The sequence below is a fragment of the Calonectris borealis genome, chromosome 11 (genome assembly GCF_964195595.1).
Source record: "Calonectris borealis chromosome 11, bCalBor7.hap1.2, whole genome shotgun sequence".
NCBI lineage: Eukaryota > Metazoa > Chordata > Aves > Procellariiformes > Procellariidae > Calonectris > Calonectris borealis.
The window spans coordinates 4,578,496-5,155,211 of NC_134322.1; the positions used below are offsets into that span (position 1 = coordinate 4,578,496).

A 576,716-nucleotide genomic window follows, 5' to 3' on the forward strand; every position below is an offset into this window, starting at 1 on the left:
TATGGAAAATATAATTTATGTACTGTCCCAAAGATTTGCTTGTATTTGAGCTTTTCTCGACCGATCTGACTTTATAGCCTATAGCTTTAGGTGCATCTGATGATTCCCTTTTTTCCCCTCATTGTTTTGGTTCGTTAGTTTTAGCACTGCTGACACAAACAGTGCATTTCAAAAGGCATCTTTCCTGTGGGCTGTTTACTCGTTAATGTGGCTAAGTGTCATCTGAAGTCCTGGGTGACAGCTCGCTTTGCTTTAGATTGTGGCATTCCCATGTATGATTTATTGTATCTGAAGGAAAGCACAGTTACATCTGTAGGAAAGTGAAGAAGAGTCATGGGAAAAGGGGAGTTATTGGGAGTTCTGGCTGTGAGGGGGACTGGGGAACTTGACATTTAGGTTCCTGCACAAGATGTAATTTCCAGCTGAATAGCTCAGGCACTTACACAGCTTCACTTTGGCCCCAGCTGTGCACTAAGTGCAACCGACATCTCTCTTAAAAGCCGCTCACAACAACCTGACTTGATGTGACTGTTTTGTTTTCAGTAAAAGGCAGAGGAAAAAGTTGCTTTAGTAAAGTAGCTGATAGCCCACATGAACTGGATTGGAATATTTCAACCAGGCCACTCAGAAGTGAACCCAAGTAGCTGGGAAAATGGCAGATGAATCTGACAGCTTGCAAATAAAGTTTTACTGGAAACATTGCACACTGAGTCGATGTCTGTGTAGCTTCTGGTACTGAATTATTGGTACAATCCCAATGAATCACATTTTCCTCAGTTCAGGATTAATGAACATGTCATTTAGATGTATTCTCAGACAATAAGCGCTATGATATGGATGTCAAACTATTTTAGGTCAGACTGTTTTCTATTTTTAGCTTATCTATTCCATTATAGGACTAATGCCTCAAATTCAGAAAAGGCAAGTGTTACAAGATACGAGCAAAATCCTGACTCCATGGAGGGCCAGTGAGAGTCGTGCCATTGACCCTAATGGGGCCAGGATTTTACCTGATGGGTCTGTTTTAATTAAAGCTTCTTCCTGCTCAAATGGTAGTTCTATCCTCAGTAACTGAGACAGTTAAAATTCCTGCTTTTAAAATGCTTTAATGTTCCAGAAATGTTGCAGATGGGGGAACATAAGAGCAGGAGAGGGGGCTACATGTTTTGAGTGAAAAAAAGGTCCCTGATTCACTGCACCATGATATACACAGTATACTGCATTCTTAGTTTTTGCTGTGGATCCTTAATATCTTTATGTATCATTCTAAGATAAGCAAGACTGAATTTTGTGTATGTACTTACACAAAAACATACCTGCTTTCTTTTATTTACACATAGCATGCGTACATATGCACATATATGTACACACACACACAGTGCTTCCTTCATTAACATTAAATAATAATACATGGTGAAATTTCTTAAGGAAAGCAGTCTTCAAAATTAAGACAATAAAAAATTTTAGGAAGAAAAAAACAGCAAAGATATCCATCCAAAATGGAGACAGCCTTTCTTCTTAGTTAAGAGTTGAACTGCACAAACACATTATATGTCCACATTGTCCATGTTCATGGCTCAGAATTCAATGTGGACAATCAGGTGTCACATGATACAGCTCCTGCAGAAACACACAGAGCCAGCAAAGACTGAATTCAAACCCTCCCTGACCATAACGAGTCACTGCCATCCAAAACAGAAGAGAAACACTGGGTATGCCTACAACAGGGATAGCCAACTGAAGGCCCTCAGAATTTGGATCAAGCCCACAAAGCAGTTGTCTTTGGCCACGGAGAAGCTGGCTGGCTCTGAGGCCAACCGCGTGGTGTTGCTCTTTGTGCTTGGGGCAGCATGCACCGTAAGATGCGTCTGCCTGATCTTCATGGGGTCAGCTAACCTGCCCTAAGTGATAATAAAAATGGCTTTCCAAATCCTATGCAAGTTGGCTATCGTTGTCTACATGCTTTTCTGCATGCAGACGAAAACTTGCTTTACTCATGGTCTGAGCTGGCCAGAGCCCTAAGACCAAGCTAATATCCTGCCTCTCAGCAGGCCACAGTAATTTGGGCATGTAGCACATTAGCTGCAGCTACATGGCTTCTGGTTCTCTTGGACAGCAGCCAGAGTAAGCTCCTATCTGCCTTCAAAAGAACATGTAGACATCGCTTATGTAGCTGGTAGTCAGAAGACCTGTGACAGGAATGGAAAAATACTGCTCCTGCACAGTGGAAAGCAGGAGCGCAGCTTGTGCTTTACAATCTCTCAGTGCCGTTTCCAAGTCCTGGGGATCTTTAGTTCTGACCAAGATTGCAGAGTCTGACTAGTTAGGCCTAAAAGTCAGCAAGTTCTGCCTTTGCCAGTGTATGCCAAACATACAAATGCCCACACAACAGATCACGAAGTACCTATCTACTTGAGATTCAATCACTCTCAAAACCCTGCCTGATTTCTCGTATTAAGTTCCCTAATCTCCAGGCTATCATTCCTTTCTAAACTGCCCCATTGATTTAGTAGCGTCTTTAAAAAGAGCATTAAAATTATTCCCCCTCTGCAGCACTGCTCTGGTTCATTAATTACTTCACATTACCAACATAAAACTTGTAAAGCAAAAGAAAATTGCAGCACTGACTTGCAATTGCTATTACATTTTCTGATCCCAGAGTCGGGGACTGGCTGTACGCTGGAGTTACAGCCCCTGCCCTCAACGCTCGCTGCACAAACACACTCAGAGTCATTTGCTGCTTTGAAAATAATTACAACACCACATTGTGTATTAGGGCTTTTTACACTTTACTCATAAGAAATCTCTTTCCAGCTGTAACAATCTGAGTGCAATCTGGATTCTTTTTAGACATTTTCTTTCCTCCTTTCTCGGAGGAAGAAACCACATGGCCCTCTGGTCCCTTTCCTCAGCCATGCAGAATTACTCTCATGTGTACACAAGTAATAAAAAGATGTGTTTTCTTTTAGAAATCTGCAGGTACTGCAGATTAAGTGATGGCTCTCCTCATCTGTTAGGATGTCCAGAGCTGGACAGGAGATAACCAGCATCAGAACCACACCCCCATTGATTGTACTTAACTTTAATCCACAGTGGAGGTGGATGGCACCTCTCCCAGGTGGCATGCTACGCAGTCTGGCTCCAAGGAGTTTCTGTGCCTCGTTGGGAGCAGCAGTGCTGAGAGCACCAGAGCCTCAACCCTGCAGCAGAGGGAACACCAACAGGTATTGAAGACTCTGGTGCATAGCCTGGCTGTGGGAGCTGAACCGCTGCTCCACATCCAGCCCACGCACCAGGGGATTCTCCCCTCCAGCTGCTGCAGGGATCCTCTGCAGAAACGCCAGACACTCAGGTTGCGATTGCCAGAGTTCACCTTTGCCTCTCACTCAGTTTTCCATGGTCTCCAGCTTCTTCCCTTTTACATCTCACTCTCTAACTGTGGAGCTTGCAGAGTGAAGGTGAGTCTCAATTGACTATTCCTCAGTCTTAGCAGAAAGGGAGCAGCAGTGATCATCTTCCCAATGAGTCAGTGCTTCTTGCCGGAGGATGCATGACTCACCAGTCCCACATGGGCTGCCTGCCTCCCCCATCGCTCTGCCTCACCTCCAGCCCCTCCTATTCCAATCCCACCTTTACAAAGATCATCCTTATTCATTAGTCCTTCCTGCCATTACCTTCTTCGCTATAATAAGCTTGAGTATAGGGAAAACTCAACAATACTCCTGTTTTCATATTAGAAAAAAGTGCTGTTCATTTTCACCGCTCAGGTGTATGTCTCCTGGCCCCTCTGGAGATGCACGCAAGCTGTGCAGCCACAAACCTGTCTGCAAAGTGACTGTCAAGTGAGGCCTATTAGAAACAGCAATTCCCTGCTCTAACACATTTGTTCTGGGCCACAGGTAGGATCCCAGTGTTCTTCAGCTCTCCCCCAGCCTGTTTTTATGATTTCTCAGGGGTATTTCTGTTACAAACCCACTCCACTAAGTAGTTATGAACCTGGATTAAGGAGAAGCTGTAACTGCTGATTGAACCAAGAGAAGAATCAATGAGCCAGTGTTAGAAATCAAGGAACAGAGTACTTTTTCCCCCCCATCAGTTCTAGTGCAATTGCTTCCTGACTTTTACAGAGGCCTAGTTATTCTCATCTTACCCCACTGGGCTAGTTTTCTTCCCGGAAACAAAGTACTGGCTGCTCGGGATCACACCAGGAAGCAGCCAGGAAGCAAAAAAGCGCCTGGATTTTATGCCATAGGAGAGACAACCGGCTGTAATGCAAAAACAGTGACGGGAGAAGCTAGTGGCCTTTACAAAGGGAAGAAAATGCCTTTTACTTTTGGGACCTCCAGAAAATAACAGGAAACAACTTTTGGAAATACAAACTCATGGATTAGTGCTGGGTGCCAGATTTGCAACACAAACATGCCGACCACAGGCTCCAACCCAAGCAGGGCTACAGTTAGCAGCCACCAGCCACAAGTGTCATTTACATCTGCTGGGCCAAGTGGGAGGAAGAGCCCTTACCCCTTTGTGGTGGGGTCTTTAATGGATGTGTTTATCTGGAAAGAGGTCCAGCGAGAGTTCAAGCTCTGCTTGGGACCTCCAGGTGTGACTGCCATGCAGACAGCAACTGCAACATTTGCTCAGTAATGACTTTTGCTGGCAATAATCACACGTTGCCATCATTAAGAGCAAAACTTGACATTAGCCAGCAAGGCCTGGTTTCTCTAGAAAATCATCAGAAAACAGCTATAAAGCAAAACCCCAGCACATTCGTGTGACTTTGCAGTGAGACTTTGCGACAGCCTGAGCTGGACTGCTCGTGCCAGTTGCAGCGCGTACCCCAACACCAGACAGGACAGACCCTGCTGGTGGGGGATCCATAAGAGGACAAAAGCCACAAGATCAGCTCATCCAACCCCAAAAAACCTGGACAGTGGTTGCAAGGAGAGGGCATCTGGTGGATAGAGTGATTCAGAGAAAATTCCTTAGCTTTTTAAAACTGTCCCTACCCAGTGGAAATGCCAAACGGGTAGCAATTCTGCTTGCTTCTCTCTTGCAGCGAAATCTTTTGCCTGGAGCTGATGGGGATTAGCTAGTTACAGGGCAGCGTGCATGACACATCGTCGCCACAGATTGAGTGAACAGAGAGTGCACTCCTTGGGGCAATCCCTGCCTCTCCCTCAATCTTGTACAACACCACGCACACGAAATAAGGCACAGTGTAAGTAACAGCTCTGTCTCCCTCCTGCTCTAAAATGCAAGCAATTTAAAACAGAAGCCTTTCTTACAGGGAAGAGCAGAAAGCCAGTGTTTTGAAGCCACTTTCTTCTTGTTAACATTAACCCCAGCCTTCTGCTCATAAATAATGCATATGGCCTCTTTTTCCTCAATTACACAGTAGTGTCAGATTCCACACTCTGCCTTACCAGAGTCACTTTCTGTCTCTTCTGGAGACAGCAAGGCCCACTTGGATGTCTGCAACAGCCACAGACTCATTAGACTTGAAGAGGATCCTTTCCATACACCAGTTAAAAGATACACACCACCTTTGTCTTGGAGTTTTGGTAATTATGCCTTGCTGGATGGCAATGTGTTTACAGTAAATAGGTTTTGTCTTATCCCAGCATTCGTGGCGCAGATTCTAAATACACACCAGGATGCAAAGACGAGCTGGGCAAGAGGGTCGCTGCATAGCTCATGAGCTGGCGTGCCCACAGCTGAGAAGAGAGGGGTTAAGATAATGCTCCTGTGGGCCTAGCAGGGAGACAGAAAAATCAGGGGAATTCAGTTTGTCAGGTGAGTCAAAGATGTGAAAACAAAAGAAAACAACCCCTCTTCCTCTCCTGCTCACCATCTTTTTTGATTAATTTAAACTTAACTTGTTGAGATGAGAAGCCAAGATTTCTGCTTTGCTATCAACAGCTCGCTGTCTATAGATACTCATTACAGAGAGGCTGCCTGCTTTTATGCCTTAAACTAGGCAGCCAGAAAATGTTAGACTGAAGTATTGCATGTTATAGATTGACAACATTTAAAACCTAGATGGCCAAGCTACTGATATAATTTCCATACTCGTTAACCATGACATCTCCAGTTCTCCCCCACAGCATTCTGTCAGATTCAGCCGGACCAAGAACCTGTCTTAGCTGCCAGAAATCATTTCTTTACTCCTCCATGGATTGGCATTGCCTGAATGTACTCTTACTCCTCAGAGCAGAAGTTTATAGAAATCTCTTTCCCATTTCCCAGCTGTGCATCTTGCCTTCCCTGCACACACACACGGTCTATTAGCTGTCCACAGCTATGCCCGTCTAGCTGGCAAGCTGCCTGTTCACAAGCGGCTCCAACAATTGCCCTGGAGAATAAGCCAGTGCCAAGTCCCCTCCCAGGAGTTCATGCTCCGTGCTAGCACTAACACGATCGTACTGGATGGCTTCGCCCCGCACACTGCTGACAACGACCTTTCACGGACCCCAGGTTTGCTGATGGCAACAAGCTCCTGAGTATTTTCCAGGCTAATATTTGCCAGGTTGTATTGTCACAGCCGTCTCACAGACCAGCAATCTGTCAATAGCAGAGTTAAGTTACAAATGCAGTGTGACACAGGAATCCAGGACTCTTGTAGTTCTTGGTATGAAAGACTGTTTCACACGTGATGTGACACTGGAGAACAAGCACAGCCACAGAGGCGAGAGCTGGGTGCTGGGCTGGGCCAGGAAACCTTATGTGGGCATTTTGAAAGGGAAGAAGTTCAACTGGTGGGCGTTAAAAGGGTGAGCAACAGCATTTCCAAATAACTTTTCTTACAAGGAGATTAACTTTACCCACTAACAAATCCTGTCTGTGAACGGCAAACAGCTTCCCAGGCTCCTGCACGCGGCCAGGGTGAATGCCAAAGCGTCAGAGGGTAGGTCACCCACAGTGCTTCACGGCTGAAGTACCATTTGCTTTGTAAAAAAAAAAACCCATATTGACTGAGAAAGAAAAGAAAGGAAGAAAAAGAACTCTGTACCGCCAGCCTAGGGTATTCACCTGTAAAAGGGCACAACTAAATTCTGGTCCTGACACTGCAAGTCTATGATTATTGCTACCAAGTGCAACAGCGTCAACAGGAAAAAAACGTTCTCACCCACCTTGTATCTCTTGGGAGAACAAATCATGGCAGCCTGTACAGTCAGCATCGCCACAACACATACGCCAGGCTATCAGGATGCCTGAGGTGAAGCTCTCGCCAGGGCTGTGCTGCCTCACAAGGCATGTTCCCTGGCATAAGAGGAGCAATATATTAATGGCACGTATCACGTACCATTGATAACTGCTGGCCATCCCACACACAGGCTCATCGTAGGTCAAATTACTTTTGCCGGTGTCAACGTACTCTGCTCATGTTCAACAGGAAATAGTAAAAAGATGCTTTGCTTTACATTGTAAAGCTGGAAGAATGAAAATACATGTACATCCTAAAAATTTTGCTTAAAATATGAAATCGGTCCAAATGCTTCAGATTGAAGCAGTTCAAAGGAACAAAGAAGAAGTCTTTCTGACAGACTCAGAACCCAGTCAGGAACAATGGGGCTTAGATTTAAAACACAACCCAGAACTGAGTTCTTGCAGTTCCTGGAAAATATGAGTACTGGACTGGTGCATTTTTTTATTCACTATTATTATCTCCCATAGACATTCATCCTGATCTTAACATCTTTATTGTCCACATAGAGCAAGTTTCCTCTCAAACAGAAATGAATGTTCCAGTAAATTTCCTTAGACAAAAACATAAAAATCAAACAAAAAAGACCCCTTTATAACTTTTTAAAAAACATACACTTCATGTTGTGATTCAAAGTGCTCTTTGTTTCAGTAAGTATAAATTCTGAATTTTACAAAGAAAAAAAAGCAAAAGTGGGAGAAAGAAAACCTCTATCATACATGGGTTAAATAACAACTGCAGTCTTAGTTCCTGACTGATTACACTGAGAGGCAAATACTAGGTAAAGTCAGGGTTGTTATTTTGCCTCAAGGACAACAGATCTTTGTCCTGAACCCTGCAGTCAATACCTATAAATATTCTGAAAGTTGTCATAAAATTTTGAAAAACCTCTCTATCTGGGACACAAATTTAAAACTATAGCAGAGTTAAGTTAGAAGCTACAATTCACTTCTTAGAAATGTAAGACAATCGTTTTGCATGTTATTCATCTGAGGTAAAAGATGTCTGCATTAGTCTTAAATCCTTTTAGCTGACCTCGTTAGCAGTGGGGACAGGGAGACCAGTATTATCTTAAAGCCCTCTGCATGCCACCTCTACGAGGAAAGTCAGACCCTCTCCCAGAAAGAGAGCAATGGCCAGAGCATGCATCAGGGTAAGGGCTACTGCCCCTGGCTGAGCAGGGAGCTCAGGCACCTCCGAGCCCTCCATGCCTCATCTTTAATGAAGCTCAATAAATCAGCCCTCCTGCAAAAATGTTGTGTGACCTCTGCTGAGAGAAGCAGTATAAATCCACATGAACATTTCCTTTTATTATCAGTAAATACTCTTGGATTGGTTGAAATTGTTCCTGTCATTGATATCACTGATCTCTGAAGAGATAAACACGAGCTGATTGATGACTTGTCTGCAGGATCTATTTCAACCACCCCCAGGCAGGATATTTTCCATGTGGGTAATAATAAATCTTACTATTGAATATCATCAAATGAAAGCAAATGATGGTAAAAATAGGCACAGTTATGTATTTCTTATTATATAATATTAAGGAAGATTCTTCAAGGATTGGAGGAGCTTTCATTTGCATGCATGACTTTTGCTAATGTAATCTTTTTGCCAACTTCTAATATATATTTTTTAAAAGCCCTGTACAGTCAAGCAATGTAAGGAGACTATCTCCCCAAAATAGCCTGTCGTGCAGTCAGGCCTGGAAGGTAAGTTTCTCATCATGACTGAGACTGAATAAGAACAACGTCCATTCTCAACAGATACCAGGACTGCCTTTTAGTACCACTTTTTACGTGATGTTTTCATGTATCACTAGTACTATTTTATACATTTTATTTGCAAAGGAAGCAAATGGCATCCTTTCTTGTCAGTTAATAGAAAAGGTTTGAGGGGAGAGCTGTCACTCACGCTTATTGCTCCCAATTCTTTTCTAAAAAAGATTGTAGAGTTCCAGAGAAAAGTTCTACCTTCATAATGAGAACGGCATTGAAAATGCTCATGCCATATTATTTGTGCCAAGCTCAGAAATAAAGATCTAAGCAACTTTCTAGGACCTGTTACATACAATAAAGCCAACGCTTTGTACCAGGGTGGCTGTGCTGCAGAGGAAGGAAAATGTGCAAATCCAAATCTCACATTAAAGATGTAAGCGTAAGAAAGAGCTGTGAAGACAAGATTACAGGTGGTCCACTTACCAAATGTTGTATTTCACCATCGTATTATCTGCGCAGTATCAAAAAATCTTTGTCCCTAAATGCAATAAACCAGACAGCGAAAATGTGGAGATACAGGAAAAAGACTGGAGAGAAAAACTAATCTGAGGCAGCATTTTCCTGCTATCTCTGTCCTCAATCTATGGAGGCCAGGGAGAGTTTGGGCTACAGAGTTTGGGGAGGAGAGTGACAGTGAAAGAAGCAACTTGAGGGAGAAGCAACAACTTGGTAGGTATGCCCTGTGTGATCTCTCCTCTATGCAAAACCTATTGCTCAATTCTGGATATAATTTGTGCAGAGCAAAGGTGGTGAGGAGGAAAAGAGGAGGAGAATAGAACAGAGATGGGAGAGCTGTGTAACTTAAAGGGAACATATCAGCTCCTTAGGGATCGAACAAGTTGTTGGATATGGCCAGCAGGACAAATGGGTGATTTTACAAAGACTGGGGAAGGCCAGGCAGGAGTTCAGAGGCCATAGAAGAAGAGACTGGTACTGCCAGAATGCGACACAATCATGGATCTCATAAATGGAACAGCAATTCATTGCATAGTCAATTTGGCATTAATTTGGGGGTGTAGAGCACATGCAAACAACAAAACCATATCAGCCTGGAGAAAAGGATAGCTATTCTTGTGATTTCATTGCCCTTCAGGCTGCCATGGAAAGTCTTCTTTTCCATAGTTGAAATGGGGCCTGTTTGATTTTGATATGAACCTCAATACCCAGATCAAAATTTCTAGTCTTGTTATAATTCAAGCACTGCTTTAGCACCCAGGTGATTTCTAGCACCATGAATATATGTTGAGCTCCCTTGGAAGGGGACATTGGAAGGCCCTTGGTTTGAGCCTACAGACTGTCATCAGAAGGAGCACAGACTATACTAGGTGAGCTTAGAATCCTGTTACTAAAGAAGAGCATCATGTGCTGTATCTCAAAAGAAGGCACTAAATTAACCCCCTAAGGCCGATTCTCCTCTGCCATTTAGTCATTAGCTTCGTGCACCTGTATCGTAAGAGAGAACCTTCGCGTTTGTAATAGAGCTGAGAGAAGCTTCGCAAAACTCTCCATGGACAACAAAAAACCTCTTGGATGTAAAACTGCCAACTCAAAACTGCCTGCAGGAAAGATAAAAAGACACCATCTGAAGGGGCAGAGAACAGAGGTGCTAAGTTCTCTTAGATAGCAAGACCACCTTCTATTTTTATATAGAATCAACAATATATACATGTAGAATCAACAAGCATTGGTGTTTTCCAGGACTGGGCTCATCGTACACAATCCTTGTGGGACAGGGTTGAGGAAAGCTATCTTTCACCTGGAGCCCGCTGGGAAACTTGCAGTGTGAACAAGATCTGGCCACGCTCAGTTCTTTCTGGGCAGCACAGCCAGAGATGAAAGCAGCTTTCAGATCTCGCAGATTTTGCTTGGACTTCCGCATCTTGGAAAGCAAACCCAGGTCCTCCAGACAAGCCCGCTCCCTCTCTGTCTGTCACCATTCAGTCACCTCATACAAGTCCAGACAAAACCATGCAAGTGCAGCACCCATAGCCCAGTCACAGCAGCTCTCTGTGGCCACGTGGGCATGGCAGTAGCTCTGTAATGTTACCTGGTGCTAAATATCCAGGCATAACTACAGACCAGAAAGCTTTCATGAGACTAGAGAGCCTCAGTGGGGTGGTCAGAGGCATCCTGATCTAGACAGCCCTATTCTAGACCAGACAAAGCTACTGAAAAACTTTGGCCCTACCCAATTAGATTTAAAACCTACCTCAGCTGTGAGCTTCCAGACAAACCCAGCAAATATTTGTCAGCACATCTGACTAATGCAAGCTGCAAGATCATCTCTGCTACTAGCTTGTGGCTGAGAGACAGAGGCACTTTTCAGAAGCCTTCAGCGTGCAATCTACAAGAAGGGAAGAAATAGAAGACTTTGGTTTATTAGTTTGTTATTCTCCAATCCCAGCTATTACAGGACAGGCGCTATGTTCATGATGGATTCATTCAGAGAACATTTTCTCCCTGCCCACATAACTGTGCTTCAGACTGAAGCCAAAGCTGTATGGGGGGTTATAAAAGCTGCAGACATATTTCAGTACCATGTACAACTCAGTGCTTCAAAAGTGTATGCAAGGAGATGAGCCAGCGATGAGGAGCTGGCTTGGCCTGTAGGAAACTACATCCAATTCCTCATTGTACCACAATGTTCTCCTCTAGCGTCGGCAAGCCCCACATTGCAAGGTACAGCTGTGAGAAGGGGCAGAAAATTCAGAAGCATTCACACAATCTGCCATTTACTCTTCCAACAAGCAATTCCTGTGTTCTTGGAAGGGTTTATTTTAGCCTCAGCCTGAACAAAATGTGGCATTACTCCCTGGCCATTTCTGAGCAGCTTTCCAGCATCACTGACACATACCAGGTTTCCACGTACCACTGTTACCATTTCACCTGCAGTTCACAGCACATCGACATCGTCTCTAATACACATGTATAGTCAAAATCACTGTGCCCACAGGGACCAATTTATTTTTCCATCACCTGTAGCTTCCTTCATTTTATGCAGGAAGAAGCTGGCAGCTTCTAACAAGGAGTGTTATGAATAGCGTGGTAACGCCTTTCTCCATCCCTGTTAAATTTCTCATTTCATCTTGTGAAGTCAAATCCTGGTTTCTGCTAAGTCCCTAAAACAACCTACATTGATTATAATGGGATTTGCAGTTGGACTGCATGTATTTTATCTCTAGTTTTGCACATTCATTGCCTACCACTGCTGTCTTCCTATATTTAGATATTTATCCCACTGCCCTAGAGGTTGTTCTGGCAGCTGGCGGTTGTAACAGTCCTGACAATACACAGGAGAGGTCCCTTCAGTACAAAAGTTTCCTTTCATTCCTGTTCATACATGACTTATGGCTTTTGCCTTGTCCCTATACGTATTATCATCCCCCCTCCCCCATTAAGAGCTGAGCATTCAGACAACTGCACAGAATAGGATCCAGTATCTTTGGGTGGCTTGTGATTTGTATTCTATGTTATAGGAGCCAGTTAAAACAAGCCAAAATACCAATTTATGACTTCGGTCAGACCATTTGCATATAATTTGAAAGCACAGTAATTCTGAAATCATGTCTGATTCCTTACGCTGTTGGTGTGTAAGGAATAATACAACAGAATAAAACTGAATGAAAAACGGTGAGGCTTCACCTCAATAGGCAAAGCTGCAAATTCTAGTAAGATGGATCAAGTCATGGCTGTTGAGGATCTCTGAAGTATTCAGACACCTTTGTGAACTCTATGACAAATTCAGCCTGTTTTCTTCAACTGAAAACAAGAGCCAAGCGAGTTTCATTGGTATGAATACTTCTCACGTTTCTGTTACTTACATTTATAATGACCAATGTGCATTTCACACTGGGCTTCAGAAGGACAGATGCCGCTGCCCAGCTTTGCACCCTTGGCACTATACTGTGCATAAGTAACTGAGGTCACTTTACAGCTTAAACAATGCCATGATGGACCAGCACACTCTATACATGTTGCTTCACCACGCTGTATTGAAATCACAACTTTCTAGAGGAACACAGATTCATTCCCATGTATTTTATACTGTTTTGTCACAAATGTATCACAACAGTGCTTCATACAGGTTTCTTATTGCTAATGCATCCCCTCATGGGATTATCTAAGTGCTCTTGGTACAAACCCTCTGATAAGCCTTGGAAGCAGCCAGCAGCACATCTAGTGCTATCAGCAACGCGTTATGAAAGGAATGTCATGGCAAAGCACTGCCGAGTCACAAGACAAAAACCACCCTGGTGTTTACAGCAGGGTAGGAAATACCACATTAAAATAAGCATGACAAGGAAAGAGTGCACACTTTGGGGCGGAAAAAAATCCAAACCACCTCTAAGCTCTTGGTTCCTTTGTCATTGAGTCAGTACATTACAGAGAAGATTTGTTTGGAGTGAAAGGCTTTTTGTGAAGCTTTATCTTGGCCTTTAGCAGACAGAACTGACAACCCTGAAGTGGCAAAAACCACTTGCCAAGTGCTACGTTCAGCGAACAAAGGAACCCAACACCATGCACCGAACAGCAAACTATCAGCTCCCAGGGGGAAGTGTCATTTTCACATCGAGTTTGCTACACCAGAGTGGGAGAGAAGCTCCAACTGTTTTGAATTCATGTGTCAAGTCAATCACAGGAACAGATAATATTGGAGTTATATAAAAATTTCGGAAGGAACCCCCACCCACCACCTGTAACACTCACTCGCCACTGTCAGAATAGCTCTGTAACTGAAGACAGCACTAAAGAGAAGTCATCCTCACAGCCTTCTGCAAAGCAGATGATGGGATCATCACAATTTATTCTACATATGAACTGAGGCAGAGAGTAAGTGCTTATTTTTGTTCCTATCAGAACAGTATCTAAAAGTCTCCACTGGACTCTGTAAGTGCTAGTTGCTTGGTTTAAGTTTAAAAAAATTTGCATCCGAACCTATGAACTTGAATTTTCAACAGACTCGGCAGGATCTGCATGGAAGGAAGGAAGGAAATACTAGCAGTCTGCCCTACAGATTGCTTCAGCCTTTTTTGCTGCAAGGCCTTGCTGTCCCCCCTAGGGAAATCAAACCAGATCTGCCTCGTTTCCTCCAAGTACCTTAACCAAGACCCTCAAATGGAGTGATTTTTGTTCATGTACACAGATAGTATTGGTGTCAGAGCTGGGAAGTGAGAAGTCAAAAGCTACGTTCAGGAGGAGAGCGGGTCAGAGGACCGGCAGCCTCCATACCGGCAGCCAGGGATGGTCTCGGACTTTCTGCTGGGTGCTGTCATGTAACCAGCTTACTCCTGCCCACACCTAATCCAGCCAAACAGCATTAACAAGAGCTTGGGCACGCACTCAGGAGCTGAGTCTCTCCAGCTCTTCTCCCACAGAGAATTAGGAGCTTGCACTAGGGTAATTTCTGAGCCCAGGCAGGAGAGCTTAATATGAATGGTACCTAACAGCGTTGATACCAGGCACAGACCCATGGTCAGGGCAGAAACTCAGGGCTTCCTGATGCTGTAAGTCTCACCCCTCGATCTTCCCAACAGCCCTCCTATCCTCCTTTGTACGCATTCAGTGCTAAAATCCACGGACTGGAGTTTTACACTCCGCTGTGTCGCAGTACACCGAGGAGGAATCGCACCTGCCCCGATTTCCCCATCCACCATTACCCAAATGAAAGCTACGCCAGCCCCGTCCTCTTTCACAACCACTGCGTGAGAGCAAAGGGAGAAAACCACAAGGGGAACAGATGCTGTGGTTTGAAGAAAAAGAGAGAGGAAAAGAAAAGGATATCACTGCTCTCTGAAAGCATCCAGAAATGTTTCTATTCAATTCATTCAGGCCTACACAAGATCAGGGAGAGCACAGGACTACTGTGAGGAAAATCTAGGTCACATATGATCACAGCAGCACAGCTGCCATCATCTCAATGGCCATGTGAAGCGAGGACTGCAGCAAGGACCTCTCTTTGCTGAAGAAGGCTTTTTTTCCCAGTCCAGTTTTACAATTTCCCCTCATTAAGGTGTATTTTCGGGCAGGGTGGTGAGTACATTGGGTCTTCAATTGGGGTGAAGGATTTAGCTATAAATCCCAAAGATGATTCAGTAAGTGGAATTTCTGTAGGATCGTTTAAATAGTTTATAGGCTGCCAGGCAGGATTTTAACCTTCTAACAGCGACAGGAACAGTGTTACTTTCCTGCTCTTTTGAATGCCAACACATTTCTTAGTTCTCTTTGTTTCATATCTGTTGTGGAAAGATACACATTGCTCCCGTTTTCATTAAGGAAACAGGAATCCTGTGCTATTTTAATACACCTGTGAAAACTTCTTGAAATTCTCTCATTCAGTGCTCTCTTTTCGTTAAATACACAGGTCAGACCCTGTGGTCCCTTCCCACCCTTCAAACAGAAAAGTTAAAATAAACGCATGCACAAAAAAAAAAAAGAACGAATGAACTAGGACAACGTAGCCCCAAACCATTAACTTTTTTCTTTATATTTAAACAGACTCTCTGACACCCTCCCTTCTCCCCTTTTCTACACCTGAATAAGACCAGGAAGGATCTAAAGCCCAAATACTGAACACTTCGGCAATTCAGAAGATGAGAGGGAAAGGACAAATGTTCATGGGTGCCATGAAGTTAAGCCAAGCATCTTGGAGCTGCATTCATTAAGGAGCTCTGCCAAAACTCCTCGCGCAGGCAGCTGGAGCCGGAGCAGCTGCGCGGCTGGGGAGCAGGAGGAAGTGATACACAGCACAAGTCAGGAAAATAATGCACAGAGGGATCCTTTCGGTGGAAGCGAGGATGTTATAGATAAAGCATTAATAAGGATTTGTTCCCCAAAACAAGCAGCCCAGACAGCAGAGCAACAGGAAATCAAATCACCTAACTGCAAAGCGACTGACTCACACCTATTGTTAGACCTGGCCAGTTGTCTCCCAAGGTTTTCTAAGCCTGACGATGCTGCAGCCCTTTCAAAGCCCTGGGACCAGTACAACTGCTTCCAAGCTTAGGGGAAGAGCGGTGACACTTGGGTCTTAGGGCAAGGACTGCTTTGAGTCATGGCTGCTAATTATATACCTTAGTATGTGTTGAAAAGACAGACATTTTAATGCATGGCAGTTGCAAGAGCAAGGACTTATCTCAGTACCTTAGGTAATGTGCCTATTACCAGGGACTAGAAGTAATGTCCCTGCTAGAATATTAAAAAAATCTGACATGAAATTGATCCTGGCTGGAGATCTTGTGTGCTAGCTAACCCTGGCAGCACGGCCCCTCTGCCCTGGGTCAATCTCCCCCAGTGGAGATTTGGGGGGGGAATCCAGGCATCCTTCGGAGGCGGCATTGGCCTCTCTGAGATTTGGGGGGACTGGATGAAACGGACTGTTAATCTGTTCCAGTGACTCTTATGCTCAGATTTTGCAATAAGCTAAGGAGAGCTGTGCCAGTGCATTAGCTGGTTTGAATTCAGAATTCTAATCAGATGAACTAAGTAACTTTCAATCTAATTAGGAGAACAGTAGGGTTTGTTCTTAATCCACAACCATTTAATCTTCCGACTCATTAGTGGTGCACAGGCTCTATGAATATGTATATCTGGAAGGAAAAAAAATGCTTTGACCTTGATGAGAATGATAACACACATATAAAGTAGGTGTGCGCTCACCTTTCATCACACTCGCTTTATTATGTAGATTCGACAATTCCTATTGCTCTGAATCAGGCTATCGAGAGTTACAGGCAATCCCGCAGCCAATTAGGCATCAGAGTCCTGATGAACCATGGAACTTGTAATGATTAGCACAGTATTTACAGGCAAGCTGCCTCCTACCAATTTGCATGCAAATAAAAATATATCTGTTTTAGAAGGCCGTACTAGGCAATATAACTAGCGCACCAACAACTGGGTTGAGGAAGAGGGGAAATACATTCAAAGACAAAATATTCAGAGCACTAAATAGGATTTTGTTTAGGATCTTGAATATACTTTTTTCAATACAATAGTGTCATTCCTGCTGTCACTTATGAAAAACTATTCGTACAATTTTTTGAAGAATTTAATTTTACATACAAAAATATTCAGCCACACTATTTCTAGTGTAGAATGAAGATCTCTACTATCAGGAATATTTCCTCAGTTTATGAAACTATTCCATACCCCTCAGAAAAATAAACGCATGGGCAAGTTCTCTCACTTTCCTCTGATTTCCTGATTTATACTTTATTTCTTCTTTTATTGAAATTAATCTGGGACTTTCCTATGACTGCAATAGAAGTAGGATTGCAGAAGCCATGTCTTCCTTAGGTCTGTTTTGCTCCTCTTGCATTCAATTACAAAATCTCCCAAAATTGACCTTAACACCTGTCCACACTTTCTGCAATGATAGTTGCGTAATTCTTACTGAAGTCAATGGGAATTAGGCCCAAGTACCTGATCACTTTGGGCAATGCACCTGGAAAATATTTCAATACAAAACATTTGTGAAGCGCGGACACTGGTTTAGGCTAGAGACAACCCTAAAGATCAGGGGCTAGAAAAAAAATCTGACTCGGGTATCTAAGTAGGACTGTTGTGTAGCTGTTGCTGAAAATCTCCCTCTGGGAGCCTTAACAAAGCTGGGGAGGGATCAGAGAAAGGCCAGCTTCTGTTCCCTTGCTCACTTGGGTTTTCGTCCTAGAGGAGACCAAGCTGTCCCATCAGAGTGATCCAGAGGCAGGAAATGGGGAAAACTAAAGAACACAGCAAGGGAAGGGGCCCTAAACCCCAGTCAGACAAGAAAGATCCCAAGAAGGACCCCAAATCCCAAGAAGGATCACATCAGGGGACTGCAATCTCCTGTTGCTTGCAACAGCTGTGAGGATGAGAAGAAAAATGTGGATCTCTGGTATGTGAATAACCAGGCGAAATCCAGCTAAAATGGGGGGTGCAAGGCAAAGAACTCAGATGACGCTGTAGACTGACTGGCAGAAGAAAAACAAGGGCTATATTTACTTTAGTTTTCTTCTTCTGTTCAGCCATTCTGTTTCTAGCCATTTGCTGGCTCCATTGTTATTTTAAAAGCCTCCACGGACCAAAAATTCAACACACACCCCCAGCCTGTGACATGAGACACTGCAGAAGTGACTTCTCCCCTCAGCAATAAAGCAAATGCCAGCAGAGAAGAGGGCTCTCTCACTGCAGAGACAGTGTTGCCCTTAAGTGAACCAGCATCTACACGTGCAAAGCCTTCACCCCAAGCGGGGAAGACCTTTTAACTTGACTCTGCCAGTATCAAGGGGATTAAGGGTACCATTTAATTCAGTCCAACTTCTCAGCTAACCGTATCCTTGCACGCACCTCCACTGCTCTTTTGCAGCACTGGGCAAGTTCACTTGAGCCAGCTCTTAAGGCTTTTATCTTTAAAGCCAATGTAGATAAAAAGTTTAACAGGGCATAGAGATGCAACCTAAAGCTGCCCCTCTAAAGGAACAGGCTGCAGCTGCACAAGGGAACAGTAATAGCCAGTGCCTGCAAGGTCCACTGAGGGATCATAGCCAGTGCTGGCCCTGTTGAGCTCGACCTGCCATGTCTACAGCAGAGCAGGATTTGTCCACCTAGCAGCATCCCAAAACCCCAGCTTCTGCTCACAAACATCATCTGTTTCCAAAGGATGGTTTGTGCTGGGGTGAAACGAAACAAGTCCAGTTGTTGCATTTCTTTTTCCCTGTGGAGCAGGTTCAGGCCAAAGAAATTTAACCGCTACTCAGCTGTTTTCTGCTGACATTGCTTGCATTCCTCTCTCATCTCAAGTAACATTTGGAACTCCCTGCCAGATAGTGCAATTTGATATATGCCCTGATGATAGAGGGTGGAGGGGAAGAAAGTACGTTGGCTAATATTTTTCCATTACAAATCTAAACGGCCCAATCTACAGTTTAATCTGCAATAAAAACAGCAATTTCTGAAGGCTGGGTTACTGACTCGGGGCCAACACTTGTACCTGAAACCTTTATAAGCAGATTACTTTTAAGAGGTTGTGATAAAATTACTATCAATAGTATTTCCAAGCTACAGCTTCTGAAACCACCCAATGAATTTTAAACCCCCGACTCTTGGATCTCAAGACCAGATTTATTCTGCTCAGAGCCATTCAGCTGGCACTCAATCACAGTACCAAAATCCTTATTCAACCCCGATGAGATTTTCCTTCCCAGGTACCTCTGAGATCCTTCAGTATTGAAATGGATGGTTTGCCTTTCATGAACCCAAGTCTCAGTGGCTGCCACCAACGGAGGAAAAAGCCGGCATTTACCACACAAGGGTTTTCCTATACTAATGGCAGGAAATACCACAAATACCAGGATGAAATAAAAGTCCACAGCCCCTCCAAATGCCACATGAATTAGCAAGGTAAGGGCTTAGAATTTCTGGTATTTAGAAGTCAATGCTCCTCTATGTGTTTGGAAATTCAGGGGTTTATTACTGTCTCTTATCCGCAAATATAAATTTCCTTATTTTTGCCTCCTGATCACGACAGCAGTGCTCTCAGAATTATTATATTTCAAACGTACGCAACAGGGATGATCATGTCAGGAAAAGAAGAAAACACTGTTTTGGCTGTGCCCCTGCTCTGCAAAAGAGGTAAAAAAAGTCCTTTCCTTTCTGCTAAGACTGAACCACGCTGGGATACTTGGCTCCATTTGCTTTACCATCTCCCTGCGCTTCTCTCCCAGGGCTGGGAGAACTGAAACACGATGAGAAATTTTCCTGCGCTGTCAGCTGGCCCGAGGACAAGGAGGACAGATCTCTCTGAGGAAAGACAGTTCCCAAGGGACTCACAACTAAGAAGTATTTCAGCTGCCCTGCTGTAAAAACTTCGCTCTCCCCATAAGCACGGCTGCGGCTACTGGACGTGCAGCTGGAGCACAGCCCCTGCGAGCTGCACCGACAAGGGAGGGACAGAGCGAGGACGGGCTCCTAGATGGACAGACAGCCCCTTTCATTCCTCATGCCCATGCATTAGTGACTATTTGTCTAGCTGTTTGTCCTAGGAGATGAAGTCTGAACCCTGGTGCAGGCACTGAAAGCATAAATGTCCTCAGGCTAAGCAAAACCAAGTAAATCTTAGGCCAGAGCAAGTTTCCACTTTTTGTATTACTCCAAGATTTATCACCTAATCTAAATTATACTATCACCAATCTAATTTATTCTGCGATCACCTCTCACTCAGGGTGTCCAGGGGCCAAATATTACTGGAGCGTGACAGAATGTGCCAGCAATGAGTGCTGGGTCCATCCTGTCCCTTTACAGGTCCCTCAGGGCTCCTACTTACACTGCCAGAGACTGCTGGGCTAACCTGATACAGACATTGCTTCATTCCAAGCAGTCACTAAAACATCTCTTTGTAAGGGATTTCCAAAGTATGTTTATCCTGAGGTGTTCTCCAGTCCTTCACCCCTACAGGGACATTTTCTTCAGGACAGCCAATATTCAGTTCTCTCTATGCCTTACAGACAGGAGGCAAGTTAGTTGGCTTGGGGCTTCTATGAATAAATCAGCTTTTAGAGGGGATGAAAGAAAAACATGACAGAACTTGGTCCTCTTCATTCAAAAGACCTTATCTAGCAGCAGAGGGAGTGAGTAGGGCAGATTCACCTTCAACATGATAATCTCTTGCTAGCTCTCCTTACAGCATTCCCAGCTTCTGCCCTTCACTGGATGCTAAGCATGAATGCGGGAATGAATCACTGCTGATCTTGGCAAAATACCAGTCTCCCTCCCTTTGCTCCAGCTTGGAATAATCCCAATTTTCCAAATGGCTCCAGTGAATCCAGGATTTAAATTCAGCTATTAAAAAGTAGCGGGAACCCATAAATCACAGGCTTTATATCAGTGAGCTCTTGGATGCATTCAAAACAATTACTGGGAAATATATGATCTTCCTAAAAATAACTATTTACGTGAACACCAGGAGAGAAGCTACTGTCAGAACATAATACATGGACAATCTAATCTCCAACCCTCAACCCCAAAGGCAGGCACGAGGACTGTCTTTACTCTTTTCTTCTGCTCACAACTGTATTAGAATTGATAACATGCTGAAATAACACATGCTTATGATGATGTTAGAGCAGTATAAAAATTATGCAGTAAGTTTATGTATGCTTGCTTTCAAGTCCAAGAGGGTGGAGATCACCAGCCCATAGGAGATAATTTTTTCACCCATCATATTGCTCGCAAAATCGCTTGTGATTACAAACTTTTACACTAGGCTTGTATCAATGGTAACATTCCATTCCTGCCACTGATACGGACATAGGAGCGCTAGGAACAGAGAGAAAGAGCTAATCTAGAAACACATCAAAGAAGTAAGCAGATTAATTCACTTTGCAGTCCGCAGCTTGCTAGAAATTTTCGTCACCAGCAAAACTTTTCCAGCCTGCAACTGACAACGTTGCTCTGTCATGGGAATATACAGTTTTCAGCTTTTGCTGATGATGTTTTCAGGTTTCCACTATTGGTAGGTCATTAGAGCATGACAGAGTTTGTGTAGGATACGGATGTGGTTCCCTTAACAGCATAAATGGGAGTTGCCATCTCTGCTGCACATGTGGTGACAAAATATGACTTGTACTTCAATTTTAGAGGAGAGAACAGGCTTTAAACCAGTATATCACAAATGCCCTACTGAATAGGTTCAAGTACACCTACCATCTGACCTGAGTTAGGACAGATCGGGAAACCGCACACCCGAAGAACATTAGCTCCAGGCCACAGGAAGCACCTGTGCTGCTGTGGCACCAGATGCCTACTAATAAAGTATCTGCAATGGCAACAGCAACACATAACCTCTCTCCTGTCACCAATTCTTTTGCAACGAGACAGGATCAACACACAACTTCCACCATCGAGGCGATTTCTGGCATTAAACCCAACAAACCTGCAACTCAGCCATGAATGCTCTGAAAACTAACCGTTTAGTGGCGGTGTATGAAGCAGCAGAGCTGGTCTGGCGAACCTATAGAGCAAATCCATGCTGTCCTGTGGATCCTCCAGTATGCAGATCCCTGCTGAAAGAAATATACTGCCTTGTGGATGCTGGGACCACTGAAACACTCCAGCCTGCAAGGAAAGCTCTTTTTCTGCAATGGTTAGAGCAGGCTGAAACAGGAAGAGGGAGCTCTTCCACTGTGCCCTGCAGAAACCCAAAGACAAGGACATTCCTGAGTTTTGTCCTCTCCTTCCCAATCTCTTGTCTTTGCTCTCGCAGGTGCTCTCTCACCTTCTTCTGTTGCTACTTCCATCACCCACTCCCCAAGAAAAGGCACATGGCTCATGAGCTCGCAGTACTGGAATCCAGCAGTTTGCACTGCGGAGCCTCCCTTACCGAACCTTCCCAAGGCTACACTTGCTCTATGGTCCCTGCTGGCAAGAAGCTACCAGGGAAAACAAACACAGATTTACCCTGGTGGGGGGCATCCAGCTCCAAATAAACACAAAGCTGGGAAGTAGGATTTACTTTCAATGGAGCATTGAAAACCTTTGGATTTGGCTTCCTTATGCATCTAACTTTGACTGTACGTTCTGTCTGGACAAGATTAAGGTTATTGGTACAACCCACTTAGGAAATCTCTGAAAAAGATTCAGCCACTGCAGCATGATGAGGATTTAAGAACACAGACATTACTAGAAAGGGGAAAAAAAATAAAAGGGTCCCTTACTGTTCTGACATATCAAAAGGAGACTAACGAACCACCAGTTCATAGAACGACCCTGCTCTTCATTTCAGAGCCAGGCTGGCGTTTTCTGTTAAGGACACTGAATAACAAGAGCAAGAACAAACAGAAAGAACCCTTTCCCCCTGCCCAAAGTAAATTTTGAAATGAAATAATTTTAAAACTACACCCTTCTGCCCTACTTTAAGGTCCACATAAGAAAGATGAAAAGTTTTGTTCCATTGGCAAAACTGAATCAAGGCTTTTGATCCTCAAAGATCTCTTCATCACTTTGCACATCAGTTCTTTTCTTTATTTCAAACATACTTGAAGACAGCTTTTTTCTCCTTTTTTTTTTTTTTTTTAAAAAAAAAAAACCTTTTCTGTGTTTGGGCCATTTCCCAGCTAACTGTGGCAGTATGGCAGACAGCTGTTGGTTCTTTACTCACTGTACGTTTCAACATATATACATGTTGATCTGCATTAGTAAAGCCTAAAAAACCACGATCCTTGCCACCAATTGTGCTAGCTCACAATATCCACCTCTTTGCCCTTCTGGTGCTTAAGAAGAGTTCCAAGGAAGATTATATGCTCCAGGTTAAAAAAAGAAAGTAGTTGTTGTTGGGATGATTGTTGGGTGGTGTGGGTTTTTTTGGTGTTTTTTTTGTTTTTTTTTTTTAAAGCTTGACTCAGAATTGGAATCTCTGTCGCATCAAACTGGACTTAAATCAAGGTTTCTCCAAAATTTCATGTCTCTGCAATTCCAGTGAGTCAAATCCAGCACCAAATCACCAATTCTTAAACAAAACAGGGATAGAATTTGCAATAACCCTGGCCATCTTAGCATCCCTGTGAGATGAGTGCTTAACTGGACTCAAAGTTTTCCAACAAATATGTACAGTATCCTTTGGTTTTTTATTGAAGTCTTGCTCCTGGTTTTTGGCTCACTGACCAATTGAAAGGGCAGAGACACTTTCTGAAACAAAGACCGTTCTTTGTCTGTGCAAGACTTTGCAACAAGCAGGCTCCCAAAAAATTATAATACAAATTATAGACAGGAGAGATGGGAGGTGGAGTCAGAGTTAGCCTGCTCCCAAGCCATCAAGGGGGATGAATAACATTAAAAACAAACTCCACCTGGAAAGCTGCATGTAGGCAGCAGAGCAGAGCAACAGTTTAACGCGTTCAGAGCCTGAGGCATTGTTTAGCAAGTGGGTGGATGCTTTTTGAGCCAGCTTCGTCTACCCAAATGGTGTCAAAGCCATTGTAAACTCCCTTGTTAAATTCTGGTCACAAAGCAATCCAGAGCTGAGGAGGGCCAGCAACAGAACGCTTCTGGCTGCACCAACACAGAGCAGGCGTATGCCTTGTCATGCTACAAGATGCAGGTAATAACTGCAAGCTGCTCTGCAGACAACCTCTCCCATTCAGTCCAGTCAATACAACCAGCCTGAGACCCTCCGGCAGCTTGAGAAGACACTGTCTCCATGTGGTCTGGGCTATCAGACTCCTCCATGTTTCCTTGCCATTAACAAGAGGAAAGACAGTAAGCGTCAAAAGATCTGACTTGAATTTCTACCCTCTGCATGTAGCTGTCAAGCAGTCCAGCCTCTCTGAGCCTCCGCTGCGTTGCCTGCTCTCTTTTTCCTGCATTTATCCCCTAAAGGCAGGGGAAGTCTCTGTCTGTAAATAAATACGGTACCTAGCACCACACTGTTTGTACTGATATTTGGGCTTTCAGATTCAGCCACAGTAAAACAACATTTAGATCCTGGTCATTTATTCCACTGTACCAGATGAGTCAGATGAAACACAGCTGAGACCACACCAGCCATCACTGCCCTGCAAACCGCTTCATCAGCATTGAAGAGAGATGAAAAAAACCAGATCCCCATCTGACAACTGTCCTCCCTGTGGGCTTGTGGGTATCTCGCAGGCAAAGAGCGGTCCCCAACACCAAGCCCACGCAGACCTCACAGAGACTGTACACGTCCACACAGCAAAAGGAGAAAGCAGACCTGGGAAGAGGAGTTTTCTCCTCATCAATTTTTAGGAGCAAACCACTGCCCTACATAACAAGCATGTTTTCCAGTGTTCGCCAGAGCACAAAGCTTGACAAGAGAGAACTATAAGGAAATCAGGGATCCTAGCTGCCTCCCGACTAGCTTTCCATCACAGGAATGCCAGACATGGGTTGGCAGCTGGTGCGTGGCAAGAAAGAACTGCTCCTAAGAGCCTCCCTGAGGACACAGCTTCCTCACCTACACAGGCACGGGGGTTACTCGCTGTAGGTGGCTGCCACTTTGCAACACCTTCCTGCAGCTCAGTGCCGTACCTGCCACAAGCCACAGCCGAGTTCTGCGCCTCACATGGATTTCTATACGTTGTACCTACTAGTGTCCTGCTGCCTGCAGAGTAATCACCAGCTCTGCCCTTCCCAGAGCACGTTGGAACATTAAACCTTATTTTACTTGGCAGCTAGAGCTCACTTTTCAAGCAGCTGTGAGAAAAAGACCCCTCAACTGATGCAAATAAACATGGTTTTATTTTTAATTTGTAAATTAAAACAATCAATTTGTGTTCCAGGCTGTGCAGTCCACATCCATCTCAATAAAACCCCACACAGAGCAACAGAGACCTTCTGGCCTCTCCGATGCTCCATGAGAAGCCTGGTTTTACCCTTAGTATTGCACGTTGATAAGGATAGAAAACTTCAGAAGCGTCTCTGACTCCTTTTTGCTTACCCCCCCAGGAAATCTGAGGCTAGCTGTGCAAACTACAGCTTCCACTGAAATAAAAGTCTAGCTGGAGGTGGGAACTAAACCTAGAGTGTAGGTTTAGCCTACAGAGAACTGAAACTATGGAATAGATCTGACTAGTCTTTGTCCATGGTCTCATCCCCCATGGTGAGGGCAGGCTTGTAAAGACCACATTTGGGAGCTAACTCACAGCAACAGCAGTTTGCTGTTTCCCCAAGAATAGTGGGTCTGAATGCCCAGTGAATTTTTATCCTAGCTAGCCTAATTGCCGATGGCAGTGGTCTTATTCCTAACAAACTTAAACCATTGAAGCCCAGCACTAAAATGCAAGTTTGTGATGACCTCACCTAGCACGGGTTATTGGAAACACACAAGCAATGACAGATAGACTGATGAAGTGTCTGCAAGCCTGGCGTCACTGCGTTGCCACTTCACACACAGCTACAGTAATCGGAGCAGTAGCAGCAGATGGAGGATTGTTCAAATGGCAGAGCTGGTCCTTCCTTCAGAGACATACGGCTCTAGCAACAGATGAAAACAACCAGTGAGGAGGTTTGAGGAGAACAGTCCTGGAACACACGTGAGCAACAAATGCAAGGCTGAGCAGTGGCTCTGTCTCTTTTGTTGTTCCTGGCATGGCAGTATGTTGGATATACAGGTTCTTTTTCAAGTAGAACGAAGTTTAAATGAAACACCTGATGAGCGAATATTTCAAACTACATCCTCAAGATAGAGGAGATAGACAGCCAAAAGCCTGGGTCCTACAGTCGCTGGTATGTTACAGGTCTCTGCCACAAAGTAAACCCCAAAAGGTGAAGATGCACCAAGTATGCACAAAGCTGCCAATCTAGATGTGCCCACACATGCTGCTGTACTACAAAAAGATGCCAAGAGCAGAGCTTTTTGAGTTAGAAAGACATGCAGGCAGGCAATGAAAGAACTTTAAATTTGTGCTAGGTTCCCTTAGCATATAAACGGTATATGTTGTACATATATATATACACACACACACTATATTAAAAATATTATATAAATATAAATATAATATAAATATAATAAAATATAAAATTATATTATTATATTATATTATTATATATTTTAAATATATATAAATACATATATATATAAAAAATATAGAATAGTAAAGGCACAAGGACTGGGACTCAGAAGCACTTGGCTCACTTTACATCCCTCCCATAGGCTCTCTGTAAAGGTTTAGGAAACCTAGTGCCCATCTCTTCCTTTGGGTTGAGTTGTTACATTTATAAAACAAAAATGGTAATTCTTCACCTGTTTCTGGTTAGAATCCACTTGCATCAGCATCTATATCAATGGAGCAGTTCAGACCACTAATTTCTCTGTAAGCTAAATATTGCTACTAGTGCCGCTGGAGAATGGGGGAGGGGTTGCCATTCTACAATTGCTCTTTGATATCGTATTGGATTACTGTGACCGGGGAAAGAAGAGAAAATCATGTTGCAAATTCACAAGCTTAGGATATCATATTCTGAAGCTGATCTGTGCAACTAGATGGATTGGAAAGCTTTGCTGTGGAGTTTGGAGATATGAGGCCAGAGTTTTCATTAGTCCCTCCTGCGGATGCTTTAACACAGCAGAAGATTGTTTCCAGTACCTCTGCCCACCAGCTTTTCCCAATTCAGCCCATTGTGGGAGATTTGTGCAAGAAGCCAATCTGCTATTCTAATGCAACACAAAGCCAACTCCTTCAGCGGACAAAATACAGTCAGAGCAAATTTCGTATCTGCTTTCCCAAGGTCCCTTCTCTCAAACAAATAAACAAAAAAAAAAGTTTGTTTTTATAGAGCTTGGGTTAAAAAGCCAGTCTTGGAAATATACTGAGTGGAGCAATCCTCCAGCACCACCCAAAACTAGCCAGCAAATGAAAGCTCGCCAAGGCTGTTAATTTGACGGCTGGGGGGGAAACGAAACCTATTGCTACCATCTGCACAAAGGAAACAGAGGCAAAGAAAAACCCTGCTGTGTGAGCAGAAAGAAAGGTTCAGCATAGCAGAGACAACACAAACCATATGAGACACTTGTTAAACCCCCTTCCTGCTTTTTTCTCCATCACTAAATGCTGCAGGACAATAATAAATCTATTCAATAGAAGCTTAAAACAAGACCCTCAGGACTGTCAGTGGTGCAGGTCTCTGCTTTCTTACAGATTCTGGCACATTAAGGCCCTGCTCCCTGGTAAATCTTTAAGACAACATGAATAGTTTGCATACTCTGAGCCCCACAGATGGTTTGGATCTAAAAGACCTTGTGCAGACTGCAGTGGTCATGAAACCCATCCTCACAGCTAGAATTTGGGATGCATCACATTTTTACTGCTGTTTGTACTGCTCAGTTTGTGACCCAGAATAAACAAATGAGCTTTCAAAAAAGAAAGGCAGTTTGAAAAGAGCTTGATCTACTGTGAGCCCTTTATTCAGCTCATTTTACCCCAAAGGCAACCGTGGCTATAGTGTGTGCTATTTCACAGGTGAAGAAAACACCTCTCTCAGTAATCCTCCTGCCACGGTGGGGGTTAATCTGCAATCAGCTCTATCTTCGGAGCTGGCCCCTACAGCTGCACCAACATCTCGGGCTGGAAAGCTGGCAAGAATACCTTGGTAGTGCACCAGGAGGCTCTGGGAATTTCATTACATTTTCCACTCACCCAGCGTGTCTCCGGAAGGCCATCTACGGAAGAGAACAGAACTAGCATGTTGCCGCCCAACCCTCTGGAGTTTCTCCTTTCACACCCACTGCCAAAGCACAAACACCCTCACCCTAGGCCAGATTCTGATCTTCTTTATACCAGCAAAAACCAAAATCCAGTAATATCAGCTACAGACTTTTGCTGCAACATCTACTGACCAGCAATTCAGAGGGGGCAAGCCCTTCCTCCCACCTCCAGCAGTGCTGAGCACTGTTTCTCCCTTGCCTCAAATGGAAGTTACAAGAAAAAAACATCCCAGTGCTGTCCATGGAGCAGCGTGGTTGGCATCCCCCCTCCCAGACTGGGCAGCGACTGCGGTACATGTCTAGGCTTGTTGCAGCCTGTCTCTCAGCTGACACTTGCAACGGTGCTGTGGCAGTCCGGCGTCTGCACTTTTCACTTGAGCTTTGAAAGAAGCTGCAATTCGCAGAGCTGGCAGGGCCGAGGGGTAAAGAATTTATCAGCTCTGCAGTTCATTTTAGAGAGGGCACACACAAAGTGCGGCTCAGCTGGATTCACTCATCTTCCTCATCTGAGCAGATGTGAGGATATCCGGTGACCTTGTTGAAAACAGACTCACCTGGAGAGATTCCGAGGTTTGTACCAAAACCAGAGTTCTTCCAAAGAGCAGTTTTCACTTGGCGATTGCAAAATTCTCCTTACAAGCAAAAAATCCTTCTGCAACTAAGAGACCACCAGCAGGGTATCATCCACAGAGAAGCTGTGCTGAAAGGATACATAGGATTTCTGTAGGTGCCTGAAACAGGAAGAAAAGGTGTAAGACCCAGGAGTCCTGACTCCAATGCCTGATAAAGACCATTCCCTCATTACAGGAGGATATATGTCACCTTTTCAGTACATTCACAAGACCTGTGCGAGACAGACATTCTGTCCCAGGCATCAAAACGCCACTTCGCACACTAAAGAGGGGATCAGGGTTTGGTGTAATACTGTACCCTACTTTAGACCTATTGTCCAGGAGAGAAGTGGCACCGAACCCCAGGGGTTGCCATTGCGTGAGTAGTCACAGCAGTGTGCCCTGAGATGACGGACAGCTGTGGTGTAAGCAAACCTCTCTCGGCAGGACTGTCTAACTCCAACTTAAAATTGAGCTTCTGTTTCAAGTCAGATTTTCCCCTGATGTGCCTCATCCTGCCCAGAGACAAAAATAGAGAAAGTGAGAAAACAGACCTTTATTACCAACTGCAATCCCCACTGCCCAGCAACCAGCGCTACGCTCCATGTTAGCCTTGCATAAAGAGAAAATAATAAAACCCAACAACCCGCACTACCCACAAAATAAAATATAGAGAGCATAAGCCTTTATGCAGCTCAGGCAGCAATCACCACGTGTCTACAAGCTGAGCAGAGCTGCAGTCCTTGTCCTAGACACTGTCTAACCTCTGCTCCTGCTCCGAACGTGCTTCAGCGGTGCTGATGCAGGAGGTGAGCACGCTGCAGCCTGAACTGTGTCATTAGGTAAGCCGGGGCTGCAGGGTCAGGTCTCCTGCCTGTCCTGCTGAATAGGATGATCCCTTTCCAGGATTCCTCATTTCTTACCTATACATAGTGGACCATTTGTAATTTTTTTTTTTCCCCCTGCTGGAACAGAAAACAAAAGGTAGTGGATACAGTGATGACTATAATGAAATAGCTACATCAGGGTTAAATTGCCAGCCTGTGTGCAGTTGTGGTGGGGAACATGAGAAGGACTGCAGCCTGCTGTTGGCATTGCCTACCATAATTACCCCTAACCAAATCGTGGTTACACCCTGTTCTGTACAACACTCTGGATTTCCAGATTCAAACACATCTCAGACAGATATGGGGCCTGTTTCTACCCCTCCTGATGTCTATAGCGAGACTTCAAGGGTCCAAAGTCCACACAGGATTGCTTATACAAACTTGGTATTTAACAAATGATTTGGATGAGCCAAGGTAAATAGGCAATGCAGACACCATGGAAAGCAACGGAGCAGTTTTAACTGAAGGAGCACATTATGCCTTCACATTATTTTATGAGGAACACATTAGCCCTGAGGGAAAAGTGTGAGGAAAGAAATCTCGAGTCATTATAAAAAGGCCTGGTCTCTATTAGGAGGCAGACGAATACCTCCCCAGTCCACCAGAAATATCCACCTTCTCCCCCCATCCATGGACTTCAACAAGGGCGGGCAAAAACGTCTTTAACTGTCTCCCATCCCTACTCATCTCCCATTTCTCTCTACCCTGCAACAGCCCAGAGAGACCGTTCCTGCTCCCAGGGCAGCACTGCAGGCTCCAACCCTGCAGTTCCCTGGATGCAGCAGGGAAGCAAGTGAATAAACTTGAGAACAGCACTGGCCCCCTCTCAGCAAGTCCCTCGGGACAGACCAGCACCCCACTGCTGGGCAGTGATGCTGGAGCCCAAGAGTCTGGGCTCCGAAGAGCACGTTCAACCTCTGGCATATAACCCTGCAACACAATCTCCATCATTTCCACGTGGGGCATCCCTTTCCGCCTCCTACGCTGCCTAGCATGGGCAGCAGCTTAATGCACCTGCTGTGAGCTGTTAGTTGGTCAAGTGTACTCCGCTAACATGAAATTTATATGCAGTTTCTGGGATGCTAAGAGGCTGTCACAGCCCTGCCTGCCTAGGGTAGGCAGGATTCGTGGGAAGAAAGCCTTCTGAAGCTGCTGCAATGACAGGCTACAGTCTAGTCAAGCATTAACCCCACTCCCAAAGACAGCAGTAACAATCCAGTTAGGAATTTGAAAGCCAGTGAGGATCTCCCCACAAACAGGCCAGCCCTTTGGCAGATGGGGGCAGGAGGGCCAGGGCAGCACACAAACACAAGCTCTCATAACACCATAAAGAGCTTCTGTTTCCCGACACGCTGCAATAGAGGGAAGGCGGAGGCACAGAGAAAAGCAGCAGTCTCGGGCCACGTGGCAGGTCAAACCACCGCCCAGTTTGTTGGCATCCTCTAAAGTTTAAATATTCTTTGAGCCAGCAGTGAATCATCCCTGGCAGGTAAGAATGATGTTAATTTATGACATGCCAAGTGCAAGCAGATCTTTTGGTGTCAGTCCAACAGTTTTAGTCTTATTAACACACGGCGACGGCTCAGGTTGCAGCTGTGCACATTAAACTCTGGCAAGTGGCATTTTAAACAATGACAAACTTCAGAACAATCACTCCACACATGGAGCCAGGCCAGGCAAAACTGAAGGGTGGCAGAATAAAGGTCAGGAGGGTAACCTGTTTGTCTGGGAGAGGAACAGGTGGCCCGCTTGGGTTGCTGCAGGGTCTTTAAACTGTCTGAAGGACACAGTCATGGATCATTTTAACCCATTAAGCTGCTTAAGCCTTCCCTTACACTGGTTTGAACTTCAAGAGAGTATTAAATCTTAAAGAGCTTAGTAATACATCTTCAGGAAAGCTCTCCCCTGTGCTTATGCATTCACGGTGCACATGCTGCACTATGGAAGTGCGCATCCTTCCTTTGACAGCAAGACCCCTCTGGCAGCTGAACCAGATCCGTGCAGCTAAAAGGCAGTAAGCTTTAAACTAAAGCATTGCTCCAGAGCAGCAAGTCACAGTGGGAAACGGACAACAAGGGGGAACACGTTACCGTCACCACCATGCTACTCCACAGGCCCGAGGACACTGTGCTTTTCAGAGCCAGAGGAGGAAGACAGGTCAGAGAGGAAAACGTCTGATCAGTTCCTCCCTTACCAACCTCCCAAGGGACACAGAGCTAACAGCAGTTACTGAGACCCACGGCAGCCTTGGGTTGTCTCTAGGGAACTCAGACCACATCCAGGAAGGAGGGCTGCCTAAGAGAGCGAGTGCATCTTCTTACGTTGACACCTGGGCAGAGCAAAGTCAGTCCAAACCATTCCTGCCAGTTGTGTTTTCATTAGAAAATGTGATGGTGGAGACATAAAAGACATTTTCATGGCAGAAAACGTAAATATTCCAAGCCGTGTTTCAAAGCTGTATTTCTCAATTTGAAATATTATATTAAAATAATTTTTTTTGAAGTGTCAAAAGACAGATGTTTCAGAATAAAACAGTAGAATAAGATCTGACATGTAACAATGTTTTCCAATGCAATGCTTCCAAACCAATTATTTTCAGAATTTTTATATTCCCCCTCCATCTTATCCTTGCAAGCTGAATTTTTATTTTCCAACCAGGTACTTCCCAAAAGAAAGAATTTTAAATAATAAATCAGTTCTTGTTAAATGAATACAAAGATTTAGCTACACATGAGATCTGATCCAGAACAGAGCAGGGTGTAAATTCATAAAGAAATAGTTATCTCAGATGTAAATACCAGGTGTGTGGATGTACTTAATCCCAAACAAAATTAAAGGAATTAAATTCTTTAATACCAAGGCACTTTCATTCTGGAATAGGAGCATCCACATATGAAATTAATCAAGAATAGCTAAAGCCACAGTAAGCTCTCAGGCTACTGACTGTAAATGAAAACAGTAAATTCATTCTCCCCCTTGCAGCTTCTTACTACATAACACACTAGATCCCCCTGGATAAATGTTCCTGTAAGTAAAAAACTAGTCCCAGCATGTCTGTGAACACCTCATGATAATACTTCAATGAGATGGACTGGAATCAATATTTTTCATCTTTGCGGCTTGGGGCCAGAGAGCAGCGAGCTGGGCAGGGATGTCGGACAGCGTGCCACCCGACACGGCAGGGAGGGGAACTGGCTCAGCACTGACCTGGAAAGAAATTTCTAGCTAGTAGGTATCAGTTCCTGCACCATTTGAGCTTCCTTGAGGGAGGAGGGAAAAAGGAGATAATTAAATAAAGGTTTACAATTCAAACCTTCTCCCAAGTATCCTTACAGGAATCAGACATAAGTTTGGCTACAGTTTAGATAGAGCTACTGGAGAAATTTGAGCCCCCATGTTTCATAAAGGAGGCTTTAGAGCCAGGATTAGATACTGCTAGATCTAAAAATCTGATATGAAGTACTGATTTAATATAAATGAATCCATTAATTTAAGTTAGATATCCTCTATTCATCTGCAGCCAGAACAGAATGCATATTTGTGATCTAGATAATTTTACAGAAATGTGATTAGGTGCTTTTGCCTGACGAAGAACAAACCTGTGTCACTGTGCAGGTAACACACTGCTTTAATATTAGTGAAAATGGGACTACAGCAAGAGTTTGTGTACTGACTAGAGAATGGAGCGTCATTTTCTGGTCAGAAGTGAGGACTGAGAGAGGAAAGAAGGGCTGTTATTTGCAACTACACAGGAAGAGAAACAAAAGAGCGATTACACTGTGACAGTAATGAATGTATCAATAGAAATATAAAATCAATCTTAATTCTACAAAGATGGAAGATACAAACTAACTCCCTGTCGTGGCAGTTACTCCGTTTTTATAGAAACAAAGATATGGAACAGTAAGGTGTGAATATACAGAATAATTAATCCTGGTATTTTAGATACGGGGTGCTCTACTGCCTGAACAACTCACTGGTTTTCATTCTACTTTAAAAGGAGCACTTACCTAGAATTTATATAGGAGACCTTGCCAGCCCTATTCCAAACTAGGCTTTCTAACAAAAGTTAAAGCTGTTTTTCTTGGTAATTCTTCTCTTCATGTATCATCTACATTGATTTGGCTTTTTGCAAAATGAAATTAGAGAGCCAACAGAGACAAGGCAAAAGTAAAGGCAGCCAAATTCAAGTCCATGCTCAGACTGTTTTGAAACTTCAGTGCCAGCGAAGCAATCACAGTTATCACAAACTGACCCAAGAATATTCAGCTTGATTCTTCTAATTGCTTTAACAATAAAAATCGATGGTTAGAACTCTGAAGTATAAAGGAAACCTAATAAGATTGATGTAATAGCTACAACTACAGAATTATAGGAGCCAGAAGGTGGATCAACAAAAGCAGAATGAGGCATGTTTAATACCACCATTAGTTAATACTTGCCCCTAGAAGGAACATTGCCTAGGTCTTATGAAAAAATACGTTTAAAAAGATAACCAATGTTGTCAGCATCTTCAGACATCTTCATTTTATCATGAATTATATGCCCTAACTGTTTCTCATTCTTAAACAAAACGTTAGCTTTCCAGTGGACCTTACCTGCACCAAAATGGAATTTTACAATGCGTTTTTTGCTTTCTTACTAGAATAGCTTGATTTGCTGTTATAATAGTGCACTTAGACAACACTCATAGTACCAATCAATAAACAAACTCAGTATTGCATTTTTCATTACAAGAAAGGTTTCTCAATTGATCTGAAGAAAAAAATTTAAACCTCGTAACTTCATGAGGTTCACAGAAAATGACAGCAGGACGCCTTCAAGGCACTGGTCCTCGTACCGCCGTTGTAGTCACATTTAGCAACAGAACAGGCATCCATGACTGACAAATTTCTTTGACACAAAGAGCCAGTCAATATTTGCATTCCTCATGAACATACAAAAGAGCATCAGGGTACTTGGGAAATCAGCCCTTGATTGCCACTTCGAAGGCATCATCAGAAAGTCAAATCACTTCAGCGCCTCCAACAGCAGAACTGCTTTCATTCTAGAGACTCAAGATCTCTCACAGATGTGTCAAGGTCTTTTGCCTGGGAGCAGGAGATGTCTGAAGGGCATACTGGGTGCTGAAAAAGCCTGCTATGAGGGTTTTATTATTTAAAATGTCAAAAGATAAAGAAAGCATTCGGTCAACTCTTGCTCTCTTTCTTGCTGAAGTAGCAGACAGAAATCTGATAGTTATAAATGGCCACTCCCCAGGCTCCTGAGCCAGCTACAGGGAATACCAGTAGGATTCTTCAGAGCAGAATAGAGAGGGCTCTACTGTAATATTAAGTGATCACTGAAGTTGGGGGATGCAGATGCAGTGGTTCAATTCGGCTCTCAAGTTCTCAAAATGTCACCACACAGAACAGCCCTAAATCTTGGCTTAGAAGTCACAAAACATCGAGTGCCTTTCCAAGTGAGATCTCAGCTCCTCTCATTTCCTGCATACAATAGCATTATTCAGCCACTGAAGTTTCCACTTAGCTTGCATTTATGCCAAGTACTTTTAATTGCAAAGGAAAAGGATGTTAAGCTCTCCCAGTTGTTTTTTTCTAATTCATAAGGGACACAGCAGTGGTTGGTAAAAGTTATAGGTTAAGGGTTGTTCTCCCCCTCCATCTCACTTATTAAGGGACTTGCATCCTCCTCCTGCTGCCTCGCAAACAGAGGTTACCTACATCGCAAGGGTAAGAAAATTTATGTTGTCATTTATAAAATACTAAAAAGGCAAGTCATTGTAAACTTAATAGCAAACAAGCATCAGGGAAGTCTGAATGGTATCTAAACCCTTCAAGGCATGCATTATAACTGATGTTCAGAGTCACCTTGACCAACGTAAGTCTCATTTAAGAATGGATATACTAGTGTTCACCCAATACATGTACAGTAATTCAGACAGCATCCAACTCGAACTCATCAGAAGAGATACAGTGTAGCAGCTCTGACTGAAGCAAAATGCTGCACAGCAAGGAGTGAAATAACTGGACAAACAGATGCTTAATTTCTACTTATTTTTGGCAACCTTGTTCCTATGATACCTGTTAGATGAGGGGGAAAAAGCTGCTGAATGCTGCTTAGCAAATAATACATGAACCACAGCCACATCTATGGACTGTCAGGGTGGCACTTAATCCAGCCCTATTGAAAGTTATTTTCCTTTTGATCAATCCATAGAAGGGTCTAAAGTAATGTTTCCATATGGGTTTTGTTCCTATTATGCAAGATCTAGTGAACTACATTGTCTGAGACAAAGGGATTAAGTGAATTGAAGTGGTGTTTTGGGCTTGGTAGTGTTTTAAGAAGTGTCTTCACCCCATCTCTTCAGCCTTGGGACAAGAGACTTATTAGCTAATTACTATGCAAATTAACCAAAATGTAAATTAAATGCTACATTCTAACATAGCTTAATAGCTCCGGGAGCAAGAATTTAGTTAACTTTAATGGACTGTAATTCTATCCAAAAATATAGTTTATTAACACGCACATACAATAAATTGCACCACTAGCTTTAAATAAAACATCTAGCAAGCTCACCTTCACACTAAGTGACATTTGGTTTTACAGAGCAAAAAAAGCAATACACATATGCTTTCAGCAGACATAGAATGAACTCAGTTGCAATCCAAGTTCAAGTTGTAATCCAAAGAAGGGCACATAAAAGCAAAAGCAATGAAGACTTCACATGAACCTTGCCATTTCTTTCCACCAGACCTTTGGTCTCTTACAAAATAGGTCTGTAATACAAAAAGTAATAAAAACTCTGGATTCAATTTACTCAGCCTCTTCCATCGCAAGTTAACTATAACATTTTGCAACAACATGAGTAGTATTAAGAGGGAGGTAAGAGGCAAAGATAGTTAATATCTTGGAATTACGTAAGTTCAGCTGCAGATAGAGAGGCTGCCTAGCAGCAGGCATGGACTTCAGTGTCATTGTCCCAGTTTTTGCAAGAAATACAAAGATGGTAAAACACATTCTTCTCTCTCACCAATTAAAACTTGATCCATCCTCCACTGACATCAAGGCAAAAGTTCTTCTGTTATCAGTGGCACTCTGATGGGGCCGCAGTGGCCTTCAAAAAGAGTCATCCTCTCTAGCGAAAGATTTGTCACTCTCCAGTCTTCAACTTGGCTGTGATGTCAGTAAAACCTGACACGCTGTTACCACACGGGTGTCCTCCCTTCATTCCAGAAAAAGGGATTCAGCAGAATTCGATATGTAAGAATTGAAGCCAACTTGGCAATAAACAGCTCCGCTCTGCTCAGTGTAAGATCTTAACCTCACCGCAACGAAGTAAATAGAAGGTTTGTAATGAACTTCAATAAGAGCCCAAGAGAAGCATCAAGCCAAAACAGAAAAATACGCACTTCTTGATATTAGACCTTGTTCTTCGCACAGGAAAGGACATTTGTATTTCTGATCCTCCAGGGGAGTAACAGGAAGGTTCCCAAGAACAGTGCTCCAAATGTAACAGTGTCCACGGTAAAACGGCTCAAGTAGTATTTCTAAACAGAGATTACTCTGTTTCCTTTGTGGCAGAACAAAAAGTTATCTCTATAAGTAGTAGGGTCCCAATTTTATTAACACAGTGCCTGTTACCACAACATAAACAAAAATTGTGCCTGTGCTCCCTAATCACATTAGGTGTTAACCTTTACTCAGAAAACATTTATAACAATATCAATGGGTTAAAGACTTATCTTCTGTCATTTCTGTCCTGCACCTTTCTCTTCATAATGTCTAGAAAAAAAACCCAGAAACTTCTGCTCCCACCCTAAGCGAAGAATTAAGATCTACTTTAAAAATGGTCATTTCTTTCAACTGCTGGAACCAGCTTTTTTGCAGTACAAAGAAAAATTGATCTCAGTGTGAAATAACCTGATGAACAAGAGCAAGCAATCAAAAATTACCTAGGAATAAATGCATTAAAGAGAAGTCCAAGTACTGTGACACCTCCTATTGAAAAACAAGCGATGCACAGTTCAATCAGCAACAAGCTCCCTCTCCCCTCTGCAACTTGCATAGCTGGCTCTTATGTTAGCTGGTTATGAAATACTCTTACAGTAGAACAACTTTCGAAAAATTTGGACAAGTGAGAATGGAGTTATTTTAATCTAGAACAATATCACCCAAAGATACAGATGAATACAAACACTGTTCATATAAAAAAAAAGAAAAAAATCAGAGAAACATGAATTTAAGCTGCATTTTCAGTCTATATATTGGCTTTCCTCTTCCTTGTTTTATAAAAATAGGATATGACATTTCAGCTTCAATTGCGTGTTTAAGTCATTTATTCATTGAACATTCCATTCTTGAAATATCATCTATTAAAATCTTAGTTAAGATTCATCCTGCTTATAGAACAGACTAGAATTTCTCCTGAAATGCACTTGTAGACAATAATAAAAAGACTGATATGAACTCAATAAAAAATAATTAGATTATGGAAAGAAGAAAGAAAAAAAATTATTTAAAAAAAAAAAATCAAGCTCCACTCTTACTATCTGACTGCTAATAAAACAAACGCCAATTCCTTTTAGCTGATCAAAAGACTTAACTCCAAAATAACATTTACAGACTGAATTCAGAAACAAACTGTGTTTTAAAGTCTATAAGTTGCTATAAAAAAAAGGACAAATAAACTTCCAACAAAACATCTCCTTCAAAGACAGAGGAAGCCACAGTAAAAATAATACTGAAAATTCCTGATCAAAGTATTGTATTAAAAAAAAAAAAATCAATATTTATAACACTACCACAGTTCTCTTATCATCCATTTAAAAAAATGGATTCTGTACTACACTTGCACATTTCTGATATAGGTATAATTGTACATGGGCAATTTACATCTCAATTGTGTAGTACTGAAGGAAAAGAAAAAAGCTGAAGATTCATTTTGCTGCTTCGGCGGTAAACCCCGCCGGGTGGGAAGGCCTGTTGGGGATACCAACATTGAAACAAATTAGTGAAATGACAGCGTCAGAAATCCAATAGTACAAAGTCTGCTTGGACATGGCTCTTTCCCCTACTGCAAAGCAGATTTAATAAATGGGATTTATTTTAGAAAGTTTCACAATTCTTAAACAGTAGATGATACTTGCATTCCTGAAGGATTAAGTTCTACATTTCTTAATGCTAATTCAACTCTCTAAAACCAACCCAATAAAACCAGCAAAGCTTTTACAAGTAACATGCACAACCTAAAAATTCTACCCTCAAAAACTGCCTTTATGGTACTCTTTTAAGCTCTTAAGATACTCTATTTATTGAAGAGATGCCAGGAATCCTGCAGCGGGAACAAATGCTTCTTTGGCAAAAGGAAAACATTTTAATGCCTCCTCCCTTCAAAGTATGCACACCTCACCACAACATATGCTAATATACTACCAAATAAGTCTCTTTATCTTGCCATTTTTATAACAAACTGTTTCATTCATATCTATTTCAGCTTGGAACTACCTACTGCACAGAGTGGCACACTGTGCTAAATCAACAAGTAGTTTATAACTAAGAAATAGAAAGTAAAAAAAAAAGAACACATTGTATTAACAAAAATTATATATTCCAAAACAAGTCAAGAGGGGCCAATTCTGTATAAACTGTTGCAGTGTAAAATTAAAATTTTAATTCATGCAGACATTTTGGGCCTTTTTTCCATCCTTTGTCCTTTATTCAAGATCTGACAAAAAAAGGATTCCCACAAATATGATAGTGAGTGGAAATTTGCATCAAATCTGCTGTTAATATACAAAAACAAATGTTACAGCCCTTCTGTGAAGATATCTATGTATGCACATATATCTATGCATGGAGATACACATACCTCCCCCTCCCAGATTTCCAGCCTTCTCCGAGGTTAACACACTCCACTGAAACTTTCACAAATCAGCCAAATGCTGAATCTAGAAAAAGATGAAGACCAACTCTTCGCACATCTATAGTCTGCAACTGTAAAAATATAATAAATATAGATAAATATTTACTACCATATTACTATTTTTTTCAAGCGAACTTTGTACTTAAAGTCATCTTCTTCCTGAAGAACTCAAAGAAGCAAAAGGGGAAGTGTTTTTAACAATAAAAACTTGAGCGACGAAAATAAAGAAAACACACCCTCAAACATGCTGGAGCAAGACCACTTAGTGTAGACATTAGTACCGGCCTTCCTTACTGAAACAGGATCTTTAGTCTCCAGACATATCCTAGTTACTCCACTTAAATCACTGTGGCTTCTAATGATACCAGAAAGAAAAATCTGCTTTTAATGTGTGGTTTTAAATAGACTGTTGACCGTGAAAGACTTGGTATACAACTGGGATAACTCTGCTGGGGAAAGTACTATGAGAGGGAGAAATTAAAACTAAATTCTATGGGAAAGTCACTGGGATCCTTCAAAGGTTTCTGTAGGCTTAGATCTATACAACCTGAATGAGGGGGCAAATAGAGAAAACTGGCTTGTCGTAACGGGACATTTTTTTTCCTGTTAGAGGAATGAAAACTGTCTCAAATGATGCAATGGGTCAACCTGACGACAGCCACATTTGAAAAATACTGGAAATCCTGAAGTCAGAGCTTGTGAATTTGTTTGGTTTGTATCCTGTCCTGGAGGAAAGAGAAGTTAATACTTTTAAAAGCTTGGTATTTACACTTCCGAAAAGTTTCTGCAGTTCATCCAAATTTGATAGGGCAGGATTTAAGTGCCTCTTAGTGTTCCCAACTGGGCACTTCTGCTGCTTTGGCACACGCACACACACACCGTATTCCAGTACCAATGGGATGCGACGTCTAATGCAGCTTTAAACTGGCAGCACTCCTGAGTAGTTTTAAATGTTTATCAACTCAGTAGGTCAAAAGTCTGCAGACACTGGGTGGAGCAGCAGTATGCCACAAAACTAACAGCTGTCCTCCTAGAAAAAAAAAAGAGGGGGGAACAGTTGTCAGTAAAGATTAAAGCTCCTGGCCCCATTCCACAGCAGACAATATGCTGGTTTGTAAAATACAGGATTAGCTGATCCCAACACTTCAGAAAAAGAAGGTTCATTTGCTCTATATGAGTGCCTGATACAAAGGCAGGGAAACACTGCAGGGGTTCTTAAAAACCTTCCTGGTTTCTTGTGTTTTCAGTTTAATGCAGCAGCAGCATGTGGTTTTTCTTTCTGTGGAGGGTGTGGCTGGGTGTTATAGCCAGTAGGTTTAACAGCTAAAAAAGAAAATAGCTGGGTAATTCTTTGCTTCAGCTTTGCTCATGTGTTTCTTAAATTACTGCTTGTAGGCATGAAGTAACTGAAGCCCAGTATCCTCCTTTGGTTGATCCGAGTGAACAAACTGGGCCCAGATCTTCAGAAAGGATGATCGACAGGCAGTGCTGTCGCGTTGTGCCAGGTACTACAGCAGGGGTGGCAACGTGAAAGCGTGATGGTAGCCTCACTGTGACCCTCCTCCTGCCCCCATACTGGCAGGGACCTAGATACCTGTTTTAAAAATGTTAAGATCTGTTTTTTACTAACCTAGAAATCACACTTTACCCAGTGCTTATCTGTGCTTTTTCAGATACAGAAATCCAGTTCAACACCTAACTATCCTTTCCTATAAGGAGATACAGAATGTGATACAGAAATTGAGACAGAAGTTACTGACGTGGATGTGGCATGTGCTAATCAGTGCTGTTCAAATGTTCAGGATCCCTACCCTGTGTGTTTTCATGGCCACTGTAAGCTCTTTAGAACAGAAACCTTGTCCTTCACGTCTTTCTAAACCAGGTATCACACCTCTACAATTCCACATAATCTTATCATGTCAAGTACTCGAGCTAGAGAGGTCAGGATGACAGGCTACCCTGTTTAGATCTCATTTTCTGTGGATTTGTATCAAATATCAGCTACTTAAGACTGTATTCATTAAGGCATTTTGCACAACACAGTACATTCTTCTCTAAGGGAAGGAATGATAACCATTTTTTAAACAGGTGAAAACCATGCAGAAGTATGTGTTTTCAATTAATATATTTTAGAATGTTAATACAGTGTTCTTCCAAAATCGCCCTGAAGTATGTTTTTGTTGAATCATAACTTTAATAATTCCTAAAGGTGTCTACTGATATGTCTATCATCTCATAACTTTAAGTTCTACAATGAACAATGCTTAGTAATTAATTAGAAAGTAGAGCTCTCTAGTCCAAGCTCTCCCATTGTTGAATTATTTCAGATTATATAAGGATTTAGTGACCAGCAGTTAGTTTTCCATCACTTTCTTAGAAAATTATACTGTTCAATGCTTGAAAGACATTCTTTATAGCATGATAATAACATCTTATGCCACTCTGAATATTAAGACTGTAACGTGGAAGGAATTTATTTTACTCGACATGAAATCCATTGAATTTCAACATACAACTGAAGTGTAACAGAATGGTAAGTTGAAGTATGCAATCTCTACAATCAGATCTTTCTTAGAAAGATGACTTTTCCAAAATAGCATTTATTCAGCCTTCTGGCCGCTGTCCAGATTTGGCATACCTAAGTTGTTTTCATTTCATAAAGCTGAATTGCTTACAAATCAGATACTTCTTATGCCACAAACTCACAGCAAAATAAGCTGTGATACAGCTGTGGAAAATAGATACCATCAACCTGAATCACCATTAGTCTCTTCTTTTTTCTTAAAGATCTTCCTATTGAAAAGCAGTTTCTTATTTTTATGGAAGATAACTATCAAATCAATGGATATCAGCAGGACAAGAACTAAGTGGCATTCTTGTGCATTATATATACCAACAAGTAATTTCAGAAACATTCCTTTTCAAAGCACCTTTCTTTTCTGCTCCCCCCTTTAAGCACATGCTTTGTAACTAATGGCTTGACTCGAATTCTCTAAAAAGGACCTGAACATCACATTTTCTCATTTAATGCCAAGTGACTTTTCTTTAAACCTTCTTTATTATTTAAACCTTCAAACAGTACTGTACTTTTGTCCAAGTAGAACCAGTTGAAATTTCTCTGATTATGCTTTGCCATTGCAGAAAGTGGATTTGTTGATATTATGCTTCATAGTAGGCTACAGTATCAACTCATACTAATAGGGGTTAGGGAAAGAATCACTGCAAAGCAATCAGTGCTCATCCTTAAGATATTTTAAATCTTTATTTACATGAGGGCAATATTCCCTGAACCATATCCCAGTTTTGAGTGCCTTCTACAACTGTACTGTCCAGCCGGTCAGGAAGTCTGTGTAGGCTTGTCTGCTTGACTTGTGAATCCTGCAGACACATTCTGCTACAACCATAAAAACTGAAATAATTTTAAAAAGGTGTATTGCTACGAAATGTATGTTACAATGCAGAATGCTTCCACAGCATATCTCAAGTTAATTAGCGTGGAAAGGAAAACAAGAGTATTTTACCACAGAACATTTTAATTGAGCTTTGGCTTTAGAGCTTTTTTCCATCTTTAATCCTACAGCACTTTTATATGGTGGTGGCATTCTCCTGAAGTCACGGTTGCAACCATCAGGGGAAATATTTGCGTTAGGTAGCATTTCCTTCCCAAGGCACAGAAGTGCCATGCATGTGCTGCACTACCACAAAGAAGTCAATCCCATCATATCAAAACCCTTAACTATCTTACAGCAGTCCGAAACAGGCAATTGTGGTAGCCCTTGTTAAACAGTCTAACAGCAGTATTCTGGTTGTCTTGTAAATAAAAGATTTGTCAACTTTTACATGCAATCGTAGGACAGGGGCTTTAGATCTGAAAGGTTGCTAAGTTTAAAAAAAAAAAAAATTCCTTAAGAATATGCTTTGTTCCATAAGGTGTTTTTCTTCCTAAATGAAACCCCAGTGTAATTTCCTGTATAATTACCCTTGATGCAATCCTGCCATTGGAGTTTCCCTCAAGGGGAAGAGCTTTGGGTAGACAATGGTAAACATAGGCTGGCTGCAGCGGTGGCAGTGTCCCAAGGGACAGTGCAGCAATTCCAAGAGGCTTTTGGGTAGTGAGATTGGAGTCAGAAAGTTCAAATCTAGAGAAGAAAAGAAACAAAAAAGGCTTGTAACAAAACAATTGCATAATAAAATCAAACACAACAAGCATGACCCCTGAACAATTCAGAAAATCAGCTGTCTCACATTCTGAAGACTTTGTCAAAAGAAAAGCAAGGTAACGCAAATTACCACAATTAGGATGAAGGGCATGGTGCTTTCCATGTATAAGTTCAAAAACAAAGTTAAATGTGTAAGTTTAGCATCTGTGAGCATAAGATTAACTGGGCCCAAATACCCAGGTGAAAATATTATAGCTCAAGCAAATAATAAATACCAGTTATGTATCATAAAGCATTTTTAGACACAAAGATGATCTAGACAGGTGTTTAGTAATTAATAACAATACAAAATTCTGAAAAGCACATCAGCAGTATTTTACTAAAATATTTCAGCAACCAATCCAGCAGAATAGCTAAGCTTACTAAAAAGCCCAGACTCCATCATCAGCAAAAAGGGATCTGAAATATTTAGAATTACTTGAAATACAATCCAGTCCAGCATAATTCTCACAGGTCCAACCAAAAAGACCACTCTAAAAAGATCAATACGTTCATAATCTCTTAAGTGTGCCCCCCACAGTTTACAAGATGCCATCATTTTCACCAGAAGGGACTCCAGGGTCATTTCATGGGAAAGAGCAATCATTTTCTCAGGCTTGGCCCAAGTCACATAGCGTTTTATAAATTAAAACCAACATGCTAATCTCCATTTAGAAACTGAGAGACAGCCAAGACAGGTGAATGAGTTTAGGTGCTGAGTAATCAAGACAAGATGCAGTACCTGACAAGTCAGTTTTGCGATATCACGCTAGTTTCAGCTTTCAAACACTGTAGGGTTTAACCCCATAGACAATGTACCACAACAGCCTCAATTGAGACGACAGGCACGACGAATAGAATGTTTGCGTCAGAAAGAAAAGGTCACATTCTGTAGCCAAGCAAAGACTGAGGAAAAGTAGTCCAATCGCCTGTGTCATACTTACCTAGCAGCCGCCAAGTATTTAACAGCACCCTTGAAACTGCAAATTTAGGCAGTGATAGATCAAATCTGCTACTTTAATCATACGTGCCACCTGCTTCCCCAGCACACCATTATCTTACACCTGTCTGAATTATGCGTTACTCCTGCCTCACTGAAATGTGGGTGTTGCCAGTGGTAGTGCACATAGTCTTTAATAATGTCACTCAGAATAAGATGGGGGGTGTGTGTGTATGTATACATAAATATATTAAAAGACTACATAGTACAGGGTATCAAACTAGAAGTAGGGAAGATAGTTAAAAAAATGTTTCACCATCTTTTTCAGGTTCCGCACCTTGGATGCAACTAGATATAATCCTCACAGCCTTGTATAAACCATCTACAAACCATTTCTTGTGCTGATTTTGCAATGCTATTTTGCTATTCCCGAACCAAACGTCACCAGCATCTTCAGGAACCACATTCAGAGTCATATTCCAGAAATTACTGTGCAAGTCACAACTGGGTGAGAAAAGTAGTTACTCATGATTTAAAAGATCTTGCACCTGATGTTCTCAAACTCCTTTTCAAAGACTAGAATTGTGCAAATCAAAATGAAACAGCATTCCTATTGTGTAATTTTGGTGCAGCTGATATCCTGATACTAAACAATTAAAAATCTGCCCTCTCCCCTCCATATGCAGAAATATAAAAAATACACAACTGCAAACTGGTCAATTAATATGTTCTCTATGTCAGTAAATACATTCTCCACAAAGCAGTGCCATTTCCTATGAACACAGGCTTGTGTGGTTATCCCACCACTCAACATGAAGTTTCTTCCCTGCAGCTTATTTGTTGCAGACCTCCTCGTACGCTTTTCCTGGCAAAGCAACAGTTCAACAGTTATGATTTACTCCAGTGGCCACGGTACAAGTGACCCCTTATCACAAACCCTCTAATCTTTCCATTGTAACTCTCTACCCTTCTGCTTTCTACTTTCACCTTTAAAGCTGACAAATTCCCAAGATGCTGTGAATAGGGCGAAGTCACAATACATCTAAATCTGACAAAATCTGAATCTGCAGGTTATCATCAGATCTTGCTATCTCATGTGATTGCATGATGCATAACCAGATGAGCCAAGGGCCACTTTAACAGCAAAGAGTCTGAACTGGGGCAGAACTAAAACAGCTCAGCTGTCACACTGTACAGAAATGGCCAAGGGCTGCTAGCATTTCCGTTGCCTTATGTATAACAAGTCTGCCAGTTTAGGAGTGTGCTGCCTGGCAAGAAGTTGCATTGTTGGCTGATGCATCTAATCTTGCCTCAGGAACTGTATTTCTCATCTCCTATTTCCATTAAACAGTTTCGCCTGCAAAAAGCGTCCTGCTTCATGCAAGTCCTCAAGAAAGAAGCCATTTGTAGGCACCACTCCATCCTAGAAATAGTCTTTGGATCTCTGTTTTTTGATATTGGACATTTTTGTTCTAATACAGCATTTCAAACATAATTTGATTAAATAAATCTTTTAAAATATTAATCCTTGCACAGCTCTTTGAAGAGCTATTTGAAATGTTCCTATCACTGCCAGAAAAGCATTTCCACTCTTTTTGTAATCTGAAGAATGCAGAAATTTCATACCTTTTAAAAACCTGTAGTAGGTGTTATAGAGGGTCCTCATAGCCAGTTCTTGCAAAGGCAGCACATGATCTGTTTCCGTCCCTATAGATTTCACCTCTGCTGGCAGGAACACAGTTAACTGGCCCGATGAAAAAGAGAGCAGTTTCACCTCTGAAACTTGAATTGGAGAACCACAACTAGAAGGACAGAAGACATTTAGAAAGTGGTTAGAAAAAAAATAATAAAAGTAACTTTATGGGGAGACCCAGATAATCAACCCAAAGTATGCCTGATACTGTCTTCAGTGCAGCACCCTTCAAGGATTCCTTGCTGAGTGCAATACACGTTGACACACGTTTTCTATATATCCCCACCTTCTGTGACGTGCCAGTCACGGAACGTCTGGAGGTCTTTACTTATCAAATAACATGCAAAAGATGGAGAAATGAGAACACAATCCCAAGGAGGTGAACCAAGTGCACTAATGTGTCCCTTACTTTGCCAACGCGCTAATCTGTTTTAGCCTCTGAATGCCATTGTTACTAAATATTTTACGCAGGGGAGCAGTTTCATACCTAACAGTTGGCTTCCTGTGTCTTCGATCCACCAGCTGAGAATTGTAATGGGTTTCTCGACTATAATATGTGAGGCAAACTACAACCACCTAAAAATACCATTTAAGTGCCACTGGGTGATTCTGTACTATACCTTTGCCCATCCACAGAGCTCCCTTGGAGGGTGCAGGGGGGTGAGTGAAGGAAAAATAAAAAGAACAGCCTAAACTGCAGTGGGAGGATCCCCTAGTAAGTCTACTAGCCTTGTTCTTCCCAAATCGTATCAGGAAAAGGAAAGTTATTTGGGGCCAAGGAGAGAAACTTAGCTTGTAGTAAAAATAATAACTCTTTACATGATCCCTGTTGCAAGCTATCATACCAAAGAGACACGCATAGGAAAATTCTACTAAGAGGTTGGGGAAGTCAAGAGGGGAATCGGAATTGTTTGTGACAACTTAACTTTGAAGCCAAAAGCAACTTGTTAGGGCCAGTCCTGACAAATGGAACAGAAACACAAATTTGTCAGCCTTCCCAGATATTGGACCTAAAACTGAGGTAACTACACTCGACCTTATCAGATGTGAAAGAAATCTCACAGTACTTCTATGATAACAAAGAATCTCATCTCCTCTGACTAAAGGAAAAACAGCCCAGAGAAACAAGCAAAAAAGAGCAGCATCAAACAGCAAATCAATAAGCCTCTTGTTAAATATTTAATACTTTCCCACAAACCATTAATGGAGTTAAAATATAATTGGGAATTCAGAGATCCAGTATTCCAACAATCCATTCCTCATCAATCCATACCCAATGAGTTAGCTATCACAACAAATAGATCTATAATGTTGTCTTTTCAAGCTGATTAACCCCTTACCAACCTAGCTAGAAGACACACCCATAAACTCACTACAGTTTCTGCAGTTCAGAGGTGGGCCGTTTGCTCCGCTTCACATAAAGGGTGAGGCTATTAATGCCTGACCACAACACTGAAAAACAAAGTAAACAAGAAAATAGACCATCAAGAGGAATAATCTAACAGATATACACCCTTAAATCAGGATGGATTGGAGAATGAATCTCAACCTATGAGTAATACTGGGTGCAACAACAAAGAATTAAAAAAAAACCCCCACACAAAATCCATGGAGGTTAAAAAGTGGAATAGAGAATGGTCTAACTAGCTGGAAAAAATGGAGCTGCAGAAGAACCCTGGTGAATAAATAACTGGGGAAAAAAAGCTGTGACCACTTATCAGCTGCCTTCAACAATACTGACAGATACCTAGCTGGAGACTATGAAATCCAATCTGCAAAAAATAAGATCAAAATTTATTTTGAGTGCTGAGATCATCACCTCTTACATAAAAGACTTTTTCAGTCAGTCTGACTGCAGGATTCCCAGACAGAGATTCATTACTTACACAATGCAATTTATATTCTATTTTCAGAAATCGAGCTTTATGTTAGTAACAGCAGCATGTCAGATTTTATTGTCTAGTGGATGACCAGACAGAGCACTAAAGCCTGGATCTTCAACTCTCGCCTGACCCATGAAAACTTTGCATTGGTTACTGATGCTTTCTTGGAAAGAACACAGAAATTCTTCACGTGACCATTATTACACGATTTTAACGTCACTCAGCACATTATCAAATAAAATGTTCGGTTTCTTAATAATATATATAAGTGCTCTTCCTATGTTGAAAATTTCCCTTAAAAATAATCTATGATGTTTCAAGATGGTTTCACAACATAAAGACAAATATCTGTTTGGTACACAAATATTATTTTGCTTACTAAAAATATTTTTTTTATTCTTTATTATTAAGGAAAAAAATTATTGTAATTTTTTTATTCCACAGAAGCATTACATGAATTAATTTCATCGCAATACTTGCGGCTTTTTTGGTTTCTTCTGTACTAGATTTATAATACTCTCCATCAGAGATACTAGCAGCTAGCCTCACGAGCCGCGTACATGTAATGACAGCAAAAAGAACCGGTAATATCTTCACAAAAGGCCAGTGCAAAGATAAAATTATTTTGACTGAGTATAAAATAAAGGACTTAAAACGTTAAAAAAAAATAAAGATATGGTTGTTTAAAATCACCTGAAATAGGCAGGACAGTTGGACCAAACTTGTTGGAACATTTCCTGCATTGCCACTAGTGTTTTTGGTCACGATCAATACAGTTCTATTATCTTTAGGGTCAATTTAATGTCTGTCTTACAATTTACAATCACTTCTGAAAGAACAAAGGCTAGAAATTATTTTTCCTGAAAAACAAATTAGTAGAAACTTGAGACTGCACACAGTTCAGCAAATTATAATCCAACTGCAAGTATTTAAATATCATATAACCAGCTGACATGGGAATATTAGAAAAACCTTAAAATGCCAAGACTCAGCATATTGCAGTAGAGTGCAGGCTGTAGAGAAAAAATTTATATTTAATGCAAGATTTGCTGAGAGCGAGCATACCAGAAATTTATAATTAGATGGTAATGGGGCAATCCTCTTCTGCTCAGTTTTACACCAGTAAGGCTCCATTCATCAGTGGTGCTGATGCTAATTTATGCTAGTGTCATTGCAGAAAGAATTAACCTAGTGTCCTAGACAGACCACTTTTTTCTCACATCCTAACCACAAACATGAGACAGCCTAGAATATTTTTAAAATGCACATTTAAAAATATACCTGTCAATCCATAATTCCTAAAAAAAGTTACTTATTTTAGTTAGTAGTACCAAGACCTACAAAAAGCTGATTCTGGGGTGTAAAATGAGTGAAGGAGCTGCACGTGACATTCCAAGATATGGCCCATAACTTACAGAAATGTGAGAACTTAAGAACAAGATAGATGCTATAACACATTAAAAGACATTTTGTTTGTTCTTTAGTTCCGGAAATTCTGTGAAGCCTACATTTTTGGCCAACCTTTAAATGCCACTAGGATTCAGCTTTAGGCCTTACATTATCCTTAAAAATTCGTTCAGAATAACTGCACTGTCTGTTACGGCTTAATACTAAAATATCAAAAGTCCGCAATTAACACAGAAGATTTATTACAAAAATAAAACAGAACTGGGAACTGCCATAATCCCCTCACAAAGTAACATCAGTTCTGAATCAATCACACACACACACAAAAAGAAAAAAATCAGTTGTATCATACAGGCAGATATTTGTGAGAAATTTTACAAGGAACAGGTATGCAAGACATCTGAATTAATTCATACCTACCCACTGCAACCAATCACTTTATTATACAAATAAGATGGGAGGCCTTTCAGATGAATATTGTTATCCACATAAACATATTGTAGCTCCCGGGAACGACCTAAATCTGGGTTTAGAAAACACGAAAAAAGTCAGAGGAAGAAGCGATGACATAGCAACAATTATAAGCAAAGCAATTCTCTTTAATTATAAATAAGCTAATCGGACTCAATGTAAGCAAACATAAATTAGTACTTCTCAGTTGTAAAATTTCAGCCAATCATTTTATTATGGATGAGCTGAAAAGCTGTTTAGCACTTAAAATCACTAAAACAAAACCAAACCTCTTTTCAGTGGCCCTGAAAATCCCATTATAAATAATTAAATTTTAACATTGACAAACTCTGAAGTCAGTTTGAAGAAGCAAAGGGACAACTGATTTCAAATCTACAGTGCATACTTCAAGTTCATCACATCAAACCTGCTTTCGTTAACTGGCCTCATGTCACTGAAATCACAGCTTTACTACCTTTGGTTAAGTGGTAAAGACAAACAAGAACATGGTCTGTCCCACTCCTTCTTTTCTCCAAGAAGAGATACTTGTTTGATTACATTAGCCATAACCAAATACAATCAGTAATCATTCAGAAACAAGTCTGTGTGATGCGGTAAATTACAGAACACAAGAAAATACACAAGCATTAAACTGCAGAATATTATACAAGAAAAGTTGTGGCTACAAGTAAATGATCAATAGATCTGAAGGTGTGCTTCTTACATTATTTCTGTTAAAATATTCATGGCTGGCAGTCAAAAGAAGCAAGAACAGCATGTTTAAGCAATACCTTCACGGACTAGAAATATATTAACGTAGTTCCAGATAGGAGCATATAGGTATGGAATAATTTTATTTTGTTTAGAAAATTAAAGTGAGAAAACAGAGCAAAATTAAAAGGGAAAATTTAGACTCCTAGGAAGAATTCTCAGAAACAAGAATTTTGCTTATCAACAAGATCTAGTCAGTGGTAAAACTGTCTGCTATCAGAGGAAGTGAAAAACATGCTCATGTGAGACATCTAAAAAGACAAACCAAACAGTGAACTAAAAAGAACAGTCTAAAAGAGTTTTGAACTGGCAAGAAAGCTGACATGTAGGATCATCTGGGCAGCCCATTTCATCTGTAGCTTCTATGCTGTTTGAGATACTGGGTTAGGAAGAGACATATGCGTTTAATACAAAGCACAAACCAAGCGAACAATGTTTGAAAGCCTCTGCCTGGGAGGGGATAGCTGCAACCCAGACAAACTGCATTATGAAAAAATAATAAAAAATCTGTATGCCTCAACTTCTTAAACTTTTATGAGTATGTTATAGAAACTAAGCAAGATAAACAAGCATTTGGCTGAATCAGCCACATTGCAAGACAATACTAATATCAACTAATTCTGACTTCCCATCTTTATCAACTGTCAATTACCTTGGTTGGCATAGAAATTAGCATAGCTTCTGTCCCTTTTGTAATTGTGGCCAAGAACAGAATAAAAATTAAAACAATTTCCATGATATTTCTATTTGGAATAATGATCTCTTATCATTCCCTACTATGACAATAGGTAATACAATCCCTTCTTTATTATTGAATAGTTTTATTGTATACAAGAGCTCCGGACACCGCTTAGTGCAGATAAAGCAAACTATATTTTGAGTGTTCCCCCCCAAAGGTTTGGCCATCTTAAGATATACTGAATGTCTTCAGCTGTCACCCACTTGAATGGCGGCTGTAAGCACCAGAAACCTTAAAAGCTGACGCTGAGGAGGAGCTTCAGAAGGTGTCACATTATCAAATCTTTGATATAAAGAACAAGTGATGATTCCAACAAAAAATGAATAGATTCCTTTTCTGAAATCAAAATGTTAACATAGAAAAACTGAGGTTTGTTTTTTTTTCTTTTAATACAGGCCCTTGCCCTGCAACAGTCTATGGAGGCTTCAGGGTCCATAATCTGGGTTTTGTTCAAACCGGAGTCACTGGACATCAGGGGACACGTTCAATCATCACACACTTCTTTGACCCTGTCCCAAAGACATTCTAGTTCGCAGAGCTATCTGCTGCATCCATTGACTGCCCTGCCCCAAGAAGCAAGTACAAATATCTCTGCTGACTGATGGGCACTGCTGTGAGATGCTGCTGTGCCTCGTTATGAGCTAACACCTCAAAAAGATTATTTATTTTGGCTCAGCATTGCAGGGCTGAAAATAGTTTAGTAAAGTTCTGGGATATTTTTAGGTGAAACAAAAACATTGTTATCCTACAATGAATAAAAATACTGCAATACTAAGGCACTGTAACACCATAAAATATTGTAAGGCTGGAAAAGAATCAGCCAATAAAATTTAAAGCAGATAGCACGTGCATGGCACACCTAACGCTGAGAGAATCTTGCCTCATGTTGCAGAAGGGAATTATACCAAGGAGAGTAGAAAACTATGGGTTGCTGGGGTAGCTTGAATGTGCTACTGTTTAACTTATTAATTTAGAGAATGGAAGAAAATTTTTAAGAGGCTCATCTTGCTCGTTTCTACACAGATGTATGCAAATGGGCTGAAAATCAGGCAAGTCAAAAAAAGCCCTAAAGCTGTTCTTTTCATATGCATTGAGGGGGGAGTTAGGCTGCATCTCATCTCTTCCCTCTGTCTTTATCTTATGCTATGTTTAGATACTAAGTTCTGAGTTCACTGCATTTCCTAGGTAATTAAAGCAAATTTTTGGATGTTAGACAAAATATCTCAGTAGGAAAAATTCAATACCCAAAGCCAAATAGCCTGTAACTATAAATGTTCCTTTGATATAGTTTCTTTGCATTAAATAACCAAGCATCTTCTATTCCCCAAAGATTTTTTCCAGTTTTAAACACTATCCATAAAGTTTAAATTTAAATAAATCATCACTTTAAAAAGCTCTTTGTATCCCATCCACATTAATTTTTATGTCTTATATCAGTCAACAAATATTGTTAAAAGTTCTCTAAAAAACACGCTTCTGAAGAACTTTGTAAAATAAGGAAACTGTCCATCTATGAAAAGGCTAAAGCTACAAAGAAGGTTTTCATGTGGCTTTTGCAAGCCCTGTACTGTGTCTAAAACATTTCCACTTTCCTCCTTCCAGGCTCCCAGATCAAAGACCTTTCTCCCAGAAATGACCAAATGCCATGAGTCCTGAACAAACCCCAATTCTAATTTTTTTTTTCCCTCCCCCTCCCCCCCTTTTTTTTTTTTAACCTCAGGGCCCTGGCATATGCATTCCACATGGCTGAAGATGGAACAAAAGCTCTTGTGTGTCTGCACTGATGCTCTTTTAACCATACTGTGAGGGCAAGGACACAAAAGCAGCATATACTGAGGTAGAATAAGACCTTTGTTTACTGTGTACTGATAATTACTAGACCCATTTTCTAAACAAAAAGTGCACATAAACCCTCATTAAAGTGATATAATACTGAATATTTGCTGTCATAACTTCCCTTGTACTGCCAGTACACTTGAGAATTTATGGCCTATTTTAATTATATTTGTACTTTACTACATAAATAATTTTTTTTTTTTTGCAATGTCATCAGATTCAAATTTCTGCATGCAACGGAATTTGTTTTCAGGCATTGGAACATTTGCTAACGGTAAAATTTTAAAGTTAAATTTCTATCAAAGGATAATTTATATTGTAATAGATTGATATAAAATGATCAGTAGTTCCATATGCCATTCAAGAACAGAATTCCTAAGACCATTTATTAGGGCAGCATGAAAGCTACCCTGACAATTACAGGGCTATCCAGGATGCAGTTTCCAATTCAACTTACACACACAATTTGTTTGTTTGTTTTTTTGTTTTAAGTAAATTTATTAGGAAGGCCCAAAGGCTCAGATCCTTGCAGTCTTGTTTCTTTGAATATAAACTGGAATAGTCAACAGCTGAAAAATAATATTTTTTTAAAAATACTAGCATATCCAAGAATTAAGTGTATTCTGCAGAACAAATGACTAATTCATTGTTTACCCATCTGCTCGTTTATGTACTAGTTCTGAAAGTCAGAGAGTGGCATCAGGTATTTTTATTGTATTTTGTAAAATTGATTAAGAGTGTTATACTTTTTTTTTTTCTTAAGACACATGTGCTTGCGAACTTAAAAGAATGTACAGGACAAAAAACTACATAGTACCTATCCAGGAGTGCTGTGTAAGTACTGTGCTACTTACTGCTGGAATAAATCTTACACCTATCAATCTAGGAACAGGAAAATGCAGATTTCCATTACACTTAACAAGAGGCTCTACTGGCAGCTGCAAGGGATGTACTTAGATGAGGAAGAATGGATTCTTTGGCATAGTAGCCCACCATAGTCAACCACCATATGAAATAAATAAAGTAAATCACACTTTAAAAAGCATTAAGCAATATGTTCCAAACATATTTCTTCTAACATGGACACGTCTAATAAAAAAAGAGAAAAAAAACCATTCTGTCAGGAGATGAATAAAATGTCTGCTTTTCAACTCAACTCCCCAGTTGAAAAAGATCGTTTGACAATTCTTGCTTGAATATCACTTGTAGATATTTCTACAGTATCTTTCACTGTTATTTAACATCCTTCTTCAGTCATTAACTAGTAAAGTGAAGTTGGATGTAAGAATACACACACAAAAAATTAGCCAACTTGTGCAGCTAGCAGAAATAATGCTACAAGTATGCCTTAACTTCAGTAATACTCCAAGAAAAGTATTTTCCCATACAACAAAAGATAGATTTAACCTTTTTGCTTTTCAATGCACTAAGTCTCTCTTCTACTTTATTTCATCACATCCTGACCACTCTGAAGCCTTCTGATTCTTCAGAGGAAGGATTAAACATTTACATTTATACTGTGGTGCTTTTCCTCTGAACTCTAGAATTTATGATTCAGTTTCATATCCACAGATAGCAAATTATCTCCAAATGTTCACTAGTGAGTCACTATTAAGAACTACTGAACAAGGTCAATAGACAGTCTTTGATGTTTCCCGTTATTTTAAAAGTTCCTTTTGAATGTTTTGAATTTGAGTCTAAAAATAAAGAAAAAAGAAGGTGTGTCATTATATTAGAGATTTATTTCCTCCTTTTGAACTTAAAACACTTCAGCAGATCTATGGCTCATCCAGGTCATAGCTCACTCACAGATAAGCTACTAGCGCAAAAACTTTTACCCTTTAATATTTCACATCCCATGTTACTGAACAGCATCTTATTTTTGCAAAATTAAAAAGATTCAACTTCCTGTCTCATGAAATGGAGTTAGAAATATTTGCTAAAATAGGGGAAGTTACTTTGCTTGTTTTAGTACTGTGGAATCTGAATGATGCATCCTGGAACTCGTTTTCTCATTTACATAATGACATATGTTGGGAGATAACTAAAACACTATGTCTGGAGACATTATTTGCACTTACTTTCCAGTAATATAAACTAAGGTGCTAAGAAAATCAGAAAGATCATAAACTTCTTTAAAGACTAAATTGCTAGTACTGAAAAAGTTAAGTTAAACCTATACAATGTAATTAATTTAGAAATTATCTTATTTTTAGCCACCTCAATTTTCAGCTTCTTTTCAATGTGATTATCATAACTTCATCTGCACCTAATTAACACCAAACTCTGTATTCTAGAAAAACTATTAATGGCTATTCAAATGACGTGACAGATCTGAGTGTGTGTCTGTATTTCAGCAGAGATTAGCCCGTGGCAGGGCTAAAAAGTAACAAATATGGGGAAGAGGACTAGCTTTTCACAAATAGAATATACAGTCTGCACTTACTGACCACACAACTACTTCCCACAACAAACCACCACACACTGGCTGCACCTCCTACTCTTGAAGACCTGCTTCGACACTTCCAAACTTCGAAAGGTTGAGAGAAAGGCAGATAAATTCTTTCCTGTGCTACTACTGTGGAATTTTTGATGGATGCCTACACACAGCACAAACTAAACCTTCATTAGATTATGCAATACTGACATTCCTAATGATGCAGAATAATTTCTGTGGAGTTACTGGGATTCCACAGCAAGTTTTAAACCCTAGCTGAAGAATCTTAGTTAAATCATCAGATCCAGCAACAGATCATTACCCAAAGTGGTGGAACTCAGATTACATAGTACTATATTTAAACACAACATCATTTAAACTTTTTCCCCCCTCAGTTAGCTAAAAATAAAGCAAATTCGATAGCTGACCTATTGCTTTAAAACAGCATGAAACCTTAACCTGCATTTTTTTTTGCTTATTAACCTATTTTCCAACAATAGGATCACTGTAACAACTCCATAAACAGAGTCTGTAGGGACCACCAAAGAAAATAACTTGTTGCGCCCTTTTTTTTTTTTTTCTTTTTGGGACCGAAAGTTTGTTTTCCTGTCTATTTTCTGACCCACCCCCCAGCCCAATGACAGTGGTGACTCACCAAGTGGCAAAAATGCAAGGCGGTTTCCAGCCATGGAGAGCTCATTGAGGCTTGGTAGTTGGCACAGGTGGCGGGGAACGTACCACAGGTGGTTTCGGTCTGCAGTCAAGTACTGCAGCGAAAGGCACATATGCAGCCTTTCAGGTAACGTTATCAAACGATTGGTTGAAATGTCCAGTGTTTGCAGCTCCCTCAGGTCTCCAACCTCTACAATCCAAACAGGCGGCATTGAGAATTATTAATAAAACTATTTTCAGAAACAAGACCACAAAAAAAACCTCACATAAATCGAAAACAAAGGTCATCAGTTAGCTGTTTTTCTCTTAAGATACTGTTCTATCAATCCGTGTTCAGAACTGATACTAATAATCTCCATCATCTTCATATTTCAAATCTTTTTGATGAGGAACAGTTATCAGTTAGGCAGCATGTTTAAATATGAGATCTCTCAAGATAGAGCATTTCTGAATTGTGACAATTACTACTGTCAAAAATATCAAGCAGTTATCTGGTCCTACATCAGAAGTAGGAAAAGAAAAAAAAAAACCACAAAACCAAAACACATAACATAGCTTGCTGTTATTGAGGGTGTTTTGCATGACCCCAAACTCATGCAAATTCAAATTAATTTTCTTTTAAAACATTTGAGGATGCAATGCTTATATCCACCTTACTTAAGATACTCTTGCAATGCGACTTACAAATACATGCATGCACTTCTTGCTTAGTGACAGTCTTTCACCAAGCATGCTTAGGAACAACAGCTCTGTCTTCATAATACCATTCAAAAGACCTAGTTTAAATTAGAAAAGAAATTTCTTAATAAGCTGTAAGTTACATTGTTATGTTGTATTGTAGGAAGATACTACAGTAAGTTCTAACCTATAGTTGCAATACTTACAGCTTCTAGGGATTTTCTTTTTTAACATTTTAAGAATTTTAAAAGTACATTTTGTGTTTTAAAAGTATTGTATAATTTTTTAATGTAGGTAACAAATAAAGTTCTTAAAAGTTTGCAAGACGCGATCACACAAGTAGCCTCACTTGTGCAACAAAGTGATTTTCCTTGCGTCTGGCCTGTGGGACCAGGATGCACTTCTCTTAAGGACTGACTGACAAATGTATTAAGCAGCTCCACAGGTTACCTCATGTTTATTTAGTTATTCTTTTACAGTTACTTTAAAAATTGGATAATTCTATAAATTACTTTTCCCAAACATGGGGAAACTGTAAACAGTTTTGCTTTGTTTTTAAATACTTTACAGCAATGGAACCAGCTCATGAAGTACTTGGTGCCCCCAATTCTTACTGCAGTTCTCAGCATCTTGCAGAACCAAATGTACTTTGCTCTCGGCTGAATGAAACCAGCTCTTGCATCTGATAGCTGCTAAAACAAGATTCACTAGAATTTTCTACACTGAAAACACCAGACGATCTACACAATCCACAATCTGCACAATTTACAGCTCTATCACCCAGATTTTTTTAAAAAGATATAAATAGGGTAACACTGTTTAAGTTAAAGCTAAACAGAACCTGTTGTGCCCTTAAGCTCTCTCTGTAGCAGGAGCTAGAAAATTCGCTATTCCCTGAGCTCTGAGGTGGCACCTTGCATACTATACCCAAAGAAAACAACACACTAGGTTAATTTCAAGCTGTCTTTTACACAATGGGAAAAAGAAATGGCAAATCTGAAGTTGACCTTGCTATAAATGTTACTTTCAAGACTGAAAACATGAAAAGGAAAAAAGGGAAGTAATAATTCAGTATTAGAGATTTTCACAAAAGTACTAATTAATCAAAATGTGTGTGCATTTAAAAGGAGTTTCTGCCCACTGCAAACAATCCCAGCATTAACTATAATAAAGAATCAACAATATAGTATATGCATCCTTTTAGACAGAAGCAACTGCTATACACAGATGACCACATTCTTCAAACCTCCTAGTTTTGATGTCAACAGGAATCATAAGTTTTATTTTAAAAGTTGGGGGTTTTTTACTACAAGATTGAAAATGAATGGCAAAAGCAAAATAATCACTACTAAATAGCAAAAGACTACTGTGCAAAAGAACTGCAGTAGAACTCACTTTTAAGCAGTTTTATATTCATCACAAACAAAGCCATACGCATGAAAACAGTGACAGGAAAAGAGCCACCTACATTCAGCCAAACCACTGACCACATGCAGTCAATAATAGGCCTAGCTATTTTCATGCACTAACCTTTTTCTCTGCCACTAAAAACAGTTTTCTAATTCAGTTTAGGTCCAAAATCCCATAAGTGTTATGGTTGGCAAAGCTGGCAGAGTTTCAAAGGCATTGCTAGAATGATATGTTTCAAATCTAAGAGGAAATAAAAGTATTCTCACTTTATCCTTCATCCAAAAAACACATACTTGCCCAAAACTTCATCCTTTCTACCTTAATCTTCCAATGCATACCAGATGTAAACATCCACTTTCAACATACAGTGCCATATGTTAAAGAAACACCCACCAACCCATGATGAAGTTAAAAAGTAAACCAAACAACTTAAAGTGCCATCAGATTAAAGATACAACCCCCAAACTCCCCACCATAGTGTTGAAAGCTCATTTTGAAGAACATGCTCAGGCATTTACTAATGACACTAAATTAGTTTCAATCTCATTAAAGCAAAGGAAAACAATAAAGAGGAATAACACAAAATATAAACAGTGCATTAATAAGTTTTTCAAGCTTTTAGTTACTAAATACTATTATCCATCCTTTAAAAATCTTGCAACATAAATACTGAAGGATTCCTTGGCTAACAAACATAGTGAAAGACTGACTTACAAATCCCTCTCTTGCTATCACCTCATCAAGCACTAAGACACATATGTGAGGTGGACTTCGGAAATTTCAGGCAGACCCAGAAAAGAAAATAGCTATTTGCAAATAAAAAGAACTGACAAAGAAGGGACTTTTATTCAGAGATCCTGCCCCACCCCTAAGGATAAGATAGAGAAAAGCATCACCATTAAACCACATTGAGGAGTTCCAATTACATTTAAATGAAATTCATAAATGTGTAATTTAAAATCTGTATTAGCTCTAGGATTAACACTATCAAAATCAACATAGCAGAGCACTGAGCCCCATTTTGATATCAGAAGCCAGGAAAAAAAAAAATCCTCAGTAGCTTTGCTAAACCTCTAACTCAGAAAGACCCGAGTCCAAACGTGAAGTTCCTGTGCTGGTTCTTGGACCCAAGTGTTTCAGCCATATCCATCTGCACGCATTACTGCCTTCACATATAGCTGGGCAATTCTGTGGCTTGGCCATATGGTACAAATGTGTTCATGGTGTAGTACACACAAAGTGGCTGACAGACTGTAAATCCACACAATACCTTACTTCACAGAAACTTAAACGCAGGCTTATACCCAGAGTCCTGCCTACAGCCTTCTGAACGTAGTCTCAGTGACACAGATGTACACATAAATACTTCAGACTGTATTCTAAAACTGCCAGCGACTGAGTAATTAATTAATTTTTTTCATCCTTGATTCAGGAAGATTCAGAAGTGATTACTGTGGCTCCAAAAAGCAGCCTTTGCATTCACGGTAATAGCGTTCCCAGCCACTTGGAGAAAGGGACAAGTGAGCTGATGATGACACTGTCATCATACGCGTTTGGGTTTTCAAAAGAAAAACTGCCAAACAGGTTTGTCTCTCAACACAAAGAGAAAAGAAACATCAGCATACCTTTTTTTTTTCTTGAAAAAAGAAAGTGAAACCGTGAAAGGATTTCAGGAAATTTCCAAAATTATTGACCTTCTAACAAAACATTGTATAAACATACCTAGCATCAGGAAAAAAGACAAAAATCTATTTCTCATTCAGGTGGTTTAAATGCCAGTTTTTAAAATTAATTCCCATGGTTTTACATGAAGGAAAAAAAAACATCTGGAAGAAAGCGGCCTATACAACATATAATAATTGCCAAAGGCAATTCAAACTTCCTTGGCCTTCTTGGGGTACAGGCCTCACCAGCTGCATAACTCAAAAATAACTTAACAGTTTTCTTTACATTTCAAGAGCAATCTCACCTTTCCCTGTTGGGCCATAACCCAAAATTTCATCCAAAGATATATGAAACACATACACAATTGGATTTGAGTGTATGGAAGGCATGGATTTACTTTAAATCAAACGCTATCTGAGTCTTTCCACCCAAGTAAAGGAAAAAAGGGGACAGGAAAGGGCTACAGACCTACCTGCATGAGAATGCACCTCAAAGCAGGATATTAAGAGAAAGCAGAGAACCTACAAGGAATGGAAAAAGGGACTGATCAGAAAAGAGAGCTGGCACTTAGAGGTCAAGCTGCAGAAGTTAAATGAAAACTGCCAGGAGGCCAGGAAAATGGGAACTCACAGACAAACAAAAGGTTTCTCAACAAGAAATAAAGAGCAAGAAATGAAGAACGGGTGTCAACAAGGAGTAGAAATTAGCAGGACAGACCAAATATTAAATTAGCTTTTTGCATCATTTTTTCCTGTAAGAATAATCCTGTGTATGAGGACAGAGACAGAATACCTCATGGGAACAAGGACAAAGCACTGAAAATTACCACATCCATTACTAAAATGAAATGAGGCTGCTTAAAAAATTTCCATCCCAGAACACTGAAAAAATGGGTTATATATCAAAATTGCAAGTTCAGGCACGAGGATTCTCAATGAATAAGATATTTTCTGGGATAGTAGCCTAGGGTTGGAGAAGAAATGCAGAACCTGTGTTCAGAAAAGCCCTGTTAACGTGAACTCAGCGCTCTTCATTATCTTATAACAGCTGTTCTAAGGGGAAAGAGCAACCAAGAGTAACCAATGACTGGAACATAAATAGAAGACAGAATGAAAATGCAACCCAGATCTTTCCAAATGTAAATCATGTTATACTGACTTATCTTCCTTTGATGAAACTTCTTGGTTAATGGTAACACATGAGTATTACATCTCATGGCAAATTATTGGGATGGAGAAAACATTACTAGTGGAGGTGTTCCTCCAGGGTCTACTTTGTTTAGAATTTCCATTTTCTACCTTGATAAAAAAAATATACTAGGTTTTGGTATGCTGCTGACACACGCATTTAAAGTACTGCTAATATGATAGAGAACCAAATTATCATACAGGAAGAAAAGCAAGAACTTTTAGGCTTAAATGATTGAAAAGGAATGAAAAATAACAGAAAATAAGCATGATAAGAAGGTGCTGCAAGTCAGGCCTCTGCTCGAAACAATGAAGGAAGAGAAGGACTGGCTACTGGTTCACCACCTAGGGATAACGAGCCATCAGTGGAAGTAACTAATGCAACTTCTATATATAGCCAGCAGTGTATTAGGAGCAAGAAAGTATGTTAATATACCTTTGTATTGTAGGCAATAATGATGATCTTGCTATTACCATACAAATATTTACATCTACCACACTGCTACCAAAGGGTTCTAACACAGAGGCAATCCTCTCTCTTGCCTGCCATCCACTCTGCAACGCCAGCAGCAGCATAACCAAGACTGCAGCATTCTGTACTAAAAATCTTTGCTATATACCATGGAGTAATGTTTGCCAGCTTGTGGTACCCAGAGGGACATAATCTTACGAATCCTTACAGAATCAAGCGCTGTGATGACTGGCTGCAATTGTGAAGCACTGGACTTCATACTCAGTGATCCCTCTCTATCCTAGGGTCTAAAAAGAAAGTTGGTTGCTTCAGTAAAGGAATAGAAGGTGGTAAAAGTGGCTACCATACTTCACCCTTGAAATGATGTTTTAATCCACTTCCATGAACCTGAGTACAAGATGTATTTTCCTACTAGACCTGTAAAACCATGCAACAGTAAGTAAAAGGTGTTTGAAGTCTTTCGTACTTACAAAGCTTATTACCTGTCCCATTAGAAAAAAATGCAAGTCTCTATACATGCCTGTGAATTTGAATTATGGTACCATTATCTGTTTAAAACTGTAATGGACAGGAAATATAAGTTTAAAACACTAAGAGCTTGATGGAAAAGATATCCTTCAGATCTGCTCTGGGATGTCTCAGGAGGACTTAAATAGATTTTAAGATGGTTAAAACAAATTAAATCGTCTATTATATATTACATTACATTTACTGTCCTACCATGCAGCTCACATTTCATAGCCTATAAAAATTAAATTTTCTAGCACAAATTGGCACTTATGATAGACCTGTGCCATCTTCAAACAAGGAAGTTCTACCATAATCGAAAATTGGCATCATTAGGTTTAAGGACAAAGAAAGGAGGAGGCAAATTGAATCACATTTACATTTTGACACTGCTGTATGCAGATCTATTACTGTATTGTTAGTGAGAGAGCTTGAAAAACGTTCTGTTTCTCAAGCCTGACCGTCCTGAAGATGTTTTTTTCCTTGTATTTTTCCCATATAGGCTAATGTTTAATCAATATTTTAAGGGGGGGAAAAAAAAAGAGGGACTGGAAGAGACATTGTGATACTGCAGCAACTATTTTATGAATAACCTGTTTTTAAATAAGGTGCTGAATGGGAGCTCAAACCCATAAAAATTCTATGAAAAAGAGCCTCTATCTATTACTTTTAAAGCAATACTTATGGGTGCATTTCCCTGCAAACAGGGTTTTCTGGGACAGGATTGTCTTTGTGAATGAACAAAGTCTTGTAAATAACACCTCAAAGATGTTCCCAATTCTCAGTTTCACCTACTTCAGCCATAAACTATATTGACTCTTCTCCAAAACATTTAAGCAGCAGACAAAATCCAAAACCAAGTGAAAAATACATACTTCTACTGAACATACCCAAATAAAATCTTTTTTTCTCTACCTTGCTAAATGTCACACACAAATTTAGTACCAAACCTTATTTATTTTGTACCATCATTCACAAGCAAAGGTGAGAAAAGTGGCTTTCTAAAGTCCAATCTTGCTAAGCAGTAATTTTAGTTCAGCTAAAAGTGGCTGAAAACAGACATCAGGCATGAGGTCTCATTAAGTCAAACTCTTCTAAAGGTCAGTGGTTCCCCATCTTTTACCATAATTAAGCTTCAATTAACAAAATTGGCAGCCTTCTGTATTTCATGGGTCCAGCACTCTCTGCTTTCCTCAGCATCAGCACTGAAGCACCAGATAGAGAGTACAGATCCAGAGTGATTAGGTTGTGCTCCATATTTCTCGTCAATGCAGGTTTGGAATTCCATTTTCTTCCATAATTTGATGGTCTCAATGAGAACAGTTAGAAAAAAACATGATAAAAACACCAGAAATTAACATACATGAGAAAAGTGCAAAAGGTGGGTAAAAGGGCAAAAGGGATAGGGAGGGAAAAAATTGTTTATGCACAAAGGTAACTCAAGGCCATGAAATGATCAGGTTTGCTGTTTGTTTGGTTTGGTTCTGTTTTTTTTTGTTTGTTTGGTCTGTCTTTTGGGGTTTGTTTTTTTAGAAGACAACCTATCCTTTAATTTTGTTCTATGGTACTCTAACTAGTACTTCACTGCCCCACAGCAAGGGACTATTGCTACACAAATAAGTAATAGATGTGAAATTAATATATTAATATTATTCTACCGTTTTATTAAATGATATCCCAAATTTTGGCTAGAGGAGCCAAAATGAAGTGTGAAGAGACAGAATGGTACTTTGTCAATTGTATTGCATGAAAAATTATTCTAGCACCTTACAGAAAAGTATCTTATTTAGGAAGCGATGTATTTTTGCTGTTGTCTTTCCTTTGAGGAGCAGCTGTTTTCCTTTTTCTGGGTGTTCCTGGGTGGTATGAACATAAACAATTGTGACATGAATAAACCATGAGACCTGTTATGTTTCTATTGTTTTGTTTATGTCTTACCATCTTTACTCCTGCACATCATCTACAATTCACTGTGCACTAGTATCACTACATGGAAGGGGGGGGGAAGCCTTCCAGAAAAGCTTTGTGCATAAAATAAAGAGTTAATAATTTGAACTCAAGGTGCCAGCCAGCTAGAGATGGCTACTTAAGTACCTTGCTTTGATTAAGTACAACAAACCAGTAATTGCCTAAAATTAAGGCAAACAAAATGAGCATCCTAAGGAGAGATTAAGGATAGCTTGGGAAGCCACAGACACGGGGCCAGTCCTGGCTATAAATTCTAGGACAGCTTTTTCCTTTCTTCTTCTTCAAAGGAAAAACTTCAGATCAACACAACGGACTGGTCTCTCTGACAGATTAGTAGCTCCTAACCCGTTCCCACACTAGTGTCTAAATAATCCAAGCAAAGACCTATCTGTTGTGACTGTTGCTATCAACTGTTTCCAACCAACTGGAAACAGACATCTTTCTTGCTTTTCTTGAGGTTAGTGGGGTTCTTTTTTTCCTTCCTCTCCAAGAAGTAACTAAATGCATAACAAAGGCAATAGGTGCAGGTTAGATTTTCATTTTTCAGTGGAAAAGTATTACGCTATATCAAGCAAAGTTATGCTCACTTATCTTACTATTGGGAGATACCAAAGAACCTCCCTTCCTAGAAGGTAAACTCTGTCTCCGTTACAAAAAAATGCAACTATAAATTTGAGTGGGATGAGGGAAAGGAAAAGAATCAAAGGAAGATCTTTAGTTTGGCACCATGCTTACAGCAGTGGAGTCACCATATTTGTTTTTCAAGGAATGTTAATGGATGGGATTGTATTCACTGAAGTCCTGTGAAAATAAGAGTTCTTCCAGGCCACTGGAAGTTACTACAAATTGCAACAGCAATTACAGGGGAGGTACTGGCTAACCATTCACAGTAAATATTCCCACTATAATAGAGGTGCATCTTTCTCAAATGAAAACTATGGACCAGATGTCCTTTTCTAGCAGCAGTAACGGGAGCTTCTCTGGCTCCTCCTCGCTTGCCCAGCTCATCTGTGCTGAGCAGTGCCTATGCGGCCACCCACCAGGTTGGCTAATTGTCCAGTTGAGAAGGGTAGGCAGGAGCTACTATAATGATGTGGTTACTACTGAGAAAATGGTATGAACCAACTACTAACAGTTCCTAACTAAGATTACCACCAAAAAAGATGACATCTGACTTCAAACAACACTAGCAATGTCCTGATTTTCAAAATGCTGAGAGCAACTGCAAGCCTTATCTTAATCAGTGGAAGATACTGCTGTTTAGTGGTTCAAATCAGCACAAAGTAGACAAGTAAGGCTTGCAGTTATACTCCAAACCCCCCACTCAGTCATTCCGAATTGCATTCCTTTAGCAACACAAATAAGTAGTTTTAGTCCATAAAGCTCTCAAACATTAATTACCAACTGGAGTATACTTGCAGTTACTCGGTATCAAAACCTTCCATAAAGAATGACAATTCAATGCAGATTAGGACAATCCCAAATTAAACAGGGGTCTTTATTTTAAATACCATTGCAATAAAATTAAGGTAACTGAAATACAGGTATCAAACTCTGTGTCTGTGACATGAACCACAGGAAAGTTAATCGCACATAATACCTCCAGTTCTACACATTCTCTTTAAAGGCTTTTTCCATTTAGATTTAGTGTCAGCAAATGATGCATTTTATTTTGCCTCAATTTATTTAATAGACTAGTTGAGTAAAAACAAGGATGTCAATAACAAGTAGTATTTTAACTCTGTCACAATGGTATGTATAAAAGAAAATTATATTTGGCCAGCAAGGTCAAAATGGAAATCGATACATTATAAAATCCTTCTATTGAACAGTACTAACAATTTGTGTTTGTTCACTTTCAAAGACTGAATGACTTTGTTCTCCAAGCTTCCCTGAGCACTCAAGTTCTACTAGTAAATTGCATTTGCTTAATGCACAAGTAAAATCAACTACCCGTTAATACAGCTAATCACTGTACGTAAGTTACAGAGAGCTTCGGGAAAGAAAAAAAAACCAAGGGAACCAAAAAGACAAAAGTATATTCATAGATAACTTTATAAATAAAGGCTTAAGAGTTTAAGGGGAAAACAAGTTAACTTTTAACACCCAACCCTAAAAATTACAAAAACTAAGCTTCAAGAGCTAATTTTTTCCTGTCACAAATGTTAATTTGGTGCAGCAAGAAAGAATCTCAAAAATTTCAAATTAGTAAGAGGTTTTACGTGAAAAATTAGTAGCAAATTATTCCAGTTTAGTTAACAGGTAACTTTCTTCTGAAAACTAGATAGCTGAATAGGCTCTATGAACTAACAACAACCGAATTTCATGAACAAGTTTGCAGCCATGTGCTGTCGTAGCAGATACACACTGTTTAACTTTTACCAACCTTGTTATAGTGGTGAAGGGTACAAGGAACTGCAGTTTTCACCATTTATTTATTTATTTAAAAACGATGTCAGTAAAGGCAGTAAGCATGGACATAATCCTCCTGAAAAGCTGATTTTGCTTGTATGGCTTACTTCATCTTTGCTTAGGACCCTCCTGAAATAAGTCAGTGCAGCAAAGCAAAGTTAGAGCCCTTTGGCAGTACAGCATACTGAAACCAGTAAGGCATTTCTAATGTAAACCTGGAATTTGCAAAGCAGTTACTGCTACCATTTCCTTTTTCACACATTTACAAACCGATGAAAAATTTCAGAGAAAAAAGACCCGCAGTTTAATATCTGTTCAAAGCTGAGGTTCTTTGAAAGCCTGACTAAACACTATTGAACAGATTGTATGTATTAAAGAAGTTTTCATACTACAGAAACACAAACACCATTTCTATATGAAACACATCTTTCTCAACACACATCCAACTCTCCACCTTGGAGGTTGAGTCTCAGCCTTCTCAGTACACATCTGTCTTCACCCATGTGAACAGCTATTGGCAAATGTTTATGAGAGAGGTCCTGAGCATCTTAAAACTCCCTTTAAGTTCAGTTTTAGTTTTGGGTAACAGTTCTAAAAGAAAGACTTTTACAAGTATTTTAAAGAGCATCTGTTCTGAGGTTTCAGAAGTGAACTTCATATCTATCACATGTGTCTTGAACTAGGCAATCAGCAAAGTCATATCTTTACTATTGGAATCATCAGCAGAAGAATTCAGTGCTGACAGATGAGTTACAAACCAACTTTTTCTGAAATTCCTTTACTTAGGAAGCTAGTCTGGTATTACGCACTGTATGATCACTCAAGTTCAGGTTAACTTCTCAGAATATGTTAACTTTCAATAAGTGATGATTTTTGTAAGAACAGTCAAAGGGAAGAGACTTACTACAAGTCCCATATTCTTCCTCTCATAAAGTAAAGACAGGCTAATACACGCATTGCGCAAGAAGGAGAATCCGCCTCATGACAGCCCCAAGGTATGTTGCTCAGAACGTGACTGTTGCCAGCCATAACATGGAAAAACCCTTGTATCAAATTCCAAAGAAGAGGCTTTGCTGTGCTCTCAGTAGAGAATTCAACACGTTGAGGGAAGAAGTTCCAAAAAGAGGGGAATGACACCTTAAAAAAAAAGTTACAGTAACTTACGTGAATTTTATTTTAATGTAGCTTTTTTCCTATGTAAGAATAAAGTTTCCTTTCTGGGTTAATTTTTTTTTTTTAAAAAGCACAAAAGCAAACAAAAAACCCTTATACAATATCTTAACATAGATCCAAGCATTCTATTGTAATAAACACATTCATTTTCAACAGTACTGAAGACAGTTGTAGAGCAAATCAGCCAGACAAGCAATGAAGCATCATACCTTCTCAGTTACGAAGATTATCAGAGATGCCACCAAGAATTTGGGGGCGGGAGGGGATTTGCCAGAGCTATAAATGAAGTAATGATCTGTAGAGCTTTAGAGCCCATGCAGATAATACATAAAATTAAAGCAACTATGAATGTTAGTTTTTATAGTCTTTATGGATTTTCAGATACATTTATATAACTAACACCTTCAAACACTCAGAGCAAGGCTACAACACAGAATTACATACCTACAAAATTAAATTCCTGGTAGTCTGCTTTTCTACATCTTAGATTCAACTCCACACAAAAAGCAACCAAAGACCCTCTACTTCTTCCTCTCCTCTGCTGTGCAATCAATAAACTCACATAAAACAAACACCACAAATGGAATAATTACTGAATTCAAACACGACTGTGGCCACTTCCAGAGTTATTTTTTTCTGTGGTATATAACTGTGTCACAATGAGTCCTCTCCATAAATCTCAAACCCAAGTTTTCAAACAATCAAAACATAAAAACCAAATAATTCTATTTGACCTTCATTATTTAGGTCTGTGTGCCAGGTCTAATCAGTTCTCACAAGCACATTTCACTTTTTAAAAACAGACTGTAGACATACATTTTTCAAACTAAAAGGAACAGAATACATTGTTTTGATGCTACAGCCTGAAGCCCTTTATCTGAGTTTTATCAAAGTATACTCTATCACTGATCAAAGCAGCAATGACAACTTAATGTTCTTTAAAGTTATATATTGCTGCATAAACTTCCCACTTCTGTCTTGTGGCCTCCAGCTCAGCATGTCATTGGGAGTATATTCAAAGGTCAAGAGACTTTCTTTCAGAAGCCCTCTGTTCCCAAGTGGCAGCTCTAATGATTGCAGGAGTGGATAGTAGAGTGGGGTAGATTAATTCCATCAGGGCTCTGTTCTCATATACCCTAGAAAATTCAGGTTGTCATTTCTTCTGTCAGATGTTTGAAAGACTACTTTGTACATTACTGCATGAACTATTTGTATGTGGTAGTAGCATTTCCATGCTGCCCTATTACTGATTTCATTATCATCTAAAGACCTCTTCTCATTCTAGTATTAAAATCAGTATTTCATTTTAAATTTCCTTCCATTTAATATTTTGCATATGCCATGTGACTGACTGACTTTAAGCAAAGTTTGGAAGTTGCTTGGACATACGAGACAAAAAAAAATTTTTTTTAATCTGTATTTTAACAATTTACTGAGAAATGTCAAATTGAGTTTACCAGAAAAATATTACGCAATTTTACGTTTAATGAAAAGTGTTGAAATGATTTATACTTAAGACTTCTTATTTAATAAAAAGGCATAAGAACATGCAACATAACTACCATGCTTCTACAGTTACATTTAAGATCTCAGACATCTCCATAAAGTTTTAAGCTTCAGATGAATGCTTGTCACGATTACTTAAAGCACTCTCAACATCTTCAGAATTCCTGTCCACCCCCCACAGACAAGATGAAAACCCCTGGAGAAACAAGGCTTACACTGACTTGAGAAATCAAGGGCTGCCGAACAGAAGCATGAGCCAGGATTCAAGAGGCAGTACCAATTCCCTTAACAATAGAGAATCCAGTTAAATCTGCTCCCATACTCCCAGGAATGCGCGAATCGTCCAAGTGCCTCAACATTAGAAGCAGCACTCGAACTCCTTTATCTTGGCACAACTCCTTTACTTCCTACCTAAAAGCCCTTGAGGGGGACGGCTACCAGGGGGAAAGCCCATGGCCCAGAGCTTAGAAAACATACGTGTTCCTGCAAAGATTTTGCTTTTCACAAGTGCAAAGCCAGAAGCACAACAGGCTTGAGAGCACCACTGGTAATAATTAGGTTGGCTCTTCTCTCCTCCGTCCTGATTTCACCTACACCTCACCAGGTTTCTTACTAACTCCTTTTCAGAGAAGGAAAGAAAGAGTAGGGGGAGAAAAAAGAAGTATGGGGCTGGTGAGGCCAGATTCTGCAAGTTTGATGCATGATGACTTTCACAAGGATCTCACATGGAAGGGTAGGGAAGAAATGGCAACATTGGCCCATTCTCAGAAACTAGTTTCAAAGCACTAAAAACATAGATATCTGGGGTTTTGACGCTTCAGAGGAAATAAAAAATGAAAATAAAAAATTGGGCAACAGCAGGTCACAGCAGCCTTACACTGACATATTCTTACCCTCTAAAATCATGTTCATTCTACCAGGAATGCAATATAATAAAAAAGTGTTTTAGTGATTAGAACTCACGTGGTGTCATTCTGACAGACGTCTCCTTCCAGACTTGTGGTGCCACCTTAACTTTCACTAAGATGCTGTGGCCAGTAAGAATTATCACATAAAAAGGGAACCTTTACAAATCAATCTCTGCCCAGATCATATGAAGAATTCAAGTGAAATTAACATGGTCTGAAACACTGATGTACAGCACCCTACTCTCAGACACTCTTGGATCTATTAACGAACTTGGTAATTACATGAGCACACTGTTCATGTTTCAAATACAGTCAATCCTCAACCAGGCAGAGATTTTTCAAATTAAAGCATCGCCAAAACCAAAGTAAGGACCTAAGAAAAAGTGTGATTGATCTAAAATCATTATCGTCTTGCTAAATACATAAGAAAGAAGAAAAAAATTGAAAGCAGTAAAGTTAAGTTACAATTTTGAGCGACTTTTAAATATCGTAAAACTAGTATTAGAAAACTCAAACACTTGGTCATTAGGCTTTTGCTTCAATAGGATTTTAGCCTTCAATTTATTGACATGAAACTTCAATGCCAGTTTCACTTGGTATCACTTTTCCAGATACGTAATCACCACAGAAGTTGTTTTAAGTTTTATGTTTTATAAAATTCCAGCTACTTGGAAATATGATGCACTGAGCCATATCACATTCTTTTTTTAACTAAAAACATGCTCATTAAAATAGATTAATTTCCAAATACTTTTTCCAGTGATTGCGCTAAATTACAATAGCGATTTTTAAGATGGAATTTTCTAGTCCAAAAAGCCTAGTATACAAAGCAATATTTTAATACGTAATTTAAATGTTACAATGAAAAACATTGATGGCTTCTTCCAACTGTTTCCTATTAGTTTTCAGATTAATGAATTACAACACATACATACTTAGCACATGCATTTTTGAGAACCTGCTGTGCAACACCATGAGGAATACCACAGGCCATTGTTGAAAGAGATAGTTTTGTCGGTTTTTTTGTTTCTTAACGTCATTTCTGCTACAGTTACGGGAAATATTTCAGTTCCAGCACGCCCAGTAGAAGCCTATGTGGAAGAAATGCTGGAACAAAGGCATACATTAGAACAACATTTTAAGCTTAAAATACAGCTCTAGAATTTTTCTGACTATACGTTTATACTACTATTTTTGCTACCAGCATCCAGTAACATTATGAACCTTCCGTGGTATACGAAAAGATGTTGTATGATACTAATAAAGAGGCTTTTAAAAGCCCCTCAACAGGGGGGAAAGTGGAGAAAAATAACCATAAGAAGAGGCAAGCAGACAAATACAGAATAGTGAGCAGCTTTGTATACACAGATGACTCATTCTGACACAGTATACAGGTGAGGGTATACAGGAAAAACTTCCGTTAATGAAAATTTCCAGGAATTTAACGGAATTTTTTTATTCTCCATCTTCATTTCCTTCCCCATAAATTTAAAGCACTCAGAAGTACTAGTAGTCCTCCTGAGAATTTAACCCAAACCAAATGTTTGAGCAAGGTAGACTCTGTTATAAAATCTCACGCAACCAACAACCTTTAATTAAATTGGTACCACTGTGTTTGGACATGCAGGAAAGCTAACCTGTATGGAACACCACTTGTACAATACACTACCCAGTGTTCTGGTCACCTCTATTTAGGTCACAAGTCCAATGACAGTCAGTAACCTACCACATTGCCATTTTGTTCCTAACTCTTCAGAGATGACTCCCTGCTATAATTTCCTAGGGGAAATTTTTCTTATAAAACATTTTAGTCCTTACAGGCTGTCAGGACAGGGCTGTATTGGAGTTTATACAAGATCAAAACATGTAAAAATCTTTTCCTCCTAGAAATCCAAAGAATGTCTTAAAGATACTGTCAGGTATTTTTATTGTGCTTCTACGTTAATACAGCATAATTACTGAAGCCTTACTGATGCTGATGTGCAAAAACAACACAGTAACAGGCAAGTGTGGATAACTTCTGCATCGATTTAGGTAAAAAGAAAAAATTGTTGTTGTTGAACATAGGAGCGAATATAAACCTTAGTATGCTGACTCTTGGTTTTATACAGTAAATTGAATCTAGAAATGAATTATTAAACAGCATGTATTTTAGAGATCTGTGCAAAGAAAAACTTATTTTTAATAATTAGGCATCAACCTACTTCAAGTAAAGCAACATATTATCATAATAATTAAAAGAGATTTTTATTTAGGAGTCCATGCTCCTTTAAATAGTCGCATACTTACAGAGTGCAAAGCTCATGTAACCTAATCCATGTTTTCCTCAAATCCCCACATGTCCATTTACTTAAAAACACCACACTCCTGGATGGGTGCCTGGCGTACCAAACCTGTCCCGTCGTGCATATTTTTATACATGTTACTAAATTAGGAAAGCAGAGTGGACTAACGTTATGCCAACTCTGAAAAAAGAACAGGGTCTGCATCAGTTTGTGCCTTTGCTTTTAAAGTCACAATCATTATAAAAAAATTTTGAAGTCTATTAAGTATCAATGCAATCTACCCTAATCAGAGACAGTAATAAAAGCAGAAGGGAAATATAGGAGCGGAAAAAAAACCAGCCACATTTATTCCCCCCCATTTTGAAGGCTCCAGATCAAAATACGGAAAACAAGTTTAAAAAATGAGTTAGGACTACATATTTTAATGCCAGGGTCTAGAATAAGAATAGAATTATGGGCATGCTGTACCCATGATCAGTGGAAATCTACTGTGAGAAGGAGGTAAGGAAGAAGTTGTTTTTATATGCCTTTAATTAAGATTTACTGAAATACCTTATATTGAGCTCTATTCAGAATTACTAAGGTGGTATTCAAGAAGTCTTTACCAGTGAAATACTGGTATGAATAGTAAATACAGATATTGTACTTTACAGCAACTTAAAAAAAGTGAGAGAAATGAATATGCAGTTTTCATGTCTCAAAGTTTCTCTTGCCCCCAATTAGCAAAGCAAATTCCTAAGCAAAGCAGACTTAGCAATAATCAATTATCATTCCAAGGGTTCTTTATAAATAGACAAAGCAGTAATCAACAATTATAATTTGATTTATAATTTTAATAACCACTGAAGTTACCTATGCAAGAGAAAATGATCTAGTACTTATCTATAAGTTACTTTTTTCAAAATTCATCTTCATGAACTCTTCCAGCCTTCTGGAAGCACAAGCTGTTTCAGTTACAAAAACTCACTGATCTTACCACTATTAATTTCCTATTAGCTTAGAGGATTATTAATTATGGAGAGATAATTATTAATTTCCTAGTAACATGTAGAAAGACTCAATCCTCCCCAATATTAAATATAATGAACCTCAAAAAGGTGTGGTCTTAACAAATGGAATGGGAACACCCAAGTTCTATTTCTGGCTAACACTGACTCCTGCTGTGGCCTGGAGCAAATCACTTCTGTTAAAAACACTTTTTTCCATTCTGTAAAATGAGGATAACACTCCCTTATCAGTTTCACAGGATCTTTCTCGAATGCTTTGAAGATGAAGTTTTATAAGCTTACAAATGTATTTTAATGAGGCTTAAACTGACTATATTTCTAAAACAATTTGCCTTAAAAAGGAAAAGGATTTGAACAGAAATGAAATGAAGAGTATATATGCTATTAACCTCCCCTAAATATTACTGCAGTTTGCACTTTAAAAATACCAAAGGCAGATGAATAAATTTTCCTTCGGATTCTATCTAGATGAAGCAAAATGGCAACAAGTGGATGCAATATGCAGAAGTCTCCAGAGACAACATGGAAATGTCAATTTGAAATGGAAGCCACATATTTCCTTATATGGGAAGAAAGGGCATTTGCTAACCCTCCCGTTGACTCTTACAGAGATCTGTACCCCCCTTCAGCAACAGCAACTGCTGGTGCTCCCCAGTCACCTGCACTTTCACTTTACAGATTAAAGAAACAATATCGTACAGTTTACATTGTTTGGTATTATTTGACCGCTTTTTTTTTTTTTTTTTTGCCTGATCAATGCGCTCAACTCTTCGTTTTTAAAGTTCCCTGACAACAAACACAAAGGGAAACTTGGTCTAGCCCATGTAAAGACAACTGCTGATACATATTTTTTTCCCTTCTTGAAGGGAACTTTGCCAAAAGATGGGCTGGGATCATAAACCATACCCTGTTCTTTAATTACTTAGCTTTTGCTCTTGACTTGGCAAAACATTAAGCTTTTCATTTTAGTAAATCTATAATTAACTCCAACATGTGCTGAGTAAACATAACCTCATTTTTAATTAAATCTTAGAACAAGATGCTACAACTTGCCATTTCTAAGGAGAAGTATTTCTCAAGTAATGTGCAATAAAAAAATCTAGTCCTTGTCAAATACGAAACTTAGGTGCAACTTCAAGTATAACCCCTCCTCTTTTAAGTCTGTTGTCCAAATGTGCATTCACTAACTAAAAAAACAAAATGTAAACCTGAAGAGCCATCACTTCACATCGAAAGTTTCCAAGGCTAAAGTCAAATCAAATCTAAATGGTAACAAGAAAAATTGAGAGATAACTTTAGCTTTGGGACTCCTGAAGAGTAATTTTTCCAGTACATGTCATTGGATTTTTTTTTTCCCAAATGATGCAATAATTCTTACACAAAGAGAAAATAAATACAATCTCTCAAGAATGAAAGGAGTTGAAATATCATATGCATTATAAACATCAGAAACAAACAGGAACTTTCTAATTAGTCATTCATAAGTGCGAAGATTCAGAAAATGTACTTCTGACAGCACATTCATATAGGACTAACTCTACAATTCTAAATTAAAATGAGACATCAATTCTGTGAATAAAGAGAAATGTCTAAAAAAAAAGTTAAGCTACTATGAAAACATAATGTCAACTCTGTAAGTCAAGCTTATACATGAACTAACGTAATAATATGAAATAACCATCATTTGTTTATGCTGCAACTCTTAAGATTTTTTCAAGTAAGATCTCTGGCGTTACATATTTCCAAATGGTCCTCAAGAATTTAGATTAAGTGCTACAGTTAAATAGTAGAAAACTTCACAAAACTTTTCTTCATGTTCAAGAATTACATGTAGCAGAGCCAAATAAAAGAACCAAGAAATTGTTAAAGACAGAAGCTACAAGATTTACAGTTTGCAGAACAAACAAAATGCTGTGCATTTCAATGAAAAAAGCGCTCAAGAGAACTTTATAATATTAAATCTCCTCTTACTTATCTGCAACTCTTTTAGTCAGCTCTCCTCTCAAAGACAGAGTCTCTCAGTGATTCTGATTACCACAGAATCTAGATACTGATGACTCTGCATTAAGCAGAAGCTGGTCCACTTATTAAACTTACCCAAAGTATATTCAAAACATGACTTCAAGAGACTTTCACAAAGCATTTTCTTCCAGCCATTTTATATAATATTTCAATTTCAACATGCTTATTCTGGACAAATTTTTTCCTTTGCTTCTCATCAAGTTTAGCTTAGTCATCTTTCAACAACTCTCACAACAACTTAATGATGCGTGATGGAAGTCCCATTGTTTCAGTGGTAGTGCACAATTAAATAAAGTGCCTTGAGGCCAAAGTACGTGATCTTACCCATGGGTGACACTGATTTGGTAGTGTTTGTAAGCACAAAGGTAGGATTATCATTTACACTACAAGAGTGCCACAGCATAGAAAGTGCTTTCTAATCTCCAAGGAACACAATTTCCATGCTTCACTTAATGCCCTTTTTCCTCTCATCAGTCCTGTATTGCCTCATCTTTTCAGGAAACTAAGGCTTATGTATTCATGCTGTCTGCCCCACCTCCTGCCTTAAAGTAACTTTTTAAAACTAGTTGGACAATCATGACCAAACCTGAGAAGAGAGATCTTCATTATTAAATTCTCACAAGCTTTATGAAAACAGCTACTTAGAAACTAAAATCTTGCCCATCACATTGAAGATAAGCCACAGCACAGGCTCAACCTTTATTCGAGTCTGAAGAATGTCTACAATCAGACTGAAGACATAAATCTTCATAGGGCTTCATTATGCATACTACTACAATTGTTTTAAAATTAGAGTTATGCTACATTTCTATAAGGCAAATATAAAATACTAAAAATGAACGTTAAGAGCACAATTGTGGAACAAAAACATTAAAAATGGATAATGGATCAACATACGCAATTAATTGCTTTGTTTCTTTCAGTTCTTAATCACAATTAAGGAAGACACAACAGAGAATCATTCTTAAAATATAAAATGCAATAGCAATAAAAAAGTGTGGGTGTTCAGACACTTAATGGCAAACATTTATCATCCAACTGTTCTGCAGCTGCAATGAAGAGATTTTTCAGCAATTCAGTAAGGATATTACTAAGAGTATCCTCTTAGGTATCCATGTAGTTTCAACAAAAACTGAGGGTACTTGTAACACCAGACACTGGGAAGGGAGAGACAAGAGGAGTGACAGGGCAACAACTCTAAAGTAAGCTTTTCATGTGATGACATCTTTATGCTGCAAGTTGGCCTATCTGGTTACACAAGGTGAATACTGATCAGCCTTTCTTAACTGTGTGATAAACAGTTCACTGCCATTTGTGTGGTATGTGCAGGACTAAGTCTGGAAGAAAATGATGGTAATACATTTTGAAAAGTCACTTCCATAAATGACCAACACCTATACCTGAAAGCTATTTTTTAATGCAGCTCTTTAAATTCTGCACAAGCTGCACTAGTAGAAGCTAAATTATATCTTAAATGGTTACTTATTATAAATTAAAAGCAATTAAGAGCTGTCTTTCCCTAACATGCATTGCAATGCAGTATCTGCTGTAAAGAAAGTAGTTAACACACAGTAGAATGATGTACTGCAGAGAAATCGCATCTCATCCTAGTTCATTTTATTAACTTTGCTAGCTTTCGTGACAGAACACTATTTAACACTATTATGAAGATTCATGCTACTAGTATAATTACAGATAAAACAATTCAAAAACTTACTATTTTGCTCTATTTTTTCAATTGTTGAACATAAATGTTATTGTCAAACTCAAAGATTTTGTTATAAAAAGTCATCTTCGAAATCTTCACAATTTTACAAAGAAAAACTATGAAAATATGCTTGGAAGCCCTCTTCAGGAAGTGTTATGTTTAGGAAACACTCAATGCAGTAGATTAACTCTCCAATGGGCAAACTCTCCAGTGTAAATGAAAGACTAATCTTGCTCGGACTGATAACACTCAAGCTGTATGACATCCAGTCATGTTGATAGTGACAGCATCTGAACAGACAGGATTAGTAATGATAGCAGTAATGGCACATGTATAAACTGATGGTACCCTACCAGCAAAACCAGAAAGACCAGACACGACTGGATTCTCTGATTCAAAAGTAGGCAACAGTAGTATTATTTCTAAGCATGCAAAATTTTCATGCACACAAAACTAAACACACTTAGGGACAATGCTCAGTACCAAATATTGTAAACTTCAGGAGAAATAAAATGCAGTGTGCCTATGCAGCTGATACCAGTTCCTAATCAAATGTGGTAGACTCGAAATCAACTCTTCAGTAATGTAAATCATCCTTTTGAAAGTCTTTTTTGGAACCTTTTTAAGTTAATGTGTGAAGTTTTGCAGAAAATGTGTCACTTTTTCTTTGAACAAGTCTTTCTTTCATGGTACAGCACCATAAGGTAAATTATCTTTGAGGAACATAAAGCACACTCAAGTCACTCCTTTCTTTTGAATGTAGGACATCTGAAAATTGATGGAAATTTTATTGGCCTTGGGTCATAATGTTTAACAGGTTTATCTAATTTCGTTCCAGAGCATTTACATAGTCATATAAATTTTTTTCTTCCTAAACATAACCATCCTTTGACTTGTTCTTATTAAGCTTATTATGCCTAGCAAAGTACAAGGAAAGGACAGCTAGATTTCTGCACCCAAAACTTCAAGGAGCAATTGCAATATATTTCTTGAGAATAAGCAACATGAACTTACAAACACATGAAGGTCACATTGAGAAGTTAGTTAAAATCAGAGCCAAAAGTTAATCCTGTTAGATTAAGTTAGACCAGTTTTTTGGAATGCTGGCCTTAGATTTTTATCACCTCTGCAGAAAATGCAAATACGCCAGAGAAAGATTAAAAAAATAAAATAAAAAAAAACTATTTAAAAATCACCATCATCTTATCTGGAAAGATAGAAGGCCGATGGAAGAAGAATAATCAGTTATGTCTGCTTATCAAAGTATTTAGAAGGCAAAAAAAAAGACATCATTCAAAATCTGCCTATGGCCAACTTTTTCTGACTTTGTGTCACATTTACTTTGAATAAATTTTGCTTTTTTATTATAAACTAGTAAGATAAACATTTATTATTTACTGTCATAGTGAGGTAGAACTGCCATAGGCAAACCTACTAGACATGTCTTTTTAGAAAATACAAGAATGGGGCTGTTGGGCGAAAAGAAAGAAAGGAAGGACTGGAATCCTTTATATTCTGGAAAATTGGAAGAAACATCATTTTATCATAATGACAGTTGTCATTGGCATTTTGTGTCTTCTCAAGGAAGTTCGATATTTTCTTGATACAATGGCAAAGACTTAAATAGATACATTTTTTCCCACTTCAGAAGCATTTTTCAGGACTTTTCTTTACCTCGAGTACATACTGCATGGCTTTTTTCTAACTACAGAGTATATTTAGTACAATACATACAATGGCAAGCCCTGCCTAGTCTTTAAATGCAAGTTGTACCATGCTTCAACTGTAAGATACGAATAAACCTAGAGCAGGTCACTATGCAAATTGAGTTCAAATGGAATTTGTCATTGCTGTAATCCCTCACGCATTTGTACTTACCTGCAGGTAAATATTTCAGCTGGTTGTTAGCCAAGCGAAGATGACGTAAAGATCTCAGGCGGCCAATCTCTGGACACACAATTTCGAGGGCATTATCACTTAGGTCCAGAAACTGCAGTTTAACGAGGGAGCCAATGGCTTGTGAGAGAACAGATTAAAATATGAATGTGACCCAACAGTAATGTTAAAATCTTAATAGGACTATGAGAGGATAAAAAACCACAGTACCTAACACCTATGTCTGAGCAGATTTTGACGTATTAAAGCCAGTCTCACAACTGAATGACATAGTTTGTGGAAATGCTTATCTATCTAACAAACAGTACTGCTGGCAGCGAGACAGGGAGGAAAAAAAGTGTTATGTACAGAATACTCCCATTTCTAGATTCTCCTCACATGATTCTGCTCCAAAATCACTTTTTCCATGCCTTTGCTTTGAGTCTATCCAATTTATATATTCAGAAAGAGTTTAAAGTACTTTCCTGAAGTTGGGCGCATAACTGTACAATTAAGGCAAGGAAGAGAAACTAGTAGAAGTTCTTGATACTTTAGGTTTCAAATCTGTCATGATCTAAACCAGCAGAGTATTCTATGTGGTAACTGGTTGAAAGCAGAAGACACTCTGGATTTTTGTTTCTGTAGATGACTGCCACTTAGCCTTTTCACTTTCTGCAATTAGAACTGAAGCAAACAGCATTTAGGTGCATTTGAGAATTCATTACAAGAATTTAACATAGCATAAACAAGGATATTATTGACTAAGAGCTACACTGGTATATTTTGTATGAAAATCTTTAATGTTTTATGCGAAAATAAAGGAAAAATAGGCCTCTTCAAAGAAGAAAAATGAATATTTCATGATTCCTGCCACTTATTGTGAGCTAGTAGATTACTTACCTTCAGGTACAACAACTATGTTATTTGAATGAAGGTACCTGGGGGGAGGAGAAAAAAAAGCAGAGGACACCACCTGTTACCCTCAAGGACTTCTGCTACATAATCAGTTTGCAAAATATCCAATTTCAGACTGAAAGAGCACCCTCAAAGCCATTCCTCTCTATGACCACAAAAGCTGTGGAAACTGTATAAACTGGCAATGGATAGGTACTTAAGTTTCACTTAGACTATTAAATGATTAACATACAAATAAGAGAATGACATACAATTATTTAAAACAAAACATTTACAATTATAATAATAATGGACTTTAGTTTTGAGAGTCATAAGAGGAAAACAAAAAGGAAAAAGAATAAAGCAGATAGAATAACCAAAATGAACCATATTTGATCACCAGGTTATTCCACTAAATGCTGGGTAAGAAAAGAAAAAAGCCCAAACCCACACAAGTTATACAATTACAAACATTTTCCCTTGCACATAAACTCTTACACCTTTACTGACTGAAGAAACAAGCACATGATCTACTTGCTGCAAGCGGGTTTTTCAAACCTAGAGTACATTTTTCAAAAGAAAAACCCATGGTCATTTAGGTAGTTAGTGGGGGTGGCCAGATCTCTCACTAAGAATATTCAGCACCCTCTGCAGGAGCACATCCAGTACTACTAGTAACATAAAAACTATTCTTAGATTAACAAAATTTTCAAATACTGATATCTAATTGTAAAGGTATACTGAGTACTCAGTGTCCAGTCGCTTAGACACACATGGAAATTATTTGCACAGCATATTTTTTTCCATTCTACTCAAACAGCATTTCCAAAAGTAGGAGCCTGTCTTTTTGGGGAGATAAGAGCCAGAACAAGGAAAAAAGACATATGAACATTTCAACTGCATGGAGCATCTGAGCCTTCTCTTTTTCTTTAAAAATTGCAGACATTTAAAGTTTATTAAAAATGTAACAAACATAAGGCTAGCAGATACGTTTGTAGAAATCCTTATATATACCTCAGGATGAGAATTCTCCTACTCATTTCAGCTGCAGCTCCTGAAAATACTTGTGAACTATTTCACTCCAGCTAAAAAAATGTACATTATGAGAATCTACAACTAGTATCCCAGCATGAGGGACACGATATGCAAAGAAACACAGACAACAGTGAAGTTTTTAAAAATACATAGTGAAATTGCTAAGGATGTAACTTTCTGGAAAATGAAAATCAGTTAAGTTTGTCTTTCCAAATTTAAAGCTGCTGTAACAAATTATTCCTTAAATAAATCTTTATTTTGTGGTCTCTTCTCTGTCAACAAAGTATCTCTTACTGTCTGATCAAAAATTGACTTGTACCATTAGAGCTACACAAACCACAGGCCCACTGTGTTTCTTTCTAGACCACCAGAATGTGTGGGATAATGATGGTACAACTAAGCTTGCTGAACCCCAAATAATTAGGTTTGACTCCTACAATTCAATGTTTGTAAGAGGTTATTTTAAGCTGTAATTTATACAGGTTTTCCTAAAGGCACCATCAGATAACACAGAGATTTACTGATGCCCCATGGCAAATCATTAAATACCTAGTATATCAAATACAAAAATATTTATTTTACTGCTTCAGAGCATAAACATACTCTCAAAACTCAGGCATGATGAGACAAGACTGTCTCCTAAGTAAGTCAAAGACTGCAGTGACCTACAAAACATTTCAATTATACTGTGGTCGCGTGTACCAGAAAGGTGTGGTTTCAAGGGCCAAATTAAGATGACAAGATCAGACAGCTGAGTGCATTAGACTACTCAGATACACACCTCCTCCTGTTTGGAGCTTTCTATTAAATAAACAGAATCAATGGTCCATCAGTTACGCAACTGAATGTGAGCCAAATGAGTTATAAGGGGAACAGAGGACGTCCCTTTTACCCCCCCCGCCTCTGCTGCCAATCCTACCATACAAGGAACTCAGAACCTTACAAGAAGAAAAGGGGAGGGAAGAAAACATTGACTCAGGGGCTTACAGCTTAAAATTAATTGCCAAAATAATACAGTCCATGTCACATCCATTCTTTGGACAAGATTGGATAAACTACTCTGCCTACAGCAATCATCATTAAACAGTTACTACCCCTACTTGCTCATTTCTGCTCCTATTTGACAATCTGTGACTTGGTTCCAAAAAAAACTTAGTACTACAATCAGCAAGACTGAGATCAGAATATCCCTGGTAGCTGGGGTGGAAATGAGCAACTAGGGATGGGCTGGAGGCAGTAACCTGTTACCCTGGCTCTGTCATAACCATATGACCACTGCATTTGGAAGTTCCAGTGCTTTATCAGGGTGACAGTCTACAGAGGAGTTGAGGGGTAAGTATTCTTCCCTTAGCAGTGTAGACATTTGTTGTTATAAAATAAACAAGAAATGATAAAAAAAAATTAACATGGGACTAAATACATCTGGATATACCTCCTTTTAAAAAGAAAAAAGAAAAAGAAAAAGACAGCAAAAAATAACCCTTTCTTGCCCTCCAAGAAAACTCTGCACACTTACGAGGTAGGTTATGTGCAAGCAATACATTCTAGAATTATTTTAAGATAAAATGGATCAGCATAATAAAAATATATTAGAACTCCTACACAAACTCACAATTCCACGAGGTTTGGAAGCTTCTGTGCAAGGTTTTCTGGCTGAAAGAGAGTTAGAGACTTTTTAGGTTTCAAAACAAAAAACAGACACACACATATTGTGTACCCAACTCATTTTAATAACCATACTAAAACATGTCAGCAGCTAGTCACAGAAAAAATGGCAACAAGGAGCTTATATACAATACCCTATTTCCACATCCCCACACGTTTTCCATCAGTGCAATCTGGGATATATCAAGGGTGATCAATTCACTACTGAAACAGAACTACAGCCTAGAAGTGACATTAACATGTCCTCAACCAAATGGTAGTCAGACTTCTGAGGCTGAAAAGATGGATTACCAAAACCTTAGTTTTGAAAATATATTAAAATCATTGCGTTAGTTGAAACCAAGAGACTGCTAAGAAGCTGCAGCCTTTACAGACTTAAAGCAGAACAAGAACTATAAGATGTCTAACCATAATGTATTTTATTTTGTAATGCTGCTAAATTGGGAGATGACCTACAAACTTTGTGTAGCTTGATCAATTACCACTGAGCCAGAAGTGCTAAATCCATCAAACTAGATTCCCATATTTACATATTAACATGCATATAATTTTCTAACTGCTAACTGATCCCTAGCTGCAATTCTGTTTCTTGATTGTATTTATGACCATGAACATATACCACAAAATTGGCTTCAGAAGTTTCAGATGTCATGTTGGTAACCATACTCAAGTTATTCAAGGTTAAGACAGTTTTATTGCTTAAGAAATCTACTTTAAACATAGATATGTTTTATTGAAAGAAAGTTTTTACAATACACATATATGCAGAAACAAATAAATTTTAAAAGCAGCTCGATCACATGGTCAATTTCCTGTTAAAAAAACCTAGCAATTTTCACTGTCATGTCAATTTAAGGTATATTATTATCTAAAATACTTAACTTTGTGTTTATAAATTTATTATGAAGAAATATGCTAACCTGAAAAATATTCTTCAGTGGCAAACATGCCACATCCTAGATCTGAGTACAAAAAATAGTTTGTTTTTAACTATGGAGCAGCAAATGATGGCTTAATAAACGAATCCGTTGACGTCAAGACCCAAGAAACAGGCTATAACTAATCAGTTGTTGCCATCTACTGGAAGGTTTGCTACAGTACATTTATCTTCTCGGCACAGCATTTTATTTGGTGAAAGAGAAAAGCTTAAGCTGGGAAAATATGCAAAGGCTGCAACATGTTCAAGCACAAAAAATTCAAGCTTTAATTTAAAAAAATGAAGAGGGAATGTGAAAAAAAATTCACTGTCATCCTAAACCCTGTATTAGAACAAGGAAACTAACCTGAATCACAAATTATTTTCACATTATACATGAAGGTTATACTCTTATTCTCACTTTAACTGCTGCAGGTTTTAACAAACTCAGGAGAGAGACAATTTAACATTTAGCAAGTCTATAATAGAAATTCTGCTTATCTTCTTGAGTACCACAATAACAATGGGTCTGAGTCAAAGTTGCTCAATACAACATCCTACAATGAAATTAAGATTAAAAAGAACCTATTCATGATCCATGAATTGAGAGGTAAAACTAACTCTGGTCTCTATTGGTGACATGACAGCAAACGATGATAAATGAATCATCATTTCTGCCACCAGTTTAGTAAAGCTTGCCTCGCCCTCACACCCACTGGACATTTTTCAAAAAGTGAACCTGCTGATCTGTCTGAACAGGACAGCATTGCATATTCTGAGTTAGTAAATTAAGAACAATTGTTCTTTGATATGGCTAGATCATGCTTCTGACAGTGCCATCAAGGCAAACTCGTATTTCCTTTTAATAGATGGGGAAATAGGATTACTGGAAGGCTAATGTTACCAGTCAAACATTAACTGAGGAGAAGTTGGAAGACTTGATGCTGGGATACAGATATGCTATATAGCTTCTTGATCCATTCATTATGTCATAGACCTCTATCATTTCCATCTTGCCAACGAAGACAAAAAATGAAATTATTCTTAGGCAAGGTATATGTAAATTCTGTCAGCGTAACTATTCCAAACGTTTTCACAGAAGCCATCTGTCAAGGACTAGAGTCATTTTAGAAGAGCAAAGAAGAACAAAGACTGATTTAGTCAACGTTTTTCAGAACCCTGAAGGAATGAACTGGTGGGACAAAAGTACCACCTTACTTTAAAGAAATATGTGCAGATTTAGTTTTGATGATTGCTAATAATCCATATGCAATTTAAAGTATTTATTGATGAGCTAATGCTCATCATCCTGCATAAAATCGGAAGAGCACAAGACTGAAAGAGACGTTTTCCTTCAAAAACCTATTTGTTTTCAACTATTCTCAGATGAGATTTCCCTCCTGGCCCCGCCGCCCTGCAACGTAACTAACTTTGTACTTCTTTACTGAAATTTAGAGTATCATGTGTCCTACCAGCAGTGGACATAAAAAAAATTCATTATGAAAATACTGCTTTGTAAAAATACTGATGATTTCTGCTCTCCCCCATTCCTCCTCTTCTATTTTTTTCCTCTCTGCCTTCTCTTTTTGCCAGAAGAATTAACCTAAATCTCTCAACCTTCTCTCATAGGGCATGTTCTCTAAAAATCCGTTGTTGCTGCTTTCTAAGTTCTTTCGAATTTACCTAGGTTGTTAATAAGTATGAAACTCCAGACTCAATCTTTGCTCCAGCTTATGCTTTAACAGTATCCAACAATTATTTCCTTCTGCTTTTAATGGAGATTGTGAAACTTTCTATGTTCCATCTACCTTTTTTAAAACACGCTGCTGACTTGATCTATTTTGGTCCACTACAACTTCCAACATCTATTCTGCTGAACAGATGCTTTGTGAATGAGACCTAATTTTGTTTGCCTAGTTTCTAGCTATAGTGCTATGCACTTGAATGAGATTCCACCAAGTCATATTATAAGCAAGTTATCCTGACCATTTTGAATCTTAATGCTCTACTTCACGCTGTTTGCAAGTCATTTTGCCTAGGTATGATTTACATTTTAAGTATTGTTTCAGCTCCTTTATCCCAGGCCTCAATTACAATACCGAACAGCATTGGTCAAGAGCTGCCTCCCCAACTTGATACATCTTCTGTTGACAGTAACCATGGGTAATTACTCTTATGCCATCTTACACATCTATTGGCTGGTACTATTAACAGATACTGAGAGGAAAACAGAACTAAACTGTTACTTGCGAGACTTTGTTTTGGTTTCTATTTTACAATTGCTTTAAGAAAAACAAAACCAGGCTCCAACACATACACACAGAGAAGTGACATGCAAAACTCTCCTTACTATTATTTCATCTTTCGAGCAGTGCAAACTTCATGAACCTTACACCACTAAATAATCACTGAATTTCACAAAGTGTCAAAGCAGAACTGTTTACAGTCTTCGGTTAATTTTTAAAGCAGCTTTAATTTGTAACCATGAATGCTACCCTCCCGTTAAATTATTAAGCAAAGGACATGCCCAAAACCAAAAAGTGCCAAAATAGTACTTTACAGTACATGCAAACTTAAGTGACTCAATCAAGATGAAGAAAAGGGATAAAATCTTCAGAATCCTTTCAGCTTTTGGCCGATGAAGTGAAACCTTTACAGAGGATTTCTAATGTAGCATTGTCAAAGCTTTAAACACTATTACTTGAACTGGACTACTGGACTTTTTCTAGGAAGCACTGAAAAACATATACTTTTGGCGAATTTTAAGTAGTTTGGCCCTCCAGCTCCTCTGCCCTGGCTATTATTTTACCTATCACACCATGGAAGACCTCAAGAAAAAAAAAAGAAAACTGAATTACTTGGAGACTTGAGCCTATTGACAGTGGCAAGTTTTGACACTCTGTAGAGAGTCTTACCAGCTCAGAATATCTCACACAGTTATTTAACTACCCCACACTGAATTCTGAGGTCACAACATTCATTCATGGTGAGAATTTGTTGGGTTCAGGGAAAAACAACAAAACAAAAAACCCCACAACAGAAAATCCCACAACCCTGAAATTAACTATTTGTTATCCTATCAACAGCAGCCCATAGACACAAGTTTTCGTTGACACCTTAACAGCAAGCTTTGAATTAGACCCTGGGATTGACGATGCCTTTAAAATAAGGCACACACCAAGGTAAGAGTTGTTTAGTCTAATGAAGGAATGTAGACTAGACTTGCATAGTATCATCCAACAGTAGAAAGGCCTGACCACTGACGTGAGCAAAACTTATAGCAGTTAAATAAACCCCAAACAACAAACCTCACAAGAAAAGCCCCAGCAGATCTTCACAGAGCTTCAAAAGGGTAACCATAAAACATCATAAACTTCCATTTATTATACTCTACATTACCTATGCAAGTTCAAACATAATACAACCAAATACTCATATTTCACAATAGATGACATCATTCAGGATCAGATTTGCTATAAGATTATTATTTTTTTTAAATTATCTTGTTTTTTCTGTTCCAAAAATCAGAATTCCTACACATACAGACAGTAAACATTACAATAAAGAGGTTGTCGTACCAATGTGGTCAGGGAATTTCTTTTCATATAAAGTCTCTCCAAGTACTGCAGCCCCTCATCTTTCAGTAACTCCAAAGGAAAGTGATGGAGATTTCGATAATTTAAGAACAAGTTCTTGTGCCTTTCCAGCTTTGCCTCAGAGATTGTTTTACATAGTTCTGATGCCATGACTAATCCTGTTCCAAGCACCACATCTAGTGCATTGCATCTTCTGAAGGCAGACCCATTTCTAGGGGACAAAAAGAGCAAAAAAAATGGATTATCAAGGTGTATGCCATGCATTCTTTTGCGGAAAGAGTTAGTTATTACATATTATCTGATAATTTATCTAAACACACTTGTTCCAGTTAATACATAAATAAAATACCCAGAACATCCACACCATAAGATATGTTAGAAGCAAATCTTTGACTATTTTCTGGATGAAGTTTTAGCGTGTATTGAGACCAGCATTAACAAGATCTTAAGGTATACATAATGCTTTTTTTCATCCATTTCCCATGGACCTTTCAGATAATTTTGTCAAAGTTACCTCCACAAGAAAAAAAAAAAGAAACTTCTCTCTACTGACCATTATTAATGTCTATATCTATGCTGTGAAGGGTGCTAAAAGAAGAAACCACAGATCATAAGAAAAATGCACAATTTATTAGAGGACTTCTTATCTTCTGATGACTAAAATGTTTTCATGTAGCTTTTAATCCAGAATGGCAAAAGGCAATGAAAGTTTGTTAAGCTTTCCCATACAAAAATATTGGAAGAATTTATTTTATCAGTTGGAAGAGATATTGGTGACGGACAGCCAGTTAAGGCATTTCAAAATAATAAACCAATATATGAGAAATCAGAAACTTAAAACAAGAAAATTTATAAAAAGCTAAATGTGACAGCAGATTTTCAGCTCTGTTTCCTAAAAATAAAACCAGAAAGAACTAAATATCAAGCTTTAACTGACAATTTCAAATCCAGAAAACAAAAGCATGAATACAGATTAAAAATTAACTTGTATCTGGAACCAGACTTTATTTAGCTTGTTTTTCAGGTATAACCAAAATTGTAGTCATTATTATGTTGTCTAGATTTAGATAACAACAGCAATGCTACATCTTTTCAATTGTCTCCAAAGTCAGGAGAACGTAATAAATCCAGACTATTTAAAGTTACCAGTTTGCTACAGACTCGCATGTATAAATTAATTTCCATTAACGAAAGGCAAGGAATCCTAAGTGCTTTCCACCAGTAACATCTTCTATTTTAGTTCATTCCTTTACTGAAGGAGAGATTTCTAATCATAACAGATATTGGAAGTGAAGGTACTGGGTTACGATCAAGAATCCTGTCTGATTATACAGTAGTCGTTGTAAACAAAACTCCTGACCTGGCTGAAGACTGACAACTGGACCATACATGTAAATCAAACTACTTTATCAGTTTCAGTAATTTCCTTGATATGCAGATAAGCAGCTTTTACCAGCGACCTACGTCCTTCTGGAAGAATACAGCATTTATTTTCTTAGAGTCCTGTAAGCACTACTAATCACAACTCAGGTGTAATATCCTGCACACCATTTCTAGTGCTGAGTTATCCCCAATTCAAGCCACGCTAAGATCAGTTCTAAAGGCAAATGATCACCCTGTTGAGAATCCTATATAAGATTAGAAAGTATCAGTCCAACTTTGGTTAAACAGTATTTGTATGAGAAGAACCATCACTATAACAGTTGCCTTCATTAGCTATCTTCAGGAGACAGGGTACACACACTGCTGGCCCTTGGCACTAGCAGCTTTAAAGTTCCCTTAGTTCAACAGATAAAGAAAATTAAGCCACTACAATTCCAAACTCCACATCTGTGATCAGCATTAAAACAATTCAAGGAAAAGCATCAGAATTTTTAATGTGCATAGTCTGAAAGTATTTGAGCACTAACTGCTACAATACAAGAAATGGTAAAGGAAAGTTCATCTTTCCCTGAAATATTTTTTTTAACTGAAAAGCTGTAAAGTCACAAAACACATACATAAACATCCAATAACCTTCCAATTTTTCCAGAGACGCTTTTTAGGTGTTCTGCACTTGTGGACTTCTCTTCAGAGTTGTGACTCCATATACCAACTGGACCACATTGAATACACAGACATGCAAGCCCACAGATGCAAAGTCCAGTCATAACCTACTCTATTTTGGCTCTTACTTCAATGGAAAACCCTCCTATCCCTTCCACCACCAGCCAAACTTTTTCTCTCCAAATAATCTTTTTCCAGAGATGAGACACGGCACTACCAAAAAGGATCAGACACAATCACGGTCTTTAAGGAAGGCAAAAAGGTAGGATGAGGACAGATAATACCCAGTGATGATGGCCCTGTGAGGGGTCAGGTCATTCAGGGGAGAGAACCGCCGTTTCCCAGAGGATGGAGAAGACAGAAAGAGACCCGCACTGAGCACACGACAGGGAGAGAAGCCTAGGCGAAGGGGTGACACCGGGAGGCTCAGGAGACCCCCAGACCTGCGGGCCGCCTCCAGCCCAGTAAGATTGCCTGGGGGGAAAAGAGCGCACACGGGCGGATGAAAACTTGTAGGAGCCGCAGGGTACAAGAGAAGGAGGCTATGAGGTGGGGCTGCACGAAGCCGCCCTGCTCGCTGCTCCTTGTGCCCCGGGAACCGGGGGAGGCCGGTCTGTCACGGGTGGGTGCGAAGGAACCGGCCTGTCCCGGCTGCGCGTGTGGGGGCCGCCACAAGCGGAGGCCTGTGAGGGCTGAGGAGGCGGCGGGAGGCCGCCCCCGCGGCTGAAGGGGGGCCGGAGAGGAGCAAGGAGGAAAGGGCCTCGGCCCGGGGGGCCAGCGAAGGCTCACACCCCCTCATGGAGAAGGCGCCGTGCCCGCGCGGTCCAGTGGGCAGACAGCAGGGGGCAGAGCAGCGGAGGCACCCACCCACACACAACCAGAACCCGACGCGCCCTGCCCCGCTCCCCGCCCGCCCTCCCGCCGCGGGGAGAGTCACTCACCGGCACCGGTGTCGCCGGAGCGGGGATCGGCTCGGCTCGGCTCGGCTCCGGGGGCGAAGCGGGCCGCAGCCGCGCGAGACCGCTGCCGCCACACGACTCTCGCGAGACGCCGCCCGACCGCAGCACCGCCCTGCCTCGCCTCCCGCCACAACACCGCCCCCTCACCCCCACACCCACCTCTCACCCAATCACAAGGCATCCCACCGCCCACCATCCAATCACAAGTTCCCCTCTCTCCCAGCCTTATGTCCCCTCCCCTGTCAGCCAATGGGAGGGCGCCCCACCTCAGCGCCCGGTCTGCCTCCTTCTGTGGCCTGGGGATGGGTGTGAGGGCCTGGCTGGTGGTGGGGATGGGGCGCGTCCTTCCCTCCCAGTGGCTCTCCTTGGGGCAATATGTAGGCTCAGCTTACCTTCCCAGGTGTTTACACAGTTCCCGGTGTTAACAACACTTATCCCTGCTTAACAGCTTCTGAAGGAGAACCTTATTTGCAGGTAAAAGTTGTGGCGGCCGGAGACCATCTTCCCAGCCAAATTTTGGTGTAACTAACGCTATCTTTTATTTCTTTGTTAACAGCAGACTGGAAGCCCTTAGGCAATCCTGCCCACACCCCCAACCTGCCCATCGCGACCATTTTTACCCATGACAGCTGGCCTGTTGAAACAGGTAAGGGAATTATGGAAGCTCAATTTAGCCACATGCTGTTCACCTGATTTTGGTTTTACATGTATTCACACATACTGAAATGACCCAATACATAAATCCTATCCTAGGGAATGTCTTGTTTGTGTTATATCAGTAATCTAAAGACAGCAAATTTCCTCATACTCAGAATATTTAACATTACTGGGTACTAAAAGTTCTTCTTTGCTGAAGATTAGCCCTACCAGCTGCCTAAAAAAGGAATCCCAGCTGCAGAAATCCTCTTTCTAGTTCCCACAGACTAATTAACATAAACTTGTCTTAACAAGATTCACGTAGCAGGTCTGCAGGGGAACCAAGAAGCTGAATGTAGAGGATACCTTGCAGAAGGCATTTCTTCTCTTCTAGATATTCACAGAACTTTTGCTTGAAGCAAAGCAACATGCAGAAAAAGCTCAAGATTTTTTCTTGCAGACTCATTTCTCTCTTTTTCAGTTCTAAATAAAGAATAGCAGTCCTTAATTGCTCATTTGTCATTTTCCTGCACTCGAAAGGCAATAATTGATTTTGACAAGCATACTTGCTCAATCTTACTTGCCACTTGCAGTCTTTTCGGAGTTGTTTGTTCAAATAAATAGATTGGATTTTGTTGAAATAATTTGAGATTAAATAATTTACCCTTCAAAATTCAGCATCCTCCATATTTATCATATTATACTGCACATATGATTTCTTACTGTGGTTGATAGTACTTGTCTGTTTTTCTCAGCTGAATGTTAAATTCCAGGAAGTGGCCTGCTTGTGTACCACCACGGTTTTAAAAACATCACACTTCTTAATGTCGCTTCGGTCCACATTATAAATAGCTGAGAAATTAGAAGTTAAGCATACTTCAGACCAAAGTAAAAGCTGAATATGAGCACAGTTAGCAGCACGTTCCTCAGAGGGAATTCAGTGATGTGTCAAACCAAATGTTCTCCAGGATATTAAGTCATCAACCAGGATAGAAACTGTGTTCCTGCCTTCTTCCACTAAAGTACAGATGGGAAAGATGAAGCTTTTTTTCTTGGGAGACCTGCTCTTAACAGAGCCAGGATACTTAATCTGTTTCTTTACACATATGTCGTAATGTTTTTGGTTTCTTGGTTGGGGATTTTTTTGAGACAGTAACAGGGAGGAGGTAAGATTACCGCACTCTGATATTTTTGAGAGCAAACTTTTGTCTGTTGCTTCTTTTCTGTCCACAGCAACAAAAGGACTACAGAGATCAGAGCAATGCTAAGATGTCTTTGGTTCTGCTGTGTCACGGAAACAAAATGAGCTCTTGGGGTGTGCCTTCAGTGATTATAAAACATACTATACACATGGATTCAACGTAAACTGCAGGAGCAGTTTAGGATCACTGAACTTATTAAAGATGTTAACAATATATATAACGTACTGGGGCTGTCAATATTTCAGTGGGGAGTTTCAAAACTGAGGATTTGAAAGAGTATTTTTAAAATCTCTCTCTTGTTTTCTGAGTGAGAGGGTTCCTGCTAGCAATATTTAAAATGTCTTCTCCCTACTGATAATAGAGGAATATATATGATTCCCTCCAGACTGCTTTTCAATTGGCAGAAGAGTCTGTAGAATGAGGTGAGCTGTTCTTTGCCAAGACAAACAAACATCCTCAGTCACCTCAACGATATTACATTTTTCTTGCTTGTTCCAGGACCGTACAGGTTCGTACCAGCTATATAGATGTAAGTGCCAGTTACCTTATAGCTTTATGATATCCAGAAGAATTTCTAATGTGATTTGAGCGTTCACACATCACTTTATCTTGTGTCTTTCCTCCTAAAGCAGTCACTCAGGCTTCTCTCTTTACTGTCTTGCGTAGCCTGCAATCGTCACACTCATTCATTCTCAGTCTGATTTTTTTGTTCTTGACCGATGCCATCACGATCTCCCAGGCTTGTGTCATCAAATTCTGTGCAGTGCTTCTAAAATGTGCTGCTCTCTCAGATCTGAAAGCTGATCTCTGAAGCTGTGATCCTGCACTGCACAGGTGTACAGTCTTGCCTGTGTAGTCACAGGGCTAAAAATGATGAGCAGAGCAGAGGGCATTGGAACCTGATCTTCCATTAAGGAGAGTGCTTGCCTCATGGTTGCCAAGTCATTCCCATCTAACAAGTGAGACTAGTTAGTTTGCTAAGTAGATTTTTACTGTTTCTTTACCCCAATTTAATTCTTAATTTTATGCTTGTGAGAGCAAGGAACAGAGGGGCTTGAAATTTACATCTTGCTCAGAAGGATGACTGATCTTATCTGTTCCTACATAAAGAAACTAATAAAACTTGTTTTGAAGTGCAACTTTGAAGAAGTAGATCTATTTAAGTAGTTTGCAGTTGCCAGTGAAGACCCGCCTTCATCAGTTGGTTTACTGGAACAAATCCACTAACTGGCGCAAATGGGCACAACTCCACCAAACCTATACAAGCCAGATGAATGTAGTGTGAATAAAAAGAGATGATGATACATTACCAGATTTATTACACAAGGTAACTATTTGAGATAACAACTTTGGGAAGATGCAATTGGAAATATCTTTGTATAGTAAAGCTTCATGCAACCATTTTCTTTTGTTTTGTCAAATGAAACGTGAAAAAATTATTGAGATTTTTGTGGCAAGATTCCTAGCTCTCAATTTCACAGAACTAGGAGATCCAAAATGTCTTACTGAGCTTTTAAATTTGAGTTCTGAACACTCTGAGGTTCAGCCTCTCTTATAATCCTGTGTGAGTCTTTTCCACCCAGTACTGTGGATACCACTTATATTGAATCATGTGCATTAAATTAGACTTTGTAAGTTTGGATTATGATCAAAATACTCACTGAGCAATTAAAGGTCAGTTTTTAGCAGTAGGAAACTTTAGTGTGACTGATGCATGACAGGAAAAGAGTGTTTCTCTTTTAAGGTCGGATAATGAGCAAATATTTTTAACCTTCGCTCTTTAGTGTGTTAACTAGCAGTACAAGAAGGGCTTTCTTGGACATTACTGTATTCTGAGAATTACAGTGAAGCAAAAATCCACCACTAAACACAAAGCTCACTAAGCAGTACAGAGAGGTCCCGTGGGTTGGAGGAGTCTTCTAGGCACAAGGAATCAACGGCTCAATCCAGTGATCAACAGATGCAGTTTCAGCTTTCTTTAGGTTCTGCTTGCTGAAGGGTTGGAGTGTACTAGAGTGTTAGCGTATGACATGCACATACGTGGAAAGCAGTAGTATCCCAGTGGACTGTCTGGTATATCTGCCAGGTCTCACAGCCAGCGAACCTCTTTTGCATGGTCAGACAGGAGAAGAAGCTGCTTAACACATGCTTGGGATGTTTGAAATGGTCTAGGAAAATGGCAGAGCTCTCCCTTACATGGCAGGATTCCAGTACGGGGGCTCAATGGTTTTTGCTGTCCTTTTGTCTTCTGCTTATCCCTAGAAAATGTACATTGCCTAGAATTTTGAAAGTTCTCATGCAGTTGAGTACACAATTTCAGTTTTCTTCTCTTGCAGACACTGAAGGTGGCTTTTCCCCTCATCCATGAGGACTACTGTCTTAGATTTTTCTTCTAATAAGGGCTGAGGGGCTTGTGTCATCACCAGATTCTGCAAACTGAGACTTTAAGAAGCATACTTTACTGGAGAGACAATATATGCTATGGTGTGATTGTCACTACTAAGAATTTTTTCAGTTTGCATTCTTTCTTCTAGAATTTCAAATCTATTAATTCTACTTACCCTTGTTTTCACTTTACAATGTCTTACATAATGCTTTTTCAGTATATACAGCTTTCATATACACAATGATACAAGATCTCAATTGGTATAAATTTCAAGAATTTAGAATCTATTCTTTCCATAGGAGGGTTTTTTGCATTACACATATATTCGTTGATTTGTCTCTCATATCAGGAAGAAATAAACTCACTAAAATGTTCTGGTTTTACTGATGGAGAAAGAATCCATTCTCCGGAAAGTCCTGGCTCTTCTTAGGAGATCTTTCCTAACTTCCAGTTAGTAATTTTGGTGTAGTGACAAAGCTGTCTTATTTGAGTGAAATAAAGCTACAGTGACTCATCACAGTACTGCTAACTTTGATTCCATAAACCTTTTACTTAAAACTCTGGCTTCTGCAGCAGTACCAAAAACTGGAAGGCAGATGGAGCTCCTGCATGCCAAGTGCCAACATACCAGTATTTAATGTTTAGACATCATCCACTTTCGGCTTAAGTCTTTTTATTTTCAGTTTATTTGTTACTGTATTTATTAAACTTTAACTGACTCCTTTTTCAATGGCACAGTAATGCTAATGAAAAAGCTAATTTGAAAGAAAGTTACTTGGCCTGCCTCGTATGGTTCAAATCAGCATTGCTCAAAATAGTAGCTTTTAAAACAGTCTATCACTAATTTGGGCTGAACTCATTTTTTGAGGGAAATTTCCTGGTAACCACATTGATTATGTTGTGGAATAGATTTCCTAAGAAGTAATGGAAAGTACTAGTAATTTGGACAAACTGCAATTTGAATGGAACAAGCCTAACACAGAATAAGCGAGTAGTGGATTTTGGCGCTGATCACGCAGTCTCTGCTCATTCTAAATTCCCACTGATGTAATTAATCTCAACTGGAAAAAGAACAATGCTTCACTGACTGCCCCAGAAACCAAATTCCTCTGTTAATGCACTAAGCTAATATAACAATAGGCAGAATCAACATTTCTACCTCTGCTCCATCAGGAAATCTCAATATGGGATCACCACAAAGGTAACAAATCAGCCAGCTCTCCATGGCTTATTCAGTTGTTAGTCCTTCTTTAACGACTGCTAAAGGTGCATGTAGCTGATACGGAGATATTTTGTGTTACCTCTTGTTGACAAGATAATCTAGGCTTTCAAATTAATTTCAATTAACCAAGTATTATTTTTCAACTTATCAACATTGCTGTATGTCACAAATGCATTAATGAATAAAATTTTGGAATTCACTTTATGAAACTCCTTAAACTTGACTGATTTGGTTCAATTAAAGCCACTTAGAATATTATCTACAGTTTTGTTTCACTTTAAACCAGAAAAGTAGTAAAACTTAAATAGCAAATTTAGGCAGCACATGGATGTTTATTAGTTTCAGGCAGCAAATGGCATGAAATGTTCTTTGGTCTATTTTTATATGACCTCAATAATATTATTTTTTACTACCGCCCTCTGCTGTCATTGAGGCTGTATGGTGGTTATTTCTCCATCTTTCTGCCTGGCCCAAGATCTGCTTTTTTTTCATCTTCACTGCACTTCCCTTGAGTTCAACCCACAGATTTGCTGTGTTTGCAATAATTGTCAAAAGATTCCTGAGTATTTCTAATGATTCATTGGGTCTAATCAGAGCAAAAGTTGTTATTCATTCACCTGAAAACAGTGGGTTTAAGCTTATTCTGAAGCTGTTCTTACTTCCAGATACCAAGCTTACTCCAGTCCTTTAATCTGATATGACTATTGCTGCCTAATGTAATTTTCTTTCTCCTCTCATAGGAGAGAGTTTATTTTTCTGAGGGAGAAGTCCCATGCTCTTCTGTGTGTTGGAGCAAAGTCACATTTTGGAGAGCCTTCATATGGTCAGTAAAGCTCCAGTGTTCCTATAAATTTACTTAAAATTTTTGATAAAATATTAAATCCTTATACTCTTATCCACACAGTTCCCAATTTTAGTACATGTAAGCTTGAAATGGAAGTGTGCTGCATTTGTTTTTTAGTTACACATAATACACATACTTGAAATAACATATTTCCATATATTTATGAGATGTTTGTATTTCTTGAGGAAAAGTTCCAAGTGAGGTGCCAAATATCTTGGTTTTACAAGAGTGACCGTTTTTGTAATTTTATTCTGCCGTTCATATCAGAAGGGTGTTAACTCTGTGGCCTGTTACATTGTGATAGAAATGAGGCAGGTGGTGAGCTATTTTTCAGTCCAAGTGAATATAAATAGTGAAGGGGGGAAGCGTGGTGTATACACAGCTCTTTGATTTATGCAAGTATATTGTGGAACCTGTTATAGTGAAGTCAGATATAGAAGTCTTCTGTTCCTGAGACCAGTGGGAGATTTGGTTTTAGGGAGCTTGCAGGGTTTCTCCTTTTCACGTAAACCATTCCTTTGGTTACAGCTGTGGTCTGACCTTTCTTTTTATTGAACACACTGGGAAGAGCTTAAACGTATGCCTGGATGTTCCACGTGTTGAGGATACACTCAATAGACTGCTTCCTGTTAAATGCAGAATTTTTAGTTTTCGAGAGCAAACCAGAAGAGTCAAAGATACTTGTTTTCTTTTTATGCACTGTGTATCCTCTCAGAAATTTTTCATGTGAACTCCTGAGCACTTTGTTACTGAGAAGTCTAACAGTCAAAATTTGAGCTAAAATAGGTAACAAAAGTCAAGACATACTTGGGCTTGAGGAGGCTTTTAGGTAGTGGTGAATTAACAGTCTTGTAGTAGTGACTGCTTAGCATATGTACTTTTTTCGAGTCCTTACCTCATTCCTGGTTTTGACCCATTTGCAATACAACATTGATAAAGGCTTTTCGTGGCATAATACCAGCTACCAACTCCCATTTTCCTTGGTGTAAGGAATGTTTTGGACAATACAGCATTGTGTCTGGCACCAGCTCTGCTCCTAGGGAACTATTCCAGACCATATGTCTGTAACAGGTTAACATGTTCTGTCTGACGAAAGGAGCTAATTTAGCCTCCATTCAAATCAGAGTAACTTCAACTGACTATAACTAGACCCTCACACTGAAACTATTTTTCAGTTTTTACCAATGGCAGAGGAAAAAGAGTCATGTGCCTTTTACTCTCTTCCGGGGATTAATACCCCATAATTCTGGGACAGTGAAGTAATTATTAGGTCTATTAAAACCCTTTTAGTGACCTAGTGCTTTTAGCATTGAAGTCATGCTCAATGAGTTCAAGTTTCTTAAATACACATTGATATGCTTAGAACAGCTATCCTCTAGTGAGTGATTGCACCTTTATAACAGTAATCCATAGATATAGAGAGCTACAAATTAGAGATAGCCCTACCAATACAGATTACCAAAGAAGCACAGATGCAACTTTATTATAATCCTTACATTAATATTTGTTTCTTTCCTAAAATAGAAGCCAGCCAGACAACCACATACAAAACACTTAAAAAATTTGGCTGCTGGAGAATACATCCCTGTCAGTGTACCAATACTGCAGTCCTGTTGTGCAACTGAAAAGGAATTTTCATAGATGAACTTTTGTTTCTGTGGCATTTTACTCTGCCTTGAATTGCTGGATCAGTAAGCCACTGTCTCCTCAGTGAATTACTGAGGTTCTCTTAGAACAATAGGAAAGAAAAAAATTATTTATTAAAATATTTAAAAAATATTATTATTTTATTTAAAAAATGCTTTGACCCACCTATTTGTTATTTTGCTGCAAGAATATAATGTTTCAGGCTATTTAATCGGGGCTACAATCTGTACTTTAAAGTCAAAAGCAATTTTTCCTTTTATTTCATTGAAGAAAAAAAAAAAGAAACGAAAAAAGGATTTGAGTTTACTAATACATTTATGAATATAAATATTTTAGAGCATATACTGGTTCTGTGTATGTTTCTATTATCATTATCAAATGTATGGTAAAAATCTCTGAAATACTTTTAGTCCTTGCATTAATCAAATAATGTTGTTTGTACTCAGTACCTTAAACACACAAGTATTCAATAATCTTGTGGTACGTGAGCATGACTATGCTCTACATTAAAGACTAATTATAGTTGTAAATGTTTCAAAGAATCGAGTTGTAAATAGAGACATAATTCAGACTGAATTCTAACTTGAGGAATTTCGTATTGGTAGACAAAGGAAAGACAGCTTCAGGTGGCACATATGCACCACAGCAGGGACTATTTCCACCTAAAACTTGGCACAACACATAAAAATGCTTCTGTTAATCTCTCCATAGAAAGTGCAATAAAAGATGTGCATCTCAGAATCTATTTATGTATCAGTCACTTTCTTATAGTTCCTTAGACGGATCAGATAACCTTGAAACTGCTACAGCTTCATTCATTACTTCAGCACAGTTGAAGATCTGTTCATTTCATGTTTCCCCCTCTAGTGTTCTGGGATACAAAACTTCCAAGATGATGTCATTACTTTTTTTTTCTTTTTAACTTTTTAAGTACTGTTACTCCTATATGACTTTAACATTCTACCCAACAAACAAAGGGATTATTCATTTAATCATTTATTTTTTTGGCAGGTTCCACTTTATGGAAACAAGAATAGAAAATGACTGGGTTTTTTTCCCTTTGCCTATATAAAGAAGAGCTGACCAAGTTCTGCAGGCTAACATAATCTAGGAAAAGAAAGCAAAAATCTGGAAAAGCAGAAGCATGTAGTTAAAGAAACATGGGCTTGCTCTAGATTTATCAGTTCTCTTACTGTTCTCTTATAGTTCCTAAACACTTTGATCAGGCTGCTAAGTAGCCATCTGACAGGAATTCTATTTTTAAGCTATAGACACAGGACTTTGCAGAGTAGTTGTTCATTAAAATAGACAATCTCCACACCTCTGCTTATATTTTAGAGAGAATTTATAAATAAGGGGAATTAGAGAAACCTGATCTAACATTGAAGTTATTTCTGCTGTGAGCAGGGGCGGTGCGCCAGTTGGCCTCCTGAGTTCCCTTGTGGGGCTAGTGCTCTTGCTGCTATTATCACTAATGTGGTTATTGCTAGAGCCTTAATTAATCCTTGTTATAGACAGCATTTAAAAAAGCCTTTCCCTCTCTGGTGTTTCAGCCTGGGCGAGGTCCTTTCCTTGGTTGAAACATCAAATGGTACCCCTGGCAAGACATTTTATTCCAGTCCCATGATTGTGTGGGTCTATGGGTAGACATCCTTAGCACACTGCTATCAGAAAAAAAAAGAAAAAAAAAAAAAGAACTTATATTTTACATTTCATTTTATTTAGATTTTTAAACAACATTGTACATCTAAGACCAAAGGAAAAATTTATACCAGAACTGTTTTGCGTGTTTTATTTTTTTGAAAAATGGGCATTCTCTGTGTGTATCCTGTCCTTAGAGATGACTAATAAGTAATGTCACTCCTGACTTTCCCAGATTTCACTCTGGAATAAAACATGACAGATGTTTTAACATATACATCTTTAACAATGTACAGTAAAATACAGCAAGGATGGAAGGAAATGAAGAATAATAACATAGCCTCATACTGCATGTAGCCATAACTGAGACTGAAAATCAGATAGAGCGAAAGCAATGTTTTCCCCCATGTCATAATTTTGGCCTAACTACTAGTGCCATTGTTCTTGTGAAAAATCTGTCTGTTGGGGTGTTACAGTGACTAAGGTAGTAATTGTCGCTATTCTACATGCTAAAGATGGCAAGTCGGGTAGTATATTGGTGATACCTAGTTTAGTATCAGCTCGGAGGGACAGTGCTACCTGTTTCATGTAGACTACTTTTTTGCTTCATCTTTTCCTGGGTGGACAGTTTAGTTTGAGTGAAAGCAATTCTAGGTGATCTTCTGCCTCTCTCTCCAGAAGTGTGTTACCACGAGCAATTTAAAGTGACTGACTTTGGCTGGTGGAGACTTCTTTATAGATAAAGCTCAGTACCTTTTTAAAACCAGATTGCTAATGCATTGCTTGCGCTAACAGAAGTGCAAAGAATGCATATAGCTTAGATTAAACCTGTTTTGTTTTGGATTTTGTTGTTTTATCCTATATCCATTATATCCAAACAGCTATGATTTTTTTTTTTTTTAATTTGAAATAATTTCCTTATTTTAGCTTGAGATAGCCAGTGTGATGAGAAATAGATCAGTCTGGATTTGGAAAACAGGTGAATAAATGCACCACAGTTTGGCCTCTACTTTATGTTTTTAAAAGTCAGTCTAAATAGTTTTAATATACACTTCAGTAAGTGGAGAAAGAGAGGAGACTGATAACGTGTTGTGATTTTATGAAATGGAGAAGCACACTTCCATGGAAGATTTATGTGGTACAGTATGCCAGCATTTAACAGCATATGTCAAGTTTGTATGGGTTGATGACAGGGTAAGTTGTATTTTGCTGAAGAGGGGGCTCAGCTCTCAATGACTTGGCCATCCCTGACGCAGAGAAAACTCTGTTGGTGAAGCAAATAATTTTTTCCTACTGTCATTTGCAGGTGTTCCATCCCTGACTTCTTCACCATACATGATTTTCAAAGCAATACAGGGTGAATGGCAAATCCTTTGTGTTTGAAACATATCCAATCCTTTTCTTTCAGTTCCTTAGGGGAAGGACTGTACTGAAATAACATGAAACAATTACTAAAGGTATTTTTCCTTGCTGAAAGACAAAGTCAAGGATCAATGCACAACAGTAATATTGAAAGATAAGAGCAAAAAAGGAAAGGAGGAAAGTTAAGTACATAAAAGTACACACATAAGTGCTTAGATGAGTCTCAGTGTTCTGACCTCTGCTGCTGTCATAAAGTGTTCAAGTTTGTTCAATACCTGGTAAGAGTCCAAAAAACACAGAAGGTGTAGCATGTAAAGGGGAATTTCCTTGTTCGGTAAGGATGGAAGTTATGCCATGATAGGCAGTGCTATTCAGGCAGACGCACCATCTTCCAGAGAACTAGCAACGAGCATTTGTTGAAAGGCTCTCTTTTAAATTTAGTATTGTGGCTCCATGTTAAGATACATAGGTACATTCCTTCCCCTTCTGCAAGGAGATAGTTTTGTTTTTCAGTCTTTGTTGTAAATTCTTGAGCACTGTTGAACTGTTTAGTTTCAATATTGGAAGAAGAGTATTTTTGCACAGTTTGTATACTAGTTTAAAAGTACTTTTGAATCTGGCAGATCTAGAAGGTGTACTGGGTCTGGCTGAGATAGGGTTATTTTTCTTCATAGCAGCCCAAAATGTGCTGTGTTTTAGAATTGTGACCAAGACAATACTGGTAACACATTAATGTTTCAGCTATTGCTGAATAGTGTTTGCATAGCATCAAGGCCTTTCTTGTTTCTCACTCTGCCCCCCTAGTTGTTACTTCCACCAGGGTAAGCAAATGACACTTGTCTTGGCAGATTCAGGGCAGTGTGATATTGATATTGCAGTGTGATATTGATATTGCAGCCACTTGTCCTTTATACCAGCAAGGCTTTACTCACTTGGCTTGCTCGATTATGGTGTGTTTCACATTCATTAATAATCTGTGCAATGGCTTTCTCTCTTCTTTCACTTCTCCTTCATTTATTAAACAATTTTTATCTCAACCCCCAAGTTTTCTTGCTCTTACTTTTCCTTTCCTCTTCCCCCATCCCACTGGGAGTGAAGGCCATGTGGCTTAGCTGCCTGCTGGGGTTAAACCACAACAGAAGGTCTGTAATAAGTTAAAAATTATCACTGCCATTCATGTTGCTGATTTAAGTTTTCAAAATACTGCTGAGTTTGGGTTTTTTTGTTATTCTAATAGATACACTTTCCCATGAACAACTCAGGTATGTAAGTAAGAAAGAATTTGCTATTTTCCCCTCTGTCAAACATTTCAGTGACTGTTACAAAGGAGGTGAGCTCATTTTTGTCTCATAAATGACATGGCTATTTAGTTAATTCAGCAAGTTGATAAGAAGCTGCTCTGTAGACTAAGGCCCTTTACTTCAGAATGGAAGCTGATTCATATGACTAACGAATGCATTTAGTAGCTAAATGTCTGATACAAAGTCAGCTGAAGGCAATGAGATAAACGATATTAGTATGCACAGAGCATTGCATTTATAAAGTTTGATTCCCTCAGAAAAGATATTCTTACTACTGACTTATTTTTTTCTTATCCCACAGAAGGCAATCATATTTGTGTCACTAAATCAAATACTTGGACTTTTTGAATTTCTTATTTCATTTTGCATGGTATTTTTGATGGAATATTGTTTTTTCTCAGGGCTTCTTAGCAGTTTTCTATGCTATGTATTACTCTGTGCCCTCCCTCTATCTAATCCATGGCTTTTATGAGCAGTATCTAAGTTACCAGATGGAGCTATAGAGAGACTTGAAGTAACATGAACAGCTACTTTGTGACAGGTCATAAAATAATAAGGCTTTGCTTTGTGTTACATCAAACTAACCATGAGTTTGAGTAAATTGCTGGACAAGTTTGCTGCAACTGGAAAACATTGATCTCAGGGGCAGCACTATCAATTTTTTCCATCTTAACTAATGTCTGTGTAGGATTCTTGGACAACTAGCATGTTGTCCTATTTGATTTTTTTTATTTTCTTGGGATTTTTTAGTTTTATCTTTCCACCTTAAATTCTGTCTGTGGCACAGAACTCAACAATATGCAAATATTGCAAGAAAAATACTGCAACGCTACTCAAAAGCTAGTAGTATTTCCCTATGCTTTTATTTATACAAAGCTAGAATGGGGCATGATCTTTTTGCAAAAAAGACATTCCGCAGTAAACCTGAAATTCAGCTCAATGCAGAGAACTAGGCAATTTGCTTTATAATATTGCATCCCACATTATAGCTCTAAGTGCAATAATATGAAATGTCCAGGGGGTTGTACAGACTCTCATCTCTGGAAGTTCAATGAGAGCAAACTCCAGTGAATGTTAGTGCAAGGAAGAAACTATGCTTATTTACTAGGAATTGGTATCAAGGAGGAACCAAGGTAAAATTGGGATTTTGCAGAACTGAGTAAATTATTTTAAAATACTTCTAATACATTTGCTGCAGACAGGGTCACTCAAAGATAAAGATAGGCCCATATCCTTTAACCTTCCTACATGCACTAGCTATCCACTTCAAGCAGATCAGTTAAATGCAATGTGTGACGAGAAGATAATATTTCCACAGAATGATTTATGTTCAGTATTTCATTGGTTTATAAAAGTGCTGCTAGCAAAGTAGTTTCATGCATATTTTAAAAGATTATTTCAAGTGACCAGAGACAGGAAGGCCATGAAAGATTTGTGGATGGCAAGGTTATAAAAGGAAAATAAATGGAAAGGAAATAAAAACCCTTTCCAGCAGTATTTGACTTTCCCAACCCATGCAATGGACATAAGCAAACTTCTAGCATTTTGTTAATGACACTTACTTAGCCATGTTCCCCACTGTTTTCAGATCCCTTGAACTTTTCTTCTTTCCCATTCCTCAATGAAGAGGTAAGTTATCTTCAAAAGGCTTAGATATTAAGTCCAGTGAAATTACAGAAGTAGAAATATGCACTAATCAGAAAATCAAACTTACTATCCTATCTAAGTTTACTTTAATCCTACCAGTATTTTAGCCAACAAACTATTTTATTTCCCTTGTGCTTTTCTGTGTATTTGCCTTCTTATTTTCACTTAGCAGTTAGATTATTAGGAGTTTTGCTTTCTTGCTTCAAGAACTTAGAAAGAAACCATGGCAACATCTTCTAAGCAACAAATTCTCAATTTTTGCTGAGCATTGCAGCAGAGAAAAGAGCTTTGATTATGTCAGGATACTACAGGCTTGATTCAGCCCCAAGCTCATGGTGAATGGAACAGCAGTATCTTTGTCCTTATTTTTCGTGCCTAATCTTCTATTGCAGACTAGAATTTTCCTGTGGGGTTTTTTTTTAACTGAGGCTGTCCGTTCATCAGGCAGCACCATACCCCTTCAACTTCTGTTCTGTTCCAGCAAATTTACATCTCTGGGCAGATCTACCATTGGTTCTATCTGCATTATATTCAGAAGAGGGCTCTTGCTGGTGGCTCTGTATAGCTATAGCTATTGGCATCCACACAACCCTTAGGTATAGGGCTTGGGTACAAGTCCTCCTTCATGTCTAAACCTCCCTGGCGAGGCAGGAAGGAACCCCTATATAGCCAGTGTGGTGGTCAAAGTTGGGGCTCCACAGTAACGTATCAATATAGATAAACACTGGGTTAGAACTGTATCACTGCTAGGACTCTACAGCTGCACTAAATCTCCAGTGAGGGGATAGTGATAAACATTTTAAAATGGCATACAATCCAAAGTCAAATTCATGAGTGCAACTGATAAGGTTAGCAATATTTGATGACTGCAATACCATATGAATTCTAGCTACACATTACTAGTCAGCTCTTTTCCCAGCAAACTGCAACTGTACATTTAAATCGTCCACTTGAGATTTTTAAGTGCTTTAATTTCCTGGAGCTATTTACAAATCTTAGAGACCACAGAGAGAACTTCCTTAAAAGGGTAAAAAAGCCACTGCTCTTATTGCAGCCAGAAAAGTTTCTACAGTCAGATCGTCCTTCTATTGTTAGGTTGATTGAAGAAAGAGGGTGAAAAAATTAAAAACGTTTTGGACTACGTCCTGAAGCACAGAAGTCCTGTGAACAATCATTCCCAGAGGTGAGAACTTTCTGTAAAGACTTTTATTGTTAATTCCAAAAGACAGTCAGTTGTAGATGACATTAAAAGGAATGTCCTGACTTTCTTTATTAACATTGCTGATGAGAGGGGATCACACAGGTAAACCAGCTCTCAGAACATTCAGAGCTTATGAAATTGTAATTGAATTGCACCGAAAGCTAATTGATAGTGCACATTTAAGTAGAATATGTTGGCAACTTCACCCATTCTAAATTTCAGGTCATTTCAAAAGAAGTTTTAATGCTTATATAGGCTTGTAGTGGCTGTCTGGTCTGCACGCAAGAAGGGCATAGATGTCCATTCTGAGGTCACTTATCAAGGTCCTCATGTTATCACTATGACTATTTTTATTAGACTTCCTAATACTCCAAAAACATACAGACCACAAATAATCATCTTCCCTAAGCCTTTAGAATATAAGTACATTTTCTCACAGTTCCAAGTTTTACAGGCTATATTGGGTAACTACTCATAGTGGTTTAAGTGACTGCAGAAACAGTTACATTAGACAAATGTTGGTCTTTTTCTCATGACAACTCTTCTGGATGCACAATCAATTTGGAAAGAGGAGGTCAATGGATTACGATCTTGAAGTTATTTTTTACTATGCTGGCCTGCAAAATGATGATAAGCTGAGGTAGATTAGGCTTACCAGGGTGGCCAGTGTCAGCTGCTGTCAGACTTTTATAATACTACTTCTCCCAGCACTGAAAAACATTCAAGACATTTGCCTTTTGTTTATAGCTGTTTCCATAAATGATATTAATCTGAAGTAGCTTGTGAGGCAAAGAGTACTTCAGTGTAAACCTTCAAAGGGTGATACCAGAAGAAGAGCTGCACACAGGCAGCCTTGTTTGGAATTGTTTCCCTTTGCTTTTCAATGCTTGAGCCCCTTCCAGACTGTGTTTTTTAAAGAGCATTTGAATACAGTCTCTGCACAACACAGCAGGCACCAAGCAGAGAGACATTTCTTTAACTCTGCTGTTCTTCCCCAGGTTGCAGTTGTCATAGTTCAGTACAAGGCTAACTGTACTGAATTTCAGTAGCAGAGTTGGGCCATGTTCACAGTTATTTTGGAATCAGTTCTATTTGCTGTAAGCTTTCCCAATTTATATTTCATGCTTGTATATGTCATCCCTTATGCTATACAAAACACATACTTTCCTTACAATTTATTATATAAATTATGGTATTACAATTTTATGGCACCTTTGATGTGATGATTTAAAAACGTTTCATAAACACTACTAGGCCTCATTAAGCCTGTTGGTTTTTTTTAAACTCATTTGAGAGATGATTAAACTGGGATTCAAAATACTCATATCATTTTGCTAAAAATACTCATAATAAGTAAGTGAGGATTTGGGAATAGAACCCAAATTCTTGTTCACACTTCTGTCCAGAAATATCATTGTATAATACTAGTCTGAGGCAGTGATCACAGGTTTAACATGGATCATGTTCAATGCCATTAGTTTTCAACATTTAATCTCTACCATCAAAAGTCCAGCATGAAAAATATAAATTCTTTTTCATGAGAGAACGAGCTATAATGAATTACTTGCTTGTCACTCAAAAAAATACATATATATTTAAAGCTACGAGAGTATAATGTTTTCATAGGAAGTGCTTATATCATCTCCAAATCAAAACTGTTCAGTGGTTTTGACACTATGGCAGCTTCACTTCCAGTGTATATATCTTGCATGTTCACTTAATAAAATATTATCTCAGTCTTCAAGTCATATATTTGCATTCACAATTCAATTATATAGCCATTTTGTTGAAAAAAATTAAAGGTAGATGTACATTTTTTGCATTACTGAAGAGCTAATAATGTCATTTTAGCACAGACCCACCGTCTATCACTAGGGTTTTAGTTCAGAGATGTTCAATGTCCAAATCAGTCAAACTGAATTTAATTTAGACATCTAACTCCCTCAGGCCTGGTTGGAAAATGTCAGCCTAAAATAGCATGTGCTTGAGTACAACGAACTAGAAAGGCACTTCTGATGTATATATTTGTATGTACAAACAAATGTCACAGAGTATATTGGAATAGCAACTACTCCCTTCTTCATGGAGCTGAATTGCCATTCACAGAATTAAGATAATGATAAGGAGTTGCAGGAGTAATACTTCCTTCCACTTGCATAGCGCCTGAATAAAATGAGAGAAGGAGCTCCTTAACTTCACCAGGTAGTGACTAGTGATCATAGGAAAGATTAAAATAGCTACCACTGAGGTACCAGTTACAGACTGGCCCAAATGCCAAGGGTTTAGAAAGTGAGCTAATGCACTAAACAAGACTATATATATTGGGTAACTTAGGAGCCAAGAACGGAATTTAAAGCTACTCATCAACAGGAACGCAGAAAGCAGCAACAATTAAATTACTTGCTTTTGAACAGGACCAAGTTATATATTTCTTAGCTTCATTTTCAGTTAGAAAAAGATATCAGATGTACATGCACAAATAATTTAGTTTTGTTTGTAATTCAGCAAATGAAATGCAGAAGTTACACATACCTCTTTCAGAATGTACAAGATCAGTCATTGCCTATCTGCTGCCCTAAACCTTCCCTGGAAGCAAGTGAAAAGCTTGTCTAAAGTGTGCTGAAAGGAAATTAAAGCATTTAACATACCAAAGGAAACATTACATAGCCACAATTTTGAGGGCACAGGGATGGCACAGCAGAAAGGAAAAATCCCGAAGCATGTTCTTTAATGGGGCAATTGTTGAGTGAAAACCCAAAGAATTTATATGGGAAATTTCTCTGATTCTTTTACTTAACAGGAAGAAATCAATAACACTGTTTTTTCATTCTGAGCTCATTTTAAAGAGGCATGACAAAAACATTCTAGTAGAAACGAAGAATTCTGCATTATCACCTTGAACTAATGAAGTCATTCAATATTCAGAAATTCTTAAATAAATAATTCTTAACTTGTTCTTCTTACTGTTTATTTATAGCTTTATTATTAAAAGCTAACCTGTGGACTTTCTTTTGAAATAGGTAATTTATACCATTTATACTGAAGAACGGCAAATTGCTTTATTTTTTACTGTTACAAAGAGCTACAATATGTTTCAGTCAGATTCCTAGTAAAGCTGTTTGTAAACAACATGTGAATTAACATTTCAAATATAAATTTACAATTCAATTAAAATTCAAACAATTGAAAATAAAATTAGAAACTAGATTATTGGAATTGGATTTTTTTTTTTACTACAATTGTGTTGAAAAATGTATTTGGAAAAAACCTCTTAGCATTAAAGATGTATTCTGTGATATCTTAGATAATCACAAATGGATGCATTTTTATAGAATTCAAGAAACTGCATTTAGCTTTTGTTTAGGTGGCTAGAAAATACTTTCAGAATTCTTTCAAGGAAGCTGAAGGTAAAATAGAAAATAATGCTTTAAGACTGAGGATTGTTCCTATCTGTTTCTTACAGCCTCAAAACAAAAAACGCAAAGATAATTACAACAGCATGCCCGTCTTTGCTTATTAACGTAGTTCACCAGTAGCAGTGAGTATCCATATAATATTTTTTTTGTTACAGTCTTTTCATAGAATACGATAATTTTCTACACAGCTTACCATGAATAGCAATAAAGAAAGAAAAGACAAAGAAAAAGAGAAACGTAGCTAATAATTTGGTCGTCTTCCTCCCACCGAATTAATTAAATTGCATAGCTAGTACTGACATCAGGTTATTATTATTAAGAATTTTATTTGCAGTGCCTCAGTACTAGTTTGCTCATATATTGGTGCTGTTCGCAGTTTCATGTGCTGGTGAAAGTAGAAGGCACTGGGTTACTTGAGGCTTACTCTGCTATTGCCATGAACAAGAGGTTCTTGCATGTATCATGCAGATTTTCAATGCGCTAGGGGAGTGGAAAATTTTCACAACTATACATTTGCTTTGTTAGCCACAATTTGCTTCTTTTATTGTTACTAATAGAGACCTTAGTTGCATTTTTCCACATTCTGGATTTTGCAAATAGTAGCACAGTGAATTAACAGGCTTTACAGACAAAAACTCTGACAAATACATTTGGATTACATTTAAGGATTAATTACAGTAATTACAGTACCAACTAAAACTCATGGAAGACAACAGCAAGCTCTCCACTCTATTTAGAAGGCTTTGGATGAGGCAGTTTGCAAAAGCAAGTTGGCAGAAACACAGGAAACTATTACCTATCTTAGTTACATCCCAGAAAGTAAACTTCCGGTTGTTATTTTTTTTAGTGGCTCCCCTGTGTTAAAATAAATTCAGGTGACACCACCTTATCTTCCACATATGGTTTAGGTACTCATGTCCTGTCTTAACTAAGAGCGTTTTAAGATTAGGCCACATAAAGAGAAGATTTGGGGTTCGTAATAAGTAGGATTTATTTTCATCTTCTTTCATAACAAAAATTGTAGCTCATGTAAGAGTTGATATTTTTTCCTCTCTTCTCTGAGGAGAGAGTTCTTAAATGTTTTGGTCACTGCTTCTCTCACAAAAAGCAACTCTGCTGCTGAAATAAGAGCCAGGAATTAGAATGGCTACGTACAGGGATCTTAGCCCAGAAGTAACCAAGACAGAGGGGCGCCTAGAAGTGACAGAATGGGTAAAAGGGCATACAAATACAGCACACATGAAACCTAAGCAGGTACAACCATCAGCTTAAGAGTTGGCAGTGTTACAAAGATGCTTTTCAGATAGGCAATTTATACCCTGGCAGATCTCATTCTGGCTAACTCTTTGTAATGAACCAGCGTTCATTACAGGAACTTGGCTCATCCAAATCATCCACAGTACTAGGGAAGTGAGAAAGCAAGCAGTGAAGATAAATCCCATATTTGTAGTTGCTGCTGACTGATTCTGCTGGAGAATCCGATGCTGGCATCTGCACTCCATAACTCATGGAAAAAGTTATGCTTTTCAGCTCTGCCATCTAATATTAACCTGTATCTAACTTACTTCTTATTCTGTCAGCACTTCTGAAAACTTTGCTGTGGTAGGAGGTAGGTACTCTTCTCCATAAGGGACACTGGACTTCATCATGAACTCTGCTGACTTCCCTACTTTCCCCTGCTGCGAATCATGGCATCGTGGCAACAAGCAGGCATCAGTTAGAACATCAGTGTATAGGACTAAGAGACAGCAGGTTCCTGCCGGAGCCGCATAGAAGGCTGTTCATCTGCTTGGATCCGGAACTCATACCCAGCTATATGGTTTAAATAGAAATTTAACCATTACCTATTTCAGTCTAAGCTGACACTGACACTCATGTCTGTGAACTGTAGAAGCTGAAGAAGTTGCACATGTCCCCTTCTGTTGTCCTTGATACAGTGCTAGCTAATTGTTGGCAGATAACCAGGGGCAATAATCTCCTCAAGTGACAGAGCCCATCTGCCAGAGCCCTCCTACACTCTTGGGAATTTGGCTGGTGATTTACAGATACTGATAATGGGCGGTTCCTCCCCTCTGCTCTTGCCAGCAGGAAGTGTTTTATTTATGATATCACAAAATATTTGCTCTGCTTCAAGACAAAAGAAGAGGGGTTGTCACTGCTTGCTTTCCAAAAATAATCTTTTCAATCTTACTCCTCTGAAAACAAGTCCTAAAAGGGAGTCGCCAGGTTACATTGCTATGGGTTTGATCATCTCTTGCATGGTTAATGTCCCGCTTACTGTTTACTTTAATGATGTGGGATCAGGGCCCAACTATCAGCCATTCTTTGCAAATCATACCGCATTCAAATAATTGCTAAGAAACATGCTTTTTCTTCTCCCCCCAGCTCCCCCAAGCTGAAAGGTATTGTGCCAGGATAAGCGAGGGATCAGTAAGCCATTGATATATTGAATGGCCTGCCAGCAACTGGTTTACATGAAACAATTTTACTTTAATTTAGCAACTCAGTTGAGTGATTTTAATAATGAGCATGTCCTTTGTAAGTTTCCAGAAAAGGGAAAACTAATACATGTATTACAGAACACTATGTTTTTGTTCTGACAGGGAATTCTATCCACTTAGGAATGCTAGCACAAGTTTCACTTATCTTTTTGTTTTTCTCTAGTGTTAATGTACACTTAAAGTGAATTCCCATGCTTCAAATGAGGTTAATCTATTTTCAGCTACAAGTAAGCAAAACCATATTTGGTGTCACATAGAATAAACAGCAGATCTCAAATTTAGACTTTATAACACCAGTTTAACTTATTGCTATGTTATTTACTCTTAATTGAACCATGGTGGAAAATAAGATGTACAATTAGCTATTAAAGAAAAATTCCCTTTAAGGAATTAATGTAATGTTTTATATTTTGTTTATTTTCTTTCTTTAAAAGAAAGCAAGAAATTAGCCTGCTAGTCCTCCCCTCTGGTAAATTCAGTATTCAAAGTAACAATCACATGTTACAAACATTTCCTAGAAAAAATGAAAGTAGCTTGTTGGATTTTATGTGCAGTCTTTTACTTTATTTCAAAAGCATCTATAGCAGTCTGAGAGATATTGTGGCTCACTTCATTTTTTAAAAAGAATACAGAACGCTATAATAGTTTTTTTTTTTCCACATTACATTGCTCAGAAGCTGCAATGAAAAAGGAAAATTCTTCTGCAGGAAAATTCTACTATTCTACACAGCAATGTGCTGTTACTCATCTAATTGGAAGAAATTTATTAAACTTGACCAATTTTTAGAGAAAGATATTGAATGAGAATTGTGCAAACTGTTCCTTTGTAATAACTAAGCTGATGCTGAGTAGCAACATCTAACAAAAAGACAAAACTTGCAGAGCTGAATTCAAGCCACAATAGTTGCCTGATTCAGGATTCAAAAAGCGAGGCCAGTAGTCTCTTAGCATAGGCCGTTTTTGTGGACTATTTTAACTGTCTATTCTGCATTATAACAGCAGCTGCAGGGGTAGTTTCCAGCATAGCTGTTTGGAAACCATTTCAATAGAAGTTTTTCCAGATGTAGGTTCGAGTGTGCCAAATGGTCTGGCTCTTCAATATAAAAAGCAAATTGGAAGTTGAGACTATGGTGCTTTAGCAGTAAGCAGCTTTAATCAATGCTCTGCTCAAAGAACTTGCCTGCTCTGAAAAATTGTAATGGTTCCACAGGGCTTAATTTGGAGAGTGATGCAAAAATGTGTCAAAGCCTTCTTTCCCACCACCCCAAGTTTTTCTTTTTCCCTCCCAGTAATACAAGTTGTCTAATAATTTATATAACGTTAGAAGGATTTCTATTGAGGCTTCAAGAAAATGGATTTTATACGCATAATACATTAAAAATACTCATTAATGCTGTATGTTATATAAAATTACTCTCTCACACAAGGAAAGGATAGATTACCAGCTATCCAACCAATCAAATTATTTACCATGCAATGAGATGGGATCTTATGGAATAAATAAATTCTGCAAAGGTACAACTTAACTTATCTATCAGAAAAGCATCTTTATAATGTCACTAGTTCTTAGGTTACAGGAATTCTAAACTTGCATTCTTCTCCCCTTCAAAGAAACACTGATGTTTAGCAAAGACCAATGTCTAAGTGTTACCTTACAATTATCTGAAGTTTTGTGGAGTACAGTCTACCATTGTAGTTATTCTATTCTATTACTGTATATCAGTTGTGAAGTACTTGAGCTGTGTTTAGTCTACCACTTTCTGCTACTGAAGTAGCAGCTTAAAATACCGAATTGAAAAAGTTACAGCTTTTCAATTCGCTCACCTAACCTGGGATTCAGACTATTTTATTAGAGGAGGATTCACAGGGAGGGGGATACGTGTATTCTCTGGTGTTCTGTAGCATATTTTTACAGTATCAATTTCCAGACCCTCCTTTTCCTCTTCCTACTTTCTCTTTCTCTCCCTCTCCAAACCACTGCAGGATCCTTAGACGTACATTATATCATGAACAGTCAGATGATGAAAAACCAACGGATTTTTCAGATGTGCTAGTTATCGCATATTAATGTCCATCTCTCAGTTACTGCCACTCAAAGTTTGTGGACGTGCTTGCAAATAATTTATTTTAAATACACAGTGTTGAAATTAAATCGTGACATTTAGAGCTAGTGGGCTGAAAGCACTCAGATTTCCTCCCACTACAGGAACAAGATCTACCTTTGTATGAAGTATCACTGGCATTTGAGAGATGGATCTCTGAAAACTCGTAAGTTTGTATCTAACTGATAACAGCAAAATTAAAGGTTAATACTTTATAGTATTGCATTTAAAACCATAAAACTAGTTATTAAAAATCAATTTCTTGTACTATTCACTTAAAATTTGGATGAAGCAGGCTCTGCATAAATAGCACCACATTATCTTTGTCTATGGGTATCATACCCAGCACATGCTGCATTCAACAGGAAAGTATCACATTAGTGAGAATAAATAATCTTATCAGTCTCCCAAGAGCAGGAAAGAACCATGTACCTGAAAACACTTGTTTTCTTTTCTAACTGCATGAGTTGATCTGGAAAGGTATTTTTTCTTTTCTACAATCTTTACTTTCAGATTTAGTAAATATTAGTCTTAAAACATTGAGCCTCAAAACCCTTTCTCACCCCCCAACTCCCTAAGGACTAATATGACCACTCATTCCCTCTAAACATTCTTTGGCTTGCATAAAATTGCCATGATAAATGAGGGAAAAGAAAAACATCAGCTTATAGGTTCAAAGGAAAAAACAAAAACATGTTAGTAAGTAATATTGTAACTTATTCATGTTCAGCAACTTAGTCATTTCAGGATATTCTTTCCTGGCTTTGGTTGGTAATCTAAGGATTGTAGAGTATTTTTTTTAAAATATCCTAATGCAAATTCCTAGGGCTCTGCTGTAAAAGCAATTTCCTTTGCCTGAAACAAAATATGTAAGCCTTCGGCCAAGCTCTCACCAAAACCCCTTGCTGAACAGAACCTGGTCTGCACTATCAATGACAGCTAAGTAACAACCAGTATGTATATAAATGTTCACCACTATATAGTCAAAGCCATCTACAATAAATATACTTTACTTCCCAGTAATGTGAGATAGCAGATACAAAGTTATCTTAATCACACTCCCGCCTCAATGCACAGCTCCAGAGGCAATGGTTTGATGAAAGCTGAGAGGTTTAATGAAATTAACCGTATCCTTATTTAGTTTGAGTGTCACACAGCTAACTGTATTACTCAGAGTAACAGTATTTTTCAATACAGCTGTATATACTAGTGGAAAATAGATATCTTTGAGTTTTCTCTTTATCAGTTTACTCCAGTGAGAGTCTAAGAAATGTATATCGTTGAATAATATGTGTTACTACCTTCACTTACAAATCTCATTTGGCACCCATAATAAAAAAAGGATTGATAGCAATTCAAGAAACTGCTGACATATTCAGAGCGAGTTTTTAATTAGATGTCTTCTTGGCGGAGCATCTTTTTGCATCTTGTTAGAATCTATGTTCCTTTGCACTTCTCAGAGATATTTAGGCACAAGAGTCACACAAATGCCTGACGGAAAAGACAGATGAGTCAAACTGTTGGAAAGTTCCCAGGGCAGTGGTTCAGATCACTAACTCTTCAGACTTTTTCCTCCGCTAAATGTCAGCCGATGTGTCACCGATTTAACAGCCATTGCCTGAAGAGATTTGATTATGTGCCACCATCACCCCTCTTGATTAATCAAAGCAGCAAGTGAAAAATAAGAAGAGAATATGTTCACCTTCAATTTTATTCCTAACTCACAGGAAGAAAATCAGTAATTCTCTTGGTTAAGTCGTCTGCTTAAGCGATAATAGCAAATAGTGACAGAGGTGGTCATACAGCATCTCATTGTTTTCACAGGATGACACAATGACATTAAGTGAAAGTAAAGCCTAAAATAAAGTAAAACCAACTGAAAGCTGCAGTTTCCAATTACGATGAGAATTTGCCTTTTTATAGAGTTGTATGAAATAGCTAGGTATCTTGCAGGCATACACTCTCTGCCACACAAAATTAAAATGGCAAACGATGTTGACCTGATAACAAACTATAACATATATCTTCCCACCTGTTTTTCAGGGCTACAAAAAAGCTGACAAAATAAAGATCAAATAAGATAGACAAACACACTGAAACATCAACCCACTATGAGTCTCCTTCTGACTATTTTCCCACAAGACAACATTACTATCAGGAAACAAGGCCAGTATGACAGGTTCTCACTCTTAAAAAGGTGAATCAATTTGTTCCATTTCTCCTATCCATCATGAAGACCCAGTGTCCCTCTTTGCATGAAATACTGAAAAAAAAAACTTCCTCGAAGATAGATTGGTTACATAGATGAGTACAGGAATGAAATTAATACAGGTGAGCCTATTTCTTATACTCTGTCTTTTCAGAATATTAGTCACTGTCTTTTTATTTCCTTTAGTAAAAAAAGAAAACTCACTGAAACTCAGTACAAAAGAAGTAAAATAAAGATAAAATTCAGGCAGCCATATCTGCTTGTGGATTACAAATCAACTTATGAACTTCTTGTATACATCTAGACTTTAGTTTTCTAGTTTATTCAAGGTAATTTTTTTACTGTAGAATAAATCACTAAAGTAAAAGGAAAGTAGAAATTTTAGCCTGTCAGAGGCATTTTGGTTAACATATATTGCTTTTCATATCAGGTCTATAAAACCTGAAGCAAATTCTACCTAGTATTAGGGTTCAGCATCTCTTAACTTTCTCACCTGAAAAAAGAGTCTGTAGTTGAACAAAGTAGGCTTGATTCCAGCTGTAAATTCCTGCCACACCACCTTCACATCATGATTTGGAAATGAAAACCAAAACGAATACTAGTGGTTTGTGATAACCCAATAGCTGGAGATAACATCTTTCAAAAACCCGAGTTTTTCCTAGCTGAAGAAACACTTTTCCTTATTTGTTGGGCACGTTGCTTGTTATTTTGGTCACATTTGGTTGCAGGGATACATCAGGAAAAAACAGTTTTACCTTTGAAATGATTTAAATTTGGAGTATGAATAAACACCCTTTTTTTCCCCATTTAATTTTAAGCACTCCTTTCTAGAATTTAACATCGAGACACCCCCATATTTTCATTGCATCTTTAAAATGTTATCACAACTGACAAGTTTGTCAAAACCAGGAAACGGAGAAGAAATCTTAAACAGTGTATTAAACACCAACCCACTGTGAGTCCCATTCCTTACTATTCAGAGACACACTTCAAGTTTCAGAGAAATCAGATCTTCACCACTGACAGTTTAAACAGCAATACTACTTAACTTAGTAGATGAAGGCTGAAAACGTATTTTTCTGACAGAGACCAGTTTCAGTGGAAACTATTTTGCTGATCATTTAACCATCTTCAGAATATGCTGTGATTTAGTCAGTAGCTTCACATACTGTTTTTCCCTGTTCTGCAAGAAATTGAGAACTATGTGTTTTTTTCTCAGTGTATTAAAAAAGGATGGTCTCTTTAGAAAGTCTCACTCTTTCACACAAAAAACTCATTATGACCTATTTCTTTAATCAAGAGAAAATTGGATTAAAGGCATGCTATTTTCTTCCTTACGAGTAAAATACATGGTTAAAGACAAAAATAAACTTCACAGCATAGGAGAGGTACTGTTTAAAAAACACATATATATCCTTTTCCATTAAAGGTCTAAATGTGCATAAAAAGGTTTCCTTTGCTAGGAAAGGGTAAAAGTTAAGACTTACCTTGGTCAAATCCCAGGTTCCAAGGAAGACTATGATGCTGGCAACTCCAGGAGTTCCACCTTCTGTGTTGTTTTATACTCTGCTTCTCCCACAACCTGCTGTTGAACTCAAGAACCACTGCTTGTCCACTCATGTTGTGTGTGGTTGCAATAAAGAATATGCTATGTTTTGCCATCATTTCTATTATCAATGTGAAAGAGGTATGCCTGTGCTGGAATGAAAAATTATGTTCATTCTTTGAACTGAAATTAACTCATCAGTCTGAGAGGCCTTAGAGCAAGATATTTATAGACATGAAATCCTTTTTCTTTAACAATGTAGCCTTAAAAACATCAGACAGGAAGAAAGAGAAACATATGCATTGATTTTGATTGTTTAATACTCAAGAGTGAAAAAGTGTAAAATCACAAAGCTTGTACCACCACAAAAATGCAGTTTCATTGAAATGACCAAAACACAAGCTGCCTGCAAAGTTTCACACAGCTGACATCAACAAACCCAGTTTCAACATTCTTACCGTCTTTTTAAACACCTGCTATTCACAAACATCGGTCAATACAGAGTTCTAGGTCTCTCATATATCTTTCTTTATATTCTATGCTATATTTGCTTTCTAGACCAGTGGTTTACACATTTGGAAAACAGTGCCCCACTTCTGATCTATATCAGCATATAAATATACAGGTTTTACCCCCCAAAATACTAATTATATTTTAAAAGCATTTTGTTTAATCCAAACTCAGCAGGAAAGTTCTTATTTGTATTTAATGAAAAGCACAACTTCTATGAGTAAGCTTCAAAAGTGCATGCTGACTGAGATTGTATCGCCAATCCTTTCAGCCACAGGTTATAATTCTTATGCAGAAAGTGATCATATAGGATGAGTTAGTACATCAGACAGTAGGTTATATTTGCTCTTACTAGTAATGCATGTACCTATGGCCCTGATTCTGCAAATGCAACCATTAGGCCTGCAGGATGCGATTGTCCAGCTAACTACATTTTGTTGCCTGAAGGTAGTATTATCCAAAGGCTATCATTATGTCAAAATGTCTCAGGTTAATGAGAACTAAATGGAAAATGGGCTGCTTACACAAACATGTTTAAAACTTAAACCCTTTTCACATGAGATATCTTTGTTTTCACAGCCTGAAAGTATTCATGCAAAGGAAATGTGCGTATCTTTAAATGTTATGCTAATGCACATTTCCAGTTCTCTACAATAAACTAACTTTCCAACAGCTGATTAAAATCCTGATCTTAAATAGAGCTAAAGAAAGTACACAGAACAAATTTTTCCCTCCAGACAATCAAAATAGAAATATATCTTAGTATAACCTACGACATCTGACAGTGATGTGTAAAGGAATTTTTAAAGAGCTGTTGTTGCCTCAGTGGAAACAATACTGATTTTTATTTTTTTTTCTCCTTCAATGCTAAGGCCATCTACATTTTATGATTCACTTGCTCCTTACCAGTCTATTCCTCCATCTGACATTATAATCCTCTGAGCAGGTGAAGATAAACATAACAGAGTGTTGGTATAGTTGTTCCTAAGGAGCATTTCTGTCAAAGATTCCACAAGGTATCAATAAATGGGCTTGACCTTGTAAGTAGCTTTTTGTTGGTTACAAAATACATTTTCTGCAGATATTCTCGTATCTGTTTTACAGAGAATGTTTTAAGTTTCAGCTCAGAATAAAACTTTGAGAAAACTAACGCTGATTTTTTTTTTTTAACTCTGTTGCTTATTACAGACCTGACTTCTTCCTTTATGCAGTTATTTAATACTTGAAGTACAGAATCTGATTGCTTGCAGTTAGGCATCTAGCTGGAAAATTCTGGCTTATACATGATTATTAAAATAAACACAGAGATGTTACCATCTTTAAAATCATAAGGTCAGCTAAGGAAACAAAAGTATAGGATGATATTAGAAGTATTACAATTAATAACACCCTATTTATAAATGGAAGCCACATGATCTTTTTTGAGCACATATGAATAATTTTGAAAAAACATTATGCTTTACACAGTGAACAGTATAAATAAGCTTAGCATACATGCCTTTAGCGCTTCTACACAACTCAGTTTCCTATTCATTTTCCAGCTGTTGGTTACACTTCCAATTTCAACAAAGGATTTCATAGTACGTGATCGAAAAATATCCAATACCAGTACACTGGTACTCACATTTATACAAAATGAGGAAAATGTTCAGAAAATTTTGCAGTGCAGACAAACCTCATGAGTTAATCTTTGGAACATTAATAGCTTTGTACAGTTTCAAACTTAGTAACTAAGGCACACAACAATTAAACTGTCCCATATCTGAAACAGCATGATATGTCAGTCAGCATGGAGCTTCTCTTTAGGTTTGCATTTACATTCATATTATAAAGTAGCAGTCAATTTTGAAAAAATCTAGCTTTTGTTAATATTAAGGAATCTCAAAAGTGACTACCATGCCAGACTAAGATAGTTTAAATGGATTCTAATATGGATTAGCACACACAAAATTATGCTTACATAACTATAGGAAAAAAATTCTGAGTCAGCAGCCACCGGACTGGCACAACATAGCTGTCCGGATACAGGTGCGTTTCTACTCTGCAGAGAAGGTGTGAGAGTGAGTGAGTGAATGTGCATGTGTGTATGTGTGTGCATGTAAAAATAGCAGCTTCTCATTTGTGTATCTTATTTCTCCTATGTGTCCAGTATGGTATCTTCTTACCCCAGTGACAAAAGTATTTTGGCTGCTATTTTTGCTTCTGCTAGCACTGCACAGTTTAGTACAGTTAGTGGTGCTGGCTTCTGCTCTGGACTTTGAAATCACTGAATTATAATTGTAAAGTTAAATTAGTCTTTCATTTAACTAATGTGCAATCCAAGTGAAATTAGCTTATTTTCAAACGATTTAAGTAGAAACCCACTTTGGCCTGAGGCGAATGCTACAACCAGAAAAAAAGAAGGAAAAAAAGAGGAAAATTCAAATCTCAGGTTGGGTTTGCAGGGCTAGTAATTGGAAAGGGCATCTTCTCATTTGTAAACAAAGAAAGAATTATCTGGAAATAACTTGACACACAATGATCAGAAGTGTAATCCGTGCCATTTTTACAAGTTTTCTTTAGAACAGAACACATATTAGCTAATTTCACTGTGTTAAGAAATTAGGCATTATGTAATAGTGTTTGACACTTCACACTTACGTTTAGCAATACCTAGTATCAAGGCAACCCATATACTGCAAAATAAGTTGATGTTATTAACATACATAGCCACTTCAGTGGAAATACTATCCAGCCTATTTTTTAAATTTGTTTTCTTTTTAAAGGTATTGAATGTACGACTGTCTAACCATAAAAATCAGTATTTCTCATTAGGAATACTGTGAGAAATTCGTGCTTCAGTGTTACCTCTTTCTTTTTGCACTGCACTCTAGCTATACAAATAATACCACTTTTGTCAGTTCTTGCTATGCTTAGTTTGATCCTACAGAATTGTATTTATTTTTTATAGCTATAATAACTGTATCTTAAAATGTTTTCATTAGGTATTGCATATAAGACACAGAAATGGAACTGAAAATCAGCTACCTACCACTCTCACTAGTCTTATATTCTGTTATATTTGTGGTTAGTAGCTTGAGATTTAAATAGACATGCTGAATATTTTAGTAACCAAGTACAATACAGTATTTAAAAAAAAAAAAAAAAGAAAAAGGAAAAGTCCTATTCAAGCACATACTTTTTAATTGACCTGCTATAAACCAAACAAAAAATATAATCCTTTGAATTCCCCTGTAGGAAATTCCTTTCTCTATGGGTGGAAAAATCTGAAATTATTGGACACAGGTCTCTGAGGAAAAACATATTAATAGCATGATTTCTCTCAAAAATAAAATTTCCAATAAAGTAAAAAGTGTGCTGAACAGGTGCAGGCTTAGATTCAATACTTCTTAGTCCACTATTAATAACGTAAATAGTTTGAGTGTTTCCCCATCCCTTTTTTCCTCTTTTCTAAAAAAAAAAAAAAAAAAGGATAATCAAAAACATGTATAAACAAATGACTAAGTGGACTTTATTAAAGAGTCCCTTCAGAACCACTGTCCATCATTATCATCATCATCTTCCTCCTCATGGTCCAGATAGAGAAGAGCAACTTTCTTTTCATCAGAAATAACTGATCTTTGGTCTACCATTCTTTGCAACTGTACAGTTTTATCAAAAAATGACTTTTCCACTACCTTTTCACCATGATCTTGAGAAGAACTGGAGAGAACATAGCCTCTTCTTTTATTTTCATTTTCTACAATCTGGTCACTTTCAACTACAATCTGTGACTGACTAACAGAAGGGTCTTGCTTGTTGGATATGAGCATTGTTGCTTGCTGTTCTCCACTTTTTACTGTAGATATTCCACCCATATTGGAAACATCCATTTGAAAAGTAAAAGATGTTTCCTTGGATCCTACTTTAATATGCTTTACAGACCTACTGCTCTCAGGTGACTCTTCTGTTTGTGAAAGATCTTCAAGCGTTTCAGAAATAGGTCTTGTAAAGATTATTTGCTCAGCATGAGTTTCTACAGGACTTATTTTAATGTGCCTGAAAGATCTACTGATATCTGAGCTTCCTTCATTCTCTGAAAGATGTCCTTCTTTGTTAATGAGCTCTGGAGTTTCAGAAAGGGACCCCTGATATATGATTTGTTCACTGGTTTTAACTCCCACTTGACCTAGTCTAACACGCTTTACTGAGCCTTCTGAAAGAGTCTGGTCTTCCAGTTCACTGATTTCTGTGTGCTCAGAGACGGGCCCCTGGTAGATGATTTCTTCAGCTGTCGTAAACTCTTGGGGACCCAACTGAATGTGTCTGACTGAACTTTCTGTCTGTGAGAAGTCTCTAGTGTCACTGACCTCCACTTTACCAGAGATCGGTCCTTCAAAGATAACTTGCTCAGTATGAAACTCTTTCGGACCTAATCTGAAGTGCCTTATTGATCTGCTGACATCCACAGACCCTTCTGTCTGAGAAAGGTTACCCCAGCTATTGAGCTCCAGAGAGTCTGAAATAGGCCCTTCAAAAGAGGCTTCTTCAGTTACTTGCCTTGAACCTACTGTGACATGTCTTGTGGACCTGTTGAAGTCTGTTGAAAACTTCTGGGAAAGATTTCCAGAATCAATCTCTTCTATAGTTGTAGTAATAGGGCCTGTATAAATTACTTCTTCTGTGGTTTGGATTTCTTTAGGACCCAGTTTAAAATGCTTCACAGATCGGCTAAACTCTGATGATCCTTCTGTCTGAACAAGATCTTCTGTAGCACTGAGCTCCAGTGTTTCAGAACCAGGCCGTTCATATACGATCTGCTCAAATCTCTGAACTTCTGCTGGACCAACCTTAATATGCCTTATGGATTTGGTCTCATCAGTTGATTGTGGCGAGTGAGGGACTTCTCCAAAATCTGCGGTTTCCAAAACCGAACCGTCATAAATAACTTTTTCAGTGGTATGATACCCTGCGCCACCACTCCTCCTCACTGTTGATGAGTTATAGATTTCTTGATCAGCCAAACGAGTGTATTTATCATTGTGGGAAGAAACATCTACTTCTATATTGCTTCTACCATCAACAACTGTCTCCAAGCTCTCTTTTTTCAAGGAGTGCAATGTTGCCTTCTCCTTCTCGCTTGCAATTATTTCATCAAGCTGAGCTACATCGAATTCATCAGTATTAAGGGTCTGTGACAGATTGACTTCAGCAACAATTGTCACCAAGCCACCCTCCTCCGTTTGATCAACTTTTTTGATGTCAAATTCTAAGCTACTAGAGTCAGCTTGATTTTCTTTTGTTAATGCAGACAGCTCCTCTTTCACACTTTCTGGGAGACTGCCCTCTAATTGCTCCAACGCTTCCTTCAATTGATGTTTAGGGTCCTTTGTTTCCTTTGATAAAATCCCTTTTATTGAAGCCTGAAATTCATGGGGAATTTTAATTTCTTTTTCAATAACAATGGATTCAACATGGGATGTTTCAGCTTTGGGATGCTCTTTTAAAATATGGGCACTTGCTTCCTCCCCTACCACTTGGTATGTTTCTTCTGGAGAGCTTACACCTTCATCTCTCTTACTTTGTGTGCCTTGCAAAAATTCATCTTGCCAAGAATATTTAATAGTTGATTCTTCTTCTATATGAATTTGCCCATATACTGAGTCATCGTCTTTTTCATTAATAATAGGATGATCATCAGGAACAGATACAAAATATTTTTGTTCAATAGGTGAGTCATCTTCTTCAGTTACTTCTTCCACATGAGTGAAACTCTCATGGCGTTGTTTCTTCTTTTTAACATCTTCATACGTGAACGTTATGTTTTGTTCCTCCTCATCACCATAATGCCTCTCTCTCTCAGGGAATGTGTCTTCCACTTCCTCTACTTCAAAAGGTGTTGAAAAATCAGTCCTTTCATCAGTGACATAATCTAGTGGCTCCTCTACAATCTCAACATTAACAGACATGTTCTTCCTGCCCTCATTTCCTTTCAGGCCCTGATGTACTATATCTTCTATCTCCTCTTTGGAAGGAGTTCCCTCAACACCATCTCGAGCCACTCTTCTAACATCCTGGTTTGATAGACCTCCTATGCCAGCTTCATCAGAAATATCTATGTTTTCTTGAACTTGAGATTGCACTGTGATCTCAGTCTTCATCTTCCCATCATCTGGTTGTTCTTTCTTATTAAAATAGGTCACTTTCGTGTCTGTTGATATTTGTGAACTAGAAGACTGTGTAAAACTTTTAAGAATGTCCGCAACAATATTCTCTGCTATATTTTCAGTTGACAGAGTTCCCATTTTATGACTTCTGTCACTAATTCGCTCGTGATCTTTCAGACTGGATTCTGCTTCTGAAATACTCACTTTGTGAATTTCAGCAGGCTTAGTTACATGGTCGTCTCTTTCTCTTCCTATGGAAGTTTTAAAACCTTGTAACCTTATTTCTTTATTACTCTGAGATTCTTTGTCGGGAACAGGCATTTCAAGACTGATAGGTATCTCAATGACTTCTTTGCTTCTTGATTCCAAGCTCACATTTCTATCTTTTTTGGTTGATTCGTTTTTCAAAGTTCTTGCATTAGAAATATCACTCCCTGTTAACTTCTGGTTAATGAATTCCTCGTGGATATATTTTTTCTGCTCAGGCTTCCTTCCAAAATCAACACTTCTTTCTTCTATAAAAGGTTTCTCATCTGTTTTCTTTTTCTCCTCCTTTGTTTGTTTCTCTAGCTTATCTTTTTCTTTCAGCAGAGAATTTTTCTCTTCAGTTGGTTTGCTGCCTCCTCTTTTTTCTTTTAGTGTGGTCTGAGTTTCAGTTATGGTTTCTTCATATTTAGATGGTTTAAAATTGGTATTCAGCTCATAAGTCGGAAATCTAGTGAAGCTTGGTTTTGTTCTTATATTTTCAGAAATCCCTGGCTTTGTGTCAGGTTTATGGTCCTTTTCTGATCTTTCAGCATGTGCTGATTGTTTTGAAAAAGATACTGTGGATGAAGTTATAACTTCTGTTTTCTTTCTTTCTGGAATTGTCTTTTGCTGCATTTCAGTGTTTTTCCAGCTACTGTAAGCTGGAGTAAATGTTCTTAATTCTTTGTGGTCTGTTACAATCCTTTCATCCTTTGTAACAGTTGTTGAAGGGCGATATATTGAAGCAAATACATCTCTTCCAAAAGCTCTTCCACTAGCTGTTGTCTGTGATCCAGCCCGTGTTGATTGAGCTGAATAACGTGCAGAACTGCTAGTATTTGTCACTGGCATTCTGTGTCTTGTATCAGTGATCCTGATAGCTGGTGAAGCTTTATTTCTATTTCTTTCTTGGTAGTTAGGGTAAATATCAGTGTAGTTATATGAAGTGTTTATAATATCTGCAAAAAGAGCATAGTTAACCAAACATTAAAATCATGGCTTGTTTCTAAAATAATATAAAATAGGGGCATGAACTAAAAAATTTTATACTAAATTTTTGAAAGAAATAATGGCTGCATTTTCAATGGAGATTTGTAAAGGCATTCCTGTAGGTTTTGCATGATAATTAAGTCTATGCATAAATTATATTAAAACTGAAAGCAAAGCTTTTTACTAAGTTGCAAGTTCTTGCTAATTTTACCTGTTGTGAACTACTGGGTATTATAGCATTTACTTAAGAATTACACCTTTCGTATTTATATTAAAGTTCATTTACATTTATAACTTCTTAGTAAATAACGTATGCTAATATCCTAGGCTTGTTTTTTTGCTTCATTAGGCAAAGTGGCCTGAAGTTTCTCAGTTCCTATTGGGAATTAATGGCATACCTGCCACCACATACTGGAAATTTAAAACACAACTACAACCCTTCACAGCCACAAGATACAACACGGTAGAAAAATAAAGAACCTTTTAGGCTATATCTTTACAATTTAATAAAACATACCAGGAATCATTGCCTGGCTGTAAGACCAACCAGCACTGCACAACTCAAACCTCCTACTCCTAAAAAGCTAGCCACATCTCCTCTGACTTCTGGTAGTGTTCCCTGGTCTGTGGTAACCACTGAATATGCCTGAGCATTGTCTGCAAAAGTGCTGGCTAGTCCAGATCTAAACTGTACCAGGGACACGGCTAACAGTTTTGCAGCATAGGCAATTCCATGTAAGCGTTTCAGCCTAGGCCCTAGTCTGTTTAATTTACTACTACAGACACAGCCTTCAAATCTCTTCTGGGTCTACTGTCTATGATAGTCTGATGATTTTAAGACTACACATTGTTAAACTCAGGAGTATTATCGAGACTAATTCTGTTATTAATAACAATGGCCATAGCAGTCAGATAGAAGATCCATCTTATCTATTATCCTGTTTACAGTGACCAACAGTAGATACATAGGGAAGAGTATAAGAACAGGGCAAGTAAATAGTGATACTTCCCTGGTATACTCTCACAGCTTCCAGAGATTTACAGCTCCTACGATAGAAATGGTACCTTTATGTTTAGTTAGTCTTTGATTTCTCTTTCATTACTCTGCTAAAATTTCTTTTTGAGCCCACATAAACACTCACAATGCCTCATGATGATGAATTCCGTGGTTTTAACTACATGTTTTGTTAAATACCTCTTGCTTTATACTTCAAAACTCTCTTAAGACCTATGGGCATCCAAAAGTTATTGCACTATTAGAGGTACGAAACATCACTCCCTACTTACCTTCTCCACTTAAGTCATGATTTTATAAATTATCTCATATAGAATAGCGCTATGTTGATTTAAAATATTAACACTCAAAACCAATTCAATATTCACTTTGCAATACACTCATAAAAAGTATTCTTCAGGAATACTATAACACAATTGTTTCCAGTTATATTTAATTTCATTCAACATTCATGTTTTAATATTCATTTTTTACCTTGAGGCAATTTTCCTGTATGCTGATCTCTCCATGTAATAATCCACTGGTTGCTCTCCCCTTCTAACAAAGCTCTGCAAAACACATAAAAAGGTATTCCATTAAAATATTGGGAATAATAATCATAATATTTAACGTTTATAAGTCTTAGAAACTGAAACAATTACCCTGCAGTTGGGTCAGATCCCGAGTGTTTTTCACACCCCATATTTTTATTACTGGGAATGAGAAATACTTAGCATCTTCCAGACTCTCAGTTTGCAGAGTCCAGTTCGTGAGAACCATGCAATAATCTTACAGTAGGTGACAGGAGCAGACACAGTACAGTTTTAGATCAAATCTTCCACATTAGCCAATATACTGCTTCCTGACATGGACAAGATCCACTGATTTCCACTATGGAATCATACAAGCTAGCAAATTTTTCAGAATGATGATCTTATAACAGAATTAGGAGAAAACAAAGCCACACAAAACTTAACAGATACTCAGTAAAGCTTTCTCAGAGAAACACATGGAGATGTTTTATAAAGAAAAGGCAAAAATGAAAACAATATTTGCAAGCAAATAGTCAGCAGCTTTCCTGCTCGTAATATAGTACTAAAGGTGTTGTTGCAGTGTGATATATGAGGGAACTGTTACAGCCAGGATTTGTAAGTTCTATCCTTTTCAAATGAAAATTGAAGGAAAGTATTACTTCTACTGTCAAACACTGGCTAGTGCTGGAGGAAACAACTTACAATATTAAAGTAACTATTCTTAGTTCCTATTCAATCAGAAATCAACACAACATATTTTACAACAAAAGAGTAGGAAAATTCTTTGTGACAGAAACTGCTTGGTTTCTTTTAATGACATCTCTGTCCCCTCTGTTCCTCAGCCTTCCATTCATTCTTTTTTGCAGTGATTCTCTAATAGCTTCCATAGTTCCAGGAAGCCAGCACTTCCACAGGACTTGACCTTGTGGTTAAGGCTTCCTCTTGTTGACCAACCAAGACATCATGTAAGCTCAGCAGCTATTGATCAGAAATGGACAGGACACCAATTTGCTTACCTTTACATTAGGAAATTATATCACTACAAGCAAATAGCAGAAGCAGGCAACAAATGTTGATAATCTGCTTCATAATTTTGTCTACTACCTATTCCTGGTGTGCTGACGCACAGAATGGAGACTCTTCTATGCTGGTGACACACATTAGCTCTCTTCTTGGAGACATTATACCCAGCTGATTGCTTGAAAACAGTGGCTATCTTTCCTTTATGCCAAACTTTGTTCCCTATACAGCATGCATGTACAAGGACCACACTCCCTCAAGATCCATCTGACAACAGCCACAGGCTTGTTCTATTCCTGCATAAAGTTACTACCCTACATTTTCTCCTTTCTACAGTGGTGGAAAATATTCCAGAGGTACATTTCCCACAGAGATTAGCACAACTGAGGGGCAAAACATTGTCAGGAGTAATGGCGCTGCATTAAGAATATTCGAATAGGCACACAGCATACTTTTGTCCTCTCCGGAGGAGGAAAGACTAAGTGCATTCTCTAGAATTACTCAACTGCTCTAAAAAAATAAAACAAAATTGTTGGCTTCTTCCATGTACTAAATACAAAAAAGTAGATACTAGGGTGATCTTATTTAGTCCTAGAAATTTTAGAGATGGTTACCCAGTAAGACTGAGTCTCAAAACTCCTGATAAATTCTCTGGAAATCTTTGTGTGCTTTCCTTCCCTCCTGCTGTGTATATGCTTGTACTGTCTGACATAAAATATGTCTAGCCATTTTTCAAAAAAAAAGAAAAAAAAAAAAACAGTTTGTCCCTTTTTTACTTTTGCAGGGCCACAAGCTGTGTTATCCCCAAAAAAAAGTGCTCAACTGCAGCATTTTGCAACAGCCTAGAAATTCTATGGCAGGTTCTTTTAATATGTAGTGGAATGCTATAATCAGTACGGTAACTTTGGTGTTTTTATATTCACTTCTACTAGTGAGATACCCATTTCATCATTTCCAGTTTTGGAAATGCCAGATGTTTTGCACTGATAACATACAGCTGCAGCATGAAAGTTGTCAAGAGTAAGGCTGGAGGATTATGATAGCCAAGGCTTCTGACTCCCTAGGGGGCGGTTGAAAGCAATTTAGGATTGTGGTATAAACATATTTGCTGGGAATTTCTGTCAAAATTAACAAAGCAGACATTTTAAATGTCACCTATATATTTCACACTTCACATGACTGATCCCTTTAGACATTTTATGCTTCTTTTGGTTCTGACTGCCTCTAGATTCCGTAGGACAATGCTACATCAGCAAAATATCATTAGTAAGGTTTTCTTTGCAATCATGGATTTGCCTAGATTCAGAAGAAAAGCCAGGTTAGAATTACCTAACATATTTACAGGTCACTTTCCCCCTTAAAACAAGCTCAGATGGACATCTTTACTTCTATTTTGTTAGTCAAAAAAAATAAAGTAAAAGCCATTTATCTTCCTCCATGTTAAGAGAGGCTTTATAGGAATTAGATGGCTTCAACATATATAGAGAATGTTCCCAAGACCAAACATCTGATCTGATGAAGCTAATAAGTGCCAGACAAATTGCTGTGATAGACAGGCTCTAGAGAAGCTGGTGGTGACATTGCAGAAACATATCAAGGAGCTGGCAACGAAAGCGTTAACCATGACGAAGGAAACTAGGAATGTGGGTAGTTTGACTAAGGATTTCTGGCTGCTCTTAAAACAACAGTTGTTCAGTTGCTGCAGCAACGTATGAAGTCACTAAAAATAAGTTCCAAGAGGTAACTGTATATGGCAAAGGGCAACAGCACACGGAAAAGCTGGATCTGAAATACTACTACTGAAAATGCGTTGTATTTGAAAATGAAAGGCAAAGCTTCATGAAACCTCTATAAAACCGGACAGTGAATCAGTGTTTTACTGTACACAGTTCATAACCTGTCCTCAAGCTTATCAGATAAACAAGAAAATGTTAAACTGACTTTGGCTTAATAAACTAGCATGAGAAACTGTAGTGTAATGTACTGAGCACTGGCTTGGAAGCCAGCAAACCCAGGTTATGTTCCTTGGCTTGACCATAGCTTCAACTTATACAAGTAATTTTGCTTCTCTGTTCCTTTGCATCCTTTCCTAATACTAATCATTTAAACTATAACCTCTTCGTGGTGAGGACTGCTTTTAAACTTAAACTGCCTGAAGAATAGTGTTAATCTCAACTCTTAAGTACTCACAGTAATAATAAAAAATACTCCTCCAAGCAGCACTCTTCTAAAAAAAAAACCATGTTAGCTACTTCCTGGAAATCAGATCCCAAATGACATATACACACATTGTGTTAATCCTTAGTTTAAGTGTTGCCAGAAAATACTCCAACTGCACCTTTAACTCATATCATTATTAATGTCATTTATCTAAAGTTAGCAGCAACACGTTAGTCCGCCTGAAGCCCCACAGCGTGCTGGATGACAACAGAAATAACTAGCCCATGAAAGCAGGTAGATGAGATAAACTGGTTGGGGTGAGGACAGAGAAGATACTAAGAACAAAAGGATGCAGTGCAGATGTTATCATGGTCATTCACAACAGCAATGACTTTGTTTCAACTACAGAAACCCAAAATCTCAGAAAGGGGTAGTTAGCCAGCAGGCCATAAAAATTCATCCTCTCTATCGTGGCTATTTGGGAAGGAGTTATAAACAAAAAACCTCTCCAGGAAGCGGAATGGAGGAAGCCTTTTTAGGGGTAGAGGCCACTCCGCATCTTTTTTCCATCACGGAATGGGTGGACAAGGACTGTGTGAAGAACAGCAGGTAACTGACTGCATGTTAAATTCCCTGGGTGTAGAAAACTCAGAATGTTCTCAAAATAAAACAAATACAGGAACAGGACATACTGGATGCTACAAGTTGTAAACAGGAAATAATGAAACTGACTGAAAAAGCTGTGGTGAATGGCTGAGGAGGCCTTGACGCTGGTGATGATTTCTTGAGAGGAAGGCATGGAAAGGGTCAGAAGAAGTGTTGATGGAGGAAACCCACCAAAGGAAGATTGGAAAGTATGCCTGACAAGTGTATTAAGAGATCTTGACAATAACCATGACAAAAAAAAGAAGGGGGGGGGAGGGGAAAAAAGCTTTATAGCCTCTGGTGCTTCAAAATACAGGGTGGTAACCTAGAACAGAACATTTGTATGACACTAGGATTTCAAAGTAGAATCTTTTACCCTTCAACAACAACATATTTTAGAGAGGGCAGAAAAACTACTTAACCTATGGCACAGACTCTGGGCAACCTCTGCTATTTGAGGAGAAGCAGCTTCTGATATCTGAGGAGAAAGGCTTGATAGTAATTCTGATCCTAGGCAGATTTTCTGTCTCCTTTTAAAATTGTCTTATACAGTGAATAATTCACCACTTCTCTCTGGAAATAAAACTTAAGCATAGCCTAAGTAGTTGTGGTTTTGCAGGGTTCCAAGAACACAGAACAAAACTGCAAGACACTTGATCTTTACTTCAACGCTGGTGAAGAAGGATTGGGAATGAAGATTCCCATGAGGTATAACTTCATAAAGCCACATAAGACTATATTTCACTTCCTGAGTGAGCCTCAGCTCCCAGAGGAAGAAGGGTGAACAGAATCAAAGAGGAAGTACACTTGGTCCTTGGGGACGGGTGTTCCTTGCAACAGTGATCGTTCTTGCCAGTCCAGGAACAATGTTGACTAATGGAAAGAACTGGCTTTAAAACGGGATCTGTAGGCATTGTAAAACAAAGAGAAAATACAGGGTGGGAAGTACAAAGAAGCAGACCAGATACCACACCCTTAACCTATAATGCCAGGAGGGGAGGAGGTGGCAAGGCCCTCATGGAAACCTCTCAGTGGAAAGTTCAGGATGTTGAACTAAGTGTGAATAGGTGCCTTTCATTTGCAATATGCATAAGCAAGGATATATGCCAGCATCCTTAATGAAAACAAACTGAAGCTGGCTTCACATACCGTGGTTATCACAGATAAAAAGACCTGGGAGAGGAACAGGATTTGAAAAAGTACATAGATGAGCACTCCAGAATTCTCTTACTAAACAGCTTACTAACTGGATCCACACTGATTCCCTCCCACAGCAGTGTTGATAAAGGCAACTAGTAGGGAATGCATTATTTTCTTAAGGGAGAATAAAAGAAAAGAGGAATAGGTAAAACTGCATGTAAAACATGCAAAATGTAAAAACACATTATCAAAACATTCACTTTTCAGCAGCATTAGATAGTCTGTTTTCTGATCTATAGCAAAGCCCATTTCTCTGTTTTCATCTGTAGATCTTTTTCAGTAGGTAGATGTTCATTTGTCCACTGAAGTCTGCCTTGCCAAGGCAATCAGTGATACAAGTTGCATTCGCTACAATGAGATGAAGAAACCCTACAGGTTAAGGAAGCTTTTTAACTTGCTGCAGGTGATGCCGAATTGTTCTCCTTTCATTATCAAGGGCAGGGAATCCTTAGACAAACCAGTAATGCTCAGATAATCAGTGATATGACCTCTGGAGGAGTTCCAGAATTTAATGAGCTTACAAAGTTTTACAGAGCAGAAACACTGATTGTTCACTTATTAACTAAGAACGTGTCCAAACAACTAAATATCTGGGCATTATCATTCCTACTTCTGCATGAATACTAATCATCAAAGCAATTCTGAAGCTTCTGTTGCAAAAGTGCTAATCCCATTTTGCAGATGAATAAACTGAGGGAGAAAGTTTAAGTGACAACAGTAAAAGTCAACGTCAGAGCTAGGATTAAATTTAGAAGAATCATATGTTTTAGCAAAGTTAACGGAATTAACACACACAGATAAGGATCACAATTGGCTACCATTTCCACAGTTTCTCTTCTGCTAGTAATGCTCCTGGCTTTTCAAGGATCATAGGGATCCCACTCCACCAACAAAAATCCAGGTACTGTTGCTCACCAATTGACTGCAAATTACTTGTCCCACATACTGCTTGTGTTTTCATCTCGTCCAGAAGCCAGCCTTGGACTGGACCTCATAGCACACAATACTTGAGGCATCTTGAACAGACCGTTTTTGCTCTTTGATAGACTACAGGCATCCTTTGCTCACTAGCCTGTTATAAAGCTACTCAGAAGTTACTCTTTGAAGCTTCTCATATTTTCAGTTATGCAACTACAATTAAATTTCATATTTATCAGTGGATTGCTTTAGTCTACACATTTCACCCATAATTCAGCTATGCCATCTTTATCCAGATGCTTATTGGTTCATAGCAATGTTAAGCACTTAGAACCCAGTGTTAATGCTTTAGGACACAGAAGCATATATCATATATAACTGGTAATACCGCTGTCTACTTACGCAGGTTGAAAATGAATAATGCACACAGCATAGACAAGCTAATGACTGAGGCATACTCCTTAAAAAGAATATAAAATTAGGCTGACATTAAATTTTTGCAAATTATTACTTTGCTCAATAAGAATTGCACCTCTCTGTATTTGAAGGTCAATATCTCAATGAAATTTATTGAAAATATTGTGCTAGTTGTAGAAAAAAACATGATCCTTACAATAAGGTAGTACCTTCCTCCAGTTCACAGGTTTTGCATTGGTTTTAGTTTTTTTTTTTTCCTTCCAAATCGCTTTTATGCCATGTGCCAGCTGATACCTCATGATTCCTCAGACAGGAGAATTATGGTGGCTTTTCAACCCCACAGCTACTAAATGGCTAGAGAGATAGACAGTACTGAAGATTCATTAGCAGAGATGATGTTTGCTGATATCTCACACTTGATCCAAACATGTTTCCATAACAAACAAGGATGGAGAAAGCCAGGATTTAATCAGACTTTTCTGTTATCTTCCCACTATCCTACAACTGAAACAATGGGGAACTCACTACTTGTCAGTGCTGCAGGTGGACACTAATCAACATATTTAAACAATCAAATATGCCATATAAGTTGGCACTATGCTACCTCATGTTTTATTGATTGCAATTTAGGGGTACTGGCTCCTCAGCTAGTAATCAAATATTGCGCCAACAATTCACATCAATTTGATATTAACTTGACCATGACTAAGAAGGTTTCTTACATATCACTGTATTTGTACAAAGTTAATAGGATTCCTATGGCTTATATATGGCTTCTCTAATATGTTGTTCTGGGGACAGAGGAATAGAATTAATTACTACCAGACATAGTTTTGCTCGAGTGATCAAATTCTAGTCACCTCTGCCCACTGGTAATTCTTATCAGTGTTAGTAATGAATAACAGTATTTTACTATTCTTACAGTTTTCCCAGAGATCTCAGACAACTCCACATGTATTAGCAGCCTTCTGAAGGGGTGTTATCTTCCTTTCACAGACAGCACAGTCAAGCACAGAATGGCACAGTGACCCATCTCACAGAACAAGACAACAGTGAGCTAAAAACTGATATTAGGGGTCCATTCACTCTATTTAACAAACCGCAGTACATACAAGGAGTCTGGAGCTGAGACTCTAAAAGTAGCTGTCTGTGTTTTAAATGCTGGAAAGAGGATGAATGGGTTTCTCGTATCTATAGAAAGCGATTTAATTATCCTCCAATTAGACAATTGAGCATGACCGCAATTCTTACCTGTAGGTTTCAATTTCAAGGATGAGGCCTGCTTTCACCTGCAGTAGTTCTTGATAGTCCTTCAGGTAATCTGTGATTGACATGGTCAGGAACTGCTTTTCTTCTTCTAGCGCGTCGATTATCCTCTAAACAGAAATATTCATTTTTAGTTTTGAGCTAACATAAAAATCTGTACACTCGAATGCCTAATAAATTAAAACTTCTAATTAAAAAAAATAATCTGAGAGAACAATAAATCACTACGTTCCATCACTTCAAAAACCAGAACAAATTAGCTCTACGACCTCTCCATGTACGATCTGAAATACATTGTTACTGAAGCAGTTTTATGCTAAGATTTCATTTTATGCCTTACTAAGCTAGTTAAATATTTCAGTAAAACCCATTCAGATGCCCTGTACAAAAGTTATCAAGTATACATAGCAAAGAAAATACATTCCTTTATAAATGTGACTTAAATGTGACTCATTTTCTCATTTTAAGAGCATAGATGTACATGCTTAAATCACACTTCAAATCAGGAATTTCAGTGATTGCTTTGCCATGAGAACCTGGCCTATTTCTCTTTATCAGTATTTTCAGTTCAATAGACATGTAGGTCCAAATCAGTTTTTGGATTCTAGCATCTGGAGATATTCATAGTGCCTAGAATATGAAGGCTGAACCTCCAGCGGTTCCTTTGAGCCAAGTTTTCTACAGTATTGGGACACCTGCTTCGTAGTCTACCCAACTTTGTCCTAACTGCTTCTCAGAAGATATACAAGGGATTGCTCATTTGCATCTTGATAACTAAATATAACTTTGTACCTTCATAGGCGGGTGTGTGTATGGGAAGAGTGTAGTTTATACGACACCCACAAATAACTTGAGAGCAGCAGCACTGATGAGATAGTAGGTAAGGCCTGCCCACCTTTCTTTAACAAGTTTTAGAAATGGAGAAAGGGACTGATGAGCAGAAAAATACCGAAGTCCAAAATGATCTCAACTTGAACATACTCTGAAATACTAAATGGAAGATGTTGTAGTGAATAACCGTACACAACAGAAAAAGCAATGAAGACTTAGCAACAGAACATTAATATTTGATTTAGACGAAGACAACTGACTCTCATGCTCTTGAAAAGAGCATCGCAGAAAGCAAGTGCTTTAATCACTGGTGTTACCTCTCACATGAAGGGCAAATTGCCATCTTCCGGAAAATAGGCCCTCCCCTGATAATTGAGAGGAGCTTGTTCAGTACAGACTCAGAACTAAAAGTATCAGTATTGGCTGCTCAGTGCGGTTCTTAATGGTTTCTTCACTGGGAATAAAATCTACCAACCGAGATCAATCCTCCTCAGCCAGCGGATTGATGCTAACCAAAATGCTATGGATTACACTTTGTTCTGGGGGCTGGGAAGACAGAAATCAAATCTCAGCAAAGGCCTGATTCTATTTTGTTCACATCACTCTGCACTATGCAAGGACACTGAACTGTCATTTACAGAGCAAAATCTCATACACGTGTACAACACTGAACAGGAATTCGTGACAGCATATTTTAGATTGCATCCTAACAAATACTTTGCAATACAAACTGGAAAATCAAGACACTGATAGTCTAGTTTTAAAAAATTCAAAATACATCATTTATATGCAGCAAGCGTTCAAGTATCACAGTATGTGCAATAGTATAAAAATGAAGATACAGCAGGGGACTCCCCAGATTGGTTAATGCCAGTATGATATGCTAGGCGGAAGGTTTAAGAACTAAGAATATAAAGTGCTGGCATTTCAAACATTAATAGTTTGTTTGGGTTGTTTTTTTTTTTGTTAACTAAAAGTAAAAAGAAAGCTTTATGAAGGAAGCTGCCTGTATCTTCATATACATGTGGGTGTATCTTTCTATATAGCACATGTTAATCTATTTCTTCATTTGCACTTGCAGCTGTTGTTAAATGATTACACTGATGTTTTCTTTGAGATGACAAACCTTGCCTACAGTCTTCAGTGTACCTAAAACTCCCTTTTTATGGCAGAAGACAAATCATATCTGCATATCTGAAGAAGCACTATCAAGCATCCAACAGCCTCATCCAGACTGCGGTGGAGGTAACATCCTGTATGGTCACGCACAGCGGCAAGCAGAACTGCTGACCTTTAGCAGCTCTGAGGCAACAATCTTGTTCAAGACCTGACACAATGGAAAATCCCAAGATTAGAAGGGAAGAAAAGTGCCAGGCCTTGCTTTTAAAAGGAAAAGGCTATCAAGCAAGAACTGACAGGTTGTTGACAGAACCAGAGGAGTCAGTAAAAGGAGGAAAAGACAAGAAAGACTGGATCTCCGGGGGACCAACCCCTAAAGGTGGTAAGAGCTCTGATACAAAACATGAAGTGATTCAGGTGTTTGTTGCCTCCCCAATTAAACATAGAGCCTAACCTGTACATATGCATGCATATGTTAAAAAGAGCTTCATAATGCACAGGTCTTGCTCCAGCCCCAGAAGAATCTATACAGGGAATCTGTACACTGGACTACAGAGTGCGTGGAGCTCTGAAAGACTGGGGATGTTCATACTTATCTCAAAACACAGGAACTTAGTCCCTCACCCCCAAGTTCTGCAGTCTGGGTTTGAAGAGCCACCTAGATTCTAGCCACTGGATTTGGTGAGCACTCGGGATCCAAAAGTTTGAGTTAAATACAGTGTCCTAATGATTACCATAAGGGGCTACCTAACTCAGCCAGCTGTGTAATAGTTCCAATGGAATTCATTCCAACAGCAGCAGACATTGTATAGACTGGACGGCAGACAGCCACCCATCTAGCCCTCCAGTCACTGATGCTTAAACATAATGCAGAGGATAACTATCTTAAGTCCTGTTTCCAAGCATGCCAAAAAGTACATAAACCACTTTGGCAAAGTTCAGGAGATTGCAAGCCGACAAACTTCCATTTTGCAAAAGGTAACCTGTATTGTTGCAGCTGTATTTGCTTCACACAGGACTTTCTTGGAAAGATCTGTTTCTCAACCACATCAAACCCATGCCCCCCCAAATCCTGGTGACATCCTGCTAGAACTGAGTAACTGAACAGAAGTTATTTTCTCATCCTTCAGATGTTCCTTTCCAGGCAGCAGTGGGAAATTTTAGAAGGGCAGCAGGAGGAAAAGAATTTACTTGGGTTGTCCAGGCTGCACCTACTCAGGGAATAAAGAGAGGTTTCCAGGCTCCAGCCCTTTCCATCTGGTACTATTTACCGATCCTATAGCTCATTCAGTGGCTCAGCAGGGGAGGAACTGACACTCTGCACTTAGCTGGCTAGAAACCGGTACACAAAAAACCACACATGACATACTGATATTATATGTTCATTTGACAAGATGTTTTCTTCTTCTCTGGAGCTCACAACACTGACGCAGGAACCAATCCTAAACCCACAGTATTAGTGAAAAATATCTGCCTTGTTTCAAAGCAGCAGGATGAACCACTGCTGGCCATTTTTACATCCAAAAAATACAGGGCTTTCTCAAATCACTGAGAGTTTTTGCATAAGTAGTGTCACAGCACACAGCTAAAATTACAGAAGAGACCTACTGAGTTCATCCCTTCAGCACCCAGGATGAGTGAAAATTTTCCAAACAATGTATGATTTACAGCTTGCCTGGTTCAGCTAAATTGTAACTCCAAATACATATTTCTATTTAACATTGCTGAAAGCTTCAGTGAGGATGAGGACAGTGCAGGAGGCAAAGATGGACATATAAGGCGACTGGATGATATATGGAAAATATGAATAAATCTAATTGCTATTGCAGCTGCAATGAACAATAATCACTTGATTTAAATCTGTACATACATAGCATTTCTATGTGACACTTTACAATAAATAAGCATTTAAAGAGTAGTTTAAAATCCATGCTGAACATACTTTCACCAAGAAATAACGAGGGAGGAAAAAAAGCTTTGATCACAAGAACAAAACCTGAAACAGCTGCTTCTACACATCCTATAATTTTTCTTCCTGAATGTGAGCAAAAGATATTTTATTTCTCATGTACAGTAGACTGGCCCCTGGAAAAGGCCTTTCTAATTAGAAACCAAACATTTTAAATATGAAACCGTTCAGAAGTTATAAACCTTATGATATCATTTTCACCAGAATTTAAATATTATCTAGATACATATTCAAAGATAAGACAGCTCACATGTTTTCAGGTTGGCTATCAAAGCACTTTTTTTTTTTCTTCTTGTATTACTAAGATTTGAAGCTGTTGTTCCTGTAAAATCTAAAGGACACCAAATGCGTGTGAGAGTAAAACAGAAGTTTGTTATCTTGGTATTTTTGAGTACTGAATCAGGACAATTCAAGTGCATGCATTGATTTTGATTATCTGGCTTCTACAACAGGTTGCTGTCTCTATTTGTTCTTCTGAATAAAATTCTTTAAAACTACAACCACATACAGAGACAACACACTGGTATAAAATCATCTTGGTGAACTGAAAGAAACAGTTAGGTATCTGAACACACCCATTCTAACAGGCTTTAGAAGAAAAACTTGTAGCATGGATAGTGAGCTATACAAAGTGTTCTTACGAAAATAACACCATATTTAAAGGTTTTCAATTTGAGCAATGATGACTGAAGACCAATGAAATTTTCATTATAAATCCCTACTAATAAATACAGATAGCAAGGGGGATATATTTTGGAAATCAAAGTAACTTTAAATATTAGTAGGCTTATGTAATAAACTTACACACCTTAAAAAACAGGGAAAAAATGAATTTTTTTTTCTTTCTTTACATTTTCAACTGGCTTTGACTGATGGATAGATTTAATTAATGAGGGATTTACATATAACATCTTCTAAAGCTTTGCAAATGTTTACATCCACGATTGGAAGAATGAATTATCCTGTTGAAAATAAAATTGATTTAAAAGTTAAAAGCCTTTCCGATTACTTCTTACATACCTAATCTGCCTCAGTTCACAGCATCTGCAAACTATGCAACTTGCAAACAATCCAGCAACGTACAAAAACCAGACTCACAGCAACAGGTCCCAGCCCTTTCCCAATTGCCAGCATCTCCATAATCTACCGCGGCTGTTGGACACAATGTGATGATTAGCACACGGGTTCAGACAAACACCGAGCTCCAGCAGAGTGTTAATAAAAGGTCTAACAATGAACAAAAGAAATGTTGCCCTCAGGAAATCGATCGATGGCCTGGATGATCTAATACGTGCTCTCCACTCTAAATTTGATGAACTGGTATTTTGCTGTTCCGGCATTAGCTGATCTGTTCACACGCACAGGGTGATTATACCAGACGTTTTTCTGGCAGCAAGCAAATTCTCAGCTACAGATGCTATAACCAAACATCCACTCGAACAGACACCAGTCACCTACATCGTTCAAGTTTTATTTCAAAAAATTCCCGCTCTGGTCACTGCCGGTAGCACAGTAACAAGTCTTCCTGCCTTTAAACAACTAAAAGTTTCCTTAACCACGCTGGGGCCCACAAGCTTTTCTCCAGGCTCAGGGTGCACAGGAGCGTGTGTAAAGCAGGAATAAAATTCAGATCGTTTCTCTGATCACAACAGGTCAACCTCAAGTCTCAGGATAGAAAGGAAGCTTCGTGTCCCACCACACGGGGACTCCCTGCTCCGAGGGACTGCTCCATGTCCCATGTGCTCATGCCAACCCCCGCAGGAGCCCAGCGTGCCAGCTCCGTGCTCTTGGGTACTTGCCGAGGGCAGGTTGGGAAGGGAGCACCTGTCACCAGGAAGATGTCCTCAGGGTCACCGTCTCCCTTTTGACCCCCACCCTTCGCACCCAGCTCTCCCCAAACGGAGCAGTGGGTCTCAGAGGGACTCCCTGCTCCACTCAGAGAAGGGCTCAGCAGCAACAAGCTCTTGCTGGGCCACCTCCTCTTCCAGCCTGGGGAAATCCTACCGCAGGGAGCAGAGCGGGGCAAGGAAGCCCCGGCCCACGCAGAGTCAGAGGGAGCCTTCAGAGGGGCTTAGGCAGTTCCCGCAGCAGAGGGAACAGGAGGGATGGGAGTTATTCTACGGGAGCAGAGCGCCAGGGTCATGATAAACGGGGCTCACATCTCACCATGGGCCAAAACTGCAGGGAAAAAGCGAGTGGGAGTGTCGGAGGAGCACCAAAACAAGCACCGGAGGGCGGGAAGGAAGGGGCACGGCTAGAGAGTCCCGGCGGAGAGGGCTGGGACAGGCCCGGGACCGAGGGGGCACCGGCCAGGGGCCGACACGACGCGGCGGCGGGAAACGGCCACGCACCTGGTACTCCTCCACCTCGGCGCCGTGGCGGTCCTGCAAGGCGAGCAGCTCCTGCTCCAGCCGCTCCCGGAGCCCGCACAGCTCCTGGCCCTGGCGATGGAGGTCCTCCAGGTGCTGGCGGCACTGCCGGCTCTCCTCCCGCAGGAGCTCCAGGTTCTCCCGGCTCCGCTGCGCCTCCTGCTCCTGCAGCACCTGGATCTGCTCCTGGTAGCGCAGCAGGGTCTGCCGACAGCTCTGGCTCAGCAGCATCTCGTAGGTCTCCTCCAGCTCCTCCAGGCTCAGCCCGGCCAAGGGGGGCGGCAAGGCGGCCAAGTCCATCCGCAGCTCCCGCATCTCCACCGCCTCCCGCCGCTGCCGCTCCGCCAGGTGCCCGTGCTCGGCCTGCAGCTGCAGCAGCAGCTCCTCCAGGGCGACGCACTCGCCCCGCAGCCGCTCCAGCAGCTTCCGCTGCCCGGCGAGCTCGGGCTCCAGGCGGCGCCGCATCGCCAGCACTTCGGCGCCCAGCAGCTGCAGCTGCTCCAGCTCCCGCCGCAGCCCGTCCCGCTCCAGCTCCGCTTCCAGCTTCGCCTGACTCAGCTCCTCCAGCTGCATCCGCAGCCAGGCCAGCTCCTGCTCGGGCACCCGGAGCCCGATCAGCTCCTGCTCCCGCAGCTCCGCCAGCTCCCGCGCCAGAAAGCGGTTCTCCTCCTCCAGCTCCCGCACGCGGGACACGAAGACCCGCAGCCGCGAGTTGAGTTCCTGCAGCTCCCTCTTCTCGTCCCATCCCGCTTCCCAGCGCCGCCACATCTTGCCTGGGCTGCGGGCCGGGGCCGCGGTGGCCCTTGGGCTACCGGCGCTCCGCAGCTCCCGCCCGCCGCTGCCGCCTCGCCGCGGGGCTCTGCGCGCCGCGCCCGCCGCCACCCGCGGGGCGCTGCTGCCGCCGCCCGGCCCCGCCCCGCCAGGCCCCGCCCCGCCGGGCCCCGCCCCCGCGCCCGCGCCGCTGCCCTGCGGCGCCCCCTGCCGGGCTCTTGGCGTCTCCCGCCAAGTTGCTCCGGGGGGGAAGCCAAGGCGCCGCTTAGGGAGCAAAGCCCCGCTCAGGGAGCAAAGCCCCGCTCAGGGAGAACCCTCCCGCGGCATCCTCGTCCTCCCCTCCGCCGGTGCGGGGCCGTCCCGGCTAAGGCTCAGCCTGCTCTTCCATCACTGCGTTCCCCAGGAGGAATTTGTTCGGTTTGTGATCCATCGGCTGCTGTTACTGTTCCGTGGCTGGGCTTAAGTTAATATAAAGTGTCAAGTGCCACTGTAGGACGCCACTTTTAAGTGGAGGAAGCCACTGAAATGCCTCCAATTTTGAGCTTGTGACACAAGTCATAAAATCTTCGCCCTACAGAAAAGCATCCACCTCCCGGGCTTAGGAGGGCAGAAGGGCCTGCAGCCAGCGCGTCCCTGTGCCCGATTCTCCTCTGCCTTATTTTGCACCATATATGGGCTGGATCCAGAGAAGTCCTTTCCTTGACCGCTCTGGAACTGGCTCTGCACGAGCAGCTCAGCAAGGAGGCAGTGAAGCATCACACCCTGTATTATCTACCAAATTAGACAAAAAGACGAGGAGTGACTCATTTCAACCTTTTTCATCTCCCCAGGCATTCTTTCTCTCCCTCTCTCTCTCAGACACACACATTTAAATTTCACCCAGTGCTGCAGCATTGGGAGTTTTGCAGAGATTTGCTGCTTCGCGTCAGGCAGCCAGCTCTGCACAGATCCCACCTCTGCATTTATTCCTCAGGACCACTCCCAACCAAAGCTCACACAGGGAAAGGGCTGGAATTTGGCACAAGCCCTACAAAGCTAGGATCAGGGCACGGCTCTACCACACCAATCTGCTCTGGGCACTGCACCCCCTTCTCTGCTCTGTCCCACCCTTCCTGAAGCCTTCCACCTCAGCACTGCATCTCCCTGCTGTCAGAAAGGCCAAATTTTGGCTGCTGCTTTGCTCTCTGCTGAGCAAGTTTCCCGCTAATCTCAATAAAGCCTCCAGGATTTGAGCCCAACCAGCACAGATAAATCATTGGCTTTGGCCTAAAAGTCAGCCAATTCAGCCTTGGCACATTTGCTCCGTCAGAGGTCACTGAGAAGCTGAGATTTACTAAAGACACTTGCTTTTTCTTGGCTTTGTGGTCAAAATCAAGTCCCTCGGTGACACTCTAACACCTGCTGTTCTTTTATGAGGGAAACCACTATGCTTCTGGGAAGAGGTAAGTTCCTGTGGTTTACGAGGCTTTTTCTCTGATGTCACTGTTATCCTAAAAAACCCCAAGTAAAGAGCGCACTGACAACCAGCGCACTGCACAGAGCAACGCTGCCGCGTTGGCAGGAGCAGGGCGGCTGGTTTAAACGAGCTTTCTGGCAGTGAACATCCTGCCAAGTGTCAGGCTAGCAGTTGCTTTTCTTTTCTTACTGACAATTTGACTAATTTTTTGCTGCAACTGTATTCATAAATTTTTATGATTTCATTGTTGAAAACACAGTAGATACTGAACCTCTGCTTTTACCTCTCTTGAAAAAACACCATAAACCTCTCTCTTGATGTTGGGTAGCTTTCTAGGCTGAGGGATCTACTTCTCCATCGAAGTTGTACGTGCTGATGTCTGCCAAACAGCCTGTAGTTTATTCCTGGGCCTGGACTTGCAATTGGGCAAGGAATTTGTGGTCTAGGACAGGGAATGCCTGAAATGGGCCAAGTTTGGGCAAGCCATTTCTGAAACAGATCTTGAAGTTTTGTTAACTGGGTTCCAACACTCAGTAGCCTACTGAGAAACCCCTGACCAGTGCAGGTATAGAGAGACCTGAAATGGGAATGAGTCATTGGAGTCCTTCTCCCTGAAGACTTTAGTCTAGCAGAATTAATTTGCACCTGCAGAAAAAGGGAAAGAAACCTGATGTGCTCTACCAATGATGGGCAACTGAAAAACACCCAGAGGCTTCTGCTGCCACAGCTATTTCTCTTTCGTTGTGGGAAGAAGTGTGGTGGAGCCACAACTTTGTGCTGTCACTGACATTGAAGACGGCTGCAGGAGAGCCTGACAGAAGAGAAAGTGAAGCAGCAGCACAACAAAGACAAGCAATGGCGTGGAGCATCCCTCTTCCCAAGGTAAATCCCCGGTGCCAAGGGCCACATCCTGCCCCTAGAAGTCAGCTGTAATGCACAGGCAATAGTAGCAGAGATCCGGGGAGGGAGAGGGCAGGGGGAATTCACAATCTTCATTGCCACTTCAGTGACAGCAGAGGCTAATTGGGTCTCTGTGGTCTCTTCAGCTCCAGTGAAGGTCTTGTCCTTTTGAGAGGCTCATTGTCAGCATCCTACAAACTACAAAGTGTCACCCTGGTAACTCTTAATCCTGCTTCGGCACAGATTGTTCTGCATGCTCTCTCACCTGCAGAGTTTAAAAGATGAAGCTGTCACTGGGGAAATGTTCTGATTCCAACATTCTTGAGGTAGATTGACACAAAGAAAACATAGTTTATTAAAATGGTGCAAGATGTTGTGATTGCTATTTATATGGGAGTTTCAAAACACATCTTTGTTTACAGGCAGTTCCTGCAATTAGATCCATGTAGGAATATTCCCCCATAGTGGGTGGGGAAGGAGTGTGAAGTGCAGTATTTCCCATCTTCACCTTTTGGTTTTCATGGCTACCCTGCATTTATAATAGAGATAATAAAGCAAACACCAGCCATTTACTATTTTAATGAATATCAGATACTTCCCCAATACTGGGGAAAGCTGGACTTCAGCCTTCTGCATCGCTTTTGCTGGGTTCTACAAAGCTTGGAAACCCTCAAAAACTGGCTAAAATGTCACCAGGGGAGGGAACGTTTCTCCACGGGCTGGAACTGCAGATCCTCTCTCTGCTTCCAGACCAGGGGGGATGCTTTGCTGCTCCCACAGGTCCTGCAGTGTCTCCACTATCCTTGCTGACTTCAGCGGGAGTTTCACGGTTTATGGATTTCTTCTGCAAGAGGAAGATCAATTTCCTACACGCCATCCTGTCATCTTTGCACCCCTTTGGATAAATCTTTGCAGGTATAAAACCTAAAGCAAGAGTCTATCTGCAGATAGTGCTGTCCATACATGCCACAGCCCCCGAGAGTAAGCACCTTTCTTCTGTGACCTTCGGACGTTAGAAGCATGCGCAGTAACCTGATTTTCTTTCCAAAAGGCCTTTGCAAACAGGAGCCTTATTTGACTTGGTACAGAAGTGCTTTTTTTAGAAACTCCCTCAGAAATATTTATTTCAAAGAATGCAAAGGTTCTGATTAAGGTTTTTTTGTTGCCTCTGTCGAGGTGAGTTTTCTTCTTTTCTGCGAGCGGTTTAATCGCTTCCGTCTGCAGTTTTTTTGAAGAGGACTTGCAGAAGTGGTGTCCACCTCTAGATGGTGCGGTTTACTCAGAAGAACTTCATGGGCCTTTACATAACTTTTGCTCACTGGTCTGAGGTTGCAAACACCCTCCAAGCAAACCACACAGATTTTAGCACTTCCTTGTTTTCTTACCATGAGAATCTGGCTGCAGTGTATTGCTAAACTGATAAAATTATTTAGATGCTTCAAAAAGGTGTATTATGTGGCACATTTGGTTGAAAATGTGAGGTATCTACTATGTAACATATCTACTACGTAACTGATAGCATTGCATGTCTTCTGGGTTCATTCCTGTGCTAACTAAATTAAAACAGAATCTAATTTTTTCTGACACAACGCCTCTACTCTTGTACTTGAATGTAAAGAAAGAGGGAAGGAACAAAGATGGGTAATACCACGAGGCTAAAATGGTGGAGGTGTTGTAATAACTAACTTCGTCCACAGTATTTATGCTTCTTTTCTCTGGACAGCATAGGATGGAGCTATGAAGCTTTGGAGGAAAAAAAAAGTATTTTAGCAAGTGTGTAGCATTCCCACAAACTTTTGAAGCTCTTTGAGAGCTGTAGGCTGCTTGGGCAGGTGAATCCTGACTGTTGTAAGATGGTTTCTGTGGGGCATGCTGCCCAAAAGGCTAAACAACTCTGTCCAGATATTAATTAATTAAGATTTAAAACTTCCGTGAGGCAGATTAAGTGATCCTGACATGGTCTTCATGTCCCAAGCCCCTTTCAGGATATCACAGCTGCTCTCAACATGTAGCACAACAGTTCAGGGCAGTCAATAAAGAAGATGACCGTCAGATGTATGTCACGGAGGACGATCATAACTCCCTGCAGCCTGAATTTGGATCTTAGCAGGCACAACTCTTACAGTGATGGTGAGAGGACGGCGGGTGGAGATGTGCCTCCCGGTGGGATGCGCAATAACCAGGGATTTCACATTACACTTGCGTAGGGCTGTGCTGGGGTGTTCTGTACACCTTGTTGAATTGGTCTGTGGAAACGTCTTGGAAGATTCAAAATCTGGTCTATTATTGGACCTGTGATTCTATTTTGTATCTGGTTTTTGCTAGTCTAGATGAAAACGTGTACAGAAGTATGTCCAAGAACAAGCATCACAGCTTATGTTATTCTGTTTTAATTCTGTAATATTTAATTCCCTAATACCCTTCAATACCCAGGAGTGTAAACAAGTGATATACCCTGCTTAACCAAATATCCAAGATACAGTCTGTGACTTACTTGAAATAGAGAGTGGCTTCCTTCTGAATGTCAGTATTTCCCTGCTTGAAGGAACAACACGAGATAATTTAACACCCCCAGTTTTGCTTGCTTAGAAAAGAAACAAGGAAGACATAGTTAATATCACTGGTCTGGGGTTAGGGATAAGGGCCATTTGGTTTTGCTGCACTTTTGTTTTGTTTTGGGAGGTTTTTTGGCTGCTGTTTTAGAAATTGGAAGAACATGTAGCTGTCTTCCCTGTTCTTGGGTATAGGAATGGTATGGTTAGATTAACTCAGTGCAGAAGAGACACCAATCTGCTGGCACTGTCCAACTGAAATGTACAGCAAGTAATCATGTAGAATAAATGATGAAAAATAAATTAGATCAAAAAATCTGCTGGGCTTTCATAAGCTAAAATGTTCTTCATAACACAGGTAAGGAAATTGCTCGTGCTGACTTCAATGGGTCCAAGATTTTCTCCATGATTTCTAACCTGAAATTGCTGCTTTTAGAAGTTTAAAAAAACCCTTGTATGGAATCAACTTTTCTAGTGCATTATGAGTAATATCTACTGCTTTTTTTTTTACATCTCAGCTTAGCGATAGAACTTTCTTGTAAATAAGGGTTATTTCCACTAAGAGGCTATTATGAAGTTATCTTTGATGCTGAGGCTACAGGCTCAGTTCCCAAGCGTAAAAGAACACTTTAGGATATAAACAGCTTTGTTATGTCTGCTTAAATACCCTGTTTTCTCCAGGAGCAGCCTAGGGAGGAGCGAGGGCACAACCTGGGCTGCTTCTCTGCAGCATGCGACATTTCACGCTCCACTGATGGGTCCCCGACAAAAGGCCACCACACAGGAATTAGGCTTTTATGTGGTTATCGCAGGGTGTTGCTAGAGGGTTTCATTTAGCTTTTTACCAGGAGATTTTTCCTCCCGATTGCCGAGAGGCCCATAAATGCCATCAGAGGTACCTCTCCCGCCGAGCCCCTCTCTGTTTTTCCTTGCTGTGACCAGGGCTGAGCAGCCACGTGGTCATTGCTGGGTCCTGATTTAATGCAACGTTCTCCTTCATTGGTTTCAGATGCTGGAGGTGGGCGTTGAAATTAATTCTTCCATGATTTAGGTTTTTTCTTTTTTCCAATTTATATCCCCCAGTTTTAGCACAGATGACAGACATTCCTTGCTGCAACACAGGAGACATTGGGAAAAGACAGCACTGGGAGCCTTCTCGGAGGACACCTCTGCCCATTCCCATGCCTTCTTGGCCTCCCAGGCTCCCACTCTTTTTTGGTCTCCCACTCTTCTTCAACCTCCCACCCTCTCCTGGCCTCCCACTCATTTCAGCCTCCCACCCGCCCCCATCCTGTCCTGCTTTTTGGGCCTCCCGTTCACCCTCTTTGGGACCCCCAACCCCTCCCGGCCTCCAAATCTTTTGCAGCTCCCACTGCCTCCAGGTTTCCAACTTTTTTTTGCCCCCCCTTGCCCTTTTCAGCCTCCCAGCCTCCCACCCTCCTTTTCTGGCCTCCCACTCCACTATTCGGCCTCCCACCCACCACCACCTCCAACCCCTTTTTTGCCTCCCGACCCCTCCTAAACTCCCACCCCCTTTCTGGCCTCCCCACCCCCTTTTTGGCCTGCTACCTCCTTTTTTGTCTGGCCATCCCTCCTCCCAGCCTCCCATCCCTTTTCAGCCTCCCACCCCTTTTTGAACCTCCCATCCTTTTTGGCCTCCTTCCCCTTCTGGGCCTGCAATCCTGTTTTCAGTCTGCCGCCCTTTTTTTCTGCCTGCAACCCTGTTTTTGGCCTGGCACCCCTATTTCAGCTCTTTTTCATCCTCTCACCCCTTTTCAGCCTCTCATCCTTTTTTAGCCTTCTACACTTTCTTGGCCTCTAACCTCCTCCTGTCCTCCCACCCGTGTTTTGGCTGCCCCTGTCTGGGGTTTCGTGAAGGGCAGCACCGCAGCTGCACTATTTTAGGTTCTGGAAAACACACCTGAGAGGCTGTTGATCACATTTTTTAACAGCAGGTTGTTTGCAAGGAAACTGCTGAGAGCATTTGCACTCGGAATTTAATCAGGCCCAAAATATTCAGAGAAGCCTCAGTAACAGCGGTCGTCTTCTCCTCGTCTGTCAGCCGGGAGTCTGTGCAGGCGAACGTGGGGAGAAGTGATAGATCTGCTCACACAGATACATCACCTCTGATATTAGTCTTATCGTCTTGCTTTCCTGTGTCCCCACAATCCTTTGGCCATGGCTTAGCATCAGCTGTAATCGTTATTTAAGATTAAAAGTCCTCGTGCTCTTGGGAGAGGGTGGTACCTCCCACAATGGTGGTCCTACCTCACCTGGAGCGGTGGCACAGGGCAAGGAGAGCCCGGTGAGGGCAGCTTGCAGGGGCCAGGCTGGTCTCTCGTCTCTTCTTAGCCTTGGTAGCTCGAGTTAAATCTTCAAAATGGATGTTTTCAGCCCACGTGTTGATGCAACATCTCCCCCAAATTCTCCGCACCCCATTCAGCCCTTTGTATCGTTCTGGCTGGGAACACATTGGCTGTTTGTGGTTTCTTCATGCACAAAGAAAAGCATTTTCCAAGCCATGCAATTATTGTCAGCTTTCTAAAAAGCGGTGGTGGGACAGACCAACTCAGATCTACGCCAGTCTATCTCGGACTTGTATGAAGTTCAAGCAATTAGATTTGCAGGACAAATCTTCATGTTCCTCCTCCCATGCCCTTACCTTATGTTGCCAGTCAGCTAAGGGAGGCGAGTTTAATTTGTTATTCCAGCAATACTGACCGTTAACCTTGGATCCTCATTTAGGACAATATTTAATCACAAGCTTACAAAGCCTTGAAAGGAGTCATTTTTATAAATGATAATCCGAGCCATTTGTCCCGCTCAAGGCCTTGAGAGTTAACAACAGGAACATCTGCAAGACAGTTATTGTGGCAATCAATTCCAAAATACAGATAACTCAATAATTTATAATAGACCCCCACCATTAAAATGTACTGTGCTATTTTTATTGATCTCAGTGCTTATTATGTGTGTTACGCTCATTTCGAATAATCTATCTGGCCTTTTCATTTACTTACTGGTGCTCATCAGGTTTAGCTCTGGTTTGGTACTGGAAAGCCTATGAAGCAGGCTGGATCTACCATTTTAATTATTATTCCAATTCGCTGGATGAAACAAATGTGAATTAGGAACTAACATTTAGCCACATCAGAGTGATGAATTCTTGTCGTTCAGAGGAATTAATACATGCAATTATTTTGTCTTTTCAGGTTTCAGAGTTCCAGTCCAAATTTTAGTTTTTTCCCTGGAACCATTTTCTCCCATATTAAGTCCGTCACAGAGAGAAAAGTCACCTGGCCCTTACCTCACCTTTGTCAGCGCCTCTGAAGCAACACTGGAGCACAGTTACATAAAGAACCAAAATTATGACCACCCGGGTTCTGCTCTGGGATCTCTTATAACACCAGAACTCCCAACATACCTCTCCCCCGGAGACCAGCCTCAGCTTCGCAGGTGACGGCTGCGGCGTTGCGGTTGAAGGGTGCAGAACTCAGCCCTGCTCGCAGCGGACGTGGGGGCAAGCAGAGCAGTTGGCTCTGAACAGACGGGTGGAAAGGGAAGAGGCACGAAGATATTGTGATTTTTGGGTGTAGATGCAGTTGCTCCTACAGCCTGAGGGCACCTACATCCTTAGTCATGCAGCAAAGGTGGCTTGTGCAGGGAATTTGGTTCCTGCATTTCCCTGTGTTAGGGTTCCCGTCAGGTTTTCCTCGCTAGACAATGTCAAAACGAGACAGGCGTGGGGTGAAAGTCCTCGAAGAAGCGTGTGAGGTGGTGCCAGAGGTTTCACAGGTGACAGTGTTCTTATTTCTGAGCGAGAGCGGAGGTGGTGTGAGGAAGGGTGTTGTGTTGTGCTGTCTCGGATGAGTTGAGAAAACAAGGTCATTAGGGATGCCGGGTGGTTTGGTTGCTGGAGCAGAGCTGTGTGTTGTGCAGCACAAGGAAGGTTTTAAAGCTAAGCTGCACGCACAGCTCTTCAGCCTCGCCTGGACTTTCTTGTTCTTACAAATTAAGAAGCTTTATGCAAACCGTCATTTCTCAGAGGAGTCGGATCAGGTGCTTGCTCGGGAGGATTCAGTGGTTTGGTTGTTAGACATCTTTGACCAGAAAGAGTTATACAAATACGTTCCTCAGCAGAAAGGTCTTTTCCAAGCCAGACTTCCCTGCGCCCTCCCCGATTTCCATCTCCCACCAGGCAAGTGCTGTGCTCCCGCTCCCTTGGCATTTCGGAGGGGTGGGCTGATCCCCGCTGCTGTTAGCAGAGAGGGCTGCGCTTCAGTCCCCATGGAAACAATTTGGAGAGTTTTTGAGCTTGTGTAGCATTGCTGTGCTGTGTTTTGCCTTCCTTTTCACTTCCATCAGGAGGGCTGCAAAGCTTTAATTCATTAATGTTTGAAAAGCAGTTTGAAGTCCTTGAAGAAGGTGCTATAGAGGAGCAAAACGTTATTACCTGAGATTAACTGTTTCTGTTTTGCCCTGGAGTCACAGCTGTGAGTGCTTGGTGGAAGCCAGAATAAAGGGAGTGAGGTCTTCTTGTAACGATGACCTCCTGGAGAGCTCTTCTGCCAGCACATCCATGCAGCAGAAAGTCACCTCAACGCCGATGGGAAGTCTGAGCGAAACTTCTGTGACTGCAGTCAGACAGGGAATACATTCTGGAAAGCTCAACAGCCTGATTTACACGGGCAAAATGGAGGAAATTCGTAAGAAGAAACAGCACCGCATGGTTCATGTGCTCTGGTGCATACCTAGACAGCAGCCGGCAGGGCAGCCCGGGTGAGAGCTCACAGCACTGCGCAGCAGGGGGAACTGGGGATCCGCTGCGGCCCCGGATGTGAGGGTCACCCCTCAAAAGCTGTCAGAAGACACTATTTACTGCTATTAAAATATCCAGCCACTTCAGGGGGGTGTATCCACTTAATCGAGTTGCAATTAGGAGGCCAGTTTCTGCTCCTGACTTCAGCGGTGTGAATGCAGAGGTCTCTGGTACAGCTTGGAGCAGACTGCGCCCTGATGCTGTGGCAGAGTAATACCGCAGACCTGTCGGTAATTCAGGAATGTAACATGCTACGGCCTAAGGGATTTTACATTTCTATTCCCTACCAAGTGTCTCAGCACCTTTCAGATACCTGCTGCTCTCCAGCCCCACCTAAACTCCTGCTAAACCCATTTGCACTTGGGAATCACTGCACAGCTCTGGGTACTTCTGCATCTATGGATTGGGCCCCAGTTTCCCCATCCCTCACTCCTCTGTCTGCTCCCCTGTGTGGGAGACCCCATAGGGTGGGTCCCCTGCAAAATCCTCTCCGGCTTCCAGATGCATCGGCCTCCCCAACGCTGGAAGAGGAGTCTGCAGCTGCTGACTGGCTTTCCTGAGGAGCCTGCCAATGGGTATTTTGCCTGGGCTGGCTTTTTCCTTCCCTCCTTCAATTCTGGGGGTTTTTTTGGAGGGTGGTGTTGTTGGGTTTTTTAAATTATGTTTTTCTTTTCTTTTTAATTAATTGTGTTTTTTCAGGAAGTTACAAATAATAAACACAAGCTAAATCTGCACTGCCTGCCTTGTTATGGGTACAGTGAGCTGGGACCACATTGCCCCATCTCTGCTCTTAGTTCCAGCAACAACTACAAAAGCCAGTTTTAAACTGTTTTAATATTTAAAACAAATCTTTTTCCATACACGCTTTCTCCAGTTCGGCTGAAAACTAACCATACCAAAAAATGAAGGGATCGATTTCCATCTCGGTCAGGTCCTCACCTGCAAGGCTGCCCAAACCCCGGGCAAGGGAGAGGCAATGGGACACAAGCAGGGCAAGTGCAGCCAGGAGGGGCCCTTTCTGTCACAGCAGTCTTAGGTCAGCTTGAGCCACCCACAAGTACACCCTGACTTCATCCTCCTCTTCCCTGGAGATGTCCCGTCCCCTTCCAGCCTCTCCCCATGCTGCTCTTGGCCCTCTCCTCTGCCGCGCACACCGGGCTGCACCCTCTGCCCATCCTGCTCCAGGTTCCCCTTCCCCCTCCTGTACATCCTCTCGCTGCTGTTGCTGTGATTCATTAATGCTTCAGAGATACCAGTGAATGGAAAAAACCTCACCAAACATCAGGTTGTGCTGCTCTCCACATTTTCTATAGTGACTCACAAGTCTGACCAGATACCTCCCCTTCCCTCTCACTTAGTCACCCTCTCCCTCCCAGATAGGCTTGTCTGACTCCTCACTTCGTTCCTGGCTTATTATTATCTGTTTTCTCTGCCGTTCCCTTTCCAGCCCGCGCTCTACGGCGGAGCTTGGGGATGCAAAGTTCTCCCTCGCTGACCCGTCGCACACAATGAAGAGCAAAGGAAAACACTGACTGCAGCAACTTTGCCTATGGAGAAACCATAAAGCAGAACTGCGCTCTGTCCCCCCCCCCTTTCTCCGCTTGGCCTACACACAAATTACTTTGTCATTGTGGCGAAACAAATAAGGCTTCATTATCATTACCATCCTGATGGGAGTAAACAAGTTTATTTACACTTGAGCACTGCTGAAGAATAAAGTCATAGAGAAAAGTTCAGGGTAGGTGGCCTGTCTTTGTCATTAGGGACAGCTTTTACAAAATCACTGCCCGCTCGCCCAGACAGGCTGCTATTCAGGCAGGCCCGGGTTAATGAAAGTACGGTGTGTGCTTGTTAAAAGGAGGACTACAACACTTGTAATCATGGGTGGTCACATTTTTATTTAATGATACGTATCTTTCCTTTCTCCAGCGTTTGCTCTTAACCCTTTGCCTCCCACTCGCCAGTCCTTATGCAATGACTAATTACGACTCGCCAAGTAAAATCTGATACCAGGTCCACAACGAGCTAAACCCACTGAACAAGTGTTTTTTTTTCCTAAATAACCTTTTCATTAACAGTCCTGAGATTCCAACAAAGCAAAAAGACCTCAAAGCACAAAGGGCCCCACATGTGTAATCACTGGAGCTAAAATAATAATAAAAGGACAACTGCAAACAAACTTGTGGGAAGAAAGGGCTGCAAAACAGAACTGCTTCCTTTCTTTCAAGGCCGTCGTGCGGCCCCAGTGATAAATCTGTTGGGACAAGGATACTTCAAAGCCAGAGGTCGAACTCTGCTCTCACTCGTGTGAGTCTCACAACTCGTGTCAATGGAGTTACACCCGGGCAGGAGGCTCAGACTCGCCGTTCTGCTCTCACAAATGCAACGAAAGCCAAAACCAGCCATGACGGGGAAAAATATCCATTTATCTATGACACGACCGTGCTGAAGTCCTGGGTACAATCATGCTATGCTAAAAACCTCCCAACATCTCCCAAATTTCCTGCTATTTCTTACGACGAACCAGTCTGAAGTGCTCATGCCTGGATTGTGGGGAAGTTCAAGCTCAGATTTTTTTTTTTTTTTTTTTTGCATCTATTTGGTATATTAAAGAGCCGCATGGAAGGATGTGCACACACAAAGGCAGAATTCATCATCTCTCACCCAATATTTTTCCCTGCTTGTTGCAGGTTGTTACTTCTTTCTGTGGCCGTGCACAGAACGTTTGTCTGTCTGTCTGTCTACCCGCGCCCCTCTCTCCCCACACTAATTTTTGAACTTCGCAATCAGAACAGCAGAGACGTGAAGACACCAAATTTCTCCAAGTTTTAGAAAACCCACAGCTGTGTGAAAAGCTGATGCTCCAGTACTTCATGTGAATTATCACCTGTCACTTCGGTATCTTATTCACAAACATTTTCCAATTGTACTTAGGAATGTAAAAACCCAAATTACAAGCAGCTTTGGGAATGGGGAAGATTCCTTTCTCAGCTAGACTTTGCATCTGCTGGTCACCCCTATCCATTCAGGTCGGGGAGATCAAAATACTTAAGGCAAAACTTCGTACGATGACATTACTTAGCTGCAACCCATCTCTTTGGTTTCCTTACCAGGTCAGGGAAGACCTTCTCGCCATGGCTCCTGCTGTCACCTCGTGCTCCCCTCACGCAGGGGGGGGCCAAAAACGTCTGTCCCCACATCCCCACCCGAGGCCTGGGGCAGCACTGGAGCAGGAAGAGCTGCCGCTGATACAGAGAGGAGAAGGAGCAACACGAACATGCCACTGCCTGCCCCGGTGCTCCCAGCGCTCTCTGGCCCTATTTTAACCTCCATTTCAAGGTATATTTATTATTCCGGAGGAAACAGCCCGTTGGCTCCCTGAGTTATGATAAGAGGGTGAATGATGGACTTTCAAACTCGGGGCAACCTGAGCCTCCGCATATTTCAGGTTCAGCAAGGAAAACTCAGGTAGCTAAAGGTATAATTCAGTACTGTTGTCACAAGTCTGTGGGAATTAACTTCAGCAAAGCTCTCATAGCTCCTGGGGGAAGGCTGCGCAGGAGCCAAGCCGAGAGACCGCCGGAGACTGGCGGGGAGCTTGGCAATAGCCGCAGGGCGAGCCGCCCTCCTGGGGAAGTGACCAACAACCTCCTTCCCTTATGCTGCACAAAGCAACAGATGGAAATGGCTTTTATATTTTTCCTCAAAGCTAAATACAGTCTAAAAAGCACGGGAACATCGGCAACGATTAGCATCGCCGAGGGGTTTGGTGGGGCGGCAAGATCGTGCCTTTGGCCCCAAAGCTTCTGGCTGAGCACGGGGTGCCAAGGGGGTGCGGGAAACCTGCCCAGGGTGCCTGCACTGCGCGCAGCTGCTCTCCACACACCTCACCCCCAGTCTGCATGTCCAAACCTGGGGCGCGAAGGCATGCATGTTAGTCAGGGGGAAAGTCTGCATAAATAAGGAGAGCAGGTGAAGCACCGCGGGAGGGCGAACGAAAGCATTGCTGAGGCTGCAGGTGACAAACAGGGCAGAGCGTTGCCTCTGAAGTGGAGGATGCAGATATATTTATTAAATAGATATGCTAAGATAATAGGCAATGCTGAAACAATGTGCATATCTAATACTCGTTGCTTGAAAATCATTAACCTCTCTAAGCGCCTTACACATATTAGCAAGCAACCCGTGGAGCCCTGCTGCTCTCCCCTGCGGGAGGCAAACCGAGATGCAGAGGGTGAAGGATCCCATTTCCAGATGATGTCCCTGAATTTGGGAGCCCGATACAAGCCCCTCTAAACTAAAGGGAATGCTTTGAGGAAGGAGATGAGAAGGGGGGGGCGGTTTAATGCAGAGTGATAGGAACTGTGTCTCTGTATACACAGCAGGGATTAATTCAGATGAAGAAAATTCGAAGTGAATATATGAACTTCTCACCTTATTTACTGCTCTCTGCTCAGAGGCAGAAACAAACCCAAGCAGACAACGAGGAACAGCCAAGGCCTCCCCTGAGCACTGCAGTTACTAAAGGCATCTCTTGATGCTTTCCTTCACCTTTTCCTCTTTCTTTTCTGTCCTTTTTCCCATCATTTACAGAAGGTGAAGAGAAGTCACTGGTCGTGCAAGGGTTAATGAGTGAAAGCTCGCACCTTGCTACAGCGAGGCAAAAACTTATGAGTCTTCATGTTGTCACGAAGGTGTTGCTGAGCTTACGCTGCATGAAATATCCCAGAACTCCTGCAAACTGTGGGATTTAAATTCGCAGGCTATAATTACAGAGTCTCCGGCACCCTCCCACACTTTGCAATGCCTCCACAAGCGAGAGCAGCAAAAACACCTGTCCCGGGCTCCTGTGGGCTTGTAGGCCCTTGCCCGCAGCCAGGCAGGGCTCGTTCCCTGGCAGGCGGCCGGGGCCCGTGCGGGCTGACCGCTCCCAGCAAAGCCTCCTGCCTGACAAGGGTTAGGGGTGGGAGTCTGGATTCTCCTGGGTGCCTTTTGGAAACAACCCCAAAGCAGAGTCAGGGCGGTCACGTTTACAGACAGGTGCTCGCAGCCAGGTGATGCCATTTTAGAGTCAGCTCGCTGCCCGGTTTAAACGCGAGGCCGGGAGGACTTGGAGAAGCCAGAGCACGCAAACAGCTTTCCTGGGATTGCTCCCGCCTGAGCGAGCCCAGGGAACCCCACAGCTGCCAACCCCGCAGCGCTGCTGCGGCTCTTTGGGGCTCCCCAGGCAGACATCAGCACAGCAGACTCCGTACTCTCCTGCTTGCCAGGCGGGGCTGGGCCCGGCCTTGGTTGCTGCTGTGTAAATCGGGTGCGAGAAAAGGGGCGGTTTCACTGCGGGGGGGGGGGTTGAGGGAGTGGTTGAACCGATATAAAACGCCCAATTATCAAAAGTGTAGTCCTAGGATGCTCTGAGCCTACGTTAGGCCAGTACTGCTTAAGATGAAGGCTACCGCTATGCACCCAGCAGCATCCCCTGTGCCCCTGGCAGGGATTTGGGTGGCAGGCGAAGTCCCGGCGGCTCTGGGGACAGAGCGGAGGGTCCCTCCGAGCTTCACAGGGGGGGCCCGGCTGTCTCTGGTTTGCAGCCTGCCTCCTCCGCAGCCGGGAGCGGGTTCCCTCCGCGGCAGGGTCTCCTCCGGCGTGTTGTTGTGAAGCCGGTTGCGAGCTGATGTCATGGGAGGCTCTGCCCGGACTGGCACAGGCAGGTTTCTGCACAGAGGTGGTTCTCTCTGCCTCCGAGGCACTTTTTGGAGAGCCCTTCCACAGCATCCTCCCCTCCCTGCCCCCACAGCCGAGCAGCAAGGCGAGGAGAGCTTCCTTCCTCCTCCTGCTCTTCAAGTTACGGCAGTGCTAATGCCAGAGCCAGCAGAGCCGGCTGGCGGGAGAGAAACTCCCCAGGACCTCGCTGGGCAGCGTCGGGACCGCCTGGGGGAAGGGAGAGCCCATGGCCCACACCCAGGGCCACCTTGGGAACGCAGCTACGGCGCTTACCCAACGAGTCCCGCGTGCCAAATGGGGTAAGTGTAGAGGCGGGAGCTGTCAAGGATATCCGCAGCCACCAGCCAAAATGCGGCAGCACCGGGAGGTGGTGGTGGCGGCGTGGGGACAGTAATGCCTACGTCACGTGGGGTAAGCGCATTCGTGCTGAGAAAGCCCCTCGGTTCCTTCTCTATCCTTATGCGCTTAATCTTTTTTTTTTTAGCCTGTGCTGATGTTTATCTCACCCCATGTGATACAGGAGGGTATTTCTCATCATAATGAGTTTGAGAGTTAATATTGGGTCCTCTGGTTTGTGGCAGAAGGTGCAGCCTCGCAGCTATGCCTGTCCCTGCGTTTGCCTTCCCCCATGCCCCTGCTCCCCTGCTGCAGCCCAATCCCACCAGGCCCCCCACACCTGGGTCGAGCCTGTTTGCTCTTCAACCTTCATCCCGTCTCCCTCCTCCTGCCTGCAGCCATCTGCTCTCCTCCCTGTTGGCTGCTTTAGCAACGAGTCCTGGAGCTGCAGGAAGGACCCCGCACAACCCCTCCAGCATCGGTCTGCACAAACATCCTCTGCATCCCGGAGGAAAAGAGCCTCCTCAGGGGGAACAGGGGCTCTCTGTGGCCTCTGCTCCAGGCTCTCCCACTGGGACACGTGCTGGTTCATCAGTGTGGCCAACTGCAAGCCCCGAGCAGCTCCTGCTCGGTCTGTGCTGGCGTGACCCTGCCTGAGCTTTCCACAGCTTGTTTGTCTGACTCGGCGTTGCCCGCATTTGGGCTGACATCGAACACCCCAAACACGACTCTCACTTACTGCTGCCCGTTATCATTGTAGCTGTTACTTTACTAGCCCTTAACAGTTGGACCTTTGCTGTTTCATTCCGAGGTGACTAACGCTGAATCTGATAAAATGCACCTGATATTACTGTGAACAGCTGATGTAAACTTAGCAGACAGTCGTATGACACACCATGTGGGCAAATTAATAGACACCCCCCCCCAATAAATTCAGCATATGTCCTATAATCCCACTTCAAGGGCGTCTGTTATGTCAACATCACTAAGTTAGCTACTGTGCTCCCCTGGGAACACAGCACCAGAACTTTTCGGGTCAGAGGGATTCCCCTCTCGCCACTGCGACCACGGGGCAGCAGCTCCGACCACTGCGAAACGCTCGTGCTGAGCTGGAGATAAGATGTGCGCTTAGTTCTTAGTGGAACTTTCCACTCACCAACTACTAGAATAACACAAATTGTTCCTTAGCCATTTCTCATGCTTTAACTCACTCATTTCTTTCTTTGTGCTATCCAAATTGAAACTGAGTTTTGGGACTTAGAGCAAAGTGCGTTCCCTGTGGGGAGTGCAGAAAACAGACTCCCCTGAGAGGAGGCAGCTCGTGCCTTGTAACTGCTGTTGGACTGTCCATAGCACTCCAGGAGTCACTGGTTCCCAGCCCGGGGGTCTGGTTCTTGCAGGGTAAGTGTGCTGCATTGCTGGGCTGGGACCCCAGCAGCATGTGGGACACCTGCGGTCCCCGCCTGCCAACGGGGTGCTCAGGGGGAATGGCACCATCAGGACCAGCATTTCCCACCACTTGCTGGTCCCCACTGCTGAGAGGCTTCAGTCTGCAGAGCTCCTGTGCTGCCACCGCGGCGGCGTGAGCCCCCCAGTGACTACAAGTGCTCTGGGAGGGTTTCCCAGCAGGAGCCCTGCGTGGCCTGTGCTCTGCACTGGGGGGCTGTGGGGCTGCTGCGAGAGGGTGGCCCCGAGCCCCGCTTGTCTTGCCTGAGCACCCTATTTCTCAGCTGTGCTTTTCTGTGGAAATAACATCCAACCCAGTGTGTGCTGGAGCGAGGGGCAGCATCCCCCCCGTGCCAGAGGTGGGACACGCTCCCCCTTCAAAAAGGGCTCATTCTGCTCCCGGATTCCCATTGGGATCAACATATTGTGGTTCCTCAAATAAACTATATTTCAGTGATTATTTTGACTTTGCCCAAACAAAAAAGGAAACGGGGATACGAAAAAGGCAGAAACAGAGCACGTTTCAGTTTTCAGAATCCTCAAATCATCTGACTGAGGAACCAAAGCATTTAAAGCAAGATTCAAACCCGTTTGTTTTGCTCTGCATTTTTCATGGGGCCGAGACAGCGTTTCTCAAACTGCTCCAAACTGCCGTCACGTCAACCAACGGCTTTCCCGGAGAGCCGCACAATGCAGCATCGGGGCAGCCGGAGCCCCTTGCGAGCCGAGGGCCACCCACAGAGCCTCCGCCTGCGTCACGCTCGCTCCGGAGGGCTGAGTCCAGCCGTGGGTGTCCCAGCTGAGGTCTGTCAGGAGCAGCACTGAGGTCCAAGGCTCTCTGCAAAGCACCGCCGGGGTCCCCCGCTCAGCCCTTGCATCCTCTCCTGCGCTCTGCAAGATCACCCCTCGTTTCTCTGTTTGCTCTCTGGGACCTTCTTCTGTAATCACACAAAACCCTTGTAATCCTTCAGTGCACGCTCCGTTTGCTCCTCTGCATTGTTCCCCCAGCGGATATTTATTTGATGGGTTTCGTTAAATTATCTCACCAACATCAGTCGGTACACAACTACAAATTAATTTAGTCAGTTTGCATTTTGGCTGACCTAATATTCATTATATTCCAGTGAAGTGGATGTGTTTTCTATTTGACAGTTTGTTTCGTGATAAGATACATGGTCCAAAGTACTATACTTAGAAATAGGGGTAATATTTACAGACACTCCATGCAAATACTGCAATTATCTGATTAATTATAGCCCTTACATTTGGTTCTGCAGACTACACTCTTATCCCTCCTTTCTCCCCCCCTTTCCCCATTGCCATATTTGTATATAGTAGATGGGAATAGTCTTTAGATCTATATAAATAAAGCAAACCTGGCTGGTTTTAAAGCCTAAACACTACACGGTCACTCGGAGCCCTCCCCGTCCCCAGTGCTGTGCTCGCCTGCAGTGGTTTGTTATGGCTGGGATGCATGGAGCATTACCAGTGCTGCATTTTAATAACAATCTCAGTCCAGGAGATTGGAAATTGGAGTCTAAACATAGCCCCAAAGAAGGATGAAAAGGGAAGTCAAGAGGGACTTTGAAATAGTGTTAAACATGCAGGAGTGCTGTAGCTGCGGTTCCCCTTAACCGCAGAAAATAAGCAAGCTGCAGACCGTGCTCTGGGGATTGACAGACAGACAGCTGTACGAGGGAATGTTACATTTATACAGCACTTTTCATCCTGGGATCAAAAAGCACTTTAAAAACTCCGTGCAACTGAGCAAAATGCGGCCACTGAAGTCAACCGCCCCTGAGGCGCGATGCAGCCGCTGGTTGCCCCAGCCCAGCACGTGTTATCAGCCGGTTCCTCTGCCCATTTTTAATTTAAGTTTAATTATAGGGAAGGATTCAGGCATGAACATTTGGCTTCACTCTTGTCTGACACTGTATTTGGCCCTTCTGACGTCAGTGAAGTCGCTCCTGATTTACACCGGTTTAGGAGGACCTGTAGGTGGCTTTCGTTGCAACCCAAGAAATGGCTGAGATGTGCCCTCTGGCTCAGGGCGGACGATGGCGTTACCCCAACGTTGTTCTTCAGGGGGCAGCCTGGGGCAGAGGTGACCCTCGTGGCAGCGTGAGTTTGACCCCAGTGGAGGAAACCAAAGCAGAGCGCTAGGATGGAGGTCTGCTCTGAGCAGATGACCATTGGTGCGGCATTTGTCACATTTGGCACATCACCGCTCCAGCAAAACCACATGTAGCTCAAGAGCCGTAACTGCTCCGATGCGGCAGCGTTCCCCACCCACTTCTCCCCGGTGCAAAGTACGACACGGGGGCAGGGCGGAGGAGAACCATGCCCCCAGTTTGGCTGCGTTTAAAAAACTGCACATAGTAGAGCCATGGCTCTTCTGCCTGCTTAATGAAAAGGATGGGTGTGATGGGAAGCGGAGCTGGAGGACTGGAAACTGCTCCCAGCTTGATGGCAATGGAGCATGAGTGGGGCATGATTTGCTTAGGAGACCTCAACCTGAAAAAGGAAGCAACAGAAAGGAGCATGTAAGCTCGAACTGGCCCCATCGCCCAGCTCATCCTTTTTGTCTTGTGTAGGATCGCTTCACCCTCCCTCTGCCATCCCACCCTCCCCTTGCCCAGCTGGGGACTCTGCGTCTTCAGCTTCTGCTGTTTCTCGCCTGCTTGCAGGTACAACTCTTTCCTGCTACCTCTTCCCGTAATCCCTGCCAAGTGCCGCGTTTCCTGCCCCCTGCCAGGAGGTTTCCTAGGGGCTTCCTTTTGTGCTTAAGCACCTTGCAGTCAGGAACCCTACAGCAATGCAGTTTCATTATCTGCATGCCAAATCCATCAATGAGCAGATCTCCAAGGTGAAATAAAAACATGCATTACAAATGAAATGCTCTATTGCTCTCCTTTGCCTCCCACCATCACCGGAGATCTCTGTGGTTAGTGTGCAAGACAGCTTTTTCCTACTAATTAACATTTAAAAGTGTTCCTCTCTTACCCTGCCACCATGACACAGGGGCTGCTATAGCCCAGGTTGTTCCTTGAAATAATTCATCACTTGAGAAACATCAGAGGGCTCATTGTAATCCCACAGACCCATCCTAAAACTAAATCCCTCCTCCTGCATCTGATGCGATAGTCTCTGCAAAAACTGGCTCAGGACTTTAACTAGATTTAGTTCTTAGAAAACGTCTTTCCAAACAGTGTGTGTCTGATTTTACAAGCAGGATTTTGTTTTTCACATCAGTAAATAGTCTGGGTAAAGAAAACACTCTGTTGTGTCTGTCACTTGTAAAAAATCACTGAATGTACCCGTGTTTCCCGTTTCCTGTTGAAATCCCACCCTTTCTTTGCACAGATCATAGGTAGCTGGCGAGAGATATTGTCCTTTACTTTGCATATTTGCAGTGCTTAGTACGACAAGGGCCTATTTCCTCATAGATTTTCTCTTGTCCTGCAAAACTCGTAAAATATAATCCACCTACGTCTGCAGTTTCCCATACAGGAGCAGAGTAACTTGGGGGACAAAGTGACTTGCAGAATTCCCGTTTGGACCTGTGCCGCAGCTGTCATCTCACGGCGTGCGTTGCAAAAGTGGCCTCATGTCCCTCTGGGCATCGACGTCAGGGGTACATTCACCCTGTCCCCACCCTGGCATCAAGCCTGCAAAATCAGGGAAACCCCATTCGCTCCAACTCACCTTCCATACCCTCAGGATTTCAAACCGTGATGGCAGAGATGCTCCTGTTCTCTCTGCCTGCGGACCCTTGTGGCAGCAATGGACTCTGGAGGTTTTAGCAGTTTTGGTCGGGCCTCTGTCTTTTCCTTCAAGTGATATTTCCACTGCCAGATGGATTTTCAGTGTAATCCAACCATTACCCACCCAAATGCTCCTGCCACAGAGCCTGGTTGTGCTCAGGCTTTCTGCATATGCTTCTCAGGCTCTTGTTAGCAGTCACCAGTGGATTTTGTACTCAGACCTGTGGTTCGTAGGGGGAAAAGCAAAAGAGTGCATCTACTCAGTGACGGCTCAACCTTGGAAGGTGCAGAAAAAGTATTAAATCAATGACTGTTAACCTCTCTGGTCTAAACCAGCAGTTCCTAAACTCTTTTCGCCCAGGGGGTATTGAGCTGACAGCAGGAGCGCTCTGGGGCTGGCTACAGCCATGCGTCCCAGTTGATTTGCCGCAGGACGTGGCATGGGGCTCTGCAGGCAGGACCACGTACCACTCTGAAGGAGTCTTCGTGCCACAGCGTGTGCCAAAGGTAGGGAACCGTCACCTCACAAACAGGGCTGGAAAACAAGCGTCTCTGACACTTGATTGGTATTTTTCAGTCTGGTTGTCGGTCTTGCACTGCTGACCTACAGCAAGATCTCCCTTGAAGACTATTGGAAATAGTCTCGTAAATAGAGGGCGACCCTCTGGGAATGTCCGTCTGGCTCCGCTCAGGCACAGCAAGTCCCACGGCCACTTTCATGGGATGCGTTGCTTGGACCAACAGCCCTCTCTGAGAAGCAGGATGAATTACCCATGGCAAAGCACGGTAATATGACTAGTCCTAATATCTCAGCCCAACTCTAAACTGTGCTTTGGAGATTGTCAGGCTTTTTTTTTTATTCCACATACACCTGACAGCAGCAGGTTGCCACCCTGCAAGCTGGGCACCTACCAAATCCATGTGAAATCCCACTGGGATTATTGCAACCCTCCTTCATCCCGCTCCCTTCGCTCTCTCCCTCCGTCCTTCACACCAGTTTGAGTTTGCAACTCGTGGGCGCCAGCTCTGGGGAATGCTGCCCTGTTTGCAGTTGTTTGGTACCCGTAGACAGGGGCAATGGTGGGGATGAAGCTGCCAAGGCCCGGGGACGCAGAGCAGCACCGTGCTTGTTCTGCAAAGTGGATCTCTCCCGATAAGGACCAGGAAGCCAACGGGTGAGTCACTGCTGGGGCTGGTGTAAAAACTCTTCTACGCTTTGATGTTGCTGGGTGTGTGTTTGGCAACAGAGGAGTGGGAAGCAGGGCGCCCTGCTTTTTTTGCTAACGAGTAAAGATCTGGCTCCAAAACCCTCTCAAGCAGCAAATACCAGGTTGCTCTGCAGCATAAAGTACCAGGAGACACCAGGAGTGAGCACCAGCACTAGCTGCTCTATTAGACTGAGGAGCAGGAGATGTGTGACCCAAAAGCTCCCTTAGTAGGAGGATGTCTTTGCTGGATTATAGTTTCAAAACTGCTATATAAGTGAGGTTTTTTCCAATATAGCCCATTAAAATGACATGGGTTTGGTTCACGGGAGTACAGAGTATTACAAAATGGTTCTTGCCCCTCCAGGGAGTCTTTCTCAATGTGTAACACCAGCGAGCTTTCCTCCCCAGTTTCACCAGTTGTCGTTGGCATTTGTTAGTGGACAGTCATTGCTTGTCTTTAGACCCTGAAAACTAAAAGAGCAAAAAATTTGTTTTTATTTAATAAAAGTAACACTTATCTCTTCTTTAACGTTTGGCTAATTCAAGCAGCTCTGCAAATTCTCTGCCAGCCCAATATTTGGATGTGTAATGTAGCATTTTCTCTCTCTGCATGCTATGTCCTTTTTTATTGAGGTACGTCTTTCACCTAAAATACCTTTCTTCTTTTACCTGCTGTACAAAGCCCTCGGTGGACACCCACTGATAAGAAAGAAGCTAGGATACAGTCCAAGCCACAACGTCCCTCTCTCTAGCTTGCCTGTCTATTCATTTCTTGAGTGCCCATCGCTTTCACATCTACATGTGCTGTATAAGAGCAAAAATCTGGAATCCCCCACCAGGAAATTCCCCACCTTAGCGCACCGGGGAGTCGGGTTTAATCCAAACTAGCCGCATCTGTAAAGATCCTGTTCACGATCTAAGATGCGAAGAGCCAAGTCTTGATCATTACTTTTATCTCTGGGAATGTAAGCCTTGGAGAAAGAATCACAGTTTTGGGAACGGACGATGGCAGAACGGTAAATTACATAATCTCCCGTAAATGGAGCCCGTTCGTAGCCCAATTACCCGTCCCAGCAGCCCCATGCAGTTGATTGCAGGATTATATAAAGGGCTTTTCATTAGTCAGAGAGCCACAAAGGGAGCTCTTTCCAAGTCCTCCTTAGGATTATTTAACCATCGCCCCGGACAAGACCAGCAGAGCATTATTTGGATGTGTCAGAACAAAATCCACCATCCTTTCCTCAAGCACATCCGCTCCACTCAAGCGTCTTCCCAGAGGGGTAGAAGGAGGTGGGTGGTGTGTTTCCTGCACGAGACAGGGTTGTGCCCTGGGGTGGAGGGAGGTCTGCTGTGCCTCTGCCGGGGCGAGGCATCTCCGGGTTGGAGCACCCGGCTACCACCGCCCTGAAACGCTGACGTGGGCTGAACGAGGTCAGTGGAAACCCACCCTGCACCCAAAAAAAGTCCCACAAGCATCAGTGAGCTGGTGGAGCGCCTGTGCTGTCACAGCTAAACAACTGAAGCTGCAGCACATCGCAGATATCCTTCTCTCCCTCCTGCAAACCAGGGACGGACAGGCTTTTCCAATTTTCCCTGACCTGGTATATATAATAAAGACGCAGAGCACTTGTGACAGCGGCACTGTTGCTGCCACACCGGAGAATGTGGCCAAGGAAGCAGGTCCTAATCACGTCCTTATCGCTGCCTGGTAATGTGACCTTAGAGAAGTTGCCTAATATAGCTCGTTCACGTTTCCCTTTCTCCATGGCAGAGATAATAACAGTTCATGGGTGTCGCAGAACTTCATTCATTCACGTTTGTTTCTGGTATCTCAGATTATCAAAGAGCAGTCAGGAGGAAGACTGGCAAAGGACAAGCTCCTATTCGCTTGTCAGTTAGAAACAGTAACCTATTTTAGATTAAAAAAGGAAAAAAAAAAAAATCCTGAGAGTGGTTGTTCCTTGGCTTTTACTGCTGCTCATTTTAAAATCTCCCCCAGCCTCCACCCCGCAATCGCCTGGATGAAATGTTGACCATTTCACAGCGCACCAAATTGGTGTCTTCCCTCCCCTGGCAGGAATGACAATGCAAACAAAAATAGATAATGCATTTAAAAAATCTACAGTGGATCGTCATGGCGATAAATAATTGTAGCATGTTGCCATAGTAACTCTAGCTGTAATAAAGAGAGGCCTATCTGCAGCTTAGCTAAATTTAGTTGTTCCAAACTATTAAAAATATTTTCAAATACTCTGGTAACTCTTTTCAACATTTTCTAGGGTTGGGAAAAAAGAGTTAATCTTCATTCATGCTTTTGTGTTGTCTCCATATTCCAAATACTCTTCGTCACTAAAATAATCAATGCCATCTAATTTAAAAGTCGTCAAGCTGAGGAAATTGCCGAGGATTTTTCCGTTCCCCACCTAGTCGAGCCTTTTCACCTGGAAGTGTAAAATCTGCCTATAGGAGATTTCCATTCTGCCAAGCGTGGTGGGAACCCACCCCGGAGCCCAGGATCCGGCCCCCGGCATGCACTGGTGGGTGCTGGGGAGGTGAGATGGGCGGGCTGCGGGAAAGGGCTTGCGTATGGGAGGGTTTTTTTGGAGGGGAGGGATTCTGGGGGGCTGAGCTAGCCCTCAGCGAGCATGGTTAGCATGAGGCTAACATATGGGGTATCTCCAGTCCCAGACTGGGCTGTGTGTCACTTTCCCAGTTACCTGTCTGCTTTAAAACAAAGCCACGTCTAATGAGATTTAAACACTGCTTGGATGTCCAAAATCCCTGCCTGCCTCAGCTCTCTGCCTGTCTGAATGGGCAGCTACGGCCTGCCTGGAAACCTCCCCTCTGCCAAACGGGCTTTATTTTTCTGGAAGGAAGCCTTAACTCCTGCGATTCCTGATTTTTTTTCAGATTTTGACATAAGATGGTCTCTTCTAGCTATGTCTCACTGGAAGGAGCCATGAAAACACACTGCAGGGGATATTAATTTTATTAATTTTCTTGGTAGTGCTACCTACAGGCTGAAAAAACCCGCGTTACCCCTCAGCTCGCGCGCCGCGTGCCCTTAGCTAAGCACCAGCCCCTGCTTCTGAGCCTCCCCAGCGGAAAGGAGCCTCATGGTTTGTCTTAGAGACAGGGCTTCCAGATTGCAGACTCTCAAAACGCACTGGCTGGCTGTCTGATTTTGCCTTCACGTTTCTGAGCTTATCTGGCTCTACGACAACAAAACTTCCGGAATTGGAGATTTTTCGTGTGAACGCTTGATAACCGGCTCTGTGGTTTTCCAAAAAGCAATCGGCAAAAACACATGTGCCTGAGAGCGACGGCGTGAGGGACGGCGCCTCCTCCCCACCTTCCCCTCCGGGACCCTGCGCTGGAGTTTTGTGCAGGGTCAGGTTGTTGGATTTATCTGAGATTTCTTCACCCCCACGATGGAAAGGTGGTTTCCACCTGTAGTAATGTAGGTTTTTCCTGCAGAGCATGAATTTAAGTTTGATGCCTGCGCTGCCTGCAGAGCAGTGAGGGAACCTGTGCCACGGCCTGGGCTCCATCCCGCGGTGGGGTGGCGGCAGCAGATCCCCTTCCTCATGGATCTCAGACCTGCCGGCTTTCCCAGGACGTCCTTATGTCCACCCCAGGGAGAGTAGGATGAGCCCCTGTTGTCTTGCCTAAATTTTCTAAGGCAGACAGGCTAAAGGACACCCTTTTAATAAACTCAAGTTGCAAAATAATTTACTGAACATTTTCTCATAGCTATTTCTTTTGCTATCAGCCCGTGACAGCGTCTTAATGGCACAATGAATTATAGCTGCTGGAGGATGGGGTAACACGTTAATAGCCCTCTTCCACGAGCAAAGCTATGTTTCTAAAAGGCACTTTTTAGCTAGTATAATGTTCTGTGTCTGAAAAGAAACAAAAGAAAGTCGTTTTATTGTTTTCTCCTTGAAAAGAGACTGCAGCCTATGGCTCACAAACAACATGGCATAAAAACAGAACGTACAGCTCCGCAGGCAGAAATACCTAAACTCCAAATAACCGCATGATTTAGGGAAAAAGAAACTATCCCTTCTTGCTCTGATGCAAAACCAGAGGAAAGCATTTGGTGTGCTCTTTAACACATCAGTGCCTGTTTTATGGAAGTTTTACTCTCCGCGTGCCCTAAAAATCTATTGAAGTCAAGGAGAGGGCAGGAAACGCAGCCACAAGCTCAAGGTAGGGAGAAGAGCCGGGTGATTACAGTGCTGAACGCAGTCTCAGAGGTCTGCTCAACCTTTATCTTGGACTTTTAGTAGGACCTTGGGGAAAATCACCTGCAAATGTTCTGCTGCTGCTGTTTTCAAGCTGCAAAACAAGACTAATGCATTTACTTCTCACCCTTTGATCTGACTGGGAAGCTCTTCGCAGCAAGGGATCGTGTTTTGCTGGTGCATTTGCTCATCACCCAGCGCATCGCAGCTCAAACTTCAGCTGAGCCTTGAACACACTGATAAGGTACAATTAATGATAACTCTCTAGTCCGGCTTTCCTTTAGCTAGACAGCAGCATTGCTCTACCTGTTAGGTTCCTGCTTACCTACAGCTCCAAATAGCCATGGTGTAATCAATGGGGGGATGCTCTGAGTGCTTGTTTGAAGGTTCCCACTGACAAATAGCAAAATCTACTGTTGCACTGGACAGTCCTGGGTTTTGAGCCTTCGCTCCTCAGCAGATGTTGCCGGTTCCCACGTGCCTGCAGCCCCGGGTGAGCTCCCTGGCAATGGAGGCTGCATCCCTCCCAACGTGAGCTTTGTGTTGTCGCTTCCTCCTGTTTTTCTTTCCGTGCTGCCCTGTCGTGCTCGTGTGCGACGGTGACATCCCAGCCGGCGACGTCCCACCCTCCCCGTGGCGCTGGCAGGAGCTCCCTGGGGCTGGACCACAAAACCCCTACGCGGCTGCGAGGGAGGGGAAAGGGATGCGGTGCCTTTTCCTTGGGGTGATTTCAAGTTTTAGGAAGAGACCAGAACGTGGCACAAGGATGTAAAGGCTCTGCCCTCGACAGGGCAAGAAAATCTGTTATTGTGAGAATCGTTGGGGATGATACAATGAAACCCACCTGCAATGTGGGCAAGGCAAAGGCTCGCGGCTCCCTCCTGGCTCAGCCTCCGCACCGCAGGATTCCCGACGCCCTCATTTACATTTAAAACTATGAAGAAGAGAGCATAATCCTGTCTCATTCATGGTCTGTTGTGAACTGATATTTTGGATACCGGGTCTAAATTAGGTTTTAAAAATAGACCAGTGGTCTTTTTTTTTTTTTTTCTTGTTATAAACAGAAATTATTATCTCATGGAAACATTTAACCTCAGATGGAACCTCATCTAATTTTTGCTGTGTTTATTATAGCCTGTGAAATATGAATGAGCATCACTGATATAACTCTATATGATTATTGAGCTGTGATGGGCCAGCTGGGAAAGACTCAGCTGTCTGGATAAAGAACCAAAAGTTCTGATATCGTGCTGATCTTTATTTGAATGATCCCAACCTCTGAGGCAGAGAACATTGGCTCAGAAAGCTCTGGGAATTGTCATTTCTCATCGAGTTTTATTGTTTCTGACCCTGGTTGTGGCTGCAATCGTGAAACACAGGAGTCAATGGGAAAAATGCATATCAGATTGAAAAGTTACTAATTTATTTGCAAAAAAAAAGTGAATTAAAAAACATTAGTTTTACACTTTTACTTGGGCTTTTTTCAGATGATTAAAATGTGTGTAATGGAGAATATTATTATTCATTTTTCCCATTTTAATGCAAGCCTGAATAATGTATGCAACTACATAATATATAATTATTATAATATAATAAATACAATATATAATAAACATATGTAATATATATAACAAAACTGTGATGGGAAAATTTTGACTGATTCTACAGAAAAGTCTGATTTTGTTTTAATTTCATTTGAGCTAGTAGTTTTGCCACCACAAATTTAAAATCAATATAATAGTTTAAGGAAATCTTACCAATCCTGCAAACAGTTCCTGAAAACCACTGTGATTTATTTAGGTTGGGGAATTCAGGGATTATCGTTTTGGCTCTGAGTCTGTACAACTTCTGGGACACTGGCATCACATTTCATAGCTGGGTTTTCCAGACGTTATTCTAATAATCCTAATGATGGCTCTTAATGCCATGTAAGGACTGCACGCAGTATCAGAAGGGAAGTTTTTAAGACTCCTCACTTACACATACAACTCAATTTATGCAATTAAAAAAAAGGTATGCTAATAAATCTATACAGACTAAGTCTACCAAATCTGCCTTTATTTTTTGAAGCGGAACAGCCATACGCTTTGCCATAGGATCGACTTCTCGGGGGGCAGCAGGCACGAGAGCCACGACTGCACTTTAACAACTGGTATTTTGGTTACTCCTTGTAACACATGTTCATAATAACTCAGATTTTTTTATCGTGGCCCTGGTGACTGGTTACCCGTGTGATGGATACAGAGGGCCAGCATTCGTGCTTCTTAAAAACTGCTCACTGTCACTGAATTGACTGGCGCTGGAGACCTTTAAAAGCAAGTAACTGGGACATCTTTTCTTGTAAATTAAAACCAGGGTGCAGAATGAATTAAAAGTCCGACACCAGGAGAGTATTTTACACATACTGAAATCTGACCAAGTTCCCAAAACGGAGGTTTAAACTGTGTTTAGCCCACAGCCTCCACCCTCCCACCCCCAACAGCCCGCGCAGCATCAAGGTAACCGTCAGCAGCGTCCCCACCGCCACTGCGCAGGGTGAAAACGCATCGGGAGCGGACGCTGGTTGGAAATTTGGAGGCTGAACGCAGCGGAAAGCTCTGGGCTTTAAAAAAAAAAAAAAAAAGGGAGGAGGACAAGTTCAAGGGAATTAAAGATGATCAGAAAGTCACTTTTACAAGTTGGATTCCTGTTAAGTAAATAGCCGTGTCTCTTTCCTCCAGAGATTTCACACAAATACAACTCCACTGGGTGCAGCAGAGTTACCCCCGATTTACTCTTGTAGTACTGGGGTGGAAATCAGATCTATCACAAAGCAAAGCCTGGCGCCCATTTTCGGATAAATTCCTGTTACACTCAATGGAAAACGTACTCCGTGGACAGTTCAGGTACGGGACCGTTTTTTACAAATCCTCTGCAGAAATCTATTGGAAAATTTAATACGTTTAATTCCACTTGCTGGTTATTCCCTTAAAAATTCTAAACTGGAAAAACCTATTATTTTTCTAGAGGAAACAAAGAAAACACCAAAATACTCTGTTAGTCTGAAAAAAGAATTACCTGTACAGTTCTCTGTTCAATTGACTGGTGTATCATTTGTAAAGTGGTTTAACTATAGCAATTGATGGTGGTCTAGATAAGTTTTACATTAAATCTGTGCTTAAAAATAATTTAATTTTAAAAAGAAAAGATGAAAATAGTTGGTGAGGAACTAGTTACAATTAATGGCTCCATTAAACGGACAGACAAATATTTCTATTGAAAATGGCAAAGCTGTTCTGAAGAATAAATCAAATATTGCAAATAGAAGACCAGTTCTATCGTTCTCTTTCCATTAAAGTTTTCATACTTTTACATATGATACTTTTGGGGTAGAAATAAGTGTTACTTAATTTCAGCAACGCAATAAAAAAAGTTTAATTTCATATGTGGGCAAGGTTTTTTAATATGGAAATAACTAAATAAAATTCTGGGTTTTTTCTTTTCAAACAAGAAAATAAGTGAATAATCAAAAGTACTTCTAAGAGCTACATATGATGAAAACAGAGATAATTCTGTGGGATATTCTTATTATTAGTTATGTTATTTAATAATTTTATTACTTTTTAGGAGTCCAGCATTTAATTTTTGAGTGATATATTCTCTTATAAGTCTCTGCTTAGCTAAACAGAGATTAATTTATATTCTGCAATAAAATGTTATCTAATATCTTGGGGTTTTTTATTGTCTATTCAAAACCACCCAGAAATGAAAAATCGTTCAGTGCCTTGTGTTCATTTAATTAACAAAGCATATAATTTAAAATATATGCAGGGCCTGAATTCCCTTTCTAGGTTCCCAGATATCCAATACTCATGATTACTTTGAAGTAATAATAATAAAAAAAATTTGCCATTAAGCCATTTAGACGCAGCATCTCCCTATGACTGAAATAACGTAAGTGCCCGTGGGGTGCCATGGGGAGGGGAGCCGCCCGGTGAGGTGACAGTCCCCCAGGTTTCTTGGGGGAGTCTCCAATGCCTTTTTCCTCCTGGCATCTTGAATCTTCATTGATATAATCCCATATTGCCGCGTGGGAGGTGCAAGTTTTGCCCTCTCTCTAGAGAGGCCACCATTGTGGTATCAGGGCGTTAAAAAAAGCCTGTTAAGGAATAGGGCTGATAAGCCATGCCTGGGGCAGGTGGTATGTTGTGATCCATGGTCTTGTCAGGGCGAAATAACCACGCTTACAAGGAGAGAGAGAACATAGGTGCAAATTAGGAGGTCGGAGAGCGTCACGAAGACCTTGCTGGAAAGGACAAACTGCTCCCAGTGGCGTTGGGCTCCGCTTTTGGAAATGGGATCCCCATGGGGAAGGACGATGCCGGGCAAAGCCGTGTCCCACACGCTCTGGGTGCTCACGAGGGAGCAACTATTCTGTGTCGGGGATGTGTCGGGAGTTTCCGTCCTGGGTCCCCTGGACCATCGCCCACGGTGCGGCGCAGTTCGGCAGGATCAAGAAGTCACCGTTGCCTCTCCAGTGAGTGGGGAAGAGCATCGCAGTTTTCACCCACAGATAAAACAGAAAAGGGTTAACGATGAGAAGTGTGTGTTTGACTCTTACTGTCCTTAGAGCTACAAAAAAAAAAAAAGGTAAAAAAAGAGCCTTTAAGAGCAATTTAATGCTGCTCAGAGATGCCAGGCTCTTCTGGCTTAACCAGGGAGAGGTTGAGCATGTTTTGAGAAAGAATAAAGGTAAAGGAATAAATTTAAAGCACCCAAATGGTGTGCAACTGGTCTGCACTGGGTTAATATTATACCTTTAATTTTCTGAGCACTCCAAGCTGTAGAGGTGAGTGATGTTTTGAGAGGCAGAATTGAGAGAGCACATTAGAGGGCATAGAGTTGGCGCTCAGGAAAAATTCTTTCCACCCCAACCAACTTCCATTCACACCAGAAGACAGCCAGAGCTGCTTTTAACGTGCACTGCACTTCCCGGGCTCCTGGAAAGTTGCCAGCATTTGTCTTGATGTCAAAAAGTGTGAGTGCTTTGTCGTGAAAATAATGTAGGAAGTGATCCAGCCAAAGTAAAATACAAAAAGAGAGAATGGTTTTTAAATTTCCAATTTTTTTTTCATCAGCCCAACGCAAAAAACTTTCAGAAACAGCCCAGCTTGCGTCATCCCAAGAAATGGCTCCAGATGAAAGAGAAGATCTGCGCTGTAACAAAGCGTAAGTTCTGGCTGATGGTATCTATATGAAAGAGGTGAGAAGGACACAGGGAGTGAGCTGCTACTCTGCAGCAAGTGAAAAGTAGTTTATTGCTGATCCACAAATTTAATTTGGGAGGATCCTTTGCAGACTCGGTGTAAGTCTCAGATGCGGAGGGAACCTGCTTTCCAGTAGTGTCAGTACAATTATGCATAACACAACGCTGATTGCCCAGTATTTAAACATTTTGTTGATGGTCTTTTAATTAACCAGGAGAAGGTGGCTGGAGCCCAGCGTGGAGGCTGGGCTGCCCCAGGCTTTGAGTCCTGGGCTCTTCCCTCGATTTGCCAAGCACTTAAGCATTTGCTGACTTGGGGTTAAGAAAGGTGGAGGCACCGAAAGAGCCTTATTGACTCATGATATTTTCCAGCCTGGCTTGTTTGTTTTCATTGTGCACACAAGTCCTATTTACCTTGATCAAAGATGGCAAAATCAACAACAACACTATGCAGACAGGGACTTGCAAAATTCCTACCGAAGGCACGACTGTGCCCAGACCTGTAGCTCCTGCTCTTCCCCCCATCCTCTTTCTTTCTGCCATTGCACATCGTTTCTGCCTTACCCAACCCGTACTGCGCCCTGTCTGCCAGGAAGCACCCCCAGCCTCGAGTTGCTTTTCTCAAGAGCGGCAAAATGAAATCCCAGTTTCCCTAGCAGGACCGGCAGCAGGGGATGGGAGGACGGAGGCGCACAGGCACCGCAAGCTCCTCTTGCCCTGCGCACGGCGGGGCTGCCGTACCCGCTCTTGCGCATCCCTCTGGACACGGCAGCCACCATCCGATTTTCAGCCCTGCACTAATCCCTCCTTGTCATGATTTTTGGAAAGATGTGGCCACTTGAGTGTATTCCCCACAAACGGGCTTCCCCGGCGGAGAAGAGAGATGTGCAGCCTGCATTCACTCTGTTCGGGTCTGCTCAGCTTGGGAGGGTTAGGGAGAAGCAGAAAAACAATTAGGACGGTCCTGAAATTCTCCGAGCTTACAGGAGGCCCCGAGCGAGTTTCTGCAGAGCCCCAGAGCACAACCCCTTCTGTTCCAGCGGGAACAGCACCAGTGAGATTAAGACCTTCTGTCTGCTCCAGCCTCTGGAAAGCTTCTGAATATGCACTCCTCAGAGGAGCCATTGCAGACATCCAGAGCGTGCCGTAACACCAGAATTAAAACTGGAGAGTTATGCAAAATCCATCTGCAGTTTACCGGCGTGATGCAATGGTCCAGCCTCAAGCAGCTCTTGCACAGGTTTTTGTAGTAGTTGCAATACCAAGGACCCAACCTTAAGCAACGTAAGGGGGCCTCAAGCAGCCCCGTCAGCCCTCAGAAATGAGACAAAAGGCATCAGAAATGCTGTTTTCTTTTAGAATTTCTTTGCTCCCTAGGTCCGATTTTAATTGTTTAAATTTAAAAGGCCAACTAATTCTTTAGTTTAGGATTCTTCTGTCCAGTTGAATCCTGCGGCAGCTTCTCTATCTGATCACAAAGGCAATTCTGTACGGCAAAGCCACTGAAGAAAATTTTGCTCACGCTAAGGAAGACTTTGTCAACAGGATTCCCACCTGTGGTCTTGTCTCAAGACTTTACAACTCCAAATAACGTGAAGAAGCCACTCTTTCTGAGTGATCCCCATGAACACCCTACACCTTTCATTTCCTCCTCCCTCAGCACCCCAGCTTGGAAGATTTTATCAGACAATAATTCCACATATCAAAGCAAAACAAAGGAACCAAGGCAAAGCCCGCTGGCACCAGCACAGGTAGCCAAGGTGGAGATAGCCCGCACCCGGAGAAATCTGCTTCACGATTTGGTGGTACGGTGCAGTAAATTGGTGTAAAATAAACAGCGTCTATTTATAGCGGAGCAGAGCCTGCCTGCAGGCATTGCAGCTGGTTTTTTTTTTTTTTCCTCTCCTTGCTCTGGATGAATGAGGGTTTTTCAATGAGGATCCAGGTTTCTCGAAGCAAAGTCCACCCCACCTCTTGGCGTGAACCCCCAGACAGTCCATATGTCATGGGCAAAATATGCGGCGCCCTAAAAACCGGAGTGGAGTCTCACCCGGGTGGGATCGGGACCTGGAGGGAGACCCATGGGTGCTGGGCACCACGGGCAGCCCTAGGGCAAGGAGCTGGGCAAAGTCACCCAGGTGGTTCCCACCACCAACCCCCTGGCACCCCATGGAGCTGGGCGGCACTGGGTGCCCCTTGGCAGCCCCCCGAGCCATCCCCGACCCGCCGAGGGCCAGCCCTGGGTGGGTGGCTTGGCCTTGGCTTTTAGTGCCCCAAAATTAAGCCCGGCTCTCCTAACTCTGAGGTTACGCGCCCCGACACACACACACACACACACACACACGCAAAATGATTTCCATGCTTCCACGGCTCCCATCGGATGTGGGTGGTCCCGGCGAGAGGAATGCGAGCGATGGGATTCACGTATCATCTCGCTGCCGCTCAGCGCAGCGCCGGAGACCTCCGGGGATTTTTCTGTAGGCGATTGACCCGGGGAGCATCCGAGCTCCGGCGCGTTTTCCACGCACCTCTGATCACAACCACAAAGAAGAAATTGATTTCTCCCAATGTAAATGTCCCTAAAATGACAAAAGGTTTTTTTTTGCCGCCTCCACAACAGCAAAAAAGGCGGAAAGAATAAAGTGTCGCTAAACCTCCCCGGTGCCTCACCGCGACACAGATTTACATCTCTGAGTCAGATCTTTGCAGCTCCCTGCATATGGTCCGCATGATATGCAGTTCCTGGCGAGTGACTCACTCAACACCAATATAAAGAAATCGTTTCAGACCGAGCAAGCAAACAACCCGAGTTTGGCCATCTCAGGCTCCCAGGGACGGGGGACGCAGCCTGACCTGGCCGAGCCCGGCTCGGCTCTCGCGGGGGTGAACCGGGAGCGGCTCCACCGGAGTCCTGTCACATTTTTTTAAAAGCTTCTTAAAATTGCTTTTCTGTCTGATTCTTGCTGTGGTCGAAAATAACATCTATGAAAATTGAAAGAGATAGGAAGAATGGTTTTCTCTCTTTCTTTCCAGGTTGTTTACTTGGTTCATTCGGTGATATCACTTTGCGGACAAGGTATTTGGTTTCAGTGTTTCCACTGTGCGGTCACTTAGGTAGTTTCCTTTTGTTCTTCATGTGGGTTTTTTTTTCATAATGATGTAAAGAGAGCGAGAGGAAAAACCTTTTAAAATATGATGGTTAAAGCCACAAAAACTGGCAGGTGGACTCACACGTGTCAATTCACAGAAACCAAATCCAATCAGCTACTCATTAATAAAAGAAGAATTTATTGTGGAATTGGTTAAATTCCCAATGGACATTATGCTAGATGAGCTCACAGTCAGATCTGTGGTGTCAAGTTTGCATGACATTTAGTTTGCATTTTGATTTTTTTGGGTAGTTTTAAAATTTTAAAATCACTTTAAATACATTGAGCAACAATTCAGCTGGCATTATAGAGGAAAAAAATCATGGTAGGGAAAATTGCTGAAATTACATCACCTAGAATTTTTCACAAAGATGGTTATCAGAAGCCCCATAGAAACATTACTCTCAATTTTGTGGACTGAGCTGTTTGCCAGCACTTTTCCCTCTGTACATTCAGAATTCAGAACTGGAAATACTTCTTCTCTGTAACTGAGCAAACAGACTTAAAAAAATCTCAGGAATCCTAGAATTTATTCAAATAGCTATCTTTAACCTCTGTTCTTTTTATTTAAAATAGTAATATGAAATTCAAAGCCATTTAATTAATTGGAAATTGTTACACTTAAGCGTGTGCAAAAGAATGAACAAAAGGGATGCTACAGCCATTAAATAATCAAATAGCAATACCATTAAGTAAGTAATTAGTATGTGCAATAAATGGCTAGACTGTGTTAATGAGATCTCTCGTATATCCTAAGTCAGGTCTGATCTTTTGCCCAGGAAAGATCGCCTAGTGTTGTTGATTCTCTGTTGAGGGATGAGAACACTTCCTTTCCTTTTCCAGGATATCTCCTACATGCACAACATCTTCTGTCCAGCCTCAAGTACCAGCATTTGTGTTCTCAGCAGTCCTTTGCCTAGGAAAGACTTCCAGAAAGTTCCTGGGAATTCTGACTGGGGAGAAAATCAAGATCCTTTTTCCCTTAGAGTATTCAGGGATGAAGCACTACCCTATTCCCTGATAGCATAGCTGGTGGGCACGTGATTTTTGTGTTCAAGTACCGAGGCATTGACTTGTAGTGAAGAAGGATGCAGCTCAGAACATACTCACCTGATGGCTCTTCCATAGCCGTATGTAGGAGGATCTGGGGGAGTAACGGGTGCTGACATAAGCAAGTGTGATAGGTTAGGTGAATAAAAGAACAGAAAAAAAGAGCCAAAAAGCACAAGCCTATTTTGACCATAGATAAGGTCTGTGGAAGAATTCATGGCAGTGTTGAGAGAAGGATGCTTCAAACGGTACCCAGGCGATATGGTCCTGAAACCTCCTTAGACACGTTGCCTTGTGCTGGTATTACCCTGAGCTGCAGCAGCGCCTCGGCGTGCCTTGGCTCCTGTACAGATAAGTACACCCCTAAAGCCCCAGAGCAGGAAAATAAAACCTAGAGAGTATGAACAAGGGCAGAAGAAGTGTCTTAGCCAAGGTTGCCAAAGAGGTCAAAAGCAAGCTTAGAAGTAAAACCCAGGACTTTGAAATCCTCCTGTGGAGATGGTTCCTTGGACCACGCTGCTTTTCACATGAGCAACCCCACAGACAGAAGAAATGACAATTTTCCTGTTAAGGACCTTGGACCCCTCAATTATGCAGGCACAGCTGCCGTAGAATCAGGCTGAACAACTCCTTTTCTGCTCACCAGCAAAAAAAGCCCCCCAGGAAAAGAGATTCAAGAGCGACCCAACTCCTTTTACAAATTATTTCCTGATCTTGACTGCCTACAGTCTACCACCCTGGCTCTGGAAAAGTTAATCCAGGCTATGCACATTCCTGGGAGTGGATCCCACCAGACAATGTAACACTCTAATTAGGTAGTACCAAGGCAACTGTTTACAAGTCTCTTCCAAATGCCTCCCTTGCGTTTGCACCCTCCTACTACAACAGCAATATTTAGTAGAAATGTCCTAGGTATAATTCTCCTGGGGCTTATTCAAATGTCAGTCAGCTCAACAGAAGTACAGTGTGAAAACGGATGAAAACAAAAGAGGATGAGTTTCTGTCTTTCTTGGGAAGCAGCGTGTTTGTCAGAAGGTTTCGGATGCATTAGTGAATGTTCTCCAGTAGGGGTTGCCAGCAATAAAACATGAGCCCACTGTGCAAAGGGCTGCCCTGAAGCCTGTAGTTCATTGCCCAGGCCATTTTCACAGCGAAAATTCATCCGATAGCCTGTGGCTCTGGTGGGACAGAAGTCCCCGCATCCCTGTGCCACCAGTCCCTTCCAAAAACAACAGCAGCTCCCCCGGGGGGTACCTTGGCTGCTCGGTTGCAGCAAGGCATAAGAGAGGATGGGAAAACACAGCCGCCCTCATTAATGTTTCCCCTGCAGCCATAACGTAGCGGCGTTTCTTGCTCTTGGAGGGGAAACGGGTTCTGCTGAGCTGGGGTTGAAATGAAGCAGAAGATCTGATGGCTGAGCTGCTTGGGGGACACTGCGAGTGCTCCTGTCACCGCACATCCCGGCAAGGAGGAGTCGGCTAGTGATGGAGAGACATAAAAATTGTGCTACGGGAGGTTCAGAGCATGATAGATGAGGTTCTGCTGTGGCTGTCTGCAATATTGTCCTTTTCATCCACCTCACACCATATGCTCTTGGCAAAATAGCTATAATATAAAGGAATCACTTCACTCCATTGAAATGCAGCTGCGTTAGACTACTCAGCTGTAATCAATGAGAGAAAAATACTCGGTGCCTTTTAAGCTGAAAGGGGAATTTACGGAGGCATAATGAAATTATTCAGTGTGAATTCAGCTGGGCTGCAAGAATGGGCAAAACCTTCCCCTTCAAAATCGTGAAGCAGAACTTTATCCAGAAGTTACTTTGGTTTTCTGTGATCGCCAGGAGAAAAATGACACAAAAAGGTCATGGATATTTCTGAGCTGATACGACGAGGTCTGACTCAGACCAGTGGAAATTACAGGATATTGTCTTGGAGGGCTCTTGTGAGTTAATAAAAAGTTTCCTGGAATGATTTACAAATCTGAATTGCACAAAGGAATATAATGAAGGGAAATGGGGAAACTCAGGTTACACAAAGCATTGCAGAGCATTTGTGAAAGTCATTTTCTAACGGTCATGAGTAAAGAGTTGAGGTCTATGAGTTTCTGGGATTTTGTACACTGCTAAGTACTTATTTGCCAACTTATTATCCAACATTTCAGATACTAAAACAAGTAGTTTCACCTTTCCATTGTTTGTTTGTTTGTTTTAAAAAAGGTTTCTTAAGTGTGATTTCTACTGAACCAGTTTGCACTTCCCAGTCAGGCTGGTGCATCCTTTTATAGGAGAAGTGGGTTGGATTAAAACTGCGTGCTCGCCTTGAAAAGAAGTTGACCCTTCAAACACTTGTTTGGGTAAGCCATGGAAGAGCTGAGGAGACAGTGGAGGGCTGGAAGAAAAGAATAGTCGGTACAAGCTTCAAGGAACAAGAGAATAATGATCCTAACATCTGGCTTGTAACTCTAACGCAAATAACATAACAATATAACATGCTATCAAGTTTTTAAAATAGAATATCCAGGTAGATCATCAGGCAGGTGACTTCAATGGATCTCTGGTAGTTTATGCCAGCTGGGGATCTCATCTTATTTGCAACACGAGGGCGGGTGGTGGGTGGTTTATGAAGATAACATGCAGGTGTGGATGATGTGGAGCAAACCCAGCTGGAGGGACGAGCAGTGAGGAGTAAGAGTACGCCAGTGTGTATATGGTGAAGGAAGGAAGCAATTGGTATTTTCCTTGAGGACTGAAATCTGAGAAGCACAGAGGACCTCTAAGGTGACAATTCTTGGTTCATAGTGAATGGCAGCTGGGGGCCCAGAGAAGATGTGGGTTGACAAGGACGGGCTGGGATGTGGCTGGTGGGACGGGGCTGGTACGTAGCGTAAAGGTGCGCCTTTCCCCCTGACACACGTCTGCAGTTGTTTTGTTTTCCTTCCCACGTGAGGCCCCGTAGCTCAGCTCGGGTCTGGCCCGCACAAAACTGCTGTTACGCTGCTACCAGTAAGGTTTCATCAGGGGTGAACTGGGCTCATGGAGTTTCCTGTGGCTGAAAAGACCTTGAAAGCTCCCGCTATAGACCCCTGTTTTTGGAAAGTGTATGCCAGCCACTCACCAAATCTCTGCAGAAGACTTACATGTATTTTCTTCTCCTTTTCTAATCACTCAAATTCAAATAATACTCAGATAATAGCTGTAAAATATTAACCTGTTATACAACATGTTCTGTGGAAGTAAGTCCTGGTATGAAGGTAACTTCTTCAGTGTTACATATTGGTGAGAAACGACAGGCTTGCAATTAAAAGAAAAAAAGACTGAAAGAATGGAGTGATACAGTTGGATATTCCCCTTTTTATTTAGAAGCAGGCAGCTACCGTTGGACTACTCAGGATTCTGGCATTACTATAGAAAAGCCCTAATCAATATGCATGAAAGTTTTTTCATGGGTTTGTGGTGACAAATTTATGTAAGTTTATCTGGAAGATTTCTAAAACTAATAGCATTTGTCGTATGAATATTATACAATTAATGTCTAGCTGAAATACCAGCAGTCTACTATTAATTTTAGCATAAGAATGGGAACATTAACATTATCTGAATTCCAATTACTGTGGGAAGGAGCAAAATACCACTAATGGGGGCCAAAAAGCTGTTCTTTACTATTCCATTCTGTCCTGTGCTCATCGCCCAGGTGCTGGGACATGTTTGCTGCAGGAGAGCTGTTTTAAGGCATTGGGAACCCAAAATGAAAGAGATTTTCTGAGAAAGATGCTCTCAATTTGAAAATGTGATGACATTTGGTATATCACAGACTTAATTTGTGTTAGCCTTGCATATGTGACAGTTTATTACCAGAAACCAAATTTTCTGAAGTGGCAATGCATTGTACAAACACTGCTGCTGTCGTTTTCCATGGCCGTTCGCACACCTCTTACTGATGGCAAGGAAGGGATGCATTGCAGTCACAATGCTGCTTCTTGCTCTGCCATCCTTCTTAAAAAAAAAAAAAAAAAGAAGAAAAAAAAAAGTCATTTAAAATCCACTTTTCATAAGTACAGCAGTACCCTATAAAACTGCATGGGTAGTGCAAGCTGAGCGTGGTCCTGCGCTCCAATAGTGATCTTGGAAACCTTCTCCAGCAGGTTTTTGGGGGTTGTTTGGTTTTGGGTGTTTCTTGTTTGGTTTGTGGTTTTTTTTTTTTTGTGAGTCCTTCTACAGGCATCTTCACGTGGAATCTCAGAAAAGATTTCAGGGCACACAGACCTGTGATCAGCTGCTAAGGCTTGTGTAGTGCCAGGAGGCTGCCGTAGGCATGATGCTCCTGTGACTCCTACAGAGAGGCAGAGGAAAGTAAAGCCCAAAGGCAAGGCAGTTTTTAACCTTAATTTCCAGCTATTCTCAGAGAGCAGATGGGAAGATGGGGACATGTTCTGTTCTTTGGACCGTCACAAAAATCCAGAGGCTGCAGAAGTGCTGAATGCCAGAGCTGAGAGGAGCATCATCCACGTCTACATTCAGTGGGGAAAGGGCTGTTGGCTACACCGCAATACAGCTCCAATCTTGATTATCCCTGCGTGAAGGTGGGCAAGCTGACTTCCAGGAGCGCTCCCATTGAGGCAGAAGGGAAAGAAGTTGTCAAAAATGTTGATCCTGTCTGGGGGGTTGGGTACAATGCCCGAAGCCTCGCTCACACCGCGGGGACGTGGCAGGTCACACTGTGCAACACCGGAGATGCTTCGTGTCCTGACTTGGGGTTGAAGTGGGGAAGAGAGCCAGTTCTTAGAGAAGAAATCCTGGAGGGGTCCCATGAGCAAACAGAACTTTTATTCTGCAGTTGAAAACTTCTCTTCTACTGCAATTTAGGTAATCCCCAGGCAGCAAAAAGCCAAATTCCCATCTTTGGTTACACCAGCATCAGTGTGGAAAACTCTCCGTCGATCGCAATGACACCGCTGCAATCCCGAGCAGCATTGCCCAGCATAAGCCAAGCACATACACAGTAGAGAGGATAACATTTTTACTAGGGATTAGAAGTGCTGGAAATCACCCTCCGGTGTGCCAGAATTCAAGAGTAGCAGCGCTGCTCATTATACGATATTAATAGCGTGATTTGGAGAAGCCACTACTGCGTTTGGGCTCTGAAGTTATATAGTGCCATAAGCTACTAAACACATAAAAACTTTAAGATCTTGATTGTCTTCAGTTTACTATGGCTACTCAAGAGTGTTATGCTTTACAAGGGATGATATTACAGTACATGTGATAAAACTACTGTATCATCGCTACAGCCAGAGCGCCTCGTGCTGTGCTCCACGGGGACACCGGCATGTGGGGAAGCCAGCAGGCTTCGATGTTTAAATGCCAGGATTAATGCATGGGATCCAGGCAAAAAAGGGACTATACAGGTCCACTCTTCGTGTTCACCAAGAGCAATGACACCCTCCAGAAAGCTGATACTCTTCAAAGCCTCTCCCTGAGGTACTTCAGACCTGGTAAAATCAGGAGATTATTTATAACATACTTTTCTCCCCACGCCAGGCTCTGCACAAATACTTCTAGTGAGGAAAAGCTTTGGCTTCAGCTGATGCAGAATGGTGTTTAGGACCACCAGCGTAAAAAGTTTGAAGAGAAAAAGGCTCCTTTATGAACCACATCTTCTAGCATTGCCTGCTCCACCTTTTGACTCAGAAAACTTACGACTTTTTTCCCTGGGCATTGTGTTCATGGTTCTTCTGGCTTTGTCTAAGAAGTTGATAGTTCTTTAACGTGTTCCATTTGTTAAATGGTGTCTTTAAGGTGCACGATGCACTGAGTGGCAGCGGCACAATGCTGAATGACAGAGTCCTGCCGTCTGGCTCCTCCTAGGAAGGCACTTTGTAGAAATCCTCTCTCCTGCTCAAGGCAGTCAGTCCTCTGCCATGGTTTCCCCTCAACGCACCGGACAGGGGTGCATCTTCTATGTGCTTGTTTTCGATCCTTGAGAGTGTAAAGCGAATATGTTACACCAGAAATCTGCTCTGAGGAGTCCACCTACAAAAGACAATAATCTGGATTACGAGCAATTTGAAAGATCCACAATTTGAAAGATCCGCAAGGTTTTGTTTGATTTGTGAGTAATAGCTGCCACTATGAGTATCTGGAGTGGAGCAAAGGAAAAGCCGCCACCTAGAAAGAAAGAAAGGAAGAAAATAGCTCGAATCTCCACGGCACCCCTGCCACGCAGCTTGCTTTCTCACCAGGACGTCTCTCTTGGATGGAACCGCCCCTGCTGCCTCCTCAGGAAAATTCCTGCAATTTTGAGTGTTGGAAAGTGAAAATAACATTTCATAAACATACACGGGCAGATTTATGCCAACAGGAAGCCTGTGAGAGGATTTTTCAAAGGCATATTTGACAGTGGTGCGACTAAATGATTGGAGGAACATTTTGACAACTTGACTTGAGCAGGTAACAACGTGGCCTTGTCTCAGTTATTTCCATCTGGATCGAGAAGGCGGAGAAAGTAGCCAGCCATCCCCCTATCTCACTCAGCAGTTTATCTTGAATTTACGTAAACTAATCCATGCCAAACTCTTGTGAGAACAGCCTTCTCTGATAAGATCCTGCCCCTACGATGATGGACATCCCCCTGAAAAATCTGCTCTCACCAGATTTTGCTGACGAATGGGAATCTCGTGCCTTTACCCACACGTGATTTTGCCTGAAGATTATAATACTATTTTAATTTATCTCCGCTTACTGTAGCAAATACTACAAAACGCAAATCCTGTGGTATGAAGAGACGGTTATGTAAGACCTTATTCAAAGGTGTCTTATTTAAGAATGCACTTAAGCACATGTTCAGCTTCGACGACACGTCCTAAAGAGTGAGGGTCTTAAAAATGCACCTGAGAGTTTTCCTTGCCGTCTGAGGGATTTGAATAGCATATTATTTAATGCAACTGGGTATTTTTCTATGTAAGATGACTTAGCAGAAAGAGCATTTCTTCAGACAAAATCAGGTTCTTTTTCAGGAGAGATTCTTAAATTATTTGCATTAGAAGGTTTTTTTCAGTGATGTTTAAAAATCATTGCATAACAAATATTGTGCCACGAAAAAAAAAGGAGACTAAATGAATTCTTCCTTTTAAGCCTCAAAAAAAGGTGATCTTGGACAGAAAACGAGGGGAAGTGTGAGCTCATGAGAACATTTCAGATATTCACGCTGGGTACAACGGCAAAAGCAGCTTTGCAAGACTAGCAGGTATTTTTTTCCCTACAATCTCTTGAAAAGACAGGCTGATTCCTTTCCTAGGGACAGCAGAGAAATGTATTAAGCTTTGGTTCACTCCCTGCATTCAGCGAAGAGAGTTTTTGGGAAAGATGCCCAGATACTATGGACCAAGTTCAGCTCCCGCGTAAGCAGACAGAATTCCCACTGAAATCAATGGGAGTTGCACCTGCTGACTTTGGAGTTGAATATGGCCCAATATGTGGATACTATAAAGGTTCTGTTTCCAAAGTTTCTTCTGGCTTGTTTTATGGGAATGCAGACCTGGCGCCAGGAACGTCAGAAGACCAATAAATTCACTATGGGAACTTCCAGGCAAATGACAACTCTCTTGCAGAAAACAATTCCAGAAGCTCACACGATGCTGAAGGACAAATTCTCAGTGTTCCCCCAGTTCATTTGCATGAATACCAGTTTCAGAAATGCTCTGAGAGAAGAAAATGGGGAGTGTGTGGCTAGGAGAGATACCAGGGGAAATGCTTTGATTGGTTTGCCCAAATTATTTGGATAAATATCTTAATTATCCCAGATATTTGTTAACTTGTTGGAATGGTGGTCCGCAGCCACTAAGAAAGGTATACTGTATGTATATAAGCTATTTGATGGCTGGTCTCGAGAGCTGCTATGCTACATCTGCCCAGTTTGGACTGAATTTTAGCTGTGACTGTCTCCAGTGGCAGAATAAAAGTACAGACAGGGCTAGAGGAGTCCATCCAGAAAAAAGCAGTAGCTTGAATGCATCCACGTGGCGTTGAATACAGAGGAGTTAACAAAAGCATTATGTAAAGGAGACGGTTTGTCTCTGTTGGGGTTATAATCGGCTGGTAACTGGGATTTAAACAACTGAGATTCAAAGTCCATTTTCTGAGTCATTTCTCTATGATGGAACCAGTCCAGTCTCACAGCACATGGATTCTTGGCAAGTTGTTTGTAGGTAGTGGAAGTACAGAAAGAGAAAACTAAGACCGCAATAAAAGAAATAATCTTGGAGCCCCCACATCAAAAAAAGAGAAGGAAAAGGCAGTTTTAATTATCTTAAAATTCTAAACAAAACCAGCATTAGATCCATATCCCGTATTCTGATTTGACCTAAAGTTTGAAGATATTTGAAGTTGGTATTTCTGGTTCAAGCCCATTTAATTAATAAAACAAGAGCCTTCTAAACTTTAGACTCATTTGTTTAAATGCAGTAGTTTTCTACACAACATATCGAAAAGGACATATTCACTTCATAGCACGAGCACCGTGCGCGTTCTGAACACTCATATGTGATAAAGAATAAGGGTAGAGGAATGGGATAAAGGCAGTGAGTACCCAGGTGCCGATGGAAAGCCATCTTTCAAAGGAATATTGTAATTTCTTGTATTTGGCATGTCCTGGAAAAGACAGTTTGGAAGTTTCTTTTCCAAGCTGCTTATGATTAACAACCTTCTTTCCACGTCCTCCATCTCTAGACCAATATTCCTTCTGCTGCCACTGAACCTATATGAGTCATCCATTTTAAAATATGTGGCGGTCATACGGTACACTAATGCGCGCACACACACACTGAGTAAATTAGGGGAAAATTGATGTCAAGACCTATAGAGTATGAAGGGCCTTTTAAAACCAACCTTCAGAATGTGCTAATATTTACACATGCCCAAACCACCTGGAAATATGTTCCAACTGCTTTAAAACATTTTCAATATCATTTAAATGTATATGCAACCATTCACAGTTGTACACTAATTTACCCTAAAATCTAATGATAATTTGATGTCTTTGAAAAAACACCTGGCCCAATTTTGGCTTTTATAGGAAGTCAAAAATCCTATTTCAACCAAGAAGGAGTCAGGTTTTTTTTTTTTTCTTCAGCAATTTTTGGAAATGTTTTTTTGCTTTTTATGCTGGAGAATCCAATTTATTAGTTTTAAGGCTGTACTTTTCCAAAATCTTTTTGAATAAACATTTTTCTTCTTGCAAATGTAAGACAGTTTGGATTTCATTAGGTTTGAAGGAGTTTTGATGCTATAGCATGTCATAGAAATGATGGAAACCTGAATAAATGAAAACTTAAAAATACATGTTCTTGAATGTATCATGCACATGTAAAGTTTAGGTCTTTTTATTCTATATAGAACTCTAGCAAAGATTTGGTAGAAATTAATAGTTACAGCCCATAATTTAACCCACTATTGACTTTATTTTGGGTTCCATTTATATGTTCTGCCAAACTAGAACAAATAATCTTAATTTTCATATATCCAGCTCCTCCTGCAGTCAACTGCAAATACAGAGAGAAACAAGAAGTTTATTTTGAAATCTATTTTAAATAAACGATTCTATACCCGAGGTTTAAAACAAAAAACAAAACCAAAAAACCTAGAAGCGTTCATGGTCCTTTTAATTCTCCTGCAGGTAAAAGGAGTGAGCTTAAAGTCACTAGAGCCAATCTGCACCTGCGTTTCTTTCTTCCCAGTAGCAATAATTACCCTCCTTACGAATGAACTGTGACATTTAATTGCCTATAAATACATTTTAAGATCTGGGGATGGATGTTACTATTCAATTAGAAAATGCAGCAAGTTTCTTCCAGGCATTGATATGATTACAGCACGCCCCTCTCGCTGCTGGGAGGGCACCCGGGTGGGCCCGGTTTATGTTCAATAGGATACGTGTACATCCAAAGTTTAAGACGTGCAAACCTGAAGCGCTCAATGCAAAAATCATATAATATAGTAGGGACAGATCCTTTCTGCCCATCACATGGGATAAAAGTCTGATCCTTCTCGCAGTTAGGTTGGTGGAATTCTTGCCGGTAACATTATATATTAAAGTTAAAATCGAAAGAGTTAATAATATAAGATTAATAGCAGTTGTAAGTACGTCGCAGACATCAGGAGTTTGTGTTATAAAATGCAATAAGCACATCAACAGATGGTCTGGTAGATGCTTACAAGCCACGGTTACAAGCACGCGATTGACCTGTTGGACTCTGTAACAATCTCCACAACTGACTAGCCATGTATTCAAACACCTCTCAGTCATTCATTAACTCTTTGTAAACTATTTACGCACACGCCGTTAATATACAGCGTGATCACGTTGCCGCCGTCTGCAACAGGAGCAGGATAGAGCCCTAATTACTTGCAACAGTTTATTAATTCAATACATTAATGGTAGGCACGTTTTGACAGCCGCGGTGCCGGAGCGAGGAAGCCGACAGACGCTGGAAGCAAGCGGCAGCTGTTCCCCTGCACCTATCGCTCACTCGCGCCGCCACGCTCACCTTCCAGGTGTCTTTTTTGACTAATTTGTCACATTCAGAAACACGAAAGGAAAAGACAAACATGAGAACGCCGAGGTTTGGTAGGGAAGTGACATTGCCGTTGCTGTGCCGTGCCGCCAAGGCTCGGCGCGATTGCCGAGTGCATCGACAGCCTTCTAAAACGCTGTCAAAAAGGCACAAACATCAGCATAATTTATCGGTGGCTATTTTAGGCAGGTGCACGGGAACTCTAAATATATGGCATTCACCACTTGCTGCAGTTGCTATGGATATGATATCTCAGGCCTGTAACTAGGGTTATAAATGCTGTTGTGTGCTTATTATTGTTGTTGTTATTAAAACATGAATTTTATAGTTATTCCTGCTCAGCTGCTGCCCCTAAATCGTCCATGTAACTGCATACTTCTTTGTTTGAAGGAGGGACGTGTGTGGGAAAGAAGTAATAAACAACACCCTTTCTTCCCTTCTGCTTTTTATTTGCTCCAGAAGGGACCAATTTTGAGCCACTGTTCGCAGCAGTATTAGGGCCAGGAGAATTAGAAATCACTGAGCCTAAGAAGTGTACTTCATTTAGGTCTATCTGATTAGTACTCTGGTATTTAAGTCTTGCACACATCAAACACGTCCAATCTTTTTTTTTTTTCTCTCCTTCATTTGTCTTAAGAGGTTGGTCTCCTGCAGCTGCAGGGATTCTGCTCAGCCCTCTTGCTGCTACGGCGAGATGGTTACTTCTATCCAAATCCTGCCCAACGCTGCAGATCTGGGAAAGAAAAGACGGCCGGTGGATGGAGAGGCTCTACAGACACCTCGACCACTGCAGAGGAGTTAACGGCAACCTGCCCACCCAGCGTCCATCCGAGTGCGTGCTGTGCTCCTGTCCCCTTGCCAAGAGGAGACTGAGCATTTTCCTGCAGTTGGAGGCCGTGGAGATCGTTGGTATGTGATGCGATTCACAGCAGAGCAAAAAGTGACAAAAAGTGGGAAACGTGGTGAAAATGGGCAACCCACATTTTGCCTAACATTGAAGGCTTGTTACGAGCCTATAAAACGCAGTTTATAAGTGGAGATTTTGGGGGAAAAGAAGTGATGTCCAACTGTTTGTATGCGTCCTTCAGGTGTACAAATCACACTCACCCAAGCTGTGTAAAAGAGGTATCACTCGCCCAGACATAATTCCTACCCAGCACTTACCTACCCACACCTACCTACAACAAAAATGTTCAGCCCGAAATGGAGCCTGAACAAGGTGAGCTGGCAACTTTAGGAGCCGCTGGAGAAGAGGAGGTGGCTGCGGTGGGTGCTCTCTGCCGCTGGGAGCATGGCAAAGGCCATGCAAGGAGCTGCAGAGACCTTCGAAGAAGCAGCACCACAAGCAGACACAGGCACACGGGCAATGCTCCGCGATGGCTGACCTTCGTCCTGGGGAGCTGACACGGTTGGAGAAGGCAGGAGAATAAATTTCAACTACTCCCTTACGCCGGTAATACAAAATGTTCAGATGCTTAAAGGTTATGACAAGCTAGCGTCTGGTAAAGAGGTCAGTCTGCCCTGAAAGCGTTGCAGAAGCCAAAATAAAGTCTAGTCAAGCCTATGTGGAGTACGAGCACTGAGGCAGGGAAAATAGTGAGGCCTCTTTCTCCCCAGTGGTGGCCCCAGAAAGCAGCGGTAAGGCTGCTGTTAAAATTAAAATATGGCTGAGTATTAGGATATTTGCCTTGGGCAGATATATGTTTTGAGAGACCGGGGTCAGTGGCTGTTTTAACCGCGTTGTTTCATCCCTACTGCCACACTTCCTGAATTTTCCACTTAAGCGGCATTTTAAACAGGACGCAGGTATGCTGGTGGCATTCGGCATCACACTCTAGAGGGTAAAATGTGTGTGTGTGTGTACTCATGTGTTTCTTTCTGTCCATCTGTCTGTCTCAAGGATCATAAACAAGCAGTGGAAAAAGGGGAGGCATGAAGCCCAGTGCAAACGGAGAGGAAGAACCAACAGGACAGAGAAGAAAGTCATCTTCTACCATGAGGGAAGACCGAGTCATGACAAAATGATTTCTTACACTAATGAAAATTATAGTTTAGACTTTATGTGCAAAAAGAAAAGAGGGGAAAACTTTGCACAAATCTCGGCACACAATATACATTGAACAGTGCATACCTTATTTTTAAAATGTTTTATTTATTATTAGTGGCCTCATGTAGGAGTCATTGCCAAGGATCGGGACACTGGTGAATTGCTAGGCAATAACAAAAGAACAGTGACTGCTACAGTTCATAGCTGAGCTGTTGGGCAAGACGCAGCAGGCAGAAAAGGTGGAAATGAGGTCTAAGTTGGTGGAAGAATGACCTGAGAAAATAAACAGGTTAGGAAAAAATGGAGGGATGGTTTCACCAAATCTCAGCAAAGATTGCAAATGGACACAACTTAGGAAGCCTTCTCCTAACACATCCTTGATGTATTCAGATGGACTTGGGGAGACAATGATCTATAGGAATTTTGCATTTTGACCACCTCATTTAATCCATTGGCTGAAATGTTTCCCTTTGGGGCTGGGTATTTTTATATTCCGTCAGTTTTGCTTTCTTGTGATGAAGTTCCAACAAAACATTTTTAATCACTTCTGGATCCAAAGAAAGGCTTAAGCTATTCAAGTTCCTTTTAGGATCTGAGTATTTTTCAGCCTAGAACAGGATGTCAGATCTGGGTTTCCAGTAAATAACAACTTCTCACCATTCATATCAACCTCCTTTGCGCAGGTCTACAGATAAAAGCAGAGCCATACAGTGTTGACAAGGAAATAGATTTAATCGTGAAGCACCTTTGCACGTTACCCTGAAAATTATCTTTAATTTGTGCAAATTATAACTCTTTCATTTTGCACATGGCACATGTAGTACAGTTTGCTTGAGGTTTTCATAGTCAAAGATAGGACCATGCTGTGGTTGTAAACTGAAAAATCCTGACTTAAATATTTCTACTGAAAATAACAGGACCACTCTTGGAGAAAGATGCCAACGTACAGGAGCTGAATCTGATTAAAAGCGTGCACTGAAGCTGAGCATGTGTATGTGCACAGCTGGCATTGAAAGCTGCTGAAGATGTGAAAGGGTAAGGAAAGCTGAACACTGGGCACAGCCCTCCTCTTAACCTCGTAAGATGCTGAGGGCATCTCAGCATTCACAGGAAAAGGGCTTCTTCCCATGTACCCCCACAGCATAAAAGGTAAAGATGTCCTGGCACACTCCAGCCAAATAATTCCAAATTATGCATTTCACATTGGCAGCTCGGGAGGATGGAGAGCACTGTGAATACCTCCAGTTCAACGCTGTGCTGTTATTATAATCTTTTTTTTTTCCTTTTAAAAGAATCTGACAGATTCCAGAAACAAACTGTGTTACGACACCTATAGGACTGTGTTTATATGAGACTGTAAGCTCTTTGGGGGCACAGCGCATCTTTTTGTTCTCTGCTTGTATGGCATCCAGCACAACGTGCTTGTCCATGACTTGCCCTATTCGTCAAAGTAATGAAAGAAAGGCTATTTTATAATAATAAAAGTTCTTTATGACAGCAGAATGATAAATGATAGACACCCAGTTCCCACTTCAGCTCTGTCTTTACACAACAATACATTAATTTGTAAATAACACATTACAATTTATGCTGCGTCAATGCCATAATACGCACAGAAAGGACACTTGTTCTGCTCAGTATCCGGCACTAGTATGAGGCACAGCTGTACAGAGCAATACTAGAAATTTGCTGGACATGAAGATCTTTCTGGTCCAATTTAACCGAAGCCTTGAAAGCCCGTGCGCAGTTGATCACGTCTATGGCACACACATGCATGGCACTCCAGTACAATTTCATACGTAAATGTCTTACTCTCCTGCACCGAATCTTGAGAGAGTTGTGTTACCACCCAAATGGGCATACACCCATGCTTTGACTTATTATCGAATTATTGACACAGTCCTGGATACGTGCGCATGTGTGGCAATTCTGCCCCTGTTGTACTCAGTGATGAATTTCCCCCTGCGTCAACTTCTGTGACGCAGAATAAAGCCTTTTCATCTTTCCTACCGGGTATGAGAGCTAATGCGTAACTAAGACAATACTGGACCATTCTTGCAAGGCCAATGGTATAAAAATGGATGGAGAAACTACAAGAAGAAAAACATGTATAAGGCTGTAGAAAATGATATCTTAATGTAACTGAAGGCTATTGTAATACAAGATGTTCAAGAAGAATTTAGGTTTAAATGTAAAAACTTAATTTTGACATTTGCATTAATAATGTGACATTTGCATAATTATTACTGTAGCTTTTTTTTTAAACTAGAATATAGCTAATGCTCACAGATGTCTGCTTTCTTATACTTCAGCATCATTTTGATATCTCCCCATGCCAAAGTATTGCAACAAATCTGTGATTACTCAGGACATCCATATGCCGTGCAGCATGGCTACTACGAGCTTCGGCGAAACAGTGGGAACACGGCCCACGTTTTTCCGAAAAGCCCAAACCTCTTCTGCTTCAACTAATCCTGTCTCTCCCCGTTTGGGGCCTGGGCGTACAATGTCATCGTAGGAGACTAGCGAACACTGGAGAACCGCACATGCAACAGACAATATTGGGTATTTACTGAAGAACGTGAGTACGGAAAGGGACATGTTCCGCCGTTGTTCGTTCCCTCAGGTGAGCCAAGCCCCGGCATTCCCTTCCCTCGCTCCTGCCTACACTGCATCCCTCAGAGCAGCGCACTTCAGGCTCAGCCCTTTGGCTGTGCTCTCCGGCGCTCAACCCCGAGGAGCAACTGCAATTAAATGCAGTAAATAAATAAACAGACCACGTGAAAATCAAAGCTACGAGTTTCTCATTCCTCCTAACTCGGTCCCTTCCTTTTTAGGTATTTTTGTCGTTTCTGAAGAACACGGAGGTGTTTGCATTAGCAGGGGGCCGCTCGTTGGCTCTCCCGCCGTCCTCTCCTCCTGCGCCCCGCAGGATGCTCGGTGCAGCCATCAGGGCTCCGTCGCCGCCTCCTTTTCCCCCTTCCCCGTGAGCTCGGAGGCCGGAGCAGAGGCGGAGGCAGGAGCAGCAGCGGTGGGCCCTGCTCGGCCCGGCGCGGCGCGGCGGGAGCCCCGCGCCCCCAGCAGCCCGGGCTGCAGCCGCCCCGCTCCGCTCCGCGCGCCGCCGCTCCGGCTTTTGCCTCGCGCCCGCTCGCGCCCCGCCGCCGCCGCCGCCTCCGCGCGCGCCGCTGCCGCCGCCGCCGCCGCCGCCGCCGCCTGGGCGAGGGGAGCCCGCGGGGGGGGGCGGGGGGGGATGCGAGCGCGCGCCTCTGTGCGAGAGAGGGCGCGTGCGCGCGCGCGGGAGAGAGAGGGCGGGCGCGAGCCCCGTCCCCGCGCGGCCGCAGAGAGGAGAAGCAGCGGCGGCGGCAGGCGCGGCGGAGCGACGCCGGGGCTCTTGTTTACCAGCGTTGACTCTCCGTCGTGCAAAGGGAGCCAGCGCGGAGGAGGAGGAGGAGGAGGAGGAGGAGGAGGATAAGAGGGGGGGAGACGCGGCAGCGGAGCGCTGCAAACCCTGCTGCGAGCGAGCGGCGAATTAATTGGGAGGAGCAGCAGACCCTTCCCCCCCCTTCCCTCCCCGGAGGAATTACAGACCCCTCGCAACAAGCTCCTGGGCTTTGACCTTCAGCAAACCGGATCGCCTTCCTCGTCCCCCCGCCGCCCCCCCGGCTTACACACACACATACGCACACACACACCTCTTCCCGGCTCCCCCTCCCCCTTCCTTGGGCTGGGCAGCGCGAGGGGAAGGTTTGCAGCGCGCGCACACCCAGAGGAGGAGGGAAAAAAAAAAGGAAAAGGATTTACAAATTCGCTGGGTGGTTTTTGTTGTTGTTGTTGTTGTCGTCCTTCCCCCCCCCCCCCCCGCCCCCGGCGCGATGGCAAGGCGGCTCGGAGGGATGCGAGGAGGAGAGCTGCGGGGGGAGGAGGCGGGGTGCTGAGCTGCTCCGCTCGCCCTGCTGCTGCTTTGTGTGTGTGTCCTGGATTTTTCTTTTTTTTTTCCCCTTTTTTTTGTCTTTTTTTTTTCTTTTTTTTTTTGGGGGGGGGGGAGAAGGAGCCTGTGGCAGCGGCGCCGAGGAGAGGAAGAGGAGGAGTAGGGGGGAAGCCTTTTCAATTCATTTTCGTTCCGAATTCCGCATTTCGAGCCTCTGCAGCCAGCCGGACTTGTGTTGTTGTTGTGGGTGGTGGTTGTGCGTGGGGTGTTTTCCCCCCCCCTCCTCGCTGAGCGGGGAGAGGAGCCGGGGGGGATCCCGCCAGGGCAGCCCCGTCCCCGCGCGGAGGGACGGAGAAGCTGTTGTTGTTTTGTAATAAGATTGTCTGGGTCGCACCCCCCCTCTTCCCCCCGCAGCCCTCCCAGTTTTTGTGTGTCTGTGTGTGTGCGCGCTGTGTGCGGTGTTTGAAAATGGAGGTTGAAGATGCAGACTGCCAGCCCCGATGTGCCTCATGTTTGCGACTCCTGTGCACGATGTACCACTGCAGCCAGCGCTGAGGGGAGACGGCGGCGCCCCCCGCCCCGGAGCCCGCCCCGCCGCCCCGGAGACAGCGTCGCCCCGGGGCTTTCATGCCTTGTTGTTGTTGCCGTTAATACATCTTGAATATCTGTGTATTTTTGGTGTGGTTGCTCCGGAAGATCAACACCCAGGGACCTCAAAAACCCTACGGTTTGCCAGTCCGAAGGGTCTTGTTTTTTTCATTTCTGGAGGCAACGTGGATTTATTTATCCAGCCCCGCTGCTCGTCCGCCTTTTGCCTCCTTCGTTATTTTTAGAGGACGGGGAGAGAGAAGAAAGCGAACAATTTTGGACTCTTTTTTTTTTTTTTTTTTCGGAAAGGGGGATTTTGTCCAATTAAAAAAAGAGGAATGAAGTCTGGCGCTGGAGGAGGGTCCCTCGCCGTCGTCTGGGGGTTTCTGCTCGTCTTCGCCGCACTTTGTCTGTGGCCAACAAATGGGGAAAGTGAGTACGGTGCGTGTCGGCCGGGGTGGTGGTGGGGGTGTCGGCGAGGGGCCCCCGGGGCGAGTGGGGGGGCGGCGGAGGGGTTCCCGGTGTGGGCGTGAGGGGCTGCCTGTGAGGGCGTCGGCTGCCTGTGTGCGTGTGGGTCGGTGTGTGAGGGGGTCGGTGTGTGAGGGGGTCGGTGTGTGAGGGGGTCGGTGAGGGGCTCCCGGGGTGGGTGTGAGGGGGTCGGTGAGGGGCTCCCGGGGTGGGTGTGAGGGGGTCGGTGAGGGGCTCCCGGGGTGGGTGTGAGGGGGTCGGTGAGGGGCTCCCGGGCGGTGTGTGAGGGGGTCGGTGAGGGGCTCCCGGGCGGTGTGTGAGGGGGTCGGTGAGGGGCTCCCGGGGTGGGTGTGAGGGGGTCGGTGAGGGGCTCCCGGGGTGGGTGTGAGGGGCTCCCTGTGTGTGTGGCGGTGCGTGTGAGGGGCTCCCGGGGCGCGCGCCGTTTCCCGCCGGTGAGCGGGTTTCGCCCCTGCCCGCGGGGATGTGCGTGTTTTCCTCCTGTTACGCGTCTGCTCCTCGAGCACGTTTAACAACCCGGGGCTGCACGTCTCCCTTTCTCCTTCCCGTCCCTTCGTTCCCCGGGGGTGGCTGGCGGGTTTTACACACGGAATCGGCAGAGCCGCAGCCCCCAACCCGGAGGAGGGGGTCGTGATGCCCGTCCGTCCCCTCCTTTGTGTTTCTCCCACCTGACCCGCGTACTACTCCTAACCCCCCGCCAGAGCCCGGCGCAGTGTTTAGACCTCTGCAGCCAGGGCTGCGAGCTGCGTAGTAAACACTTGCAGGCTGGGAAGAGCTGTGCTTGCTTTCCCTGCGTGGAAAGAGCTTGATCTTTGTCAATATTTAGAGACCGTATGCAATAACGTGCCATAGTGAGTGAAGAATTCCTGGAAATAAGCGCCTTGCCTTTTATTGTCGCTTCTCTGCCGTGGAAGGGTTTCACTAGCTCTGCTCAGGGTGCAGAATTACGGTGGCATCCCGCAATCTAAAGGTCACAGTCTGCTGTTTTTGTTGTTTTTTGTTTTTTGTTTTTTTTTTTTTTAATGAATTTCTAGGTCGGTACTTTACGTTTGTGCATAAATGGAAACGTTTGATGGCCGGATGGGCTATATTCTTAGAGGTGATTTTTGTTTTTTAAGCAGCTGTGTTACATCGAGCATTAAGGTTTGTGCAGTTGACTTAGCAGCGTGCGAGCTGCTTCCTCCGTGTGTGCGACTGCTGCACCGAGGAAAGCGTGGTTCATTGTGCGGGACCGCGCTGCGAGCAGCCGGGTCCCCAGCGCACGGAGGTGTCCGGATCCCTCCTGCCGTTTATCGTCTGCGGATCGCCGTGTCTGTCTGTCTTGCTTGGGAGTTGCAAAAGCCCGACTTTGTTTTTGTGCGTTTTCAAACCTGTGGTTATATTGCAGTGCCCGCCCCCTTCGGGCGCAGGGGGAAATAAAGGGGGCAGGGATGGCTGGCGCTGCAATTGATTAGACTGCAATCATCACCATATTAATGCCGGTTGCTGATCGGTTTTCTTCTGGTATGTCGGGCTCAAGCTGGATTGAGGATCTCTTGCATGAAATTAGCCTTCCCTTGTTTTCTGGAGTGTCTCTGTAGACGGGGAGATGTGCCTTGGAGCCCAACCATTTTAAAAACTGCTCCCTCTCCTTCGGCGTCTGCAGAAATAGGGATGTTTCTTAACTTCATCTTGATGCTTTAATTTCTTCCACTGTGTGTTTTTCAACATACTCGTTCAGTTGGTGTTGTGTGCCTCTCACTTTCAAAAAGATACGCATTATTGGAGGGAAGGAACAGAGAGATCAATTTTCTCCATTTTAAATGTAAAGGGAAAGAATTCAGGAGCTAGAAAGGTTTTTCTAAAAGTAGTAGTTGCAGGTTGAAAAGAAAGGAAATTCTTTGGATGCACTGACAACGAGGCTAACTAAAAAAAAGAAGTGAGCAAGAAGCTCATAGATGGAGTCTGTAATGCATGTTGAGTAATACTGTGTTTCATTAGCCAGTGAATGCCAATTAACTCCTTGCAAATTAAGGCCCAACTTAGGCTTTTGCGTTGTAGTGGCAGGGCCAGCTAGGGCTGGAGAGCTGCAGTCTTACTTCCATGAGTTGAACTTTTTGGCTAGGGCTGTTTTCAAGAGGGAAGATTAATCTCTAAGTTTAAAAACAAAACTCCAGTACCCTTCTTCAGGGAAGGGCTTACAAAGGATCGAGTAGCGTGGAGAAACAACAGGAGAGGAGGAGGAGATCTGGTATATCCTTAAACTGCTAGGATACATGCTTACAATTTTTTTTCCTTGTCTTACCTGGTACAGAACACCTTCAAATAAAAATGCTCTCCTAGCTCTGGCAATAAAATAACGCAGGAACAGTATGTTAGGATTTTAGGTTCCAGTCCTCTAAAGTGTTTGTGGTTGCCACTTAGCTAAAATGACCCAGTTAAGAACCTCCCAAATGAAATATCTTCTTCTGAAGAAGATCTAGGCATTTAAATATGGGAAGATATGCTGAAAAACTTGTCTTAGCTGAATACTGCCTCTAATCGATCGTCTTTGTAGTTTACAGTTTAATAGCCTTTGTTTTCACGAGTTATTGCTGAAAGAATTTTGCTGTTAGGGGGAAAAATGATCTCCAGAGCAGATGTTTTGCATCTCTTCATATTCTTCTCTCTCCCCACAATAGTGGAAGGAAGATTAATCTTAATTTTTATTTGTTTTTCATATATACTGTGTCATAGCTAAAAGGCACTTCCATTTTCGGTCAAACAAGCAAGGCATTCCTAAATAGGAATACAAAGGAGTTACAACTGGAGGGGAGAGACCCATCCCTTTAATGCTAAATTATATAAAATCTGTTCGTGGTTATATGACAGAAACCTCTTTAAAACGTAGGTAGCTTCAGTGGAAAGCTTCTGATCCAAAAACAGTCATTAAAAAATTCTGAGAATTTCCTGAGATCTTGTTAGAACGGCACAAAAATAAAAATAAAAAGACCCTCCATTAAGCTAAAGTATGTGCTGGTGTAACAGTGCATTTGATGTGTAAAGCTACAGCTGTTGGAGACTGTTTCATGCGAGGGGTGGGTTTAAGATGAAGCGTAAACAGGGTGTTTTCTTCCTTTTCTACCTTGAGCGTAATGGGGTTTTGATTTTCACCCTTGTGAAATCACCCACATTTACAAGGGGAATATCTAGAAGGGAATGGGTTAAACATTTAGAATAAAAATAATGGGTTTAGGTCTGATAATACTTCAGAATGATAGATATCTTGATGGATCTGTTCATGTTAGCTCTGAGCTTTTGTTTGTCTATCCAGGCTATATTTTATGTTTCTGATGTTAATAAACAGTAGCTCATGCTGTATGTTTAATCTCTCTCCCAGGTTGCTTAGTAAAAACCCTCATGACCTCCCGAGTGTCAGCATTACACACACCTAGCTTTCACATCAGCGTTTTCATATACGCCTAGTGGTTAGTGAATGTTGTTAAATGGGAGTTGGATAATTCCTTCTCTAATTGAGGCTGTGAATAGAAAATGCCAGAGCGTTTAAGGAATTGGTGTCAGTCGGGTTCAGCAGAAAGAGGAGAGGAGGAAAGTGTTCAGGGAGTGATGGTGACTGCCGTCCACGGGAAGGAGCGGTGAGCCAGGCAGTACTTCGACTTTTTTGATTGTGTTAGATTGTACTTTCAAAGCATTTCCATACCAGAACTGGAGCAAAGGCTTGCATGACTCAGAAACTGAAAGGGTTAGGAAATGGTAGTGACTTAGCTAATATCAGGCAAAATGTGTTGAGAACGTGAGAAAGCAGAGGAATGGGTGTGGAAAGAAGATGTGTGTTAGAAGTTTCAGTGCTGAACCAACATTTGAGAGAGAGAAAAACTCTTCTTTGTGTAAAGTGAAGGGAATTTAACTTGGTTCTTAAGTATGTTGTGAGAAGTGAGGAAAGGAAGGGGCTGCAGAGAACGAGAAGACAGATCAATTAGGTTAACTTCAGTACAACAGAAAGCATGATTTATTGGGTTTAATAGGGAAATTGCTCAGATTTGATAAACCATTGTGTTAATTTTTATGTCAGCTTTTTCCTGACCAGTTGTTCCTTCAAACTAATTCTAGAGTATAGTTAAAGCACAGCTCCATTGACACTGAAATTGTTTTCATCTTGAAATATACACACAAAATCTAGCATTGAGGAATTTCCATGTGATGATTTTAAAATCTGTCTTCATTGGTAAATAATTAATTTCTATCAGTATATGTTACCCTGGGAAAAGTTGTTTCAAATCCTGTTTAATTTTCTGCTAAACTGGCATTTACTAAGAAAATCTTGGAGAAGAATGTCTTCAGTGAGGAGAATTTTTTTTAAAGCATCTAACATTTAGAATTAAAATACTTTTCAGGGCTGAAACTATTAGCTTTAAAGGACAACTTCAGTTCATATTTAACTGAAGCTTTTTTCTCTTCCCCAATAATTTTTTTTTCTTTTTACTCTGGGGTAGATTTTACCAGTGATCACTGGAACTATTAACTCAGTGAGACCAGAAGAGGCAGTTTTGTTAAATGATTAATTATGTTGTGTGTATATTCCATCTGTGTGAATTGTGAGCTACCGCAAACTTTATTGTAGAGAAGTTTGTTTATGGTCCTGAACTTTGAGAGAGAGAGAGGAAATAATATATGCAGGAAACCTGTTTTTCTCACACTGGATGTTAACTTTATGATCCCACACAGAAAACAACTTATCTAGCTCATCATCTGTAATGGCCCTAAAGTTCATAACTTACAAAATGTACTGAATTAAATTATTTAAAAAAAAAATTTAGAGTATTTCTCTAAGTTGTCTGTAGTTGAATTAATAAACTTCATGAGCATTATTTTACTTTCTTGAAAAGGTGATGACTGAGAAGCAATGGCAACTTTCTGAAAAAGTTCTTTAAACTTTGATTTATGAAATTAAATACATTCTTATTTGGATTTTATTGTAAAGCTTTCCCATTTGGAAATGCTTTGTGATGTTATCAAGTAGCAGCTGGTTTTTATTTATATGTGTGAGTGCGCACATAGGAATGGATAAACTGCAGTTTATTATTGAAAACTATTGTGTATGCTAAATTTTAAAAAAAGCTGCAGTTTGAGTAATTGTCTCTAGAGTCTCATAATTAAAGTTGTTTGCAGATTTGTAGTTTCAGTTTATTTCAGATCTTTCTGACAAGGTCGAGCTTTTAAGGTTTCTGGGCTTAGGTGGTAATGGAACATGCTGCTTTTAAGAGTTCTGTGTTCAGAAAGACTTCAGGAATGCGATGATGTGTTTGAAAGGTAGAAATACTGTTTTAGTATTTTGATATTTTTGACATGTATAATTTTTCTATCACTGTAAATTGTATAGACAGCTTCTTTGTGTAGGTTAGTTGGATTAGTTTTTATGATTTTTCATAAAAAACTTTAAAAAGAATAGTTTCAAATTTTTTTTATTGTACAAAAGCAGAACTCAACAAACAGTAGTTGATGAAGACACATTTGCGGTTGTTAGCCAGTCTGTCTTGTGTGTGGTGTGTGTGTTGTTTTTTTTTTTTCCTTCCCCCTCTTAGCCAAGTCGACAGGTACAGTCTGGACTGATTTCTGTAGTACTATATTTGTCTTTTTTGTGTCCAGAACTGTCTGAGACAAACTTTGAGGACCACAAATGATTAGCAACATACAGTGTTTATTCATGTGTTTCTGTGCTCTGCAAACAGGGCTGTACCAAGTCCTCAAACTCAAAAAATAGGCTCTAGTTCCTTTAGGCAGGACTTGTTTTTGCTAAATAAGTTTGATAATAGTTTGGCTTACTCATTAATTAAGGAGATGCATTCTGGCAAAACTAGTGTCAGCATGGTGGTGTATTATGAAGGTTTAACTTGCGTTTATCACTGAAAGTTTCTCTTTTTAACCTTCGCAAATGCTAAATATGAGCAGTTCCCTTAGGATATCTTTCAAGACACCAATTAACTTCTTCAATGTTGATATCCTCAAGAAGTTGCTGTTGTGGCACAAGATTATTTAAAATATGCTGAAAAGCAAAATTGTTATTTCTTTATTTACAGACAGATTTACATATGACTTGTAAGCTTTAATGTCATATAATTTTATTTATTTATTAATTTTGGAATGTCCAGATGTGTACATTTCCTATTTACCTTTCTTGGTAAACTTGATGGCATGTGCAGAAATAAGCATCTGCATGTTTCGGTGACTCCCGAGATAGTTTTTCAAGGAGACACTCATCTTTGACCCAGCCAGTGAGAAGGGACCTCACACCCCAATGAAGTACTAAGATTATTCCTCTAGAGGAACAAATCCACTTAGTAAATATTTTGGTAGAACAGCAAATGTATGCTTTCGTAGCAACACAATGTCATTTTAGTAATAACTTTGAGCAGTAATTCATGTTGAGATTGTCACTGAAGAGAAGTGCGAACCAGGTTGTGCTTTTAAGAACTTTATGCTATGCTGTTGACGTAAAAAAAGTGTACATTATACAAATAAGCAACTTTTAAGCAGGAAATAGGTGAACTGCACATGAATGTGCTTTACTCTAATAGTTTATAAAATAGGTGTGTGACCTACTTTATGAAAATGTGTGTTTTGGGCAAGTCCAATGACCTGATGAGTTCATTTGCTATGTGTTGCCAGTGAGGCACATACTATTGAAATAGCTCTGTGACCAGTCAGGGCGAATGTTATCTGCAAACCTCTTATTGGTGCCATTACATGCTGTAAAGATAGCTCTGTTTACTTGGAAGTGTGAGCATCAACTCTGATCAAAACACTTTCTCTTAACAGGTGGGCTTTTTTTGGAGTTCTTTGCTGAACATCCCTTCTCCCTGTGGAGGGGAGCAGTGTCAGAATGTGACAACATCAGGCAAATGCCGAGAATATTAGAGTTCTTAATGGTAGAGGCAAACTTTCCATGTGTGGGTTTTTTTTCCTGCTGTTGAATGGGTGGTGGGTCATTTTTACTGATTGTTTCCAGAAGCTTTGTAGTTTTTTCCTTCAATATGAACAGTTCGCAAATTAGTACACTGCTCATTTAAGTCAGCTACTTATGCAATACTGTTCAAATAGCGGAGGGTTTGATTGGAGGCAGGAAAGGAGAATTTTTTGAAGTTCAGAATGCATGAAATGAATACATGCTGAAGTAGTCAAAGATCCCTTGTACTTTATCAGAGAGCAGTCTGCTTGAATGAAAGTTACTGTACCTGCTGTTAAGTTTATAAACTTGGTTTATACAGATTACTTTTTAAATTATTCATGATGCTACATTACAAGTATATCTGACAGGTTTAAAATAAATGGCTTGATGGTAAGAGGGAGCATGCATAAATTAGAGCTGGGATAATGTGCTCTTTGAAGTATCTCTTCCATTTGTTACTACTGGAATACAGTAGGTAGCTGCAGCTGAGTGTGTGATTCTCAAGTACGGAGTACATCATTATCTTCAAAATGTGTTATAGTGGCAGTTCTTATATAAGACAGATGAGATGAAGTGGCAGGGAGGACTAAGGTGTTCATTTTGTATTTAGTTATATACACATTCCTGCTGAAATGTGGAGAGTATTTATGGGATGAAACTTCTGTAAGCACAGAAGTTGAACAGGTCTGCTAGTTGCTGTGCATTGGTAAAGTTAGGATAGCATCACATTGTTTTATTTAGACTTTTTTGTTAGCATTGCTGTGGGTTTATAAGAGGTGTTTTAGCAAGGTGGTGAGTGGTTTTCCATTATACTTAGTGGGATGCTATAGCCGGTTTGCTTACGGATCATGCTACTCAGCTTGGGAAGTCTTCCTAATTTGTATGCACAGGAAAACTTTGCAAGAGCTGGACTGTTGGGTTTGGAAAAGGTTATTGATGGGGAAAGAGAATTCCAGATCTCCTGGATGCAAAACCAGCTTCCCCAAACATAAATTGACACAATGCTGGTTTTCCTGATTTTGTAGACAGGCAGCTCCTTACATTTGAGAAGCAAGCTCCCGAAGTAGTTTATGGTGTAGAAAAAACCCTAAAATGATGTGTGATAGAGCAGCTCTCAAAAATAATCAGAAGTTTTTCTGAAAGTGGAAGGTCGTCCTATAGCGATGGATAGTTCAAATCTTAAGTCTTAATCAAACGAGTACAGCATTTTGGAGCAAGGTCTGGTGACAGCTGCTCCTGGAAACAGTCTATAAGCAAACTTTAAAAAGAGAATTGGCTTGGACTTCGGAAGGGCTTTATCCCTGGATCTCACTGGGGTGGTTTCCTCATTATTTGCATTGGCTTCAGTTTAGAATCGTCTCCACGTTTCGTCGTTCTACAAATAGTACATTTTGCTTCCTTGCTGCTCTTGTCACCTCCCCTTGGGTCCTTCTGTGTGAGAGTAGTATGTACCTTGAAGGGCTTAAAAAGCACATTGCAGACACCTCGCGGGAGGAGTGAAGGTGCTGGCACCGCGCTGTAGGAACAAACACGTATTTGCACTGCTCAGCGGATCTTGGAGTAACATTTGGCTGTAGTGTTAAGAGTTGAAATTGCAATGGAAATGCCTTGTTTGTCCTATCCCCTGTGCTCTTTGCCAGTGCAGAAATTACTTTTATTGTGGTGTTTCTGTTGCTTTCTCCTGGGGGTTTTGATGTGTAGTTAAATTGTTAGTGTTGTCTTCTTTAGTCAAATTTCATGTATCCCACTGGGGATTTGGTTTGTTCTCCGAAATACTGATGGAGTTAAATAGTGTGGATTGTTCTTGTTAAGCTTTCAGGTGGCTCTACCTTTCTTTTAGCTGAGAACCAATGTTAAGAGAGGCACTTAACATGATGATGGCACAAACTGTGTTAAGAGTTCACAGACCCACTGGGATGGAGGGGGGAGCCCACTGGAATTGCGATGGTGTCTGGCTGCCACGACAGGATTTTTAGCTGCTGCTTCTCTCTGGTTGTTCTGTATCCCCAGCAGGTGGAAGCAGCTTGTGGTTCTGTATTGATTGCAGTTAACATCTTCTTTCAGTTTATTGTGGCTGAAGCTTTTTTTTTTTTAATGGATGTACATTTTATTAGTCCCTTGCAAATGCCATGTCTCCTGGGAAGTATGGAGGGAATGAACATCCAGCTGTGTTAAGAGATGCATGTAAGTTGCTGTTATTGTGTGTGCTTTGCTCCTCTTCCTCGGACCTGAGAGGTACCGAGTCTGGGGGAAGGAAAGTTGCAAACCAGTAGGACATGTGACCATTTGTGTGTGGTGGAGGATGCCAGAAGTCGAAGGGTCTGTTAGTCCTGTTGCTCATGCACCTTGGATATGGAGATTTTGTTGTAATAAGTTACGTTGGTATTCCCTTGCAGCTCTTCCAGTGGCTACACCTGTGATGGAGGTTGAGTCTGTGCAGTTGTTACTGTATGAAGGAGCAAAAATGGGGTTTAAGAAAAGCACATTTGTTGTTCCAAACTTGAGACTTGGCTTGATTTGAGACTGTGACTTGAGCCTGCCTGGGTCCTGTCTGGGAGTGACTGAAGGTTTTGATTGTTTGTTTGTCTGTTTCCTTTTTTGTGCTAATAAAATGTTTGTATTTTTGCCATATTGAGTAGGCTGACTACGTGGACAAATATTTTCATTGATACTGTGTCTCATCAAGAGGCATGTAATATGTATTTAATACTTAAATAAGGTTATGGGAGCCCCTTTTAAAATTCGAGCTTGTATACGCTTTGATGGGTTGTGGTTCTAAAATGTGGCCAGCGTTACCAGTGAATGAACAAAGGTCCTTTCAAGTTGGTTCAGTTGTTATCCTACAGAAATAAAGCACAGACAGAGAGATGCATTTGAGTGTGTGTGTGTATGTGGTAGTGGTTCTGGACTTCAGCAGAAACACATGTGAAATGGACATCTGTTTTTACATGGTTTGTGTTTTGTGTATCTCTTTTGGTAGTTCATTGTTTATTTAAACATGTTGCATTAGCTGTAAGGCTTTAGTGCCAAATGCCCACTGATGAGATGTGTTAGGGTTTTGTTGTTCCCAAGCCATACTGAGAAACAACAGCTTTACAATTCAATATATTTGAGGAAGATTACTGAAAGAATTTGGGGTGGATCACAATCAGCGCTTCAAAAGCAATAGCTTTGGAGTAACTCTACTATAACACAGCACAGCCTATGGAAAAACACTGTCATCTTAACAGATGCAGTGTTATTTTGGAGATTCCACTGTATAAATACATGGACTGTGGTTAAATTGTGATGGCAACAGATGCAATCTCGGTTCTCAATTCTTTAATCTCTTTAATATTTAAAAATACCCCACAAAGTAAAAGAAAAAACAACATCAAGGCTGAAAATAAGCCTTCTGTAAATTGTTGGGGCTGTACCTTTTGGGCCTTGTTTCATTTCAGATACGTCACTGCAGATTAGACTTGGGCAGAGTAAATGCTCATCTCTGTGAGGGAGTCTCTGCAAGTGCTGCTACTCACCGCTTATTGTACAATTTGCATATGAATGGAATTACTCAGCTATACTTAAGAAATGTCAGCAAGATTGAAGTCAGAGTTGGTTAACCTGGCAAAAAGATATTTCCAGTATTTTTCATGAAAGAAAATGATACTATGAAGACAGGAATTACACATTCCACTGGCTAAGCCAACGTTGTCTGAGGATTTTCTTGGTGTTTTTGTAGTTGATATCAGTGACTTTATTTTTAAATTTGTCCGCAATACATTGCAGTGTTTGAGAGTGAGAGAACTGGAATGTGGGAATCAGATGTTGTATCGTAATGCTGCACAGTTGTGTTCACATTTGTTTTTCTTTCCAGATTTGGTTTTGTTTAAATACTGATTTGACAAGTATAAATTGAGAGCCAGGGTCTTTTTTTTTTTTTTTTTTTTGGATAGCAAATAAAGCATAGCAAGATGTTGTTATCAGTGCATTCACCTCTCTCCATCCGCTAGTTGGGTAGAAAAGCCTGAAGTTAAATACTGTAACTGGATTTTAAGAAGGGACCAGATAATTTTTGTGAGCAACAACATGGGTAGTCATGCATGCTAAAATAGGGAGTGATCACATCTCATGCTTCAGAAGCTGACAGTATGCAAGGGTTGGGAAGAAATTGTATTCCTCCTCCGGGTGTTTATATTTCCCTCCCCATTTGAAAAAAACAGAGAAATGCTATCCTTGGGAGGCGGTTAAAGGACTTCTTTTTAGAACACTGACATGACTTCAGATGCTCGTGTGACTCTGTCATCCAGGTGAAGGCACTTTCACCGGGAGACTGTGCGTTGTCAGGCGTTGGAAGACAGTGCTCTTAGCAGAAGTATGAGGGTGGGGGTGTTGGAATCAGAAGGAGATAGTATATAACACTAAAAATAAACCCCAGATCTTCACAGGCGACTGTTAAGATTACCTGGTGTCACGTGCAGTTAAAAGGAAACAAAAGTTGAGGTGGCTTGAGTGTGGTTTGGCCTCCCTACGAGGATGGGCTGTGATCCATAGAACATTCATTCTTCAGGAGCGACTCCGCTCACAGAAGTGTGGAGCTATGCAGTGTTTCTTGCTTGTTGCATGTGTGGCCATAAGTCTTGTTTACTGCGGTATCAAAATACTGTTCTGACCTCAGGATGACTGTCACTGCTCATGGTGTCTTGTGCCTTGAGTTTGTCTAACACCCTCACAGCTTCCCCCAGATCTGGTGAGATAAGAAGTGAATCCTGTTTAATAGGGAGAAGTGAAGAGCAGGGAGGCAGAGGATCTAACTGTCATGTCCACAGATTTTTGCAGGAGGAGGGAGGAATGCTCCATTTAAGATGTCTACATACCCTGGTTGGGTATGTCCCCCTCTGTTCTCCCTCTCCATCAATACTCAACCTCCCGGTAGTGTCACACGCTCGCTACGTGGCTCCTTGATGTCTTGGTTGAAGAAGAACATGACTGCAAGGCTGGCTTTGGTGTCAAGCCTGGTTGCCCAGAAAGTGATGAATGTAGTTTTAGGCTGTGGGTCCATGGGAAGCTGTGCACGATCATAACTGCTGAGATGTTCAGAGGGTGGAAGGGTTCATTTTCCTCTCAGCTGATGTAACTAGCGAGTTACACTGGCTCATGGAAGGGCGCGATGAGACCCTGAGGGGGTGGGAGAACGGGGTGAGGGAGAAGCAAAACAGGTGATTGCTTTAGCACAGTTCTCCAACGAGCAGTACTCTGTACTTTTCGTGTCTGTACCATGAAAGTTGGGTTTTGGTGACTTAGCCGTGCATCACACACGACTCTGGGACTGGAAGGGGAAGTACTTTCTCCAGGTTAGGGAGCATTCAGTACGTGGATGAAAGTGTCTCTGCATCGGCTCTGAGCTGCAGCACCGCAGCCCACCCCTTGCTGGCAAGGGGCAGCTGCCAGCAAAGGCAGGGGCTTCTGGCTGAAACGGCTGTGAATCTGGACATGAGGATTAGTGTGTTACCATCCAGCCATCTTGTCAAAGTAGCTGAATTACTTTCATTGAAATATGGGGAGTTTGTTTGTTTAGCCAAGACAGGCTTCAGCGAAAGCTGTAGGCTGAGTGCTTGATGAATGTAATGGTCTTAGAGAATTAAAAACAATTCTTATGCTTCCACTGGGCACTACAACTCTATGTAGCTTTGTAATCTCTGGTGGAAATGTCGTGAATTTTGGTCCAATTTGTCCTTCAAAGTTTATTTCTTCCTTAGTATGAAGGCCTCAGAACACCACTAGCATATTACAGTTTTTTTTCTTTTATTGGGATGGAGTGTGAGTGATTTTCATAGTGACTTAAAACAGCATGCAGGAGGAGCTTGCTTTAAATACACAGTTTTAAACTCATTTTGCGTATTTTTAGCTGGATTTTTTTATTGGCTGACAGCTGTTAGAACACCTTGCAAATACAACCTTTTTGGAAAATACAGGCTTTTTTGCCAATGAATAGCATTTGCCGTTTCTACGCATTCATGTAAATAATTAGATGTCTTGGATACATTTACTCAGATCCTTAATTTTCACATTCTTAAGTGACAAAATGGCAAATGGTGTATTTTCTGGTAGATTACTTCTCATTTGTGTTATTTTTTTTACTTGGATGGAATGGAATTTTAATTGAAATGCAGAAGACCTGAATTTTGAGACTTAATTAAAACTTCAAGTGTGATGGACAGGCATCAACAGAAAAAATAGTTTGTCATTGTTTCTCAAAAGTTTAGATCTAATAGATCTTGCCCACTGACTGTTTCACAGGTTTTTATGCAGGAGTCCTTTTTTAATTTGGAATTAATTGCTCGTTGAACTGAACCATTTGAGTAAACTGAGATGAGGCACTTGCAGAAGTAGCTGTTAAATGTAAAAGCTATCTTAGCATTTCAAGGGTGGCTCCAAGAGAGCAGTGAACAGTAAATTCACCAGTCCAAACTTTTTTTGTGTAAATTATATGCTTACTATTTTTATTTTATTTAAATTACAGTAGGCATTTGCCTTAATATATGCTGTTACAATTTCATGTTAGATTTGTAATTAAGTGTATTTTTAGAAGAATGCATTTGAGTAGTTTATATAAAATGATTTTCTATTTTTGTAAATGACATAATTGTTTTCTATTGACTTTTAATTTTACTCAAATATTTTTTTTTTTTGCTTGGAGGTTATGTAAGCAGAAAGAAATCTAATGATTTGAGAGTATTGTCATAATGTAAAGAATAGAAGATTCCTTGTCAGTAGCTAGGGGCACTGGTAGGCAGAGTTAACTCTTATTTAGGTATGTTCAAATTGAGTGACAGATGTTATAGAATGCGGTACAATAGGTTTATATAATAAATTTTGTTTATTGATTGTTCTTTCTGGTTAAGCTAAGAAAGCCAAATTGTAACTGCATTTGGAATCTGACAGGGAGATAAGAAAGATGGTCATTTCTCAAGATGCCTGAATATGTTGCAATCCATGGCAAATTTGATGAACAAGTGAGTGTTAATTGTGTGGAAGCCAGATCTGCTATTTTTAATTTGGCCTCGCTATCATGTCTCTTCACAGATGAATTTGAAGGCTAAGGGGAGTTGAGTGATGAGTCATTATTGACTTAGTAAAATCACAATTGATCTCCATTTCCTGTTGATTCCAAAATTACTGAAGTGTGAAAGCCGAGAGTGACTGATGACTTCTTGGAGGGGAGTTTGAGGGTGGAATGTGGAAGTGACTCTATCTAAAGAAACTCAATGCTGCTCTGGGTGTTAGCACAAAAATGTCTATAGCGGGAACAGGTGTGTGTCTGAGATGGGAGGCTTGGAAAGAAGTGTGATGGTCTGGTTAGCTGAGTTACCTGGAAGCAGTGATAATGTGGACACTAAAATATGCTCTTCAGCAAGGTGCAGGGGAAGAGGTTTCTTAAGTGGCTACTGATAGAAGCTTAAGATTAAACTTTTCATTAGTCTCCTCAGTACTGGAGATATCTTCTGATTGACTTGCGTTTCTGTCACTTAGCTCAGAAGATTTTATCTTGAAATCCGTTGCTCCCAGTTACTATTTACTGTGAAAGTCTCCCGCTCTTTTGCAGTGACTGCAGAATAGATGTCAGACTGCACAATGACAGAGGATGGGATGTAGGGACAGCAGTGTTGCGTGATGGAGAAAATCTTGCATATCTCGGTTATTGTTTGCGATTATCTTGTGATGAATCCTTGATCTTGTCATTGTGTAGCTTTGTTCTTTTCTTCCGATGAAATGGGATTAATGCTTTTTTGACAGATACTTATTAGAAACATTGTGGTAACATGTGCAGGTAAGATTTAAAATTTCTTCTTTTCTCTCCTATAACTTACTGTTAGTGCAACCTTTTTTGTGTTAGGAACTATTAAGTTACGTTCCTAGACTGCCCACACTGCATATGTGAGTAAATTCTGCTGAAAGGGGATTTGTTGGAAGAAATTAAAGGGAGGGTATATACTGTTCTGAGTTACATTTGGAAGCGAGCTATAACGAAGCCTTGAAGTATCACTTCAGGAAGAGAAAACTTAGTTTAGTTCCCTGGAGGAATAAGAGGAGGTGTCAGGTAAGGCTGGCCCTTCTCCTCTGTTTATTGCATCCTTCACAAAATTCTGATTTTAAAGAATTTTTCTGAAGTGGTAATTTGGAAGGCAAAATAACAATCTGTGTTCTGTGTTACAACTATTCAGATGGTCTTTGAACCATTGAAACTTGTCATGGATGTACACTCTGATACGCTGTGTTAAAACAGAAATAAAGAACTAGGAGAAGGAGAAATACGTTTTTTCCGTGGAAAGTGTGTACAAGCTCTTCCCAATGTTGCCATATTTAGGATTGTAGAAAACTGAGAAGGGGGAAAAGAGATGGTTGATCTTGCTGTCTGAGAGCAGCTTGGTTTTCAAATTTATAAACAAAACAGGAAAAAAAATCTTCCAGGCTTCTTGACAGGCTTGGTGTGTGGTTTTCACCTTCAGAAAAGCTGATTCAGTTGGTCTGGCTTTTGCAAGGGAACAACTATAGAAATAAATTGCTCTGAGAGGGTGTAAAGAATTTTCCTCTAGAAAAAGTTGAGCAAACATGGAGCACTGAGTTGCACGGTTGAAATTTGGTGAAGCGTGGAAAAGACGCTAGTTTCCAGACAAGTCTGATGTTTCTTCAGGGTGTTGTGAATTCAGAAGTAAGAGTTGCCACACTTAAAAGACGTGTCTCGGTCTTACTGAGGTTTATAGGAGCTGCAGGAGAGCTTTATTAGGAGTGATCATGGCAGTTCTCAAAGCTGTCGCTTGCAGAGAATCTTCAAATACTTAAAGCCACATCTTGATACCTTATACCTTGTCTTACAGGATCTGTGTTGTTATGTCCCAATACAAAAGCACTTCGTTAAACCAATTAAATGCATAATATTTTTATAATACTTGTGTTTTGGAAAAATCAATATGACCAGTTTCCCTTTGAAATGACAAGAAGCCTGTTGTGCTGACAAAGTAGAATGCATTGGAAGTGGTGCTTTATATCCTCTCAGGAGTAACGTGCTTTGTTTTTTCTTAATCAGCAGGATGTTCTGTATGTTAGATGTCTTAGTTGTTTTTTGCGATCTGTATGAGAGAAGAGGAGGGGTAAAAAATGTCAGAGAAACAGAATAGGTTTAAATGCTTTATAGCAGCAGAAAGGCTGCAGCCCTGTATTTCTCTATTTTAGTAAAACTGGTAATCGCCACGTTAGTGTTGGACAGTTGGTGTTTAGATTTGTGTTTTAAACAATAAATAAAAGAACAACTTGCCCTTTAGAAGAACATAATGCGTAGCCTGCTGAAGTACTCTGGAGCATAAGGGATATAATTAACCCTTTTCCCTTTAGCTTGGTTATGTTTCAGAAGATGTTCTAAAACATCTGGAATTGCTTATTTACCAGTTCACTGAAGTAAGGATTTTTCAAATTGATTGTCTGAAAATCAAACCTCTTCTTCCTCTCTCCATTGCCTTCCCTCCTTCCCTGTTTCCTGATCTGCAGTTTCCAAATTTGTAATAGGTCTAGTACTGATTGCCTTTTTTTTTTCTTTTTTTAAAACTTAAAAGCGGCCATTGAGGAGAAAATTTTATTTCCTGTCACTCTTGCTCAAGGCTATAGAGAATAGATCTTGGAAGTTTAGGCACTTGTTCAGGCCTTTCAGAGGAATTTTTAGAAGATGCTTTGCTTTTGATGCAGTGAAGGAAGGACAACGACTTGAAAGGACTGGCAGCACAACCAGGGTTTGACTTATTGCATGAACAAAACCTCTTGCTATGATCCTGAAGGATTTTGCTTTAGTGACCAGGTGCTCAAGTAGCACAAATCGGTTCTGAACTGTTCTCTTAAGATAGTTTTGGTACCATTCAATGGAAATGGGCTGAAAGGAGACAGAACCTGAAATGCTTCTAACTTTTTTTTCCCCCATCTTTACTCTCCTTGAAGAATGTGAGTTGGTGTGAGAAAGTGTCTGTAGCTCCCGCTGGGTCAAACAGAGTTTGAGATAAAAATACGTATCTCTGTGTGTATTGTAATACTGGTCGTCACGTGGTACATAATTCCCTGGCAGCAGGATTACCAAGTCTGATGTTTTACACTTCATTTGTAAGTTTTGGTACAGTCTTGCTGCTGGCTGTGTGCTCAGACCTGCTTTTTGTTCTTTAATGGATATCTTCTTCATTACTTCCTTTTGACCAGCCTTTCCTTTCAGATAAAATGCCATCCTTTGGATTGGTTAATATGACTGGAGCTCACTTGATCTGTTAGTTCACTAACTGCTCTCTTTTTGTTACAACGTTTTAATAAGTTAACGGTCTCCACAAAGACCCATTCCTGTCTCTCGCTCACCTCCCCCAGCATGGATATGTACATATTCACACCAAAACAAATACTGCTTCTGAGTCTTTCTTTTAAATTATTTGCTTTTATCTGTTCTATTATAAATGCCTTTAAGTAGAGTCTATTCCATGTGTTGCATTTTAAGGAGGAACACTGACCTGTGTGTTTCTTTAGATTGCCTCTTCTTCCTTTTTTTTTTCCTTTTCTTGCACAAGTTGTCTTAGTTGGGACTTTTGGATTAATTTGGCGAGGAATAACAAAATAGGACTTGGGTTGGAAAAGAGATTGTGCAGACTTCGGCAGCATAGACTCCACTTCAGTACTTAGAAGTTCTGTTCTGATTCATTTGTGCTGTCTTTTATTTTCCTCTTAGGTTTAACTCAACTTTGGGTGTCTGAATTGAGATTAAAGCACGACTCTTCAGTGTTGTTTACAGAATACTGTCTTCCTGTGTCCTCTACCAAATGTAGCTTGGAAATATGTCTGTATGTCGACTTTGTAGTTTGCAGCTTTGTCTCAACTGAGGTGGCTAATAGGTACGGACTTTTGCAAAGATGCTGGGCGAAACTGGAGCAGCTGGGACGCTAACGTGTGTGACTTTATCAGCCCTAGTGCAGGGGTGCAGAAAAGCATTTGACGCTGTGGCAGCACCTTGGCTGTGTCAAAGTGAGCCGGTGTCTTGGGCACGTAGAGAGGAAAAAGAGAGCCAGGAGGGAGGGTGGGTAGATCTCTTCTGGCAGTCTGAGTATGGGAAGGCAAGATGATAACGGGGACAAGTCTGCTTATGTTGCCCACAGAGAACACCAGAGAGGACTGTGGCTGTGGTGCCACCCAACACAGTCATTCCTGTCACTGGGGGACTCCCTTTTCTGGGTGGTCGCCTTTTCCAAAGTGGGCTAGAAAACCTTCTGTTAAAGACAATGTGTGACCTTTCATAGATCTGGGGGTGGTTTGTGAGTTCAGGACTTCCTCTTTGTGTCCTAAACTGCTGGTTAACTGTGGAGGAAATGAGGAGACTTGAGTCCTGGTTTCTGGATCTGAAGTTGAATGAAGCTGGCATGTGGTAAAGCAAAGCACAGTCCGCCCAGATATGTTTTCTTAACATGGAACCAACTAGCCTTGCACAAATACCGTGGTTTTCTTTCACAACAGCAATGAGAGGCCAGTAGAGTTGTCAGACAAGTGAGGTGAGGCCAAGGACTGTCCATCAGCGGTGCTCTCCAGATGCTTTTGCCTTCAAGCTAGCAGTTGGAAAGTTTTTTTTTTGTGTGTCTTCCTGTTCAGATCCTTCTTACCTACGCTCTTTTTTCTGTTCTGTTAATTTATGTTTTTCTTTCTCAGATCAGACTTAGTTTAAAGCTTTGCAGTATAGCTGTGTTTAAATGTGTATGTGGCACTGTTACCCAATGTAGTTATGCCATTGAACACCCGCCCTGTAGGTGCAGGTTATGTTGGCAGGAGCTTTTTGGTGGTGTGACTTAATGTTGTTTGGGCAGACAAATCATAACTACAGGCAGAAGAACTCTTTTTTTGGAGAGGCTGTAGTGGCACATCCTTTGCAGTGGAGGTTTGGTTGTTCCTTTACCTTACAGGATTGGCAGCTGGTTTTACTATCCATTTGCGGGAGGGGGAGGATGTGGGATGCTATAATTACTTCTGGGATTTCAGAGCTTGGTGAAACCTTTCTTGTGTCCGAAGGAAGCGGTCTTCCCAAAGCTTTGTTGCATGTAAAGTAGTCTGGATCCAGAGAGATATTTTCTTTGATGCGATCCTGTAGCCTAATTCTGAAGTCTTGTGAGCAGCTTCTGCCCACCCAATGGTTTCCTTCTTGTGAAGAGATGTGCAGAATTATTTCTGCTGATGGTCCCTCTGATAGAGAGATGTAGCTATTGAACTACAGGTTCAGGTAGTACTTCTTTGTCTGTCTTGCACAATACAAAGTGGCTGTATTGTTACTAAACTAATAAGAGTTTCAGAATGCAATGAAACTGAAGAATTATGTCATTCAGGTTTATATATTTGAGAGTATATTACAGGGTTCATGTGGTTTCTCTTGCTTCCCTTTTTCTGCTCCTCCTTTTATTGTTGCAGTGGATAAAGTTCATTGTTTAAAGTAATTTTTAAGAAAATATTTCTTATCATAGGTTAATTATAAATACACTTACTATAGTAATTTAAATATTAAGTAGTACACACTTGTTAATAAAGACAGAGCACTTTGCTGAAGAAACACACTTGCTCAGCAGGCTTGGTTCCAGGTGTTCTAGTGCTAAACCGGCTTTTGACAGCAGTAGCCCACAAGTATCCAGGGAGGATATTTTTATTTTAATTCAGTCAGCCGGGTCATGGTGGTTGATAAGTTCTGTTGCAGTTCTGAAAATTTGAGTCTGAAAATGTGGTGTTGTCCCATCCCCGCCTTCCCTCCCCCTCCCTCCCCGCCCTGATGAAAACTGACTTTTGGGAGGATGAGATCTTCTAAGATAATGATCTTTCCAATAATTGTGCTTTTCAAGAATGAGTTCAGGTTAAACCTAGTAAAGCATGTTTAGATCCACTTTTTCCTAGTGAATGCAACAAGTTAGCTTTAAAGGTGACTTAAAGGTTGTTTTTCCAAGGTAAAGTCTTGTTTTGTATATTTCCCTTTGCAGATATCCACTATAAAAACAAACTGAAACCTTTTTTTAAAAAAAGGTGTCCCATGTAACAATCCCTCCTTTTGATCAGATTTCTAATTTTGTATTGTTCTAAATAAACGTAGAGCTGTAGAATTGGACAAAGATATTAGTACTAAGTAAATATGTTTACTCATCTTTTGGTTTAACAAAAGTACCAAGTGAAGAGAGAAACCATTTTTAGTTGAAAATCAGCATCATTAGTAGTTACTAAATCCTGATAAACTTAAAAAAAACAACCAACCTCCTCCCTGACATATAAATGCAAAATGAAATAGTTAACTTTCATTTTGTGTCAGAATATTATGTTTATGTATTTAAGTGACAACTGAAACTTAGCGATGGAATTGCATTGGTTAGAACTAGTCCACTGTTCTGTTCTTCCATTTGGTTGTTTTTCTCTCCTTGATGTTCTCCATCTCTTCTTCTGGCTCAGATTTCTTCTAATTTCTTAATGTCATCTTCTTCCTGACCAGAACAAATAATGAAATAATACCAGGGAGTTAGAAAAACTCAGCTTAAGTATGTGTTCTCCAGCTGTATCTTTAGCTAGGAGTGGGTTGTGTATACAAGGTACAGGGTAAAAATAATGATGAAGACAGGGATCTGCATCTCAGCCTTGCTTTGATTTACCTTCTAGAATGAGTGTGTGCAGCTGCAGAGCCCAGCTAAGGGAGGTGCCTAATGTTGGGAGTCTCAAGCATCCAGGTTTGATACTGCTGTTTGGTTTGGCTCTAAGTCCCATCTCCTGTAACTTCTTGCATTCCTTTCTTCCAACGCTCGTCCCCCAAATTTTGGCTCAGAAGGGGAGCAGAATAGATAATCCTGATGATGAGTTGCTGAATGAAATGTGCCGTGGCTGTATTTCTCTAACCCGGTTGGACCCAGTGTTTTCTCATGGGTGGATTTGTTAGAAATGCATTAGGGCAACCTTTTGCATCCCAGGCTCTCCAGAAGTACCTGCCAAAGGATGAATAATAATTCTGCTGCTTGCTCTACCATTCCAGTTCTCTTCTAATAAAAGTGGATATTGTGACAATAAATGCAGTTGCCAAGCAATAGAACTCAGTACAGCTAGGCTGATTAAATACCTAAATTATTTTGTTAACCAGAATTATAACATTGTGCATCACCCATAGTGCTTATAGGCAGTGTTTAAAAACTGTATATAGGGTTGGAAATCCAATGTCTTGGGCAGTATATAAATGTAAAATGGAGAGTATGGGCTGAAATGTCACCTTGAACTTAAAAGCCAGGTGTGGACAAGCAACTGAGAGTATACCACTGTTGGCACTTTTTAAACAAGATATATATATATAGTTTTAATATGTTTTTTATTTTCACTATTTTACAGTGAAGGTCAGTTAATTGCTGAACAGAAGATCTGCATAGATATGTTGAAAATCCTATACTTGGGATTGGAAGCTTTTGTTTATCTTCAGAGAAAAGAAAACCTTGGAATTCTGGTAGTTGACTGTGCCTAAAAGGGCTCTTAGTTTTCCATGCTTAACCCTGTTTATCTGGTTCCTTCTCACCTGTGTGCATTAAGGGTGCTTTGTTTGTGGCAGGACTCACCTTGACTGGTATCACAGAGGTGATTTCCCCCCTTCCCCCCTGCTGGTTATTGTGCTGTGATGTCTGTGAGACAATGAATACCCTGTGTGAATGCTGCTGTTCTAGTATAAAGGACACTTTCCTTGGTTGGGCTGTGTTTGTGATACTAAAAGCAAATCAAAAGCATCCAATTGACCGGAAAAGTGAGTTCACATAAGAATTTTTCCTGGTGTAGCTACTTTGGTTTATATTTGCCTTAAATTGTGTTCTGGTGCAGCTATTTTTGGTTGATAAGACCTGAACTACTAGTCACCTTCTCTCTGGTGCCAACCCATGTGTTTTACCTTGTAGTTGGAGAGGAAGGTTCTTTTTTCCATCTAGTTAGCTCATGACTGGAAAGCCCCACAGCACCTGCATATATGTAATTGAATACCTTTAAAGCCTGTTTTGGGGATTGCAAGTTGGTCGTATTTTAACTGCCTTGAGAAAACAGGTTACAGCACGACCTATGTGATTTTAAGCTGCCTAGCTGCCATGTGAAGGGAGGCCTCCCTGTTCTGTTAAATGAAGTTTCGTAGCACTGTCTTTTTCTTTTGTGCAATTAGATTTTTTTTTTTTTTAAGTATCTTAAATCTCTGTTCAGGTGGAAATACAGGACTAATGGAAGTCTTAGTTCAGTTTGTTAAAACAGAAACATTACTACAGAAGGCCAGAGAATGTAGGATTTCTGTGTTTCATCGTGTAAGAGATGGTTAGCACAGGATAGTAGGGCCATGTGTTGCATGTTACTAAGAGTAATTGCATCAGACTTCTAATTTTTCTGTGGATCTAAGTATAATGTCCCAATGACCCTATTAAATCCTTTCACTGACCATTATGGATGCAATTATATGTTATGATACTGTTTTGTCAGTTTGCTTCTAATGAAGCCTAAATGACCTGGCCTGGTTGGCCAGCCATCTTTTTAAAAATTGGAAAAAAAACCAAAACCAAAAAAACCCCCAAAAACCCCACCAAACAAAACTTTAAAGAGAGGCGGGTTTCCTAGATTACTGCAGGATGGCAACTCAGCAGGCAGCTAAAAGCATAGTAAAGTCTCCCTAAATGTGAGTTGCTGAGCCCAGCCACATGATGAATTTTCATTCTGGAAGAATTGGCTGCTTATCCCAGCAACCTAAGTGTATATCCCATAGGTTTCTGTCAGCCAGTTGCTGAGTCACTTGGATGTGTAGACAGCTGTTTTAAAAATAAATAAATAAAATCATGCACACAACTATTTTTTTTAAAGGTGGAGAAGAACAGTCCCCAGGAGAGACAATTTCTGTTAAGCTCTATTGTCATCACAGATTGTGAAACATAAATTCAGTGTTATAAACAGCTTGTAATTTCAGTCTTCCATTTTTGCTTTAGAAGGCATTAGACTGAAGCTACTGGGATAGGAGTTAAACATTATTATCACAGTTAAAGAAATGTTTTACTCTCATAGTTATTGATCATAACACGCCACCTACTCACTTCTGTGTTACGTATTTTGTATAGAATGGCATTATAGAATCACAGAATCATAGAATCATTAAGGTTGGGAAAGACCTCTAAGATCATCGTGTCCAACCGTCAACCCAACACACCATGCCCACTAAACCATGTCCCTAAGGGCCTCATCTACACGTCTTTTAAATACCTCCAGGGATGGTGACTCCACCACTTCCCTGGGCAGCCTGTTCCAAGGCCTGACCACTCTTTCAGTAAAGAAATTTCTCCTAATTCAATCTAAACCTCCCTTGGTGCAACTTGAGGCCATTTCCTCTTGTCCTATCGCTAGTTACTTGGGAGAAGAGACCAACACCCACCTCGCTACAACCTCCTTTCAGGTAGTTGCAGAGCACGATGAGGTCTCCCCTCAGCCTCCTCTTCTCCAGGCTAAACAACCCCAGTTCCCTCAGCCGCTCCCCATCAGACTTGTGCTCCAGGCCCTTCATCAGCTTCGTTGCCCTCCTCTGGACACGCTCCAGCACCTCCATGTCCTTCTTGTAGTGAGGGGCCCAAAACTGAACACAGTATTCGAGGTGCGGCCTCACCAGTGCCGAGTACAGGGGCACGATCACCTCCCTGCTCCTGCTGGCCACACTATTCCTAATACAGGCCAGGATGCCATTGGCCTTCTTGGCCACCTGGGCACACTGCCGGCTCATGTTCAGCCGGCTGTCAACCAGCACCCCCAGGTCCTTTTCCTCCAGGCATCTTTCCAGCCACTCTTCCCCAAGCCTGCAGCGTTGCCTGGGGTTGTTGTGGCCGAAGTGCAGGACCCGGCACTTGGCCTTGTTGAACCTCACACAGTTGGCCTCGGCCCATCGATCCAGCCTGTCCAGGTCCCTCTGCAGAGCCTTCCTACCCTCCAGCAGATCAACACTCCCGCCCAGCTTGGTGTCGTCTGCAAATTTTGTGGTGCTGTCAGAAAGGTGATAATGCAGGGTAAGAAAGAGTGCAGAGGTTTGAAGTCTCTCTTTCTTCTTGTGAGGATGGAGCTTATCTTTAGTGATTTAGGCATTACCTGCTTTCTTCTGCATTTTTTTTTGTTTGACTTGGACAATTTTCTCTCAAGCTGGCAGACTTGACCGTACTGTGACTCTGAAGTGTTGCAGTGTACTTTATGGAATTATTCTCGAGTTGCATTCAGCTTGTGCTTCAAACAGCTTTCCCTTCCTTGTAAATACACACAAGCATCTCGCCAGAGGTTTGATGGTTCAGCTCCAACCATAACGCTCAAACAATGGCTTTCAATGTTTGACATACATTGGACATTAGCGGGTGAGGAATTTACTGTAGGTTTGATCTTTCTGTTAGCTTTTTATCTTTTTTTCTTCTTCTTTGGTTGAGTGGCAGAGAATCTTGCGGGCATTGTCCATAACCTGGGCACTGCAGCTCAGAGGTGAAAGTGGCATCAAACTTTGAATTGTTCGATAGCCAGAGGTTCTGGGGCTCAGCCACTTGAATGTTGTTAGCTTTACAGTATCTTCCTCCATTTTTTCCCTGTGTACCCATGAGGATGAACAGAAATCCATGCCAACTGAGCCACTCACGTTATGCTATTTCAGTAGTAGGAGGTAACAGATGTGACTTAAGAGGAACCCCTGAGGGATGTGCTGGGTCAGTGCAGTCTTGGTGAGAGAGGATTAATTTGGGAATGACTTTGTCATGAGGATGCTTTCACGTGAGCTAGGCTAAATCTAGACCCACTTGCTGTGGTGAGCTGTGTGGAGAAGGCATCAATCAATATTATTAAAGGGATTCAGTTCATTTTGTTGGCTCTGTTTTTGCTAAGCTGCTGTTCCTGTTGACATTCAAAGTAAAATGTTGGCAGAGAGAAAGCAAGTGAGATGAGGGACAGAAATGTGATTTATTCTGAATTTTTTTTGTGTAAACTTATGGGGACGTTGGAGGAAGTTCATGGAAAGCAGCAATGCCAGAGATATCTTTAGCCAATGACAGCTGAAATTGCAAGAGTAAAAAGGCAGAGCCAGTTTGAGTTTGTGATGTGGGTTGTAGTCCTTCTGTGTGTTATTTTTGTGAATGTTTTGTTCTGGTCAGCTTGGTAACACAGTGGCCCTTGGATTGGGAATATATAGTTAGTAGAGTGGTAAAAGAGAAAATTAAAGTAGGATGTGTGTATTTTTCTAAGGGCTATGGGAGACAACGAGAATGTGTGGAGAAGGGGAATCCAGTCACTTTTTAAGGTATTTGGGCCAAATTTGACTGGTTTCCTGTGACACCACTTTTTCCTTCCAAATTTGGGAGAGAATAATTCTGTAAAAGTTTGTTAGCAGCGATGAGTGACGCAAGGTAAATGAATGATAATAGACTATATTTCTCAGAAATGACAAGCTACATTGCAATATAATCTCCAGTCCCTTGAGTGTTTAGAAGATCATAGTGGTCTAGCTTTGTCCTCCAAAGCTTAACTTCTAATTAAATGAAGAAAAACCCCAAGCCCTCTTCCTGGGCCTTAGATGTGTAAACAAGAACATTCTCAAGACTTGCATTCAAATAGAAACAGTTGGTTTTTGTTTGGGTTTGAGTATTCCCTTTCATGTTTTGCAAATCAAAACAGTGTTGTGCTAGTGCTAGAAATACAGAAGTTGAAGTTCAATTATGGACTTGCTTAGCAAAAGCTAAAATGGTTGACATTTTCTGGATTGTGGGGTGCCTTTTATCTCCATGTGGAGAGATGTAACTTCATAAAATCTTGGTAAATGTAAAGCTGTTTATGTAGCATATTCCATGAAGAGCAATAGTTCAGTGGTTAGGGAGACAGCTTGAATCGTGTGGTGTAGATTTAGTTCCCTCCTTGTTACTGGTTCTGACATCCCAAGAGGTAATACAGAAGCTGGCTTCCCTGGGAAGAGATCTAGTGATTGATGTGACACATGCAGGATAGGTGAGCTTAGAGAGTACAGAAATTTTGTGGGAGGTTGTGTAAGTACATTAAAGACACTAAAATATATATTTCATTCATAGTGTCACTACAAAGGCAAAACCAAGAGCTCAGTGGGTGGTGGAATCCTGTGTTAATGTAAAGTGTCATAAGCAATCTCTCCAACCACTGATTTCTGTGAACTCCATGTTTAATTTCTTCTTTGCATAGTATGCAATTAAGGAATCCTTAGACTTCTGTAGTAATTTTTTTTCCCAGCGTCTGCAGGTGGTGCAACTATGCTGAAACTTTCCATGGGCTCGAAGGGAAATTGTGGTTGCTAATCGGTTCCTTCTCAGTCTTTCTACCTTTGCCTTCCAAGTCTTGGAGTGAAACTACAGCAACAAACTAGGCTTAAGACCAGGCCGTGGACTGCAGTACCTCTCTGTTCAGTGATGACTGAATAAGAACACTTAAAGATTTTTCTCCTTCAGGGCTGTATGACAGTCCTGATGGCTTTCTTAAAACAAGCATAATACTTAGCAGTAAGAATGAAGAGAGAGATTAAGGTCAAGTTTTACTTTTCCCTGTTTGTAACCTGTATGGGCGTAACATTTTCAGACTATTCCCTCTCTGCTTCCACCGATGTGTCTTTGTGCTTCTGTTGTGAGCAATTGCAGTCATATAGAAAAGAGGCTCCTTTTAAATCTGCTGACGGATTTTATCTTATGTTTAGTTCCTTTTTCCTAACCTGATTCAAACCAATTTTTCAGGTAACATGGAGATTAGGATGCTGTCATCAGCCAAAGTTGTTCTTTAACCTTCAAGTGTCTGCAAGGAATTTTTTTGAGCCATTGGGTTTTTTCCAATGTGCCAGACAATCCCTCTATTGAGTTGATCCAGTATATAGTAAACATGTCAATATGGAGGCCATTATACATTATGCAGATCTAAATCCACCCAATGCAATAAACATGTTCTTTGTTGTTATGAGAGAGGGATGGTAACTCTAGAGATGCTTGCCTTAACAAGGATGCTGTGTGCTGTGGATCTGGGATGAGGGCTGCTGGACCACAGCTGCTTTGGACCTTTTTTTTTTTTTTTGTGAGGACCTGCCATAGATTAAAACTAAAAAACACATGATGAAAAGGAAGTGGCTCTGTTGGGAATAAGTAACAACACTGTTCAGAAGATGTGCTGATCTCCCAGAAAGACCCACAGCTCTGAGCTGACATTACTGAAGGATGACGTGGTCAAGTCTCTTTCATTAGAGGAGTTTGGGAGAGAGCAATGTTACTGTGTTCAGTAACATCAGCTCTTAGCTGACCAGAGAGTAGCAGTAGCTGTCTGGGAAAGCAGACCTCTCATTGAAGTGGAGTGTGCTCAGAAAAAGCCATTATTGGCCAAGTGAGATTTTTCTTGTGGTGGTGTGAGCAAGCTACTCTCTAAAAGTAGAACTAGCCACAATCGTGTTTTGTATTAAGCCTTGTAGTTCCTTCTTTGTGTAGGAAATCATCCAGCACTGGTGGTAACATACTGTACTTGTTACCACTGTACAGAATTTCAGGGTAGATGAGAAGTTGAGCAACCCCATGCCCTGCCTTTTGAACCTTGTGGATCACAGACTTTGTCCTCAGAATGGTTGTTTTAACCCCTGGGCCGGAAGATGGTGTGGAATTAGAACAACTTCTGCACCTTCAGCGCTTTGTTTCAGCAACCGGTGTAAAGGGATACTTCTGTTTTTTAATGGAAAAGCTGAAGGTATCCAGGCTCCTCATTTAAGATAAAGCTTTGCGTCTCTACTCTGAAGTAAAGGAAACAATTTTCACAGAAGGGAAGTCAGAAGAGGGGAAACAAAGGGAAATCATAAGTTGCTTAGGTAATATGGCATGAGTATACAAACCAGGAGAAAGGTGAACAGGAGTTGATTTCAAGGTTGCTAGTTAGGTGTTAATGGCAAGCAGTCTATCCTGATTCTCATGGCAGAAATGTAAATTGCTGCACAGGCTGAACAAGTCTCTGTTGCTAGGGAAAGCCTGACCCAGCTGGAGTAGACTTAGGTTGAAAAGGCCTTAGACTTGCGAAAGGGTTGTGCTGGATTGACTCGATGACTCACACCTGCCTTGGTGCTGCTTTCTCTAAGACTTTCTGGTGTTGAGAGCGCCAGATAGTGATGGAGCAACCATCACTTAACTTCTGGCTAGTTGAGAGGATACTGAGGCTATTCACTGTAGCACAACCTTTTAACATTACCCAAAAAAGTAAAGGGCCAAAGGCAAGGCTTAAAATGTGAAGATGTGTATTTTTTTCAAGAAAAACCTGAACAATTGTGTTTCTTTAGAACTTCTAAATGGAGTAACTGGGAGGAATACAATATTTGGAAGCAAGAACTACACCATTTCTTGTAGGAAATGAATTCTTCTCTTATTAAAAACGGTGAATGTGTGAACTGTCAATCCTGCCCTCTAACACCTTAGTATTGGTAACGAATTAACTGCTATGAATATATGTACAGCGGTGACATGTTGTGGCAAGCAGAAGTTGTATTGTAGGCTGAACGTTGAACAGCAGGCTTTCTGCTGATTTGTCTTTCGTACCATGCCATTTTGCAAAAAGAATGGTTCCTTTGAAACACTGAAGGGCAACCGGCAAGTCGTTTTAGGAGTAGCTAGTGACCTGAAATAACTAGTGGATATATAAAAAGAATAAAGACCTGCTGCATGGAGTAAGTGATTATTTGATGATAGATGATCATTAAATAGCAGGTGTTTCTCAAGGTGGCAAGGTTCTTCTCCATGTCAAAATGTTTTTTATTATCAAAATGACCATTAGCAAATCATAGTTAAGGTCGAGAAGAAGCTACTGGATGACTGTACTCTGAGCTCTGTGTCACACACAGCTTCGCTTTAGTCTGCCCAATCCTATGTGTACTCAGTAGTGTCAACTCACTGCCCGTGTGCTGTGCAGTGCGCGTGTTTGTTCACAGCCTCTGTTCTGCTCCTTGGTGCCCCAGCCTGGAGCAGCACTTAGAAAGGAGATTCTGCAAGATCAGGGAACAGGCTGCAGGTCGCATTAATCACTCTCATTGTATGAACCTGTTATGTGCAGTCATTTTTCCTCGTAGTTCATTGACCCCCATCTCAGTTACATGATCAGGCTCGGATCTGTCCTCTGACGAGGAATGGGCTGCAGGTCCTCAGAAGGACTGTAGCGTGGAGTGGGTTTTTCTATTACCTTTGGAAATTTACATGCCCTGCAGCTTGCCCCCAGGATGCTCCCAGAAAAAAAGAGGACAAATAGACTTCTTGTTGAATAGTACGTGAAGCTCAGTACTTTTGGACTAAAGCGCTACTTCTAGGGTGGCATTAGTGTTCGTCCTGGTAAGGAATGCATTGCTTCTCTTTGGTATTTTATTGTATTGGGGAGTTATCTTTTAAACAAATAAATATGTATTTCTTTAAAGAACTAATGTCTCACTCAGAATTAGGTGCTTGGTTTAGAAAAGTCTGAGAAATGATAGGCAGTTTAAGGAAAGGCTTGGAAATCTGTAAGCAGCTGAATGAAGACAGCACGAATCTGACTATTGTTATAACCTACCCAAACCCCAGAACTATTGGGGCAGGGTAGTAAACAGATACTGTGTTTTTATTTTCTGTTAGTGAGCAAAGTAAACACATAATAGTTAATTTCCAATTTTGAATTGAACATGAAACAAAGGTAAGTTATACTAGTCATATTAAAAAAAACTCTATAAGCTGGAATATCAAAAACTGTTAAATGGAATATAAATGCTCTAAAGAGCATTTTATCTGCACTTCATTCTGTCTGACAGACCAGTTTATACTGGTCTGAAGTATGTACGCTGTAAGTCCATATACGCTTTCTCTAAAATGGGATCCAAAGAAAACACAGCGCAGCCAAATGGAAATTGTAGTTGACTTTGAGCTCTGATTAATTTGTTTTTCATATAATCCTTTTCAGAGCACTGAGAAAAATGTGAGAAAGAGATGATGCATTGTGGTATAATTAACTTTCGTGAACAATGTGAACTTTAAAGAAATTTCTTTAAAAACAAACCAAAACATCTGTTTTAATTGGACCTGTTTTTCCCAAATGTCAGTATCGACCAAGATGCTCGTCCCATTTCATGTTTGGATCTCTGCAATTCTCATTATATGCGTGAAGTTCTGCAAAACATAACTCACTAGATGAATTAATAAGGTTCTTAAATCAAAAAAGTCAACAGCATGCTCACCTGTAATCAATTTCTAACATTAGAGCCCACTGGACTTTATCCTTTTCTGCATTAAGGGGATGATGTTTCGTAATTGAGGCAAGTGAGTGCATACTTTTGCCATAAAGTTCTAGAAATCTCACTGATTTATAAAAGCATTAAATATCTAAAATTAAGTAACTTTCAAGCTGAAACAAACATAAAGCTAAAAGCAATTCGACTTTTAAAGCCCAGCCTCAGAAAAGACACATGAACAGATATATAATGCTTTAGTTAACGGTTGCTGCCATTTCTCTTACAAATTGTTCTTTAGGGTATTGTAACTCAGCTGTTTTTAAACCCATCACTCTGGAACCTTGCCTACAAAATGTCAGCACAAGTGCAAATTTTATTTCTTTAACAAAATAAAGAGCCTGAAGCAGTTAGGCTTTCTAAAATTTTATGCCAGTAAAATAAATTCTGCTACTTTTGCTTTGCCATAACAGGAACCATACTGTTCACCTTGTCCTGCCAGCAGGTAGAGACAGAAACCGAAACGGTTTAATTGGAGAAACATTGTGTGTTCTAACTTGCCTTTTTTAAAAAAGAGAAGCCCGATGTCAAAGTGTAAATATGCTCATGTTATTGTCGGGCTGTGCTTTGGGCAGAGGGCATTGTCCCTTGAGGATGGGTGGAGGGATGGTTGCTTTAGAAGAAAATCTCAGAAGTTGAAAGCAAGACTTGGGTAACAGCTTATTAAAGGAATTTGATTTGGGTTGGGGTTGTCTTGCCTACAGATTCAGGAGAGAAACCCACACTTCTGCCACACGTGACCAGTACATCTCTTGTCAGATCTACTATTTCGGATTTCTTGAACGTTCCCCCTCTTCTATCTGGCTTCGAAAGCTGAGTAATGCCAACCCATTCACCTTTTTTAGTGTTTTCCTGAAGTTAAAGCTTTGACACATATTCCAGGCAGTAGTATGCAATTGTTCTGTAGTCAGTATATACTGAAATGGGGATTTCCTGTCTCACTGGTCGTGATGGCAGAGTGTTACTGTTGGGACATTAGTTTGGTGTTTGGTTTGTTTTTTTTTTTTTTTAAAAAGGGAATGAACTTTCTTGTACATAGCTGCTTCTAGTGCAGCAAGTCACATTTTAAGAGACTGCTTTCAGCTTGGATCTTTACAGAAGGAAGATTAGGTAATAGTTTGTGTAGAAAACATCTGTTTCTTCACAAAGATCTGGCCCTGTTGTTTTTCTATGTTGTCCCTCTAACAAGAAAGTCCTTTAGTCTTTTAAAGACTTAAAAGCCTTTAAGTCCTTGTCGGATATTAGAGTTGCTGTGGTTTTAGCATGCTCATGTTCTGGATCCTTTGTTAGCTTAAGTTATTAGCCTTAGATAAGTGTTGTGGGATGGAAGGACTGCTTTCTATTGTTAGTGCAATTTTTGACTCTCTGGACAATTTGTCTGGGTTAGAATTTAAGTTTTTTGGCTCCAGTGTTTGTTTAGGCCTTTTCCTTGTCTGAGGAAAAGATGTTGTTAAAATAATTAAGCCTAGCATGCATAAAAAGAGAACCTTTCCACAAAATTGAATTGCTTGAGGTTTATTTAAGTTTTGGGTTGCTTAAATAAATTGGCATTTTACTTTGTTTGCTTACAAGCAACTTACTATCTATTCTGGGGAATCTTTTTTCCATGTTTTCCACAGAAGACCAACTCTGGAGGTTTCCAAGAACAACAGCTCTCTACACTCCATAGTTCTTTGTTTCACATCAAAGTGCATTTTATGTGTCTACTTACTACATTATTAGTACACTTTTCTTCCAGCCCCTTTAAAATTTGTATTGTGGTACGTGTCTAATACGGAAGGATCTAATATGTCAATTTATTATGGAATAATCCTTTTGGTCATTGTTTTCTTAGAGAGTGCATTGAGTTCAGTCTGCTGTTTTCAAGGGAAGTTCCTCACTGTGATGCTGTGTGTTCATGTAGATAAATTTATCCTGTCTTTCTTAGAACTTAAGAAACTTTTTTGTATCTTGGTGCCAAAATCAGTGAAACTTGTTTCACTGGAACATGCAAACAGGAATTCAGTGCATTAGCTACGAGTCCAAGCACTTTGTTTTCTTCCCTGTCACAGTGCAGGAAGTGCTGAGCAGCTTCCCATGGATTTTGTGTTGTTGCTGATCTATTGCAAGACTAGCATTCATGAATTGGGGCTAGTTTGGCTTGTGACCCTGGGAAGAAAGAGTGATTTGAGAAATAAGTTGTAGTTCTCCTGAAAGTGTTCCCCTTTATGTATCTTAAGGGAGGTGATGGGGTAAATCAGTTTTGGAGTCATGTGGCTGAACCCCTGGCGTGGTCACACATGTCATGATGTAATTTGAAGCAGGATGTGCAAATGCATTTGGTTTATCTTTATGTTCCTCAATCTAATGCAGCTCTTTTCAACAGCAATGATAAAACAACATTTCTGTGTCTGCTGAAGAATATAGATAGCTTGCATCACTGTGCTGGTCCTGGTAGTGTTTATAGTGAAAGGTTAAATGAGATGAATATTCAATATAGGCGTAAACCAAGTACTCATTTCCTATTTTAACGTTGCAACTAATTAAGTGTCCTGGTTTTGGCTGGGATGGAGTTGATTTTCTTCCTATTAACTGGTATAGTGCTGTGTTTTGGATGTAGTGTGAGAATAATGTTGATGACACGCTGATGTTTTGGTTGTTGCTAGGTATTGTTTATGCTAGTCAAGGACTTTTCATCTTCCCATGCCCTGCCAGATGTGCAGGGGGCTGGGAGGGAGCGCGGCCAGGGCGGCTGGCCCAGCTGGCCAATGGGCTATTCCATACCATATGACGTCATGCTCAGCATATAAGGCTGGGTGAAGAAGAAGGAGGGGGGGCGTTCGGAGTGATGGCGTTTGTCTTCCCAAGTAACCGTTACGCGTGATGGAGCCCTGCTTTCCTGGCGATGGCTGAACACCTGCCTGCCGATGGGAAGTGGTGAATGAATTCCTTGTTTTGCTTTGCTTGTGTGCACGGCTTTTGCTTTCCCTATTAAACTGTCTTTATCTCAACCCACGAGTTTTTCTCACTTTTACCCTTCTGATTCTCTCCCCCATCCCACCCGGCGGGGGGGTGAGCGAGCGGCTGCATGGTATTTGGCTGCTGCCAGGTTAAACCACGACATTAAGAAGTTAAAAATTTTATGACCATCAGAATATCGTACTTGCATTTCAATTTCAAAAGGCTTAAAAATGCCTTATTTGCTAACTTTCCTTTCTCCTTTTACATTTTCAGTTTGCGGGCCAAATGTTGACATTCGCAATGATATCCATGAGCTGAAACGCCTGGAGAACTGTACGGTAATTGAGGGTTTCCTTCAAATTCTGCTCATCTCTAAAGCAGAGGATTACCGCAACTTCCGCTTCCCAAAGCTCACTGTCATAACTGACTATTTGCTGCTGTTCCGTGTGGCAGGCTTGGAAAGCCTCAGTGATCTCTTCCCCAACCTCACAGTCATTCGTGGGAGGAACCTATTCTACAACTATGCCTTGGTTATCTTTGAAATGACAAATCTTAAAGAGATTGGGCTTCACAACTTGAGGAACATAACCCGCGGGGCCATACGGATTGAGAAGAACTCTGACCTGTGTTACCTCTCCACGGTGGACTGGTCTCTCATCCTAGATGCAGTGTCCAATAACTACATCGTTGGGAATAAACCTCCAAAGGAATGTGGGGACTTGTGTCCAGGAACAATGGAAGAGAAGCCATTGTGTGAGAAGACATCTATTAACAATGAGTACAACTACCGCTGCTGGACCACCAACCACTGCCAGAAAAGTAAGATTTGAGTAGATTGTGTGGTTTTGTATCTCTTTCTGAAGTAAAGGTTTAATTTTATGGTTTATTTTAAGCTTTTTAGCAACTTAAACTTTTATTCTAGTCGTGTGTATTCCACATAACGAGTTATCCAGTTAAAACACAAATAGATTCCTCCCCAGCCAGTAAAGGATCATCTCACTTGCTTTAAAAAAACAAAAACAAAACCAAAAAAAACCACCACCACCAACAGAACAAATCAAAAACCCAACAACAAAAACCCACAAACTTTCTGGGTTACTTCCGCATGGAGAAGATGCAAAGTAAGTGTAGAATTCAAGCCGTTATAGCAAAACTGGAACCAGTGTTACCTTCCTTGAGGAGTTTGGCAGGAGGTGGCTGTTGAATGCCATCTCCTTCTCCTTGCCGAAGTGATGTTACGTGTGTGCCGGAGCCATTGCTGTACTGAAGCTGTTAACTCGACTTTGACTTTGTTCTTTGCCTCCCTTGGCATGCACCTTCAGAAATTCCTGTAATGTTAAATTCTGTACGTAAGAACTTTTTTGCTGAAATCAGTTTTTACAGTACAGTCTGTAGTGTCAGAGAGTTAATGGATATCTTGACTCTAGGTGAAATTATCATTGCCTGTTTTGTTCTTATCTGGCATGTTGGGGTTTATGTCTTTCTGATAGCAAGTATTAGCAAAAACAAAACCTGATCTCTTCTCACTTTTTAAAAATAGAGTAAACAAATACATAGTTTACTCAAATAACATGATTACATGGCAGGCTTTTTGAGTTCATCCTGTAACTTTACGAAAGCTGAGCCCTGCAGTATCAGTAGGGCTTAATTACAAGTAGTAGTCACAAGGAGGAACAGTTCCTAAATTCCACTTGCAGTCTTGTCCAAAGCTGCTATAATGATAGGAAACACCACAGTGTGAGAGAAAACAGGGCTATATTCAGGTTACCTTCATTTGGGGATGCTGTTTTTTCTAAAGTGCTTCATCAGTTGCTTGTGAAGTCGTCATGTTCAGTTAGAATTGAAATTGAAGTGCCTTGTAGGGTACTTTCAGTCAACACATGCCAAAAATATCTCTGAAAAAAGGGATTTGTAGGGCTATGCTTTTATCGATAATTCTTACAGGAAATAAAGTTTGGTTTTAAACAAAGAAAAGAAAACCCCTCAGCTTGTTACTGGGAGACGTTGATGATTTGTCCAAGGTGAGGGAAGTGAGCTGCATTGCTTTCTTACCATGTGTTGCTATGAGTCCTTAGGCTTCTGCAGGCCAAATTTATGTCTTCATTAAAAGAGCGTAACTCCGTTGTCTACAGAGTGTGACCTAAGTGATTCCTGTGCAACCTCATTGCCTTTAGTGGTTTGAATGGATGTAAGTAACTAGAGTGTATTTAATGAGATATAACAACCTACTTGCTTTCTGTTGTGTGCTCTGGCTATTTGGAGTAGACAAAAGTAATGTGCAATAAAAGCTTGTTGACTTCTAGGGGAATGTTAAAATAATTTGGATCCCAAATGCACAAGTAAAATGAGGTCATAGTTCAACTGTGATGGCAGCACTTTTAAGGCAAGGATGTAGATAATGTTTTTCTTTACCTATATGCTTTCATCTTCCTTTCGTGGGAAATTGTGAAGAAGAAAGCAAGTATTGGAAAAGAGCCTTGAAAGGTTTGTTAAGAGCATTACACTGTGGAAAAACAAGGTAGGTTTAGAGTATCTTAGGATGCAGAGCCTATAAAGAAATAATCAAGTTCTAATCAATAAAAAGAGTAAGAAAGTTGGACCTACTTAATCTGTTCGTCGTGATAAGCCACTGACTTGGAGGAAGAAGACTTTAAATCTGCCAGCTGTTCATCTGGGAAAAAAAAAAAACAAACCAAACACCAACCCAAAAGTACTCCCATTCTGAAGAAAAACAAGGGGAGGTATAAATGTGCAGTTGTTCAAAAGAAAGCTTTTTGTCTATCCTGCTAGATTGCTTGGACGCTTTGGCAATGAACTCCTGATCTGGAGAGGACTCTTGCAGTACAAAATTACACAAGACATGAAAAAGAATAGAAGCAAGGACATTTAAGTTACTGAGTGTTTCAATCTGCATTTTCCTACCAGCAGAGATATGAGACCCATGTTATTTTCCAGGGAATATTTTTCTAGTGTAGTATCTAATTTAACCCTGACATTCTCCTTGTGCGTCACAGTAACGTTAAACTGAAAATGCTGTCTATTGCTCAGGGTTCCTTCATGCCTTTTTATTTTCCTTCGCTCTGGATCTGTGGAGGAGTGTATATTGAATCTCTTTTGTGCTTGTTTAGGTTTTATGCTGAAAGATCTGAAGTTGGTGGGTAAATGTTGTGTGGGAACACTTAGTACTTTAAGTAGCCTGGTTTTTGTTTAGTTTTGCTGTTGAGTGGAAGTTGTTTTTTTCCTTCTTTTTCTTGCTCACAAACAAAGGAAGAACCCGTGCTTCCTTCAATATAACTTGTGCAGGAACAATGTTGAGGGTGGAGGGAGGAGAGAGGGAAGGATATGCTGTGTTTGACTTAAAATAATCCATTGACATGTCTATAGTAGAACAAGCTACAAAGAAGCTGTAACTTTAAATATTTTTTTTGTTTGTTTTTTTTTAAGGTTCAGCGTAAAGCGTGAGCAGCTTCTCTGCCAGTTTTGTTGCCCTGGTTTCTGTGTAGTATACATTCCTTTACCTTTGAGTGCCCCAAGGCAGCAGACTTACTAGTTTGCTCGCTTTGGAGCTGCGGCATGCTGTGTTGGGTTTGGCATGCTATCATCTCTGTGACTTGCACCTACTTTTCTTTTGGCATATCAAATGCCAACTGTACTTCACTTGGGTTGCAAGTCCACATAGAAGAATCCCTCAAGATAAAAGGAGAGTACTGAAGTTGTTTGCATCAGTGGTTGTGCTTTGGTAGAGATGGAAAAGATAAAAACTGAGTGTCCAGACATACAAATGAGATTATGGCCTTTTGTGGGTGGTTTTTTTTTTTCCCCTTCTTTTTTTTCTTTTCTGGCAGTTTTGACTGCTGGAAATGTTTATGGAAGCTGCCTGCATCTTGCTCAGCAAGTGATGTGAGAAACAGAAAAACTGTTCCTGCTGTACCCGTTGAAAGACTAGTCTCTGATGACATGCTTGCTTTGCCTGTCCATTGGTCTACTGTAAAGAAAACTTTTGTTGTTTTGTATATGCCCTTTGCTGATGACTAAGTTTTGAGGTCTGCTGCCTTAGTCACTAGGCCTTTGTAAGCCTGCAGAAAACAAATGTAAATTACAACCTTGAAAGCCTGCCTGGAAGTTTAGGATCCCTTGTCTACCATAACCTTTGTGTTGTTTTTCAGCAAGCCCAGCTAATGCTTCCTAAGACACTTTTGCATTTGCTGGGGCCATAAGAAACGAACTAGGCAAACTGTTTATGTGGGAAAGTAATAGCAAAACTAGCAGTGATCCGTATATAAGATGTATGGTGTATGGGTGGTTTTTTCTTTCTTTTTAACTTCATCTTAATTATTTATCTGTTCTCCATCCACCCTCCAGTTAAGTTGGAGATGCTCTCTGTCAAGTATTAGCTGAAACACTTCCTTTCCTACTCAGATAAAAGAAAGACGAGGGGTCTGGTTACGGGGAGGACAGACTGTTAACACTTACTATGAAGGGGTAATGGCTTCAACTGCAGCTTCTGCGTGAAAGGACAAGAGCCCAGTCTGGAAGTCTGGGTCCTCCCTTTGTGAGAGAGCAAATTACAGTGCTGCACAACAGGGATGAAATAGCCATGCTTCCCATAAAAACATTGAAGGTGAGTATCTTGGGGTTAAACCACGACAGTGTCTGAAGTGCATGAAGGACCTTTAAGATTAGATTTGCCACTGGCATAAAAAAAAGTAGGTTTAAATTGGCATTGCAGAGAGGGCTGTAAGCATTAAGCACTTGTTTCAAAAGAGGCGAATTTGACGTGAAAAACAATAGCTCATGTAGACTGTGCTTCACAGTACAACAGAAGAAAACTTTCAGCTTCCCAATGTGTGAAACTGAAAACCATGGAAAAGGCACGTGAGGATTTGGAGGCTGATAAAGAAGCAGATGGCAGCTAAGCACAAAACGTTTTTCATGAAAATGTATCCTTATTCCTTTCTGAATTGGTTTGACAGTGGTCTGAAAAGATATGGTGTATGTGGGGAATGAGGAACAGGAGGGAGAGAATGACAGTGAGTGGGAAGAGTGGTCCATATGTACCTTCTACTAAAATGTTAAACATATGGAGACATAACATGATGTGTTCTCACAAATATTCGGAATCTGCTCCTGTTTGTTTACACAGAGCTCAAAAGATAATGCCGTTGAGTGGTATCGTTTGACATAGCTTCATTGACTTGTGCAGTACTTACCAGTGTACACCATCTGGGAATCTGCTCCCTGTTGATTCAGCAGAGTAGTGGTGAAAACCATGTGCTGGGATTTTTTTTTTCCTTTCTCTCTTTCTTCTTTTCCCCTCTCTGAGGAGTATTCACTATATTCCCCTGTCCTTTAGAAATATTGAACATATATGAACTATGTAAACATGAAGAGAGAGAGGAAGAAGTTGGGAGTGAGAGGTGCCGAATCAAATTGCACTTATTTTCTTTTAAATCACACCTGCATGCTTTTTGCTGTTTGCTGCTTCATTTAAGTTTTTTTGTGTTTTTTTGCTTGAACCCTGAAATATAGTAGAAATTGTGTATAGCAGCAGAGGACAACATGCTTTAAAAGTTTTACTCTTTTAGCAAGCAAATTTGATGTGGTGTAATGTTAAGTGAAACTAGTCTGTGTAATGCCAATCCTACCTTTGTTGGGTTAAAAAAAAAAGTATCATATAAACCTGAACATATTTTGAAATGATCAGGTTGTTTGTCCATTTGGCAAACTCTCCAGCAAATAAACATCTTCTGAAAGGAACAAACAGAAGGGTAGACAAAAAAAAAAAATTGTAGAAGGTGCAGTTGGTGTCACTGAGTTAGAAAAATCTGGAGCATGTTAGAAAAATTTTGTTAGTGTTTTCGTTCTGAATGAAGTTTTTTCCTGACTTTCGCTCCCCTCCTGAGAAGCCTGCTCTTCAGCCAGAGGTTTCCCAGAATTTTTATTATGGCTGTGAGAGCATATTTAATTAGTAAGCTGGAATGGCCGCAGAGCAGTTTAGGCCAATCTGCAGTTAATTACTGTAGCAGTGGTTTATATTCTGAGAAAAGGGCTAAAATTAAACAAATATATACTTGCCATTTTTCTTTGTTCTGTTGCAGAATGCCATAACCTGGGAAGAATATCTTGAATCTTGCAGCCTGCACTAGTCACCAGAAACTTAAGTGCTAATGTTGAATACTCATCTTGGCTTCCTAGTTTCTTTTGGCACAACGATGTGTAGTGTTTTTGAGGGGATTTCAAATTTTGTAGTTTTGTTTTCCAGTAAACTTGGTGCAATTAACTAGGTCCATCAATGACACTTTGCCACGGGTTAAAAAAAAACTTATAAAAATCCTTTAAAACATTTAGACCTTTTCCCCACTCTCTGGAATAAAGAATAAAAAAAAGTTAGAAGTGTTCTTAGGGTTTTTGAAAATACCATGTGTCTTTTCTACTCACACGTACACGCACACACACTTTTCCCCTTACAAAACATCATATTTTACGCTTGCTTTAACTTGCTTTATTTTTGTCAGTCCAGGGGGGTGTTTCTTTTCACCTGGTGATGTGTAGCCATATCCTGGTGACCATCCATGCTATTGGAGGAAATTTATTTCTTTTGGTATTGTTTCTGATAATGGGGAGGGATAATCCATGTGTTGCGGAATGATACAATAAATGTTGCCATGATTTCGGTGGAAGTACAGTACCTTGTAAGTGATAGTCAGGGTGGTTAAATGTATATGCCCATTTATTCTGAATAATAGAAACTCTATTTGCATAGACACCATTCTGATTTAAGACAAATGAGGATTAGCAGTTCTAAAGTTAACCCCACAACAAACTTGCTCAAGCTAGGAAGTGGAGGCAGAGTTTTTTGTGCTTTATATATGCATTTGTGCATATATATTTGTGCTTTATAAATGCATTTTATACTTGCAATTAAGCAGGAGCGCGCTGTGATTGAAACCTGGCTGGAGAGAAAGCCCTTCTGGATCCATACTGTGTCTGTCTTTCATGGCTTCAGGTTTTTGCCTCATGAAGCTTTGAAATCCTGAGTAATCTATTGCTACTACAATATGGATTTAGTTGCATTGTCTCATGCCAAGCAAGTGCTTCACTTCAGAAAAACAGCTATAAAATTTAATTGGAGATGACTTAAAGGAAATAGTCATTCCCTGGGTTTATGGGTTGCATGTATATTAATTCCTCAGTTCAATTTCTCTTGATGCTGTGTGGTAAAGGGTGGGGAAGAAAAACAATGCCAGTCCTCCTTACAAGAAGATAAAAAGGCATCGCTAGATCGTCATGCATACAGTGTGCAATCTTGTAACGTGTAGTGCTTGAAAAGAAGTCCTGGTCTAACCTCTCATATGGAGGCTTATGGGAGAAGGGAATGCACTTATAGCCCAAGGGACCTGAGGTTGTGGAGCAGAGGGGGATAGGAAGATGATGTCTACGATCAGATTTAGTGAGGGTTTTTAGGATTCTTTTAGGATTTGCTTCTTTATTTCAAACTTTAAAAAAAAAAACAACTACTTTAAAACCTCAGTAACATCCTAAAGGTACTTTCAAAGGTACTATATGTTAGTGATGTTTCATAAATTTGATAATCTGAAAGGTATTATATGTTAGTGATGTTTCATAAATTTGATAATCTGGTGCTAGCTAGGATTGGAAACAGAATGCTTTTGGTTTTAGTTCTGCTGTTCTTAGCGACTTCCTTTCATCCTATAGCAGACTGAGGATGACGTGTTGTTCAGAGAGTTATTTTTTGTTTTACCTTCCTGTGCAGCAGTACCATGTTAAATCTATGAAATAAAACATGCGTCTGAACTTGAACCAAATCTTTGATTAACCTGCTTAACATGGACTTCCAGGCCCCATAGATATGTTAGGCAAATGTTTGTTAATAGAATAGACAGTTGTATTGGATAGTTAATTACATGTAATGTAAGACGCTAATTTTATGATGAATTTGCAAAACAACTGGGAGCTGGGAATAGCTAGCAGCGTTATAGGGAAAATGTCAGGGAAATGTCAAGTGTAAAACCAGAAGAAAGCTGTGTTTTTGCTGTGTTCTTGCAAATGTCTCGAGGACAAGGCAAACTCAGCCTAGCTTAGCATTTTCTGCAGTTCTCTGTCTGTGGCTCTTATCCATGCAAGGAGTCCGGCTTGTAGTGGGTTGCTAGCTTTCTTGGGGATTTCTGTTTTGACAGTTAAGGCTTGTATGGATGTCTAACGAGCGGTGAACTTGAGCCACAGTCTTTTTATCTTGGTGGGGTCCCTAAAAAGACCTGTCCTCCACCCAGCTGTCCATTTTCATGGAACGTATAGAAATACATCTTTTGTGGTGACTGATCTGCAGTTGAATTTGGCTGAAGTGGTTTGGAGGTGGGCATGTGAGCAAACTCTCTGAACTTGTCAGCCTGCTTCTCACAAGTAAAGGTAAAACTTAGGCTCAACCCTGGATAGGAATCATGCCCTCTAAAAATTTGGAATAGTAGGCGCCATTTTGCTTTTTTTCCTTCCCCAAACACACATGAATGTAGGAATGAATTGTCCTTAAGCATTTTCGTAAATTGTTTTCATGTGGCAAACAAGTTTTTCAGTGTTAAACAGTGATGAAACAGCCTTTGTTTAGCCTTCCTTCCCACTAATAGTGTGATTTCCTTCTCAAGTCTGTTTATGGCTCTGAGAATTAACTTGTAATAAAAAGATGCTCGGATAATAGTATGTTAATACAGATTGTTGAATTGCCTTTTTCTTCTGAGGTGAGCTCAGCCTGGTTCAGTTGTCGACTGTCTCTTCCTCCCCCTCCCCGGCAAAGTTTTCAGTGTTTGGAATGGAATGTGCATGTGCTATCAGCTGAGCGCTAAAAATGATTTAGCAAGTTGTTTGCCCACCATAAAATGGTAAGGGTCTGAGGTGCCCATAACCTGGGTTTTTAAAGCTAGAAACCGTATGCCATTCTCTCAGTTTTTTTTGTTTACTGTTTCTTGCTGGGCAAAGTGAACTTGTAGTTACCTGCCCAAAGCGTAGTTCTGTATGCCCTGGCTAATTATTAAATGCATTTGTATAGCCCTTGACAATGTAGGCGAGAATGAATTCAGCACATGACTTGAGGATCCCTCTTGGAAAGGCTGGTGTTTTTTGGAATTTGGTTGCTGATTTGCATGTTCAGAGGAATTCGAGAAGCAACTCAAAGTTCTCATTGTTGCTAGTTGAAGTTCAGCTTATGCTTTTAGGTGGATCAAACTTCTAGTTTGTACATCAGTGTGACCTTCCTGATGTGTTTTTTCCTTGTTGCAACATACTGCGTTTATAGGCGCTTAACTGTTCCCTTCTTAATAAACAGTGCTCTATTGCTGTTGAGACTCATCTCTTCCCAGCATACTCATTGTCCCTCCATTAATGGCTTCTCTAACTTTTTACTAGCCTAACTCAATTGAGGGGTCTGTTTCTCATATTTTGTTTTTTTTTTCCGGTTGATGTGTGAGGGATATATATGGATGATTAAAGGTTATAGTTTTGGGAAATGATGCCATTTAGGAAGCATGTTTGAAGTGTTGAGCGTGCAGAGAAAGTCTTTTATATCAATGCAGGCCTTAGGAGGAGGAGATGTTTTTCTATGTATAGAAACTTCCCGTATAGGATGGCAAGAGAAGGTTGCAGGGGGATTGCCTGTCTCTTTAAGTGGGTTTATAATTGGCTAGGAATTTTTGTCAGCTTAGTCACTGCAGCATTCAGCGGATGAGGGAAAAAAACCACAGGCCCCAACCGTTACAGCCGTGGATAGGCTCTGTCATCCCAAAGGAATGCATGTGAACAAAACACTTTGTGCGGTGCAACCGTTGGCCTAAACAGTATTGCATTCTTAAAGCAGGCTCTGAGTCACATGGAGCAGATGGATTGTTTCACTAAAATGGAAGTTATGTATCACTGAGCACTCGGATCGAGCTTTTAAGTGTGGTTCGAATAGGTCACGATATGCGAGTGTGATGAAGGGGTGTAAAGGTTAAAAAAAAAAATCAGCTCCTTGTTCTGTGGTTGAAATAGTTTCTGTGGCATTAAAAAGGTAGGAACGTCTTTCGCTTTGTTAATTACTGGGCTGGCACACCGGTCTACAGATTTCTCTCTAGATTTCAGACAAGCATGGTCTTAGTTCTGAGGCACTTCGTGTTCATCTGGGAAGCTTCACGCTACCCAAACTAATCCAAAGAAACCCCTGTTTGGGAGGGGAGGGGGAGAGAAAAACACCAAACCTATTGGCTCTTCTCACAATGAAACCAGCTGCTCAGCTCTTCTTCCCCCACCCTGCCCAGCCTTTCACCCCAAAATCTATCTTCAAGCTGTTCTCTTGAGTGCGCACAGTATATTGATTAGTGGGAGAGTAGCTCTGTCTCTGTGGGTGGCGTTACCCTTTATTTGGCTTTATCTCTTCCCTTTAAGGGATTTGAAAGGATCTGATAGGAGCATTGCCAGTCTCCAGCCTTCAAAGGGTGCAGAGGAGGAGCTGTGACTTCTAGCTAAACAAATTCAGAGCTGTCAAGTGATTTTTTTTTTTTTTTTTTTAAAACACTCCCCCCCCCCCCCGTTTTGTGGGGAATCCTCTTTAAAGAGTGGTCTAGGACTTAACGGAAAACCCGGCCTCCAGTTGGTCGATATTGACAACTGCTGTCATTTGGCAGGCTGTTGCTGTTTGGAGTGGAGCAAGTTTGGAGGTCTTAATTCGGTTATCGCTAAGGCAGGTGTTTCAGAGTTAGTGCCTCCCCATGTAGTATTAGTTGAATCTTAAATCATTACAACACAAAGGGGAAATATTGACTAAATTCCCTTCCATCTCTGGAGCTTTCCTCATGAAGGCAGCACATGAATAGGAACTCTCTCTTAGAGAAGATGCGTTACCTTTTAAGTGCTTGATGAAGGCTGTTTGGCAGAATCAGAATTGACTGGTCCATGTGAAACACTACATGCAGAACCGAAATTGCAGTGAGTCACTGTCTGCTCTGTCTTTTGTGATCTGAGAGTCTGGGATAAAATACTGCAGTGGGTGTTACAGATAAAACCCAGTATGCAAATCCTTAATTCAGAGATGAAGCGTTCTTCCTCTTCTACTCACTGTAGTTGTTTGTCTGTGTGCATCCATTTCTCTTCCGTAGAAGAGAAATTAAAATAATCAGTAATACTTTGCTCCAGAAAATAGAGAGTGGTGGCGAGGAAAACAAATACCCCTTCCAGCAAACCAGCTGTAGAGAGTTTGTTAAATTCAAGGGCTGGTTTAGGATCAAGTTATTTACAGGAGAATATAAGTAATTAGAATATATCTTACAGATGGAAAAATTAATATTCTTCCTTGGCAAAGATTCTATTCTTTTCTGCCCTTGGGAAGCTTCCGGGTACGGTTAGAATTGTCTGCATGTGGCAGATGATCTTTTTAGGAGAAAGGTGAAATACAGGTAATAGAGAGTGAGAGGGCATTTTTGGAATGGGGAATGCAGTAGAAATCTTTCAGTATAGCAGTGCCTGGTGAAAGTGGTAGGCCACTAAAATCTGTGGTGATTGCAGGTCCCACAAGATAGCTTCTTGTGACTTGAGAACTGGGCTGCCTGGCCTAAAAGGAACATTTTGCTCTGTGAACTGGCGTTGCTGCAGCCTGGCACTGTTTTAATCATACTCAGATCTGTGTGCTGTACCTGTGGTGTGCTGTTAGGGTTCTGGATGTCCATATGCTTCCCGGTTAGATAAATTCAACATCATGCATGTAGTACCTGAGAAGTTTAAGCTGTGAAGCTTTCTTGCTTTTCTTGTCTACTTATTAAATATTTATTAAAATGGTAGCTGGCCTGGGATGAGGGAGGAGGAGAAGGAAATATTATTGAACAACACGGGCTTACCAGTCACCATAAATGATGCAAAGCTCTGTGCAGATCCTCCAAGAGATGTACTTTGTTTACATTAAGCATGCTTAATAAACAATATCTGTAATAAGGTTACTTCAATGAAATTGTATAGCAAGAAGTGAAAACGCTTGCTTTTCTGTATCTGCTGACTGGGCTGCATGATCTGACCTGTATGTGAGGGTGCTGTCTGGACAAAGAATGTCATGAGCAAGTGGACAGCTATTTTGCAATGTTATCCTACTCATTCTTCTAGTATCCAGGAGACATTGGAATTGGTGCGAGTAACTGTGCCATGCCTGGTTAAACACAATGCCTTAAAGCAGGAGTTAAAAAAAAACCTAAAACGACGACATCCCCACCCCCAAATCTTACTAGTAAAGGCTGAAGGAAAAGGAAAGTTTCCTTCTAGCTTGTGATCCCAGCAACAGCAGCAAGTGTGGCAGTAACTTGCCTGGGTTCTCGCAAGCTGTGCTTCTGTCTTCCTTGTAAGACCTCTGCCTTTTCTGTCCTCCCCTCCCAATACGCATTTGAGAAACTGGGAGCCTTCCCTTTGCCTGCTTGGTCCTTATCACTGTTCTCTGCAGCAGCATGGAAATGATGTGCCTGCCTATTTCATTCTGCTGCTGCTTGGTCAACTAACGAGCAGAGACACTGCAGCTGCCAGGAGGAATTCCTTTCCAGCAGTTTTGCGAGAAAAGTCAGCAGGATTAGGGCCTGGTTAAAACTTGATGTTTCAGCAAATCTGCTATGCAAACCATTTGGGTGAGGGAGAGAGCAACCAGAGTGGCGACCAACTTTGCTTGAGGCAGAAACGAACTGTGGGAACAAGAAGGAGACTGTCTTGTTCTCTGTAAACCATAGTGCTGCTTAGAGTATTTTGGTGTGCTTGAGTACATACACACATGTATACACACACATGTATGTATGTACTTTTTCTTTTCTACAGCAACACCCCAAGTTACTGTTTGTCCTGGCTTAGAGGGAACAATTATTTCAAAAGCCTTTCTTAATAGCCTTTTGAGCTGCTCTGATGTTTTGCTGTTTGGATGTGCCTGCTCGTGCCAGATCGTGCACTGGATCTCACTGTTCTGGAGCACCTACTTAGTTATCTATCTAGGCAGGGAGCATTGGGGCACCTCCCAAGTATTTAAAAATAGAAATAAACATCTTGTGCTCGCTCTTCCTTCCTTGATTAAATTTATAGGGTTTGTGTTGGGCTTGTTTTGGTTTGTGTGGGTGAGTGGGTGTGTCTTGTGGATGAAAAAGTAATTGCAGGAGAGAGAGCTAGAGTCAAAGGAATATGTTTCTATGTTAGTTTGGAAGCCGTGAGGTCTTTGGTCATTTTACTTTCTGGGGTCAATTTACATGAAGGTTCTGCTTTCTATGCTTTTAAGATTTTTTTTCTTTTGGTTCCCAGTGACTGTCTAGCAAAATGCAGCTGCTGTGGGAGGTTGCAGTCACAGCAGTGAGAAGTGATCTCTTGGGTAGCTTGGGCCATTGCCATGAAGCATTTGAAGTATCTGGAGAGAGACCTTGAACTGTATTACCTAGAGGAGTGGGTACAGAAGGTAGATCTCATCATCGTACTGTTGGAAAGACAGTCTGCAGCGGTAATTGAAGGTAGTGATTGCAGTAACCAATAGAGGGAGAGTCTACAGATGTGATTATAGTAATGTGTTCTTGAGTAAAATTAGGTGAAGCAGGTATTGAACTCTTGATTTTCTTGTTAAGTGCTTTGTTGTGCTAGTAATTTTTTTCCATTCTTGTGAAGCAGTGTGGTTTAACCTACCTATATGCTGCAGTAATGAACACTTAGACTGTTGTGTGTAATATGTGGAAAATAAGATTAGTAGAAATAATAAAAACACAGTGTTTGTGCTGCTGCAGATGCAAGGGCTAATGGGACACCCAGAGGCAAGTGATGAACCAGTTAAACAGGGACCAGGCACTCTGGTTTAGCAAGCCATTCTATTCTGAACACATGGGATGGATGCAAGTTAGACAGTGATTGCGAACTTGTTTGTTTGACTTTGCCTCAGTGCTTCCTGAGCCAAGCTGCCTTAATTATATGAGGGAATTGCTTCTCAAAATGACTTCCAGATAAAACATTATCTGGACTTGAATGACTTAGATCTGTAGCAGTCCTGTCTCCAGGTGAGGAAAGTATTCCTGAGGATCCGTTCTATAAGCATTTCCTTTGGAAGACCTCTATTGTCATATTTTAGTCTGTTTTCTCACTACCTATTGTATAGGACCAGGCAAGAAAATAGAGAAAAATACTCTGGGCCAGGTGGTCTGCTTTGTATTACGGAGGGCTGTTTGATTTGTCTTCAGCACTGTGTTTTGTGAATTGGAACTGTAGAAAGCCTCCAGAGTAGAGTAATGGTTCAAAACCTTTGAATTCTATAGCGTCTGGTAACTTCTAAATGATACATCACTCTGACAAACTTGTTGCTTCCTGTCAAAACAAAGGAAGTGCTGATCTCCAGTGAGCTGATGTGAAAGGCCTTTGCAGATATTGATAAAACACAAAGAGTGTAAGCGATCTTCAGAAAGGTTGCCTCTGTGGACTGCTGCCTAACTGAAGTGACAAAGAAGCAATCTTTCATATTATTATGCACAAGCCTTTTCTTACATCCCTTACTGTTGCTATTTTGGGCTGTGCCTTGGGTGGACAGAGTATTTGGTAGCTTGTGGCACAATGGTGCACGTATCAGTAGCCTCAGAGATGAGTTTGTAGAGGTCTGTGCTCACCAAGTGAACTTTCATTATGGAAGCACCTCTTGCTCTTGTCATGTTCTTACTCTCTGGACATTCTGCCAAAACCAGTTTGCAGACCAGGGCTTCTAAATTAATGCTAAGTATTTCTCTGTGAATGCATCTTGTTGCGTTTTGCTCTGTCCTAGGACAATATTGATAAAATAAAAGGCATCCTCCAATCTATAGGAAAGATTTTTGTATATATCAACTTTCTATCATTGACAGAACTGTGCTGCAGCTTTGTCACCGATTTCTTGTCTTGTTTCCTACTCCTTGTGTCATCAGTGTGGTTTTTTTAATATGAAATAGTGGAGTCACTGTAACGTAATATTTGGATGCCTCATTTTAACCATTTATGTGTTATGAACACTTCCTGAGAGAGAGGCTCAGCTCTTTATGAGTATGGTAATTAAAAAAACCAAAAGTGGTGAAATTTGAGTTTTTGGGTGAGACACCTGATTGATTGATTTTATTTATCTTAAGTGTTCTGGTCCACAGCTCTCTGATGGGCGGTGTGACAGCTCAAATGTAAGGTGCCTGAAACCAGTGTCCTATTTGAAAATCTAGGCCAGAGGATTTTACCAAGTGTAAACATTGTCTCATTGTGTGAAAAACAACCAAACAATTTTAGTTCATTAATATAATTTACTTGAAGACAGACAATGCATTTGACATGGTTGTTTATACCCAGGCTTTTATGCTATTCGTATATCTGATTTTTAAATTGGTTGGTTTAGAGGAGGCCAACCAAAAGTGACTTATTTAATCTATAGTAGTAATTCCTAGATTGTCCAGTTACACTGGATTTATTTATTTAAGCAGGCACCTTAAAACTAATCTTCAGTTGACTTCAACAGGCGTTTCACTGGGCCTTTCCATTGCTTTTTTCCTTTTTCTTTTTTTAAGTCTGGAAGGCACAGAGCCTTTGATTATTGCAGTTATTTCTACAGATAGCTGGAAAAAACAGCCAGCTTAGCTGTGGAATTGAGTCCCATTCAACTCCCGTTGGAGCCAGCCGGTGGGTATATGCTGTGATTTCTCTGTGCTTCGCGGTGGAAGCTCCAAAACCAGCATCTGGATCTCGATGATCTGCCCTGGCAGCAGGGGGAGATGGGAAGGGTGGAACAACCTCATCAGAACTGCTGCTGCTCTGTTCAGCAGCTTACCTTTCCAGAGTTGCTCCCCCTCTAGCAGCCAGAACAATTCAGTTTTGGGGGAAAGCAGTCATTGGCAACGTAGTTAGTACAGCCCTCTTCTAACAGCTGATGTCTCTTGCCAGTGTAAGCGACCGGAGAGCTTTTCCTCTCTCCCCTTCCCTTTTCTTCCACCTCCCATGTCTACCTGGTTAGAGTCGGAACACCACCTGAGCCGAGTCTGTCTTGTGCTGCCTTTTGCAAATACGCAATGAAAATGGAGAGTTGTAGCATGCTCTTTTCCTATGTGTAAACTCCCCTCTAATTTTGTGGGCTTGAGAGCAATTTCTCCCTGTGCGTGGGTCACGTGGCTGTAATTGGGTTTATGGAATCTCCCCAGTCCTGTGCGTTCCCCAGGGTTTGTTGTTGTCAGACCTCATTTTACCCCCCACACCCTTCATCCTCCTTTGTTAATCCATGAGTTTTGGGAATGTCTGAATAGTGTTTATTGCTTTTATTGTTTGGGTGGGAAAACGGCCATGGAGCTTTGATTGTTTTATGGCAGGAGAAAGGCCTTGTGGAACCCCAGGCACTCTTTTTTTTAAACCCCAACACGGAGTGCAGAAAAGTAACCAGTAATTTAATTCTAAGTGAAGAATCTCTTGCTGGTTATAGCCTAGGGACATGTTTTATTTGAGTCCAAAAATCAACCAGAAAATACGTTTAATTACTTTCTAATATGTCTTGTTAAAGCATGGATCAGTCCGTACTGCGAGTGAGTTCTGGAGGTACTGGTGGAGAGAACGTAGACTTCAGTTTTGATGGTAGATTAAATGTTGGGTGTCAGCATTTTGTCTGATAACAATGTTGTTGAGAACCACACTGGCACAACAGATTCCCCTGCATGCCTGTAGCTTGCCATGTAAGTTAACTCAGGACTTCAGCTTGTTTTGTCATGCCTCATTTGGGAAGGGGGAAAATAATGCTGCCTGCCTTTAAGCATCTAAAACAAAAGTGCAGAAAGCTGGAGTGGCTAATTTTGAAGCTTGTGAAAGAAGCCATGTATATTTTTCTTCAAGGAATACCTTAGTTTTGTCTTGTTATATCTTTCAAAAGCTTGGTCATTAGATCATTGGTATCATTAAAATAGCAGCAGACAAATGATGACTGTCTAGTCTTGCCTTGCCATATTTTTTATTTGGTTGGTTTTTTTGTTGTTGTGTTTTTTTGGAAAGATACCTTTCTGCAAGACGAAGCCTTTCTCCCAGCACATTTGATGTGTATTAAATGTATTAGCTGAGCAATGCTCCTTATGCTCTATATTCTTGCATTTTTCCTGTGGGTAAAGAGAAGAAATACTTAATAATTTACTGTGTTCTCAACAGTTTAAAAATAAATGTTTGTAGACACTTTGTGTCTGTGTTAATTTATATGCTAAACACTGTTGATAGTGATTTGAAACATGTCAGCTTGTTTGATATTTAATGTTTTCTGTATACAGAAATTTACATAGTTATGGGTTTAAAATTGTAGTGACTATCCTGGGTGAGAGAAGTAAGGTAATTCATTACTATTGTTCTCTACATAAAATATTTTGAATAATCCCCAAACTGATTTTTTTTGTTCCCTTTTTCAGTATTTTTAAATGTTTAATTATATCACAGTATTTAGATTAATCTGAACTTGTTCTCGTGTGTCTGAATTTTGAAGGTCTTTCCCTGTTTTCTGGTTGATGCATTGTATTTGTGTCTGTTCTGTGTTACGTTTCTGTGTATGGGCAGCTATTTAAAATGGTCTTGCACTTTAAGATGTTAGGCTGGGCTCAGTTTACATCTCTGTCCTATGCTTGCTTTATGGGAAAGTCACTTAAGTTGCAGTGTCCTATCTTTCCAATAAGGAGGATAATCTTATTTAATGTGAGTATTGTGGTGCACCAGTTAATGTTTGTGAGTGGTTGCAGGTGCCTCTTAAATACAACACAAAGAATTGATGATCATCTTGCTTGGAAATTTTGTTGTTAAATGCATTTTTGTTACTATATAGCCCTATTTTCTTGTATTGCACTGGACCAGTGATGTGCAGGACTATATTACAGTCATGCAGCTTGCTGCTTCTGGAAAATAAATCTGTTTGAGTGGGTATGCTGGAGTGTTTTTGGAAGCACACGTAAAGCACATTAAGCATAAGAGACTTGCATTCATCACTTGAGTATAAAGATCCAGCAGGACAGCTTACAGATTTTTCTTCCAGCATGCTTCTTAAAGAGTTGAGGTATTGTAGAGGAAGGAAATACACACAAGAAGGAATACCTGCTTCTCTGTTATTTTTTAACTCCCTGTTTTCTTTCATATATCTACTCATATACCTAAGGCAAGAACAGAATACATTGTTTTTTGGAGTAAGGGAACAAAAGTAGTCTTTTTAGATAATGTTCTGATTACCTTAATCTTCATCATATTAATTCATGTTGCTCTGTCACTACTGGTGGAGAAGTAGCTAATGTGAATTAACTATATTTGCTTTGGAAAGCCTGATTTTTTTTTTTTTTTTTTTAAATGCACCTCGGCAAGAGAGGCTCGTGTTATCTGTTAGCAGCTTGGATGAAACGCTATATGAATCAAACTCTAGCTCTTCTAAAAGGTTGAAAATAAGTGAAGCGTCTTATTTTATAATTCATTCATGATCCAGCTCTATTAGGAAATGATCTGTTTTACTTAATGCTATCTGCATTAAAAATGAGACGAATTTCAGACCCTTTTCTCATCTCCAAGCCCGGTCTTGTTAGGCATAAATAGTATGAAAGCAACGTGAATCTAGAATTGAATGGTCAAGGTGAATGGGAAGGTGAAATCAATTATCTGCTAAAATGTTGGTGCAGGTATGTCTTTGGGAACATGAACTGCTGTTCTCATGTTTGCTAAGAAGCCTGCAATGTGTATGCATCCTGACACTGCTTTTTCCTTATTCTGCGGGGGACTAGATGTTTAAAAAAAAAAACAAAACACCTGCCATTACTGCCCAAAAACCCCCTGCAAATGAACCCGCTGCTTTCTTGAATTTGTAGTTGAACTGTCTCTGGTTTTTGAGTTTTATTAACAGTGGCGTAAAAGCTGTTTGCCTCCTTTTAGTATTCTTATCCAACCAAGTTCAGTTACGAAGGAATAGTGTATATTTGGTCTAGGAAAATAGGTCAATGTATGTACTTAATGTGTTTCTTTAAGTGGTAGTTAGTGGGTAGCCTGCAGAAAGGAAGAGTGACTGACACTTGTGTTTTATAAATTTGTCAGCCGTGCCACAGTCCTGCAGTGTCTGACTTGGTGTCTGATCTGCTGTTGGTTGTCAAGAGAGGCCACTCCAGACAGCCTAGAAGAAGCGTCATTTGATGTGAAATGACAAATTTGGTCAGATTCATTTGGTCCAGGTATCACTCAGGAATATATTTTGAATAAGGTTTTGGTGCGTATTTATTTTCATTTTAAAGAAGCAAAACAACGCTGATACATGTTTTCTTTATAGTTGGCTCTAGTCACGTGGTATCTAGGAACATTCTTTTGTAGTCTTCTAGGAGCATGACTATTGTTTGGGGTGTAGAAGAATTGGGAAAGGTTTTCCTGTAATAAAATAAGCCTTTAGCAAGCAGCAATTTTATTGAGAGGGGATTTTGTTTGTTTTACATGGAAGAATTTCCCTTGAGAATAACTGGTTTGTGGGTAGCAAATACAGAAATTTGAATGTTGTGGTGGGAGAATGTTGGAAAGACAGAGGTCTGTGTACATTTCTGAGAGTGAATGTTACCAAAGTTCTTCTTGTAGAATCCTTTCTCAGAAAATATGGTACGGCTTGAAAAGGTAAAGGTAAAGTCAGCTAGAATGAGTGGGGCTCAGGGAAAACATCCTGATTCTGAGAAGCATTTGGCTGTGGGATAATGCCGTTAGAGGGACAGGAGGAAATTTATGCTCATGTATGGGGAAAATGAGATACAGAATACGTGACTCGATCAGATTCACATGCCTAAGACAGTAATAGTGGAAGGAGAATCACATGCTGCTTGTCTGGTAATCCAGCTAGAAGGTTGTGCTTTGCCAGCTTAGTAGCAACGGCAAGGACGTGGCCGCCTGTGAGGTTTCTCTCCATGAATTTGCTATATCTGTGGATTTTTAAACTAAAAAAACTTTGCTGTGTACTTGTTCTATGTGTAACTACAGCCTACATGAGAAGGCGGCATGTTTTGGTTTTTTTTTTCCTTGCTCCTTTATTCACCTGCTGGAATTGGGGATTTTCTGAAGTGTGAGTGGATAGTGAGCATTTTGTTTGCTGAAAGGTGCAGTAAACTTCCATTCTGAAGAAGTTTAAGTCTTTCAGATGAATCCTCTGGGGAGTCATCTCTGTGTACTGCATTGACTGAGAAAGATTTACTTGGTCAGGTTACGTTTGTAGAAACAAACATGTTTTCCAAGACCCTGGTTATAATTCATAATGCTTTGTTTATAAAGGCTATTTTCCCTGTGAGTTGGCTGGAGCGCTGTGAGTGGTCTCTTTGCTTTGTTTGGATTCCCTGTAGCTGGGTTTGTACGGCTGGAAAGCACATCGCTTTTGTGTGGCTCATAATCCACTGTCTGAGCATCATCCTTTAGTTGACTCACAAAGAAAGCCTACGTTAGCTATGCAGCAGATGAGTTCAGCCGGCAAAATTTTTATCAATGCAATGAAAGTGAATCTAAACAAGTAGAGAAATAATGGGCTTTTTTTGCAGCTCATAGGTGGCAAACAAGTCTCCGTTTTGCTGTGGCTTGCAGATGAGGCATCAGGATTGCTATTCTTGTGTTGTAGCTTGGTATTTTCTTCTTGTCTGACACTCATGGATGAACCTCTTTGGTCTAGGATGGCTGCTCTGCCAAAGTCTAGGGCTGGGCAGTATTGAACTGTGACCTGCGAAAGTTTATGTAGTAATCTTCCTTGTCCCTGTTTTACATGGAAGACTCTCCTGGAAATACCTAAGGGAAAAAAGAGGGGTTGGAGGTGGCTGGTTGTTGAAAGCAGTTAAGTTTTACTGAAACTGGGCCAATTTGAGAGTTACTGGCACAGTTCTATGAATTTATTGATTTCATTTGGCTTGTTTCACTTTTTGGATGCGACTTACATGAAAGGAAAACTCTGGATAGTGAGGAAGAAACTAGTTTTACTATTTTGGTTGCTCCTCCTTCCTGTAAAATGAGTAGGGTAGCGTTACCATTTCCATGCACCAGCAACATGAAGGTTGCAAATAGGCAACGCTCGCAGAACTGTATGCAAGACTACTAAATTCCCCTCATCTTCCTGCCAAAAATAGTGAACCTTTAAAAATACGCGAAGCATTCCAAAGCTTGTGAGTACCAGTGTGCTGAGCTACAAAGTTTTTGCATTTTAAGAGTACCGTTTTAGATGTGCTGTGGGCATATTTCTGTTCTTGTACTGCAGGCATGCTACCTTGGGCTGCTACCTTGTCAGATCTTGTAAGTGAAGGAGGGTCAGGCCTAGTCAGTACTGGAAGGGAGAACTTCAAAGAAAGCTTAAATGTTGGAAGAACTTGACTGATTGAAATTGGTATTCTATTTTTAATTATGGATGCTGCAGCTTAGTACTGGAGGCATTGTATTCTAAATGGTATCTTTTTGACTGAGTGTTCAGTGGAGATCTTTGCTGCCTGATTCGGTGCTTATTGAAGGTACTTTTTATCTAGAATTACACAAGTTAAGTATAAGTAGTTCAGAGTATGCAACTATTTGATGTTTTCCTTGCTTTTTCAATTTAATACTGGCGTCATGGCTTTGTAGATGTCCTATTAATCACTTTCAGAGCAGCTGCTATGTTGCTCCCAAGAAGTGAGTGAAAACAGCAATACTGTTTGCAAAGCATGTTGGGATGTTTTGAAATGAAAAGCACTTAATAAACATTATTTAGATCAGACAATCTTTTTATTAAGTATTTGAGCCCTGTGCTACAGGATGATGTTCTGAGACAAGAACTTAGGATTAGAATGATGGTTTTGCGGGAAGAAAAAAGTATTATCCACATCACACAAAACTCAACAATTTAATGTTGGAGGGTGCTTCTACATGAGGATCATGTTAAAATTCTGCAAGAGATTATCTTTGCATATTGCCTAATCTGAAACCCTGAAATGCTTGAAGTTGTATCTGTGAAGTTTTTTTGTTTAAAAAAAAGTAATTGTAAATCAAGCAAGTAAAAAGAAAAAAAATAGCCATGCTTATATGCATTTAAGTAGATGTGTGAAGTATTTGGATTTCAGATTTGCACGAAACGATACATTCTTTCAGATAATTAAGTATTTTACAAATTAGTTGTACTTAACCTGGTAATTTTTTGAAGTAACCATAAAAGCATTTGTGGAACTAAGAGTCTTTTGTTGCTTCAACTCTAATCCACATTAGTTCTTCTGATTCATCTACCCATAGTTGCCTTTAAAATTTCTGGCACTTTGAAATGCACAAATAAGTTTCATCATTGTAGTTGGGAGCAATTTTATTTAAAAGGAAAAAAAAAAAGCAGCATTGTTTTTTCAACTTTGCCACACCCACCACAAGATAAATTCCTTAATTTTGTGCTGGGTTGCAGCGTAATCACAGGGAAGTGTGCTCCAGCAGCTGCGTGCATTCAGTTGCTGTTTGTGACCACACCTACGTAAGTCAGTGTTGAATGTGAATTTTTGGAATTGTGTTGGAAGTAACAAAACTTCATCTGGGCATTATCTCTATTTATAACAAATGCTGAAATAGTGAAAGCTGCAAACCTCTCTTGCTACACGCAAATCTACTTTTAAAGCACCAGTGCAGTGAGGTACAAGCTTAGAAATATTAAAAAAGTAAGGCAAAGCACTTCGAGTTTGTAAGAGTAGAGACGTGCAGTGTTAATCTCTATTTGAATAATCATGACCTAATCTTATTTATAAGTACCAAATGAAGAAGGAAACTATGCTTTCCTTGTGTGTGCCACATCAGCCGCTGCAAAAAGATGACACTTACTTCCTTTAAAACGAAACAGTCTCTACCAAAGGGCTGATTGGAGGAGCACTCGGTGTTGATTTAGGGTCTTGCTGATATGTTTCTCTACTGGTATATTTGAAACGGTAGTGAAAATATTTTAGGCCTGTGACTACTTAAATTTGGTATCAAAATGAAGGCCATGCTTGCATCATTATCTCTTCATTGAAGCTGATGTTCCTCCCCATGGCTGGGTAGGAGGACATGAGCTGACAGTTCCCAGCATGGGGCTGGGGTGGGTTTCTCATCTATTGTACAGGGTCAGGCTGACCTACTGAAAATCCTTTAGCTGTTACCGCTAAAGAAAAGCGGTGAAGAAAACCTTCAAAAGAAGAGAGGAAATGAAAACCTGTAGAGTCAGAAATAAGTCTTGATGTTTGTGTGGGTTTTTTTGTTTGTGTTTGTTGTTTTTGTGTTTGTTCCCCCCACCCCCACCCCCACCCCCCCCCCGGCTCTCAATTTGAATTCTAGGGATCTTGTCTCAAATGGAGCCACAGTTGTTAATGATAATGGAAGAAGAGTGAACGTTCAGAGGGGTGTAGGGTTGGTAGAACATCTGATGACTCTGTAGTAGGATCTGGGAATATAAGAATTGTATGATGGTTACTGCAGTAGTAATGAAACTGATATTTCATAGGTATTAAAGGAAGATACCCTGAAGATGCCAGTCATCAATCCCAAGCATAGCTGTACAGAAATAGCTATGCTTTTTTTTCATTTTTTTTTTATTTTCCCTCTCTCAGTAGCATGGCTGACTTAAATGCTTCCTTGCCCTGCACCAACCTCTGTGCTGGTACAATTGTTTATGGGCTCAAGCAGTGACTGGGAGCAGAGAACTCCATCTGGGTTAAAAATAACTTGGTCCCAAAAAATAAACTGTATTTTTAACCTGGATCAAGTTTCCTGATCCAGAACACTGTGCAGCCCTGCAAACACTTGTAGCGAGACAAGTACGAAGGTGCTGCAGGGGTCCTTGGGTGCAACTGAGGCAGTTTAAGCCAGGTTTTGTGTTATACCCAAGTGCAATAGGCTTGGCAAGCAGGTATGGAAACCAATTTCTGGTGTTTCCCAAGCTTGCAGCGGAGTAGGTGTTTGGGCTCTTTTTGAGTGCTAAGTATTCTGTTAACGAAGTAGCATGTTTTGTATTGTCATTTAACCAGTAAGGCATAGTTTTCAGCAATAATAATTGTAAAAAATTCCGTCTCTTTTAATACTGAAGTATTGTAGTGGAATGGCTTGGGGAGCATCTGGCATGCGACAGGAGAAAGAAATGGTAAAATCTGGAGGCTCACGAAGTGTAGTTCTACACGTTGCGTTCTCTTCCAGTACTTGGTGGGTCTCTGCTGAAAAGGTAGGATGGTTTTCAAGGCCTGTCAAGTGGGGACAGAATACCATACCTTTTAGAGATGTCGAAGGGCTGCCAGGGATCTGTGTGTTCACTCAGTGGAGACCTTTGGCCTAAGTGCGTGTCATCCACTTGATCAGATGTGCCAGTTCATGAGTTGTCTGTCTGTTGTCTCCTGTCACCCACCCTAGGTGGCCTCTTTTCCATGTCTCCCACTCCCGAGAAACAGAATGTATTGAGCCATCTTCTAGACCCAGCAGTGTTACAGAAACAACGCAGGTCTGTTAGACTTGCTTTTAGCAGGTAAAAATTGGAATCTTTCTGAAGCAAAAATGTCTCATTTTCAATTCTGGCAAAAAGAAAAGTCCTACTTACCTTGCACTTGAAAAAAAATGAACATGTACTTCCTAAGGAGTGAGCTGCATCCTGCCTTTCACGTGTAAATTCTGCCAGAGGGCTCAGTCTCCTTCTGAATGTGGATCTTAATTTCGGGCTTCTCTGTGGTATAGCTTAAATCAGTATCCTGCTTCAGGGTGGGGAGGAGGGTGGAGGTGCATGCCATGGGTCTGTAGGATTTTGCTCTCATGCTCTTGGAAATGCCTCTGGTTGAGACAACTGAGTCTGCATTGGGTCATCTTCTGCCCTCTTAAAACTTCACTTCTGCCTGGATGTTGGGATGGAGGGCTGAATGTTGACAAGTTAGGATCATCTCACAACTTAGCCATCAGCATTTTAGAAACAATGGATCCATTTATGATGTAGGATTGGGGTTTTGGGGGGGGGGGGGAGTTAGTGTATGTAGGGGTGTTCTGGTTTTTTTTGTTATTTTGTTTTTGTTTTGGTGGGCTTTTTTAGAAATGTGATTTAAAAGTGTAGAAAGTGGAGGGAAATAGTTTTCCTTCTTTTTTTCCTTGCGCTTCATAAAACTCTTCTAGCATGGCAAATCTACTTTCAGTTCAGTTGGGGATCTAGCAATGGGATGCCTTGGTTCGAATATGGCAGATACTACATCTGCTTCCTGTATGTTATCAGACACGTTTTTAAGTCTGGGTTTTAATCTGCAAAGCTTTTGTGGAACCAGTTATTTTAGAGGCCGTTTCAGCCTGTGGTCTGGAATAACACAGTAATCAGGGACTCCAAGTGGACGGGGCTTAAAGCGATGCTATCTGGGGGTGATGAGGAGCTTTCTTGGCAGCACTTAGCCTGGAACTCTGTTTTGCGTGATACGAGCCTGAGCCTGGATTTTACTGCTTTTAGGGTGAAACACGTGAAGGTTAGTTTTTCAGACGGTTTATCTGCAGTGTTAGTTAGTAGAGTGCTCCAAGTGAGGCGACTTTCTAAAGAGAGTTTCTCTATGCCAATACCTGAATATAATCTGATTTCTCAGGGCTTTAATTTTTTTTACATAATTACCATGTTTTTTATATCTGTTGGTTTTTTTTTTATCTTGTTAGGAAGTATCTCTATCGTATTTTGCTGTAGTCAAAAAGTATCTGTTTTCTTGGCTGTGTTACGAGCATAAGTTTAAGTAATCAGTTGTAATAAGTGCTGACTATCTTCTAGCTTGGTAGATATGTATGATTTTCAGAGGTATCCTGATTTCACATTCCTTTCTGTTTTTTAGATAAGAATAAATAAATTCCAATTCCTGAAAATTCTCGTGTAAAAATACAAACTATTTGTGGATGTCTGCTACTGAAAGAAAATGCGTGTTGAATATTAGACACTAAAATGTTTGACAAAAAACTTCAGAGTGGCAACAGTGGAGGAGGTGGGGAGAATAATGTTTGTTTGAAGATCAGCGCACCCTGGAGAAGAAATTTATTATGATAGTATCAGAATAAATAAAGTCCTTCTTTGGTGTAGTTTTGTTTATGTCTTTCTAATTAGCATGGTTCCCTGCGGGCTAGTTTCTGCTGGAGAGTGACCTGAATGGGTTTATAATAAGGGTGCACAAGAAATTGTTTTTGTATTTTATTTTCTTCTAAGCAGTTTTTTTTACAGCTGATGTATGTAGCACTTTTGTTACCAGTAATTCATTCTTAATCATTCTGTTCCTAGTGTGCGGGAATTGTCCTGGATTTAGTGTTTAATTTGCAAACTGTTTAAATGCTGTTTTTTTCTTAAATATGTCCTCTGCGTGTGCTTTGACACGTACCCATGTTTCTTACTTAACTGTAGCAGACTCCACGTGTCGCTGTTGGAAGCTCCTTTTCGAGCTGTGCTCTTTGGTTTCATGGTTGGGCTTGCAACCTGTTTCAAAACTTTGAACTGTTGTACTGTGGGAGCTGGTGAGGTGCATTATTAGGGCCATCTATGTAACTTCAAAATGCTGATTTCAAAAATGTTTGGTTTTTTTTAAAATAGCATATTAGACCACATTGTCTTGCCGAGTTCAGGAGAATTCTTCCTTGAATACTTAAGAAAAAGAAGTTAGATGAGTAGTTCTCAGTCGTTGACCCTTTTGGTCAGATCTCAACCATAAATTGTTTGCCTGACCAAATTAAGCAATATTGTTGGTAATATCCAAGTGAGAAATTTTGTGTGCTGACATTGATGTGGTGAGTTGTATAAGCATCTAACATATAAGGTCTCAGTTCGGGTATGAAATAGATGGGGAAGTAGTAGCAAGCATCAAATTAGTTTTGGTGGAGTAATAGAATCAAAGTTTTAGTGGGATGGATAAAAGGAGGCCATGGTAGCAGTACAGAAGAAACCATTGAGTTTGGGCCGTGGCCTCAGAGTGAAAGCTGTAGGAACAGTTAGCTAGTCATGGCAGTCGTTTTCTATCTAAACTCTTGACTGCAGCTGCCCTGGCTTCTTTCTCTGTAGTCTTTACCAGGAATAGTCTTTGCAGAGTTAACTCTGGCTCCTGCTCAGATTTTGGTATTCCTCTATGGATTGCTCCTAGTCTGGCTTTGTCCATGCAGATTTACTGCTGGTCTGACCTGAGTCAGAGGTGAAAGACAGAGCAGGGTCCCCACTTGCAATGAAAATCAGTTTGCTTGCAGTTACCTCAAACTGTGCTTCTCAAGCTTTCCTTGTGCCTTTCTGCAGTTCTCCCTCTGCAGCCTGCAGGATGGGTGGGTTTTCCCTGTTTCACTAGCCAAACTCAGCTTAACTGCAGTGCTAAAACACAGGTGGTATTAGTCAGAAGTCTTGGAGTGCCTCAGGGCATCTCAGCACAGGATGGGCACAAGGGTTTGGGCACAGCTTCACAGCTTTGGCAGTTCGCAAACAGGACAGGCAAACTCTGCAAGGAGCTGTGATTTAAATTGAAATGAAGAGCATGCCTCCCACTCGCTCTCCCAAAGGCCAGCACTCTGCTGAAGGAGCTAGTACGTAGGGTACTTTGTCACTTGAGAGCTAGGGAACGCTTTGGGCAGACTTTGTATTGCTGATTGCTCCTAAGTGCTGTGCCAGATCTGAGAAGCTAGCGAGTCACGCTAGCCTCACTGTTTTTCTTTGCTTAGGTAAAGTTTATGAAGTTTATAAAACTTGTTTTTTGAGTTTTCTGCCAAGGTTTTGGACAGCGAGTGGTCTGTAATGGGGCCATCTTGATTTCTAGGAGGCAAATGCTGTGAGATTCCACCTTCTTGCTGGACTGAGTTTGTGTACTTCTTCAGTTCACGTGGGATTTCTCTCATACTAATAATTGACCCTGAGAAATGATTATAGCAACTAGAAAAACAGAAATACTGAAGCTGTTGTGCCCCATTTGTTTGGGGAATGTGGTCTCAGTTTGTCCAAGAAATAAATTCCACTTTTGGCTGTAATTGTAGGGATGTGGGGGTAGTGTCATGGCTTCTGCTCAGTCTGTGGGCTGGGTTAGGGTAACAGGCTACCACTTATAGGACTGTCTTTGACTTGGTTGTCATAAAGACATTGCATTTTTCAGGCTTTTTTTGGTTAATTTTCATATTAAAAAGAGAAAGGGCAATAAATACAAAGTCCAGTTATGAGTTCCATTTTCTTCTTTGTCCTGCATCTCTGAGATCAGCATCAGCTTGCTCAGTCAGTGAAATGGGACTAGTCACAGACTTTCTCAATTGTGGCACAGTTACTTTATGTTAGGAGAAGCTCAGGAATTGAGCATAATCGGCATTGCAGATGAAAGGCACAGCACCCTGATAAATGCTTGTTTTTACTTATGAGATGAATAAAGCCAGAATCTGTGAAAAAGAACTTTGGGACGTTTTAAACGTACAGCTTATTCAGAAATGTGTGTCAGTTTTTGTGCAGCAGTTTCTTCCACTGGATTGGCTGCAGCCGCTGATCATCGCCTTTCCGTGTTGTACGTGAACCTTGTAATCTCCCCTGGAGTCACCCAGGACTGAGAAGCTCCTTTGAACGTTGCCCAGGCAGACAACTACTGCCCAAGGCTGTGAGCTGATCTTTTGTACCCTTACCCCCTCTTCCAGGCACAGGGGACATTGAACATAGCTCCTGTGAGTAGACCGAGCTCTCTGCATCGCAAGCAGGGAAGGTGGAAGGCCATCGGCAAGGCTTCGTCCGCTACGCTGCAGCGCTCGGTGCTGCCTGCCACCGTGCAAGCCAGGAAATAAGCCTTGCTGCCTGTCCTGCCTGCTGAAGTGCTGCCTTTCCTTCCCCAGCCTAGATTGATAGGGTTCGACTGTGTGACAATTACATTAGTCTACTGATGTGTTTTTATGAAGAATTGAACCAAATTGCTTTCCCACTCATGCATTTACAGATAGAGGAGTAGTTTTTCATATGATTCCACGAATTACTGATTCCTCTGGGCTTCTTTTCCATCTCAGATCCTGCTGCTTTCATTGAATGCAAAGTTAGAGATGTCCCTGCTCTGCAGTGTCACTGAGATCTGTGCGGCAGGGAGACTCACTGTTTAGTGTTACAGTGAAGCTAGCAGAAGCCCTGTTGGACACAGAGATAGTTTAGCACTGAGAATCACCATTTTTGTAAATGCTTATGTGGTTAGCAGCAGATATGCAGTAACTCCGGGTCACTGTGACATTTTTTTACCTTGAAGAAAGCAGTGCAGTTGGAGAGCTGTGTAGCATGCATGTATTCTTATGTCCCCATTCCTGTGGTGTCAGGCTGGAAGAGGCTTAGATTACAATAAGATAAGTTTTCTGAATTTTCTAAAGCTTCCAGTATTTCTCTTGTATTTTTACTGATAATGAAGGAATGGAAAAAAAAATTGTATGGTATTGGCATTATGTACTATGTTTAGAAAATAGCATGTTGCAGTTTACCTAGACAGCGGGATTTAGAGTAAAGACACATAGAATTTTCTGTCCTGGGGTAGATGACGAGCTTGTTCTGTGTGCTGCTCTCAGCCTGAAACATAACCATTTTATCTGTGATCTGAGTATGTGTATTTTTGTTCTCATTTGTAAGAACTGAACACTGCTTTCTTGCACGACTCCCATGCCTATATCTGACATTGCAGTGGTTCTTTTCATGATAATGTTCTCTCTTGTACAAAAATCCACTCCTGCTGCATGGCATGTGGCATGCTCCCGTGGTGTCTTCATTTCAGTTACTGTGCAAATGCCTGAGTGCCTCTCTTGAGGGAGAGGCTGTAGAAATACCCATAATGTTGCTGCTGCTCTAATCCTGCCCTTGAAAGCAAGAATGTTTATGGAATCTTGGTCTTATTCTTTTAGGTCTTGCATTCCTCAGTAAATAACAGTATTTGACTGTAAAATACCATTTGGGGTTTGAGTAAGAAAATGCATGAGAGGCCCAAACGCATGAATCGGGATGCTTTCGTTCTGTGGCCTGTATAGCATATTGGATCTGCTTTCTGTGCAGGGAGAACAGGCTGTGAAGTCAGTTTGTGAGGTTGTACTTGAGCTCTTTGTTCATATCAAGTGCTTGAAATTTACATTGTCTTTCCTCTTCTCCCTCTGGAAAAGAAACACCCTTCTGTCCTTAGTCTTTTCATGCAGAATGAAATGAAGTAAATTGAATTTTTTCAGCTGGGGTAGATGCTCGGTGTTCTGCGGTATAATGCTATCTGTAACAAAATATGCTAAAGTTGATCCTTTCTCCTTCTCTGACAGTAATGAGGTGGGTTGACTTGAGGCAGGAAGCATCTTCCCATCCTTCCCTGCTAATCTAGTCAGCTTGGAAAAGCTTAATCACTGTGGCCTGGTTAGAAGTGTTTACTGTGTGCAGGCAGGGAAGAACTGCAGCACTTATCACCCCTCCTGTTTTTCCTGTCTTTAGAAGCTTAAAACCGTCACTCCTCAGGAATTCCCAACACTGCAAATCCCCGTTTCTCTTGCGTCTTGTTTCCTAAATGACCCTTATCTGTAGTGACAGGGCTTTAGTGACTGGTTGATCTGGATCTGGGTGGCCACTCTCTCTTATCTTGCCACATTGACTTTATTTTGAGAGCAAATTCTGCTGGTCATAAATGGAAATTACTGCAGTTCTGACTCTCCATCTGTTTGAATCCTGCTTTAGAAGCTGGATAACAGTTTTTAGATAAGAACCCTGAAAAAAAGAAAAAATGGAGTTGGGCCTTTCAGACTATATGCCTTTCTGGTGGTTGAATGTGGGAGCAGTAAACATACCTGCTATTACTGTTAAGGTAAATTCAAGCAGATCCAGTATCCTGTTGTGGTTCTCCTGACATAAATTGTATTAGTCCAGGGCACACAGTTAACTGATGCTGGTGTGATTCAGAGAGTTACCTCTGATAGCTTTGTTCACTATCTCCCCTTTAATCACATAAAATTCCAAAGGTGGCACATTTACAAATTTTGTTTTAGAAGCTACACTTTTTTTTTTTATTCATTGATTTAATAAACCAGGTAGAACCCATGTGGAGAATGTCCAGCCTGTAAGGTCAGGCACTGAGGTCTCGGTGTCCTGCGGCTGGGTTTGGTGACTGTCCCGATCACTTACTTAGCGAGGAATGAAAAAGACCTGGTGGTAAGTGTTAATTTGAAAATCCACCAGCAAAGAGCTCAAGCTGCTCTCCGATGTACACCAGGATTTCTGGGGAGGGAGGGGGAAAACAGAGAACGCACCAGTGGGGGTTTTTTGTCGGAAAATGTCACTGTTTGAAGGCTCCAGTTGCACAAACTCCAAGGGGAGAGTGAAGCTTTGCCGGCAACTCTTTGTCCCTGTGGATCTTAAGAGTTTTGAACAATTAGTACCACGTCAGTGTCAAACATGTTTGAAATCTCTCCAAGGCTTATAGCTTACGTCAAAGTCCACGTCAGTAGTTTTCCATGTTAGAAGGGATCCTTCTGATTCAAACTAAATGCATGTGTCAGGACAGTTTAGTTTACAATAGTTGCCTGTGCCTGCCAGGCTGTTAGGTCAAATAGATAGCAGGAAGCTGTGGCTTTCCATGCCCATCGGTCTAATTTTTAACCCACTGGGGGCCAGAACTGTTGTCTTCTGTTCCCAGTGCAGCGTGGATATACAGCATGTGTTCAGAGCACTGAGACTTCCCTCGCTTCTTGGATGACCTTGAAAGACATCTGTCAAGGATTTTTGGTGTTAAAATATGTATGGCTATAGGTTGGGGCCTTTTATACGAGCAGTACACCACCCAAGCTTAAAACTATATACCACGGTGTTCAGGAGAGTCCAATACGCGCAGTTAGTCCATAAATGCCTTTGCAGGCCATACGTGGTAGCTCAGGACCCTCTTTAGCACGCATTGCTGTGTTGTCTTATCGGAATAAAATCTTCTTGGGCAGTCCAGTAGATGCAGTAAGTAGTTGCAAATAGGAATCTTGCACATAACTGAGGAGAATTACTGGCTTTTGCAGGGACCTCAATGATATCATTTTTCTCTATCTTAATGAAGCATTAAAGTTAGTTTACATAGTGATAAATATAATAATTATTGTAGCAATGGCTGTGTGCCCAAGATGCCTCGAAAGCTGAACATGAAATCTTTTTAATGGCATCATAATGGTCTTTGTAAGTGTTACAGATTTCCTAGTGTTATGTATAATAAATAATGCACGTTATTTTCCAGTGGACTTGTACAACTTGACAGTGTGTACACAGAGAAAAGACTTTATCTTTTATGCCTTGAGAAACTAAATTCTTTCTGTGGCAACTTTCTCTGGTTAGACAGTGTTTGGCAGAGGAAATGCACTACAAGATAAGCAAACTTACTGCACCAGGCTTGCTGGGGAGCGAATGTGCATTGTGGAAGTGGGGGGAGATGAGATCAAAAACGCATATTAGGCTTTGGAGAGTAAGTTGGGTGCCTTCCTCTCCTCGCTAATACATTTTTGTGCATTAATTTCTGTTTTATAAACAATACATTTCACAAGAATACACAGACTTACCACAGTATGGCTTCCTTCCCTTCTCCCTCTTAAATCTCTCAAAGGAAACAATCTGTAGCCAGTGTGAGATGCTTGTTTGTGGATTCTGCTTCACTTGGCAAACTATGACTCTTTTCACTTTGGGTCCTATTCCTGGCAAGGGTCAAACATTTAACTACAGAAATCAGCAGGAAGCTGTTGGACCAAGATGCATCAGGCAAGAGAAAAGCTGTTTGTTTTTTTTTTTTTTTTTGCTTCTTCTGGCAGATTTGAATTAAAAGTATGTGGAAAAGTGTTATGCCTTTGAATTTTTAATATAAAAGTGTACTCCTCTCTCATGTTTAAAATTCTACACCAAGAGTGTCTGCACCACGATAATTTGTTGAAGATGAACCATGAATTTTCAGAATTAGTGCTGAATTGTATATGGTCCCACCTTCCCTTACTCTTAAGGATAAGGGTTTTCAGCAACTCCCCATTTTTAGGATGCATGGGGCAAGTAAGAGTTAACAGTCAAACTATTAGCATCTGAGAAGAACAAAATACTGCATCCATAGCAACTGCAAATGAGACAATACTAAGATCAGTGATTTTAAAAAATTCTTTCTTATGCCATATTTGTAGTGTTCTGTGAAAAGTAAAAGGGAAACTAGTAATAAGATGAGAAAATACTTGTCTCTCTGGTGATATTCAGAGCCATGATTTCTTTATTGCTTTGACCAATCTCAATAATTTGGATTGTTACTTGTAAAGAGCACAGTACCTCAAAAGCATCTGGCATGGTGGTGTTGCGCAGATGACTATTTGATGAAACTCCGTATTAAGGACTTATTTTTTTTCTGTCACTTTGATGCTTTGGCAGGGAAGGGAATGAAAAAGATGAGAGAAGAGGGTGGCTAGTGAATAAAACATATAGCCTTTTCCTTCAGGAATACAACATACGTGATCTGTCTCTTGAGGAAAGTTTTTAAAGTCTTCGTTCCTGTGAGTTCAAGCAGAAATAAGAAGGGTCTTTTAAAAATCTGGTTTCATAATGAATCTTGTCCAGCAGAACCTTTCCAGCGTATGAGTGCTTCATTGGCCCGCGTGGTTGTATTATTACAGTACTCCCTTCGAACAGGGGCTTCAGAGTATCTCTCCAATTGCACCTTGTAGCTGAGGAACAGTACTCACCTGAGAGCCTTACAGGGAAGAACAACATCATTGTCAGGCAAGAAGCAAAAGCTGGCATCTGTTTTAATGCACAGCGTTTTCTTTTTGTAGGCCCAATGCAACCTTCTAAGTGTGAAGAATTTTGACCTACCTTGTGGAGGTCACCACAGACTGTTATATTCTTTTTCTTGGATGTACCATACTCTGTGTAGGAGAGGTTTGTGTAGTATAAGCAGGCACCTTAATTTAGTATATTTGAAAAGAAATACACACATACTATGTACACAAATTTAAATGTTTTTATATCATGTGAAAGGTGATAAATCTAGTGAATCTTTTGTATTTTAATTATCCTCTGTCACCCCAAAACCTACCAGTTTACAGGGCTGAGTAATTCCAGGCTAGTAGTCATCAATCACGACTGATGTTACTCTGTTTTAACTGTTGCTTATACTTCATTTCTAGTCTTAACCAGAGACTTCTCTGGTCAACCCACAATGCCCAGATGCCATTTAGTTGCAGTGCTCAATATGTTGAAATACTGTGGTGGATGTGGAGGTCTCTTGTCTTTTCCAAGGTGCCTGGAAATGCTAGTTATGTATTCAGTCACGTTACGCTGAGCGTTGCTCGGGACTGTAAGCTCTTTCCTCCTTGCATACTAGAAATAAATGGTTTTGCTTTGCCCTTCTGGACTCTTGCTGCAAGCTGATGTGCTGTAAGATGTTGCCAATACCTCTTTTTCTTAATGGTTTAAAAAACCCCATAAAATCTGCTTGCTTGGTGGAAACTCCAGTGAGTTCCTTCAAACCATGTTAAGTGGGCTCACTGATGTTTCTCTCCTTTGGCTACTGGGCAGCTGCTGGTGGAACAGGGAGGCTGGCAGCGAGGGGTTGGTGCCTTAGGCTGGTGTGTGGTGAAAAAATCTGCTTTGAGAAAGAGAAGCTAAGTCTCACTGGTTGTAGAAAGCCAATTAGTGTGGGCCTGCACAGTGTTAGAGCTAACCTTAGCTCTGTGGTGTGTGTTGAGGGGGACTGCGCAGCTGTGTGGCTCTTCCTCAGAGCATGCATTGGCCCACGTAATAGGAACGGAGGCAGCCACAGCCCCTAGACCTGCTGTGCTGAAATGCAGAGGCAAGTATGCATGAGTATTGGTAGTGCTGAGAAAGGAAACAGGAAAGGAGATGTCCGGTTGCTACAGCAGCTTGCAAAAAGCCAGTGGTCTGTTGGTTCAAGCTCAGGGCTGGAGGTTAGCAGGTCCAAAGCTCAAATTCGGGGTGGACAATATACTTCCTGTGACCTCGAGTCAATCGCTTAATCTGAGTAATCTTACTTTGTGGTTTGCTTTCCTGTTTCAGGTAGGAGTGATAGTGTTAGCTGTGGCTGTCTCTCTCAGGTGTGTTAGGATTAGTGGGTTAAATTTAGTTAAGACATGTCGGGCAGAAGTAGGAGATAAGTGTGGGAAAAATGCTGCTGTTACTGAAATACCATCTAGGAGTAATCTTCTTGATAACACTTCCCAAGTACAAGTCTGCTTTAGAGAGGGAGTTTCATAGTTTGAACTGTTTGAGGTAGAACAGGTACTCTAACATTGGAAGCTTCTAAATTGTACTGAGGTATGATTATTATTGTCATGTTGTCTCTTATAATCAGTAAACAGGCTTGTTCACAAACAAATCACATATATCAAATGAAGCTGTCACTTTAAGGCTTTCTGCAACATTTTAAAATAATGATTATATTGTGGGGGTCAAGTAGGTGTATTGGTAAAAAGGATGACAGGTTGCAGCGGAGCTGGAGGAAATTCAAGTTGTCTCAGCTTCTGCGCAGAGTTCTCACTAAGATAGGTTATACACCCGGCTTGGATTACCTCTTTGCAACTCCTGCTGTCTGGCACAGATACTGTTTCCCTCCAAACGCCATGGAAGTGAGGGTTAACTATCAATGGAAATTTCGACTGCCTGAATTGGCTACTTCTGACTTTGCTAAGCAAGATAATGAGTTACCTCTCCCTGATGTAATAGCTTATGGGATTTTTAAGGCTTTTAAGTAAGTCCTTGTTAGGAAGTAGTATGGAGGGAATTGCCAACTCTTTTTTTTTTTTCTTTTTTTTCCCCTCCTCTCTCTGTCCTCTCCCCTTCCCTTGGAGAAACCCTAAACCAGCCTTGAGTCTGTAAGAGGGGATATTAGGAGGTTGGGTGGGAGGAGGTGCAGAAGGGGAGGGTATTTGATGTTTTGCTTCTCCCTTGCCTGGAATGCTTGAGATTGAGTAACCAGGGTATCGTCTGGCATATCTGAGGCCAGTGCTAAAGCTTACAAAAGAGATTAAGTCATTTCAGTAAATGAATTTAGCTGTTGTCCATCTACATCCTGTGCTTGTTGAGACTTTGCTGATTTCCAGCTGTTTTCTATTGCTCCTGTGCCAGCAGTTGCTCCACCTCCTCTCAAGAGCTGGTGGAATAATTTGAGTGCTAACTTCCTCCAGGCAAAGTCAATCAGGTTTGCCTAAACCTCGTAAGTGATGGGAAGAGCAGGGCTGGCTCAGGCTTCTGCAGTGGGTTGGGAGTGCTCCTGCAGTTCCTCCTTCATCTTTGCAGGAGAAAGATGGCAGTGGCTTCTCTTGTTGCCATTAACTGCATTTGGAGAAGTGATTTTGATATCCTTGGCAGTCTTTATCTTTTGTATACACTTAAATGCACCGGTTCTGTGCTGTAGCAGCTTGCTGTAGTAGAGGAGGAGGAGGGAAGCAGTAGGAATGCTTTCTACAAATGGCTCAGATTTTCTGCAGGCAGTAAGGGACAAGAATGCCATAGTAATGTTTAAATCTATGTGAAATAGGGCCTTTGCATGTAGTCGTAGGAAGACTGTCCTTAGCAAAAGAGTAGGAGATTAAACAGCTGTTTATCCCAGAGGGTGCGAATTTCATAAAAGAGGAAAGATTAGTCGAGGTTTCTGTTCTTCTTTTCAATATGCTGGCTGTACTGTCCAGGTTAGGGTTCTCTGCCCCATTATATCTGTAGAGGAGGAGGAGCTTTGTAGAGATTAGTCTATAATCTCAGTGGTGACTTCTATATTCAAATCAATCCTATAGGGTTGGTACTATATATACAGAATGTATTCAGATTTCTTTTTTGAAGAACAAGGAAAACGATGTTCTACATTTCCCACAAATTACTTGTCATTGGGTGAAAACCCAATTTTTCTTTTTCAGTTATTTTGTCCCTCTGATTCAGTAAACATTTTCTAATGGAGCCTTTCTGAAGACAGAATGTTTTTATTAATTTGGAGGTAGTCAAAGTACAGGGATGAAATCGCTAGAAAGTTCTTTTAGTGTTCTGTTTTTTAACAAATGCAGCCCAGGAAACTCAAAGTATTTAGGGGATTATGTTATGATTTGCTTTGAAACACAGGGAATTGAGAGGCAGGGCTGAAACCTGGTTTGTGGCTCTGAGTGTTTGAAGGTCTTAAGCTGTTTGTATGTGACCTTTTTGCCTGGAGTGGAGGGAAGCCTCTAAGTCTGCATTCAGTTAGCATTGGCTGGTGATGGGGAACACAGAATAGACTTGTTCTATGTGTAACCTGGGAGCCTGGAAATGGTTTTAAATGGAGAAAGTGATCCAAATTTGTGCTCTCGTTACTGAAATGCAGCCATCCTTAGAGCATCTCTGTCCATCGGTCTGTATTAGTCATGAAATACTATAGGTTCTGCTGGGATGAGACCAGGCATAAAGGTAGACGTATTAGTCAGAAATCTCTTAGAATACTGGAGGTTTTTTTTCAGTCCTGGAGGAAGACTAGAGAAGAATTGATATTTTTAATACTCTTTCCCTCTCCAAAGAAATCTTCCTCCCCAGTCAGCTATGATTTTAGTAACACAGGTTAAGGCTGGTGGCATTGATTTCAGTGTAGCTTCTGCCACTCTGTGGACAGAGGAGCTTGTTGTGTGTGGTCTGTCTTCACGTTTTCTTCTCTCTCTCTCTCCCCCCCTGCTTGCGCTGTAATACTGAGATTCTGCAGTTTTTCAGTTGTAGTAGCTGCTCAGTGGGAGTGTGAGAACTTGTGATGTAAAGCTCAGTTCTCACTTTCGAATTTCTTAGTAATTGATACAAGAAAATGGACCGTTGCTGAACTGCACGAAGACTAGCACTCACTGGCTAGTCAATAAAATGTAGTTACAGAACTCTCTTCAAAATAAGAAAAAATATGTATAAACAGCATCACTTTCTTCATTCTGGCACTCTTGTTCTTGGGGCACCTCTCAGCTCTATAAATGCTCTTACTAAATTAAAAAAAAATAACAATACTCTTTATTAAGCTTTGGCTAAGTAGTAACAAAACTTAACCAGGACTTACTGCAAAAAAAACCTGTGAAGTGGCTGAAATAGTTTTGATAGATTAAGAGGCTTGATTAGTTTAATATGAACTGAATATCTGAAATTAGAAGCTGGTTTTTGCATTGGTTTATGTTTTTGCATATATTTCCTTCTCAGTTATGAAGGCCGTTTTCTGACAGTGTTTAGGAACGTGGAACAAGTTATGGATACTTAAGTTGGCAAATAAATCTGTCCACACGTTATTTTCCTTTTGGGAGATTTGCTGGGAGTGAGGAGGTATGAAGGCAAGAAAGGAAGATGTGGAACTTGTGGGGAAGTCACAGACTTTGTAAAATGACACCACCAAAACAGCTTCCTGTGATTGAGCTGCTATTGACACTTGTTACCAGCAGAACTATATAAATGATCAAATCTAAAAGGGTATGGGCAGGCTGATGAGGGTGGCAGGGTGCTGCCTTGGTTTCAGGTGAACAGGCGGAGTTGTTTTTACGTGCATTGTGAAGGCTAGATTTTAAAATCTGTGTCATTGGCTGAAATATACTTACGTAAAGCTGTTTGAGTTCTGGGGCTTAGTGATTCAAGCTTTCCAGATGCAAACAAAAGGTGTTGCTTTTGGAGGCGTGCCCTTTCTAACTGATAGCAAGAGCAAAAGTAGAGACTATGATGAAGCCTAGATGGTTAATGTTCTAGTGCAGGGAATAATCTAGTGGGGTTTTTTTATCCAAGGACTCTGTTTCATCAAAGTTTCTCAGTCAGAGGTGCTTTTTCTGAAAGCTGTTGGTGTCAGTTCGGGCATAATGAAGGAGGAAGAGGATTTGGGATTAAAATTACTTGCTGCCTGATATGTGCTTGTAGATAGCTCTGAAATAGCGCAGTTTGTTCGGGGACAGCTTTGCTACCTGGAAATAGAAAATAATGTCAGAGTGAAGCTGTGTCCCGCCATGCAAATTTTGTAAATAAAGGAACTTCGTCTGGAATGACAGATGCATCTGCGCAAGCACAGGGCAACTTGTTCCTTCTATATGTTGTCAGAGGCTTGTAATCACAGCCCTGTGTTTAAGACTGTTTTCTGCGCTCTTGTGGTTAAAAAGAAATTAAAATGGTGGATTGATCAGGGGGGTCAAATAAAATTGCATGTTTCATAAACGATCTTTAAACTTGTTCCTAATAATTTGACAGCTCCAATCTACATATTGTAAAGGGGCTGAAACAAATCCCTCTAAGACTGAAGTACCTCTCTGCTGGTGTGCTGAGAGCAGAACAGCAGTGACGTTCTGTGGTTAACTGAGATGCTGAGTAATATTTTTTCCTTCATTGAAACCTACCGTTTGCTTTTGAACTTATGGATGTTCTTTTCTGGAAAAAGTATGTTTGCTTTGCCTCATGTTCCTGATAAAGATACGGAGTTCAAACCAGAATAGTTTATTTAAATTTATTTTTGTAATGAAATACTGATTTATTTCTCCAGTGGTCATTGGCCAGAATATAAACTTTGAACTGGTACTGGCCTGTAAAGCAGTTGAAGTACTGTTACAGCAGGGTCACTGTCAATTTAGTTTTAGCTCTAAATTTAAGTCCTATTTACTTAAAAAGTAAGAAAAGAAACAAGGCAGTGGAATTGCCTGATATGAATAAGAATGTTTTCTATTTTAATAAAAAATTTTTGGTTTATATCCTCATCTGTGGAGGGATCAGCCCCAGCCTAGCAGCACTGATCTGGAATGCTTTTGCAACTGAAACGTGAAACTGAGAAGTGTGACTTTTCGGGGTGGGGGTGGGGAACGTTTAACTTTACTGAAAAGCAGGAGAAAAAGTAGTGATGAAGAAAAACAGGAAATGCATTTCAAGTCGATTTCAGTTGTGATGATTGATTAAAAATAGGTGAATAATTACAAAAAACAGTTCTTAACACTAGCATTCAATATTTTATAGTCATGAGCCTTGCATATTTTCATTCTCTTAGGATAATGTATCAATTTGAGCTAAGAAAAAAATAGTATCTACGGTATGATTAATCCAGTACTTGAAAACACTCCTTTCTTCAGATTAACTCCTTGCTTTTGAAAGGAGAATCTAAAACTTTTAAGCATCACAACTCCTCCTCGCACGTTGAAGTGTGTACCTTAAAGTCTGGTGAAGTGACTTGTTCAAGGTCACAGTCCTTGGCATCGCTTGAAATAGAAGTCCAATACCAGACTTGCTGTCCTCTGACATAACCACCAGACACACTTGAGAACATGAGAAAGCTGCATGGAGAAGTAACGATGGAGGTTTCACCAGCCACAGTTTTAGTTTCTGCATACACAGAGTATGTTTTGAGTATGAAAAGGCAGTACACAATCAGGTGAAGGAATTACAGAATGTCTGTGGAGAACATGGTCCACATTAAAAGAGTTAGGGTGAGGAATTGCAGTTTTCTCAAAGTGAGTCAGTTTGCTTTATGTAGTACAGCAGTTTAAAAAAAAAAAAAAGGCTGAAAACAAAGTGAATGTAAACAGTTGAATGTTTCTGTTTTCATTTTACTTGAATTTTAATCTGTTGAGCAGGTATTCCTCCAATTCTTTCTGCTCTTGATGAATTACTTGAACAAATGAAGACTTTATCAATGATTTATTTTGGTATCAGGTTGTTTGCAATCTGCCTGCTGGTTTTTCTCATTGAGAAAACCACCTTCCCTCTTTGCTTGGCTAAAACTAAAATCTTAAACTACAGAAGTCATTTGCAGAGTTTGAATAGAAGAAATGAAAAAGTATTGACTTGCAATGCATAGATATGTTTTCCACTGACTCTTAAAGTCAGCATACTCTTTAAAGCATCCAAGCTGCTGCTACCAGAATTTTAATATGTTGCTAGGAGTTAAGGTTAAAGGGTAAATTTTCATTGCTATATGGACAGCTTGTAACAGGGCTCCTGAAAAGCTAATGCACGAGATGAACCTTTTTTCCTCCCCACCCCCCCGCCCCGGGTGTACAGAAGATTTGCAGCTTGTTCTGGGAAAAGGATGCAGTGATAGGAAAGGAGTAGGAGAGATTCAGCTACAATTTTAGAGGTTCATAGAAATGCTTGTGCTTTGGACATTTTGGTAACCCAGGGGTTAGTTAGTAAAGTGCCATGCGTTTGGAGGCTGGGTTATGTGGATGGCATGGCTTCCTGCGTAGCTTTGGCATCTGGAGTTTTCCCCAAGAGTTGTAGTTTGCATTGTGGCTGTATTAGAAGCAGAGCCCGTGACACATTTTTTCAGCTATCTAACAATCTCAGTACTTGTCTTCCAGGATTGTGTATTGCTCATCTATACTAATTTTGATATGCTGTCCTTTAAATTTAAATTTCTTTAAATCCCGACACAACAAGCGGCAATGTAGTGTATTGTGATACTACTTTATTGCCAGGGTAGACCAAAAATGGGTGATTTATAAAAATGTTGTGTCATTTATTTATTCACAAATTTATTGCAAAAATCTTGCTCGGGATGTGTGTGTGGTGGAGTTTTATGGGGCTGTTATCTGGCATAGGCATTTTGTTTTATTCTGTCTCATCAACTGTCTCTTAAGCATGCTCTTGACTTGGATAGGTTTTGTTCCTATGATGATTTCACTTTAAGCTCTTGAAGGGAGCAGTGAAAGGAGAATGTTTTTCCGAATAACTCGCAGTTGTGAGGAGTATCTCCCGAGCTGTGCAAACATCCATACTCCCTTTTCTTCTGTTTCTGGATTTCTAGAATCGCTATATATTTTGAAGGGCTTCTAACACCCCAACAGGATGTGAATCAAAAAGTCTTCACATTTCTCCAAGTCACTTGGGTTAGGAAACTTAATCTGTGGAAGTGAATTCCTCCGGTGTCCAGCAGCCCCTCTGTGAGATGGTCTTGGAGAGAGGGCACAGCATCTACTTTGCCTGAAGCAAATTTGCCAGTTCAAGGGTGCTGTGGGTGTGTGTCTGGGATTTTTGCTTTGTACAAATCTGTGAAGAGTAGGTGACTTGCTTTTAATGTGTACCTACGCATTCTGGTCTTTCTAAGTTGATTAAGAATCAATGATGTGTATACGCACATCAGTAGCAAATAATTTTGAAAATGGGCTTGAAGTTTTAAAAATACAGGTGTTCTTGCAATTACTTAGTGTTTTTCAGGTTTAAAGAGCTGTGTGGCAGGTTCTTCCCTTTTGTTTACAAAAAGCTGCTGAGATGGTCCACTTGCCTTTTGTGCCGCCTTCGCTGATGTCCTGATCCCACTTGAAACACAGTGTATGAAATCCAGTGCTCTGCATTTAGAGTAGCAAGGTTGGTTTGTTTTATTTCCAGAGCCTGGTAAACGTCTCTAAATGTGTCGGATGCCATTTCAGCCCTTTGCAAGAGCAGCAGTTGGAGCAACAGTTGGTAACGCTTGGAGGCATACCTGATGGTTTTAGTCATCTGAACATTGCATTTTTGTCAGTGGTGCTGGAGAGGTGAGCAGAGGATTTGGATGGCTCACAAGCCATGCAGTACCTGAACAGTGGTTTTGAATTTCCCTTAAGGCAATAGCAGACTTCTGAAACCCATACAACAGAAAATATTAATGTTCCTGCACTCTATTGAAAGCTTTTGCTTGCTGTTGGAATAAGCAGTGTCTGATGTTACTAAAAGAGATGGAAATAGATTGTAAATGTGTTATTTTCTTTTTTTTTCCTCAAGTTTAATTCCTTTGTATGTTGGCTAAGATTCTTCTCTGTAATGAGTGGCAGGTTTTTGCACTTGGCCAGATCAGCCTGTTGAGAGGGGACAGAGTACATCCCACATGATAAAGCCTCTTTATTGCTCCCTGGAGGGAAGGAGGCTTCAGATCTACCACCTGGACCCCTGCCCCTCCCTTCTTAGACCTTGCTTGGCTGCTGGATCTCTCCTGGCAGCCACGGCTGGCTTGGGAAGCCTTTCATTGCTTCCTGGAGTACTTCCTGAAAAGTCTTTAGGGGCTCAGTGAGATAAACCTGCTTGTTTCCTCTACGGTTTCCTGATGACTGGTCTACAGTACAACTTTTCCTGTTTCTAAAGGCGGGGGGGTGTTCTTCTCCACCCACTTATCTGGCCAGTCACAGTTACAGGGTGTTGGTTCATCCATCCTTTTGCTGTAGCTCTGTTTTACCTTTCTGCTGTTAGTTTTACTGTTTTTTCCTCATCCAGACGGTTTAAAATGAAGTGTTTAAATTTTGCCAAACCTCTGATGACCATAGGACTCTTTGCACATGCTTCAAAGTGGGGTCAGTCCTTTCCTTACATTGCAAAGCAATGCTGCAGGTGGAAACTTTTTTCTGAACCTGACTCTACCTAATAAGCTATTTTGTAGAAACCATTTCAACTTCTCTCCAGGGAAAGATTCCACCCCCCTGCTCCAAAGCAGACTTCTGTCTTTGGGATCCCTCTCACTGCTACAAGAGCAGTTGACATTTGCGCTCTTCAGCCTTTAACCCCAGTACTTTTCTAATTGTTGAGACTTTTGAATTCTCTGCTGCATTTGGTAGATTGACTGATAATTTGTGATCAGAGCTTTCCCCTCAGCAGAGTGAAAATAACCTCATCTTTAGCGGTTTCATTGCTGCTGTTTGTATGTTGCTAACCAGTTCAAAATACAAGGTACTCAGATGCATTAATTTAATTTACAGATTGAATATATTGTGATCCTGTATGAGTATATAGTGTATTCCATGTATGTGTGCAACGTTACATATAAATGAGTAATGGATTTGTTCTAAGTAGTTTGTTTCTGGATCCTTACTTTAGAAAAGAGAAAAAAGTCAATAGATGTTCTTTCTGCTGTGTCTAGCCGCAATCTGTATCATCTGCTTTTCTTATTGTCTAGTTATCATATAGTCAAGTGGTATTTTAACTGCAACTCCTCACTGATTTATGGTAGTTATTTTTAACAATAAAAATAACTTCTGCTACTTTAAAATAGGCAATGTAGTTAGTGAATTAAGAATAGAAATGTGAACTTTGTTTTGGGTGGTGGAAGAGCCAAAACTGAGTAGAAGTTAACTTGAGAGCCAAAACTGAGTAGAAGTTAACTTGCAGTGGTGGCTCATCTTGTAATTAGATCTAAGAAACTGGAAGTACTATTAACTGCAGTGTATTTCAGGCTTCTGAATTTCCAGAGCTTTGAAGTGAAGGACAATAAAGTGTAGCATGTGGAAAAAATTTTCAGGACAGTCAATCTGTTACTTGTGAATAAATCTTGTTGTGTTTTTTTTTTTTTTTTTAAAAAAAAAAAGTATTGTCACAGCTGACAACAGTCTAGATGTTCGTTCAAGAATTACCTAACTCCCTAGCTCCCACACTTTGTACTTTAGGAAATGCAGACAGTTAACTGCATCTTTAGCCTAATTGGCTGCAGGAAATAATCTTAAAATTTTAACTGTCGTCTTCCTTTGTATAAGAGTTAAAAGTCCCCAAGGAAGCTATTTAACATTAGCAGTCACTTACTGAAAAGTCTTGATGGTTCTTGTATTCAAAGTAACTGTTTTTTGGAGGGTTTTGTTTTCATTGTGCAATTAGAAGTAACAAAATAAACTGTAAATATTCCATTTTTAAAATTTAAATTCCTATCGCCACTCCAAACACCTGAACTTCTTGACTTAAACAATCTGTCCTTAGTTTTGGTACCAACAGCCAACAGTGTGGCGTGTTGAACGGTACCATTCTTACAGAAGGAGTATGTAATGTATAGTGTGTATCTGCTGCTTAACTGTTCAGCTGCGGGGAAGTGAGAGTTTGGGGTTGGAAAACTGATGAAATGGGGACTTGTGGGTTTTGGCTGTGTCTCATTTTTCCCGGCTGTAAGGGAAATGAAGACTTAAGTGTTGCATTTTTATGTGTCTGTAAGAGCCTGTATGGTTTTGTGGAGATGTACTGCCTTCAGTTTGGCCTCATCTATGCATTTAAATTTGGGGGAAATTTGAGGACTTGATTTGCAGTGCAGGACTTGAAGGCTTTGATTGCTAAGCTGCTTTGTTTTCAGTTACTGAGGACAGTTTCATTTCACATGCCCACCCTTGCATGAGCCTGTGTTAGGAATGCCATCTTTCCAGAGCGGTCAGTCGTCTAATTTATCCTTTTAATTTAACTTAGCGATTGTTGATGGTACGGAAGCAACCTGTATTTTACTACATATAAAACCACGCAGAGGCAATGTCTGTGTGATCACGTAGCAGTGCTGGTATTTTGGGTATAGGATCAATGTGCTTTTCCTATCTGTTAGGCAAATTACTGATTCCTGTCTCTGGTCGTACGCAGAAGTGCCTTTGAAAGGCTGAGACCTGAGCTCTGTATGTCTTTGGTGGCTTTTGGAAAGCTTGAGCTTGAACACGTGGCTGTGCATCTTGGAGCGACCAGTTGCTCAAAACTTGTATTTCTCTGTATTAGTTCCCTTTTCCGTGAACAAGTTCTTTCTGTAGCTGAAATTAGCAGGTAGTCTGATATTTTATGTTATCTGGTGATGACACCATTTTCTCTAGTAGTTCGTACAAGTCCTTACTGGTAAGAACTTGTGGCAGGAGGGGAGGGGAAGAGGAGGGCAGTAGATGGCAGCTTGTCTGTTAAATTAATATTTATTGTTTTTTCTAGTAGTATTGTATTCATATGGGGGGGGGTTTGGAACTGAAACTGCTTTTCATAATGTCAGTGTCACTGAGTAGCAACAAGCCTAACAGCTGCAAGTGTCTGCTCAGTGGGGACCTGCTGCTGCCAGAAATCGAGCTGATAATGATGAGCAGCTCAGTAGTGTAATTAAGGTCATATTAACTCCAACAGCTCCTTCTACCTTAAACATAAAAATCCAGGAAACCCATCGTGCAGGAGAGCAGTTCAGGGGTGGGTTCTGTTAGGTAGAGAGCTCTGAATCCTTGTGTTGAAAAACAAAGGCAAGTTCAGAGAAATCTAAGCTGATCATAGAGGAATGTTTGATACAAACATCCTATGGTTTCAGGACATTTTTCACGTCACATTGCTGGAGATATTTCTTTGGCCACCAGTCCACAGCACACACAACTCTGTGGTACTGGAGGATTCCTGAGAGTAGCTGGAAAGGTTTCATTGCTTCTGAAAGTGGAGGAAGGTGGTGTATAAGCTATCATCTAATCTGTGCTGTGGTGGGGAGAGTGGGTGAGCAAGGCTTAACGATCCAGGAGATTCCTTCCAGCCTTGGTGTTTTTTCCTGAATTTCTGAGGTGTGATTTATGAAACATCTAAAAAAATAGTATCAGTAAATGCTGACAAGTTTGACTGTGTCATTCAAAGGAAAGTAATGCTCTGTTCAAAATCAGCGAAGTGTTTGAGGAATGCAGAAATAAGTGCTTGAAGTAAAACTGCATATGGCATAGGTGTACTGTAAGGATGCTCATTTGTTTCGTTTTCGATTCAAAAGACTTGTTCTAGCTGGTGCGACATCTTTGGAGGAGCTATTGTCTTTTAATCTACTTCTCCAAATGTCAGATACGGTTACTCTTCTACATTGAGTTTATGACCTGTAAAATGATAACATCATCATCATAATTCCAAGCTATTCCAAAAGCTGCTCTTGTACTTGACGTAACTTACAGGACAGATCTTTAAACCAAAGATTTTTTGGTTGAAAATGCTTCTGGGCTAAAACTTCAGAGAGTTCTAAAAGTTCACAGAGCTCTAAAACTTAGAGCCCAAATGAAGTCTTGTGAAACTAAGCAATAAACTTCTTAAAATAGGATTCATAATCCAAATTCTTACCTGTAGCAGCATTAGTGGTGGTTGTTAAACTGAAATACAGTTTTGCAAAATGTGTTTGTTGGTAATAGGCAAATTGATAAAGCTGGACTCCCCCCCCCCCCCCCCCCCCAAATCAGCTGGTTTCCCTGATAGTGTGCTTTGGCTGAAAGAACTTAACCACATTTAAGAATTTGGAAGAAAACTCTTAACATAGTGCATTGGTGATAATGTGCAACCTTGTGCTGCTGAAATAAGTTATTTATTGTGGCTTTGGAGCTAAGTATCTGACCAAATGGATGCTTTATCGCAGCCTGACAGTGTCTCATGGTCTTCCAATGACAAGTTCCTCTATGCAAATCCTCCTTGTGTAGCCCCTGAGCAGAGGGCTGTGCTGCTTACCCTTCTCTATACAGTGATCTAAGTGTAGCTGTAAGTAGTAGCAGTACATTTTTTGGTGGTTATTAAAATCCAAGAATCCTTTAGAAGAGTGGCCAAGTGGGGTTGAAATGAATTTGCAGCCCATACAGGAATAGTGTGCTTCTGTTGTATTTGCTGTGTGGATTTTAAAGCACTGAAAAGTCAAAAGTGCTAGGGAAAGTAAGTTTCTAGCGACTTTCCAGAAATATGAAAGTATCAACTGCATGTGAGTAAGTTTTCATCACTCTGTTTTGTAAATTGGTCCTGTCATAAGGTTGTCCCTTCAAAAGCTTTTGTGTCCAATATACAGTGTTGCAGCAAATTATCAGCTGCACCAAGGAACGAGTCAGGTGTGACGGGGGCATCAAAGCTTTGTAAGGTGCTTTTCCTGAGTCCAATCAATAATTAAAGAAACACCTGGAAATCTTGTTCTTGCACTTTGGTCTGGTTTAGTGCATGGGGTTAGAATGAGGGAGTGAAGAGACAAAGTCTGCAGGAACTGTTCCTCACTTCTGCTTGTTTTGACGGCTTGAAATTACGTGGTACCATGTCTCTCTGTGTTTCCACTTTCCCCTTTCTGAAATGAAAAGTGGCCATCTCAGGAGTGTTTTGAAATCTTGTACACAGAAAATACTTCATGTCCTCAGGAAAAGCTGGGTTCTGTGCTTCATTTGCAGTCTTGATTCCTTAGAAAGGAAAGTAATTGTTGTTGACTGAAAGTCTGTTTTAATGCTTTGGAGAACAGGTTTCTATGATTGTATTTGTTGCATGATTTTTTCTTTCTTCTTTCTTGCACTTTTTTGAGACATCACAGTTTCTTTTGCATAAAGATCGGTGAGTGTTGCCTCTAAAAGGCTTGTGATGTCTCCCCAGAGTTGCCACTTTCACGCGTACCTGGGGAGGATTCTTGCCCGAGTTACTGGGAAGCTGGAAGTGTGATTTCTGCTCCAGGTGGCCAACTGAGAAGTTGGGTTGTCCGTGCTGCAGCTCTCTGAGTAGAGGTGGTGTTTTCCTGTACCAGAGGATGTTTATGTGCCAAGGATGTGTTTTTCAAAGAAATGCATGCATGTAAATCAGTCTGTGTTGATGAATTTTTTTTATTCCAGGGTGTGGCTGGCTCCTTCGTACTCGAAGTCATGAAAACAAACAGCAACAACAAAAGGGGTGAAGCAGATGAAGTGCTGAGGAGACAGGGAGTGTGTGCTTTTAAAAGTGGGGATTAGGGAGGGTAACTCGGTGCCTCTTTCTCCCGCCTTTGCGAGGCCCTGTGTCTGTTTTAAGCTGCTCCAGGCACTGCAACCTAGTCTCAGCAAGCGTGTCAGCGTGAGGCACCTCGAAAGGGGGAAAGGAGAGGGTGGCCTGTTTCTGCCCTTTGTGTGTGTGTGTGTGGGAAGAGGAATGACATGGAGTTTGGCTTTCCACACAGCTTTTTAAATCTGTAGCCTCCCCAAGCTTGAACTGAGGATGCTTGTTTGCCGTTAGACCAGAGGTTTTGTTGTTGCTTGTATCCCAGAAAGAGGTTTCTCCTGGCTCTGTTTATGAGCCAGTGCTGTTTGAGCTGGCTGTGGTTGGGAGGAAGGAGGGAGGCAATGAATGTTGTGCCCTCTTGTTTTTCTCTTGTACAGGAAGAAAAAAGCTGAGGAGCCTGTCTTCCTCCTCCTCCTCTGAGTCAGCTGTGGTTACGGTTTGCTGAGTAGGCGTGCATGTTTTGAAGGGAAAAGCAGCTTCAAATTAAGTTAGCTAAATACTGTGCCCAAATAAGTTTGGGGAAGTTCCCCCACCTTGGACATACTCTTGCTAGAGCTGACAGTTTGGGGTAAAACTGGTTTGTGATAATTACTGAAACTATTGTATGCATTGGGTAATTCTTGAGCTAAATAGGAAAACAGGTTCTGTGCCCTGGTGAGTTTTCCATTTTGATAGCTGCAGCAAGTTGAGGTACTGAGCTGCAGTGAGAAAGTAGGATTAAGTATTACACCAGTAGTATGATCTCCCTCCTGTAAGTACATCCAGATCTTGCTAGTACAGCAAGGGTGAGCCATCTGTGGTCAGTGTGAAAAAAGAGGGTCTGGAAGAGGACTTTGTAAACTTAGAAGATAACTGGGGAGGCAGAAGTGAGCATCTTCCATGTGGTGTAATGGAAGAAAAAGGATGCCCAAGGAGTTCCTGTAGGAATCTTGACAGCCCCAAAAATTAATCTGAAAGTTGATAGGTAAATGTAATCATATTATGAAGCAGCGCTCTAACGGTATTAGAAAATGACACACAAAGAGAAACCCAATTCCCCCACTGTTGTTTGGCCTGTCGTTGTCATGCACAACAAAATCATTTAGTTGAGAACTTCAATTAAACAAAGAAACTGGTATATGAATTCTTCAGCAAATGCTTTAAGAATGCACTGCATTTCAAATTTGTGAATAGTCCTGTTGGTATTGGTTGAGTACGCCAGGAAAATGAGAACTAACTTCAATTGGCACCCGTTTTTCCCGTGTGAAAACAAATTTGTGTTGTGTAAGGTGTCCTGCTTCTCTTTTCCAGTATCAACTGTGGAAAGTACTGGGGCACTTCAGTGAATTTTTAACTGAGCCACACAGATGCTTTTAGATCAAGTGGTGACACCTGCAATCTCAATTGTCAGTACAGCGTTGAAATATTAGCTATAGGTGATGAGGAGCGGACTGGCAGGCGAGTGAAAAGATTGGAAGTACAAGAATATCACAGTGTCCACGCAGCAATGAAATGGGTGACCTGTTGTGAGATAAAATGGAGGTAAGCGAAGTTCCTGTTCCAGCCGTGACTCAAGGACTGTGCTCAGGGGTCTGGTGTTAGGACACAAGAAGCAGCTGACACTGGCTGGATTTTTGCGTGTGATCTCTCCAGTATTTTGCAGAGAAGCCTGGCTCCTGACCGTACACCTTCTGATGCTACTGGTTGTTGCCAATGTGACAGGAAATGTTAATTCCTTACTTTTGTCTTTAGTTGCTGTATCTTTGGTAACAGAAATAGTCTGTTCTTATTTTGTGACAGAGATGGAAACTCATTTGCTCTGCTTTTTTTGTGTATCTTATCTTTTTTTCCTTCCGACATGAACATAATATGATTTGTAGTGGTTATTTTTTGGACAAACTGATCTGAAATGAAACTTAAATGATATTGTGTATTTTGCCAGCACAACTGGAGTTCTAAGTGTACATCCTGTTTGTCATTTTGTTTGTGAGGACTTTGATCATGGTGAAGTTGCAAGAAAGTACATAATGATGTTTAAGTGGAAGAGGAATGTATAAAAGCTGTTTTACTAGTCATAAGCCAGTGCTGAGCCTGTATAAGAGACTTTGAGCTGACACCCCCAGAAAAAAAGAGAAAAATATGTGGGCTTTCTGGCTGGATGCAAAATTAATATTTTTGATGAATACTAAATACTAAGCTGTCTCCTCTAGAGTTTCTGGCTCAAGGTTATTTCCATCACTAAATGTTGTCTTGAGTTTTCGTAGATTGCTGAGATTTGAGACCAAGTTTCCTCTTGTGAGATGTGATCAGTGGTACTTGCAGTTTGTGGCTTCTGGTTTTTGTGCTAGAACCTTTTAGCTATAGGGTGTTGGGGAGTGTTTTGTGGCTCGTGGTGTTTGGGTGCATGTGACATGGATATTCTTTGGACCCTCCAGGACAAAAAGCGTATCTCTGTGCTGCTTGAGGTTGTGGAGGATTGAGGTTAAGACAGAAAATGACTCTTTCAGATTGTCATATTTTCCATACTGAAAATACCTGATTCATGAGCTAGAGGAAGAGCTGTGATTTATAGGCTAGAAAAACAACCAAATGTGTTGTTTATCTAAAAAGTTTGATCTGCTTTCGATACTGAAGAGCAGGGTATTGCAGAGCTTTAAAGGATACCATGCTCTGAAGTTTGTTTGTTTGTTGGTGTTTTGTTTTGGTTTTTTTTTTTTTTTTGTAACCTGAATGGGCTATTTCACTTATCTCTGAGGCTGTCCAGAGACTTTCTCTCATCACATAATACCTCTGCCAAAGGACTTATTTTGGAGACCGATGCACAAAATTTAAGGAAGATCAAGCAACTTCCTTCTTACAAGGTTGTTTCCTAAAAAGTTGGGCTATGCAACAATGATCAGAGGTTTATATACAAAGAAGCTTAAGCCAGTGCTGTGAAAAAGGTTGATAATTGTGTTGTTTTTTCTCATAAAAGTGGTTCTTCGATTGTAAGTTGTGACATTGCTTCGTTCATTGAAGCAGTGCTAAGATACATACATATATATAATGGGTGTGTATGTACTGTGTGTATATATATACCTACATATATAAATAAAAAAACATTTGTACTAACTTCAGTTGGTACTTTTAAAATGTGGTCAGGGCACAATAGCTTAGCTCAAGGCATGTGGCCTTGTGCATTGAGAAAATGTAACTCTTTGGTGTGTGTCTTGGCCAAACAAAAAATTCAGTCTAGACGAATCGGGCCAAACAAGCAGCTGAACTGGCACTACCCCCTGACTTGTCTTTTATTCTGTTTAAAGTAGTGATGTAGGAATGTGTTCTGCTTAGCAAATTGTGCTTTGCTCCCCCCGCCCCCGCCTTGCTGTTGAAGTGCCCTATACTGCAGGAGACGCAGATGATGTACACGAGAGTTCGGTGTTACAGTTCTGCTCTAAGAATTTTCTGTCCTAGTGCTGTTGTAATTAAAACAGTTCCACAGATGTAAATGGAAACCATGCCCATAGAAAATGAGCTGGAGTATTCATCAAGAAACATTCTGCAGAGCTTGTGGGTTCGACCATTTCTTCTGGAGTATAAAATCTTTGGTGATCACACCTGTGGGGAACAACAGTTGCAAATGGTTTTCATGAAATGCCAGTGGGAATTTCTCCCCAGAAGTATGCTTTAGACTTACGTAGGCAACTCTCAAAATATTTTACAAATAGTTCTTTTGGGGAGAGATGCCGGTTGTGGTTTGTATCTTTGGATCTGATAACAATATGCCAGCTCTTCAGAGGGCATGACTATGGGGTAAAAAATTGTCTTCAGGGTTTCACGGATGAGTGACAAGAGGGAATGGAACCCGAGAGATGATGTGGGAGTGGGGGGGACCTCCTGCATTTTGAGTGCCTTTTTTGTGAATCTGAGCTGATTGATATATGTGTGGAGTAAACAGTCATCTCTCAGGAGTTTTACTACCTCTTTTGGTAACTGAATACATCCAGGTGGGTCAGATGTGGTAACGGTTATCTGGTTGGGAGTTTGAAAACCCTGTTTTCTTTTGAAATGCCTGCGAGATGATGGATCACTGCTGAGGATCTTGCACCATCTCACGGTATTCTGTGGGCATTTTGATGCAACGTTGTCGCTGAAATATTTGCACCTTTAATCCATTTGATTCAAGTTGAACTTGTGTTAATTGAAGGCCTTTTTTTTTTTTTTCTTCCCCTGGTCTAGAGAGAAAATTGTTTTGGTGATAAAGATGTTAAAGATGTAGCTGGGATCTTGGGTTAGTTCTGCAATACCTGTGGGTAATTTTTCCACTAGTGTAAATGTGATCCTTCCTTTCTTCCTACACAGTGTAAAATGAACAAATTAGCAGGGCAGGCCTTCTTTTCCTGCTTGTGAATTGGTCAAATGCTTGCTCTCACTTGCGTGCTGTTTGGGCTGGGGGCCCCTCTGGAGCTTTAGTGAAACGGAAGAGAGATGTTATATGTCATCTTTTACATTGTCAAATTATTCTAATTTTGGAATAAGGAACTGCTTTCTTGAGAGAATTACTTATCTTCTTGGAAAGTTGGCTGTAAAAGTAAGTCTGTTATTAAATGGCTTTGTAAGAAATGGATTAAAACTTCCTGATTTATTGTGTAGCAGGAGAATTGTTTATTGTTCAGCAGGAATTTAGGTTTGTTTAGCAGGAGAATCAGAAATGAGTAACTCGTACTGATTGAAACTGACAGTTTCAATACGTTAATTTATTTTCTGATAATAAAATAATGTCCTTCGTTCAGGCCTTGGCCCCCTTTACCATATATCATAAGCTACTCAGTTTTTGGGCAATGCTTATAAATGGTTTGCTTAGCATTCCTACATCTGTGCAAGTCCTGAGCGTAACAGGTGGGTTCTTTACCCTCCTTCATGCATCTTCTTCACTCCTATGCACATTTTCTATTCTATTTTTCTTCTTCTTTTTTTTTTTTTTAAACATTTTGGAAATTCCCCTTTCTAACTACAAACAGTATGCTGTATTGCCCATGATTTATTAGTACTGATATTGTTATGGCACGTTTGAGTCTTGTTCTACCTAATTAAAATGTTCTGGAGGAATTCTGAGCTGCAAATAACGTGAAGACAGACGTAAGGAGTAATAGAGTTACTTATACATGCATGTAAGCTGGGGATGCATAGGAAAGCTTTTTCATTGCTTTTAAGCTAGGAAAATTTGAGGTGATGATTTCTTGAAATCTTGTCTTGTTTGTTTCTTTGTATACATACATCTATAGATTCTTTTCTTAGCAACCCCCTACGCAGAGTGAGGACAAAGGCAAGCTTTGAGAAGTCAGGCTGGCAGGAGAGGTGCTGCGTGAAACCCGGGCTGAGCCTGCTGGAATTCCTCTTGTCCGATGCGCGGGCACCTCCATCGCGGGGCGGCAGCCGTAAAGCCACTCTTGGTAAACAAGCTTGCAAAGTCTTCCCACCGTCCCAGATTTCAGGTTGAGGAGGAGGTTTGAGAGAAGAGAGAAAGAGTGGATGACTGCAGAAAAGTAATTAAATACTTCTTGAGGCGAGTTTCGTCCCTCCGGCTGTGTGTCAGCGCGGGGCACGCGCTGCCGTGCGCGCGCGCGGCGGCACTCGGCTCTGCAGCTGGAGCTCCCGAGCAGCCATTTATGAATGAGGCACCAGAAGGGGAGGAGGGGATTTCAGCTACAATAACAGTCTGCTACTAGGTTTCATTCACTCCCTGCAATCTCAGTGTAATTGACGCTGTATTTTAATAACACCATGTCCTATTTTTTTTAGACAAAATACATTCCTCCTTTTTCTAATTGAATCTGTCGTGTGATTTACTTTCCTTCCATGCCTTCCTGCATCTCTTCCCCTTTCCCCCCACCGAAGCCCACCCACATGCTAAAGGGTCACGGCTCTTGGGTTTGCTTTTTCTTTAAAACAAACCAACAAACCGCACAGCTACTCCGTTTCTGCCCTGCCCCAGTGGGGAAGCATGGGCAAAGCTGTGCACCTCACGGCTCAGCTCCCCTCCCGTGCCCCTCACCGCTCTGCGCGCAGGCATGGTAGCAGCGCTCTGCGGCTGTCCTGCGTCACCAGCCCCTGACATGGCTCTTGCCAGAGGAACCATCAGCCTGGGTTGAGGCACAGGGAGGGCTGGCTGAAGGGGGGCTGTGGCTAGTGCAGAGCTCGCCCTCCTTCCTCCTTCTGGCTACTTTAGGTAGCCCATTATTCTCGCCACTTCAGACCCCTTTGTTGTGACTGAATTGAAGCCGGGTGACAATGGCACCCTTGCTTCCTGTTCACAGCAAAATGAAGAGACAGGCCATTGTCCCGGGCATAATTGAGCCTCTATCAAAACAAAAACACAAAGAGATGGGCAACTCAGTTAAAGCTGCTTGTTTGAGCTGTAACAGTGGAGACTGTTTAGGACTAGAAACCTAATTACCAACAGTAAGCTTTTTAAAGCCAGTGCAGTATCCCTTTTTAGTTTAAGGCAAGTTAAAAAAAATATTTTTTGACATATTGAATGTTATTTACAAGTAGCAATATTGCTGATGACACCTCACAAACCACCTACTTCCCAAATTTGATTTTATTTTTTTTTTTAAACCCAAGCCGGGTCCACAAGAGATCACAAGTTCCAGCATCAAGAATATCTCCTCAGCTTAGACAGCTAAGCCAGCAGTTTCATAAAATATTTAAGCAGCATGTGCTTGGTCGAGTTTATATTGTCTCATTTCAGCACTGCACTTTTCATTTGCCCCAGTAAAGCTATGGTGTTAGCTGTTGTTCTTCCTGTCTTTTGAAGTCTCAAAACATAATTAGTAATTTTTCACTTTTACTACATAAAGCGCAGCTTTATGATTTTCTGCAACCGGTCTCGTAAGAACTGCCATAAAGTGGCCAAAAATACTCCATATGTAAGTTCATTTTCCTAGCCTAGATGAGAAGCTTTACAAGTCACTTCCACTGCAGTACTCATTTGTTGGCCATAGGAGAGAGAAAATGTTTGTGCCGTTTAGTGGCAAGTTGATGTTGCTGCTCATTATCCTCCTGACTAACAGCCCAGTCTCTTTTCTGATCATCCTCAAGTAAAGGGTAGTGCACGCTGGGTTAAAACAAAAAAAAAACCTATATTGTTATTTCCAAAGAAGTTGGTATTTTGATCATCTGAGGATGTGCTAGGATTTAATCCACTTAACCTTGTGTAAGTAAATGGTAGTTCCCTAGGAGATACTGAAAATTGTACGTATTCTGGTGTGCCTAATATATGTATGGGGGCAGATTTTCCAATAAGGAAAATCTCAGTAAAGAGTAGGGATCTCCAAGTTGGCCAGTGACTTCAGAAAGGATCTTTAAAAGGCTTATTTGGCCGGATATGGGAAACTAATGAAAAGGTTAGGAAGTATGGTGAGGGAAACTAATTTCCTGGGTTTTTTTATGTGATCCTTTGGGAATTGCATCTAGTGGGAATGAATTGTCCCGGGGTGGGGGGAAGGTACATCTTGCTTTTTTCCTGTTAATATTATGATTCTGAAATAATTTTTAAACTGGGTAGGCATTTTACATTTTGAAGACAAATGCTGAACTGTTGGTTGAACGTGGTGTTGCTGATGGCTGTTGTCGTGAAGCGAGGGGAAGGCGGAAACACCAGCATTTGTTTGGGCAAATAGGGTTGAGCAGAGCTGCCCTCCTCAGAGCAAAATCTGGCCAGACCACTTTTCGTTCTGGTGATACCAAAGTAAGCAGTGATAAACTTCTAATGATATAAAACTGAGTAATCTGGTTCCCCGAGATCTGTATCCTTTTTAGCGTTGGAGTTAAAGGGCCTCTTTGTGACTCATATCCACTAATGTAGACACAAGTCTCTGTCTGAAGAAAAGCCTTAAGGGATGAGTAAGCTGAGATGACTTGAGAGGCTCGTGGGCTATGCAAGGCTGGCTAACAGTGACTGGAATGAGACTTCAAGTTGCTACAAAAGATGTCTGCAGATTATGTTAGTTTTTTGATGATGAGCAATACACAAATAATGGAATACAGTGCAGAAATCAGTTTTCATGTAAAGAATTAAGTACTTGGGGCATAGTATGGGCATAGGAGTTGGTAAGCTTGCACCTTCAAGACCCAGCAGACGGAAAGTTTTTGAGCAGTAGAAACAAGCAAAGACTTGGCTGTTCTTCCACCCCAGCCTGCATATAGTCTTATTTGCATTTTTTTTTCCTGAGAGTCAACCAGATCAACACTTTGTTTCCGTGTGATGTATGCTGCAGACGTGTTTAATATCACCCCACCAAAGTGGTGCACAGGCATCTGCAAAATCCTGCTGTAAATGTTTCAGGGAGGTTTTTGGGCCAGTTTTTATTTAAGTTTTCTATAAACAAGGAAGATACTGGAATGTTTTGGGTTTCTTTTCTGGAAGGACCTTCTCAGTCTCTCTCTCTCTGCAGTTATGTATCATTTATGTGGGTAGGATGCTCAATCAACCACATGCTACTTAAATATTTTGCGAGATTGTTGGCTTATCGGGCTTAGTTCAGGAGATATCCTTGATGCTGGAACCTGTGATCTCTTGTGGACCTGGCTCAGAAAAAAACACAGTTTGGGAGGTAGATGGTTTGTGAGTTGTCGTCAGTGATATCACTACTTGTAAATTCTTGCCTAGCTATTTTTAATATTTGGAAATGTGCAAAGCCTGTCACTGTGCCAGTTTTATAAAACTGTTGAAGAAAGTGTAGGAAAGAGCTCATCTTGCACCACATAAGTGAGCTCTTCCTGTCGAGGTTAAATAAGCGGACTCTGAACTCCGCTGATCAAAGGCAGGCACACTTAGCCAACGAGTAACTTTAGAGGTTTAGCTCCAGGCAGTGTTCAGTGGTTGCCCTCCAATTCTGAGCCCTCTGCTAATAAAACTCCTTTCTCCTTCTCTGAGATTTACCTAGTTGCACATTAGGGACTAGGATTTGGGAAGGGAAGTGGGGAGGGATGTATTTGTGGCTTAACAGTTTCAGACATGTTCTTTGGGGGTTTTATAAGCTATTTAGTGAAACTGAGCTGAAACAAAAGAGGAAAATACCTCTTAGTTTCCTCATATTAATATATTATTAAACAAACAAACCCATAACAATTGTCAGTTATTTTTGTTATGTGGAAAATATATATTATTTTATTTTGTGGTTATCTTTTCTTGAAATTAAATTCGTTTGTTGCCAATGGTAGACTAAATAAAGAACGAATGAAAGGAGATAGGGGAAATCCCGGATTTTCTAATCTTTATATCTAGTATGAGCTAAGCCTCTATTCTCTGCTTGCTAGGTGATTTCCATTTGAGCAGCTCGAACATAACAAAATTAAAGATTCAAAACGAGCCCGTGGGGTAAACCGATGGACTATTCCCATTCTCCACAGAGAAGCCACGTGGAGAGGGCCAAGGCTGGCTGCATGCAGAATTCTGTGTAGGTACCTGGAGCTGTGACCTTGCTGCAGGTTAAAATTGTGCACGAACCACTGGCTTGGATACAGTTTTCAGTTCACGCATTTCAGAAGAAACTCCATCTTAAAGCATCTTGACTGCATCTGGTTTTAAATTATCCCTGTGATCTCCACGTGAATTCTTTTTCCTGTAGCATACACACTTACTGCAATGCTTCCAGACCAGTTTGGTGTTTCGAACATAAAGAACGTGTTATCTGCATCTCTGCTTGTCTCACTGATTTCTTTCATTGCAGAGCTTTTTTTGCATGACGTAAATTTGCCCTTGCTTATTTATGTCTGGGGCAGAATTTTTTTATCTGTGGTTCAGCAGCAATGGACTTATCTGATAAATAAGGTGATACGGTGTGATATTATTGTGGATTGTTCTGGGTTTTAGTTGACTCTAAGTTACTGCAGGAATTTTTTAATTGCCACTGACTTAAGCACTTTTTAGAACAAATTAAAAAACAACAACAACAAAAAAAAAAGAAAACCCAAAAACCAAAACCCACCACCAAAGCAAAACATGGCCCTTCTATGTTTTTGTATGCTGGAATTTTTGCCTTGGAGGTAATTAAAACTGTAACTGTTCTCCTTAATGGGATTTCTACACAGCTGTATTTTTTACCAAGCACTGCATGTCTGGGTGCAGCTGGTTGAACAGAAACATAATAAACACAAGAAATGGCTGGCATTGTGCTCTAAGGTTCTTAAATATATGCATATATATATATATATATATTATTTATTTAAGAACAGATCCTGTGCAGATCCCAGCTTGAGTTATATGAGGTAGTCTAGAGAGCTTTTTGAAGAAACCTTGAAAAGGACAAGTGCAGTTAGGGAGGTGCTGGCTTGGCTTGTCGTGGCAAGTGCATCTGTTCTCTGGTCATATGGACATAGAGACCATGTAGTTGTTGGGAATGGTGGGGGTCAGTGTTGTTTGCTTGTGTGAGTTTTGGGGTTTTATGTGGGTTTGGTGGTGTGGTTTTTTTTGTGTGTGGGTTTTCTTTTGTTTTGTTTGTTTGGGGTTTTTTTTGTGTTTTTGTTTGGTGTTTTTTTGTTTTTGTTTTGAGTACTGTAACTTGTCTCCATGCCCCTATGTTCTCCACAAATAAAAAGATGAGCTTGGACGTGGGTCAGAACTGTAATTGCTTACCATTGGGGGCGACTTGCTTTGGTTAAAACTGGCCCCATCTACGATAACCTTGCAGTTTGTCCTCCTCAAATCATCGTAACTGCATACTGGGGACTTGACATCTCATGGTCAGGGATTGGAGTCTTTTATCATAATTTGAGCACCCTGACTTCACTGAAAGACTAAACTCTGCGAAGCAGGCTCACGAGAAGGGCAATACAAAATGCCTTGTCAGCCTTGGATTGTAAAGTTTACATAGTTTTTCAGTGCTGTTTAGGTATTTGCTCCTGTAACATGGTCTTGAAGGAGTCCTGTTTAGAAGTAAATGAATTTTGTTTTTATCAAAAATTTATGGCAGTTTTGTCTTCCTTGTATGTCTCCTTCCTCCACAATCCAAACACCTGCAGTTCACAGCTAGCAGCTTTGCCTTTGTGTGTGTGTTGGTATCCCTGCCATCTGAATGCAAAATATCTTCACCTTTCAGCTCTCCAGGTACAGGTTCAGACCTATTCCATTTTTCTTCTGTAGTCCCGCAGTACCAATGCCTGGATGAAGATGTGCTCTTTCTTTTGCCTTTGCTCACTGCTGTTTTTCAGGGTAGCTACGAATGTGCCTCCGGCTCTGGAACTAAAAACCAGGGGGGCCCAGGAATAGAGGTTGTGGTGTCTGCTGTGACTGACCTCCTCCTTCGAGTGGACTGGGACAAACGGGTTAGGGAGAAGTAGCTGTGTTTTTCAGTAGTGCATCCACCAGGGCAGTGAGGCTGGTAATGTAAAGAAAAATACAGGATCACCAACCTTTACCTTAATGGCAATGCATTGCCTATGAAAGCCTTGGCTTGTAGCCTGGGAAATTTAAGCAAAACAAAAAAGTGATGATTGTGGTGATAGCAAAGGTTGTTGACCAGCAATATTTTGGTTGCTTGGCAGGACTGGGAGACTTGTTTGCTGCTTCTCAGAAAACACAGAGCTCTGAAGGTGCAGTCTTAGAAAAAAACAAAAACAAAACAACAGAAACCCAACAAACCTCCCCCCCCAACAAAAACCCCCAAACAAACAACCCCACCATAGAAACAAAAACTGTGTGACACTGGATGTTTGCAAGCACTATGTTACTACCTCAGGTGTCTCTTGCTGAAGGCATAACTTTTGTTTGCATGGATTCTGCATGGGATGAGGAGCCCAGGCTGGTGGCAGGGCGATGTTGAGGCAGAGCTGCTCAAAGTCTCTTCTTCCAGGGCCTGTCCTGTCAGGAAGGCTCTGTTTGGCGGGTGATTGCCTGAGATGACTGGCTTACGAGCTGTTACCCCCCTGCCTCCAAGTGGTTGAAAATTTTGGGAAATAATAAAGTATCTTGATAGGTTCTGGAAACTTCATCTGAAGTAAATAACAGTTTAGTAGGCATTGGCCTTGTGTGCATCATCTGGCAGCTGAGAGAGGGGAATCGGAGTGAAGCTCAAACTCTAAACACACAGCCTGTGAAATCTTAAAACAACACAGTATACAGCATTTCCTTCATGCTGGTTATTTGTCTCCATCTCTGTCACTTAAAGTAGTTACCTCTTCCAGTAGGGCTTGGGATGCTGCCTCTTTATAAAAAATAATCAAGGTCTGGATGACAGGATCTGAATAATATGCTTCTCAGTGCTAAAACAGAGACCAGTAGATACAAAACTAAATATTATGTGATGAGCCCTTGATGATGCTACTGTTCATAAATAGGGAACCAAGCAATGTGCATGTGGAAGTTGTCTCTGGATTTCTGCTAATGTACTAGAGTACCGAATGTACCGTATCAAGTTATTACGTGCTGTTTTCCTTCCATTGCCATCTGTTATCTCTCTTCTGGTCCTTATCTTTAACTCTGCAAATCCTCTTAGAAATTTCTTGAAAATACTGAAGGGGGAAGCTGGCTCTTAGGTAATGCTTTTATTCATGGAGCATTTGTTTGTGTTTGCACCACCATCTTTATTTCATCCTGGTATCTTTCTGTGTATTTTGGGTGCAAGACTGGTGTGATCTAACTTGTTGACTCCAGTAATATAACTTAATTTAAGAACGAAGTACTGGAAATCGTAAGTTCCATAAGCTTGTCCCTTTGTCAAAGTAAAAAATAAACAATATTAGATGCACCAGCCTTTTCCATCTGACTAACGTCCAGTGTATAAGCAACCTATTTTCATGCTCACAGAAACTTTTCTTTCCCAATCTCAAATTTTAGAAACCCTGAGAGTAAGCGCCTGCTACACGTAATACTTGAGAACATCCAGGTAGTGGTCCCCACGTTATTCTGTTTAATGTGCCAATTGATGAGATAATACCATATGTTTATTGTTATTGTAGGGATTTAGTTTGAAGTCAGAAGGGCAGCATGAGTTTCCATGTATGATACTAATGCTCCTCAATTCATGTTTTAATATTCTCACGGTAAAGTCTTCTGCTCTAAGGAATAAGGGGGAAGAAGAGGAATACAGGCAATAAGATGCTAACAAAGTTTCTGACATTTGGGGTGTGAAAGCAAGGAGAATTCATGTTAAGAGCATTCAGTTATGTGCTTTGATTTGTTTCTGGGATAAGAAACTACTACCTTGAAATGCTGCAAGTCCTTATGGCTGCAGAGCTGCTTTTGTGTCTTGAGAAGTTTCAAAATGGGGTAACAGAAGGATTGTTCTTTTTGTGAGGGTGGGAAAGGACATTCCCCCCTTCTTTCGGTAATTCAAAATCCTTTGGTTTACTTGCTCTCAAAATGAAGGCAGTCATAAGTGATAGCTGAATATGATACTGTTTGTTCCGTTTATATAAATTTTGCTTTGAGTTGAGTTCTGGCAGCTTTGCTGAGTGGGAAGCTGATATGTTTGGCCTCTGTAATGACTGTGTGGGCAGTCATTAGGAGGTGTTTTGCAGAAGTTGCTGTATCTTACCTTCTCACTTCGTTATAAAGCTTAAACATGCGATCTGCCCTCTCCCAGCTGGCACTGTATTTGTGGGTCTGAAGTGGTTTTAAAAACGTTGGGTTGCCAGGCTTGCACAGCGTGTAGCTTGTATTGCAGATTGGCTAGGAGCTGCTGCGCTGTCTTTCTGGTTTTGTACCCCAAGTATTTTTATTAGCAAGGTACCTGCCTCTGAAGGAGAGCACCTCACTGTGTAATTATGAAATACTACCTTGCATTGCAAAACAGGGTTTCCCCATTCAGGTAAACCAAAACACATGATCCTAAACTAGGCTAAATACTATATCTTGCTTTTGGAAATTGGGACTAGTGTTAGCAAAGCTAAGTGTGGTGAGCTGGAAGAACATCAGGACCATGAGGGAAAGATAAAGTCATCAGGTCAAACAACGCCCCGTAAGGGGCTGTGCTTGACTGAGAGAGGTGAGAAGCTTCTTGGCTGTGGTAAGTAAGTAGCTCATCTACAAGATCACAAAAATAAAGCAGGCTAACAAATTAGCTCTTAAGTAGTTGAACTAAAAATGAAGTTACGAAGGAGAATTACCTCTTTTTCTGGCAATTTGTGCATGTGAGTTAAGGGCAAACTTCATGGCGACCACAACACTGGTCATGCAGATGTGTAGGAGGTGCTTGTCAGTGTTGTCAAACACTGCACCATGTGTAAAGAAGGGAAATGTAGTTTCTACGTTCTCCAGAAAAACACTGGAGATTTCCCTCTAAATTATCTGTATGCGTGGAGGAATTTTAACTTGCATAACCATGAAATTCTCTTTAGATTTTAGGCAAACATTTGTTGTGGAGGCCTACAAAACATCAAGGCAGAAATTAACAGAAGAACAGCTAGCAGATAAGCATTGCAAATGCTCAGATACTTATCTGAACCTTTTTGGTTTAGAAATTGGGTTTGGGAATCTTGAAAGAGCCTGTTCTCACGATAAGATGCCTTGTAAAGCCCAGACTGCCACGAGTCAAGAACAGCACGTTTAGCCTTTCGTTTAAAGGACTGAATCCCTGTACTGAACATGGTGTTACATGTGCTTCACATCTAAAAATTACAGTGAGGGTCTCTGGCTAAAATTTTTTAGGAGATAGGAAATCTGGTATTAGAAATTAAATGTTTTGTTAACTAAATGTTTCTCTTAACGTGCTCACAATTTTCCTGAATGCATTTTAAAGTGTAATATGTACAAAAGAAGTACGAATAGGTATAAATGCAGAGATCTGCTTAGTTATTAGAGTTAATTTTTGGAGGTTTTCTTTGTCAACTATTTGAAGTGCAGTCAGCCTTTTTCCAAGGCACTTTTATAAAATATGTCAGAAATGTATAAAAATATTTACTTTCCGTGCACACCTATACATTTTTATTCAATTCATAGTGGCGGCCCCTGAGGTATAAAGCATTTATATGCTGCGTGTTTTTCCCAGAGTGTTAAGGTAATGTTTGCACTAAAATCTTTAACTTTTAGTGATATTTTGAGATTGTGTCGTTGGTAAATGAGGACACTGCTTGCAAGGTAACCTTGTTTAATTGGTGGTAATGTTTAAAAAAATAAATAAATAAAGACCCCCAGTAAATGCTGAACTCTCATGTTGAGATCAAGGTAATGGCTTTGGTGTTTGTTTTTTTTGTTTGTTTGTTTGTGTTGTTTTTTTTTTTTTTTTAGAAAATCATTATCTTTTGCATTGAAAATATGTGGAAGCAATAGTATGTAGGTTTTAGGAATCATGAGCAACTATTGGCAGGGGTTACTTCTAACTTGTATTTTGTTTTGTCTTTGACTCTACTGGTAACTTGCCTACCTGCGAGCACGAGAGTTTGTGTTCTCAAGTTTCATGTCAGAAGTAAGAATTTTGTAATGCACTTGGTTTTTGGCATAAGATGTCAATTTTTTGGGGGCTCTAGTGAAAAGTTTCTAATGATCATTATTCCTACTAAGTGTGGTGTTAATTAAAAAAGCAAGTGCTTCTCCCAAGCTCCTTAGAAGCTTTATGCCCAAATTTGTAGAAAGGCAGATCTCGGTCCAAGATGCTGTTTCGGTGAAGGCTGGTTTCGGAGATGGCAGCGGAAGGTGCTTCTGCCTCCCGCCCGCTGCGTCGGCAGGAGGTGAGACTGAGCTGTGCCAGCATTACCTCTGCTACCTGCCTTACCCCGGCTCTCCCAGAAAGCACGAGCAGGCACAGGCAGAAAGAGGGGCTGTTGTGATTTTTAGCTGTGCTCAGGGTTTTGTGATGTCCAGATAACCTCCAGAACTTGGGCAGCGCAGGTACGGAAAGTCCTGTGTGAAGGTGCTCTTTGTTCTCATGCTTCTGTGTTGCAGCATTTGCATACTTTCTGATGAGTTAATGCATTGTAATCCAGGCCATTGCGTATTGTCAAGTCGCTTCTGTTTATCAAATATAAAAGGAAGGCAGCCTTGCTAAATTCATGGGGGTTTTTACATTTTAACAATTGGCTCATTACTAAGCCTGGAGACAGGGGAAGGGAAGCTTTCTTACATCTCCAGGTGGCTAAGAAATTTTGCCCTTTTCTGCCACTTGGCTCTAGTGATCCACACAAGTCCCTGATCTCCTAAGCCCTCGGTAAACCAGGATGCGGCTGTACCAGTGACTGTGTGATCACTGTTCTCCCAAAACCAGCCATGCTCCTCTGGGCTGGGGGATTTACCAAGCCCAGGCTGGAGCTTGTCACACCAGAGGTTGTTTGAAGTAGTTTGTGGAATGAACTTCTAAAGCAGTTTTGGACTAAATTAATTACCTGCAGAGTCCACTGAGTAACACTGTTTTTATCCAACTTTTTCACTCTGAGTAATGTATACATGACGTTGTTGTATCTGTCAAATATATCTATAAATGCTCCACCTTTAACCAGAACCTTCTGTTACCTGAGAAAGGGGAAACACATAGAATCACTGTAACCCCCAACTAAGCTCTTAGAAACATGCTGATACTCAGCTGATGGGTGGTGGTTTAAATTTCTCTGCAAATTATCAGTAATGAGTCTGAAGTTAAAAATAGGCATATATGTGTAAAAACCGGGGGGAAGTACTTCTGACAAAAAAAAAAAAGCGCTTTCATAGAGAACTTCATTAAATTTTTTTTTTTTAAAGTGCCTTAGTGAGGTTTGGTTGAGTCTCTATAAGTTTACTTGGTATGGGCACCCAAGCTTTCAACACATCCTAAGTGTTAATGTTGTGAAGCGGGCAGGTACTGGAGTTGAAGGATCTCCAGAGCGATGAGGGGTGCAGAGGACCAGTGCTGCCATGCTGGGGCTGGCAGAGGTGAAGCCAGACAGCTCTGACACGGGGCAGGACGCTTCAGGCTTCGGATGCTCGAGTGTGCTCTGTGGCTATCGAGTGACTTAAAGAAATTCTCCTTCTGTAGAAAAGGAGAACGTTTTTCAAATACACTGTCATGTCTCAAAGCATGTTTTTAAAAGCATGATCAGGTAAGGTCAATGATAAGGTGGTTTTGCTCCATTAGCTTTTTCCCAATTTCTGTATGCCTCTTTATGCCTTAGCCTATAGAAGAACAGGCAGTGTCTCCATCTGTACATGCATCTTGGAAAGTTTTTTGACCATATATTTTTAATCTGTATTCTGGTTTTTTCTGCAAGTGTTGAAGAAGGCATTTTGCATAAATTTGTCAAAAATTTGGTTTAATTGCTGTGGCTAGCACCTGTCGTTTTCTTTGTGTAGTGTGGTGGCTGTTTTGAAGTGTAGTTCAGATCGATGTACCTACACTGATGCATTTATTGCAGTCTTTTTGATGCACTTCAAAAAAACCAAAGAAAATAACCTGATTTATTGCAGACTTGGTCTAACTGTCTGCTCTTGCAGCCGGCCATGTGTACTCTGCTTTCTTCTGTTGTAAAGAACAGTCTAACTATTTGGTCTCACAGCTGACTTAATGCTATTATATTCAGTTTACACAGAATATTATACTATGTTATATATAAATAGTATAATGTGGTAAACATTTGGCTTTGGGGAGATTACAGTGCTGAGATGGTACTAGTGTGGACTGCTAGTACTACGTAGAATTAATGCATATTTCAGGCAGGCAGGGTTGGGCACTCCTGTTACTCTGGCTTGGTCTCTTCCCAGCCTGAGTACTTCCTGATGCAGCTGACATATATATAATTTTTGAATGTGCTTATCTACGAGGTGGGGTAACCAGCTAAATAATCTATTTGGAAGGAGTGTTCTGCCCGGAGCCCCGGGACAGCTAGACCTGTAGCTGGGGTTTGGGTTCATCACTAGCTGTGTACCGGCGGCGCTGTCTGGGACGTGGAAGGCGGGCAGGAGTGCCTGCGATGGCTGGATGGGTACTGGGGAGCGCTGGTGCTCCTTTGATGTTGCTGGGGCGGGTTGTTTTCTAATTCCTGACGTGAAGGAGGAAGGTGAATCAGTACGGGAATTACAGCTCTGACGTTTCCCAACTCAAATGGGTGACTCTTTCAAAACACCTTATAGGCAGAAAAGGTCTTTTCGTTGTTTTCTTTTAATATCCACGGAACAGCCGTGCCTGGCCTGTAGTGGCTGCCCTTAGACAGCTTTTATCTTTAAAACAGCGAGAGGCCGCGCTCATTCAGAAGCCGCTTGTTCAGCTGGGAGAGTAGCATGATGGGGCAGACAGCAAAAGCGGGTGCGTGCCGATGGCTGTTACGGGTCACCAGCACCCCCAAATCAGTCCCACAAGGCTCACGTAGGGTCCCCTTCTGTGGAAATAAGAAATGTTGCTCTGTGTGAGGTCTGTGGCAGGGCCTGAGGGGCTTTATAACGAGCTTTTGTTTGTTTGTTTTTGCTGCCTCTTTTTTTTTCTTTGTAGCAGGAGCCTCCGATGGCTGCTGCTTCAAAGTCCCAGCGGAGGGACGGCACGGGAAGGCAAAGGAGTAGGAAGGGAGCAACGCCGGCGGAGCAGGAGCGAGAGGCCCCAAGCCCTGAAAGCTGGCCTTTGTGTCCCCCTCCCCCCGGGCCCTGCCTAGGGCAAAACATTACACAATCTAGCTATTGTTTGCTTGGAAAAGGCTACGGCATCCTATTGCAATTATTTATGAAAGAAAATATTTGATGTTTTTGTGGAAGGTGGGTGGGGGAAGCTGAATTTACCTCTCTTCTCGTTTGGAAGTAATGTTTCTTCCTTTTGTTCTCCCTGTCCAGCTGTACCAAAATTTTTCGAACCAGCAGAGTGCCCATGCCTGTCGTCTGTGCTGCAGTGAAAGTCTTGCTATTAAAACAAACACACACCCCACAATGCTACAGAACTTCATTCGGTGTCATAAATAAAGATACCCTCAAGCTCCTTCTAGGGATTTGGTTCACGTCCTTCGCACTTTTGTCTAGTATGTTTTACAGTGGTAGCATTTGGAAATGTTAGATCTTCCTCAATTTTCCCTGGAAGTGTAGGCGTAGTGAGAGAAGGAAGGCTCTGGAGATGATCCAGAAGAAGATGATTCTGATGGAGAGGCTCAAAATAAATGATATAACTTGAACCAGTTTTTCTCAGCTTGGGGCCCTCTCTGCAGGTGACCTAGAAGGCATTAGGAGTGCAGATTAGAAGTAATACTAATAATTAGAAGTCTCTACCCACTTGCAAAAGAGAACTAAACTACAAAATACTAAAAGTAATGAGTAAATACCCAACACTTAAAATAGCTTTCACTTTGTGGAAGTGCTGTGCAAAATAAGTCTCGGAACCATTTTCCTAAAGGTCAAGTGGTCCTTCTAGGTTAGTTGGAATTGAACTTTAGAAACTCTGTTGTAGATGACTGATGGGCTGCTATAACAGGGTTTCCAAAAGAAATCTGCCTGAGGCTGGTGCTCATCAGTATTATTTCATCACAGGAATTGTGGGAGTTTGCTTCATGTTTACTTGGGGGAGATGTTTTGTTTTAGCTGGTGGATTTGGGAACTTCCGTGCTTGTTGTCTTTGATCTATCCGTAGGACCTGTCTTGTGATGCTTTGTCTTGTGTGTTCTTGCCTCTGGCATGTGATGGAAGAGTCCTCTTGCAGTGGCGACTCCTCCAGTCCTCCTCTTTGAATCATTTTTAGGCTGATACTTCTAATCGGTTGGTTGGGGGAATGTTTTGAAGGCTCATTGTGAACTGTGGTGGTTAGTAGCAAAGGTTTGGAATCTTCTACAATCTCATAGCCAAAATCAGAGTGAGAGCAACTCAACTTCATAATTCTTTGGAAAATCTGTAACAGATCAGGGAGTAAACATTTTCCCTTGCCAAAGGAGCTCAAGGAGTGCTATCCCACTGGAAACTGTAGGACGATTCCCCAAGGCTGTTCCTGCTGCAAGGTATGCTCAGGTGTGGCGTTGGATGTTGCTGGGGTTGTTCTTGGTGAGATCTATCGGGGAAGAATGTGTATGAAAATGCATTGCTTTGTGCAAAATGGATTGCTTGGACTTTCAGAGCATTCTGGAAAGTGTGTGATAAATGAAGAGATTGTTATGTTTCAGGTCCTGCTTAACGATTGCAGCCTGTTCTGCTGAAGTCAGGAAAAGCTTGCCGAGCCAGAAGGCTCACTGTGGTGCTCTAAGCGTGACCTATTCCCTTGTGATAGTAGCAAAGAGCGTATCTATTTTCTAGCAGCTGTCTCGTGCCTGCTGCAGAAGATCAGACAGACTAAGCTGTACCTGTGTTGTCCCTGATGCATGTGGGGTTTACCCTGTTAACCCCAATCGACATGTGTTGATGAGAACAGATTCTGCGTTTTCAAGTCATTTCTCACACGGCAGCAAGGAAACTTTGATCGCTGAGATCACAGTTGGTGGAAAAATACCCCTATGAAATACCATATTCCAAACCACACAAGGTAAACAAAAGAAAATCTCCCTTCTGTATTTGCTTTATTTCACCAGCGTTTTTCCCCCCACCTTGTTACTGTCTAGAAGTTGAAGCTAGAGCAGTTTTATAGCGTTTTTATTTCATTTGCACATAAAAGCATTCAGTTTCGTTGTGTCGAGGGCTGAATTACTATCTTGGTAAAATGTGCTGAGGTAGGTAGCAGTATATATTAAAACTTAAACTGTTAAGACACGGTTTTAAAAGTAGTTCTGGGGCTTTGGGGATACTTGCTAAAATAAAACTAAACGCATTAATTTAGTGTCTTGAAATACTTATGCTCTTAATATAGAAGAAATAGTGGCATCGTAACATGTAAAAATGATTAGGCTAGTGATGCTGTATGGGCAGAACTAAAGTTACATTGGCCTGAATTTATATAGTGGCTTATGGTACTACCTTTCATGCTTAAGAAGCTTTTCTCTAAAAGCTTTTCGTCATAGGATGTGCTAGGATAGCAATGCAGCCTGTCTGAAAGTTACACTCCCGCGTGGCGGGATGCATGGGAATGGTCAGAGGCTCAGGATTTGTAGAACGGCCATCCTTCAGGGTTGTGCTCTTTCCATAGGCTACATGGAGGTGTGGTTTGTGGGAAATAAACTTCAAATGCTTGGTGCTGGAAGTGTGCAGAAAATGCGTTTTGTAAATACAGAAACTAGTTTCATGAGCATGATTGTATTTGCTTAATTGATTTTGGCTAAGTTGTTCATAAAGCATTTTTAAATTGCAGGCACTGTAGATACATTTTGATACATTAATAGGCGAGTACAGTTTGCTGTGTCTGAGATGACTTACTCTCCATGCCATGTTACGAACTCAAGCTCAGCATTAACTAACATATTTTTGTACTTACTTGAAACTGATCTTCTGCCTGATTGATCTGTGTTCGTGTGCACATGAATAATTCATACATCTATGCATTTGTATATATGCATGCACACACATCCTAGCGTGTACGTGTGTGCTAAATAGAAAACGTACGGTTTAGTTAGGTACACAGAGGCAGAGCAGCCCATTTTTCAGTTTATTTTTCCAAGGCATTGTTGTAGACCAGATATATTTTCCTATGGTTGTATGTGCTATAAAATAATATTTTTCAAGATGGGGAAAATATCAAGTTACTTTCATTCTGTGCTTTTATAAAATCACTTGAGAAATTAACATTCTTTTGTATCAGGTTACAGGCGTCCGAGTTCAGAAGGGGCGAGCGCGTAAGGGGAAGCAGGATGTTAAGTTGGAACAAAGGCAGCCTCGCCGTCGCGGAGGGGTAAACAGGAGATGATACGCTTTGTGTTAGATCCCTTGTGGATGTTAACAAAAGAATGGATACTCGGGTGCTCTTAAGCGGTCTTTGGAGGAATTTGTCTTGCTTGCGCACTCTTCTCATACATGTTGTGTATCCGTGTATAATTACGTGTGTGTGCATGGATGTTATTAATTGCATCTGTTGTTACGTTGCATATGGTTTCCATTTTCCAGTCTTCAGGTCTTTTTCTGCAACAAATTTCTTAGAGTTTTGCTTTAACTCTTGCTGCCTTGCTAAAAGCCTGTGAGCCCTGGTTAGCCTCCTAGCCCTATCACCTTTCCCCAGCTCAGAAAACCAACCTAAACAGAGAAACAACCGGCCTCTCCATTTTGCTACTGCTTTTGTGCAGGGAAGCCCCAAGGTGGGGAAGGCAGGTCCGGGCTCTGATGTGCTGCTCGGGGCGTGCTGCCTCGCTCCTCTCAACTTGGCGGAGCTGTGTGAGGTCTGGAGGTCCCTGAAAGGGGGAAGCTGAAATGCAAACATGAAGCTGAATAATAAAATGATGTCACTGGCAGCCAATCAGGAGGGGTGATGTCACACGCCTGGCAGCCCCTGTGCCCACAGAACAAGAGTAGCAGCCCCCTCTCGCCAGTTGTCCCTTTCTCACCACCAGGAGCTGCTGGGGACCAAACCTTTTGAAGTTTATTATTTGAGAGTTAAGTGCTCATAAAACACAATTCATCACTCCTGCAGTTCATGAGATTCAGAAGTTTCCCAAGACTGTGGGAGCTCTTACAGCTCTTTCATGAAACACATGACGAGCAGGCAAACTGATTTTCTTACTAATTTTTTTTTTTACAGCACTTGTTGTTCTGCCCTGTGTGTGCTGGGTAGGATATGTGTTGGTATGTGTTTTCTACTTTTTATGTGTATGGTACACCATTCTTATTTTCATACTTCTTTTGTGCTGTACACTTGAGTCTTACTTTTCGTTAGCAAATCCCATAGATAAACTCTACATTACTCACATTATTTCTCTTTCCTCCTATCCAGTTAGCAGAGGCTGAATTGAGCATCTTGGTGGTTCAAGCTGTTGGAAGCTGTAAGAGCTGTTTATTATTTCTGAGTGAAATTTAATAGGTTTTCAAACCAGAGAGCTGAGGCACCCTTTCTGATACTCAAAACAATGACTGTATGTACAGTTTGAGGTAGATTGGGGGTGGGAGAGGGGGAAGGAAAAAAAACCTATACTGTGTCTGGACATCATTGGCGCTAGCCAGAGAAGAAAGATGTAAGCAAACAGATCTAGAACAGTAAATTAGTCTTAGAGCCATAGACAGGGTCCCATTTTATTATTTCTAGTACTGCTTTTTTTTTTTCTTTTTTTTTTTTTAATTTTTCTGCAGAAACATAAATGGTGAGGAGGAGGAGGGAAGGAGGAAGGAAGGCTGTAGGTTTTGTCTGCATTTGGGGTAAGGAGAAGTAATGTCGGGGGCACTGATGGTTTTAGGTTTTCAGGTAGGTCTTCTCCAGTCCAGGTACTGAAATTCCTTTCCTATTTTAGTCTATGTTGGATTTCATGTGGCACATACAAGAGATGCTTGATCACCTTTAAGGATAGCCACGTGACCCAGTTTAGGATGCCTAAAACTATTGTTGCAATGAGAATTAAGCATGAGGCTTGGGAAACAGTGCAAAGGTGGTGTTAAGATTGTGCTTTGGATGACTTCCACGAGGGCTGAGAAGGTAGAGGGAGGCGTGTTGTCTTTATAAACTAGGAAAGCCTTGCAAACGGTTGATTCCTCCTGACCAGTGGCAAGTGGCTGGTAAGTCAGACTTGCTGCAGCAGGAAGCTAAGCAGTGAAGCAGCCTGCATTTTCTCTGGTGGTTGTGAAAGCTGTTCATATCGTGACCCAAATTAAAGGTTTTTGTTTTCATAGTGTGATATAAAAGTGATTTAATGTTTTGTAATTGTTTTCTTGGAGGAAAAAAAAGAAGATATTTATATGAACTTCAGTTAAAGATGCAGCTACTGTAATTCATCTTTGAAGGAGTCAGAATATTTTTAAATGTATGCAACAGCTTAAGATAGCTCTATTATTAAGAAACCACACTGGAGCTATAAATCAAAAGGCATCTTTGAATTTATTTTTTTCTTCACTGCCAGATGTATGGAGAACTCCTGTATCATTAGGCCACAGGGACAGAAGATTTAGGATTTCAGTCCTTTTCATAGTTTCCTTCTTTTGTTGTAAAGAATCCTGCTGTAATGGCAAGTATTGACATCAGAATAAAATACTTTAGGAAAACAATTAAAATAACATTACACATTTAAGTTAATCTTGGGTGGTTTAGCACCATTGATGCTGAGTCTAGGAAGACATTTACCATATTTTACAACTATCAATATGTTCCAAAACAGCTTAAAACACCTAAAGAGACCATAAAATACTCGAGGCTACAGCTGATGGATGGCTGTTGGTGTAGACACTTGTATGTAAGTGTGTGCATTCGTGTGAAGGCACGTGAAGTGTTTCACGTGAGATAAGCAGGGGAAGATGCTCTGAGAGGAACCATTACCACTGCGGTGTTTATGTGTTTCCTGTGCTCGGGGCAAGCTTAGATTGGTGCTTTAGGGCTTCTGTAACAAGCAAGATGAAGCCCAAACAGAGTCCCCTTTTTAAACAGAGAAGTTGCAGCTTTCTGTACTGGACAGCTACTCTTTACAGGGCATTGTTGAAAAATAGCAACTAATTATTTTTTTAGTCTTAATTTATAGGGCATCTCTCATACATGGTTTTCTAGAGGAACACTTGTTAGTTGAAGGCAAAAACAGTACAGCTTAAGTGTTTCCATTTTTAGCCCGTCTAATTCTGGGAAAGTCTTATATAGCTGAGTTGAAAACTGAAGACTAGACATAATGATCTTTTTGCTACCCGCAACTGTGACTCAAAGTCATTCCTGATGCGTTAAAATGGTAAATTTTGTATTGTAACACAAATTGGAGATGTTTGTGGGGCTGAATTTGCCAACAAAAAGACTGTAGATACAGTTATTTGAAAAAGTGTGATATAAAAATGCACCAGCCAGTGTGGCCCAAGCGCAGGTAAGTGCGGGCATGTGTATCCTTGCTCCTTCATTGTGTTTTGCAATTGTAAACAAGTCAACAGTTTTTCTGATCGTTTGTGGTAATAGAAGTAATGATCTGACATAGGAAATGGCTTATGTGTAAAGTAAAACTGTTGAAATGTTAATATGATGAACTTGTACAAAACTGTTGAGGTCCTTTAGCAAACACAGGAACGTAAAACTGTACTATGTGAGTAGCATGAATTGGAAAGCATGTCAGCAGTGCTCTAAGTCCACATTCGGATGCTAGATCTGCTTTTTGGGTCGTGCGTCGGGGATTTCCAAACTATTACTGATGTGTTTTACTTGTGCTGACTTGCTTGATGGCCTGGTTCTCTTTTGATAGTTAAATGTGGTGATTTGTGGAGTGAAGATTTTCCGCTGTAGCGTCAAGGTTAGGGGATGCAGTGATTACCCGACCGGTAGATGGAGATGACTCCGTTTTTGCCAGATGTCTTGGACATCCTTCCCAGTTGAGCTGGAGCAGTCCCTTCTTTGGCAGCAAGAATGCTTCGGTAGAAGAATGGGGTGGTGGTGACATTTTTCTCCTTTTAAAACACAAACTGGCGTTGTTTAAGAGGCCAGATAAAGGAGCTGGGGATCTAACTGTAGGCAGTTGGCTGATGCTAGTATAGGAGTTGAAGTAATACAGTTTCTCTTTCCATCAGAGTCTTCTAGCGTATTGCATGAGCTTTAATTTTATATGTCAGTAATTTGACCAAAGCTGTATTCTGAGGTTGGACTTCACTTTTGAGTAAGCTGATATTAAGTTTAAATTGATAGGCAGAATTACCAAAAGGGCTTGGATATATTTGTGCTTTTTGTTCTCTCCTTCCTCTTCTCTGTTGTTGGCAGCTGAAGTGACAGCTCTGCAGACATCTCCGCAAGTGGCACAGCTGACCATTCCCCAAGCGCTCGCTGTCTTAGCTGAGTGCTACGAGATAGCTTGGCCACTCTCTCACTAAACTTTGCCTTTCCCTAGGGTACAAATGCTCTGTAGGGAGCCTGGTGGTCTCAGGTTAAGTTCTGATTGCTGCAAAACAGATGGAAAGAGCAGTGAGCAAGATAGGACGCAGGATATGCGGCTTACGTGGTCCAGGTTCAAATCTGTAGTTGGTGCTTGTTTGAAAGCACCCTGAGCGTGCTTCCTGTTGCTGCCTGACACCACTGTCTGAAGGAAGGGTTTCTCGCCCTTTTTTTTTTTAATGGCTTTCTGTGAGATGCTGATTATTGGTTCCCTCTCTCCTTTCCCTTCCCCCCAAAGTACTTCCCCCCCCCCCCCCTTTTAATTCTTACAGTGCTGTGCGAATAGGTAATTAAAGTGTATCCTTCAATATAGATGACAAACAGGCAGTTTCTTTTGAAAGCGTGTACTTTTTAGCCTACATTTCATTCTGTTGTTGCACTTTGAGATGCTTGCCTGTAGAGGGACGGTGACTGCTTTACTTCAGTTTGTTTCTCTGGTAAGTAGACTCTGAAGAATATTGGAGTGTTTTGTCCCTCCATCGTGCTAGTGACTCCAGGCTGTTTTGGAACATTTTGTGGCTTTTGAATCTTGTAACATGTACCAATTATGACCCTAAAAGAGGGTGGCTGTATTGGCATTAGTCTATTGGAAATTTCTTCTTGGATATGATCATGCTGGAGACCAAAACCATTTCAGATGGACAAGAAATAACATCAGGCCACTTACGACCTTAGTATGGCCCAGCGAGGCTCAGTGTCGATACTCTGTTTTCACCTTTTTATTTGGTGGAAAAATTGGTGTTTCTTTTTTAATATAAGCTTTTTGTAATTTTACAGTGACTTCTAGCCATCTCATTTCTGACTGTACCTTCAGGAGAAAACAGTCACAGCCGATTCCATTCCTCTACATCCAAATGAATCTTCGAAGTACCGAGACTAATAAAATACTGTGGAAAAGTATTAAACTAGAATCAAAAACCCACAACTTTTTAATAAACTAAAAAAAGGAAATGACTGGCCTGTACTCAGGATTTCCTACTGCATTTATACATGTGCCTTCATCAGGAGCGTGATCTGCTGTGAACGATGGGTTCTCACTCTGGGACGTAATTACTGGATTTTTTTTTTTTGCTGATACTAGAGGCTGTTGAGTGTGGAGTGAAATCTGCTTTTATAATCTCAAATGTGAGCATAAACTCTTGTGGCCAGTTTTAGACTGGTGAGAATTTTGTTTCGCAGAACTGTCTTGTACAGTGTTTAGTAGCAATACACTGATGCAATGAGGCATCAGGAGTGTTTCTTTGAATTAAAGGGCTGAACTGTAAAGGCTAGCCTCCACTTAGAGATACTTACGGTGTACAAGTCCACCTTATTTACGCAAATGTACCATGAAAATTTGAAATCCACGAATGGTCACGTGGGGCAGGAGTGTCTTCTATTTTTATTTAGAAATAATAACTTAGATTTCTCTGAAATGTCATGTGTTACATCTTAGACAGAACCTTTTAGATCAAGTTATGAACTGTTGAGGAAAGTGAGTTGTTAATGGGAACACAAAAAGCTAACACCACTATAGTGAGAAGTGGACGTGAAATGTCTCTCTGAAGAGAAAATGCAGTGTCTAAAGGTAGGAAAACAATTTTTTTAAAGAAGGCACTATTTCAAAGGCTGAGGTTTTTTGAAAACAATTTGGTGCCAAAAGCTTAACCTGTTTTTCATAAACACGGTTGCTAGTTGGAGCCAAAACAAACAATTAAGGTCCTTAAATGAACCCGAGTGAGGAATCATAGCTACCCTAGCAGACTGCTAAAAATTGTAAGTGCGGCTAAGTGTGAGTCAGAAAGGAAGTTCAGGAGCGGGACTCGTGTGGTGTGCAGGGTTTCCTGGTCACTTCTTCCTCAGTGTTACTTTTCTTGGAGGTGTACAAGAAAGGTGCTTTAGCAGTGAGAATTAGAGGTGATCCATGCTCTAGCCTAGAAACCAAGGTGGCTGTAACTTGACAGAAGTGGAAGGAAGGCCAATATAGACTGTGTTGCAGGTGAGCCAAACTTATTATTGTGATAGATATTTTTAATCCCTGTCTTTACTATCTCTCCGTTTTGCCTTCTGCAGCATCCCCTGCCAAAGTCTTCATTTACGTATGCGCAGTACATGTGTGTCAGGTCAGCGTCCTGGCCTCTGTCCGGCTGGATTGAGACCCATGAAGCTTTGGAAATGTTGGAAAATGTCCCTGCTTTCAGTGACTTTTGGAGTCAATCAGCTTTTTGTTGAGGGATGCCTCTAAGATGCTGAGGGCTACCTGGAAACTTGTGCACGTAAAGGGTTGTCAGTAAAGGCAGGGAGGAGCTGGCTGTGTCTTTACTCTGAGCGCTTAATGGCTGCAAGATATAGTCAGAATACGTAATTTTCAGCAGTTTTAAAAGCAACCCTCCCATACCACCTTCCAGAATATTAATGATACTGTGCAGAAGAGGATATGGTTTGTTCCTGTCTTTTCTCCCTCTTGTGAGAGCCAGGCTGAGGCTTCTCAAGGTTTGTCATAAATTGTATTCCTCTGCTCTACCTTGCTTTGTTTTTTCTGTTTCTGAATGCTCCATGAGCTCAGGGTGGCTACATTAGATGGTAAAAGATTGAGTGAAGCTTCAGAGAATAGTTAAAGATACCCTGTCTGCTGAAGGCACGGCCTACATGTGGTTTACAGTCAGTTTTTTGGGACTTCCACAAGTGACCCAAGGTGGTTTCCATGTAAAGATTTTGTGGAATGAATGTAGGGCATGGGGAAGACTCTGGGGTCTGGGGTGGGGGAGCGAGTCCCTCTATGTTCATGCTTCAATTTCCTTTTCTAAACCACCTTTATAAAGACCTACAGGAAAAGTCCATGCGTTTTGCTGGACTATAGCATTGCAGATATTAGTTGAGAAATGCACCGGATGGTCTTAAAATGTCCTCCACTATCTGAAAGACTTGAACAGCTTCTTGAGAGATACCGTAGCTAACCATCATAGCAATTGAATTTAATCTGCTTTTTGTACACTTCTGTTGGGGAAATAGTTCCAATCTATTCCAGAAAGTAGTGGGCTGAATTATAAGCAAAATCCTTTCTCATGGACAAATACTCTGAATTTGAGAGACACTGTGTAGTCATAGCATTTCACTTACCTGCGTGCTCCTTTCTTGGCATGCTAGAGAAGCTGGCAATGAAGGTTAAGCTCTAGAAAGCTCATATGTTCCTTTATAGTCACAAGTATGGGAAGGACACTTAGAGGTGAGGATTATTCACAATCATAAAATGAAATGGAGTTTGAAGTTAATTTTAGATTTACCTACATAAACAAACCACGGGTGGTAGGGTTTTTTCTTCTTTTTACTGTGTCTGTGAGAGAAGTGTCGAACTGCACATTATTTACGAGCTGTTGCAGATACTGGACTTCTGCGTGACATCTTCACCTCATAAATGCCTTGTTGGAGAAAGAAGAATAGCTGGCGCGTTTCGTTTTCCAATCCTCCGACTCCCCCAGACGCACTCTGGTTATCTGACTTGACTGTGTGGCAGCCTTTGGCAGTCCGGAGATTTTTGCCGAGTGAACTTGCAGGAAGTACTCTGAGACAGATCAGCTGGATGTGTGCTCAGTTAACTATAAGCAAAATATTTGTCTTTAAACATAAACCAAAAAGGAAATGAAGCAAGGAAATGTTAGTAATCCTCCTTAAGGTGTGTAAGTACAATGTCAGTGTTGATTCTTTCCAAAAAACCATCATCTCTGCCTGTTAAAACGTTTTTCTGGTGGATGCAGAGTTTTCATGAATACCGCAGAATTCCTATACAGCGAGTATAGAATCATAGAATCATAGAATCATACAGGTTGGAAAAGACCTCTAAGATCATCGTGTCCAACTGTCAACCCAACACACCATGCCCACTAAACCATGTCCCTAAGGGCCTCATCTACACGTCTTTTAAATACCTCCAGGGATGGTGACTCCACCACTTCCCTGGGCAGCCTGTTCCAAGCCCTGACCACTCTCTGACCACAGCTGCTGGTTGTTGGTACAGCACGGCTTTGGCATTTTTAAAATGGGCCTTTTTCTCAAAATTTAGGACCTAAATCACAGCTTCAGGATCTACATATTGCTGGAGAAATTGCTTGAAGAGAGCAGGTGAAGCATGCTTGGAAAGTGATACAAGGACAGCCTTCTGATGCTGTGAGGCTCGGGTAGTTTTGTGAAACGTTATGGACAACAACTGTACCCTCTGCCTTCCTGCTCCCTCCTTTAATTGCCAAAATCTCCTGACTTGAACTGTTACTGGAAATGACAGGTTGGGAAGCCATGCCCTTAGTCAGTCAACTCTGCGTGCGGGAGCTGCTCCGTCCTGCTGGCACCTGGTGATGGGGAAGTCTTCTCTGTTGTGAGCTGGTGGCCCTGGGAGAAAGCAGAGCTGTAGTCTGTATATGGAGGACTGAATGAGGAACTGCACTGAAATATGATTTTATAAGCAGCAAATGCACTGATCTCCTTACATAAAAGAGCAAGTACAGCTTCTGTAGTAAACTGTTGTAGTCCTGTTACTATTTTCTGTGCAAAATGGGGACTACCTTGTCATTACCAATGGTTGGTTCAGTACAGGGACCTGTCAAGGTGGGATATCCAAAGCAAGAACCTCTCCTTTCCCCCATCTGCCCAGATTTCCTTCTCTGACTAGTTTGGCATTCGAAGCAGTAAAGGAGACTGTTATCAACAAGTGGTAGGTTTTCTCTTCAGTTATTTTACATCTTACAAGCACATTATCTATTATAAATAAGAAGCTGTGCTTTCCCTTAGAGTATCATTATCTATGATCTGGTTGCGTTTCTGGCATCAGGCCCCATTGACCTGAGAGCCTGTGAAGGATCTTGGGTGCTGCGCAGGATACTACACAGGATTTGTGCAATGCTGCCTGACAGCTGCATGCTGCCGGTGCCCGGCCCCTGCTCAGCTGCAGGTGTGTCCTGAGCAAGACTAAAACATTCTGGCCTGATCCCAGGTGGCTCCTAGAGGTTTCCTTAGGTGGAGGTGGACATGTTCCTGGAGAGCTGGAAGTTTCTATTAAAACTCAAACTTTGAATTTAGTCGTTAGAAAGAACGTGCTACCTCGGGACTGGGACAGAGACTTCAACTAATGTGGGAGCTCTGCTGGCAAGGCAGCCTCTGTGCGCATTTGTAGTATTGGGTTTTTCTATGTGTATTTTCTTACTGAAAATCAACAAGATTTTCTTATGGAAATCAAACCTGCTTTTGTAAATGTTCCCAATTGCAATAGCCAAATGACAGAACCTTTTTTAGTAGTTTTAGTGAGGAGAAATCAGATGTCAGAACTACCGAGAGCAGTGATTTAGTAAGTACTTAAATGTAAAGGAGAATAAACTTTGATTAGTGGAGACAAATCTCAAATATTTAAAGGCACTTGCAAAGAGCTTTTAACTAGCTGTTGCATGAGTAAATGCTACGCAGGCAGGAGCTGAAATTAATATCAATGCGAATTTCACGTTGGGCAGCTTCTGCAGTTACTGCAAAATCACAAAATATCCTGTTTCCTTCTCTTGTCACCCCACAACCAACAGATGTTGCCCTGGTTGCAGTGGTAGAGCCCTGTGAGGAACAGACTGATATTTGGCAGAGCACAAGAAAATTCTTTAAATACTTGAGAACTTCTTTGGAAGGCAGCTTTGACTATTCGTTATCGCTTTGTTTCTGAAATAAATGTTGGGCTCCTTAGCAGACAGAAACAAATGCTGAGCCTTTGCAGCCGTGGCTATAGGAGGTGAGGATTTTTTTCCTCTCTCGAAAGGAGGGGCTTCTCTCTTCATTTTTGGCTTTTGGCACATGTTACCAAAATATTTCAAGTGCAGTAATATGTATTCTTTCATCTTGAAAGTGGGAAATAAAATGTATTTGTTCCTCTATGTAAATAACCTTTTCCCCACAAAAAATGTTCGCTTTGTAAATCCGGTCTGGTTTTCTCCTCGTAGTGTGAATTCCTCTGAGCTCCGTTTCAGAGGGCAGGCACGTGCACTTTCAGGTTATCGTGGTGCTGAAATAAAGGGGGCTCACAGCCCTCCCTCTGATGTTTGTAAGAATAGGTGAGACTTCTTAAAGAAAGCACCCCAGTGTAGTGGTTAAAATGACCTTCTTAGGAAATGCCATTCGTGCCGGAGCACATAACCTTCCTCCCCATCTCTTCCCCTGCATAGGAGGGGCTGTGGGATACAAAGGAGCCTGGGAAAGGGAACGCACATTCTTCTGTACAAAGGAAGCTCAGAATCCCATGGTACATACATGGGTCTCTGTCTTCCCCCTTAAAAATGTTTTTCTTTACCCTGTAATCAGAGAATTTTTTCCTTATTAATTTTACTTTGGGTGGAGAGAAAAGGGAAAGATCTATTGTTTGGATGGAAGTTGCTGCCGGGGGCGACAATTGGGCTATTGTTGGGCTGTAATTCTAGTCTGGGGCTTCAATGGGAGGTGAAAAAGAGGAAGAGGAATATGAACAAAAACAAGTATTAACTCTGTAATAATCTCCTGTTGTTTACCTGAACAAGGATAGCCAGAGGTTTAGTCTTTTTCTTTTTTTTTTTTTCCCCCCCGAAGGCTAATGAAACAGAGTGTTATTACAAATGGTGATGTTGCTGTCCTATGAGCATCTGGGAGAGGGGGAAGAAGGGAACTTTTTTTTCCGCCAGCTGAGGACACGCAGTTATTTTTCTAAAGCCAAAATTAAAACTGTTAGTTGAAGGCAGAAACAGGCCTCAGGAAATGCTGTTTCTTCTGGCAACAAGATCCTTGTTCTTTAGACCAGCCTTTGTATAATTCAGAACAATAATAGTTTTTTAAAAAAAAGTCTGATAAAGAATAAGTACTCATTATCATAATGTGTTAACAGGGCTATAATTAAGATTGTTCTTGTCACTTTTTTTTAATATACCTTTGGGAGATCTTAATTGTTGAAAAAAAATTACTGTGTGTTTACATTTGGCAAAAAGAGGCTTGGGGACCGAACGTTTTAAAGCAGTGCCCGTTGCCTTTCTGATGTTTCTGAATTGCCCCAAATATCCCAGGATTGCTTTGAGATCACCCCCCCACTGCATGCCTCCTGAGAGCCTGCTGACAAGGTATTTACACCACCAAACTGGTATATATGTTTCTGCTTTGAAAGAGAGCACCTCCTTTTGAGGCTAAATAACCTCATTGATTACAATTGGAAATGTTCGTTTTTCTTGTGTATTTGTTTTTTATTGCACAGTATCGGTCTTGAATGCTGACTGCTCCTAAATGCTGATGCTCCCCTGGTGCTTTGACTCTCTTGATGAAGAAGTCACGTGTACTCCAATGAAGACTTTAATATTCCGTTTTCATTTAAACTGTGACTTCATCCTCAGTGAGACATCGGATTTTAATGCTGTTTTCACATGCGGCCCTGTCAGGTGACAGTGCTGGGGAGGGAGGGAGCTGGAGGTACCTGAGACTTGTTCACCTTCAACTTGACGGCTGATTGCCTGCCAGAAATAGGGAAGGTTGTCACTGATGCTTTTAATTCTTATCAGCATTTGAGATTTAAAGTGTTTACTCCTTGTTTTTGACTGTAGAGTCTTTGTATTTAAAATAAATAATCTTATTTTAAATTAGTATTTCCCGGAGGAAACTATCTGGCTGTTGTAAAGTGCTGTGTCAACAGTGCTGCGTCCTGGTACCAGCAGAAAAGGAAGGATCTAGTGTCGTTACCCAGAGCTAGGGAGAGCTGACATGGAAGAAACTCCCACGAACCAGGCTTTCTGCTCCCTACTTTTTTTTGCACAGATGGGTCTCTTTGATTAAACATTAATCAAAAATCAATTTATGACTCCATGTAAGTGGTATTAGATAATTCTCCTTTTATCTGTGGTAAATAAAAACATGTTCAAACACGAACAAACAACAGTCTTGGCTTGGTTCGAGTTTAAAAGTAGATTGGGAGAGAAGATTGTAATTAAAATTGCAGATTTCATAATGGAATGTGTTCTTATTTCATGAGAATATTTAGTTTAACTGTAGCAGGATAAAAAACATAATGGTACTAAACATCTAAACGTTTTGTGAAAGAGGACGTAAATAAGATTTGAAAGCTCTTTCAGTAGAAAAAATCATCTTATTTTATGAGTAAGGAGGAGGTTCCTCAGTAGGTAAAGTGTAACATTGAGGATGATGGAAAATTTGGACAGCCCTGGGGTCTGAATACTCTAATTCACTTCAAGGGTGAACTGAACATCCACCCTGAGAGCTCTAACAAACAAATAGAAATTAATTTCAAGTACGGCTCCTGGCTGGGAGGTAGCTGAGGAGACCATTTTCCTGTTAGACTGAATTACCAAACCAGTTTTGCCAATGGGTGCTTATTATGGGAGTACCGAGTCTGGGATTGCTACACCACTGAACACGGTCTCTTGCTGTTTGAGATTAAAGTACAGAGCAGCGAGATACAGAACTGTAAGCTTGGAAGAAGAGCCAGTATGGAGCGGTGGTTGTAAGGTTGGGCAGAGAGGGCAGCTATAGCTCAGGTTCGTTCAGATTCTCAGAGCAGAGAGAGGAGTGTAAGTGGTGACAGCTGCGTCTTCCAATGTCTTTGTGTCTCCCCCCTGTTATTTAGAGCCCAACTCCAGATGATATCAGGAAATGGGAGACAAAATGCTGCTGTTGAGCATTGTACAGGATGATGAGAAGCTCGTCAGTGTCATGACATACCTTCCAGGGATTGCTTCTGACTTGGATTCTTTCTTCATGTTTTAGTCTGTTTTTGTAGGGAGAAAGCGATTGAGATACCCGAGTTGCCATTTGGATCTACATGTCCATTAGACTCTAAGGGTGATGCTGATAAATTTTACAATGTGAAAGCTGATGTGCCATTAGTTACATGTGTAGTTAAAAACTAACTGCTGTGGAAAGCAGCCGTCACAATTTCAGCGTTCCTGCTGGTTGTGTGATAATGCTGAAGTGAAATGCTGCTCCCTAAATTAATCAAACACAGTGTTTACATGGTAATAAAGACAGCTGGCTTATAAAAATATTGATTAATGTAAATATATTACTTTTATTTGAAATGAGCCATGCAACAATTTTAGGGCCTTCCATGCTATGAGTGTTGCCTTACAGCTTTCCTGTAAGCTCTTGGGAGCTGTAGTTGACTCTGGTATAGTGATGTGAATTTACATCACTTGAAGGTAAGACTTGTCAGGAGACCTGTTGTCCTCTCAGACTTATTTTTACTCACTGGCATAGGAAAAAAAAAAAACACCACAAAACTGGACTGGAGTCTGGTATGCTTTTTTTTTTCCCTTGGTCTAGGAAATAATAAGTTTTGGAAAGGCTTATAAAAAGCAAAATTGTGCACTAACAGTATCTCTGGGTGGTAGAAGGAATGTGCAGCTACAGTCCAGTTATTCGTAAGAATTAAATGTGGGTTTAAGCATTTTACTTGCAATTAGTCGGACAATAATTGTGATTTTTAATTATCTTTGGTTTTTTTCTTCAGGCTTAAGTACTGAAGAAAAGTCTTTGTTTCATGCACAGTGAATAGTTCAGGGTCTTTGTCATGCTTCTCTGTACATTTTCCAGTTTTATTCCACGCTTTTTGAGCTGAAGGGATCAGAGTTGCAGTCTGTATTTGAGATGTGAGCAACCTGCACATTTACAGTATTGTAATGGAATTTCTTTTCTTTTCCCACTGTTTCAAACAAAGTTTTGTAGTGGTGTGCAGTATCTGCAATGCAAAGTCCTCACTGGGGTGGATTTTTGGTGAGGTTACCCCTCTGGGTCCCAGAGGGAGGATGCAGCTGTGGTGAGAATAAGGAGGGGTATTCTGGTGGGCTTGGGCAGCATGGCTTTCTGTTACGTGATAAAAAATGCTGGACCGTTTGTGCATGAATGATGTAGTAGTAGTTGGAAAAACTTTTTGGCCAGTTTTGACTTGTTCTGTTTGTTAGTTTTGTTTGCACCCAGAGTGCAGGGAAGAGGATTGAATTAAGCTTTAGCATCCTCTCAGTTATTGGGCCAAATGCCGCTACTTTTGCTGCCAATAAAGCCTACAGAAGATGTGTAGGCATGAGGAGCGTGGGAGTTTCAGAATACACAGCATCTTTTAATTGACACAGGATTTGTAAAGTGCAGCTTGTATAACTGGTGATACCTAATCTCTCTTGTCCCTTCCAAGAGGCATGTTGATGATCCATATGCTTGATGGAGGTGTTTCTTTGTTTAAGGGAGATAAGAATTGCGTAGTTGATCAGAGATGTCTTGCCTCTAATTTGCCTGCAGGCTTCCAAATTTAAGCCATAAATTCAGAATATTCTTTTGCTAGATGGAGGTTTCATCTTTTAATTTTTTTTTTAAAAAGTTTTCCTCTTGCAAAAGGAGACTTACCTTCCTTCATGCCCCCATTCCCCCTCCTTTTTAAGGAGAGAAAGAAGGAAGTGTGGGGATGAGGGAGGGGGACTGCAGCGTTTGGTGTAAGATGCATAATGGAAGGTTACACCATGAAGTCAGGTGCTGTATGTTGCTACTCTCCCCGCAACTAGGCGGATGCATGAAATACTGCTTTGCAGGTATTTTGTTACTTGATACACTGTCATTCCTCCCAAGTGACTTGGCATGTCTAACCCTGCCTGATCCCCAGAAATTATCATTCCGCTTTCCCAAGCTTCCTTGTGGAAGAGCCCGTTAGGACAGTGGTTACAATAGCTTTGGCCTCTGGGTGGAAGGCGATAGCTCACACAGGCGGTGCTGCATGGGCACTCGGGAGAGTGTCTCTAGGAAGCGGGTGATACCTGAATCATAGAATCATTTAGGCTGGAAAAGACCTTTAAGATCGAGTCCAACCGCAAACTGAACACTGCCAAGTCCGCCAAACAGTCAGGTTTAAGTAGCTGAAAGAGTAAGTTTTGAGAGACTGCGTATGTCCAGGAGAGCAAAGGAAATTGGGAGAGGGAGGAAAGGAGAATGATTTATAAATATTTTATTACTAGGTGTTAGAAACAAGGGATGCTGACATCTGTTTTTCTTTCCCAGTGCAGTTGTTGCTGTGTACTGCATGTGGAATAGCTTCAGCCTTCTTTGTGGCACTGTCCTCCTTTAAAAAAACAAAACAAACACACAGAAAACCCCCATAAAACAGTGGAAGTACAAACTCCACTAAGCCTATAGACAATAAGGTTGCTTTTGTTAACTGGTAAATTCCTAAGACTTTATTTTTCCCCAGAGCCTGTGCATCCCAGCTTGAGATTCCCTGCTCTGGGGGTTTGAGGCATCAGCCGGTGGTGAGCGCAGCAGCCTGGTGGCACGGCCTCCTGTTTGGCAAGATCCTGGAGTTACTTCCTAATTTTAAGCACAAGTAATGCTGTGAGATTTAATGTAGGTTCTTCATAGCCTTAAAGTCAATCAGGGGTTTTCTTGTCTTTACTATAACAGGAATTTAATGGGTAAGACTTTAAAGTAAGTACTGGGTTGATTTCAGTTCCTACTTAATTTGCAGGTGCTTTACAGCAGGTTTTTTTGGTCCTCCTTGTAAGCCCCCTTCTGTTTTGAAGCTCAGCACCTTGGCAATCCCCGTGTCTCTCTACCTTCTACTCTGTATTTCAACAAAAGAATCGGTAGTGAGGAGCTGGGCACAAATCTGAGGGCACCTTTTTCTCCCTCCCTGCACCCCCCTCCCACTTTTTTTTTTTTAAATACACATATTTTGAGTGTTATGAAAGGGTTCAGTCTGGTTAGTCTCTTTTTTGAGAAGATGGAAACAAAATGTCAATGATGTTTCATTTAAATTTGTGTTTAATTTAGTGTTTCTTGATGTGTGATATGTAGGCAGTGGTGGTGATGTCTGCATACAGTTGTGTAAAAATTAGGAAATGCTGTGTTCTTTTAGAGCACTTGAGGAATAAATCGAGGCCAAATTTGTGCTGCCTTATGATACTCTGTGTGTTGGCATTGACTTCAGAACAGCTAGGCTTTTTTTCCTTGTGTAGTTGTGCAGTGATATAAAGGAGGACAACTTTTTTCCTGGTGATCTGATTTTTAGATTTTTTTTTTTAATGTTGGACTTTTTCCTTTTTTCTCTTTTAACATTTCCTCCAATGCAGATTGCTTTTAAAACATGATACGGAGACCATCGTGTCTAAAATACTCTGAATGTTTTCAAAGCCAGCTAGTTACAGCACCAACTCACACAACCCTGTGCCTCCCAAAAATAGTCACCTGAAGTGAAACACAGAGGATGAAATTGAGCCGCCGGGTTTCGGTCTGCCCTGCCGGGCTGTCTCCCCACAGGGGCTGCGCTTGCATTCCTCCGGCCGGGGGCCCGGGCCTCTTTTGAAAGCAACCTTTCAGGCTCATGAAGCTGCATTGTGTAAACATCTTCAGCAATAATTTATTCTCTTGAAAGAGGCCAAACTAATCCTCCCATCCTGGTTAGAGCTGCCTTGGATGTTAGTCTGAGCAGCACATTTTCTGTCTTGCAACAAGCGTGACATCACATGAATATAGCAGCGTAATGTGGTCAAATAGCATTTTAAACAAATTTTAAAATCCTCCCCCTGGGGCGGCTGTATTGGGAATGTTCTTCCTTCATCTGTATGTTATCAAGCTAAATACCAAGTCTTGGTTTTGCTAGAATGTTTCTGTATGTGTAGGAAAAAAAACACTGCTGCTTTCAGTGCCTTGATAATTTCTGTCCCCACTTTGTTATTTTTGTCTTGGAAAAAAAGCAAATGATGTTTGTAAAAGGGGGAGAAAGATCTTTATAAAAATCTACCTGTGTAAAAAACAAGTGAAATTGTTTTCTGAAATTCAGAGCGTTCGTGAACATAGTTTGTTGTCAAGAAATTCATAAAGCCCTTCTGGAGAAACATATGACTTTGATTTTTTTTTTTTTTCCCCCTCTTATAGGAGCAGCATTCTTAACTTTTGCCTTACAATTTTTTAGCGTGGCCTCAGAAGCTCCATGTTGTTTTTGTCCTGTAATAACACTCGCCTGAGCAAGGACATGGCATCTTTGGGGTTTACCTCTGTCTGCAGCCCCTGGGAGGTTGTTTACTACTTTCTGCCTGGAATAACAGGCCAGTCCAGGGATCTTCCCTGGGGAGCCGGATTATTGGCTTCTGCCAAAATATCACCTCGGTGCCGGGCCTGGCTGCAGGGCTGGCGGCGGCGGGATGTTGTCGGTGGGGGTGGCGAGACGCTGCCCGTGGGTATGGTGCCCGTGGGGCGGCGGGATGCTGCCGGTGGGGCGGTGGGATGCGGGATGCTGCTGAGCAGCAGGGCAAGCAGAGCCCCCGGCGGTGCAGGTTCAGCCCACATCTCCTCTCGGTGGGGAAGAAAACAGTGAGACCCTTTTCAGGAGTGAGGTGTGTTTAAGCCTATATTTGGATGCTGCGCCTCTTCTAAATTTGGTTTCTCCTCTTTAATAGAGGAGCTGGTTTATTCGCCCTGTAGGGAAAAACATGGGGTTGCTGTAGCGTGGGTTATTCTGGTTTTTTCCCCCACCTTTTATAAAAGGCCAAGGTCTGTTTTGGAGGACTGGAGGCCAGGGAAAGTGGAGGAAGGGGTGGAGGGCAGGAGGGAGGGTCTGCTCTTCTGAGCTCCTTTGTGTGGCAGAGCCCCACGTTTCCCTCTTCACCTCCTGTCTGGCTGACGCGGGGGGCACGCAAGTAGGGGGGCAGCCCCTTTGCCTGCCGATAAAGGCGTGACATGGCCGCGGAGGTGTGCGGGATGGCTGTGTTGTGGGAGGGGGATCTGTGTGGGGTGTTTCCATCTCCCCTTCCCCGGGCAAAGGCGGCCGTTGGGTTTTCCGCAGGGAAGTGGTTATCCCCAGATCGGGGGAGCGTGGAGAAGGAAGCGTGGCAGCGTCGTGTTAAAATAAGTGCTTCTGTACCTTTTGCCGTGACCTGAATCAGGTTTCCCCTTCTGCAGCAGCACGATGTGGGTGTGATGGAGCAGTAGTGGAGGGGAATTATCTGCGGCGGGGCTGCTGGGAACGCCTGGAGTGGAGCCGTGCGTGGGAACGGGCGCCTCCCGGGCTCCTTGCCGAGCCGCCGGCGAAGGAAGCCGAGCTGCCGTGCTCTGTTGCACCGCGCGGGTACGCAGGCTTTAGCCGGGCTCGTTGCGTGCTTAGATATCTTTCCTTGAGTGCCAGAGGTATTTATAAACTAGCTCCCTTTTTGTGGCAGGGTTAGGGGCGGGGTGTGGACGGCGGTGGATCGGGTTTGAACATTGCTGTGGCTGTCAGGGAGGCTGAAGGGCCTGGTGGTTTCCTCTGCCGGCGGTGTCCTGGTGACCTGGGCTGCTGCACGCATCCAGCTTTGATGTAATGACTGGCAGAGAGCTTTGCATCTGTACAATTGATGATTTGCAGTAATTACTTCCAGTTGCAGCAGCATACGGAGCGTGGCTGGATCCTTTAGGTCCCTCTGTGCAGGTCCTGACGGAAGTAAAATTTCAGAGAAGATGCTGATAAATATGAACAATTATGCCAAAAAAAAAGAAGTGTAAAAATACAAGTCTATCGGGCTATTGCAGTAAAAGCATAAAGGACTTTGCGTACTAAGCTTAAAAATCCGGACACCCTAAGGAAATACAACAAAATTGAATTAGTTGCAGGAATTAATTCATTTTTGCTAACTCCTATTAATCATTTAAATTATCTGAGATGGAAATTACAATTATAATAGTTACTTTTTGCTCTATTTCAGGGTACTCTCCCCTCCAGTAATTTGACCTAGTTTACCGGTGTTTCAATTCCACTCTCTCATTTTGAACACTTCCTTCTTGTTACCAGCTTTGTCAAGTCTTCTAAATATTTTACTGTCTGCTCCATTCCAGGGTCAAATGGGACAAGCATTATCTTCTGGCTAAAGAAAACTGTGTTGAAAACCAGTACTAGTGATGTCCTTTAATAGAACAGATGCATCTGCCCTGAAAAATTACTTGTACGCTCCAAAATTTACTTCCCCCCACCCTTCTCCAACAGCACCTGTTAAAAGATTTTTCTATTGTAAAAATCCCCTGCTTGTGTCCTTAGACCATTCAAGTTACTGAGCCCTAGGGTTAGCCACCCTTCTGTCCATATGTGCTGAAATAAGTTTTTTTCCTGTTTTACACTTCCAGTAGTCTTCTGTAGTGAAGATTAGCTTCATAACTAGGATTTGCTTTTCAAAAAACTATTTGCCTTTTGTGAAACTTCTAGGGAGTTTCAGCTGGAATTATTTGTTCGATATGAGTTTCATTGTGTTGCATAAATGATGCACATGTTCCAGGGGAAGCAGCAGATTCCGGAGGCGATATGTGTATGGAGAAATTTTGCTCTGTTGTGATAGCACTCATTTCTAGGACAGATGTACTTAATTAATTTTTTTAAATTAAATGCAAATCATGGGTAGTGCAGGGTGGTAGTTTACCAGTGGCTTTTGAAATGTGGTTTTCTGTGAGAAGTGAAATGTGCTGCTTTGAGCGGCAGGTACTTCACGTATTTATCAAGAAGCAAACCTGACAGGTCTTTAGATAGAAGCTGAAGAATTATGTTAGTGTTTATCCCTTTGACTTGTGCTCTAATATATTTCGTAGCAGTTCTCTTCAAATGTGGAGAGTATTGTAGATCCGATAAAATCACTTGTAAGGAATTAGGCTCAACTTCTAGAAAGTTAAGATCTGTATGGCTAGGATAGCAATTAATATTTCTACTTAGTGAATTTTGCAAGCAGTATTAAATCACTCAGGTTAATCTAGTGACTTTGTTTTTCAAAACTCTCTTCTGAGTGAAAATTGCAGGTATGTAATTTCTTCTTTTACAAGAAAAACGTTGTTTCCATGTACTGTATGGTGCCTGTATGTAAAGTATCACATCTTTGCACGGATTGTGAAGAGACACAAATGGTGTTTGTCTATGATCGTATTTCTGGCTTTCAAAATAATCAGTAAAAATTCTTTAGAAAATAATTGCTACTCCATTCCCATTCCCCCATGCTGTGCAAGGATAGACAGAGCATTTCTACCCCAGGCGATCATCCTAATCATCATGGTTTCAAAAACAAACTTTTTTTACTTTTGAGAAGTCATTAAGTAAGTACTGCTTTTTATTAAAAAAAAAAAGTTTTAAAAAAAAAGCTTAAAAAATGTTTTCTGCCTTGTGTTACTGAATTTCTACCAGTTTAATAAAATACTTTTTATTTGGACTTGTCCAAGTTACAGGAAATTTAGATAAATGAAATGCCTAGCGACATACTTTTTGTTACAATTAATCAATCTCCTACCTTGTGGGCCAGCACGGTTTCCATGGCGTTTCAAAAACGCGATAGGTAGATTCCTAAAAAGCTTTTAAATGTAAGTGTATGCTATTAACTGGTCTCCTTCCTGTAATAATTTCCCCCTCAAATTGTACCACTCAAGGCTACACGATGTAAAATAGAGCGAAATGCTGGTACGAAGATCTCTGTGCGGTGTGTGCTCCCTGCCCCCTCGTCCGTGGTTGGTACCTGCACCACTTTTTTGGCCGTTTCCTACACTCGACTGTGTGACTGCACCCAACACCGCTTTCCCGCTTGCGTGGGTGCTCCCGGCTGTCTCTCGGCAGCGTTGGCTGACGGGCTTCCCGTTAGTTCAGAGTTCAGCAGACTTGGGTTTTTGTGAGCAGGAGTTATGAAGCTTTCATTTGGAAATGAGTCCCTTCTCCTGTGAAGGCTCCAGGCTGTGACCTGTATCTGCAAGGTTGTCACTTCCTCACTGTGTCGGAACTGGATAAAGTCATATCGTTCTTCCAGCTAGTGTTTACATTTCTAGTTGATGAGACAACCCAAGTAAAATAAATGCAGACTTTGAAAGGACTGGAGTAGCTTCCATCTGGGTCTCGTAGAAGTTTTCTAGCCCAGAGCAGGAGGCCACGGTGCCTGATGCTTCTGCATCGCTTGCCTGGCTTACACAGGGACCTGGGCGGCTCAGATGATTTAAAAAACCAAAACCAAACCCCTAAAGTCCATCACCACAACATCCGCTCTGAAAAGCGGTTGGTGTAAATTATTATTCAGTGCATTTAAAATAAGAGTGCATCTAAAGCCCACTGGATTTGCTACCTGGATCTGCAGATTCATTGGATGTCTTTTCATTGAAAGAGAAATAACAGCCGAGAGTTGATGGATGGTGGATGGCCTTTACAGCAAATCAAAAGAGGGTGGGAAATGAGGGGTGAATAGCACTTACTGTAAGGAGCTTAAAAAAAGGGAATAATTCGAGAGTGGCTGTAACTTGCAGGAATTGAGGATATCTCACTTGCGGCTGTACCGAAATGTCTATTGCAGCTCTTCTTTTTATATCCTTTTGTCCTTTGAAATGTCTTGCTGTTAGGGTTGGGCTCTTATTTATTTATTTCTTCCTCTCAGCAGCTGCAATGCTCAGACTAGTAGGCTGAGATGCTAACAATGCACTGCCTGCTGCCAAGAAAGGAGGTATTTGCATTCATTTTCACTTTCTTATTCTGAATTCAAAAAACAAATAACCGCTCTATGGTCCCACCGAGTCCTGCCTCCCCTGAAATGTAAATACAGGTGCCGGTACATGATTTAGACTACTTACCGGTGGTGTGTTATATACATCAGCTTACCAGGCAGGTAATAGAAGTGTCCATATTCTGTAGAACAAAGCAGTCTTACAGTAATCCAGAATAGCCATATTAAAAAAGGGAAAAAAAAAGAAACAAACAAACAAGCCCCCAGTAGTAGGTTTCATAGCAATTATTTAACAGATTATAAGTCTGATGCTTTACTCATTATTTTTTCTGAATTGTTTTCTTTTTTCTCAAAATTGCAAATTGTTCATACTGATCATATCAGGAGCAGTCTGTGTACAAAAGAGGCAAATAGTTCACATTTTTCACTCTTCAAGTAATTTTGACAATGATGCAAGAAAGAGGAATTGGAGACTTGTTCGAAGTTCCTGCAAGTGCAGCCTTTGAGGTGCAGAGCTGGGTGGTTGGGAGACTCCCGCGTGGATTCGGAGAGTTCGGGGTGCGTGTGGGAAGCCGTGCTGCTCGCTCCCTCTCGCTGGCAATCTTATGAATGGGAAACAAATGGGATCGTAACCTTTCTGAATGTGGAGCTTGGGGTGTGTTGTCTGGATTATGAAGGCAGCAATTTAACTGAAGAGACATAATTTAGGTGGGGGGGTGGGGGGGGCAATCAGAGAAGCCCAGAGATTGAAACTCCAGGGTTTTTTTTATTACAACATATTGACTCAAACAGATATCAGAAATAACCCTATTGCCGTGACACTTGTTTTTGTGTGTCTGCTCAGTTTTTAATAAGCCTCTCGTTATGATTCAGAGCACTACGTAAATATCCACTATGCCATCTTTTTTTAATGCATTAAATGTTCTACAATGTGTTTGTTTTGTGGTGAAACCCCATTGCCTCAGCATGAAGAGTGCACAGTGTACATGTGTCTTTGTTTAATTCAACATGTTTTCCTCTTTCAGTACTGGAAATAGGACATTTTAGTTCTTCAGTCACCACTGCAGCAAAGCGGTGTGTTTCTGAGAGCGTGCGGGGCGTTAGAAAGGGCAGAAAAGGCACAGAGTGCGTCGCTCACAGGTACGCGCTTTGGATCTCCTAGGCACACAAAGCCCGTGTGCTTTTTATGAACAGCTCTTGCATCTAGGTGTGTCTTGAAGAAATCACACCCGAGGAAGCAGATTTCTGCAGTTTTGAACTGGCCCTATGTTCTGTGCAGTTCATGGTTGTTTTTTCTTTTCCTCCTGAAACATCAGTGTAAAGAATCAAAGGCTAAGGGGGGGGGGGGGAAACCTGCTGGTACTTGTTTAGAAATATCAAATAATCTCCATTGTGGGATTTTTATCTTGCTGTCTTGTGGTAAGAGAGGTAGAGAAAAGACACTTGAAAGCCTACGACAGCGTAGCCTGTAGGAGCTTTACAAATTGATTCAGATGTTCCATTCAGAGCAGAGATTTGATACAGGGTAATGAAATCAAATGGCTTAAAATAATCTCTTATTGATTTTTATGGAGAGAAATCTATACCTGCAGAATCAAACTGAGGTTATGGCAAGAGCTGCCTTTAAATTTTGCTTCATTTTGTGCATGTATGCTTTTAAAAGCACGTTTTTTCCTGTGCCTTGAATGGCTGCTTCTGCTTCCCTTTAATTTCAAGTCTGAAGTCAAGAAATGCGTGCTGAAATGTTAACAGCATAAAAATGTTGTGTCCTATTTAATATACTTGGTACACGTGCAGAGCTTTGAAAAGATATTTTTTATGAAGATCTGCTGTGCTGCCTTGGTTTGATTTGGTGTGGGGGCGGTGGCTGTCCCCTGCCCGCTGAGCAGGTCCCCGTGGGGCGCAGCGGGGGACGCGCCTCATGTGATGCTGCTCCAGACTCATAAACAAACCATCACGTGGCCGAGCAGCCCTGCAGAGGCAGTGTGCGGGCAGGGATAGACAGCGAGAGCATTATCCTTATTGGATTTCCCCTCCGAGCTGCTGCTGATTTGAATGTTTTGGAATGAGTGGTGAATGAAACAACACAAGGCGCTTTTTCCCCCCTCCCCTCCCCCCTTTTCCTTTTTTTTTCCTTTTCTTTTCAGCTGCAGGGTTTAGGATGCACACTGAACCTGTACGAAGCTTCTCTAAATGCAGGTGCTTGCAGTGCAGCCTGCTTTTCTTTCTTGACAAAAATACGTTAGCATGAGCAAGCATTGTACACTTACTGTCATGTGAGAGAATGTAGGTGCAGATAAAACAACGAATATATTTGAGATTTTCAAGAATTTTGTTCTGTACCTCTTCTTCCATTTAACTAATACAGGTTTTATTAAAAATGGATTTCTGTGTTTGCTGGTGTGTAGTTCCTTAGACCCACCGTGTACCCGGTGGAAGCTGCAGCGCTCTGGATGCGAGACGATTCTTTGGAGCAGTCTGCTAACCCTTGATTGTGAATGATTAGACTTCAAAAGCATTTAGCTCTAAATGTAATTATAGCTCAGTTTCTCTGTGTTGAGTCTTTCGATTTACAGTGTGCGTATTATAAATGAGTAGGATACTGCCCATAAAACAGTATATGCTGCAGTACTTTGCTAAGAAGATAACTTGTATCATGAGATCAGACTTAGAGCTGAATAGTTCTTAGTTGTAATCTTCATTTTTAAATACTGGAGCTCAGCAGTCCTTTAGTTTGTTGGACGCATGTCAGCATTGCTGATTTATCAAGCTAACCCTCATCTAAACCAGCAGCAACTAGATGCACACTTGCATGAACTTTGTAGCTTCTGGTTATTGATAGGGTTGCCAGTAGACTGTATTGATGTTTGGGAAGTACCAAGTTTGTGATGAATCTTTATTAGTGGTTTGTAGGGAATAACTGATGAGATTGCATTTTTAGGAGTAGGGAGGAGGCTTGAGGAGTGATTTAAGAGCTCGAGGAAGAGACTGCAGAGTGTACAAGCTCCTGAAGGATAATTTAGGCCAACAGGAGAGCAGGGGAAAAGCTAACGTACAGCAGGAGACGGCAGAGTGAACAGGATGCCATCCTCATCTATCCAGAGATAAGACAGATGCGAGCAAAGCTGTATGCTGCCATGCAAGTGAGATGAAATCTGAGGGAATGAGAAGCCAGCCAAGGGGCTTGTGGAGTTTCTTTTAAGTTTAGTTTGGCAGATTTCAAACTACATTTAAAAGGATTTTGGTTTTCAGAGACATTGCTATTAAGTTATTTGTGCTGAGCCTATTCTTTTTTTGTTATCCATTGCACCAAGAACCACAAAATGCTTTTAAAATTGTCTTTTCTCAGGGGTACTTAATGCTCAGGAACACATTGACCTGGTAATGTCGTTCTCTAAATGATAATTTTTAAGCCAGATACATTTGTTAATCTTAAGAAAGGCAGTTTGGAGAAATCTCCCTAGTCAGGATGCAGACGGTTTGGACCGTGTCCCAACCTGTGCAGCTGTGGGCAGGTCACGCAGACTCCCGGTTCCGTATTTGTGCTGTGGGTGAAATCCTGTCACTTCCCCACTAGTGTGTCGAGTAGGGCAGGTAAATCTGCCAGTGACCGCAGGGTACTTGAACACTGTGGCTATTGGTGGCTGAGAAAATCCAGTCGTGATTGACACTGTTTGTGTGGTAGAGGTTATATCAGACATTGAACAGCAGAGTTATGTGGGGACCAGAGGTTAAAAGATGGGATTGAGATGATGGGAGTCGTGTGTGTCCGAAAGTGGCTAAACGGTGTGTGTGTCTGTCTGTCCCGCAGTGGAAGAGGCCGCCATCTCTCTCCAGTGAGCACAAAAAGCAGAATTAGATTAACCTTTTTTTTTCCTCAAGTGCCACATTTGGCAGTGTTATCTCTTAACAGTGTCTTGAAGTTAATTCAAAGATACTCAATGGTGTGAGCATGTGAACTTGCCCAGGTGGCACCATCTGCATCTGTGATTATAAAAAAACAGGAGGACAAAACAAAGGAAACAATGTAGTTCAAAAAATGAAATTAATTTGTAAAGCCATTTGGCTTACTCCTTAAAAAAACTGGAAAACCCAAAAAGCCCTTGAGTCAAACTATCAAAGATAGAAACTTTTGGAAAAGATACCTTGTGTACATTTTTTTACCAGAATCCCAAGACACTGTTTTACATTCTTTTCACTAATGCAGTTCATTATATTCTTTCCAGCTAAATCTTACAGTTAAGTGACATGGTGCTGACTTGTATGGATCCGTCATCCATCACCATAAAGTCGTTGGCTCGGTAGTGTTTTGTCAGACAAGCCTCACTTCTTCCCATGCTGAAGATGGTGACATTTGTTGTCATCCTTTAAAGCCTGTAGAATCTTCACTAGAATATCTTTGCATTTGTTTGTCACAAAGGAACCAAGTGTAATACTACAAAGGTATTTTACATTTCAGACTAGGCTGTGGTCCACTGTTAGAGTTGAAATATCTATTTCTTTGTGGTTACTGACATATACACTGGCAGAATTTTTTGCAAATATCCCCAAAACAAGCTCATTTCTAAAATAATTTTGAAAAGGTAATCTGGCTTCTGCTTTGTCTTTTCTCTATTATGTACTAACAACCTGGTGAGAAAATATTTGAACCCCAGGTCCTCTGAATAGCTTTCTGTAATCATGTACTGAAGTCTGCAATTCAGGGCTTGTTACATTTTAAAAGAAAATAATTACGGTCATGTAGTGTCAGGGGCTTTTGCATATCGAGACAGCTTCCTCTGTTCCTAAATCTTTTGCTGTAACCTTGAGTAACTTGTCATTTTTTACTGCATCTGTTCCCCTCCCACTTCAAAATGGGCATCAAAAACAACCAACCACTCGATTAGATTTCATGCTTTGTAAAGCATTTTGAGAACTGCTGATTAAAAAGCACTGTATAAATGTGAAGTATATATTTTTCTGTTACTAAGCATTCATGAAGTTTAATTTGTAGGAACCAAGGCCAAGAAGCTCATGTTAGTAGGAACAAGCTCTTTAAAACCTGGGAAAGGGAAGCAGAAGGGTTGTCAAATGAACTATTGGTTGAAAAGCGCTTCCCAGGAAAGGTATAAATGGATTAAAAGTTTCCCTTGTGGGGAAGGGCATGATGTGGGGAGGAGGGAGTAATTAGTCAGTTTGGAGATCCTTCTGTAGCGGTTAATCCTCCGGCACCAGCATGGCCACCAGTGGATACTACATCCTTAGGGATGATCTCTGAGAAGCTGCTTTACTTTCTGCATCACTTTAACAAGCCGTGGTGCCTAGATAAAGTGCATCGAATGAATCTGAGAAATATTTAAGCTGAAGTATGTATTGAGGGTAGTAGCTAGCCCAACCCTCTTATTTTTTCCCCATGTCATTCCTAATTCATAAAAACAAACCATAAAAACACTCTTGAACTTTGTGCAAAAATCTGTTGCTCTATAATTTGCAATTTAAATTATACTTCTCCGTATTTGACTGCAGGCAAAATCAGCTATTCTATTCCCATCCAATTTAATGCTTTTAGTTTGGAGGGGGTGTGGGAGGGGACATCTTGGAATACTAATTATTTTTTCCCCTCCCTGTTTCTTTTATTTGGTAGTTCCCTTTTATTGATTTTCAGTGAAGGTTCTGTCTGCAAATTTGGGTTTGTGTGTGGTTTTTTGTTTTGTTTTTTTTTTTTTTTTTTTTTTTTTTTTTAAATCAGTGTGATTTTTAAACAGTGTGTTCAGGCTAGCGTTTGCATAATTACAGAAAACTTTATTTAAGGCATAGGTTCATATAACTGCAGAGAAGGCAGGGCCTTTCCTGCTTGAAATAGAGACAGATCCATTCGTTGTTTCATTTTGGAGTTGTAAACGTTGGAAGAGAAATGTCATTTCTAACGATGGAATTGGAAAGCATTTCTCAAATTGAGTGTGGTCTGATGGCAGTACTGCACTGTCCCCCTGCGGCTGGCCAAAACCAGCCACTGGGCTCCTTTTATAGTCACGAGTATGTGGACCAGAGGTGACAGATAACTCTTTGTCACAACGTTTTTCAACGTCAGTGTTAAATGTTTCTGGGGATGATATGATACTGATAACTTTAGCATAGCCACAAATATTTTGTTCTTGGTCTGTTTCGTGTATTGTAAATATACACCTAGAGAACTTAGTGAATGGCATGGCTGGCATGTTCAGAATAGATCAGTAAAAGGAGAAGGATGCACTTTTAAATAGTAAAAAGACAGCGTAGCATCGTGAGGAGTTTGAAAATGGGAAGCGTGACGATGCTTTCACCCATTTGACCTCTATAACCAAAGATATCTGCAGTTATTGGCTCAAGGAGACCTATAACTGGAAGAAAAGGTAATTGCAATCTTGTTTACTGCAGTATTATTGAGAAATAAAGCTTAGAATTCATTAAATTTTCTGTTTGTAGGTGTCTTATAAATCTAATAATTTCTACGGTAAACGAGGTTGTGAGAAGTCTTCACAGTCTGTCTGAAGTCTGCACACTCTGCATGAAGAAGTTATAAATACTTTCATTAGTGAATTGCATAGCGCTTGTTTGTTTTGGGAACCTGCATCTTCTCCTATACCTAATACTAACCCTCTGCAGAATAAATTAAATGCTTAGTGGAATTTTAACATTAAAAGAGAATTTTAAAAAACTCTAGAAGAGGGTCAGTCAAATTAGAATGCTTTTGTGGAAGAACATCTGTGCTTTAATTACTGCACCATAAACCTTTTTTTAATGGTGTAAATATGTGCAACCTGTTTTTTTTTTAATAATTTCAAAAGATAATACTAAGCTTTGCTGTATTTAGTTCTTCGAAGACTTGTTTATAATTTTCCTCCCTAATTTTGATGGAAGAAAAAATATTCTGTATTTAAATCCTGTCCTCCAAGTGAAGCGAACTTTAGCTTCTTGCGATAAATTTAGATAATTTTTCTTCTTGCTAAGTAGGAGGAGTTTTTAATAGCTTTTAAAAGTTTGTCTTGTGTTATGGGTATGCAAAGTGATAGAAAACAATTGTAGCATTACTGTTTGGATGGTGAGAAGTACAGATTTTTTTTTTTTTCTTTGAACATCTGACTCACCAGAGTTGTCTGTTAATCTTGACAGCTTTATTGCAAAGCAAAGAAAGAAGTTGAATAAACTGGGAAAAAAACGGCAGCACTACTGTCTACCTGTGGCGAAGACTGTGACCCTGGGATGAAGGGAAGGAGAGGCCTTGGAGTGTTTCCCTTCTGCGCCTCTGATGAGAGTTGAATTTGCAAATGGTGCCAGTTAGCGAGGCCGGGGCCTTTGCTGAGATGACTTCAGCCCCAGCGCGTTGTTTCGGGTTGTTGTAATTGTTTGCAAAACATGTTCAGGGGCTCTCCCCGTGCTGGTACTTGTTCTGAGCATACGTAATGTGCAAACAAACCAGAGGGCCGTGAGGGTTCAAGGTAATGTTTCTTCATCGCAAGTACCTGTGTCTTCAGGTGCGGTGTGTTACTCTGCTCAGCTTTCAAAGCAGAAATTATTTTGACTGAACCAAAATATATCTTTGACCTATGCCCTTTTTTCCTTTTGAAATCTTGTTTTGCTTTATAGGGTGATTTAGGTGACTTCTCTTTCTCTCAGCTAGAATATTCTAAGAACAAATGTATTTTGCTAGAGGAAAACTTTCTCAGTTCAGTTAAACAGATTTGGCCATGTTGGCCACTTGCCTTCCTGGTAATGTTTTTTGGTTCGTAGGTATGGAGGCTTAATCTTTTTAAGCATAGTCCAGATCTTGCCATATTTTTGTATGTGAAGCATGTAGATCCCCAGATAAATTCTCCTGAACTTGAATATGGTCTGACTTCTCGGCACTGGGGGGATTTGTGGAAATTACCCGAGTTGTTACATGGAGGCTAGCGTACAAGGCAATTATATGGAAAGAGAAAAATGTTTTCCATGCTTCCCCTTCAATGCTGGGCAGTACTCTTTCTGCTTTCTCTTAATTCCTGGTGTGACAGCACCATTCGGTGCTCTTCTGTCTCCAGGCTCTGCAAAGCCTCATAGGAGGAGTTGTGGGTTTCTTGATTTTTGTGGTTTTTTATAGCTCAAGTACCGTAATGAATCTAACTCCATGAGAGTTAGACCCCAATCCCAGCCACCACAACATATTTTGAATTTGAAAAATCTGCCTGTGTCTTTTTCTCCCTCTGCTTTTTGTATAAATATTTATTTATATTGAACATATTAGAAACAGTTTCTGTGCCCCGCAGGTGCCTGGCACGTGTTAAAAATCCATCGATTACGAGGCACCTCTATCATGACAAAGACTTAGACTTCCCTCTGGGATTTATGAACTAATGAAGTGTTTTTGTTTAAAAGATGAGACATGGTTGTGTGGTTCTTGGGCAGACCTTAGGATGTTCATACGGATTATGAGTGTCACTCAGCCCCTCATTCATATGCAATCCATCTCCTTCCTCATTTTCCTGCATTTAGATACCTGATGCAGTCTTTGAGTTCTGTGGTGTGCCAGCATCACCGAACACGGTGTGGTCTCGGGGGGGGTTGGGTAAAGTTCGAGCGTTTTGTCTCCTTTCAATTTTGAGAGGCCAATGAGTAATAGCCTGTTGGACTTCGCTGTAATGGCTTGGATTTGCCTGGTACTTCTGGCGTGGCTGTAACATAGGTGACTGATGGAGCTGCGCAGCTAAGCATCAAAGCGCTTAGGCGTGTAGGCACTGCTAAAATAAATAGGGTAAGGTGAAGTGTGTAGCAACAGCTTGGGCTGTAAACCGGCCTGGGCTGTAGATGATGCATCAGTAGCATCGATACACAATGCGGTGCCAGTTAGGCATGTAATTGCACAGAAATGGCCTCTAATACCAGTTTCAAGACGAGCTGCCAAAACCACAGCGCTCCAGGCCTCTCCCTCTGAGTTCGGCCAATGCTCGAACGAAACAGCCCCCAGCTTGTTCCTCCGGGACACAGGCCTGCCTTGTTAGGAAATCGGTGAAGTTTGGGAACCCACAATACCTCACATAGCTCTGTGTACAGTAACGGAGGGTGGAAATAGGGCCATAGGCATGAGCAACCAGACGAGTTACAAATATAGAATCCTCTCTCAATTCCAGTTTCGTTAGTCATGGGAGGACAGTGAGAGTTTTATAAACTTATAAGGAATATACAAACAGTTCTGAATTTAAAATAACTCTGTATAATTTTTTTAGTGTGTGAAAAGAATATTCTTTTTTGAGACCATCCATGTAAGTATCTGCTATACACAGTGTGTAAGGATCTGTGTATTTATATGTTCATGTGAATGTGACTTGAGATGACCAAAAAAAAGGTACTGGAGGGGAAGAGTGTAGCTCAAACACGCCAAACTCTAGCAGAAACAGAGTGGGAAGCAGCGTGCTTCCCACTTTGTGCCAGTATCAAAAACATGAATCCCCTCTTTTTCTTTAGTAAGTGCTGTCTGATGTCGTCTCCAGCTTCAGAGCAGCCGGGCAGCATCGCTGAGCTGGCTTTCCTGCAGCCTGGAGCCCCTGTCAGATCCAGTCATACAGCTCACCTTGGCTGTCCTTCCTATAAATAAATAAATAAAACCGTCTGGTACTCCCTAATCTGATCACAAATCCTTACTACAGGGAAGGATTTAGAAAGTCCGAGGCAATGTCATTATTACTGTTTTCCAGTCATACTAATAGGAATTCCTCAAAAGCACGTGCATGTGTTTAAGCAGAGACAACTCGCCCGTCCAAGTATTAACTGTGTATTTGACTACATGGCCAGCAGTGGCGTGTGTGCCCTTTGTCCTACGAGTGTATTGTGTGTGTTCGCAGTTTCTGGGGGATGGCATAGTAAAGCGTGGTTTTCTGTGTTCAGTTTAATTTATCAGCCTGTTGGAAGAACTGAAATAGTTCCGCCTCGTAACGGAGGATGTTTTTAAAGATAATGGACTAAGTGCAGGCTGGACAACATAATGCCATCCTCCCCTTAGATTAGAAGAAGACACTGAGCAAACCCATATGCTGTTCCATCAGTGCCTCTCATTGACCCAAGTCACTTTTTTCCAGTGTGTTCTAATTTCAGGTGTTTCAGTCCTTTGCTTGGCTTGAGCAAAGGGGATTCAGAGCTGCTGAACTTGCAGCTGTTTGTTTGGGGTTTCCTTTGGGGTCCCGGCAATGTCCAGTGCCTCTGCGGATCGGGAGCATCCCCTCACTTCTCAGAGCAGGGTCTGCAATCTGGCTCGGCCTTTTCTAGCCACAAACAGAGCTGTTCAGTAACCCGCAAGTGAACAGGCAACTCTTGCAGCAGTTCTGTTCTTTGGAGATCAAACCATGTAGGATGGAGTTAAAAGTTCATGTCCAGACAGTTCAGGACGATTTACAGACTATGAAAGCAATTTGCATCAAGTCTGAAAAGATACTCAACATTTTCCCTTTTCCCTCTGAAACGCTTTCATCCACAGTCATGGTGTATGAGAAGAAACTGATTTTAATGCAAATTTCAAGTCAGTTGTATCTTTTCCGTTGTCTGTGTTGCCTGTAAATTTGTTAAAATGCATTAAGAGATGGATTAATGCATGATCTTCAGTTTGCTTTTGGGTCCTACAAACTCTGGCACCTTCTGTATTCCCTCTGCATTTATAATAGAGGAAAGATTTTGAATGAAAATATTACTCCATGATTATTAAAACAAGGAAGGAGCTCACTTTTTGTTTGTTGTGGATCTCAAGAGCACAACCTTCAGTTGCTGTTAGATTTGCTTACACTGTCTTGTATTTCTGGAAGTCATGAAGGAAATACTTTGTTTAATCGTTTTGAACATAATTGCCTTATGTTGTTTGAAGTGATGTTGATCTTAGCAGGATGCCTTCACTTGCAATGTGCAAATACCATAAGTGATGACGGACACCCAGACTTACTAGTCCATAATTTAAAACAAATGCACTCAGGTGTCTCTGATAACTTCCCAGACCATCAGTATTCTTGAATCTTGTTTTGTCCTTCCATTGTAATTTTTCTCTTTTCTCAGGTTCCTAAATATCTAGATCTTAATCCTGTTTTTAGTGGGCTATCTCACTAGCAGGTGAACGCCTGAAAAAATTTGCTCTGTAGTAAAACTATTTGAATGTTCTTGCTCTTTCTGGCTGTTTCCTTGAGTTTTAATCTTTTCGAGCAAAAACTTTCTAAATACTTTGCCCCCCAGTGTGTATTGTAAACATTGATTTTACTGGAGCTTTTTTTTTTGCCGCCCCCCCCCCTTTTTTAGAGTAGTTAGCCTTCGACTGGAGCAGTGTTGAGGTCTGCCTCTAAGTCGAGCATTATGTTTCAGTGCTTATGCCAGAATGGTTAAGCCTGTAGATGGGTTTAATGCATAAATGCGAAGGGCATTCCTGAAATGAAGCGGGAGTTGAATCCTTCTGAACCAGTGACTTTTTTTTTGCCTAAGATTAAACTGCCATTATCCTTCAGCATTAAGAGGACCACATAATTTAGGCCAGTGTGATAATGTTATCAAACTGTCTTCCTCCTTTAGAATAAATCTGAAATGTGACTAATATTCTTCCTCCAGCTGGGGTTTTGCCAGGAGATGACTGGCCAGCACTCCTTGCTTGCAGTATATTAATTAAATCTGTAAAGCTTATTGCCTTACACTTGCAGCATTTGGAAGACAGGCAGATTAAATCTTGCTTTAAGAAACAACAAGTAAAACCCCAATATATTGCTCGTAATCTGGAGTGAAAAGAAAAATAATTTGCTTCAGAGCTGTTCTGTAGCAGCCCGTTTCTTTCCTTATGTGTTACTGAAGAGTTAAGGAGCTTCAGTTGCCCCTTTAGAAATTGAACAAATTTGTGTCCGTGAGTGGTGGGTGATTGCAGCAGACGGGGAGCAGCTTTCACCGCTGCAGGGTCACCCTCGCTTTCCTGCTTTCATCCTCACTGGCATCGGCATTACTGTGGATTTGCATCTTCCGGTGGGAAGTTTCCCTTTTTATAGAGAAAATGTTTCTAGAACAGTGCAGCACTGATGGTAAAACATTCCCAACCAATTTTTTTTACCTAGTGTTAAAGATAGAGTAAAACTGGCTTGAATACCTGATAGATGCTTGTGTATATGCCTCAGTTGGGTTTGTTTGTGTACTGAATTCATACTGGCATGGAAGGGACAAAATGGACTTGTTTTTTTCCTCTTTCTCTCAAGTGCCAGCTGCAGTGATGCCAGTCTGGGTTGTGCTGGGCAACATAAACTGTTTTGAAAGAGAATGCAATTTGTGCTGCCTGGGTTTGTCAATAAGTCGTGTTTATTTGCACATTCTTGGTTGTTAGTATTACGCACTTTGGAGCAAATGGAGTAACTGTACTATGTATTGGTTCCTGTTGACTGTGGTCTAAGGTAGTTGTTTTCTTCACTCGGGTTTCCATTTGCTCCAGTTTTGGTGTGATGTGAGTAGCTGTAACACTGCTGGAGCTTTTAGCAGGGTTGGTTGCTTCACTTGCAGAAAACCTGAAGGGATGGGAGGTTTTACAGTGCCAAATAGTGTCCCCGAGTCCTCCAGTCACTCTGAATAAAATGGATTTAGCACGTGTGTTGTTTTGTATCACAGCTGGGAAGCCTGGAAGCTGTTTTGAGGTAACTTCTAGGATAAAGAATGAATGGTAGATGGCCAAAAGAGGTGGTGGTGGTGGTGGTGTCATCAAACTCCACTGTATCCAACTGAAATATGCTTTGGGTTGTTTTCATGGCCATTTTTAATAGGCTGCTCTGTTCTTTTCAGCTGGGCAGGAGAGCTACAGGTACGTTGTGCTGAGGCATTTGTGTGTTTGAGGGATTACAAACCATGCTGTGGGCCTCTGGCTCCTCGGAGCTGTGCTGAGGTGTGTGCTAGTCTGAAATGCTCTAAGCACTAAAGCTATTCTGAGGGGAAGGGAAAATACTAACGTTGAAGAAAAAATTGTAAAACTAGAAGGCATCGAGTACCTCACCACAACAATACGTTCTAGCAAAGTGTTCGTTTCGTTGGATGATGAACATTTTCCTGTGTTTCATAGACTTTACCGCATCTGGTGGTATCTGAGAGTCTCCAGGTGCTGAGTGGTGCTGGGCTTTCTTCTCCTAACTTTCTCCACTCCTTTCTTGCGTTTCCTTTGCTCTAGAATCATCTACAGGTGCTTCCGTCTGAGCATTTGGATCCAACTGCTGCACAAGTGGCTGTACAGGCATTTAGCATGGTATTGTTTTTCAACCATAAAATCCTGAGGGAAGGGATGCAAGAGTAAATTCCTGTATCAATCTTTCATATGATTAAAGATTGAGCAGTTAGTGGGCTGATGTCAGGTTGGGCAAATCCTCTGAGGTTATTTTGAGATTCTGGATGCTTCATCACACCTACTTCTTCACTTGGAGGATATGGCGTACAGCATCTGTGACAAACTGAAATACCAGGAAGCAAGAGACCAAAATGCTCTGTGTGGAAGCCAACCAGACATAGTTAAACTTCAGCTGGATACGTATAGTGGGAAGAAAATAATTCACAGAACAACTTCGGAATAATCTCAAGATCCTTGGAAAGGTCTGCCAGATGAAAATGGGCTGGTAATGACTAGGATGTAAACATGGAAACACATGACTGGTGAAATGATCTCGAGTCAGACGTGGCTTTCAGGCTGTGGACGTAATGCCCTCTTCTTGCTTCTTGGTATGAATTTGTATAGACCTATCCAAATATTTTACTGGTGGGCATGGTTGTATACATACTAGATGTTTAAAGAGGAAGGAGATGATCACTTTCAAGTCCTAGTATCAGGGCTGGGTTGAAGTGAACTTTTAAATGAGATCTGACAGTTAATTTCAAAATCTGCCAAACTTTATGCCTTAACTGCTAGAAAGAAAGCAGTTCGACATGGTAGTGGTTTTTCCCTTCAGGATTTTCACTGAGCATGAGATACCAGGTTTTTGAGTGCAGGGGAAAGATAGAAAAGATGAAAAATATACCGTTGTTAGCATGTCGCTAACACCTGGTTTTGTACCACTATGAAGATTTTATACAACTGCTCTAAGTGGCCTCTTCAGTTCCTTGGAGATGACTTGTACCTATATTTCTATGGTCGGAACACGTTACTGCATGTATTTAATACGTGTATTTCCTTATTGCAGCCTTTATTCTGTAGTTACTTGATTCCAGCCCTGGCCATGAATCACTGGAACTGGATTTTCTGAGTAATGTCTCTCCAGTCTCTCTATTCTCACAGTATACTGGGCAAAAGAAATCAGGTCTTGTATAGGCTGCTTGAGCATTTGAAGTCAGCTGTTTGAAAGACCGTACCAAAATTTAGACCATTAAAATGCAATATTTTTAAAATTCTGTCATGTAGAGGGATTAACATTCCAAAAATGACGGTTTTTTTCTGTCTTTGTGGATAAATTTAGACAGCTAATTTTTTCAGTAGTTGGCTAGGAGAAAACTCTCCCTTCCTCCTCTGGTTTCTGCTCAAAACTAGGCTTTTCCCCCCATTTCTTTCTGAAACATTATTTTATGTGAAGGATGCTCTAAAAAAGCAGAAACAGTATAAAAAAGGAAGGATCGAATATCGTTTTACAAGGAGAGAAAGAATCTTTAAAAAAATATTTATCCCACACTTGGCAACCTTTAGCTCGCCCGCATGTGACTGGCACGGCGCCATCCTTGGCAGAGGCCAGTGCCTCAGCTTGCCAGAAGTCTTCCTCTTCTGGCTGCGTTTTCACTCCATGTGACTGATTGTTTATTCACCTGATTTTTCTGTTTCAGCATTGCTGAAGTCATGGCGTCTTGGAGATAAGAACACTTTGTCTGTCCAAACTGTACAAGAGCCATGATGTCAATGCAGAGTGTTTGCAGCGAGCTTTAGCTTTGTGCGCACTTGGAATAGCAGGAGGTATTAGATGTCAGACAAACTTACTACCACCTCCTTAGCATGAGGCTGTCCAAAAAGGAACTGCCGTAAATACAGAGAGATGATTTGTTTCTTGCCTTTTTTTTTTTTTTTGGAGAGCTGTGTTTGAGGATTTCCCAACCTTGCTTTGTGTTTGCAATTTTGGTTTAGCATCTTGGGGATTTTAATTGAGAATAATGAGTTTCTGAGTCAGATTCTCTTGGAGCTCCTCTTGTTTTTAAGATCTTTGCATTTAGTTTTGAAGTATTTCCTTTCTGTATGTCAGGTCTGAATCTGATTTGCTCAGTAAGTGGGCATCCTGAAATGAAATATTTTGCCTTTTTTGCAAGTGATCATAGTACCTTAACAGTATTTGGAAAATGTCCTGAATGTTGTTGACAAGGAAAAATTCTCATTTGAAGACATCAGAAAGAAGGTGAAGCATGGATGGTCAAAGAAACTCCTGTTGTTAGTTTTGCTCCAGTAAATTTGATTTGTGGCTACTGGTACTCTTGTAATGTCCTTCTCCCAAGATCTGATGATTATTCAGTACTTTTACTCCCTAAATGTAAATAGATACTCTGGTCTGGTCAAGCCTCCATCATCTCTTTAATAAAGTCATGAAGCTGCTTAAGGGTCTGCCCTTCTCCAGATCCTGCTTTGACTTCCTTCTTCCATGGCTGCCCTCCAAGGTCTCTGAAATTTTCCATTATCTTGGTAGCTCCATGTGATGACAATTAAACATTTTTTGCCCTTGTGCTTGTCAGCAAGGATTTGTTTGGTGGTTTGGATATTTTTTGTATACAGTCATCAGCCTTCATGATCCGAGGCATGGCTGATAAATTCTGTCCCCAAATGTCAGCCCGCTATTTGCTTATATACATCTCTCTAATGTTCTTGCGGACTAAAGTCAACAAGTTATGGAGCGTATTTCAGGTGTTTTTTTTTTTTGTCAAAAGTATTTTGGAACCTGCATTTTAAATGTTTTGGTACAAATCTAGCAGCCCAAGTAGCATAGTTGGGGAGGGCAGGGGAAAGGATAGATGGGGCTGGATCGTAAGGCCAGCCAGTGTTGTTTAGTAAGATTTTTATAACAGGGATATCTGAGGGGACTGGCATGTAAGGCAGATAAGACTTTTTGTTGTTCATAATATACCCTACACAGACAAAAGTTCTTGTTCTGCCTCTTCAAAGAAACAGGATACCCGTATTGTCTTCAGGCTGAAAACTATGCCAACGTTAGCAAGAACAAGCAAAAAATAGGACTGAGAGAAATGCAAGGTTGCTGAGCTTTTAAAAAATTATCTTTAAAAAGTTTTCAAGACTTCTTGTTAAAATGGTTGTGATGAAAATATTACTATAGTTTTGAAAACCTGTTTCACTGATTGCCTTTTTTGTGTGAATATCCTTGTATATCCTTGCGTGCTTCAATTTTTATTTCTGTAGACGAGAGTCAGCAGATTTACCAGGAGTTGCAGGGAATCCTATTTATATAGCAGTCTGTTAATGAATGGCAGAAGCATTAAGGGAATATGAAAGTCTCTCCCAAGAATGAAATACACTTGATCTTTTTCTACTGTATTTATCTGAATACTTAATGTAGCAGCGTTTGTTTTTTAGCAAATTGTCTAGATGAAAACAAAAAAAATCATGCAGTTAATACATCTAGTAATGAACTTCGTGGAGGCATGGGGGGGTGTGTGCTTTGTTTTGTTTTTGTTTTGTTTTTTTTTCTTAGTAGGGCTTTGAACTGGAAATGTAGCTGCCACACAAAATCTGAATTCTGGCACCCACTCAGAACAGCAGTCCATCTGCTAGCAAGACACACTGATTTTTTTTTTTTTTAATCCCTTAGTAGTTGCAAATGCATGTCTGTAATACAGTACTGCATACCTTAAGGTGAGGGGCAATTTGTGATGCCTTATTAAGGTGGCATCTGGGTAGACTTCACTCCTTTTACACTGGTGCAGGTTACCGACAAAAAAAGAAAATACACCTGCATACTTATTTTTGTGTAAGGGTTTGGTGTGTATGGGTTTTTTTCCTTTTCAAGAAGAAAAAAATCCAGCATCTTTATGCAATGCATTACTTAGCAGTGATTTCCTCTGCATTCCTGCTCTCAGTAGTCTTCCAAGGAACTGGCTCTGCAAAAATTTTCTTAATTTGGCCTGCACATGATATTTGTGCTACCTGGGTAGGCATCGGCCATCCCCATGCTCCTACCTCCTTGTTCTCATAGTCTCGCACCTCCACCTCCTTTCTATTTTTCTGCCTGGTTTCACTCTGAAAAAATGAGTATACAGGTATGGAGCAGTGCTGTTGGGTTATAACAGCACTACGTGCAAGGAAAGAGTTGCAGGGTTAAGTAATGTTTCTTTTCTAATTGGAAAAGACTGATGAGCTCTTGGGCAACTTCAGTAGTACCTTCTCATGCAGTAGACCTGCTGCATTCAATTCAGTGTATCCGAGCTACCTTTAATGCAAGCTTGTTGTGTTAGTGGTATGTGGCTACATACATGCAAGTAATAGCACTGGCAGATGTTGTAAGCAGGTCTGCTGATCATATTTAACAGCTACCTGCTAATATAAGGGAGATACTGTTAAGGCTGTCAGGTTACTTGGGGAGTATCTGCAGTTTGAATTCCCTCCACAAAATCTGTCTAAGCCTTCATTGTATAAGGAGAACCCGGCTTGATACCCAGATGCTTCAACTTGCAAAGTTGGCAGTTAGGGCTTAAAATAAAAAAATCAATAAAATCAAGCAAGATCAATATAGAACCGTTTTGATAAGAAATGCAAAATTCTCTGATGGCAGTTCTACAAGTCCTTTTCAAGGTGAACACTACCTTAAAGCTGGCAGAAAATATATATTCTTATAATCAAAACTTGACGTGGGATGTCTAGATTCTGATGCAGAGCTGTGAACAGTAGTGGGGGGGTTTGTGGGTTTTTTGTTTGTTTGTTTGGGGTTTTGTTTGGTTTTGGGTGTTTGTGGTGCTCTGCTCAATGGCATTGTAAAAACATACTGGAAAGCCTAGATCTCATTATGCTAAGAGGAGGGGGTCGGGATTTTAGGGTGTTTCGTCCTGCATTAAAACAACACTGTAGTTGCAAACTGAAAGAGAAATTGCAATGCCGAACTTTTGTGGAACTGTTACAGTTTCTTAAAACATTGTCTTTCTCTACAGGCTGGGCTCTGCTGCTTCCATGCTCATTTTGGGATATTAACTTCTTTGCTGGTTATATGCTTTTTGCTCAAATCGTTCAGTTTAAATGTCTTGTGGTGCTTTGCTTGGATCTCGCTGTGGTTGTACTACTGAAATTTTGTTTTATGCTGTTATTATTGGTACTGTGTTTTAGTGAAGTTAGAAAGTGGAAAACAGTTACTTAATGCAAACCAGATTTCCTATCTGTGTTTGTTTACAGAGCCTCTGGCACACAGCTCACATGGCTAAAAGGCCATACAAAGCTGTAATCAAAATGTTGTTGTTACATAAATATAATGCTGCCACTTCTTTTGAAGTAACAGTGGTGAGCTTGTCTGCTGTTTGTTCGTGTCTTCCAAGCTGAAATACTTCCACGTAAAACGAATGTCTCCATAAATTGGCACCCCATTTTTTTTTCTCCCGTTCATATTTTGTTCTCTGAACCCAGAATTTGGGGATAAGGCAGAATTCTGTTACACTCTTCAGGGGAAAATAGTAGCTCCATGATTCCACAGTATTTGATATGTACCATCTGTACTTTATTAAACCTCATTTTGCATACATAAGCAACATTGGGATGCTACACTGGGGTCAACCTAACCATGTGTGCTACAGTATAGCAGTGCTTTATTGTACAAGTGTAATTAAGTTGTTTAAAGGAAGCTGGTTTTCTTGCCAGTAAAAGACCAATTTGAAGTACAAATAGGAAAGAGAATAAATGCTTAGAAAGACAGTAAGTCAGCACTCACACCAAAAAAAAAAAAAAAATTAGCCATAATACTAGGGCTATGGAATAGGTTCCAGTACTTGGCTGTTTCCATTATCCTTATGTTGATCTTGCTTTCAGCAGTTTTCCTTATTATTTAATTGGCTCGTGTTATAAATTTGATCTGAAAAAAAAATATTTTCGGGCAACTAAAACTGAGAAAAACAGAATTTGTCAGTTTTACAGGAGTTGACTCTTTTGCAGAGATACTCTGGGGCCCAGGGAATGAAAGCATAGACTTGTATGGATCAGGATTCTTCCTTTAACGCCTTTCACGTTATTTAATAGCTCTTGTTCATGCTATCTTGCTTTCTGTCTTGCAGTGTGCCCCAGCTCATGTGGCAAGCGAGCCTGTACAGACCAAAATGAGTGTTGCCATCCCGAATGCTTGGGGAGCTGCACGGCGCCTGACAACAACACCGCTTGCGTGGCCTGCCGCAATTACTACTACGAAGGAGTCTGCATGCCTACCTGCCCTCCCAACACCTACAAGTTCGAGGGCTGGCGCTGCGTGACTAAAGAGTTTTGCTCCAAAGTCCCTGCCACTGAAACAAGTGAATATGAGAGGTTTGTGATTCACAACGATGAGTGCATGGCAGAATGCCCCTCTGGATTCATACGCAATGGGAGCCAAAGGTAATGCAGCTTCTGGAAAGTCCATCGGAGTTGTTCGGTTTTTTTCCCACCCCTATTCTGTGGCAGCTTGTGATGTAATTACATTAGGTAGAAATGAGAACGTACGATGGGGAATTGCATGACTTCCTGGTAAAGGCTTGCTTAGATGAATTCACCATTGTCTGATTGTGTGTGGTCCTGTGCATTGTCAGTTGCCACTGAGTCTTCTGAAGGACTTGAGGAGGTCGGTACAATGCAGAACCAGGTCTTCAAGTAGACAGTAACAAAACGAAAGTGAAAGCCCAGGAACAGTTGGAGGTTGGAGGTTGGCCGATGCCCATTATCACAGAGAACAAATTGTAGGAGTTACCTTGCTTCACGTGTTACTTGCTTTGTGTGCTTGCATTTTAGGCACATGTATTCTTTAGTGTATTTAATTTTACTTCCCTTTTTTCACTGTTTCCAGAAGATAACAATATGTTTTTATAAGGGAGCAATCATGTAGATGGTGACAAAAATAGTGCAGCAGCTGACAATATTGTACAGAATAATTTCTTGCAAGAATGTCACTCACCTGCTCTTACTTAATTCTAACAGCTGGAGTGATGCGTGCTTATGATTTTCTTATTTTGCCAGTGGTCTAAGCAAACAGCCTTAGTTGCCTGCTGACCTTTGGAAGTCATCGACTTTGAGTAAAGGAGAGTCATTATGCTATAAAATTCGTAGTGCTTCAGTACCATGCTAAAAAAAGGTCTTCGTAGGCTGTTCTAAAATGTTGGGTTTTTTGGAAAGGTGGTTGTGATGATAGCTGCACCAGTTGTGTGTCTGTGCGTGCATGTGTGTCATCCATCCATTCAATCACAGTAAGGCAGTCTCCGGTTGACATTTGGATGTAAGCAACTTAACACTGCCTTTGCTCGCATCCAGATACTCACCTGAGAAATGTTTCTTTTGTTATCTACTTGAGCTTGTAGTACCAGCTGTTTGAACCGCTTACACTGAAGTGCTTACACTGCAGTGCACGGACATCCTATCTTATCTCAGTGTTGTGCTCTGCCGCAAAGATTGAAAGGAGCTGTAACTCAAGGCTAGTGAATGTTTTGTTCCCCAGAGGTGGTGTTAACAAATAGTTGCAAATGGAAAGCATTTCCAGCATTCTTTGTACATTTATTTGAATGCCTCTTGCTTGTGTCTGCAGCTTTTAGTGGTTTGTGGCATGTTACAGTGCAGGATTTTGAAATAGGAGCTTACTACTAAGAAAAGGAAGCTTCTTTCTTTTATTGTTTATGCATGAAAAACTGTTGTTATCAATTTGCATGTTTCTTTAAGCCTCAGAAGAAAGTGGGTTCAGTTTCTTTTAAAAAGAATAAATAGTAAGTCCATGTTCCTCAGTGTTGTCGTCAGAAACCTTTGTCTTTGGAGCTGGGTTTGTTTTTTTTCTTTTTCATTTTTCTTCTCTAAAGCGATAAGGTGGAGTAAGTAATAATGAAGCACGAAGGCAAGTGCTAGAATAAATTGAAGAATAAAAATGACCTTGAATCAGGAAAGACATTTACCAGGAGGATTGATCAGAGGGCATGTTTTGTGCACCCATGAAGTGTTCAATTTCGAGATGAGTATGCCGACAGTATAACATGGAGCCTTTAAAAAGCTGCTGTAGCCAAAGGCTGGGCTGGCCTGAGTTCTTGTTCCTTGAGTTTGGCCACTAAAACTGCTTGTGAATGCTTGTGAGTATAAGAAGCAGGAGAAGCGCGCCTGCGCTTCAGTGTTTCCTCCCGGCTTCTGGCAACCTGATTTCTCTGAGTTTGGGGCTCTGTCTGTCTTGGTGTTTTATAGTCACTGGTGGACCTGTTCTCCTTCCACCTGTGTAATCCATTTTGAACCTGCTTAGACTTCTGGCCTGTCTCTCCCAATTCCTGTTGCAAATTATTTTTGCCTTGCACCAAGATGCTTCCTGTGTTTTTTTAAGCTTTCTGATTTAATACCTCTTAAGCTATACGAAATAGTGACTAATTCACTGCTTGCTTTCCCCACATCACTCATGACTGTATGCTCCCACAGTTGTCTTTCCCGAGTTAAAAAGGCCAGGAGCATGGAATTCCCTAGTGCTGAGCTTCAAATATTGGTTTAAGGGCATGGAGTCAGACAACTTTTTAAGAACTTGAACTGTATTTTCCCATCTCCAGTTCCTGGCTGGCCTATTCTTGGATGTTGGGCCTGGATTAGCACGGAACTTCACAGCGCTCTGAGGCTGCCTGCATAAATGAGAAGGGTGGCCTCTCTGGGTATAATAAAGTTAGAGTAAATGCACAAATGCAAGGGCACTGGGTTTTACCTGACGTGTCTTCAACTTTGGAAGGACCGCAAAGCCTTTCAGAAGCTGGCAGATGGTGGGTATGGGTCCTATGTTGCTGTAAGTGGGAGGTACGATGCTCCAGCCTGTCTGGAGTCCAGCAGGCGAGTGTGCTAAGTTATCTGCAGCCCTCTGCAGAAGTATGGTAACTTTCATTTGAGCTTGAAGGATTTGTCTAAGCTTTAGAGGGAAGTGTCTTTCAAAATTTAACTCAAAGCAGTCTGTAGACTCAGAGTTGCATATCGTTGCTTATTTTCAGTCTCCCTCTCTTTCCTAACAGCATGTTCTGCAGTCCTTGCGAGGGGCCTTGCCCCAAAATTTGTGAGGATGGGAAAACAAAGACCATTGACTCTGTCACGTCAGCACAAATGTTGCAGGGGTGCACAATTCTCAAGGGAAATCTGCTGATCAACATCCGTCGTGGAAGTAAGTGATTGCCCTCTCATTATGAACCTCTGATAAGGCTGCTTTTAATATTTTTCCTTTTGTCTGTCAGCATAATGATAAGAACATTAAAAACTCAGCAAACTATTTGCTTTCCAGTCCCGTAGCAGTGTTCCTGTTGGATTTGGCCTACTGTAGCGCAGTTCTCCAACATGCAGATGGAATAGGTATTCAGCTACCAAGTTATAAGGCAGTGAAAGCTGGTATTTTTCTTAGCTTTTTTGGCAGGACAGGGAACCAGGATTAGGCAGTGGGATGAGCAGTAGTCCCAAAGGAATAATAATGGCCCAAGAAGGTGGAAAAGTCAAAAATCCTTGCATCTGGGTAGGTAAATAACTTGTCTGCAAGTAAGGCATGGCACGGTAAGACTGCATATCCTCACATTTTAGGGCAAGGTTACTAAAACATGGAATCCAGAGCGCTGAAAGCTCATATAAAGCCTAGCACTGTGCCTCTGGGTGGTCATCATTAGTGAGCTGGCCACCTTTGTCGCATGTCTTGAACAAGCTCTGGATTAAATTTGTCAGAGCAGTGATTCATCAGCCAGGGAAGTGTTGACAGTTGATGAGCTCTTAAAAGCAGAGTAAAAATCACTGTTAGTTTTTATTGGAAATGTATCTCCCTATGGAAGGTCCATTTTGGTTTCATGAATAAAGTTTAAAGATTGAGATATATTTTATTCCCTTCCTCCTGCTGAATGAAAACTTCAGGGTTTAGAAACAGCAGCATGTAGATTATTTCACTCGTGGTCCCACTGCTACAGGTGCAATCCTCCCTTACGGGAGATGTTCCAGTTACCCAGGGCAAGTGTGGGGTTTTTTATTTTTTAAGTATTATCTTAGAGTGCTGAAGAGCATCTGCTTCCTCCCAGCTTATTTGGTATGGGAACCAACCATTGGTATGTAGTAATTGGGCTTCCCAGCCATCTCCTTAGGACTTCGGTTTATTTATGGCAGCAATCACACCCCATGGCAGCTTCTCCCCTCCTGAATGCTTAAAAACTTCCCCTCGCAACTGCAGTGTAACTTCGCAGGATAATGACACCAGGCAATGGGCATGGCCAGGGATTGCTGGAGGTAAGGACTGCAAAGCTTGAGCCATGTGAAGGATGGGGTGTTGCAGACCTACGCAGGGACACTACAGTTCCTAGGGAGGGGGCAGTACTGAAGAGCAGAGCTTGCTCTGCGGTCGTTTTAATAATTTATTATAGAAAATCACCTTTAGCGAGCTATATGGAACGTGCTCCGTGGCATGAGAACATCCTTATGGTTTTATCTTTGCTGTTTCATCAAGAGTTCTCAGTTTTGTAGCCAAAGCTTTTTAGGTCACTGAAAGCAATGCTTTATGCCCCAGAGAAGACAAATAGCATACCTCCACCTCTTCAGTCTCATTCCCTGTTTTCCATTGGAGCTTTCTGCCCGAGCTTTGCTCTGTGGCCGAAGAGCAATTCCAGTTTCATGGATGTGTACATTTACACAAGGGTCTCTTCATCCCTGCCAGAATGCTGGCTCAACATTTGATGCTGGCTTCAGAGTGCAATGTCCATGGAAAAAGCAGGTATACCAGTATGGAAAAGCAAGACTGGTTTTCCACTGTTGCTCTGTGGCTTTATTTTGCCCTTCAACGATCTGTCTGCACAGGCAACTGTTACTGGGGGAGGAATACCAGTGTCTCTCATTTTCAAAAGCAACAAATACAAACATTTTCTTTTACTGAGCTAATACTGCATTAAGCAGAATAGCAGTTAAAGCTATGAATTCTGCAATAATAAAATTACATTTTTCTTACTGTAGATAACATCGCCTCAGAACTGGAGAATTTTATGGGTCTGATTGAGACAGTAACAGGGTATGTGAAGATTCGTCATTCACATGCATTAGTCTCCCTGTCTTTCTTGAAAAACCTGCGGTATATTCTGGGAGAGGAACAGGTGGACGGGTAAGTGTTCAGATATTTGTAGATGTAATTTCACTTTAGTAGAAAGCTGCAGAGAAAAGTCTCCTAATAAACATTCACGTACCATTTATAGAATCTTCTCTTCCACTGATATGCAGCGTTTTTCTCCTAATGAACACCATTGCACAGTCATTGCTCATTTGGATTACTATCCAAAGCAGCATATTACACTGAGTATATTTAAAGTATTTTTACAGTAACTTAGCTGTTGCTTTTCACTTTAGGTTTTTCTAGGGAGATGATGAAGTGTCTTCGTTCATTTTTGCTCTGTTTGAGAAAAGAGCGTCTTCAGAAACAATTGGATTTTCTTGCAATTCTTTACTGTTGGCTTTTAGCAGAGTTTTATGGAGAATGTCAGCTGAAAGGAAACCTGAACTTTACTAACCAGGGAGTGCAACTGGAAGTGACCCAACTAGTATGAAATAATAGATTGCAAGTTGCAATTGTTTGCAACTCCTTGAGATGCTAATATTAAATGAATTATCTATCGAGCAGGAAAAAGACTGGTCAGGAAAAGTAAAGTTGATCCCTTGAAATGTTTGCTGTGGGTTATATTGCTTCTATAATTACACAGTGTGTGATACTTTTTGCTGTATACAACTCCTGTTTTCTTATGATGGTAAGAGATAGTCAACAAAAGTTTTTATCTCCGCAGAACTTGCAGTGCTGAGGTGTGGTGATGGTCCTTCAGGAAACTGCCTTGCTCTTTCTCTTCCTGAATCAAGTAGTCATCCCAAGTTCAAACCAGTGTTTTCTGGCAGAAATAAGTCTCCCTCAGAAGTGACAGAACTATTAAATGAAGAATTTTGGGAAATCATACAAGAAAAGGTGGTGGGAGGGTCATGGGAAAGGTTGCTTGCGTCTGATTTATCTGCCCCGACAGGATAAAGTTACAGCATGAGGGATTCTTCACAGCCTCCCTCTTTCTCTCAGGCTAGTCTTTGGTCAGCCTTAAATTCTTAAAATTCCACCATCTGACAGAGCGAGTTAAAGGGCAGCTCTTCATCCTGCACTTGAAAAGCATGCTGTCTTTTTCAGTAAGAACGCTGGCTCTACGGAAAAGCTTGTTTCTAATTGCAAATCCTAGAGGCTTGTCACTTTGCCGAGCACAACGCTCATTCAGGCCACTTACGATGTGGCGTGCTCTCACGGATACTCTGGTTATCGATTTGTCTTTTCTTCTCTCCCCCTCTCTCCCTTGCTCCCTTTAAGTTTGAGTTTAGCTTTGTGTTTCAAGTAGTAATTATGTTTATGGTACCTTGTGTGTCAGTAGGCAGAGCTGATATGAGGGGAAACGGCAGGTTTTTAAATCAGATTCCCAAATAGAGAAATAAACAGGTGCAGCTTTGAAGAGGAAAATGGGGCTGAGTGGGGGAGGTAAAATAGATCTATAGTAAAGAGCTACATGTGCTAAAATTCACCCATGCTAGGAAATTACTGTAGTTACACACTTTGGGTCAGGGGCAGTCTCTTTGCTTGGAGAACGCCTGGCATAATTTAGACATTACCACAGTCTAAATAACGTTTCCAAAAATACTTCGATGGAAGTAGGCACCTGGCAAGGAAGGACTGAAGCTCATCAGTTTAAGAAGCTTATCAGTTTACCTTTTCAAACCGGACAAGAAGACACTGAACTTTAGTATTAGTAAGGTGCATTGCTTCAACATCCATGGGTTAGTATAAAAGCCCTTAGTTTCCTACCCATGTATTTGCCTGTAGAGATGCAATTCTTGGCCAAATTCAGCTGTTTCTAAGTTGCTTACAATTTACGTTACCAAGGTGTGTGTAAATATCTATTAGAGAGAGATACTCTGTTAATAACCTAAGTGGTTCTGTTTGAAGTGCTGGTGGGCAAACACAAGCAAAAGAATATACCAGCATTATTAAAACATTAGCAATGTTTTGGAAATTTGATAAAGTTCGGGCTTGTAGAGGAATGCTGAAGAACGAACCTATTTAAAGAGAGACCATCAAATGGAGCGTTTTGTTCAAGTATTGTCCTGCGTATTGTTCTCTGTTGTGGTGTTGTGCTATGTAAGTTTGACTCTGTTGTCAGGTCCTCATCAGGATCAGGGTCACACTGATACAGGTGTAGAACATATACCATGTTAATAGACAGTTTCTAGCCACATGTGGCATGTTTTGTGTATGTAAAGCAATAAGGGCTTTCCTTTTCTCCTGTCTCTTACTGTTTGATGTCCCAGCTCTCTGCTCTAGTGGGATTTTCTGTCTTTCTCCTCATTGTAGCACTGAGATGAATGTCTTCTGTTCTGTATGTCCTGCAGGGTTGTCCCAGGTAGTTGGTCTGCCATAAACCTCTGCTGCCTGGTCATCCTCTGTAGCCAGCTCATCCACCGCTCTCATTCACAGTCCTCTGCCAGTTCTCATTCCTTTTTGGTGCAAGTCACTTGCCTTTATGGATCCTGCACTGCTCCTTTACTAACAGCGTATTATCTGGTCATTACCCCTTTCAGGAGCTTTGTGTGTCCTGTATGCTATGGAGGGGGGGGTAAAGGGTGGCTGAAAGCTTGTTGAAACGTTTTCATCACCCCTATCTCCTTTTGGTTTGGGTCTTGTGTTCTGCCTCATAGCTTTACAATGGGTGAATGTGCACAGATGTGGCATTGCATGCAGATACAGTGTGAAGCAGGTTTTTAATGTCTGCAGTCAATAACTAAGTGGCTGCTCTGCAGTTAGGGATACACATCATGTTGTGGGAATTCTCTCCTGTGGGTATGCATGGGTTATGCAGGTCGCCTTGAGGCTTTTTATGGCAAGCCTGGGACCAGATGTGCCTCCTACTCCTGTTCAGGGGTTTAGCCTGTCCTTCAGGACATAATCTCCAGTCATTCCCTTAGTTACTGTCTCCAGGGTTTGATTGGCAGTGCTTTGTTTTCCTACAGTGAGTCTTTTATTCTTTCCATGCTATCTTCCTTGGCATCCTGATTTTTTCCACAGCTGTTAGAGCCAAAGTCTGATATAATCTTTCTTTGTAACTTTATTTATAACCTAAGCCTTAAGTGCACTCTGGTTGCCCTCTGCTCCACCTTTCAAGCCATGCAGCACTGCACCTCTCCTGTGACTGAGACTGTATATAGCCCTCCAAATGTGGTTTCCCTGATGCCTTGAATGGTGCTAGAATAACTTCCTCTAATTTATACTTTCAGTGTATATATGAACCCTTAGGACCTGTTTGCCTTGCCTCAGATGGCTGCTCAAACTTTTGCAGATGGCTTTAACGTATGAGCCACAGTAACTCCCAACTCTGGCCCAGTCGCTGTGCAGTTGTGTAAAGCACCAGTGTGTGCTTGATTTGCCTCATGTATTCACACTCTTGAAAGCTGAGCCACATTGCTTTAATACAAGAATTATCTCCAGTGTCTAAAGCATAATTGCCACAGTTGGGAGCAGGAGACAGGTTAGGCTGTTATTAAATATTTAAGATGGTTTCTGTAGTCGTGGAGCCACACCTCTGTTTATTGTGTTCACTCTGAGTCCAACTTTTTGGGTCTTTCCTGAAAAGCTTAGTTGCCATCCCTTAATCATGTGGATAATTACGGTGAAGTGTCATCTTTTCAGCAGCGCACAAGGAGCTGCAGGGATTTTAGTCATCTGTAGCAGAGTAATAGGTGTCTCAAATAAACACAGTTTTTGGTGATGTCTGTCAAATCCCACGTGCAGTTTAGCATCCTTGTTCTCTCCTGGCAAGATGGATTTAAAGCACAAACATGTATGTGCTCACTTGTCAACTGAGCACATTCTTCTTTGCATCCGTCTGAAGTGGTACCAGGTATATTGACTTCATTAGCAGTCAAGTCCTGAATAATTAGGGGATAGTTGGAAAAAGGAGAAATCACTTCTCTCTCACATTGTTCTGAAAATACACTCAGCATTTTGGTATGTTACAAGAAACCAGAACCGTGATCTGTGCAGATTTCAACCAGAATGCACAGATTTCACTTCAGGTTGGGTGAGGGAGGAATTAATGCTAAATTTTAAATGAAGTAGTTGAAGAAAAACCATAAATGAGTAGTATGTCAGCTTCGTATGAGCCCCATGGTTTGTCTGCCATGTTACCCTGTAGAAACTCTGACTGTAGTTAAAAGGATGTATAGAAAGCCTAGTTGAACTACATTGACGTGCGCTTACCAATGCAAAATGGCTTGCAGAATTTGCAAGGCTTCATTGTGTTGGATATAATAATGGATAATATAATAATAAAGGATTTTATGTTGATGTAGTTAGCATTGGTGGGACTTTCCACAGAAGAGTATAACAAATGCTGCCATGATGGGTTGGTTTGATTCAGGTTCATCAGATACACAGACCTTTAACTTATTTCCCAATTGTGCATTCCTGTCCCAAAATGTGTCTTTTCAGGTGTTGTCTTGCTGCTGATATAGAGCCTATAATCTTGCTTTTGCTGCACCTGGTTTTTTTTTCCCCAATTCAGCACAATCAAGTGGTACTAGGAAGTTCTTCTTAATATGTAATAGGATTTACACACAAAATTTTTTATTTAGTATCTGTGAAGATAAAGGATGTTCATGTTATTCCACTGCTGTGCTTAGGGAATGGGCTCAGTACATGCTGCTGCCTGTGTTGTTAGGTCTGTACTTTGAGGTGTGGATCCTGGGCTGTGCAGTCAGTGCAACTGTTTACTGTCAGGTTTTGATGTATAGGCGCAACTGTACTTGGCACAATGTAGGAAATCTTTATTGGACCAAGAGGTAAACTAAAACAGAGAGGCAAGGAAACCTCGCTATGCAAACTCTTATAGTTGCTTTTGTAAACATAACGAAGACAGCTGTGTTCACGATTGTATTTTATTGTCAGAACTGAACTATGCTTTTCCTCCCATAAGGTATGCTATTGCTTCCCATTTGCCACAAAATGGAAAATCCAGTGTAGAGACCTGCTGTTCAGAGGACGTGAATTCATATTCCTCATAGCAGCTTCTATACAATTATTAAAACACATGTTGGAGTGGGCTTTACATGGTGTGGTGTCAGCCGTGGAGTCCTGTGTTACGGTCGTTTCCCTGCCCTTTGACCAAAGTGAGCATTCAGGGAAAACTTGCTCCTTGGGAGAGAAGAAAATCCTTTACTCTGCTGAATACCAATTTAAAGTAATAAGAGGAAACATAGTGTTTTAAAGTTTGCTTATATTAAGGTATTCTTGGTTGGAATTGGCTATGAATTAAACCTAATATTTTTCCTTCAAAAATTTGCTTCTAGGAATTACTCCTTCTACGTGCTTGACAACCACAATCTTCAGCAGCTGTGGGACTGGAACCACCATAACTTGACGATCAAGGAGGGGAAAATGTACTTTGCATTTAATCCTAAACTCTGTGTTTCTGAGATTTACCGTATGGAGGAAGTTTCAGGAACCAAGGGTCGACAGAGCAAAGGAGATATAAATCCAAGGAACAATGGCGAGAGGGCCTCTTGTAAGTAAAGAAACAAACAAACAAAAAATCTTGAGGCAAACTGCATAGGAGGGTGTCACAAAAAAAACCAAACCAACACACTGCCCTGTTGCTGACCGTTACAATATTTAGAGTTTAGAAATTACAGTAGGCTTTCAGTCGTTCTACTTGTGCAATTTTTAAAATTAGCTGTGAAAGTATGTTCGCATGCGTGGAAAATTATGTGGTTACATAGTCACTATCTCATCTGTAAAAACCATTTGATGAAGATGACTGCTTTCAAAATACCATTTTTTGTGACAGCAGCATCGTATAATAATAGAAGCATACCTGGGAAATGAGAAATAAAATCTAGTGTTTTGGTATATCCAGTGAGGAGCAGTTTCTCTGTTTCCTTCGCAAATGTACATCATTATAGGTATTTTCCTCTCTCAGATACCAACTCTTTCTTGATACTAAGGAGGCTGCTGAATAACAATTCCATAGACACCAAAACAAACTATTTCTGTTACGTTCAAGCTTCTTTCAGCTCCTGCCAAATATTGTACCTTGTTGCTAGAAGTGCTTGTTGTAAACTCAATTTTCTGTGCTTTAGTTTCAAATTATTTGCTTTTGAATTGAGAACACTTTTTAGTGTTCCACAGTATTCCTAAACTTCAGTGTGTCTGCATTTAATTTTGGATTCTGCAATGGTCAAAGTTATTGGAAAGTCCTCTTTTGCCTTCAGTGGTCTTCACATCAGGTCTCCAGGTGTAACCAACACATTTAAAAGCAGTCTCTCATCTAGGAATTAAGACGGCAGAATGCTTACAAATTTGTCCTCAAACTCTTACAACTGACAACGCATTTTTCTTTGGTCTATTTGTGGTGTTCTTGGAGCTGAGTAAATTAAAATAGATCTCGTGTATAAGTCAAGTCCCCTTGTTCTGGATGGTGTTTACAAAACTAGGACACGTATTCTGCTGAATGTCTCTTTAGGCGTGATGCATAAATGCAGATGGCATAGATTCTTGTTGTAAGCACACTCCATTCTTTGCACATTCAATAGAGCAAAGGCTTGCAGTCCTGGAGGAGTTACAGACACACAGCCAGTCCTTACTACCACTGAGGCTAGTGCCAGCCGCTGCCTGTTTTTTTAAAAAAACATTACAGAAAGCTTTCTGACTCTGAGAAGGGGAAAAGAATCAACAAAAGCTGAACTGCCTTTGAAAAGATAGCTCCAATAGTACATGCGGGTGAAAACCCCTTTATTTTCAGACACTTCTATGGAACAGAAACTAACTCACAGTTGACACTTAGAACACAATTTCTTCATCCAAGAATGAAGTTTTTAAAATGCTGTTTTGTTTTGGATTGGAAAGCTCAGTGAGTTGGTAGTGGGAAGCCATTCATTTCAAAGCTGCCAGCTTCCATCCAACTCTGTTCAGAAGAGTAGCTGGAAGCTGCTGCCATCAAATGGTTGTGCCGTATATGAACTGAGTTTGGGAGTTCTTGGTCCAGCCTCTCATGAGTAGGAATGTAAACTCCTTTGTCCTTTCCATGTTGTCCATTCCCCAGAAAAACAAATTGTAGTTGTCAAAAGTTGTCCTGGAAAGTGAGAACACAGAGGCCAGTTACAGCTCTGCATGTGCATTGGAGTTGGGTGATGAATTTAGTGCTTCTAAATCAGTCCTGTGAATAAACAGGACTTCCATTCCTCACTCAGGGAGAGTCTGAAGTAGTTTTCAAGAACTTTCTGATGATGCATTAAAAGAAAATCTGCTTCAGAAAAAATAATAACAAGTAGCTCCAACATATTCTAAAATGATTGCCAAGGTCACTGCTTACCCTTAAGCACTCAAATGTAGTAGGATGAAATACGAAGCTCTGCAAAGACAAAGGCTGTTGGTGTACTGTGGTGTCATAGGCACTACTGGAAAGGCTAATTAGCTAAGAAACAGCAAAAAAATATAGGCGATGTGATGCTAACTCTGTCATGTCCTGTCCTTTTGTGTTGCAGGTGAAAGCCACATTCTGCATTTTGTTTCCAACACTACGCTCAAGAATCGGATTAAACTAACATGGGAACGGTATCGCCCTCCAGATTATAGAGATCTCATTAGCTTCACTGTTTACTACAAAGAAGCGTAAGTCGATGTCGTCAGAGACTAATCGGGACATTCCAAGGGATAGTAGACAATTCTATTCTGACTGTTGGTTTACTAGTGAGAAAAGTTAGTCAGCAAAGTCCTTCGGGTAGTTCCTATTTCATGCAGTCTACATATCTCATCCAGTTTACATATTTCATCCTCAAGTCCCACTTTTTGGTGGAGCACAAGCCCTCTTTGAAAAGAGGATTGTTTTGATTGAAGCCTACAAATGGATTCCAAATCCATCAGGAAGTTTCAAATTTGAAAAAAAATGAGATGGATGGTTTGGCTGTTCGCAGGGGTCTAATTTGGAGCTCTCCATAAGTCATGTCGTTATGTTTACCGAGATCTTTTCCTTCTCTAGTCTTAGTAGTGACTAGAGATCATCACAGCTCAGGAGTTTGCCCTATCACCTTGATGACTTGTCTACTCAGAGTTTGGGGTTATTTAGGTTAATCTAGCTTTGGTAGTTTTCTGCGTTAGTATCACTTAATATAATGAAGGGGTGGGGCAGTTGCTGGAGAGATGCTAATTTCTTGGGAGGTGTCTCTGCCTTTGCAAATCCTTGTAGTGTCTCAGATTTAAAATCGTCAAAAATACAAATGAGCACACTAATAACTCTCCAAGCAGTTTGGAGGTGTGAAAGGGAGGTTCAGACATATGGACCAAGACTGCAAGACACAGAAGCACAAATTGTTAATTTCCAGCATCACTTGAAAAAGAATATCATTGTGATGGTGTACCATGATGCAATAGACTTAGTGCTGATGAGCCTGTAGTAATTAGTAACAAGAATAGGACTTTATATGCTTTTGCGCCAGTGTTGCAACTTATGAGAAGTAGAACTATATGACTATGTAAGTGTGTTTGTATTGTGTGGAAATAAAAAGGGGAAAAAAAAGCCTCTTGGACTGGTCAAGGCCGGTCATGGAAGTTTGGGTTCTTTATGGTAAAAAACTGAGCCACTATCAAGAACTATTTTGAGTTGCTTCTGTTTCATATATGCTTAGCTAAAGTCTAAATACGTCTGAAGCATTTCCCTGTCTGTTTTGGATAAAAAAAGAGAATTTTAGTGTTTTCTTGGAGAACCTTGCTCTTTTTGCTAGTGACTGAAGGTAAGACCTGCAGCTAAAGCTGAAAACTCTGAATTTTTTTAGTGCTTGGAAATAAATAGAAATTTTATTCAGTTTTATTCTGCTGTGGAAAACAAGTAAGCTTTATTTGTTTTTCTGGGCATCATTGAAGTGAGGCACTCTCACAAATACATCTCAACTTTTAGGAGAAAATAAATATTTTGTACTAATTTTTTCTTTTAATATTTCAGACCATTCAAAAATGTGACAGAGTACGATGGGCAAGATGCGTGTGGCTCCAATAGCTGGAACATGGTTGACGTTGACCTGCCACCGAACAAAGAGAACAATCCTGGAATTCTGCTGCAGGGATTGAAACCTTGGACTCAATACGCCATTTATGTCAAGGCCGTTACCCTCACCATGATGGAAAACCATCATATTCATGGAGCAAAAAGTGAAATTGTATATATACGAACCAATGCTGCAGGTGAGATCCTGGGCTCTAGGGTAAGAGGTTGATAATGCTGCAGGTATGCTTGTTCTGTTGTTAATACAGAAACTGAATTTATGTGCGGATGACGTGCATAATGCTAGAAAGTTTCAGTAATTACGAAAGCAGCATTAAGATTCGAATTAAAACTCTGATTGTTCAGACCACATTGTTATTTTCATTGCGAACTATGGGAGTTTTTTGGAGTTAGGATTTCAGACTTTGTTCCATTGGTGAAGGTAAATTTAAGTACAACTTCGGATTGAGTTGCAGTTGAACCCTTAATAACTGTTGTTAGCACGGCATAAGTAGGAAGCCTTTTCTTTGAAGTAGGGTGGTGTTTCTTCTTGCAGTATAGAAATGCATTGGGATTCACTTTGAAAGCTTGCATCGAAATACGTTGTAGAATGCGCTAGATTTAAATACCTTCCTTCTCTTTTTTTCTTTTTTCGCCTCCAGTGCCATCCATTCCCTTGGATGTTATTTCAGCATCCAACTCCTCATCCCAACTGATTGTGAAATGGAATCCTCCCTCTCTTCCCAATGGCAACCTCTCATACTACATAGTACGATGGCAGCAGCAACCTCAGGACAGTTACCTTTACAGACACAATTACTGCTCCAAAGGTAGGAAAACGAAACGCGGTTGTGTTGAAATGCCTGTGACTCTTACCTGCCAGTGCACTTCATTTACAAGAGCTAAAGCCTGTGCCCTGCTTCACAACTCTTTTGTGAATAACAGCAAGTAGAAGGGAATGGGTAAACATGGATTGTTGCTTATTCGTAATATGGAGAGAAAAGAAACAAGCTGCCCCTGTTCTTTTCTTTTAAGATAAAGTCCCAATTCGAAGATATGCTGATGGGACCATTGATACAGAAGAAGCTACTGAACCCACCAAGCCAGAGGGCTGTGGGGGAGAAAAAGGACCTTGTTGTGCTTGTCCCAAGACAGAGGCAGAAAAGCAAGCTGAGAAGGAGGAAGCAGAGTATCGGAAAGTCTTTGAGAACTTCCTTCACAACTCCATCTTTGTCCCCAGGTAATGGATTTTGGACACCTTCTCTTTGCAAGTGGGGCTAATAATTTAATTTCTTAACATTTCCTGGAGCTTCCTGGACATGAAAGCATCTGTAGATAACACCTGAAACACATAAACATTGCCTTTCCTTTTATGTGAGACAATCCGCAGCCTTACTTTGAAGTTTCTCTCACTCACTAATTTTCGTCTCTTTTTCTCAATTTTCGCTAATAGTAAGGGTTCTTACCTATATTGTTCAAGGACTTTAGCGATGGTTTCTTTTCAGAGTCAAAAGTCGCTTGAGGAGCTCTTTGTTTACAAGGGTTTCAGAGATGAGCAACGTGTGGCAGACAAAAGGGTTTCAGATGTGATCTTTCTCTAAATGGCCATTTAAGGGCTTGTGTTCCTAATCTGAAGATTTATTTGCCTTTGAAATTGAGGGCATAGTCACCTCACAGAATTGAAACTGGTGTTCCTTTCTCGCTGCACTAATTGCAAAGGGCATATTGGTTTCCTGGGTCTGTGCTGCAGACAAGTACTAAATATGTCCACTCTTCCATGATAAACACTACTGCTTACACAATGAGTAACAATTTTATTCTGCAACACAGAGTAGATACTACTGAATTAATGGGTGATTTTGATCCTTGAGTTTCCAGTTTATCCTTCATGTAAGCTGTTCTTTAGATAATTGGATCCTGGGCCTAGCACACAGTGTATAGCTATGATGTTATAGTCTATAAGCAATCAGATTTCAATCATGCATGTTATCTCACTGTCTCTGTTGGCAGGTGAAGTTTATAGTGAAGTCCTGTGCTTGAGAACTCTTCAAGTGTGGCTTTGCTCATTAAAATTGGTTTATTTCACTTTCCGTTGTGATTTTTGGACCTTTATTCAAGGATGTGTTGGATTGACTTGTTTGGGGTTGGGACTGTGCAGAGCTGCTTAGCTTTGTCCAAAAAAGGAGGAACTAAACACTGCCTCTCTTTGGAAGTGCTAAGTATTGTATCTGAGCTGTGCTTGAGTCACATTTAGCATTTGTGGTTGAACTTGTGCAGTGTTTCCCTACTGAGGATGAGAACCAGCAGCAAAGATGAGGTACAGGGAACTCATGATTGGCCAGGATGTCATTCCTGAGCAATGTGAAATCTTGTAAATGTGATCTGATTTTGGACTTCATGAAATAGCAGAGCAAGGAGTTTTGAAAGTCATGTGTCAGGTCTGAACTAGTTGAAAGTCTATTACAAAGGAATTTTTTTATTTCGCCAGAACTTTGTCATTTAAAATGCGTTGTTTATCTTCTCCCAAATTTTCTTGCATTCCCCCCTCCCAAAAGAAACTCATAGAACCTTGAACTCAGACAGTAACAAACAAACTGACCAGTTCACAAAGAATTTCCTGAAAGCTTGACAGTTTCCCTTTTTTCTTAACTTACTGTCATAAGGGTGTGTTTTGTAACAGCAAGGGCAGATAAGGTACAATGCTCACAAATAGCTGCATAGCTAAGCAACTTTAAAGAGACTGTATGTCAGGGAAATTAAAGATTATGAGCAAGTGAGACGTCTCCATAGGACAAATCTAAGCAGCTCGTTACTTGCTAATGTCTTTTTTTTTTTTCCCTCTTTTCCAAGGGAGAAGTTAGTTAATGTGTTAATGCAAGCCTCAATAGTAGTGTTTGTTTCCAGTGTTCTACCTGTCTCCAGGATATTATGAAAGAGATGCAGCATGTAATACAGCATGAAAATACTTGACTGGGTGGCTTTAAGGTTCTTGAAAAAGCCTGTTGATGTAATCTTCTGTGCAACTTCTGGATGACCCCATGTGTATTACTGCAGTGGTGAGGTAGATTTCAAACATTGGGACTATGGTTAGTCTTGAAGAGACACTCACAACCACAGGAGGATGAGTTATTCTTCAAGTTTTTTGGCTCTCTAATGAGCAGGATGAGACGGGCTCTGTGTGTAGTAGAAGGTACCTGAGGAGTAACATTAAAATTGCCATAAAGTGTGAGACAGTTAGCTTTTATGTTAAATGACCCACCTTTTTTTTCTTCTTTTTAATTTCAATTTGATTTAATTTTTTATAGAGTTATTTTCTAATTTTTCTCTTGCATTTCTCTTCCTTCCTTTCCTTTAACACAATAGATGAATTTTCATGGTTTTATCTCTAGCCTTTCCTTATTTCCTTGGATGCTTGATTTTTGTCTTTATCTGTGCCTTTCACGAAAGCAGGAAGCTGCTTGACAGAACAGCAATGGTGTCAAATCTCTTGATGTTTTAATCATGTTTGCCTTGTGGTTATCCTGCAGGTCTTTTTCTCTTCCTGATATGACTGTAGTTTTCACCAACAAGTTTTGTGTTGCTTTCTCTTTATCTTTTTCCCCAAAGGCAAGGTAGGACTGTACTCCCCCCTACCCCCACCCCCCGGATACCACCAAAGAGTTGAAACTTCGTGCATCCCATAAAAGCAGTGATAGACAAAGTCATGCCTTTTGGGTTCTTGCATCGGCACGTGCTTTTGTGGTTGATTGGAAGTGAACTTTTTATTTTCACTGCTTTTATCACAAAATCTCTGCAAATGCTTATCAATTCAGTGCTGGGCATCTTTTTAGCGGTTCAAAAGTTTATTCTTTCCACTGAATTAAAGCAGTAAATGAATACTCATCCTAAGCAAGGTGAATAGCTTTAGTAACTTCCATAAATACCAGTGTAGAGGAGGCGAAAGTGCTTACATCTTCTACGAAATTCCCTCATACCCCACTGACAAGTTACGACATTTGCTTGTGTGTAGCTTAAAACAATATCTTGGTAACTTAGGAAGTTTTTTCCTTGTCTTCGTTTATTTCTGTGCTGTGGTTTACATGGCGTCTGAGAGTGTCAAAAAGACTACTCAAGACATAGTAAAAGGATTTTGGAAAATTTTGTAGTGAACTCCTAAAAAAAATTTCATCCAGCCTCTGCCAGAAGATTTCAAAACCAAGTCAGCCTGTTTTTGGCTTTCTCTGCAGCATGCTGTTTTGTGGCTGAATGTACTAAGACGGTATATTTGACAGCGCATTAACTTCTCCTGTTGAGTCATCTTTCTTCCTGTTGTGTGTTTGAGGGAGGCCTTACTTGACTGATTTGTAACTCCTCGCTCTCTGATAGAAATGTGTTAGACTTCACCTTTGTCTTTGACAAGCGTTGCGCTGACCAGGTGCTAAATGGGCATGGCTAAGTGATTTCAGATGATCAGGGGTAGGATTCAAGCCCAAACTGTTTTTGTAGTGTGACTCTTCTTACATTCTTCAGCTCCCCTGGTGCATTGCTTTCCAGGTGTGAGCAGTCCTGCAAACTTTGGAGACTAGGAGAGCCCGAGCTGGAAAAGCCAGCTTCCCCTGCGTACTTAGTGCTCCTGTGCCAAACAGCCTTGGATCTGACACAAGACCAAGTGACCAGTCTAACGTGTAGCAATTGTGTGTTGGTTAGCTGATACCATCCAAATGTTTGTAAGAGTATTTTCATATTGATGCTTCTACTGGTACTCAGGCCTGTCCACTATGACAGTTTCTTAGTCTTGAGAATGTAGTAGTGTTGCTGTAAATCCTCAAGTCTTTAGCTCTGCATAAATTTCATACAGATGCCTGTAAGGCAAAGCAAAGTTGCTTGGTGAACTCTTTGCTATACACAATATTAGTGCTGTTTTCTCATACAGGAAGATTGTTCCTTTGCAGAGCTTTTGTTTGGGTGAGAGAAGTAGAGATACGCAAATTACCACGCATTAGTGGTGGTTAACATTTATGGTCTTCAGCTACCTTCCAAAGTTTCTTTTCTCAGTGCAATACATTCAAAGTTCTGTAATTTCATTGGAACTGAAAAGAAAATTAAGCCTACTGAGAGTTAGCTTTGCTAATCCAGCAAACTTCAAAACAGTTTTTTCCCCTAACCTTTTCAGCCTTTAACATCTGATTTTTATTTTAAACGTTGACATTACTGTCATTAAATGCAAATCTAGGATGCTTATTGAATAACAGTGTGTCGTGGTTTAACCTGGCAGCAGCCAAATACCACGCAGCCGCTTGCTCACCCCCCCTGCCGGGTGGGATGGGGGAGAGAATCAGAAGGGTAAAAGTGAGAAAAACTCGTGGGTTGAGATAAAGACAGTTTAATAGGGAAAGCAAAAGCCGCACACACAAGCAAAGCAAAGCAAGGAATTCATTCACCACTTCCCATCGGCAGGCAGGTGTTCAGCCATCGCCAGGAAAGCAGGGCTCCATCACGCGTAACGGTTACTTGGGAAGACACACGCCATCACTCCGAACATCCCCCCTCCTTCTTCTTCACCCAGCCTTATATGCTGAGCATGACGTCATATGGTATGGAATAGCCTATTGGCCAGCTGGGCCAGCCGCCCTGGCCACACTCCCTCCCAGCCCCCTGCACATCTGGCAGGACATGGGAAGATGAAAAGTCCTTGACTAGCGTAAACAATACCTAGCAACAACCAAAACATCAGCGTGTCATCAACATTATTCTCACACTACATCCAAAACACAGCACTATACCAGTTAATAGGAAGAAAATCAACTCCATCCCAGCCAAAACCAGGACACAGTGAAGCCATTTTTGCTATTCGGTTTATTGTGTGAGGTCCAAAATTCGCACGTCTATGTTGGGGCACAGTGTGAGCTTCTGAGTTTTGATGGGTTTCTGACCAAAAGAGAGAGTGATAGGATGTGCTGACATGCTGCAGGTTCAGATTAAGAGAAAGCTTTCGTCTTGTTTTGCAGTTTCCTTTATTTAGCTTTTTTAATAGCACAGTAACATATTTTACTGGGGCTTTTTTGTACAGAGCTGGAGGAAGAGTAGTGTTTCTCTGGAGACCTTTTCTGTACCTGTCTGTTTGCTCCACAGACCCGATCGGAAGCGGAGGGATGTGTTCCGAATCGCAAATGCCACTTTGGCCACTCGAAACAGGAACACGACTGGAACAGATCACTTCACCAATGTTTCTGACACAGAGGAGAGTGAGGTGGAATACCCGTTCTTTGAGACCAAAGTGGATGGCAAGGAGAGAACTGTGATCTCCCATCTCCAGCCTTTTACCCTTTACCGCATTGATATTCACAGCTGCAACCATGAAGCTGACACGCTTGGTTGTAGTGCTTCCAACTTTGTCTTTGCAAGAACCATGCCTTCAGGTATGCTCTCAAAAGTATAAAGCTTTGTTTTATTTTCTGGGGAGAGATCAATCTCAGGGAGGACAAGCCCTCCAAAAACAGTTAGAAAAACATTGGGGTATAATAAAAAAATTCTGTGCAAGAAAATAAATTGGAACTATATAAAACTTTGTTACAGTAGTTTAATGTCCTTGGCTGGTGTCTCGTGTGTACTGAGTGATATGTATTGAGTCTGTCCTGTGATCTGGAGAAAGGTAGAAGTGCATGCATTGACTACCGAGATAATTATGAGAGAATCCGTTTCCCAGCGATACAGGTGATAACCACAGACATGGTGGGTTGAAAGGTTTTATTCTTCAGTTCCCTGTATGCTGAATAGAGAATGTTTCTCAGCTAATGTTTAGTTTTGCTGTGTTCACTCGGAACTGTTTGCAGATGTTAGAGTTTTGCTGGTGGGAATGTTTGCCAAATGTTTCTTCTGTCACAGAATGACCATGCATTTGTCCAACTTGGAAACAGGAGGAGCACTGTGTTGCTTTTTGCCCAATCGCCGGCATCTAGAGTACTTCAAATAGGAAGCATTGAATGCTGTACTCGTGTTTGGGACTTTTGCAGATTGTACTTCTTCTGAGAAGAATAGAGATGATTTTAGTGTAAGCTCATATGCATCCAGCAAAGAGCTTCTGACTCCAGCAGATGTCTGGGAATATGTGATGCAGAATGGTAGCAATTTTGTTTTGTTTCTGGAAGGAAAGACTATCATAATCCAGATCCAGCTGTGTCAGTAAAAAAGCAAAAAGTATTGCTTATTTCAAGGAAATAAGGAAATCTGTGAGACCAGGGAAAAGGAAATAAGTGTTCCCAGATTTTTAGCGCATGGCTCTGAAAATTGAAGGCTAAACAATTCTGTTTTCTTCTAAACCTAACAACTGTATTTTTGAAAAAGTGGTCTTTTTTCTTTGGCTGAAACGGTCTTCATATTCCTGTTAAGTTTTGAGTAAAACACATAAAATTATCAAGAATGAAATGGGGATAAAGCGGTTCCTGAATTGCTGATGAGACTCCATTTTAAACTGCGACAGATTTCTGAAGACTGGATGTTTTAGGAAAAGGATGTCAATGGGGCAGATCTGGGGTGTCTACAGCCATTTGCAGACAGGCTGCTGTTTACAACCATGTGGTGGGAATAGCTGCGTCTGCACTGTTTTGGTGTAGTGGAAAGTTTGGAAGGAAGGACCAGATGCTGATAAACAGGTGTTTTGGCACGCAGAGCACGGTGACGAACACAGAGCCCATACCTGGTGAAGCTGTATACACCGCACTGTTTTTCTAGCAGTTAGCAGTTTGGACTCTGCTAATCTCTCCAACAGGCCCCTGGCCAATGCGAGGTGTTCTCTGGGTCTTTGAATAGCACTTACTGCAATGCTTTGGTACCTAAAGAGTAGTATGAACCTTTGATCTTCCTCAGTTGTTGTGCAAGTTCCTGTTTCAGTGATAGGTGTTCTTCTCACATCACTTGTAAATATTTTACAGAGGGAGCAGATAACATTCCAGGAACGGTAGCATGGGAAGCAAAAGAAGAAAATACAGTCTACCTGAAGTGGTTAGAACCTGCAAATCCAAATGGGCTGATACTAATGTATGAAATCAAATATGGGCAGCATGGAGAGGTGAGGATTTGACATTTCTCTGTTAAGAGTTACTGCTTGTAACTCTAATTTATACACAAAATGGGATCTTTCTTAACATGCTTCTGTGCAGTGCTGCAGACCAAAGATAGAAATTGTGATTTCAAACACCCAGTACCAACCAACATGCCATTCCTTTCTTTCGTTTATTTTGACAGTTTTTGAATTCCACATATCTCCTTAAGGTGTTTGAAGAAAAACTAATCAGATGGGGCTTTTAGTTATAAAAATTAGCTTATCCTCCGGCCATACTTTTTAGGGACATGGTGTAGTGGGCATGGTGGTGTTGGGTTGACGGTTGGACTCGATGATCTTAGAGATCTTTTCCAACCTTAATGATTCTATGATCCTATGATTCTATACTGTTTTCTCAAGAAGGAAGGAATGTGAAGATACTAACATGAACTATTAACTGCTTTTTTCTTTCAGGAGAAGCGGGAATGTGTTTCCAGACAGGAATATAAGAAGCTTGGAGGAGCTAAACTAACTCATCTGAACCCTGGAAACTATTCTGCTAGAGTTCAGGCCACTTCGTTAGCTGGAAATGGGTCATGGACTGAGCCAGTCTCTTTCTATGTGCAACCCAAATGTAAGATGAATGTTTGTTGGCTGTGTCAAACTGGGGGACTATTGTCCTTTTAATAATTCCTGATGTTTACGTATGTAACTGGGCGTGTGAACCTCTTGCCTGTACGCCGAATACCCCTCTTATTTGCTGATGCTTCTTTGGAAACTCTTCTCTGTTCCATTTTTTTGGCAAGTGTTGACAACCAGGAGGTGTATCTGAGGTGTGGTCCTTTTCTTGCATGCATTCTATATATATGAGAGGTGCAACCAGGTGGTGGGTGTATAGAACACACTACTGTGGCTTCCTATGATGTACAGCTTTGTTGGGAATGTAATGTTAGCCATAACAACATGGAGTTGAATTGTACAAAACCTGTGGCAATAAGGCAAACCTGCTTTAAATCGGAAAATAATACAAGAAACAAATAATTTGTTTAGATTTTTGAGCTGGCAGGTTTTTTTAAATATCAAGATGCTTTTTCGTATGACTTGTTCAGAGTGACATTTGATAAAGATAACATCCTGATGAAAGGGCGATGCTGGTCCTGACAATGGAAGTACTTTATATTTTGGAAGAACACCACCATAGTGTCCTCAGAGACCCTCTCAAGAATTTCTTTATTTAGTTGTAGAGCAGATGTATCCACAGAAAACTGGAACTCCATCTTTTATTCCTTTTTGGTTTTCTAATTGCTGGGCTTCGAAGAACTTGAAGTAAAGAGCAATGCGTGCATATTCTGAATATAAGTATAAGCAATTGCAAGGTGAACAAAAGGTGGAAAAAAGGTGAATATGCAAGTGAACAATTACATATTGTTCACTGAGGAATGTAAGTCCTTAAGCATAACTTGTGAAAACAAACCCCAGACAGACACTGTTCTGTACAAAATTAATGCTTTTCACTGTCTGTTTTCTTGTTCCACTCATCTGCAGTCAGGGAGTGTTTCTGAGTACATTTTTCCACATCAGACAAGAAAATGAGTACTTTGATTTCTTCCCTGTATGGAAATATACTGAGTGGGTTTTGAATGTTTCTTTGTTAATGGAGATTTTATAGAAACCCTGATACAATTGTTTTCTTGTTGGTTGCAGCAGCAAACTATGGAAACTTCCTGCACTTGATAATTGTACTCCCTATTGCTTTCCTGCTCATCATTGGGGGATTACTGATAATGCTGTACGTCTTTAACAAAAAGAGGTGAGTTGTATATGCTTGTGGTTAAAACTGTAGGAGGGGAATGTTTATTTTCAAATCTGTGCCCATGGAGCAAGTTAGAAATTAAAAAGAGAAACGATATTCTGATGGCTCGAGAAGCTAAAGTAGATTCTGTCTTGTTGGTGTGTAGAAGGAGGTGGTTTAGAGTTACCAGCAAGCATCTGGCTGCTGCTTGAGATACGAAGAGGCTTTTCATTACAGTATCATGTTTGAGAGGGAAGAGGAAGGGTTGTCAGGAACATATCCACTGGGACAACGATGGCAGACGCTGAACCTATATAATCAGGAGCTTTGACTGAAATATGGGTCAATATAAATCATGAAAACTTAGTTCAATTTAGGTTGATTTGATTTCTTCCAAATTCTAGAGGTTTTTTGAAGTCTTTATATCCACTTAAAAAATTACATCCTAGACAGAGCAGTCTAGGGGACTGTTCTATCTATTTGTTTTCCTCTGTTTCGTTTTTTGTAACTAGTGCTTTTTTATTTAATTGAAATAGATAATGAGAACTTAATAGAAGTCAGTGCAAATGTTCAGTTTTGCAACTTTCTAGATATGGAGGTTTTTTATAACACTCATATAAATTATGCTTATTGAGTATCCCATTATTTCCAGCTCTAATTCATTTGTGTGCAGGCAGTAGTACCAGTTCTCCTCAAGCACTCCAGAAATGGTTTTGTATCTAGGGAAGTACAATACCTGCTTGGCCTTCCCTTGGGCTGTCCTAGGTGAAATGCCTGATAACTCATCCTTCTTTAAACTGTTGTTCTAGCCCACAAGAATGTTTTGTCTTTCATTTTCTGAGGTCTGATTGATAATTTTATTTCTACAGCCTGCTCTGTAGAAAGAGCTCTCTCAGTGCTGAACAAATGTCTTATTCTGAAAATCACCCCAGTAAAACTGGGTGTGTGTGGTTTTTTTAAATAAAATAATAGAAACACTTACAAAGTAGGTGAATGGAATTCCCCATTAAAAACAATCTTGTCCTTTGCTAGATCACTTCTCTCCCACAGTAGAGCAGGTGATGTTAAAGTACATTCTCAGCCACGGGTCTCTAGGTGTATTACCATACAGCTGCCTTTCTTAAAGGAAGTTTACCCAGCAGCTAAAAGTACCTTGTGTTTACGCTTTTCTAGTGCTGATTTGGTATCGAGAAGACTGCAGGTTTCCTGGGAAGGCTGTTCAGAGCTGTTTTCCCATTGATTATGTGAAGTAGAATAAGAACTTGGTTTGTCCCCTTTGTCCGAAAAGCTCTCCACGTACAGTAAATAATATTCTGTGGTTGAGCAAACAGTGGAAAAGCTGTAGAAGAGTTGGTCTGAAATTTACTTAGGTTTAAAGATTAAAAAAGAAAAAAAAATATTTCAACAGGAACAGTGACAGACTGGGCAATGGAGTACTTTACGCTTCTGTGAACCCCGAGTACTTCAGTGCTTCAGATGGTAAGTGTGGCCTTACACTTCTGCTGCTTTTACTTTCATATATTCCGTGTCTGATTGAAAACTCTAAAAGGGATGTGGTAAAACCGTTTTGTCTCTTCATTTTATTAGCACAGCCATAGAATCCATCATTTATAATAAGTAGATGTCACCTGTCTATTGAAACTGGAGAGTTTTTGAAATTTTTCCTGTAGTTTATTCAGCTGAGGCAAATTTGGATGCATTAGTTTCACTTTCAGACTATCATCTACTCATCCAGTGGTGTGTTTTCACTGGAATGAAAGAAGAATTCATTATTTAGTCTTTCATGTTTGCCCTTTTAAGCCCTATTCTGACCTATTGGAACAAACCCACTGCTTGTTTCTGTGTACTTCTCACGTGGAGAATAGTAACATTTAACAAAAAACAATACTGTCTCCTCACTTCCCATCCCAATAGAACTACTCTCCAGCAACTTTTCACAGTTAGAGGAAGAGAAAAGCAATATTGTGGGCTTCCAGACATATCACCTGCAGAAATTTTGTGTTAAAATTAGCAGGGATGTTTAATGTAATCCATATTTGTTTCTCTTAATATCTGGAGTGTAGATAAGCCTGTTTTTCTCTAGTTGGCAAAACAGGTAGTTTCAAATTTACCTAACTTATTTGTGACTGATTTATATATTTGGTGATGACAATATTTAGACTGTGGCAGTGTTTAGATCCCAGCTGGTATATTTGTGTTGAGTACTCCGCTAACAGAGTGAAACAATTATAGTTCTAAAGTCAGGTGTGGAGTTTTGGGGGGCATCTTTAATTTCTTACAATTTTCTGTGGGAGAAACAATGTGGATAATGTTGAAGTCTTTAAAACCATCCAGGAAATAAAAATTCTTTAAAACAAAATTGCTCTTCCTAGAACAGCGTGCTTTTTTTTTGTTTTGCTTTCTGTATGTCTGTATTATTTTCCTGGAATCCTACTTGCTAGAGAATTAATTTATTTCCCCCCCAACACACACATAAAGGTGTGGTGTCTGTAACGAGCATGTGCCCATACTGTACGGATTATGTACGTGTGGAGCTCTTCAAGTGCAGGAGGAAATCAGAATATCAGATGGATTTCCTTGAGGCATCAATTCTTCTGTTTATGGTTTAGTTTGGTGCTACTGCTGTAGACTTCTTGCCGGAATAGTGTTTCTGAACACTTCCAAACTCCAAGCCCGGGAGGCTAATGGGTTTAGCCAGAGTGGCAGCGGACTCTTTTACTGTTATTTTTCATAGCAGCACTGTTAGGGTTAAAGGTCTGTTAATGTTCATGTCTTAATCCTCTATTTTTGCATCCTGTCATTTCACCCATCCAGAGCATCTGACACAACTGTCCCCTCCTTTGGTGACTGATAGGCAGCAGCATCAGTGACTACTCAGATGTATTCTTGCCTGAGGCAGTCCTTCCTCCTGGCAGTCGCCTTCTGAGATCTCTCTTCTGCTTCAGATCAAAGACTTGCAGCAGCAGCAAGTTCTGCCGTTACTGGTGCAACAGTGTCTGTGCAAGTGATCAGAATAGTTCATGCAAAGAGCCTACTAGATCAGAGAGTCTGTTTCCCTCTAGTCATAAAATCAATCTGTTAATAGAGAATACAGCAGACACCAAACTGATACAGATGATCAAGTGTGTTTGATGCTGTCTGGACGAATTAGAAAACCAAGGCTCCAAGAAAAGCTCAAGCCTAAAGTATTGATTCAAGCCTCTTCCCACCCTGGTTTTGTGCTTTGAGGTTCCTTCTTTCTGTCCCATTATGTCAGTACCATAGTGAGGTCCCTTCAAGTCCATCTACACATTTCTTTAAGATTTATTTGTATGCCTGTCTATGCGTCTCCCTGTCTCTGTATGGGAAAGATCTTGGAGTATTTGCATACATTGTGCAAGCATTGTGTCTAGTGTTGTTTACAGTAAAACTGTTTGGGCAGTTGGTATCATAAAGCGGTGTGTGATCGCACCACTTGCAGAAGTGGAGCATCATGGCCTGATCTTTCTCTCCTTAGTGTATGTTCCAGACGAATGGGAGGTGCCCCGTGAGAAGATCACCATGTGTCGGGAGCTTGGGCAAGGCTCCTTTGGAATGGTGTACGAGGGAATAGCCAAGGGAGTGGTGAAGGATGAGCCGGAGACCAGGGTGGCCATCAAGACTGTCAATGAGTCTGCAAGCATGCGTGAGAGGATAGAGTTCTTAAATGAGGCCTCGGTGATGAAGGAGTTCAATTGTCACCATGTTGTAAGTCATGAAAATGTCACATGATTCATACAGCCGTGGTGCTTACTGGTGTGAGGGTGTTCAGGGCATGTCTTCACTGACTGAAGTGGGAACTTGGGATTTTAGTTTCAACTCTGTGCAGCTTTGTAATACTGTTGTTAAACAGGAGTCAGAGAGTGGAACCTAATCTACTTTCAGATCTTTTCCACAGGTTCACGGATGTTTGGGGGTACATATTGACATGAATAAATGATTACTACAGTTCAATTAGCTGTATTTGTAACTGAATGTTTGTTTTTCCTTTTCCAGGTTCGGCTGCTTGGTGTTGTTTCTCAGGGCCAGCCTACGCTGGTTATCATGGAGCTGATGACACGTGGGGACCTCAAAAGTTACCTGAGATCATTGAGGCCAGACACAGAGGTGAGTCAGAAGTTGCTGGATGCTTTTTTATTTCTTCAATTAGAATCGTCTTGAACGAAGCAGCATCACGTTCGAAGCAGCAGGCAATTAGCCTTTCTTGCCCTTCTCCTTAAGCTCTAAGAACAAAACATGAGCTGCTCTGTGATCTGCAACACCTCTTTTCATGAGGTAGCTATTGTAAATAGCCCAGTGTACTGCGTGGAATAGGCCCCTTCTTGTGTTATTGAGTCCTGTTTTCCAGCTTTGAATTAAATCTCTTATCTAATCTAATTTCTCATCAAGATGTTAAACAAAAAATTGGCTAGTTGAAGCATGCATGTTAGGATAATTGTTTCATGTTGTATAACCTGCCTGTTGCCTCTGCTGGGAAGTAAAAATCTAGTATCTTAGCTAATATGCATACTCTAGTATGTAGGCCATCAGTCTAACAGCTAAAATTGCCACGTATGACACAGGGTCTGAAGGACCCTATGATAATAGGTCACTTGCCACTGAAATCATAATACACTATGCAGAAAATGACCTTAGCAGCTTTTGCCCTTGATGTAGAAATTCTGATGTGAATAACTTAAAGGAACAAAATCTGAGCACAGTATGTGCACAAGAGAATGAATATGGTGGAAATGGAGGGCATGTAGCAAGAGCAGATTGCTTAAGTGATTGGATACAGAAAATAATCATACTGAATACAGGATTCAGAAAATAACAGTAGGGCTATGGACTAAGGGCTTGACTAGCATTTATGATTAGTAGTGTTTCAGGTTATATTAAATTGGTTGAATTCAACAAACTTCATAAAAAGGGACAGTGACATTATATAGACATGACCAAAATGAGCTCTGTACTTGGCTTTTCTCTCTTGTATGCTGGTGCTCTCCAAAGCAGTCTGTGATAGGTCTGTGCCTAAATTCCTTGTCTTCCCTGATGTGCAATGTAGAGTTGAGCAAAGTCTTCTGAGGACCTGTATGAGGAGGAAGGCAGGATGCTTCAATAAGGTGTGGATGGAGGGCTTGCCTGATCACTGGCTTTACTGATAATTTAACCGTGCAGCTCCCATACCTATCTCTTCCTCCTGGGGATTCCACTCACATTGGTCCTTCTGGGCTTTCTTGGTTGTATCTTCTTGGCTCCCATGGGGTATGTTGCATTCAGCTCTTGGGAGCCTGGAAGTAGTGGATATGGCTTGTTATCTCCACACAAAGTAGCACAGTTTAAAAGTGATGATGGGACTGGACATTGAACACTTTCCATTGCAGGTGGGTAAGGGACCGTTTAATCTCTGGATGGGGATGTGATAAAGTTCAGTGACTTGACCTGTGTGCTTTAGGATATTTGTCATTAGTAGAATTCAGTATATGAGGCTCTGGTTTTGGTTACTCTGTCAGTGATGATTGTCCAAGAGGTGTAAAGCTTAGGCAAACTCATACTGGTAAGGGATGGTGGGGCTTAACTGGTTGCATATAAATACCTGAACTCATTCATCCATGAGATTGAGAATGGCAGAAGCCACAATATCCATGGATGCTAAGGAGTGAATTTGCTTCCGAAGAAATTGTCCCATAAGCTTTTTCCTGTTTACAAATAGAAGTAATTCAAGAGACATTTGGTTATGGAGAACTGGGGAACAGGGAATGAAATAATTTAACATCATCTGGTTGTTTGTGAAGATAGTAAAACAGTAGAAAATTCTACAATAAGCCCTCTGCTTTGTAGCTCAGAACTTGTGTGGCAGAAGGATGGACATTTAAATTCCACAGGTGTAAGATAACATCCTTATACCAAAAAGTCTTTCTGGCTTGTATTCCCTAAAATAGAATGGACCGAAAGAGCTATATGGGAGTTCTGTTTGTAACCCAGCTTGATATGGTCAGTTTTCCCACGAAGCAGATGCTATGGTGTACATAATCACGAGTTTCTGTTTAGCCTGGATCATGTCAGCCTGAATTGTGATAATGTGATTTTTTTTTTTAATTTTTCTTTTTAATTGAAAAAATAATATGTTACAGTTTGGTGTAGAAATAGTTACTTTTTTTTCGCCCCCTTACCTGTTCTGTTTTCTTAATTTTGTTCAGAACAATCCTGGCCAGGCACCTCCAACTCTGAAGAAGATGATTCAGATGGCAGGAGAGATTGCTGATGGGATGGCATACCTCAACGCCAACAAGTTTGTTCACAGAGATCTTGCTGCGAGAAATTGCATGGTGGCAGAAGACTTCACAGTGAAAATCGGAGGTGTGCTTTCTTGACTTTTACACAAATGAAAAACATCATTCTGAAAAATCAGCATCTTAGAAGGCATTTTAATTTTTTGAAAGCTGTTTGAAAGACCTTTTAAAACTTAGCTCTAGTTTAAACTTCTGCAGAATGAAATATGTTTCTTATGAAGGCTTGCTGTGATTTAAGACCTGTGAGCAGTCAACATTGAGTTGAAACTCTTGGAATCCCTCTACTTACTGTTGTTCCAATGAGGGAATAGTATAGCGTGTGGGTTTAAAAGGAGCTAGTGAAGCAGTGATTTGAGGTGCAGATGCTGCAGACATCTGGGTGGATAGTGTAGGTATCACCGGTGTGTCATTCGCTGTTCTGTTAATGCACAAAAATAATTCCACCTCCTGTTTATTGATTCAAGAATAAGAATTTTAGGATTATTTTAAAGCATTTCTGATTTGGAAGTGGAATGTAAGGCTTGACTTCAGCTGGATGCTTTCCAGTCTGAACTGGAGCTCTGCTTTCCAGACAACAGAATGGCTTTTCCTCTGCTCTGCTGTTAGAACACCGCTTTTTTTTCCCTTCACCATACCTCCAAAATAGTGTCAATGAGTTTTTTCAGACTTCTCTCCAGAGAGGGTGATTTTAGGCTTTTGGCTGTTTTTGAGTTATGCACATTAAAATAACATGTATAGCAACAGCCTTCTGCTGTAGGAAACTAATTCTTTTTCTATGAGCTTAACTCAGCTATTTCGATAATTTGTGTAAGTAATTCTGTCATTTGGGAGAAAGAAAAAATGATTTCATTTTGAGTCAGTTAATTAGGAAGGATGATCTTTGGGGGATTTTGTGCAGTTTCTGCAGGTTTGAGGGAAGTCAGCCTGAATCCTTCCCATTCCAGTTTTCTCACTCTTCCTCCCCCCACCAGCATGTTTTACAATTCCCTGAACTGAAGATGGTGCATTCCTTCCCTTTAACATGGTACATGGTTACCCCGAAAGCATTTCGTGAAATATGCTCCGCTGCTCTCATTTATGTACCAGTATTGAAAATCCCTTCTTGTAAAAACAGTTTAGGAGCATCTCGACTGAACACGCCAACTCAGACTGTTTAGACCTCAGAGGAAGAGCTTTATGCTACACTTGTTCTATGCTCGTTGCATATCTGTTTCTTATTTGCATTACATTTTTAAAGAATCCTTCATTCAGCCAGGATAAAGTCACCCTGCTGTGTGGGAGTGATGGAATAGCTGCACAGATGGGCTTTTTAGTCAGAATCACTGAGGGTACCAGTGTCCCTAGCAGACAAGGAACAGGAAGGATCAGTGGTCAGTCACTCATGCAAGCCTGGTAGTAATGACATCCATAGACTGGTGGTAACGACTGTGAGAGCTGGAGGAATTCTTTCTTCTTTTCACTCCACTTTTCCCAGAAAATAAGGGGCAACTATAGATCTGTATTGATAAAATGGATTTTGCCCGAGGTCTGCTGTGTTAGCAGACAACACTTAATATTAGTAAGAGATTGGATGCCACCTGATTTATTAACTTTTTGGTTAGTGCCTGAAAATATAGTTACTGGTTTAAATAGGCTGGTCCGTCCAAGACCCAGCAGTTTGCATCAAGCTGATTGTTCAGAAAAAAAATTCTGGAATAAGTCTGAGTTACAGTCAGGAGATGAGCATAGTTAGATCCAAGTCTTGCAAATGTTTACGTATTTACAGCTAAGGACATGCATATAACCCAAAGCATGTCTTCAGTATTGGTCTGTGTTAGTCATAAATGAATAGCCTAATCCTCTGTAGCATTTGAGATGGAATATTATACAGGAACTGGAAATTACCTTTGGAAGGAGGAAAAAAAAACCAAGAGAAGCATTTCCCTCCACATGTGAGATTCTTTAATTAAAGACAATAGTATTAAGTACTAAAGGAGCTCTTTACACTCTTTAAAAAGAAAAGAAAATAATTGAATTTAGAGAACAGATTAGTGAATTGTATGACCTTCAGAAGACTTAGCTTACTGCAAGGCTTAAGCATAACTTTTCATATTAATATATTTAAATCATTCAGACTTCTCACCCACTGAAGTCAATGCTAAAAATGTCTGTTGGTTTTGTTGGGAGGGAAGCTAACCAGCCCTAAGGCAGCAGGTAAAGTGCCTGCAAAGTAAAGTGTCATCGTAACAGATTGCAGATTCTTCGCACCAAACTGTGATTCTCTGCTGGCTACCATGGCTTGTAGTAAGGGGAAATGTTCATCATTTTATCATGCAAACTCAAAACATTTATACTTTCTAGATTTTGGCATGACAAGAGATATCTACGAGACAGATTATTATCGTAAAGGAGGTAAAGGTTTGCTGCCTGTCCGCTGGATGTCTCCAGAATCACTGAAAGATGGAGTCTTCACAACACACTCCGATGTCTGGTAACAAAAAAGGGGCTCTGAAAAACTGTTTTAGCCCCTCTTTCTAGCCTCTTTTCTTGTTTTAGTAGACTTAACTAAGCATACTGCTTCTCCTGTTTCTTCAAAGGTAACTCTCTTTTTTCCACTGTGAAGCATTCTGCTTTCATATTTCCATTGCAAAATCAAGAACTCATGAGGTTAAATTCTGCTCTCAGAGAGCAGAATTAAATGGATTTCCAAAACTGGAGGTGGTGACATGTTTTCTGCTGTAGGTTGTAAAATCAGCTGTGCAGTGAAAAACATTACCTTCACCTGGAAGAGCAAGTTGTCATTTTTCAAATTGCCCTCCTTCAAGAAAAGCATTAAAAGTTGCCAAGAATACAGAAAGGTTCATAGTGCTGACCTGCTTTTCTATCAAAACCTTCTGTGTAAATAACTCTATTTTCCTGCAGACGGTTTGTGTACACTAGCAGGTTTTTTCTTGGGAGTTCTCCCTTGTGTATATCCTTCTCCGTTTGGAGCTTTGTTTGCTTGTTTTATATACCGCAAGATGCAGAAATAGGTTTTTCGTTAAAAGCACATTGCCTAGTTGCTCTATCTGTGAAACTATTAATAGAGGCATTCAGGAAATTTCAAATATACTTAGAAGAAATAATACTCCGGAACAATTCCCCACACACACATCCCCCAAACTTTTGCAGATAGGTAGGGAGGACTTGGCAGAAGATGAACGTGTACTGGCAAAACCTCTACTCTGTCTTTTATGGTTTCTCTGCCTTCCTAACAAGATGTTTTTACTGCTGATCTGTTACAGAATTGGCAGCTGAGTGCCTCCAAATGTCTAGAAGTCAGTAGGAATGGTATTTTGGTAGTAAACTGCATTTTCTTTAAACAGCTTGAGGATTTTGGAGTCAGTGGACTGTAGTCCACAGCACCAGCTTTGAGTGAAAGGTTCATAAGAGGAATTAGGTAGCAAGTGAAAAAGCAAAGCACCAGAATGTTGCTTAGAATTTTTTGCATATGGCTAGTAACTTATTTATGAATCCAGTAACCCTCAAACTTGGAAATAGATGAAAATAACCACTTTGAGTTGAAGGGGAAGCCCTGTATCAGCCGTTTATCTAATGGAACAGTGCAGGCATGCTTTTGGCAGTCCCTCTGCAGTAAAAGAATTTTGGGACTTGTAACGGCTTCACAAAGCAGACAGAAATTTGGAATATATCACTAAAAATCCCCAGATGTAGAACTGAATGAGCCTGGAGTGAAGAGCTGGCAGACCTGCCTGTTCTTACCACACAACAGTAACTTCTAAGTCCAGCCATTTTATCAAAAGCAGGCTACAGCAGATCAGGTGTTCAGCTTCGGTGACGTACTGCACTTGTTCCATACGCGCTGACCTTTAAAACTATAACTGTTAAGTGACATTATTGTTTAAACATAACTCAAATTCCAAACAAAAAAACCCCACAGAGGTGACGCCAAATCAAGCGTCAGAAGTAAATTAGTACTTTCATTGTTGCAGGAAGTACGTGAGTTTTCCCTTCAACGTTAACAAGATTTGGCATTCATCAGTCATTCAGTCCAAAGCAGGGTTAAGCAAACAATATTGCGGTTTATCAGTCTGAGCGAAATATCCTAGCCAGAAGTCACATCAAGGAAAGTAGCTTACTGATTCTAAGGTTGGAAAACTTAAGAGGAGGAGGAGTAAAATCTGTCAGATTTTTACTTGAAAGCATAGAGGGGAAAAAATTGCTTTATGGAGAGGAGGCCCACAGCTCTCATCGGTATTTCAGACAGTTCCTCCTCAGGATGGTTGGCCATCTTAATTGTTAGAAGTGACTTACTCTGAAATTTGGTTCACATAGGTATGCTATCTTCAGGTACAAAAAAACTGGTTCAACATGAGGAATATGCTGTTTGTTTAGAACGCATATACATTTGCGTTTGCCACATGTATCCACAGCTATACATTGAGAAATTTCAATCTGAATTCCAGCTTTCAGCTCTGGTGGAGCTTGCCTTATTAATGTCATGAAATAGTGTCTATTTACTTGACCTGCTTATGGCTAAAAGATCATTCTGGTTTACTTTTCAGTAACTTCTAGACCAAACACTATATGTGGAAGGTCTCTTCACACCAGGAAAAATTACCTGACTCCTTGTATTGGTTCAGATTTTGAAGTTGCTTCATGTAAACCGTGTAGCTTGGCTGTTTTGGGGCCATTTATTTTCATCAAACAGTAAAAACTGTTGAGATTGTTTTTCCTGTCTTTTTGGTAGGATATTGTGACATCTGGTTCCATGTTCTTTGAGATAAGTTTTAGAAGCCAAAATGTCAAAAAGACAAAACTGTGTTGAGTGGTCAGAGTCCAAGATTTATAAGCTGTAAGGTGAAATGGCAAACTGCAAAAAGAGTGTCTGGAGGTTTTGAAGGGTGGAGCTTTATTTTAGCAATTCATTCTTTTATTGCTTTTCAGACTGAAGAATGAGGTAATTAGACAAGACTGGTTTTGTTGCAGTTAAGAAAGGAGAACATTTTAAAATTAATGTAATACTGTTCAGGGTGAGGGTGTATTTCTATAAATAAGCGTTCAGCATCTTGCCTTCTTTCAGAGCTGGTAGTTGCCTTGAAGGAGCAACGTAAGTTTATTTGTTATCATAATATGACTAGTAGGTGCGCAAGACTTGTTCTCATTATTCCTACAGTGATCAAAGTAGCTTCAAAGGCACCAAAATATTGAGTTGACCCTCTGTCCCTGCCTCCCCTGAAAGGCAAACAATTGCAAGTCAGTCTGTGGCTTCTGGCTCCAGATGCAAACCATTTTAGATACAGTGGATAACTGAAAGATAAAACCACTCTACCATAACCAGCTAATAATACTGGACTCCTGTTTTGACAACAATGCCCTATTGAAACGATGCTTTTTTCTCTAAGCTTGACTCAGCATTTTAGCCACAGAAGACAAGACAGCATCTAAGTTTTCTTTCTTTGCACAGCAGTTCTAAAAGTAGATGACTCTTCAGTGCGGGGCAGACAATTTCAGCCCTGTCTGCTCAATAAACTAATTTTAAATGGAGATATTTTCAGAAAGCGTCAATACTCACGTCCAAACTACCCAATTATATAACTATGCTTATCTTTCTTCGCCAGTAATCAATTCCTATTATTAGACAGACTTCCTTTTTCACTTCTGCTGTCCTTTGTAGTTAGTTGGAAGGAGCTAGAAGCTGTTTCAAGAACATAGTTTTTGCAACATGCGTGTTGCAAAAGGGGTAACTGAGTTTCTCCTGGGGACTTAAATGTTTTGCTGCTGAACCAGCAAATTAGGGTCTTGGTACAAGATGCTGGAGCCCATTCACATTTCTTCCATGTCTTTTTCAAAAATTGGTTTTGTTGCTTGCTGCTGTATGGTGAATGCCTTGATCCTTACTTTGCACCTTTGACTTAGAATGTGGAAGAAACCAAAGCAGAGGGATAAATGGAAAGTATTACTCAGAAGTGTATTTGTGCCTGGGGAATAGAGGTTTGTTTGCTTGCTTTTAGTGGTAAGGCAGATGAGTTGCACAGGTGTGGTGGTGTGCATTTGCTGTTTAGCTCTCGGCTTGCTAGAGCGGTAAGGGAAAAATGCAGCTTCTAAATCGGATTTGTGTGACTCAAGTATTTCTGATGAAAAGCAGCTTGCACTGGAATGGGAGCTTACAGTTCTGCGTTATTGCATTCTCAACTGCTATCAGGAGTACCTGAGATGTGTTACATAAAGATTTTGAGTTTAGTTTTTTAAATGTACAGATTTTTTTTCTTGCTATCTCTGTGGCTGGGGGGGAGGGCTTGTTGAGCTCACTTTAAATAATCAGTCTCTGCAACTTCTCCAGCTGCTTAGAAGGTTTGATTCCCTGCACCCAGCCACACATGGATCTTTCTGCAGACTTTAATGATCAGGTGTCTATCCAGCCTGAGGTCGCCTGTACAGGAAGTGCAGAGATAGGAACAGAATTTCCGCCCCCCCCCCCACCTGCATCTTTCCTTTTTCCCTCTCCACTGTTCTTCCCACCTCGCGGTGCGCCTAAAGTCCAAACTCAAAGCCATGGGAGAGGGAGATGAGATGCGAGGTGATTCTCTAGGCAAGCCCACAGCTTAAACCTCCTCTGAGTTAGGAGGCTTCTGCTCAACGCAATGAGCTTGTGGTGGCTTTTCTACTGATTCACCTGTACAGAACCGGTGTAACCAAGTAATGTTGGACCACTGAATGATCATAATCATGACCAGCTCTAAGCTATAGATTATGGTGTGAAAAACGGAGAGGTAATACTACCAGTCTTTTTTCCCAGAGGTAATTCTGAAGAATCATTCAGAACTGGGAGCTCGTTTCTCACCGTTGACTAGAGGTGTTGGAAGTCAACAGTCTCTTACACTAGGTGATGTGGCTATCGCCATAGCTGCATACTTTTTGAGCAATTGGAATTTTTTGGTAAAAGAAAATACCTATGGACACCTATCTGCTCAGCATCATCTAAGAAAATATCCTTGTAAAGATTGCTCAGCTTTCTAAAGTTCTGATTTGTTTTCCAGGTCTTTCGGTGTTGTACTTTGGGAGATTGCAACATTAGCGGAGCAGCCATACCAAGGCATGACCAATGAGCAAGTGCTCCGCTTTGTGATGGAAGGAGGTCTGCTGGAAAAACCAGACAATTGTCCAGATATGCTGTAAGTGTCAACAGTTATCACTGTTCTCAGTGCACAGTTTATTCTTCCTGATCCCTTCAATGTCTACTCAGGAGGGGTTATTAAAGAGTGGTAGTAATGTGAGGTGCTGCTTGAACAGTTTCTGTCAATCTAGTGTATTATAGTAATTCAGACATACCAGAAAACAACTTAGCTTGTGGTGAGAATCTCACTGTGGGCTATCTCCTCTAATAAGGAAACAAAACCCAATCTTTCTGTTCCGGAATAAAATTAGACTTAATAAAAGCTCGTAAGTGACGTTTGCTACAGCAGAAGACTTTGTGCCTAAATTTTGTGTCTTCTGCGTAAAGTAATTCTGTTGAGCGTAAAGGGAAAAAAGAGCATAGGACAAGCTGAAATGTATTGTGCATAAACTCTGTGGAATTCAACTTTTTAGTTCAGCATACAGATGAATGAATGTATCGTTCCTTTGTCTGAAGCAGCGTTGGATCTGCTAGTTCAGTCATAGTGCTCATCACATGGAGATAAACAAATCTCCCCTGCTAACAGTTTCCTGTAAGCACAGAAAGAAGTATGCAGAAAAACCTTTGCCTACCCCTAGAATCAATACAAAGCCTTGCAGCAGAGGAGGGTGTGCAATGCAGCAGGCTTCAGTTTTTAGCTTTACATTGTTGAAATATTTCTGCTGGCTTTTGTGTACAGCAGTTTCAGTTCTTCAGACTTTATTACTTTGATATGCTTCCCAAACTGGCTTTTGGGAAGGAAATACTGCGTCTTGCAGTTATTGAAATTTGTTGGAGGCCCACAGAAGGGATACAATCACTTAAGAGCCTCAGCTGCTTGGGATTCTTAGGAAAAGAGCTTTTTTGGCTGGAGCGCTGGCTTTGGTTTCAGATGACAGGCAGTGTTGTTTTGTTGTTTGAGGGGGGTGGGTGGTATATGCAGGGGGAGGTGTAGCTGCCATGTGATTCCTCAATTTCACATTCTTTCCCTTCCACGATGCTGTGGAGAATTTCTGGCAGTCAGATTGTTTAACACGGTCAGGACTGTGTAATGGAGGGGGGGAGTAGGCAGAAATGGGGGAAGAACAGGGTGTGTGAAGGGGTCAGCTCCCCGAGTCCATCGGAAAAAAATACCTCCACAGCGAGAACATACTCAGCAAGAGACTCAGTGTTAGAAATTCCCCATTAACCTGGGGCACGTGTGGTATGAACAGGGGGACGACAGGGGAGTCACAGCAAGAAGCGCTCTTTACTGCAGCCCACCTGACCCATTCTCCTTCCTCCTCCTCCTCAGAGATAATCCTCTGCTTGCTGCGTGTTGCTACCGGATGAATCCACTTTCAGGGTAACTGGCTTGCGAGCTGGGAGAACTTGGTTAATGTCTGGCGGAGCAAATCTTTACCCCAGTGTAAAACAGCAAAAAGGCCTTTTCTGTGCTGATTTTGATGAAGAAGCTGTTCACACATTAGTTATGGCCTCTAAGACATTAGTCTGCCGAGGTGCAGAGTAAAAAAGTCTTCCTTTGAATTTAGCCACTTCTCTCCATCAGAACAAGGAACAGGGCTGGACTCAGAACTAAGGCACATCCAGTTTAGTGGTGTCTTTTTTTTTTTGGTGATACAGTTGTGTATAAAACATCCTGACTCTGTCCAAAATGCAAAAAAAAAAAAAAAAAAAATTGAATGTCTTGACGTTAGAAGCTTATTGTGACTTGCTTTTGCTCCCTTTCAGCTTGTTTTGTCTTTGTATTAGGACAGACACCCAAGTCTGCTGAAATTCAAATAGGCTGTTGTAGGAGTAACAGTAGGAGGCTCCAGGAATAATCTTCACCTTTGTTCTATGCACATGCATTTGGCATTCAAAGAACCTATTTTGTGTTACTACGGTGCTTTTTTTAATGTATGTTTTTGCTTCTTTCCCCATCTTCCATCCCATTAGCCCAAGATGTTGTAAAGGTGCTGTGCAACACTCAGTGACGTGACAACTGCTGCCAGTCTTGAACCTCACACATGTTGCTGCTGGCAGGCAGAGAGACCTGGTCTGTAGGCAGAGTTCCTCTCCCCTCTCCAGCTGTCTGATAACGTGCTTCTCAGCAAGGGATGGGACACTCAAAATTACTGAATGGACAGAAAGGTGCTTGTAACAGAGTTGCAAAGAGCCCTGAAATTGCATATGGATCTTGCCATGCATCCCCAGCACGTTCCAGACAACTGCTTTCACAAGTGCTTTATGAAACCCCTGGTAAAATAGGGGGTCCTCTTTTTCGTGGAGATTGCTAAAAGATTCTGTTTAAAGACAGGTTTCTCGCTATGTCTGTGCCAGCGGAAGATGTTTTTTAGGTGGCGCAGACTCTCACTGGTGGAGACTGACTGGTCTGCGATACTTAATATTAACTCACAATATTAACTAAAGACATCCAAAAAGCAAAGTCCACCTGCTGCAGGGGAGCCAGTATACTTCTTGTGCTTGGTACTGTGTGAAAGCAAGCAACAAGGGGAGCCAGGAACTGCACTGCTCTGTATCTCGTGTAGTAGGCTACAAATGCAGAGATACTTCTTTCTTTAAATTAGTTTGACTTGGAAACAACTAAAATTATGGGCAGAACACAAATTTACCTTTCTGTAGACAGAGGGGAGTATACTGACGTACAAAAACCTCCAGAACAGGTGGAGGAGGTAGACTGCTGTGGGGAAGTGTAGATGAGAATAGAGAGAAGAACCTTGCTGCAAGTGTCACCGAATTTACTATTTTTAACCTTGCAGATTATGTGAGTGTTGACACAGCCGTGCACGCTCCAGCCACAGTGCAGTGGTTTTCGTAAGGGCCTCTTCGTGCCCCCCCCGCATGGATGCTACGTGGTACAAGCAATCTTGGACGTTCCATCTCTCCTAAGACCGCAATGCTAGTAATGCTTGCTCGTGGCTGTGCTTTGCTAGCCCCTGGTAGCAACGAGTCAGTAGCTTTTAGGTGGATCAGAAACCAAGGACAGTTGAAGAACTGGAGAGGTTCTGTTCTGCAGCTTGGTTGTATCGGATCTTGTGCAAAGGGGGATTTTACAGTGCGGTTCAGAGAGGTGGTAGATCCCTGTGAAAGGACTAAGCACGAAGGGGACGGTATTTCTAGAGGCTTTTTACTCTTACACAGGGTGAAACAAGACTCAGTTCTGTTCATGCTACACCCTCTTGGCATAGTTTGCATGGTTTTACAGACAGAACCATGCAATAAGACAGATGGTTCAATAAGACAGTGCCAGGAGGAGCTTTGCTGTTTTTCTCCTCTTCCTGTGTAATAAGTTCTGTTTTTATGTACTACCATTGTTATGGCAGTGTTCGTCAGGTGGTGGCTGCGTGGCAAAAAGGTTTGTTACAGCTGAAGCTCTCAGACAGTGTGTTCCCATGGGGCTTTTAAAAGTTGTGGAGGCTGGAATTCCACTCTGTTTTTGAAGCAAAATTGCTTCCCCCACATGTATTGTAGATGACTAGACTATTTACGCATTGCTGATTTTTCCCTTTGTTCCTGGCTTAGAAACCAGGGTCTGCTATGCAGAGGTAATGTCAGCATGTAGCAGCAGCAGAATAGGAGAGGTCTTTTCACTTTTCCCCACCAAATCAAGTCTGATGCAAAGCACAAAGGCGCACTCAAATGGAATGCAGCTTCTGCAGTAACTTTCCGTTTTCTGTTTTTTACTGTCTCAGTGCAAAAGTAACTTGGTTTCTCCTCAGTTCTTTGAGCAAAAGGTGCATGGGAAAGACACTGGCTATTCCTCTGTCTCATGACGGTGCCTGCAACTTGCTTGAGCTCACTTGCCACGGGTCAGAAACATACCTTATAAAACTGCTCAGGTTGTATTAACAGCCTGTAAATTCTTCCATTGTCTACTGGAAAGGGTTTTTTTTTGTTTAAGATAATGTAAGCAAGGTCTTTGAACCCACAGAGTTAAAAAGGAAAAAAAAAATCCTTTTATGGGAACTCTGTAGGGTTTTCAAATCTGGAATGGCTTAAAAGAAACATCACATGTCCTTGTTTGTGCTGATGTCACATGCATTACTCCACTGCTTGTGGTATCTCCTTAGCATTGCCCTTAGGCCTCAGGGCGAAGCGCCAGCGAATATCCAGTGTTCTTGGCTCGAGCGAACGCTTCTATTCAGGGACGCAGCAGTCAGCTGGAAAGGAAACAGCAATGAAGTAACAGAAAAGGATTTCACATATTTATGTCTCAAGCTTTCCTCCTCGTTTGTGGGTGAGGGTATAGTGCAGTTTTATAGTTTGGCTTCACTTTTGCTATGAAAGACTTTTTAAAGACTCAAAAACAAGCAATAGTTCAACAGTGTTTATATGTCTACGTGCCTGTTACAATACGGCATTGAGTACCCCGGGAGTTCTCCCAGCACAGACTGGTTTTGCCAGCTTCTTTTTGGGTATCACAAGGCTGTGCTCAGGTGGCTGACTTTTGTTCATGCAGAGTTGTGCCAGCTGAGCTCTAACAGGAATATTTGTGACTTCAAATGCACTTCAATTCAGATTGCTTTTGTTTTGGTTGAAGCCCTCTCAGCAGTGTTTGCATCCCAAATACAGCAGCTTTCCGTCTCTTTGCTCGTTCACGTCAGCTGAGAACATAGTGCACCTTAGGAGGAAATGCAACTGTATTTCCCAAGGAGCGAGTTTCTGGTGGAGGGGATTTCTTTGCTTTGGTTTTGTTTCAGGCCAGGGTTCCCAGACTCTTTGGACGCCGCTGTGGGCAGCGATGCACAGCAACAGGCTTCAGAGTCCAGGGTTTTCCAGCTCGGTGACAGTCCTGTTGCAAGGTTTGCTCTAGAGCAGGGCTCTGGAGGCATTAAGACATTACTCTGTGATGGACTTAGGTGCTATTCAAAAAAGGAGTGAATTTTTGTTCATTTGGTTTTGTCTTTTTTTTTTTTTTTTTTTAATTAAATAATAAAATCATTCCACACACTGATGCAGAGATCTAGTAAACTGCTGCTGGGGCATAAGGCAGTGAGAGCTAATTAAAGCATAAAATAGAATTGCTTACTTTCTGAAAATCTGTGGAAGTTAGGAAAATGGTATTGTTGTTTTATAGAATCAAAACTAAAAGTTTAGGTGATCTGGCTAACCTTACACGGGGAGGCTGGCAGAGGTGGAGAAACGAACCCAGACTGGCCACTGGACCAGGCTGCTGGCCAGGCCAGGAAAGGGGGTCCTACTGGGACTGCAGGTCACGGTGCTGGAAGGTAAGTCGGAGATGTGAAGGATTCTCCAGTACGTTACCTTAACTGAAAGATTTTTCTTCGGTGTTTTTTTTAGATCCATTCTTGTTCTAGCACAGAAAGTAGTAGTTTTGGCCAGTGGTGACTTCCAACACACAGCGTGTTCCTCTGAGGACTGTGTACACAGAGGATTGGCTCAAAGAATTAATGTTAATCTTCCTTTTCTTATTTAAATTTGTCCTATTACTTGTGCTGTGTTAACAGAAGACATCCCTATTCCGCCTTTACAGACAGTGAAATCCTTTCTTGTGTTGTGTTTAAAGCTCAGGGCGATCTCTCAGGAATATCCAATTTTGCTATGTCATGAAAATGCTGTCTTCATTATGCATGTATTACTGTTTCATTTTGTGGTTTTGTTTTGCCAGCATGGGCCATTGTACAGATCTAACCATGGATGTGCTTAAACAGATGATCTCACACTCTGTAAAATATTAATGCATCCCTGGCCGTAAATGAAAACAACATAATTTTAAAACAAAAGATTAGAGAATGTCTTTGAGATTGGCAAATATCTTTTGAGGATTACAATTAATTTTAATGTAATTTTCTTCTTTCAGGGGAAAAAAGTGGTGCTTTACCTTGTGTGTATTTCCTATTTTAATTTTTTCCAAGACAATATTGATAGGGTAGGGATTAGTTATTTGAAAAAGATACTCCGAGAGGCACTATCATGTAGCGGTGTGATTGAGTAAGCACAGGATGTTGTGGAGGAAAAAGAGAGAAATATCAAGTCAGAATAAAAGTACAAAATGCTTCGGATGTCAGGTATCCACAAGACTGTTGTATGGGCAAGTGTGTGGAAGGGCGTGGAGAAGGTTGAGATAGGAGCTATAGAAGTAAATCAGTGATTAGAAAGACGGTCGAAAAGTGACATGGGGATCTCTGCCTGTAAAAATTCTGTCACCTCGTCTTCCATCAGAATTGAATGATTTTCTAAAACGTGTGGTCCGATTCTGTCACGGTTGGTTGGGTTCCAGCCAGGGCTCGTAGGACACCTCAGTAAATGGTTTTGCTGTGTGTCTCCTGTCCAGGTTTGAATTGATGCGCATGTGCTGGCAGTACAACCCGAAAATGAGGCCCTCCTTCCTGGAAATAATCGGTAGCATTAAAGACGAGCTGGATCCAGCGTTCAAAGAGGTCTCCTTCTTCTACAGTGAAGAGAACAAGCCTCCGGATACAGAGGAGCTTGACCTGGAGACTGAAAACATGGAGAGCATTCCTTTAGATCCCTCCTCCACCCTCCAACCCACTGACAAGCACTCAGGACACAAAGCCGAGAACGGCCCAGGCGTGGTGGTCCTTCGGGCCAGCTTCGAGGAGAGACAGCCGTACGCACACATGAACGGGGGACGCAAGAATGAGAGGGCCTTACCGCTGCCCCAGTCTTCGGCCTGCTGATCCTTAGAACCAGAATCTCACAGAAATAAAACACAGAAAAACACATGCATTGGGGGAAGAAAGAAAGAAAATTACAATATATTCAAAAGCCTACTGTACCTCAGTGGATCTTCAGAACTGCCATAGCTGCACTTGGGAGAACCCTTTTTTCAGTAAACAAGTTATCGTATTTTTCTTTTTTCAATATGCAAGCAGATGTTTGTTTCAGTAAAGGACTCCGTTCATGGGGCACACAGTTGGCCTTTTAAAACTCTAATGTTAACACTTAATAGCAACAGAAAACTTGAGATCTGATGTCTCTCTCTCTCTCCTCTCTCCTCTCTCTTCTTTCTCTTTCTTTCTGTCTTTCTGCTTCATAATGGAAAACATATCTGCGTGCAAGTTCAACCGTACAGCACTTTTATCAGATCAAAGATATCGCAGGCCAGGTGTGGCTCCCTGGTACCCTTGCAAGCACCTGCCTAACACTGTAGGTCTTTATAAAAAAACAAACAAACAAACAAAAAAAACCAACCAAACAAAAAAAAAACCACACAAAAAAAAATTTAAAAAGACTGGATTTTTAATGTTGCTCTTTAATCTTTTTAGGAACATGTAAAAGAATAAAAAAGGGCCATCATTCGTCCAAGGTTGTTACCATTTTCAACGCTGCCAAATTTTGCCAAAAAACTGAACTCTTTGTTTTTTGTTTTTGTTTTTTTTTGTAGGCATGGAAGGAGCACAGTAATCAACTGCTCTGTTTAAAAGAGATCCTGACCAATACATTCTATTCAATCATACACTGGTATTTTAAAAAGAAAAGAAATTAAAAAAATCAAATTGTCTAGATCTTTTCTCAAAACTGGACAAAATGTGATATTTTTTTTTTCTTGTGATGGAGAAGATAAAAGGGATGGGGTAAAGAAACAGCCCTCCCTCCACCCCTGTCCCCATCCCAATGAATTCTGGACAAAACTGGCAGTGGTGAGCTAAATAAACACGTGCATTTTGTACAAAAAAAAGTCAACCGCACGCCAAAAATGAAACATGAAAAACATGAAAATAACCGGCAGAGATCTCCATCGTTGCAGCCTGCCTTCCTTCACAGGCTTGCAAGGAAAAAAACACCTAGAAACATAAATTGGAGAAGACAAAAAAAAGCAGTAACCGGATTCAAGTATATGATGCTTTGTTGACCTTTTCTCTTTATTATTAAGACTTCTCGAAGGGTCTTGCAGTTCTATGTTAGACCATGGATCATTTGCATACACATTGTCTTTTGTGTCACTTTTATAACTTTTTTACGGTTCAGATACTCATCTATATGTCTGTACAGAAAAAAGCTGCTATTTTTTTTGTTCTTTATCTTTGTGGATTTAATCTATGAAAACCTTCAGGTCTGCCCTCCTTCCCTTCCCTTCCCTCCCACTTCAACAAATTTTCTTATGCTTTGTACTATAGTGTGTAACTCTTACTTCCTCCTTCCCAGTAACTGATACCTTTCATATGATTTGCCATGAGCTGTTTTATGCCTTTTTATAAATACATTTCCTCTTTTTTTTTTCTTTTTTTTTTTCCTCTCCATTAGTTGTTTTATAACATCTTGGCTGTGTGGGCTACAGGGCTTTTGAGGGGGACATGGAGAAAGAAGGGACACCCCACACGGAAACACTCTAGCAGTGCTGTGGTGTGGTGTTTTTAAATCCCGGTTTTCCTTCCTTCCCACTAACCTCTGCCCAGACAGCATGCGAGTCTCTTACAGTGCAAGGCATGATACAAACTCAGGTCAGAAAAAAAGGTTAAATATTTAGTACATTCTTGTTCAGTGTTTATATTCATTGTTGTACAAGGGTCCTACCCCTCCTTCCCTCCCCGCTTGTTTTGGTTGTGGCACACATCCACCCACCCATCCCCACACACACTCCCCACACAGACACACATATGTGGGGTTTTTTGTTTTGTTTTTTTTTTATTATTATTTTTTGGGTACAACAGCAGACACCAGGCTTTTGGGTCACCGATTTTTAAAAAGACTCTTTTAACCCTTCCACCCTGTGAAGAAGAGCTATACCGGTTGCAGCTGGTGATGCCAGGCATTCTTAGGGTGGCCATTGAACACCTGGCTCCAGCAAACCCCAGCTCTTTGCCTTCCTAACGAGGACGCCCTCACGGGGGGCACCCTGGGCTGCACTTCGCACCCCTGGTGAAAAAAAACCAACCAACCCAAACCAAAACAAACCCACCATGCCATTTCCATGGGGCTGGGTGGAAAGCATGTAGCTGGGGCCAGTGGCTTGGCTAGCAAACAGTTAAGCGTTGGCAGCTATGGAAACCTGTACAAGTACAAGCTTGTTGCTTAAATCATAGACCAAACCTCAGAACAAAAGAAAATGAGTAAGCTTGTTTGTTCAGTTGCAGAAGCCTTGGTGAAAGGGGAAGGAGGGGGCCATCAGAAAGTCTACAACCAAGGAGTCATACCAGTTGCTCATCTTACGTTAGTTACAGCATCGAAGCCTTTGTTTAGCACTGATCCAACCAAATGATGGCAGTGAAGAGGTGGTTCTGGGATGGAAATGTTGAAATCTTTTGAGTAAGAACAAAGAATTAAAATATACTGATTGCTAGTTTTGACTGGAGATTTTAAAAAGTTTGTAGTGCTTTTTGCTTGTGTAGTTTAGGTCCCATTATCTTCTCTTGCCTCTGTCCCATAGTTATTTTTCCCTTTTAAAAATGAAAAAGACAAAAAAGTTAATTAAGAAGGTATTCTATGTAGGATTTTTTATTTATTTTTGTGATATCAGTTTAAATCACTGTAGAGATGCCCCATAATAAATTTAAATACTGAGATAAGGGTTTTTGAGTATGACAGGGGGACAGTTTTTGATTTTTTTTTCAAACATTTATCTACCTCACTCTTATTTTTTTTTATATGTGTGTATATACAAAAAATACATCTCACATTTCTCAGCAGCCAATAAATGCCGTTGATACTGGTAACCTCTCACTCCATATACCACATGCTCTAGGTTCTGGAGGGGAACAGTCACTGCCTGTCACAAAGGGTCACTTCAGAATATTTGCCTCAATTCCAAGGAGTTTCTCCAATTTTTTGGTTCAGATACATGATTGTGAGGAGAAATCCAAGAGTTGTCTGACTTAGGGTGACCATTCTTTTGGGAAACACGAAGGCTTTTTAATGTGCTGTCATGGCAGTCCTCAGGTCAGCAACAAAACGCTGCGTGTTTAGATGAACAGAGACGTAGCTGATGCGATACGAGGACTTCCAGTGTATGAGTATTTGGTGAAATCTGTTACAGAAATCAATTGTTTACAGTGTTTGAAGGTCCAGAGGAATTGCTAGAGTAAGGGGAATGGTCTTTCTGTTTGCCCTGTAGAATGGGCTAAGTCATTCCTGCTAGTTTTCCCGCAGATGCCACAAGCACCAAAAAGACGTTTGGCTGAATCCGCACCTAAAAATAACTGGCTTGTACAGCGATAGCATTGCTTTCTTGACCAAAAAAACAGTGGAAGAAACCTGTTACAGGCTGCCCGATGATACTACTACATCGAGTTTACAGCTTTGGATCTTTGCTGCTTCTGTTTGATGAGAGCACTGACTTTTTTTCAAAACTAACATTGAATTGATTTCTTTTAACGTGCCAGTAAAAATTCAGTTCCCTTTTCTTCCCCCGTTTATATGCTTCGTAACTGTGGATTCTGATGGACCAGCCATCAAATTTTAACTGCCCTCTGACAGCGTATTACTGGTTTACAAGCACACAGGACTAACACGAGCTTGCCATCAACTTGATGTATAATGTTTCTCTTTTTCCAGCTCTGGCAGCTGTTCGTGCAGGTGTTGGTTGTGGTATCTGAATAATGTGGTGCTTGGCTACTCCGAGTGTACGCGGCCTCTCGAGTACGCAGTGCTGTGGTTAAGTACTACAGAGTTTGTCTTTGGAGGGAGCGTTTCTCTCTAGCCCTGAGAAACCAGCAAAATTTGAAGTTTTTACTGTGTTGTTTTGGGTTTCCATTTTTTATTAGGTTCCAGTGACCTTTTGGTGCAGTGGCTGTTCCCCTCTCTTGCACATATTGATTACCACAACTGGAGATCCTCAGATCTTTCAGCTGGCTAGGAGGGTTTTGTTAAAACTGTCCAAGTTACTGGTTTCTATAATTGTATGTAGGTGGTTTTAAAATGCATTAGGAAGAAACACTAATGACGTAGCACCCATCATGATAAACATTTCAAAAAGCACTTCAGTAGAAGACAGTCACGTGACATCACGTACGCGTGCGTGATGACAGTCAGCTCTCCTGGACCAAACCACCTTCATGATACCATTGCGTTCTGTGTTTGCAATTCAAGCTTAATTCCTTTTTTGTTCTGTTCGTTTCCATAGCTTTTTTTTGTTGTGTTCTGTGCATTTTGAATAGCTTTATTCACATGGGTTTTTCATGCAGACTTCCCTTGGACAGTAAATCAAGTTGTTTGTGCATGTGAACAACTGAGAATTAATGTTGGCTTGATAGAGTCATAATATGGTTTGTAATGTTATTCTTCCCTGAGACCACTGGCTTGTCTGGTATGGAAAATTTATTTAGAACTTCAGCTATGTTTGAATAAAGTTAAAGTAATCCAATTTGTTTATAAATTAAAAACAAAAGCCCACCCAGCCCTGAAAACCAGCATTTTGACAAATGGTACCAAGATGTTTGAATGCAGTAGGATAACAAATTGGCATCACTGCGGGGAGCAGGCGGCTTTGGTTTTAGCGCTCGGCCGCTGTTCTCACCTGACTCCATTTAAAAGCTGCTCGGTGGCACAGAAGGTGGTTTGGTTACAAAGGAATGTGGCTCCTACGTAACGCGCGGTACTGAGTAAGGTGCTCTTCTGGGGGAGCGATAAACTAGATGCAGAAGCCGAGCGCGATGGAAAGCGCGAGGCCAGCCTGTGTGCACCAAGGCTTTCTCGGCGTGATGCCTCTGCTCTTTAAAGCTGGTTCTAAGCGATGTATGATTCTAGGCGTGTTCGCACTGATGCTCCTCTTGGTCTTTAAAAACAAAGGAAAGAAAGCCCAGTTTGCCCAGGACGACTGGTCACCAGATGGAACTGCTGTCAGGTCCTCTGGGAACTGCTTAGGGGTGTTCGGTACAATCTGAGTCTAAGTGAACAACACTCCTATTGTTGGTATAACTCCATACATATATATCTATATATACATATAGATATCTGCATATGTATATCTATAATATAGATATATATATTTAAACCCTTTTCATTCCATTAGTACAAGTAACACTTGTTTCCTGTTATTCTTATTTTGTTTGTCAACTGTGTATTTAATCACTGGGCTGAACAACAGTGGAGGAAGGTGCAAGGGATCCACTCCTTACTAACCAGTGATAAAAGCCAGATATTGCAACTTAACCCACGAGTAGTTGTGCAGACAAGAATTTAAGAATGATGCGTAGAAACAACACTAGTGGCCAGGGGTGCTGAAGATACAGAACTATAAACAGGCAGGAGGGCGTCAGAGGATGCCTCGGTTCAGAAACTGGTTGCTCAGAGACGACGAACGGAGCGCAGCCAGGTAAATCAGAATTGAGAAACGTTTGCGTGGAGACACGTGAAAACAAAGGATCTGGGAATGGGTATTTACAAAGACACAGGCTTGGCAGAAGGTTGAGGTAGTTTCCTGAGCTTGGTATGTGGGACAGCATCAGAGCTCAGGTATCACAATTCTGATCGTTGGTACTTGTAAATAAACCTCTGGACTTTCCAGCTGGAGTGGTAGCTTCATTGCCAGGAGTTTAACGGTTGTTATCATCGGTCCGTGTGAACCAGTCTCAACTTACAGTTGGTCTGTTTTGCAAGTACCTTAAGACTATCACTAGTTTGTGTGTGTGCATATGCGTGTGTGTGCGCTCATCTTTTCTTTTCTGTATGTGTTTCGTTGATTAGTAATCCATTAGCATTTTCAATAGGGCTTTAAGTCCAGTAGATTACGGGTAGTCAGTTGACGAAGATCTGGTTTACAAGAACTAATTAAATGTTTCATTGCATTTTGTAAGTACATAGAATAATTTTATAAAATGTTTGTAGTTTATAAATGCCTAAAATATAATTTAAGGGCACTTTTCTGTGTCTGTGTATGGGTGTGTCTGTATGTGATCAGTTTTTTTTGATGGTACCAGTTTACTAGCTAGCTTTACAATATGCCAAAAAGGATCGCTAACTTGTCCAATTCACAGCGTGTCCCTCTCCCCCTACCCGCCCAAGCTTCGTGTCCCAGTATCCAGCGAGTGAATAAAGGAGTTGGGGAAATGTTCTGTATCTTCAGTATCCTGGTCTTCCAGAGCCCTCTGGTTGGGGTGGGATCATCTTAGCTGGTCATTTCACTTTACTGTCTAGGGCAGTTAACTTAATGGATTACAAGAACCTCACTGGTCGGGGAAACAGAACGGGTTTTGCTGCTACCCAGTCTCCCTTGTGCTGTTCAGTACCTGCTTTATGGTGGCCACGTGGCGTGAAGGATGCGACTGCGTAAGAGCAAGAAGGAAGACGGTTTTCATAATTACTATTGAAGAACTATTTGCAGGTTTCTTACCACTTTAGAAGTTTGTATGCAGCCTCTAAGGATGCTGAGCGCCATTTGAAGCTTTGTTGAAATGAGCAAGGCAGGGTCCCTATTTATTTTTATTTAAGAATATTGAAGATCCCTTCCCTCTCACCCCCCCCCAGAATTGACTAACCACGTTGCTGAAGGGTTCTGATGATTTAGATACTGTTTAAAAATCAGCTCTTCTGTTTTCTGAACCAGTGAGGTTTGAGATGAAAGGATTGGCCAGAGTTTGTCTACCTCTGGGACAAAAACAAAACGAGAAAGTGCTAAGGAATGGATGCAGTTGCAAATACAACATTTTCCAATTTTTCTTGTTTAAATTTTTTTAAGAGGAAATTAAACAATAACATGGCCAATTTATTACATAAAAAGACTTGCTGTGTATAAATTATTCCTAAAGAAATTCCTGTGTTTATATTAAAATGAATCAGTAGATAAAAAAAAATTTCAAAATGTTTTTGTATATTCTGTTGTAAGAATTTATTCCTGTTATTGCGATATACTCGGGATTCTTTACATTATGAAAAGAAGAAACTTTGTCTATTTTGAATGGCTGAAGCTAAGGCTCCTTTAGTTTCTCTTACTCTGCTTTTTTCTAGTAGTTTCAGTACTACATGATTTAAGTTAAATAAAAGAATTCTGTATGCATTTGCCTGTTTCTGAATTTGTTGCTCCTTATGCGAAGCAAGTACAGGTTAGAAAACTCAAGAGTAAATCTGTGTTTTTCTTCTGCCCTTTTCGGCTGCGTTTAATTGAGCTACTCTGGATAAATCTTAGTAGAGATCAGTATTGCCATTATGTTGTGGTGAAATCAAAAATATTTTCATCCTGTGACACTGAGGTTGCGGAACCTTTCTCGATGGGCCTTTGAGTCCTGTTTTGCAGTAGATGGTTCCCTTGAAATAAGGTAAGGTTTTTTATTTATTTATTTGAAAAAAAAAATGCTTATTTACCCTTACAGCAGTCCATAGATGAGGCATTCCGCCATCCAGCCTGTGGGTATTGGTTTTCTGTAATGGTCATTGGAAGAGACAGTGGTAAGAAAACTAGGATTATCTTGGCATTTCCAGTTTCTCTGACTCTTGTCATCAGAATGTTGACTGAAATAAGGCACGATGGTGGCCCAAAGCTTCATCAGCTGTCCGTGCCGTTAGGTTTGTCTGTTGTCCTTTTTACTGGCGTGATGCTTGAGGCTTTTGTTTCCCTGGAGAGGTCCCAGGTGTGCACATGAAGCTGCTGCTGTCCTGTTCTAGTGACTGTTTTTGAAAAATACCTGCTAATTTTATATCATCCTTGTCTGTCATGGTACCAGCAAGATTATGAAGGAGAACATGCGTTGACATTCCCTGTGTGCTGAAGGGGAGGTGCTGTACACTCGGTCATAGCCAGGCTTCATGGCGCAGTCCTTCTGTACATGCCTTGTGTGAGACGTGGAGGAGCCTGGCTCAGCGGGGGGGAGCACAGAAGTGATCCGTCACTGTCCCATTCCAAGGTCCTGTTTTGTAAGTACCGTAACGCACCACAGCGCAGCGCTTCAACGATTGCCTTTCTTCGGACAAGTTAGCTTGTTGATTTTGATGTATAAGTCCCTGAATAGCCGTGACCTGTTCTACTGAAAGACTTGTTTTGTGCCGTGCTCTGCAGAAGGAGTACAGTGTTTTCCCTTGGGACAGGCACTGGGCATTTGGGGTAAGGGGTTTTTGGGCAGTTGAAACCCGCATTACTAATAGCATTACAGTTCCTGCTGGATTCTGGCGTGGTGGTTACTTTCGTTCAAGTCACCCTGGATCAGCCCATTTCTGATACGGAAACCAGCATTTAGAGCAGGTCACTAAGAGGTAATTATAAAACTTCACATAACAGGCTCCCTGCGTGTGTTTTGTTTTCCCCCATATTTACATTTTTTATGTGGGCACTTCGTATGGCTGAACTCTCTCTCTGGACTTGGACGGGAGCTGAGGGGGACCTCTGTTACATCCATCCAATGCTGAATGTCCTTATGGCTGTAAGCATCCATCTTGGTTCAGCAGGTCTCTATTAAATGTCTCTCTAACCATCAGAACTAGGATTAAGCATCTGAAATGTTTTAAGTCCAGTTTCACGCTTTCTTAAATCTGAAGCAACCTTAGCATTGTTAGCAATACAGACTGCCTATCATTTGTTTTTTCTCTCAAGCTTTTTACACCAGAGAGATCTAAACAGTTGTTTGGGTTTTGTAAGGAAATTTCACTGAAAATAACATGGAATATAAAATCCTTTATGTAAGGTTTTTAAATAATCTTTAGATTTGCTTCATTTAAGAGAGCAAGGAATTGCATTCTAAGAAATCCTCATTTTTTTTCTTATATGATCCATCTTACTCTCTTTCTTCCCCACACTGTTTTAACATTTCTAAGATAATTGTCTGTAATGCTTTTCCTAGAAAGTCTGCTGTTACCGATCTGGATAATGGAGGCACATGGATGAAAGCTGCTCTTCCATTGCCATAATACAGAGAAGTGTAGTAGGTGTAATCACAGATGTACCTGCAAAATTAAGAACAAAACAAAACCAGAAACCTGAATTAAGGAACAGTAAACTTTGATTAAATTTAAATATTCTTTAAGTAGCCAAACCAGATCTGGTTTATGAAATTATTAAAAACATATTTGCTTAGTGAATAAAGGAAATGCTGAAATAAACCAAGTTTGAGAAGCAAATGTTCCTTATCTGATGGTTTGGTTTCTCAGACACCCACCCAGAAGGAACTTTAAATAAAAAAAATCACAAGACGTGCATTCTTTTCTCGGCTTCTATAAGTTATGTGGGATGGGAAAGGTAACGCAGCCTACTGGAACTACAACCATGTAATGCAGTTTTTTGTGCAAGTCATACGATCTCGCCATCTTCAGGGTTTTTTCTCCTTATCACCTTACCTTTTAAATTGCAGGTGCAAATCCTGAAATTAAAGGCCAAAATTAGCTGAATTTTATTTTTTAAAAATGAGATCATTTTCTGTTTTCTGTGTGGTTTTTTTTTCTTTAAAATGAAGTCTAGCGTAGTAGAAAATTGCTTCAGGAGTACTGAAACACATAATGAGATCACAGACATAATTCTAAAGGTACCTGTAATTGCTCTGTTCTTCAGTGTATGTATTTACATTTTGTATCCCTCCCAGTTGGGAAAAATAGATTAAAATCTGCTACTAGTCAGTATTGCTTTCAGACTCTCTTAATAGCTCAGGTTTACTGGGGTTGTTAATCACAGGGTGTGCTATGTTGAAACTTGTTTCTTTTGGAATTTACAAATCCATGGAAAAATATCTACTGGCTGTAGTTTTTCATGAAGGCTGCTTTACATAAAATTTAGATTTATCCCAATTTCATACTTGTGCCCCTCTGAAGACTTTACTTGAAAATTATTTTTGTTGGAGGAAAAGTCATTGCAAAGATTCTTCAAGGTTAAACGAGCTGATTGAGTTACTTCTGCTTTTAATGTGAGACCCCAATATGCAATGTTTACCTTCCCGCATCTCTGGAAAAGATTATATCAATCCCTTCCACGGAAATGTTTTTCCAGAGAGTCTTCATATTAATTGTAGATTCAATCTTTTCCGGGCCATCTAGCATGCAACAGCCACCTTCTGGGTGAAAACCACAAGCATCCATCTCTTGGTAGCCTTTGTTCTTCCCACACTGCTCGAGGATGATGATTGCTTTGGCGGATGAAGCCAGCCCAACGTGAACAGTAAGCTGTTTTTTCCCACCAGAGTGAATAACAGGAAATTAAAAATGAGACCTGTTTTTTAAAAACATGTAATGGTGCCAAGCATTATGTGAAATACTAACTTCAAGGTAGGGAGTCTTGCTGTAGCTCATGCCTAAAGAAAACTTTGATAAGAGATTAAAAAATGAGAACAAAATTATGCTTCAGTTTGTTTTTGTTGTGTCTAGTCAGCTCAGGACTTCAGAGCTGTGGTACCTTTTTTTGCAATTCATGGTGGATTTTTTTGTTTCCCTTGTTCAGTGCGCAGTTACGCTGTTTAAATGGCACGGGGTTAAAACAGCATGCTAATTATTGCGTGCTCCGAATTTCAGTTTGAAACCTTTATCGCAGTTTTAATAGTCACTTTCTGGAGTTGTCTGATGCACATACTGTGCAGTACTTTTGGAGATCTTTTTGAAGCTCCGCTCAGAATGATAATATTCATAAATGAAGGGGAAAAATTATGTAACTTTCTAATTACTCACCACTGGCTGAAGAGTTGTCCATATTGTGAAGATGTGTTCCTTTGCTTTTTGGTAAACCACCGGCAGCTGCATGATACGGAGATCTATGTTTTTACCAAGGCCTCTCTTGGACAGCTCCTGTGTTTACAAAAAAACCACCATGGACTTGTAAGAGCGCTGGATTTCTCAGTGTGATAAAGAAATGAGACTGATCCAACTGAGAAAACGTAGAAAGAGCAATGTAATGCTGTCTGAGCCCACGGTTCCTAAACACCGGTCTGCAGTGAGATTCAGTTGTCTTGTGGCAGCTCTCCCTTTTTTGACCGAACAAGACTGAAATGCGCTAACCAATTTCCTAATGTCACGTCCGTGTTGAGCCATTGTTGTGTTTTCCAATGGGTGGGAGTGGTTATTGCTTAGGGACTGGTCCATGGGGAACCATGAAATACAGGATCTCTCAGAAAGGGTCTGGACTTGAAAGCACCTAAGTAGGCTCTGGTATTCCTCTCAAAAATCTAGTAGATAAACCTGCACTATCAAGAGACGCCAATGAGGGAGAATTCACATTAGCTGTCCGCTCAAGTGACGCGTGATCTGCTGGCTTGAACTGGTTCAGGTAAGCGCTGCTGGAGGTGACAGTCAACATCAGGAAGGTCACATTTAGAATGGGTTTAATTTCTGTTTTGGTCTAGAATATGGTCCCCTAGTAAAAGGAAATGTCACGTATTGGGATGCTATTTCTCTGTCATTTACGTAGACTTGGAAGTTCCACATGGGACATTTTCCCAAAGGAAACAAAAATTATGGCCAGGATTGAGGTGAAAAACAAAGGCGCCCTTCAAAGCAGCAGATGGGCCAGATGGTTGGAAGATGGTCTGGAGAATAAATGTCATGTGGAAATGACTTGAAATTATTTTGTCAGTGGAATAGGGCTAACGAACATGGCATAAGCCTCCAAGGAGAAGGTGGGCTGCTGCAATGGCAGGATGCAGAAGGAATGCATCTGAGGTAGAAAGCTTTGTCCAGAAAAGTAAAACGGTCGTTGAAAATCCCTGTTGCATTTGAGTAGACCACTACCAAAGGAGGGTACAGATGAAGTTTCTAAGCAGGGGCGTAGGCAAAAAGTCAGCAGCAGAGGTATGTGATTAGCCCGAGAAACCTGTAACTTTTTATTAAATGTCATTGTCTTCTCAAGCTTTCATTTCTCACTAAGGATTCTCGTGCGGATGAGGCCCACAGTTCTAAGCCGTGCTAACTGGGAAATTTGCCCTTCAACACTGGCTTCCTATATAAACTGTTCCAATTTTCTTGTCAGCGGAAACATTGATTAGCTGTGCTCAATAAACTATTTGACACAAGCAAGGAAACAATGCCTGCAGGGAAGTAAACACATTTAGAGAACAGTGCCGGTCTTTTTTCCTCTGGGCGCTGACAGTCTTTGAGAGGCCATTGCATCATCTTGCTTAAGAATGCTGTACTGTGTCTTAGCTTCCAAAAAAGAAAACCCCAGCTGGTTCACAATTAGCATTTTCTTCTCTAAAGCATCTTTAATTTTAACATCTAATGAGATTCTTCCTTTTTAACAGTAAGGCTTGGAGGACTCAACTACCCGTAACTTTGGTACAGAATGTGGAGGCCCAAAGTAAGTTCTTAGGCTGTTCTCCTCTCGTGCTCTCTGGACTGACATTCTGTTGTCACCATTTGTCATGAGAGAAAGACGCAGAAATACTTTTGTGCAGGACAAAACTGGAACCTGGCCAATAGCAAAGGGCTGAGAATTTGTGTCAAGGGAAGATAGTTCGCTATGTCCTAAGCAATTTCAGCATGTTGTCAATAAAGTGTATTACTTTGTTGTCTAAGAATCCTAACTATGGGCTTATACCCCATTAGACCAGATGTTGTGCAAACATGGAGCAAAAAAAAAAAAGGTTGTCTCAGCCAAGTCTCAGCCTTAACCAAAACCATTTTTGCATTTAAGGTGAGAGACTGAGGATGGTTAGAGGAGGATGACTGCATCTGGAAACTAGAGCTCACACTGGTGAGTTAATTCAGTGAACAAGTGCCTGTCTTTTGTAGTTGAGACAGCAAAGGAAACTTCAAAGGAGGACAAAAGTTTTGGAGGACTTTTTTGTGGGAGAAGTGGTTGAAAAGAAAGCGTGAAGATTCTTTGTTGGGAAGTTTTTCTAAAAGGGAAATGAAATCCAGCATTATCAGCTGATGACCTTGAGTTCTTGGTGAGCTGTCACAGTCCCAGCCCGCTGGAGTAATGGCCCGTGGTGTTACACAGCCCTCCCCAAAGAGAAGTCATTTGCACAGAACAGTTGTGCTCAGATGCGGTGGTTAACACGGGGCGTTAGAAGCATCTTGAACTTTAAGAAAACCAGAAGATTTCACTGAGTTTGCCTGAGTTTTCACTGACTTGCGTTGCTGGGGAGGGGGCAGGGGGCTGCATGTGTTAATTTTGTGAACCTCATTCAAAAAGGCTTGTGTTGGTGCGGAAAGAAAACCAGAAGTTATCAGCTGACCCAGTCAGTCTGCAAGTATGTTGCAAGCAAAGATTTTTTGTTTGATTGTTGGGTGGGTTTTCGTTTTTGGTTGTTTTTTTTTTTTTTTTTTTTTAATCCTGCAGATACCTTTTTAAAGCTTTAGGGATGTAAGAAAGTTCCAGAAGAGAAATGAAGGAACTAAATAGCAATGTCGTCTTAGTTTCATAGATGATGAAACTGCAGCAGAGAGGGAGAGAGACAGAGAAATTAAATGACAAATTTCTAAAGACCACATGGTCAGTGGCAGGATGAAAAACTGCACTTGGAGATCTGATCCTCGTCTCCTGAGAGCAAAGATAGTTCCCAGAAGCAGTTGGAAATGTGACCTGTTCTTTGCTCTAACAGTTTAATTTCTATGAATGTTGTCACTCAACTTACATTTGTGTTCAATTAACTGGGGACTTTGACCTTGATGGTAGACTGCCCTGATAGGTTATTTAGCTGCCAAGTGCCAGACAGGAGTTTCTGGAGGAGACACAGAAACAGGGTCAGATCAAGGGTTATTAGGTGGAAACATCAATCTGTAATATGGAATAAATAATTCAGGGGATCTGGGATTCTGAGGGTCCCATGTGGTGCTGAAGAACTAACACATCGTGGCAACTCAATGTGATCTGTCAGCAAATGTGGAGTAAATACTTGGTGGTGTTTTCCTTTAGAGAGAATGTCCTGCACTTCAAGAGTTAAAAGTGCTGCTAGCGGAGCTTTCGTGCATATTTTAGGAGGCTATTTCAGGTGAATGGAGTTATGAGAACCATGAAAAACTTAGTGAGACAGGTTTCTAAAAGAGAAGCTGTCTTTCTAGTCCTAGACAACCATGTTGGGCCATGTGACAGTGCCTGTAAAAGCTCTGAAGCTTTTCTCAACGACCCTGAATTGACAGGTTCACCTGTACTTTCAGATCCATTTGACTATCCTTCTCCCTGAACACTGGAGGGGTACTTGCTGAGGAACGAGAACTCCGTGGATGCAATGCTGATGAGTGCCTTCTGTGCGAGTCATCTCGTGCTGTGATGAGAACTTGGGTTCATGCAAAAACAGGGTACTCCTCACATTCCTGGAAAATTATATTTTCATATTATAAAACAGGCAATGTGGGACAATGCACTGCTACATAGTATCAGTAAGAAATCCAAGAATTCAGAACAAATACTCTTTCTAAACCAGCAGAAATAGAGATTTGGAGAGTTTTATTAACATTTATCATCCGATTCTGGGGATTTCGGAAAATGGAAATTGGCTTATTCACCAAAAAGGTAGTAGTAAATAGTTAATTTGTAAGAGAAACAATATCACACAACCATTTTTCTGAGTGCCCAATGAGGGCATAGAAGGGATGCAACTATTGGAATGGGCTGTGTGCTCACTGGATCAATCTCAGCAAGACTGATCTTGCTACAGCAAGAAGAGAGGTTCAGGAAAATGGCGATCCCATCAGCAAGGCAGAGTGCAACAGCATCTTACAGAAAAGCTGGTAACAAGGATCTTAAGGAAGTAGTTGTGCGTGAGAGCAAGTATTGTGCACAAAAGTGAAGCCATTGCTCTTTGGCAAAGACTCCATTTCAAAAAGCATGGAGGGCAAGGCTATGCTTTGAGAATTAGGACCCTGGGACTCCTGTTACATGTATTTTTACAGAATTTTGGGTGCTTTCGATGTGAAGACTTTCTTCTGGGATGTGAACTCTTAAAATGACATGTATCAGCGTTACAACATCACTGAGGCTGCCATGGTATCCAGGCTCTTGATAAGAATCCAGTTCATTTTGAGGTAGTAATTAGGATAGTTCTGGATAATGCTACAAAGGCAATAAGCCTGAGCAATCATGGCCAGTAGCTCTGGTTGGCTGCTCAGTACTTTCTTGAGGATGACTTTGAGTGTACTCTTGCTTGGTTCTCGGAAAAGAGACTCGGCAGGAGGGCTTTATGTCACTTTAGTGATTCATGCGGGAACCCCAAAGCCAATACAGGATTACTTCCAGATGTAAATACTTAATTTTGCTATTTTTAATATATGTGCATAAGCTTCCTGAAGACCATAGCACTACTTATGCGAACAAGGCCAATGGAACAATACCATGAGATTGCTATTTAGTGTGGAGAAGCCTATCAACATTCAAAGTACTTCCAGATTTGCAGCACATTTCCCTGAATTGTCTGGATTAACCACCTTTGCCAGGGAATAGGAAACCTAAGCAGCATCCCCAGTATCAATAAAATTAATTCCACACAGAGGGTGTCACATCAGAGGGAAATGGATTTGTTCTCCTCCATACACAAGGACTGACATCTGTTTCATTATGGAATGCTGTAGCTGTTGTTAAATAACTTCCTGGCGTAGCCAGCACATGGCATTGTTAGAGAAAACCCATCTCATTGGTGCGTTTTCGCTCTAGGCTGTTTTGCTTGCAGATAAAGAACATGTTTTATTTTCAGCCAGAAGAGGAAGATCTTGCACCCAAAATTAGAACCAATAGGAATCAGGAAATAATGAGCAAGAACATTGTCAACTGACAAATATTTGTGGTTTAGGGCACACGTCAAGTTGGAGTTAAGATAATTTATTGGTCTCCTGTGATGACTGGTGTGTGGAAAGGTATCACAGAAGTATTTTTGTTTCTTGTTAGCCTACAGGGATAACATCCCTCATGACTTTGAGTGGGTAATAGATTTATTCTCCCAAACACCAAGCTGCAGTCAGCATTCTTCACCCAACAAAACAAAAATAGAAAAATATGTATAGGTTGGTAGGGTTGCTAGCTTTGGTCTTTGGAAAAAGGTACTAGCTCCTTGTTTTTCAGTTGTTGTGGCTTGACTGCTCTTCATTTTCAAGACAGATCTTCAGTAGCTGAAGCTTCAGAAGCTTGTAATACGGTTATAGTCCTGTAGAGTCATCATCTTTCTATCACTACTAATACTTTCTTATAGCTACCTTTTTCATTTCAGTGTCCTGAAGAATTAAATATTTATGGGCTTATTTCAGTCTCCCTAATAGAACATAGTCCCCTCAGTTTGTTTTATGTGTCTTGCTTTCCATTTTTACCAGTATATCTGTTGTTTCTTGCAGATATTGGACCAATCTTCCAATTCAGTTTTTGCTACCTTGACTGTTCCCCAACTAGTTTCAGATTTCATTGTTAACCTTCTTTCTACCTTGGAATTGCTAAGAACTTGTGTGAAAGACCCTCCCAAAATAACTCTGTTCATAAATACCTTATGAGAGCAACTGAACTCAAGGAAAAGCCATTGTCTGTTCTAGAGAGAATGAATGAGCCTTGCATGTGACTTTTACACATGCTCAGCAAATCTCTGCAGCTGTTCCTACTGTTTGAACATATATACTATGACCTTTCACACTTTAGATTGAGGTAGAGTACTAAAGTACCAAACCAGTAAATTATTTCATTGTAGCAGACATACTCTTACATACAATGGTTGGGTATTTATTTTGTAAGACATATTTAAAGAAAGAATTTATGTTATTGTTAAAACTTAGATATTATTTTAAAAACAAGCGATCCTATTCCTGAAAAATAATCTACTTGTGGAAATTTTTGGTGTGTCCCAAGAAATGTGGGTTCACACAAACAATAATTTGAAAATAAACAATTGTAACATAAAAGTTTATGCTGAAAGCCAAGTATCCAACCATGTCTCTGTATCACTCAGCTAAATTTGTTCTAATACACATACTTAGGAAATAAGCAGTAATTTTCAAGACTCCGTTTAGACATGTTACTGCTAGTCAAGGTGTATGGAGGGGAAAGATCTGAATGACCTTGTTTTCAATTTTAACTGTAGACTTCACTGTCATTTGAAAGTGGAAGCCAAAGCTGAGATGTGAAAACATACTTAGAATCGGCCTGCTTTTGGTCTTGTGTTCCTGAAGTAGGCAGTAAGAACTCCAATAGGAGTTCTTGTATGAGAAGGAAATCGCCTCACACAGACATGGTAAGATGAGTTGTGGTATGAGATGATCCGTTTACTGAAGACAGAGATAACCTGTGGTGTATGCGTTAGTTGTAGAGAAGGCACCTTGGGTAAAAAATATCCTTTTTAAAAACCAAGAATAATATTTTGAAAAGTGCTTAAATAGCACACACACACACAAATCTTGCAAATAAAATAATGTTTCACTTCTTAATTATCGTCTTTCTTCCATGTTGGGAGTCTGCTCCATGAGGCACAATTCTGTTTAATGAGTCATGAGAAATAACTTTCTTGAAGGGAATGGAAAGCCTGAAAACAGCTTCACTCCCTTTTTTTTTTTTTTTATGCTTACCTTCACTGCTTCCCAGCTAGAATTAACCAGGTGTTGTCTAAAGGGACCAAAACCTGAAATGAAAGAAAGGTGCTTTTAACCTATGCTTACTCTGCAATTGTAGATTAGGTGCCAACATGTATGCACATGCATATTTGTTCATCTTCATATTTTTCATTATGGAAGTTGAGTTTTTTTAGATAGGATTTAGCCTTTATAGCACTTAAAGGAATAGTATTTTCATGTTTTATATGCACTGATATAAGAACTAATCCTGAAATCTTCATTCATGTCCAGGCTTACTTATGAGATAACCTTAACTGAAGCTGGTAAATGTACTGGAGCCAATAGGACAGATGATGTAAATGATGATTTTGGGAAAGGATCATCAACCACAGAAATACCACTACTAAAAGATCTGGTGTTAAATACTCCCAGGTCACAGTCAACGCACCATTCTCATTGTTAAAGCTCATGAAGATGAAGATATGCATATTTAATGAAAATGTTTGAAAGAGTAAAATTTGATTTAATTTATAATTTTTTTTTAATCTCAAGTAATGAAAACTTAAGTGTTCTGTCAGGGAAAGTGTGTTTTTTGTGGTGCTGGGCAAAATTTCTTCCTTTACTTTTTCCCCACAGAAGAAGAGAGGATGAAAAGGAAAAGGACTCTTTGAATCCTAAGTACTACATTTAATTTTATGCATCCTTTTTTGTGAAAGACTTTTTTAAGTAAAAAGGAAAAAAACTCTTTTTGAGCTAGATGGGCATTTTGTCATGAAAAAGTTTGATGGAAAACTCCCACTATCTTTATTAATCTCAATTACTGTTCTCAGTCCAGAGTGTTGCCAAGTCTTAGATACTGGGTGGCAGGAAAACAAGTTTGTGAAATGGTTTTAATGCTATAACTCTTAAATATTTAAAAATTCTTAAATGGACAAATAAATACTTGACAGCATATGATTGCTATTTTGCACAGTGAAAGGTACTTGTATGTGGGGACAATTAAGCTTAAATGCAGGCTTATGACAGCTTAATTAATGCTAGACTTTAAGCATTTCTTGATTTGTTAATACTTATTTCGTAACTGCTCAATCTTTTCTCTTTAACATTATGAAAAGTCTGATGGTGCTAATATTTTTGACAATGTTTTCCCCAGGTTTAAGTTTGTACTATGGGGAGGGAACAGAGGAAATAGTACTCATTTCACATTAACAGGGAACATAAAATCTCACTAGTCCCACTCCGCTTTCAGAGCAAAATTAGGGTGACACCTACTCCATTTTGAAGCTGTAATTGTTGTGCATGTTTGTGTACCTGTGTATGCAGAACTGTAGAATTACAGTAAAGTTATTAAATAGCTCACAATGAAATACATGCATCTCAGTGGTGGCCTAAGAAAACTACTGCTTCAGATAAAATTGTTCTATGAAAAGAAATCACTAAATGTAAGAGAGTTTTACAGTACTGAAATACCTGCAACAACCTGGAGAGCTAACTGGCTGAATATTATTAGGCACTATATAATAAACTGGGCTCACTGCCAGTGGGTTTATATTATGAACAGGGAAAATGTGACAGAAGCGTGCTGTGATAATCTCTGTAATAGTTTAAAGATGCACCTGTGCCTTTAACAGGACACACTACTCTAAAACCACTTGAACAAGTAGATTTCTGCACCTAAATGGCTATCTAAGGGGAGGAAAAAACTAATAAGGTGCTAAAAAGTGTGCCCATCAAGGGTATGTGCCATAAATATCATAGGAGAGAACCAGATTGTCAGCCTTTGAAGAAATTACCAAATACCTCTTGCTCTATTCTGCACGCCTGTCCAGTTAAACTGCAGTTATGTCTAGAGCAAGCCAAACTAGTTCTGCCCATCTTGCAGCTATTAAAAAAAAAAAAAGTGTTTAATTGAAAACAGCAAGATGCAAATCTCTTTGATGTAGCTTCAACCTCATTCCTATGTCCTCAGATGACCTGCAGTGGAAAATTATCCAGCAACTCACATGTCAAGATTGCCTTGCAATGATTGCCTTTAGATGAGCCAGTGGCAACAAGAGGAATAGCAAGTAGCAACATTCCTTAAGAGCTTTAACCTTTTAAAGCTCAGAAGTCTCTAGCTGGTGGTTCTGCCACTGTGATTCAGCAGTAGTTACAGCCAGCAAGAGAAACTCCAAATTTGGTCCCTTGTGCTGCATGTTCGGGCATGCTCCTTTGGTATACGTAAATTTAATGGTCTAGTTCAGCAGTGATGAGGCAGCATCTCTGGTTTAAATCTCCCTTACCTTGCCATGAAACTGAGACTCTGAAACTTGCCATGTGTTGTTCTAATTCTGGACACTGACTATGTGACATTGTGATGCAACCTGGTTTTCTTGCTTCAGAGCTCCTTTTGGGTAAGCTTTATCTAATACTAGCCTGCACTGCCTTGAGCTATGTGGTTTGGATCAGAGAGAATGTCAACAAAGATTAAAACATGGAGAGAATGAACAACAAACCAAACTGGATTGCAGTAAAGAGGGCAGACTGCAGTCTGTTTCCTCTGACATGCATCTGACTTTCTTAGGAAGGCACAGCAGCAAGTTTGTTCCATTTGGAATTGTTAGTATGACCATTTGCTACTGTTTTTCCCTCCAGGGAACTGTTTACGACAAAGATCAAGCATGTGTGCATACCATCTCTAGCTAAAAGAAGAATAAAATAAAAATCTTACCAGTTACAACCACTGTGTTGGAATTTGAATCCATGAAATCTATGCTCCAGAAGGTGAAATCTTGTTGTCTTTCAGTTCCAAACAGTATTATAATTCATGTATCTGTGGCAAACTTCTTCACTTGGGGCACCTTTTTTTTTCTTCTAACTCTGATGTGTCTGGATTCACATGACAGGGATGATTTGTGATTCATGTAACATTCAAAGCAAAAATTGTTACGTCTCTGTATTAAAGATAGAAGTCTGACTGACCAGCTGACTGAGTGGGACTGCCCCAAGCTTCTTTTCCTTTCCTCAGGCATGCAATAGTATTTAGGAAGAACAGAAAAAGCTTAAAGAAACTTCTTGCAAAATATCCAGCAATATTTTTCAACAGAAACCTGTTTACGTTCAAGTAAACAGAAAATTAATTGAATCAGTTTTATTATATCTCTGTGGATATTCTATTTTTAGCACAGTTGTAATTCACTTTAATCATGAGGAATGACTTAACTACAAAAACATATCTGTCCATTTCCCTGTTCTTAGACTTTTTCTTACTGACTGAAAAAACTCAGGGGTAACTTTGCTGTTCCTCTTCATAGCAGTTATCTAATTTACTAATCTTGATCTTTATCTTATGCTCTTTATAAAAAAGTCCAAGCACCTTACACTTTTAAAACCAAACACCAATAGGAAAATGTGTGTATTTGTTAAACCAAAACATTTACTCAGTAATATCCTTGAATAGGCAACATGTTGAAAAAAATCTCCCTCCAACTTGCAAGGTCAAGGAACTCTAGAAGCTGGGTTATAGCTTGCTGAAACTGGCGAGTTTAATTGCTGGTCTGTCTTCATTAAACTGAAGCATGAGAACCAATAGGGGACCTGAAATCAAAACATATGCACATTGTCACTGCCCAAAACAAAAGCATATGAAAGTCCTCTTGGGCATTATAACTATGTGGGCAGAGGGTTTCGCTGGATCTTGTTTTGAGTAGGAAGTGTATGTGTGTGCGTGTGAGAGAGAGAGAGAGGGAGGGGAGAAATATGCTAAGAATAGAAAGCCACTATATAATCTCAAGAGAGCTGGTAATTGTGAGACCTTAAGGAAAAAAAATCTCTGAAGAAATCTCTTGGATTGGGTGGTGGCTGAATGAGGTTTGGAGCTATGAGCTGTGTCTGTCATTTAAATCGTCCTGTGCTGAGATACAAAGAAATTTGTGGATTCTTTTAAATAAAAAGACCCTGATTCCACCATCCATTTCTTCCCCTAATACAACTTGCAAAACTAACTTTTGCTAGCCACTGAGGCCGAAGAAGCAGCTAATGCAGTAAACACAGAACTCTCTGCAGCTTTAAATAAGGCAAAATCTGCCACTGACATCAATGAATTACATTTAAAATTCTACAGTCTTTCATTCTCCTATGTCAATTAAGATTTTTATCAAGTAACTTTTCTGTGTGACCAGTTAGTAAAACTCTTCCTATGATACTGAACAGGAACATGACATACCAGTCTTCTCATAGTTATTTCTGATTTGTGATAGATATTATCAATTAAAAACAAAAAAAAATCTAAGTACAGGGTGGTCTAATGAACAAAGCATGGAATAAAGGAAGATTTAAGGTCTATGGCTGCTTAATTAATTTCTTCCATGAGAAATTATGTGTTTTGTTTGGGATATTATAGCTGCTTTATAGATAGAGATGAAGGGTATTGCTTGAATGCTGTAAAATACTAGGTATTTTATTAGATATTCTTGCATAGTGTAGATATAAGTCTATTAGATCCATGCACTCTGAAACAACTGATATTATCTGTTTGAACTGTAGTACTAGTTTTCAAAGTTTTCACAACTGGCAAAAGAAAGTAGAAAAAATATAGACCAAGGAAGATTATTTCACTAATCCTTTATGAAGAAGCTGATAGAAATTTGCAGGGGAAAAAACCCCAAGACAATTTTTAATGACTCATCAATCAAGTATTGTGTTCAACAGTTAAGTTAATCCCTTTCTATAAGTAGAGGTTTGCTGATTTGGTAGTCTGAGACCTTTCCAGTGTTGTTATATGCTTTTGCAAGTGTGGGAGGAATGCTAGTAGTTTGAATAAACCAGGAATCTGAAGTGCACTGAAATTCATTTTTGCACTGATTTAATTAACTGCTTCTGTTCCTAAGCTTTATGTGCATGGTAGTATACTTGGAGGAATAATGCATGTATTGCAGCTGCATTACATTTCTGTAACAAGCAGAAAATAAAGGATATGGTAGTTCAAAAAAGAATAACAAAATCTTCTAAGTTCTACTGAGAATTTTATTCAGAAATGAAACCTTTTCTTTCCCCTAACATTTCTTCAGCTGAAGTCGAAGCTACTCTTGAAAATTTTGTGAAAGTATAATTGTAGTTTTAATATGAGCACTCACATGTGTGTATGTGCCCGCAACAATAGATACCCAAGTCACTGGATATTTGAGGTCTGTGCAAATTAATCTTCCCATCCATAATTAAGAAACCAAGCCCTAGATGTTTGAAGGCAAGTCACAGACACAGCTGACTCAGTTAAACACTGGTTGTTTTTCTTCTTGCTATACACAAATGTGATTGACATGGCACTCATCTTGAGGTAAGGAAGAAATGGAAGCAACTCAACTATGAAAGCCCTGGTTATCACCTTGAATATTTTTCTGTACAGTTGTCTGATACATTTAAAAATTATTTGAACTGCTGAGTAAGAGAAAAATATATTTTCTGCAAATGCATTCTGACCACATTGCAGAACTGCCAGAACATTGCTCGAATAGCTTTTGAGTACTGATTGTAACAAGAATTGAATATGGCCCTTCATTTAGAAACAGCTCTTTAATTTTTATCTCTTTTATTATTACTTAGATATAGATTTTTTTATTTCTTGTTATTGGCAGGCACTGACCAATGTTTTAAACTGTTAAGTGGAAGTATTTAATATATTCCAATTTTTATCTCAGCTGTTCAACATTTAATGAGAGGAGGGAGAAAGCAAGCTGTTATGCTATTTAACATTAAACTATGATGGGACTTTAAATTTCAAGATCTAACACACTATATTTCTTTTCCATTCTAATAAAAACAAATGATCCTCAGGAAAGACCAAAACTGGTCTTTAGGTAGATGGAATGCAATGTCACAAAAAGAGAGCTGACAAACATTTCAGTGTAAAGCTCACTGTTCCCTGTGGACCAATGCTTCTTTTATAACAAACTCCATAGAAATGGTAAATGGAAAAATGTAATGGCAATTTCACTTACCTTTTTTTTGGATAGAAAGTGTTATATATTTTATGTTGTTGCCTTACTTATATTAGTTCTTCTGCAGTTGATACCATTGGTATATACTCAGTGCTTAGCAATAATGGAAAAAATTGAAATTGTATATAATTTAAATATGGCCAAGCTGTTGGATGGCTGTTATAATTTCAGTTCTGGTCATCTTGCAGTATTAGGAAAAACTAACTGCTGTGTATGGACAGATTTTTTAAATTTTATTTTTAATTGTTTATAATAGTTTAATGCAGGGAGAAAGTACTTTCGCAGGAGAGCATGCAACTCACGATCTATGGGTTGCTTTTGTTCAGGTGTCATTTACCATGCACAAAGAGACTCTGCAAGCAGGATACACACAATGTAAGTAATTATTTATCAGCTAATATGCAAAATAGATAGCTAAGACTAACAGATTACTAAACTAAACAGTAATATGCTTACCACTACTGATAAGAAACCTGATGACTCTTAGCTGGCCAGGATGTTTTCAATACGCTGGGGAAAGTTGGTCTCTGCCATTTGTTGGTGTGGTCTGATCCTCAGCATTACTGAGTTATCTTCACGTTTGCTGCTTTTCTATCTTTTCTCTTGAATCTTTCACCAGCTAACTACTGTCATCCCAACAACAGCGCTTCTGTGACTTTACCTTGTTGTCTTTCATGGCTTTAGCTCATGTACTTTCTCATAGCTTAACAATTTTCTCAGTAAAACTTGGGCAAGGTCACACGCTGCATGAAACTAGGCCAAACCTCTGGGCTGAGTGTGACATGGGGAGTGGTGGAAGGTACAAAGCTTCAAGTGATGATGAGAACGTGCTGAAATCCACTGATGTGCTCTAAAGTGTGGTTGGGTGACAGCTGCTTTTTTGAGACCATCATTGTATGGGCTGAGATTGCTTTGTCCTGTTGAGGAAAGAAAATACAAATCTACTTCAGTATGTGTTTTAAACCGTTTGCAAGTGGGAGCAACCTTAGGGAGTTTTTGGTCACTGTGCTGGCAGGCAATAGAGTATGCAACAATAATGCGAAGCACTCTGGACACTGAAACCTTGTCTCCAGGTCACAGCGGTGTTCCCGGATGGTGTAAGTGCAAAGGTAAGTTTGTTTCTGTGCAAACATACTGTTATTTTCATGTACTTTTCTCTTCAGGTCTTTTATTTGATACTTGTGACTGCTATTTTAGAAATAATTAAGCGATCGTACACTCGCAGTAGGAAGGCTCCCAGGAGTCAACACGTGGATTCTACTTTCTATTTTTGACAACTGTGTGTTCATTTTAATCTCTGTACCTCAATTTTACAGCTTGTAATAATGAACAGCAGGCTGCTTGCCTAGGTTTTCCAAAAGCCTCTTTCACATCGACAACGATGACTGCAGAATGGCTGAAGAATGCTACAAAAATGCCACTTTTGTACTTATTTTCCCTCGTAAACCTTCTTCCTCTGCCACCCGACTTAAAGAAACTGCTTTGTCATTCTGGGCCTTTTAAATGAAGACTTTGGAAGTTGCGTTCGGAGTTTTGCAAGTTAAGACGCTGGCACTCGCCTTAGGCCGGGCTTGCCGGTGGAGGACGCGGGCTGCCCCCTCAGCCTGCGGCCGCCCTGCCGGGAGCTTGCAGCCAGCCTCTCCTCGCCTCTCCAGCCTCCGCTCCTACAGAAACGTCGCCAGACCGTTTACCGTCACCTCCCCCGTCCTTTTCTTTCCCCAGCCGCCCCCCGACCACCGCCATCCCCGCTTTTCCAGTCAGCCAAGCCCCGGCCCGCCCCTCCGGGCCCGCCCTCCACGCCTGCCCGCGCGGGACCGGCCCGCACCGCCACCCCGGCCGGGGCGGGGGCGGGCCGCGGCGGTGGGAGCCCGCCTCAGAGGAAGTGATGGAGGCCGAGGGAGGAGGAAGAGCCGCCGCTGGTAAGAGGGGAAGGAGCGCGCTCGGGAGCTCCCCCGCGGCCTGGCCTCCTCCCCCCCCTCCCCCCGCCGGCCCCTGCCCCGTCTCTCGCCTCACGGCAGCCGCCCTGCTCGCTTCGCCTTCCTCCTGCTGTTGCCCTCATGCCGGGCCGGCTGCCCACCCGCAGAGGCTGGACGGCGGTGCCTGGCTGCCGCACCGCCCGCCCGGGCTCCTCGGGGGCGCCGCCGGCGCCAGCCCGCGCCTTCTGTGAGGAGCCCGCGGCGTGTCCCCTCGCCGCGCCGAAATGGCGGGCTCCTCGCGGCACGGCGGCTGGGCTTTCCAGAAGCGGCCAAAACGCCGCCAAACACGCGGGCCTTTCCAGGAAAACTTTGCTCAGTTGCCTGCGGTCGTGACCGGGCGAGCCCCGGCTCTTCGTTGCCATGCTCCCAGCGCCCTGCTTTCACAGGGTCGCTTGAGGGAGATGGTCCAGTCCGACCCCTCCGCACAAAGCAGGGTCAACTAGAGCAGGCTGCTACAGGGTTTTTTGCCCTTTTCCCAAGCATACAGGTAACTTTTCCGGGTTTTAGGCTAGTCCAAACCTGTCCTGAAGCAGAGAGGAACTGGCCTGATGATTTCTGTCAGCTTTGGTTCAGCAGGTGATGCTGGTGAAAGGCTGATCTCCAGATGCCTGTTTCCAGTGTGAGTTTAGAGGTTTCACAGCACAGGTGCACGAGTTTGGGACTTTAATGGCTAAGCACTTGAGAACTACTAAAGAGCAGAGGGAATACTGTGTAAAAATACTTCTACATTTTTAGGCAGCATCAACAAGTGTTTACCCAAACTGAGCAAAAACATAGTTTAACAAAAGAAGCATGGTTTAACAGGGACAAAAGGAGCAGTTAACACGTTGTTTCTTGTCTACAGAAGAATAATTAGTTGGATTATTTTCATGGAGAGATGAGATATAAAAGGCTTTGTATACTTACCCTTTCTTTAAAAAGTAAAAACTTCCTTTGCTGATCATGAGCTGACTGTAGAACAAGAAATACATGGTCTCTAATGATTAATTTTTTGGAAAAAAAGCCACTTACCCCTCATCTCCTTTCAGCAGAAGTTAATTTACTGGTATTTCTGACTGTAGGCAAAGAGCTGCTCTGCCCAGCAGAGGCCAATAGAGAGAACTGAGCCATTCAGTACGTGGTGGACTTACACTGCTTTGAAATGAGCAGGCATTATGTTAGTTCCCAGATGGCAATGCTCCTAGTGCTTGGTAAAGGAGCTGATTTTAGGACAGGTGGATCTTCTGCACATGCTCCACCATGGATTTCCATGGGAGTCTGGCGTATGTAGTGTTCCTGGTTTGTATTTGACTAGGAGCACTTCCAAGAATCTCTGTTCAAGCACTTGTTTGGATAAGGGCCCATTGCATCACCTCAGTTAGCTTTTGCACTGCTTTCCCTCCTGCTCTGTTTTTATACTCTTCTTTCTTAATTTGTCACGCTAGCAGGTAAATGGAGAGAAAGTGAATTTATCTTCTGAAACGCATTTTAAGTTGCTGCCATTTATCTAAAGCACCTACTTCATCCTCTTCAGTAAAATAATGATGTTGTTCATTAGTTCCTCTAGCTGCTCATGGCTAAATGCGCCCTAGTCAGATTGCTCTATTTTTTCCCCTCCTATCAGCCACTTATGAAAGTCAAACATTTGTAATAGTGCTATTGGGTTTTTTTGGAAGACTCTCAATTCTGCTGATGTTTTTAAATAAAATATCTCTAGATGAATGGGACTTGGTTTTTCATGTCCAAGCGAACATTGTACTGGTGGGCACTTGAGTTAATGTCTACATTTTTCCCCCGACTTTTTCATTACTCTTAAATTGAGTGTTTAGAATAGTTCTTCTTCCTTCCCCTTCCTCTTTTGGAACAGATGCCATTGTTTTTAGGTATTGTCTGAGTTTTGGCTTAGTTATTTAATTGGATATACCTATGTTTAAAATAATTATGGAACAATTTGGCAATAGGTTGAGTATACAGCACGCTTTAAGAGCATTTTGGAGTCAGCCATTAGCTCTTCTTTGTGCAAATGGTGCTTTTCAGTTTATGTCGTGCTGTAATTGAGGTGCTACAACTAGGTCTTGAGCTCCGTTCCTGTAACTTTTTCATAGAGCAAGATTGCTTATACTTCCAGATTTCTAAGCCCCTTTATAGGTCCTAGGCGAACCTTACCAGAAGCAGGCCAGCTGTTGACCTAGAACTTGAGGTTCTTGTTTTAAATTCAGCCTTGTCACAAGTTCTTTTTAATTTTAGAACACTTTGAAAGTCAGATTTGTATGTGTTAACCATCTAACAGCAAGGCTAGGAAGGACGTTCAGTGAGTAAAAATGTATATACAACTCTGGAGCCTGAGAAATAGTTAATTATCGGATGAGAAACCTGTACGTCTAGTTTAACAATTGCACTAATGAAGCCTTAAATTTCCATCTGTCTCTCTAGGAAGATGGAAATCTCCCTGCCTTCCATGTTAATCAGTTTACAGGGAGGAGGTCAGCAGCCTGGAAGGTGGAACCACAAAATTTGAGTAGCGCTATATATCATGAACATGGGCCCCGCATCTAGAAAAGCTACTCAAAGCTTTAAGATGAGATGGATCAACAATCATATTCCTTCAGTATAACTAAAATCTTATATATGGAACAGGTAGAATTTTACTCAGACTGAGGAGTGTTGTGTATCTAAGAGGTAAGGGCTGTCATAACCTCCTCGTTTTCCATGCCACAGGTAAGGCAAGTTACTGAAACCTGGCTTTCTTTAACATAAATATGTAGTTATGGTCTAGAAGGAGAGAAAACAGGAAACAAAATCCTAACTACTTCCCTCAAAGCAAAAATACAGTCCAAAACCCAGCAAACAAACCTGAGTCCCTTTCCATAACAGTGTTGCAGTGAATACACTCCTTCCCTTGGGGGAAAGTATGAGAAAGCAAACAACAGAAGAGAAAGTCTAGCCAGTTTAAATTTGCAAGTGGAAGGTGTGCAGACATTATGGTTGTGAGTATGTTATAAGAACCGATGTAGAACAGGCTGGTATGGTATAATGGTTGCGTACTGAGAGACTCCCAAACACTTCGAGTGGCAATTCACAGTTCTGGTGTGTTGTCTTTGCAAAATAATTGGCAGACCCTCAGGTCGCACATATCCGAAGTAAACTGTGTCCCGCTCAGTTTACTGAGAGACCTGAGAGGTCTGTGGATGCTTAAAAATGTTGTGTTTGTAACCTTTGAAACTGCTATCTGGTGGCTGGTCTTTATAGTATTACTGACAACAGATGGCAAATGGCTCCACTGATGTAATTCTTGCTAGTGTTTCATTCCTGTGAAGTTGCACAGTTTCAAAATCTCAGAAAGTGCCTCCATATTTTTTCTACGTAATGATTTCAAGCCAAACTAAATAAAAACATTTTATATTATTCAAATTCCCATGGTGTCATGTGACATTTTTATAATGATTGCCTTGAAGCAGTTTCAGATAAGTGCACGTTTGGTAGCAATTTAAGGCCTGTGTCCTTTAAGTAATGCTTATTAGTACGTAACAGATGCTGTTTAGAAACATTATGCCTTTTAATAGGCTCTGCTTTTAGACTACATGTTCTCATTCCAGGCAGACTGTGGATCAGGCAAGCTTGGAGGTATGCTGTCATTTATGCAAAGCCTAAGTCAATTTTCTGCTCTGAAGCCAAGCCATGTGTTTTTCCTTGTTTCTTCCATTCTGGTCATAGCTTCCTTGCTGTGTTTTTCCCCCTAGTCATATCTTTGGCTGATTGTCAAGCCATTACAATCAAAACCTTTTGCATTTTTAACCACCAGCAGTGGTTTCTTTTGTCCTTACAGAAGAGCCTGTGTAAACTGAATTTAAACAATCTCAGCCTTACTGTCAAGAGCACAGCAAGCACAGAGTTAGCCCTCTGTTGCCAGCCTGTCCTTCCTTCTCTGCTTCTTCTTCCTCCCAAAAAGAGAAAAAGGGAAAAGCAGAGCCGTGCTGATTTTGGAGCACCTTCAAAGACATGTAGAATAGCTGACACAATGGCACAGAGAAACAAGAGAGATGTTTACATATTTCCTCCACTACTTGCAGCTGTTTATTAAAGCAAGCTCTGAGACAGGCTAAGAGGCTTGTGATTGCTAGTGCAGGTGACGTATTAATTTGCAGCCGCATAACAAATTTAGCAGAGTGAAAATTACTGGTGGAGGGGTTTTTTTTGTTTCTTTCCTTTTTTTCTCAAATTAATTGCTTTATTTTGAGATTAGTCTGGCTGTACAAATTTCTTCTTGGAAGTAATTTGGAGAAAGGCTGCTGGGCTTTCTTAGGCAGACTTATGCACTCTACTAGTGGGAGCAGTAGATTTAAGAGATGTGTAAAGCACTTGCAACTCAAATTATGCGGTATCTGAAACTGGTATCCCTACAAATCTACACAGTTGTGTCGTATTTCCATTGCTACATCGTTTGTTTGGGAAACATTGTCCTTTCTGATAGCAAACCAGGGCTTTCAGGTACACATACTGCCATAGTTCGTATGAAATGAAGATAAGGGCCGTGTGTAGTATGGCCTTAGATTTCCCACACGTGCTTTGAGTGATGGTGGTAACAGAGAAATGTATTTAATGTGGTACTTAAATACCAGCCCTGGTGCCAGGTTGTAACAGTGGGTGTTTCAGTAATAATTTTAAATGCTCCTTGGCCTTAAAATGTGGCTATTTTCTGAAACTGTCCTAACTGGCAGTCTGTCTGGCTTCTCCCCATGGGATGAAATCATGTTCATGCTAGACCATTTGCCAAAATCAGTTGTCATTTCCTGCCATTTCCTGCCATTTCACTATTCCATATTTATCAGTATGGGAGACATTGTTTTCCTCTTTTCCCTTAAGTTATAGGTGGACTTTTGACCAATGCATCCTCCTTTCTATCTTCCATCTTTGTAAAGGATTGAATTACCACTATCTACATTTGAATTTGTGATTTATAAAAGCTCTGCTGATGTTCATGGAATCTTTTCTGTTGTTTTCCTTTCAAATCAGCTTCTTTGAATAATGAAAACACTTCAGTGATATATTTCAGTGTCATTCAGGGCCTTCTGTTTCTTCTTTGCTTAGATTTTAAGAGTCAGACTGTAGTTTGACTTCTGGATGCCTGGACTATGAACTTCTTCTGGCATAACTTTTTTGGCTATGGATATGATGAAGTGAGATGTAGCACTGACATAGCTGTGCTGGAAGAAGCCCCTTATATGGACACAGTCATTCTGGAAAACTTGTGTATTTTATTTTGTTTAAGGGGTAGACAAATAATTAAGTTGACAAATTTAGACTTTTTTCTTACATATGCAAGAAAATCCATACCACTGCCTTCAGCAGTTGAAGTTAGGCTTTTCCAGGAACATTTCTGCCCATCTCTTGGTTGTATGAAAACCAGTACATATTAGAAACTCAATTCTGATGTTCACAGGTTCAGAGGTATTAGCAACAATCCCACTGAATCAATGGAATTTACTTGAGAAAAACCTGATATGAACATGAACCTTAAAGCCTTAATTAATTACAATCCTGAATGTCCCTTTTATTCAGGACTACATCTTCTCTGAGTTATTTGTAGACTCCCTCCTTTTTTTTACATCTAGCTCTGTGAAAAAGAGTTAAATGCGCAGAAGTATGAATTCCTGATATGTCATAGTTACAGCTGGTAGCACTTCCATGGTTTAACAGTATGCTACAGTTTTTATTTATAAAGTCTGTTTCTGGGCCATAATACCTCAGCTTTTTTCAATTACATTAGGTTAGAGCTTTGTGCAAAATATGCCAGACCAGATGTGCATTCTGTGTGTAATAGGACGGGGTAGCCTGTTTATACAGATGTATTGCAATTTATCTGTACTATGACTTGGGTGTGGCTTTATCTTTGTAAGTGTAACACTGCTAAAGATCCATCTGAGGGAACATAGATGTAGTTGGAACTTGTTTGCTGGATCTTCTAGTGCAGGAGTACTGCAGATTAGAGTTGATTATTGCCATTATGTGATCTCTTCAATACGCAGTTGCTTTTCTAGTTTTGAAAACATTTTAAATAATGTGGTTTCATCTAGATATTTTTCCAAAAAGAGCTAAATACTTAATTATTTAATTCCCTTTTTTTTCCATTTCATAAGCTGCAGATTACTTTACGTTTTGGAAAATAAATAACACATGTGGCTTATAGACCCTAGTCATACAAAGTTCTGAGGGCCTTCAGAGCTCATTGAAGTGAGTAGAAATTGAAGGTGGTTGACATTTTTCAGAATTAGACTTGTCTAGTCTCTGCCTTTGCTCATGTACATTCTGCTAAATAGATGTGTATGCTTAAAGCTTTTTTCTTCCCTTTTCTGAAATCAGTAGTAAAAATGTGTTAGCAGGAATGGGATGGCTAATATGATAGCATCCTGCATTTGGGATGCCTAACATTTGGTCTGCCCTCCATTTAAGTGACAGAATTTGCAGTAATGACATGTATAGCTACAGCTGAACTCATCTATTTAATCTGTTTGGTTTCTTAATTGGCAATGGGATTAGAATTATTTATTTCCCTTCTGCCTTCATTTATTGATTCCACAGCAGAAAATTATTTACAGACAGAAACTTGTATTTAGTTTGTCTTCTGAAGCCCTTCTTGCCATTTGAATTGTGATAGAATAGTAAGTAATATATAAATGGCATTTTTGGATCAAAACATAGGAACCTGTTAAGGCCAATGCATTTTTTTCATCCTTTATGTTCCAAGAGTGATTGCTCTATTAGTAATGGTGAAAAGCAATGCAGTGGAGAAGAACATTGTTTTCATTAACGATGTAGAGCATGTGGTTAAGAGCTGCCTTGCCATGTTGGACAGATATCGCACCACGGCATTTGCCCACTAGCTCCATTGCCACCACACATTGTTATGATACTGAAATTTAACTTACACTAGAACTTGGGTTTTTGACGTGTACTTGCTCAATTAAATTCAGGATATGAGAGTCAGGTTCTGCATGTACTCCCGCAAACGTGCCAAGACCTCTTCCTTCCTTTGAAAGGTTAAACAAATATGGTTGTCTAATGATAACCACATGCATGGAGTTGTTCAAGCTCATGGAAGGAAAGGAGAAGAGTTGATGTTAAGCACTGCTGTTTAACACAGAGCTCCCACTCCTGTGAGAGGGTAATGGAAAGCACTTTTGCTATATGTGCACGATTTAGAAGGGCAAAAGAAGTTATCTTTAGATCCTAGACACTGTCATTGTTGTGCTGCCATAGTGTGGCAGTGACAGTCCACAGGAGAACAGAGAACAATTTATGTTATATGACTTCTTTGTCTTTTTATGTTGTGACTTCAGAGGCGCTTTTGAACTGGTAGATAAGACATACACTTAACTGATAAGAAACCAGACAGAAGATGAAGTGATTTGTTGGGGGCCACAAAAACACACCTGTGTTAAGAATAAATCTTAGGAGTTCTGGTCTCAGTTGCCTGGTTTAATTAGAAGAACATTCCCTCCTAAATATTGACATGATACACAGTCTTTTTGTGTTGCTGCACGTATGTTTGTCTTACATTGCAAAATGTTTTCTCATTAAAAAAAAAATAGGGAAAATACTTCTCGGACAAAAAACCTCACAGTACTGTCAGAAACACTTAGAATCTGCTGAAGCTTTTTTTTTATTGTGAAATATATTGGCATGAAAATAAAGCCAATAGTAAAGCCAATAAATAAAACCAGTACTGCTATTGCAAGCATTAGAAATGGCAAAAGTAAATAAAAAATAATCACACTTGAAAGTTAGAAATTTTAGGTTCTTTTTATCTGCCTTGTTTCTGCACCACTGGAAATCACACTGAAGTATTTTTCATACTCTTACACGTAAAAGTATGCACAAATTTGCACGAATGTACAAAGATGCACAGTCCAGATACAAATCCTGTGGTGGCTGATGGCTCTTCTGTAAACATAAAATTCTTAATGGATGCATGTAGTATCATTCTCTGTGTTTGTAAAACATGAAAAAGTAGTTGTAGGATAAATGATTAATTCGCTTCAGACATAACCCTTTTCATGCTTCATCTACAGTGAGGTTGATGTATTTTGCTTTACAATCTGGCTGCATCCTAAATGAAATGGGCTTTTCAACAAGTAAGTCTTTCCAGGGAGTACCAGCAATACCTTAATGTGTCTTAATCAACCCAATTGTGTGTCTAGTGTGAAATAACTGCATCAGCAACTTGTTGCCTTAAGGAAACAGTGTTAATAAGCTACATATGAATGCACGAAGAGAATATGCTTAACAATGAGAGCAAATATCTCTTGTTTAATAAATTGTGTATTGGGTTCATGATCAAAAAGGACTTGAGTACCTTGGCAATACATACTAATTTGAAACGTAAATGAGTATTTAAAACATCTTTACAAAGAGATAGAGTTGATTGTCCCATGTTGTAACTGATTTGTTAGATAATGGCAAAATAGTAAAACTAATACATAGGTACTAAAATGACTAGTCTAGTGAAAGAGAGCTTGAGGGATGTAATGGTGATTTGAATTGCTGTAGCATTATATTAATGAGATATGTCTGTGGTTATCTATATTGTAGTTAAATTATTTCTATTATAGCACAAGGTTTAGTTGCAGAGGATATAGAAGGATCATCAAAAAGAACCTTCAGAATAACTGATTAGATTGAAGCATGTCATTTACCTTCGGGCATTACAGCAGTCTGTGGTTTCACTTGTGGAATTTCACATACAAGTGTGTGCACCATGTGTTTTCTGTTGTATTGAGAATAAATTCTTTTGCCCATGGAAAAATATTTCCTGCTTACTTTAACTGATAGAATGAAATTCTTGCTGAATCTGTAATGATGGGGGTCTGGCTCTAATCTACAAAAATTAATTTCTAGTTTAAGGTAGAATATTGTCTTCTATTTTGTGATTGCATTTGTTATTTATCTACCTGATGCAGAACGTAAGCATGTTAATCAGATCTATCTGGATTCCCACATATTGATCTTTTTGGATCATAAGTGAATTGAACTTTGTCTGACTTCTACCTCTCAAGAAAGATATTTGTCCACTTCATGAAACCACCATAAAATTCAGCTCTCTATTTGGGAGAAAATGAAGAGGTGGAATATCAGAGGGTTTAGAAAAAGCTGAGTTTAGGGATCGGGACTGAAACAAGGGCCTTGGTTTATGCCTTATTGGCAGAGTTGCATGATGTTTTAAGCTGAGGTACCTATAGGTGCTGGAGGGTAGTATCTCATAAAGATGGCTGAGTTGTATGGGCAGTGCCTGCTTGTTTGTATAGCTGGTTTTAGCTGTAGCTTTTCACTTTAAAAATCAGATTCTTAGTGCAAATTGATGACAGATCACTAGAGTGAGAGGAGATGCGCTTACACATCCTCGCTTGAGAATGTGGCCCAGACTGCTCCATGGAAACAAAAGAGAGAAGAAGCAGAAGCAGTGTTAGTTTTTTCCTTTAAAATCTATTCTGTATGCTTGAAATGGAAATATGCCCATTCAGATTTCTCATTTATTTATCTCTATGTAAGTTTTTTTCAGTGGAATTGCATACACTTCCTCCTCCTCTGCCCTGAATGACGGTGCCCTGTAAAAGACAAAGTCAGGTACCTGTCTGTAAACCCGTCATTGTCACTGCTGCCGTAGAATCCGCCTAGATGATGTCTTGACCTTGTTTACCAGCTCTGGCTAGTTAAGATGGCAGCCACTTCAGCGCGAATGTCAGGAATCCCTCTAATGCAGTAGGCCTCCCGTTCTAAATTTACTCTCCTTATGGTTTATGGTCCCTCCTCTGTGGCTGCAGCAAGAGGCCCCCTTTTTATGACTCACCCCTCCTGCCCCCCTTCGCTCCCCCCCTCCTCGTTCCCTCCCTCCCCCAGATGGTAACCCTTTGTGCACATTGCCTGTTTGAAAGAAGTGCTCGCTGGGTGACTAGCAGATTGGCTGCCACAATGTGCTCTTTTGTTGCCACTAGGTAAGATCAAATTCAAATGAAATCCTGTAATTCAAATTAGGTTAAAAGGCTGTCCTTGGAACTTCGCAATTTTGGTATCCCAAGATGCTCATAGGGGCCTCAGACTGAAGCGCTCACAGGAGAACAGCGCTGTTTTTCTTTTAAAGTGAAGTTAACAAATTATTTTGCATTTGATTTTGGAACCTTTGTAACATCCTACCAGCAATAATTATTGTTGTAGTCAAATGCCTAATAACAATAGTTATGGTTAGACTTTGTGGAGGTGTTTTTTTGTTTCTGTATACAAAAAAAGCATAAAAGGGACATACACAGGAGGGCAAATACAATTTCTTCACTTTGTACTAGGGAAAACTGGGAAACACATTAGTTAATGTAAAAAAAATTTCAAACTAGTGATTTTTCTCCTGTCTATAGCAGCTGAACAATATTAGTGGTATGTGCATGGGTGTGCAAGTTTTGGGGAGGTATTCACAAAAGCTAGCCTTAGCACAGCTGACTTCTTGAGGATGCTTCGGGGTACCTAAAGTTAGACTTCTGCTCCGTATTGTCCTTAAAGGAACCTCACTCTTACTGTCTCTCTCTCCCCCCCACCTTATATACAGAAGCCGAGACAGATTTGTTTTCTTCATGAAAAATTTTTGGGTTTCCCCTTTGTTGCAGTATGTGCTCCTTACTCATTTGGGTGTTTCCAGAGTATTACACAGGAAAGACAAGTTAACTGGAAGTCTAAAAGCGGTTTTTAGAGAAAAAAATTACTTCCATGGAAAGCTGTATTAATGGAAAGTTGATCAGAAGTTTTCTCTAATGCCTCATTATTTAATCTCTGACATTATTTCATCCTTCAAATGATCACTATTACCTTAGAATACAAGCATATTATGTACCAGACAGTTAGTGTATCTTTGAAGGTACTTTGAAGGAGAGTTGTTTTGTTCAGTGAGGAGAAAACATGATTGTGCTTATTAAGTTGCTTTGGCTTAACAGTGGCAGGATGTAGCCTTGTAAGCAGCATCTCATGAATAGTATTTATTAGCATGGCCAGTATTTGTCTTTGTGCTAAGTCTTACATGCTGCTCTTTGCAAAGAATTAATTTACTAGTAAATTTACTTCAGTAAATTACTAAAGTTTTTAATAATAATCTTTAATTTCTTTCCCTTATATGGCTTCTTTGCTTGATGGTGTTACACAGTACACTGGGGAAGGCCGCTGCAGAAGAAAACTGCCACTGCTAACTACTGGCTGGGATTTTATAATGTGGCTTAACTTGCCAGTGTTGCAATGCTGTTTTCTCTCCCATTTTGTCACATACAAACATACTATGAAAACCATCTACAGAGTAGCTTCTGTTCAGCATTCTGACTACATAGCTTTGCTGTCAAGCCTCAGGATATAAGCTGATTGCCTGCTAAGGGCAGGAAAATAGTATTTAAAGCATTTTAAACAGTGCTGGGGGTGGTGAATTATCACTTGTAGTTGCTTACCCTTTTGCTGAGGAATCAGATACTGATCACTGCCAGAGGGAGGATGGTGGGACCGTGGGTGAATAGTCTGACCTGGTACTCCAAATCCCATGCTCCTACTTCTACATGGAAAGGTATCATTTTTAATATGGTACTTTCATGATTCATAGTTTCTGAATCTTAATATAGACAGTTCTTGCAACGGCCCTCGTAAGGCTGTTCATTGTCTCAGCCATTTACTTTGCACTTACTATCAGTGCAGTTATTTCATATTAAACTTGGGTCACAGATTAAAAACCATGATTAAAAATGGACGATTTAGAACTAAGATTCCAACTATAGCAGTGCAGTAGAAGATTTTGTCCTCAGTTTGGGGCTTACAAGAGTTGGAGGTGAAAGCCTCTTAAATTGAAACTATTTCCTTCCTATGATAGAAGACTGGCAGAATACTATTTGGACTGCTAACCCATTTCTTCTGATGTTCTTTATCTTGAGCTGGTGATGAGCCACAAGCAGTCTGGTTTATTATATCAGAAAGAGGTTGCTTGGTTCCTCATGAGCACCGAGTTGGACTTTGCATTTAGGTAACAGGCATCAGATGTATGTAATTTCTGTTTGCATGCGCTTAACAAATACCTTGCATGAATACCAATACCCTTCAGCATTGAGTCACATGGATTAAAAATTACGACGCGTAAAAGATGGTGGTTACTATTTTGGGAACTCTTATGTAGGCAAATATTTTAATATTTAATATTATTTCATTGTTGTGAAAGTGCCCAATTGAAGTTACTCAAGAGAAAACTAATGATATACAACAGATCATAGACTGACCCATAAAGGGGCAGTCTTCCAAGAAAGAGTGGAAGCTTTGGAATTCTTTTCCTGTTGTATTTTTGGACAGTACTAAAATTCAGGCTGTGTTTTGAAGAAGTTTTTTTGCTCTTCCCAGCTTTAAAGCCATTTACTTACACCTAGAGAAATTTGAGACTGTGCTTGTTGAATTCAAAGGAGACAAATGTGATTTGATGCTGTCATGGTTCTACTTTGTAAAATTGCATGTCAAGAGGTAAATAACATATGGATAGGTTTTTACCAGCCTTACTATTTTAGACTGGGATTATACAAAAGACTCTAATGGGAACAATAAGGGCCCAGCTACACCAAGCAGCTGGTGGGGTAACTGAGGTTTTAAAACTCACGTTTCTTAGTTCATTTAAAAAGTAAAAGTATCTTCTGTTTTATTTTAACTACAGGTTGCCTTTACTTGGTAGATACGTTAGCAGGAGATCCAGAGGTTCTGCAAGCAGATGCTGAAACATACTGTGAAAAACTCTTGAAGAAATCGTTGTCCACTCCTGATGTTTTTTTGATCCCTGGAGGAGATGAGGTAGTAGGCGGATGTTTTTCATACTGCAAGTTAGATACTTGCAAACTCGTTTGTTGGTTGTGCTCATAGTCTGTCTGTGAATAGGGGTGAACTGGTGTGGCTGGATTACAAATCTCTTAAAATCAGCAAATTCTGCATTATTTCAAATAGTTTGCATGCTGCAAATGAAAGATAAGCTTAAACTGCAAGTATAAAACCCTCTGAGTGTGGATGAGGGTTTGAAGTACTTAGCTGAACTTTGCATCTTGACCTACCTCCTTATAGCACTGAATCAAAAGTGAATTTGATAGACGTTTATACTGCGGCACAGCTCTATATTCTGCCTCTACTGTGCAGTTTAAACAGGTATTGTGATATAGTCTATCTTTGGTTTCCATTCTTTCCAATACTTATATTGATAATTTTGAATATGGGTTCTCCCAAAGGAATTCTGATCAGATGTGATTGATACATGGTATAAATACTATAGGTGCCGATGCTGTAGGGTCCATTCCTGAGCCACCTGGGGGGAATGCATTGGAGATGACTGAGCAGGCCTATTAAAAATTCTGACTTCAGTCAACCTATGAAACCTTTCCTTCTCAGCATTTTCTAGATCATAAAAGGTATGCTGGGCTAACTGTTATTGTACTATCAAACCAGTAAGTGGATTGGTTGAAATAAATATTTGGAATACAGTGGCTTTTCTACAATTTAGGAAAATAATATGCAGTAGTTTCCAGAAAAACGCTGTTTCAGGTGGGTAGCTTCATCGTTGAGCCGTGAATGTAACTAGCTTTAAATACTCTTTTAATGCCCTCTAGTGGACCATGTAGGGTTAAATACAAACAAACCTGAAAATGCAAAGATCCCCCAGTTTAGGGCTTCTGTGTGCTTACCTCAGCCTTTCATGCCGGGTTGTACTTTGAAAGGCTCATCTGCTGTTCCTTTAGAAGGGAGCGTAAGTTAAAATCCCAAGCAGTGCTGTGTGTATTCCTGCAATAGCTAGGCACAGTGAGATCAGTTAAAGTTGGACTTCTGGCATTTGGTTCAGAACTGTCTTGATTTTGTGGCTTGTCATCAAACCTTAAATATATCACATGACTGATTTGAGTCTCATAGCAACACATTTCTCTTCGCATTCATTTATTCAGGTCTAATCTAATCTGCAGTCAGACAGCTAGTCAAGGGCATAAGTAATGGTAATGTTTTTGCTGTATTGTTTTTTTCCTTATACTCTATAATAAATAGTTCAAAGAGTGTTGATATTTTGTAATTAAAAATAAATTAAATGTAATAAGGTAAAGCTTCCATCCCCAGTGAACATCTCAGCTAACAATCTCTGTTATATACTTACAACCTGAAGAATGAGGATTTTGGTGTTTGAATAGTGGCTGTAGTTACCAGGCTTTTTTTTCCTCTGTACATCTGAATTAAAGCGGGTTTCAAGTGGCAGGACCATGAATAATTATTTAGCAAGTGTTAAGTGGCTGTCAGCCCACTTGCTCGGGTCACAGAACTTCTTTTTGGTATGGCATGGTCTTTGGTCAAGCATTCAGTACACACATAGCAAGGATTATTGCAAGTCAGGATGGAAGTGCATTGGCAGCGTTCATACACAGAAAGCCATGGTTGGCTCATGCTGATGTTGTTAGCACCTGTGAAAGTGCACATTACCTTATAAAACAAAATAACAATCACAGCAGTATTGGAAATAGTACTGGCCTTTTCATTATAGTAACGCTCCCAGGTGCCATAATGACATCGATGCTGTTATATTTGAAGCATTCAAAGAACGACTGAATCCCCAGAACATACTGAGATTTCCGGAAGCTCATGAATACGGGTTTCGGGCAGTTTTCATTTTTTTTCCTGGAGTCCAGTGTTCGCATAGATGATCCCAGGATTCTGGGACTCATAAAATAGTGAACACTGGTTTCAACTTAAAGTTGTTATCTTGAATAATCCATATTCATACTACTCTTTCCATGCACCAAGAAATATTAAATGTATCACATGACTGATTTGAGTTTCATAGCAAACTGACAAATGGGTGCAATTAGAGAGAGAGGCACACCCACACATACACAATGGACCAGATTTTTGAAAGTACAGTACATACTGTGCTAAATTATGCACGCTCTTTGCCTGTACCTAAGCTTACATGAGAGCATTTGCAATATTCATATGGAAATCGTCATCTCTATGCATATAGAGCTGTTTGAGCACAGTAATTTTGTGTTTATGTGTCACATCATTTAGAAGTTTAGTCTAAGACTGAGAGCTCGAGAGCTGCATTTTGATTTTAGCTTTGCCTTCAACATAACCACCTTGTGCCAATTATCTACCCTCCCTGTGCCTCACAGATAAACTGCCCAGGCACTGCCCTAATGCTTTGATACTCCCTGTACCCTGAGGCTTAGTTCATTGTTTGCAAAACACCACAAGTACTCAGCTGGACGATGCTGTAAGAAGTGCAAGTTGTATTTGTTTTTATTTGATGTGTCTGGTCTTTCATAACACCATTTGTCTGCATGTAACAGTGTTCAAAGCCAGGTTGTGTACTAATCATAGTAAGTCAGCATTAAGGTCTTCACTAACTTCGGTAGCTTGATTTCTTTTAAATTAACATTACTTACTGATAATATTAGAATATTATGTATGTTTCGGTGCCTTGAAGTTCAGGATTGAGAGAGTTCTGTGCTAAGCTTATACCATGCATGTTAGTAAAACATATAAGTGCATCTAATACATGAAATACTTCTCGCGAGCTTTGCAGTGCAAACAGCTACAGGGCTTGTTTGTTTTTTAGGTTAAACTTGAAGATTCCTGTGTGTGTTTTGTCCCTCTCTACCGAAATAATCCTACCTACAAAATGTTGCTGTTAACTGATCCAAAGGATAAAGAGACAGGTTAGAATTGGTCAAAATATTTTGAAATTTGAGTAGTTGTATTTTCTTTACTTTTAAGATGGTCTGCTTGTTTGTACATTTAAATATTTTGGATTTTGTTTTGAATGTGAAGTGGATTCAGTTTACCTGTCAGGGATTTGTGTCGGTGGGCTACTGATTAGAAGGGAGGATTGACAATCAGGGCTTTTAAATTCTATGCATAGCTCTGCTGGTAGCTGAAAAAGCACCTTGTTAATCATCTGTTACTCTTTCTGAGTTTGTTCAATGGGGTAATATTTTTCTGATTCAGGATGAAGTGAAATTTAATGCATTATAGTTTGGATACAACTCTGAAATTCTTAAACAAGAGCAAATATATATGTGAAATTGTATTAGGTCTTATTGATTCTTATTAATATTATTTTTATTTTATGATATCTTCTTCAGTCGTAGGTTTAATTGCCTTCTATTTCCAGTACTGGTGTGTGAGGGGTAAATTTGGAGTGAGACCATGCTCAGGAATTGAGTTAAATCCATTTTATTTGGCAGTTCTACCAAGATATTCTTTAAACTCTACCAGTTTTGCCTTGCTTACTGCTAGTATTGCTGGTGTTTTCCTATTACAGCCATGTGTCAGCCTGATAAGGATACACTGCAATTGTGTTACAGGCAGTAGAAGTCAGCATGTGCTTACTGGTGTTTCTGTTTTGTGAGTCACTGTGTAGAGTATGAACAGGTTATTAAGACTTGATCAATAATTGTATCTAAGTATTATCTTCCTGCTATCAGGATCGCAGTTATCTTCAGACACAGCCTGATTTCTTCCTACTTACTCTCTTAGGCAAGTGTCTTTGACTATGGAATGTGAAAAAATGCAAATGTGAAATAAGTAACAACTCTTGATACCACTGTCACTAACAGGAAACTTGACTCCAAGTTGCATACTACCAAAAGCCCAGGTTGCGACCCACCTAGATTAAATGAGGTGTGTTGGAGCTGTTGTGAAGCAATGGGTTATCTACATTAAAAGCTTAAACCTAGCAGAATAAACACCTTATTACATTATAAACAACAGACTGACTGACTACTGTGACCCCCTTGCAAAACTTTAGCTTGAGTCATCAGCCCATAGTCACAGAAACAGTCTCACAGAGATCAGTAAGTCTAGTTATTTAAGTAAGGCCTACATCATTTGGCTTTTAATATTTCCTTTTAAAAGTATGATTTAAAAGATTTTACTGGAAGTTCTTGTTTCTGGATTTTATATGCTATAAACCTGTGGCCAGCCTTCCTACACACATCAAATTTGACTGATGTGATTTTTTTCTTTAGATGAGTTTTAATAAATTTTCATTAGTTCTCTAAATTCTGCTGGGATGTGTGTGTATGTGTGTACATACCTATACATATGGGTATATACATTTGAAGTATTTTGTCCAAATATTTTTCCCACAGTTCAACAGATTTGGAATTGACTCTTAAAGCAGCAGACTCTGTTAATGTGGCAAGTCCATCTGGATTTGCTTACCTATATGACCTTTTGTCCTGACCAGTGAACAGATGAAATTGTTTCAAAACCAATTCCTTCAGAGAAAAGCAGTATTTTTTAACTCAGTCATCGTTATTTAAGGACACGGGTAGAAAGTTAAAACACTAAACAGGTTGCATGATTTTTTTTCCTCCTTTGAGCTTTACACTTTTCTTGTGAACTCGAGTTTCATCCAGATGGGAGAGGCAAAAAATCTTGCTGTAGTTGATCTCTTCTCTTTCTTATGTGCTGTCTGGTGCGTCTGCATTTTAGTTTTACTTCACACCAGGAGTGCTCTTAGAAGGAAATTTCCTGGTTGTCCCCACATACTGTGCTTCAGTTCATATCAAGGAGCACTCTCAGAGTGCGTGAGCTGGATTACTTTTGGCTGAAATGAAATTAGAGGATGCACTCCAGAAGCACACTGATGTGCCCCAACCTCTTCTACTTTTTAGCACCAGGCTAGAATTTGTGAACATCAGATTCTCTGCACCAAATGTTTTGCTCCATGAATTCAGTTTTTTTAGTGTTAGTCTTGCTAATGCAAACATGGCCCACTGATTTTTCTTCTTGCAATCCATTTGGACATTTCTGAAGTCCAATGGGGGAAGGCAGCCAAGGGTGTCCCAGGATATGCTGGGGTGGAGGTGCTTTACTGAGAAGCCATTGGAAACAGAGTAGAAGATGCAGCTAATAAATGTGTAGGGCATATTTAGGTGTGTACTTCTCAGGTACTGGTGTGGATAGTGAATCAGCAAGAAGTGTTAGAATCCTCATTGCTTGGTTCTGCCACAGCTCAAATGATGCTTTGAGACCATATCATATTGCTCCCGAGAGCCACAACCTTCCTCTGCTCCGGTGGTTCTAGTGACTGCCAAAACCCTGGCTGGAGACTTTTCAATTTAGTTCTCTTCTCTGGCTCTATCCCTGACACCATCAGTTCCTTCAGCTTCGCTCCAACATCTCCATCTTTGCTCTTGGTGGATCCTCAACATCCCTCACCCCCTAAAATGAACTCTGTACAAAGCCTTAACAATTGCTGGGGTTAACCACACACCTGGGCAGTACCTTAATCTCAGTGAGAAAGCTGTACACCTTGTATGTCTGACGTTCATATGTGATGGGATTTCCTCTTTCAGCTTCATTTGTGTTTACGTCTATAATAGTTAAATATTGCATACATATATAATACTTATGAAATAATATCCACTGTAATATACTTATTTTCCCAGAGTTCCCAAATAAAATATTGTCAAACTAATAATTTATGTTTGAAATTCTAATAATTTAGACTCTGTAAAAATAATATTTTTAGCAGCCTAGCTACAAGTTTGCCTGTGAAGAGCTTTAAAGTTTGATGGCATTTAATTCTTGAACATAGGTTAAAGGAGGGGTTGATTCCAACGCTGAGATTTATATCTGATCATCTTGATCAGATGGGCTGTCCAGAAGTGATGTGTAGATTGTAGTCTGAAATGACCTCCATATTTCAAAGAGAACATGGATATGGTAGCTTTTCCATAGGACTTGGGCTTGGTTGGGAGCATTTTTAATTTATTTTTGATGGGCTGAGTGTTCTGTTCTCTTAGTGTATCTGTACAGATATTTTTGTGAGAATGTAAATTGTGTTGTAAGGGCTTACGAAGCATAGCATGGGTGATTAACATCTTTATAACACTAAATAAACATACCCTATTGCGGCATTTTCTGTATGCTGTATACAATAATTTACAATAACTGTTAGATGCCATGGAACATTTATCACAAGACATTTGCAACAAATCACTGAGTAAAACTTGAATTGTAGAAGAAAATGTAACTGGCTGCAGGAAAGATATCTATCTTAGATACTTGAATGGCTGCCATTACTGCAGCATCTGCATGCCTCCCAAGCTTTAATGCATTTATTTTGATAAGAGTCTTAGGAGAGAGAGATAAATGCTCTTATTCCATTTTAAAGATAGGGAACTGGGAGACACAGCTATTCAGGGTTTGTCAACGTTGCAGAATGCAGTTTAATGTAGGATCTGTAGTTTGCTCCATTATCAGAGCTGACGTAGATTCGGTTGCATGGAGCTACTTGTTGGGGAAATTTACCATTCTTCTTCCAAGGTGGAAATCTGGCAAAAGCAGGCTCTGTAAGTGTACCATCAATCTGAAGTACTGCCAAAATTAAGGTAAAGATGACTTTATCTAAGGTAAAGAATTGGTACATTCTGTACTTATTAAACAAACTCAAATTACGTCTCATATATAGCATTGCCTTTAGTTTGTGACTGAGGGATGCGTTTCAGCAATTCAGATGAAGGCTGGGGAAAAAGAAGAACCAAGCTGGATGTTGCTTTAATTTTTCTGCTTTACTCTGTGTGTAAAGTCCTGATGTGCACATTTCATTCAAATAGTTGCACACCAGTGTGGGAACATTTGGCCAGCATAGCCTAGAAAGTAAAAATATAATCCAGACCTGATTTGGGAAGGAATCCATGTTTGCCTAGCAAAAGGAGACATTTCATAATCACAATTGCATTGTGCTTAGTGCCTAATTCAACTCAGTGTTTTTCAGTACTGTATTCCAAATACCCGTGGTGGTATGGAATCGTGTGCTTCACAGGCTCTCAGCTTCTTGCAACACTCTGAATATGTTTGTCTGACTGCAAGTGATCAAAGTACTGAGGTTTAGCAAGCTAGTGCTTACAGGGCAAGCCACCCAACTGAGCATGTATATACTCCATTAATTGTGAACTGAAATGTATTGGACTTAATCCATTTCACCTAGTCTTGCAATTGCAAGATCAAGCACATCAAGTCTTGCAATTGCAAGATCATTGTAATCGTGTACATCATGATTCACAGGGCTCAGGTGATATGTGTAACTTACTTTTGGCAAGAACTTGATCTCTTATGATCAGGTGAACATAACTGAATGTCTTGGAAGGAACAATGAGGCTGGGAAAGGAGAGTGAAGGAACATGTGGTCTCACAAAACATGGTTGCATTTGAAATAGTGTTCCTCAAAGTTGATTATAAAACCAAAATGAGAGCATGGGGAAGCATGGATGGATTTAACTGCGGACCAGATGTTGACTTGAAAAATTATAACAAAAAGCAAAGTACATATGTTTGTGTGAAATCTGGAGAAATGTTTTTCCTTCAAGGAAGGCATCCATATAGATAAGGTTGCTCAAGTAATGTGATGTGACAGTTGCTATGTCAACTAGTGTTCCCTTCCACACATTTAAATTATTGAATAGCACAGTAAATGTTCTATAAAAGTAGCTCCTTAGAACATGGTAATGCATCTTGCTATTTTCCTCAAAGATTTTTAAAACTTTTCTGACCTTTACTATGTGTGTTGTATGTGTCTGAACTATGTGCCAAACCTCTGTGCAGCTCCCATTAAAGTCAGCATTTGGCCCATTATGTCCCCTTTGTCTGACTCAGCTCCCTTTGTAGCTGCATGTTTCATGGATGTGTAATGGAGCAGTGCTGCTTGCATTTGAAAGCAGAGTGAAGGGATTGAGGGAACAGATTGAATCCATCACAGAAAGAGTATGAAACTCCCATGGAAGTAAGTGCATAATATTTAATGAATTGAATCTGGTGCTATAGACAGGCATCTGCCCTCGCGTGTGATACTTTCTTCATTGTTAACCCAGTACACAAAGTGTAACGCTTTTTGGCACATGCTTTAATAATTTATTTGAAATATAAGTTAGCTAAGTGGAATCTCCAGCCTTAAAGCCAGTGGGAGCTGGTAGAGGCTGAGGCAAAAAAGGAAACTAACCTGTGCGCATCAGCAACATTTGTATAACCTGAGGCTAAAACAGGTAAATGATGAACCCTGTTAAAGCCATTTCACTTTCTTGTGTGTGAATTTCTCTCTAACTCGTAGATGGTTTTTAACTTTCTTATATTTGTCCCTAGTTGGGTAGCTTAGAAAACCAGTAGATGGTGCACTCTCTTAGGACTCAAGAGGTGTGAACTCCGTGCTGTTCTTTACAACATACTTCCTATACTATATTTTATCTCTTTGTTTAAAAATGGAGATGCTAGCTGCCCTATTTGAAGACAGTAAAGATACTGGTGTTCTTGAGCACTCCTGAAATTGTGGCCATGTACTTTCTTTAGGTGGATGTCACCACTGTACGGATACTTTTTGCTGAAATATTTGCTGCTTGATGTGTTGGTGGTCATAAATGATCAAATTTCTGTGTTTATTCTAAAACCTAATCTAAACCCTTAAAATCTATTCTATATCCTTTGAAATGACCCTGTGTTAAAACTTTTCTTTCTGAACAGGGCTTGGGAGCAATTTCAGTGTCACTGTTGCTGCTTCAGTCTTTCTCTTGTAAATCTAGTGGCAGGCAATGAATTCTATAGATGAATATGTAGGGGTAGGGTTTAAATACTTGTTTCTGCATATGTGAAAAATTCAGGAAGGATGGGAAGCAGTAGGGTGCAAGTTTTGCATAGCACCTATACAAGGACCTGACTGATATGTAGGTTGGTCATACACTTTTGCTTCAGGGTGAAGTGTGTCTTACTTATGTGTACATATGACTATCCTTTATTGATAGAAACCTCTCTGTATGCATTTGAACTTCCATGAATATCTGTTCATGCAGAGATTTAGGAATCTGTACTCTAAAGGTACAGATGTATAGAAAGTCAATCACATAGGCAGCTGAAAAGCTGTTTGATAAAGCGGATATGAAAACTTTTGTGTCTGACTTGCGTGAGTGCAAATACAGGCATGTATGCATGTGGACAGGGGAAAGTTGGAAAGAAACTTCAAAAATGTAACTTGCAGATAGGTAGCACTCTTTGTCCCAAATGCCACTCAAGCTTACCGTGCTACTGAACAGATATTATGCAGGAAGTGCTTTATTCATATGGCACGCAGGTTGTCACACCAAAGTCACATCAATTCCTGAGAAAAATTACCTTCACTTGATGCCTTGATATGTGGTACTGAAAATTTGATATTGAGGGACATGGAGATGAAATTGAAATACAGGCGTTGTTCTGCTGTCTCACAGCAGATCAAACTGGAGTCACCTGGAGGGAGAAGTAGATCTGAGGCTGCTTGTGGAAAGGTTCAGAACCAACTTTGTATTTATTTGCAGGTAATGTGTTCCCCTGTCTTTTTCTTTCTGTAGTTTTGGCAGTTTATTTGAACCGGTGTTGGTGGCCTGTTGAAGATGTAGTAAAGACGGCTGATCCTTCTAGAGATGGGTTAATTTCGGTAAGGATGCTATTTTAAGCAGTTGCCTTTACCCTGGAACTTTCCAGCTAGAATAATCATGTGTAATTGTCTCTGGTCTCCTATAGCTCATGCTTTATAACCTGTGGAATCTGGGCTATGTACTTCACATATCTCCCACTGCACAGTGACATGCACATGAACCCTCTCTAAACAATTTTGTGCATGCAGTTTATGATTCATCTGTGGGATTTATTAGTTTTTGTTTTTAGTTTACCCTCACTGCCTACTAAAGAAATAATCAGATAACCTGAATTACTGCATTAGCAATAACTCTTCACGTTACAGTGTTTCTTGACTGATTGTCTGATGGGAGGTGTTACTAACCTTTGGAACAATGTCTTATCTAGCTACTTACGATTTTTTTTGCCTTGAATAATGTTTATATTGTGTTCATTTTATGAAATGGTTGTTATTTAATAGTTTCTACATCTGTAATTCTTTTTCCAAATAAATTATCTTAGTAGGATACAACTACTTTTTCATAATTTGAGAGATTTGGGTAGCCTGTAGTCTGTTTTAAACTAAGAAGTCAGATGCCTACTGCATGTGAGCTTTGTGTTGCCATGAGGCTATTAAAGTCAGTTCCATTTCCTACCCAACTCTCTGTGTCCAGCTTTGGTCCTTAATGGTTCTGTTCCTTTATCATCTTTCCCTAATATGTGCTATACATAGAGTTTAATTATTCGCTGAATTAAGTAGGCTTTTTGTGGGTAACTGAACTGGAGGGATTTTGAGATACAAATCCTTGAAGATAGAACTTGGAGCAGAAACGCAGGCTTTCAGGCTTTCAAGCATCTGCTGTATCAACAGAGAATGAAAAAATATCTGAAAATAGAAAACTTGCCCCTTCTAGCTCATTACTAAGACGTAAGTTGTCATTATTTGTGGAAACTTGCATTTTCTTTTTCAGCATTTATATAAAGCTTGTTGGCACCACTTTTTACCTTGATGACCAATCTGATCTGTTCCTTTATATTCCTCCATCTCCCTGTCCTGTTGGTTGTCTAGTAAGAAGCACGGCATAAAAACTCTTTATGTTACACCTAGATTATAAGCTGTATTTATTCTCTGTTTTATATAGTGTCTACCTCAGTAAGGTCCTGGCCCACTAAAGTTCTTTGATGCTGTGGCAAGACAGGTAATAGGGCAGAGGTGACCAGGATAACACAGTGAATCCTGTCTTTATTTCACTTTTAGGTAGGATTAGATTACCTCGATCCTGTTTCCAGATCTGTGACTAGTTCGCTGTGGCTACAGTCAAGATACTTCTTTTCCTGCTGCTTTAGAATTCCTCTCTGTGACAACAGGAGATATGTCAAGCTTTATAAATTGTTACTAAATTATTCTATGCCCTCTGGATAGAGGGTGGAACACTGGGAAAAACTGTTTTTGTTATTCTATCTGAACCAATTCATGAAGTATTTTCCCCAAATTAAGTGTACATGTTTCCTGACCTCCTCCTTCCCAGCCCCTTTTAACTTTGAAGCCTTTTATGAAATGCAAAATACTATTCTCTGCTTCATTTTTCTTTGGTCTGTTTTTGTTTGTTCTCTAAGGTCCAGACATTTGGAGAAAGGATTGTCCTCTTTGTTCTGAACTACATTATTTTTGGAATGCTGGAAGAGAGTTCAGCTAATGATGCATTCTTTCTACCTCACTCTGCCACCGAGTGTGCCAAGATACTCTGGAGAAATGGCGAGGCTGTTGCCTTTTACTCGGTCAAGATGAAAGGTAAGATCATTTTAGAGACACATTTCCATTGGTTCCTAATAGCTAGAAATGTAATTTGTTTATCTTTCAGTATAAATAATCCTGGCTCTCATTTACATTTTTATATCAAATCTCTCTCAGAATGAATCTGGGGAACAAACCTTCCCAGAATTTGGAAGCCATCCACATTACTTTCATTTAAACGTGATGGCTCCAAACTCTATTCTCAGTTACACTGAGTGATCTGAGGTACTGGCTTATTCCAATAAAATATGCTTTAATGCAGCCAAGTAGAAGGTCGTACATCTAGGAACAAAGAATGCAGGGCCTACCCACAGAATGGAGGACTGCATCCTGGAAAGAATGATATCTGAAAAAAGGAGCACAGTTCACAGTGGAAAACCAGTGTATCGGAATGGCTGGTGGTGAGAAGTGGCAATATCCTCGGATGCATAAGGAGCGGTGGCTGGGTTGTGTAGAGGAAGATGTATGCACTAGATCAGTCTTGGAATGCTTTGTCCAGTTGTGGTACTCCCAATTTAAAGGATGACGATTAATTGATTTCATCATTAATTGATTAACTAGCGTAGAAAAGAAACAACGTATTTGATTCTTTAGGGATACTTGCACCAGTATAAGCGTTAGTGAAGGTCTTTTATTAAATAGAATCTGTATTAATGCAGAATCTGTATTAATGCAGATACATTGCAATTAACCAATCTAGAGTAGAAAAGGCTTCATTAGAATAACTCCACGCATGCAGTTGAGTACATACCCCCATGTAGGAGCTGGTTACCAGTCTGTGTTTAAGATTCATGGGTGTCATCTTGATACCAGCAGCTTAAACATAGAGTATTGGTATCTTTGGAGGTAAATGTATTGTTCAAGTCAGCAATCAGTAGCCATCTGTCCAAAAGGGGACAATAAGAAACAGCTTGAGAGCTGTACAGGTATGGATTGCTTTTGATTCCAGAGGACAGTCTGAAGGTGCCTTCTCTGATAGAGTCTCAAAGGCCAGCACAATAAGAGATGTTCTGCTCTTCTGCTGCCTTGGGATGTGCAAAATCCTTATTCACACTGAGGTGGAGCTTGTACACCACTGCTGGTGCAGTGGTACTGTGCTATCAATAACGAGTCAAGTCTCAGCCTATGATAAAGGAGTCTTGTATATATCTGTGAATATGCTCATGAACTGTTTTGTAATTGGCAAACACTTCAATTGCCATAGTACATTTTCCTTTAAGTCCATAAATATTTCTGAGCAAAGCTTTTGGAAAGAAACACTTGTATGGGCTGTAATGATTCATGCTTCAGTAAAATAAATTTGCACAGTAGTCTGTTATGGGTGGAGTATTAGCCAAGTTGAAACTGTTTCTAAGTAAGTTGAGAGTCACAGTTTGGTTTTAAACCAGGTCCACATAAAATAGAAATTCTTCAAGTCCAGCTTTGTCAGCATCTGTCTTTTGTTGCCAGTGGTTTTTTTCTCTGGGCAGCTATATTTGTTAGTTTTTGGCCAGTGTCACAAATTACTGTAGTTTTTTGCCAAAGCCTTTTCGGGAAGCTTGAAACTGATTGTTTTTGCCCCTTTTTGCTATTTGCTGTATGCATTTAGAAAATAATTCCTCTTTCTGAAGTTCTGTGATTTCAATTTTATACCGGCCATGCTCTGGCTTATCCTATTCTCTCTACTTTCTAGAAGAGCCATGGATTTATTAGGCCCCAAACAGGCTAAGATAAATATCTTCTCTTAGAAGTTGTATTTCACACGGATGTTTTAGATTTTTTTTTTTAACTTTTCTTTTTTTTTATCATAATATAAGTTCTTTTTCCTTTTATTGTCCTGGTCAGAACATTTAGTAGGGGCAGCTTTAAGTACAGGACCTTACACTGTGCTGGACCTCTGTTACAGCTTCTGGTCCTAAGAAGAAATTATTTTCCCCTGTGCCCACCATGTGATTCTGATTCCCTTTATTTCCATGCTCTGCAATTACCTGGCCATTCTTCATAGTTTTATTTTCTTCACGAGGTAATTGAGACTCTCATGCTGATGTTGTATTCAACTGTATTTCTCATCTGTGAATTTTCCGTTACCTACGGTACAACAAAAAACTTGCTTCAGTGGAGCCCAATAAGCCAGAACAGATCTGTGGTGCATGGCTATTTCAAACATAAGTCATCTGGATGAATCACAGAAACGGTGACCAAGAAGGAGAGAGTCTGTTCTATCTTTGCTATAGGTTTAGTGTGCCATTATGCAAACTAAATTTTCAATGGACTTCAGTGATTCCAATTAACTATCTTGGCAATATTGTAAAGTCATTTCCATTTGCCAGTTCCTAGGTGACCTGTACAAAGTGAACTTGGTAATTTTGGTCCAGTTCCACACATCCATCCGACTTATGAACATCCTTAACTGGATCTCTTTCGATAGTCTAGCTAAAGAGGGACAGATGGTCTTGAGCACCCGCCTTGCTCAGAGACGCCGTAACTGCAAGTCAAGGTTTTGAGACAATTTGGCAACTACTGACACTGGCCATCCTGCACCTGTTGTGTAGATAAACAGAAGACTCATTCTTCAAGACTATCACTTTTCGTGAGCATTAGACACCTTTATTAAAACAAAATTTATTCATGACTACACAGATCATCACCTTAGCCTCTCTGGTATGTGCCTATTCCTGTCCAATGACAGGCATGCAGCATTTACCACTGGGTATACTAAAGATTGATGAGACGTAGTAAGCCACTAATGAGGCTGATAAGACACTTTGTCACGTGCCAAGATAAATGTCTCCAATTTTATCTATGTCAGCAGCTTCCATATTAGACAGCTGAGGGGTTAGACCTCACTGAATGCAGCTAGTTAGAAGTGCAACAGGAAATGACAGTTCCCTGTCCCTGTACCTTTCTTTGCAGACAGCAACCTGAAAATGAAATATTTTGCAGAAAGCCTTCATATAGATACTTTGGTTTTGAGATCTATTTTATATTCTTTTAAGTATTTCTTTCAGATTTTTTTCTTGGCATGCTCTAAATCTGTGTGAAAACCTCAAAACCAATGTGTTTTGTGTAGTGATGTAGGATTAATGACCACGGTTACTGACACTATTTTTTGTTCAATGAGACCATGTAATTCCTGAAAGTTTTTCTTTTTTATTTACTGAGGACTAGTAATTACTGAAAATGGACTTTTACCACTTCACATAAATGTCAGGAGAATGTAGAAGATTCATAATGCAAATAAATCAGTAAGGAAGTTGGAGGATGCTATGAGCCAGGAGTGTCTTAGTCCCTTTAAGTATAAAACAGAACTAACCCCCTTTTTTATATACAGCTTTTTTTTCCTACTGTTACGTATTACTGTTTCTGTAACACAAAGGAGCTGCCCAGTTGCGGACCAAGCTGTCTGCGGTACAAAAAGCAAAGGAGTCAGATTGTCAAAGCTTGTCCCTTCCCAAGCTTGCTGTGTCCCTTTTGTCAAACCTTAGTAGTAAAAGTGTGGACAAAGATAGTGTTCTCTGTGACGTGAGTCAAACCAGCTGTAACAAAATTGGGTCCTCTGAGAAGGCTGTAAAACATGCAGTTGAACCAGGAGTAAATGCATTGTTGGCTTCTCATTCATTCTTTAGAGATGCTTCACAAATCACAGTTTGGGAACACCTGACTGCAAAAACTCTAAGCTGATAAAAAGTAGGCAGCAAAGCAACCCTGGCCCAGTCTCTGCTTTTTGCTACGCCAGAGCCTTAGAGATGGTCTTTGGAAGTGGCTACCCAAGCTAAAATCCATTTCACACCTTTCTTCATACAAGCCTTCGCAAATTTCTTTTAATACTTTGGTGGCCCAGGTGGTATTCTCTAGAAATAGATCCCTAAAAAAATAATGGGTTTTTATTTTTCACTGATTATGTACATTTCTTTTAGAAAAAAAAATTAAACCGGAATTGAAGTTAACCTGACAGACAATTAGCTGAAATCTTGTTGGATAATTGCTTTTCTCTCCCTCTGTTTTCTAGCAATAATATTTTTAATGTGCATTTCTGAGGCAGACTGAAGGTTCTGGCTGTAATAAAAATTAAATGACTACATACCAGTCAAGACATGAATTCATTTAATTTTATTCAAGCCAGAACCTTTGTTCCCCCTCTCACATACAAACTCACACAATGGGTTGACCTTGGGTTCTATTCAGCAGAAATATTCCCCACCCTTTATACAAGCACTCAGCCTGCTTAAGGCCTGTCCAAACATGTGTGTGCCAAGCCAACTTGTTCAGCAGGGAAATAGTCAGTATGCACAACCTTGTTTTGTTTGGGTCTGTTGGATGTGGGGACTGGATTGTTTTTTCTTTCTGGTTTGTGGCTCTTTGGGAATGCTAATGGCTGTCTGCTTTCCTGCCCTTGTAATATCTGTTTACCATTTTGCTGGCTCTTAAGTTGGTCATTTGGCACTCGTGACCTAACCAAACAGATCAAAAGCTTTCAAAGGGCAGACTGTATGAATACTTCCATCTCCATCGCCAATGCCCTTATTTTCCCTGTCTCCTCCCTCACCTCAAAATTTAAGTCTGTGTGTTTCAACAATGAAACAAACCTCTGAACCAAATGTGTGAGAGCCTAGTGGTCACTTCTGGGCCACTGTTAGCTTACGGTAACCTCTTTGCTATCGGATGGGCACTAGAGACAAAGTGGCCTTTGTTCCAAAGGTTGGTTTGTTTGTTTATTTTATTTCAAATGGCTGTGGGCTATGACTCTTCTAATATGTTTCCCAGGGACAAGGTGAAGAATGGTTTCATGGTTTCTTTATTTACAGTGTCTTTAGACATTACAAGTTTTTGTCATCTTCTCAACACAAAATTAGGAGCATAGACATAAATCACTCAGCTCCTGGGATTGCTTCACAGCAGTCTCATCAAGATTTATAGGAGACAGGCTATATGAGATAATAATAAACTTATAAGGACACTTGCAACATGCAGGAGTTCTTAAAGCTATTGACTTCATGAGGAAAAGTTTGTCCCTGTCTTAGAATGTATGGTGCAACACTGCTGGAACCCAACATCTCTGTTGGGCTGGCAGCTAACAATAGGACTGGGGATATACTCAATTTTTTGGCTCATGAAAAAAGCGTAACTACCCATCATGTGTTACAAATATTGAAAGGTTATAAACACCACCACAAACCATCCTTTTCCAACAATGCGCTTGCACATGTGTTTGAAGTTAAGCATGCACTTTGATTAAGCAGGGGTGGACCAAGCCTGGATGGGAATGGCTTGATTATGTAGCTACATACCCTTGTTGTATGGCTGAGCATGTGTGACGTGGATTCTTGCTAAATGGAGAGCTACAGCCTTGACAAATCAGGGTCTAGAATGAAATATAGTCACGTATGCTTTGCTGAATTGGCATCCCAGAAAAGAGAGTAATCAAAGTCAGGCCAGGTACTAGACACCAACTCAAGGAACAGAAGTAGACTTCAGTTTAAGATAGCTATGGGGATGTGATAAATCAAAAATGGATCTATTAAGTAGAAGTCTTATACTGGAATTTAGGAACAGCCTTTCAATAGGAGATCTGTGAAACTGTGAAATAGGTCTTAGTGATGAAAGTTTCATGTCTCAGGACACTGAAAACTAGACTGAGTGGTACGCTAGTAAGTGGTAAGAAAGAAAACCGAGGTGGTCTTGATGAGATTTAAGCAACGAAGTATGAAAATGTAATATTTTTCTGTTATAAAGGCCTGGGTATCCATTTCTATTTAAACTGCATGTACCCAGATAGAAGCAGCATAAAATCTTTATAAATATTTTCTAAAAATGAAAATAAATCAGTGAGATGTTTCTGTGTAGTTGGTGAACTGATGTTGGTCATTCATTTCAGGGTTGAATGCTTATGCTGTCAAGTAGTTTAAGGTTCTGTTTTTATGGTATTCTGCACTGAATGAAAGTTGTACAGTGAATTGCTGATTTACCTCCTGCAATAGGACCCTAAGTTGTTTAGGGTGAACATTAAAATTTTGGACCTTGAATGTCTGTTCTTAATCAACTTTCTCTTGACTCCAGTTTGAGTTTACAAAAACATGATTGCAAAATAAATCCCTTGGTTCTAATTTTTTTTGACAGTTTTCACTGAGAACTGAGTTTTAATAGTTTGGAGGCTTATACTTGAGTCTGTATTTTGTCCACATGTAGAGCATTATGTCATGTCCCCATGATTTCAAGTGACTGACTTAATGTGTTTATTAGCAAGGACCGTCCTTGAGTGAAAATCCTAGTTTAACACTGATAGTAGTAGTTCAAGCGATGGACTAGAAGCATGTACATGTGTGATAAATTACCACTCAGTAGAAATAGAGTGACTGACAAAGCACTTACAGTACTTTCTTAAAATGCACCACTCAGTTGTTTATGGCTTTATACCCAAACGCCTTAATTAATGTCTATACTCACCTTCCTACAGAGGTGTGACTTTTGTGTGCTGCAGTGTAAGGTTGAACCTAAGCTGCTGCCATGAGTTTAGCTATCACTTGGATTCTACTTGGTGCTTTCTCAGACATGGTTCTTCCTCTTTGGAAAGTGATTTGCCTCCCTGTTACGGCTGGGTTGTTGGGGCTGCCCGGCATGTGCTCTGTTTTCTGAAGGAGGTGAGTGAGGGACTTCTGTTCCTCCGGCCCGGAGTCACTGCGAGTGTGAGCAGTTAGGAGTCTGTTTCCACTTTCAGGTGGAGCAACCCCAACACTTACTTTTTGTGTGGTTCTCTTACCAACAAAGGTTTGAAGATGACTCCTGGGTATGTGTTGACAGCTAACAGCAATGGAAAGAGAGAAGTATTCCTTTGTACAGCTGTCTACAGAATTTACTGAACTAGGAGATCAAAGACAGGAAAAGGGTTGTGACCAGTAAAAGTCAGAAAGGAGGTGTAAATGATGGGGCCAGTCAAGTTTCATACTTCAGAGTATTACCATACCATTTGGGGAGGCACAACAGCAATGTATGCAGAGGCCAAGAGAGCCTCTCTTCTCTCCCTGCAGTCATTATGCAATTGTTAGCTTAAACAGTATGGGAGTTTTCTCTGGAATCCTTCTCCACTGTCCAGCTGCATCAGGCATTATAGACCTTCTGGGCATTTAGGTCATACTGCATTGTGTAGTTCAGTGTATTTCATAAAAAGAGTTTGTGGGGTGATTTACTAGAATAGCTAAAAGCTAAAGGAATATACTGAGATTACATTCCGAATATTTATGCCTCTTTGGCTATAGCCCAGTTATATCTTTTCAGTGAACTTTCCTATGTGCGTTGCCTGTGTACCTAGATGGTCTGATTATGAAGAACCGGAGTCTGTAAAATACTATGGTGAGACCTGTCAACCACCTATTAAGCAGGTCCTCTCATTTTGATGGCACAAATCTTTCTCCTGGAATGTGTTTTACTGTCTATGCAAATGCACTTCAGTTGGGGTCATCCTCATAGCCTGTGGAAAGGTATCAGGGCAGTATTTGTGGCTAGAATCACACAGCGGTTAGTTAGTGCAGCAATACCAATTTTGTTTTCAAATTCATGTATTTTTTTACTGTCCGTTTTCAGGGAGCCTATGTGATGGTACAACCAGTCAATGTTACTTGCTGCCGGTTTTGGATACTATATTCGTCCGGAGAAAGTACAGAAGAGGTGGCCTAGGGATAAAAATGCTGCATGATTTCTGTCAGTCTTTCATGGCTGAGGATGCCTTGGGGATCAGCTGCCCTATTTCTGCTGCGATGTATCAAGGTAAATTGTTTGATGTGGAAGCGTTAGGTAAGGGTCATGTATAATGTATAAAATTCAATATGGTCTTGGTAGGATTTTCTTAACTGTATAAGAGTTCGGTGCACTTGTCTGAACTGAACTGTTGTTAGCGTGCAACCGGTTACTTTTCTTGAAACATCTGGGATTTCCTGTAGAAAGGTAGGCCAATATTTATGTAAGACAATGAGAAGCATAAAACTCATACTGCCTGTTGGACATTTTATATTCTTATGTCGTTCTCTCTTAGGAATAGAACTGTGTCATTGCCCTAAACAGTGACTTACCCATTTTATTTGACACCAGCAGGAAAAGAATCATAAGATGTTGTCAAGCCTACACCACGCACATAATGCTCTTGTAGATACTGCATTTGTAAGAAATAAGATTTAATAAGCCATATACCTGGACTCTGCTCATTCATCCAGTACTTGTTTCATATTGACTGTCTTTGAACATTTGGCACTTTTAAAAGATCATTAAGTAGTTATACATCTTCTCTGTGTTCAGGTTGAAGTTCTGGTTTTGCTAGTAAAATATACAGAAAATATCTGTGCTCACATTATTTGTAAAACTGTTTTCTTTAGAAAAGCATTTTTTCCTAAAGTTTCTCTCTGTATGGTATACAATCTTTACCATCATTTTTTTGGGGATGTTTCTATTGACTTAGTGTCCCGGTTTCGGCTGGGATAGGGTTAAATTTCTTCCTAGTGCTGTGTTTTGGATTTAGTAGGAGGAGAATGTTGATAACACGCTGATGTTTTCAGTTGTTGCTAAGTACCCTCCTAGTCCAAGGACAGCTCCCGTGCCTACTGACTGAGCTAGGTACACAAGATGGGAGGGAACATAATCAGGACAGCCAGCCCAGCTGGCTAATGGGGTATTCCATACCATGTGACGTCATGCTCAGTATATGAACGGTAGGCGTGATCCAGGAAGTGCCGATCACTACTTGGTTATTGGTCAGCGTGGGTGGTGAGCAATTGCATTGTACATCACTCATTTTGTATATTCTATCATTATTTATTATCATTATTTTCCCTTTTCTGTTCTATTAAACTGTCTTTATCTCAACCCACGGGTTTTTCTCACTCTTACCCTTCCGATTCTCTCCCCGTCCCACTGGGGGGGCGGGAGGAGTGAGTGAGCGGCTGCGTGGTATTTGGCTGCCTGCCAGGTTAAACCACGACACTTAGCCATTTCCTAATAAGTGTCAACAAAATTTTGATTGTATCTGTTCTTTCTCTTGGTCAGTATGTGTCATTGAATGTATACAAATGTACCCCAATGTATAGAAATGTACCCCAGGAGTTTCTAAGCTACTGCTACTTCTAAATTCAGGAAGGAATAGTATTGACAACCGTCTTCCCTTCTCCCAATAATATCAATTTTCCTATGGCTTAGACATAAACATCAATGGTTTAGACACTATGGATCAGAAAGCTGCATTGTTTATGTGTTAATGCTAGTGATATATTGCAAGGCTATCCTTTCATCTCAATTAAGATTAGAGCTAATAGTGAATATATTTGACTTGTATCATGTTCTAATTAGGTTTTCCAGGTCCTACTTTTATAAAAATACTAATACTGTAAATTTTGAGTATATTGAAGTCACTGCCTTTTTAAAATTCCATTGGAACTACAATTTCTTACTTTGACAAAAGAATGCAACCTTTTACTCTAAATCTCTGTACTAAATGTGCACAGTTTGCACTAGCATGTTATTTAATGTGCTACAGAGGCCTAGAAGGAAGTAAAAAGCCATTTAGTATATATCTCTATTTTGGTATATATGTTACTTTCAGTAGCTTTTATTGAAATAATTAATTTACTTTTGATATCCTTGGATAAAATTAATGACAGTGATCTGCTCATTAATGTGAGGCAAATGTTTACATACCAGAATTAGAGTATTTGTTTCAACATCCCAATGTTAAACTCAGCTGAATGTTGAAGATAAATGACCCAGCTAGATTCATTCTGTAGTATGATGAACCGGAATGGACAGAGGAGAACAGGAAAATACTTTTGTTGTTTACAGGTTGCTGTCTTAGTACAGTTGATGGAACTGATGGAACGGTGGTTAAGGAAAGTTTAAAAATCCCCGTTAAATTTTTTTAACTGTTTGTCCTACAATATATGCCTCCTCTTGGCTCTGCAAGACATCCTAAGGAAACCTCTAAATAAGACAGATTTCAGCTTGATAACATAAGCAAACCTAAATTTGGTTGTTTATCCAAATTATATTAATGTCCGGTGTGTACTGACAGCCAAAGACGTCTGTGGGAATATGACACGGGTACCCCTGTTATTCCTCTGTTAGTTCTTCCTATTTCCTGTTTTCCACACCCAAAGAAGTAAATGAACCCCAGCAACGGAGTATAGGGTAGCCAGTAAAAAACAGAGGATGGTATTGGCCCAAGAGCAAACGGATACAAAGCTTTTCTTTATAAATAGAAATTTGAGTAGCATTCTTAATGGTTAAAGCTGGGAGATACTGAAACAGCTTTCATTTCAGAGTAGTGAGGGTGAAAAAACTTGCACTGCTGTTAGTCTAAAACCTACTAAGTGTCTGGAGATAGTTCTGTGATGCAGTGCCAGAAGAAGGTGGCTCAGTAAGTCATTTCAAGTCCTATATTTCTGTGCTTACAAGGAAGTAATCTAGACTGAAGCAGATGGACAGGATTCACTCATGCCTGTTTAGGTCATTCCACATAAACTTTTCCTAAAAGCCCCGGAAGAAAAAAAAGGAAGATGGGAAGAGAGAAGAAAAGATTTCCAAAGGAACTAATGAAAGTAGGTCTGAGAGAATTTCCGGGAGAGAATACACTCCCTCTTCCACTGTACTTTTTGCTCATTCATGCTTTTACCCCTTGGTTTCTCCTATTCAGTTTGCCAGAAATTCTTGCAGACTTATCCCGAGGAGCAGAAGCGACTGTGGGAGGTGGAAGCACCAGGAGATTGGAGCCAGCGAGTGAATATCTGGTTAAAAATTCAGATGGAGTCATCCTCTGCAGGAAGTGAGTTAAAATAAACAGTGTGAACTTAGCCATGTTAGCTATATAAAGATAAGAAATAAAATCAAGGGTTAGGTAGTGATAATAGATAGGTGGTTTCTCTGTTGTTTGCACATGGAGAAACTACTGAGTGTGCAGTCCAGTTCCAGTAAACAGGACAATTCTTAGAAATTATGAGGTAATGAAATTGAACTACAGAGCATCTGAGAGATACTGAACAAAGCACAGTCTTGGCATAAAGTGGCTGTAACTCCCATTGCAGTGCACTTACAGCAGGGTAGAAGTTAGCCCAAAAAATTCCTGTTGCACAACACAATGTCTGGGTTATAGAGAGGGGTTTGTTTCTCTTTTGTATGGCCAATGGGCAATGTGTTTAATTACCTTCAATTTGCTGCCAATACCATTCTTGGATGGAAGCACAAACATTTTCATTACAGCTTTTGGAAGATTCAAAGTACTCTCCTACAGGGTAAATCCTTCTTGCTGGGAGCATTTTCTGCCTACTTCACGAAAGATAGCAACAGAGTGGGAAAACCTTTTGACAGTTCATATGGGAATCTTGTTGATGTAATCTGTTCAGCTGGCTTGGGGATCCAGACAGGCCCCTTTGCTGCATGCACACAAGCTGTGATAAGCATTAGGTTCCAAAAGAAGGGCACACATTGTCTCTTTCTGGAAATGCAGCGAGGAGTGCTGCAGAGCGAATTGCTCCCATGCCTTCCCACATCTATCCTGCTTTGTACTGGCTTGGGGACCTTCAGTTGAGACATTGCGTTTCATCTTGTCTGCAGCACCCCACAGGAGAGTTAAGTCAGAATTTAGCCCTAGGCTGGGTTCCTCTGAAGCCATTATATTTATATTCCTTATGCTTTAAACCAGCAAAAACTGGTGTTGCTCTTCCCTTTAATCCATCTTGTTCAGTTCAGTTTATTAATGGCAATTGAAGAGAACTACGATCAGATTAGCAAACAGAAGGCGGATTCTGGAGGACAGTATGCTTTCTTTTTAATTTCTTCTTTTTGCCATCTTCTACAAAAACAAACAAACAAAGAGAAACGAGCCAAAACATGGGTAAATATAATTCCACCAGAGTGGCTGTCAGTAAAAAATACACGTGAGGCCTGGGAACTGCCTTGGCCAGTTCGGCACGTAGATGAGATATCTCATATCTACAAAAAGAGGAATGAGGGCAAGTATAAACTAGAAATGGGGTGCAGGTTTATATATATTTATATGGATTGTGGATTGCCATGTGATCTTTATAGTGGAAGGGAGCAGAAGCAAGTGAATTTGGCACTAAAATATATAATAAAAATCTGGTTTTTAAATTATATTCTCCACTCTGGTGCACAGCTCACTGGGCATCACTTTCCTTTACACTGAATGTGCTGAACAGGCTTTATTTCATCCATCTTCAGTGGAAAATCAACCCATTATAAAAACAGTATTTAAAACTGTGTGTAATACGTTATATCTGTTTTACATTTGGAATCTACTTGTGTGCTGCTTGTGCTTGTATTATCCCAGTACTGTGCATATTATGCACCCAGGGAAGTACCAAAGGAGAGTACAGGACAGAGAATGTCTGTTAAAACTAGGGGAGAGTTTCCCTGGTTTTGCTTTGTCCTAAAGGCAGCGTTACTCCTGCATAGCTCTGATAGCTGGTGAGGAAATAACAAGAGAATTTTCCAGGGCTTCATGCTATCATGTTAGTAGTAGATAAAGCGGAAACATTTTCTGAGTGCAGGAATCCTTTATCATCTAACCTAGTGTGTTGCTTACCATACGTGTAAAGAGAAGCTTGTGTTTCCAGAGTTGTGGTATAGGGACACAGAGAGGAAAATGATGTGGCATAGAATGGAAACCACTGGAGTTGTACGCTTACCTGTTCCATACGTGCACAGTCATTTAGATCTTTAGGGGGTCACTTGGGAACGTAGTGCATCATTCCTACTCGCTCTGTTATGTAGAAAACAAAACACAATATAATTCAATATTGTCAGCTCCAATCTGGACCTATGGCAACAACCATGAAAATAGACAAATCTTATTCAGCTCTGATTTCTTAGATCCTCATCGACATTTGCAGTGCTATGTTTTGGAACAAAATTATTGAGAAGAAAAATTGAAAATTCTGCTCATATTACCTTTTTTTCTCCAGTACTCAGGATTGAATACTATTAATGTTGTAAGAATTCAGCAATCATAGATATTCTGAAAAAGGTTTCTATAACCCCAAGGTGAGAATTCTAAATTTTGCAAGGCTATGTGGCTGCATCTAGTGGCAGTACAGGTAAACTGCAGCAGTCTGTTTACTGCAACGGATACTTCAATTTGGATGTACACAGACACATAGACATATATATACACATCTATTTCTGTCTGCATGTATACATATATCTATAACAATAAAGCTCTGTAGCATGTTGTCACACATAGCTGCAATTGTTCATTCTGAATTAATTCTTATTGTTTGAAAAATGGAGAGATTTATTTACAGCAAATAGTCTCAGTAACAGGAACATAGTGACATTTCTCTTCTGAGGCTGATTGGAGGAACAGAAATCATTTAGCGTGATTTGCTCCTAGTTGCTAAATCTACCAGGCAGTGAATTGAGCTGTTTTGAAGTAGGTCAGTAATATACATAAAGCATGTAAATGTAAAGCTAATGCAAAAAATAAGCAGATTGACCAAAAATTAAAATCAATGTCAAATGATTGCTTATAATCCTTTATCTGAATTAATCAAAGTATCTGCATTTTCTGAAAGGGAGGAAGGGATATGGGTTTTCTTGCTGTAAGAGATGAATGGATTATCTATGTAGCAGAACTTTCAAGCTAAGAAAGACCCAGAGACATTTTCTTTCTAGTATAGTTGTTCACCTTAGTCTTTTGTGGTAGTGTCATCAGCACCCTGGTTTGGTTAATTAACAAAAGCAAGGCAAAAGGGGTTGAAGGCAGCATTTAGGTGGCTTTTTCTGACGTGTTTTTTAAATGAAAATTGCCCTGGAAGTCTGCTAACATTTTTTCCTTTTTAACCTCTTTCTGGGGCAAAACTATTCACCCCATTTCTCCAGAGACTGAAGTGGGTTTTCAATCCAGTAAACCCAGGCAATCAGATGTGGATCAGATGAGTAAGGTACAGTGACTAGTTTTCTATTTTATTACTTTCTTTTTCATTGGTGGCCTTTTCCCTTTTTAGTGAAGTAGTGAGGTTTAAATATGAGAGACCTTCACAGACAACTATAGGTGGTTTTTTACTACTGTTTATGTAGGTAATAATAGCTATATAATATATATACATACACATAATTGATTCATAGATCTAATTTATATAGCTATAGTAGTTTGAGAGGCTAAAGAGTACAGGATAGAGATACAGCTAAATGTTTTAGTTCGATCCTTGACATAAGGGAACTGTAACCAAGCTGGCATACAGCGAATTCCAACCTTTGTGTATGCAATGGCTTTCTGAACTGAACTGTGATTTTCCCTGTGCCTATTCAGGGGCTTGAGTGTGACACCGTTAGAATGAGTAACCCAAGGTCTTTATGGTCCTAATTATTTTATCCCACTACTGAGCTGCAGATCTGACTGTGCTTAGCTTTTTGCAGGATGGGGGCCTAAAACAGGCTGAGAGGTTTGAATGAAGCCTAAACCTAGTTAGGGATACATGTATCTGAGAAAACAAATCACAGTAATGAAGCTTTTTCAAGTAATAAAGAAAAAGGAGAGACGAGTGGAAGCAAAACAAAAAGCTGTAGGGGTTGTTTCCCCAGTACATTTTGGTTGCCGCACAATTAAATCAGTTTGTTTTCTTCAGACATGGTTCTCCTGGGGGAGCTATGACAGCACTGGCCCCTGTGGTGCACGCTCTTGCGTTATGTGCTGTGGTCATGGCTTCAGAGCCCACCCAGCCAGATCAAGGCTCTGTGTACTCCCAGTTTTCTTTTTGCTGACACTTCTGGGAACTCAAGCAGAGCAGCAGGAATGACGCTGTTCTATACAAACAATGCAGCTAAGTTTCTTGCCTTGCATGTTTATGGTGGCCTTGGTTGACAGCGGCATTTTATATTAGGATCAAGTCACTGTTTTTGTTGTTTGTGTGTAATTTGGTGTTTCCTCTGTCTTGGTTCTAATTTCAGGGCATTGAATACATTCCTGGTGTTGGGAAAGTGGCAGGAGATGCCACAGAAAAAAAAGATGACACAGCAGCAGCAGAGACTCTGAACTCACAGGGTCCTGAACAAGAGGACTTGGAACAAGGTGCAGCGAATACTCAGCAATGCAAAGGATTCAGAAAAAGAGCAGGCCCTGGGGGCTTAGTTGGAGACAAGGCCACCAAACAATTCAGAATTATACCATAATTGCACTTTCAAAAATCAGCAAAATCTCAGTGTGGTCTTAAAAATTGTAATTGACTGTTCATAATTTGTAACGCTGGAGAGATTTCTTCAGGTAAGATACAATTTTTTTGCAAGACATGTTCTCCATCTTGTATTTTGTCTTAAATAAAGTTTCTGTTTGCTAATTGTCCTTTTCTTTTTCTTCTCACCAAGTAATTAAGTAGTAGTTGAGCCTAGTTATTATCCTGCTCTGAAAAGATTTTATTGTATTGCATGAGATGTCCAAAAGAGAATAATTGGAGAGCTTGTAGATACTGATGTCAGAAGATATTTCTATGGAAACCACATCCTGCATTATGGAAGAGAGGTACGGCAACACACGTTAGCATCAGAATGACAGCTGTAACCTTCCTTTGAAAGAGAACAATTGATCTTGAATTGCTTTCACTTAAGCTTTTCTGGCAGAAAAGTCTGCCTTAAACCCTGTGGTGGACAGGATGGCATACAAACTCCATTAATGCAGAAAAAGTTTGATACGGAGAAGAAGAGTGAGCAAGCTACAGGCCTTAAACTGCCTTTAAATTCAGGCACTGTGATCATGCTATGTGTAAGTTCAGGGTGTAGAACTTTGTGTAGATTACATATCGCATGTTTTATTTCCTGTAGGTCTTTCCTAATGTTTTGCATTTAATTAACTTGAAAGTATATTCACTAGATTACTCATGTTACAGCTTGGTAAAGAAATTTTGTTCTTTCACCACAAGCTGGTTCTGTATTAGAATTTTTTTTTAGTGAGGAATTTCTAAAGCTTGAATATTGTATTGATGATTACAGGTGAAACTCTTTAAGCATCAGATCTTTAGTCCAGTGGCAGAGAAGACTGTGCAAAGAGGTAGGCTCAGTAGTGAACAGCAGTAGGATCCTGATGAACCTGAATAGATCCAGCAGCCTGTAATTCTTAACTGTGTGCCTTGGAACAAGGAGAGGTAGCTATTTCTTTCCAGAAACTAATCCAGCATTTCCAGGGAGACAGTTCTGTAGGCAGGCATTGTAGGTACACTATATATTTTTCCCCCTGTACAGCATAATTGCTCACACATAGCCCTGTCACCCTGTTTTTGTTTAAGGTCGTGATTTAACATAGCATTTATTCATGTATCCAAGTAACTCCTCCCCGGTTGAGCTGCTCAGTAAACCATATGCCTGAGACACATCGAAATCAGACCTTTCTAGGCATCTGTTTTTTAAAAAAAAAGCTATAATTGGAACTTACACGTTTTTGCCAAGAGAATTAAAACACTGAATTGTGTGCCAGCCTTAATCATGTTGCTATGGTTCTCTTGTCTCAAAGAGAATGCATTTAGGACTAACTTTATAATCAGTTGATCTTCAGGTTGTTGATTCATCCAGTCGCAAGGGGCGTGCAATAAAGACTGCTAGAAACTGTGTCCTCCTGTGCTGCAGTAGCCTAGCCTGCAAAGCCTAGCCTCATGTCTAGTTTGCACATAACAGCCTATGTTATAATTGTCAAGGTAAGGTAAGCTGGAGTTGTTCCAGCAAGTGGGGACTATTAAGAAGTTTAACCTGATTAAGTCTTTCAAGAAAATTTTATCTAAGAAGGCCCCAGGAAACTCTATATGATTTTGTGTTAGAATAAAGATGGATAAGGTACTGTGTGTGGTACCTAATTTGATTAAATTCATTCTATATCTAGGGACACTTTGAGTCAGAGCAAAAAACAGCGATTTTTCAATATCCCCAAACTGAATTTCTGTTTCACCTCTCTATTACCCAGTGATCCACTGGCTGCATTAACAGCTGCTTTACTGGCTGTTCTCACAGAAAAGTTGCTTCTTTCCTCCATGTAAGAATTGTCTTCCTTGATTATGTTTAGTTTTTTGTTTTCTAAGTAACGCTTTTTCATCAAATATGCTCATATTTGATGAAATATAACTGGGCATATTATAGAAGTAAGCAAAGGTGCATTTGATGAGATGGTATTGGCAGATGGCTTGGTACTTTCTAATCAAAAAAAGTGATCACATTCTCCTTCTAATCAAAACTTGTGACAATTAGGGATGTTCTACATTCAGTTCATCTGCCCTGCCTGGCAAATGAAACACACCGAGCAGAAACAGTAGAATAAAAGGGTACAGACATTTGCCCATTATTTATATCCAGTAAAGAACCAGGGTCAGGAGTGCTGAGGTCCTACTTAACAGCCCTAAACTCCTGGGCTACAGGTTGCAGGAAGACACAGCCTTGCTCCATATTATTTTGGAAATGCTGACTTACAGAACAATTAGTCTGAATACTGATTTTCTTTCTTTTTTTTTTTTTTTTTTTTTGTTGTTGTTATATTAGTGCTTTAAGGTATCTGATTAATTTAGAAGCTTGGACCTGCAACTCGTTCTTGCAATCTGAAGCGCTTCTTAGTGAGATCACAAGAATCCTAAGAGTGTCTGAAGCAGAAACAGATCCAATATCTTCACTGTCTTAATAGAACATAATAGAAAAAAAAAAAAACAACAACAGCACAAACATCTTTTTCTTACAGTGGAAGTTCTTTTATTTAAAAGAAATCTGCATTTACTTAAGGGTAGGATGGTTTCAGAGTGCTGGAAAAGTTGGCAAAGACTTAAAAGAGCATTCCAATTTTTGGAGTTAAGTTTTCAAAACCTGGGATTTAATCTCTCTCTGAATCTACAGTCTGGTGGTTGTGGCTTGACATGATGGTATTTCTGCTTAGGGGACAAGGAGTGTGCATGAGAGAGTTGGCAGACTTGCCGAAAGGAAATTTGTACCTATTGTTCTTGTAAGCATAGACACTTAAGTCTGGCCTACAAGTAAGGTGTTAGACATCAACATTAGTGTTAGCAGTGATCTGGGTGGGTGTCTGCCAACTAAATAAAGTATTTGAATTGCTCTCAAGAAAAGTAAACATATGGATTTTAAGGCTAGAAATTTCATTACATTAATCTGTCATGATGTTTCACATAATGTAAGCCAGACAATTTCATGCATGGTTGCTGTATCAAAAATCATTGGTTTTGGTTGAAACAACGCATTTTTTAGAAAGATTGTTTTGATTTGACAGTTCTGATTTTCAGATATTGGGCAGTGGGAAATCTGCCACATTCGTTGGCATGTTGTTCTAAAGTTTTGTGTTTACAACTGCACCCGATTTTTTTAGTCTGAATTAATTTTGTTTTAGTCTCTTATGATGGATTTTGCTTTTCTGTTTAATGCTGAGCTATGGCTCTGGTACTATCAAGATTCTTTCAATGTGGGGATGGATACCTTGTGGTCCGTCATGACATCAGTGAACAGCGCTGTTTTTTGAATCTGTCTCTGTGAGGCAGATTTTCCTGACCTTAAGTCACTCTTCTTGTCCTTTCAGAGAGATTTTAAATTTCTCAAATACCTCTAGAAGCCTGAACATCATCAGAGACCCAGTTCCAGTTACAATCACGGTGACCGTTATGGGTTAGCATTTCCTGTGGTTATAAATCATCGGACCTGTGGTTGTAAATCATCATGGGATTCTCTTGTGCTTGTGGGTGTCTTAATGGTGAACATGCACTATAAAACTTAAACGACACGGAGGAATTGAGAGGTACCTGTTTTAATGTGTTGTCTTTAATGGCCACAATGGCTGCAGCACACTACTGAAAATGTAGAGTCGATCCAGTGTCATCTTTATTATTACCACGAGATGGCACCATTACATAGCTTAACATTGTCGTCATCTTCAGGTGCTTGAGACGGTGCCCGAGATTTAAATACATCTCTGGTCGGCTTGACTTCTTCAGAGAAAGTTTACCGGTTCAGAGAAAGGAGGATGAGGGTGTGGAAAAGCTTGTCTTGTGTTTGCCATTCAGTCTGATTGTACCTGTGGAGTTTATCTCGAGTGGGCCCAGGATTGAGGTTTTCAAATATTTGTGAAGCCAAGATGAAGTCATAGAGTAGCGCGAAATGCAGACTGCACGCAGATTGTGTCCCTTCGTACTCTTGTCTCATCAGGAAGCCTGGGTAGGACTTTTTCCAGTTTTCTGTTTCTGACCCTTCTCTTATCTCCTCCATACTTTGCTTCAGAGTACTACTGAGCACTTTTCTTTTTTTCATGTAATAGCAGCTTCCATATAATATGCTGTTAATATCCTCAGCATTACAAAAGCAAGGATGGTCTATATTTGCCCTAAAGGCTAAGTTTCTTCCTTTGCTACTGTGTTTTATATGTGACCATTCCAAAGAAGAGAAGAGCAGATTAAGTAAGCAGACAATTTAATTTAATTTTTATTTTTAATTTTTTTTTGAAATGTTTAATGTTTAGTTTAATTGATACAGTAAAACTTTGGTGCCAACATAAAGTTGTACATTAAAGGCAGTTCTCCATCCTAATCAAAGATTGTAATGCAAACATTTCAAAGCATTCTCTGTTCTTTCACTTGCTCTTTGTAAGCCCAATGCTAACTCTATTTTTGGGGTGATTTCCCAGTCCTCCAGTCCTTCAGTATCACACTCCGTGATTAGTGTGGCATGATACATCTGTCTGCTACATGGTAGGAGCTCTGTGTAACTCCTCCACATCAGTAACTTGGGCTAATATCCTTCCCTCCCATCTCTATGATGACATTAATGTATTATGGGATCTGTTCAGTCACTCATGGACTGCTCTTGAAGGATCTGCTAGAAGTCACCTTACAGAAACTTCTGATGCCTTCTTTCTGCTATGTTTTTTGTGTAAAATTTTTAGAGATTTAGAAACACAAATTAAACATGTCTAAATAACCACTTTTCACTTGTATTACTTGATTATGAGAAGTGAGCCAACCAAAAGACTGCCTTCTAAGTAGGTGCCAAAGTAGGAAAAAACAGCTAACTTGTCTGAACTCATTAGTCTGAAAAACAGGCTAACTTGGCACCTTTGCATTGACTGTGTCCAAACAAAGGCTCGGTGACATCCTTACAGCTGAGTGCCTAGCTGATGTAACTGGGATTGATTCCATCTAACTGACCCATGTTCCTAAAGAAAGCCTTGGTAGATCAGTAAAACACAGCAGTTGATTTGGAGTCAGTTAGGGTTCAGATCACATTTTAGTGTCCTCTCCTATGGATGAAGAAGGGAGGGAACAGTTTAAACTTCATTACCTAATTGGATCCTTCTTAACATTTGCATGTCAAGGATGTTGCAGAAAATTAAGATGTCCAAATAGAATTTCTGCTTTGTCAAACCTAATGCTCAACTGCATAAACAAAGAATGCATCCAGCTATAGTTAGTTGTTTGGTGTTGACTTAAGCCTTCCTTTATGTATTTCTTGTTACAGATGGGCATGCAATAAAAATTAAGTACACAGGAGAAAAAATTAGGAGTTTGTAATTAGTCTGCTTTTCAATTTGTTTCCTCTTGCAATCCAACTTGATGGTAAAGTCTCAGTTTAATCGTCTCTATTTACCTTAGACTTTATCTTTGCTTTATTGAATTTTTCTGTCTAAAAGGTTGTTGGGCTTCTTTCTGGTTGTCTTTTTTTGAAGAAATCTTTTTGGTTTTAATTTAAACTGAAGGCTCAGTTTTTGGAAGATCAATAAACTCCATCTGGACGAATTCTTTTCTCCCAGCCACCTGACACGTAGCTGAATTTGAACTTTTTTTTTTGTTTTGGTTTAATTCTCAGAGATGAGATCAGAGGTTGCATTCACCATGATGAGTACATTTGGGGATGTTGGTATTCATTCACTGACATCTGATTGGTAAATTAATAGCTCAGCCTCTCTGGACTGTGGTATGTTAAAGGTCAGTGACCATGAGAGGAGAAACACTTTGGAGCTATGTGTGCCCTCTGGTCAACAGGAGTGGTCTCGCTTAATGGCATTAATTTCATGCTGCTTTTAGAAGATACAGATGTGCAGCATACCTTCAATCCTCCTACCTGGAACCAGTAATCCTCTCCCAGCTTTCTGCAAGGAGTGGGGAGGGAGAAGAGAAAAACCCTTCCTAAAAGGATTAGTTCAACTGACTCATTTTCTAAGTTTCTCCTTGCTTGGCATGTCCCATCTCTTCCAAGCCTTTGATAAGTATCTTAACTAAGATGCATTTTAGGTAAATGTCTTGAAGCCGCATGATATAAAAGAGCCTTCTGATTCCCCCACCCTCTCCAGATCTTGGGGCTGGCTCAATCTTTTTAAAACTATTTCTCTTGTGCTGCATGGAGAGCCCATCTGCTGTAATACAGAGTGATATGCTGCTTTCATCCTTGTTTGTGTAAAAGGTTGGTGGGTAAATCAATTGGAGTGAAAGACGTATTGTCCCTCTTTGCTCTATGTCACAAGCACGAATATCTTCCTTTTAAAGTGTCTCTTGGTAGAAGCCAAAGCCTTTGGCACAAGCCACCTCTGCTAGTTTGACCTCTTTTGTACATCTGGAATGGAGGAGCAGCTCTGAGAAGCACAGAACAAAACCCCAAAATAGCAAGAGAAAAGGTCAAGAAGGGGTCTTACTCCCTGTAGACATCAGAATTTTCTGCAAGATGATATTTAGCATGTCCTGCCTGAACAGTTAAGGCATCAAAGACACTAGCACTTTGATAGGTAATATCCTTGTGAGTTGTCAAATAGATCGCAAAGCACATTGCTCTGCCGTGCTGGGGATGGGAGGGAGGGACCTTATGTCTCTCTACTCATTGAGGAAACTGAGACTGAGAGCTTCAGAGAGCCTTTGGCTTCCAACAGATGGATGTACCATGCTGTGCTCTGTCCTTGCCTGGCTTTTGACTTACAGGCCTAAAAGTGGTGCTGCGGTCCTACAGAGGAATGGGAAGGCAGGTTTCTACCAAAGACAGAGCTGACATCAGTTACAAGCAATAGAAGTGCTTGATTTTTGCCTCTGTATCTTTGCCTGGTCACAGCCTTGTAGTGACTTACTCTCAGACCAGCCAGTCTCTTTGATGCAGCATAATTGCAATGAGAGACGGTTCCCTGTCCGCTCCCATTCCAGCAATGGGATCTGAAGGGTGGTAAGACATAATCTGATAATTCACCTCTCAATTTAGCAGGGTCAGGACAAACAATAACGCCTGTCCTAGCTAAGGGAAAAAGCCACTGGTATTAGAAATCCAGGAGGCAGCCAGTATTCTGGTGCTCAGCACCCAGAAATGCTGGGAAATACAATCCTGGCAGCTTTGAAGCTAGATTATTCTGTATATTTGTAGCAGCGGATTGGTGTAACTCTGACCAGAAAGAATCATCTTTGCCAAATCCCATGGTTGAACCCCTGCCCAGGACAATAAGCTCATATGGTGATGACATGGGCTGAGTTGTGTTCTTCATTATTGTTATAGATTTTTCACAGTCCCCTGGTTTCATCTGCAATTTTTCATGCACAAGCGCAGTTCTGCTTCTCTCCTCTTGCATCCTGCTCAGGAGTAGCATGGAGCCTCCGACAAGTCTTCTTTCCCTCACAAAACCCTGCCAGTATCTGCAGTTGATTAAAAATGACTTACCCTGGATTCACTTGTCCTTAAAAATAAACATGGACTGCCAGGTTTTTATATATAATGCCTGAAAAAAGAAAAAAAAAAAAAAGAAGAAAGAAAACAACCAAGCACAGAACAGAACTCGGTTGATACAGAGGCACATGGTATAATGCCAGTTTGGCTAAAATCTTTCTGAACACTGGAACTCATCCAGGGTGAAACTCACTGTGTTGCTGCTTTCTGATGCCGACCTCGCTCGTACAACAACCATATCGGTGCGCATTAGTCCCGCCTTTCTGGCCACAGCCTCCGGGTAGTTTGAGCCCCACTGTGTCCTGATGGTGGATATTCATGGGAGCCAGCATCCCACGCTGTGCACTGCTGCTAAGGGAGCAGTCTGAACCCAGGGATGCTCAGGCTAAAGTTAGTAGCCAACTAACAGCACTGCTTGTTGAGAAATGCCATTTGAATCTGTGGCTTCTGGTGCTGAGGAGTGAACTCATCATGAGCAAAAATTAGCCAGGATGTATTTTGGGCTTTATTAAATTCCTTTAAAGCTTTCCAAGTCATTTGCAAAGGCGTGGATAAGAGCTTTAGTGAGATGGTAGGTTAAGGAGAAGAATGAGACTGTTGGCTTGGAGAAAGGGGGGTAATGAATTAAAGTGCCTTTGTGGAAGTAAGTCTCTTTCTGCATCAAACTGTAGTTTTGACCTTCCTAATTAATGTTGTTGTTTTTCTTCTTACTGTGGTGCAAGCTGTCCTAGCCTGACCTATTGGTTCACAAGATAAAAGGGGTTAGCTAATCAGAATGGAGATCCCCTCTACTGGCTTATCCAAATCTTTACTGAAAGTGTGATATCCATGAACACAAATAGAACAACACATCTAAGAATTATGTATCTGGGAGTTTAAAGCGGGGGGGGGGGGGTAAAAACGGCAAAAAAGTCTATGTTGCTTTGAGGTTATTTTAAAAACTGAAACTGATTAGGTCAATACCCCGTAAGCTTTTTGGTCTTTAATTCTCTTAATGGTATGGCAGAAATCGTTAATTGTATTATTAAAAAAGCTTTGAAGACTGTATTAATGTAATGTGACCTCAGATCAGTCAAGATCACATTTTCATTATGATTAAAAGATTCCTTGTCCTGAAACATTGATCTCATCTTTAGCTGAATGTATCAGACGGAGAGGGGATGTTTTCTCGTCTGGGCAGTAGATGGCAATATTGCATTTCATTCCGCAGTGTGCTCTGCTATAAATGCTCGCCTCAGAAAGGGGCCGTGAACTTTTTCCCTCAGCTTCCAAGAGTGGGTTTGCACTTACATAGTGTATTAAATATTCCAGAAGCAAAATAATTCGAAATTCCATTTTGAATCCAAATTTTGTCAGTGACTGGTGTCAGGTGCCTGGGTTACAAACTGCAGCACCCAAACAGTCCTGATCCTGCATGTCAGTTCCGAGAATGGGCATTTGCATGTTAAGGACCATCAGCATTGTCTGTCTTGTAGCAGGGACTCCATGAGGCAGTATATGACCCCTGGAAGTAACATCTCCCACTTGGTTACTGTGATTTTTCTAGCTTTTTGGATTTTCCACCTTTGCATCAGAAGAGTGAAAGCTGTATCAACTATTTTAGTTTATACCATGATTGCAGAAGTTCAGACCTAGATAACATGTTGTCTTCCTTTGTACTGTAATGTTTGGTCAGACCTTATAGCAGGTCCTGGAGAAGATGAGAAGAGACACTTTGCGAAGAGCTAGGAATCGGGAAGGTGTGTGTTACAGGGTCTTACACACATTGACTCTGCTGTGCCCTAATGTGCTGTGCTGCTGAGTAGGCGGACGAGGATTTTGGAATGAAAGTGACATCTGGGGTCAGTGATTTATGAAAATGAAATATGCTGTGGCAGCTCGAAGATACGGTGTATGTAAAGTGCTACTCCTTCGTTGTCCTGTGGGCATATGCCATGTGTCTCCACAGTTTTGTGAGGTACCAAGGTAATTGCCTTGAAACTCCTTGCTACACAGGGTGTTGCAGGATGCTAGCACACACACTAAGTGATGGGAAGCAGAGGGGTGCGCTGGCTGGTGTTAAAGCTTCAGTGCTGCTGACTTTTCTATAAATAACTGCTGTCTGCTGTAATTGGTCACATCACAGTCCGTGGTGATCTTTTATATTATTGCTGGCTGCTGGAAAACTCCCGGAGGCGTAAAATAGATACCAGGAAGATCCTGCACCCAGCAGTGTGTTTCCTCATGCGGCACGACAGAGTAAAACAGAAATAGTGTTTACAAGGAGCTGATGAAGAATTTTCTGCAGCAGGAAGGATGAAAAGAAAGAGATTGCACCTCTGAAATGATAGCAGCAGGCCATCTCTCATGCAGTATATTGCTGGGTCTTGCAGAAAGAGAAAATCTTCATAGGGTTTCTAGTGGTGCACTGAATGGGTATTATTATTTGCCTCTGACTTACTTGTGGGCATTTTTTGGCTCTCCATAAAATAACAGTGTCTTGCAAGAAATTGAAAACTAGAGAAAAAAAAAATGTAGGTAGTTGGCTTGTCTGAGATGTGTGGGATAAAATGTGTAGTGTTCTCTGTCCTGAAGGATTTAGAACACTTCACAGACCAAGAATGCCGAATGCTACGTGCTGGCTTAAACGCAGCCAGCTTGGGGTGGAGCACAACACTGAGGTGAAGCTGCCCACCATCAGGAATTGATGTTTTTATTAAGGGAGGGCAGAAAAGCACTGGAGTTAGATGTTCAGGAAAGGATTTGAGTGGAAAGGGTTGAATTGCCAAGCTTTGGTTGGTAGCGAGCATTTCAAATAGTTACTATCCTGAGAACTGAGAGCTGTAGTGAACTGCTGTAGAACTGTGGTGGCTTTAAGGCCACCAGGTGAGTGTGGGGGGTGTGTATGTGTGTCCCCACTTTGTTTCTACCTCTGTCTTAAGCTGCATTTGCCCCTCTACAACACACAGTGTGGTACACTACATGCATTACAGAATGCATGCTTCACTGGCCTAATAAAAACTTTGCTCATGTCGACAAAGAATTTATTAGAACTGAAATCTTTCCAGCATTACACAGAAGCTGGCACAGAGAACAGGACTGTGGAGGGACTTGTCAACAGCCTCTCAATTGACTTTTACTGACTGATATTTCAAGATTAGGTGCTATTGTAGGGCATTTAATGTAAGAAAGGATTGCTGTGAGATCTTAGCTTCTGTCCTGGTTATTTGCTATTGGTGGGAACTCTTTCGTTCCAGCAGTTTGGTTCTTTGTGATTTGGAAGAAGCATTGAAAGTCCACATAGCTTTGGGTCAGAAATGTATTCTCCTTCAAAATATGCCAGGAAAGTGTCAATGTAACAGAAGCGGGGTAAAAAGTCTCCAGGGAAGAGAACAGCAGGATGCCTTCTGTGGCCTCAGACAGCCCCACCAAGTGATTCCTGGGGCCTGGCTTGAAAGCAAGCTATATTGGTTGCTGTAAAAAGGCAGATACTGTATGAAAGCCATTACTCACTTATGAAAAAGTCTAGGCTATTCTGGCATGGATTTGCTCATCCAGGAAAGAATTAACTTGCCATGATTGGCAGGGTGCCTAGTTGTAGTTGGACATTATCTGCTCTACATACTGAAGTCTCCAAAGCAATGAAGGTTCTGGCCCTTATGCAGCAGAGCGCTCCAGTAACATGAGACTAGACTAAGACTTATGCCTGCTGATCTTCAGCCTTGGTGTCAGCCCTGCTATATGACAGTATCAGTTTTTGTGGGTGAAGATGCATACCTAGAGCCATATTCAGACCACCTGATCATGTTTAACTTCCTTTGGTTTCCTGTCTTCTTCCAGCCAGGATCCACTAAGTATATAGTGAATGCTCTCAATTGTTCATTATGCTCATGAAGTTACATGCCTGCGTTTATCTTACGTGCCATCATAAGCAGCCTGGATATGGCCTATGTGTATGGGCTGGTCTTAAAATATTGCAGCAACAATGTAATGACTAATTTATAGTAATTGCCCCTCAGACAGTAAAAAACCAAACAAACTAGAAAAATTGTGGAGGTAATTGGCAATAGACTGGAGAAATGGGAGGAAGAACTGAAAACCCAGATGGAGAATTTCAGATGTTTGCCTTCATTTGAAGACTGCATAGCTAGGAATTCAGCACTGAGACTCCTCAAACTAAAAATTGAACAATGTCGAGAGAAGACAATACCCCTTCAGAAACAGCAAAGATAGTGACCTGTGAGGAGAAGGGAAGCTTTGGGAGCGTAAAATCCCAGCTAAAAACAATGCTGCAGTAAAGGAAATGTGCACATCTGGTGTAACTCCTTGAGACCCAGCAGTAATCCTGAGTGACCAGTTTGTATTGGGAGAAGACAACAGTGAAACAAAGAATTATGTCTGGAGAAGATTGTGGTCTGCAAACTGCAGTACGAAAGCTTTTCTCACCATCTGCCTTTGAGGACTGTGCACCAGAAAAGAGCCCCTCCAATCTTCTGAAGTCAAACTGGTGCTTTCGACGCTAGTCTGTGCTACTCTGGCACCTTGCAGAAAGATAAAAGTAAGCCGGTGAGACACCTTCTCTCTTTCTCTTATTCAAGCAGTTCTTTTTCCTTCAGATGACTAATTCTCATTGCATGTAACTAAATTCGGGAGGGATAGGGGGGTTTCAGCTCCTAGATTGCTGATGTAGAGTTAGGTTTTTGTTTCACTAACAGTTTGGTTTTTTTTGCTCTAGTCTTCAGGTACCAGGAGAAGAAATGAGCAAACCCCTCTGAAACCAGTTTTCACCATGACAGTAATTTGAGTAGAAACAGCTTTGCCTGCAAATAAATAAATAAATATTATATGAAAAGCTTTGGATGGAGCTGCCATGTTCATTCTTGTTTCTAAAGCCCCCACAGGCCATGTCACATATGTGGGTCATGAGGTCTATCGATTATGTGTCAGACCCTTAGGTGTCAGTAATCAATAACACTAACCTGCAGAAAATGCGGCAGAGATTTGCTAAACCAACTCTTCACATTGTTCTGTTTTTTTGTATTTAAGTTTTCCGTGCCTCACTAAAAATAACAGAATGCATACCAGCAAAGGCAGGGGAGACAAAAACATCATGTGGCTGCCAACTCATTTACTGTCCATTTTCATCTGATTCTGCATGGTTCTTGGTGAGAAGGCAGGATGAGGAGGGGCAAGACAGGAAAGGGTATTTCCAATTGAATGGCTTCTGAGAAGTAGAAATGAAAGTGATTGAGTTGGGAGGACCTAAACATTTTGACCTCGACAGCTTATTAATATTTAACGAAGTGCCAGATTTTTCTTTGACACTGGAAATTGTTGCGACTGTCTGTCTCCAGCAGACTGAATCTGCTTTCTCAGTCCACCATATCTAATGTACCTGCTTCCAGTCTTGAATAGTTCTTATTCACAAATGCTTTCCTTTATTTGCTATTTCTGAGAATAAAGAAGGTAGTTTGGCAGATTAAGTTGTGAATTTTTTCATTCAAACTTCATATCTCTGTATGTTCTCAATGGGTCACTGAGCAGACTGTGGTTTTCTTGTGTTGATTGTGGTTTTTAGAATCATTCCTCAAATAACTTTTAACAAAACATTTATTTGCCTTTTTAGTTTGCAGATTGCTTGTGAGCTATTCACTGTGACAGTTACGTGTTTTAAATGTAAGCAGCTCTGATGAGATAAATATAACAATTTGGAATTTGTATTCTTATTTTTATTTGTATTAATGCAATACTTCAAGATGGTATATGAAATTGGGATCCTATTGGGCGTGGGAGAAAAGTCTACACCATAAAGATAATGCAGCATCGAATGAGCAATACTCAATAAAGAGATGAAGAGTAGGAGAAAATAGTATCTTTATGTATTATTTAGGTGGTCTGCATCCCCACTCTTTTGGTGCCTGTCTCTGTCTCTCTGCATTATCTAGGTGGATTAGCTTCCTAATGTAGAGGCGTAGACCTAAATGACTTTTCCAAGGTCACAGAGAAACTTTGTGGCAGAGCTGGATGTTGAATCGTTTTACCAAATCTCAGTCCAGTGTCCTGAATGTGTCTTTTTTTTTAAAAAAAAAAGACTTTCAAAAATCCATAAGCATTTATCCTTCTGTACTCCCAATTAAATCAGTGAAAAATTAAAAAATTCCCTTTGCTAAAGAGTTAGTTTTGTGTTAAATTGACAGAGAGGATTCCTAGATTAGAGAGCTGTTGGGTTTGGCTTTAGGAATTTCTAATCAAGACCATGAATTCTCAATGCTGTTTTTGTGAATGCTCCACAACATGAGTGTAAACTTTGAGATCTCAAAGTTTAAATATTTAGGGTTCTCTCGTGGGGATACTTGTCCATCTACTTTGGTAATTTTTTCATTGCACCCCAAGACCTATGTCAAGAAACTTCTGTCTTTTTGGCTTGTTTGAAGAGTAGTCCAGAATATCTTTTAAAATTTTATATTATTTTTTATTGCTCCAGCTGCTCTGTAAAGTCTGATTCTGATAATTCATCTGTTCCCCTTAATAGAACTAGGCAAACATTTGGTGATTTGAGTTTACTATGTGTATTTATGCCTTGCCATTGGGGAATCGGCTTCCATTTTTGCATTTAGAAAGTTTTAAAATGAAACCTGAAAATATTTTCCCTCTCTTTACAATGTTTAAATTGCAAAGCACCCTGTTGCTGCCTTGAGCTTTCTGCATTGTGTAAAATCAGTCGTTTCAATGATAATCCACTTACAACTGAGCTCAATTACCCACTTGTGCTGTGAGTTGCCAAGTATTTGCCTAGTTGCAGAGGATAAAACCTATTTGGAATAAATTGGGTAAAAAGTGAATGCCAGGAGAAGTAAACCTGGAGGGAAAGGCTACCAGGGAAGGAGGAATGCCTGAAGTTGAGAAGAGAGGCACTGGAAGAGAGATTGGTCATAAAGAAGAAACATGATAAATGCTGAAAAGAGAATCATGAAAGAAAAAAAAACAAGAAGAGGAAATATGAAAGCAGTGTGGCTTGGCGGATGAGGATGAGGTCTGGTCTAGCAGATGGAAGAAAAGATTTATGCCCAGCTTTGCACGTGAACTTCTGGGTGACCGTGGACCATTTGTACCACCTCCTTGTCCTCAGTTTCACCTTCTGTAAAATAGGTCCTGTGGTACTTACCCTCCTCTGAGATGCATGGATGGGAAAGGCTAGACAAGAGCTACAGTAACACTGGTTATTCTGATTTATTGTTTTTCTTTTGCTAAGCCAGCATTTAGCCAATGGCACTCTGCCCTTTCACTTGTAGGAGAACTAAAAACCTAAAGAAAGAAAAACACACTGCTCCTCGGCTCTCTTTCGGGAAAGGAGGGAGGCTTTTAATTATTTAAGCATCTCCTTTTCATGTTGCTTCTGGTTTTTGAATCGTTATCGTTATAGTTGTTAAGGCTATAGGCTCTACATAAATCATTTAAATAAATAATAAATAAGTCATATCATTAAGTAATACGCTGTTATTATTTATGGCTGTAGGGAGAGGATAAGAATATTGTGGGTAAGATTGTGTTTAAAATGAAAAGAAGCCTTTGTTAGGCTCATCGTTTTAAACACCACTTTCTGGAGTTAAGGCATTAGCTTTTGGAAACTGTCCTGGGAGGTGGATTTGCTCTGAAAGAATTAGCCACCAAGTTGACTGTCTCCGATTCTGCTCTCTATTGGGTACATCATGTGTCCCATGGCATGGCCCCTGCGGAACGCAGTCCTGTCTCGCAGACCTCTTGTTCCTCTTGTTCTTGATTTTTCTCTCAAGAAGGACTAAAGGTTTTGCATCAGGCAACACTCAGCATTGTGGTGTTTGGAATGGCAGTGCTGTCCTGGGCAGACGCTACAGCGTTGTCAGGCTTTACAACTGCTCAGGTCCTACGGCAGCACATGTAGATCATTGCCTCCAAGTTATTCCTTTGCATAAGAGGATGAAGGCCTGATATTTATTGGGCTGCTCTGAAAGTCGTCTCACAGCTTTATCACTGAAACGGTCGTTCTGTCAGTAAAAGCAGAACCAGTCATTTCAAGTCGGAATATGTATATATATTTATAATGTGTATTTGTAAAAAAAGTTAGGAAGGTATCACTTCAAAATCTTATTTCTGAAGTGAAAAATCAAATTAATTTAATTTTTAATATATTGTAGTTAGTGTTCTGCTTAATTTTTATTTTTGCTCTGAATTTTTGTTTTTCTGATTATTTTTCCTTGGCTGAATTTTCCACACAATTTGAGTATTTGAAAGAAAAAATTTCTCCCAGCTAGTCTTGCTTGTGGCTTATCATTGCCAAGTGGCTGGGGACACATCAGTTCTGTAATTTGGTGAAAATAAGCAAGACAATTATAGAGGAATTATCAGTGGGTGCTGAGGAGAAGTATAATTTTATCAATAATTATGTTTCTGTGCAGGGTGATAAGTATTTTTACTGAACTTGTACCTATAAACGCTTCACTGTTTTTCAGGAGGAATTCTTAAATCCAGATGAGTCACATAGTCCTTGGGGCCTGCCCTGAATATGGCCACGCTGCCGTGGGTGGGAAGACCAGTGCATGGTGATAGCGCCGTTCCACACCACACCGAAGGGCGAAGTCTGCAGTGAAACCTTGCGATGCCTTGTGTGCAGTAGGACAAGACAGGGAGCCAGTCAGCATCCCCGCGAGGCTGCTCGGTTGCATAGGTAAAACTTTGGGTGCTTTTAGTCTTGAGAGAGAAGAGCAGGGGAAGGAGCTGAGCCAGGTGCTGGTTGCTCTGGAGGGTTTGAGATAGAAGTAGAGCAGAACCAGAAGGGACAGCAGGAGGAGGCTTTTGCCACTGCGGGGTGAGGTGGGCCAGAGCACAGCTCCTATTGTTGGGAAACACTTTCCTGCTTCTCTAAGATGTTACAGCCTTACGTTTTGACCTTCTCCTCAACCCCAAAAGTCACAATTGCAAGTGGTTCCTATGCTGCTGCCTACTTTTTCTATACGTTAGGACAGCTTTTGTGGGAACCATACCAGTTCTTCTCTGGAAGCAATGGGTTTTCTCTTTCTAGGAATATGCTAATTTTCAGAGGCTAGATTTTTACGGTATACAGAGACTCAGAGACACAGACAGTGGAAAATATATGAGGCTGACTTGCATGTTGCCTCCACCCTTGAGAGAAACACATGGTGTTTAAGCCCACAGCAAACTCCCACTGTTACATGCTGTGTTTTAATATCACATGGTGAAATCCAGCTCATCAAGACCATGCTGCTGTAAGGGGTGTCCTGCATTAGCAGGAAGTGAGGAGCAGTGGCACTTGTTACCAAGCAGGTAGTTAGCTGTATGATCTGTGAGGTCTTTATCCCTAAGCAGGTCCTTCATCTCTAAGCACAGATTTAATTTTACTTTCTGAGGCGCTATGTTCCACAGGTGGTTATTTGCCTGTGTCCTGAAGGCCTTGCAGATTTGGGGATAGAATGGATGATGTGTTATTGTCGTAACTTTACTGGACTCATTGATGTTGATCTTGTTTATGCCTCATTTATTGCCGTGCATGCCATTTGCACAGGAATCTTCAAAAAAAAAAAAAAATTACATTTCAGATTCAACTTCCAAGCACCTGCTTGAAGTTCTAGAGTAACTACATTGCAGGACTTACCTTCTCCTATGTAACTGAGGAGTACAGTTTTCCACTGGCAAGTCCTGTCTTAAGGACAATTTCCTGGCCTTTGCTTTTGAATCAGTTAGGTGGACCTGGCTCCAGTGAGGTGGAAAAACTCTGAAGTTTCTTTTCCCTTGAGGCAAGATCCATCCAACTCATTGCCAGTGAGAAATACCACCAAGTCAGCATGACTAACATTTGGAAACTTACTGCTGTCCTTACCCTTAGTGCAAGTCCCCAGCTGGGACTTCAGCTCACTGCACTTAAAGGCAGAGGTTCAGTGCACTAAAGCAGTTAGTGCATTTAGCCAGCACACTTTGTGATCCCCTCACCCAGTCCCACCAATCACTGATGTAGTTTCCTCCTGCTTATTCTAAATTGGCTTTAATTTTCTTTTAAATAATTCTTAAGTGTGACTTTTTCAGTACAAGACTGGGAACTATGACTAATTATAAAATCATTACATGATTAAACTCAATTAACTTCAAATAACCCTTGAAATTTGCTTAATGTCAGCCCTTGGCCCTGCTTGAACCAATAAATATTGCTCACCTTTTGTAATGGGTATGAAAAGAGGTGGTTGCAGAGCATGATTGTTCAGAGTCAGCTGAGCCAGAGAATGGCCTTACAGAACAGGGTTAAAGTGGTCCCAAGGAGTTGAATACTGCCACAACATGAAGGGGAACTGAGTCTTCTGCTCCTAACTGGGATATTTTTTCCCCCAATATTTTTCGTCTCAAGTAATAAAGCTTTGAAAATTCTTTTCAGCCTTACATTCAATAGTCCCAATCTGCTTTGCAAATGTTAATAAGGGTTAAACCTCACAAAACCACCAAGGCATGGGAAAGTACTGTCATCGCCATTTAGACAAGGGATACCAAGGCATAGATGAGTGAAGTGAATTGCACAAGAATCAGTGGCAGGAGCAAAATCCTGAGAGTTCTGATGTCCTATTTTATATTTTAGCTAAAGCTCTTTCTCGCATAATGCTGCAAGTTTCATATAGCTCTATGAAAGAAAGAGTCTCTTTTCTCAATTATTGGGCACATCTGGTCGTTGGGTTTTTTTGGGTTTTGATTTTTTTTTTTCCCACTTTATGAAGCCATCTCTGGATCCAGTCTGTCTTACAGCTAGATCCTGGCAAGAGAGCTGGCAAAAGTGTGCAGAAGAATCCCAGCAGCTATATTTCTGTGTTCAGTTCCTGTGAGGACAGAAGGGGATGTCATTATTGCTACTGTTCATGGCAATCTGCTCTGACTGGGAAACTGGAGCGGACAGTAGTATTGTTCTCACTGAAGATAGATGGTAGATGATGGATAGAATTTTTCCAATAGGTAATTAGATGGGCATGGTAACCAGACAGTCATAAAGATGCCTGATCATCTACTCACAAACGTCCCTCGTATGGTGTGCTGGCCATGAAATGTTCTCAAAATTTTATTCACTTCCAGCCCTTCTCCATGAAAAATATCAGCATTCTTGCTGGGTCCTGCCTGAAAATGGATTTAGAGGCTCCTTGAGGAAAAGATTTCACTTTTTTCCCCTCCCTTTTTTTTTTCTTCTTTTTTCTTTTTCCTGGAGACAGCATATAGCTCTGCAGTTGCTATTGAAATAATAGTATTTGGGAACTGGCTCTTAAAAAAGCAGGAGAACAGTTAATTAATGCACCTATGTGCAATAAAGCAATTTATTTGGTCTTCAGATTTTTGGACACTTGATTTTTTTTTGTCCGTTTCTGATGAATGTAAGTGGATCATCAGGGTGGACTATTACGAGAGTCTCCTTTTTCTTTTGATTGCTGGAACTCATGTAGCTCTTTATAGACCCTTGAAGGACATCACATGAGGTCTCAACCCATTTATTAAACAATAGAAGTAGTGTGAGAGAGAGAGAGAGGATTTAAACACTCATCCCTAAACATGAGTGTTTATATCCCCAGCTTGCTGTTTGAGTCTGGTTTCATGGCTGGGAGTGCCCTCAGGTCATCATTGAGCAGCTTGTTCGACTGTGACTTCTGAATGATGAATGTCTCCACTTAAATTACAGATCACTACCCCATAACAAAAATCACCACAATTATTGGCGTCCGCAGGGGCACCAAAGGGTGACTGGGCAGCGGTGGAGGGCTTCACCTGCTACAATGCTGCTCTCTCCCTGATGGTAAATGGAAATTTGTCAACAGTCTGTCCTGTAGGACACGTGCTTTGGTTCAGCAGTTGCCGTTCTGTCTTTTTACTATAGACAGAGTTTTCCTGTCTGTGGTACTGCCCGTCAGATTAGTTAGGGTCAAAAGCTGAATACTTGGATTTTTGACCTTTGAATGAACTTCACAAAAATAACGACAAGGAAATCAGTTCTACAGTGCTCTGTCCGGTACTTGAGGATGAATTTGAACATCAAAGGATGGGTAGTTCAGAAAGACAGAGACACAGTTGTGTTCTTGAATTCAGAAGTGTGTATAAATTCCTCTCATCTCTTTGGGGGAAAAAGTCTCCCCCATGTTTGTATTGTGTTGCTCCGTTTGCCATCACAAGTCCTGATAAAAACAACTTAAAAGAAACAAGTTGGAGTCCAAGATGGCTGGGAAGTGAAGGGACCATTATGTTTAATTACTTGCATGAAAACGGTTTGCGGACTGGAATTAGTTTGGGAATGTCTGTCCCCCTGTTTAGATAGACAAAAAGCTAGTTATCACAGCAGAAGGCCTGTTTGTCGTCTACCTACTGGGGGCAAAGCGAAGTCCTAAGAAGTCCTGTTTTCCCCTCAAAAATGAGCAAGTGTAGCAGAAGCAGCAATGGTGGGTGTGCAGTAAAAGTCTGGGCCATTCCGGAGCGTGCTGCAGCCAGTGCAGAGTTGCGGCAAATGTTTGTCAGCAATTTCCTCCCAGCAGCCTGCGGACTCCTCTTGTGTTGGTCAGTCAAGAGCCAGAGGTGATACCTCCCTGCGGCCCCTGACAGATTGATTTTGACCCTTAACGTCCCCTTCCACCTGCTAATTACTTGATCACGCTCCCAATGCCCTTTCCAACTGGCGGCGGCCTGGTTTTGTCATTCTCCCATTCTGCGTCTGCCCTCTCCACCTTTGGGCTATTTGTTCTTAAAACCCTCTCCTCCTCCTCCTGCTGGCCATCCCAAAGATAGTTATTAATATCCAAAATATTTGGATAACCAAAATTTTTTTGATTTTGCTGACTCCCAGGAATCTGGTCTGTAATGCCGACTTGTTGGTGGGAGTAGGGAAGGGGGAATGAAAATCAGGTTTTTCCCTTTTAATTTGTGCTTTGTTGCTGCTGGCTTGACCTTTAATCAGGTGCCTGGCTGTTGTTTGCTTGCTGATGGTTTTTACAGAATGGTCCCTTGTAAATATATACAGAAAGGGCAGGAGAGTAACTGGAGACTGTAGACCACTCTTTTATTTCCTGGGAGCCTATTAAAGGCAGTTTCCAGTTTATCCATCCATCTCTTTGTCAAGTTGCCTCCTGTGTCCATCCACTTGTGCATTTATTTAGTGGTAATATTAGCTACTGTATCATCCTCTAGGATTGTAACAGTGTGTTTCAGAATAAAACCAGAGATACAAAGTGTGCTGAACCCATTATAAAAAAATAAAAGGGCTTTCCTTGATGGCATTTAGCTCAATAAACACAGTTTGTCAGAGATGTCTTTATCTCCTTACATTTAAGCGATTAAACGTTGGTAAAAATAGCTTCAGAAATAAAACATGAAGAGAGCTTCTGGCAAAGCCCTGTCCAGTTTAATTCATACATTAAATATTTGCTAGTAGGGTCAAAAGCTGAATGCTTAGATATTTTGCCCTTTGAATGAACTTAGCTAAAATAAAGACAAGGAAATCAGTTCTGCAGAAGCTGTCTCCAGAACACTAGGATCAATTTAAACATCAAAGGATGGAGAGATCATACAGACAGCCAGCCATATTATTCTGCACAATTAATACTCAGAGAGGTGTTTCCTGAATTCTGAATCTTGTGCAGGGAAGATAGTATTAAAATTTCAGAGTTTTAATTATGTAAAAGACAGTCCTTGATCCTTAACTCCTGAAAAACAGAACAGTTTATTTTGCATTAATGAATGTAGAAAACAACCCCCAGTCTGATTCTCTGCATTGATGCAATCTTTTTACAGTCAAATTAGCATTTATATTTCTAAAGGTAATTTTTACACAACACAATAAATAAATGATATCCCGTAACCTCCGGATGGATAAAGCGGTGCTCCGACAGCATTTACAATGCAAATTGGCAGAAGATTACATAATGGCCGGCTCTGTCGATCGTGGGCAGCAGCGAGCAGGGAGGGATGAGCAGCGCTCTGGGTCTAGCGCCGGGCTTCACACCCCTGCAAACTCCTCGTGTCTTGGCAGGGAATGACTCGCTCGGTCAAGGGCTAGCTACAGAGCACAGCAAGTTTGCACGGAGGGCAGGTTCTCTTGTGACTTTAGGTTTGCTAGCAGGATCTGCATCTCATACTACTAGGTTCAAAATGCATTATTGGTATGCGGTGTAGAGTTAAATTCTCCAAATTGGATCTTATTTATCTTATGAGCTCTTTGATACTGAGGTCCTGAGAAGAAGGGAGAGAGCAACAGCCAATTGCTCTGAGCAACTGGAGCTGAAATTTGCCTGAAGTCTGCTCTAAGTTTGTACATCTCCACATAGGCTGCGAGTCACACTTGTGCTTCGGGTTTCAGTAGTAGCTTTAATCTGGTTTAATAACTTCTGTATATGCCTTATTTTAATAAGATATTGACCAGGATTTCAGGATTGAGGTGAATGATTTTTGTAGTTCAGAAGTACCATTTTAGTGTTAGGATTTCTTGATGGCTACTAAAACTTCACTTCTAACTTGAACTTTCTTTAGGCACTTGAAGACATGTCCTCAGTTTTGTGATGTGATTTCAAGAGACCATGCCATGACTGATTAAGTTACCTAACTTAACTACCAGTCTTTTGAAAATCTTAGCCATGATTATTTTCTCACTGTGTATCTCCAAAATCTGTTTGTTTTTTAAGTAGAGGACTGCATTGCATGATGTGGATTTTACCATACCGTTTAGTTTTGGATGGTAAATGGTATTAAGAATGGATTAAAATAAATAAAATAAGGCTCAAGGTCCTGATCTTTGTCCACTGAAATAAAGGAGAATTTTGTCATTTACTTCCATTGGATCTATCAGAGAAATTCTGCGTGGTGATGAAATACATTTGCTTAGTTTGGCTCATGTGGTAGTCAATGGAGTGACTTGTCTTCAGAAGCAGAGCGTTGCCTTGCTGCACATAATTAACATTACGGTGCTGTAGGTTCTGCATATGAAAATCCAGGCTATTGTAAATTGTGGTTTCCTTGCCAACCATATCTCAGCTCTTACACTTCTGTAGTTGTCTCTGTGATGCTTTGTGCAGTATTATTACTCCTCACCTAATACTGGAGCTGGGCAAATCTGCAAAATCTAGCTATTATTCTTTCCATTTGAAATACATTAATATGAAAAAAAAAAATTACGATGATTCACTTCCCAAGTAATTCTATTCTGGAAACATTAAAATAAACAGACTTGACATTGGGAATGTTTCAAAACGATATTGTTTTGGCAAACGCTTGTAGCTAATGAATTTGCATTCATAAATGTAAGCATTTATATCAAAATCGTGATTAAAGCATTAAAATTGACTGGTCTGCCAAACTGTAGGTCATATAGCTTGAATTTCGTGTTTTGAAAATTTCATACTTGGAGGTAACTGCTTGCCAGCAAATTACAGACCAAGACTTATTCCCAGGAATTACTTTTTGGTGAAGTTCAAATAATGAATATATGTTTGTGTCTGTGGAGAGGGAGGAAGCTAACTTCACTGGTAGTGTTGTTCACTGAACGTTATGTGGGCAAGTGGCCCAAAATTCAAGATAGGTTTCTTGAATTTCTTCTTTTTTCTCTTTGGTTTGTCCCCAGAAGATATTGATCTGGCTGTATCTGCAGCTGTGGGCAGGGTTCATTGGTTCTCAACAAATTTTTTGCATGTTCCTGGCAGCATTTTCTGAATTGGAGATATCTATTCAAAATGCCAATAATAGCTGCAAGTAATGTCAGAGTGAATGTACTTATACTCCGTGCTTAAGGTATTAGCAAGACCTTAGTCCTGCTCTTCCCTTGTTCAGACAATTGTTTGCATTGCTTGATTCCATGTTACTTTCATCTAATATATAAATCAGGAGATAAATCTTGTTTTTTCGTGATTAAGGTTACTTTGCAGATGAAATACCTTTCTAATCCAACTTATGCCATTCCTGCATGATCCCCTAGGATGCAAATGTGAAGGCATGTCTAGGAATGAGTGGAATATGGCAGTCATCTTCCTTCATGGTAACATGGTACTACATCAGGAGTATAGTGCAATTGCACCTTAAAGGGTGCACTCGAGGAAAGTGAGCAGGATCTGGCACCACCCATACCGTGGTGGAAGCCACCATGTTTTATTTTTATAAGTCTCTGTACTGCTATAAACAAAAGGTAAGCAGGCCAGAACCACAACGGCTGTAATTTGGTGGCTTTGCTACCTTCAGTGGAACAGTGCTGTGGGATCCTGCTCAGTGACCTCCACCTGGCTGTGCATCCTCTCCGTACCTGCCCTTGTGATGTCCATACTTAACATTTACAGTCAGGCTAATTGCAGCATCTAAGGTGTGATTTGATGCATTGCCCTTAGTTGCAAAACTGGGATGTTATTTTGCTTTCGTCCTCAATCAGAGATCCTCTCTGTTCTTCTGTGTCCTGGTTTCGGCTGGGATAGAGTTAAATTTCTTCCTAGTGCTGTGTTTTGGATTTAGTATGAGAAGAATGTTGATAACACACTGATGTTTTCAGTTGTTGCTAAGTACCCTCCTAGTCCAAGGACAGCTCCCATGCCTACTGACTGAGCTAGGTGCACAAGATGGGAGGGAACATAATCAGGACAGCCAGCCCAGCTGGCCAATGGGGTATTCCATACCATGTGACGTCATGCTCAGTATATGAACGGTAGGCGTGTTCCAGGAAGTACCGATCGCTACTTGGTTATCAGTCAGCACGGGTGGTGAGCAATTGCATTGTGCATCACTCATTTTGTATATTCTATTATTACTATTATTATTTTCCCTTTTCTGTTCTATTAAACTGTCTTCATGTCAACCCACGAGTTTTTCTCACTCTTACCCTTCCGATTCTCTCCCCATCCCACCGGGGGAGGGGGAGTGAGCGAGCGGTTGCGTGGTATTTGGCTGCCTGCCAGGTTAAACCATGACATTCTGATTCCTTCACAATCCAGACTTGATAAAACAGAGTTTTTGGCAAGCTTTTGAAGCCAGATCATTTCCTGGATTGCAGTGCAGCACTTAGTCGGGTGGGTGCAAAGGAGGGGATAGTGTGTTGTCCTGTGAGGACAGGGGCAAGGTGGGAAGGGTTGGAATACCTTAGGCTGGTCCGGCTGCCAAAGGCAATGTATTGTCAAACTATGGCCTAATTTTCTTACCTAGGGTATGTTTAAAGAGGGATTGGCATCAGGAACAGGCCATTAAGCAATTGAAACTCTAATAGAAAAACATAACCTTATCACAGATTTTTTTTAAAAAACCCTCGGAAAATAGCTCAAATATAAGGTTAATTGGAGCCAGAAATGTCAAACTAATGTAGCAATTTACCCTGGGAGACTGCCCTGGCCTTTGAGTATAGCAATAGTACAGACTACTGAGTAGGATAGTGAAGAAATATAATAGGATTTTATGTAGTCCCCTGTCATATTAAACGTTCTTTGCAATTAATTTCTTGTTGCAATGTTATTTTCACTGACCTATTTTTTTTTGACCTCCTACAATCTTTAAGCTACCAAAGTAGGGCATACGGGAATTCACATTTCTTAAAAAAAAAAATTAAAAAAATCTTAACTTAAACCACTATCAATATAGTGGAGACTGGTATTAACTCAGAGCAGTATGAAAGTGCCATTGGCTCATTCTGGAATAGCCTTTAGTCTATGAGCTGTACTGATCCATTCAGGAAAATGCTGCTTTTGAACAGCTCGTTCAGAAACAAGTGGGAGTTTTCTTGGATTGAGAGTTTGAGAATATCTGCCCTGTGAATGAAACACGATAGGTGGTCCTCTTTTCCTCCTTCTGGTTGCTGGCTCTGTTTCTTCTACTGTTAACTGGACGTCAGACTAAGATAGCTTGGTATTGTGATCTGGTCTGATTAATCCAAAACTGCTGGACTCAAAAATAACAATGACAAAATCCCAAAGTTGTGGAACAGCCAGGGAATCCTGGTAGGTTCCAGCTGTTCTGACTCTAACTGAATCCCTTCCCACATGAGCTGGATACATAGTCCATTTTCATTTTTTAATCAAACATTACTGAAGTGATGTGCTCTATATATTTTTATACAACTTCCACAGTTTACTACAGAAATGGCTGTATTTCTCTGGAGGCCTAATGTTTCCTGAAAGCATCTCTCTGTCTGAAGGTGTGAGTGGGTAGGATAGTCAAATTCCAAAATAGATCACCCTGGGGAGTATGAAACCTCCGTCACAGAGACAGATAGATGTCTGCTAGAAACAATTAGGTGGTTTGGGAGGGAAGGGGAGCTACATGATCTCTGGAAGGTCCCTTTCACTCCTGTTTTTCTGTCATTCTAAAAGATGGAAAGTACCACCCCAAGAGAGTATACCTGGTGTCCAGGTTTGCAGTCAAGGTGACCACCAGCTCAAAGGAGAGAGAACAATACAGGCAACAAAACTGTCTGATCTTGAATAAGCACTCAACATAAGCCCAAGTGTTTTCCAAGCAAGTGTCATTAATGTTTTTCCCTGTGGTAGTAAGGATTTTTTTTTTTTAAAAGTGGAGCTGGAACCAAATATCATTGAATCAAAGAAGCCAGCATTAATCAAAGCACATCAAAGAAGTTCCTCATCAGTTGCCTGGAGCAACAGAATCTACAGCGTATCATCTTTCTTATGCTAAGCTGGAGGAATTCAGAGAAGAGAATTTTGTCTGTTTGCTCTCAAATGAACGGATAAACAGTGTTTTCTTCAAGGTTTCTTTAATAGTTCAGTGAATTGCTCTGTTTAGCCATCATAATTTCTCAGTCCCAGGCTTAGATTTCCCGATCAATCAAACTAAACTTTAAATACATGGTGAATTTGCCTCTCTTGACAAAATTACAGAAGTGCTTCCCATTCTTACATTGTCTCTTTAATTTCCCTCTCTCTCTAGGACATTAAAATGGTACCCCTACCATCCCTCGTTGCCTCTCTACAGATGCATTTCATTCTTAGCTAATAGCACTTAGAAGGAGTAAGCAGCTCAGCTGGATAAACAACCATGGTTCCCTGTTCAAGTAAAAAACCCTCCCCTCAGATCAATATTTTCTGGTGTTCCCCAATACAGAAATTTGGAGTGCTTGTATTTACTATCTATTTCCAGAAGATCCATTTGTTACCTAAAAACCCATGGATACTCAGTACAGCCAAGTGATTACTCGGGCATAGGAAGGCCTGAATTTTAGATCTCGGCCAGATTGATTCTTACACTTGCTTGAGCAGTTGATAAAATACTCACCAGCAAAACCTTTTTGTCCAGCCTGGGGAGTTTCAGGGCAGCATTGATAGATACCCAGACCTTTCATGTTGATTGCATTTACCAGAAATAAAATCCAGCAACGTGTGAGCACTGTGATCAACCTGCAGTATCGCTGAGGTTTTTATGGTTTTCTAGGTCACACGTCATGCACCTCCTTACTAACGAGCCCCAGAGCATTTTGCAGAATGCGTACCCATGGGCTGAGTCCCATACCCAAGCGCGGGGATGGAACGTGTTGGCAATTCAGCGCAAGCGACACTTCGCTCCGGTTGTTGAAAAAGGAAGTGAAGAACAGAAGTTCCCCGACTGAAACTGCAGGGGGAATTTTAGTGAGGTAGAATGTAATTATCCAAACTGGAATATGGCCAGGATTCTGGAGTTAATAATACCCTCTGCTCTTGCAAAAAGTGCCATAGGATCTTTAATGACCACTAGTGGTCAGCGGGCTTCACGTTACATCTCAAAGATAGATATTAAACAGATCAGAAGTGTAGATATTTCAGTCTTTCATATAATACAAATATTTCTGGATGGCCTCTGGCTGCAGCCTTCAGGTTCAGAGGGGAATTGAGTTAAACAGCCAGGGAAGAGACATTAGTCTTAATGAAAATGATCCCATTAAAGGCAAATGACATGCAATTGGTGAAGAACAGCTGAGATGTACACTGAAATGCCCATAAGGTAATATCTGGGTGCACCAAATCACTAGTCATCTTCGGTGACCATCAGCAACATGTAGTTTGGAGGAATGGAATAGAAAAGGTTAACAGCATCCTTTGTATAATAGGGTCAGCTCCTGTGGAAATCTGTATTATGAATTTACCCTGATTTCTGTAATAGTGGAAGCTATGTGCAAATGAGTTGGGAAATGGGTGTAAGTGGCAAGATTACATTGTGTTAATTAGTCTGGCATTGACGAACTGTACAAAGCCTGGGAACTTCCACAGCAGGAAAGAGAGCACATCACAGAGAATCCCTTTCGTCACAACTGACTTGTGCCATGGGACTTCAATTAAAAACCAGACCAGGCCACTTTTAATCGCTTTAATGAGAAATTAGTTTAAAAAAAAAAATCTTTTTTAAACTGTCTGTCTACTTTTCTACAGTGCAGCCCATCATGGTGGTAGATGAGGTGCTAATTATCTGTCTTGGCTGCATTTTCTGAGCACAAGGTTTGTTTTCTATACTGCATCTGGCACCATAGATTCTGATGTTTGGGATCAGTGGACATTACTGTACTTCCAGCTGTAATAAAAAGTAGAAGGCCAATGATCCTGTATGTCTGTTGTTAAAATGAAGAAAGACTTGCACAGTTCTCCCCTTTGGTACATCCCAGTACATTGGTACTTACACCATAACAGTATTATCTCAGGGAATATAAGTCTGCTACAGGATATTGCCACTTTAACCACCTGAACTGCCTTTTAGTTCCAGTTTCAACTCAGTGTCAAAAATATTACCCCTATTTAAGATTAATTTGTGACAAAATGTCATATTAATACAGCTATATTTCCCAGGGGATAAATATGGCCTTTTGAAGAGCAGCCATGGCAGAGTGCTATATAGGACCATAGAGAATCATCAACAGGCTTTTGCTTTAGCAAATGTCATGCTACCAGAAGAATGGTGCAGTTTGCGGGTAAGTATAGTGTACGGACTGTTTTATTGTAAGAGTGAGGTTATGATATTTTCTTCCTATTAATCCATATCTCATCCCTAATTATATTAGCACCTCTCAGTGACACCTGATTGAGAATCTGAGGAGGAAACTGTCAGTTACCTATAAATCCATCAGCATTGTATCATATTTATTTTTGGCATCTTAGCTATTTTGGGAGGCTGATGTTTACCTTGAGGTTTGCGCATCATTGGTAGAATTACTTCTGATTTACACCAATGGGTGTGCAATCACAGTTGAGACTTATGTGATGCTGAGGAGTTTACTTGTAAGGGGCTAAATCCAGCACCAGTTGTAAGCAACTGTAATTCCAGTGAAACCAATAACAGCTGCACCTGCATGTGCTAAGGCTGACTTTGGAACAGTTTATCAGGTATTCTCTTTGTACTGAAGTAGAATAAACTTTGTATTTCATTGCACCTTTGGTACCTGTAGCACGCCTTGGATATGTCTGAGCCATTGAAACCAAATTTCTTAACAGCCCTCAGATGTAAAGAAAGAGAAGATGAAAAAAAGTCCTAAAACTAATCTCTTGCCTCACAGCATTCCACCAAGATGACTCAGAAAATGACAAGGGAACCAAACTGCAAATTAGGCTCTAGTGTTTGTTGAAGACATTTGCCACCGGTAAAAATGAGTTATTGAAACAGTAAAGCTGAGGACTTCAGAGAAACTTTGATTGACAACAATAATTACAGCTATTCTTGTTCCTATAAGAAATACAGTGCAGGCTAGGCGTAATAAATGTATGAAAATGAAATCTGAGCAGAAGTAGATGTAGCTCCAAACAGTTTAAGTGTCTTCTGTACAAATTTCTGTGCATTTTCATGTTAAAAGCAGCAGTAGTTACCAGGCAGGTGTGTAAATTTACATGACTAGTCAGCTAATCATTGAATGTTTTCTAAATAAGCCTCTGTGAATAAAGATTGTCTTGCACTAGTAGTGTTCAGTCTGGTGGAACGGTTTGGGATCGGTACCCAAGCCAGGCTGTGTGGCAGCAGGGTCAGGCTGGGGGTTCTGCAGAGCAGATGCAGTTCCTGGGATGCTTCCACCTGACCTCTGTGTCTGTCTCTGGAGGAGACGCCTAATGGTTTGAGCCACATCCAGACACTGCCAGAGTGGTCAAATGATTTCTTTTGTACCTGAGGACAACCCCATTCTCAGCCTGAGCTTCCACAATATTCCTCATAGGTAATGACGAGATAGAGTTGAAGCGCACAGTATTCTGTATCTGCATGCAGCTTGGTGCCTCAGATGGGGAACCACTGCAAAGATCTAAAACTAGGAGGAGCTCTTCTTTTTGGCTAACCAGGCTTACTGACATCTGACATGTATGTATTACCAAACATCAGGCTTTTCTAGACAGTACCTTGGAACAGGGATGGGTGCAAAAGGGTCAAGAGTACTTGAGTCTCAGGTGCTCTTTCTTATGTGTCTGTATCGTCTAATGCTATGGTGGACTAACATATGAGAATATAAAACAATGAATGTTTTGTAGCCAGCTACTCTTCTTTTTGTCTCCCTAACTTGATGTCTGCCTTCTATTTCCTTCTCCTGCTGTTGCGCTTATGCTTGTTACCAAAAGACCCTGTACCCCTTCCAACCCTCTCACATAGTGAAGGCAGGCTTGTAGCTGTACTCTGCTAGCAAGTGGTTCCGATTGCTCCACCAGTTGTTTCTGCTGTGAGATCACCTTCCCTCTTCCCTGTCCTGGTCTGAGATCTGGGTTCATTTTATGACACCAGGCAAAGCGTGGAAGAAGGCAGCACTGTAGCTAACCCTTCTTAGAAGGCCACAGCAGTGCCAGGAGAGTGACTGTAGACCAGTGGTTGGTTTTATTGAACCTGTTAGATTATGTTGCTGGGAGTTGTTCAGTAGGGTTAACATTCACAAGGAAAGGGAAAATAAGAAGTTTGTCAATCCATAAGTGCTGAGAAAGAGTTAAATTAATGGGGGAAAAGGGAAAAAAAAATCTTAATGCTGGAGAAAGATTATGCTGGCTTACTTATCAAGTTCATGCTGAGCCCAGTCGTAATTGGAATGTACCCTTTGTAAAGTTTATTGGGTCCTGGGGCAGCTTGTTACTGAACCGGTCAATTAATCTATTTTTTTTTTTAATGAGTTAGGGGATTTCCTTTTGTGGAAAATCACCAGGAAACCAGACCAAATGCCCACAGCTTGGGGAAAGCATGGCCTTAACATATAGAAAACCCTTCCTCCACAATTAGGAGAGGAAATAGACACCTCCCCTTATGGGCAGCATATTTGACCAATCCAGGGACAAAATAGATGGGATTTCACCATTGACTTGCAGGTTGTCGAGGGAGGATCACCATGAAACAAGATTACTTGAATGCAGCTTGGTGTTGAAGGAAATAAAACTGTTGAGTCTCCCTGCTGAGAGACAAATGATTTCCATTTAAAAACCTGTTTGTTCCATGCTGTAAGTCCCAATGTAGCAATAATTAATGATATCAGAAGGTTACGAAAGACATTCTGTTGTGCTTGCTCTGTTCTAGGCATGAAATTGGATTAACATGAAGATAAACTTAGACTTTAAATCTGTTGAGAAAATCAGTAATTATGTCAAAATTCACAAATATTAATCTGTTTAAGTGTGTCAGGATACTGTTCATCTAACAGCAAAACATCCTGACTTGTCAGAATTCTGTCGAAAGGTTAATTTCTTAAAATACTTGGATTTCCAATAACAGAATATTGTGAAGATGCAGCTTATTGAATAAACACCTCCGGAAACATGGTTATTTCTGTTTCAGTGGCATCCAGCCAGTACCCTCTCATGAGGAAGAATCAATTTGCGAGGTATTGAATAAATCCTTGGACTCTGCTGTGGAGAGGTGACCACCCATGAAAAGAACTGACATGAAAAGACTGCAAGGTATGACAGTGCATACTTATTAAAAGTGTACCTTGGAAATGAGCACATGGAAATGCTATTAACTCTAGGGGCAAGCAACGGGGGCAGTTACAAAGGCTCTGAAATTAAGTTAGGTAGAAATTCACTGGGTGATTAGAAGGAGAAGGGACTCCATATCTTATCTTCTCAAATATTTCATGAGTCCAATGTTGGCCCTGATTCTGCTGTAGCTAGTTTTAATCTAGCTGCTGTAAAAAACATGGAGGTGACATGGTTGTGTGAATATGTGTGCAGTGATACAGTCTGCAATGAAGCCTGACCAGATGTAGCTTTGTTGCTACTGATACTCATGAGGTGGAAGCTTAGCTTCGTATGCCTCCATAAGTTGCAGTCATACCTTCCCATTGCAATTTAGATTTACCCTGAGGGAACACGTTAGCTTTGAGTGCCCATTTAATTAGGTAGCCTGGTAGTGCAATTGTATTAGAAATAATAGAAAAAATAACCTTCAGTGCTAGATTCCCTTCTCAGTGGAAATGGAGGTAGTGGGCACCTTTATAAATCTATTAGGAATGGTCCTCAATACCATCTACTGTGAAACGTGCATCTAAAACCACTTGAGACTTAGAAATCTGTCTAGTGGAAGAAAATTACAGTAGTTTCATTCTTCCTTCATTCATTTAAAAATGCAGAACATAACATACCTTACAGAAAAAAGGAGGTTTCAAATCAGGAAGATGGTTAGGAGGCTCAGAAAGCTGTTTCTATAATCATGTGGGGCATCACAGAAATGGCATCATGCAAGAGGCTGGCAAGTCTCTTAGCAAAATGTTAGTTTGCTTTTGTGCACAATGCTGGCAAAAAGAGAGGGTGTTTGTAGCGTCAAGTGTGTGGCATGTGAGAAAAGTGAGTTTTGCAGCTGCTGAATGTTAGGAAAACCTAAGCTGAAGGCTAACAGGTAACTTCAGTATTTTGCTGAGCTGGTCTTAAAGCAGATGAGATACCACTGTTCCAGAAAACTGGAATTTTGTGCCCTTAGGTAGAAAAAAAATTATAATAAGGAAATATTTTTACAAATAATAACAATTTTTAATGTGTTCTCATGAATTAAAACAAAAAAAAGCTTTTTATATATATGCCGGCCATGTTTAGCCTCTTCATAAAAGTCTGTCATGAAGAAGAGTATACAACCTCCATAGGTATTTCTTGTAGCCATGAAGTGGTTTCTCAACACTTCAAAATCTCTTATTCACTGCACATAAAGCTAACTCCTTTTTCTAGTAGGGAATATCTGGTTGCTTTACTCTAAAGAAACTTTTCACTTTTTAGAAAACAGTTATCAAATCTCTTCCTTCTCTTCTGTTTTATAGGTGAGCTGTCACCTTAGTAAACATGAAGAAACAGGGTATGAAGGCAGAGAGTGGCTGTATTTTCAAGTCTGATGTAGGGACAGGCAGCTCCCGTTCAGCAGGTCTGGTCTTTGCATCTGGCTGATCCGTGGACAGAACGTGGCTTTTCCGTTTCCTGACTCGAGGTGTTAAACCAACACAGCTCTGTGCTGTGCCATGTGGCTTTACAGGTAAGTTGGGTATTTCTGCACAGCGCTCGATGTAGACATGTTGTAAGCGTCTTGGCTGAGATCATACAGGTACCGTGTGACTGGAAGGACAAGGAAGCCCAGGCGTAACCTCTGGTAACAATTACAAGATATTCCTTGCTGCTGTTGACTTTAGTGAGAGCTACAAAGTGTGTGTGTGTGTGAGTTTTTAAAGTCTGTAATGTTTATAAAATATCCAAACCAATTCTTTGATGACCAAGTCAAATATAAAGAGATTGTCTCATTATTTCTCATTTTATTATGTACTTTTCATTTTTTCTATGCCCCTGACTCTTTCCTTTGTCATAGGCTGCTTGCATGGGCTCAGCCATAAAACCATCTCTCTGTGAAAGAAACATCCTTCTATTTATTGTGTCGATTTTTTATGATGACTTTTACTTTGGATTTATTTAACAATACTCTACTTCTTTCCTTTCACTGCACTGTAACTGCTCCTTCCTGTGTCATTTGGAACTGGCCAAAGTTGGCAGATCTCAAATTTCTTTTTTCTCTTTCAAATGTGCAGATTCTTTCTCCTTCAGTGATAATGGGCATTGTGTTTCCTTAGAAATATTTTTGGGGGCCTATTATTTCTTAGCCACTTCAGTTGGCAAACTGAAGGCTTGGAAACAAATTAGCTTGGATGGCAGCCCAACCTGTCAAAATGAGCCTTCCATTCATTACTGAATCATCCACCTCCTGCATTTAGATCTTCAGCCCCACTTTTCCAGTAAGCTTCTCAGCTGAGTTCTTGGAATTTTTTTTTTCTGTCACTTTTGAACTCACTACTTCAGTCTACTTCACTTACGACCACACAGCAAAGCTACTTCCCCATTATCTGGAGGTAAGGAACTAATAACGCCAGTATAGAGGGCGCAGCTGGTCATCATTTTTGGTAGAAGACATTAAAATTGTATTTTTCTCACATATTATTTCTCTATGAGTTACCTGAGGCTGAGGCCTTGATCACTTTTTCAGGCAAGAAATTCCAGGTAGGAAAACTGATTCCTACATGGGTATCATTAAAATCATATTATTAGTCTTGCTCTGAAATGTTCTGGGGATGAGGTAGGAAGGTCTTGTATCCCTTACATATTTATGTCCCTTAAGTATTCTCCCCTACTTCCTTCTGGGTTTCGGGTGTTTTTGTGTGTTTTTTCTGCTTTTTTTTTTCCTCCCCTGTCTTTGTCAACAAGCATTTTCTCAGAGGAGTAAATCTCTCAGAAATACCAAGTAGCATCTTCTTCTCTCTTCTCACTTGGTGTCAGTGTGGACTTTGATTGGTAAGGCAATTTCCAGAATGAAATGTTTCGGTTTCAGACTTGAAATTTTTTCCCCACCATTTTAGTCAACTTTTTTGTATTTCTGTTTCAAACAGTATTTTTTAAATGCATCTGATTTTTTTTTTAAATTAAAAAAAAAATCTGATTGTTAGTGAAAGGTAGTTAAAACAAGTTAACAAGTTTGAAGATTCCAATATTAGCTGGAAATAAGCTGGACTGTGTTGGGGAATTTGTAGAGGAGAGTAGCATATAGGCAGAGTCATATCCTTGACACACTTTCTTCTTTATCTCTAGAAACATGCATGCCCCTCCAGTCTGAATATAGAACAACATGAATTAGAATTAGGACTTGGACAACAAAAGCCTTGGCCAAACATCACAAGGACTTCACATACCTGCAGACATGTGGAGAGAGCTGGAGAGGATTATTAGGCTGTGTAACAGTCTAAAGAAGGTACCCATTCCTTTGGCTACTACTGTCTTGTTTTGCTCTCAGGCACCTTTTGCAGCTTTGGAGCTGTTCTCTTTATTCAGGCACTTGCTGCTGTTCCTAAGCCCAGGTTGGGCCAATAACCCTAGCAATTCTGCTTTTGCTATGGCTGTCAACAGGGAAGTGAAGGATAAGCTGGAAAACTGCTTTTAAGCTTTAGATTCGCAGTTCAGTTGTAAATAACTACTGCTGTACACAAAAGATCAGCATAATAATGGCATGGAATGAACTGAATAATGTGCAAAGTTTAATAAACCTTGATTTTTCAAGTAATAGAACTCTTGATATATAGTAAAAGCAGATCATGAAGAAAGAGCTCTTTCAATTATATCTAGCATGTGCATCTTCACCAACAGTATAGGAAGTAATTCTATCAGGGATGGCACCCTTGAACCAAGAGTTGAAACCATGAGGCTGTTCAAGGACGTCCACAGGCCTCTTACCGTCAGTAGCAGTAGAGTTATGCATAGATGTGGCATGAAACAGGTACAGCATCAAGGCAGCAAGAGCTTGAATTTTCTCTGATTCTGCAATCAGGTGAAAACAAGTGTATTAAACATCAAATTGATAGGGAGAAGAAAAGCACAGCAGAGCACACGTGGGTTTTCTGTGATGTATTGTGTAAACTAGGGTAATTTTCTAAGACAGTTTCTACTGTGCCCACATAAAGATGGACACTCACACAGCCGTGAGTTAGCAAGGAAAATGCGCTTGCTGTTGCACTTACTGTGATGAAACTTAGTCTTTTTTTTTTCTTAACCAACTTCTCTGGAATTCTGACGCAATTATAATCCTATTACAAAATAAAAATTTAACTGGAAAATTTTATAGGATTGTTCTTCTAAGCAAGGTAAGTCTATTTCCCTTTTTGGTATGCAAGAATGTTGCCTCCCAAATTAAATACGCATTTAGCATAAATATACTGTGGTGATTATTGCAATTCAGGGACTAACGATTTCCTTTTTCTCTGGCTTTCCTGCTATGCAGTTGGTTGTGTTTCCACACTTATGGTGGTGAATTAACTCCCTGTGGATAATATAGCTTCACTTGTGGCAGATGTCAAGACTCTTAATCAGAATTTAAGTAGGCTCAATTACATTTACCTTAATTCACTTTGGAAGTGAAGTAAGTTAAATTGAATTAGGGTTACTTTAATTCTGAATAAGTATGTCCACACAGATATTGAATGCATTTTAGCTAATCTGTTCTAAAAATTAATTCAGATTCTCTTTGCAAGTGCTCTCCAAAGTACAGATACAGAGTCTGTGGATGCTGGAGATAAGGAGTAGGCGAGGGGGGGGATAGACAATGCTGGCTGTGAAAGCAGTAGTTGAGAACATTTAGGTGTAAAGGGTTGAGTTTTGGCCCACAAAGATTCTTGACTTGAATGTAAGACACTGTGCTTGGGGTACACAGGTCAGGAAGTGGAAGAGACGTATAGCTCTGATGAGTGCAATTCCATAGCAAACAAGAAATGTATTTGGCCGCAATGCACAAAAGTCTGGATCTTTCTGTGCCTCCTTAGAATGAAATGTATTCAGATAGGAACTGCCTCATGTCTGGATTTGCAAAGCAGTCGGCTCTATGGGATGCAGCTGCAATTAAGATGGTTGAAAATATAAACATAAAGACAGACATGCTGAATGAAACAAAAAATATATCTATTCCTTTACCTGTTAGCACCAGAGTCCAACAGCAGAGCTTCTGAGAAGGATAAAACTATGGCACTAATCCTCTGGTGCATTCCCCTGGCATAAGTTAGCAGGGGCTCAGGATTTCCTGAGCCAGAAAAGGAGTTTTGGAGCGATTATTAAGTGCACATAATGGATTTTTCCCATGCATTGCTGAGCACTTTACTAAAACAGAAGTGTTTTCTATTGCCTATGGTTTGTGTCATTTGTACTACCTACATTTGTATGTAGAATGCAGTTTTGGGATTAACCCCACAGGTACGTGGCCTGCGGGACCGTTTCCTGTAAGTCACCATCAGCAAGCAGGAGGGTTAGCTAACTTAGGTTTGTCTGGCACCTGCATAAAAATTGGTTACCAGTGTCTACCTTCAGAAAGTCTGGTTTGTAGCCCTCTGTTGTGCAGTAGGCCCTGTACAAACTCATGATCAGAAAACAGCTTTACCCTGAAGAGCTTACAGCATAAACAGAGAAGAGAGAAGTGACCTGCCTGCAGCTAGAGAACAAAGGGGAAAATACAATGTTAGGCATGATTAAGTGAGAAGTAGACAACAAAATAGAAAATGGCCTTATGTAACTTGCAAACTTATGATCCACCCATGTCTTGACCAAGTGTACAGTCCTGATCATCCTCTCTTAAAAAGGATATGATAGGAAAAGAGAAGGTACAGAGGAGGGCAGCAAGGATGAGTAGAACTATAAAATTGCTTTCCTAGAAGAGATTAAATTAAATAGGGCAGTTCAGCTTGGAAGAGAGACAAGTAATACAGGTGTGTGTAAAGTCATAAACGGCATGGGAAAAGTGAATTGGAAATGACTATACCCTGTTATAACACAAGACTAAAGGGGCAATGAAGGGAATTTTCAGGCAGCTACTTTAGACCAGAACAAGTGGAAGTGCTTTTTCACACAGTGCATAATTCAGTTGTGGAACTTATTGCTGACAGATATAGATTCAAGAAGCAATTAAACAAATTCATGGAAAATAGGTCCAGCAGGGGCTATTAAACATGCTGATGCAGATGCAACCTCTGGCTCAGGAAATCCCTAAATGGCAGATTGCCAGAAGCTGGAAGGTAGAAGAAGCATCACTCTAGGCCTGACATGCTTTTCTGTTCTTTCTCTGAGTAACCACTTTGAGTTGCTACATAGTGTGGGTTTCAGGCCTCGATGGAAGATTGTGCCTCTTAGGCTTTTATTTATCCTTTCTTGGGCATTGCTCACATTCCATGTATTATGTCATTTACTTCCCTTTCCTTACAGGGCTGTGCTATATTTTGGGGATTTGATATTTGACAATAGTTGAATTATACAGTATGAAGCATAAAGTATCAGCCTGCTCTCATGACAGTACAGTAATGCATAAGCCACCATAATTAACCCTGTGGCAGAACACACAGGTTCCCCATCCCTATCCCTGCCCAAATGGATGAATGGGAAAGATTAGCATTTCGGCACTTCTAGAAAGTTACACAATTGAGGGTCTGGTAGAAAAAGGGAGGGAATGAATTCCAAAGTACCTACCAGTAGACCATCATCCTTTTAAGCTACTTTCAGATTAACAGTCACTGGTGAGACTACGTCCAGCCAGTCTAGCACCATTATAAAGAAAGGTGCTGCATTTCTAGACTGGACTTTGCGTCTCATAATTTCCAGTTGTAGAAACCTGTGGATTACATTAATTCATCTGTCAAGGCTGAATTAAGATTGGTTTGCTGGAATAATGTCCCTGAGCAATGGAGAACACCAGGGAAGTGGCCTCTGCCATAGCTGTGTGATAGGAATAAGCAGCACCAGGTACAGTCACGGAGATACAGAGGCACCCACTGCCTCAACACTATCTTCTTGTGCAACATTGAGCAAATCCTCTGCCCTTCCAACAAACTGATTCCCGAGGGTGAATATACAGAGAGCTGCAGAAAGGCCACAGCTTCATCCCTTTGTCTGCCTTTTTCTTTCTCTTGGATTAGGGCTTCACAGGCCTCCACAAACCTACCAACTATAGACCAATGGACCTCATACTCTTATTAATGCTGGATTCAGATTCTGATTCTGTGTTGAATGATACCCCACTGGTTCTGGGGGAAAATCTTTGTCTTTTTCCTTCTGTGACTAAGAAATGGCTCATGTTGCATTGAGCTCATAGATTCTCTTTGATTGTAAAAGTAACCTTTCAGCGTGAGGCTGCTGGTGCGAGTGAAATCAAAAAGCCTTTGTGAAAGTGTCTTAACAAGCCAGTGGCATGATCGTGTAAGCTCTCACCTGGCTCCTAGTCAGCCTGAGCTTGACCAGGTTCTTATATATTCCAGAAGACCACTAAAAGGTGATTTTAGGCATATTGTGCTGTCTGATTATTTGCCACAAAATAATTAAAACATTGGTTTTGCACTCCCAGAATGTTTGTCCCTAAATGAATCACATACTGTTTTTCTTTTCTTAATCCGAATGGGATAGATTTGGAGTCACACTGTGATAATCAATAAACAGAAATAATTTTTGGAGATGTGTCGTCATTGTAGCGCGTACCTCATCACTGAGAAGCTGTGGCAAACAGACCTCAGGGTATGTAGAAGACCACAACAAATACCTCCAGTCTTACCATTCGTAGTGCCACTCAACATGTGTGCCAGCCTGCTTGTGCTGCTACTGACTCATCCTGAGGCTCACCTGGATTCCTGCCCGAAGGGATGCTCTTTCTGTTCAAGGCAGCATGTATATTGCTCACCGAGGTGGTCTAGCGCTGTCTGTATGCAAGTGGTTTTTCCAAGGACTTGGGTGGTACTGCAGCCAGTCGAGGGGCTAACACAGTGTCCTTGAACTATTCTCCTGGGCAAAGCTGTGCCTGTACTTCAGCTTGTCTTTCTGGAGTTCATGAGCATTAATGGGTCAAATGCTAAGTCTGTAAAACTATCAAACCCTCCAAAAGAGGGTTTTTTCCCCTCTTTCAAACCAATTAACAAAACTGATTTGGATCAAGAAAAGAAATGTCTTCAAATATTGCAGAACTAAAGAATCAGAGTGAAGATGAAGCTCTCCTGGGAATGAATAGAATAAATAAATAAGTACAGTTTCAGGGTGTTGCTTTTTTTTTTTTTTTTTTAAAAAAAAACAACCTTCTGGTTAAAAACTTTTTAAAACTTTGTTTCTTTTGCTTATTTTTTATTCTTTCATTTAAAAAAAAAAACAAGCCCTGCTCTAAGTGTGGGAGAATAAGAAAAACTATATCCAGGATAAATAAAAGTGAGATACCTGCCACGTACGTGAATCTGTTCCTCAGGGAGGCAGTACCCACCTGTGCCTGTGTGCTTGGCCTGCCTTCACCCCTGAATGCTGTCAACATTTGCAATTTTGTCATCTAAAAGCTGTTGCTCCTTCCTCTCAGTTCTGCGGCTATGTCTACATAGCACTAAGGGAGAATGAAAAGCTTTTCTGTAACTACCTAAGTGCCTAAATCAATCAATAAATATTGGTTTAAATGAGTGTTAGGTGCCACACAAGTGGTCGTGATGTGAACTGGGGAGAAAAAGAGAAGGCTTGAGAGATGCAGGTCTGTTCCCCCAGGAGGTGGCCAAGTGTACTTATTTTCCTGTGCTTTTAGTTTCTATAATGGAAATAAGTACCTAAATTCCTTTAAAGAGCTGAGCTTCTATTAATTTAATAGGAAGAGATGCTAGTACCTGTATGAGGCTGCTGCTAGAACCTCATTAACAACTTACCATTTTACAGCTAATCTTCCTGTTTTTCAGGTTTTAAAATAGTAATAGTGAAGGTCAGGGACTTTCCAGAGATCCCACAGTGGGTTAGTAGCAGGACTGTAGAAAGAACCCAGACCCATCAGTTCTGAGGTCTGAGCATCACATGCTGTTTCTTTTCAGGTTGGCTGTTGATTTGAAATAAAATATTTACCAATAACCAGGCAATCTTACTGTGATATCTTACAGGACAGTGAGCTATGTAAAAGCAATCTGTACTACGTTCTGCCCAGTTCAAATGAATTCACCTGTTTACAGAAGTGAGTATTTTCTATCCCTTACATGAACATTGTCAGATTCCAGGGAGGTACTGAGAAAAGAGAAGAAGGATCGAGCTATCAGATACAAGCTCTTTGGCAGTGTAGGGGGAAAAGTAGCAGAAATGTGTGGTGCATGTACAAGAATGAAGGTGCCTGTTAGATTAATTATTAAGGCAAAAAATACATTGTCTTTCCTGCTTTGGGAGAAAGTCCTTGGGGAAGGAGAAAAGCTTGGTTCTCACGGGCACCATGGCACACTGAAGAGAGGAGGCATGGATCCCACAGCGAGACAGGGGTGACTCAGAGAAGGCTACCAGTAAAAGATTTACCAGTTCTGAGGCTCTGTTCTCAACAGTTCCACTGGTTTGCACGCTGCGATAATAATTGTTGTTTATTAGGAACCTATCCATCAACTGATGCCTCAAGTGCCTCTTGCAATTAGAATATAAAACAAATTGGGCTGCTGCACTCAGTAAAAAGATTTTTAATCTCTTTCTTTTAGAGCAACTACGTGACACTAAAGTCATTCTAAGGTTAAGTGGGAGGGAGTTCCTGGGAACTGAGATTGTAGGAGAAGTATATGTACAAACAGTGTCTTTCTCCAAATACAACCAGTTTGAGGGTTATGCCTGTGCTTATTAAGGCAGAATAGTATGAAAAGAGTTTGAAGATTGGAAGCATATCTTAGTGCCTGCCCATTAAATTCCTGAGACGTGAGAACCAACTTTTTAAACTCTACTTTTATGATCGTCAAGTCTGTGACAGGTCAATGTTTAGTCTATTATCTTATCAGCTAGTGGCTACATATTCATTGGAGAGAGATGAGCTGTCCATTATATGTATTTTGTACTTTTATGATGAAAGATAATTTGTGTAAAAGCATCCAGAGTGTAGGCATTTTGGGATGCTTTTAACATATCAAAAGAATCTGATCTGTATCTGTCTTTTTCCTCTAGCCAAATTATTCACCAGGAATACTGATTCTTTTATTTCCTTTCCATTCCCTTTCCACACAGTCTGTGTTAAACACTTGCTTTTTTATTTTTTATATAAGAGGAGCAGAACAGGGAGTGGAGGGTAAGACACAAAACAAAGAAATAGAAATAAGAGTCTCTTGGATTATCTTTTAAAAATTTTATTCTAATTATTTCTTGTATGAAAATAAAACATTTTTTCTTCGTTCTATAAATTTTCCCCTAATGTTCCCTCATATTTGCCAGATTGGAAAATTTAAAGGAGCAAAACAAACAATGTGGAAGAGACTGTGACTTCTTTATAAACCTCTACTTTGTTATTAGGCTTATTTTGAATGAATTAACCTTAGTATATGTCTCCAGTTATCCAACAGAGAGAATGCTTCTCTAGCTGCCAGATGGGAAGCTTGGAAGCAGTGTTAAGTAGTCAAGTGGGCTAGGTCTTGAGGTTGCAAATCTCATTTTTCTGGAGATGTTTTTGGTGAAGCCAGAGCAGTTTGGAATATGTTTAGTCTTCTGAATCATGTAGGATGTTGGAGGTATGCTGCAATAAATTCTTTGACCAGAAAAAGATATTATTTGACTGGGAAGCTGTTTTCCACCCTTTCTTCTTTTCTGTGTGTGCAGTGGTCGTACACCGTACGCTGCTGCCATGGAGTTGTAGCAGGCTGGTCTACTCACTTTTGCAAGCCTCTCAAACAACCCTTTTCAATTTGCCAAGCTTCTCCTCCCCCTTTTTCTGCTTGGACAGGAACTCTTGAATTTAAGCCTTTTGACAGCTCTTTTGGTTGTTTTTTTTTTTTTTTAAGTTACATTTTATAGACATATTTTAAAGGGAGCCATGGACACCCACGGCTCTGAAGACCAGAGATTAAAACCACCACATAAAAGATCTAGAAAGGTATAGAGCATATTAGTCTGGTAATGATTATTTTAATGATTATTACATTTACTTTCAGATATTTTACAGAGTATATACAATATGTATAATATGTTGTCTTGAAACAAAGAAGTGACTTGCTCCCGTCCACCATAGGAATGGCTGATATATGGCTGTATGTAGCAAGGGAATTCATAGCTGTGAGCTTCAAGTGTTTGAGTTCAGGGTCTTTTCTTTGTGTTTTAAGAAAATGCTTCATGCTCCTATGGCACCTTTCACTTCCAAGGGCTTGCTCCTGATCTATCAAGATGAGGAGTAACTACTTGATTTAAGTCAGAGATTTATGGCAGTATAAATCCACAGCGAGATCAGTTGCCAGCTCAAATAGCTGAGTTTCCCCAACAAACTTGAACTGCAGTCTGCAGCAGCTGGTCAGGCAAAAGAAGTAGTTTCAGTGGAAAGAGGAGAATAATGAACCTCCTCTGCTCCGGGTCCTTGCCCCCCTCCTTTCCTTCTGATTTGGGTTGGCAGTCAGAGTGTTCTTCCTCAGTCTCATCTTCCCACTATGTCGCTTCTCTTAATTTCTGATTTCCCTCGCTCCTATTTCTGCAATTCTTGACATTTGCCTTTGCAACTCAGTTTGCCTGGTCCCTCTTCTCCCTTCACAAGTTTATCTCCGCCCAAAGACACAGATATGTGCTGCTCGGGCTGCTACCTAGACAGCGTTCACCCTTGCTCTCCCCCAGTGTGCATGCAGCCTAGAGTTCGTTACGTGGTTCTTCCTAAGCTCCTTTTAACTCCCTGTAGCATCTTTCTTGTTGAATTCAATCTCTTAGCCATTGTCCTTATGGGTTTGTGTGCAGTTTTGGACTGGCTTCTCCAATTATTACCTTCTTTCAAAGAGCCATCCATCAGCACAATTAAACCAACGCTTCTTCCCATTCCAATCAGGAGGAAAGGTGTTCTTATCATTCAATAAGCATTTGCTTTACATGCAAAAGTGCATGTCTGCATTTTGCCTTCAGTAAATAGGGCTGCATTTTTAATGAGCTTGTCCCTAAGTAACAGATTGTGCCGCCAAATGCTTTAAATTTCTGTCTTTTCAGATTCTAAAATAAGTTTTTGCTGACTTCTTGTTGGTAATGGCTGAAGGGAATGGTTTTCGAAATATGCATGGCCAGCACCAGCTGAAGATTGCTTTTTATTTTACTCATGCTGAGTGTGCCGGCTCTTTTCTCTCATTTATCCCAGGGAAGCTTGTTTAAATGTCCCTTGCATACTGTAATTGAATCCACTGTAGGAACTCAAGCTTGTAGCATCTTTCTCGGGGCCTCTGGAAATTCCTGGGGGTGATAATCTGCATTTAATGATGAACTTTGCAGTCTGAAGCCTTGTGTGAGAGACTATCCAAGGAGTAAGACAGGAAATATGTTGATATGCTCCATTTTAATTCAAGAGGTAAATGAGTGCACCATGGGTCATGGCAATAGGTGGCAGCTTCAGGCTGAAATGCTCAGCTCATTGGCTCAGCAGTTTAAACAACAGCATATGTGGAGCCTTCGCCTCTTCCTTGTTCTGAACTGAGAAATCAGTATGAAGAAAAACGTGATTCTTACTTTTTAGTTTCTGAAATAGATTTGGCAATGTAAAATCCCAAGTGTGCAATGGTGCTTTTTGAATTAAATTCAGAATCAGTGACTTGATTCTATTCGAATTTTAGGTTGCGGGGCCAACTTTCCGGCTGATGCTACTCAAAGCACTTCAGTAAAGCCGATTATATTTCACGGATGTCAACAAAGCCATACTGGCTTATGCTTTTTCAGAATCCAGCCCCACACCCCCTACAAATATTTAATTGTAAGTGCTGTAATATGGAAAGATATTTTAAGATTTCATTTCAAAACAGGAAGCTAGAATGGTTTTGGGTGAAATATGAGAGGAAGGAGTTTTCAGGGAGACCATGCACAGCTGTTATTACGGATATTATAGTGTCACATATAGCCCTAATCTTATGCCCAAAAGATGTGAGGCCCGAGAATAACAGCTTGTCATCTGAAGCCAGCGTGAGCACATGAGGTTGGGATGTCACTGAAGGGGGCAGAAAACTGTAGCATTACTTTTACTTTTCATGGTGGTAATGATTATTTTAATGTTTCAAAGTGAGGAAGTACTAAACTTACTCATAGACGTACGGTATATGGATCCGATCTGGTAGAGTACTGCAGCCTGATCAGGTTTCTGGCATATATGAGAAATGCTGGTATGCAATTGGAAGAAAATCATGAACAAGTTGCCTCCTGGGAGAGCTGAGGAGGGCCAGGATGAAAGTGAAAAGAGGGGGAAGTGGAGAGAAAAAAAAAAAAAGAAGTTGTGCAAGGTGCTGAATGTGAAAACAATAAGCTTTGATGTGATGAGCATTGGTGGGGAAGCAGAAGGATCTGAGGATGGCAGAGAAGGTAGGTGACTCTGGATAAATGGACTGGAGGGGATGAGGGCAGAAGCCTGGAGGGGAGAAAGCTTCAGTGAGATGAGGCGTGAGATGACTAAGCCTTGGCTGAAAGGCTTCAGCATTATAAATTGGGCAGGCAGATTTAATGGCAGCTTTGACATCTGGGAGAAGAGGGAAGAAGAGCTAAAAATGCCCCTAAGAATATGAGTGTGTGAGAAGGACATCGCCACTGGCAATGTGGAAAGGAAGGAGAAAACGCATTAACCCCCCTCAAAGGCTAACAGTTCAGAGGCTGAAATTCTGAGCTCACACAAGTAGATGGGGGGAGCAAGCACCGACTGCCCCATTAAGCCCCTCTGCATCTCGTGCGATGCGTGGGTGGTGCATAGCTTTTCCTTCAGTGGAAGGAAGGGGTCACACTTCTGTCAATTCGGTGTGCCAGCTGTAGAGCTTGCTAGAGAGGTGGGAAGTAGGTATTTTAAGGCTAAAGTGAATTACTTCTCCCTGAGCAAAAGGGGATGTCAGGGAAATAATGTGGCTCTCCGTGATACCAATTTACTGTGCAGTACACCTGAAGTATTGTATCTCATCCGTTGCCCTTATTTCATCCAAGGTTCTGCCCTGGAGCTCTTTCTAGCCTGGCTGGCTAACGCCTGGTCCGTGTAGGAGCAGGCTGCTGCCTTTCAGGGCTGGATGCGGCTGCAGTGTTCATTTGCGTATGATACTGCGGTCCCTTGAGTCCCTCCTTTCCTTTCTTTTCACCCCTCCTGGTTAAACCTGGTCCTAGTTTTAAAGCTCTACATCTGCTCTGTGATTTGGTACTTTGAGAGAGATCCTCATCCCTGCGCTGCATCGCATTGTGCGGTGTGGGCCCCGTGAGCGTGCACGTGGGAAGGACATTCTCTGGAGAGGCCTTGGGAGCTCTCTGCTCCCCTTCTGGCACCACCCAGAGTTTCTGTCTTCTGGGTACACCACAAACCCCATCTTTTTCTTTTTCTTTTTTTTTAAAGGGTTTTGTGGTTCTTTTTGGGCCACATGCAATGCATAGTACAGGATGGCAGCTGTGAGGAGGAGACTAAGGTTTACCTAAGGACCTTAAATTTTGCTTGCCTTTTTGGTATGGATTTCCCCGACTGTGACTGTAACAAAGCGGCAGATCCCTTTTCCCTGCTCCTTCTCCAGATCTGGTGTGTTTGCTCTGGTTCACATGGGCAGGAGGCTGCTCCTCTTCTTCTTCCAAAATGCACCACAGCATCTGCATCTGGTCACGCCCAACCTGATACATCTCTGTGTGGCCATTGTCAGCCTGGGTCTTTTAAGCTCAAAAGTTTGATGCCCACAATTTGTCAATGCTTTCGAAAATCTTGGCCAGATGGCTTTATAAATGCAAGGAAATAAAATGATAAATGTCAATATGGCTATGGTGAACATGTGACTGTTCAGGGATATTAAAAGGATGGCATTTCACAGGGAGTCTCTCGCACTCCTTTTCTCTTTTCTAAGAATGCCTGATTTTTTCAACAAGCCACTTTCAAATATGCAGACATTGAAAGATCCTGGGTTAAATTTATCTCTTCCACAACTCCAGGGACTTCAATAGAGTTGCACCAACACTTGTCCCCTCTTTTGTAGCTGATTAATTTATGTTCACTTTACTTCTCCGGTGCCAATGAAAGAATTTAATAGGCCCTTATTGTTCCCTGCAGATACCCCCGCTCTGTGCAAAGAAGCATCCAGCTCTTCTGTGGGTTGGCATTGTTGTTCTTTCTCTTTTTGATTTCCTTCATGTAACAGAAAGAGATTACACTAGGGGAGCTAACTATGTACTTGGCTCTCCAGGGAATTCGATACACGCCTGCAATTAACCTGCATTTAACTGGCCATTGGATGTTGCTATTCCTCTACAATAAACACAGATGGTAGGCAGTTTTGACTGAGTATTTGTATACTGCAGGTTGGCACAGCTCAAGTCAAAATAAATACAATTTCCAGACGGCACAGATCCTTGCCTCTCCTTTCTGCGTTTTTGACAGAGGAGGGGAAAATCTGAATAGTATCCAAAAAAACTTCTTGTTTGGCCCCCAAAATAAATATTTCGCCTAAAAGCTGAAGTTGATTTCAGATCTCAGCCCCATCAGTCTGTCAGGGAAGACAGTAAAAGGGGAGAAAAATTTCAATCAGGATTTAGCAGGGAAAGTAATTCAGTGGGAGGGAAAGTACATTTTGAATTGCACTTAATATCACAAGCTCTCATCTTGCTATTGCTTGGAACATTGCACAGCTTTACTCCTCTCATGGGCAGCTCGAGTTCTGTGGATTAAAATAAGATTTTGGACGTTTGTGGGCGAAAATACACTTTTATGTGTTTCTCAGTCTAGAAAGCGAAGAGAATATGTTCCAACTGGAAAAGCTTTTTCTTTACTTGTTTGGGGAGGGAAGGCTGTGGGTTGGAATGAGCACCTCATTAGCTATTAATTATTTTCCTCATTCACAAAACCAAGAGTTTTCCTCCATTGGCAAAAATGGGTTGTCTGTGGGAAAACCTGAGCTCTGAGAAGATCTTAAAAAATAAAATAAATAAAAAAAAAAAGCATGGTTGTTAAGTTTAAAGAAATTGAGCTAAGCATATAAAAAATCTGCCACCAGGGTCAAACTTGATGCCATGTGTATTTTTTTTTTCATTAAAGGAGTGCAGATTTTGAGCCCGAGCTATTATTTCCGGTGACTTGAGGCCCTCCGGGGGCAGCAGTGAAATGGAAAAGAGCACGGCAGCCTGCTCTTGGAACTGATGCTCACTGAATCTGAAAGGTCATGTCATGTTTTCTGGCAATTGACTCAATGGGTTTGGATTCTACAACATAAGGTCGGGCCGTTTTCACTCAGCACATGTTTACTGGGGAATGTGCCTTCCAGTTGTTTTCACATCGACCTTATTACCCTGCCACACTGATGAGCCTGGCACAAAAACTACTTTTTGTATTGCTGTGTGCACCACATTCCCTCTCCCACCCCCCCGAACGTTGTTACTTTGGGCTGCAGATGGAGGATTTGGTGTACGCATTTCCCCCGCTCCTAATCCCCTGCTTTCCGTGCCTCTGTTGCAACACAGATGCGCAGGAGCCCATTGACTGCACACTTTGGAAGGACAAGAGGGTGCAATGGGACCGACTGATGTTTGTTCCCAGGTTTTGCGATAGGAAAGCTGGGGAGGAGAGGAGGCACAGGCTCTGGACTGTAAACTCGAGCAAGAGGGTTTACAGTGTCTGATGCAATAGCCCTTCTCTGTGCTCCTGCAGTAGATGTGGCCATGAGTTGGATAGACGCTGGGAGGGCAGGGCTCACAGCCCGGGGCTGGGATGTGCTCCGCACTGGGCAATGTTAAAAGGGATGGAGGCAGCAGTTCCCTCTCCTCATGGTAAATCTGCTCCTTCAGTACAAAATATACTGGCCAAGCTTTACAGGGATAAATAAAATACTGCTGCTATTTCTGCAAGCGCATTGGCAGCTCTCTCTCCTTGCAGCTACAGAAGTTCTTGTGCTGAGAACACAATATGCGTCTCTGCCACCTTTTCAGGCTTAAAAAAGTGTTTTGGGCTTCTGTCAATTTTAGGAGTTATAAATTAAAGACGAGGAATTTATTATTACTTGGAACGCTCTCATGTTTTAAGCAGTTTGAGACAAAAAGGAGCTAAGACATTTGCAAAAAGTCATTGATAGAGACAAGGAAATAAACCCATGAGTGCTTTCTTTTATGAATGCATTGCTTAACCTTGTCCTGCCACCCGTTTGTCAACCCTGGCTGCCCCAATAAGAAAAAAATGTTGCACTGCTTCGTCATTGTTCGAATATTGCTCTTTCAATAAGGTCAGAGCAGACTTGCAGCAAATCCACTAGTCAGAGAGCGAGGCACACTGTGATGTTACACGGGAGTGTCAGGACCTCGGGAGATGAGAGTTTTGATTCTGGCTTGGACTTCACTGTCCGAGCATGGCACTGGCAGGTTATTTTTGGAGACAACTTCACAGTCTGCTGAACAGAAACACTGTGTAAGAGCTAGGGATCAGGTATTACCTTAGTACCAAGTCCTGAAGTGGCTCAGGTGCAGGAGCTGCGGACAGGACTTTGGGCATGTTTCTGTCAATAAAATGAGAGGCTTCCAGGAGTGCCTGTTACATTCACCAGGATGAGGGCAGTGTCAGTGGTCTTCGCCACTGACCAGTTCGATTTAAAAAAAAAAAAAAAAAAGCATCGTAGTCAATCATTATTTGACATCAAGACAGCTTTTGTCTGTGACTTGCACTTTAGGAGGAAACTTGCTGGAGAGCTGTGAAGGAGGCTTTCTCAATGCTATGGGCAACGTGCTGTGACTCGATTCCTAACGCAGCTATCTCCTGTATCACATGCTTGATGCTGGTGGTCTGAATATCTTCTCAGGATATAAAGCACCATGCAGAAATACCCAGCATAGCTCTGGAACAGGGACATACAGCCATGTCAGCCTGTTGCTGTGTCCAAGACCCATATGCAGGCTAAAGGGGTGATAATTGCTGAGGAGGAGGAGGGTTAACACATTAGCATAGCTCAGGAGGTGCTGATCATACTGTGTAGACACACCAGTCTGTTTGGCACCGGCTTCATTACCACATAACCAGTGGGCAGTGTAGAAAAGCCTGTCGTGGCAGATTGTTCCCAAAGTCTCACCCAGAATGTGGCTGCTCATGCAATTTTTAGAACCTTAATTTTTGCAAGACATGCAAGATCTTCTGATTTCGCAAGTCCATCTTGGGTAAACCACTGCCTGACTTAAACCCTCAAGTAAAGCTTTCTTGAACAAAACCCTGCCTTTTGTATTCACAGAGTGAACACTGTGTACTGAAAAGCATGGACTGTGCAAGCATTGCACCTCTAGAAAATAATTCTAAAATTGTATTTGTTAAAGTCTGGAAATTAGTATTCATCTCACCTAGAGGACCAAGGCAAGGCTTGAGAAACACATGTCCGTTTTAACCTGAAACAGAGAGTCAGTAATACATTGGTTCTGTGTGAAATTCCCTTGTTTTACAATCATATCAATTAGATTATTTGCTTTGATTCTTATAGTTTGAATCTGTTTTCCCAACAATTTTGTAGTGCTGCATACGTATTCACTTCGACTGGAAGCCATTTTAATGGATGAGACTGCTGATTTCACAAGAGCCTGAAGGGTAAAACTCCTTGGAAGAGTATTCAAAACTCAAGCAGTTTGTCTTGGAAGGAAAAATCCAGTTTAAACTGTGTGATACCCTTTCTTAACTAAGATTGCAAATGCCCTATGGCTGGCTGTTCTGTTCTCACTTTAGGTGACGGCTATGGATTAAGAGCCTGAGGCTTTGGCTAACATCTATAGGCAAGGCAATGCATCCCCAGGGTCTAATTCAAGGAAAGTTGTGCAGGTGTCATAATTAGCAGTTTCCTGTTAAAGCTCCACAAATAAGCTGTAATCCTCAAGGCACTAGTCTCCAAAACCCCTTGCAGATTTGTTTTCAGACCAAATAATATTCATCTGTAACCTTTTTTTTTTTTTAATTGCCCAAGCTGCACGTTTAACTACCCTGGACCCACTGGCTTAGATTTTGCCGAAAATCAGATGTGAACAGGGATTAATGGTTCCAGTTGCTCACACTACCTAGCCACCACGCCGAGTGCAACTTGCCCTTAAATGAGGCTGGGGTGCACAATAGGTGAGTCAGAGCTGAATGGAGGACTTCAGTTTCCTATGTTATCCCTTCTTGCCCTTCAAGGCCAATAAACATGTCATAAAGGGAGGAAAAAATGTGAAAAGTTAGGAAGCAAAACACAGCCCTTAATGGTCTCTACATGTGCTGCAGCCACCTTCAAGTGAAAGTTGAGGTACCAGATTTTTTAGCACTTGGACAAAGAATGCCTCCCCCTCCCAAACACAACGGCACATGGACTCCCAACACAAGTGTTCTTGGTCTAAATAATGTTGGCAGTGTGCACGTGTGCGTGCGTGTGTGTATACATCTGCAGCAAGGGAAAAAGAAAGAGAGGGAGGGGTGTGCTAATCGCAGTGTGAGTACATGTCAGGCAGATACAGGAAAGTTTCTCAGATCCCATGATCAGCAGGGCATCTGAGGACTGTAATGTTTTTCACAGTACAATAAAACTACCAGTGCCAGCTGGAGTCTTCAGCCAAACTGTATGCCTTAGAGCTACATAATACTTTCAGCTGGCATTGCATTCCATTTGATATGTCCGGGGATGGAGATAGTTAGTTAAATAATCACATCGGCTGATGTGTTAGCTCAAACAATGGTTCCTTCCCCCTCTCTTCAAACACATTTTGGGAGTATTAGTTTGGGAAGAGGGGCGTGAAAGCTTTTCATCTCTGTTTTCTTGATCTGTTTCTTTCTTTGTTTAGCCTCTAAGTGTTGACAGGTTGTGATGATGTTACTTCTCTTGGCGTGAATTTTTGTGAGACGAAAAGAAAGATCTGGTCAGGTTTTTCAAACAGATCAGAGATAAGTCAGAGTGAAATGAAAGCTTCAAGGCTTGTTTATTCTGAAGGGGAGAATTTAGCCTCAGTACTGGATAGTGTAGGTTGGGAGGAGTTGAATAGGAAACCATTTAAAATAAACTCAGTATGTGCTATCTCTTCAAGTTGCAACTAAAAAACCCAGAAGTTATATACATGCAAAGCACATGGGAACAGAATAATGATTTTACTATTTAAATGTAAATAAAATATACTTTGGCCCACCAGGAAAAATCCTTGGTCTTCAAAAGTCCTTTTAAACCGTGAAAGCTGCAGCTGGGGTACTGAGGTGCTTATCGAAATATCTACCTGGTGGTGTGACTCTGTGCCAGGGTTGACAATGATCATGCCATTGTCCAGTTGATCACAAGCTAAGCAAAACTGGAGAGAGAGCTGCTGCAGGGAAGGGTGGCTAATCATCACAAATAGTTCTGTAACATTTCCTTTAGTAGATCCTTTGTGGAAGTTTAAGGTGTGTTTTTCAGTGATTCAAAGAGGCAAAATTAAAATTTTGGAGCCGGTTAGATATTTGGGTTTGTGGGTTTCAGTGTATGGATCTAGAGGTTATGGATAGCATGGGAAAGGGAAAAATAACATAGATAAACTTTTTGGTTAGTTCATTTTGGAAGGGAAGTCTGTAATATCAATCAGAGTTTAGCAATATATCTGGATTAGAGTTTGTTTGGGAGGCTGATCTTGCATAGCAAAAAGATTTCTAGATCTGACAGAGGCTCTAAAGGGACTTTTGAATCGGCTTTGCTAACACATGGAGCATCAATGATGCAGCTGGTAGAAAAGTCTGAGGCTCAAAGAGGGTCATAGAAGCAAGGTTCAAGAAGACCTGGATACCACAAAAAGGCCCAACTGTATGCATCTGTGTGCCTTCATGAAAGACAGTGAGGCACCTGACTTATTCCAAAGCAGGGGTTTTAACTGAATGCAAAGAACAGCCATCACACAATCGGATTTCTTAACGGAGAAAGAAAAGTCATGGGTGTCTTGAGGAACCTACCCTACCAGAACCTGAAAAGCAAGAGCGAATTGGAGCTTCTTTAGTGAGCTCTAGGAAGAGAAAAGAGGAATACTGTTGGGGTGTAATGAATCCCACTCTTGAGTTTCCAGATGCAAAACTGTTTTGCTTGCCAGTTCTTGTAGAGTTTACCGTGCTTGTCTGCATAGGTTCCTAAATGCCTGATACCTTTCACTCCAGGTGATCTCAACTATCATTCTCTACCATAAAAAAAAAAGAAGTAGATGGTCCTTAATCTTGTAAACTTATGTGTCACATACAGCAGAAAACCTGGGCAGATGGACAGGAACAGATTCCAGCTCAGCTGGGCACCTGCAGGGCAAATGTAACACCTTGTGTTCATTTCCTCTTTACACACTTTGGGAAGTAGCAGTGTGAATGCATGGGTGGTGGGGAAGTTTTTCATATGGATGTAAAAGAATGAGGATGAAGGACAAGTTAGGATTTAAGCACCCAGTTTCATTCTTGTAACCTGTGTTACAAATGAGTAGGCAAGAGATCGGGTTCCCTTTTGTTGCTGGAATGCTAAAATTGTGGCGTGTTGTCTGGTTTAATTCCAGGACCAGAAGCCACAAGGAGGGCAGACTATTAGGGTTTGCTCTGTATGTGGTAATGCAGGAAGGATAAGACGTGTGAAATGGAATGGTCCCTCTACCCTCCTCCTTACGTGGAGATGGAAAGGGTTTTCACATAATGGATTTGATTTCATCCTCCTACATGGATCCTTTGCTTTCAGAAGTGCTGAAGTACTTTGTCTTTTGCATAAGTAGGATTGTCAGCTGTGTCTTTTCTTTCTTCTAAAGTTTTCATATGAGGACCTTCTAGGAACCTTGACAACCTATACAGAAGACGTAACAGAAGCTATCTAACTTGGTGCGTTCTTGAACTTGCTTTCTATTTATTTCTTTCATGTCTCCAGCCTAAAGTGTTGTTAAAACATGAATTGTAAGTGTCCACTTTTCCCTGACACAGAGAATTTTCTTGCAAACTTTTGCCAAGGTGATAAAGCCTGTTCTCCTTTGTCCTCACTTTGTTGTACGGTGCTGTGTGGGTACATGTAACCAATGGTAATCCATTGCAATCTCTAAACCTATGTTATGCAAAGTTCTACACCTTCCTGTTTCTTTTCTGTGCAGGAAATCACTCCTATAAACAAACACAAATTGCTATTATAATATTGTGAAATGTTAAGTCTATTTATACTGCCTGTAAATGATTAGGTTAGAAGGCCAGTTCCTCCTTGCTTCCTACATAATCAATGGAGAAAGCTGAACTCCCTCTTAATATCGGGATATCTTCGGAGAAGCCTGTCTCTTTCCACTGCTTATGTAATGAATGCGATCTCCCAAGTGAGACACCTACATTCATGCTAAATTTAAGCAGTGTGCATGCCCCCGTTGCTTTCGGTTGTAACTATCCCCTCCACATCTGTCTGAAGAGACTGAAACATTAATCTAATTATGAAGAGGATCCTGTGAAGAGAATTAGGGGTTTCAATGAAGAAAGAGCATCAGGCTTTGTTTGAAGTTGTTAAGGTCTCGCAGTGGCACAGCACAGCAGTGTGCTTCTCACTGTCTGCATTGCTGAGTACATTGTGTCAAATAATGAAGCCACTTTTGCACATGCAATCACAAGCTCTGTTGAGTTGTAATGTATGACATGATATTTAAGAAAAGCATTAAGAGTTATGCATGAAAGAAGGGATCCTTCTTATTTCCTGGAGGCCCTTCAAATCTTGACCTCGTTCCAGGAAGAAAGCAACCTGTGAAAACATCAGCTCCTGTCAGCAACTGCAACTCGGAGAGAGCAGCACATGCTCCATATGCTGGAGGAGTTGTGAGAATCTGTAGAGCACCATGTGCTTGTGCTTAAAAAGCAGCTGTCCTTATACCTCCACTCTGATAGCAATGTAATTTTTTACTTAATATTCTCCAGCTCCTTGATGCGGGCATTGTGAATGCCACAGGTGAAAGCTGGGTGTAAACTTTGGGGTGTTGTAACTTCCTCACCAGAGGTTTTCAGCAGGAGTGTGTACCATCAAAGACCTCCTCATTCAAGGTAAACATTAGAGTGATAAATTCCCTCATTCATCTTACACCTGAAAGTTACTGACACTGAAGGTCAGAAGTGGGAGATGAGTTGGCAGGGTGGTGCTATATCACAGAGGTGTGAACGGAGAACCTGAGATTGTCTCAGTTCACCCTTGATGTCTGTCTGGAATTGGGAATATCTTCTCCTTCAGACTTCAGCAGCTTGTCACATTAGGCTATATTATGTCAAGTTATGTCACTCTGGAACCCTATCAGATGCCCTTTATATTTTTGCACTGACTGATTTAAAGGGGGTCAATCAATTAAATCAATGGCAATGAATACAGGGCAGAAAAAAAGAAATGCTTTCTCACACAGCACAGGAACTTGCTGTCATAGGAAGTTACAGAAGCAAATGCTGTGGATGAATATCAAGACCTGAACCGTTTAATGAGATTGCTGATCTTTGGAAAAAGTTTTGCATACAGGAGAATATCTATCTCTTCTGTTCTGCCATTGCTTCTTCGTCCTGCCTTCTTTCTTAACACATGGTCTGTATTGTGTAGCACAACATATGTTAGGAGTAATTCATTTTGTTCTGAAACTTGAGGCATGGGTTGTTCTGAGAGGCAGGTCAACAGGCTTCATGCCCCCCAGAGCACGAAGTGGGGGGAATGTGATGTGCTGGTCCAAAACCTACCAGTGTTTCATTAGTGAAAGAACACTTTTTTCCCCTCCATGATCTATACTAAATATCTCCTCTCTGTCCCTGCATTACTGAGAAATTCTGTGCAGCAAAAGGTACCTTTCAATAATCAGTGCACAATGTTCCTATTGCAGCTACTAGAAGTAAGTGAACAATAAGCCATTTTCTCTGAGCCCCATAATGAAAATGGCCTTGTGAATTCCTAAATACTTGAAAATATATGCTGTGTTGAGGAACTGTTGACAACTTTGAGTTATTCAGTACCTCTCTGCATCTAGTTCAGCTTTTCCAAAGTTCATGAAGCTATTGTGATAGACTGGAAGTTATCCTGCCATGACCTAGACGCTGTTTTGCTCCAGGCTCAGTATGCTCCCTGTTATTAATCTTATCATGGAAAGCCTTGAATAACCTGACTTCAGTCTCTCAGTGATGAACAGTACTAGGTTATGCACCATTTTGATCATGAACTCTTGTACATGAAAATACCCTGGGAGTGTCTGCTTTGAGTGTGCATATGTGCAGAATTACAAGACCCATAGTTTCTGCCTTCTGGACCTACAGGGATAAATCTTAAGTTTAGCAGAGAATTCTACCGATTTTATATTAACTGAATTATCTTCTAGCTAGTAAGCAAGGGCTTTTATTAGAAACAGGCAATTATTTATGAAACTTTAGAATTCCTTCTCCCTAATATGTGTGTGTTGCTACATAAACATGCTACCCCTATGCACTTCTCCTGTCTTGTGGCATTTCTGTAGGACTTCTTTCCAGCTGCCCTTCAATGAGCTTTTCATTTCAGAGAAGAATTAAATCATCTCCCAGGTCATTTTTGTTTTGCTTAAGCCTCCTTCTTATGCTTGAGCACTAGTAATCTACTGAAAGTTACTGAAAACCATTTTGAAGTCCTTAATTGTTATATCAGTATTTGACTTCTTCGTACATTGCAAGCATTGGGGCTGCTGTAAGAGTCAAAAGTGAGAAGAAGAGGGATCTTTATCTGATCCCTCTCCTTGATAACCACAGGTTCTGGCATTTTGGGGAGTCAGGAGACAGACATACCACTTAAAAGTGAGAACAAGGAAAGCTATTTGGAGTCGGATGATATGCCACATACTGGGAAAAATGCACTGGCAGGCTGCAGATCTGAAGAGTCACGGAAAGAGGTGGATAAATTCAGAATCTCTGGACTTGGATCTCTCTTCCCAATCCTGGCCCAGCCTCCCTTTGAAATCATGTAAATTATTTGCATTCATAATACCTTTGGCGGAGTTCCACATGTCTGTTTTCTGTTACATGAAGAACAACCTCCTTTTCCTTGTTTGAACGTAGCTTTCACAGGCTTTATCTAATGGCCTCTCATTCTTATATTGGAAGAGATGGTGAACAGTCCATGCCTGTCCAACCCCTCCAGACCACTCATGATTATACAGTTCCCTAAAATAATTTCTATGTCATCTCTTTTTGAAGTTCAAGTCCTAAAGAGTCTGTATGAGCCTTCCTCATATAAAAGTTTTCCATACTGTCTCCCTGAATCTTTTCCAATTCTAATAGACACCTTTCTGACATGAATTGTCCTCATCGGGGAAAACTGGGATTCGAATCTGGATCTTCTTGTTGTGGGTTTTAATTCTAAGGACGTATGATAGTCCCCTCTAATATCTGCATTTCAGGATTTGTCTTCTCAAGAGTGTACTATGTTGGTGATGTGAGGGTGAGCTGCCCCTTTCCCTCATTAGGTTATTCTTCAATAGTATTTTAAGAGACAGAGGAAACCTAAAGGAAGATGAAGGCAAAAGCTCCAATTACATCACGATCACAAATCCTTGAAAATGAGCTGGGGCTGATGATGTTTTTTAAAGTGGGATATACTAATGACCTTAGCAGGTTTCATCTCCAAGACAGTTTTACAAGCAATCCTTTCTGAATTGTTTCAGCAGGACCTGCTAACCAAGCAAACATCTGCAGTATAGATATGTGATGCACTAGGTAAACTCAGTTTGTTTTCTGAAGTTTAGTTTCAACCATCTGCAACCATTTATCTTGGTTCCATCACTTTGCATGCAAAACACTGTAAAAATGCAAAAGCCTACGACTGGCACAATGTTATTTTTTTGCTGCCAGTACATCCCCAGAATGTGGACTCAATGCCCTGTGTTTTTTTTTTTTCCTATGGGAGACTTCATTCCATAGCAACCAAAACACAATTGGATCCCAAATAACATCCTAAATATTAAAAGACTCTGACTTGTCTGCTACTAGTGGAACGCCCAGTTCCTATGCTACTTTTTAAAACCCTTAGGCTAATAAGGCACTCATCCAAACTCTGACCTTGGACTGACAAATACAAAAAATCATCCAAACCCAATCAAACTCAGTTTAAAAATTGAATTTTGGAACAATTAAAAAGATAAATAAATAGCTGAAGCTTGAAAATAATGATGTAGCCTAAGGTAATGTTCACTATTTAAACTGATTTGAAACCCTCAAAGTTTTCATGGCAAAGACAGTTTTTTTAGCTTTACTACTAGCACTGGAAGTTAGTCTCACTGTTATGTGGCTGAATAAGAAGACTTGCATGCTGGCATCTCTTGAATAAATTTAAGAAGCAACCCTGGCATTAAGGACCAATAAAACATGGGGTTGTTTCCATTAATAACCTTCAGTGATTAAATGAGAGAGATAAGGAATAAAGGGGTTCAGAAATGGAGGTCATTGTAAATGGACTATTCTTTTCTTTACTTCTGAATCTTCTTTGGGAGTATGAAATGTTATTACACTTTTCAGATTTACAGACAAAACATGAACAAGCAATGACTGAAAACGCTGCCTGCAATTCTAATCAGCCACATGCCACTGGGCTTACAAAAGGAATCTCTGACTCTTTTCTCACAGCTCGCTTTTTTCCCAGTCTTAGTCGTGTTTGGGAACAATCCACAAATTGGTGATTTAGGCTGCTCTGTGAGCCACCTAATCTTGACTCTTCTGAATTCTTTTCAGTGCTAGCTAGATAATACTTGCATTGAGTTATAGCAGCCACTTGTAACCCCTTTTCCACTTCACTGGGCATGGAGATGTTTCAGTTTCCTCAAACATTCTTCAATCTCAGCGTAAGAGTGGAAAATGCATCGGCTGTCTCATTTGTTCTAAATGCTAAAATGATTGCCTATTATTGGAAGCTCTGTGATGTGTAAGTCCCCAAAACACTGTATTCAACTGTCCTTTTCAGTCTGTGCCCGCTCACAAGAGCGTCTGCTTCTTCAGAGCCCACCACTCTCAATTATCTCACCAAACTAGCTCTAAGTTGCTTAGTTGTTCCCTCCGTGTTGGCTTGCATTTGCCTGTATCTTTTGACGTACCCTCATCTTGCATCATAGCCTGGTGTTTCCACTGCATCACTTCACTGAGTTGCCCAGCAATCCTTGCTGGGACATCTGTACCATATATTCATTTCTGACCCAAAAATACTGGGGAAGATTGGGCTGCTCCATGACAACATTAGTGCAAACTTATTTCTGTAGAAGTAATAACAGTAATAAAGTAACGTGTACTTTGCAGAGGCTTTGCCAAACATAATGTTGTGACGTATTTATCAGAGATAGAGACTATTTGTGATGTTACCCACACCATCTTTTTTTTCCAGAAAAAGGACACTTCTATCAAAGTTTTCTTTTATAAAAACCCAAATCTCCACAGAGTTCTTCCACTTCCAGACAACATGGAAAATTTTTAGCCAGTCCTACTTTTTCTTTATCTATTTCTGTAGACTTTATTTACCTGCTAATATTTGTTGCTATGTGTGATGTTTTAGTGTTACTTAGTTCAAATTATAATTAAGGCACTTGGGAGACTTGGACTTAACTCCCACTTTTGCCAGAAATTTTGAGTACTCTCAGTTCTTGACCTTGAAACTGGAGGACAGAAACACTCCCTGTGTCATCTTGTGTGATCAGAGCATAATTTCTCAAGGCTTTACAACTCCCATATCTTGTTATATGTGTGTGTGGTGCCAAATTTAACAGGGTCTGTGGTGTTGGTACTTCTATGTGCTATTGTAACCTGAGCAATTAAGGTAGGACACGGTGTGTCTTCAGTAGAGGGTGAAAGTGAAGATGACTCTCACCTGTCCTTGAGATTGTTCCACTGATTAATGTTGACGAGCTTTCCACAGTTAGGATTCTCACAATCTTCTTTCAGAGGTGGCGTAGATTAGGTACAAAAGAGGGCAATGCATTGCACAGCCCCCTGGTAGGATGCTGGCAAGAAGTTTGCCATTCCAGTATGGTTTATAATATTTATTTCACTGCAAATTAGTTTCATGGCAAGTAGTTTCTTACTGTCAAAGGCACTTTCCATTCACTTCATAAATTACTATGAGCTTTGACAAGTCCTTCAAATTTGGTTTCCCCTTTCCTCGCCCCAATGTGTTACAAAAATGGCTTGATGGATATTTTGAAAGTTGACAGGCCAGTAGATCTTTCTGAACTAAAATTCTAGGTTTAGTGGCATCACAGCAGTCAAAAGGGAGAAAAGGGAATAATGTGAAATTGTATTCAAGGATGTTTTTTTCTACAGCAACAAACGGCGAGCTTTTGCATATTATCAGAAGCTTTGAAAAGAGGGGAAATCTGGGTTTAAAAACAGTTCTTCCAATAACATCAGTGAAGCTCTGGTGAAAATGTAACTTGTTATAGCCTTTTTGTATATTATTGTTTTATGACACTGTTGCATTTTATTAATATTTTGTATATTTAAAGCAGAGAGATTTCTTATTAATTGCTTTTTAACTGTTATTTTCCTGTTGCCTTGGAATCTTTTCCAGTAGTGTATGCTCACTAACCTTGCCTATTCATAAAGAGTCAGATTAGAATGTGTTTTTCATTTTCTAATCTCTGTCCTCCTTTTAGTTGGTTTTTTTGGTTTTCTTTTTCAAATGTATAATTTATTTGGTTCATTGTTGTACATCAGGAAGATGACTGAACTCTTGATTTTTTCTTTTTTTTTTCGTCAAACCAGAGCAAATGATCTTCTTACAAATCTGTGCTTGATGTCATTAAAATTGCATTTTCGCCTTAGAAAAAGATTATTTTAAAGTTACCATTTACTTTTGACAAGAATTTAATATGTTAGACATCACTTCTATTAATGTAGCTGGATGCAACGTATAATAAAATGCGGTAGGTCAATGCCTAGCAAAGAGTTTTATGAGAGAAGGCATTTGAAATGTGATTTTTAAAAGTATCTATTTACTTCTGTATCAGGGTTTCTAATAACAGCTTGGCCCAACTGACAAGCTTGAGTGGACTCCTCAATTTAAACCTTACTGCTAATATCTTGTGGTCTTCTTTCACTTTCAGCTACCTTCCTGCTGAAGGTAGTGCTTGAACATGTTCTGATTGTGGTAGCCTCCAGAAATGAAGCTTTTAGTAAGATAATGAATCAGGTAAGGGCAAAGGGAAATCCTCAACATTTACTGGGCATTTCACCTAAACAGAATCTGAGTAGGAACATCAAGATGTGCCCCATGATCCAGATTAATAATGTTAGTAGTGCTTTAGAGGAAACCAGCATCTATTTTATGGCTGTTCACAGTCTAGGACATAAAGCCCTGCTGTTTTGCGTAGGGAATATTAGACACCAGCATTGTCCCCCATGCTTTGTGAAGAGTGTCAGGCGATCTTTAGTATCCATCTGGATGATCAGGAGAAATCCAGATTGGACGAGTGTTTAAGTTCTCATTTGATGGGTACCATTTCCAGTAGCAGCCTCACTTATCATAATCCTGCACCGGATCTGGGTATCTGCATACATCTTACTGTGAGGTGTGTTGACCCACAGGCAAGACATTAAATAGAAGCAATGTGAGCAATGCTGAATTATTTTTATTATAATTTTTAGTCCTACACATACAGTCTTCTGAAGCTGAGTTTAAAGGAGAATAAGGAGTTACCAGTCAGCAATATCAAAACTTTTTTTCCAGATTTTCTTTTTTAGGTACTTTTAAAAAAATTCTAATGTGTGGAAATATGAATATGAAACATTACTAAGATAAGAGGAGAAACTTTTCCTAAAGTTAGTGGACTAGAGCGTCAGCAGATGGAGAACAGAACCCAATTACTGATATATGCCTGCTGAGAATCCAACCCGTTTTGTCTTTTGCTACTCTTTTGCTCTATAAATCTAAATTGAGGCTTTTCTTGTTTTTTCTTTCTTGATCTCATTTGTTACCTTGGCACTGCAGATTATACGACTGTACATCTTTCATAAAGTGCCTTGAGATGTATCAGCATGTGCTAATTAAACGGAAGTTGTTGTCAAAGTGGGAGAGGGAGTAAGAGTCCAGGGCTACCTAGTTTATACACTAGTTTAGTTGATGACTTTAGTGAAACTAAACAGGAAAGCTTCAGACACTTATGAAATCACGAAACTTATGCTAACTCATATTAGATAGCTCTCAAAACTTTACCGATTCAGTTTGGATGCATACTCAAATGCCAGGGGTGGATCTTAGGTAAAATCTCTTGAGCCTCTTAAGAGTGTGTCCAAAAAACCAGCAGTTCCAAGGTCTTGGGGATATAGCTAGTTCTTCCTGCCTTCAGCACAGTGACATATCTCACCAAAACTGTCCTCATCTTAACTCTTCTCTTTTGTAGCTGCATTGCATGTTTTATACTGCTGTTAGGACTCTTAATAATAAAAAGGGTTTTGTCATTGGCTGCTATTAAGATCCAGCTGAAATTCTAAGGTCCAAGGAAGGTATTCATTCAACAAATTTATTTATTCATATCTCTAAACTCCTAACAGTTCCTGGTTTCACATTTGGCCTGAACATCTTATTTTATATAACAATTTAAGGTCACTTAGAATGCGTCACTAAATGTCATGCTCCTCAAATTGTCATTGCAATCAAAAAAGTGTTATTTGTTCTGAAAGCTGTAAGGAGACACAGCCACTTGTATTTACCTAGTGCTTTGTAAACAAAGCTTTACCCTTGTGATAGTCAACATAACGTCTTTAGCTCAAGATGAAGATCACAACTTACTAGGTAGTAAGAGGATCAGGTAAATACTCTAAACCCTGAAGGCTTTATATGAAGGCCTTATGTGATTTTTTTTAAATTAGCGGGTTTGTTAAAATTGGGTGTATAGCTTAATGCAAAAGTAGGTGGAGTAAGAAGACTAAATTGCTTGAGGGACATGAATTTATCTTTCACTGAGGTGAAAAAAAAAAGAAAGAAAATGGTAAACAGATTACTTCAGATCTTTGTTTTGGATTTGCTTTGAACCCTGGAGGGATTTTGTCAGTTGCTGAATTAGTTTTTGCCATGCTACATGTAAATAAATCCAACAGTTAAGTATTTGGTTCTATATCTCAGTAGTATCGTGAGCATTGATTCTGTAATAACCCCAAATTTGGCTGAACTATCTCTGCTCCATAAAGAAATCTGGAAAAGATGAGGCAGCCCATTTCTGTGCTTAGGTCAGAAGCCGGAACTAGGAGACATGGAGAGACAGTCAAAAGTCAGAGACACGAACCAGAACAAAAATGAAGGGTCAGGACAGGGGCCTGAACAATCACAGATCTCTCAGCCTCTCCTGGAATGAAAGATGCTTCAGAAAGACTGCTTTCTCCAGTCTATCTCCCTTGGTTATGTGTCGCAGAGGTGATAGTAGCTGTGGCGTCAACGGCTGGACAAAGGTGACTTCACTTGCTGTGGCCTCTTAGCTGGAGAGAGTGGTTTGACCATTTGTAAATGTATCTTCAGTGATGTTGGCTGAGAAGGGCCTCTTCGCTTTATATGTATCATCTAAGAACTAAGGAGTTTTATTCTGGCATGTTAGAAAGATCAGTGTAAGTGATAGGTTGAAAGGACACAGTCACAGCATGTCATGTCGAAATCCAAGAACAAAAATCAAATGGAAATTTGGGAGTTCACTTTGAATCTGCCACTGTTATTGAGGTTCGGGTCTTGCTTTAGTATTTTCCCTGCGCCCTACAGGACCTGCAGATTTCCATCATCTTGTCTTAGTGATGGATATTGTGTTTGCAAAAAGAAAAAACACCACATTATAGTGAGAGAAGGAGGCTCAGTATAGTTTTTTCCTCAGCACTGTTTTCAGGACCTGAAACCTCATAGATACAGCGGCCCAGAGCTGTTACATGAGGACAGGATCGATTCAGTCAATCAGAGGGAAAACCTACTGTCAGACTCTCGGACCTTTAACCTGCTCGTCAGAATTATTAGAACTCCCAAATCTCTTTGCAGGCCTTTTCTATTAGACAGATATTCCCATGTTTTGATTTTTTTGCTCCAGAAGTAATTTTTTTTATAATTACCTTCATTGAACTGCACTTACCATCTGTGAAGTGAGAGGCACTTAAATGATTTATTAGCCTGGGTTCCTAAAATGTGCTGAACAGCATGGGATTGATCTGGCTAGTGACAAATACAGGATACATGACAATGGATAGGTGGCCAGTGTTTGATGGAGCATCGTGCTGCTCTGGTGGGGGCTTGCTCTGCGGGAGTAGGTTGGCTCTCTTCCAGTTGTACAGTAGATCAATAAAAGGCAGGTGTGCCTTGGCTCAGAAATACAAAGAAATATCTTGAAGCGCAGTTCAGCTCTTGAAAAAATCATGGGGCACTATACCTCTTGTTTCTGAAATAACTCTCCACAAAAGGTTGTAAGAAGCATTCTGGCAGCAAAGAAAACCTTTCTAGAGTCCAAAAGTTGATTCAGATTCGTTCTTGTCTGTGCACTGATTGAAATCCTGAAGGCTGATTTTGGTCCTCACTTTGTTTCTTCTCTTGCAAGTAGTATCCGTGATGTGTAAGATGCTTTCCACAGTCTTTCCTCGACCCTGTACAATGTGGTTAATGTTCAGTGGGGTTCAGCAGAGGTAGCACAGTATGGAGCAGAAAGCTGAACTGTGTGGGTCTAGCTATGAACATAATTAGAAGGCAGTGAAAGGCTCTAGGTATAAGCACAACTTAAAGAAGAATATGGTTCCTAGCTAAGCAGGAGATGGGAAGGAGGAGTATCTGCCTTTCATGCAAGCAAAATCCCATCTCTGGTATTAGGCAGGGGCTCCTGACTTACATCTCCAGCTGCATTCTCATCTGAGCAGAGGCTGTGAGACCTTGCTATTCGCAGAGCAGCATTTTGCTCCCCATGTAGCAGACACTCACAACTTCTGCTGACCTCAGAACTCAGCAGGAGCTGAGATGAAGCAGCTCCAGCCCTTCACAACGATGAGATGCCACCAAGCAGCTGATCTCACAGATGCAAGTGACTGCAGGTGAGCCAGAGCCTGCTCCGTGCATATTGCCTGGAGGATCTTCACAGGAACATTGGCAAGGAAGAGCAGGTTGCAAAGCTAACTTCAGTGGTGCGCTCCTGCTGGGGGTTAAGCATCTGCCTTTCCCCTTCTCTCAGCACAAACCAAGAGAGTAAAATTCCAGTACAGACACTGTGTTAATCTTTCTCTTCACCCCCCAGTTTAATGTATGCAGAGAAGCACAGGACTGAGCTTAGAAAGAATAACAAAAGCGATGTGCATGTGTTGATTTAGTCCAGGCCATGGAATAGCTTGGACCAACGCTGTGATTTAACAATCTGGGTTCCAGATCTGGCTGTGTGTTGCGATAGTAAATAGAAACTGGGCTGTGGCTGGCAGCTGGCAGTGAAGATGACGTGCGGGGCTCTCTGAGGATGGTTTGCAGTAGCAGATAACTCGGTGGCTGAAACGATGCAAGTTGACAGTGATCAGCTACAAACCCACCCCATGGCTTTTCTGTGTCCCCAGCACTCCCCTGCAGCCTTGGGCAGTATGGACCAGATGCATGGTGTCCTGCCTGGCAGGGGAGGCACTGGCATAGGGTGGGCACAGAGCAAAATCAGGCAGCAAATGAGCCAAGCAGGAACTGAGAGGGAAAGGATGTGTGAGATGTCGGAGAGCTGTATAGGGAGGATGGGGTTGGTAGGGAGTTCTCCCTGTGTCTTGGGCTCAGCCTTACCTTTGCAAGGTAGTTAACAGCCTGGAGGCGAGTAGCAGGAAAGCCCCTCCATGGGGAAGCTATGCAGTATGTAGAATCTGATCTGAACTCCTGAAATTTCTGGCATTCAACTGCCATTCAAATTAGCATGGCTGTTACTATGTTTGTACTCTGTGCTTAGATGACCTTGAGCTAAATTTTGGAATCTGAACATTCATGTCTACCTAGATACAGGGTGTTGCTCTGTCTTCTAGTTGTGATTGTTCTTAGCAGCCCAGTTGCACCACTTTTACTTGAATCAATGTCCACTTCACCTGCTGGATATATCCCAGACCACAGATGTTGATGGATTTCTTCACTTTTTCCACAGTTCTCTCTCCTAAAATAAGGGTTCTCTTGTCTCACACTACCTGTACTGTAGCTGTTTCTCCTCTGTCTGTTCTTTTTCTACCCCATGCCCAGTTTTCAAGGTACCCACAAAGAGGCATCAGTAAAATCGAATCAGGCCTACAATCTGAACTACCCTGATCTTGGATTTAGTTCAAACTCAGGGCCATGTTGGAGGCAGAAGGGAAAGGTCAGACTTCGTTACCCTCAGGCAACACAAAAAGAGTTCTGGGAAGAGAAAACCTCTGGTAATGTTCCTCTTTACTGGCTGATTCATCCGTATGCCCTAAAGAGCGGCATGTGGCCAAATGGAGTTGGTGAGAAGCAGAGACAGATGGCAACATGTGATCTGGAAGAAACACAGGGTTTTACACCCAGTCAGAGATGCAAAACCAGAGCCCTGAATACTCATGATTCTTTTGGTATAGTTGACATCATCTGATTCATTATCCAAATATTAAGATTTAGGCTGGCCTCTATTCCAAGGATTAATTTTGGTTTTCTCTTTATTTTGCATCTGGCTTTCTTCCATAAAATGCTATTCCTTCTGACCTCCAAATGAGTGAGTAGGTCCATTCATGGTGGACAAACAGCCCAGAGGAGCCGAGTGGTGGAGAAGAGGACAGACCTTTGCAGGTGGCAGCCCAGGACAGAGGACAGTCACATTACGCTGCATTGAAAACTTTAAAGTGTCTTTCAGCCAAAACTCAGATCTTGTCCTTTTCATTTCACAGATCCTCCCCTGGCTCTTTCTGAGCCTACAGCCTGGGCTGCAGAAGCCGATGTACCAGCGTACATATGTTTGCTGGAATAATTGTTACTGAGCAATAGTTTCCTGAGTGACACAATACATCCCCATTCCTGGAAGAGTGATGGGCACGCCGCTTTCTGCAGCCGGGCTCTTCCTTCCCCTGAGCTGTCAGCATTGAACTCAGATGAAGGTGCAGGAGGCTTAACAAACCCTTCCCCCGTGGGCGCCCGAGCTGGGCAGGGCCGGCGTGGCAGGATGGAGCCGGGGCTCCGCGCTGGCGGCAGGGCGAGCGGTGAGGCAGGATAGCTGCCGGCTGTGTTCAGAGTTCACTCGTGGTGCTTGCTGTCCTCGGATTCAGAGGGCTTGGGAGTTCAAGGGAGGAAAAAAAAAGTAAACAAAGGAGTGAGAAAGGGCTAGAGAAAGAGAGCAAAATATTTTTAAAGCTCTGCAATGTCAACCCACGAGCGATGAAACTGCGGGGCACAATCCAGTTTAAACTGGCTTTGGGAAACTGAGGATAGCTCACTTATGCTTAATAATTAAAGGAATGATACGCTTTCCTACTCGCTGCACTAAAGATGGGTGAGGTTTTAGCTCTGCACTGCTAACAGTGCCAGTGACGTGTTCATAATGCTGTAACATATTTCTCTGTGCATACGGCAGAGAAGAAGGCTTGTGGCATTGGGCCAGAATCACTTAGATCATTTTACCAGGGGCACACCAGAGACCAGGGGACCCCATCAAGGAGCCACTTTTTCCAGTCCATAGCACCCCATGTTGTGACATTCCTCGCACTGTTGTCCCCCCACATTACTTCTGACAACACAAAAAATGATTGTTGTCTTTAGATATAAAAATCGGTTTAACTCAAACCAGGGTCAAACTGCTGTCAGTGTATTCAGATATATGTTTCAACTTAGTTTTGTCGCCCTGTGAGTTGGAAAATTGCAGCTCTGGGTGAGGTCAGACCAGGGTTATAAACTTTCTTTGTGAGCAATTGAGTATGAAACAAAATCTGATTTGCTCAGATACAGGTAATGTTGTTGTTTTTTTTTCCCTCCTCTTTAAAGTGCAATCATGCTTCTCCATGTTCGTTTTAAATAATTCAGTTTTGCGAAGCACAACGGCTTGAGAAATTTCAGAGATAATGCATGCAAAAGGCTGGCTTTTATACTCCTGATGTCGATGGGATTCTGCAGCATCCTGGCGTGATGTGTGGGTGTATGTGTACATGTGCTTTTTTGGTACTCGCATGCATACGCACACACCCGCTCTCTCTGTATGAATTGATTATGTTACCCAAATACCTCCTAGGGATGTCTCTCTCTTTCTGTGGCTCTGGTACAATTTGTTCTTGAAATTACTCTAGGAATTGTACAATCCTGTGTTAAACACCCCCACACTGATACAGATACAGACTGAAAGCTGATCAGTGTTAAAATGAAGTTTAAGTAATTGCTTTTCCGCTCTCAGAATATTTTCTCCTGATAATTCCTTTCCCAGGAGTGAGATAGGTCCTGTCTTGGGCCAGAAGGCAGAACTAGATGACTACATGAGGTCCCTTAAAGCCTATGAATCTGTAATTTTAAAGACAGAAAAAAAATGAGATGTCCAAACAGAAGCCAGGTCCCATGCCTCTGAGACACAGGCCGGTCTCAGCTCACGGCGCAGGTGCCGTGGCTGCTTATCATAGCAGTTAATGCAGAAGTTGCAACACCTCATCCCAGAGGAACCAAACAGGGACAGCAGGGCCCCAAATGATGGGACTGCTGGACAGAAGGGGATGCAGAAACCAAAGAAACAAAGTGGAGAAGTTCCCCAATAGATAACAGTTTTTCTTGTCAACATGAGGAGAGGTGTAAAGGCAAGTCTGTGCCGAGGTGTGAACTTGTAGACTCTCAGTTCCCTATCTCAGTCACCATTTCAAGTATTGCTTCCTCATCTCCTGGGGCAGGATGCCTGCTGACTGATTGAACCTTACAATAATATACTGCCCACGTTGGTATGTTAACTTGTTACCTAGTGTATTATTTCTGTTTTATGGAATTAATGTCTTTCCAGAACTGTCAGTCTCTTCTCCAGCTCAAAACACTATTGCATTTAGACTTTGTTCTCCTGATAGCATAGAAAGTGTGTTGTATTAAGCAGTGATAAACTGTGCCTGCTGAACATAACCCAAATGGTAGTTAAAGGTGGCAGAATCTCCCACGGGAGGTACTGAGTGCACCCAGGCACAAACTCTGTTTTTGTGCCTTAACACTGCTGCCAGAACACTGCTGATGCATCTAGCATGGAATAAATATTAGCCATTGGGCATTTCTCCCAGAATGTCTCCTCTTGTACATAGTGGAAATCACCCCATATTTATCTGATTTGTGCATAAATGGAGTGGGGGGTATGTGGGGAGAATGTCACAGGTTGTCTTCCGTCCTCCAAGTTTCTGAAATACACATTTAGTTGATGTCCTCACCTAAGGAAGACATTCCAGTTTTCTCACTTACTAGATTTCTGGCATTTTGTATCATTGTTTTGGTTCTCATAGTACTTTACTCAAATGGCACCTACTCTGTTTTCTGTCCTTCTGTCTGACTTGTTCTATCCCCTGATGTGTCCTCTACGTGAGGATACATGATTTCTATGGCTTTGTCCTTAAAGAAGCTTTGGCCAAAGCCGTTTGTGCCTCTGCACTTGTTTGCTTTCCTCTGTCTCCAGTTTAAAAGCCCACTCACAACCTTCCTGATTTTAAGTGCCCATAAGACTATTGTGCAATGAGTCAGAGACATCTGTCCCTCTGGCACGGGCCCCCTCCCTTCCAGAAGTGTCCCCAGTTCCTGGTGAATCTGTTCTTTCAACCATCTTCTCAGCCAGGTATTAAACCTTGGCTCTTCTGCCTCTCTTTCCAGTCCTGCATGAGGTTATAGGAGTGTTTTCAGAGAATATTCATTGTCTGTAGTTTCCTTCCCCAGAGCCTAAATTTTGCTTCCAGAATCTCTTTCCTGCCCTTCTGTATATAATTTGTGCCAAAATGGACTAGGCTTTTCCCCAGTACCTCCTGAAAGCCAATTCAGACTCCTGTGAGGTCTGCTGCCTTAGTCTTGGCAGTCAAGTCACCATGTAATCCTCTCTGGGGTCACAGCCCCACCTGCCTCTTTGTTGATGGTAGGAATCAGCTTCAAGCCTGAACTACGGTTTTACAGCGGTGCCTTACTATTGGTAGGAGACTGATGTCTGAGTATGCGAAAAGGTCAGGCTTCAGATGTGTGCTTTTGCTTGGCGTTCCCTATTGTGCTGGCTCTCGTGGCTCCCCATCAAGTCCTTGCCAATAGTGCACAGACAAGGGCCCTTGCTCAATATTCTGCATTTTAGTCTCAAGCGTGCTGGGTTGACTGGTTTGGAACCAGAATCAAGATCTGGGAAAACGTCCTTACTGCTTTTGGCAGAAGGCTTCGGGTTTATCCACTGTATATTCTGACTTGTAGATGTCTGACAGCACTCCTGGAACAGTAGCTCTTACTAGGTTGCTCTACAAGTAGAAACCTCCAGCAGATGAGCACTAGGACCTCATGGACAGACTCCACCTTGCATGCTCTTGGGATGTGTCACAACTTCACATTGTCAGCTCTGCTGACAGATGTCAGCAGCCCGACATCTCCTGTGTAACATGATTTGCAGCTGAGCTGTGAACTGCACATGTGGATGTATCCAAGGCAGTTCATGCATTCTGGTAGTCATCGGTTTGCTACATGATTCATTTGTCCAGCATGTGTGCTGTAGGTTGGGTGTAGTGCATGGGCTCTATCTGTTTTAGAATTTCTGACAATATCCCATTGGGATGTATGGACTGTTAGTTTTTATAATGAGCTGATTTGTAGTCAGACAAATCTAAATCAGAAGATCCTCTTAATCTAGACTCCAATGTGGAATTTATGGTCTTCTCTAGTTTACAGTCACTTCAAGGCCTGCAAGATCCTCTATTTTCTGTGACAAATCTATGTCAGAGTGCAATTGCAGATTTTTACATATTTTCTTCCTTCTTTAGCTGTATTCTCTTCCCTTCCTCCAAGCAGCAGACTATGTATGAAGTACCTACCAGCTATGAAGACTCATTTGAATTCAGCAGACCCCATTGTCCTGCTGAGTGTTCTATCAATGTGCCAACTTTGCTGTATTAACCCAGGAGTAAGGGAAACTGCAAGTCACTCAATCCTTGGGCTACAACAGGTTTATTTTATTTAATGAAGTTTGAGTCATTTTATGGCAGATCTGGGCTGCAATTCCAGCTGAGCCCTTTTGAGCCTGCATATTCCTGTCTACTGCACACCTCTGGGGTGTGCAGCCAAAAATGTAAATTAATGAAGACAAAGAGGAGAGATGTTCCTGATACAGTTATTCTTCTCTCTTGTTAGGGCACTGATGCTCAGGCAGTACTGGGAGAAGCTGCAATATTATCACTTAATTCGTCACAGTAACGTTAGTCTTTTTCTTGGGGGATCTGTCGCAAGTAGCTGTTGACCACCTTAAAATTTTCTAGAATTTCTGTCTCTCAACAAAATCACCCTTTCCTGCAGTACTTTGGTATGCAATATTGTAAATTATCTCATGAGATTTTTTTTTTCTTCTAGACGTATCTAAAACATCAAAGGTATTTTGATGGAAAAATAAGTCAGGAAACAGTGGGTCAAAATTGGAGAGGTGCACAACTGGCATGTCTCTTGATGACTATGGCCCAAGCACATTTCTTTTTTAACTTTGCCATCCTTCTTTGTCTCATGTATTCATAAATAAGTTAAGTGCTTTGCAATCTGTGGAATGTGTTTTTTCACACGCTGCTATTTCTCTGGCCTTTTGTACCTCTCTCTGTTGTTTGGGTTACTGATAGTTGTCTGTCTGGTGGTGTTTGATTTTAGCTTTCTCCCTTGACTCCTCAATAAGTTACACCTAGAAACTTTCCCTAATTGTATCTTAGAGGTTTACACTTCTCTTAGCCCTAACAAACGTGTCTGAATTGTACAGTTTATTCCTGTCAATACACTGTGTTTCGCTTTTAGCAAGTGAGTGTTTGTCTACAGGAGATATCAGTCAGGAATAACTCTGGATGCTCTGTGGCAACTCGCATTTAGGGTCCATTGCGCTTTGGAAATGGATGCAAATCTTTTGCACTGCTGTTCCAGGATCCCTTGTCAGGGAGTCTTCCAGCATCCTTTAATTTTTCTCCCTTTAATTTGAACTCAGTGTCCTGTGTGGAACAAGTCTTAACTTCAGCCTTTATCAAACCTGCTTTCTCTTTCAGCTGAGATTTCTTCCTGGCACAATGGTACTCAAGGTATGCTGGAGACAGGTCTGTCAGACTGGTTGTGTGTTAAATGCTTGCTGAAGTTGATGGAAACCAATCCAGTGACCCCAAGGACTATTGGGCCAGTCCCTGAGAACACTGAACCAAACAATAACCAGATGTATTCCAGGCTGCCACTTCCTTAACACTTTTTTAATTGTATTCCCCATCCCTGTATGTTATCAGAATATCTTTTTTTCTGAGCAGTGGGTTCCTTTCCTGGCTTTTATGATTCTGAGATGAGAACAGGTAATTTGAACACAGAGTCACTCTCTTATGCCTAATTTACAACATTTCTTCCCTCCAGCTGAGGACAGTGAATTCTGAAGCTTCCTGCAGGCCTTGGTTCGGTGTGTGTCAGTGTGATGTGCTGCTCCACTTGGCTTGCTCTGCTCATGGGTAATTTGATAAGTGATAATCATGGCCTGCAAGGAATGCTAACCCTGTCATTCACGCCATTCCAGTTCATGTCTTCATTTCGTCTGGAAAAGCCACTGTGTCAGCTACTAGTGGACTTTCTAGCCTCCCCTGCTTAAAATAGGCACTTGTCTCTTCAACTCTTTTGTGTAGGTGAAAGACATCGTACAAAGTTTTTAAATTAAATGTTTTGTTTTATTTTATTTATCAAATCTTAGGCAATGTTCTCTTCATTCGCTGATCCGGGGGAAGAGATGTGTATCACAGGCTGTTGCTGGTCTGTGGAGGGTGAAAGCCTGCCCATGAATTAAAGTAGACTGTCAGAACTCAGAGTGCTCTCAGTTGTGCTTATAGATGAGGGCAAAAGAGAGAGAGAAAAGAAACTAGCTAAAAGCACAGAGGAATCAGAAATGCCAAAGAAGCATCTGTAAACCCTGACTTCAATCCAGCAGTGAAAATCTGCTTATCTCAGTCCCCCATCCATGTCAAAATATTTGCATTAATTTTCGTTACAAGGAAGGCTGAAGTTGTAAGATTACATGATCACAGTAATAGCCAGTTTGGCAACATCCTGACCACTGCTCTCCAACTCTTTCCTCTTCTCCTGTGAGCTTTTTGTACCTCTGTACTCCCACCCTTATATTAATTCTTCCCATTTCCATTTGCCTTTTGCCTTTCATCTACCACGTGTGCCCCCGTAGCCCTTCTCATCTCTAGTAACTTTTCTTGTCCTTTAATTTTAATTCTCACAATGGAGAGGGACCCACCAGCGCTGAAGTGTGCCAGGCAGGCTAGCAGCAGTTTAGCTAATGCCATGGCACCTCACAGCTTCCTCAACTTTTGCTAGTCCAGGCTGATGCTTTTAGAGAAGACGTGTGAACATCGTGAGACTGGAGAGGTGAAGTCTTACTGCACATCACTAAAAGGTAGTACATGGAGGTCTTGTGCTAGACTTGCACCACTAGAGTATGCAGGGCTTCTAGCTCTTCAGGTATTCTGAACTGCCAGTGGACTGAAGTGGACTTAAAAAACACTTTTCTGGTCAACTCAGTAAGACCTGATTGAACTTTCCTTATGTTATGTTATGCTGTGTTATACTTCTGACCCTGCTGAGAAGATCTGGAGGGTTTGTCTCCAGTGCAGTTGTGACCCCTCTCCATGGATGTCCAATACGCACAGTTACTGGGGGCAGTGATGGATAAGCAGGAAGATGCAAAACTATGTCTTTCTCTTATAATCTGAATTGGAGCCCCCAGCTGTGGGAAAAAGAATATCTCTTGCTGCAGAAATGGTTGTCAGAAGGTGCCTGACAAATGATGTTCATGTCCAGCATTTGTCACTGTGCAGTGATGCAATGACCTTCACATCTTGGGTAGGGTTGCCTTGATTTGAGTATGCAGAAGACACAAGGACCAGGGTCAAATCAGCAGATTTTGGGGACTTCTCTCTTGCTCTGATACAAAGTGTAGCACAGCTAGAAAAGCCTCTAGGTCTATGTCATCATCTGGCTCAAATAAACAGTGCTCCAGTAAAATCAGGTGGAAAATACCAGTTTAGCCCAGTTGGGAAGCTAGTGGTAGCCCTTGGACTCCTGTGTAATCTCAGAGCCTCCCTGCACAGCACAAGACATTTTCTTTTCAAACTATTTGCAGGAACACAAAACGCAAATATGCTCAGAGAGATATTGGGGGAGAGAGGCTGGCTCACCTCTTCCAGAGGTTCGATAGTGTTCCCCTGGGCGCTTGTCGAAGAAATAAGTAAGAAAGGGTGAAAGCCCAGGCTGCGGGAGCGCTGGTGGCTGCGGGAGTGCTGGAGCTTGTGGGAGCATCTGGTGGCTGCAGGGAGGGCTGGTGCCTGGGGGAGCGCTGGGGGCTGCGGGAGAGCCGGTGCCTGCGGGGAGGGCTGGAGCCTGGGGGAGTGCTGGTGCCTCGGGGAGCGCTGGTGCCTGGGGGAGCGCTGGTGGCTGCGGGAGCGCTGGTGGCTGCGGGGAGGGCTGGTGCCTGGGGGAGCGCTGGGGGCTGCGGGAGAGCTGGTGCCTGGGGGAGCGCTGGGGGCTGCGGGAGAGCTGGTGCCTGCGGGAGAGCTGGTGCCTGGGGGAGCGCTGGTGGCTGCGGGAGAGCTGGTGCCTGGGGGAGCGCTGGGGGCTGCGGGAGAGCTGGTGCCTGGGGGAGCGCTGGTGCCTGCGGGAGAGCTGGTGCCTGGGGGAGCGCTGGTGGCTGCGGGAGAGCTGGTGGCTGCGGGGAGCGCTGGTGCCTGCGGGCAGCGCTGGTGCCTGCGGGGAGCGCTGGTGCCTGGGGGAGCGCTGGTGGCTGCGGGAGCGCTGGTGGCTGCGGGGAGCGCTGGTGGCTGCGGGAGCGCTGGTGGCTGCGGGGAGCGCTGGTGCCGCGGGGAGCGCTGGTGGCTGCGGGAGCGCTGGTGGCTGCGGGGAGCGCTGGTGGCTGCGGGAGCGCTGGTGGCTGCGCCGCGGCAGCGGGCGCTGGTCGGGCCGGCGGGGAGCGCCGCGGCCGGTAACACTAGAGGTCACTCTGTGACCAAGGATGGAGACTGGTGTTTGGGGCCCTTGGGAAGGTCAGCGGCTGCTAATCCGGATAAATTGCTGAACTACAAGCAAAATTTGTATCTAATTATGAACCGCTTTGATGCGGCATTGCTTCTATTCTAACTTCAGAGTGCCAATTTCCTACAGGGAAAAAACCCACCCTTGAGTGGTGTGTTCAGAAGAGCACCCAGAACAAGGCTGATGTTTTAGGCACAGATCTGGGGACATCTTTGCAAGTGCTGGTCTGGGCAGCGTTCCCCACAGCATCTTTCTGAGTTGGATCTACCTGCCTCCCTCCTCTCCTCCGCACAACTGTCAGCTGTCTTATCAGCATGGTCAGGAATTCATTTAGCTGATGCTGCCTAGCAAGCCTAGGGGTAAAGATGGATTTAACACAGTCACTAGACATCTGCGTGCTAAAATCACTGGCTGTGGAAGCTATATCGAAAGGATTTAATTTTATTCCCTAATAATCCCTTTTCTCTCAAACAGGTCAGACTAGAGAGGCTACTGCTGCAGCTTTCAGCCTCACTGGTGGTGGTGTTATTGGTTTCAGGGCTGGCCAGTCATGCAAGACATCTGTCTCATCTTGGTTGAAAAGTTTTCCTTTTAATATTATTTTATTGAACTCGTTTACTCTGGCCACTCAAAAAAGAAGGTATCTCTGCTTTTCAGTTCCCTGAAATACCTCTGTAGAAGTTATTCTGAGTGAAAGATTTCAATGATTTCTTTTCCTACCCCTGAAGAGACAGATAATTTTGGGTCAGCTGAATCTACTTGGAAGTTGGTTGCATAGTTAGCAATTAATTCTGGCTGAAAAACAAAGAATAAGAAAAATAGTTTAAAAAAATAATTTAAACATTTTTCCATTGCAAAATATACCTCATTTTGACCAATAAATAAAGCATGTTCTCCCTCTTCCCCCAGTCTCCCAAAGGATCAAAGGTGAAATGCATGATATGAGGCTGAACAAAACGTTTTAGTTGACCTAAAGCATTTTCGCTAAGTTTATTTTTTTCACTTTGGCCATAAAAGGCAAAGCCAGCTATTTGCACAACTTTATTTGTAAGCCTTCTCTTAGCTCCTGTGGAGGCCAGGTGTCTGCTGGCTGGGGAGGGAATATGCCCCACATCCTTTTTCTCCATGGAACATGCCATTAATGACCCAATTTTGCTGGAGGTTTCCAATGCTCTCACAAGGGTTAGTGGCATGAGGAGACTTTGCACTTCCCCTATTAGGGCAGGTACCTGGTTGTGGCTGGATTCCATGGTAGTGCAAACATCACAAATCTAGTCAGAAATAATTGGGATAACAGGGACTCCTTAGTCTTCGTTCACTTGAGGGTCACAGGACGTCAGATTTGACTTTGCTATTGAAGTCAGCTAATGTACTGGAAATGCCTTCATTTTCCCCCTCTGGAGGCATGGGTTCAAATCTGCCATAAATTACAAGTGACACAGGTTCAGTAGTCTTAATTAAATCCCACGAGGTTATTTTTGTGTGTCAACACTCCCCTTCTCCTCCCTTCTGCACCGTTTGGAGCAGCTGAAGGGCAAGAAGGACTCCAGCACCATAGGTGGAAGTTCTCAGTGCAGCATTCAACTGTGCAAGTTAGCTCAGGGCTGGGGATATGCCCAGGCTCTTATCTGGCCTGGTATCAATCTTCCATTGAACTTGTAATGTAGTGTATATTCTTCGTACATTTAAAGCATTCAATTCTGTGCAAGATCGTTATTCCTTGTTGGGAGATAACTGGCTATAGAGGATTTCTGTTATCTACAGCATCTCTCCAGCCTGGAATTCATTGATTTCCGATCTACTTTCTAAAGGTGCGGTATAGGGGTGATCAATGCTACAGTGCTGATGTGAATAAAGTGTGCTCCCTAATCTGCATTATCAACGGCCCACTTCCTGATATCCTGAGCTGACCTGGTCATGACTGTCTCTTACATGGATAAATATGCTGGCTGTTGCTAACATGGCTTGAAAGCCTTTAAAATAGGAACGAATCAGATTCAGTGTAGCTTTTCCAGGGAGTGGCTAGGCCAATTCAAACCTCTTTTAAGCTAATGCTTTTGTAAAGGCACTATATGTTGCTAGCATTTCTCCTAGCTTGGATTTAAATTAAAAGCTTTAATTGGTCTGCTGATTTTCCTAGAAGCATATTTAAAAAAAAAAAAAAAAAGAAAGCTAGGGAAAAAAAAAAAGAGCCCCAAAACATGCCACTTAGAGAAGAACTGTTTAGAGAGCAGGTTTTTATTTAATAAACAGTGATCAATTGAATTGATTAACCATGAACACATTACAGCAGAGTTTGTTGTTGCTGCTGCTGATAATTGCAGTTCATGTGCATGAGAATATTAAATGGCTGTTTGCAGGATCATTTTCATGCTCTTTTCATTTAACAGAATGGAGAAAACAATGACTGTTGACAGTGATTTTGGTTAGGACTCAAGCGCTGCAGTCTGTGCCCTCAGGATGCCTGTGCAATAACTCCATCAATTGTGGCCATTTACTCTGCACTTCCAGACATTTCTGCAAACCTTGCAGCTGTTTTTTCACTAATTCGCTTGGTAATTAGATCTTATCATGCTGGCTCTATGGCTTTACATAAACTGTAAGCATTTGGAGCTGCCATGTAAGACATTTTAGAGTTGGTTTGTGCTGCTCTGCAAAGACTAAGGTGCTCTCAAAAAACAGTAGAAATAGGGAAGCAGTTGTAACAAATGAGTTCCTGCTGATTTAAGAAGGTTTCTATAGAGGAAAGGAGTTTCTTCACTTAAATTAACCACTGGAAGCCAAGCAGCATTAGTGGGTTTCATCCTGCTGGATGCTGAGCACAAAGTGGGAGCTCTGCTTCTACCCTCTTCTTCACCCTCCAATACACATCTTTGTCTTCAATAGGAGTTGAGGGCTTCAGTAAAAGTATTTTATCGTTTTAGATATCTCATTGATGTTAAGGAGAGGAATACCATGATCCTGTGAGCTCAGGGTAAAGAGTTGGTATCAATCACGCCCAAACAATATGGATGGAAAGACAGTGAGCCCTTCTGTGGTAGCAAGTCACCTTGGAATGGCTTTATGCAGTGGTATGTGTAGTACGATTTGTGAACTGTCAATCTAGGTGCTGCTACTGGTGGAATGGCCTTACTTACACAGACCTATTGACCTCAAAGGGGAAAGTGCTCTGCCAGTGACTGCACAGCTGGATCCCGTTCAAACGTCATAGCATCTGATGATCTTCCTATACCAAAAGGAAAAAATAAGTCATTCTTGTGCAAGCTAACAATTTGCAGTGAAACAGTGAGATTGAGTGTGGTGAGGCTGTAGAACAAGTTTCTCTGACACATCTACACTGGCTGGTGGGTACTGACACACCAAACCTCAGGGCAATGAAGATGTGGAAGAAATACTTCAGCAACTAGATGCAAGCCATCTCAGAGCCTGATGCAGTGTTCACCATGTAAAGAAATTCTGCTTGCCAGTCCTGGGCTAACATGGCTAAACAGTGGTGAATCTCATGGTGGTGGTTTGGGCCATGTGGGCTTACTGACATAACCATCTCCCCATCTCCTAGCAGTGGTCCCGCAGTATCCAGCTCCTGGTGCGGTTAGAACGGTTGCAGGTCAGAAGTGTGTCACACGTGCTCCTGATGACTGACGGCCATTATGAACTCTATTTTCAGATCACATCTTTGGTTCTGCCAGTTTTGTGCTGTGCCAGGGAGAGGTAGAATATGGCTTAGTTTCAGGATTATTGTTTGCTGTCTGTAGATCACTTCAGTCACAATATGGTTTTCTGTTTTGTACTCTGCGTGCTTTGCGCTTCCCCTGGGAGTACAAGCTAGGCTGCGTGTGCTGCAGAAAAGTGTCTTTGCTCTTATGAATTGAGAGATGTACCCTGTAACATCAGTGAAGGTCCCATAAAAGGCAACATTACAAGGTTTGCAGCTCTAGAGTTCCACCTAGTTACGAATGAAACTCAATTAACAGGACCCCGAAGAGAGTTTGAATGTAACAGATGTCAGAGTAACACATAACTCTTAAGCTTTTTTGTGTTTAAACAAATCATTACAAAATTTTGCAAGAAAATCTCATGAAGGATGCAAAAATATTATGGGAAGAGGCAGCTTTTCCAGATGGGCTTTGGTGGTTGTATCTGTCAGGTGATACTGGCAGATGTCATCATAAAGATATTTTCACCACTTGTAAAGGTAGTAGTCGTAATGCAATAGCTGTGAGGGTCTGAAGAGGTATGTGAAGCAACATCTATAGGGAGAAGGAATAACTTTTATTAGATAACTGATATAGTTGAGGAAAAACAGATGAACTTTTGAGGACAGGAGCCCTACTTTCGGGAAGTTTTCTGGAGTTCTGGAAAGTCACAGCTCCAGGAATATACCAGTCTTTTGGAATTCACCCTTGATAGCACAGTGAGACTTTCAAAAGGATGCTGTGGTTTGGGGCTTTTCTTTGAAGCAGAACTTCTATATCCTGTGGTGCTTAAATTGGTACTCCAGTTGAGCTGATCTCTGAAGACTAAGATCTGTCTGGGGCACGGTGAGAGAATGCCTCTGGGACCCCTAGGACTGATCCCTTCAGAGGAACTTTTGCCCTGACTGCCTCCTCGCCATGAAGGATACTAGTAAAAATGGCAGAGGTGGTTCCATTAGAAGCATTAGAAAAGCCTGCACGGGTGATCTTTTCTCCTCCAGTACTTCAAAAAAGTTGCTATAACATGTTTTATGCAGTATCGTCATCTCAGTGAAATCATGGCTATATCTTAGTTTGTACTTGTGCCAAAAATGATATTATGGGTCCTTGGGTGAATTCACTGAATTTACGCTGTAAAGTGTAATAGTTTCAGAAACAGACAAATTTGGACCAAGTGAATATGCTCTGCATACATTTGTGTTACAGACCTTGGCGTTTGCCAGCAGCTGATCCTATAATGCATGTCTTAGAAAGTCCAGTGCGCCTAGTATATATGCATTTTGTACCACATGGAGACTTTCAGGCCCAGTGCAGTAGAAATCTAAATGCTTTTGCCAACCTAGATAAATGCAGTAACTGTAAAACCGAGCGTGTAAATATACATAGATACTAGGTATATCAGGTATTTGAAATTTCTTTCAGTAATAAAACCTTGGGAGAAGTTTAGCTTCAGTGTTAAGCTTTGATCCAAATATATACTGACTTTAGAAAAGTTTAGTTTGAAATCTTTAAATTAATGTTACCGTACCTCATGGATAAATCCTCCAACCCACTAATGGCTGATGTGCTCATAAATTTCAGCGATGGTGGTGAAACAGGCACTGCAGGTAGATGGATCTCAGGACAACTGAACACTGACAGCAGCATATGCCATTGGGATTTTAATAATAGCAGCAATAATAACAACAATAATATATATTTTTTTTTTCTAAATATAAATAAGTGGGTTCAAACATCTGTATATCTGTTCTGCAGAATACAGAGATAGCTATCCTGGCTCTGGACAAATGAGGTTGAAAGCTGGATGCAGTATGGTCAGACCTGCATGACAAATTAATTACTCCAGGAGGCAAGTGCTTTAATTTGGAGGTAATGCTGTGCAGCCCCCAGGACAAGGGCTGCTCTCTGTGCCATGTAGATTTCTTGGGTCATTTGAAGTGACCTGGGACATGTGTATGTGGCAGGACATGTTCCTGTGGATATGGTTCTCGGGTCCAAGCCTGGCACTTTAATCACCCGGGCACACATCTCCCCTTGGCCGCACAGTACAGGCTGCGGTGGGGAGGGTGCTCTTTTTCCCATTACATGGGAGCATGTAGAGAGAGAATTTACTCCTCAGGGTCTGAAATCTCTGTGTGAACTTCAATATGATGGTGCCAATTTTAATCAAAGAAATGTACTGTGGATGTCACCTGCATTTTTATCCAGTTCTCTTCGACAGAAATAGAATTTAGAGTTGTGCTAGAGATAGAAAGGGCAGAAAAACCCACTTCTAGACTCATTTTCCTTGCTGTTATTCTGCTACCATAATTACCTCTAAACATAATTATGGGCAAGACAAATGACATTTTTAGCTTCGGTCTTTAAAGACAAGAGTTAATTTCAGGCTTTGACCAGAACTATGTTAATTAGCCTCTACTCACTCTCTTTGTATGGAAGTACATCACCCAGGACTTAGCATAGGTTGCCTTTCCTGTATCTTTGAGTAATGAAAGGACACGGCATGGCAACCAAATCAAGGGCTGCTGCATTAACAAGGCCACTTTTCTGCCCATTTATCATCTATTAAAGGTGCACTAGTTTGTAAAGTAACACCACCTTCAGCAGGGCCGCCAAGAACGGCTCCTCATTTATTTTCTGCATGGTTTAAGTTGGAGTTAGACCCACCTTGTAGCTCAGAGGTGACAGCCAGTAAGAAAAAGTACACTAATTGAGACATCTCAAGGGAGAAATAGAAGAAAACTGAAAAGGTAATTAGAATGAGAGGGTTTCAAGCTGGGTAAGTAAAATCGAATGGAGGTGCATATTAGGGGCTGTTACAGATGGGAAAGAAAGTACTTGGAGAATAAAAAAAGAAAAATGAATATTAGAGAACAGAGCACCCTTTTCACACTTGAAGAATAGAGGAGAGAGATAAAAAATAATGTAACAGTGGAGATACAGGCTGCAAAAAAAAAAAGCTCCAGAAATATGAAGGACATATTTAAATGTAAGAGAGAATGAATGGGGAAAAATAATAGAGCAGATCAATTACTAGAGCTGTAGCCAAGGAAGGAGAAGCTGTCAAATGAATATTTCTGGAGCTGTGGAAAGGTCTCCTTCCTTTGTGGAGGATGTGGAGTGTGTTGAGTCTGTGTGGGAAGGGTTTCTTTTGGGGGCTACCTCAATATTTGAATTTGCTGCAGTGTCAGTAGCCCAAATGGAGTGCTGGGGTGAATGCCTACCTGGGCGGAATTGGATTAATTAGATGTTATTTGGCAGAGCTTATAGCTGATACCAGACCTTTTTCTAGTGGTTGAAGTTTTAGTGCCTCAGCACTGTTGCCTGTGTGTCTCTTTTGCCTGTCAATAGTTAGGGACATGTTAAGGTCCGATCCCAATTTTTCCCATTTTAAACTTTCCCTTACCTGCTGGAAAAGAATCACCTGGGTTACCCCCAGGTCATTTCCACCTGACACACAGGGAAGCTGAAGTCGCACTGCATTCCCTCAGGCAGATGTAAACCCAAACCAAAGCAGACAGTCACGTGAAGAGAAACACTTTTCTGGTTGAGAGTGGAAGATGGCCATTGCTTTCCATTGTGGTCCAGATTAGGCAGGATTTCCCCTTTTGGCCCTTCTGGAGGCAGGAGGCTGGAAGTGAAGATCATCTTCATTGGTAAGTAGAGGAGATGGAGCATGGCTTCCTCTGGCTTCGAGGCAGTAAGGTGGGACCCCAGGGCCATCGCAGGTGAGTTATTAACCCTAAAGCACCCATGATCTCAACAGCCAGTGGGCTGGAAGGACCAAAGTATATCTCTGTGTCGCAAGGAAGTGCTGCACAGAGGTTTCTGAGCTAACTCGAAACAAGAAAATCATTCTTGCACCCTCGAGTAAATGATTCAAGGGAAATCAATAGGAGTTATGTGTCTGGCTGTCTTCGTGGGACTGGACCTGCAGTTTACATTAGAACTTGTTTGTACAATGTAATGTTCCACAGCTGATACATTTAATGCTGTTTTTAGTTACTAAGTTGTATCCTTGAAATTAATATTCACTTACTGTGGAAATGGAATTTTCTGATCCTAACTAAAGTATTTGTGGTTTTAATTGTTAGTCTCGCTAGAGACATTGTCTGTTAGATTTTTCTTTTATAAGCTTCACTGATAAAATAGTCAGAAAAGGGTTTGTTGTTTTATAAAAGTGTACTGGCTTCTGCTGAAAATTTTGAAAACTTTGAAGCTGTTAATAACACACTGGCATTTTTTAAGTGCTGAATATTTTTGGGCACTTGATCAAAACCTATTTTCATGTTTCCATTTTAATTTTTTGGTATTTAAGAAAATTAACCTAGAAACTGGAAACTGTAAAAAATTTTAATTACATTTCAGAGCCTGATTCTATTCTTCCTAAGAAATAACTAAAAACAATTGAAAATTTACTAAAATTGAGAGAAGAAAAAACACCCCAAAATAAAAATCCCCAGGCACTTCAAAGAGAAAATGTATCATCCATCAAATTAAAACAAAAGAGAAAACCAGTCCATGAAGGTGGACGTACCCTGGCTATTTCCCATTATTATAAAAGCCATTTGTATGGCAGGAGTGTTCATGAACCGTCAGGATTGCAGCACTTGGTACTAGATGCTGTCCAAAGAAAGAAAACGTATATCTTCACTCCAAGTTAATTACCTTAGTTTTGGAAATGCTCTAACCATATACTTCCAGGATAACAAATGAATCTGTACTTTCCTTTTGCAAGACACAGTCAGCCTCCTGCATAAGAAAACAGTGGCAAGTTCACTGGAAAATGACAGTGCTCTTAGTACCAGAGTCTTAAAGATCACAAACTCACTCTAAGGACTTGAAAAACAAAGAAAACCCTGTGACAGAGAATATTCTTCTTCATTCATCATTTGAAACCCTGCCTCTAAAAGTGCTAAGAACAAATTATTTTCAATATGACAGCCCCAGGGGATTTGATAAAAGGGGCTTTTCTTTTCCAGCTGACTAATGAAACGTGGTCTGCAGAAGACCTTAGTGACTTGGATGGCAGTTCTGAGACTCCCCCAGACTCAGCAAACTTTTCTGATCCAAGGAAACAAAAAAGAAAGATGTGTCACAGGCCTGAAGGAATATGGGAGCTGGGTAGACAGTGCTCATTCATCAGCTCTGTAAGCCTGGAAATCTCCTGGGGAAAGGCGGAAAACAAATTAATATCCCATCTCCAAGCTCCTGTAGGTTCTCCAGTGCTCAACTGTTCCAGGAAAGCAAAGCAACTTTCATAGTTGGGAGAGATCTGTCTCACTTCCACTCCAGATAGAGTTACACAGATGGTTTTCTTGAAAAGAGAGCTAGTGAGGAGCTAGAGTCTTTCTTATGCAGAGCCTATTTTACCAGTGCTAAATGAGCATTTACCAGAGCCTTCTTCTCAAGTTGGTGTTGAAGATTTGGGATTTGCAAAGTTCGCTTTCCTTCCTTGGAAGTAAATGCAGACCTCTTTTGACACCTCCCTTAAAAAATGCCCTTTTCTATTCCTTGTGGACATTTCCTCCTGACACCAGCTGGTGATCCGCTTGCAAGCAAGAAGACTGATAGCTCTGAGGAAAGGCAGCAACCTGCAGGCCCATGAGTGACTGGTTTTCAAATGAAGAAGTCCTGAATGTAGAAATTGTTTTCTCTCATGTCAACAATTTTGTTATTTGTTTGCTTATGCTGCTCTAGGGTGGCCCCTTAGACTATATGGCCAGTAAGCGCATGGGATTCATTTGAATATACTTTCATTTCCTTCCGTATTGGTCCATGCAGTTAAACCACTAATACCACTGTAGATGGCCATAGGTATATATAGATACATTCAAATTAGCTGCATTATCAATAATGATCAATTCATGTGATTCCATCTTCAATAATCATTTCTTGGTTACACTCACAAAAAATCTGAATTGGAGCAGCATGTGTCAGAACAGACCCAAAATATTTCAAGGTTCACTTATGGTCCAATTTATATTTAATAATCAGGGAGTTCTGAAATGAACTTCACTGTTCTTAGAGTAGACATCTGCCTGGCAGGGATTGCAACCCTGTCACCGGACTGTCCCTGTTAACATTCATTTTACGTGGAAGCTGTGAGCCACGTTCCTTGAAAGTACCTCATTTTTCCAGCTACTTCTTGTTATTTGTGTTTCTGGTAAGAAATTTCATCAATTATTTCCTGGTAGTTGAATTCTGCTTTCTATTTCGGTTTAATTTCTTATGTACAATTATGTATGGTATATGTATAAAATGTGTATATATATGTTTATGTACTTATTTTCTCCATGCCGTGATATTGTCATCTCTGTCAGTGTTCAGATCTAGGCAGACAAATGAGATGAACAAATGGAAACCAGTGTCATTAAATATCCCCAAAAGCTTCACCCAAGTGTTCTAAACAGGTGGAGAGACATGGTGTGTGGAGAACACATGCCCTCCCTGACTTCACTGCTGGGGGTTGATACACGCAACGGGAGTTTGATGTTTGATGCCCTTCAGCAGACAATCTTGCAGTATCTCATCACCTGTCTGTTTTTTGAAATTCTGCTTGCCCTTTTGAAAAGTTTAGCTTAAACAACATAATTAATTGGGCTTTACAGTCCAATAATAATTACTAATACTGGGCACTACTGCCTGTCAGCCTGTTTATTCCTAGATACCTGGCTGCCTTAGCTTTTCTGTCTCTCTTTTTTTTTTTTTTTTTAAGCAGTGGGAAAAACACCTGAATAATTCAGCAAGAACCTTTTACATTATGAAAAATATAATCAGCTGGCAAGGGTGAGATATCTTATTTCTACAGGACGCTAGCTCAAGTATTACAAGTGACTGCAAGATTAATGCCAAAACGCAGTAGGTGTGGATACATGTTTCCCTCATTGTTCAAGGCAGTGTTACCCTGCACGGAGGGCTAAGAGAAGACTGTGTATTCCTCACCATGCCTACCTAATGCCATTTAATAATTTAAATCCATTAATCGGTTAAGATGAAGACTTAGTGTTGCTTGACTCACCACCACCAAGTGGAGTGTTTTTCTGGGCTAAATAAAAGATCTTAAAATATTGTCTTCTTGCAAGGGAACTGAGAGTACCACAGCTTTCTTTGTAAGAGGCTTCAGGTTTTATCGTGGGGGGTGTGTTTTACTATGCCAAAAGCGCTTAAGTAAACAATAATATCCGTACATCATAAGTAGATGTCTGAGAATATTAGCTGTTTATTTCACTGACGTACTCTGAAGAGTCTATGGGGGGCTCTTTCAAGAGTCAGGACCTCAATGTAATATACAAGCTTTGATTCTGATATTTCCCTTGATAACTGTGCTCTACCATATTGGGGTCAGAAGTCAGCAAAGGTTCATTGGCTGTTGTAATGCTCACTGTCACCAGTAATAAGTACAAAGGACTTGCTTTAAAAGCTGGCTTATAAAACTTTAAGGAAACTTGGATTGCTTAAGTGAACTTCCAAGGCTCTTCAGGGGCCAAGTGCACTTTGGTTGTCTACTTATATTAATTTCACAGAGTTTAAAGGGTCAAGCAATGCAGTTGGTGATGCTTATTAATTTATGAAACACAGAATCTTGCACTATCTCGCTTTGACCACTTTCGCTCTCCTTTTAGAAAATTTAATATACATTAAAGCTTGCTAGACAAGGGCACCCTAAAGGATTAAGCCCAAAGTTCACAGCTGGACTAAAAGGTTCAAAGACATTATAGCCGCAACACTGATTTGATTCCAAGTGACGTTCAAACAACGGAACCAAATTGTAGATGTTTGAATGTGTAAGGAAACAGCAATTAGAAGAATACCACAGAACGGCAAAGGATTAGGATTTATTTTCCTTAAAATGGTAAAACTGATTACAGTCTTATTCTTTCTTTCATGGGGGGATGTGTTTGATCACATCAGCTTTTGGGGTCAGTGGTTGTCAAGAACATATTTTGGTGTTACAATACAGCTTGCCAAGCTCTAAATGTTCGTGCAGTTCTAGTAACTTTACAGAATATATTTGATTGTTGTGGCAGTGCTGAACTGAGTTCTGGGTAGGAAAATATTAGCCAGAAGGGAAGAAGGAAAAGAGAAATGGGTAGCTGCTGAAGTAACAGGATTAGGATTTAGAAACCTGACATAATCCTATTCAGGAGTATTTCTGCGTTCTGTTTACTTGCTTTTGAATTGCTTTGGTGTCTTGTCCAAGGAAGATAATTCCAGAAGTCATTCACACCCAGGCTGCAAATTCGATACTGCATTCAGGTGACAAATGGAGTGTGATTGCAAAGCTACCCAGAAAATTGGAAATCAAATTGGCTGTGATGGTTGGTCTATGTGGTCTCCTTTTGGAATCCACAAGAGCGAGAAGAAAATGAAGGACAGGAAAATGAAGTGTGTCCTACTGTACAGAAGATGAGTTTATTTAGCCAGAGTTGGTAAAGGGGGAAGCAAATTTCACATTATGTCAGCTCTGATTCCTGAGGCCTTAGGGAACACTCACCGTGAGGAAGTGGTTGTATTTCACTAAAAATTTGCAAAGAGAGACTCTAAACCCTGTAAGGGAGTCCCAGTGGTGAAGACTTTACATTGCAGCTGGGCCCAAACAGCCTCAGATAAGATTGCGGGGCCCTGTGGTGCATCACATGTTGGGAGACAGTCTGTGACTGGAGAGAATTCATAGCTTTCATGAGTGAAAAAGGAGAAAAATGTGGGGAAGCAAAACAGCTGGGAAGAATTTTGTGTGATCCGTGGCACTTAGTTTCCAGCCAGAGAAAAGAACTCATGTGTCCAGGACTTCAGCAGCCTTACTCTTGCATTTTAAACCCTTCAAACAGAGAGAACAATACAGAAAGTCCCATAGGACACATGAGAAAGGGGTTTGTGCTGAACCCCTGTTATCATTTCTTTGCATTTACTTGCTAACAAAAAATATTTTTCTTATAGAATGACCTCTGAGGTTTTATACTATGGGGTATTTGGTTTAAAATGTACTGTAACCTTCTTTTTTTTTAATTGATCAGATCAGCCTTGAACACTCAAAGAAAAATCTGCCTGCTCTGAATATTGCCTGAGGATTTAGAAAGGTCTTTCTTGGAAACAGAAGAAGGAGATGAAACAATCACCTGTAAAGCACGGTGAGAGAGAAAAAGAATAAAGGAACGAGTTACGTTTGACTTATCTTCTTTGAAGGGATGATTTTTTTTGGTTTTTTAGAGTAGACTTCAGATGTGGGAGATGTTGTGGGAGCTGCTCTGTACAGTTTTAAGATGCAGATTTATCATGGCACCTCTGCAGGCCCTGTAGCCTCCGCAGACCCATCTATAGTCATGTGCACCTTGTGCCACACATGGGAGACAGTCTGAGAGGATCTTACCTTTCTCCTCACTGTCCTCCGTTGGTCTTTGTCACAGAAAAAAGAGAGAGAAAGAAGATCTAAGAGATGAACTGGAGCTGAGCTGACCCTAGACTTTGTCCAAGGAGTAGGTATGTTTGGAGGTATAATTGTCTTTCTGGTGTTTCACTAATGCTGATTGCTTTTATATGTGAAGGAGCCCTGAAATACTACATTTGCCATTCGCTCTGTTAGGAACTGAAAAGCTGGTTGCCTGAGATCAGAAATGAATGACTGCCAGAGGTCCTCATGCTGCTCGATGCATTTCCAGTGTCTTGCTAGAACAAGTTTCAAAACATGGGCAATTTTTCTCCCGCTCTGTAGCTCGTAAACAAAAAAAAAATTCTTTGTTTGGCAACTTGATTTGCAGTAAGACTGCATTATTTACCACTTGAGTTGTAGGAGAAACTTTCCTAATGACAGGTGTCAATCAAGTAAATGTTTGCTATCTCCCACCTGAGCAGCAGCAACACTAAAATTTCAACTGTGTCATTAATAAACAAGGAGCCAATGGATGTGAGAGCAGTGGAAGCCCTGTGATCACTTACTCTGAAAGGGATGATTGTCAGTCACACCTCGATGGCATCTGCTTGCAGATATAATGAAGAAAGATTATCATTGCTGTAAGTAACTGCATCGACTCTGGTCAGCAAATGATAAAGACATTGTCCCGGTGATCGGACTTGCCTCCCAGGTGCTAACAATGTTAAGTGATATCTCAGTGATATTTTGGGTCCTCATTTATGTGACTGCAATAGAAAACCAGAAGAAAAGGATCCCTCTTTTTTGTGACATAATTAATTTCATGCCGTTCTCTGCACTTCTAAACTGAAAACTCCATTAGGCATGACCAAAGTCAGCTTATTTCTGCACTGATGACTCAGAGAAGAAGCAGTGAAAGACCTTTAAAGCAAAGACCTTGGTTTAGTATTGACACACCTACATAAAACGTCGCCTATATATGAGTTTCCTCCAGTGCCTCTTTTGGATCCTGATGGGGGGTGGGAGGAGAGTGATGGTAGCCATGAGTGTGAGCCATTAGCTATGTCCTGTGGAAATGTAGAAATAAAATATTTTTTTAGTATTCCAGCTCTTCCTGGGGTGCTAGTGGCTGTTGGGAATTGTGCAGAGCACATAGAATACTTCTGTGTCTGTCCTTACTCACCTTAATCTGTAGCTTCAATTAAAGGTGTTTGAAAGAAGCTTACATATATGGTCCCATCTTCATAGAAAGGGACAAATGTGAATAATAAAATGGACCAGCCCAGTTCTGCTGGAGCGTAATTAAAGTAAGAAGCAAGGAGACTTCAAGACATGCTTCTCTTCTACAGATCCAATCAAGCATCCTAAGGGCTGCCTTGTTTAGCTGGCAGCTGCCCCTGGTTTTCCTGAGTAGGATGGCTTGGGTAGCAGAATGGAAAATATAAAAAGTGCTAGAGAAGTCTCTGACTTTTAAATCCTTTTAACATCCCCAAATTTCTGTTGTGGTTACAGATGATATGATGCAGAGTTGATAAATTCACCTGCTCTTATATCAGGCAGGTGCAAAAACTCTGGGTTTTGCTTTGGATTTCTTGCCTTACTTGGTAACCATATTCCAGCTCAGTCCAGAACAAAGAGCTAAATCCTGCTGAAAAAATCAGTCCCCAGGGGCTTGAGGCCATTGTCTCTAATGTACATATAAAAGTCAGTCATACCAGCTGCAGATGAAATCACAGATGAAATCTTACTAATTAATTGCATGAACTTTGTTTCTGCCTGGTTTGAGATTCTCTCAGCCTTGTATAAATATCTGGGCACCCATACTGTACACCTCAAGAGGGCTGTTGATTTTCCAAGGAAGACTAACAATTTTTGTGCCTAAAATAGCCATGCAATTACTTCTGCTCACATGGTCTCGCAGTAACAAAATGGTTTCTGAAAACTGGTTTTGTTCACACGTGATTGAAAAGTTGCCCTATGTTGTTCTGCCAAGTTAGGCACTGATTCAGGTTTATGACCATATCATTAATATTTTAGTACCGCATCAGTAACTGGTTGCTATTAATATGTAGTGAAACAGTGATATAAAAAGGGAGATGTTCCCAATCACTTGGCAGAATTTGCATTACAGCTGGATGAAATTTATAACACATCTTCTGCAACCTACTGGTCTGAACTCCTGTTATTAATTTCTGCTGTGTTTATTTCTCCTTTATGTTCACTTTGGGCAATATTCTATCAAGTTTCCTGGCAAGCACAACAGTGGATATAGCTAATTTCAGCTGACTGCAGGAGAAGGACTTTGTAGAAAGTGAATTTTGAATCAGCGCTAGTATTTGCAGCAGAAATCTCCCTCTGAGAAGTCTATTCCCCTCAGCCTGGCGTCAGCAGCACTTAAGTGCATCTGAATAGCCCTATTGACTTCAGGTGGGCAGCTGTTTAATTACCTTCCTGAATCAAGGCCAGGACCAGGAAACAAGCCCCCAGCATATGACCTGGGTGCCCACTCAAACTGCTTGTCTTCCGACTGTCGAACTTCTGTGAGTGACCCACAGATTGTTTGAATAGGTAATTTGGCAAATACTTTCCAGTCGAGAATAAATTCGAAGAAATCACCATTTGATGCACAAAGAGAGGTGAAATTTGTGCAGTGTATTTTTCATGACGAGGCAGCTATTGCCCAGATTTATTCAGCCTACTTGCCTCTTCCTGTTTCAATACTCCCAGCAATCACATTTTTCCCCCACGTTTTATTTAGAAACTCTGAAATGACAGGTCTCTTGCCTTTCTACCAGGAGAGTGGTGTGCTGCACACAGCATGCTGTACACAGGAGGAGGAGGATAAAGAATGACATGCTACTCTGTAAGTTACAACTATTTTTTTCAGACCCACATCTGCTCTTGTCCCTCTTCTGTTCTCAGATCAGTCTTTGGCTTCCCTTAGGAATCCAGCTGTGTCATCACATTGTGTGGCATCCTAATATTTCATACTAAGCTGTAAGCCAATTAGGAATGACTACTTACCATGCTGAATCATAGGAAGAGAAAAGGATAATGTGTCCTTCATATAACGAACCTCCTCTTTTTTGGCAAGACAGATCACCTACACATTATATTTATAAGCCCTATGGCTTTTCACTCTACCCAATTAGGATGCAGCTTCCTTTCACACTGCTGCAATATTTTAAGGGACTTGTTTACAGATGGATGCTTATTGAAAGTGCTGACCTGCTACCATTATACCTCATACCACCTTTCATCTTCAGATACTGAAACACTGGACAAAACTTGATGTTGTAATCACCTTTAACAGGATGAGAACACGAGTGCAGCAAAATATAAATACCTTGTCCTGAGTTCCTAAATGAACTGGTGACCCCGGATGAGAGTATAAACATTATCGCATGCCACCCAGAGTTGAGGGAGATGTTGGTTAAAGTCAGGCTGTAAAATAAAGCTTGTTATATCTAAAAGAAAGAAGGATGAGCCATTGATGTGTATTTGGGAATGCGTGAAGTGTTTAGTAATGAGCATCAAAGAGAAAGATATTAAAATTTATTTCCCATGCTGAAGTAATTAATGGGCTATTATGCCAGGTGTCTAAGCTGCCTGGAGGTCTGGGATAAATAGTGTTCCGGCAGAGGATGCAAAATATGATTTAAGATTAAACGGAATGATGTTAGTTCTAGCGGGGCGCTTGGGATGCCCCCTTCCTCCAATTGCTGTTGCTTTTTCCCAAGCTGCTAAGTGGCTATTGATAGTATTTATTGTCTGGGAAAAGAAGTACTACTTTAAATTTGTCTTTGGATCCTAGCAGTGTTGCAAACTGAAAACTCCAGTAACCTGTGGCTGGTACCTGCCACCTTTCAAACCTTGTGTAATCTTGTTAGTCTTCACTGCAAAGCAAGCAGGGCAGCACCCCAAATGGCAGCACCCTCACCCCACCCAGTTAACTACCACCCTCAGGTGATAGATTTTTTATACAAAGTCACGTTAGGGATTGCATTCAGGTAAGAGCCCTGGCTGCAGATACATCCAGGGAGAAAGGATGGCCTCGGATTCGGCTTCCCAAACTGCATTTCCCAAACCAAGCCCAGCCGTTTTTGTTGCCTCTGCTGCTAACAGCTGCTAATAGAGGTTGTAGCTAAACAAAATGTGGGGGCCTCTGGTTTAAGGCTTTTCAGCAAGGTCCAGCCATACCCTGCTAGGCTTCGATTTGCTGCTTCACTGATCACATCCCCTTGCTTTCCCTTACAAATACCTCTGGAACAAACATGTTATCCCACAACTTGCCAGGAAAGAGCGGTGGTGGGTCACAGCGCTAACATCTGTGGCTGAAAGCATAGATGCAGGCAGCTGTAGGGGATCAGGGAGATCCTGCTTTGCTTTCCACGGTAACTAATCCCACCTGCGCTGAGTGAGTTTGAGGGCTCACATCTACCTGGTGAACTCTGATGGTAAGGTAGGGCTAAGGATGTCACAGCATAAGAGCTTCTGCAAATGGAGAACAAAGGCTTACAGTATTTTTCTTGCTAATAGAAATCTTCAGTAAGTTGAAGTTAGTTCTGCTGTAAAGGTTTTGTGTTTTATCTGAAATAATGCTTGTTTTATAAACATAGGGGTTTAGAAACCTCTTGGCCTTCAAGAGAAAACTGCCTGTTTAGGAGCTGTACCTTTTTGTATTGTTATTCAAAAATGTCTCAGTTAATCATTGCTAAAGGCCTTGCCAGCCTGTGTTGTAAATTCCTTTTTTAAAAAATGCAGCACGTATATAATTCATGTGGCTCCTCTCCACATAGATAAGGACTCCTCTCAAATGTCAGGGTGGGGGAGGAAAGGATACCTGACCCAGAGGGCAAGAATATTGAATGCACTGGTGTTGGACTTGACATTCCCCTAGTATTCACTGCAATAACATCAATCTCAAGGAACCCCCCTGGTATAAATACAGAGCTGCTGCATTTAATATATATTTCCAAAGGAATTTCGTAGTAATTGAGCATTAAATGATGTCCACTTATCGTAAAGTGTTACTGTTTTTATTAAAAATTATAAATGGTCTTCAGCAGAACAGAATATACCAGATTCATACCACCATCTCTATTAGTCTTTGCGTTATAATTGTCATTGACCGCCTTTACTGTATTATTTCTAGACAGTTCATAATTTTCCCAGCTGAACAAATGAAGATTTGTGAGCAAAGAAAGGCACTGCCTGGATTATGTAGTGCCATTGATTTTTATTCTCCTTGTTTCACAGAATACACTTAAAAATCTTGCTATCTCTGTGATGGGCCTTATTAGCACTCGGAGGAGCTGGCCTGAGTTGCCTGGCAGTAATGCATGCCGTTCTGCTGCGCTAGAAATCTCAGCTCGTAGAGAAGAAGATGTCAAAGCTGACCTTGGAGTAAATCTGCTGGATGTCCAGGTATGACCCAAGCAGTCAGGATTTGGGGGTCTTTGCCAAGTGCGTGGGTTGCAGTGAACCGTTACAAATCTCTGTCTGCATAAGAAACGGTGACCTGAGGATTGCCCAAAGGGAACTCGGCTGCCCGTTTTGCAGGCAAGGCAGTGCCTGTGTGGGAAACTGTGTCTCATTCAATAACATTTAATCCTGCAAAAGATGATGGCAAATATTGGCATTTCCCTTCTATAAAGACGATGGCTTTTGCACAGGTTATCAAAGCACCTACCCACATAACCTCTCCTCACTGCAGCTTTCAAAGCTTTTCAAGTTTGAAGAGCAAAAACCTAAGTGAATGATGAGGGTTTGGTTCAGTTTGTGGGGAGTGTTGGTTATTTCACTTTGCTATTTTGTGTCATTTGAGGATGCTTACACATTAAGAATTCCTGAAAAATAGGTTAACTGTAAAATGGTTTTTAAGATCGAAAAAGGGTAAGAGTTGAAAACTGAAAACTGATATTTATTTGCAAAATTTGACCCAAATCTATTAATTATTTTAGTCCTCATGAGACTGTAGAAGAGGTAATTGGGTGTTCACAGCAGAACATTGCTATTCTGTTTTATTGTCATTAAACAACAATAATGCGCCATCAAGAAATAGGAGGGAAACTGTGAATGGAAGTTACGGAAGGATTCATTATTTCTTTTCTCATATATTCTTGAGGCTTGAATGAAATTACGTGTTTGGGCTAGAAATAGAGGTCTTCCCATTCTTGGCTGATTCAATCAAGTTTGGTATGGTAGTATTTACCTTTTAGATGCCTGTATTTTTTATTGGCTCTTGATGCATCGTCTAGTTCAGATTAGTAATTTGGTTTTTTAATTAGCAGGGCTTCACTGTGGCCTGTTTGTCTCTCCTGCTGATCTCTGCATTAGCTGTAGAAACACAGCCCCATGGGAAGATGACCAGGAATGCCTAAGACCTTGTACGAAGCACTAAGTGCTGTTTCTGTACCAGGAAAAAGTGAACAAACCCTCTTATACCAATCTATAAGTTTCTGGGAACTTTCCGGGGGGACGGGAAAAATCCACTACAACTAAAAAGGAGAAATACCTGTCCAGTTAAAATGAAAGAAGAACATATTTGAAAACTGTTTGCTACAAACGCACCCTCACAAATAGCCCTTCTCTTTATATTCAACCTTTGTTTGAATAAAGCTGCTGTAAGGATTCCCTTGCAGCAGAATTCCCCAAAGTGTCTCCATTCAATATACAAGTATTTCTGACCCTGCGAGTAAGGAGAGGTGCAAATGCAGCCCTATCTTTGCCCTTATTGTTTATTAATGCAGCAAGTGCTCACACAACCCCTGCTCCTTCTGAAAGCTATAACTGGCCTGTGTGTTCTGGTTTGTATATGAAGTGACAGGAATTACACAGTCTCACTCCACAGACCAAACTTTTCACACAGCTCTGATAGAAATGAGCCCCTGGGGACTTGCAGGATGCTGCCTTTGCTCTGTGAGACTCTGTGATGGCAAAGCCAGCTATCAGTTGTTAATCCCAACGCGTCATACAGGACACTTTCTATCTCCTCCTGTAATGTTAATGCAGCTGGAATTCCATAAATCAAATCTCAGCAGTAAAAAGGTTAATAAGTTTACACTATCTAATTGAAAGCCATATTGGTGATTAAAAGGATTTTATATATCAGTTTTCTGGGTCACCAGCTAATTATTTTTGGTGGCCTGTAATAAAACATAGCACCATAGGCAGATAGAGGCTGTAATCACATAATATATGGAAAAATGCATTTACATTTATTTGAGACGAGGTTGTGTATACCAGCTCGTTGATTAGCTTTTGAGGTATATCTTTCCTAGTTCGGAGACAATGGAAAAACTGCACGCTCCGCGTTCTTGGTTAGGTTCATACAAAGTTATTGGATTGAGTTTTGAGGTCTGGTTCTCTCTCTCCAGAGCTAAGCCCAAGGGAACCAGCTGTCACCTGTGATGGAAAGGTTCTGCAGAGGCACTGGGGATCGGATTGCTATTATAATTCATTTTAATGCATTCTGCACGTACTAATCATTTATTGGAACAGGATCTTCTGTAATAGGGACATGACTAGGAAGAGACAGAGGCGATTGATCATCCTTGCGTAGAAAGGATAGTTAAAAAAACAAACAAAAAATAAACCTTCTGTACAAGGGGCAGGTGTGCACACATGCATGAGGGATCGGGTATTCTATGTGGAGATAGAGAAAAATTGAACTCAAAGCTTGAATTAAAATCTCTACTGTACAAAAGAAACCTTCTGTACAAGGGACAGGTATATGCATGTGCATGAAGGATCGGATATTTAGTGTTGAGATAGGGAAAAAATTGAACCCAAAACCTGAATTGACATTTCTACAGTTCTACCAGTCTGAAATACCCTTTGGAGCCAAACGCCCAGGCACAGAGAGAGTTCAAACTCGAACCTCTGTTTTGCAGGTTGTAGGTGTCAGTGTATTTCTCTGACTGCATCAAGAAGCAGCTAAGGGCAAAGGCAGATGCTGGGTGTGCTGGATTTGCAGGGAGGTGCTGCACAGGGGGTGTGTGTGTGTGCACAAACAGCTCGCAGGTTACTTCTATAGTCTCAGGAGCCTCCTGTGGTCCTGTGCGAGGCAACACAACCACAGCCTGTGTTATGGTAAAGTAGCCCACTGCTGATCTCACTTGTTCTGCCTGTTAAGCAAAGGGCAAATCACAGCTGGCAAACAGCACGATACGGTGAGCATTGGGCACATCATTCCCACTGTCAGGGCAGGATCTGAGATGTGATCGGAAACAAATGACCTGATGTTCAAATCGCTCCTGGACAACACTTGCAGAACCACTTTGGAGGGCGGGATCTTCTGTGACAAGTACGTTTCTGTAATATTTCTTAGATCTTTTGGCTACATCTTTTTAATTGGCAAATCATTAACCCTTAAATGCCCATTGCATAGAAGCAGTGCCATGACATATTACACTGTAATGAGTAAAGGTTCAAGTCCTTTGCCACTAAAATTATTCGCTTGTCATGTACTATATGTAAATAGGAGCTTTTCCGCACCAAAAAGAACATCTTTTTATTTGAATTAAGTTCTTAAAGTGTTTCCTAGCAGCATAGCTAAGGGGATACTCGGTTTTAAACACAGGCTGGGGAGGTTAAAAGTGGAATGGCAGTTGTGTGAGTAATGGCCTATGAGTCAGCTGCTGAACTTGACTTGACAACCTCCGTGTCGCCACCAAGTCAGAAGGCATTCGTGTGACAGTTTGAGGGTAAAGAGATAAAAAATAAGCTCGTAGGTTCCACTGGTAGAAGGCCGTATCAGGGCTTTCTGAACAAAGGCTGAGAAGGGGAGAAGTTAAGCAGTAATAGTGCAAATGAGGAAAGAGTGTGAATATGTATTTGAATTACCTGCGTGGATGTGATGCATCAGGTGTACCCCTCTGAAGTTCAAAGGAAAAGCAATCTGGTTTAAGAGTCTGACTGCTGGAAGGGCTGTCCTGGCTGACGCTGAGTAAGCCTCTCTCCCAGGGGTCTTTGCAGCTATAACATGGTTAGATTTGATTTGAACAATTTGGGGCTAAGAAAGAGCCAAATAACACTTTTGCAATCTGCTGTTGTTACAGGCTGGAACAGCAGAATTGCTCGCCTTTCTGTCGCTTTGTTCGGTCTCTCTCTTCGGGGAGATTTTTGTCACCGGATTGGTAATAGCAGGAAGTTGTTATTTTTTCACACGTAATCAGCAGCAGAAAGAGTGCGGTCCTGTTTCAGCGTCTAGGTGCTTAAAGACATCTTTGTTAAAATTGGCAAGGAGGGTGCGAAGCAAATCGAAAGGGATCGTGAGATGACTTAGACAAGGCCTAATGGTAAGGTACTGCATGGGAAGAGAGGGATCTCACGGCTTTCCTGGGAAAGGACTTCTGCCTCTGACACAGCTAATCCAGTTCTAAACAGAGGGAAATAATGTGTTCTGCATAAGCATTCCTGTTCTATAGCATTATTAGAGATAACAAAAAGAAATTTGAGCGTCTGCTTGTATAGTTCGCTTCTTGGGGCACGTATGTAATGGTGGACGGAGCTTCTAGCTGTTATATTTTAGGTAGCATAGGCAAGGAAGGGGAGGATCCCAAAAACTATTCTGTATCTGCCCTAGAACAAGAGGTCAGGACCATATATGGCCTCTAGAACTCCTTGTCACTGAAATCTTTTCACTTCACGCCTTATTGCATAAGTTCAATATGCTTTTCAGCTAAAGCTCTCCTGAGCACTTAGCTCTTTAAACTCCCTACTCAGCAGGTGGCTTATTTAAATGTGGCTGTCAGGTTGGCCAGTGGCCAAAAGCGAATGGCTCAATGCGTGAACCGCAGTGTTTGGGTTTAATTCTGCTCTTGTTTCTGCCAGCAAAATCCTCCTGGCTCCAGTGGGGTTGTGTGGGGTACAAGTGAGTGCAATATAGGGCTGTCTGCTCAACTGTTTGTCAAATAAATCTATGGCCGGTCATTTGCATTATGTCAGCTAAATATTTGCCTGGCACTTTCGCGTGTGCGAGCCAAGGAGGAATTCTGGGTTGTTTGAAATGAAAACCATCATTGTCAACTCTCACTTAACCAATAAGCATTTCTTCCGTAGCGTGTAAGTAACTTATTTTGCAACCACGGCCTCGAAGAGGAAATGTAAAGTTTCTCTAAACATTCACTACAAATGGGGATATTAGCTGCTTAATTGATTCTTCGAAATTCGGGTCTTATGGATGGACGAGTGAGATGGAGGAAGGGGAGAAGCACATGGTTTAAATTAAATATATGGAAAATAACTGCTGAATGATAAAAATATATTTTAAAAGTAAGCAAACCTGCTTTCCCTCTGCCTCTCCATTAAATGTGTCAGGGAAGGGCCTTTACAACTAGATGGTAATTAGAGAGGAAAAAGCAGTACTGGCAGAGCAGTCAATCTATCACATCCTCTAAAGCCTAAATGTTACCAGCAATTAAACAAGTTAGTAGGGGAAAAACTTGACAAGCAAGTTTTATCACAGAATCATCTCGGTGGCAAAGTATGTGGGGCACTCTAGATTCCCTCGTGCAACCCCAAAGATTTAAAGTCCAGACCCAGGAATGCACGTTCGAACCAAAGTGACTATTTTCTTTCCCAGACTACCCAGGTGCAGGGAAGATTAGAATGCTAAAAATAAAACAACCTTTCCCACCTCCCCCTTCCTCACCCCTCCAAAGTCAAATCTGTCCAGGTTGACTGCTCCATTAAATTCAAGAACAAAAAGTTATAAATTGAACATACGGAGAGCAGTGCCTTTTCTTAAAGTGATGTTTCCTCGCCTTAATGGATTTAGCTATGGCAGGGAGTCAGAGAGAAGCTGTCTTAACTAAATCTTTGACTGATTATGCATTTTTTTTCTATTCATACAAGATAGATTCATCATTCCAATTTGTCAAGCTGGCAAAGTTCCAATTAATTACACCAGGAAAAGCTCAAGCTGCATTAGGCCTCTGTCAGGCCTAATCTAGTGCCTCATTTACTGGAGCCCCAAATGAAGAGATATCAGAGGTGTTGTTCCTCTTGGTACTTAATTTGATGAATGCCCTAGCAGCACGATTGGTGGCAGAGGTGTATATGTGTGTGTCTCTTCATCAACCACCACTGCTGAAGTCGTCATGCTTTCTCTACTAATTTGAGGGCTCATCTGTATACTGGATGTTTTTTTGGAAGGCCTATTCTTCATAGATACGCCAGAAGGTTTCTTCTGCGTGTGCATGTGTCTGGGTGTGTTTCCAGATATGCTGGACCTGATCCTGATCTCAGTGATGTAATGAGATGGGATTCAAGGCCTTACATGTAAATGTAAAGCAATACAAGTTAGGTTGGGTGCTATAAAGGGGACGTAAATTTTGACATCCTTGTTGCTGTGCGTTTGCAGAGGAAGAGCAGCTTTGCACGTCGCTTCATGTAGAGAGTGTGAGTTGCCATCCACATCCACTGTAAAGAAGTGTTCAAAACACTTGAATAACCTGAAAAATTTCTTTGCTATATGGATTTGAATCTTTGCTATAAATACATACATGCGGTATCAGTACAGTGAATAGGTATACGCAGGTACAGATAGACTTTCTGACACCACACCGGTGGGCTACTATTGAATGTATGCATCCAAGGCTAATTTTTAAATATTTTACAGTAAAGGCACTATGGACCAAGAACATATGTTTCTTTTCTGCAGCACTTTACGTACGAATTATTCAGCATAAGGTGCCAGAATGCCAATATGTTTAGCTTACTTTTGGCTTTTAACCACTGCTGTGATTAAAGATGTAACTGCAGCAATGCTGTCACTTTGCACATAGGTTTAGGTGTCTCAGAAAGGATGCAGCATTAGCCAAGAGTAAAGTAGCTGTGTACTTTGGCTGAGTATAGTACTAAAAGTCTTCATTTGCCAGCAGTTACCACGCTGGGATTCTGAGTTTATTTTCCACTGACTGTATTTGAGGGACTGGTGTGTGCAGTGATGATTTTTAATGGCAGCTATCAGACATGCATATGGTGCTCAGTAGGAGACCGTATTCAGAACAACCAAGGAGAGAATTGATGCACTGATGACTGTAGTATGACAACTCCTCTGCAGACAATTTGGGCCTCAACTGGTGCTCACTTTTGGAAGGGAGGCCTTTGTCCCAAGAGTTTGTATCTGCTAATACATCAAATTTGCATCTGCCATTAGTGTGTCAAAACGAGGTAAGCCCAGTTTTGCTGGAGCAGGGATAGCACCCTAAATCTTTTAGGTGAGATTTTGTAAGCGTTCTTGTTTTGTTTCAGGGCAAAATCAAATAAGGAAATTTAAATCACCGTAGGAAATGGTGAAGGTAGAGGTAGACTGCAGTTGTAAGGACCTCTTTTCACTCTGCACAAGAAGGTTTTCGCTGGACGTATACATTTGAGGTTGGTTCTTAAATGTTCTGCTTAAAAAGTTACTGTGGACCAAAAACATATGTTTCTTTTCTCCCGTACCTTATGTATGAATTATTCAGCATAAGGTGCCAGAATGCCAATATGTTTAGCTTACTTCTGGTTTTTAGCCTTATGTTTTATGTTAAACAGGTTGTTTAAACTCACCTGTTGAACTTGGAATAGCTAAAAGCCTTCATATAGTGGGGGCCAGGCAAATCTTAGTGGATTATGTGAGCTTTTGTAGTTTCCAAATCTCTAGACTGGGCCTTTGGTGGTTGTATTTGGTGGTTGTAATTTGTTGTTATAAGCTGACTTGGTTTTGCACCCAGCAGTTTCCTTACATTTGCTGCTATTTGTCTTTGGTTTACAAGCCTACTGGGGTATTTTGTGAGTGGTTTCAATGTATATTAATGCCAGTAGGTACCTGAGGCTGTCCTAAGCTGTCGAGGGCAGTGTACCCACTCTAGGTGGAGATTGTCTTGGCTGGTTCTTTTTCAAATGCACCACCAACATGGTGTTGGAGTGAGCTCTATCCTTTAGAGAAATGGGAAATGTATGTTTGTCCTCCTTTTGAGGAGATAGGAGGTTGGAGGCTCAATGGATGTGTCTATGGGCTGTCCTGTCCTCTAGTTGTGTACTGATTTATCTAGGGACTTAGCAGAAATGTGTCCCCGGAGCTATATTGGACTTGTACTGTTACAAAAGAAAAGTAACTGTCCACAAAAGGGAATGTACATAACATACTACCAAAGGACCATATTCACCCTTGTTCTGGGCACCAAAATGAGGTTTATTCACTGCTTAAGTCCCACTTAACCTTTCAAAATAGAGCCTACACAGTGCAATGATCACACTCAGTGGCTTAAAGATTCCGATGGCTCCTGAGTCTTTTAGACAAGACAGAAGTGATCTCTTACGGACTCAAGCAGTCCTGAAAAGACCATAATCCAACAGAAATTTCTTTCTGCAAGGATGTGACCCAGAAAGCTAGTCGTGTTCTCAGTGAATTTTCATCTGCATCCAACGCTAAATTCAAACTCCGCAGTAGTTTGGGTCATCACACTAGCATCTATCTCTGAGGAATGATTACAGATGATGAGTTATTACCTTTAAATAAGGGGTAATTAATGCTTCCCACTTTGACTTTAATGAAAGGATTTCCTTATTGGGGGGACAAGGAATATATTGTATCAGTAATGCCCCTTTGGGAGTTATTGGCAGAAAGTCTGTGGTTAATTTGGAGTAACAAATAAATGTGGAATATGTATGGAAAAAGAGGTGTCAAATTATTCATTATGAATTATTCTGCCAGCTCTAATAATAACCCAGCTGTTGAGGAGGAAAAGAAAGCTAGATCTGTCAGTGGAGACAGACCCTTTTGCAGTAATTCTATCCCTTTCAAACGGAAAAATATAAACTTCCTCTGAGAACAGAAAATTAGATAAGACAAGAAGAATGGGATCCCTGCTCCAAATCAATTTTTTTAGCTTAATGTACACTAATGGATAATAAAAGATGGTTGATTAACAAATGACCAGTACACCAACCAGCTGAAAAAACACATTTTGGCAGTCAGCACTTGCAAAATCCATAGGTTAAAGACAAATTCAACCTCTGTCATGGCTCTCAATATGGTCAGGTGCCCTTATCCAGGTAGAATTGTTTTTATGAGGAAAGGCCAGACTCTGTGCGTGTGTATTTGTAATATATATGTGTATGTGTGCACATATACAGACATTGCGGACTACATTTTTAGGCAGATTTTGGGAGACTATGTTTACGTGTGATACCTGAAGAAACTTGATTAAATGGCAAACCAGTGTCTGGCAACAGGGGTGCAGGTCTGGGACTCAAGAGAGGTCGGTCCCATTCCTGGCATACCCACAAGCTGCCGTCTGACTGCAGACAGGTTCTTGTTCTCCCTTTGTGCTTTTTCTTTTCCCTTCCTCAAAGGTGGTGGTGAAACATCGTCCATTAGTAGTTACAAGCTGCTTTCTTACCTTTTTGATAATGACCAGTGCAGATGGTGCTTTTTCTGAGAGGATGGTGTAATTACTACCTGTGTATCAACCTCAATGTCATTTGTGAAGAATGCTCTCCTGAGCCACCAAAGCTGAAAATGAGCAGAGTCTCTTAACCCTTCTGGATTTGGTAACATGGTCCCAAACTCTCTCAAGGCACTGAAGGAGATTTCGCTGAGCTTTGCTAACTTTGAAGACACAGTTAGCGCAGCCTGAGCCAAAGCAGTTAATCTGAAACCATGTGAGCTGAAAGAAAATAATTAGAAGATTTCTGTAGGGCTTTGTCGTGTTTCAATATATTGCCTTTAAATGTGTGGGGCAAAAAATCTCTCTGCCACGTGATGGTTGGTCAGGTTTAACACTCTCATGTCAGAGGGTCTGAAAACACTAATACTCTTTACTGATGAACCCTTCTGTAAAATATTAATAAACTCACCTGGCAGCCTGTATGTCATCCCTACTTTGCATCTTGCACACTGTGTTCACGTCTGATTAAAATGTGAGCTGTCCAGGGCAGGACCCGTGTGTTCAGTGCTAGCTTGCTTACTGGTGCTATTATAAATAATTAAGATAATTATCCAATATGTTTATGACAACGGACTGCTTTGGGTCGGCTTCTCTGAGGACTCCTGACATCAATGAAAATTCTGCAAATGGAGGGGTTTGCAGACTCTGGCGCCAAAGATGGATTACCTAGAAGCTTTCAGAGCTATAAACAATGCACTTTCCATTTGCCTCTCCATACTGTATGGACTTAATCAGAAACTGTAATTTTATCGTGCGAGTAAATGGGTGAGAGACATCAACAGCATGAGTGAGACAGAGGCATTGTCTTTTGCGATGCCAAATCCCAGAATATTAAGAGTTTGCCAAAGGCGTTTCAGAGATAGGTTTCCTATCTTCATCAATAATTTAAAACATTCCCAAGTCTCCTCTGAGTAGCTCAGAATAAGAGCTACTCAGGCACGGATGTCAGAAGGCAGAGTGACTCCCAATTAGTCAGGTAGAGTGCATGCTTGTTGACTCAGCCGGGGCAAGGGTGGCTATACAACCCAGGCTTAAGTCCTTATAGATTCCTTAATAGTTTTTTTTCTTTAAATCTGTGGCAATTTGTAAGAGATGAGTGGTCAGTCCAGTCCCTAATCCACTGGGGTACTCATTAGTGCCACTGAAAAAACACATGGGCGATTGTGTAAGTTGGCAGATATAGTTGCGAACAGAAAATGGGTTGGAGAATCAGCACCATACTGTATGTGAGCGAGACTCGGAAAGACGAAGCAGCTTTTAAAAGCTGCTGGACACCATGGCATGACTTGGGGGCATTATCAACCAAGGAGAGTTTGCAGCGATGTCTTCTAAATTGGTGCTTCTTTTTTGAGAGCATTGCCATGAGGACTGCCATATATATGTGGAGTTACGAGGAAGTGACGGTATTTTGTTCCTCGCACTCATGGGTCTTATTAGAACATTTTGGTGTCATGCAGAAAATTGCTTGTGGGCCCCTAAAACTGGGTCACATGAATGAGTTATCCTGAATCAGCCAATTTGCAGCAACTCTCTGGTTGCGTCTATCTGGATGTGTCATAAAACTCTCGAGCGTGCTATCTATTTTTGAGCATGCTAAACGTGTTTATTTACCACACAGCTTATTGTGCGCTAAACTCATCCACATGGCAGGCAATTTTCTAGTGCTTAGGCCACTATTTGACCCAGCTGCCATGGAGAAGGCTATATTAAGTCCAGCTGATCAGGGCTGTCTCCACGGTGGAACAGGAAATTATAGTCTCTATAGCTATATGACTCTGTCAGCTTTTCTACACATTTCACACAACTAATTTCCTATAATGTGCAGCTTTTCCTGCCATTCTTTTTTTTGTGTGTGTGTGGGTAAGATTATTTTTATATTGCATTCCCTGATGTGGTATTAAAATCTTAAGCCTGACACTAATTATGTTTTTTTTTTCCTCATGACACTGCTTTCTGCACCTGTTTATGCCTTAGCGCTTCTAACTGCATGTGATTCCATCCAAAACACGCTAGCTCCTTGCACTTGGGTTGGAATCGTGTTTTGCTGCACACTTCTACATTTTAATCACAGCTTTGCAGTGCTTGTCCGGCCCAGTGGCAGCACTTGACTGTGAAGCTTTCCTCCTTTGAAAAAACGCTGATTTTTCAAAGCTGTCCCTTGTACTGTTGAGATCAGATTTAAATAGCTGGTTACTAAGAAAAAGTTGCAAGTGCCTTGAAGATAGGAGTTTTAGAGGTTAGAGCTCCTCTGGAAAACTGCAGGTTAAGAGAGGATGGGATTGCAGTGAAGTGGGGATTTATTTCCCCCTCCCGTAGGCTTGTGTTCCAGCACTGACTTCAGTCATCATGCAGAGTTGCAGATGTTGTTGCCCACGCCTCGAGTCCTGTCTCCTTATTACCTCTATATAACGTCAGGAATCTCATTCCAAGAGGAACGGATCTTCAGCTCTGCAACTCAGATTTTCAAGGAGCGGGGCATTTTTATCAGTGATGCAAGCTGTGATACAGTGTCTATCATGTGGCTTGAGTTGTCTGTGTAGGCAAAGCCCCTCCATGAATGTTCCTGGCTCATGGCAAATAAAAGATAATTCATGGATCTCAGATTAAAACTGCAGATCCTTGATGCTCCAGGTCTTGTCACTGTTTTGTTAATATGACAGAATTTAGTCAACTGCAAAATGTGGTTTGACGTTCAATCTCTTTGTCCTGCGTTCTTAAACTCCTGTGAAACTATGTGAATCTTGGCAGCACCAAATTCTCATCTAAATTGCACTGCTTTGAGTCTAAGGCAACTCCTCTACACTGCACGGATTTTGTCCCTGCTCTTCCCTGCTGTAGAGTGCCAACTTGCCTATGCTTTAAGTCTTGGTTTTACTGATCGGGTAGCTGGAGAGCTGGTAATATGCCACTGGGCCAGTGGCTTAATGCAGGAATTACTGGAAGCAGCAATCTTGGAGTGCTTTTTATGAGGATAACAAGGCTTTTGCAGACATAAAAAGCAGGAGAAATGCTTATTAGTTATGGGGAAGGTGAAAGGCTTAGAAAACTGATTAGTGTAGCAGTGTGGTCAGATTGAAATGAAAGCTCAGTGGCATAATCGTTAATTGGGTGCTTACTTACCTACTAATTTGAGCTTGGATGTCAGCAGTACTGCACTTCATCTCAAACCAGAGGTCAGGCTTTAATGCTACATCATAAATTACGTAAAGGCACAACACTAACAATTAGATAATTATGGAGACCCATGCTGTTGCAATTTAACTGGGCAAGTTCAGGGCAATCATGACAGGAATAGTGCTTAACCCTGAATCTGCTGCCTTTCTTTCAACCTGACAGCCAAATATATGTGGCCAAGGAGGTACCCAGCCGTCTGGCAGCCCACAGGTTAAAAGCATCTTCTCCTATTAGTCAGATTCATCAGATGGCCTGGGCGAACTCTGAAGCAATATTGCAAAAACGTTAATTATAGTTCAGAAAGAAAAGCCTGTATTTCAATCTACAGGAGATTCTGGGTAGGGCAAAACAGTCAGAACAGTTTTTATGTGCAAGACACCATTGCGGGTTTTTTATTTGTTTCTAAGCCAAGCCTATGTATATATGTTTGGTTTATTTACTTCGCTAAAATAAACCACCAAGCCAAAATAAGGTTATCCGCAGGGATCTCTTCGCATGCATCCATGCTGCACAGGACAAGCCCACAAAACCTCACATTTTGCGAGGAGTCATTCAATTGCCTACAGCTTTGTGCTTGTTATCTGCCCGGCTGGCAGTGCTGCTTTCTGGGTGAGAAGTAGCATTGTAGAGCAGAGATGAGGCCACTGCAGAGAATGGCTCGTCCCCAGCTGTGTCCCTGCTATGACCATGCTAGAAGGCACATTGCCCAGCTGCAGCCTCTGGTGATTCTTGCCCATCAGTCCTGAGAGCATTCAGCGTGGCTCCTCTTGATGCCCATGATGGCTTTAATGGGGAGAGAGTTAAATCAATGCTGGACACTTGAAAATTCAATCCATAGAAGAGATATTGAAGATCAGGGTGGAAAACATCAGTCGAGTGGATTGGAAAGTGATTGACAGTGGGATGACATTAATAACGTGCGGATCTTGGATTGTTCGGCCACTTGGTTTCAGACATAAGCAACGTACCCGCATCTGGAAATATGTAATGAACAGTGATTTCTGTGGGGTGTTAGAAGCCTACAGGCTTTATTGGATTTAGGCCTAGGACTTCTTTTAGTGGTGTCCTTTTACTTTTGTTCCTGGTCCTTTTGGCAATCGGGTAAATTGCTCACACCATAATATTTTATTACCTCTGTAAACATTGAGGGTTTTTTTGTGCTTTGGGTGGAGCTGAGTAAACTCTGTGCACAAAAAAATAAGAACTGCCCACCACTGGCATTTTGGCACTGTTTTCCTTATTCAGGACGTTTTATATAATTCAACAGAAAAATGGTCTTTTGAGGAAGTATCTCCTATTAATAGTAATGGTGTCTCATAGTGTACCGTGCAATGATGTCATATGCCAAGATTTTCATTCCTGGGTTGAGGGACTGTGTACATTAGATTTAGCATTCTCTTGCTTTAGCCTTGGTAGGTAAAATTCTTTCAGGTGCTAAGTTCGTTATAAAAGTGCTAGGAAACCCTTAGCTGTGGCAGAGTGCTTTGAAAAATAATCTTATAACCTTTATATATATGCTGCAATATAGCATGGTCAAGTAATGACACATCTGGTTACCTATTATTAAGGGTTGAGTTATGGTATACTTTTTGTTTTAATTAGTCTGCGATAAACAAAAACTCAGGGGCTGTTCTGCTCTGGTAGTTCTCATTTTTCCTGCAGCCTTCCCTGCCCTTATGAGTTTATTAGTGTAGAAAAAGTGGCAAGTTGTACTTGCAATGTCTAGACCACTGTGGTAGACCAAGTGGGAGATTGTAGACTTGGTCTGAACCAAATGTCCATAATACAGTGCTGGGGTGCTCTGGGTAGGTCTACGTTGCATCTAATTTGGTAGCTAGAAGCTATCCCCATGCTCAAATTTACTAACAGCCCTGCAGGACAGGCTGCAAACGGTGCCTGAGCCAGGTTGTCCCCTTTTGGAGTGCTCTACGAAGCATGGGGAGAGGAGATGGACCTCTTTGCTCAGGCTGCTTGAGAACTGGGTTTTTATTTTTTTTCCTATTGGTACTTTTTAAAGGGAAAAACAAAGCCAGACTCTGCCATGGGATGGTCTACACCTGGCTGTATGGGTCTGGAGAGCCCTGCACAAAAGTTACTGGACTCGGTTTCAACAGTGACCAGAAGGGATTTTCTGGCCTTTAACGAGATGGCTCAAAGTAGGGGTACCAGCGCTCCCTTCAAGCAGTAAAATCAATCCCGTTCTTTGGCTGCCTGGGGGACAGCTAGGGCAACGGGCGTTGGGAATGGCCTAGTGCTGGAGAGGGTTATGCTGGGTCTGAATCAGGGTCTTAAAAAGCCTTTAATGGGTTGGAAATGATCTTCAGTGCAGGGGACATGCAGGAGCAGCCTAGCAGGCATGTTGACAGTTTTGCCCTACTAATAAATTTGACACTGCTCTCCTGCAGCACTTGTGGGTATTTATTGCCATACATCATGGCATGAGCCCTTTTCCAAAGGGGCTGGTGCCTTGGGTCCGTGACAATCTGATCAGCGCTTTAGACCATGACATAAAAAGACCAGCAATTCCTCCTGGCAGGCCTTGCTAGCAAAAAGCATTTTATAAATAAACCCTCTTATGGGGGTTGCAAAAGAAAACTCTGTCCTTAAGACGATGCAGACCCAAATGCTTTCAACTGCAGGCCAAAAGGAACTGCTGTTTTTACATGTGTAACTCCTGCACAGATTCCCCGTTTAAGCAGTTGTTCACAGCCAACTTGAGGACGTGGCTGTGCAGATCCGTGCCTGCCTGGACAGCCTTGGGCCAGAGGCAAACCACTGCCAACCCTGGGAATTTCACTGCAATATCTGGTCTTTCCCTTAAAGTTGTAGCTGCTGGAAGGAAGGGGAGGAACTAGAGTTGCAGTTTTCATTTTAAGAAGCACAGGTTTCTAAAGCTGAGACAGAAAGCTGAGCAACATAAAGCAAGTGTGCCCTCAAGGTTTAGGAAGCAGAAGGTGAATGAAAGGTACCTGCAGTGATTTCTTTTAGAAGGATCACTTGATGTTTGACCGATTCATGTGGCTTCCTGACACTGGTGTCAGGACTTTTGCATCCTTGGGACTGGTGCCAGCATTCACAGAGCAAAGAGCAGAGGCTGGTGCTGTGGTTTGCTCACCTGGGCATGATCCCAGGCAAATGTGACAGTGAAACGCTGTGCCTGAAGCATATCAAATGTTTGCAGTATGGGTTAAAGACACAGCGTTGATGAAGCACTTAATGCTCACAGAGTTTGGTGCACCATAGCACTGGTGCCCATTCATGGGGTTGATTTTGTAGCAGCCATTAGAAATCCTGGCCATGCTTTAATTATATCCCTTCTCTCTCCTCACCCCCCAAACCAGAAAATATCCATAGAAAATAAAAAGTTAACTTTCATCAGTCTTTCTGTCTTCAAAAGCTTGGGCCTCTCCCATTGTAGTGACTTGAATACTGATTACCACGGGATTTATTGCTAGTGGATTGGGGATTGGGTTGAACTGAAGAACACCTGAACTGTAGAGCTGGCCAAGTAAATCGTGTAATCTCTGCGGGAACAAAGCTACAGGTCCAATTCACTCAATATCTGCAAAGACCTGAAAGCTGTGGCTTGTTCCTTGCTCATCCCCTATGTCTCTGGGTTACACTTCAGCATCGATAGTGCAGGAGATCACCAGCTCTCTGGGAGTTCAGCGGTCCCTGCACACAAAGAAAGGAGAGAAATATTGACAGTTTTGCTGTGAACATTTTTGCTTGCATTGGTGGTTTGTTATTCACATGTGCGGCAAGGCTCTGATATAAAGTAAAGACCATTTGGGACCCTCTCTCTGGAGAGAAGTTGTATCTCCAAAGGTCTCTGTTTCAAAATAAGGTCACTGAGTGAACAGGTTGGACTCCTCTGTCACTGAGGAGGATTTATGCGGGGTGGGAATATCCTGGTGAGACCTGCAGATGACCTGGGTAAACCCAGGGGCATGAGACCCATTTCTCCTCTCCTCTTGCACAGACAAGATGATTCCAGCTATTCAGTCTAAACTATTTCACTCACCTCCCATTCCAGGGAATTTTGGCAGGGAGTCATGCCCTTCCCTGAATATTGGAGTGAACGCCAAAACCTAAATCTTGTCCCCTATCACTTGGAAGGGCGCAGATCTGATTTCTGTCCATACTGGCTTTGCCCCACCGTGCTCTATTTCCCAGGTTATGCCAAGACTTTGCTCCCAGTGGCAGCACAGCATTTCATACCCTGTGCTGCGGGTCCTCTGCCCCGTGCCAGATCCCGCCTGTGCACGGTCCTGGCGCTGGGGACTGGACCCCAGAGGAGTCCTGCATGCAAAAGAGCCCTGATAGAAAGTGTGGTAACCCTTGCTATAGCCCTGCGTTGTAACCCCTCCTATGTTACAGGATCAGTTCCTGGGACTCTGCAAAGCCTCATGCAGTGTCTCAGACGTATATTTAAGGCCAGTGTGCTGGTCTAACTTATTTATACAAAGTCTAGGTACTTTAGAACAATTGTATGCTTGCTATAAAGCTCTGTTTGATCTGGACATTTTCTCTCCCTTCTTTGGACATTTGTTTACAATCAAATCTGAAACTTTAACTGCCTTTGCCTTTGAAAAGCTGAAAATAATGTTTTTTGCAGAACCAAATTATCTGACTGGTGTATAAAGCAGAGATGTACCACCGTACAACAGTATATGACTTAAATGTGCATTGATTATTCCAAGTGAGTTTCCAGTAAACAAATCCCATCACACCACCACTTAGCCCCCCCCAAATACTTACAGGTGCAAAGATGCTGCATGTACTGAAATCAAAGTTAACTTTAGGAAACTTGGCATTATGTGATCTTGTCCATAGTTGCAATCAGTCACAGCAGTGCTGTTGCTAACACTGCTACTGCTCCACCTGCAAGAGAAGGGATGGTGAATTTAAACAGGACTTTGGTGGCAGCCAGTAGTGCCCAACTGCAGTTACTGCGTGTTCTGGAAGAACAAATTTTGTGTATTGGTGGTGCAGCTGCCTTTGAATCAAAAGCTCCTGACTAGTCTGCCCAGGCTGGGGCTGGAAGTCAAGCAGCAGCAGCAGCATCTGGGGCTTGATTTCACTTCTTGGTGAAAAAAAAAAAAAACCCTAAGAATTCCTATTGCATTAACATTTATTTTTGATACAAATGGCAAAACAATTCAGCAAATGGAATCTTTACAGCTGAGAGATTGAGTAACAAGGGAAAGAAAATGTCAATGCAAGTTAAAGCAAATTTAATAAAGCAAATAAAAACAATATACTGACACTGAAATATAATCTTAACGCTCTGACTGCAACTAACTGAAGCCAGGAAATTCTCAGCTAAGTGTTCCCTCAGCCCTCTTAAATCAACCCATTTTGCTTAGGCATTGTTGCACATAAGCGCCTTTATGAGATGGCCCCAAAACACTGGATGATAATATGAACACTAAGAAGATATTTATTTCGTCAGCTGTGTGTTTGGATATATCTGTGATGGATGTATCAGCACTGATTCTGCAAGCCATTGAAAAATCAGCTAAACTTTAAGTATATGCTTACACAGTTTGCAGAATCAAGGTCACTGTGCTCCAGGAAAAGTGCAATCCATAAGGTGGTACTGAAGACACAACCGAGGTATTACCAAGGTCCCTTTGTAGATACTCTAATGCTGCTTTTCACAGATACTAAAGAATTGATCTTCACAAAATCTATACATTAAGGAACCTTCATTTGCCAGATGAGAGGCTGAGGTCCTGAGAGATTAAGCGATTTACCAGCAGTCTCAGAAGGTGTGTGGCAGTGCCAAGACTTGAACATACACTCTCGGTGCCTCCATTCAGCATTTTATCCCTGAGATGTCCCACTTACGGACAGAAGAAAATTAAAAGGTTCAAAACTTGGGGAATCTGAACTGCCCTGCAGGTGTACTGTAATTCAGTGGATTTTAAACAGAGCTGAGAGGGAGCTCACCATGCCCTGCTGTGGTTAGGATTTGGTTTTGGGAACTGAGGGCCTCCAGAGCTAGAATTGCCTGGAGTCCTGCTTGAATCAGAGACTGAGGACGAGGGCAGGTCAGGATGGACCTGCTGCACATACCTGCCTTGGAGCTAGAAGACGACTTTGGGATGGGTGATGAGCGTTCTGAGAGACATGGTTTACTCAATAGCAATTTTTTTCCCTAAAAAAAATTCTCAAAGAAAATGCTGGCCTTGAAAAAGGAGATAAAGAGTGCCACTTGTGTCTTTTCTCCATCTTTCACTGGAAATCTGGCCCTTAAAATATATTTGGTGTTCTGATTCTTCATTCTCATGCAAAAAAAAAAAATCCTTTCTCCCATGAGTAATCCTGCGAAAGCCTTCAGAGTCTGCTTGAATTGTTAGGTCTACAGGTCTTTTGGGTGAGATAATATAAGCAACAATTTGTGCCAAGTGCTTTTGTTCCCCCATCTCTGAGGAGCTGGACCAACCAAATTTGAACCCTGTGATACTGTTTGCAGTTGAATAAGAAAACACTGATATCGGCCAAATATATGCCTTGGTTGTTCTTCTCCCTTATGTTCAGAAAATGCACCTAGTATTTCTCTTCCAGAAGCACAGCAGAAACAAACAGATTTCTTGCCCAGAGTTGCCTTGCTGCTAGATTCCATGTCCAAGAAGCTTTGACCTGCCTCTGCCTCTCGAGTCCTCAGTGCTAGTCCTGACCATCTCTTTATTGAAGAGCCCATATCCATCCTGCTTATCACTCTTACGCAGTATTGACAAATCTATGCCCACTTCTGGCAGGCCACAACTAATTGATTCTCTACCAGCAAAGTTTTCCAGCGAACACTTTTGCAGTATCTGGCCTTATGAATTCCCCATGGACTCAGGGAAAGGTAGTGAATATCTTCAAAAGTATCTATTCTATTTTTGTAATATTTAAACTATGATTCCTCTCTTGCTTTCCCACTAGAAGCCTGTCGAAGACAGAGGATCTGTGACACACTACCGATCAAGAATTCTTCATTGCTTTTACTTTTTTTCCCCATTTTTTCATGTACCGCCATGTGCAGGTTGCCTCCACATGGTGTTTCTATTTACCATGCTCAGGCTGTGAGATGTGTGGGACTGGGGCTGTCATTTTGTGCAGCCCCCAGAATACTGGGTTCTTAAGCTGTACTTAGGACTCCCAGAATTCGTGGCGGTACAAGAATTAAACAGCCTCCTCTGCTTGTGTGCAGGAAAATCTAGTAAACCCATCTGGATATAGCTCAGCCCTGCTTTTAGTTCCTTGGCTGTGGCCCACACTGTCTGTGGTTGACTGCTTTGGAAAGGCTCCGAGTGCTCCTTCTGCTGATCTTTAACACACCCAGTGATTAATGAGGCTATGGCTACCATGCTGAAAGGGTTAGATGCAAAGATAAATACCAGCACCTTTCTAGGTTACAAGACTATCTCGGTTTGTTTCTGGAGTCTGACGGTAGGAAGCTGTTTTTTTTCCCTAAAATCCCATTTATTCACTGTAGTAATTCAGGGCCTGACTTTTCTTAGCTTTTTAGCTTTCTGTGACTACAGGGCTGGGCCAAATCACAGCGTAGCCTGAGCTGTCAGTCATTTTAATAATTATTATTAACCCCCTGCTGATGCTTTTCCACATGAAAGCAAGAGTCTCTTTGGCACTTTTCTTACTTTTCTTTAAAAGATGGAAGGTGGAATAACAAAGTTCTTAATTAGCTGAGCTGGTGTTGGAAAGCTCAGTGTCAGATTTCCAGGTCAGTGTTTGATGGAGGAATGATAGGGGGAAGTGATGCATCGACATTGATTAAAGAGCAGTGATGAAGCAAGATAAAATTGACATTTAATTCTTCCCAGCTAAAGTAATGTGACTGACAATACTTAAAGGTGAACAGTCTTATTTCTTGAATCAACAATGCAACCTGTAAAAACATCCGTCACAGCAGTCTTTTCTTAATTACTAACATCTAATTAGCCCCAAATCACTGTAGCACACTGATTAAAATAAAAGGTGCCTGCCACTCTTTCTATTTTGAGTGTATCTGAGAAGGGCAGAGGATAGGAAATTAACTGGCACTTACAATTGTTTCATCTGGAGACCTTGCAAAGAGTCCTCAGCTTTTCTCTCTATTCTCCATTCCTTAGTCAAACAGAATAGTTATCCCAGATGAAGTTGTTTTTTTCCTGGATGCTGGCCGGGGACAGCTCACTGGAATCACTGAGAACCCCCTTGAGGGGTGTGGGAACACTGTAAAAAGCCAAGCTACTGCCTTTCCTGCTGTTAATAATGGTGAACAATTAATATTTTATAGGACTAAACTTGTTATTGTTTTGTTTTTAAATGTAGTGCATTTTTAAGCTTCTTTAAACTAGCAATTTAATGTTGCCTCACTTTAGTAAAAGACCAACGCAGCCTCCTTCAAGTTGACAAAATGCTTTTGGTGATCGTTTCCCATCCCTTAGCTTTTTTCCCTTGAAAGAAACAAAGGAAGTAACAAATATAAATCCCCCAATACCTTATTTTCTCCAAGGGGTCTGAAATGCAGCTGATTACTCTGTGAATATGTTCGTATTGCGGAAAAGAGCATTCAGGTGATAACGCTTGAAGAGGCAGTTAATGCTCATTTTCGAGCTCTGATTGAGTTGAAATATTGCTTGTTGCACCAAGGTGACTAAGACAGGAGATAAGATCCCAGAGAAGTAGCATCCTTTTATCAGTAGATGGTAGTATAACAACACGGAAGGAGTGTAGCTGCTCTAAGGTTGTCCCAAGATCCAAGCTGTTTTACTTGAATCTTAAGTGAAAAACAAGACAAAGAGAGGCAGAGAATAAGTTTAGACTCCTGTTGTGTTTTACTTTTCACCAAATAGTAGTTTGCAGTGGAAGGAATTAATGTATGTTTTTATTCATGATTTATGCATGGCTTATCTAGAGCAGCGTGAATAATTGATTATTTTTGTTCTCTGGCAGTGCAAAAAAATTAAAATAAATATGTTTTTTTTGAAGCAAAATAGGAAGAAGTTAGCAAATCAAACAGTGAAAGGGAAGGAGCAGACTCTTTTGTGTCAAAATAAATGTTTTATTTCTCTCCAAAACAACTGTTTTGTTCCATAAATGCTTTGCTTTTAAGGATGGTTTGAATCATTTAACATAAAATTAAAGGAAATTGCCAAAGAAAACAGTTGTAGTTCAGTTCTGGCTTGTACATATCAAAATAACGGGTTTTAAACATTGGTTCCTTTCCTATCTCAAAGGCAAAGAGTTTGGTGAAACTGGGACAAGCTTCCCAGGATATCGGTGCTGCCAAAACTGAAATTATCTTGAGAATGTTTCAACCAAGGCAACGTCCATCCTGGGTCTTGGTTTGGCCATGCTGCACGTGAATTTCCAGCTATGAAAATACAAATAAAATAGAATAAACCTGCAGAGGGGCCTCATCCCTCTGTAAGCCTGCATTTGCAAAGCCTTTTATTTTTTTTTAATTAAAAGCAGACTTTTCCTGTATGTGAGCTCAAGGATCCCAGGGGCTGGATTCACAACATAAATGCACTTAGGCTAAAGAGATCTGTATTGATTTGTATCAGTAGAGGATCTGGCCCAGTAGAAACAAACTCTGCTTTTCGATGTAGTATTGAATTTGTATGTGTTGAATTCTGTGCTTCGGAATTAAAATCAAGGATTTGACAGCAAAAAAAAGAGAAAAGGAGGGATTTGCAGAGATACTGGCATCCACCATTTTCACTATCTGTGTCTTCTTACTAGCAAAAGCAGCATTGTAGGGGTGGTGATGAAGATAAAGGGCTCTTTGGTTACAACTGGATTCTAATCCAACTATTTGGTAATAGTTGACAAATGACAGCTTTTCTTTATGAAATTCTGAGGGGGAAAAGAATCTATGAAAATTTCAGATTTCAAGCATATTCTGACCAGGTCTGTAGCTCATTGAAGAGCTCATTTCTTCACCAACATATTTTCTCCCTCTCTCTCTTAAATTCTTTACTGCTAAAAATATATTAGAAATGTTATCTATTTTTAAGTCCATTCTCATAAATGTACCCGTGAATTAAAATCAATGCTACAATGTATGAATGTATGAATGAATAATAGAAGAAAACCGCTAATAGCGTATCCACAAGAAGGAAGGGTTCGTCATCAGAAGTCTGAGGTGTGAGTTCCCATGTTGTTTTATTGCACGCTTATGTGCTTTTGCAATTTAAAGCGAGGTTGGGATCTTTGTGGCTGAAGTATCATCTGGGATCAGAAGTCACAGAAAAAGAAAAGGCTGTTTCCTCAGCACATTGTGGGTCTGGGCAGCCACCTTGGGCCGGGGATCCATGCTGGGTGCCCTTGGCTGCTGGAAGGGGGAGTGTGACTTTCTGTAGAGGGCTGAGAATTTCTTGTTGTATTAAAATTGCAATTTTTTAAGTTTATGTGGTGGGGCCTCTCATTTCAGAGCAGGTGGAGCCCCTTCCCATAGTGCCCAGGGCTGGGGATGCTGTGGCCGAAAGGAGACCAGTGGAGGTCTCGGTGGTTCTCCAGTGGGGGGGTGGCTCTTTGTGGTGAACCTGGACTTCCAGCCGCAGGGGTGTCCCTTCGGAGCCAGGGCCACTATCACAGACTGGTTTACAGTGGGATTTTTCTTTGTCTTGTGCTGGTGATCACATCTCTGCAACATGGCTAATTCTGCTGTTGGAGGCTGTGATAGGTAGGGATGTAACGAGATATGGTTCTTCATCCTCAGTTACTTTAGGGGTTGAGGTCAGTGTGTGTGTATGTGGGTGTGTATATATATGTATGTGTGTGTATATATATCCCCTATATCCACGTGTTTAGTGTCCCTAAAAGAAACTCTGTGAGGAAAGCTCTGTACAAGCTCTTATTGCATTTATTCTGCTAAACCCTCCCTTGTACGCTCCTCTTGCTCACTCTGCCTTTCCGGGGGCTGTGCCGAGGGTTTGCTGCCAGACACGTGATGTGACTGCAGGAGCTGTGCAGAGCCGGAGGGGGAGGCAGGGGAGGTCTTTCACCAGCAGCATCTTTCTCCGTGCCCAAGAGAACCTATTTTGTGTTTCGCATTGCTGGCCTCGGGTACAAATCCTGCTAAGCCATTTGGCGGTGCAGCGGCGCAGTGCCGGTGGGCCTGCCTGCATATCTGTTATCGATACAGAAGTACTGCTCACGAAGGGGTCTGGTAAACTGCGACTGAGCGAGCTTAGCACTTTAGGCTGCACGTGACAAAATCTATTAAAGTGCAGATATATTCGGAGCATGTGGAAAGGGAGAAGGACACATGAAGGCATTTTGGAATACTGGAGTGCATAAAAAAGACATTGCCTGGTACACGCAGTACTTTTATGGGGACACTCAGGCTGCGTAAGTAATACAGTAACAGCGCAACTCATGCTGCAAATGCATTCTGGCTGTGCCACAAGAAAAGCTGTTAGAGGAAACTTTCTTTTTATGCATTTCCATCTAAAGGCACAGCACACAGGTCACGGGTTTTGCTGTCGTGTCTGAACAAGTACTCTGGCATCTATTAGGTTAATAATTTTCTGAATGAATTGTCTTTATGTCTTAAAGAAAAAAAAAATAGAAAAATCTGCTAAAAACGATCCTGATAAAACAAAGGCATAACAAACTGGCTGGCCATAAACAAACTGATCCAGCTTATTCTGACTGGATGTAAATTTGTGTTATTGTGTGTACTGAGGAGAGATGATACCCCAACCACAGCCTCATCTGGGTGGAGACATGTGTTGTACTTAAAGGACAACCTCAAGAGATGGATGAGATTTATGTCTGTGTGGGAACCTTCCTGGATGGAGAGATGAACCCTTAGCAGAAAGAATGGTGTAACTGAAGAAAGAGACTCTCAGTAATTTTGGGTGGCTTTAATTAAGGTGAGACTGGTGCTACTGTGCCTAAATACCCATTGTTTATATCTAGTGCTAGAAGGCCAACTACATGAACATGGAGCACCTTGTGCTAATGGATTAAATCCATCTTGGCAGGAACCTCACCGTTCCTTTCCCAGGAGTAAACACACACGTGTGTGTCACATCTGGGACTGACAATAACACAATGTGGTGATCCTGTGCTATGAAACCGCAGTGTGGCAGAAGGCATGATGGCTACTTGCAGGAGCTCAGATGAAGGAGATGCAGTAAATCTTGCTTCCTGTTCAGGTAGGGGAACCTTCAGATGACAGGATGGCTAAAACAATTCAATTCTGTTGTCTCAATCCTGTTCCAGTAAAACCAACTGTCGAGTCCCGTGAAAGATGAACTCTTCCCTGAGGAACTGAATGAAAGGTGTGTGTCCCTCTGGATATTCCTGACAGGAGAGGGCCCAAGCTTTGTGGCTGAGGCTGGAGAAGATGTTTTGCAATAGCACATGAGGGCTTGCTCATCTCCAGGGAAGCCAGGCTTTGTGCACAAGAGCATGAGCAGGGCAGCAACACTGTGCTGTGAATATAACAAAAAGCCAGTTCCCAGCAGGGGATGGATGGTTACGAAGGGCCTTCTGAGGCTTCATGTCTCTGTAGGCTCGTCTGCACAGAGCAGGTTGAGAATAGTGGGATCTCCTCAGCAGGTGGAGTCTGTGCTTAGATATTTAAGCCTTAAAGCCAGCTTGCTGGTTAATTTAACAGAAGTTACTGTTTGAGTGCTTTGGAGACAAGTGAGCAGAAGTGCAGGCGTTTACAGCAGAGAGGTCAGGAACAAGAAAACCAATAAAAAAAGGACACTGTAGAAGAGGCAGAGTAGAGGAGAGAAATATGGACCCTCCATAGCCCGTGTGAAGGAAGAGGAGATTGCCCTGTTTATAAGCAGTCTCACCTCAGGTCAAATATTACTCAGTGGGGCTGGGAAAAATGACAGAAGAAAACACATCAGGTAGAATTAAGCCTGGGGTGACCGATAGTTTTTGTTGAGCTGGATACTTTTTGTCCTTGCTAGAGTAAAGAGGAGACGTCTGTGTTGGGAGGCCCTGGGAAGAGGCGGTTCCCAGGCCTGATGAGGTGGGACCCAGCTCTGGCAGCACGTTTGCTGAGGGAGGGAGAGAGGGCTCCTGGTTTTTATTTGCGCAGCTGTAGACCAGAGCTCTTCCAGCAGTACGGCTCTCCTTGCAAAGAGAGAGGATGCTGAAACTCAATAGGAGTTTCCATTTCCTTTGCTTCCGAGCTAAGGGGTTTGCACAGCTCCTCTCTTGCACTCACTGGCTATAGTAATAAAAAAAAAGAGATCGCCCAGGTGTATCCAAAGCCAAACTTTCATTTGCAAACTGCGTCTTTGATACTGGGATCATTATTCACTTATACAGAGCTTAGACAAAGACGAGGAGCGGTTCAAATCCAGGGCAGAATTCCTGTCATGCAGGTGGATGCTGAAAAACAGGACTGACTTGTGTGTATGCTGCATTCAATAACAGAAAGGCTGGGATGAAAGCGTTTCACAGGCTTCTTTGCCTCACTGAAGGCTTGATTGAGAACATAAAACTCTATGTGTAGACAGAAGTTGTTTAACATCACTTTTAAATACAGTCAAGTTAGTAATTTTCTTTGTAATTTTTCCAGCTGGTTATGTGCAAGTCACCTCTGGAGAGTACTTTCTGTACTCTTAAAATCGGGAGTTAAGTTGTATTGCTGAACCAGCTATATTTAACTAAATATTTGCTTTTGCATCACAAAGGCTACCTGTTTTTTGTCTGAGAATCACTATAACAGAAAAATATGGCATGCTTATGTAATACCTGATATTGGGTTTAATTAGTTACCACTCTTGAATCTTTGATGGTTTGGGTGGTATTCTAGATAGCCTCTGCTCAGAAACCTAAGCAACTATTATCTGAATGCTGTTCATCAATAACCTGTAACCGACTGCATTAATAACAGGATCAAGTATCACAAGACTTACCTTAATTCTCCTTCTTTCTGCAGTCATCTGTCCTCCCTTACCCTGGCAGTCCTTAACTCCAGGGATAGGACCCTTTCTGTTTGGGGTGGGATTCCTCTTCTGGTGGACTTCTACAGCTTGAACAAGTTATGAGGACTCCTGTTGTAGTCTTCTGAGAGAAAAAGGCACTTCTAAGGTGTGATTAATCTCATCCGAAAATAGAGGTTTAAAGGAATCAGATGAATAGCATTCTAGGAGTGCTTATTTTGGTCTTGCCGACTACCTTAGATGTAGCATTCACAACATCTAAATATAGATGTGATGAATTTGATCCCTGGTGTCATTCTGTTAGATCTGATGTAAAGACTGTTACAGTTGATGGAAATACTCTCATGTAGGTGTAGTTATATACCGCATTGATCTTATTTCCGATCCCTTACTGTGCATTTTAATTTGAGCCAATACTGTCTCCTCTTTCAAGAGGTGGAGAGAAAACACAGTCAATTACACCATGAAAGCCACGAAGCTCTTTCAGTGATCCAAACCGACTGGGAAGTTACATTTGAAACCATTCACCCATTCCATTAAAAAAATACTAGGGAGCGTGCATCCCTATAAAATAATGATGGGCAGAATAAACTGTCTGAAAGTATCTGGCCTACTCCATACCATTTAATCAAGAAGCAGTGAGTGGAACTGGCCTAACATTTACAAAGGGAGAACTGACACAATGCATATTTGAGCACCATGAGAAATAGCATCACCGGGGACAGAGAGTGAGTTTAGTTAATAATGAATGGCACATCCTATAAAATACCATTACACAGTGTTCAAGGCCCAAGAATGATGACATAATTATTAGGAGACTGGGAGATTAAGATATAATTTAAAAAAACATGACAGGGGAGGGTGTAATTGGGGAGACAAAATACACAGGAAGTTTGTAATTTACATGTCAAAATACCTTTTTCATGTTTTGATTGGATTGGACGCCGCCTTTCCACTTCATTTATCTTGGCTTCAATTAGAGGCAGGAGAAATGACATCTCATGTTCATATTCTTGACACACACTGCTCATAGACACTTTCTAATTCTAACAGACAGTGAGGGGAAAAGGGAAACTCGATTCTGCCTCCATCATGGACTTCTTAGTTAACCCCTAATTTGTTTCTAAATGAGGCTGTCACTGTGGTTCAAATGAATATGCGCTTAGGAATCAGGGTGTGCATTTGGGTATTAGCTTGTAGGCAGGGCTTTGCATGTCGCATGGCTGGTTGTACCCAAAAGCTGCTTAGCTAGGGGGGAAAGAAAAAAAAAAAAAGCTAAGAGCATTTTACCCCCCAAAGAAGAACTTTCCTCTATGAATAGTGCAGACTTTTTTATCAGAACAGCCATATTCACAGCGTGCCTGTAATCATACAGAGCCATCTCCAAAGCAGAGGATGTGAGTTGTGATTTTCCCCTTTGGCAGAATTTTTGCTCTTTTTATTTTCTGTCTGTCTCTTTTATCTGGTGTCACCATGTGTTTCCCATCGAGCTCTGAAGTCTGCTTCCATTTTTTACAGGAACTGTGCTCTGTTTTACACCCATCCCCACCCAAACACATACACTAGAAATGTCAAAGGTGTATTTGAGATAAAGCCATGTGTTTCATCAGGACTGAAATATCTGCTCACCTGAAGGCATGTACTGAAGTCTTTCCTCTCTTGGCAACTATAATTACCCTTTTAATTCTTCTTGTGCTTCATCTCAAAATCTGAGTTTTGGATTTTTCCAAAGGCTGTTGATTTTGGTTTCCTTTCTTTGCAGAGAGGAGTGCACAATTTGAGGTGCCAGAAAGAGGGCAAAAGTTTGCCCCTCTATAGGACTTCTGACCTCTAAAACTGGGGGCCCTTTAAAGCATCCCAAACTGGCCAGCTGCAAACAGAGGTACTCAGAATCATCAGTCACTCTTAAAAACATGGGAGGCAAGTTTCAGGCTTATCATAACTCTATTCATTGAATTTCCTTATAAAGCAAAATTGCTCCTGGAAATGCTAATCAGGAAATATCAGAGAAATAGCAGTCCTTGAGAGATCTCCTCTGAGAGGGCCTTTGACTCACCAGACGGAGAGAGAAATCAGAGCAGCTGTATGAGGTCTCTGCATATTCTGTATGTGTCCTGAACTCTATCAGAAACCCCAGAAGTGACATGAAACTGGATGAAGTGGGCAGTGCTGCTGTTGCTAATGTTATTGCATTTTTGATATTTAGGCCATGCTGGGATCATTCACCATAAGGCTCCCTCTAATACTGGCAGGAGCATACTACTCCTATTAAGTACAGTCAGATCTGAGTGTCTTGAAAATGGCTTCAACTGCAAGGTAAAAAAAGAAGAAAAAATAAAAAAGGCTATGAGATAAATAACTGACTTAAGAAATGTCCTTTGGGTCAGACCAATCATTCATCCAGCCTGGATGTCTTAGACTGACCCCAAAAGATGTTGTCCAGGAGGAGTATGTGACTCTAGCCACCTTCTGCAACCCTTTTGCTTCAAACTCCTCCAGTATCCATAATCATTGGATTAAAGATGTTAGAGGGTACATTCCTGCCTACGCCTTTGATGGACCTGTTGTCCATGAATTTCTCTAATCCCTTTAAACCCTGCAGATACTGTCTGCCTCCACAGCCTCCTGTGGCAGCAACTTCCCGAAGTTCACTGACAGGATTGCTTCACACAGTTTTCGCAAACTGCTTTTCAGTAAAGCAGCCTAACATGCATTGTAAAGTTTACTAGCCACACCAAGAAAGGCTGCATCAAATGTCTTTGGAGTAAAATATTATGAAGCTTTTAAATATGTAATAGTTTGAGTCAGAGAAATATCCCATTCCTCTGCAATCTCCAGGATAATATGGTCTGATTCTCCCAACATGTGTATGTGTGTAATGTAAACCATGCAGATAGTCTGTAGGATCTTGTGTAAAGTTCCTAAGGTACATATTTGCTAGTTGAGGAGCTGTCTAACTTTTTCTGAAAGAATTGTGTCCCCAACATTGATTGTGCTGTCCCAGCTCCCTACCAAACAAAGTAAGTAAATAAGAAATAATAATAGTAAAATCACCCTGAAATAACTTTGGCTCTCAGGCAGAACATTGACATGGTAAAGGGAAACGTCTCAGGTGTTCCACAGTCTTAACAGACACCTTGGTAGATTATGGATTTTACATGAATGGAATTCAGATCACTCATGAATGCATGAGTGGGTAAAAACCAGGAGAAGGAATACAGCTGAAGAAAAACTCATCGATTAGCCAAGGCACCAAATCCATTCTTAGTTCATGTTAGCTAAGTTGATTGAACTCTGAACAATTTCACTCTCCCTTCATTTTGTATTTATTTGAATAAAAACAATTCACATTCATATGCATCCATTCCATTTCTGCTTAACACTGACATGTACAACAAATCCTTTCAATGTCAGTACTTCCTATGGCTGATTTTGTTTTTTCCTGTGTCTCGTTTGATGATACTTGAGAGATCAGTACAACGTTACATTGACTGTTCTAATAAGAATTACACGAAAGAGGAGCATACACTGGCAGTAGACTATCTTCGGGGACCAATAGTTTACTATGAAGAGGCTTGGGGTAGCAAAAATTATGTTTGCCACTGTGCTGCATGACCCACTTTGAGCAGGGATAGATTGATCATCTGGAAAAAGCCCTGGTCTGGCTAAAAGAAAGAATGTGCAGCAGAAATCTGTATGTCTTTATTTCAGTATTCATCATGAACAAGGACAAAATGGAAAATACAGGCCAAGGGCCTTTACTGAAGGCTGTGGTACCCCAAAGACTCAACCTAGCGCACACTGCATACATCATTAAGCCACTGGCAACAACACACTGAAGCCCTGCCCAAATTTAAATTCTTACACTTCAAATAGTCTCAGCTCTCACCAGACAAATTAATATTTAATGCACAAGTGCACGCTGTAATATTCCCAACTGTGCAATCTAATATTAACAGCTATTTCATAAACCAACAAGGCCCATTCAGTTGGTGACCATTTAAACTATAACACGCCATTAAACCATAAAAGCAGCCATGAAAACACGATTAAGATACATGTTTGTCGGTCCATCGCTGAAAAAGGGAATGTAGCAATGTCAGTACAAAAAGTCAGCTTATAATTCCAGGAAGGCTGTTCAGAACAATAAAGGGAGCCACAAAGCAAATTCCTTCTTGGAGTTGCAGTTTGGGTCTTGGAGCAAAGTAGATCCCACCCACAAGAATATATAGTTTTTAATAACTTTAAATGAATCCATGAGAATATGTGACACCATCTAGCTTTTGTTTACTTGTGCTTCTCTATGGATGTGTCTACAGAGTCCCCCTGTTTCTGTGCTAATTCTGCAAGGGCTACATCATCCATGGATATTTAATCAGGGAGGCAGTGAAGAGGAGTGGGAAGGCAACTTCACGCCTGTGTTTAGGAAGCCTATGGTACTGCACTTTATCTGATTCTTCTAATGCTCGCATTCTGAAAAATGTACTGGTAAATTGGAGAGGATGCAGAAAAGAGATGTCTGGAGCAATTCAAGGGCTGGGGAAAATGCTTTGCTCCGAGATGCTCTCAATCTTTTTAGATTATCAAAAAGAAGATTGAGAGATGACTTGTCTTCAGTGTTAAGTGCCTCCACAGCAGGAAAATGCTAGTTTGTAAGAGGTTCTTTAATCTATTGGTGAAGTTATAGCAAGAACCAGTGTTTGGATGCTGCAATGAAATGACTCAGGCATATGTTTATCTCAACAAGGGTAATTAAGCAGTGGCAAGTTAAGGGTAATGGTGCATTTTTTTTTTCTTGTCTCCATATCAGGACAAGAAGCTTTTCTGAAAAACATACTTATTCCTTGGTGTTTTCTTGTTAGGTGCGGAAGAGAGGGGCCCTGTGCGTTATACAGACCTAAGTAGTCATTCTCCTTTCTCTTCTTTCATAGTCCAGGCTTTCAAGTGAGTTAGACCTGAGTCCATAAAAGAATGTGGAATTTGATGTTGAAGGTATTGAAACACATTTGAAGACTTTGGCCTAAGCAATTGAACTCTTTTTAAAAATAACATTAAGCAAACAGTGTCATATGAAGTGCCTTCAGTTAATTAGAAAACTAACTGAGTTAGTTTTCATTTTAGAAATGTTTTTGGAGGTAGGAACAACCTGTTGATAGATGTCACTTGCAAGTGACAGCTTGTAGTCAAATGTGACCCAGGGCAGAAGTGACCAAAAGCCGGTGAAGCTTGATGTCTAATCTGAAATGACCTGTTTGTCTCACTGGAAGTCTGAGAAGTTATTCAAATCAGAAAAACCAGCGCTGCAGATGGTACCAACTGTCACTCCTTGTTGGCAATCACATTAGAGAGGGCAAGAACCTGAGCAAAGCTTTTCAGATAGAGGATTGCAGCTATCTGTCTGCTTGCCTGCTTGTCTGTTGGAGCTGGTATAAAAAGGTAAATCTGTTTTGTGAAAAAAATTGTTCAAAAATGGTCAGAACATACTGATTGCTTACTTAAAATAAGCAATTTTGAATATAAAAGATATATCTTTCTAGCCTGGTTTTCAGTTCCCGTTTTTTCTCCCTGTACACTGGCCCTTTTTTTTTTCTGTCACTATTTTGATTTTGAACTAAGGATGGAGAAAGTAAAAGGAGGAAAACAATTCCAGCTCAAATTGAATGAAACCAGACATCCTCTCACAGACTTCATATCTAGATTAACATATGTCTTTTTAATTGTTTTTTATTCTACTTAATAATTAGAAATTATCTAAAAAGTCTGTTTATGGATCAAAGTTTTGTCCTTAGCTGTCTGATTGTCTATCTGTGACCCTTCTGCAGGAAACTACCCAGGCAGGCGAATGACCCTGGTGAGGTTCATAGTCTTGTGCTAATTTCTGTAGAACAAGGCTTTGTCTATTGTAACTACGTACCACAGCTACAATGGGAAAGGAGGATAGAGTGGAGAGTCTTGCAGTGTTTCTTGATGCTCTGAATTAATCTGTTCTCTTCTGGAAACTCCTCCTCAGAGCAATCCCATTGCCACTTTTTCACCCTTCATGGAGTGCATGCAATTGCCTTGGTGTACCTTGACACAAGCCACAGGGATAACTGAGGGTCAGCTCATGGAAATCAAGTCATTTGACCTGAGATGTGAAACTGGATGGACTGGGATGTTGAAAATACAGTGATCACGTTCCTCTTCATTCAGCCTCAGACATAGCAAATTAGGGTGATTCAGCAGGGGAAAAAATGTGTAGCTCTCTATGGACCAGTCCTTGCTAGGATGAAGGACCATTATTTCTTTACATGATGGAGCTGTAATGGTGATGATGATATCACTGACTGGAAACAGCCTAAATTTTCATATCACTATGACAAGTAGGAAGAGAGATGCCTCAGGTAAAGCAAACAGTGAGTCAGATGTCTCTTCAAATCAGACAAGGCAGTTTAAAGGATATATTGTTGGCTGGAGAAGCAGCTGAGAGGCATCATCCAGACTGCAGAGCCCTGGGAGTGCCTCTGAGCTGCCAGATTTAGGTGTGCTTCCAGGCTGCATATGGGGGCAAAAATGAGCTGTGCCTCGCACCCCAGGTCTTCTGTCCCTACCTGCACTTTGCTTTCTACTGAAGAAAAGAAATGTGGGTGCATGAATATTAAAAGCTGTAACATATCCTGGTCAGGTGCCCTAACTGGATGAGTGGGGACCAGAGTCCTACAGTATCCTGCAGTGTTGCTCACTGCTCGCTTTAGAGATGACCAGAAGACTTTGACCTGTCCCTGCTTTGCAGGTGGATGATCACTGGCAGTTCACTTCATCTCTCCTTGCTTTGATTTCCACACCTGTAAAGAGCAGGCAAAATTTTTTTTTTCTTTTAAAAAATACTTGGAAATCTCCCTCCAAAAAGTGCAAAGTAATAAGTAGGAGTTATTACTCAAAAGTATTTTCTGTTTCTGATTGGCATTGCCTGGGTTAATTCTGAGCTGTCAGTCCGTTCCTTGGGAGATGATCTTTTGCAGACTTCATAATATTGCTGCAGGAAAAGAGCTGTATTTTTGTACAGTATTATTATTGGTTTGGAAATAACCATCATGAAATGATTTCTTTAGGTTTTCTAGCAGGAATCCCAGTTATTCTCTTCTGCTGCATTACACAAATATGCAACATGTGATGCTACCCAGTGATGGGGAACAACAGCTTTATAAATAAATGCAAATGATAAACACAGGACATGTTCTGTAGCACTAAAAGCTACGCCTATGAAAGTATTGGTATTAGTAGGAATGGATGGCTTTATTTTCATTTGTGTACGAGAATGATATTGGAATTTTTAAAATATCTAAGAGAAATGGGGAATGATTTGTAGGGAGTTTGTTAGCTTTAGAAGTCATGTGTGAAAACTTGGCTTTGAGTTTTAAAGCCTGCAGTTTTGGGGGACTGTTTTTTATGGGCTAAGGAAAATATTTCCTTTTCTTGGCAGTTGAAGCTTTTCACTGTTCTTTGGTTACATCGCCGTGCTGAGCTACAGACTCCAGTGTGCAGTCAATTATACACTCACGCTGCTTTCAGATTCACTTACCCAGTGATGATGACTGTCTGTGAGCAAAATCCATCAGAGAGTTATTATCTCCAAAGCAAAAACCTCAAATGTTCAGGCATCTAATCTGCCCCTGAAAATCAGTACCTGTTCTCGAAAACACGAGACCTCAACTGACTTATTATTTTGGATGCTTGAAGGCTGGAAACACTTGAAATCTTGTCGGTAGCTTAACAATTCAGGGCTGTCTCAGGTCCACTGGCCAGTATTAGACAATGTAAGAGGCGCAATGTATTACCTGTGGTACAAAAGGTCATCTGGATCATGTTATAATTACATGAACCTCTTCATTGTGCACCATGATATCCACAGTAATGCTAGATAATGATTTAGGTAGCATGCTAATTGGCTGTATAAAATGAGCGTTTTAAGCAGTGAATCTCTAGCTATCCCAGTGTTTATGACATGCACATGATTAGCAAATGTTCTTAGTTCTTCTAGACCCATGATTCTAGCCACAATTTTAAGTCTGGTGTTGGATTTCCTTTTTAACTTTCAGGATTTGGGGTATCCAGGCTTAGGTTGGTTCTCTGTGGCTATTTTCCCTCCTTGCCTCCAGCATTTACTTGTTCATGTCATAGTTTAAAAGCAATTATATCTAGTCATGGTGGTCCACATGGCAGGACTAAATAGACAGTGTGCCCGCCCTTGTAGCATCATGGTGAAACTTTTCTTATTCCAAGGGTAACTTCTGTCTCGGATTAGAGTCTGAGAAAGTGTAATAAATGTAAAGCTCTTGATGAACTAATCAGTTTATGTAACTGTGGTCCTAGTGCAGTATTTTTAATCATAGTCGATCAGCTTAAAGATGTTTACTTGCCACAGCTCCCAAGTCACATTTCCAAGGGTCTTGGAAGGTGCTGGATCATTGAGTTCAGCAGCCATACAAGAAACTTGTCTGAAAGTCGGCATCAAGTTTGAGCTATTCATCCAGGCTTCACCTATTGCCAATTGAGAGAGAGGGAGAGGGCTATCTGGAGGTATGTTTAGTTATTTAGGATGAATCACCATAGACAAGAGGCTGTTAAACTGAGCTAAAGTTAAGTGAGATGAATCCCATCTATTATGGAGAAAGGTCAATAGAACATCTTCAATTGCCTCCACACTCCACAGGCCAGAATATATTTCCCAGTACCTTTTAACAAACTTAATACCAACCAGCAAGGAGTTTCTCTCCTGTGTGGCAAGAATATTGCTGGAGGGACTGAGCTTTGTGTGTCCTGTATTCCTGCAAAGTCGGGGAATTTTGCAAAGTACATTTTTGAGTGTCCCAAGAAGTGGATTGTGCCCATTTTTCATAAGAAGCCAAAAACCCCTCAGCAGTACTTGCCAGCTTAACCGGAGAGAAGAACCTCTCTTAACCACCTCCCAAATAATCTGATTTCTCTTGACACGCTTGCCAAGGACAAGACTCACAAGCTTGACTACTTCTCTTCAGATGGCCACCTTCCAGGACAACTGCTTTGTTACTGTTTACAAAATGACTGGGAAAAAGTTTGTCCAGAAATACTGTTTCACTTCTGTGTCTGATCCTGTTATGGTGTAACCTTTTAAGGCCAGAACATCTTAACCTGAGAATATTAGAGGAGATCCTACAAATTAGTAAGATTTACTGCACAGATAAGTTTTTTCAAGTGACAGACGAATTAATATCTTAATGAAATGAAGGCTCAATCATTTATCTTCATCCTTAAAAATGAATTGGCCTTTTGGGACACCTTCCTGTGGTCATTGTAGTGAAGGAATATTTCATACCTACTGCATCATCTTTGCACCAGTGCAGATGACTATGCAAGTCCAGCGTTATGGAAATAGTGTTGCAGGAAAGCCAAAATGAGTCAAGCTAAATCTGTACCACTTTCCATCAGCTCAGGATTTCTTGCTGCTGGGCTGCCTATGCTGATGTGCCTGTCCCCTTCCACGCACTGATGCCCTTTGGAGCACTCTTTGAAACGTGGCAGTACAGCGAGGAGGGCTCTGACAGTCCTTCCATGCAGGACTCTCAAACACCTACTGGGACTCTATGACAATCCTTTTAGAAATCAGGACGGGATGGCACAAAACAGGGACATCTGGCCGGTTCAACAGAATGGATCAACTGCAGATTCCCCTGTTGGTGAACTTGGCCAGCAAGCTATTTCAGCAGATGTTTGTCCTTAGGCATTGAATGCTTTCTGGATGCATCTTTCCTCTGCCTCTCAGGAGCAAATGCCAGCACAATGGAAATTCGCATAAGCTCACTGACCAACATTAGGAAGTGTTGACCTGACGATGGGCTCCAGCACGTAAACTGGGTTCCTTGAAACAACAGAAGCCTCCTCCAGGGAGTTATAATGAAGAAATTCAGACTATAAGGAGCATTCGCCTAGTGTTTGTCAGTGGTTGTTAGGTGCAGTCTCTTTTATTTTTGGAACAATTTCATCTTTCCTGACGTCTTTGATTTGAA

At 41.1% G+C, this 576,716-nt stretch overlaps 5 protein-coding genes and 2 long non-coding RNA genes across 10 annotated transcripts; 4 read left to right on the plus strand and 3 right to left on the minus strand.

The window, feature by feature from the left end:
- Window positions 1-1,090: 1,090 nt before the first annotated feature.
- On the minus strand, window positions 1,091-90,632 carry LRRC28 (leucine rich repeat containing 28). 2 transcript variants are annotated; one of them, XM_075159839.1, is made up of 16 exons: window positions 90,507-90,632; window positions 87,502-87,730; window positions 82,955-82,995; window positions 80,314-80,351; window positions 79,417-79,554; window positions 56,614-56,820; window positions 50,146-50,248; window positions 46,369-46,544; window positions 43,583-43,742; window positions 34,454-40,633; window positions 29,111-29,306; window positions 26,720-28,911; window positions 21,930-25,950; window positions 11,195-11,329; window positions 9,409-9,463; window positions 1,091-7,263 (listed from the first exon to the last, which is right to left on the minus strand). In XM_075159839.1, the coding sequence occupies exons 2-10, from the start codon at window positions 87,667-87,669 to the stop codon at window positions 40,561-40,563; spliced, it is 1,104 nt and encodes a 367-aa protein (XP_075015940.1). In that variant the 5' UTR covers window positions 87,670-87,730; window positions 90,507-90,632; the 3' UTR covers window positions 1,091-7,263; window positions 9,409-9,463; window positions 11,195-11,329; window positions 21,930-25,950; window positions 26,720-28,911; window positions 29,111-29,306; window positions 34,454-40,560. The 2 variants fall into 2 exon arrangements, with proteins under 2 accessions (XP_075015940.1, XP_075015941.1); XM_075159840.1 differs by lacking the exons at window positions 21,930-25,950; window positions 26,720-28,911; window positions 29,111-29,306 and having other exon boundaries at window positions 1,091-11,329; window positions 39,550-40,633.
- A 168-nt stretch (window positions 90,633-90,800) lies between these two features.
- On the plus strand, window positions 90,801-92,720 carry LOC142086623 (uncharacterized). The gene is made up of 3 exons (XR_012675199.1): window positions 90,801-90,998; window positions 91,081-91,170; window positions 92,394-92,720. It is a non-coding gene; the product is annotated as an uncharacterized LOC142086623 (long non-coding RNA).
- Window positions 92,721-117,689: 24,969 nt separating this feature from the next.
- On the minus strand, window positions 117,690-141,591 carry SYNM (synemin). The gene is made up of 4 exons (XM_075159848.1): window positions 140,703-141,591; window positions 134,418-134,542; window positions 126,769-126,842; window positions 117,690-125,248 (listed from the first exon to the last, which is right to left on the minus strand). The coding sequence occupies exons 1-4, from the start codon at window positions 141,486-141,488 to the stop codon at window positions 121,425-121,427; spliced, it is 4,809 nt and encodes a 1,602-aa protein (XP_075015949.1). The 5' UTR covers window positions 141,489-141,591; the 3' UTR covers window positions 117,690-121,424.
- Window positions 141,592-194,329: 52,738 nt separating this feature from the next.
- On the plus strand, window positions 194,330-383,765 carry IGF1R (insulin like growth factor 1 receptor). 2 transcript variants are annotated; one of them, XM_075159849.1, is made up of 21 exons: window positions 194,330-194,948; window positions 228,443-228,988; window positions 338,887-339,199; window positions 341,812-341,957; window positions 343,769-343,913; window positions 349,169-349,383; window positions 351,362-351,488; window positions 352,816-353,054; window positions 353,517-353,684; window positions 353,890-354,094; window positions 358,966-359,252; window positions 360,765-360,901; window positions 361,349-361,508; window positions 362,579-362,684; window positions 364,075-364,145; window positions 366,163-366,392; window positions 366,681-366,791; window positions 368,864-369,023; window positions 371,297-371,426; window positions 375,976-376,110; window positions 382,390-383,765. In XM_075159849.1, exons 1-21 carry the CDS (start codon window positions 194,855-194,857, stop codon window positions 382,754-382,756), a joined length of 4,092 nt encoding a protein of 1,363 aa, XP_075015950.1. In that variant the 5' UTR covers window positions 194,330-194,854; the 3' UTR covers window positions 382,757-383,765. The 2 variants fall into 2 exon arrangements, with proteins under 2 accessions (XP_075015950.1, XP_075015951.1); XM_075159850.1 differs by having other exon boundaries at window positions 362,582-362,684.
- A 6,065-nt stretch (window positions 383,766-389,830) lies between these two features.
- Window positions 389,831-407,271, minus strand: PGPEP1L (pyroglutamyl-peptidase I like). 2 transcript variants are annotated; one of them, XM_075159852.1, is made up of 6 exons: window positions 406,811-407,271; window positions 403,090-403,955; window positions 400,395-400,447; window positions 393,591-393,707; window positions 392,863-393,092; window positions 389,831-391,886 (listed from the first exon to the last, which is right to left on the minus strand). In XM_075159852.1, the coding sequence occupies exons 2-6, from the start codon at window positions 403,121-403,123 to the stop codon at window positions 391,718-391,720; spliced, it is 603 nt and encodes a 200-aa protein (XP_075015953.1). In that variant the 5' UTR covers window positions 403,124-403,955; window positions 406,811-407,271; the 3' UTR covers window positions 389,831-391,717. The 2 variants fall into 2 exon arrangements, with proteins under 2 accessions (XP_075015953.1, XP_075015954.1); XM_075159853.1 differs by lacking the exon at window positions 406,811-407,271 and having other exon boundaries at window positions 403,090-404,619.
- A 962-nt stretch (window positions 407,272-408,233) lies between these two features.
- Window positions 408,234-447,852, plus strand: LOC142086626 (protein FAM169B-like). Its single transcript, XM_075159854.1, has 9 exons — window positions 408,234-408,273; window positions 421,016-421,149; window positions 423,941-424,040; window positions 430,707-430,792; window positions 432,370-432,544; window positions 440,105-440,287; window positions 443,196-443,324; window positions 446,399-446,460; window positions 447,467-447,852. Exons 1-9 carry the CDS (start codon window positions 408,240-408,242, stop codon window positions 447,686-447,688), a joined length of 1,125 nt encoding a protein of 374 aa, XP_075015955.1. The 5' UTR covers window positions 408,234-408,239; the 3' UTR covers window positions 447,689-447,852.
- An 86,990-nt stretch (window positions 447,853-534,842) lies between these two features.
- Window positions 534,843-538,014, plus strand: LOC142086627 (uncharacterized). The gene is made up of 3 exons (XR_012675200.1): window positions 534,843-534,946; window positions 535,195-535,267; window positions 537,953-538,014. It is a non-coding gene; the product is annotated as an uncharacterized LOC142086627 (long non-coding RNA).
- Window positions 538,015-576,716: the final 38,702 nt, after the last annotated feature.

Coding starts and splice junctions, on each gene's coding strand:
- LRRC28 (XM_075159840.1), bottom strand. CDS start 87,669: ATGGCATCAGAACTATGTAAAACAATCTCTGAGGCAAAGCTGGAAAGG. Junction 56,821..79,416: donor GCTGAAATATTTACCTGCAG/GTAAGTACAAAT, acceptor TTTGGATTGTAG/AGGTTGGAGACCTGAGGGAG. Junction 40,634..43,582: donor ATGGCAGGATTGCATCAAGG/GTAATTATACAG, acceptor TTTTTTTTCTAG/GAGGACAGCTGTTAGTTTTG.
- SYNM (XM_075159848.1), bottom strand. CDS start 141,488: ATGTGGCGGCGCTGGGAAGCGGGATGGGACGAGAAGAGGGAGCTGCAG. Junction 134,543..140,702: donor CCGAGGTGGAGGAGTACCAG/GTGCGTGGCCGT, acceptor ATTTCTGTTTAG/AGGATAATCGACGCGCTAGA. Junction 125,249..126,768: donor TACAGGAAAATTGCCTCAAG/GTAAAAAATGAA, acceptor CTCTTTTTGCAG/ATATTATAAACACTTCATAT.
- IGF1R (XM_075159849.1), top strand. CDS start 194,855: ATGAAGTCTGGCGCTGGAGGAGGGTCCCTCGCCGTCGTCTGGGGGTTT. Junction 354,095..358,965: donor AACTCCATCTTTGTCCCCAG/GTAATGGATTTT, acceptor TTTGCTCCACAG/ACCCGATCGGAAGCGGAGGG. Junction 364,146..366,162: donor GTACTTCAGTGCTTCAGATG/GTAAGTGTGGCC, acceptor TTCTCTCCTTAG/TGTATGTTCCAGACGAATGG.
- PGPEP1L (XM_075159852.1), bottom strand. CDS start 403,123: ATGGATTCAAATTCCAACACAGTGGTTGTAACTG. Junction 400,448..403,089: donor CAACACAGTGGTTGTAACTG/GTAAGATTTTTA, acceptor CTTTCATTTCAG/GTTTTGGTCCCTTTAGACAA. Junction 393,708..400,394: donor CTAGCTGGGAAGCAGTGAAG/GTAAGCATAAAA, acceptor TTGTAAACACAG/GAGCTGTCCAAGAGAGGCCT.
- LOC142086626 (XM_075159854.1), top strand. CDS start 408,240: ATGGAGGCCGAGGGAGGAGGAAGAGCCGCCGCTG. Junction 440,288..443,195: donor TTCTGCTGCGATGTATCAAG/GTAAATTGTTTG, acceptor TCTCCTATTCAG/TTTGCCAGAAATTCTTGCAG. Junction 446,461..447,466: donor ATGTGGATCAGATGAGTAAG/GTACAGTGACTA, acceptor TTCTAATTTCAG/GGCATTGAATACATTCCTGG.